At 42.8% G+C, this 576,716-nt stretch overlaps 6 protein-coding genes across 11 annotated transcripts; 4 read left to right on the forward strand and 2 right to left on the reverse strand.

The window, feature by feature from the left end:
* Positions 1-2,556: 2,556 nt before the first annotated feature.
* KLHL6 (kelch like family member 6) lies at positions 2,557-35,677 on the forward strand. 2 transcript variants are annotated; one of them, XM_074963000.1, is made up of 7 exons: positions 2,557-2,851; positions 8,382-8,559; positions 16,956-17,405; positions 20,710-20,947; positions 26,791-26,993; positions 30,649-30,862; positions 33,885-35,677. In XM_074963000.1, exons 1-7 carry the CDS (start codon positions 2,592-2,594, stop codon positions 34,184-34,186), a joined length of 1,845 nt encoding a protein of 614 aa, XP_074819101.1. In that variant the 5' UTR covers positions 2,557-2,591; the 3' UTR covers positions 34,187-35,677. The 2 variants fall into 2 exon arrangements, with proteins under 2 accessions (XP_074819101.1, XP_074819102.1); XM_074963001.1 differs by having other exon boundaries at positions 8,394-8,559.
* A 3,858-nt stretch (positions 35,678-39,535) lies between these two features.
* On the forward strand, positions 39,536-67,702 carry LOC141993460 (zinc finger and SCAN domain-containing protein 29-like). Its single transcript, XM_074963002.1, has 3 exons — positions 39,536-39,783; positions 65,516-66,492; positions 67,071-67,702. Exons 2-3 carry the CDS (start codon positions 66,024-66,026, stop codon positions 67,232-67,234), a joined length of 633 nt encoding a protein of 210 aa, XP_074819103.1. The 5' UTR covers positions 39,536-39,783; positions 65,516-66,023; the 3' UTR covers positions 67,235-67,702.
* On the reverse strand, positions 44,186-45,229 carry GPR148 (G protein-coupled receptor 148). The gene has a single exon (XM_074963255.1). The coding sequence runs from the start codon at positions 45,227-45,229 to the stop codon at positions 44,186-44,188; it is 1,044 nt and encodes a 347-aa protein (XP_074819356.1).
* Positions 67,703-83,184: 15,482 nt separating the features above from the next.
* AMER3 (APC membrane recruitment protein 3) lies at positions 83,185-149,424 on the forward strand. 4 transcript variants are annotated; one of them, XM_074964002.1, is made up of 3 exons: positions 83,185-83,320; positions 92,748-95,824; positions 137,407-149,424. In XM_074964002.1, exon 2 carries the CDS (start codon positions 92,769-92,771, stop codon positions 95,805-95,807), a length of 3,039 nt encoding a protein of 1,012 aa, XP_074820103.1. In that variant the 5' UTR covers positions 83,185-83,320; positions 92,748-92,768; the 3' UTR covers positions 95,808-95,824; positions 137,407-149,424. The 4 variants fall into 4 exon arrangements, with proteins under 4 accessions (XP_074820103.1, XP_074820106.1, XP_074820105.1 ...); XM_074964005.1 differs by having other exon boundaries at positions 92,748-94,332; XM_074964004.1 differs by lacking the exon at positions 137,407-149,424 and adding an exon at positions 121,776-121,830.
* A 10,583-nt stretch (positions 149,425-160,007) lies between these two features.
* Positions 160,008-486,471, forward strand: ARHGEF4 (Rho guanine nucleotide exchange factor 4). Of its 2 annotated transcripts, XM_074964006.1 has the most exons (16): positions 160,008-160,457; positions 174,093-174,128; positions 214,562-214,663; positions 303,779-308,221; positions 315,236-315,556; positions 321,967-322,096; positions 418,112-418,251; positions 469,824-470,003; positions 473,413-473,607; positions 474,755-474,934; positions 475,727-475,959; positions 477,864-477,993; positions 480,038-480,169; positions 481,865-482,108; positions 482,914-482,991; positions 486,172-486,471. In XM_074964006.1, exons 1-16 carry the CDS (start codon positions 160,245-160,247, stop codon positions 486,327-486,329), a joined length of 6,915 nt encoding a protein of 2,304 aa, XP_074820107.1. In that variant the 5' UTR covers positions 160,008-160,244; the 3' UTR covers positions 486,330-486,471. The 2 variants fall into 2 exon arrangements, with proteins under 2 accessions (XP_074820107.1, XP_074820108.1); XM_074964007.1 differs by lacking the exons at positions 160,008-160,457; positions 174,093-174,128; positions 214,562-214,663; ... (2 more) ...; positions 321,967-322,096; positions 418,112-418,251 and adding an exon at positions 445,843-446,465.
* A 14,700-nt stretch (positions 486,472-501,171) lies between these two features.
* Positions 501,172-536,822, reverse strand: FAM168B (family with sequence similarity 168 member B). The gene is made up of 7 exons (XM_074964009.1): positions 536,688-536,822; positions 530,177-530,257; positions 520,379-520,462; positions 512,727-512,869; positions 510,395-510,572; positions 508,728-508,853; positions 501,172-506,258 (listed from the first exon to the last, which is right to left on the reverse strand). Exons 2-6 carry the CDS (start codon positions 530,244-530,246, stop codon positions 508,741-508,743), a joined length of 588 nt encoding a protein of 195 aa, XP_074820110.1. The 5' UTR covers positions 530,247-530,257; positions 536,688-536,822; the 3' UTR covers positions 501,172-506,258; positions 508,728-508,740.
* Positions 536,823-576,716: the final 39,894 nt, after the last annotated feature.

Consider the following 576,716-nt stretch of genomic DNA (forward strand, 5'->3'; position numbering starts at 1 on the left):
AGAAGTCTTACAAACAAAGTAGGTTTCTCAACCTATCACCCTTACCAGTCTTCATCTCCTTGTTCATGAAGGTCTCCAAAAAGAAATGCCATTCTTAAAGTTCTTCCCATTAGGGATTCTAATGTCTAAGCATCTTCAGGCCTTCTCTTTAAAGCTGAACAAAAAAGTAGGGGGGAAAAATCCAAACATTTTTGAAATTGTTTCCATTTTGCAGGGTTCGAAACTAAACATTTTTTCCCCAAAAGTTTCAAAAAAGTTTCCCATTTTAATTCTCCCCTTTCCTGGCACCAACAGAATAAATTATGTATAGGGTTGGATTTTTCATTTTTTTCAGTTTGCTACTGTTTGTGATGCTTCCTCAACTTTGGAAAAGCTTAAGTAGCAGAAGGAAAAATGGAAGGAAAAAAAAAACCCAACCAAAAGCCCTGGACATCACTCACTTTATTGTATTCAGTGGAAAAAGGGAAAGTTTTTCCTTTCCCAGCCAACTCTATCTTTGACCTTAGCACAGACTTTGGATAGAAGGACAAGTGAAGAACTCAGAGGGGATCTGTGTAGCAGTGAGTCTTCTGACTCCTTTCTTCCTCAGCTTATTTCTATCCTGCCCCAAACCCCTTGTGTCCTGTGGGGCACAGAGTTGCATACAGTTCAGCTCCTGGTGTGCACCCCATAATCCTATCCTCTCCTGGGGGGTGAGGGGGAGGCCACACCCATATTGCTGTCAGGTGCTACAGAGGCAGGAAAAGAATTTGTCTCTTACTTGGTAACTCAAAATAAAATAATTCTCAATGAGACTCCTCAGTTGCTAGAGGAAATTAGTGAACGTCTGGTGTATTTACTGAATCAGAGAATGTATTAAATGATGATGACTCTTCAAACAGCATCTGGAAAAAGGAAATTAACTCTGGTACTGTGTAACTTTTCAAACCTTCCTCCACTTTGGAAAAGCTACTGTGGCAAAAGAGAAAAGGAAAAAATAGAAAAACTCCTAGACACCATTCATCCTATTGCATTCAGTGACAGAAAGGAATAAAGAAATAAAGGAAACAAGGGGGAAGAAGGTGAAAAAACAAAATACTAAAATTTCAAAAATTTGAAATTTCAAAATTTCAAATTCTAAAATGTATTGGTTTTGACAAAAGAATTAAAAAAGTAAAAAAATCAAAACCAAAACCAAACAAACAAACAAAAAAACCATCCCAAAACCCACCAACAAAGCTTTTCAGAAAAGTTTTCAGTTTTGGAAAAAAGTCTCTTTTTCATCAAAAAATACTGTAAATGAAAAACTTCAGCCAACTTTACTTATCTGGTTCTTGTTCCCTCTTGGCTGGACTTCTGGGCTCCTCTGGTGTCCCATGATATGCGAAAGCAAGAAGACACACTGAATGTGTTAATCTGTTCCATCACTTGCCTGACAGCTTGACTAAGACTGGGACTCTAGGATGTAGTGATTTAATGCTCAACTAGTTCCATGCTCAAAATGCATCCAAGTATCTATCATTCCTTGTTATCCTATGGGTGGATGTAGCCTCCCAATTCAGTGGGTGCACGTCTCCTCTTGCCTTGCTAAAGGGGAACCAACCACCTGCAGCAGTAGCCTATGCCCTGACAGAGCACCCCTAATCCCAGCCCAGTGGGGAGGGGAGGGCCCGGGGAAGGAGAGATTGAACCTGCCCTGCACTCACTCCACAGCTGTGCCTTCTGTCCTGTGAAGCTAGACTCAGCTCCTCACTCCAGGTGTTGCGCCTAGTGCACAGAGCCACAACTCAGCTCTCCCTCAAAGAGTTCCTTATCCCTACAACTGCAGTTCTCCACCCCCAATCCCATTTTCAGATAGCTGAAGGGAAAAAAAAAAGAGATAAGACACAATTTACCTTGAAGATCATCAGATATGTGCTATTTGACACTGTCCATTGACTTTGAGAGAGCTATGCCAATTTATATCAACTGAGGATCTAGCTCTATATATCTCGTTTATTCAAATGCTTCTTCACATTGAAACTAAAAATGAAATATTGCTGATGTACAGCATCTATTACCTAATGAGGGGCAGCAGTACCCATCAGCTGGTATTTTTGAATATGTGAGTATAAAGTAAACATGTTATAGATGGCAGCTCAGGTATTAGCATTTAAAATGATAAATTGTATAATTGTAAAAGTGAGAATTTAGGTCTGACAACAGAAGTTTCACACTGACAGCACTCACTGCCAGTGGATGGGACCTGGTATCCATAAAGTGCATCTTTCATTTTGGATAAGTATATCCGGATAATAATAAAGGGTCAATTTCAGGATGGAGAGAGGTCTTCCCCATCACTTGTAATCTTCTCACATTCAGAAGCATCTTAAGTCTTTTCTAAGCATGTCGATATTGCCTGAAATTCACAGAACCTTCCCCCCTCCACAGCCTTTGTTTGTGTTAACAGGATGAGAAAGTGCAAGGCTTCCTGTTATGTGTGTGTGACAGCTGTAGATAAGCGGAGAGCCCTGGACAGGAAATCCGCTTAACTTCGGCAGTGTAACTCATCTGAAGCTTAGGAACTCTTTTAGAGCGAAGCCCCAACGGAATGACACGGTGCTGGTTTAAACATGGGGGACATGGTGGAGAAAAGTTCTGAAGAACCTTTGGTCTCTTTGGACAATGAAGGCTCCAGGAAGATGGGGGAACTTGTGGAAGTCTCAAGTGGTGACAAGGTTAAGTTTGATGACACTGGGCTCTCTATGGTGCTTCAGAATGGCCTGGAGAACCTCAGGCTGGAAAACTCTCTTACAGACGTCATCCTGTGTGTGGACAGCATGGAATTCTCTTGCCACCGTGTGGTCCTTGCTGCAGCAAGCAATTATTTCAGGTAAGGCAGTTTTAAAAACAAAATAATTTTTCACTCAATACATTTAGGCTGGGAATTTCTAAGGAGCCTAACATTGGGTGCCCAGCTCCTACTGACTTTCAGTGGGTTTTGGACCCCTAACTCCTTTACCTCCTTTGATAGTTGGAGCCTTAAATTAGGGAAGCAACAGTGTCAAACATTGGATTTTTATGTATCAACATTTGTCACGTGTACTTGAGACAGACAGACGGAAGGAAAACAGTTGGCAGGTGAAGCGATGGAAGAATAAAATCAGCCATATATTCTGACCATTGTTGGTGGTTACCCCTCATTGAATGTGGCCATGTATCAGGCAAAGAGGAAGATTCACCGCGATCATGGGGTAGTTTTATTTTAGTGTGACTTCATTTCTGGAAGTTGTCTTTTCCCCCCAACCCACTATTACTATGCGGTAGAGCACACATTCTGTAAACCCGTTGAGAAGGAAAGAAGATGTGTGTCCTATATCCTGTCTTTCCCAGGATTACTGTAAAATCAATTGAGAGATGGAAACCCCCTGTGTGGAAGAATTTTTAAAAAATCAAAGACTCCACCTTTAATTCTTTTAAAACCACAGTGAACTGCCCACTTTACGCTACTCACTGAAAGAAACAAATTTGAGACCTGTGGAGAAACATAGTATTGGGTATCACACCTTTTCCATCATCATTTAGACCTTCACATTTGCATGACTGGGAATTTTTTTTTTAAACTGTTGAGATGGCCTCTTGACTGACTACAAATGGAAACTGGAGGGAAACAAATCTACGATCATTTGTGATATGAGTAGGAAGTGCCAGTTTCATGGAGGCTTAGTAAATTTTACTCACAGAGATCATAACAGAAGTGCTATTTTAGGGATCTGATACTAAAGCTAATACAAAATAATATTTACATGTGAAACTCATGCAGCTAAAAGCAGTGCCCCAGTGTTTCTCACAGTAGTGCCATATGGAAAAGGGAAAATAAACAAAGAATTAAAATATGAATTAAAATAATGTAACTGAAAAAATGGTTAACTGTTAAGAAGTATTATGTGTTATCGGGGGACAACAGATCCCTCCAGCCAGAGGGATCCCCAGTGCAACACGAGCGGCTGTCAGCATAGAACACAGCTGATTGCTGTCAACCAGTCACCTGCTGTTGGCCAAGGACTCTGGGAGGATGAAATGCCCCTTGGGTCTATGATGCCCCCTCACCCCTTTGGGGCATTTCACAAGATGACCCAATGAAAAGAGGGTGGATACTGACCGGGTGCTGTCATGTTAAGAGCTGCGACAAATACCCAAAGAAACTAAAAGCCCATGAGGCCTTTGTTGATGTATCTCACAAGGGTTCATTGGATGTTGAATGTCTGCAGGGAACAAATAGATCCCAGAATTATTCCTGTGCTGGGATTTCACTGATTTGTCATGCTGAATTGGGATCTTTAGGTCTGTACAAGGCCTAGCACATTTTGGATGCTAACATAATATAAATAATTAATACTACATTCACACTTTAAACAGGAGTTGAGCAGAGGCCAGGCAGAGGTATCAACCTTCAGTCCTTCCTCAGTTATTATTGAAGAGCATACATAACATAATGCTTCTGATGGAGTCCTGTATCCTGAAACATGCCTTAATTCTCCACTACTGCTGCGCAAAGTTAATGATGCAAAGAGGGCACCAAATCAGAAGAGTGGCATTTTACACCTGATTTGCACGTGGTAGTGAAGAAAGTGGTCCACAGAGGTTAAGGTCAACATTTTCAGAAGCACTCAGTAGTTGGGGGAGCCCAAAATTTGTTAAGGTTTTTGAACATGGATGCTTAATCTTACACTTGCAAATCCAAATTTAGGCACCTAAGTGGCTTGATATTCAAAATTGCTGGGCAGACTGCAGTTTCCATTTCCTGGATATCTAAATTTGGACTTGGAAGCTTTACTTTAGACACCATTTTTGACAATCTGAGTCCGAAGCAGTGGCGTGCTGTCCATGTCTGTCAGGTATGCCCTGCATTCCCAGTCAGGAGTGCATTTTCTAGCTGGTGGCCTGCAGGATGTTTCTGTCTGGCCCCCATGGAGGACACCATTTTGTAGAACCGTATTCGCGTGAGGTCATACCGCATGGAGGATGCCATTTTGGACAGCCTCAGGCATGCAAGTGAGTTGCTGCATGCCTTCCTGTAACTGTCACAGCATGTCACTAGTCCTAAGGCTCCATTTACTTCTGAGAGGGGCTCAGCACCTCTGGAAGTCAGGCCTCTGATGGCTCACTGGGTTGGGCACCAGAAAAGAGAGGCATCCCTCCTTAGTGGCCACTTCTGAAAATTTGTCGTTAAGTGACTTGGCCAAGGACACAGAAAATCAGGACCATGGTGGGGGTTAGAATCCAGGCGTTCTGATTTTAAATCATGTGCTCAATCAATGAAAGTGCCGCTTCTCCTGCATATGTACATCTGCGGTATCTATACATGCACACAGATATACAAATACCTACAATCACCCCCCGCCCCCCGCACGTAATGATGAGGCAAATCCTGAGGTATAAGTTAGCCCTTCAATCCCGCAGAGGGGAGTTCTGCACCAGCCTGACCCATGCTGAAGAGCCTGAAGACGATGGCATGGAAGGGGGTGAGGAGCAGGAGCTTCGCAGCTGGAACCTCCAAAGCAGACAGGAATCTCAAACTATCTATGGATCCGGAACTTCCTCTCTTCACCCCTACCCAGGCCCAGTGGAAGTTACTGCCCTGGGGCTACAATGGACCCTGCAAGTGAGGGGGAGGCAGAGTTGCCTGGGAATATATCTCCCTTCCTGTCAGTCAAGCAGGGAGAGACTGGCCACAGTAGGGGTGCTGTAGGAAAGGCCAGCACTCCTTTATGTTACATCCCTTCCTCCCCGCCCCCTCCCCCTCCGGCCATGACTTTCAGGGAGGAGTGATGTGGTGTTGCCCAGTGCCTTTCAGCTCAGGGTCTCAGCACACATCACACACAGTGAACAAGTCTCCTGCCCACCTCCCTCATGAGGCAGATGGGGGAAGTATTATCACCTCCATTTTAAAGATTAGAAAGGTGCAGCAACTTGTCCAAGATCAGTGAGTCAGTGTCACAGCTGGGGCAAGAATCCAAAAGCAAGATCCTGAACTCACCTATGGGAGTGGAAAGCCACTGTAACTCCACTGAGTTACTCCAGTTTCATTATGATGATGTACGTGAGATCAGAGCTGTGTCTCCCCTGACTATCAGGGCCATGCACTTACCACAAGACCGCAGTCACAGATCTATGAGATAAAGGAGTGAGAGCACAGAACAGCTGCATCCAAGGACAACAGCCAGTTTCTCACTCACATGAGAAGCATTTCCACCGCCCACACTTGCAGTATGTGCCCCTTAATTCTTTACCTTTTTGTACAGAACTCCTCTCTCTGTAGTGTGTGCTGGGTGCTTTTGTTCTCAAATGCCTGCCTGCCTGCCTGCTTGGAACACTCCAGATTTAGTCTCATCAGAGTGCAGCACCCTGCTATAGAATGACAGAGTGAAAAATATAGATGTAATGAGAGCCTAATTCCCGCTCCTGTTGACATTAATGGCTGTTTTGCCATTGACTTCAATGGGAGAAAGATTGAACCATAGTAGAAATCAGTGAACAGAAAAATGCTAAATAGCTGTGATGTTGGTGCAGTGAAAATGAGAACGTGGCCATTCCTTACAATATCATATCTGCCCAAGCCTTCTGCTCAAAGGCTGTGTCTTCCCTGCCATACACAGCAGAATAACTAACGTGGGTTGGCTACCTTGCTGTAAAATCCCAGTGGAGACAAGGTGCTAGTCGCTTTTACTGCAGTGTATCTAGGAGAGGTCAACAGCATAGGCCCTGCCTGTGGCTCACCTCACCTAGGTACTTTGAGGTAAAAACTACAGCGCCTTGTCTCCACTAGGGTTTTACAGAGCAATAGATAATCTATGTTCGTTATGCCCCTGGAAACACACACCTTTTCTGGCTTGAAGACTTTGGCCCGCAAGATAAATATTCACTTCTCATGACACACTGTCCTCCTAACATTGCACTGTATGTAGCCCTCACTAATCTAGAAAGATTTGGCATTCAGGGTTAACAGCAGATAGAATTACATTTGAGACTCACACATGTTTTCCTCTGGCTCTAGGCAAAAGCAGGCTTTGGTACTTCTAATCTTACTGCATCTTCATATCTTCTACTTATTGCATCTTCTTTGGAATCTGGCACATGGCCTCTAAGTGATATCTGAACTCAGTGATCAAGATCAGGATAATCAGCAGGTATTTAAGGTCCATAAACCAGAATTACACGGGAGTGAGAAACCATTCACTGGTAGTAAATTCACCCTACAGAAGAAAATTGCTGGAGGAGAGGCTCAAAAATAAAAGATGGATTAAAAAATTAAAGGAAGATAAATGTATCATCAAACAGCAATGAGGAAGCAAAGCGCATCTAGATGGCTCTTAGGTAATTCTGTGGCTTATATCCCTCACAAAATACTCTAAGGATTGAGATTGTACAAGTGTCTTTCCCTTCAAACACAACATCAGTGACCTAAGGAAATTACCATTTAAGGCAATATTAACAGCCAAGCCAGCCACAATTCAGATTCATTACCATCCACATACCCTTATACCCAAACACACAGACTTCTCAACTCCACAACAAACTCCATGATTGTTACTCCCTGAGGGGTAACAGTATATGTGTTTGGAACTATATGATGGGAAGTTAGAGTGAGGCAGAGTTATCAATGAGACTGGGGTTTAGTGCTGGAGAGTGAGGCTGATTACAGCAGCTATCAATGGGGCTCCCACCTGACACCTGCTGCCCACTGAGTCCACACCTCTAGTGCAGAGGCCAGTTCACTGGCCCAATGACAAACCTGCCTCCTTAGTTCCATGGGCCCACCTCCATTCCCCAGCCCTTTAACTCGATGCCTGTCCCTCTCCCAGGGATGGAAGATGACGAAGTTCCTTGTGTCCTCTCCTCCTTCTGGACCAGGCACAATTTAGCCCTTGATGTTTGTGAAGTGTTTTGGTGAGCGTAGATAAAGAATTATCATCATTACCATTATGATTTAACAGATCTATTCTGTCCATTTCATTTCATCTTCTGATGCACTGGCAGGCCATTATTTTAAGAAGTTTACTCCTGAATCAAGTGTCTATTTAAAAAAGCTTCAGTCTATTTCTGCAGACTGCATGTTTCATTTTACTGAATAGACAGTGTGACCCTTTAGCAGCTCTATGCTTTTATCATCAGATATTCTCTGAACTGGGCTCCATTGTATAATAACCAGGCAAATATATATTTTAAAATCTAGCACTACAATGGTATGAAAATAATTGACAAAGAATTTTCTTTGTAGTTTTGCTACAATATTAATTGTGTACATACAAAGCAATCAGAAGGATCCTGCATTGATAGAACATATTGATACTGGTAGGTTCAAACCTGGTAGCTATATTTTTTTCAGAATGCGTGATCCTTCTTGGGTAACCAATGAACAGCTCTTGTTTCAGGGCCATGTTCTGCAATGATTTAAAAGAGAAGTATGAAGAAAAAATCATCATTCAAGGAGTTGATGCAACAACCATGCAGATGCTGTTGGACTACACTTACACAAGCCAGGTGCTGATCACAAAGCAAAACGTACAGAAAATCTTAGAAGCTGCCAGCCTTTTTCAGGTTAGTGAAAAAGCACCTTCAGCACATGGACTAATGGAAACACATTGTTTCAGTCATTGCTTCCAGGACGCTACAATTCAGCACACATGATCAAAGCGCTACACACTTCTTTGATTTGTCACACCCGTTAGAGATCTTCGGCTTTCATATTATTTATTTGTATTACGGTCGCATCTAGGAGCCCCAGCTATGGACCAGGACCATTGTGCTGGGTGCTGTACGAATACAGAACGAAAAGACAGACTCTGCCCCAAAGAGCTTCAAACATGTGCTGCCTGAAAGCTCATGGTATTATACCCTTAGTGCAGAGGTGGGCAAACTACAGCCCGTGGGCCCTGAGCTCCTGGCCCAGGAGGCTAACCTGCGGCCCCTCCCCCACTGTCCCCGCAGCCTCAGTGTGCTGGCGCCGGCACAACGCTCTGGGCGGCCTGGCCCGGTGCTCTGGGTGGTGGGGTTGTAGTGTCGCCAGCCACCGGTGCTCCAGGCAGCGCGGTAAGGGGGTCGGGGGGATAGAGGGCAGGGGAGTTCGAGGTGGTGGTCAGGGGGCAGGGGTGTGGCTAGGGGTCGGAGTGGTCAGAGGGCAGGGAACAGGGGGGTTGGATGGGGCAGGGGTCCCGGGGGGCAGTCAGGAAGGAGAGGGGGGGTTGGATGGGGCGGCAGGGGGCAATCAGGGGCAGGGAGAAGGTGTGGTTGGATGGGGCAAGGGTCCCGGGGGGCAAGTCAGGAATAAGAGGGGGTTGGATGGGGCGGCCGGGGGCAGGCAGGGGTGGGGGGTCCAGGAGTGGTCAGGGGAAAGGGAGCAGGGGGTGGTGGATGGGGTAGGAGACCCTGGGGGGCCGTCAGGGGACAGGTGGGGTTGGATGGGGCAGGAGTCCCAGGGGAGCCGTCAGGGGGTGAGAAGCGGCGGGTGGGGGGGGAGGAGAGTGTCAGATAGGAGGCGGGGGTCGGGCCACGCCTGGCTGTATGGGGAGACACAGCCTCCCCTAACCGGCTCTCCATACAATTTTGGAAACCCGATGTGTGGTCAGGCCAAAAAGTTTGCCCTGCCTTAGTGGGACTACATTCTAATCATGATGCAGATGGATCTATAAATGGGCTGCATTATTCAGCAGGTCAGTCTAGATGATCAAAATGGTCCCTTCTGTCCTTAAAATCTATGAATCTCACAAATGTGTCCTGAGATTAACCAATTACCTTTAGAATAATAGGAGCTGGTATTTACTCTGGAGAGGTGTGCTTGTTAGGAAAGTACCTCCACACAGCAAAAGGTAATTTAATTTTAGTAAAAGGCAATTTTTACTTCTCATCCCTCTCTCTCTTCCCTGCAACCCCATGGCCTGAGAGGAATGGCCCATAGATGTTTTCAGCATTCCAGTATTGCAAACCCCAAGCATTACAAACTCAGAACATTTTAAAAAAAATTCTAGGCTATTTTTATTCTTCTTCTGTTTTTTTGATCTGCCAGGGTCAGTTTTCAGGCTTTACTCTGAAACCTTGAGGACACTTTTTTTTAAATGAAAGTTTAAGGGGCTTTAAGTAAAACACCAAATATCCTGAGACTTGTGGTAAAATCCTGAGAATTGACAATGCTGTAATACCCTCGGTTCCAAACTAGAATGTTTAACGGACAGTATCAGTCCTGGCACTGGCCTTTAGAAGAAATTCTGCTACATCCTGCAAACCTGCTGCAGCACTATTGTACACTGATGGGTGCTGGACTGGAGAATACTCCAGTTCTGTATAAGAGTTAACACAATGTGTTGCTTTTGTCTCTCTTTTGGTATTGTCCCAGCCCCCCAACAGCCTCTTCGCCCTCCAAGTCTGTCCCAGGCCCTACCCCTTATCTTACCGCAATGTACAGGACTATGAGCAGCTAGTAGTTTTATCTGCGTGTTGTTGTCAGAGCCTCGGCTGCCCCTCTGTGCTGTGATAGAAAGCTCCTCCTCACCCAATCTCACTGAGCATTGATCTTAGGGCCCCTGCCAGCCTCTCCCTGCCCCTCACTGTACCCAGCAGGCATCACACCTCTCTGTTAGAAGGGCTGGGAGCAGGTGTCCTTTCTGCTCCCAACAGAACAGCTAAGAGGTGGTCAGGGAGCTGTCAGAGAAGCTGCTGCTGTGCAGAAGCAAAGAAAACAACCTTATCCCCAAGGGCAGAGGTGGCTGAGGGTGGTCCTCCTGATTACCCTAGGTACCCACTTAGCCTTGGGGAACTACAGTGTCCCCAAGAAGGTGGAAATTGATGTTTTGTGGGATTTTTCTTTTAAATTAAGGCTTAAGTGAAGGTGCAAAATCCAGATGGCGGGGTTTGGAGCAATGGGGAGGAGTCAATCCTGGTTCAAATAATTTTGACCTGTTGAAGATTTATAGTTTTCTCCATTCCTTGTGTGTGATTTGCTTTCCCTATATGCACCACACACTTCTGCAACCTTCTGTCAATAGATGCAACCACACAGTATAATTAACAGTGCTCTCCACCCACGCATGAGCCTTTTAGGCCCAAAATATAGACCATCCTACTGACATCGCTTTTGTGCACTTGTGTGCATATGTACGTTACACTTAATAGGCTATGTATAAATAGACTGAGCATAGTTCAGTGGTTAGCCCACAGGCTGGGGAGTCAGGAGTTCTAGGTTCTTTCCCAGCAGTATGAGTGACTTGATGAGTAATCTTGGGCAAGTCACTCATCCTCTTTGTACCTCGGTTTCTCCCATCTGTAAAATGGGGATAATACTTACCTGCCCTTTGGGAGGTAGAAAGCAGGGGAGGCTGTGAGGGTTAATCAGTATTTGCAAAGTGCTTTGAGATCTTTGGAGGAAAGCACTACTGTAAGTGGAAAGTATTAGTATTAATAGACAGTGATAGCCCAATAGAGAAATTCAATAGCCCTGGGACAGACAAGGTAACACTGAAGCTATAGACCTCTAGAGTGGCGTCATGGCACACTGCTGACATTTTTAGAACAAAAGCTGTAGCAACAACCACAGTATTTTGATTTTTAATGTAGCCCTGTTCATTAGTCAGTTGCGTTTCTCCAATCTCTTGACCACATGTAAATGCAAAACAGGAACCAGATATCTGTGACCAATGCCTGTAATTTTTCAACTTTAGTAAACAGTCTACATATGTCAACAGGATACAGGTCTGCCCAGAAAATTCTGCCCTGATTACTTAAACAAATCTAAATACGATGCCATTTAAAGGTGGGTTTACTGTGTTTCACTTCTCTTTCTCCTTCAATTGCAGTTATACAACGCTCCCTACAATGGAGAACAATAAAGTTAAAATGGCCAATCTATTGCCATTAAATAGAAAAAAAATGAGGACACTACTTTGAATTATTCATAGTATCTTCTTTTATTTATCTTTTCTGCACTCATTCTTTATCAGAACGATGTTAAATACCAGGGTGCTACTTCCCTTTTAAATCAGCGAGGCAAGAAAAAGCAAAGCATGAAGGTTATTTGCAATCACTTGTGCTCAGAAAGGGTTGTCCATTTGTTGAGCTAATCACCTGGAGACTAATCTTGCTCACATCATAGTCAGTGGATATGGAGATTAACAGGATTGGGGCCCTAATGTAATGGTAATTAGCAAAAGTCAAAAGGCATCCGTCATAGCAGTTCTGATGCTTTATTTACTGAATCATCCTTTTGATTTAAAGGGACATTTAAAATGTCAACTAGAAAATCGTATTTCTGTCTGATGTTTTTTAAATCTGTTGCAATGACAACACTTAGAGGTTAGTGTTTTCCTCAGGGCGTCTACTCTGTGCCTTTGACAGCCCATTTTGTAAGTCAAGGTCACTGTTTTGCTGATGTTTAGCCTCGCTTCCTGTCTCATCCACCAGCAAGATGATATCATGCTCACTCGGGGCTGAGAAGGGAGTTCACAAGCTTGCTCTTCCACTGGCCTAGCAAGACCTCCCCCCACTAGGACTATTGGACAAAAGTTTCCCTGCAAGGGCAGCAATGGTGGGAGTACTAATGTAGGCAGGGTGTTGGTGGCCACCTGCATTTCCACCCCCATGTCATCTAGACCTGCTCTGAGCCAAGGGGCTAGAAATGCCTGCAGCCCTGGGAGGCTCGACTACACTAACTCTCCAACAGGCAGAGAGGAACTGGTGGCAGCAATGGTGGGGAATCTCTCACAAAAGTCTAGTGTAAACACAGCCCAAGTGGAGGTTTCTGCCAGTAACAAAGCGGCAGAGCTGCTACTATTTCTGAGCTTAGGATCAGGAAGGTGACTCCTTTTCTTGGGACCGCTGCATGGAGCAACGGGAGCCAGGGAAGGTGGTGACTGGGAGAACCCCTTCTTTACTTCCCAGACCTCTGCTTGTGGCTGGAGAGCAATGGAGACAGGGTGGAGCAGGGAGCCTTCTTTATTCCTGGATGGGGCCAGGAAGCAATTAAAATTTGGGGGTGAGGGGGAGCTGAGGAGACCAGCTCTTCTTCCTCCAGCCTCCTGCAAAGGGAGCAACCGGAGTCTGGGGCTGGGGCAGCGCAAGACAAATGTTTCCACTCTCTAAGACTGTGAAGATCCTAGGAGGAACTCAGAGCTGGTCTACACTGAAAACGTACACTGAAAAATCCACACCCCTGAGAGACGCAGCCTAACCCCCGGTGTAGACAGCGCTCAGTTGATGGAACTGCTGCGCTGGGCATCACAACATGGGGAGTAGATGGCCAGCCCTCTGTGGAGAAAGAGGTGGTTAGGGACTATTTAGAAAAGCTGGACGTGCACAAGTCCATGGGGCCGGACGAGTTGCATCCGAGAGTGCTAAAGGAATTGGTGGATGTGATTGCAGAGCCATTGGCCATTATCTTTGAAAACTCGTGGCGAACGGGGGAAGTCCCAGACGACTGGAAAAAGGCTAATGTAGTGCCCATCTTTAAAAAAGGGAAGAAGGAGGATCCTGGGAACTACAGGCCAGTCAGCCTCACCTCAGTCCCCGGAAAAATCATGGAGCAGGTCCTCAAACAATCAATCCTGAAGCACTTACATGAGAGGAAAGTGATTAGGAACAGTCAGCATGGATTCACCAAGGGAAGGTCATGCCTGACTAATCTAATCGCCTTCTATGATGAGATTACTGGTTCTGTGGATGAAGGGAAAGCAGTGGATGTATTGTTTCTTGACTTTAGCAAAGTTTTTGACACGGTCTCCCACAGTATTCTTGTCAGCAAGTTAAAGAAGTATGGGCTGGATGAATGCACTATAAGGTGGGTAGAAAGTTGGCTAGATTGTCGGGCTCAACGGGTAGTGATCAATGGCTCCATGTCTAGTTGGCAGCCGGTGTCAAGTGGAGTGCCCCAAGGATCGGTCCTGGGGCCGGTTTTGTTCAATATCTTCATAAATGATCTGGAGGATGGTGTGGATTGCACTCTCAGCAAATTTGCGGATGATACTAAACTAGGAGGAGTGGTAGATACGCTGGAGGGTAGGGATAGGATACAGAGGGACCTAGACAAATTGGAGGATTGGGCCAAAAGAAATCTGATGAGGTTCAATAAGGATAAGTGCAGGGTCCTGCAATTAGGACGGAAGAACCCAATGCACAGCTACAGACTAGGGACCGAATGGCTAGGCAGCAGTTCTGCGGAAAAGGACCTAGGGGTGACAGTGGACGAGAAGCTGGATATGAGTCAGCAGTGTGCCCTTGTTGCCAAGAAGGCCAATGGCATTTTGGGATGTATAAGTAGGGGCATAGCGAGCAGATCGAGGGACGTGATCGTTCCCCTCTATTTGACATTGGTGAGGCCTCATCTGGAGTACTGTGTCCAGTTTTGGGCCCCACACTACAAGAAGGATGTGGATAAATTGGAGAGAGTCCAGCGAAGGGCAACAAAAATGATTAGGGGTCTGGAACACATGACTTATGAGGAGAGGCTGAGGGAACTGGGATTGTTTAGTCTGCAGAAGAGAAGAATGAGGGGGGATTTGATAGCTGCTTTCAACTACCTGAGAGGTGGTTCCAAAGAGGATGGTTCTAGACTATTCTCAGTGGTAGAAGATGACAGGACAAGGAGTAATGGTCTCAAGTTGCAGTGGGGGAGGTTTAGGTTGGATATTAGGAAAAACTTTTTCACTAGGAGGGTGGTGAAACACTGGAATGCGTTACCTAGGGAGGTGGTAGAATCTCCTTCCTTAGAAGTTTTTAAGGTCAGGCTTGACAAAGCCCTGGCTGGGATGATTTAATTGGGGATTGGTCCTGCTTTGAGAAGGGGGTTGGACTAGATGACCTCCTGAGGTCCCTTCCAACCCTGATATTCTATGATTCTATGATTCTAAGAATTCTTCTGTCGACCTAGTTGCCACCTCTCAGGGAGGTGGATTCACTACAGCAGTGGGAGAACCCCTCCCGTCACGGTGGTGTCTACAGTGAAGAACTTTTAGGTGTAGACATGCCTTCAGTGATGGTGGTGCTGCTGTTGATCAGGCAGGCACAAGTTGTGCTGGGGAAGGTGGGGGCCTGAGGAACATCTGCGAGGGTTGCTCTTTGGCCCCATCTATTTTTGCTTCCCTGAAAAGACCCTTCAGGACATCAGCAGGGGAGCAGAGAAACCCCTGACACATTTTTTTAAATTAAAAAAAAAATCAGGGCATATTATTTAATGGGCGCTCTCTTAGAACCTGGGATTTACCCTTCAATTTGACAGTGTCCCTTTAAATTACAGTGATTCTTGCATGGTTAAAACAGAGCTGAAGCCCGGTAGGAGAGGAAGCCCATATGAAACTACTGCTGTAAAACAAACAGCAGTTTCAGAATAATGGGTCAGATGGTGGTAAATAAGAAAGTGTTATTTACTCCTTCATAATAGAGGAACTCGGGGTCACCAAATGAAATGAATAGGCAGCAGGTTAAAAACAAATAAAAGGAAGTATTTCTTCACACAATGCACAGTCAACCTGTGGAACTCTTTGCCAGAGGATGTTGTGACGGCCAAGACTATAACAGGGTTCAAAAAAGAACGAGATACATTCATAGATAGGTCCATCAATGGCTATTAGCCAGGATGGGCAGGGATGGTGTCCCTAGCCTCTGTTTGCCAGAAGCTGGGAATGGGTGACAGGGGATGGATCACTTGATGATAACCTGTCTGTCATTCCTCTGGGACACCTGGCATTTGCCACTGTCAGAGGACAGGATACTGGGCTAGATGGACCTTTAGTCGGACCCAATATGGCCGTTCTTTATGTTTTTATGTACTCCATGGGTGTAACTGAGATCAGAATCAGTCCCAGTGCAGACATTTTTTTAATGTCTCATGAAACACTGTCAAATAAAGTTCAAAGACTGTATGGCTTCCTCCACCCAGATCCTGGCTGTAGTTCGAAGGGACGTTTAATTTGATGGCCTCATCACCAAACCACCACAAAAGTGACAGAACTGGATCAGCACAGGATGTGTTACTCTCACAGGTCCATCTGCACCTCCCCGATTCAGAAGCCCCATTTATATCCTTCTCTTATGCCACTACCAATGCCTGGAGTTCTCTCCCTCTCCTTGTGAGCCAGTTGGTCACCTTCTGTCCATTCAAATCTCCCTTCAAACTCACTTCCTTTGGTAAGGCCTTACATACGTGATGGGCCTGGATTTTCAGAGGTGGTGAGCACCAGCAGTTCCCACCAGCTTTAACTGGCGTTGTCTGCACTCAGCACTTCAGAACACTAGTCCCTAAACACCAATTTTTGTATCTCATAGGTCCAAGCTGTATTGTCTGCGCCTGATTTAAATCATTAGCTGCTTACCAAGCATACTCACCAAGTAAATAAACAATGATAAGGGCAGGAAGGATGGTCTAATGGATAGGGCCCTGGACTGGCACTCATGAGACTCAGGTTTAATTCCTGGGTGAGCCACAGACTCCCTGTGTGACTTTGGGCAAGTCACTTAATCTACTCTGTGCCTCAGTTCCCCATCCACAATATAAATTGGGGTATACAATATAAATGTAGGGATAAATACTTCCCTACATCACAAAAGTGTTGTGGGAATAAACTCCACTCGTGATTATTATGTGCTCAAATTCTGTGGTGCTGAGGGCCATATATGCTACCTTTGATTATCCTCCTTAAAAGTCTCCTTTGTTATGATACCTACAAAAAAAACTGGACATTGGTTAGGCTGCTGGTGCGCTGCCTGAGACCGCTACTTGTCCTACGGTATTGTCGCATTCTTTCCTTGTGCTCATCAATCTGTCTGTATCTGGATATTATCTAGTGCTTTATACTCAGATTGTAAGCTCTTGAGGGCAAGGATCTCTCTTTGTTTTGTGTTTGTCCAGTGTCTATCACAAGGGGGGCCTGGCCCTTAACTGGGGCTCCCCCATGCTATCACAATACAAATATAAAATAACTACACAGTACCTTACATGCCTCTTGTGTCTGTAGTTTCTGCGGATGGTGGATGCTTGTGCCAGTTTCCTCACTGAAGCCCTCCATCCGGAAAACTGTGTTGGGATTCTGAGGCTGGCCGACACTCATTCTCTGGAGAATCTGAAGCAGCAAGTCCAGAGCTACATTATCCAGAACTTCGCTCAAGTGCTGCACTGTGAGGAATTTCTGGAGATCCCCGGTGACGTTCTCTACAACACGCTAAAGAGCGATGACCTCTATGTCACTGAAGAGGCACAGGTTTTTGAGACTGTTATGAACTGGGTTCGATACAAAGAATCTGAACGGTTTCCTCTCCTACCCTACGTTCTTGAGAATGTCCGGCTACCGCTTCTGGACCCTTGGTATTTTGTAGAGACAGTTGAAGCCGATCAACTCATTAGACAGTGTCCTGATGTCTTCCCTCTTCTTCAAGAAGCAAGAATGTACCATCTGTCAGGCAATGAGGTAAGTAACGAATGAAAATACTTAGTAAACGGGGGTTGGGGGGAACTGAACCAATTCTAATTAAGGAATATTTCAGATTGGCAATCACAGAACTCAGTATGGATTCTGGAGGTGGAAAAAGATATTTACAAGATAGGTTCACAAATTAGTACTTCTGAAAAATAAGATAATCATGATCAGTTACCGTGCAGATTTAACTGTGAAATCTGAGAGGTTTCCAGACAGCTTATTTTAACATAAAAGCATTTCAGAAAATGTTCATGAATCTCTGAAAGGAGAGAGAACCCCTCACACACAATTCTGTCCAATACCAAACTAAGGTTAATCAATATTCCTTGATGTGTTCCCTAGTAAAAAGGCAAATCAAAGGTATTACTTTGGACATTGCTTTCTTATTTAATATTGGTATCCCAATTAAAATAATCATCTATAACATCAAATATTGCTAAGCATTCCAATGGATCACTTAGGGTAAGCAGTACCATACTTGCATAAACAGTTATCTATGTCTACTTTCCCTGCTAAAATATACTCTCTTTATAGTTGTACTGTTGAGCCTAAAGGTTCAATTGCCAATAAAATTGTTATGGGTTTGATGCAGCAGTTCCTGGGTGAAATGATCTGGTCTGGGTTATGCAGTAGGTCAGACTGGATGATAATAATGGTCCCCTCTGGCCTTAGAATGTAGGAGCTATTAAAATATAAGAGAGGAGGAACAGCCTGACTGGAGATACGTATGAGCTAGGTTTGTTAAAGCATCCCCTGTGTTCTTGAGAATGATCGTCTGCCGATGCCTTCGCTCATGTCCTCCATCCAGACGGAACCTCTTGAGTATGTTATTCTTCACATCCGCTCCTAAATAACTGTTGTGTGATGTTATGGATGTAGGCTGACATGTGTGCTCCATCTCAAAGATGGCTTTGCTTAGTGTGGGGTGATGTGATTCCCTTTCGAAGCATGCTGTACTCTGCCTGTATACTTGGGATGGGGGCTGTATAAATCAAGTATGATTCCGGTAACTTTTTAAAAACCTGCTGCTGTCCGTGTATGTATTGTATACCCTTCTACTGATTAGAGTGCGTAGCACATCAGCTCAAGCAGTGCTAGCTGTCTTTATAGTACAAAAAAGGCTCAAGTGTAGGGCCGCTATTCAAATTTGCTCTGAAATGATCCTGCGCAGGGCCAGCTAGACAGAGGCATTCAAGAATTTCAGTGTGGGTGTGAGAAGATGCAGTGTCTACCTTTATTAGTTACCAGGGAACCTTTTAGGAAAGGAAAAACCAGCTCTGAAAAACACAGGTTTGATCTCAGGGACAGAATCCTAAACAGAAGTCTGTATAGCCTATTCATTAGCACAGGATGTGACATACACTTGTGCCTAACCTGCAAGCCACAGTCCCATACCCTGTTCCAGCCACGATCCCACCTCAGCCCAGGTGTAACAGGCAAAGGTGGAAAAGGAATTTCCTAATTGATCCCTCCCCAACTTGGAAAGTTACGCTTCAGTCCTATTTCAGCCCTGGCCCAAAAAAGGGGGTCATCAGCTGTCAAAATTTCACAGTTGAGAATGAGAGAGACAGTGTGCTTGTGATTCCCTACAGACTGAGGAGTGTCAGGAGAGGGCAGCAGGCTGTCAGAGGTCTGTCACAGGTGCATAGATATTGGTGGAACCCTGTGTTTGGAGGGGAAGGGGCTAGATAGGCTCCCTGGCTAGGAGCCTGCATAGGGCATCGCAAAACACAGGCAGGCCCTGACTATAAATGTGATTAGCAATTCAGGCCAGCCAGCAGGTGACCCAATGGCAGTGCCTTGTACTGCCTTGCTAGAGATCTGGGTTCAGTCTTCAGTCCCAGTCTCTGGCTGTCTGAGCCAGCAGTCGATGGCAGTGCTGTTGGGCCAGTGGGGTTGTGCAAAGAGAGTGGCACCCATCGCTCAACAGGTATTTCCCTGGACGCTGAAGGGGCAGAATGTGTGTGCTCTTGAAAGTCCCGTCCAATGCTGATGGCTAAGATGAAGGACTGTGAGGCTGGCAGAGGGGTTAAAATAGGGATTATGAGGCATCCACAGAGCTCTGACTCAGATGCTGAGACTTGCTGACAGTTTAGTAAATTATACTGAGCAAACACAGAAAGGAATTTTACATCTGCATGACCCTGCTTTTTAATTTAGATTGTTTATGCCAGTTTATAGAAACACACCGTAAATTAGTTTTAAAAGTCCAAGAAAAACATCGAGTGTTGTTTGACAGGGCAGAAATTTCAAATAAATGATAAATTTCTGTATGCTATAAAAAGCTTTCCTTGAAATTTCCACTGCATTCATTCCAATATGACTAATGGTGTATCTACTAGGAGCAAAGGAAGTCATGCCACCTGCACTTCAGTGAGACGCAGCTTATCAATAACACCTCTCAACTTAGAATCGTGACTAACTCCCCTTGTAAATATTCTCCTAGGAACAGCAGAGAGCTTTGACACTTTTATCGTTGACACAGGAACAGTTTACTAGAACGAGGATCATTCTGCAACTGCAACACAGCATTTTAGATTTGTGCACTGGCTGTAGAGAAGCAGAGTGGTTAGTGCTCTAGCCTAGGACTTGGGAGCCCTGGGTTCGATTCCCTGAACTGCAGCATACTTCCTGCATGACCTTGGGCAAGTCATTTGATCTCTCTGTGCCCCAGTTCTCCACCTGTAAAATAAGGATAATAGTACACCCCTACCTCACAGAAGCGTTGAGAGAACAGATCCATTAAAGACTGGGAGGTGCTCAGGTATCACAGCAATAGGGGCCATATAAATACCTAAGATAGGCACTGACTAATTTTTTCAGGTGGGTGCGCCACCCCTGCTCTGCCCTGATGTCCTGCCCCCACTCCACCCCAGGCCCCACCTTCTCTTCACCACTTCCTGACCCTGCTCTGTCCCCTCCCCTGAGGCCCCGCCCACACGCCACCTCTTCCTGCCCTCTCCCCCCAAATCCTGCCAGTCCCTGAACAGCTGATAACTGGGTCGCCAAACTGCTGTGGCTGGTGGGTGCTAAGCACCAACAAATTTTTTGCATGGGTGCTCCAGCTCCGGAGCACCCCCGGAGTCAGCACCTATAGATAGAGCGCTGTGCTCCTGGGGCTGGCTAATACCGTGTGAGAGGAAGCTCTTTTCAATGTGCTATAGGCAAAATCTGGCCAAAGAACTGAACCAGTGGGAGCTAAATTCATGAGCTACTCACACCACAGGGTATAATGCTGTTTTTAACCACGCATGTGACACACCCTGAGTATTCATTCTATATTGCTTGTGTCTAGATTATTTCAGAAAGAACCAAGCCCCGGATGCATGAGTTCCAGTCCGAGGTGTTTATGATCATAGGTGGTTGCACAAAAGATGAAAAATTTGTCGCAGAAGTAACTTGCCTGGATCCTTTGAGGCGGAGCCGTTTGGAGGTGGCAAAATTACCAATCACAGAACAGGAAATGGAGAGCGAGAATAAAAAATGGGTGGAGTTTGCATGTGTTACGCTAAAAAATGAAGTCTACATATCAGGTAAGGAGCAAGATAATGCCAATGGAACTAAGAGAAGAGAACTCAGGAGTCTCATAAACAAGGGAGGGGAAATAGGTACAGCTTTTATGAAGACCAGCAGCTCTCAACCTGTCCAGACGACTGTACTCCTTTCAGGAGGCTGATTTGTCTTGTGTACCCCAAATTTCACCTCACTTAAAATATTATTTGCTTACAAAATCAGATATACAAATACAAAAGTCTCACAGCCATACAGTTACTGAAAAATTTCTGATTTTTACCATATTGGTATAAAATACATCAATTGGAATATAAACGTACTTACATTTCAGTGTATAGTATATAGAGCAGTATAAACAAGTAATTATCTGTATAAAATTTTTGTTTTTACTGCCGTCACTAGTGCTTTTTATGTAGCCTGTTGTAAAACTAGGCAAATATCGAGATGAGTTAACGTAGCCCCTGGAAGACCTCTGCCTACCCCCAGGGGTACATGTGCCCTTGGTTGAGAACCAGGGATGTAGAACATCCTTTGCTTTGTAAATTGACATAAACAGCTAGTGTTAGAGCATTTCAGCAATTGCCTTTGAAAGGGGCTCCTCACATACATTGCCATGGTTGAGGGACAGGCTACTGAGAAGCACTGGGTTGAGTAGTGGCAGTGCTGAGCCTCTTAGAATATTAACATGGGTTCAGTTTTCAAACAAATGCAAAACTATATTTGACTGGATTGGTGTGCATGCCCAGTGTTGGCATACCAAAGTGTCGGGAATGATAGTTACAGAAAGGCCTCTTACAGCTGCATATGCAGCATACAATCAACAGTAGCTACCGCAAAGCTTTTCTGGAAGACCCCCAATAGGAGTTCTGCACGAATAAGCAACAGTTGATAGTTTGCAAACAGTAATGGTAATTGTGTTGCTTGGGATTGAAAATCCTATTTTCAGGAGCACTTCAATAGTGCAGAAGGTGGGACTCTAAAAAACGATCATTTACTGAAAGCAAAGTTAATTGCCATTACCGCCGTGAGGCCCAAGAGTCCTTGAACAAGGCAGCAGTGTGAATGTGTGATTGTGGATCACAGTTTGAATGGATTCAGAAGAGAAATTTAACTTCTATAAATACCTGCTCCATACTAACCCCTATGAAGACAAGGAAGACTCTGGCTTGCTTAGGGGATTGGCAATGGAATACAGATCCTTGTATTTCAAACTCACAAGTTCAAAGGCAGGTCAGATTGGTAGTGACTCGTTACCAGCTGGCAGCTGTTTTGATGACCTATTGGAAATGAATTTGGTGATCTCATTCCATTTCCTAGGGGAAAGGTGCTCACTGGCTCAAAGCCACCCTCACAACAGCCACATCCTAGTTGCCAGTCCAAGTGGAGATGTTACAGAGTGAATGGAGGCTACAGGTTTCCACAATGTGAGATGAAGGGTGGGGCTGTGTGGGGAAAGTTGAGCAGCCAATGCCAATACTGTCCTGGTGCTGTGGGTAGGAGACATCATTCTGCAGAGTTCTCAATCAGGCAGCTTTCCCAAACACAATCTTTACTTCAAAAATGAGTGAAGTAGAATGGGGGGAGAGAGTGGGGGAGGGTTGGGGTGTCAAATGGGAACATTCTGCCTAGAAGATGATGCTGGTCTAAAATATCTCCCATTGCAGTATGCATTTAGGACTACCTGGATTTTAACAAGCTCGCTCCAACTAAGGGCTTGGCTACACTTGCAGATGTAGAGCGCTGGGAGTTAAACCAGCCTTCGGAGACCGCAGCAGGGAAAATGCTGCCGTGTGTTTACACTGTCAGCTGCAAGCACACTGGCGTGGCCACATTAGCAGCTCTTGCAACACCACAAAGAGCAGTGCATTGTGGTAGCTATCCCAGTGTGCAAGTGGCTGCAGCGTGCTTTTCAAATGGGGGCGGGGTGGAGTGTGACAGGGAGCGTGTTGTGTGTATGTGGGGGGAGAGACAGTGTGTTTTGGGGGGCAGAGAGTGTGTCAGCATCCGGTCTTGTAAGTTCAGACAGCAGCAGATCCCCCGCCCCCCGCCTTTCTCTCTCACACACACTCACAGCAGCAGCATTCCACAGTAATGGTCTGCTTTGTCCCAGAGCAGATAAGCATGCCGGCTGTCAGAAACAGAGCTTTGAAAGGGGATATCCGCATGCCTGCAGCCGAGTTCAAAACAATGACCAGAGTGGCCACTTGACTTCGGGGGATTATGGGATGTTTCCAGAGGCCAATCACAGCGCAGTAGTGCAACATGTCATCCATACCGACACCTGGGCGTTTCAGCCAGGGCGCAGCAAGCTTTATGCTTCTTGTGGAGGTGGATTACCAGGAGCGCTCCAGCTGCAGAGTCCAGGCGCCCAAAGTGCCTTGCCAGTGTGGACACTTCAGGAGTTAGGGCGCCCAGGGCTGCTTTAATGCTCTCTAACTTGCAAGTGTAGCCAAGCCCTTAGTCTTTATTAAATCTCCTTGTTCTGGGGCCAGGATTCATTCTCCTTCACTCCCCATTAGTTTAAGGAAAGGAAGTTCTCTTTTCATCCTACCATTACATTCTGCTCTTTATTTCTTCAGAGCTTCTCCCTTTGTTCAGTAGTCCTTAGCGGGGGCATCAAAGCCAACATTCCAACTGGGAATGTTTAACAAACACGTCCCCCCAATTCTTTGCACCTGTTGCACTCAGAGAGCTCATTACTGGCTGCCTTTAATCTCTCAGTCTGTCCCCTTAGCCCCAGGCCTTTTGCCTCCCATCATCTCTGGCTTCTTCTCCCATTCTTTCTATCCCCTAAACTGAACTTTCTCTAGACATGCTTATAGATGCCCTACTATGAAAGAACTGCTTACTTTGATCAGACTGGCACTCTAACTAGCATCCCTCCTCCCCTTCATCTACTCACTTCCTTGACCTCTTCACCTCCTTGGTCCCCTTCAATCTGCTTTTCACCCTTTCTACTCCAACCAAGCTGAACTGGCCAAGGTTATTAATTGTTTCCTCCTAGCTAAATCAAAGGGGGGCACTTATCTATGCTTATTCTTCCTGATCAGCCTGCTGTCTCTGACACTGTTTATCACTTTCTACTTCTCTATTTTCTTCCTTCTCTTGGCTTCTGTGACTTGGTTCTTTTCTACCTTGCTATCCACTTCTTCAGTATCTCTGCATCCTCATCCCTCTACCTGCTGGTTTCCCTCAGGGCACTGTTGGAGGTCTCAGTCTCCTCATTTACTGCAGTTACTGCTCTTAATGAAGAGAGAATATCAATGCACCATTTCCCATAAAGTTTAGAACAAGGCGTTTAAATACGTACAGTTCTCTCAAAAATCTCACCCTCCCCCATGATGTAGACAGAATTCAAAAGCATGGTTTAGTTCAGATTCCTGTCAGGGCTGTTTTCTAATGCAGGAGAGAACAAACTGTAATGTAAATGGGAAGGTTGCGACAACGTGTGGTTGGAACACCTGCTGTCTCTAAACACTACTGCAGATAAGAATTCTGGCATTCTGCATTCATACACTTCACCTGCTTGAGCGCAAATAAAACAACATAGATATATGAAAAATTCATAGACACAAAGGCATTACCAACGAATCTTTCTAGCATGCTAATTATCTCCTATTCAATCTGTTATTTGGCCCAGAGATGAGTTCCATCAGTTTGCAGTGATCTAGCTGTGGTACAGCATACAAATGAGTGCAGACAATTCTGTAATGGAATATGAATCCTTCTTCTAATATAGTCACTGGTGAAATGATTGCATAGCTGGACTGTAGGTTATGCAGTGAAGCTTCTCAGACTGTGCAATGGGTTTCACACTCAACTAGTTCTGTTTGTATTCCGGTTATGAATAAAAATGACACGGAAACTAACGTACTGGCAAAAATGCTGCTAGGCTTTTTGAATGAGTGAGACTCATTTGCAAACCTACTCTGGGGATTAAACTACTGGGCTTGATTCTGATCTGCCGGTGTAAATAAGGAGCAATTTCACCGAAATCATTCTACGCCTAATACTGCTGAAGCCAGGGCTCTGAGACCCTCCCCCCTTGCCAGGTGTCAGAGCCCGGGCTATGTCTACGCTCCTATTTGTAGTCCTGAAGTGCAAGTCCGAGTTACTTGACCTGAGCTCTGAGGCTCGCTGCTGCGAGTTATTTATTTTTTTTGCAGCGTAGCCAGCCCCAGAGTCAGATGAAGAGACGTGAGATCACAGCCAGGCCCCTTCATGTTCAAGAAACAGTGGACCCAATGCTGAATTTTTCACTCTGGAAAAACTCCCTGGAAGACTTCAGTGAGAGAATTTCATGGAGTACAGGATCAGCCCCCCTGTTCGTATTTTGGAAGTCAGTGGACCAGCTGGCTAGATCATCCCTATGTAATAGCAGCTCCACCAGTGCAAATCTGGTTTACCTGTCCCCAGCAGGACCTTCTTGGCCCAGGGGGATTCTCAAGTGGCTGACTATGTGATGCAGAGCTTTAGTTTTTTAATTGATATCACGTTTGTTTATTCACCAATTCTTAACAAAAACAAGGCTGAGAGGGGATATGATTGTTCTCTATAAATACGTTAAGGGGTAAATAGCAGGGAAGGTGAAGAGTTATTTAAGCCAAAGGAAAGTGTTGGCACAAGAGCAAATGGGTATAAATTTGCCATCAACAAATTCAGGGAAAAAATTAGAGGAAGTTTTCTAACCATCAGGGGGGTGAGATTCTGGAATAGCCTCCAAGTGGGAGTTGTAGGGGTAAACAACTTAATTAGCTTTAAGAGAGCTGGACACATTTATGAATGCAATTGTATGACAGAGTTGCTTGAGATGGTGATGGTGGTGGTGCGGGGGGACTCGCTTCTGGTTTATGTCTTATGTTCCTAAAGCTCATGCTTCAGGGTTTCAGCTGGCCCCTTGAAAGTGGTCAGGAAAGGCTCCCCCTCTTCCCATTTATTATGCTTTCTTTGTTTTCCTCAAATCTCCTTCCTCTGAAGCATCAGTGATGGCCATGGCTGGAGATGGGACATAGGACGGTGAAGGCCAGGTTTCTGAGCTGGTACTGACCATTCTCTCTCTCAGGTGCTTGGCTGGCTGGTTCTTGATCACATGCTCAGGGTCTAACTCATTGCCATATTTAGGGTGGGGAAGGGACTTTCCTCCAGATCAGATTGGCAGTGACGTTGTGGGTTTTTTGCCTTCTTCTGCAACGTGTGGGTGTGGGCCACTTGCCAGGATTATTTGGCTATGGTTTACTTAATACATTTCCTGCCACTGAGGGGGCCTCAGCACTGATGCACATTGGTCCCTATTCTCTGCCTGTGGCATAAAATAGTCTAGTCTCTTGTGGGTCTCAGTTGAGTTGTTGGATTTAGTGTGCAGGTGCTCGGGGTGGGGCGGTCTTGGTGGCCTGCAATATACAGGAGGTCAGACTAGATAATCTGGTGGTCCCTTCTGGCTTTAAACTCTATGTCTAACATTCTACAATCAGCAACAAGTCTCATTCCTGAGATTCTTCTGCACATCATTACAAGCCATCGGCCACTGACTATATTAAAGTTACAAATGCAAAAGAAAAGGTGGTAGGACAGCTGAAACATGAATAGTGATTCATGTCTGGGAAAGAGATGACTTGTAAAATAACCCCCAGGAATTTCTCTGCCCTCTCCAAAGTATAGTAATGCAAATTTAACCAGAGGAACTTTAAGCTTGCAAGTTGTCTTCCTTTAAAGCAAGTACTATTCTGCTGAAGATGTGCTTCCAGAGCAAATGCCATGAACCAATGGTTTTTGTTTCTTGTATGACAAATAGAACATACTAGAAGTTCTGAGCAAACACAGGTCATGCCAATTATGTCACTTACATGTATTGTGTACCTCGCAGGTGGGAAAGAAACACAACATGATGTCTGGAAATACAATTCCTCCATCAACAAATGGATCCAAATTGAATATTTAAACATCGGGCGATGGAGGCACAAAATGGCTGTGCTAGGCGGCAAAGTGTACGTGGTTGGAGGTTTTGATGGCATACAGAGAATCAACAGCGTAGAAACATACGATCCTTTCCATAACTGCTGGTCAGAGGTAAAATACAGTCACACTTTTCTGTTTCATGCAACATTAATGAAACAAATTGAAATCAAGGAGTTTTATTAGGTATTTATTGTACCTCAAAATAAATGAGCTAAATTCTACTACATACCTCCCCCCAGAATCTAGTAGTTGTGCATTCAAGTTGAAAATGCAGACTTCAAGGGAAGGAGGATCAAAGAAAGAATCAGTTCTGCCATCCTGACTCCTGCTGAACAGTGTCTTATACTACAACCATTTCCTTGAAGCCAATGGGATTACCCACAGAATAAAATAATACTCAGCAGGCATCAAGGTGGCAGAATTAGCCCTAAATCTGTGGAAGACACCAAGCAGGTATAAAGGAAACTACTAATCGGTTAGCTCTAGAAGGGTATATGCAGACCAGCATCTCATACATTTCAACACAGGTGTAAAACAGGCTTGGGGATTAGAAATAATCTCAGAGGATAAACATTATATGGGTCAACTAAGGAGATATCGGAACAAGGAGGAGTTGCTGGTAGTGGTGAAACGCAGACCCAGGAAATCATTAGCAGGAAGGTGCATTACAGCTGCACTGTCCAGTGTAAGTTTGGGAGAGAGACCAGAAGCTGCAAGGTATCCGGTCGTTTTTATGTATGACTTGTTGGGGACCTCAGTATTTGACTACGTGGAAAATTACTAGTGCTTTGCATTTTTATTATGCTTTCATCTGAGAATCTCAAAGCACTTTACAAATGTAAAGGACCTGATTGTGTTAAAGCCATGGCTTGTGCTGGAGAGGGGAAAGGCGCATATTGCATTGTAGAGGGAGCCACCTGGAAGAATTCTGGCTGACTCATTTAGAATTCCTCTTGGGCTTCCGAGGGAGCACACATTGTAGCCACAGCTCTGCCACCCTTTCAACGGATGCTGGATATGCATCCCCTACAGCAGCCCAAATCTGCTGAGTGGGCACCAAGCCCTCTTTTGAGTCAGGGTCAGGGCCTTTGCTCTCCTATGGGCTTGTGCCTGACCCTTGCAGAGAGATGCAAAGGTGGAGGAAGCCTCCTTGCACTCTTCTCTACTGCCTGCCCCCCATTTTTGCACCCACACAGGATGGATAGCACGGAGTTTTGGTTAAACATTGAGATGGTGGTAAGAGTCCAAAGAGACAAGGAAGGCCAGCGGGTTCAGCTGAGTAGAAAGGGAGTCAGATCTGTGGCTACTTAGGAAAGCAAAGACGGATAATGGGACAGGACTAAAATTTTCAAGATGATAAAGATGAGGGTGGACATAACCCAGGGTAAAGCCAAAGCACTCAGAAGACAAAAGGGAAAAGAAGCAGAAGATAAAGCAAATTTGTGCTGGGCCTTTCAACGCAGAACATGTGCAGCACACGCGGCTCTGACCAAGTCCAAGCTGAAGCAGAGGAGCTGTGGGACGAGAGCTTTCAAGAAGTCCCTTTAGATAGAGTGACCACTTCACTTACGTAAATGTATGCTGCCCTGTAAGTAGTGGTTGCAGCTGACTGTGGGCAGTTGGTAGGGTGGGGTTGTATTTTAGGCCTGTATCTCAAAGGGCCAGAACAGATGTTAAATTTCCTTGAAAAAGAAACTGCTATAAGTGTCAAGTCCCTTGATGCTCAGAAATGGTCACTTGTTCTACTTTTCTTCTTTCGTGCTACTCCTTAAGGGATGAAAGAAAAATGTTTTCTATTTAAGGAAATCTGTGAGTGCTCAGGTTTTGCTGTTCATGCCATTAGTATATTTGAGGAGATGAATTAACAGGCCCAGTAAATCACACCCAACCACTTCCCACACAAATTGGGAACTGGCCATTAGTGTAACCTGGCTCTTTTGCACAGCGAAAACACAGGCAATCAGGTTATTTCATGTGGTAGCTGGCCTCCTGAAACCTGCTGATACTCCACTGTAGGTCAAAGAGAGCTGAGGGTAAGGCTGGGCTAATGGCTTGAAGACCACAGACTAAACTGAACTCAGCATGACAAATTCAAACTTGATGAAATCAAAGCAGTTACCTTGCACCACAGTAGCTTGCATCCATGGGCGGTGGATATTATAGGCTGGGGGAGGCTGTGCCTCCCCAAACAACCAGGCATGGCCCCGCCTACACTTCGCCCCCAGACTCCCCTCCACGGCTCTCCCATGCGGTGGCCCCGGCTCGGGCTGTGCAGCCTGGAGGGGCCAGGGCTGTGCCGCCTGCCCTCCCGGCGATCGGCAGGGGCTAGCCTGGGGCAGGGGCTGGCAGCCGTGGCGGGGGGTTCTGGGCTCCAGCGGGGCGATTGGCAGAAGGGGCAGGGCTGGGGGCTAGCCTCCCCCAGCTGGCAGTTCATGTACTTCCATGCCGGCATTGCATCATCATCCCAGTCTGACATGGCTCCAGAGGAGCTCTGCTCTCCAGAAATATGTTCCCCTGCTGCTTCCCCATGCAGCTAAGCTCTTCTCCCGCCACCCACTTTCCATTCCCAGGGCATGGGGCAAGTATGACACTGCACTGAGGATGACGACTGAGGATGCAACAGTTTCAACCTCTGAAAACAATTACTTTACACATACTGCACCAGCTTAATAGTCCCTCCAACTAGGGTCCCAGTGGAGTTCACTCATTTTCTAACAGGTTTAAAAGGAAAACGTTTACTGACGTCAGTTTAAAACAAGAACACAATAATACACGCAGACAGCTACAGTATTTCTGTTCAAGAGAGCAGAGGAAATTCCCCTGCCATTGCACATGGTACATTATGTAACTGGCGATGCACCTATAAGGCACGCTTTACAAACTGCACCTCTCCGAGTCAGCATGGGCCACAGCTCCCCAGGGGGAGGACAGGTGATGTGTCCACTATTGCCGTCTCAGGGGTTCCCCTTTCAGAGAGTGCATCTACACGGGGAGCTGGATGCTGATACATCCCAGGAAATAAATTGGGCTAAGGGTGGGTCCAGCCACTACAGTAGGGATGCGCCAGATCAGTGCATCTCCAGCTGCTTAGCCATGCTCCTCTGCTCCCTCCACACCACAATGGGGCAGCATGTCCATGCACCATTGCAATGCAATCCCAAATGCTGAAGCTGCACATTATAGACTTTGGCACCCTAACTTTTCATATCTGAACAAAGTATAACCTTTGCAAAAGGGACACCATCAAGGTTGACGGGCCTAAAATCAGACCTCTGTCTTTTGTGTTAGGTTTTAGGCAAAGCATGTGCTCATCAGGACGCCCCTCCCATTCTGTTTGCTCCCTCTCCATTCCTGCTAACATGCAAGGTCTTGGCACCGCAATTCCGCTCCCCAGGGTGATATTGTTTTAAAGTTAGTAGCTTCTTGATACACTGGGAAGGAATGGAATGTTTCAGACCCAATCAGGACCCCAGCCAGAGCTAGTGGCCCAAAAGTCAGACTTCCAGGGAGTGCCCTAGTTGGAGCTCCCTATTGCCCCTCTTCTCTCTGACAGCAGTATAGACACGCAGCTCAGTGGTGTGAGTTCCTCTCAGGACGAATGCATGGCAGCTTCTAGGAACACCAATGCATGGTGGGCTCTGAGAGAATACAGAGCAATGCATGACTATCTACATTCAAAAGAAAAGAAATCACCAGCCTATAGGACATGAAATCCAAATGACTATTCAGTGGGTTGTTAATTATTTGTTTTTTAATGGTGACACAGGCAGCTCCCCTCATGGTCAATGTGAGCTCATTTGCTGCAGCCAGCTACAAGAAGAAGCTCTATGTGATTGGGGGAGGACCCAATGGAAAACTAGCTACAGACAAAACGCAATGTTATGACCCAGCTACGAACAACTGGAGCTTGAAATCACCCATGCCAGTTGAAGCAAAATGCATCAATGCTGTGAGTTTCCGTGACCACATCTATGTTGTGGGTAGGTAAAGCAGTGATGTTCTTTTTTCTCTAGATTGAGTTCAGCTTATTTTTGACTAATTCCTGGAACCCTACAGAGAAGCATAAGCAAACGATCATCACCCTGTGCTCTTCTTTAAGATTCTAGATGGGAACCCAGAACCCTCAGACACTGTTACTCCTACTCTAGTCTAAAGTTTAATATAGATGCAGACAGTTGGTTATAGGAAATGTATTGCACAGGAGGTGCATATTGGGCTGTGAATTTTGCTATGGACTTCAATGGGATTAGAGCCAGGAGGACCCAATGCTCCAGCTTCCATCACAAGATTACATTCAGGGTTGATTACATTAATTAGCAGATTTGCGATGTAGTTGAAAGAGGATCAGCTAAACTGTATATCATCCTTAAATGTCAGTGGGAACACTCCAAACTCATATTGCAACTTCACTAGCAGCCAAAGAGTTCAGTACGCAGACATCTGGGCATATCTATGGGAAGATGGGTTACTGCAGAGCACTGACCAGTCTCCTGTGCCAGCCGTCCCACTGCAGGAGATGAGGAAGCGCTGCTGCGTCTAGCTCATTACAGAGATTGCTCCCTTCTGGGCAAAGTCGGTAGAGGATGGGGGAGCTGTCAGTGGAACACAAGGAAGCAGGAGGGTAGGAAAGGGGGATACTTAAAAAAATAACGTGACTACTTTTCTGGGCAGTCTCCAGCTACCTCTTCTAGCATGGGTACTCTGGACAGAGTGCTACTGAATCAGGGTGAAATTCACCCCATACAGAGGCCTAGCACAAAGCCTGCGGCATCACTGAAGCCCTATTTTGTGGTCCTAAGTAGGATTTCAGAGGTGCATATAGAGCCTTGGGCTGTGCCTATGGATCGGTATGCAATTCATTCTCTATGAGCAGGAGGGGTGAGAGAGACAGACAGCGGGTCTCACCAGTTTGTGATGAGTTGACATCTTTGTGCCTCTGAGTTAAAATTCAGCGCCAAGTAGCATAGGATCTTGCCCACAAACCAACTGTTTCAACCTGTTATAGCATGCTAATTACATCACAGAAAGTCCCCAAAGTACCACAGGCTCTGAAGTGAAAAGCCATGAGACAGATCAACCCCCCTGCCCCCCCTGGCTTTTGTGGAAAATTGGCTAAATAAGAAAAGCAGCAAGCACTTGCAAAAGAACCTCCCTCCCCCACTAACCTTCCGCAGCACCAATTAAATCAGAAACCCAGTAGAGTTTTTATTTGGGACAGAAATCAGCCAACACTGAGGGATTCGGGAGGCACGTTGTCTGTTAGGCTGATTTTGTCACAACCAAAATCATGTTGTCGTACAATAGAACTGTTTATAAATACCTCTCTCACCCCTTTCCCTACATGAAGGGTTCAGGACATTGCAGGACAATAAAACCCAGACTATCAGGTCTACCTACCACTTCTATATAGAGCAGTTCTGGAGAAAGCGCACCATTCCTGAAAACAGCAAGGCAGGACCCCCAGTGCCTTTTAAATGGAATGGTACCATTGTCTTGAGAGGAAATATGGCTCCAGGGCAAGGGCCGGAAAACTTTTTGGCCTGAGGGCCGCATCGGGTTTCTGAAATTGTATGGAAGGCTGGTTAGGGGAGGCTGTGCCTCCCCAGACAGCCAGCCGTGGCCCAGCCCCCACCCCCTATCTGACCCCCCTGCTTCTCGCCCCCTGACGGCCCCCCCCGGGGACCCATGACCTATCCACACCCCCTGCTCTCGGTCCCCTGACCACCCCCAGAACCCCCGCCCCAGACTGCCCCCCACCGCCCCATCCAACCACCCCCCTTCCTGACTGTCCCCCGGAACCTCTTCCTCATCCAATCACCCCTTCTCCCTGACCGCCCCCAGGCCCCCACCCCTAACTGCCCCCCACCGCCCCATCCAACCCCCCCTCTCCTTCCCGACTGCCCCTCCGGGACCCCTGCCCCCATTCAACCCCCCTGTTCCCCACCCTTTGACTGCCCCGACCCCTATCCACACCCCCGGCCCCTGACCACCCCCCTAACTCCCCTGCCCTCTATCCAACCCCCCCCACTCCCCACTTACTGCGCTGCCTGGAGCACCGGTAGCTGGTGGTGCGGCTGCACCAGGACAGACAGCCGCGCCGCCGTGCAGCACAGAGTAGTGGGTCAGGCCGGGCTCTGCAGTGCGCTGCCCCAGGAGCTCACAGCCCTGCCGCCCAGAGCATTGCACCGGCGGTGCAGTGAGCTGAGGCTGCGGGGGAGGGGGACAACAGGGGAGGGGTCGGGGGCTAGCCTCCCGGGCCAGGAGCTCAGGGGCCGGGCAGGACAGTCCTGCAGGCCGGATGTGGCCCGCGGGCTGTAGTTTGCCCACCTCTGCTCCAGGGCCTGCCTTGGATACTTGGAGATTAGTTGTCAGAATCCTTTCAAAAAGGGGTTGAAAAATGAGAAAGGGTTCAGAAAAGAGCTACAGGAATGATTAGCGGTCTGGAAAACCTGCCTTACATTGACAGTCTACAGCAGCTCAATCTGTTTAGTTTCTTCAAGAGACGATTAAGAGGTCACTTGATCATGGTCTATCACATACCTATATGAAGGAAGAGTACTATATGTACACAAGAGTATGATAGTACACAAGTCGTTAATTTAGCAGAAAAAGTTGTAACAAGATCCAGTGGTTGGAAGCTGAAGTTAGAGAAATTCTGACTAGAAATAAGACCAAAAAAAAAAAATTTACAGTGTGGGTAATTAACCATTAGTAAAACTTTCCTAGGGACATGGTAGATTCTCTCACTGGCCTGTGTTATGCAGAAGGTCAGACTGGATGATCACAATGGTCCCATAAAATTGATGGAACTATGAAAAATAAGCAGCCCTTTGTAGGTCTTTCAGAGCAGTCTTGTTTTGCCCTGTAGTCTTGTTTTGACTTTACTTTGGGGGTAAAGTGTTCTCATAAGTGTCAGTGATGGAACCCTGTTGAAATGTCTAATTTGGATAGGAACTAGAGGAACTAATGGCAGGAGCAAACCAATTTCTGTTTCTGTTGCAGGTGGAGCAATGAAAGCACTGTACTCGTATAGCCCCCTTCAGGACACATGGTGCCTAGTGACTCAGTTCACTCATGAGAGAGCAAGTTGCGGGATTTCCCCTTGCAACAACAAGTTGTTCATCACAGGGGGCCGGGATGAGAAGAACGAAGTCATCGCCACGGTGCTGTGCTGGGACCCCGAGACCCAGAGGTTGACAGAGGAGTGCGTCCTACCTCGTGGGGTGTCCCATCATGGCAGTGTCACCCTGAGGAAGTCCTACACGCACATCCGCAGGATAGTGCCTGGAGCAGTTTCTGTCTGACTTTGGGAGAGAAAAGAGAACGACAGATGATATCCAAATACCTCAGTTCCCCTAAGGAGACAATGGCTGAATAGACTGCATTGAAAAGATAATTTTAAATGCAAAAAGTGTTGGGTGGAACCACTGTTACTAGGGTCCTTTCAGGAAATAGCTGTATATGTCCTTGGCCTCCTTGAAATCAGGAGGAAATCTCATTTCCTCTGTACAGGACATGCCTTAAATTATCTTAATTCCTTCCCCACCCAAAAAATGATGGGATAATCTGGAGTTTAGTCTTAATGTACAGAACCTCCAGGCATACACGGAAACATGATCGGTAGGTGTATGTCTGCCTTTTATCCTACTGCAAGTAGGATAGTCATGCCAAATTTCAGCCCACCTCTGGCCTGATGTTGCTATATTATTTATTACTATTAGCCTCAGACTACTGGACTTGCAGCATCACCCAAAGAAAAGGAGAAGTTGTGTATGGAATGGAAGAGTTGCATCACTAGCAAAACTCATGTGGCTTCCTCGTAAGTTACACTTCTTTTTGATGGATGGCATGTTACATGCAGCCAAAGGATGTCATTTTAGAAAAAGATATCCTTTCATTTCACATCACCAAAAAAATCAAACCCAGCTGACATCCCTGGCTGACAATCCCAGCTGAGATACCAAAGACAGAATAAACAGAGACTAATTCTCTCACCCCTCCATATGGACAAATTCTAATTTTATTCCATTGTAAGTTTATTGTAACTATTTTCCAATAAAAGCCACAACAATGTATTTCGCCTCTGGATTTGTTTACTCTTCTAGCTCAAAAAAATCCCAACAAAATTAGAAAGTACATAAAAAACAGGCCACAAACAACCCAGAATGGCAACTAATAAACAAACCTAGCATGGATAACAGTAACAACAATGATCCCGTCAGGTAGAAGGGCACAAGACGGGACAGGTGTTCCTACCCGATGGTATAGACTGCGTTTAAAAAGTGCGAGATACCATTTGATCCTCCCCCACCAGTGTTTAAAGACAGATTTGATCAGATTCAATCTAAAATCCTTGTTTCTGTTCAGTGATTGCTAGAGTGGAATTCACTAATAAGCTGGTCCAGGGGGTTGAACCTTAGACCTGGTGCAGGGAGAGTTGTGACAAAAGACAATGCGGAGGGTGTGGCAGATGAAGCAGCAGTGAGTTTCTCCACTCTTCACTAAGAGCTGAAATCACTAAGAACCGGGCTCAGCGGAAGAACCTCAGAGTACAGCATCGCCACTCGAGGCAGAAACTGCAGAGATGACAGTGACAGCGGTGGGCATTGGCAGGGGCATTGCTCGCCTCCTGCTTTCAGGGGTGGGTGCTGAACCCCCATGATGGCACTCCTGAATTCTGGGACTTCACTGGCCTCAGACAACCCACTGAGATTGGGGTGCAGTGAAGGGAAAGGGGAGTGGCATGTTAAGGGGATGTTCCTCCGTCAGACTTTCACACTGCAACGTGGGAAACAGACCAAAGACCACTGCCCAAGCTACTGTGGGGCAGGTGTTTACTTATTGTTTGCATACTTTTGAATCGTTGTCAGGATGTTTTCCCAAATTGATGCTGTGTTCCCTCTCCTTTTAATAAAAGTTTTCTTTTGTTATACACAGACTCATTGCTTGCGAGTGTGGAAACATTGGCTCGTCGAGGTGCCTAGGGATGGTGCTTAGTTTTCTCAGATTTCTGGCTGGGGGCTCAAGACAGTACTATCTTGGAAGGTTAAGAGAGACTCCTAGATACTGAAGCTGGCCCTTGCTGCCCCCGACCCCACCTGGCAGAAGGATTGTATCTGTAATTCACTCACTCCCACAACAGAGTCTACATTTGTTAAACTTCAAGGCTTACCTTTCTATGACCATCATTTTGCCAAGGGCACTGAATGCTGATGGCATTCAGCGGGAGGTTGGTTGTTTTTCATGGGCTTTTGTTTTGATCTAGACGTTACTGGCCAGGCAGGCTGGCTGTGTTTAATTCTGTTTGGGGGCATTATCCCAGTTTTTCTATTTAAATTGGCTGCATGGCATCAAGAGTTGCAGGCCCCAAAGGACAGTATGTTTTAGGGATGGAGCACTGCATGGGGAGGAAGCAAGATTATATACTCAGATAAAAAGCTATGTTAATATCCTTGAATGCAAAACAATCCCCCTTCGTCTTTGTTTACCTTCCGCTCTGTGCAAAAACTTTCTTGCAAAAACTCCCCCATCTTTCTCCTGAGTGCTGTTTCTTCCCTTTGCCCAAATGTCCTTGTCTCCCCACACCCTGCCTCCCACATTCCATGAGTGCTGTTTGCTCACAGCACCACCTAAGCAGGAAGAGAAAGAAATGCACCAGCTGGGCTTAGTGCAAGGTTTCCTCTCCCCTTGCAGGTCGCAGAGCAGGGCGAATAGAAGGGGTAGGCACTGGGACTTAGCTGGACAGACATTCAGAGGGGGCAGGATGCTGCTGGCAAGGATAGTGGCATTGTTCCCTTTCCCGACTGGCTGGAAGCTAGGGGACAGGAACCATTTCCTCAACTCCGGTTTTCCCCTATGATTGCACTCATAGGTATGACTTTAACTTCCAAATGAATGGGCAAATATTTGCAACATGTTAACATGGGGATCCTGGCTTCTCCAAAATGGATTGTTCCCTCCACTGTAGTCGCCCACTCCTGTACGTTTGGATTTTCAGTCTCTGAGCTGCTTCCATCTCCACATTTTCCCCAGTAGGTGGCAGCATTACACCAGGCTTTTGCTTCCCTGTAGGTTTTTATTTCCTGGAATGCAAAGGAACAGAACAATCTGTTGAGAAGGAAAACAATTCTACGGATCTGATGCGATTTCCAGGAGATGGAGAGATCATGCACACAAAAGGCAACAGGCAGCACTGGCAGGTGGGCCAGAATCTCTCAGTCACAGCATACCGGCCAGTTCAGAAACAAAAACAACTATGGAAGGGGTCAGGGCTGGGTTTGCTCCTAGCCAAAGGCTGGGAACATTTTCAGATTGTTTTTCCCCTGCTGGAAACAGCCAAGTCACAAATCAAAAAGATACAAGACACGGAACAAAGCAAACATTCTGTGAAATACTATATTAGCAACTACACTGATAGCCACCATCCTCCGGATTAAACGTCTTCTCTCCCTGTCCCCCCTAAACACTGCTGTGCCCTTTTGTTTATTTCTGCCCCTGTTTGTCTGGTAAACCCGTAGCTGCCAAGGATGCAGAGATGTCACTGTGCTGGAAGCTTGCTTGGAACCTCGCAGTCACAGCAGGGGAATCCTCTTGCTCCAAAGAGGCAGGCCTCACCCCTGGAGCTAAAGGAGACACAGCCTCTTCTGGTGTGAGCAGCACAGCCTGGCACCAGCTGAGCAGTTAGCTCTGTCCCAGGGAAGGCAGCAGCGCACACAAGCACACACACAGGCCAGTTCACTACAGTATGTCCCCTCAAAGTCTGTTAGAAATGTTCATTTTCTTCCTAAAATCCCCCTCCTCCCCTCAAGACTCCCCTTCTGCAATCCCAACTCTCCCCCAGTATTTTCACCCTTAATGCTCTCTTCTTTCTTTTCTATTCCACTCTCTCCCCCCGCATTCCTACTTCCTCTGGTCCCTTTCTTTCTCCAGTGTCCATGGGAACTCTCTTCCCTCTTCACTCCTTCCTCCCACTGTTCCTGTCTCCTCTGCCAGGCACTGTGCTCTCTGCAGGGAAGAGGTAGCAGCACCAACCTGCATATGGTAAACCCTCTCAACCCCCTCACCCATATGGCCCAGGATCCAGTTGGGGGTGGGGACTGCCTGTTCTTTAGCGAGCTTGACGACAACATAGCCAAGCACACGGACTTGGCCTTACCTTAGTGTAGGCAGTGTGGCTAAGACATGAGTCTCCCATATTGGAGCTGGGCTCCATTCCTAGCTATACCAGAAGTGACCTTGTGGGACTTCTGTAGTCCTCACTTATCCCTGCAGCAAGAGGCTGTGAACGATATGTCCCTCTCTCTGAGGGCAGGGGCATGAGGCCTTGCTCGATAACACAGGCTCTGAAGTACAGAGGGTTCTTAATGCTGCTTGGTGAACGAGGTGCCATTAGGACTCCTGGCTGCCAGCCTATCACTCCTTCCCCCAGGCAAAGGGTATTTTTATAGGAGTAAGTGGTTCAATGTGTGGGAAAAAGAAAAGGAGTACTAGTGGCACCTTAGAGACTAACCAATTTATTTGAGCATAAGCTTTCGTGAGCTACAGCTTTCTTTTTGCGAATACAGACTAACACGGCTGCTACTCTGAAATGTGTGGGAAGTCTCCCTCTAGTGGGGACTTTTCCATTACTGCTCCCAGTCCTCCGCTAAGTGCCAAGAGAGCTTTCCCCGAATCCTGCATGGGCTAGGGGTAGCTCAATTTCTCCAAACTTCTTAGCTGGTTAAGGGAAACCTCACTAGGCAGGGGGACCTGACGTGGGAAGAGGCAGGATAAGCTGGAGTCTGCTTGCAGGTGGAGCAGCATTAGCATCTGACAAGTGACATGGTACCCCTGCTGGGAGCTCCTCAGCTGCCCCTTGGCTCACCCTCCCCTCCAGGGGGAAGACCAAAAATTAAAACTTTTCATACATTGAAGCTCATAAAATCTGCTACAGTGCAGGAAACTGCACTGGGCATTACACTTTCCCAGGTAGCCCCACCCTACCCAGATCCCATTTTCATTTCTATTGACTTCAATACAGATCCTCTCATCCTGATCAAGGCTAAAATGTTGGAGTTTATAGAACTGGGCTAGGAATGATGCACAGTCACACCCAGCCACCCACCCGCACTGACGTTGCTTGACTGGCAGCTGATCTGCTGCTTAGGAATTTAAGTTCCTTTCAGATACACTCTCTGGTCCATTTACACTCTGCACTGATTGTCCTGGTATAAAAGTATAGATAAGATAAGAGAATGGGAACATCTAATCTCAGTGTGTTGCATCCCTTCACCACAAGATGATGCAACTACATGTCATCACATGAGGCTGAGACCTACAACAACAGACACCAGTCTGTGCTCCTTTTTGGGTCTCCTTCCATAGCACCCCTTAGTTCAGAAGCTGTGAAGTGTCTCTGTTTAGCTCACACTGTGCCATTCTAACAGCAGCAACATTTGGTTGTGTAGAAAGAAGCTTCCAGACAAATCCCAAAACACATTCATTTCTCACTCTGTTTAGCAGACAAGAACAAAACAATCCCCACAAAACACTATTTTTAGCAAGCTGTCGCCTGTTTAGTTAATGATTCTTCTGTTCCTCACTGGTATAATGACAGACAGGTTGTCATGGGGAAACATCCCTGTATTAATATAGACCCTGCCACAATCTGGTTTATGAGTTTGCTATTAGCTTAGCTGTGTGTGTCAACAGAACATTATAAACGCACATATGCACCACTGACTGAAATGGATTGATCAAAAATGATTTACCCTTCCTGCGCTGCAGTTTGATTCTTAATGTCGTTGAGGAAACTAAACTATTTTACAAAGGATTAGAGGATGAACTGGCTATTTATTTTTCTCCTTCCCACTAATGGACGATATTTTTGTTATTGCCTTAAAGGATTCTTCGAAGCGATACAGTAAGTGATCCTTTCATTCGGATGTACATTTTCTTTGGTGCAAGTGTAGGGCTCAGTTCTGCTCCCACTGAAGTCATTGAGATTTTCGTTTTGATTTTAATATTATTAGTGGTTTCACAGCACCTAAAAACACTAGTCCTGGAGCAGGATCCTTTTGTGCCAGGAGCTGTATAAATGCCGCAAGGAGCTTGCAATCTCAGTAGAAGCAGGCCCTTAAAGTAATATTTGTCCATTTGTGTGTGACGCTGATGAACACAGGTACTTACCTTAGCTGAAAATCTAACTTTTTTCTAATTTAAAAACCTAGAGAGTTTTATTTTGTGGGCCGCAACTATACAGCTAGATAGAAACAGATTACCTACACTATGTTCATACAGACAGAGTCAATGTGAGGTGTGTTATATTAAATCTCCCTTCAGAAATTAGACAGCAAATGGAGTTAGCCATTCAAGGAACAGACACATTTAATATAAAGTATCAAACCTGCAGGAGTTTAATTAGTTTAACGGAGCAATTAGCAAAATTTTAACAAGTGTATTTTTTAAAATACTGTATGCTTGTTTACCTATATGGCTATTATTAACACCGCATGACATTGAAACTGATCTAAATTTGAGACATTACTCCAAATACTAATTGGATTATTTTTCAAGTAATGGATGACACAAGATGACCTCTAGGAATTCAAGTCTGACCTCATTCAAAATTTCCACATTATATATAGACAATAGTCAACTGCAATATAAATTTAGGAAGAAAAATCTCTCAAGTAAAAATATTCAGATATATTGTTTTAGGTGTCCTGGAAACTTTGGCTTTATTACTGAAAAGTACAGTAATGTTATGTGAATTGCATCCAGCTATAGCAAATTATTTGAATTAATTGACTAGTGTGAAACAGTCGGATGACTGGCTTCCTTTTATCATCCCATGACAGCAGGAACACTGAGTGGTAGAGCCATCTCCATGGTAGGAAGAAGAAAAAAAAAAATCACATAAAGCACTCTTCAGCTAACATAAATTGGGCCCAGTCCTAGCTCCTTTAACTTCTTCTGATCCCATTGTGGCCCCATTGCAAAGTCACCTCCACCAATACTTGCACAGTAAAACAAAGGAGCTAACACACAGAGTTCAATACCCAGTGTGAAGGCTCTTCATCTGCTCTTAACTTGGCCCCTCTCACCATTGGCATCTTCTGCCAACTGGTCCTCCAGGAACCTAACCTCCTGGCACTCTCATCCTCACCAGCCTGGTGTGGCTTGTTTACCAGGGTAGAGCCTAGCTCCTCGCAGAAGAGGTAGGTTGTTTGGAAATCTCAGAAGGCAAAGTTTATATTTTTAATCTGAAGATCTCTAAGCTCTTTACAATCATGTCATGAATTAGGTCTCCTAACATTTGTATGGTAGATAGAGATTTCCTCATGTCCCAAACAGGAGACTGATCAGAGAAATGCAGTTATTTGCCCAAAATTACATGCCTAGGAAGGGCCTGATTCTTTTCTCCCACCTCATGTAGTCATTTACACCAGCTCAAAGTGATTTGGTAGCATTTTACACCCACTTTGCATGGGTGAAAATGATTGCACATGGTGCAGAGCAGTGCAGAATCACATCTTACATCTCTGGCAAAGCCAGGAATAAAACCCAGTAAAACTGATCGTGCTCATACCAGTTTGGAAAGTGGACCAACCATGTAAAACCTATTTCCAAGCTGTTTTGGGGGGTTGGTTGGTGAGGTTTTTATTTAAAAGGCCTGTTCTTTATTTATCATTAGTCTTGGAAGGACTGGATTTTTACTGGAAGGTGTCTGTGAACGTTGATTTGACTGTACACACGCACAAAGAGGTGAAAGAACATCTCCATCGATAATCACAATTCACAGTGAGGCAAAGAAAGAAAAATGCTGCCTGAGAACTTAGTAAAGTTTGATTTAAGGGTATTTACTTCGTATATTTTGACCTGGGATGATGACAATTTATGTTTTAATTGCTATAAAGCTTTAAATCTTTGAATCTCAGTGTCTACTGTCAATAAATAATTGTCTGACACCTCTTCCCCGACCAATTTCCCACAACTCTGAATATTGAAACCCATTAAAAATGCTAAAAAATAAGCACTGACCTTATCTGTCAGAATCACAAGAATCAAAGCCTGGCAAGCCTCTTTATAATGTACAGCAAAACCCAAGAGAACCTAATGAAAAAGTTAAATTTCCCCCTTTGGACGCTAATAGACCACTATAAAAATCCCCTATAAAAAGCCAGACAACCCTGGAGCAAAACAATGTGTAGCTAGAGAGAAAAACACTTCTCCCCAGATACATAGTAAAACCTTCACACTACCACCCTCTTATTAGGGACTCTCCTGGATTCTGTTAATATTTAGTGTTCAGGAAATTCTGATTTAAAATATTTGTTCCACCCTTACTGCTCACATTATTGAAGAACTTGGTTCCATATTTAAATGACAGTCTTTCTACAAATGTGGCTAGTACAATAAACGTCTCTGGGATCTATAACTAAGGAAAAATAAAAGCATTCATCACAGAGCATATGCTAGGCACTTTTTTATTGAAAAGCTTACGCAAACAGATATTTGCAGTGGAACAGTACTTGCGATTTTAAAGTTCAGTTTTGGACAAGATACCCAGAGAAACATACAGCCTTCAATAAAAGAAACTCTGCTATATCTCAGAGTTTATTCACTTCAAAATACTTTGGGCCTGATTTTCCACTGCCTCACCCTTGGTGTAGTCCTTTACAGCTGTGTCAAGTGAGTGCAAAGTACATATTAGTCATGTTTATTCCAGTGATTAGCCCTTAGAAACTAAGAATGGGACTGCATGGTGCTAGGCACCCTACAAACAGAGTAGTAGATGGCGCCTGTCCAAAGAACTTGCAATCAAACAGACGCTGAACACACAAGTAGAGCGAACAATGTGATGGTAAACGTTTGTTTGTTTGGTGTGAGTTTAGTTAGAAGAGATTCAACTAAATGGAAAGAAAAGGAAATGGGAGGAGAGGGTAGGAGGGAGAGGTCTGAAGTGAATAGACTGTCAAGGAGGGGGCAGGGAAAGGGAGAAGGTTGGAGCAAATAGGCAATCTGCACAGGGCAGAGGAAGTCCAGTCAAAACTATCGAAAGTTCTCTGAAGGTCCAGAAGTCCCTGCTTGGGCTGCTGCTGCTCCTAGCAGCTGGAGTCTCTGGCTGTAAAATGCTACGACGCTGCACTCTCTTTGCATTAGGGTCTACAGAACTACAGAAAGTGGAGAATCTGTATACTGATACAGAGACAAGTGACACACAGAGTGTAATCAAGGTACAGTGTTTTAAAAGCCAATCAAAAAATTGTGGTGTACATAAAATTTAAAAAGCTCAAACAATATAATCTTTTGAAATACTGGAAGCTTTTCACAGAGTTCGATAAACAGAGCTTCCCCACACTGCCCTCTGATGCTTGTCTGCTTAAGAGGAACTGGCTTCCCTTGAAGATCTGAAATACCATCCATTTATTTTATCCAGTAGTCAGTCACCTGTGCACTTCTCTGATGAGAAAAGAATTAAAAGACAGGCTATTGTAGAACATCATTGCACATTGATTACTGTCTGCTAGATGCTGATCCAAGACCATTCCACTTCTGTACGACATTTGATGAAAAGCCATTGTTTTGTACATTGTTAGACTTAATCCATTTGACTGATAATGCATTGACATACGAGAAGTAGCATAGGATGTCATTGAATAGAGTATTTGTCATACCCAAGGTATCTTAATGTGCTTTACAAAACAGTCAACTGGATACCAGTCTTGCAGTAACTCCTCTGAAGGTGAATGCAATAGTCATTATGCACACAGCACCAGCACAGGGTATGTCTACACTGCAATGGAAGCCCGTGTTTAGTGGGACTTGAGTCAGCTGACCTGCGTTAGGAAACCCTGTGCTTGAGTGTCTACATCATATTATGTTGCAGTGTACATGTTCCCTCAGGCACACATTTGGGCACTTACTTTATTGAGGTGCAATGTTGGCCAAGCCCAAGGCCAAGGCAGCCAAGGTTAGCCATTGGTCTTTGTTGCATTGGCTCTTTATTTTTAACTTTGACCCCTCCAGTACAGATGGGCAGAAATGACCTCTGTTTAATGTCTCCTCCAAAGAATGCCACTTCCAGCAATGGAGCAAGCTCTAGTTCTACATGCAGCGCACTGAGTATGGGCCCACGCTGTGGTGTAGTCAAGATGTGCAGCCTTCTGATAGTGAGAAGACAGTAGGACTACCCCAGCCACAGCAATGCCTTTGACACCTGCAAATAAAGATCTAGGTAGCTGGTGAGATGCTTACCTATTGCGAGAGAGCAAATACAGCCCCTTTCAACTTACTCTCATGTAGGTACATTCTGCCTCACTTTATGGCGATACAACAGGTGACACAAGACTAAGGCGCTTCATTCTGAAAATGAATTTGAGAGAGGACGATATCTCCCTATATCGAAGCCCATATAGATAAGGCAACAAAGCTTTTGGCAGAACAATCAGGACATTGCAGATTGTTAGAGACATCCATATTCCTGTCCGTAGTCCAATGACAGCATTGATGTAAAGTAATGTTTCCACCACAAGGGCCAGAAGTGGAGAGAAGTAAAAGAATAATATAGTGTGATGCATCAAGAATGTCACGCTAGCTCTAGAGAAAATGCTTTCCCATATGCCCGATTGTCTTGTTTTAAGATACAGGATAATATAACAACCATGTATTAAAGCCAAGCAGAGAAAGAGGACAGCAACTGAAAGCACATAACAGAGCTTCACAGCATCATCTCCATTCAGAGTCATGACCAGTATTATTGGCACAGAGCATGTGTTCATGGGACACGGTGTGGGCTTTTGAGTCACCATCAGCACCAAGTAGATGATCCCTGGGAAAACCCCAGAAGAGAGCCATATGAGCATGATCAGTTTTTTCGTTCGTGAAGGCGGCAAAATGGCAACGTAGCGCAAAGGAAACAAAATGGCCAAAAATATATCCAGTACCATGGCAGCAGCTGTGAGCAATCCCCCACAGTAAGTCACAGCCAGCAAAAACAACAGAAGCACACAAGCATACTTGGGGAGTGTAAGGTTCTCGCCACTGAGAACGGCGGAGAGGGTGTAGAAGATTAGGTACATCAGATCGCAAAGTAAAGTATTCCCCAGCAGCAGGTACCTTGTTTCCTGGCGGATGCTGAAGCTGGAGAAAATCACAAACAAGATGCAGGGAATTACCAGGATGGCTGCCACAAGGCAGACAACTGGTGGGATCAGGAACATTTTCATGTCTATATATGGAGGGGAGATAATCCATTCTTGCAACATGTATGTGGAAGGCTCATCCAAATCCAAGGTCCTGTTGGAATCAATCTCCCTCAGGGTTGCATTCAGAATCTTTGCAGAGGCGCAGGCTAAGAAGTTCATTTCCTTAGGATTTTTTGGAGGACTGATCAACTTGGACAAAAAAAGCTCTGCGCTGAATCTAGCCTTGCAAAAGCTGATGCAGTGGATGTAATGAGCCAGGAAAAGCAAAAAACCTTTTGTAGACAACTCAATACCAGCATCCCCTGGTAAGACCCAAGGACAGATTGCTGAAATTCTGTAGTCCCCAAAGGTGCTTCCACAAAGTGGAATATTTTCTTTTCTTTCTGCAAAAAGTAATGGTGCGTAAGGAAACAAAACAAACCTTCCCGTGCTTTAAAACTTCAAACCTTCTGTGAGCTCTTTGATCAGGAAATATACGGGTTGCTTGTTATTAGCAACTGGAGTTTGTTCTCATTCTATTACCACACCAAAGAGACAGATGGACTAGAGCTTGATTAAACAGATGTGATAGTGACATTCCAAGTGTACTGATGTACTAAAGTCATAAAAGTGATCAGATGGTATTTTGTATCAATTCACAGGGAACAGCACAATTGACTGATTTGAGGGGATCAGTAAAAACGTCTCTCTTAGCTCCTGTTGTAAAATAGCGTCAAGATGGATGTGTTTAATGAAATCATCTTATTTATAGATGGTACACATTTTTGACTGGCAGCTCTTCAGACATGTTTTTGTTAAGCATGATACAAAGACTGCGTCCTTTTCAGTTATTACAAACTTTCAACCAGTGTGTATGGTTGATTAGATGTGTAGTTTTATAAATAAGCAGTATCACATGCTCACGTGCCATACAATATATGGACATCATTGCAGCATGCAATCCCAAAGTCCATTTGGATGCTAATTCCTGTTTGTTGTTGCCCCACAGAGCATTGTACTGCCATTTGTAGGGCAGAAGTACTATTACTGATCTCAATCTCATTTATATGGTCTCGGAGTGCAATGAAAGCGGAGCATATGGCCCTTGGTTTGTGAGAAGGGAACCCCTCATGTTTTTTCCAAGAGGGCCTCACCTGGCTGAAAGAGCAAAAGCATCCATGAGGTCTGAGTGGAGTATTGTTCAGTCATCTCTCCTCTGTCAGAAAGACTGCAGCTGATAGGTGGTGTTTCAGGTTATGTAGTGTAAAGTGGGGACAGGCCTGGTGGGGGCAGGCTGTCCTTTGAGCATAGAAGTTCTTCATCTCCTAAGGGAAAATTGTGTGTGTGTGTGTACACTGTATTTTATATACAGATGCCCTAAGTGGCAGTAAGCAGTCATAAAAAAAACCCCGTGTATTGTTATGACAGGGCAAGATGTCAATGGGGATGGAAAATGTCAGAAAGAAAAGAGTGTACTTGTTAAAAATCTTGTCTTACTAGGACCCAGAGCTCAGAGAAAGGCGAGTCAGAGTCTCCTTTTCACGCCAGTGTTTGGAGACCTCCCAACTTTTGGAGAAGACTGAACAATGGGTCTCAATAAGGCAGCTTACCTTGTTACCTGACAATGAACTGTGGCAGTGCCTAGGAGCCCCAGTCATGGGGCAAGATCCCATTGTGCTAGGCTCTGTACAAACACAGAACAAAGACAGTTCCTGCCCCATAGAGCAGAATGGCTTCCCAGTTCAGACTGGTATGAGAGGGACTTCAGAGTCTCTAGCCACTCTGACAGGGTATAGGAAGTGAAGGTCTGGTTGTCTCTCAGCTTGAGTAAACCACAGAGCATGCAGGGAAAGAGGTGGAGTCTGGCGGCCTTAAATACACAGTCTCAACTTTCCATTTTGGGAGGAGAACTGGGAATAGCAAAGAGGATGCAGGTGGCTGGATGAGACAACTCTGGGAAGGAAAGTTAAGTGGGGAAGAGGGATTAAAATAGTTGGGGAGAGAAAAAAGCCTCCCCAGTATTATGTCTATTAGTAGGGTACATGCTACTGGCTGATATGCGCTATTTATTAGGGCCATTGGTATGTTTTATTTGGACTAGTGGCCTGACTCACCACTGCCATGCAGTCATTTACACCTATGCAAAGTAGGACCAAATGGTACTAAATCAGACGATATAATACACCTGCTCTGCACAGGCATAAGTGACTGCACAAGGTACAAGATAGGGGAGAAGCACGGTGCCTAGCTTCTCTTAAAATCTCGAATTTCCTGGTGATTCATTTTAACCCACTGTGTCTATGGTGAGCAGGGGCAACCTGAGACATTGGACTCAGTGCCCTGTGTGTGACAAGATTAAAGGGTAAAGATAAGACCTAATTAATCGTGAATGTGAAAAGAACATGGGCAATATTTAGAAAAATGGGTACCCAAATGTAGGGTTTTAAATCCACATTTAGGCACCGAGATAAGTAGCCAGTGAAAACTGCCAGCTGCTCATTGTCATCTCAGCTGCACATTTTTAGCTGATGGAAAAAACAACAAAATTTGAAATAAGTTGAGCTGTTGCACATGCACACATTTACAGGGCTGCCTTTATCAGCCTAGTGTGTCACGGGTTGATGGTACATATCACATTAAAAAAAGTTATATCTTGGGGAGTAACACCACAATATTATTACTTGTATGCAGTGTTGTTGTACCTTGTTGGTCCCAGGATATTAGAGAGACAAGGCAGGGGAGGTAGTATCTTTTATTCAACCCATTTCTGTTGGTGAGAGAGACAAGCCTTTGAGCTTGTACACAGACCTGAAGAAGAGCTCTGTGTAAGCTCAAAAGCTTGTCTATTTTACGAACAGAAGTTGGTCCAATAAAAGATATTCCTTGCACTAACTTCTCTCTCTCCAATCTTATTACTTGACATCCAGGGCTCTAAGATCCATACACTGAAAGCCCTTATTTTCCCTGTAAATGCACAGTTCGGCCTTCTGAGCCTAGCTGGTTTTTCACCTGACCCTTGAAGACAGCATCCATATAGAGGACCTGTTCCTCTCCCCAGTGTAAAAAGCTGTATATGTTATGGGCTAGATGCTCCGCATTATCTGGCCACTTTATGCCACTCAGGTGATGCAAAGTGGCTAGAATCAGGTTGTAAAGAGCAAACAGAGTTCGTCTTGTGGAAGGGAGCTCTACTGGCTTAAATATATGCTGAGGCAGGAGGCTGCTTCCACCAGACTGTCAAAGCAGGGAAGAAAAAGTGGGTGAAGGAATATTCTTTGTTGGACCAACTTCTGTTGTTGAGAGAAACAAGCTTTCGAGCTACACAGAGCTCTTCTTCAGGTCTGGGAAAGGTACTCAGAGTGTTACAGCTAAATACAAGGTGGAACAGACTGTTTAGCATAAGTAGTTAACATATATTCTAAGGGACCATTCAAGGTGAAGTGGTTCAGTAGCAACCCTGAAGTCAAAGGACAAAAAAAAAAAAAGGAGGGTTAGTGGGTTACAGATGGTTGCAATAAGCCATATATCCAGTGTCTGTGAGAGCAAGATTTTTAATGTCAAGCAAAGTTATTAATTTAAGCTCCCGGGCTCATCTTTTGAAGGCTTTATGAACTATGAACCAAGAACCACAGAAAACCCCTGTGTGGGGTTTGAAGGACTGTTCACTTGCCAGAGCCCTTGTTGGGGTTGAGGTGATCTCCGGTAAGCTTATTAGCATGTGCGTAGGTCCTGTTATTGTTCTTAATCTATGTTCTCTATCATGCTTTTACCTTCAGAATAAATGTGCTTGCTTAGAAAGAGCTGTGTGGTAATTTAACTGTGCGAAATTGCACTGTTTATAGGTTCTGAGGAGAAAAAGCAAAGCAGGCCTACTTATGCACTTTGACCTGCTGGGGAACTCACAGTATAAGCACGGAACAGAGCAGCCTGGAAAAATCCTGGTCAGAAAGGGGAGAGACGCATGTCTCCACCCAAGATAGGTAATGGCTGGGGAACTGGAAGCCTGACAGTGGGTGCCCTCGGTGGACCATAGAGAGGGAATACAGGTGCAGTTGCCCTCATCTGTGAAAGGCTGTAGTGCTTTAACTAAACCAACGTAGTTAAAATGGCACAATTTGTGTGTTTAGACAAGGCCTAAGTTTTGCAAATTGGGAAATAGCAAATAACTTGAACAGTGCAGATGGATTCAGCACTATCAGACTCAGGTCTTAGCCCAAGTCATGTAACTCAAGTTTTAAACAGGAGTCCTACAATTGCCCAGTGCATCACTGCTGGATTTTTAAAACCTTGTGTGCCTTGACATACAGGTCTGCAGATATCTTAGCTGGCACCTGAGCCTCTTTGACCATCAGTGGATTTCCTTAAGCTTAGATGTTATTGCAGTATGTTGCTTGACAGACCAAGGACACAGAGGCACTGAAGACTGTTCCTGTAGAAGATAATGAATTTTGGAGGCTGCCTTGCCATTGTGTCTGACATGGTGTCCCAAAATACCATACGTACCGCTTGTGATTGAATGCTCAATATTTTGTGATGCCGACCTGAATGATTCTCCCCATTTCCTGCAATCCTGGCCTCAATGTTCTAGTTATTGATTCATTTGTGTTACTCTCCGGTAAATTTATATTATGCAGAAGCACTTCCTATGTCTCTGCCTTGTTCAGAACAACCAGTATTAAAGATTCTTCCCCTTCTGGCTCCTATTTTACAATCTGTATTGAATTGCACACACCATTAATTACTTTATTTATTGGTAATCTTACCTGAATCTCCAGTAGAAAGCCAAGGTGAACTGTGCTTTTGCATCGTTCTTGCATTTTCAAGTCAGGAGCTAATCAATAGGGTTGAATTCAGGAGGCCCATGCAAAGTAAAGTGTATGTTGAGCAATACTATAATTCAAGTACTGGAGACAGTGCAGTATATTTATATGCTGTTGCCATGTAACAAGATGCTGCTACATAGAATACAAAGAGCTATCCATTATTATTCTTTGTAGTACAATAGTGCTTAGAGATTGAAGCCCTATCGGAGATTGAAGCCCTATTGTTCTAGGCACTGGACAAACACAAGATAGTCCCCTGCCCCAGGAACAGCTAATTTGAGTGAACGAGACAAATAAGCACTCTCTTTTCACAACTGTTCAACCAGTTTCTCAACTATGATGCAATAAATGCATCACAGTTCCAGTGTATTTTGGTTCACTGCCTAAAAATTAACACTGGTAGCACTACACTAGTTTGAATTCAAGGCTTCTGTGACTCAAGAACCCCTCAGTGCCAACTGGCAAGGGGGTTGCAAGAATGTCCTGATTCTGGTATGTAGATTCTAGTTCACCAAAGAATGTTGTGTGAGGTCTTAAAATGAAAGCCAGGATCATGCTGGTTGTTAATATCGTTGTGAAATTATGCATATAGATACTATGTAGCAGTTATGTATGTATATTGAAAATATGTTCTTAGGTTGTGTGTCACAGCAGAGGTGGAGAAACAGATTTTCTGTCAGACAAAAGAGGGTTATTCATGTTTGCATTAAGCACTATTAAGCAACACAAGGGAGGCACATTTACATATAATGTCAGCAGAAGGATGTGAAATCAACAGGGAAGGAGGAGGATACAGGAAAAACAAGTGACGGGAAGGGGGGGAAGTGTCTGACACTCTGCCCCATATTCATCATAGTGGTATGATTATGACAGGGCCGCCTGGAGGATTCAGGGAACCTGGGGGTAATTCTGGTGGCGGGGGTCCTTCCACTCCGGGTCTTCGGGGCACTTCGCTGAAGACATGGAGCAGAAGGACCCCCCGCCGCCGAATTGCCGCCAAAGACCCGGAGCAGAAGAAGTGGTGGCTGGCCATTCACTCCGGGTGTGTTCGGCGGCACTGAAGGACCCCCCGCCGCCAAAGTACCGCCGAAAACTCTCATGGGGGCCCCTGAAAACTCTCGTGGGTGCCCCTGCGGGGCCCGGGGCAAATTGCCCCACTTGCCCCCCCGGGCGGCCCTGCATTATGACATAATTATGATGCATTTTGTGCAAAGTGTGTCATGTAAGGCAGTGGCTCTCAACCTTTTCAGTCTACTGTACCCCTTTCAGGAGTCTGATTTGTCTTGCGTACCCCCAAGTTTTACCTCATTTAAAAACTACTTGCTTACAAAAATCAGACATAAAATACAGAAGTGTCACAGCACACTAGTACTGAAAAATTGCTTACTTTACCATATAATAAAATTAATCAATTGGAATATAAATATTGTACTTATATTTCAGTGTATACTATATGCAGCACTGTAAAGAAGTCATTGTATGCCATTTTAATTTGTACCAACTTCGCAAGGGCTTTTTATGTAGCCTGTTGTAAAACTAGGTAAATATCTAGATGAGTTGATGTACCCCTGGAAGACCTCTGAGTACCTCTGGTTGGGAACCACTGATGTAAGGTGTCTATGGAAAAGTTATAATTTGCTGAATATGATTATCCTAGTTGTATGTAGGTATCATTTTTGTATCTGGAGTTATGAATATTGACTATGTATTTGTATTTCAAACCCGCTGTCATGTTGGATTATAACAGGGCCTGAAGGGGCTGACTGTGTGTCACCAGCAGAGCAGAGGGAGAGCCCAACCCAGCTGTATAGTTAGGGGGCACAGTGGTTCCAACTGCTTCCAGGATTCACCCCGGGGGTATAGCCCATCACACGTTGTTTTTTTTTAACTATCTGAATACGATGAATTTTGGGGATATAAGTAGATGGCAACAAAGATACCCATTATCCTGCACCTAGGAAGTAAGTGGACAGTGTGTTAATGTTCATGAAAATGTGATCTCAATGCTGCAGAGGATACCTGGGGTGAGATAAAACTTCTTTAGACAGGAGGTTAGCCTGTTAAGTTTAGTCTCTAGAAAGCATAGTACAATTTTGTTTTTATATGTAACCTGTTTTCCTCACTCGTTATCCCTTGAATCTTTGATAAACTTATGGTTGTTTTCACTATAAATATATCTCAGTGCTGGGGTATTAAGCCAGGTGGTGATCCTGAGTTGAATCCTACAAGCTGGTGTGTACACAGTTCCCCTGGGGACAGCAGACCTGGTATTTCCGTGAGTGTTCAGTGGAGAAGGTGCTGGACACTACAGGGGAATGCTTCAAAGGGGCTTGGGAACTGGGATGCACCAATTGTTAACCTGTAAGGCACAGTAAGGGCTGGCAGAAAGCAAAGGAGAATGCATGAGTGGCTAATAAGCTGGTGGCGTCAGGGACCTGACACCCAGTTAAGCACAAGCAAGTCTCCCTCAAGGTGGAGGCAGGGGGCTAACAAAGTGACTCATGGTCCTGGGTACCCTGAGAATTACCATGACAGCTTCTGATTCAAAACATCCACACTGCCATATATCAAAACGTATTCTACATGCAGAACGAAGGAACAAACTGGACTAACATCATAATCCAGTGGTGTGAATCAGGGAAGTCACATGTTCAGTGGTTACGTGCTTAGATTGCAAGCTTTTGGGGGCGGGGCCCTTCTCTTTTATGTGTTTGTACAGTGCCTAGCGCAATGGTGCCATGGTCTCTAGGTGCTACCGCAGTACGAGTAACAATGTTATAAGGGCCTGAGAGGCTAGTTAGTTTTGGGGGGACATTGTGAGATGACTATTATATAGGAGTGTTTGGGTGTTGGAGGGATGATTGCCTCTTTGGGCGAGGTGTATGTCAAGGGTGGTTATAATGCCACCTTGCAGGAAACCTACCAATGCTGACTCCCCCAGCCCCCATACACTAAAGTTTACAGAGCTTCCAATAGGTTAGTGGGGGAACACCCTAATTTAGGGGTAAATCTTCCTCTGACTGGCTACCTTTCCCCTGAGGAAGGGAAGTTAATCAGAACAATGTCAGGGCTGCCAGAGTCTCCTTGGTTCCAAGAGTCTGGGGAAAGGGAAGCTGGCTGTAGGATTGAATGGAACATTAAACACAAAGCAATGCCTTGAGCTTTTATGCTTAGTCTGGGCCCAGTCCGTTGAGGTACTGGTTAAAACATGCTCAGAACTCTCCATTACAATTGAAATCAAGAGGCAGAGTCTTTCTATGGTGACCAGTCCCACTGAAGTTGGAGTTGCAGAATCTGGTCCAACTGAAGACTCTCAGCCCCTTGCAAGGTTGAGAGAGGAAAATGGAGGACTCAAACAGCAATTAAATGCCAGTTCCATTAGAATGCTGAGACAAAGAATTAACCTGAACAGAAGTACACTTCTGCTAGGTTCCAAATTTGTTTTCAACGGTATGAGATTTCCCCTGGAAGAACTTTGGGACCTGCTCTCTAGGTTTAACTCAGTGCTCACTGAGGCAAAGTTCCTGGTAGCTTGAGAGAGGATTTTGCCTGCGAAAAGGTTGAGGGCAGCAGGGCTATATGCTCTTTGGTGGCTGGACTGTCTCTTGGTAAGTTTAATAGGGTCCCAATCTCAGTGGAGGTCTCTAGGTGTTGCTGTACTACCAAGAACAATAAGAAATGGAGTATTGCCACTGATCGCCACCTTTTAGCTAGCTCTGTCTCCTGTTGCACCCAGAGGTACTGAAAGCTGTTCAGTGTCTCATTTGTCATTCTGTGGTGAGAAGACCTTAAATCTACAGTGGCCCACAAGTTGTTCCTGCAGCTGTACAAAGTCCAGAAACCAGGTACAATTGCTGCTAAAAATAAAGCAGCAAAGAAAGAGGTGTGAAAAGTGGGTCCAGGTTGCAATGATTTTAAAGGTCAAGGCACTTGGAACAAAGAAAGAGAAAAGGTGGGGAGGACTGGCTTGAAGATGTTTTCATAAGGCTCCAAAATGAAATGGGAGACAGCATAAGGAAGAGAGGATGATTCAGAGAGGAGCCTCTGAATAATTTTTAAATTCCAAATGCCACGGGGCCATAATAGAACATGTTATTGTGAGTCAGAAAGTGAAGGTAGGTCTTGTGGAAGATTGACTCTGCAGGTGCAAGATTCAAGGTTAAACGGGATATCTGGGTAGCAGAACGAACAAGAATATTTTGAAGTCTTTCAAAAAGATTTATATAAAGGAAGAAACAATGGGGTCAGAGAAATAATCATAACTTGAGGGGAAAAAAGGAACACATTTGGTTCCAAACAGTTTACCCTCCTACTGCAGCGTCACTGCTAGGAGCTGCAGCCATGTAAACAACTTCATTTCCTGCCCCACACAATGAAAAGCAAACCTGGTTTCCTCTCCTATCTTTGTGCTTCCTTCAGTGTGAAATGACCTACATGATTCAACCAGCAATGCTTTTTTATGAGTCAGGCTTCAGATACTTCTGGAGGTATACAAAAGCAGATTTATGTGGTCATATTTTTTACACAAGTAATTACAGTGCCTTATGAGAAATCATTCTGGATTTTTTCCCGCTTTGATTTAATAATCTTTCCTTCCCTCCTGCCTCCTATAATGAGGTATTTATGCAACAGCCAGGAATGACTTGGGTAAATAATGCCAACTTTTAAAATATTAGCTCTCTTTTCTAAAGCAGCTTAATTTGTATAAAGAAAGTATTTATGTTTTTAGGTTTCTAATGGCACTGCAAAAATCAATCAATCCCATGTTAGTGCTAATAGGAAGCACCTGTATAAATCCTACATACACAAGAACTGTGGGACTAGAACCTGGGATTATGGGCTGATGATGCTTGTGCCTTGTGACTGGAAGCTTCAGTTAGGTTTCTGCTGGGGGAGCCTGTGAAGGTACGCACTGCAGGAAGTACTGCCCCGTGGCATCTGAGTGACAGCCCCCACAGCCCACTGACTGGCTTATGCTGGCATATAAACCAGAAAGTCATCACCGGGAGTGGTCTGAGCCACAGTGCGGCTTGCTTCCTTGCATCTGCTCCAGACCTTGTTTCACTATAGACCCTAGAATCTGGCTTCTGACCCTGGTTTGTCCCCAACTTTGCTGTTTGCTTGGTGTCTATAACCTGGTGCCTGACTGACTTCCTGGTATCCTGACCTGACTTGGCTCCAACTCTGCTGTTTGCAACTTGATGCCTGAACCTGAGTTCCTGGTATCCTGAGCAGGCCCAACTCTGACTCTGCTATTTGCTTGCCACCTACAAAGCTGGTGCATGACCCTGATTTCCTGGTATCCTGACCCTGCTACTCATCTCCAGACTGCAACTTAGTAGCTAACTGGTGCACACAGGCTGCCCATGGCCTGGCCCTAACAATATGCTTTGTAGAGATGACAACATCAATTTGTCCATAGTGGAAGATTATCACCCATTTTATGTGGTTGAATGCTTTGCCAAGATCACACAGTGAGTCAGTGACAGCGATGGGATCAGGAGGTTCCTGTCTACTGCTCTAATCACTAGTTGATAATGCTCTTCCTTCCAGCGAGAGCTCGAGCTAAGCTGGTGTATGCATACAGCTATGCCATTACAGTGCTTTTCCTCACAGGCCCTTTCATTATGCAGATGGCCAGCACCTGAGCTATTCCAGCTCAGCCCTGCCTCACATGCAGTGGGGGTAATCTCCAGCATCCACTGGAAGGGAAGCATGGGATTGTTACAGGAAGGCTCCAGACAGAAGAAGGATCCTGTGCAGCCTAGCATTGGCCTGTTTTGTCTCTCTTGTAATGCAAGACAGGATGTGCTGCAAGGGTTGGGGTTGTCAGGGATAAGATTTCCCAGCAGGATGAAGGCTTGGCGAGTGGGATGGGTGACTGGAAGATGGATGAAATAGCCTGGGTGAGAAAGGATAGGATTAATGTGTAGAAGGAAAGGTTGAGTAGTAGTGGTGGTTTAGTGGCCAGGTCACCTGACTGAGGCTTCTGACTCAGATTTCCTGGCTGACCTTGGGCAACTCACTTAATCTACCCTGTGTCTCCATGCCCCATGTGTAAAATAAGGATACCACTTCCCTCCCTTGCAGGGGTGTTGAGAGGATAAAATCCATTGATGACTGTGAGATGCTCAGCTACTGCAGTAGATCGGGTCCCGGGAGCAGACAAAAATGGGGAGAGGAGAGAGAAAGTGAGCGGAAGAAATGGAGGGAAAGAAAATACTGGAGAATGGGAGAGAAGAATCCAAAGCAGCACAGGGTCTGTAGGACAGAAAGTGCCGCCACCAGAAGAGGCAATGCAGTGGCTCGGAGTTGTCCTGGGGAGGCTGACCTAAGGGCAGGAAAAGAGAGACTGATCAAAGAGTCAAATGATATGAGGTTTCCCTTTTCAAAGGGGAGGGAAGGCTGGTTAGGAGGTTCCATTCCCAGACCTGGTTTTTCACTCTCTAAGATAACGGGGTCATAAGGCAGCACCGCAGTGAGTGCCCAGGGGTAAGGGAAGAACTACTCCACGGTGACACCTCCATCCAGTGAAGGAGTGATGCTGGACTTCAGACAGCATCTTGCTGATCCTCTTCAATGGATTGTAGTGTGGAGAGGGGGTTTCTATATGCAGACCCATGAAGGTTAACAGGATGCAGAAGGCCCCTTGTGTGAGCAAAGCTGGCTCCCTTGGAGCTGTGGGCATGGTGATTAGGGAATGGGGAAGTACCACCTCACAGCTGCTGATGGAGTACCATCAATGCGCAGCCCCAGTCTTATATCCAATATCCAGGCACTACAAGACTGGGAGGGAACAATCCCATTGCTCTGAGACACCGTTGCAGTAATATAGTAATGTCTCTTTAAGGCTCAGCGGCAACAAGGGGGAAACAAAACCAGGGGATGCATCAGTGAAAGCACAGGAAAGATTCCGACTGTGCAGACTCTTCTTGTCAAGCCCTTTCACATGATGGATTGTCATCAGATCAGTTCAGTGTGCTCTGCCTCCCTTCACAACACGAGTGAGATGCAGGCGGAGCGCCGTCAAGTTACGGATGGCGTTTCACTGCTACAGCCAACATGCTGATTTCTAGCTCACAGCACTGTGCCTGAGGACTTCCATGCTCCCTGGACAACAATCTGAAACCCCGCTGATGCTCCAAACGATCTACACCCATGGGCTGACAATGACCTGGCCTCATGCTGCTGAAGCAGGTGCTAGGTACGGCAGCACATATGGTGTGAAAGATTAATGGACAGAGTGTGCTGAGAATCACAACCTACATTAACATCAAGAAAGACTCCACACTGTGGGAACCTTTAGAATATCTAGTATTGCCCACAAACATACAGTAACTGCTGTTTCTTCCCAATGTTTTCCTGGCGAGTTTTCCACTGCTTGTGTATTTAGAAATGGGATTTTTTCCAATCACAAAACCCGTCGTCCCATTGGCCTCTGAATGTAGCATCTGTGCCACTGCCCCATAGGTACTGTCAACCAGGAGATTTTGATTTCATTGCAGGAGCAGCAGAAGTGGATGCTAGGTTTGTGAGGGAAGAAACTTATTCAAATGCAAATGTTCCCATAGTAGCCAAAGAAATACAGAAGATTTCTTGGCAAAATAGTCCACCCAGGTGTAACTACTTGAACGATCTGCTCTCCCACAAACCAGCTCCTGCCTACACCAGCGCAACTTATGTCAGTCATTTACTGCATTTCTTGTCTGTTGGTGAAATTGTAGCTGGTGACAGATGGAGACTGAGCCCAAGTACAGTGTTGCTGAAAGCAGCTCACAAACATGGACATGTGCTAAATGGATTTGTTTTTATTTTTACTTTACTTGGTGATTTATTCTGATTAAAAAAAGGCACCATTGGCTTGTTTGGATCCGGATACACAAACACCTCCTCTCTCTTCGCTTCCCACTTCCTTTGCTACTTATTGTTTGTATCACATTTATACCTAGTGGCCCACAACAAGTGGGACCCTGATGTGCCAGGTGCTTCAGACAACATACAGTTTGTAATCTAAATAGCCTGTATCAGGGACAAGACGGACAGGAAGTATCATCTCCATTTTGCAGCTAGGGAACTGAGGCACAGAGGAGATTAAGCGATTTGTCTATGGTCACAGAGAAAGTCTGTGACAGAGCTGGGAACTGAACTCACCTCTGAGTCCCAAGCCAGGGCCTTAATCACAAAACCATCTTATTTCCATTTCAGTCTCTTTACAACTTGATACTTGTAATAAGGGTGTGACATGCATAGAAAGACTTGTTAGAAATAATCTGTTTCCTGGCCCCCGTCACACGATCTGACTCAGAATTGTAAAGGCAATGCCATAAGAGTTGTCAGTACCCACTAACACCAGGGGCTAATTTTACAATTTTTCGTATCTGCTTCTCCAAACATTCTCGCTGATTTCAAAATTCATGTACTAGAGTAGCCTTCTCCATCAACAATCCAGCAGTCCCTTACTCTGATGAGAAAGTGCTAGAGCTAATGTTCCCTGTGCCAATCCAACAGAAATGAGAACAATTGCAAACATTCTCGCAAATAAAGAGAATTTAAAACTCTTTTATTCGTCTCAATTTCCATGATCTGTAAAACACTGAGGGGAGAGGGGGACAGTCCTTACTGGTCAATTCAATACGGTTTCAGAGGTGCCCACTCTTCTGCAGGTTCTATCCCTCTTTTGTGGCTCCTGTCTCTGAGCACTGCCACTGGGGCTCTTTGCATTCAGATTGAACTGCTCATACTAATGCCACCTGCTCCTCAATTTCTCCTCTCTTGAAATGCTTAGTTCCACTGGGAAATGTCAGCTCTTCACCACAACATTCAAATCACCACCATTCATTAGTGCTGGCCATGGCACTGGAACAATGTCTGCGGAATTATCTGCCCTGTCCCTAAAGATATAGCTCAGCCTTTCCCATCTAGGTCTGTTTATCTGCTGCCAGCGATCATGCTGACAGCTTTGGTGTAACAGTCACAATTATGCAAAAAGAAAAGGAGGACTTGTGGCACCTTAGAGGCTAACCAATTTATTTGAGCATAAGCTTTCGTGAGCTACAGTCAAGCCTGTCATTGTATCAAGCAACTGGAGATTCAAAACAAGGGGTAGCTTCTGTACTTCCATTGTGTGACCCCAGTACAGAGCATCAGCTAGCTCAAGCTGTGCACACCATCTGGACATTTTGTAAGTCACATACTATTCACGTTAGCTGATCTAGCAGTAGCATATTGTGAGGTCAGGGCTCAACTCTCAGAATGGGTCCTTCACCCTCATGGTACTGGGAACTAGAAGCATAGCAAATGCAGTGCTGAGCCCCTGCGGAGAAGGAGACTTGACAACATGAGCGTAAAGAACAGAGGGTACTGGAGGGTCTTCTGAGAGGGCTGCCGCTGCCACTCCCACACCAAGCTGTCAACTGGCAAGATTCCCAGGTCAGCCAGCTCACTGAACCTCAAGTTCTTTCCCTTACTGCAATACATATAGTGGTCCTAGGGGTAATCAGTCTCTGATCATCCTCAGTTGAGGGGGCGGGGAGAGATATACCATGATCATTAAGCCAATCTTTTCTTCCTGCATGCGTGTCAACTGCAAGGGACTTGAGCCACCAGTTAACACTCTCTCTGTGTGCCAGATCCAGAATAGAGAAGGACTCTACGCTGGCACACAATGCTATAGATTTTTTTAAAAAAACATTTTGTGGGGTCCTTTCCCTATCACAGTGAAACCCTTGAGGGCTTTCCTTGTGTTCTGCTTTTTTAGCACTTCAGGTGTTAAATTAATATAATAGTTTTGCCAGAACAGCTTCTTTGATAATGCCTGCATGTTCAAGGCCTATTTCCTAGCAGCACAAACAGCAAACACAGCTCTGGACTATTAACCAATTCATTACATTTGCTCTCAGAGAATATGTTAACCTAGCAATAAGCAACCTGATCATTCTAGTTTAGACTTAAAAAAACCTGTAAAAACACTTCTGCAACAGATCAGAAGCCATCTTGTTGGCTAGCAAGAAGAGCCAACATAGCTTCTGAACTTATTGTACTTTATTTAGTATATGTTCCAGAATAGCTTTTATTACGTGTACAGTTTTATCAAAAAAAGAAAAGGAGTACTTGTGGCACCTTAGAGACTAACCAATTTATTTGAGCATAAGCTTTCGTGAGCTACAAGATCATTTGTAAGTCACATATATCTATAAGCCTCCCAACAGCTTCCAGTACAATAATTAACAGCAAAACAGAACTTTTAAGTGCGCATTTTCAGAGTACAGATAAAAGCTAAGCCACTAAGTGATATTCAAATCCACAACATGATTGTTATAAAGGTGACACTGAAAACAATCTTTAATTTTGAGCGCCCTCTGGTGGAAAATGTATTCATTGCAACAACCAGTCCAAATTACACCCGGCATTTCACAGGGTAGTCTGAACAAGGGTGTTTTTGTCTGTTGACATCTCACTGATGTGTTTTTTGATTCTCCCCCTCACCCCCATACACAAGGTGTCCTCTCCTCACATTAGCTTAGCATCTATGGGATCTATGAAAGGGGAACAGAGACTCTCACTGCAAGCCACTTTGCGGTGGTCCATAGCCCTGAATGGCTTCTTGTTACTCATTTGCTTTGACTAATGACTTAGAGGAGCTTTGCTCAGAAAGCCATACAGATTCAGTTTGTGCTCTCACTCATGCAGGTTCTTTGAAGACAAGTTTCACAGTTAGCTAAGATTTTTCTGAAACTAAATGACCTCTGCAAGCCAAAAAAACCCTGGAAAGATACATGTATTATAAGGTGGCTTCTTAGGCAGCCTATAGTGGAGACATAGTAATGTACAAGTAGGAATGTGACAATCCGCATTATTGGTATTTGACTGAACACCTAATAGTAGATATTGGTATTTGTCAAACACTGAATATTAAACACAAATAAAATATGATGCTGAGACCCGGCATGTCAGTGAGATTTTTTAGACAGGCAATAAGTCCATAAAATATTGGACTCCCCAAAGCATTTCAGGAGAATCAGAGAGACCTCTGCACCTACCACAGTAGCGGAAACCAGGAAATTGGGATTACTCTACTACAGCTGTGTCACCAACAACCTCACAGTCACAACCCTGCAAAGTGCATCGGATTCCCACACGGATGGTAACATTTTCTGTCCTTCATTTTGGTTTTAAATTTTGTTTACTTTTTGACATTACTGCAACAACATTTACAAATAAAATATTTATTCCAAAGTTCTCCTTACTGATCCCCCCTGCCCCGAAGTACATCAGAAAAGAAACTTGAAAGGGAAGAGTAAATTCACTTGGTAAAGTGTAACTACACTAGAGAGCAGCAAATAGTTCCATTCACCATCTGGGGGAGGAGGATGGAGTTATTGTGCGTTTTAAAGTTTACTGTGGAGCAAAAGAGGTGTAAAAGAAATAAAATAAGTATGCAAATAGTTGTACCAGACAAGCATGGCTTAGGAATGATCTCTAACCTGTTAGCATATCTGCCTAAACAGATTATTCAGCGTATGGGGTCCACTCTTAGTACAGTGACACTGAGCACCAAAAGTACAAAAAAATAAAAAGTAAATGTAAAAGCAATAAAACCCTCACCTCGCCAGTTCTCCTTTCTAGAAATTTAACAATTACACTATGAACCAATGTTATCATTCCTCATGTATCCTCTTCGTTCTTCTGCTCCCAAACTGCCTTTTCTTCCCATGATCAGTTTTCTTTTTAATTCTACCTAGAGGACAGGTAGCAGGTTTTATCTCCAAACAAGAGAAGTTAGCTATTTAGGCATCACCCATGAAGCCCAATTCTCTTTCTTTGTACAGATGTCCTATGTAGGACTTGGGCAAGAGATTCCTATCCCACAAACCACTGCCAGCACAGAAAACAGCTGCAGAGCGGCACCACAGACACTACTGCAACCCTCATACTGTAGTAGCAACCGGTGCTTAATTTGTAATTGTCATAAAAATAAAGGGAAGGGTAAACCCCTTTGAAATCCCTCCTGGCCAGGGGAAAGCTCCTCTCACCTGTAAAGGGTTAAGAAGCTAAAGGTAACCTCGCTGGCACCTGACCCAAATGACCAATGAGGAGACAAGATACTTTCAAAAGCTGGGAGGAGGGAGAGAAACAAAGGGTCTGTGTGTCTGTCTATATTCTGTCTTTGCCGGGGATAGACCAGGAATGGAGTCTTAGAACTTTTAGTAAGTAATCTAGCTAGGTACGTGTTAGATTATGATTTCTTTAAATGGTTGAGAAAAGAATTGTGCTGAATAGAATAACTATTTCTGTCTGTGTATCTTTTTTGTAACTTAAGGTTTTGCCTAGAGGGGTTCTCTGTGTTTTGAATCTAATTACCCTGTAAGGTATCTACCATCCTGATTTTACAGGGGGGATTTCTTATTTCTAATTACTTCTATTTTTATTAGAAGTCTTCTTGTAAGAAAACTGAATGCTTTTTCATTGTTCTCAGATCCAAGGGTTTGGGTCTGTGGTCACCTATGCAAATTGGTGAGGCTTTTTATCCAACATTTCCCAGGAAAGGGGGGGTGCAAGTGTTGGGAGGATTGTTCATTGTTCTTAGGATCCAAGGGTCTGGGTCTGTAGTCACCTAGGCAAATTGGTGAGGCTTTTTACCAAACCTTGTCCAGGAAGTGGGGTGCAAGGTTTTGGGAAGTATTTTGGGGGGAAAGACGTGTCCAAACAGCTCTTCCCCAGTAACCAGTATTTGTTTGGTGGTGGTAGTGGCCAATCCAAGGACAAAGGGTGGAATATTTTGTACCTTGGGGAAGTTTTGACCTAAGCTGGTAAAGATAAGCTTAGGAGGTTTTTCATGCAGGTCCCCACATCTGTACCCTAGCGTTCAGAGTGGGGGAGGAACCTTGACAGTAATGAAAGAGGGCAGTGGCTGAAGCTGGGTGGCTGAAGAGCGGAGGCTGCTGGCCAAGCGCCCAGCTCTGAAGGCAGCACCACCGCCAGCAGCAGTGCAGAAGTAAGGGTGGCATGGTGTGTTTTATTGCCACCCATACTTCTGCGCTGCTGCTGGCGGTGGTGCTGCCTTCAGAGTTGGGTGGCCAGAGAGTGGCAGCTACTGGCTGGGAGCCCAGAGCTGCCAGGGCTATGAACTGCCAAGGCTAGAGGGGCTGGGGCTCAGAAGCATGGTCTAGTGGTTACAGCACAGAATTAGGAGTCTGGAAATCTGAGTTCTATTCCTGGCTCTACTACATGGGACTTTGAGCGGGTCACTTTGCCTCTCTGTGTTGGGGATAAGAATGCCCGGGCACAAATTTAACACTGGTAGTAACCATTAACCGCTCAGATACACAGGCATTTGCCTGGCCATGTTCCCTCTCTGCCTACGTCTTGTCCTCAAACCCTGCCTCCATGCCACCAGAGAGAGAAAAATGCCATGGAACGAGTTTCCAAGATGAGCAGCTGGTGCATTGTCCCTGTGAATAATGGGGATTCCCAGGCTTTTTAGATGCTGTCAAGGCTGAATCCCCACTCTGGCACTTCAAGTGCAGAAGGTGGGGGCCCGCAAGGATTAAAAAAAAAATCAATACTGGCCACTCTAGGCTTGTAATAAACTCCCAAGGTTACAGCGTTTCTCTGACCTTGGCTTGGTAAACGCTGCCACCACCCAAATGTAACACCCCTTTTGAAACCCAGGAAGACGCACTTGCGAATTCCTTCCTGCGGGTACCCTCAAGCCCTTTCACCCCCATTCTGGGGAAGAGCTGAGGAAATTAAGAAAGAAAACGAAGGAAATTAGCTGTTGCCACCAGCTAATTAAACAAACTATGCACAAACCTCTTAGGACACCAAAAATCCAATCCTGTTAATAAAAAAAAAACATACATTTTATCAAAAACAAAAAGAAAGAAAATACATCTGGAAATAAGGCTTTTGCTAGATTTTAAAACAGCATATCCAAAAATCAAGCACCCAAAATAGCTTTCTTGGGGGTTCAGCTTAAAGGTTACAAGCAAATAAAAGCATCTGGTGTTAGCACAGAGAAGTTCACAAGCCACTAAGAAATAATAGAAATAACCCTAATCCCATCTTTCTAGACAGTCCCTAATTTACTTACATATCTGAGGATTCAGATAAGTAGGTTTGAGGTATGATTTAATAATCTATAATCATACCTGGCTTAAAGCTGCTTACAGCATTGCTGCTCCGCGTCCCTGCAGCCCAAAGAGAACAAAAAAGGGAAAGTTTCTTTGCCAATTTTAAAAAGTTCTACCTTCCCATGGCTCTTCTGGTCAGGTGCCCACTTCCTTTTCTTTACCTGGGGGACATTTAACCCTTTACAGGTAAGGCAAGCAGAGAACAGCTACCAAGAGAAATTTTACAGCAAACTGGCTGGTTGGGTGCCCATAAAAGGGAGCTAACCCCCACCCCGCCCACTTCATTTATTACAGATGCAGTGGAGTGGCAGAATTTACAAGATTGCTTTTACTGAGCTAGATCATCAGCTGTTAGCTCATTAAATCTGTATAGCTCTACTGACTTCAGTGTGGCTACGCCTATTCACACTCACTGAGAATCTGGGCTGCTGTCTTCTACATGGAGTTCTGTTTCACCGTTTGGAACAATGACTGGCGAATGCACACACTGCTGAGCATTATTGACTTCTAAAATTATGTTTTTGGCATCATACTGATATTCAATTCTCTTATAGACTGAAATAACTTACCCCCCCTCCCCCAATACCCAGTCATCAAAGTTTATGAGGAACTCAAGCTCTTTACTAAGTAGAAAATAAAATATACTTTTGAAAGTTACATTAAACACTGTTATAGCAGCAGCTTATATATCAGCACTCATCAACAGAATAGCAGAGTATCCAAGAACTCAATATACATTTAGACTATGTCAAAAGATCACAACATCTACTGATACTGGAAGGGAGGGTGAAGTTATTTAGGATTTCTATTCTTGTAGCACCTAGGAGCCCTCATCATGGACCATGGCCCTATTGTGCTAGGTACTGTACAAACACCAGTTTGCTTGGAAATTCCTTCTGAAAAGGTGTGGGGCTACTAGGAGGCTGGACAGCCACACTGTTTTAGAGCCAGATGTGCAGTAACATGTCAAAGGAAGAACACTGAACCGCAACCCTGTAGCAGCAGCAACTGTCTTCTCCCTATCTCCTCACCCCACATAAGTCCCAGGGCAGTGGCGCGGGGAAGGGGGTGCAAGAGAGTCCATAAGGAGATGTAATTTCTATTATGCTTTGGCAATGTTTCTAAGCCTGGGGTGGCTATGTTGGGGCAGATTTATGCTAGCCTGGGGAGGTACAGAAGAGAGAAAAGAAGTGGGGGCAGAGGAACCTGCCACACTCCATGTACTTCCATGGCTGTGGGTAGTGTGTAGCCTCCCTGGAGGGCCCCTGCAGCAAGACATGGGCAGCAGCTGACATACACAGCACTGCTAGCTCAAGCTTCTCTTCACAGCTCCATGACACTCATCACTTCTGGGTCACTGCACACTGGGTCACTTAGACTGCTACTAAGTCTGGGACCACTAAGCCGACATGGTCCCAGACTTAGTAGCAGTTGTTGAACCAGGTGACCCGCTTCATCAGCCTACGCAGATGTTAAACTTGTATTTCTGTTGGTCTCTAATTGTTTTGCAGATGGAAATTAAAGATCCCCTGGCACTTTTTGTGACGAAACCAGAGGAAAACTCTCTCAGCCCTGGTCTACACTAGGAGTTGAGGTCGAATTTAGCAGCGTTAAATCGATTTAACCCTGCACCCGTCCACACGACGAAGCCCTTTTTTTCCCGACTTAAAGGGCTCTTAAAACTGATTTCCACCCCCAACAAGGGGATTAGCGCTGAAATCGGCCTTGCTGGGTCGAATTTGGGGTATTGTGGAAGCAATTAGACGGTATTGGCCTCCGGGAGCTATCCCAGAGTGCTCCATTGTGACCGCTCTGGACAGGACTCTCAACTCAGAGGCACTGGCCAGGTAGACAGGAAAAGGCCCGCGAACTTTTGAATTTCAATTTCCTGTTTGGCCAGCATGGCAAGCTGCAGGTGACCATGCAGAGCTCATCAGCAGAGGTGACCATGATGGAGTCCCAGAATGGCAAAAGAGCTCCAGCATGGACTGAACAGGAGGTACGGGATCTGATCGCTGTATGGGGAGAGGAATCCGTGCTATCAGAACTCGAAATGCCAAAACATTTGTCAAAATCTCCCAGGGCATGAAGGACAGAGGCCATAACAGGGACCCGAAGCAGTGCCACGTGAAACTTAAGGAGCTGAGGCAAGCCTACCAGAAAACCAGAGAGGCGAATGGCTGCTCTGGGTCTGAGCCCCAAACATGCCGCTTCTATGATGAGCTGCATGCCATTTTAGGGGGTTCAGCCACCACTACCCCAGCCGTGTTGTTTGACTCCTTCAATGGAGATGGAGGCAACACGGAAGCAGGTTTTGGGGACGAGGAAGATGATGATGAGGAGGTTGTAGATAGCTCACAGCAAGGAAGCGGAGAAACCATTTTTCCCGACAGCCAGGAACTGTTTCTCACCCTGGACCTGGAGCCAGTACCCCCCGAATCCACCCAAAGCTGCCTCCCGGACCCACCAGGCGGAGAAGGGACCTCTGGTGAGTGTACCTTTTAAAATACTATACATGGTTTAAAAGCAAGCATGTTTAATGATTAATTTGCCCTGGCATTCGTGGCTCTGCTGGATATATTCCCAAAGCCCTTGCAAAAGGTTTCTGGGGAGGGCAGCCTTATTCCATCCACCATGGTAGGACACTTTACCACTCCAGGCCAGTACGTACTCGGGAATCATTGTAGAACAAAGCATTGCAGTGTATGTTTGCTAGCGTTCAAACAACATCCGTTCTTTATCTCTCTGTGTTATCCTCAGGAGAGTGATATCATTCCGGGTCACCTGAAATAGGGTGCTTTTCTTAAGAGGACACTCAGAGGTGCCCGTTCCTGCTGGGCTGTTTGCCTGTGGCTGAACAGAAAGGTTCTCCGCTGTTAGCCACGGGGAGGGGGGAGGGGGGAGGGGCTAGCCACTCACTGGGGGGAGGCAAAATGCGACCTTGTAACGAAAGCACATGAGCCCTGTAGGTCATGTTAACAGCAAGGTTTACCATGAAAGAGTGTACCCATTGTTCTATAAAATGTGTCTTTTTAAATACCATTGTCTTTTTTTATTCTCCACCAGCTGCATGTGTTTCAAGGATCACAGGATCTTCTCCTTCCCAGAGGCTAGCAAAGATTAGAAGGCGAAAAAAATGCACTCGTGATGAAATGTTCTCTGAGCTCATGCTGTTCTCCCACACTGACAGAGCACAGACGAATGCGTGGAGGCAGACAATGTCAGAGTGAAGGAAAGCACAAAATGACTGGGAGGAGAGGTGGCGGGCTGAAGAGAGGGCTGAAGCTGAAAGGTGGTGGCAGTGTGATGAGAGGAGGCAGGATTCAATGCTGAGGCTGCTGGAGGATCAAACTAATGCGCTCCAGCGTATGGTTGAGTTGCAGGAAAGGCAGCAGGAGCACAGACCACCGCTATAGCCCCTGTGTAACCAACCGCCCTCCTCCCCAAGTTCCATAGCCTCCTCACCCAGACGCCCAAGAACGCGGTGGGGGGGCCTCCAGCCACCCAGCCACTCTATCCCAGAGGATTGCCCAAGCAACAGAAGACTGGCATTCAATAAGTTTTAAAGTTTTAAACTTTTAAAGTGCTGTATGGCCTTGTCCTTCCCTCCTCCACCACCCCTCCTGGTGCTTCTCTCCTCCACCACCCCTCCTGGGCTATGTTGGCAGTTATCCCCCTATTTGTGTGATGAATGAATAAAGAATGCATGAATGTGAAGCAACAATGACTTTATTGCGTCTCCAAGTGATGATCGAAGGGAGGTGGGGAGGGTGGTTAGCTTACAGGGAAGTAGAGTGAACCAAGGGGCGGGGGGGGTTCATTAAGGAGAAACAAACAGAACTTTCACACTGTAGCCTGTCCAGTCATGAAACTGGTTTTCAAAGCTTCTCTGATGCGCACCACGCCCTCCTGTGCTCTTCTAACCGCCCTGGTGTCTGGCTGTGCGTAACCAGCAGCCAGGCGATTTGCCTAACCTCCCACCCCGCCATAAACGTCTCCCCCTTACTCTCACAGAGATTGTGGAGCACACAGCAAGCAGTAATAACAGTGGGAAAATTGGTTTCACTGAGGTCTAACCGAGTCAGTAAACTGCGCCAGCGCACTTTTAAACATCCAAATGCACATTCTACCACCATTCTGCACTTGCTCAGCCTATAGTTGAACAGCTCCTGACTACTGTCCAAGCTGCCTGTGTATGGCTTCACGAGCCATGGCATTAAGGGGTAGGCTGGGTCCCCAAGGATACATATAGGCATTTCAACATCCCCAACGGTTATTTTCTGGTCTGGGAATAAAGTCCCTTCTTGCAGCTTTTGAAACAGATCAGAGTTCCTGAAGATGTGAGCGTCATGTACCTTTCCTGGCCATCCCACGTTGATGTTGGTGAAACGTCCCTTGTGATCCACCAGTGCTTGCAGCACTATTGAAAAGTACCCCTTGCAGTTTATGTACTCGCCGGCTTCGTGCTCTGGTGCCAAGATAGGGATATGGGTTCTGTCTATGGCCCCACTACAGTAAGGTAATCCCATTGCAGCAAAGCCATCCACTATGACCTGCACATTTCCCAGGGTCACTACCCTTGATATCAGCAGATCTTTGATTGCATGGGCTACTTGCATCACAGCAGCCCCCACTGTAGATTTGCCCACTCCAAATTGATTCCCAACTGACCGGTAGCTGTCTGGCATTGCAAGCTTCCACAGGGCTATTGCCACTCGCTTCTCAACTGTGAGGGCTGTTCTCATCTTGGTATTCTTGCGCCTCAGGGCAGGGGAAAGCAAGTCACAAAGTTCCAAGAAAGTGCCCTTACACATGCGAAAGTTTCGCAGCCGCTGGGAATCATCCCAGACCTGCAACACTATGTGGTCCCACCAGTCTGTGCTTGTTTCCCGAGCCCAGAATCGGCGTTCCACCGCATGAACCTGCCCCATTAGCACCATGATGCCCACATTGCCAGGGCCTGTGCTTTGAGAGAAGTCTGTGTCCATGTCCTCATCACTCACGTCACCGCGCTGACGTCACCTACTCGCCTGGTATCGCTTTGCCAGGTTCTGGTGCTGCATATACTGCTGGATAATGCGTGTGGTATTTAATGTGCTCCTAATTGCCAAAGTGATCTGAGCGGGCTCCATGCTTGCTGTGGTATGGCGTCCGCACAGAAAAAAGGCGCGGAACGATTGTCTGCTGTTGCTCTGACGGAGGGATGGGCGACTGACGACATGGCTTACAGGGTTGGCTTACAGGGAATTAAAATCAACAAAGGGGGTGGCTTTGTGAGAAACTGAATGGCCCCCTCAAGGATAGAACTCAAAACCTCAAGGATAGAACTCAAAACTGGGTTTAGCAGGCCATTGATTTCACAGAGGGAGGGAGAGAGGAGAAAATGAATACAAAACAAATCTGGTCTATTTCTTGTTTTGAGCCACCTTATCTATCTTTATGCATCTTGCTGGCAGCAGACTGTGCAGTACGACTGCTAGCCATCGTCAACACCTGGGTGCTCGGCAGAAGACGGTGCAGTATGACTACTGGCCATCATCTTCTGCTAGCTGCAGATTAAAAGACAGTGCAGGACTGAATCGCCACGAGACGAAACAAGGGAAATGACCTGGCTGAGTCACTCCCATGTTTGCCCAGGCACCCGGTTAAAAGAGCACCCAGGACTACGTCGATGATGGCTACCAGTTATTCTGCACTGTCTGCTGCCAAAAGGCAATAAACTGCTGCTGTGTAGCAATGCAGTACCACGTCTGCCAGCACCCAGGAGACATATGGTGACGGTTAGCTGAGCGGGCTCCATGCTTGCCGTGGTATGGCGTCTGCAAAGGTAACTCAGGAAAAAAGGCGCAAAACGATTGTCTGCCCTTGCTTTCACGGAGGGAGGGAGGGAGGGAATGGGGGCCTGACGATATGTACCCAGAACCACCCGCGACAATGTTTTAGCCCCATCAGGCACTGGGATTTCTACCCAGAATTCAAATGGGCGGCGGAGACTGCAGGAACTGTGGGATAGCCACCCACAGTGCAACGCTCCGGAAGTCGACGGTTGCCTCGGTACTGTGGACACACTCCGCCGACTACATGCACTTAGAGCATTTGTGTGGGGACACACACAATCAACTACATAAAAACACTTTCTACAAAACTGACTACTATAAATTCGACCTAATTTCGTAGTGTAGACATACCCTCAGTCAGGTTCAAATGGTGTAGGCTCTGTGTGAAATATTGAGTGCATAATGTCTGCAGCTATTGACTACGCAGTCCATATATGACCACTCTAGCTCAGGGCTTTGTGAGCTCTTGGAGTATGAAAAGCATTGCTGAAGTACAAAGCCATGCATCCAAGGCCTGATTTTCAAAACCAGCTAGTGATATTTGGGGTCCAGCCTGACATACCTTAAAGGGGCCTGATTTCTAGAAAGTGCTGGGCTCCCAGCCTTCTGAAAAACTGCACCTCTTTAGGGTTGTGACAGGTTGGATCACAGGAACCCCCAACTGATATGCCAAGACTACCTCTGCCCCTGCTTTCCCTGCCAGCTTGGGACTCCGGAGCCCTACCTGGCTGTGCCAGATACATCTGCCGGCCACAAACACAGACCCAGGTCTGAACCACGTCCCACAATCAGCAAGCTTAATTGAAAGCAGCTTAAGAAGTGTTCCTGTCTTTAATACTCAGATACCCAACTCCCAGTGGGGTCCAAACCCCCAAATAAATCTGTTTTACCCTATATAAAACTTATACAGGGTAAACTCATAAATTGCTTGCCTTCGATAATGCTGATAGAGAGATATGCACAGCTGTTTGCGGCCCCCCCCCCCAGTATTAATACATACTCTAGGTTAAATAATAAGTAAAAAGTGATTTTATTAAAATACAGAAAGTAGGATTTAAGTGATTCCAAGTAGTAACAGACAGAACAAATTGAATTACCAAGTAAAATAAAACAAAACACTCAAGTCTAAGCCTAATACAGTAATAAAACTGAATACAGATAAAATCTCACCCTCAGAGATGTTTCAATAAGTTTCTTTCACAGACTGGATGCCTTCCTAGTCTGGGCACAATCCTTTCCCCTGGTACAGCCCTTGTTCCAGCTCAGGTGGTAGCTAGGGGATTTCTCATGACTGCAGTCCCCTTTGTTCTGTTCCACACCCTTACATGGCTTTGGCACATGGCGGGAATCTTTTGTTTCTCTGGGTCCCCACCCCTTCTTCTCAATGGAAAAGCACCAGGTTTAAGATGGATTTCAGTACCAGGTGACTTGGTCACATTTTCTGTGAAACTCCAAGGGCTTGGCCACACTTGCGAGTAAGAGCGCATTAAAGCAGCCCCGGGTACCCTAACTCACAACCTGTCCACACTGGCAAGGCACTTAGAGAGCCTGGACTCTGCAGCGGGAGTGCTCCTGGTAATCCACCTCCACCAGAAGCATAACGCTTGGTGCGTCTCGCCTGAAAGGCCCCAGCATCAGTGTGAATGAGGTGTTGCATTACTGCCCTCTGATCGGCCTCAGGAAACGTCCCATAATCCCCTTAAGTCAAGTGGCCACTCTTGTCATTGTTTGGAATCGGCTGGAGGAATGTGGATATGCCCTTTCAAAGATCTGTTTCTTACAGCCGGCATGCTTATCTGCTCCGGGACAAAGCAACCATTAGTGTGGAATGTTGCTTGAGAGGCAGGGGGAGGGGGGGTCTGTTGCTGTCTGAATTTACAAGACAGCATGCTGACATGCTCTCAGCCCCCCAAAAACCCACTCTCCCCCCACATACACACAACACACTCCCTGTCACACTCCACCCCCCCATGTGAAAAGCACGTTGCAGCCACTTTCATGCTGGGATAGCTACCACAATGCACTGCTCTCTGTGGCCGGTGCAAGAGCTGCTAATGTGGCCATGCCAGTGCACTTGAATTTGACAGTGTGGGCACACTGCAGCGCTTTCTCTACTGTGCTCTCCGAGGGCTGGTTTAACTCACAGTGCTCTACATCTGTAAGTGTAGCCATGCCCCAAGTCTTCGTTCCTCCCAGCCTGACTCACAGGAAGGCCTGCCTGCAAACAGAGCCATCCACAATCAGTTGTCCTGGCTGATGGGAAGCATCAAGATTCCAAAACACCATTAAATGGCCCACACTTTGCATGATTATAATAGGCCCTCAGAGTTATATTTCCAGTTTCAGATACAAGAGTGATACATTTATACGAATAGAATGATCACACTCAGTAGATCACTTTTGCATGAAGCCTATTCCAGTTACATTATAGTCATACTCATCAGCATATTTGCATAAAATCATATAGAGTGCAATGTCACAAGTGTATCTTAAATTGGATACCCAGAAACTGAGGTACTCAAAACACACGTTTGACTACTTAGGCCACAGTACCTTATCTGTAGGGCAAGAAACCCCAGGATCAGTGTATTTCAAGCTCCAAAACCCATTTCTAAGTGATTTTCTTAAATAAAGCTATCTTGTTGTAGTGGCACATTACATCTCTTAACAAAAGCAGGAAGGACATACAGGCAACACCAGAGTAATATATTGCCACTTTCCCATCCCAGGTGAGTTCAGCTTTCAATGTACTCCCAGCACTCTCTCCTGTCTCCCAGCGACCACACTATCACATGTATCATTGATGCTTCTGCTATTCATGAGAAGAGGCTGCATGTTAAGAAAAGCCATCTATAACATTGTAGTATAGGCTCAGCACCACTAAGCCAGAACAGATGGTCTGAAAGCATTAATAATCACCTGTCCAAAAATCAGAAACCCAGGGAGAGAGGAGTTTGTCACTGTTACACAGTACCTTGGAGCCTGCAAGGCTGTGACTGGGTACAGATAGCAATGCTCAGCACATCACCCCAGTCTAAATGGCCTGCCAGCTGGAAGGCTCATAAAATACTGTATGTTAATACCTGCTGATAACTACTGTAGCTCCAATCCCAGTGCTGACCTTGACATTGTCAATAACCATGATACATTAACCAAATGTCTCTTAGCAAGCTCAGTGACTTCAGCGTCACTGCTTGTTTACTGTAATTGTGAAAATATCTTTGGCTCCTTCCTGGAGCACCCTCGTGCAGAAGAACAGGCCTGCTGGCCCCAGTTTCCCCTTTCAGAATCATCAGCAACTTCACTTCAAACTCTCTTGCTTAAATAACACCCCTCCTTACGGTTGGTTTATTACCTAATGTAGTTAAAATAACCCCCAACAAAAATCCCAAATACAGCCCATACCAAGTACATGTGGTCCTTGAAACCCCACTCTTCCCAGCGGAATTACCCCCCATTTTCCCCAAAGGTTCTCTGCTGGGAGTCTTTCCATACCATACTCCAGTGTCTTCTGCCACAATTACGCTCTTTTTCAGTCTTCTTCTGTCCCTCTGCCAGGACAGCCAGCTGGATGGAACTCAGCTCTTCCCAGCCAGAATCCCCACTACCTCTCTGCTGGAGGATCATCCTCACCCAGGGAGCATCCCTCACTCCCCCTGGCCTTTCCACTGTCCCCCTGGATTCAGCTTTCTAGCGTGGAGACATTAGAATCTGCTGCCCAGCCCTCCCCCGCTCTTCATGCCTCTGTGGTGACCAGTTTCAGTTTTCCAATTTAAAAGTCAGCAGGCAATGCCCTCTGCTACTCTCTGGCTCTCAGCCCTCTGGCCCTGGATCTCTGTCTTGGCGAGGTCAGCCAGCAAACCCCTATTGCTGCTCTCCTGCCTTCAGCCTTCCTCCAGGAACCAACAAGCGCTTCCAACTGGAACCTTCCACAGTCCCTCTCTGGCCTCTAGCAGCTCTCACATGCCCTTTTCCAGACTGACTCAGTCCATGCTCTAAGGCGACCCTCTCTCACCAGGTCATGTGGTGGGAACCCACATGGGCTCAGGTCCCCTCTTTTAAGCCCAACTTGAGGTAGCAGATGAGTCACAGGTGCACAGGGTGTGTTCTCTCAGAGGCTGTTTTTTACACAGCCCATGGCAGCAAGCCTCCTAGCACAGGCTGACAGGGCTTGTGCTAGTGCTCTAAAAATAGCTGTGTAGACAGCACGTTGAAGTTGTGGCTTGGGCTCTGAAGCCCACCCCATCACTAGGCTTCAGAGCCCGAGCCGCAACTCCAACGTGCTGTCTACACAGTACATTTTAGAGTGCTAGCCCCGCTAGCGTGAGTCTGTTGACCTGGGCTGGCAGGCTCACTGACATAGGCTATGTAGACAGACCTTTAAAGAGACAGCGTCACCCTGTTGTTGCCAGCACCCAGTGCCAGAGGCAAGCAACAGCAGGGGTTCGTTGCCCGGTGTGCATCACCCAATAAACACAACGGGGTGGAGAAGCAGAGAGATTTATTTGGAGCTCCAAATAGGGCGCAGGGAGACTGAGCTGTCTCAAATCCTACCCACAGAGAAGGAAGTTACACAGGCTTTTATACATCCTTTCTTCAGCATACTTATCCAATAGCAAGCTGCAAAAGTATCCATATAGCCAGCCAATCCAGTTACCAGCTAGTTCTCTTGTTTTCTGTACCATCTATTAAACTATAGATATAAAGCTGCTTTGTTCAGCATTGTTCTGCCATATCTGCCCTGTTTGGCCTTGTTTAGTTTCAGGCAGTCTGACTTTGCAACATATTGTTGTAAAATCCCCAGCATGACTGCTGCGAGTGCCTCCGGGCCGGGGGGGCCAAGGACACTTGGGCCTAGTGCGATGGGGGCTTCATTGACACTCGTGGTCTTCCATCCCCTCGAGTTACCTAGTGGCCATGCCCAGTGTCCCCAACACTGTGATATGATCATGCCTAAACTATCTCATTCCTGATGCTCAACAGGGCGTAAAGGGCCCATATTTAGAATTCTATTTGTATTTAATATTTATATGGCTGTGCCTATATAGTCACGTGGGCGTTGCTGTTGTATGTGTACTGTGTAATTTGCTACTACTGTGCTACAGGGTCCTGCGAATGTTCATGATTTTTATTAGCCAGTTGTAAAGTCACTTGGGGGGTTTCTAATACAGCTGTACATTTCTGAAGTAGAAATGCTGCAGGCTGGCTTTTTAAAGTGAGCGGTTGTGACTAGAGCTGGTCAAAACATTTCTGTTTTAAAGGAAGTTTGATGAACATCAAAAAAATTTATGAGAAGGTTTGGAGAAAAAAAAAATGTCCATTTTCTTTTCTCCTCTTCTGGTGACAGTCGCCAGAATGACAACACTGAAAATGTAATGACTCCGGCCTGGAGGCACAAGCACCCCTTTATGTTCACTTAGTCCACCATTACTGGCAGACTGAAGTCCGTCTGAAAGGCAGGAAACCCCAGAGTTCTAATTCTGATGTCAGCAGTGACTCCAGGTTAACCACTTAACCTCTCTGCCTCAGCCTCCTTCGCTGCAACATGGAGATAATAGAACTTCACAACTGGTGTGAGGGAACAGGAGATTTTTGACGTAGTTGTTTGTGAAGACAAACAAGTTGATATGTAACTGATAAGCATTGTTTCTGTTAGTAACAATGGGCGATGGTAATTTGTGCAACAGACATTTGTTCACTAACTACTGAAATGAGACCAGCAATTAGCCTCAGGTAATGCTGAAGAGTAGTTAGCTAGTAACAATGACTGTTTGCTTCCAGCCTCAGTCAGACTCATGCTAGTGACCTGTAGGTGAAGGGCTCTATATCCCATTACCAACACTCTAAGGGCTAGTCTACACTGGCAATATTGAAGTGCTGCTGTGGCAGCGCTTTAACGTGGCTTGTGTAGCGTGGCGTGAGGGGAATGGCTCCCAGCGCTGGCGCACGGTCTACACTGGCACTTTACAGCGCTGAAACTTGCCGCGCTCAGGGGGGTGTTTTTTCATGCCCCTGAGCGCGAAAGTTGCAGCTCTATAAAGTGCCAGTGTAGACAAGCCCTTAGACACAAAAATCACTGAATACTGATAACGTATGAATAATTAAGTTTTAGCTGATGTTAGCAGAAAACTCAGCTGGGGATAGTTATGTTATACCAATAAAATAAAAACCAGCAGGATCTTATTAAAGGGAATAAGGCAAAATGCCACATTTATTGTGAATACAGAAAGAATCATAGTAAGCAGTTAGTTATAGCTATAACATTCCATTCAATTTCATATTTATTCACACACACACACAGGTTCTGCAAGGTTGTTATCATAGTTACCAGCCTTAGAGTTGCTCGTGCCAAGCCCCTGGCCAGGTGGCCTGGACACAAGGAGGGAGCATGGCCTTGTCAGATGCTCATCTGATGCTCCTGGAAGTTGGTTTGCAGAATCGGACCCCAAAGTTCTCAGTTTCTAGAGTCCATTTTTATAGGAATTTATTCCTATGCCAGTCTATGGCAATTGCTTCATCATGCTGTTGCTGAATCAATCAGCAGATGGTACATTCCTGACGGCTCCGTGCTGCCAGATGTTATCTTGTTCTTCGGTTCTCCCATCCTTGAGGCTGTTGGGTGGATTCCAGTCTGCCCTCCGGGGGTCCTCTGGTTATTTCCACTTGACGCCTTCTTCCGCCGATCAATACTGGATTCTTAAGCTGGCACCTCCCTGATCATTCATTTATTATCCACACCAAGCATCCATCACACACATCCTCTATCTCTATTTTAATCACAATTGTTAACAAAGCGAGATAAATACAACAAAAGGGCGGGGAGTCTGTGTGCGGTTTCTGTTATTACAAAGTATTGCTTTGAGTCTCTCTCTGTGAGAGTAGTTGTTACAAAGTATTGCTTTGAGAACAGACTCTGTCTTAGGATGTACTAACACAATTAGCAGCTTGCAAGTTTCGCACAGAGAGGGAGAGAAACAGTAAAAACAAAACAAGAGACCTCTTAATTAGTAATACCCTGGAATTTAAACTATGGGGAATCAAACTCATTTGTGATTTTAATACAGAACTTCTTTAATATGATCCAAAAATTATAGTCTCAATTTTTAGAGATTTGAAGTGTTGGCAGGATATATCCTGGGCCACTTTCACCCATGGTATAATTCCTTTGTCTTAAACTGAATTATTCCAGTGACTTTTTTCTGCTCCATAGGTCTATTTTACTGAAATACCAGCTGCCTACTTCTGCCGACAGATGATTTTGAAACAGCATAGTTTGCCTTTGGTGAATTGTAACGGACTGACAATATGGTGCAATATCCTGGGTAAATTTTATGGAATTAAGTTAAACTTTATTCAATGAAGTTTAATACCTTTGGGGTCCATTGTATTAAAAATGCAATTGTATATGTGTTATTGTACATAACTTCTCTAGGAGACTGCAAATGCAATCTCTGGAAAATATTAGGAATTTCAAAGGGCTTTTTTGGGACAATGTGTGTGAAGTGGGTTCCCTAGGAAGTACTTGGGAAGAGGGAAATGCAAATTCTCCTCTCCAAAGCCAGCCTTTTGAAGCTATGCTCTGGGAAGAGAGACCCACAGTTTACTATTTACCTGTTCCTGGAAACTCCAGATCAAAGCCTCCCAAACTTTATAAAGAATGGTCCAAAGTTGTCTTGAGTGTGCTAGTTCTGAGCGGAGGCTGTTATAAACTTGTAACCATAAGAGAGGCCCCTTTGGGGGTTTTTGAAGGACTGCTCCTGCCAGAGCCTATGTTAGAGTTGGGGGGAAGGGGTTGATTTTTGGAAGCTTATTAGCATACATGTAGGTTCTTTTATTGTTTTGAATGTTTTCTCTCCAATGCTTTCATCCAAAGAATAAGCTTGCATAGAAAGAGCTGTATGGTAACTATAACTGAGGGCAGTTACACTGTTATCAGCCTCTAAAAAGAAAGCAAGCAGGTCAGTTTAGGCAGCCTGTCTGTTGCTAGGATCAACACAGTGAAGGCAGGGAACTGCTCAGCCTGGGAATATCCCTGGCAGGAGGGAGCGAGATGTGGGTCTCTCCACCTAAGAAAGGCAACAATCCCAGAGCCAGAAGCCTGAGAGTGGATGCACTTGCTGGATCATAGAGGGGAATACCTGTGCAGTTCCCCTGAATGGTGACATATAGCAGTGGTTCTCAACCTTTCCAGACTACTGTACCCCTTTCAAGAGTCTGATTTGTGTTGTGTACCCCCAAATTTCATCTCACTTAAAAACTACTTGCTTACAAAATCAGTGATAAAAATACAAAGCTGTCACAGCACATTCTTACTGAAAAATTGCTTACTTTCTCATTTTTACCAAATAATTATACAATAAATCAATTGGAATCTAAATATTGTACTTACATTTCAGAGCAATATAAACAAATCATTGTCTATGAAATTTTATTTTGTACTGACTTCCCTAGTGCTTTTTATGTAGCCTGTTGTAAAACTATGCAAATATCTAGATGAGCTGATGTACCCCCGGAAGATCTCTAAGTACCTCTGGTTGAGAACAACTGACACACAGCAACCTAATAACTACCCTCAATAATTTGGCTTCCGTGTTTGCTACTTAAGTTTGTGATCTACAGATAAATATCTTGGGATTGACAATTAAGCAGTGAGGTGGTGATAGGAAAAGAATAGCTTATAAAAAACTGTGAAATATTTTACAACTTTTTGGAAAGGTGAGTTATATGGCAACATACAAAGGCCCTGATTTCCCTGCAATGTAGCTCAATGTGAGTTTTACCAATGGCTAACCTGGGAGCAGGATTGGGCCCAAAATATTACTATGGCAACACTGTATTTAACTAATGTGCTTGATAATTCATAATTCCCATTTCCTTCCCCCTGTGACAGGGACCTGTCAGGCCCTGAAGAAGGCACTCCTAGCGAAACTTGAGCAAGAAAGTGAACTCCTCAGGAGCTGAAATCCCCTCATCTCTGGAGCTATGTGAGCCTCGGACCCATCCCAAATGCTTCTGAGCGTGCCCTGGACAGCCCCTGGAATGGAGATTCTGAATTAGGAGACTTGAGTCCATCCTCCAGCTCTGAAGGACGATCTCCACTTCTCCCTCCAGGGAAGAATGGGCATCAGGTGGAAGATGAAGGGGTGACTATTGAGAGGCCTACTCCAACTCCAAAAGAAGGGAGAGCCAGATTTCATCCTAGGAACTGACAGTACTGGAAAGGCCTGAGGGGCAACGCTCCTGGAACCAACACCAACACCATGTGTGTCTGCCCTGCTCTCCCTACACCCATGGTGAGGATTTGTCTTCCTCTTCTGTGATGGCACATGAAGTATTGTCTACTTTGTGCTTTTACAAACTTAACACTGCAGCTTTGTTTCATGCTGCCTGTGTGTTGTGGATGGTATCACACACCAGCACCCAAGTACAGACCTTTAGAATTATAAGCACACAATTGCACATGTAAAAATGCATCTCAGTAATCATGCATGCTGATTTTATGTAGACATTTTTGCAGACACAGATCTAAACCCCCTGATCTCTCTTGGGGCATTGAGAACCTTGAACTTCAGCAATGAATCAACTTCAACATGAAGCATGTGACCTCTGATTGATCTGCAATATCTGCCAGCATTTTAACATGCACTAACTTCATTTAGAGAAAGAAAGGGCTTGAAAACCCTTTAACGTTTTCTCATCCCTCATTAGAACACACTAAGTGAGGGCTCCTCAAAGCCAAGATCTGTGTAGCAAGCTTTCACCATCTGAAATCAGAACTCAATACATATTAATATTTCATGCGAAGCCAAAAATACCAGACCATGCAAATCCATTCCCATTTCACATGGCTTTCTTCACAATTGCTCTTAACCCAATTTCCAGAGCTATTAGTGTTCAAACACAGTTTGCTCATTCACAGGCCAGCTCCTGCTAGCTGATCCTTCTGTGAACTCATAGCCAGGGCTTTGGAATCAGTGCAAGTCTGAGCCACTGTCTTGTAGGGTATTCCTCCATATTGAGTAACATGCAAGGTATCTAAAGAAATCTCATGCCTTATCAAGACAATATCACTGTGCATAGGCACTGACTTCTTCTCTACCCGGGGTGCTCAACCCTCTCCACTCCACCCCTTCCCCCAAGCCCCCACCCCGCCTCTTCCCATCCCCGCTCTAGACCCATCCCCGCCCCCACTCCATGCTTTTTAAGGCCCCACCTCTTCCCACCCAGCCCCTCCCCTGTGCCCACCCCATCCCTGCTCCTCCTCCTCACTCCCAGTGCCTCCTGCACACTGCAGAACAGCTGATCATGGCGGGTGGGAGGCGCTGGGAGGGATGGGGAGGAGTTGATCAGCAGGGCCGCCGGTGGATGGGAGGCACTGGGTGGGAGGGAGGAGCTGGCTGCCAGTTGGTGCTAAGCACCCACTAATGTTTTTCCATGGGTGCTCCAGCCCTGGGGCATCCACAGAATCAGTACTTATGTCACTGAGAGATATATTTAATGGGTAATATTTAATATTTGTTGAAGCTGTGTCAGTCCCAAGACATTAGAGAGACAAGGTGGGTGAGGTAAAATCTTATTTGACCATCTTCTGTTGTTGAGACAGAGACTTTAATGCTACACAGAGCTCTTCTTCAGGTCTGGGAAAGGTACTGAGAGTGTCACAGCTAAATACAGGATCGAACAGATTTGCTAAACTATCTGTTCGATCCTGTATTTAGCTGTGACACTCTCACTACCTTAACCAGACTTGACGAAGAACTCTGTGTGGCTTGAAAGCTTGTCTCTCTCACCAACAGAAGTTGGTCCAATAAAATATGTTACCTCACCCACCTTGTCTATCAGTAAAAGCGTTGTTACCCAGCATGTTGGGGGAAATGGGGGTGCTGGTAAGTGAAAAATTCTGGTTACCTAAGAGGAAGGGAGTTTGGGTGTGGGAGGGGGCTCAGGGCTGGGGCGCAGGACGGGGCAGCATGCAGGGCTGTCTAGATGTGCCTCTGCCTAGGAGCAGCAGGGACATGGTGCTTGCAGGGAGCTGCCCGAGGTGAGTACCACCTGGATCCAGCACCCTGAAACACCCCCCGCACTCTGCACCCCTGCCCTGAGCCCCCTCCCACACCCAAACTCCCTTCCAGAGCCTGCACCCCTCATCCTCTCCCACACCCCAACCCCAGCCCCACACTAACTGGACTACAAACCAGACTTTCAATGAAGATCAGAAATGCCGGTTTATGGAGCTTTCCGGCTGGTAAAGTGCCAGATAACACAGCTTTTACTGTATATTGAAAGTATTTTTTTTTGGACTTGGAGTAAAAGCTAATCACCAGGGGATAATGTATCGTGGTGATGGCCCACTCAAACAGGAGTGGGTTGTCACCCTTCCATTTAGCAGGCAATGTAAAGCAAGGCTCAGTTGTCCATCCCAAGACTTGCAGTGAAAAACCATCAGAGACAATTGCAAATGATCAAAAGCACCTGGGGGAAAAAAGGAACATTACAAAAGACAGGAGAGCACCCTGTCTCTGAATAAAGACAAATGACTGTTTCCGTCTGACACAGGGTGGGAAGAGGCTTTCTGTATCCGGTCACTGGAGAAACAGCTTGCAGAGTGGGAGTGTTTCTCATGGAAGTTTGGATCCTGTGAAGCCATCTAACTGTGCAACAGACTGAATTTTGGAAGGAAAACTTACTGTATTAGATAGGAAAGATAACTATTAAGTGTAGCCCCCCCCTACATTGTGCTTTATGATTTTGTTTTGCATTGTAACCATTAGTTTCTGCTGCTCTCTCTTGGCTTTAGTTGAATCCCTGTTCTTTCTTAAATAAACCTTCTCTTGTTTTATTACAAATGCTGTGGGTTTAAGGTAAAATAGGGGCACACTGCTCCTTTGGGGGCAAAGGATCTGGGATTCCTGTGACTAGCCAGTGTCAGGGGCTGGATATCACAGGGGAATGATTCAGAGGGACTTGGGGCACACCTCTTGTTAGCCTGTAAGGTGAAGACAGGGCTAGCACAGCCCAGAGGAGGGCACTTGAATGACTATTAGGCTTGTGGTGTTAGGGAGCTAACACCCAGCCATCATGGGCAAGGCTCTCTCTCCCTAGAGGGAGGGGTAACAAGGCTCACTAAGAACAGTCACACCCACATATAGAGTACAGTCCAAAGCTACAGCTCACACTAGTGTTACTGGAAGGTTTTAGACCATCACGTATAAGCACTGTTCTGTTTTTAGGAGAATCCTTGTATGAGAATCCCTGTCAGGCCCCAAACTGGGAAGCTGCTACAACCAAGGGGAGAGGAGAAGGGAAAGGCAGAGGTTAAGGCCAGGATAAGAGGTACTGGGGATCAAGGTGGCAAAATTAACTTCCCTTTAAAAATATGGGATTCTGCCCAATTTTCAACCCCTCCATTGCTAGAGTATTTTTTTGGGGGGGAGAAGAGAAGAGAGGGAGAGGATCTAGCTCAATACTGACAAGGAATTTAAGCCCCAATATTTTGATATTAAGCTCATTTCCATAACAGACTATATGATAGGATACATAGGTGCTGGAACTGGAGGTGCAGGGGGTGCTGCAGAACCCCCCGCCTTGAAGTGGTTTCCATTATATACAGGGTTTACAGTTTGCTGCTGAGAGCCATTGATCCCCCCACTGTACGCATTATTCCAGCACCCTTGTTATAACTCCCAGTTTTGCCTTCACTGCAGAAGCAAGCAAAAACTGGACTGACTTACTAAGGAAAGTGGGTTAAAACAAAACATGTTCAGTGACTAAAAAACCCCCCACTTAAGACAAATACTAGCCAATTACATTTTGGGGTATAAATATTCCCTCTCCGCCTGTCCCCAGTTTGCTCCAGTGTGAGATTCCTTCTTTAGTATCAGAAGTAGTACATGTGAAGGCACTGTCTCTCTCCATCACCGTCCCCTTTAAATCACTTCTTCAAAGGGTGATGCACTTCAATAACCTTAACACATGTTGAACAGTGATGCATTGCAATATCCCAGAAGTATCTGTTAAGACTGGTCTTTTTGTATTCCAGTTAGCTATGAAAATTGGTGGGAGAAATACAAATTACAATAATTGTGCACCTGAATTATTCCAAACCTGGTATGTGTGTAGTATAACGAGAATGCTGGCTGTGAGCTCACTAGTTTACCTTCAATTTTTGCCCCTGAGCAAAGGAAGCATTTACTTGCTACCAAACAGATGGCTGAAACAAACATCTTTCCTAAATCAAGCTGCACAGGGAAACCTAGAATCTAATGTCGGGTACAACAAGCTACAAGCTAGAAGGATTGGGGGGTGGGGGATGAGGGAAGGAGGAGGAGGAAAAGATAGGAGGTGGAGAATGCCAGTGGAGAGCAGTAGTAGTACAGCCCCTCAGAGTCTGAAAAGCATCACAGGAGCCTCTGGATAAAGATACTCATCCTCAGCAACAAGACTATAGTAGAGAGGATTACAGCTGAATGGTGAAACATGGTGAGTAAGATTTTTGTCATTTGCCTTATTAGCCATTCGTGCAATGGAATTCCTTTTGCTCCGACACCTACAATGAGACTCCAAGGGACAGACTATTATTTTGGGATGATTGCTTGTTTTGACACTAGCATGGAGCACTGATTTTCCTTTATTTCTTTTCTTATACATTTTTGATGTGCACATTCAATCTATTTTAAAGCAATAAATAACTGAAAGTGACAAGGGCTGGCAAGGTTAACACTTTGCTGTCTGATGCAATAGGCTGCTGGACACAGCAAGTAATAAATGCACACAGTTTCCCTTTCAGATACACAGCAGAGATTTCTGTGCAGCCGTTTTCTCCCTGGAAATAGGTTAATGGTTAAATAGCTCACTGTGCTGGAGTTTATTCTGCTCTCCCACAAGGTGTACGGAAAATGTTTCAAGCCAGTACCTTTCTCTCCGCTTCAGGTGCAGAAGAAAAACTGAGCTGTGCAGGATAATGCAAAGGTTTTGCCATGAAGGGTGTCTCCTTTTGTAACGAATTCACCCGTCTCCCACATTCCTCAGTGTAGTTCTCCCCCTGTTTTCCCTTGGCATAGAGCTGCAAGTGCTAGTAATTACTGAAACTGTTCAGATGACTAATCAAAGGAATGAAGCTGGTGGCTAGGAGCTAGCCATTGTGCTGAACATGTAGAGATTCTACAGCTTACATGCCCTGTACAATGAACTGGGGGAAAAGAATGCTTGTTTTTCTTCACCCTTTTTGATCTTTTATATGTACCCAGCATGTTTAAACACACAAAACTGCAGAGCTCTGCATACCAAGGGGTTTAATTTTACTACTGACATCTCAGCTTTACTGAGCAATTGGCAGTGATTAATTTAAGGTTCAGACTTTCCTGTAGCACATTGCGAATAAGATTAAACATTTAATTACAGATCCTTATAGTATTCGGATGTGATGTGTAAGATTTTATTGTGTGTGCATGAGTGTGTTTCTTTAGGTCTTTTAGTGAGAAAAAGCAGAACCTGACCTAAATCTATATTAGATAATGCAAATTATTAGGTATTCTGGGTTACCCAAGAGAGGCAGGTGATAAAGAGGAATGATAGCATGTAACCACTAATAATGACAAGAATACTCCAAGCAGGTGGTATGATCCCAGTATAACTCTGCATGTCAGAGGTTTATTTAAAAACAAACCTCCCTCTGTAACATGAATCGTTAGTGCCACTTATCTCCATTTAAAAAAAAAAAGGAGAAACAGAATAAGATACTGGCAGAGTAATCAGTTTAAGAAGTGAGAAGATGAGCAATGCTTTAAAATCTTCTTTGGTTTCCCCTATGAGGAAAAGTTATGTCTGTCTGCCTTTAAGAAACAGAATTGCGTATTACAGTAACTGAAGACAGAATATCATCATGGTTCAGCAGGGAACTTCTTTGATTTTAATTAAAAATATTCAAATAGTGAAAAAGAACTGCATATTCCTAATAGTAGGAAAATTCTCCACTGGCTTTATTTTGTGACCTTTAGTAAAGGGAGTTAAGTGTTTGTGAAAGTAACTAAATTCTATTCTCCCAAACAGAGCCCCTTCAGTAAGATTATATACTCTGCTTTATGCTCTGTTAATTGATCTAGAACAAGTGCTAAGCATTTTTAATATCCATTGATTTTATATAGGAATCATGGGCACTAAGCCCCTTACACTTGTTTGTTAATCTTTTTTTAGGGTTTTGGACTGGCACCCCTCACCATAGTAGCTCAGCATATCCCTAAATTAATTAGCCAGCATGGCAAGGTCTCCAGTAGGCTTCCTGGAACCTTCAGTTCCATGTCATTTCCTATTCTTCAAATTCTTCATTAAAAATTTGAGAATACGTTTCACTTCAGTGTTTTCTGTTTAAAAAACTCAAAAAATAATTTAAGTACGTACACGTTCCATTATATTCTTGTCCATTCATACCACAGTTTTCATTTTGGAGCAAGCAATACATTTTCAAAAAGCAACCAAGTCCCATTTTCAAAAGTGACTTTGACACTCAGGCGCGTAAGTCCACTGTGCTGAAGTCACTTTTGAAAATGGGACTTAAACACCTCAGACATTTTACCCTAAAAACATGCATGCTGTATTTTTAATCTCAGTTTTAAAAAATATCAGCAATTAAAAAGAATATTGTGCATAAAAGAATTTGTCAATGGATTTAAATTAATAACATCAAACCCTAGGAAAGGGGCAAGTTTAGACATATATAGTATGTGGTTGGGAAAGGCACCTCCTTCTCATGGTGTTACTGTTTAAGAATAAACTATTACATTAAATATAAACAAAAGAGAAATAAAAAACTCCCATAAAATAAATAAAAACTCTCCCTAACTTTGCTCATTTGTAGTCTCCAGTGAAAACCCATCACAAGTATATATATGACCAGAGAGTCTCCACCTAGACAGCTAATAAGATTTTGGAACAAATGCTACATAAGGATAGTACTCCTTTTTCCTTGCCTAGGAGAAGCAGCATTGATTCAAGCTTCTATGCCAAGAGTTGATCTAAATTTCTAGTTCCTAAGCCAGTTTCTGCTATTAATGATAGCTATGCTACCTCACTGATGTCAACACTCATCTCCAAATGGGTTGATTTTCCCAGGGTTGCACCCAAGAGTATTGATATTTTTGCCAAAATGTTGTGGCCCTCAGGAATAATTTTTCCATTTCTGTAGAAAATGCAAGGCAGAAATATTTTCCAGTAAGAGAGCAACTAAAAGTAATTAACACCCACCCTTAAAGTCAAAGCAATTCTTCTAACATCTCTACAGAAAGGCAGTGTGCTGGGATTATTCCCAAAACCATGGGAACACTGGTCTTCCTCACACTTCCAGCATCTCTCTTTTGCTAATACTCAAAGAGTAAACCCATTAATATCCATTCTGCCTAAATCATAAGAGATCTAACACTCAGTGTGAACTTGTGCATAAAAGACGGTTCTTATAAGTTTGATGATGGTGTGTCTTTGAATTTTAAAAACAATATTCTCCAAATCCAGAATGGTGTTTACTCCAAGACTTTATTTCTATTATACTTGCCAGCCTAACCTTTGGATTTAATCACTTGTTTAGAAGCCTGTGAAACCTTAAGACTAAGTGATGTGCATGGTCAAGACCAGTAAGTATGCGTCATTCTAGCAACATCATAGATGGGAAAGGCAGTTTCCCCACAACAGCAGCATAACATTTCTTTAGCTGCAGAAAGGTCTGCATCTGAGACCGTGGTAGATAATTTAACTGTAGTCCAGCAAAGATTTATGGCTCTCTTACTTAAATGAATTTCATAAGTAATCCACTGATGCCAGAAGAAAGGAGATGGGGCAATTTGAAGGAAAAGTACACACAGAGTCTTGCTGAAAGCATAATGGATTTATTCTTGGTGGGCTGGCAGCCAGTTCCAAAGATTTCTGTTATTCTGAGTGAATTTTAATTGCAAAACATATTTCCTTTACAAAGATGGAAATCATTCCCCAGATATATATTTTTATTCTAGTAGAAGTACAAGATAAAAAAGTGGAAATTAAATGTAAGGGTGAAATAATGGAAAATATGTATTGCTATTCTGTATTTGGAAAGAAGCAGAATGACATGTATGACATAAGGATGAAGAAGTACTTTCCAGTCTGTTAGTCAGTCCAAGGAGGTTGCTAGACAACATGTATGAGGGATAAATGTTTTTAAATGACCAGGGCCAGATAACTTGTACCCAAGAGTCCTAAAAGAGTTGGCTAAGGAGATATCTGGCCCACTGATGGCAACTTTTAATAAATCTTGGAATACCAGGGAGACTCCAGAAGACTAGAAGAGTGCTAGTATTATGCCAAATGACCTAAATGACAAGCAGAATGACCCAGGTAACAAGTGGGTGCTTAGCTTGTCATCAATCCCAGGCAAAATAATGGATGTGGGATTCAGTTAATAAAGAATTAAGGACAGAAATACAAGTAATGCCAGTCAATGTGGTTATATGGAAAATAGCTTTTGTCAAAGAAGCCAAATTTCATTCTTTGAGATTACAAGTTTGGTGGATAAAGATAACTGTAGATGTAGTTTACTTTGACTTGATACGGTATGACATGCTGATTTCAAAAGTAGAACTACAGAGAATCAATTAAATGCATTAAGAACTAGCTGACAGATCTCAAAACAGAGTTGTCAATGGAGAATCTTTGAATGGTAGTGTTTTTAGCTGGGTTCTGGGTTTTATATTTGTTTCCGGATCATTGCTGAAATTTAACATGTTCAGCAATGATCCGGAAACAAATATAAAATCACTGCTGATAAAATTTGCAGATGATACTGATTGGCAAAATAGTAAATAATAATTATAAAGGGTAGGGCAGTCATGCAGAGAGATATAGATGACTTGGGAGACTGGACCATTCAAACAATATGCCTTTTAATACAGCCAAATGCAAAGTTATGCATCTTGAAAAAAGGATTTTATCTTGGTTTGTGGCATTAGACAGACAGATATCAGATTATTGTGTACAGTTCTGATGTCCACATTTTAAAACTGGAGAGGGTACAGAAAAGAGTCACAAAAATGATTTGAGGACTTTACAATGAGAGACTTTAAGACCTCAATCCCTTTATCTTATCAAAAAGAAGATGGAGTGGTGATTTCATTGCAGTGTATTCTTTGCTTCACAAGGAGCTAGTAACAGGTGCTAAAGAATTTTAATCTATCAGAGAAAAGCATAACAAAAACCAATGGATGGAAGCTGAAACCAGAAATATTCAAATGGGAAAGTAGGCACAAATGTTAACAGCGAGGGTGATTAATCACAGGAATAAGCTACAAGGGAAGTGGTGGATTCTCCTCCTCTTATATGTCTTCAGATCAGGCCTGGATTCCTTTCTGGAACTTATGCTTTAGTACAACAAGTTAAAGGGCTCAATACAGCAGTAAATGGGTGAAATTTAATGGCCTGTGATATACAGTAGATCAGACTAGATGATGTAATTGTCCATCTGGCTTCAAACTCTACAAATCTATGAAAACCTTTCAGCCTTTCCTGTCGTGCTTACCAGACCAGCCATGCCTTAGACCGCTTTTGTCCCTCTCAAGTGCGCCCCTTTGGGACAGGTTTTGCTACCATCCCTCTCTTTGGGTGCCCATATGGTTCTAACACTCTTAACCTGAGAGGCCCAACTGGGTTTGATACCCATAAGCCTTTTAATCAGCTGTTTTCACAGACCTATGGAGGTAAAGTGACTCAAAAACAGCTTGTCCAAAACATTCCTCATTGTGCTAGGCAGTGAACATATATGTAGTGAGTGCATCTCTGCCTCCAACTTAATTCAACCTTCACCTTTGATCACCTTAGTTGCTCTCAGGCCACCAATCCAGAGAAGACTTACTCTAATACTCCAAACAGCTACCTTTCTCAATATGCCAATCTGCAGGAAAAAAAATGTTCCTTTCTTCCCTAAACGTGGCATTTCCTCCAAAACTATCCCTGCCCAAGGCTCAGAACAGGCAAAATCTGTCCTGGGACAGCCACAGTTTTTCTAGACATAAAAATAATACAACATTGAAGTCTTATCCTACAGCCCAGCAGGGATCTTCAAGCTGTTGAGATTTGCATTTTCCCCAGGAGACCCAGCATCTACTTCTAGCACTAGAAGAGTCTGAGATCTTGGAAACCTCAGGTTGATGACGTTATTAAGTTGCAGGAAAGCTTGCTTCAGCTATTTTTAGCAGGTTTTTATGGCTCCTTCTCAATTCTGTACAATTGGATTCATGGTAAATAACACTTCGCTTTGCAGCAAAGGGGTGCAAAAACATCCCACTAACCTTTTCCTAAAAACTCTAAAATATTTGTAAAGTAACTTTTCTGTAACATCAGTGACGTGTACGAATATGCAATGGTGTAGTGAGGTAGAAAAGTGTTTATTAGCATTCATTACAGATGATCTGAAGAACTCACAATTTCCATCTATGAGTAACATGGCTACATCAAAATCATGCTGATAAAACCTTTATTTATCACCACACCATCATGTATTCCATACTCTACACACTGTGCATATATACAGTCACACATCACCCTAAAGTTTGCCACTATCTCCTGCCTTCCCCTGTGTTATAAATGTGCTGATTATAGGCCATACCAGAGCCTCCACTAAAAATTGCTTTATGCCACTGGATGGCCATGGATCTGGTTGCCTGAAGATTCCCTTCCCCGTTGTGGGTTCCAGGACTGGCTGCTCCAAGAAGCAGTCATTTAAGGTGTCAAGAAACTTTCTTTCTGCATCCCGTCCTGAGGTGACAAGTACCTAGTCAATATGGCTATAGTTGAAATCCCCCATTATTATTGTGTTTTTTATTTTAATAGCCTCTCTAATCTCCCTGAGCATTTCACAATCACTATCACCATCCTGGTCAGGTGGTCGGTAGTATATCCCTACTGCTATATTCTTATTATTCAAGCATGGAATTACTGTCCCTAGAGATTCTATGGTATAGTTTGATTCATTTAAGATTTTTACTTCATTTGACTCTATGCTTTCTTTCATATATGAGTGCCACTTCACAACCTGTTCTGTCCTTCCGATATATTTTGTACCTTGCTATTACTGTGTCCCACTGATTATCCTTGTTCCACCAAGTTTCTGTGATGCCTGTTACATCAGTATTCTCATTCAATACGAGGCACTCAAGTTCACCCGTCTTATTATTTAGACTTACACTTGTCACTTTTTAGCTGTTTGCCATTACAGGATATAATTGAATGGGACTTTTTCATTTGACTGTTTCTCATCAGATCCTACCTTTATTTTATCACCTTCCATCCTCTCCTCCTTACTAGGACACAGAGAATCTCCATTAATGGATCCTCCACTAAGGGATGTCTCTGTCCAAGCCATGTTCTCCTCCGCACTTACCTGTCCATTGTGGGAGGATGGTCAGATTCAGCTGACAGAACATCCTCTTAAAGGCCATGGGCAGTTGCTACAATTTAGAGGAGCCCTAAGACTGCTCCAAGTTGTGTCTTCAGATTGTGCCAAGCTCATGACTCGGGGAGGGTGCATAAAAAGCTGGTTTAAAAACCACCCTTCCTGACTTGTACTGGGTGCAGAAGAGCTGGATCTGAGGCTGGTCCCATGTTTATACACTTCCTTTGAAACACTGGCAGCTATTTATTCTGCTAGGGTAGCTGTGCATGGTTTATCAACAAGTGTTGGATGTAACACTGTGCTGCTAATGTGTCTTTTAATGCGCAGTAATGCATTCTCAATTATTGCTTACTTTCAGGGCCCAGATGATTTTAGTTTTAGTGTATGTGTAAATGATGCAGATCTAGAGAATTTAATTCTAAACTGAGGTTTAATTCAGTGCCGATCTGAAGGGATTTTATTTATTTTATTTTTTTAAAAAAAGAACAGGCCTTTGAATAAAAATCTGGGCCACTCTTTTTGTCCAATAAGAATTTTGTTTGCATGAGAGCTTGCATGATGAGTTTGATTCTGTTCTGAATTATGCAGCTATAATCCCACTGCTTTACTCCTGGTTTACACTGGCATAGGGAGGAGGAGAAACAAGTGCTGTCTATTTATGAAATAATTCCAGGGGAGTGGACTATGGCATAATACTTTTATGAATATTTTATTTAAATGTTTATGTACTGCATGAAAACGTTAACTGTACTGAACAATGTAGCATACAGGTGTAGACCGCAAGTTTGCAATGAACTATGCAATGCATGTGCATTTAAAAGTAATCAATGTACAATGTGCATATGTTTTGCCAATGCATCTGCGTACTATAGTTGGTCATTGTACAGTTAAAAATGTTTGTCAAGCCAATCCAACTGTCCAGTGATATTTAGTGGTGCCTTTTATAAAAGCTACTTTTGACTTTTTTATACTAAAAGTAGTACTACAGAAAACTATAGATTGCACTCTGTGATAGGGTGTAAAAATCCCCCAGGAAAGGTAGGGGTTAGAGAGCTGCTCTGTGCCCAGGTGGCCTCATCGCCTGCACCTGCTATACCTGCACAGGCTGGAGAAGGAGCTTTAAAGGGGGAGCAGAAGCAGCTCAACGTCAGGCAAATGAGCTGACCTACACGCTGGGCTCCTGAGAAGGAGCAACACAGGAGCTCTTGCTGCCTGAGGCCTGGCTGTAGTGACCTCTCCAAGCCTACAAAAAAGGGGACCTGACACACTCTGGAGGTTAGAGACTTTATTCTTGTGTTTCTCTTTTTTGCTTTACCCTGGGGGAAGAGAGGGGACTGGTGGGAAGCGATCCCCAGGGAAGCAGCTGCCCAGCACCCCAGGATGCAGGATATAGGTGCCTACCATTGGGCCCTGGATCTTAGCCTGGTGGAGGGTGGGGGCCCCGGCTCCTCTACCAACCTTTAAGGACGGACAACTACAGAAGTTTATCCTTCAGCAGGGAACCTAGTTGTGGGGAGAAGACCCTGATGATAAAAGGATCTGGGCCATGAGATTTCAATCCAAGACGGAGAGGAGTCCTGAGGCCTCCTGCTTAATCACAAAGAGTCCTCCTCCCACTATTGGACTCTTTATACATACCCCAAAAGGCATAGACTTGCAAATGTGACCTGGCCGGAGGGCAGGGTCACTGGAAGGACAGACTACTGCAGCGCAGAACTGTGGTAATAAAAGGGGGACTCCTGATAGGAAAACAACCTGCCATACCCCCACCCAACCAGTAGGTGGTGTTAGGGTAAGCATGTCTTTTTCACACACTTCAGCAGAAGCAACAGTAATTCAGTTTCCACATGCATTTCAAGCAAATGACCAGTTCACGATAAACAGGCAGGGATTGCTTTGCAGAGATTTTCCATGTAAAATGAAAATCTCTTGTGTTGTATTTTACACCCTCGGCGCTTCCCCCACTTGGGATCTTCCTCATACTTTGATCTAATCAAATGCATAAGTTAATGAACCATCACCTCCCCAAAGCAGGCCCTTGGCATAAAAGTTCTCCAGTGCCACTTCCAATTTCAGAATAGCATCTGTTCCCTTTGAGCTGCTCTAGCATGGCCTTGATCCTGTATCTGAAAGCTCAGCAGCTTGACAGTTTCAAAGGCAATCAGGCCAACTAGCCACCAACCTAGAGTGACCTGTTCTCCCTGCTATTTCCTTCAGACCTTTGCAAACCTTACAAGCAACACCCCGTGTTTCACTTGAACTCATTTTCAAGCAACACCATGAGTTATTGACTGAAATCTCTTGCAAGAAATACAATCAGTTCTAATATTACTGATTCCCCCCCCCCATCCATTTCTCTAGATGTTCTTCAAAATATACAAGTTCTAATGGGGTTCTAGTTGTTTGGGAAACATACCCCAAATCCATATGAGTCCTTTGTTAGTTGAAAGCACACTGCTAGCCAGATTTTAAGATTTCATTCTGCTGTTTCCTCTACAGAAACAAATGTGATGAAGCAGCATGGAGCTAAGGAGAGGAAAGACCTTCATAAAATCAAGTTTGCAGCCGACTTCTGAGAAAGCGCCATTGGTGGACGTGATTCCTACAGACAAGGATGATCTAGGAAAAGACAAAAGGGTAGCAGTCGAGGGGAGCAAAAGTGATGTGGTCCTACCGGCAAGATTGGCCACACACAAAAATGGCCGATTTTCTAATACAACAACAAGGAGCGGGGCAAGTGAAAACATCTTAGCACCATCTGGGTCTTCCTACAAACTGGTAAGAAAAAGTAAAACCCATGACTGTGTGATAGGGGTAGACAAAACAGAACGATGCAGCCACAGTGATAAAGCTTACAAGGAGGGCTTTTCAGCTCCAGAAAGAAGTAAAGGGCGACTCGTCAACAGCAGCAGCTTTTCCGGGGTGGGGAGCACCCTGAATTCTAGTGGTAAGAAAGAGTCTATGTTCAGCCCAAGCCAGTCCACTTGCAGCAGTCAGCAGATGATAGATTACAGAAACTTTGTGCCACAGATGCCTTTTGTACCAGCTGTAGCAAAAAGCATTCCCAGGAAGAGGATTTCCCTTAAGAGATCTACAAAAGGGCTCCGGGATATATTTCACATGAAAAAAAACAAACCAGAGAGCCTAACACTGCTAGTTGAGAAGGGCAAGAGGCTGCCTTCTCCAGCATGGAAGAGTGAGCTGTCAGGCAGGCTTGGGAAGTATCTTTTCAAACCCAGAGAAACCTTTGCAGCTGACTGTTTGGCACAAGACCTCTCTGACAGCGAAATGCAGTCTGATTCCTCCTATGACTACTGCAATGCTCTGTGTGAAGATGTCGCTTCTCTGAAGAGCTTTGACTCTCTCACTGGATGTGGGGAAATCTTTGCAGATGAGAGCTCTGCTCATTTGGAGCTGGAGAGCAGCAAAGAAGTGCTGGTGAGGCGATCCAAGCACAAAGAGAGCCCTGCCCTGGGGTCTTTTCAAGGGGGGGTGGAACAGCTGGCATCCCCTGCCCAAAATGAAGCAGCTGACTTTGTGAAATTTTGGGACAACATCAACAAGTCAGTGCGATTACATCAGAGCACGTTATTTGATAGGAAGTTGTTGAAGATACCCAGTCCTGATTTGGAAAAGACTAAACATGAAGCTGCTGCTTCAGTGACTGACCTGCTGGTGTCACCTGATAAAGATCCTCACAGTTCCAAAGAAAGCTCCATAGATACAGGGACACCAAAAAGTGACCACCAAGAATCCACCTCCACCAGTGATGAAGGATACTATGATTCATTCTCTCCCGGGCAGGATGATGAAATGAAGGAGGCTCAGACTCCTGGGGTTCCAGGTAGATTTCCAAGAGACAGTTACAGTGGCGATGCACTTTATGAACTATTCTATGATCCTAATGAAGCCAAAATAAGCCCAGTCCTAGACGATGAGCTGTGTATGTCAGAAAGCATTTCAGAACAGGCCATTGAAATCCCTTTGTCAATTTACAGCTTTCATGTGGGAGCGGAGGAGAATATGGCTTCACAGCCAGCTGTTGACATCATTAGCCAAGGGTTTCTTCACAGCACATGGAAAGGTAAGGAATGCTTGTTAAAGCTCTGTGATACTGAACTGTCACTGACCATGGGGATAATAAACTGGCTGCGAAAAAACCCAGGGTTGGTTTCCCCCACAGACCCGATTAGGAGTCCCGAATCACAGCTGGAAAAAAGTGGTGATCCATTGGTCTCCTGTAGTCCCAGTCCATGCCGGAGTGAGCACATAGCAGCTGAGGAGGAAAAACAAACCAAGGGAGAAACTGATATTTCTAATCCAAATTCTTCTTTGGCTGATAACAATGACATGTCCCAGATGTGTTTAGGGGGCGTGGCTGAAAAAGACCGAAAGGAAGTTTCTTGGCCTCAGACAGCTAATGGGCATTCTCAGGTAAGGGAGGAAAACTGCCCTGAGGACTCGTGTACTGAATCTGGGCTTCAGGAAGCCAACAGCACATCAGGTAATGTGCCAAGATCACAAGCTATTGGAGACACTGTAGGGACCGGTTTGTCTGAAAAAGAGAAGATGCCAGTTTCAGGAGAATGCAAGGAACCTGGAGATAAAGCCCCATTAATGGGTGACCTGAGCACGGAGCCTGCTTGCCAGAGCTCTCAGAATCCTTCGCTAAATGATAGCCAGGAAGTGGAATCCTGTTATTCTTATATGACTGCAGCAACTTCCCCAGTAGATTCCCTAGAGACAGCAGTTGGCAATACAACAATATATCATTCTTTGTCTATTTCCTGCGACAAGCCAATGCAGCCTCTTACTCTGAGACACTTTCAAAACTACATCAGCCCCACACAAAGGGAAAGTGACACTACTATAGTGCAGCTTCTGGAACGTTGTGTCACTCAAGTTGCATCCTTAAAAATCAGCTATGAAAACAAACATCTGGAAGACAAATGCATCGGGAATGAAATGAACAACATAATTTGTAAGATGTCTCAATACAAAAACAAAATATTGTTGCAAAATGAATGCAACTGTATCACCCAGAGTTTAGAATACCCTGGTCTCCCTCTCACAAACCAAGATAATTATGAGACAAGCCTCAAAGCCAGTAATCCATATCAGTTGAAACAAAATAAGGAACTAATTTGCTCTAAAGATCAGAAACACAGAACAAATATCCTAGATCATATGAGTCAGGTCACCGGGAATAAGATAAATTTTGAATATGCCCAGCTAAATAATCAAGCCCTCTCTTATATAAAAGACTTTAGACTTGAACCCAGTCCAAGTGACTCTAACAGCATGACACCCCCTACTAGGCCAACATTTTTACCTCTCTTCAACTCCGTTTGCTCGGCTGTACCCAGTGATTTTTCCCAAACCTGCACAAACAGGTCACTGGACAAACCATTGCAAAGTAATGAATCTAAGCAGTGCAGCACAACCTCATGCAGTTACACAGAGGGATACTACCAAGGTCTATCTGAAGGGGCCACTCTTCCTAGTAACCCAGAGGTGACAACCACAGACAGAGCAGGGACTGACAAGAACCATCAATGACACACCACTGTAACAAGGTAAGTTCTTGCAGAGAAGATTGAAATAAAATGTGAAAAAATGAAGTGTTAGCCATTCCCTTTAAACAGAATTAAGGCCCATTACACCTGGTTCTACTGAGTACTTTGTGCTCCTCGCAGTTTGACCAGGTTCTTAACATCTACTTTATAGAGATAGTCAAAATAAGGAAAGAGTTAAAATTGCACAGACTCCCAAAGCTGAGGGCCATATATTGCCTTAGGTAAGAGTCAAGTTCCTGGACAGGAATGAGAGCTCCATGCAAAGGTGAAGGAGAAACTGGGTCTGATTCTTCATTCAGTTAAACCACATTCACTCTCATGTAACTCCATCAAAATCAATAGTGCCTAATTGTAGAGCATTATTCTACACATGTACATTGGGTTGTTAAAACAGTGTAATATATGGTACTAGTGAGTAGTTCACAGGGATTGTTGCACACATTTACCTAGCAATTTTCCAGAAGGTACAGAAAATTCAGGAACATTCCTGATCACAACTGCAGAAACTGACATATCTGATACTGGATGTCAAAACATGGCGGCCATATATAGTAAGTGTACAGAGAACTGCATTCATCGCATAATGCTAGATTTTACAAAAGTTCCCTCCAATACTGATAATACAGCTTTATTTGCAGATTCCCCTCTTCTACAGAGCATCACTACAAGAAGTTAAAGTAGTCTGGATATCTTGCTTGCACATGGAACATTAACTGCATTTCCTGAGTTCTAACATTTTTAACTCTAATGTCCCTGAAAAGTAACATGGCCTCAAACCACAGATTATTTATCATATTGAGAACAGCAGGGCTTAGGGGCCAGATGAGAAAGGGGCCCCATTGCGGTAGGTGCTGTACCAACAGGAGAAACTGTCCCTGTCTCGAAGAACTTACAGTCTCCAGCAAACTGAACTCCTCAGCAATGACAATTTGAGAGTGTATTCCTTAGTTTTTTAAATAACCATAAAATGGGACTGTGGAGGGAAAGAAGTTTTGGAGAGGGATTGCCTTCTTCAGGTCTGTAAAGGGGGACCTCACTAAATGTGCACCTCTTAAGATCCTTAGGATGGAACCTGTCTTCTAGGGACCCAAGGAGGTGTGCATCGGAGCAGGCTCTGCCTGGCACTGACCTTCTGAAGAGCTTTGTGATGCTTGCTGGGACTGCACAATTTATGCCTTGTAATACCCCTTTATAAGGTTTTATGCTTGGGGGGTCTCCTGGGAGCCTTCAGAGCTTGTGCAGTGTGTGCAAAAGGGCTGCAGAGAGAAGAAAGGGTCAGGGGAAGGAGCAAAGGAGAAGCTCAGTGCTTCAGGAGAAGGAACTGAAGAACCCTAGCACTTCTTTGGCTTCTGCAGCAGGCAAGGGTTCTGTAGCTCACAGCAGCAGGAGTCCCCTCTGCTTAACCCCAAGTGGTTTGTCAAGTAGAGAAGGCAAGGAAGGGAGAGTGCTCTTCCATGTACGAGTCCTAGGCTTGTAGAGTTCCTGCCCCTCCCAAGCCTTTGGAAGCTCAGTCGCACCTTGCTACCCTTTTGACAAGCATCCCAACAGTAGCCAGAGGGTCGCACATTTTGAAAGCTCTCAGCAAAGAAAAGGGCCAAAGACTTCCTCCCCTCCCCCATACAGTGAAAACCTAGGTCTCCAGCAGTCATTTGATGTACTCTGCGACTATAATTGCTAGTTAATAACTTCTGAAAATATACTTTATTTTACAAAATTTTGGTGATGGGCACTAGATCTTAATCAAGTAAGGTAAGGTGCTTTTTAACCCCTGCTGCTTTACATTTTTTTGTGTCAAATGGATTTAGAAAAAGGTGGTTGTGGTACTTTTTTGAGCAGCTCTATTTTCAGAGTGTCATAATTCAGGAAACCCCTTTCTCCAATGATTTTTACATTTTGTAGAAAATTTTTACCTCAGGCCCAGGGCTAAAACTGCTGATTTTGAGGCCAATGTGACTGTGGATTCTGAAGGGGGGCCAAAATCAGTTATGTAAAGCATCTTAACTATGGACCTACCATCGTCACTCCAATAACCAAAAAGAAAAAAATAATCTTGTATCGATTGGCCCAGCTCATCATCAGCTAAGTGTTCTGCTCTCTGCTATTGTACTTGTAATGACAACCCAAGATGGCTTCTTTTTCCACTATAGTTCCCATAATTTCAGTTTGCACCTAGCCATGAAAGAACAGATTGTAGCTCTTGGAACTAGCTGCTGCTGTGAGATTCATAATTAAAAATTCATAATAAAAAAAGGAAGGATTAGCAGTCAAGAGTTGCAACAGATAAGTCCCCAATGCTGGCCATATCTGCCTAGCATTAGATCAGTGGACCAATATTTACGTTTGCTTGCTGTTTCTACTTTATAGTTGAAATTCACTTGTAAGGCTCTGCTATGCAGATCCATTAGTTCTCAAGCTTGGACAGTTTGAAGAAATTCTATTTCTGATGCAGGAAACAATCACTGTCTGCTAGAAAGGGAGAGCAGAATTGTAGCTGATGTAACTGTCAGAAGTGGTAATACACTGTATTGAAACACGATATGAGATATACTGCAAGTAGACATTACTGGTCTCAGGGCATTTTCTACTGCATCATATCAAATGGCAGCTGCTATATGCCACCATTTGTCAGTGTGGATACTTGCAGCATTAGGGATATAATAGAGTTCATATGCCATAGCCCATGCCCCAAAGAGGTGTTAATATTTGCTCTTTGCAAAAGGGATATGCTAGTTTGTGACAGAAGATTTGTCTAACAAACAAATAGCATACACATTTTACCAATTTAAAATGTAGATGGAATTTGCATATTTGTGGGTTGTGTGCTCAAATGCATAATTTCAGGGAATCATTTTGCTACAGCCGCCTTCATGGTTTTACACTCTTACTGAAAATGAATTTACACAATTATTAAAATGGTATTTAGCATGGATGTTAGAAATAACGATGGTGGTAGCTATTAACTGTGTATCATGGAATTTTCCTATCTGGATTCATCTTCCCTGGTCGTTCTAGATCCCACATTAACAGATGGCTTGTGGGTTCATTTTGGATTTTAATATTTTGGAAGATGACTGAAGATCTCTACCATATTGATGAAGGTGGGTGTGGGAGAAGGCAGAAAATAAATGCTACAAAAAATATAACAATAAGAAAATACACCTGCTCTGGGCAGGACTGCTTAAACCTAGAGAGTTTACACATGACAAAAGCTCTAAGGCTGCGATGACCTCACTATTTTAAAATGTCATGCTTGGGAAAGGCACTGTAGTGACAGTCCTAGAGACTGAAGTCCTTGGTATAGCCACAGAACAAACGCTGCACTGGCAGCATCAGTGCAGGCTTCCTACCGATAATCTTCCACCCTGACCTGCATGCAACCTTCATGCATCCAACAGGCATGGAGATGTTCAAACCTGGTGGTGATGGTACTTGAGATCTTCAGCTACAAGCACCTCACCTGCACATGTTCCAGTTTCCCCAATGACTAATGACCCTTTGCTCCTCCATCTCTCCAAACTGGCACATGCTTTCTCCTCAGCCAGGTGAGACCAAATACACCGCTAGCTCTCTTCCTGAATTCTCTACCAACACAGGACCTCCCTGTACCAGCAGCTCTCCTTCTCACCCTCACCTCCCAGCCACTGAAGCCTGATGACTTTGGCAATGAGCATGACAACTGGGAGAAACAGCTCCAGAGCCTCTTCATTCTCCCCCTCAATTCATGGTGTGAATTTGCAAATCCCATTTGTAAGTTACACATCAGTGGAACATGACCAGTAATTCCTAGCACAATAGGTCTGCACCTAAAGCAGGAAGGGAGTGGTTTAACATCCTTGTTTTGAGATGTAGAACATGGGTGTGCACCAGTGGAAGTTACAAGTAAGAAATACTCGGTAAGAGATTGACAAAAGTATTAAACAGTTTATGGGTCAGTGAATAGACACAACCTTACATGGCACTCTAAATTTGGGTTCCGAGGGGTCATGAGAGCAGGCAGGTTCCAGACATTTGGGCCTTCCTCTGAGAACACCCTGGCACTGGAGGTTCTGAAGCAGCAATCCCTCAGTTTGAACAGGAGGAGCTGCTGGGATGGCATTCTCCTGGAGGGGAGTTGTCAGGGTTCCCTTCCCACACTGAACTCTGAGATACAGATGTGGGGACCAGCATAAAAGACCCCGTAATCTTATTTCTACCAGCTTCCCCAAGGCACAAATCCTTTCCTTGTCCTTGGACGGTACTGCTGCCACCACCAAGTGATTTAGCCAAAGATTCAGGAAAAAGGGCCACTTGGAGTCCCTGTTTCCCCAAAATATTCCCCCAAGTCCCTCCATCCCCTTTCCCGGGGAGGATTGAGAAGAATATACTAACCAATAGATTAAAGTGAGCACAGACCAAACCCTTGGGCTTTTAGGACACTAAAAATCAATCAGGTTCTTAAAAGAAGAACTTTATTATCAAGAAAAAAGTAAAAGAATCACATCTGCAAAATCAGGATGGAAGGTAACTTTACAGGGTAATAAAAAATTTAAAACACAGAGGACTCCCCTCTGGACTCAACTTCACAGTTACAAAAACCAGGAATAAAACTACCTCTTAGCATAGGGAAAATTCACAAGCTAAAACAAAAGATAATCTAACGCATTTACTTGCCTTTACTTACAATTTCTGTAATTTGAGATGTATCATTTCAGGTATCTCTTTAGGAGCTGGTTTACCTGCTTGGTCTCTCTCTGTGTGTGTCCTGAGAGGGAACAAAAAGAGAGCACAAGCAAAACCTTCCCTTCTCCCCAGATTTGAAAGCATCTTCTTTCCCCATTGGTCCTTCTGGTCAGGTGCCAACTAGGTTAATTGAACTGATTAACCCCTTACAGGTAAGTGATTCTGTACCTCTGTCCAGGAGGAATTTTCGATTATTGCATACATAAAGTTTGTTACCCTTCCCTTTATATTTATGACAGGAGACCACGCCCCAGGAATTGACAGCAAGAGCAGATTATGGACAGAAGTAGAGAGAGCTCAGCTCTCAGATTACTGGGCCCACATTTCTTTTGGGATTCATAGATCTTAACATATATTTGGAACTGCCCTCTTAAGTGAAGAGGTAGATAGGGCAGAGTACCAAGCACTTGTAAGTGCTCATAATAGCTCATCTCATTTGAATGCTAAGCCCTTGCATCATATATCGGCTGATACGTTTGGGTGCCTTTCAATGATATCATAGAGTGCATTGCAATAATCTAGTTTTAGGATTAGAAAGGAAGAGATGATTGCAACAAAGTCCATATCAAAGAGGAATGACCATGCATCTTGGCCAAGTGTGTGTGTGTGTGTGTGTGTGTGTGTATAAAGAAGACAGTCCAGCACAATCCATAGCGGTCATCTAGCAAGCAAGAAGCAGCAATGGGTATAATATGACCCAGATACAGCAAAGTGATATTGTAAAGGTCAGATATACATCTCCAATAGAAGGCATATTCATGACTAACTCTAGTGTTTTCCCTTACCGATCATCTTCACTTCCATCCTCTCTACCTTAAACTAGGCAGTTGGCTCCCCTGCACACACCCTTGTATCCTTAAGGCACAGGAAAAGCAGAGATGCAATATTTGGGTTTGACAGAGAGGAGATGTAGATTTGAGTCTCACCTAGATATTGGCAACGCGGTGGGCTAAAATATACCATTATCATCCGTAGTGGCTGTAGCTACATATTTAACAGGTGGAAAGAAAAAGATGGAACCCTGAGGAAATGCACCTGAGAGCCCTTGAGCAGAGAAAGAGTGTAGTTACACCTTCAAAGGCCTTCCCCTCCACTTCCATATGATTCCACAGCTGAGTAACCTGAATCTTGTGGACGACAGCAGTATCCAACACGGCTGAGAGATCTAACAAAATCAGTATGGCTATGTTAGCCATGTCCGTTACCAGTAGAGGCGGGGAGAATGAATGCTAGAGATGAGCCCTACTCACAGAGAATGCCATGGCAGCAATAGCTCCCTGCTTAAAATGATAATTCTTTTGCTTGAGAGCCCTCATTGATGGTAGCATAGAACAGGGAAACAGGTGATCTAAAATAATGGATCTGTGCTCCAATATTGGCAAGAAGAATGTGCATTTCAACAGAAATGCCTCCTTTTCTGAGGCTTATGCATTTAATAATTGAGCTGCCCAAACCTGTTTGCATGCAAGAAGCAGATTCTAAAAATCTCATCTGACAGAATAAGACACACCCTACTCCTGAGACAAAACGTATCATCATCAGGTACAAATTTACTGCTAGAGACATATGGTACCATGTAACAAGAGAAAATGGAGAGTAAGGTGATGGGCCACTGCCTTTACTAGTGCATTTGAATGTTAGTCACCATGTGCCCAGGCACTAGGGCTAGATGCTAAATTAAACAATTTTCTTCTTCATTAAACATTATGGCTTCCGGACTTGGCTCTGTATCACTCTACTGTCTGCATCTGACTTTTCCACGGATCTTTACTGTGTGTAAAATCAGAGCTTCGTCAGAAAGGGGAAGAGAAGGATTTCACCAGCATATTTACCAGGAAAGATTTTTAGACATACAGTTCTCAACAAAGATGCTCTCTCTCAGAGGACAGATGCTCTATAACAGTGTTAAATTTGTTTCATTTTGAAGCAGAAGAGATTGATTTGCCATTCTGCCCATGGCTGCAGTAGCAGGGTTTCCATGGTTACAGTCTGATAGAGATTCTTTTTCTCTCTGGCAGCCATAGAGGGCTAAATTATGATCTCAGCTGCACCAGTATAAATCTGAAGCCACTGGAATTACTCCAGATTTGCACTGACAGCAGAATTTAGCTTCTAGTGTTCTGCAGCCCTGTAATCAGGATTTTCACTGGCGGGAAACCAGGTTCTGTATTCAGCAGGTGTGGCTAAGGCACAGCGCAAGCAAAGCAAACCACTGTGTGTTACAAATGAGAAGTGCAGATGAGCCAAAACCCAAAATATAAAAACACATCAACTGACTGTTCAATGGCTTAGCAGACCCTCCTGCCAGTTAACTGCAAAAATTCAGATCCGGTTTTGGCTACCCAAATGAATTACCTCATAATATCTGCCTTGGATTGCACCAAATATTGTTTCATCAGTATTAAAAATGATTGCTGTAGTGTGAAGAACACTCCCCTCCCTTCTTTTTCCCTTGAAACATAGGAAGGCACAGACGAAAAAAATCAATGTCAGTATCGAATCTATTGAGCAGACATTTTAACCAATACCAGTATATAAGAGGATTGAACAGAGCAGCTGGCTCATAGAGAGAGTAGAGCAGAAGGACTGGCTGAGGCATATTCTGTAGCCGTTTGATTTTGTACTTACCAGCCAGCTAGTAGCAAACAAAGGAATTTTGTTGTTTTTTTTCTTGGGAGGGCAGGCAAGGAGGAGAGTTTTCAGTCTCTCTTTTAGAGTAACAGCCGTGTTAGTCAGTCTCTCTGTACTCATCTGTAAAGTCCTTACCCCGCCTCTATTTTTAAGTTCCTTTTAAAAGCCCACTTCCATTGTGCTCTCTATATAAATTTTTGTTGATTTGTACCAAAACTTTCCATTTGGAGGTACTCCCCTTTCCTGACCTTTGTCTGCTTGTCTGTGCAGTCATCCTTAGACTGTGAGCTCCTCGTGGCAGGTGCTTATGTTTCAACATAACTGCACCTGTATTTTCCTGCAGTCCTCCCTTGAAGACACCCACCTAAGGTTTCTGGCTCCCAGCCATCACCACTTTTGGGCAGAGACCTGCATCTTTCGCTCTCCTGACCGGGTTTTTTTAAGGCTCCACAACTCCCTGCCTTACGTTATGGTATCCCCAGCAAGCCCTTCTGCCTAAAGGCTAGCGCCTATGCTTTGCTTTCTCTCGGAGGGCAGTGAACAGTTGCAAGTGACCATACAGCTCTTTCTAAGCAAGCTCCTTTATTCTTAAGGGAAAAAAACAGAAAACATGTTAATAACCAATTACAGTTCCTATACACATACTAAAAGCTTACCAGGAGTCACCCATCAGTCTTATGGGGTCCTAGTAGGCCAAAAATCTTTCTAACGGTTATCCATTTGTTGGATCAGAGAGAAGGCCCCAAGTCAGTTTAAACACAGACTTTTTATATCAAAAGCCCTTTCTTTGTCTGTTGGTTGCTGGAAAAAACAATCAGAACCAGTATATGCAAGCCTCCCCAGGGAGAGGTACCTCCCTGGAGGCATTTATTATTTAAGTGCTTCACCTTAATCGCCCCCTACTGTTTTTAATTCCTGGAGGAGCTGTGGCAACCTTCCCCCTCTCCCCCCACGAGTTACATATAATCCCTGGCTCACAGTGGTACATAGGCGTTCATACACTTAACACAAAATGGTCTTCATAGATATTTCATGGGGTTGTAATGTGTGTGACGGGCCACACCTTGTTGTGTATTTGGCATAGAAGAGGCACTACCACAGATCTACGCTGTTCAGTGCGGATACCAGGTTAGTGATTAACAGAATGCTAATGCAATACAATACAGAATACCTCACAAATTAATTAGACTGGTGGTGGTGTTTCAGAGAGATCGCTTGCACAACCGTCCTAGGTGACATTGGAGAATACTGTTTTCACATTTTTCTTGTGGGGCAGGGGGAACCCACCAAGCCCCCATAAAGACAACATTTTAAATAAAACCAAAACCCCTAGGCCTGCTTCAAAGGTTTAGTACTGCTCACTGAGAAACCTCCTCTATTCACTGTTCCTCCCCACCCCTGCGGGTCTGACTACCCTGCAATTGAAGCTTGGATAAGCATACTGGTGCTAGCTTTTCCTGCGCCAGCATGGCTAAAAATAGCAGCGTAGTTGCAGCAGTGCAGGCTTCGGCGTGGGCTGTAGAAGCAGGACATAGACCCTGGTATGTAGTTTTCTTCCTGAACCTTGTGCTGCCGCATCAATACTGCTAATTTTAGCCATGCGAGCACAAGTACATCTACCCGAGCTGCAATCACGCCTCAGATCTCAGTATAGATCTACTCTGAATCACTATTCTAGTCTCTGCTGGTTTTCTTTAGCCGAGTTTGAGGGTCTCCTGATGCAATTTGGGGAGCACAAGTTTTGTCACGACATTCCTCATTTTCATTGTTTGGTTATTTCCTTTAAAAGCAGGTCACCTCTGGTTGAGAGCTAGAAAAGGGGAGATCGTGTGGGAGTAGACAACATAGCAAAAGTAGTACTTCTGTTTGCAACGGGAAAGTTTTGCTAGCAGGTAGCAGAATACTTCAGTGGGTAACTTTCTTCCTGAACATGTAGCTATTTTATTCTAGAAGTTTCAGTAACATGTAAGTCAGGATGTATCTGAAATGGTATGTATCATAACTAGAGTGATGAGGCATTGTTGTAATCATGAGTCAGTGATGGCCAGTTGTAGCACAGGAAGCATGCATAATTAACTGTACTTAGTATTCCTATCTAAAGGGAGCACCCAAAATTGAGCACAATTCTCCATCACCTTTATTAAGAAACAATTCTAGTCAATCCCTTTAGTGGCCACTTAAGAAAGGTTTCAGTGTGTATATATAGCTATGACTTGGCAAGTCTCTCTCTACTCTGTTCCAAATCAAGGCATGTGTGTCTCATTTAGTAACATCTGTGCCTGTGGAGGCAGGTTCTAAGTCCTTTATCTTAGACCAGCGCTTGGACTCTGATGCTGACAGTACGGGGAGCGGATAGTGCGTGACTGGAGAGTCCCTTTACTGCATGAGGCATTAAAGCACGGCTCCTCTGTCCCTCTGTGAGCTCTTTGGATGAGGGTTAAAAATGTCATGGCACTTACTGAACGTGACAGGAGACAGTGGTGGCTGTTGCCTAAATTAAATAGTGGGTCTGCAGGTAACTAAGGGCCTTTTCCCCATAACCTCTTCCCCTCCCTTGAAGGCTGATTGATATTTTCAAAGGAAAAACTGGGACATTATGATGGGGTGTCACAGGGAAGCATTTTGGGGGCATATGGGAGATGTGGGAAGGAAGAGGCTTCCACTTTTTCTTCCTATTTCCCCATTCAAAATAACAAACAAAACAAACAAAAACAAACACTGGGACATTTTACAATCAAGGACAAGGTATGAGGAAACAGTATTTATCCCTCTGTCACCTCTTCACTGATCTCTTAGCCTCAACCTTTCCCCCCTCCCCACATCTGGCTCTAACCCTCCCATCTCCTCCATGCCCACCAGTTCTCCTGCTCTCATTAACCAACTGTGCTCAGCTCTCCCATCTCACAATGTCAGTTCCCTCAGCTCCCTCCTATCCAACCCCCACCTGCTCAGAAGCCCCCCTCCTCCATACCTATCCCCTCAAGGCAGAGAAAACCAGCTTGGAAAACACCCCCTCAGCCCTGGACCATCTCCCAGAAAACCCTTCAGGACTCTGACAAATCATCCCGAGGCTCAGAAGCCTTCCCTCTCCTACCTAACACCCACCACCACCAGGCTCAGAAGGCCTCTCCATCCCCAATTCCTACTCGTTTCTCAGCCTGAAGTTGCACAGGCAGCAGGGAAGGATTGTTTTGCACAGGGTGGGAAATGCATAAAACTAAACTGTACAATTGCTACAACAGGCCAGCTGTAATAGATGCATGGTTCTTTTCTTAAATTATTTATTATTATTATTACACTAGAGATATGTGCTGACTTTGTGGAATCCCACCCTGTAGCAAACTGCAAATGATTGTGCATGAAATGAAAATGCAGCGGTCTGCGCACCAGGAGAATACAGCTAGCCCTGCACACTAACTACAGTGCTGTGGCCACAAAAGCCAACCAAGTTCAGACAATTAAACCCTACAAGGCAACAACAAAACCAAACTTAGCACTGTGTTCTCAGTTCACATTTGCACAGGGGTACATGACTACACAAGGTGGAAGGCAGTGGAGAATCAGACCCCAAGATTCAGCAAGACTAAGGGTTATTTTTCCTCCATTGCTGTGTATTGAATATGTCATGGGCACGTTTCTGTCCTTATTAGAAACAAACCAAGGTGGCCTCTGGACTACACTATTCAGGAGATCAGATGATAAAAGGACCTAAGTTCTTTAAAGAGTAGCTATAATATAAGGCACTTACACAGCAAATTATTCTTGAACTGTTAACTAATGAATTAACATGAACAGTTTGTTACTTGCTTATGTTTGCAATATAGTTGGTTAAAAAACAGGAACATTTTTCATGAATAATGAACATAATGAAACTTTTCCTTGACATTTCAAAACCTGGAAATTTTTCACAGCTCTAGTTTGCAGTAAATTTTACTTTTCCATAGCACTTCAGCCCATTTGTGTTCTGATCGAAAGGAAACCCATCAATAATTTTCCAACATCGCTTAATGCAAATGTCAGGCATCAATTCAAATTTTCATGCCTTTCAGACGTTCTTTTTTCAGAAAGATTTGTGCAAGTGAATATTTGCTCATAGGAATGCTCACGGATATAAAGCAATTTGTTTTTGCATATTTACAGTACTTTTCTTGCAATATTTCCCAGCTCTAATCATTAACAAAAAGTGTAAGGCATAGGCTTATTTAATACTGCAGCCTGATCCTGCTCTCATCGAGCTCAAAACAAACTATTATTGACTTCACTGGAAACAGGGTAGAGTACTGTTTATAATTGCAGACATTCACTGTAATTAATACAGCAAGAAACTGCACAAGAAATTGTCACAACTGCAACTTTGAAAGAGATGTTTTGTATTTTGCATTCTCAACTATGCTTTTAAAGAAATATTCCCTGGGTGGTGGTTAACTCTGCTTGCTGATGCTGCACCTTGGAACTGAGAAATGCTGGCACATCATCTTATGTTTTGTTTTCTGTAAACGTCAAAAGAAGCCCTTTTGTGGCAGAAAATAGAAAACAATTCAGGAAAATAGGAGCTGCTGTTCAGTCCATTACTATTGAATACAGGATGCTGCAGTTCACAGCACTCAGACAGACAGAGGTTGGATTTCCTTTCCTTTCCCATTCTTTCTTGCTTTGAATGTACAATGAAGTTGGTTTTTGCTCTGAAAAGCATTAAGCAGACTGTTGCTATAGCAACCAACTCCCTGAAACCCTTTTTATAAAAAGGATGGTAGTCTAACAGACCACAAAAATAGGTCTCAGGAAAAACAAGACTTACAGCTTCCTGGCTAATATTTTTAGAGTTTAAAAATAATTTTTATCTGAACTGGGCAAGGTTGTTTAAGTTATTTGGCAGCAGAGATTTTTGTATTGAGAAATATTTCACTCAATAGCTCAGGTGATAAAAATATACAACAACCCACCATAACTGTATTTGCCAAGAAATAGCAGGGATGTCATTTAAGATTTCTGCTTGATTTTACCAAGTCTTGATCAATAAAGGGATAGTGCTTGAATCATCTGATAATCTCAAAAGTGCTCGTGGAATATTATCAGTAAAATCTCAGGACACTAAATCAGTCCTCCATTGACTAATTTAACAATATTTCTAGCTTCTTTCAGAATTCAAAAGCTGCTTCATTTTCAGTTCATGTGAAAACACTGATGGCCCAATTTTCTGTTGGGGAAAGGAATTATAATGATATGAAGATGATTCCCCCGTCCCGCCCCCCAGCGTTTATTAAAATGGATGCCAGCTAGACTCTAGGGCAGGAGTGTCACAAGTGAAACACCAGTTAGGAGCAGATTAATCTAAATCTTTATTTAAAAAAAATATTGAGTGCAGATCCAAGGCTATGCAATATCGCAATATTAAACTTTCACATTTGTACCAGCAAATCCTTGCAAGCTCTCATTTTCACCTGACATAGCCCTGGATCTGCACTCCATATTTTTTTTAAATAAAGATTTAGATTAATCTGCTCCTAACTGGTGTTTCACTTGTGACACTCCTACCCTAGAGTCTAGGGGCAATCTGGGTGCGGGCAGCTCAGTGGGGGATCTGGATGCACAGGGGCTTGTTGAGGGGTTCTGGGTGCAATGGTAATGGATTCTGCAGGGGGGTCCAGGTGAAGGTGGTTGGGGCTCAGCGGGGGGGTCTGAGTGTGTGGCAGAAAAGAGCTCAGCAGGGGAGTCTGGGTGTGTGTGGGGGCTCACTGGGGCGGGGATCCAGATGCTGGGGGAGTGGGACTCAGTGGGGTTGGGATCCAGGCAGAGCTGGTTGGGGCTCAATAGGGTGGGGATCTGGGTGTGGGTGGCTCATCGGGGTGGTCCAGGTGCAGGGGGAGTGGAGCTCGTTGGGGTGGTTCTGTGTGCGGGGGGATCTGGATGCAGAGAGGTTGGACGGATGGGGGAGCAACTCCTTGTACAGTGATCCCTCCCCCTGCAGCTGAGGAGCGATGGGTGCAGGAAGCGCACGGTTGGGGAAGGGAGTTTGTAGAGCTTCCTAAAGCTGGGGGAGAAACCTGGGGGTACGTCTGACCTGGCCCCAGATGCTGTGCAGGGGAAGAGGAAGTTCTGTTCTCCCCAGCCTAGCCAGGACTAGCAGCTGAGCCTGGTACAGGTTAGGAGCCCCCAGCCATGTCTTCCCCAGTCCTGCCCCCACCCCACAGTGATTTACCTCTCAGCTGGCTGCCCTGGGCACCCGAAACATACTGCTGGGGAGGGTCTCATGACCGCTTTTGTGGCTTCCCTTTGCTTCCCCATCAGACAGTCATTGGGGGACATAAATTCTTCACATATTCAGTGGTGCAGAATACTTCTGGGTGGATTCTGTTACCCCTTGTTACTGAGGTCCACCTTCAGAATGCCTCTCCCCCTTTGGTGCTCATGTCTCTTCCTCTAGTCACTCATTAGGGAAAATATATTTCTATAGGGCCAAATCTTGCAGTCTATTTCCAGCCAAACACCAGTTGAAGCCAACAGGGATTTTGACCGATTAAAACTCTGCAGGATATTGAATTTCTTTCCTCATAAAACCAACCCCACCAGCTTCCCTCTTTCATATTGCTCCTTTCTGAATTCTTTCCAATTTGTTATCTTTCTGATACAGAAGCACACAGCACAGTATTCAGTAATCTAGGTTAGACTGAGCTGTGCTGTATCGAGTTGTACTATCCTCTCTCTGGTCCTACAGTGAAGGATTCTTTGTTGTTGTGAAATAGCATGTAAACTAAAATCATAGAATATCAGTGTTGGAAGGGACCTCTGGAGGTCATCTAGTCCAACCCCTTGCCCAGAGCAGGACCAATCCCCAACTAAATCATCCCAGCCAGGGCCTTCTCAAGCCTGACCTTAAAAACTTCTAAGGAAGGGGATTCCACCACCTCCCTAGGTAACACATTCCAGCGTTTCACCACCCTCCTAGTGAAAAAGTTTTCCTTAATATCCAACCTAAATCTCCCCCACTGCAACTTGAGACCATTACTCCTTGTCTTGTCATCTGCTATCACTGAGAATAGTCTAGATCCATCCTCTTTGGATCCACCTTTCAGGTAGTTAAAAGCAGCTATCAAATCCCCCCTCATTCTTCTCTTCTGTAGACTAAACAATCCCCGTTCCCTCAGCCTCTCCTCATAAATCATGTGTTCCAGACCCCTAATCATTTTTGTTGCCCTTCACTGGACTCTCTCCAATTTCTCCACATCCTTCTTGTAGTGTGGGGCCCAAAACTGGACACAGTACTCCAGATGAGGCCTCACCAATGTCGAATAGAGGGGAACGATCACATCCCTCGATCTGCTGGCTATGCCCCTACTTATACAGCCCAAAATGCCATTGGCCTTCTTGGCAACAAGGGAACACTGTTGACTCATATCCAGCTTCTCGTCCACTGTCACCCTACGTCCTTCTCTGCAGAACTGCTGCCTAGCCATTCGGTCCCTAGTCTGTAGCGGTGCATGGTATTCTTCCATCCTAAGTGCAGGACTCTGCACATGTCCTTGTTGAACCTCATCAGATTTCTTTTGGCCCAATCCTCCAATCTGTCTAGGTCCCTCTGTATCCTATCCCTACCCTCCAGCGTGTCTACCACTCCTCCCAGTTTAGTGTCATCCGCAAACTTGCTGAGCGTGCAATCCACACCATCCTCCAGATAATTAATGAAGATATTGAACAAAACCGGCCCCAGGACCGACCCTTGGGGCACTCCACTAGATACCGGCTGCCAACTAGACATGGAGCCATTGATCACTACCCGTTGAGCCCGACAATCTAGCCAGCTTTCTACCCACCTTGTAGTGCATCCATCCAGCCCATACTTCTTTAACTTGCTGACACGAATAGTGTGGGAAACCGTGTCAAAAGCTTTGCTAAAGTCAAGGAATAACATGTCCACTGCTTTCCCTTCATCCACAGAACCAGTTATCTCATCATAGAAGGCAATTAGATTAGTCAGGCATGACTTTCCCTTGGTGAATCCATGCTGACTGTTCCTGATCACTTTCCTCTTGTCTAAGTGCTTCAGAATTGATTCCTTGAGGACATGCTCCATGATTTTTCTGGGGACTGAGGTGAGGCTGACTGGCCTGTAGTTCCCAGGATCCTCCTTCTTCCCTTTTTTAAAGATTGGCACTACATTAGCCTTTTTCCAGTCTTCTGGGACTTCCCCTGATCACCATGAGTTTTCAAAGATACTGGCCAATGGCTCTGCCATCACATCCGCCAATTCCTTTAGCACTCTCGGATGCAATGCATCCGGCCCCATGGACTTGTGCACGTCCAGCTTTTCTAAATAGTCCCGAACCACTTCCTTCTTCGCAGAGGGCTGGCCACCTCCTCCCCATGCTGTGCTGCCCAGTGCAGTAGTCTGGGAGCTGACCTTGTTCGTGAAGACAAAGGCAAAAAAAGCATTGAGTACATTAGCTTTTTCCACATCCATCCTAAGAGAGGTGCTACATTCCCTTACGTTACTAAAAGAAGTTTCCTCTGTCTGTATCGGATATCAAATGCTTTATTGGGCTAACCCCACACAGCAGATAGTGTACAGTGATATTTTGGCAATGCTTCAGGTAGACAGCTGAGTAGCCAACATGCCCATACTATCAAAGTGAAAGTGCTTTGGCAAAAGACTCAGGGCCTGTTTCTCCATTCCCTCAGACTAGTGATATGCCATGTGACCGCCATGAGGGAGTGGAGAATCAGGCCCTGGGTGTGACAATACATAAATCAGCTAGGCAGAGTGTAGACCATAATTATGATTTTTGACTTAGCAATGGATGAAGACAATGACTTCTTTTTATCTAGGCTAAAAGCATTTTATATTTACCAATCAAGTCTTTCACCTCTATTTTATGCATTGAAGTTTAAAGAACTATCCCAAAAAGGTACAGCCAGTCTCTTGAAGGACTGCGCTAAAGAGTCAGACACTAATGACTGGCAGCGAAGAAAAGGCTTAATAATAGTTGAGGACCCAGAGAGGGACAAGGGGACTAACCCCAGCACCACTTGGCTGTTCTTTGCTTGTACTCTGAAGCAAGCAGGGTGACCATGAGCATGACACTGAGAGCTATGCACAATCTCCATGTACGTGGTGCATCCTTTGGCTTGGGCAGGACAAAAGTTTTATCTCTAGTCAATAAAGAAGCCAATAGTCAAGTTCCAACACAAAGCATGGTCAACACTTCCTGCTGCCAGCTATAAATACCTCAACATCTCACTTTTACAGGTGTAATTAAAATATAATGCAGATTGGAGTAAATGTAAAGGGACACCCAACTGTATAATACTTTAAAAAGTAACTTTACCTTACAAGTGCCTGGGAAGCTCAAAACTGAAATCTGTTCAAATCCGTTGCAGTGAATCAGTTTTGCACGTTTTAAAATTAATATTTCTAAAAACAGAAGCAGCTTCGATGCACAAACCCTGGCACTTGCTGCTTCGTCGGCATTAGCATGATGGTACCATTTGCAGCACAAAATTTGCAATCATATGTGCGCTCAAGGGCCAAATCCTGTTTCCCTGCACATAGCCCATTTGTTCTGGGTAAGGGTAGGGGATTGCCTCAGAGATTTTGGGAAAGAGAATCCTCCCCAATCTTCAGAGCAACAGCCTCTGTGCTCTCCCAAGGCGCAGGTTTTAGTCAGTGAATCCATGTAGCTGCAGACCCCCTGGCACTTCCACACCTTTCACTTGACCCACTGTCACTTCTTTTTAGCACTGTGGTAGCAAGCTGCCACAGAGTGCTGCTACCTAGAGTGTGCAGGATGTGCATAGTCCCCTTCTTGCCCTTTCCGTGGCCTACTCCCCCACTCTCCAGTGGTTCTATTTCTTTTTGGTTCCTGCATGCCCACACAATGGAGGGAGCACAGGATTTGGCCCTAAAATAAGTGTTGCATTCAACTGAGCTGATAGGTCTTTGGAGCTAGTATTATTAATAAATGTACTGTTTGTTGTTGTGATTTATAATGGGATGTGTCGTGTATAAAAAGAGAATAAGCGCTCCATGTATCCTCCAATTAGTTTGGAAGCATTTTCTGGTTATTTGCCTGAGAGGTTTCAGACAACAGTAGCATTGTTAGGAATGAATTGCTACTCCTTAATGTTCAGTTACAAGCATTACTGGCCAAGTAAATTACTACTGACCTTCGTCATCTTAGTTTCTTTTTAAAGATTCATGAAACCTTTGAAAAATTCAATTGAAAAAAGGTGTCTGAAAGTCTGACAGAGAATGTATCAGAAGAGTGAGTGAGTGAGTGAGTGTGTAAAATGGACAAGCTGACTTGCAATACCATACTATTATGGTATTACCATTTAGAGTAAGGGGGCAGTACCCTACCTGGCATGTGCATACCTCTAAGATCGGCTCCACAACTGTTCTGCTAAAGGCTAGTTCAGCAAAAACAGGCTTTTTGCAACCATTCCCAGTCCCCAAGGCCTGTCCGTTAGGATGCTGTGCCAGGTTTCCTTCCTTATGGGCATGTAGTCGCCAATTGTCTGTCGCACATACAGTCCGGGAACACTGATTTATGTCTGTGCTGCTGAGAAACTGGCTGGCTCTCACCCTGCTCTGCTTCTAATTTAATCAGGCCCAGGACTGGTCATGAGGCAAACTGAGGTGACTGCCTCAGATGCCAGACTCTGTGTGTGTGTGTGTGTGTGTGTGTGTGTGTGTGTGTGTGTGTGTGTGTGTGTGTGTGTGTGTGTGTGTGTGTGTGTGTGTGTGTGTGTGTGTGTGCGCGCGCGCACCACTAGGACCCAGAAATTTGTGTCTGCTGCTGGTGCAGATGTATTCTGTCTGCTCTAGATGCACAGAGATGGTGGAGTGCTGTGCTGGAGGAAGGAAGGCAGGTGAAAAGATGAGAGGGAACAACAGAAAGCAGCAGGAGCCTCTTATGTACCTCTCTAGCACCCCCAGGAGCCTGGACTCATTAACCCAGCTTCTCAGGGAGCTTCCTGTTTCCTGCTGCTTCCCTGAACCCACTTGAGGGGAACAGGCAGTCAACTGAAGTAGTAGGAGCCAGTTAGGCCCTTAAGACGCTGATATCTTCCCTCACTCAGGCCCCGCTACCCGCCTGCTTCTTTGTCCCCTTCAATTGAGCGTTAGTGTTGAGAGCCACTATAGCTGGCACAGAACAGCAGTCATGAGGGAAAGAAGAAAAACGCCCCTCTAGGGCAGCATTCAGAAGAATGAAAGAAAGAAAAAGGAAGCTTTTCTATCTAAGCAGGAAGGAGCTCTCCTGAGATACACAGACACAAATGTTCACGGTGAGCCTTCTGGCCCCAGTGAGGATGTGAGTGGTGAGGAGATGCCTGATCTTCCAGTTAGTCAGAGTGCAGGTGACCTGGCAGCTACTGCAGCATCCATATCTCCATCTCAAATGGCTGTAACCATGCACATTCCTGAAGAAAAGTGTAGATCAGAGAAGAGTGTGGTGGAGGCGCAAGAAACAGCTGCTGCTGAATTTAGTTCCTTAAGTCGAGATGATCCAGGACTGTGGACCCACTTGAGCAGTAGCCTGAGGGACTTCCTTGTACTGCGTGGGCCACAGCAAGTAAAAAAACTTCATGTTCCCCACAGACAATGAAAATAGAAGTTTCCATCCAGCACATTGTTGACGTGAAATCCCCAATGGTGCCAAAGTGGAGAGGCCATGGCTTATGTACTCAAAAACCCAGAATGCTGCATCCTGTTTTTGTTGCAAGCTCTTCCAGTCTAATGTTCCAGCCACACTGGGTTCTACAGGAACAAAGGACTGGAAAAATCTGGCTAGAAATCTGGCATGCCATGAGAACGCAGCAAATCATCAGAGAGCATTCCATAGGTGGAAAGAGCTTGAGATGAGACTAAAGGTTCAAGGCCACCATAGATGATCAGCATCAAGAGAAGATTGCATCAGAGTCTCTTTACCTGCAAAATGTTCTGAAAAGGCTCATGGCCATTGTGAGAATATTTGCTACCCAAAACCTAGCACTGCGTGGCACTTCAGATCAGCTGTATGTGCCAAACAGTGGAAACTTCCTTAAAATTGTGGAGCTGATGGCTGAGTTTGATGCTGTACTCCAGGAGCATCCAAGAAGAGTCACCACCCAAGAAATGTACACACACCACTACCTTAGAAAAACAATTCAAAATGAGATCACACAGTTACTGGCAACAGAAGTCAAACAGAAGATTGTGGCAGATCTGAAGTCAGCAAGATATTACTCTGTTATTCTGGACTGCACCCCTGACATCAGCCATACTGAACAAATGACTTTAATGGTGCATTTTGTAACAGAACCTAGTGAAAATGTCCTGCAATGGTGACTGTCAGAGCATTTTCTAGAATTTATTGACATTGATGATACTACAGGAGCTGTATGACAAACGTGCTTCTTAAAAAGCTGAAAGATACGGGAATTGCGATAGCTGACACGAAGGTCAGGGCTACGATAATGGTGCCAACATGAGAGGTAAGAACAGAGGAGTGCAGACATCGATCCGAGAAGTAAACCCTCGAGCTTTTTTTGTCCCATGCAGTTCTCATTCATTGAACTTGGTCGTCAGTGATCAAGGCCGCTCTACAGGTTTTGCCGCCCCAAGCAGTGACAAAAAAAAAAAAAAAAAAAAAAACCGCCACCATGGACAGCCAAGGGGAGAAGCTGCTGCCGAATTGCTGCTGCTGCTGGACAAACTGCCACCCCTTTCTACCTGCCGCCCCAAGCACCTGCTTGGAACGCTGGTGCCTGGAGCCGGCCCCATCAGTGATGCAGCGTCAGCTTCTAGTGAGGCTGCTGAATTTTTTAATGCAATTCAAAGCATCTGTGTATTTTTCTCTGCATCAACTCTTTGATGGCAAATTTTGAAGAAACATCTGGGAACATCCTCTCTGATACTGAAACCACAGAGCCACACGATGGGAAAGTCGAGTGCAGGCGATAAAGCCTATCCAACACCAAATTGGGAAGATAGATGATGTCATGGTTGCCATTATGGAGGATAATGCTGTGACAGGAACTGTTCGTGGGAGAAAAGTGGCAAAGGGAAATGGAATCACCAGAAACGTACATAACTTCACATTGCTGTGTGGCTTAGTGTTGTGGCATGACATACTGTTTGAAATAAATGTTGTAAGCAAGAGACTCCAAGGTGTTGACCTTGATATATCTGGAGCAATGGAACAACTGGACAAAGTCATACCTACAGTCTTACCAGTCAGATGAGGGATGTGAAAACATTCTGAAGAGTGCACAGAAGTTGGCAGAGGAACTTCACACTGAAGCTATTTTCCCACCCATTCAAGAATACAAGCGTCACCGAAGATGACGACATTTTGATTACGAGGCATGGGATAATCCCATAAGAGACCCCAAACAACAATTCAAAGTTGAATTCTTTAACCAGGTGCTAGATTGTGCAATACAGTGAGTTGAAGAACGTTTCATGCAGCTCAAGGAACACAGCAGTATATTTGGGATGTTGTATGATATTCCAAAACTCCTCACTATACCTGAAGAAGCCCTACACCAGCAATGCAGGGCACTAGAGACAGTGTTGACACATGATGACATGCGCGATATTGATGCAAATGATTTAGGTGAACCGAAAGCCCTTTTAAGATATATTCAAGAACAGCCTTTGGAGTTGATCCTGCTGAAATGTATGTGCACAAATAAGATGACCACCCTTTCCAAATGCTTTTGTTGCTCTGCGCATACTTCTAACACTTCCTGTAACAGATGCCAGTGGAGAACGCAGCTTCTCCAAACTGAAGTTAATAAAAACACATCTACACTCCACAATGACACAGGAGAGGCTGGTTGACCTTGCAACCATCTCAATAGAGTATGAGCTGGCCCAGACTGTGGACATTCAGCAGGAAGCAGTTCAAATCTTTGCAACCAAGAAGGCACAGAAAGCATCACTTTGATTATTCAAACAGATAAAAATGCCAGTGTTTACTATGCAGACAAGAAAAGTTACATTTGCTGTTTAGACATTTGAAAGTTAAGTGTTAATTAAAATTTTTGAGGCATTTTAAGTTGTTCGTTCTCCTTTATTGGGGTAGGTAGCAGAGCAGTTCCATGAGAGGAGTAGAACAGGAAGAAGGCAGAATTGAGACCTTTCAAAGTTTGGGCCCAAGCGAGGGGGCATCATTTGAGCTTCCCACCTCAGGTGCCAAAATGTTGTGGGCCGGCCCTGATCAGGCCATCCACAAATAGGTGGAGTCCAAAACAATGTAATAAAGATGTTTTCAACATACATCCTTGCCCACATTGTACATTCTTGACATGGCAAATACTTGCTTCCACGGTAGACTATACCTTGGCAGTCAACAGGACAAACCATTTATTTTTCTAACACAGGCGTCAAAAGAATAATTTTTTTGGTTGGAAATTCAAATATATGAGCAAGAACAGAGAAACTTGTATTCATTTGCCTAATAATTATACTTCACAGTTATATCTCCATTCATCCAAGGATTTCAAAATAACTTTTTAAACATTAATAATCTTCACAGCCAGAAAGTAGTTATGTAATGTCATCCCCAGGAAATTGGAAAGTCAGGCCCTTAGTGTTTGAGCTGGCCACCCCAGAACTGGATGCACCAAACATTCATGGGCGTTTGAAAATTTAGGCCTACGTTCCTTGCTGACGAGGAGACAGCAAGTCAGTAGCAGAACCAGAACCCAAAATTTCTGACTCCTACTTCCACATTCTAACCAGTCAACAATCCATGAAGATATATTGGGTGAAAATTACAACTGGCATAATCCACTACAACTCCATTGGTTTCAATGGAGTTACATATTGGTAACACTCGCCCTTTATTTTTGGTTAAGATGCTTAGGATAAGCTACTTAAATTAGAGTTCAGATTCTCCATATTGAAGTAGAGAATGTTGCTGGATCACGTGGTCTGCTCATCTCTCATAGGTTAAAGGACCAACTAACAATATAGAACTTTCACCTAAATGTTACTGAACTCCCACACATGACCACACTTCCAAGGAAGCTTTTCTGAGCATGCAAGATATGAACATCTCACTGTACCATAAAACTAAGACCTTAAAGTCAATTGTGAAATATTAGAACACAGGCAAGAAGTCAAATCGCAGAAGAGGCTCCAGAGGTGGCAATTACAGGCTGCTAAGCCTAACTCCAATACCAGGAAAACTGGCTGAAACAAACACACACACACACACCAGAATTATCAGATATGTAGATGAATGTGATATGTTGGGGAAGAGTCAATACAACTTTTGTAAAGGGAAATCATGCCTCACCACTCTATTTGAATTCTAGAGGGGGGCAAACAAACATGTAGACTAGTGTGATCCATTGATATAGTATACTTGGACTTTCAGAAAGCTTTTGACAAGGTCCCTCACCAAAGGCTCTCAAGCAAAGTAAGCTGTCATGGGCAGGTCTTCTCATGGATCAATAACTAATTAAAAGATAGGAAAAAAGGGTAGGAATAAATGGTCAGTTTTCAGAATGGAGAGAGGTCCATAGTGGCGTTCCCCAGAGGTCTGTACTAAGACCATGTCCTATTCAACATGTTCATAAATGATCTGGAAAAAGGGGTAAACAGTGAGGTGGCAAAATTTGCAGAGGATACAAAACTACTCAAGATAGTTAAGTCCAAAGTTGACTGTGAAGAGTCACAAAACTGTGTGACTAGGCAACAAAATGGCAGATGAAATTCAATGTTGATAGATGCAAAGTAAAGCACCCTGGAAAACATAAGCCCAACTATACATACAAAATGATGGGGTCTAAATTAACTGATACCACTCAAGAAAGAACTATCCACAATTACTCCAAGATCTTTGAAAACATCTGCTCAATTTGCCGCTGCACTCAAAAAAGGAACCATAAGAAAAGGAAAGAAAAAAATATCATAATGCCTTGATATAAATCCATGGTACACCCACACCTTGAATACTGTGTACAGTTCTGGTTGCCCCACTTCAAAAGATATATTAGAATTGGAAAAGGTACAGAAAAGGGCAACAAAATGATTAGTGGGTATGGAGCAACTTCCATATGAGGAGACATTAAAAAGATGACTAGGATTATTCAGCTTAGAAAAGAGACAACTAAGGGTTGGATATATGATAGAGGGCAATAGAATCATGAATGGTGGAGAAAGTAAGTGTTATTTACACCTTCTTTTAACACAAGAACCAGGGCTCACCAATGAAACTAATAGGTAGCTGTTAGGGTTCCTTCCCCACTCTGAACTCTGGGGTACAGATGTGGGGACCCGCATGAAAGACCCCCTAAGCTTATTTTTACCAGTGTAGGTTAAAAACTTTCCCAAAGCACAAATTCCACCTTGTCCTTGAACAATATGCTGCCACCACCAAGTGATTTAGACAAAGAACCAGGAAAAGGACCACTTGGAATCCTATTCCCCTAAGCCCTACACCCCGTTTCCTGGGGAAGTCTTGAGAATAACATCCTCACCAATTGGTACAGGTGAACACAGACCCAAACCCTTGGATCTTAAGAACAATGAAAAAATCAATCAGGTTCTTAAAAGAATAATTTTATTTAAAGAAAAGGTAAAAGAATCACCTCTGTAAAATCAGGATGGTAAATACTTTACAGGGTAATCAGATTCAAAACACAGAGCATTCCCCTCTAGGCAAAAACTTTAAAGTTACAAAAAAAAAAAACAGGATAAACTTCCCTCTAGCAAAGGGAAAATTCACAAGTTGAAAACAAAAGGTAATCTAACTCACCTTGCCTTATTTACTTACTCTTTTTGTAATATCAGAGACTTGTACAGGATGTTTTATAGAAGGAGTTTTTTGACCTGATGCTTCTCTGCTTTCCCCAGAGAACACAACACTTCCCCCCGCCCCCCAAGATTTGAAAGTATCTTCTTTCCCCATTGGTCCTTTTGGTCAGGTTCCAACCAGGTTATCTGAGCTTCTTAACCCCTTACAGGTAAGAAGGAATTCTAGGCTACCCGTAGCTGTATGGTTATGTCAGTAGCAGGTTTAAAACAAACAAAAAGGAAGTGCTGTGCATTGTTTAAAGAAGTCAACTTGTGGAACTCGTGGCCAGGGAATGTTGTGAAGGTCAAAAGTATAAGTGTGGGTTCAAAAAAGAATTAGATAAGCTCATGGAGATAGCTCCATCAATGGCTATTGTCCAAGATGGTCAGGGATGCAACCCCATGCTCTGGGTGTCCCTAAACCTCCGACTGCCAGAAGCTGGGACTAGACAACAGGGGGAGGATCACTTGATAAGTTCATTCCCTCTGAAGCACCTGGCACAGGCCACAGTCAGAAGACAAGATACTGGGATAGATGGACTACCGGTCTGACCCAGTATGGCCATTCTTATTTTCTTATCAAAGGCTTACCTCAGGGATTTGGGGGAAGAGGACATGCCCTCTAGCACCTGAGGATTCATGAAGAAAGAAAGTTCCAAATCCATAGAAAGACCATCCCTCCACAACTCTGCCTTGCCTCTCCTGGTCCCACTAGCTCCTCCATCTTTGTCTTTTGATGCTTCCCGGTGCAAGGTTGCTGCAGGCACAGAGCATAAACAGTGTTGCTAGAACCAGCATTAACCTTTGTGTGGACAGCTGTTCATCTAGGAGTGGCATATGTTGTGGAAAGTGGCTGCTTCCTGTTCCACTCCCCGCATCACTCCACACATACACTAAGCCAGAGATGCTTGATTGCTATGAAGGGTGACTCCCCACCTTCTGCTGCTTTTGGTGTTTTTAACTCTTCTCTGTCTATTCCTTGGAGCTGAAGAGAGCACATGTATCCCTTGCAGAGGACATGCGCCCTTCAGGTGATGTAGGCTCAACCCCGATTCTATTAAATCAGCCTAGTAAATCAGTAACAATTGTACAATAATCAACAGCACATAAAATCAATAAACTCCAAACAGCAATTTGTCACCAGTCATGTCATTCATCATTTATATTTCCTGTTCAGTGCTATAATTAAATGGAGGCTCTGTAAATTAAGAGAAAAACAATAAAAATATGAACAGCAGGCCTATTTGAACAAAATCTCATAATGATGAAAAAATCCTACCCCAAACAGAGCTCTCTCTAACAAAGGAAGAAGAACTAGACAAATCATGAAATCCACCAGGGACTTGGTTATCAACCCTAATTCATACAGATGGCACTCATATAAGAGCAAAGGGCAGCATTACTAAGTCATCAGATAATCTTTCCTATAACCGTCAGAAGTCTTTCTTGATGCTGTATCAAGAAAAGAAATCTATTCCTGGGTGAACACTCAAATTGATACAATAAAATCTAACATCAAAACTAGTTTACACAGCTATAATTTTACACATTCAGATCAGTATGAAGGACCATCTCTCTTTTTGGTAAACATGACTGAAAATCTATTTCGGTTTAGACATTTTGAATATACTCATGTGCGTTAAGCCAAATATAAGAAAAGTTTAGTGTAACAATTTCATTCTGTTTCTTTTCCTTTTCACTTGTTCAATTCCCATAAATTGTACAGTCAAATTGGAAATTTATTGTGTTAATATCTTGCTATTAGAACATTTGTAAAATTTCTTTGAGTGTACGTTCATTCTTCCTTTCTGCTAGGTGATAAAATGCGTCACCTTTAATCAGTCACGGTAGCAACTATAACGCACACAGAAGTATATGATTCTTTTGACAGGCAGTATTGCGGTACCTGCATCTTTGCTGAACAAGCAGTTTCAATTTGCAAGCTCTCAGGTAAACATTTTTTGTTTTTTTTTCCCCCCACAGATTTCTACAGTTTGAGTTTTTCATGTTTCAGGATTAGACAACGCTTGCCCAGCCCCAACCTCTGTTGGTTTGCAGTGAAAACATAAATCACCCCAATTTAGGTTGCAATGGACCCAGTTTTGCTTGAAAGACTCAGACAATTTGACAAATCTTGCCCTTGATTAGCCACTGCTTCACACGCTGTAGTCATTTACACTATGAAGTCAGAATTTTCCACTAAGTTACACCATTGGTGACATTTCACACCCACCTTTTCACAACACAAATGACTGCACAAAGTTCTAAAAAGCTGGTGCCCATTCATTCCTTTTTAATAAATCACATCCATATGCTGTATAGATTTCTAATGAAAATTTAATGATCCTTAATTGAATCTGCATTAATTAAGTTATTGACCCATCATAACAGATGCTAGTCATGTTTTTAATCGATCAGCACTTCCCTTCCCTGCTCCCCCCCACTGATAGTCAATACACACAAAGTCATATTTAGACTTATTATGATGCAATATTACTCACACCGTCTTCTTTCCTAGATACCCCAATCCATTCCATGTTTGCATATAGGAATGTGCACCATTTAATGGATGTCCAAGGTTACACCAAGAAATAACAGCTTCTTCGACTCCCAAACTTAAAAACCAAGGGAACTGCAAAACAAGGTTTGATTAACTGGGTGCAAACAGACCTGCTCAAATGGATGCACTGTAATGGGCCTTTAAGCCCTGGTCTACACTAGGACTTTAGGTCGAATTTAGCAGCGTTAAATCGATGTAAATCTGCACCCGTCCACACGATGAAGCCTTTTTTTTTTTTTTTTTTTTTTTTTTTTGGACTTAAAGGGCTCTTAAAATCGATTTCCTTACTCCACCCCTGACAAGTGGATTAGCGCTTAAATCAGCCTTGCCGGGTTGAATTTGGGGTACTGTGGACACAATTTGATGGTATTGGCCTCCGGGAGCTATCCCAGAGTGCTCCATTGTGACCGCTCTGGACAGCACTCTCAACTCAGATGCACTGGCCAGGTAGACAGGAAAAGAACTGCAAACTTTTGAATCTCATTTCCTCAAGAAAAAAGGCGCGAAACGATTGTCTGCTGCTGCTTTCTCGGAGGGAGGGAGGGAACGGGGGCCTGACGATATGTACCCAGAACCACCTGCGACAATGTTTTAGCCCCATCAGGCATTGGGATCTCAACCCAGAATTCCAATGGGCAGCAGAGACTGCGGGAACTATGGGATAGCTACCCACAGTGCAACACTCCAGAAGTCGATGCTTGCCTCGGTACTGTGGAAGCACTCCACCGAGTTAATGCACTTAATGCACTTAGAGCATTTTCTGTGGGGACACACATACTCGAATATATAAAAACGATTTCTAAAAAAACGACTTCTATAAATTCGACCTAATTTCGTAGTGTAGACATACCCTAAGAGATGCTAAGTGAACTCTGTTAAATGGTGCAGTCAAGATGATCATAAATTCTTGTCTTTGCTGTGGTACAAAGCAGCTAGAAACTCTGTGGACCCAAGTCCTTGAAGATTGCCTGTCTGTACTGGAAATCTCCAGGTGGCTTAGAGCCAGAGAAAAGGGGATGTTCGTAAAAGAAGGGGGCATACCTGGGGTTTGCTTATGCTTTGGTGACCCCGCAGCTGCCAGAATGGCCTCCTATGGTTTTAGCCAGCAGGACATAAGAATAGCTTTCACTGGCTGCAGAAATGGAGGAATGTAAAAGATTTTCTTCACATTGATCCTGTGGGGAGCACAGCTTGTCTGGATTAGAGAATTTGGGCTCAGAGTATTTACACTATGTACAGGGGCAAACACAGCAAAGGAAGCATGTGAAATAAAAGCATATTACGCAGAAATCACTGAAAACTTGTATGCCAAAGAATACTTAGCAGATTCAAAGGCAGTTTCCACAACCCCTACTGGACAAACAACCCCCTTTTATTTTTGAATTTCAATGTGACATTTCAGAATGCAAATGTTACAATGAATCCCCAAGAAATTGTAATTTCTCCTGGTAACATTCATTACTTTTTGTAGGTGGTCAAGGCATCTTGTTTATAGTGCCCCGAGTTTCTTTAGCAGAAAGAAGTGTGGTCTAATGGTAGAGTTGGTCAAAAATGCTAGAAAAACAGCAAAAATTATCAACATTTGAGGGTGGCTAGGTTTTTGTTTTGGCTTTTTTTGGGGTAAAAAACTGTCAAAAAAAATCAAATTCCAGAAAATTTTGAGCTAGGAACTCCAGAGTCTGGATCTATCAAAATATTCCTCTATCACCTTCACCAAGTCATTTAGATCAAAATTTTTAGCCTTGGGTGACTAACTCCACATTTTAAACCTGTATCCAAAATTTTAACCTCAACCTATCTGCCTCAATATGCATATTCAGTGGGTTGGGATATCAAATTATAAAACAAGGATATTGTCTCAAGTTGTAATCATGTTTGTCCAGAAGTCAAAGAATAATTAAAAAGCACAATCTTATTGACCTAATTATTTTTTATATATATAAACACAGAGGATTAAGATCAGGCGATCAATAATGGCATAAGGAGACTCCTGGAAAAATATAGGCATAGCACAGTCTTATGTATTAGTGTTGTATTAATTTAGACAGAATACGTGAGCCCAAAGAGTCAAATCTGTTAACATGACACTGAAATGGTCCAACATTAAAGAGTTTTAAACAAGGTTCGGGGTTCGGTATACAGGGACCTCAGCCTGCTTAGTTCCATGGCAAACACACCAGTAACAAGTGTTTTAATCTTTTATTAAAGATACAGAAAAAGGAAAAACAGTTAAAGCATTTCAAATTTAAAGAATTAAGTAATCATGCAGTGTTGTAGCTGTGTTGGACCCAGGATATTGGAGAGACAAGGTGGGTGAGGTAATCTCTTTTATTGGACCGACTTCTGTTGGTGAGAGAGACAAGCTTTCGAGTTTGCACAGTGCTCTTCTTCAGGACTTAAGTAAGGCTTTCATTTAAACATTTTATTCCCTTTAGCTAGAGAGAATTTTTAGAAGGAAATTCCCCCAATATGACAGTGTCTTAGAGGGTATTAAAGATATTAACAACGGTCTGTTCAGGGAAAAGAGAACAAGTTAGTTGAAATGAGCAGAAGCTGTGGTTATTGCTATCTGATCCTGTTTCCTAGAAGACAAAACAAGACCTATGCACACAAAAAAAAAAGGAAGGAAGAGAACAGTAAAGAAAAAAATGCAGCTTCCGGCTCTGGTGTTGACTTTTATGTGCAACCTTGCTGCTGGAGAAAGAAAGGCATGGTACATGATCTTATCAGCCATTCTGAGACCTGGCAAACTTGTACCAGTATTGGGCTGTTTAAGGTATTGCTTTTACCTGCCTCTTTCTGGTCACAGTCTTACAGCAGCATTGCAAAATATGCAGACTTGGCTGGCAAAGCCAGACTCTTGTCACACAGAAAGAAAAACAAGAGGGACAAGAAAGTGAAGAAATAAAAGTGGGGAAGAAAAAGAATGCATGGTGGCGAGCGTCTCACATCCCAGGTGGTAGATGGGATTTAGACAAAACCAGTGGAGGTATTGATTTTATCTGGGTCCCTCTCTTTGGCCTAGTCTGGAGAACATCTCCCAGGATGAGGACGACAAAGACCCAGCAGTGTTACAGTGCATCCCAGGGTCCTAAGAGATGGCAGCCATGAAGCTTGTTCTTTTCTGTTCTCCTGTCTTTCAGTCAGCCAGTGTTCACCAATTTCCTCCACAAAACGTCTCTTTTTGAGGGTCTCAAAGGGAGTGGTGTGTGAAATAGCCCCTCCCCTCATTATTTTATTCACCAATTAGGTGTCATTTCTGACACCAATTTTGGTCAATTGATTTCTGGTCCCACACTTCTCTTGTTTACCAGGCATGATCTTAACACAGCCCTTGAACTATATCTAAGCCTTTTTGTTTGGACTAATTCAGTCTTTTTCCCTTTTGCACCTATCCCCCCCATCAACGTTTATTGTTATAGGTTATTGTGACACCTTTTTCGAAAAGTGGATAAAAGTTTATAGTTAGGCACACAATTGGGCTAGGCCTACTAGGTCCCAATTATTACCCCATATTCATATTTTATTAGGGACTAAGCTATTATCTTCTGATAGCTGTCCTGTGGCCTATATGAAACGAGTTGTGGGCTCTGTCTTTTTCCTCATAGACAGGTATCTATGTCACAAAATTCAGTATCACAATTGGCACCCCTTTGGGAAGTCTCAAGCTGAATGGATATGGAGATGGAACCTGGGTAGTTCAGGGCTGAGTCACAGATGTAGGTAGGGTGGAAGCCTGCATTGTTGTTGCACATGCTGTACCTATTATGTGGATAAGGATGACTTAAGTCTATATGGCACTTAACAAGCAACACATTCAGTATAGGTCTGAATCCAGAATTTGTTAAAGTTAAGCCTGGCAAAACTCAAATTTTATTTTTTGCGTAATTTTAACGGGTAACATCAATGTATATTTTTAATTTTTATTCATTTACATTTTCACAGTTGCAGACAGTTATGGGTTGGTCAGACAGTTAAATGACAGATGCTGAGATTCAAAGAGTTAAAGCTTTATACCCATTAAGACACAAGTTGTATTTTTCAACATGTGATGCTGACATAGTAAATGTCTATAAATCAAACTAATAAGTTCTCAAGGAGCTTTTGTCTTACTTCACCTATCTATGAAAATTTTATCATTAATGAAAATATTGTTTTGTAAGTGTGTGTGGGGGGGAGGGGGAGAGTGAAAATATCAATGTTGACTGACATTTAGCAATACAAATCTAATCCTTCCAAGGCTAGTTAAAGTCAGTGGAAAGACTTCATTGCCAGACCTTCATCGCACCTGATGCAAAGCCCATTCAAGTCAATGGAAGTCTTTCTGTTGGCTTGAATGGGCTTTACATCAGGTGCTATAAAGTCATCCATTGACTTTAAGGGGTTTTGGATCAGGCCCTAAAATGTTTAAAAGACAAGGTTTTGAGAATCCTACAAAAGGAAAGGCCTATAACTGCAGTACTTTTAGCTTTTTTATTCAAAAGTAAAAACAGTGGAATGGAAACCATGTAAAAAAATTCTTGAAGCCCCACTGTTCGATCCTGGCTGTAACCAGTGCTTTTTGATCTACTCGTGTGGAACTCTCAGTTCAAGAAGGATTTCTTTTTTCCTTTTACCGAGTTGCTGCTAACCAAATAGAACTAGAAAGCTGTCCAGGCATCCTCCCAGATGCTTGCTGAAGTTGCACTGTGAAAAGTTCAAAGCCAGTGGGAAAAAAAAGTTGTCTAATTCAAAGTCAACATCAGTCTCAGTACTGCAGGACAGAAGCTGGGCTCATTTCTATTTATGCACAAGTGAAATGCAAAGGTGCCTCACCCTATTCAGAGTCTAGGGCTGCTGTGAGACCCAACATCTTCAGCAAGGATGATTTTGGTTAATACTGCTCCAGGGCAGGACCTCTACTGAGGATTAATGACCAGCCAGAGAAGCCGATGGCTAGAGGCACTACTGAAGGCCATTTTCCCAAGCTGATCATTAATCCCTAGAAATGCCCTGCACAGGCATTTTTATCGCTATCTAACTAAATACGAGAAGCAAAACATTCTAAATACTTTTTTCATGCTGTTTTTAAAATGGCATGGATACCTCTACCTGGAATGTAGCACCCAAGAAGTCTGAGACTTAATAGCTGAACAGTGTTAACAAATGAATACCCTAGAATTAGTCAGCCTGGCTATTTTAATTTTTTTATTGAGCTTATGATTGGTCACTAGCTATAATATATACACGGTTTCCTGATCCCTCAAGTCTGCTACCTTGTGTTTGTCCAGTTGTATTTCCTGATCTTCTGAATTATATGAAACTCCCTCTGTTACTTAAATTAAATCTAAATGATTTTTGGAAAAGGCCCCCAAAACGGCTAAACATTCTAAGCCATAACATTTTAAGCCTAATTCATTTCCCACTCCAAAGCACTTTTCATTTGTTATTTTCATTCTTCTTAACCGAACAAGTCATTTATGTGAGTAATGAAAATAATCTTACCATGCAGCTTTCCATCTATTATTTAGCAGCAAAACAGAAAGTAAAAATTGCTATCGCTATCAATAATTCAACTCCACCACAGTTTTAGTGCTAATGCAGCCGCTCAGCTGAACCCCAGACTAGTGCCTCATCCATTTTTAATTCCTAGGCTGTCTGCATCATGTGAAGTCAAGCATGTGAAATGTGGTTAAAAATATGGTTGTGAAGTGTGGGAAGGTCAACTAAAGTCAATTTACCTATTTGACAACATCCAGCTAATACAAATTAGAACTTGAATATATGTTAATGAGATTGAAAAAAGAAAATTCCATTGCAGGATAGCAGGTGCCTGTCTGATTTAGCAAAGAGCACAACTAATAAGAGCTTGAAGAAGCCTAAAACAAAACAAAACAAAAAAACACCAATGCAGCACGGAGAGTCTGAATTTGTAAAGACAAATCAGGAGCTCTCTACATTCCCACTGCACTTCTAGAAATTTTATTAGATGGCAGAGGTGGCCCCATGTTCTAATCTCTTCCTAGCTGTTCTCTTCAGTTTTACTTCTGGAGGAGAGTTCTTAAAGAGCTGCTCAGACTTTATGAGAACCTTTTTAAAACATCCATTGTTTCTCTAGGCTACATTTTCTTTATTTTTCTGAGTAGGACATTGGCAAGGAAAACAGAGGTTTGCTACCGAAGAGTTTTCATCAGCTCCCACTGCTAATTTCCCTCTTGAAGTCAATCATTCTCTCTGACACCACAGTTAGTTGCTGTGGAAGTCATCATTATGTCATAAACATGGTTAAGGAACCCTGAGGTAATCATCCCCTATGACCTTGACAAGTAAGGAAGGGCAGGAACCCCAAAAAATCCCATATCAATCTCTTCCTGGGGTGCCAAACGGGTCTTTCCATCCTTCCTAGGCAGTGGCAGTGCTGGCATAGCTGATCTATTCATCCCGCTTCCCCATACAGGGTGAGCACTGGAGAATAAGTCACTTCATCACTGTCTGCATTGGTAATATGACCAGGGATCTGCTGGCCATTGAGGCAAGCACTGGAAGGATGGGGACCCTCTTTTCCCTCCCATGCCCTGGAGAAATAGAAAAGCACCTCCTCCCCTTATTCTTCCTTTAGGTTGTTTAATTGGAACTGATAGTCCCAATCAATGAGAGATTATACATTTGCTTACCGGCCAACATGTTAGCTGCAAAGGTTTGGAATTTGAAATTGTGCTAATTTATTTTGTCCTCTTTGAAAATTTCACATGCTCCAATGCTCTGAAAGAAGAGTGGAGGATTTGCCTTACTTCTTCATGGCTAAAAGATGCAGCTTGTGAAATTATATGGACTACCTTGCAGTCTCTCTTCAGGTTTATTTCTTGCTGCCTGACCTTTGTCAATGAAACAGACTGAAATTCATTTGACCCTGGGAGTGAAAGTGTTAAAATTAAGTTAATTGTTCCAGAAGGAAAAGTGGGCTGGACAAAGGTTTCTGCATGGGTCAGGGCACTGCTTCATGTAGATCTTTATTCCTATTGCCTGTTCCTCTGATGCTTACAAAAAACTATGCATACATAAATTTGTCTGTATAGAGGCTTGTAAGTGTAATAGGCAAATAGGCAAACGTGTATATGGCCTTGTACAGTACAATATCCAGGCTAACAAACCAGAGGGCCTACAGTGGATTTGGTTTTTCAAAATGCTGTAGTAGAGGTTATCCTAGTCACATCTCAAATATTATTATGTATTATTTATATTACTGAACCACCTTAGGAGTCCCAGTCATGGATAGGACCCCATTGTGACAGGTGCCATACAAAGAACAAAAAGATGGTCCCTTCCCCACCAGAGCTTATTATCTCAATATAAGAAAGACCACAAATGGATACAGAAACATAGATGGAGGAGTACAAGGAAGCAGAGAGACAATATTGGTCAGCATGCTAGGCAGAGGTCTTAGCCATAGGCGCCAAGTTTCTAATCTGCTGAGGGGCGTGCACCCCCCGGCTCCGCCCAGGCCCTGCCCCACTCCCCCCCCTCCTCCCAAGGTCCCACCCCTGCTCCACCTCTTCCCCGCTCCCACCCCTTCCCCCCGAGCACGCTGTGCCCTCGCTCCTCCCCTCTTCCCCCAGTGCCTCCTGATACCGTGAAACAGCTGATCCACAGCAGGCGGTAGGTGCTGGGAGGGAGGGGGAGGCGCTGATTGGCGGGGCCTACTGGCAGGCAGGAGGCACTGGGGGGAAGGGGAGATTCTGGTAGGGGGGCTGCCGATGGGTGCTCAGCACCCATGATTTTTTTTCCCTGTGGGTGCTCCAGCCCTGAAGCACCCACGGAGTCAGCACCTATGGTCTTAGCGCACCAGGGGCCTAACTGTTGTCCAGTTTTTTGTAGGCCTTACAGCAAAGGAGTGTTTTAAGGAGGGATTTGAAGGAGAACAATGAGTTAGTTTTGCAGAGATTTATGAGGGGCTCCTCCCAAGAAGGAGGGGCAGCATGAGAGAAGGCACAAAAGTTTAACAAGTGACAATTTAACAAGTGGGCAATGGAGGCTGACATTAGCCAACTGGACTCACCATTTTTGTAGTGAATGAGAGATAGTAGGTACAGTGGGGATAGGCCATGAAGGGCCTTGAAAAGTGAAGACAAATAAGCAACTTATGTCTGACGTGATAGAGAAGGGGTTGTCAATGGAGGGATGGCAAGCCAGGGGTGATATAGTCAAAGCAACAGACTAGGCAAACGATATTTGCAGCAGCATTCTGAATGGATATAAGCGAGGCAATTCTGAATCTGTCAAGGCCACAAAGTCTGGTTGTGAGGACCTAGAGGAAGACTCGAGTCAAAGATGATGTCCAGGTTATGGGCCTCAGTAATGGCAGAATGATGACATTGTCCACAGTGATTGAGAAAGTGGGGAGAGCTTGGTTATGAAGCTTATCCTCAGATAGACTTCTATCAGCTTGGCACATAACACTGATTGCTTGTCATGTTTGCTGACCCTAATTTTCACAAGTTAACTGTCAAGGTTCCTCCCCCACTCTGAACTCTAGGGTACAGATGTGGGGACCTGCATGAAAAACCTCCTAAGCTTATCTTTACCAGCTTAGGTCAAAACTTCCCCAAGGTACAAAATATTCCACCCTTTGTCCTTGGATTGGCCGCTACCACCACCAAACAAATACTGGTTACTGGGGAAGAGCTGTTTGGACACGTCTTTCCCCCCAAAATACTTCCCAAAACCTTGCACCCCACTTTCTGGACAAGGTTTGGTAAAAAGCCTCACCAATTTGCCTAGGTGACTACAGACCCAGACCTTTGGATCCTAAGAACAATGAACAATCCTCCCAACACTTGCACCCCCCCTTTCCTGGGAAATGTTGGATAAAGAGCCTCACCAATTTGCATAGGTGACCACAGACCCAAACCCTTGGATCTGAGAACAATGAAAAAGCATTCAGTTTTCTTACAAGAAGACTTTTAATAAAAATAGAAGTAATTAGAAATAAGAAATCCCCCCTGTAAAATCAGGATGGTAGATACCTTACAGGGTAATTAGATTCAAAACATAGAGAACCCCTCTAGGCAAAACCTTAAGTTACAAAAAAGACACACAGACAGAAATAGTTATTCTATTCAGCACAATTCTTTTCTCAGCCATTTAAAGAAATCATAATCTAACACGTACCTAGCTAGATTACTTACTAAAAGTTCTAATACTCCATTCCTGGTCTATCCCCGGCAAAGACAGAATATAGACAGACCCACAGACCCTTTGTTTCTCTCCCTCCTCCCAGCTTTTGAAAGTATCTTGTCTCCTCATTGGTCATTTTGGTCAGGTGCCAGCAAGGTTACCTTTAGCTTCTTAACCCTTTATAGATGAGAGGAGATTTCCTCTGGCCAGGAGGGATTTTAAACGGGTTTACCCTTCCCTTTATATTTATGACATTAACCAAACATGCCTTCAAACTCCAAGGCAAGGATCGTAGAAGTTTCAATATTATCCAAGCTGGCATAACATTGTAAACATAGCTACGTTGTATTTAACATTGAATACATTACTGGCTCTAGGCTTCATTTTTTTTTTTAAATTGGAGAATCTGGGTTACCACTTTAAATATAATACTGTTCACATCAAAATAGCAAAAAACCCCAGCAGTGACATCACTCACATCAACATTAAGTACAAATATTACCTGTAAGATTTAAAACAGATACGGGAAGAGATTATTTACCATCATTTTATTGCAGGTTTACTGTTAGTCACATTCACTCAGTTGTAGTGACAAAGATTTTGAGCATATGAGTTAGTCCCATCTTACAGAAACAGGCTTGTGCAAGCAGCTCTCTCACGCAGAGAGATAAGAAAAAAAAACAATCAGGTTGAGGAAGACAGGGTGGAGAGATTGAAAACTGATATCTAGACTGTCAGTGACCTGAGACTGAGATTCACTGCTAACGCAGACTGATGGACGCACAACCTGCAAACCCCACAGCAAATTGACAAAGTATGTTTAGATCCACAGAGCAGAAGGCGCAGTCTCCGAGATCATGATGCAGTGCACATGAAATCATTTACAATGTAAGATATTTTGATTTATAGGACCCCCCCCCCCCATTGTTAAGGCACCTAACAAAGTACACAGGCTCCAAAACTACATTTTTTCCTTTGGGTACTATTTTATGGCTATTGCCCTCCAAGCCGCTGTGATCTAATGTATTAATTAATCACGATTACATTAGGACTTTCAGGGAGTCTTGCTTCAGTACCAAACGAACTGTCAAACTATACCAATAGCTACCAGCTCCATTTCTCCTGCTGCAGTCCCATTGGTTGATCACTGGCTGGTACTATTGCTCTGACTGCTCATGTAGCATTAACTGCAATCAGGTAATATGTTGGCTTGTGTCAAGGTTCCTTCCCCACTCTGAACTCTAGGGTAGAGATGTGAGGACCTGCATGAAAACCTCCTAAGCTTACTTTTACCAGCTTAGGTTAAAACTTCCACAAGGTACAAACTATTTTACCTTTTGCCCTTGGACTTTTGCTGCCACCACCAAACGTCTAACCGGTATTATTTTATTAGGAAAGAGTCTGTTTGGAAACGTCTTTCCCCCCAGAATCCTCCCAAACGTTACCCCCCCCCTTTCCTGGGGAAGGTTTGATAAAAATCCTCACCAATTTGCATAGGTGACCACAGACCCAAACCCTTGGATCTTAAGAACAATGCAAAAGCATTCAGTTTCTTAAAAGAAGAATTTTAATAAAAGTAAAAAGAATCACCTCTGTAAAATCAGGATGGTAAAGACCTTACAGGATAATTAGATTCAAAACACAGAGAATCCCTCTAGGCAAAACCTTAAGTTACAAAAAGACACAAAAACAGGAATATCCATTCCATTCAGCACAGCTTATTTTTCTCAGCCATTTAAAGAAATCAGAATCTAACGCATATCTAGCTAGATTACTTACTAAGTTCTAAGACTCCATTCCTGTTCTGTCCCCGGCAAAACCATCACACAGACGGACAAAAACCCTTTGTTTCTCCCCCCCTCCAGCTTTGAAAGTATCTTGTCTCCTCCTTGGTCATTGTGGTCAGATGCCAGCGAGGTTATCCTAGCTTCTTAACCCTTTACAGGTGAAAGGGTTTTTCCTCTGGCCAGGAGGGATTTTAAAGGTGTTTACCCTTCCCTTTATATTTACGACAGCTTGTATTATGCAGGTCAAACTAGATGACCATATCTGTTCCTTCTGGCCTTAAACTCTATGGTTCTATGATTATAGAACGGGGGGGGGGGGAGGGGGGGAGAGTATTTAAACCCTGCCCCTCCCTCCAGCCTTACCCCTGCTCTCTCCTGGATTAACATCAGATATGCCTGGATGTTTTATAAACCCCTTTTTCCATAGCCTAGACAAGGCCAAAGCATTCACAGACATTCAGGACTTTTCAGTGAGTCTGAGTTTTGAGTTTTTAACTATACAAATAAACCACCAGGCAAGATTTACATTTCACATAACAGTACTTGTAACCCTTGTGGCCTCTCCCATCACTGTCTCATGTCGGCATTAGATAAGCAGCTTAGTCTAGTGGTTAGAACCAGGGACAGGAATACAGAACTTCTGAGTCTAGTCCCACCTCTGCCACTGACTTATGATATCTCTCTGAGCCTTAGTTTACCCAACTGTAAAACTGATGGGCAATGTGGCTTAAGTGGAAATTTTCATAAAACACATATCCTACAATGGAAAGCTTTATAGAACTGCAGAGTATTAAACAGTGTCACAGTCTGACACAAGCACCTTCATGAGTATTCAACACATCCTGAGAGCCCAGCAGAATAAATCCAAGAGAAAAAATCATTCAAATAACTTCAGCTTTTAAGTTCAATTTTTCCAACCAAAACCACTTAGTTTTGTTCTGGCAACACTAACAAGTTACTGACTATAGGAGTTTCAGGTACCACACCTCTGTAGTTAGTAGAAAGCATTTTCAATAGCTGGGATATGGCTAAGAAATTGTCTGCACTTGCCAGAAATAATCTGAGTTCATATCTTGGGTGTTCATTTGATGAATTCATTTATTCAATGTGCTCAGCTCCAGCAAACTTGGCATACAAAGGCAACCCACAGGAATACATCTGTTGGAAACGTGAGCGTTGCAGCAAGGACCAATTGTCCAAGTAAGGCTCTACAACTCAAAAGATGTATTGCAAACATATATCTAGCAGTTTGCAAAACAAAATGTGAATAAAAACAGATGGCGCATGAACCACTTTCAGCCACTAGATGGCAGTTTCACAAGCAGGGTTTGCACTTTTGGCTTTGATGTGGTGCTGTGCATAATTCACACAATGAATTCTTAACAGTTCCAGCAGTTAATGGACTAAATTTTGAGGTGCTGGATAGTGCAGATGGTTTATTCGTTATCTTGTAATCCCAGGAAAACAGTGTTCAAAACAACTAAACTGCAAAAGCTTCAGAATGTCACAAAGTCACTGCCTTTGCTGGATGAGTGTTGTTGCAACGTGTGCGCATCTGCAGGGATTGGCCCCGGGTTAGCACCCCTCCCCATTAAGGATGGGCACAGGGCTCTGACAGGCGTTCTGAGAAGTCAGGAATACATCTATTCCTCACCTTTTTCAGTCTGTGTAATGAGCAGCGGCACAAGCAGTAAGGCCATTTGTGGGCTCTCCTAGAAAACCCTGGCAGGTTAGCAATGCACAGGTGGATCATCGGCATAGGGAATCGCATGTATCAAAGTACACTGGGAAGCTAAGAATAACCCTTTGCCCCACTGAGAGTCGGCATGACAGTGTCTCCCAAATGTATGAATTTGAAATGCTAGTAAAAGTCAAGAAAAAGAGCACAAATATATTTTGGTTAGAAGTCCACACTGAGAAACTCACCACACAGAGCTCAGAGAGGTGGGAACTCTGTGGACATCTCTCTTCAAAAGAATCCCCCCCGTCCCCCCATCTATCTTCTCCTGCCCAACATACCTGACAAGTTACCTTCTGGCTCCCTCCAGTGGAATAATTCCACTCTTCCTTCCATACCTTTCCCCGCTACAGGGAAAGATTAACATTGACAAGAGGAGAAGAAAGCTGTAAATTCTCCTCTATACTTTGAGATATGTTTAAAGGGCCAAATCTCCAAATAAGCCAGGGCCCTGGGAGCCATGCAGGGTGTGTACGTGCACATTCTGGCCAATTTTAATGATATCTGAATCATCATGGCCTCAAAAACGATCTACGTATACAGAAAATGGAGACTAATGTCTCCTGCGACCCTGCAGACATCTGCTAATATCCAGGCTTCTCTAGATCACTGGGAAAAGCAACAATATCAATTTTTTTTAAATAAGGAAAAAAATATATCCTCCTCTTTAGCTGGATCTGGACAATGATGGGTCTCAAGGATTGGCTTCCCTTTTTCCTGTCTAGGCTCTGTTCCCTTTTCTGGTCTATTCAATATCTCTCTCACTGTCATGGTGTGCATTCGGCCATGGGGCTTGTAGCAACCATGGCCCAGGCACCACACAAGTCCTGAGATTTTATAGGTACTCCCAAAAGTTTGAATTCATCCAAAAGCCTGAGACAGGCAGCCATGTTCCAGAATGAGGACTCAATTTATTATCCCCTCCCCTACCAGTGACACTACACCCCATATAGTAATCCTATCTTCACATTTAATAAGCACCATCACATCCTATGGAAATAGGGAGTCTTTTTGTACTTAGAATTTTCCCTGCTCAGTTGTGGCTCCCAAGCTGAAGTAACGGGTCTTTTCCCTTTTCATTAAGTTTTGTTCCAATTCTAGGGCTACCAAGGGAATAAAGTGAAAAAAAAATAATGGAAACCCAGCACCAGAGCAAACACAAAACCAGGCAAATATGCTATAAAAACATACAGTGACAGAGGAATTTCATAAAGGCTGGGGCTTGGATAAACATTCACAAGTTTGGATACTTCACTGAATCAACAGAGGCCTCCCCCCAGGCCCAGCCATCCTCCATCTCTTCACAGATCCCCTGCCTGATGGCCGACGAGATAAAATAGTGGCTTGTGAGAGAATGTAGAATGGCCAGCAATGCCACTCTGGTATGGCTGAAGGATGGCTAAAAGACCTATACCACACCTGTCCCCATCAGTATTTTGTCCCCCACTCATCTGTCTGCATCCCCAACCACACCTGTCCACCTAGGCGAAGAGTGCTATAGGAGAGGTGGTGGGGGTTGACTCCATCTCCTACCCCACCATCTCACTACAGCATTAAGTGGTGTTGTGCGTACTGTAGGGCGGTAAACGACGCTTGTATGTTTTAAGTGGGAACAGAGCATCCTGGCCACCCTCTGATTTAGTTCTACACAAAGTCACCTGCTTCCCACCTAACTCAATATTGAGTCTACTGCGATGGAACACACACTGCTGACTTCCCGCTGGTCACTGCATGTACGTGCCTCATGGCACTTGGTAATGAGGAAAGAAGTTCCTGAATAATTCTGAGGAACAGCTGGGTCTCTGGAGGCAGCCTACATAGCCTGGGGAGATTTGGGGGACTAATACCAATACATCAGTTCCCAAGGATTCAAGAGTCAGAAACACCATATGCCCCAACCCAAACAACTGCCCACCAACAGAAGGGGCTGGATTTCAGTGCTGAGAGCAGTATTATTATATCAGTGCTACATCAATTGCACTGTTAAAAAAAAAAATCACAACTAACAGGAGATTTTTCTGACCACATTGCTATTTGCAGCCAATTTCTATTCTTATTTTTCTAGTTGCGCTACTGCATTTATTCTTTCAACTTATATAATAAAATAAGAATGCCTATAAAAGTGCACACTAAACGCAGCTTATTTTTGTTCTGTATTTAGAAGCAATATAAAATGAACACTCAGTATGTTTTCTGCTTATATTTCAGGTGCAACACTGAAGCAGCCAGTTGTAAATAATGATGGCTTCCCACCTGTGTGTTTAAATGAAGCAAGTCACAATGAGGCCAAGCTGGTGTCATAAGCAACAAGGATTTCTCACCAAGGGACCCAGTGGAGACCGTACAGGGGAAAAATCATCCTACTCTGTCATCTTAACAACAAATATTGTTGGCGCTTATGACACACACTCTTGAATCCAGGTTTGCAAATGGGCAATAAACATGCTCCATTTTTCAGTTACAATGAGTTTATGGTGAAAGTTGTTCCATAACATGAATGTATAATGAAATGAATATATTTTCTGTCATATTGCACCATATGATGAAGTCTTTCAGGCGACAAAAAATGCCAGTATGTTTTTTTTTTTAAATGCAAATATGTGCCAAATAAGCATTAACTTGGTTTAGATAATTTAGAGGATTTTCATTCTTTTGGATAATGTAAATATTGTGAATTTCTACTGAACTTCACAGAAGTGCTTAATAGATTTTATTGTAATAGTTTAATCATCTTAAACTTGATCATGCAGATTACATTTGTACGCTGAGATTTACCTGGTTTAAAACATTTTGTAAATATGGAGATAAAAATAACAGGAAGTATAAAATGGTCTGCCCTATATTCTCCAAAGAAGTTTGTTTACTATGTACCCTAGTTATAGAGGGTTGTGTCTAAGAATGACTATTAAAAAGTTATTACTTCTGTTTTAAGGTAAGAAAAACACCCTGTTTAAGTATAAGACAGTGGTTTTATTTAATCCCAGAAAGTCTTATTTTTCTAATTTAGAACCCAGTTAGATATACCACTAATCTCACTTTCATTTTCTATGAAGAAGCCTCTCAAGGTGGTTTATCTCAAGAGCCATTATTTTCAAGATAGTTCTAATTTATGCTTAATTGCAAGAGGTCACATACTGGAAGGGCACAGGATTATACTGGATTGAAACTTGATACATAAAAATTCTATGGCCTGTATATTGGATTGTGATCTAATGGTCCCTTCTCACCTTACAATCTATGAAAAGAACATTAGATCATCTAGTCGAGTATCCTGACTCAAATAGGGTTTGACATCTGATGCTTTGTGGAAGGAAAAAAAAATCCATAATGCATGCAGACAATTATATGGGTTGGAGAATGAAGTGAGGGAAGAGGATTCTTTGCTGACTTCCACAAGCAGTAATTTTACACCTTGAAGCATGAGATGTGGTTACCCTTTGCTTGCACATTTACAGCGGTTAGTCAAGTACTGTAGATAGCTTTTTAAAGAGTGGATAATGTAGTGACTTATCTAAATTTTGCTGAATCTGAATTGGTACAAAAACAACAATGCACTGAGATCAGGGATCTGTGAAATGAAATTCAGTGTTCCAGAGATAGCATATGGTTTAAAAAATGTCTCTCATGGATAGTTATGCAGTAAAACCCTAGGATCACCCAGGTTTCCAGTACAGGTCATCTTCAGGATGAAAACATTGGCCACAAAGAACCTGTCCTCTACAGTATAGAGGACCATTCGTGACCCTCCTTTGTTGCTAAGATATAGGTAAGGGTGGACTGCTAAGAATTTACCATTTAGAATGTAAAAAGTCTAAAATCACAAACAATTCATCACATAGGCATCCCTGCAGCAATGCTAAGGTGACACACTATTTGTGGGCTAATCAAATAATAAACATATGACTCAACAGAAGAGGTTGTGTAAGAACCTGTTTTTCTTCACAAAACTGATCTCTTTTATTTTAGAATTATTCAACTGGCCTCTTATCTTCACAGTTTATTTCCAAACTGTCCTGCAATAATGATGGCCAATGAGAGAATTTCTCCACAAAGTGACACATGCTGGACCCTCCCCTTTTCCCATGGATTCTAGGCTTAGGTAACAAGGGGTGGGGGGGAAGCAGAAGAGAGGAACAAAGCAAGGCAACAGAAGTAGAAAAGAGCCAATACTGTAACTAGAATTAATAGAAATACAGACTACTACCAGCTTGCTCTTATGCAGCACATTCATCCATACCTGTCCTAGTGCTTTACAAAGGAGGTTAGTATCATTATCCCCATTTTACAGCTGGGTAAAATGAGGCACAGGGAGGTGACGTGACTAGACCAGTTCTCATGGTGCCCAGGATTGCAAGTCTCCTTGTTACCCCCTGACTCCAAAGTGAGGGAAACTTGTTTGTGCTTAGCTGGGTGTTGGCTCCTGACCACCACCAGTCTGTTAACCACTCAGGCACTTGCCTCTGGGCTATGTCAACCCTTACTTTCCCTTGCAAGTTAACAATAGGTGCACCCCAATCCCCAAGTCCTCTTTGAAGTGTTCCCATGAGATATCCAGCCCCTGAATAGCCCCTAGCTACTCACAGACATTCCAGATCCATTGTTCCCAAAGGAACAGAACACACAAGCTTGTGAGATTCAGCTCATGTTCAATACTTAGCTTAATACCAGATATATGTTTATTTTGAAAAGATTATTAAGTTTATTATCAAAGATTCAAGTAACAGCGAAACAAATAGTTACATATAAAAAAACCAAACAAAAACAGCTTTCTAGAGACTAAGCTTAACTAACAGGTTAACCTCCTGTTTAAAAAAGATCTCACCCAAAATCTTTTGCAGTATTTTCAACCAAGGCTGGCTGAGAGCTCATTTTTATGAATGAAAGCATGCTGTCCATTTACTTCCTAGGTGCAGGATATCTGGGTGTCTTCTCTGCCTCTCAGCAATACCCTCAAAGTTCACTGTCTTTACTCTTAGTCAGAATAACCCCCACATGGCTTGTTTTTTCCTGCGTGCACCTTCCTTGTTGATTTCACATCTCTTTGTTAACATTTGACTTCATATAGAAGGAGGCATCCATTGCATTAGCTTAGAATGCATAATTTACATCCTGACAGAGATACACATTTCTTACCTCCTGTCTAGAGCAAAGCCTCCTGTCTACAGCAAAACCGCTTTTTCCACCTTTGCTGGTGACTAATACCTTGATACAGACTTTAAAAAAAAACATATTTTCAGTATATATACACACACAACTCCTGACAGAGTATCTGTACATATATTTCACAATAATATTAATTACCATTGTGACACTGACTTTCATTTGAGCCCTCACATGGCATTCTGTGGTGAACTAGAAAGCAGACACCTGCCCCATGAGGTGCCTGTAACCCATCTGCTTCCCCTTGCTGGTTGGCATTTAGTGGTTCTTGGGTCACACTCAAGCGGTACTTGTTTCTTTAACTGGTATCTGCTCTTCTCTTACTTTGGTTTTCTCCCTCCCCTATCCCACCCACTGGCTCTGCGTGGGCCTCCTTGTCCCCCCTAGCTGCCTGGACTAAAAGTATCTGGTAGGTTTTTTCCCTGCCACCACACCTGTACTTTGCCCAAATGGTCTCCCTCACAGCAAAGATTCCCCTCACCTTCCCCACCCCCCATGGCTAGACCACAGAGATTTATGAGTCTACTACAACCTTTTAGCTTGGGCAGTATAGGGGTATACTTTTAGACCCAGAGAGCCTGGGTTTGATTCCTGCTGTCAGCAGGCCAACCAGGGGTGCTGCATGACACATGACGGTGAAAATGCAAGCCACCAGTCTATGCTAATTGTCTCAGAGTTGCTAGCCTCAATGGTTGCACAAATGCTGAGAGATATGCAGAAATCTTCAGCAAGGACAAGTATGTAATGGTGACACCTCATGGCTCATCTGGGGAATTAGCTCACTACTGTCCATGCCCCATCCTACAGTTAGTCAGCCCTCCTGTTGCCTGTGTCACTCACTCTGCCTCTTCTGTGGTTCATCCTTCCAGCTAAGTCACAATCATCTTCCCCTTCTGGGGTCTCTCTTCAGGCAGTCTCCAAACTTACTGCAACACTCCCACAGTGGATTGTAAGGGAAGCCAGGGCCCACCTGTTTCTGCGCAGGTGATCATCATCCGTAATTAAGCCTCATCACATCCTAGGTCTCCTTCAGGTGCAGCCTATGGCTAATTGCCCTCTCTTGCCATTAACCCTGCCAGGACTCTCATGGGGTGAATGCCCCATCAAAAATAATTAAATCCATTTTTTTTCTTTGAACATTAAAAAAAATATTCAACCTTCTCATGGCCCACCTTGAATCAGGTGGCAAACAAATATAGCTGCCACCCGCTGGTTCAGCAGCAAGTATCTAGGATAACCTGGTTACATTGTGTATGCTTCATTTTCCTTGCATGTGAAGCTTCAGATGTGCTGACAAATTGAACTCATATAATGTGAATGTTCATTTTTAATTGCAGTATGCTTTGAAGGAACAGGTTCCCACTTAGGTCTTTCAGTCTGTAATACATTAGTATTTCTGTTTGGTCTACACATTTTGATGGTCTACTAAATTTTAAATGACTCAAACCTAAGATGAAGGAAGGTAGCCTAATAATCTAAACCCTATACATTCTTTTGTGGCTCATTGAAACCAACTATTGTATATTCTTCCTTGTCTTATATTCTTTGCACACCCAAAGTGTGCAAGGAGTGGAGTACTGGGTCCATGGTGAGCACAGGCCTATAAGACATGAATAATTCCTTACGATTTAAAGGCAAGCTGAAAAGATTAAAATAATAATACCTAGCTCTAAAATAATGCTTTCATCAATAGATTTCAAAGTGCTTCACAATCTTTATCCTCTGTGAGATAAGTAGTTATGTCCACATTACAGGTGGGGAATAGAGAGACTAAGTGACTTACCTCTCAATCTTACACAGAACATCTCTGGCAGAGCAGGAAATCAAACCTCGGGTTTCTCAAGTCCTGATCTAGTGGCCTAACCACTGCACCATACTTTCTAAAAGTAATGGGGTTCTACTTATACTCCTTTTTTGGTTCATTACAATGTAGCCAGAAGCCATGAAAGGAATTTTGTGTTTTGTTTTTTAATTTTTTTCTCTTAGAAATAGCAAGCCTTCTTTTGTTGCAGAATTCACTGTGAGCTCTGAGCACTCAGCTGTTGAAACTTTAACAGAGATCTTTTCTCCCAAGGTCATAGGGCAGCTGAGTGAAATAGTATTTAAACACTGTAGCCGGAATAAAAAATCACCCCTCCCATCAAAATGGTCAGGTTTCATTGCCTTAAAATTACCGACACTACTAGCTTTCCAGACAATTCCAAGAAAAACAGGGCACACAAGATGCAAATTTCTAATTTGAGGCATGCTGAAAAAAAGGTTGTTTTTAAAAAGCCCACACCTTCCAGGGCTTCTTGATGCATCATAAATAAGCCAGAAAGGGACACTAGGGCACCACTACTTCTTTCCTCTAAAGATCATCTTTAAGGAATAGGAGTCTTCAGATTAAATTGTCAGTGGAGTTTTGAGGCTTGGCAAAAAACTGGAACACTGTGCCAAATTCAACTCACTTGTGTGAATGGGCACAACCCAATTGGTTTCAACTGCTCATACCAATGATGAAAATTTAAGTTGTTAAAAATTAGATAAAAAATAAAGTAAATAAAATGTAGATTATGTTTTAAGGGCCCACCCTTAGAATTTTATATATCAAGTAAAAACATTTTAAATCTGAAAGTGACATCAAAATATTTTGTGTTCTAACAGGATATTATATTCACAACATAGTAGACCACGAGTGCTGTCCTGGACTGGAGAGGGCTTCTGTTACGCAGAAGTGGTAGGGAGCAGGGGCTCTTGGGAGGGCAAATCCCTACTTTAATAAAATGAATGGTCCTGCTACACCAAGCAAGGCCCAGCAACCTGAACACAGATTTACCATGCTTAATTCCTGTTCAAGCCAAACAATGTAAAATGTGAAAAAAACTACATGATATTAGCAGTGTTGTCGTGGCCATGTTGGTCCCAGTGTGTTAGAAAGGTGGGTAAGGTAAAGAGATGAACTTTCAAGGTACACAGAGCTTCTGGTCTGAAGGAAAGCTCTATGTAGTTTGAAAGCTTGTCTCTCACCAACAGAAGTTGGTCCAATAAAAGAACATAAGACATAAGAATGGCCATACTGGGTCAGACCTAAGGTCCATCTAGCCCAGTATCCTGTCTTCTGACAGTGGCCAATGCCAGGTAATCATCAAGTGATCTACCCCCTGTTGCCCATTCCCAGGTTCTGGCAAACAGAGGCTAGGGATACCATCCCTGCCCATACTGGCTAATAGCCATTGATGGATCTATCCTCCATGAATTTATCTAGTTCTTTTTTGAACCCTGTTATAGTCTTGGCCATCACAACATCCTCTGGCAAAGAGTTCCACAGGTTGACTGTGCATTCTGTGAAGAAATACTTCCTTTTGTTTGTTTTAAACCTGCTGCCTATTAATTTCATTTGGTGACCCCCTAGTTCATGTGTTCATGTGTTATGAGAAGGAGTAAATAATATTTCCTTATTTACTTTATCCACACCAGTCATGATTTTATAGATCCCTATTATATCCCCCCTTAGTCGTCTCTTTTCCAAGCTGAAAAGTCCCAGTCTTATTAAGCTCTCTTCATACGGAAGTCGCTCCATACCCCTAATCATTTTTGTTGCTCTTTTCTGAACCTTTTCCAAGTCCAATATATCTTTTTTGAGATGGGGCAACCACATCTGCACGCAGTATTCAAGATTGGGTATATCTATTCCTTTCATAATGATTCTCAACATTCTGTTTGCTTTTTTGACTTCCGCTGCACATTGAGTGGATGTTTTCAGAGAACTATTCACAATGACTCCAAGATCTCTTTCTTGAGTGGTAACAGCTAATTTAAGACCCCATCGTTTTATATGTATAGTTGGGATCATGTTTTCTAGTGTGCATTCCTTTGCATTTATCATGTGCCATTTTGTTGCCTAAGTCACCCAGTTTTGAGAGATCCTTTTGTAGCTCTTCGCAGTCTGCCTGGGATTTAACTATCTTGAGTAGTTTTGTATCATCTGCAAATTTTGCCACCTCACTGTTTACCCCTTTTTCCAGATCATTTATGAATATGTTGAGCGAGGACATGGTCCTAGTATAGACCTCTGGGGGACACCACTATTTACCTCTCTCCATTCTGAAAACTGACCATTTATTCATACCCTTTCCCCCCTATCTTTTAACTAGTTATTGATTCATGAGAGGACCTGCCCTCTTATCCAACAACTGCTTACTTTGCTCGAGAGCCTTTGGTGAGGGACCTTGTCTTTGGCTTTCTGAAAGTCCAAGTATACTATATCTCTGGATCACCCTAGTCTACATGTTTGTTTGCCCCCCTCTAGAATTCAAATAGAGTGGTGAGGCATGATTTCCCTTTACAAAAGTTGTATTGACTCTTCCCCAACATATCACATTCATCTACATGTCTGATAATTCTGTTTTTTTTTTTGTTTTTGTTTTTTACTATAGTTTCAGCCAGTTTTCCTGGTACCGGAGTTAGGCTTAGCGGCCTGTAATTGCCACAGTCACCTCTGGAGCCTCTTCTGCGATTTGACTTCTTGCCTGTGTTCTAATATTTAACAATTGACTTTAAGGTCTTCGTTTTATGGTATAGTGAGATGTTCATATCTTGCATGCTTGGAAAAGCTTCCTTGGAAGTGTGGCCATGTGTGGGAGTTCAGTAACATTAGGTGAAAGTTCTATATTGTTAGTTGGTCCTTTAACCTATGAGATATGAGCAGGCCACGTGATCCAGCAACATTCTCTACTTCAGTATGGAGAATCTGAACTATAATTTAAGTATCCTATCCTAACCAGCTTAAGCACAAATAAAGGTGGAGCAACCAGAACTGCACACAATATTCAAGGTGTGGGTGTACCATGGATTTATATCAAGCCATTATATTTTTCTCTTTTTATCTTCCCTTTTCTTACGGTTCCTTTTTTGAGTGCAGCTGCAAATTGAGCAGATGTTTTCAAAGATATAGGAGTCATTGTGGATAGTTCTTTCTTGAGTGGTAACCGCTAATTTGGACCACATCATTTTAACCAGTTACCAATCCATAAGAGGACCTTCCTTGTCATCCCATGACAGCTTACTTTGCTTAAGAGCCTTTGGTGAGGCACCTTGTCAAAGGCTTTCTGAAAATCTAAGTACACTATATCCACTGGATCCCCCTTGTCCATATGCTTGTTGACCCCCTCAAAGAATTCTAGTAGATTGGTGAGGCATGATTTCCCTTTACAAAAACCACGTTTACTCTTCCCCAACAAGTTATGTTCATCTATGTGTCTGACAATTTTGTTCTTTACTATAGTTTCAACCAGTTTGCCCGATACTGAAGTCAGGCTTACAGGTCTGTAATTGCCGGGATCACTTCTGGAGCCCTTTTTAAAAATTGGCATCACATTATCTATCCTCCAGTCATCTGGTACAGAAGCTGATTTAAATGATAGGTTACAGACTACAGTTAGTAGTTCTGCAATTTCACATTTGAGTTCCTTCAGAACTCTTGGGTGAATACCATCTAGGCCTGGTGACTTATTACTCTTTAGTTTATCAATTTGTTCCAAAACCTCCTCTAATGACACCTCAGTCTGGGACAGTTCCTCAGATTTGTCACCTAAAAAGAATGGCTCAGGTTTGGGAATCTCCCTCACATCCTCAACCATGAAGACCTATGCAAAGAATTAATTTAGTTTCTCCGCAATGGCCTTATCGTTCTTGAGTGCTCCTTTAGCATCTCAATCGTCCAGTGGCCCCACTGCTTGTTTAGCAGGCTTTCTGCTTCTGCTGTACTTAAATTTTTTTTTTTTGCTATTACTTTTTGAGTCTTTGGCTAGCTATTCCTCAAAATCTTTTTTGGCCTTCCTAATTATATTTTTACACTTCATTTGCCAGAGTTTATGCTCCTTTTTATTTTCCATACTAGGATTTAACTTCCACTTTTAAAAGGATGCTATTTTGCCTCTCACTGCTTCTTTTACTTTGTTGTTTAGCCATAGTGGCTCTTTTTTAGTTCTCTTACTATGTTTTTTAATTTGGGGGTATACATTTAAGTTGAGCCTCTATTATGGTGTCTTTAAAAAGTTTCTATGCAGCTTGCAGGGATTTTACTTTTGGTGCTGTACCTTTTAATTTCAGTTTAACTAACCTCCTCATTTTTGTGTAGGTCCCCTTTCTGAAATTAAATGCTACAGTGTTAGGCTGCTGTGGTGTTTCCCCCATCACAAGGATGTTAAATTTAATTATACTATGGTCACTATTACCAAGCAGTCCAGCTATATTCACCTCTTGGACTTGATCCTGTGCTCCACTGAGGACTAAATCAAGAATTGCCTCTCCTCTTGTGGGTTCCAGGACTAGCTGCTCCAAGAAGCAGTCATTTAAGGTATCAAGAAACGTTATCTCTGCATCCCGTCCAGAGGTGACACAATACCCAGTCAATATGGGGATAGTTGAAATCCCCCATTATTATTGAGTTTTTTATTTTAATAGCCTCTCTAATCTCCCTAATTTTATTTTAAAAGCCTCTCTAATCTCTCTGAGCATTTCATAGTCACTATCATCATCCTGGTCAGGTGGTCAGTAGTATATCCCTACTGCTATATTCTTATTATCTGAGCATGGAATTACTATCCATAGAGATTCTATGGTATAGTTTGGTTCATTTAAGATTTTACTTCATTTGATTCTATGCTTTCTTTCACATAGAGTGCCACTCCCCCAACAGCACTACCTAACCCGCTTTGTCTCTCTACAACATCTCTACAGCATAGCGTGTTCCTCCCACTGTTTTCATTTTGCTTGTTATCAGATTGTTTAGCCAGTGAGGCAAAGGACCTGACCAGATGCTGAGCTGAGCGTCCTCAGCTTCTGTGAATGATGAGGGCACTCATCACCGAACAAAATTGGCCCTTAACTACATAACACTAAGAGCAAGCGGTGGAACTGATGCAGTCAGAAATTTTAGACATGTGCACGCAAGGTAAGTGTTCCTTAGAAGACTGGGTTATTAAAAAGGATGGGTGGGTGTTGTGAATATGCGAAAAGGCCTTATTTTGGCCTGCCTCACATCTGGTATTTATCTTCTATGTTATTGTTCTTGCTAAGTTACAAGGTCACTGGTAGGTGGATATTGGTTTAAAGATGCACAGCAAAGATGCAATTAGATTGAGGCACATTTAAGAGCAGTAAAAAAAAAAAAAAAAAATAGAAGCATTGACATTTCCCCTGCTATGGAAAAGGAAAAAATACTGGTCGTAGCTTTGGTAGGGAAAAGTGTGCATGGATGCCACGTGTAAACAGAAGATTCTCTGCAAAGTTGTTCAGCTGAAGAATGGATTTTGCAGTGGAAAATCTGAAATGCACATTATTTCTAAACCATGGACTGCAGAGTTGTTGAATACTTCAGTACCTATGATTGAATGTAATTAAGCTACACACATTTATATGCTATGACTACTATATTTTGTTAACTCTTTTTCTGTCATATCTGATGTATAGTATTAGGCTTTGTGTATTATATTTTAGTTACCATAATCTACATTGCATATTAAAATCACTTGAATCCTATGTTATGTATGGCCTCTTTTCAACATCATTTTATTTATTTACTTTACATACCATTTATAATTCACCATTTTCCAGCTTATCAGTTTTATTTAAATCTCCCATTTATTTCCTTCTCTACAATATGGCCTTTAGCACACGCAAAATGCAGCCCTTTCCCTTCAATCTCTTCTCTGGGTAGAAGTGTGTGTGCTTTTGTACACAGTAGTCATCTGACACAGAAGGTTTTTGGATGGCAAAACACCAGTTTAGTATAATTTAATCCATAGGAAACTAGCGAATTCCTAGGTGCAAGCCACCTGGTTAGAGCCTTGCACAGACACAACATTTGGAACTGCATCCGATCAGCGATATGCAAAAATGGTCCACAGATATCTGCAGATTTGCAGGGCTCTACACATGGGAACTGGATAATTTCCTAAAGTTTCGCAGCTATGCCTGAGAAGAGGGAAGTTTTCTGACCACTGGGAGGCAGTGCATGTCAAAACACTTGAAAGGAGCCAGTCTCAATTTACCTAGTCAAAGAAACCTCCCTCCCAACCCTATACAACCCTATGGTAGCAAGTACTACATCTGGTAGTAGGTTATTTTATAAACTAGTTAGTTAGCAGAGACTCATTTTCCAACCTGTCTACTATAAATGCCTAGTGCATTTTTTAAGTGCCATGTTAATTATACTTACATTTTAATTAAAAAAGATTTTTTATTCTTCTTTGAAGGAGGAAAATACAAGAAATTAAGACTTGGATACTGTGTAAGGGATCATAGATTGGAAATCCAAGTATATACACACAGGCCTTTTCCCATCTTTCTAATTGTGGAACTCCCATTAAAGTCAATGAGAGTTCTGCATACAGAAAAAAGGCAAAGGATCAGATAGGGAAAATGAAGGAGAATATACTTTAATATGGCATATTACAATTGTTGGAGGTGCTATAACATAGAATTTGTGAATAAAATTCTGCTCTCAGAAACCCATATGTACATATGTGCATTTGAGAGCCAAATGAGAATTTGAGCAAAAATGCTTTTCTAAGTTGAAATTCTGCATTTCTCAAGTTACTTTTGTATCTGATATTTGCAATGTGCATACAGACCCACATAAATATGGTAGCTTTAGAAATAAAAGCAACATTTTAACACAGAGCAGTACGAGTCAATAGAAATGTCCCTTCAGGTTTGAACACAAAGTAATGATTAAGAGTTAACTGCTGGAGAATTGTTAGGTTTCGCTGTCTGAGACTCTTTCCACACTGTGCCCCTCCATTGTCTCAGAATCACATAGGGCCAAGTGGGGAAGAGTGCAGAGGCCACCTGGACATTCACACTTCGACTAATTTAATGTATATTTTAGGGCTGTCAATTAATCACAGTTAACTCACGTGATTAACTAAAAAAAATTAATCATGATTAAACAAATTAATCACGATTAATTGCATTTATAACAATAGAACACCAATTGAAATTTATTACATATTTTTGGATGTTTTTCTACATTTTCAATATTGATTTCAATTACAACACAGAAAACAAAGTGTACATTGCTCACTTTATATGATTTTTTTTATTACAAACATATGCACTGTAAAAAGGATAAACAAAAGAAACAGTATTTTTCAATTGACCTCATACAAGTACCAAAGTGGAATCTCTTTATCTTGAAAGTGCAACTTACAAATGCAGGTGTTTTTTGGTTACATAACTGCACTCAAAAACAAAACAGTATAAAACTTTAGCACCTACAAGTCCACTCAGTCCTACTTCTTATTCTGCAATCGCTAAGACAAACAAGTTTATTTACCTTGACAGGAGATAATGCTGCCCGCTTCTGATTTACAGTGTCAGATTTACAATGTGAGAACAGGCTTTTGCATGGGACTTTTGCAGTGGCGTTGCAAGGTATTTACGTGCCAGATAGGCTAAACATTCGTATGCCCCTTCATGGTTCGGCCACCATTCCAGAGGACATGCTTCCATGCTGTTGATGCTCGTTAAAAAAAATTATGCATCAATTAAATTTGTGACTGTACTCCTTGGGGGAGAATTTTATATTCCCTGCTCTGTTTTACCTGCATTCTGCCATATATTTCATGTTATAGCAGTCTCGGATGATGTCACAGCACATGTTTGTTTTAAGAACACTTTCACAACAGATTTAACAAAACGCAAAGAAGGTACTGATGTGAAATTTTTAAAAATAGCTACAGCACTCGACCCAAGATTTAAGAATCTGAAGTGCCATCCAAAATCTGAGAGGGAGCATGCTTTTAGAAGTCTTAAAAGAGAAACACTCTGATGTGGAAATTACAGAACCCGAACCACCAAAAAAGAAAATCAACCTTCTGCTGTTGGCATCTGACTCAGATGATGAAAATGAACATGTGTCTGTCCACCCTGCTTTGGATCGTTATCAAGCAGAACACAACATCAGTATGGATGCATGTCCTCTGGAATGGTGGTTGAAGCATGAAGGGACATATAAATCTTTAGCGCATCTGGCACGTAAATATCTTGCAATGCCGATTACAACAGTGCCATGTGAACGTATGTTCTCATTTTCAGGTGACACTGTAAACAAGAAGCAGGCAGCATTATCTCCTGAAAATTGTAACCAATCTTGTTTGTTTGAGTGATTGGCTGACCAAGAAGTAGGACTGAGTGGACTTGTAAGCTCTAAAGTTTTACATTGTTTTATTTTTGAATGCAGGTTTTTTTGTACATAATTCTACATTTGTAAATTCAATTTTCATGATAAAGAAATTGCACTACAGTACTTGCATGAGGTGAACTGAAAAATAATATTTTTTGTCTTTTACAATGCAAACATTTGTATAAAATAAAAAATACATATAAAGTGAGCACTGTACACATTGTATTCTGTGTTGTAATTAAAATTAATATATTTGAAAATGTAATAAACATCCAAAAATATTTAAAATAAATGGCATTCTATTGTTGTTGAACAGCATGATTAATCGTGATTAATTTTTTTAATTGCTTGACAGACCTCGTATAGTTGCTTTCATGCAGCCTGCAGCCCCATCCTGTGAGGTCCTGAGCACCCAAAAATCCCACTGAAAGTGAATGGGCATTGAGGATGGTTAGCATCTCTCAGAACTGAAGCCTTAAAGTCTAATCATGTTAAGAGTATTTGAATGGCTTCAGTGGGAAGCATTTTCTCATCCATTTATGGAGGATTTACATCAACAATTTACTGTAAAGCTAACATGAATGTGTATGTCTATTAATGGTAATGAGGAGCTAAACATGCAAATCTCACACACCTGGATGGAAGACTGCAAATTCTCCCATGATGGAACATTAAAAACATTGAAAGCTGGACACAACATTCAATATAATGTAATAATAATGAGTGTAATAATAATGAGCCTAATGCAAGAAAGTGCTGAACACCCTAAAATTCCTTTAGTGGGTCTTCAACGGTAGTTGAGAGCACTCAGAACCTTGCAAAACCAGGGCTAATGGTAGATGCTGTAATACAAAGAGAAAGGCGCAATGAAGCTGGCGGCATGGTAATCAGAGAGCACCTTTCTTGTCCCTTATGGAAAAGACAAAGGCACACATTGCTATGACTGTGAGTTAGATGAATAAGCAGCACACAAGAAAATGTGTGTTTGTATTATGGTGCACAAAGGATGTGTCTGACAACTGTCCTCTGTGCTCATGTACAGTATGTATTTTCTGCATGAAAAGAACTGCACAGATTTGCTAGGCAGAGCGGTTGTGTAAAAGTAGAATGCGATGGTATTCAGCTGCATAATGAAGTTATATATTTTGCTTACTTGCATGTTACAGCAAACCTTTATGTAAATGCATCCCAGGGAGCAGTCATCTGTAAAAACAAAACTGATATTTACAAAACATACTGTTTTACCTAATTTTAAAAAATCTCAGACTTTTTCAAATGAATTTTTTTGTGTCTCTGTAATTTGAATTAACTTATATCACTGTATTAATAACTTGCCATAAGTGCTGTATGTGTCATTTGGATACTCTTATACTTGCCTTGCGTTTATATGGTTCAAATACAATAAAACAAGAGGGCTCAAGAACAAGACCCAATGGAACAGCATCCACAGTTGAAAAATTGCTAACTTGTTTTTGAAAAGCTGTCCAGCCTTGATGTTCTTCTAGGCAATCATCATCTTCTAAAAAATCACTGGTTAGAATTGTACCAAAAAATCTGAGCCCTGTCTGGATCAATATTTTGAACTTATTTAAGTAGCATTTGTAATTCCAAGGGTACATTTTGTGCTGCTTTTGAATGCTGTTTTCTAACATGTTGTTTCTTAAAGAGTAAATGGATGTTTTATTTGTTTGTTGTACCTGTGTTCATTTTGTCAGGCTTTCACAGCCACATTTTCCCCCTTTTACCAGTGGGAACAACTGAGTATTGTAACTGACCCCACAGCAGGGTCGCTGTGAGAGCTGTGGCACACCAGCCCCCTACAGGTCCAGCAGCATACTGGCTGGCTCTCCACGCACTCGGCTCTCCAGGCTCTAGCCCTCGGTGGGTTTCCACCATGAATGCTCAGTCTAATGGATAAGGCTGCCAGAAATAAAGTCATGGCTTCTTTACTGGCTCAGTGACTGACCCAAGCAGTTCCTAATCCACTCCTAAGGGCAGTGCGGGACAGGGGCAGTAACAGAGGAATCTTGTTGGGACCTCTCCACACCAGCTTCTTGTCCTGAGACCTGCTGCCACCGCTACTGCTGGCTCCCTGCCAGCAACAGATTTCTGCCAGGGTTCACACCAGAATGTGGCCAGCAGCAGCCTTTTGTCACTGTGCGGGAGGGAAGGGATGGGAGCTGCTTCCAGCCGCAGGGGAGGAGGAGGGAGGAGGGATGACCTGGCCCGTGTCTTTGTAGAGCTCATCTCTTCCCCCCGCCCCCCCGGCCCGTTCCCCCTGTCCCCTGTGGTTGGAAGCAGTTTGTCCCTTCCTGCCCACACATGTCGAAAGGCAGCTAACACCTCCAGGCTGCTGCTGACCACCTACATAACCCAGCCACCTCCTGTCCCCTGGCTATAGTGCAGGCAGGAAGGGGTGAAGCCCTATGGATGCAGTGTGCACTAGGGCCCAGGGAACCTGACTGCAGGGGCTTCAGCAAACCTGGCCAGAGACCTGGGTCAGCTTTCCTCTTCTCCCCACCCCTGCGTCCCGCTCCACCCCACCACCACTCCAGAGTTTAGCTGAGGGGCAGAGAGGCTGCCCCATGCCAGCCCTGTGCAGGTCTTTGGCACATGCAGAGCTCGACTCTTCCTGGCCAATGCCCTAGGCCAGAAGGCCTTAGGCTTTCCAGGGGCACCAGCCCAGCAAGAGGCAGTGGGGGAAGGAAGGAGCCTGCCGGCCAGGCTGTTGGTGAGCTGAGCACTCCGACCAGGGGCTGGTTCTCCGCACAGTGCTGGGACGGGGCACGCCCTGCCGGGGGGATCTGTAAGAGCAGTGGGTTTGGGGGGGCGAAGGATCAAAGCAGGGAGAGGACAGTGAGAGGGAGAACACGTAAAGGGCTGATGGGTGGGCAGCAGAGGTGAAGTGTAACTGGCTGCGGCCTGGTGCCTGCCTACACTCACCGGTCACCACAGCTCGCAGCCGGTACCATCCGGAAACGGGATGGGGGGCAGGGCTCTGCTGGCCGAGAGCTGGCACGCAGCGGGGGCTGAGCTGACAGACCAGCAAGGGGAGCGGCCGGCCACGTGCGCTGCATCTTCGCCGCACCACCAGCCTTGTACGCCCACCCCCATCATCAGCCACTGGACACCCCCATTCACTGCTGGTGGGAGGGAGGCTGGCAAGCAGGGATCCAGCCAGCAGCAGTACCCACTAGTACTGATGTGAGGGGGAGGGGGAGACACCAAGACCCTGTTCTTTTGGCATTTCTGACCCAGTCAGAAGCAGCGAGTACCAGAAAACTCACAAGGCGGCTTTCTCTCGCAAGATTTCCTGCCCAGTTTTGTTAGGCTCATGTGATCAGTATAGTTCAAATAAACCCTCAATTTTAGGGTATTAACTGATTAGCGGAACCAAAGCTCTGAATATCTGAATTCAACCCATGACTAGGGGAAACATTTTTTTCCTCCTTGATCCAAGCCTACTAAATGTCTCACCTTAAAATACCATGGAACGTTGCTAATTTACACACTTTATAATACACAAAAATGTGGCAGTCTCTTGTATCTCAAGATTTTAAACAATGCTGCAGTGAAGATTCATATACTAAAACATTGTATTAAGAAGATACACTGCACCTGCTAATGCATGGACAGTTAATTAATCAAAACTAGACTGTGAACTGGCCAGAACAGATGACTTCTGTACAAGCTGTGATGCAGCAGCCTTGCTTTTACTGAGCTGCGTTCGCTAATTTATAAAACTCAGTCCTCTGCAATGGATCCCTTAGTTGCTGGTGTGACTTAGTGAGGATTTTCCTGCACTATGAATTGCTGAGACTTTTAGGGTAAAGGTGCTGAGTATGCATTAAGCAGGGTTGCAACCCTTTATGAGAGTATCATAAGTGTCATAGTTCTGGCCTATTTTGAAGGCTGATTGTGATCAGCCTCAGACAGCTCAGGAATTTTGCTTCAGTCTCTTGCAGTTCCTGCTTTGGTGACTGGAAGTGGACATGCTGCTAGAGCGGGAGACAGCGCTGGTTGTGCACCTCAGAGTAGGACAGATGCAATGCAGCACAGCCACTGAGTTCCTCTACCACAAGGTAGTCCCTTTATACAGTTTTCAGTTTTGTCTGCCACCCTCTTGAAGCAAGTCAAACTAGTAAAATTAGTTTCCCCCCAGGGGGTGGGTCTTCTCCAGACTTGTAACCTACCCAGGAATTTGCATTAATAACCCCCCAGTGTTCATAGTTCCTGCAGGAAACCCTCATTGAGTCAGGAATACAATCACTAGCCTCTAAAGATACATATAACATTTATCAAACTGGTACTAAAATCTGACTCTTCTGTCTGTCCATCGCATCTGTCACAGGGGTATTCTGCAAGCTTAACTCAAATGCCTTCTCAGAGAAGGGCTGATCCAAAGCCCACTGAAGTCAGAGATAGGAAAGCAGATTGCTATGACATATTATGTGTTTCCAGTTGTGAATTTCTATTGACGCACATCACTGGGGGTTTCAAACATGGAATGAGTTCAGAATGTGCTTTAGAGAATAAATTGAAGAGAGGCTTGCCCGTAGTGTACATGCTATTTTCACTGATTTCAGTGAGAATCATGCATCTGAAAGTAAGGGTTGGCTATACTGGGATTTAAAGTTTAAAACGGATTTAAGGTAAAGTGTAAAACTATTTAGTAACGTTGCCATAATCTAATAAGAGACTAATACAAACACTGCAGAACATTAATTTTAGCACGAAGAGCTCTGCCCCACTGTGATATGCAATTATTGCTACCCTGTGGAATTTCAAATCTTCTAATGCAAACCAAAAATTGGGCTGCTCATCTGTTGATTCATATTTTAAGGCAGCTGTTCTAGGCAGCAGAGCCCTCCAGATTCTTCAGCACAAACTGTTCTGTCAAAGAAGTGGTTCAAGTTTGTGGGGTTTTTTTTAATATGAAAAATGATTCATAGCAGAAGCATGATATCTCACTTCAAAGAAGTTTGTTTAAGGTCCCGTCAGGTCATGCAAAGCTCCCGGTTCCACACTTCTCTTCTACCCCGCCCCCACAGCAGCTGTTCACAAGAACTTTGGATAGGACACTGCTTCTCTCAGATAGAAAACAAAACAAACCAGGAAATTTCATTTCAAAGAGCAACTGAGAGATTTTTTAAACAAAATCCCTAGTTTTTTTCCCTGCACAGTCCTAAATATGCTGTAAGTCTCATAAGTAAGCTCAAAAAGTAATTGTTAATGGGAAATCATCATCCAACTGGGGGGTGGGGAGGCATTTTTAGTAGGATTCTGCAGGGATTTATCTTGGGCTAATACTATTCAGTATCTTTATCAGTTATCTGGAAGAATATATAAAACCATCGCAGGTAAAACTAGCAGATGAAAAATTGGTAGAGGGCAGAGCAGTTATATAGATCAATCTGAGTCACTTGGTACAGTGGACTCATTTGAACAATATGTGTTTTAATACAGCCAAATGAAAGATAGGAACAAAGAATGTATATTTCACAAGACGAAGGACTCTATTTTGGAATACAACACTGAAGAGGACTTAGGGGTTGTGGTAGACAGCCAATGGAAAATGATCTCCCAGAGTGATGCGGTAGCTAAGAGGGCTAACATGATATTTAGATACGTAAGCAGAGGAATAGTAAATAAGATCAGGGAGGTGGTGTTACCTCTGTTTATAGCTTTAGTGAGATCATTACTGGAATACCGTGTCCTGTTCTGGTGTCCACACTTCAAAAAGAATGTTGAAAAATTGGAAAGGGTTCAGAAAAGAGCTACAAGGATGCTATGAGGTCTGAGAAATATGGCATCTAGTGAGAGATCAAAGAAGTTCAATCTACTTAGTTTATTCAAGAGAAGGGTAAGAGGTGACTTGATCCTGGTCTATATGGTCCCACATGGGAAGATATTGTTGATAACAGACTGTTCTTTAATAGAACAGAAAAAAGGCATAGGAGCCCTCCTGGTATAAGAGATCCAGTAACTGGAAGCTGAAGCTAGACACATTCAGGCTAGAAATAAGATGCAAATTTTTAACAGTGTGGATAATTAACATTGGAGAACAAGGTGGATTCTCCATCACTTGAATTCTCTCAGTCAATGCTGGATATCTTTCTAAGAGAAACACTATAGTTCAAGCAGGAGTTATAGGCCTGATGAAAAAATTACTGGGTTGTATGGTTGGTGTTATGCAAGAGGTCAAAATAGAGCATCATAATGGTTCCTTCTTGCCTTAAAATTGATGACTGAATCTGTGAAAAGGAATAGCTATCAAGGTTCTGATTTTTTCCCCTCCTTTTGGTAGATGTAAGGATGAAGGCCCAGTAGACAAATGGACATTAGCATATTGATAACATCCATCTCTGTGGCCCTGATCCTGAACTATTTAATTCAATGAAAGTCTTACCATTGACTTCACTAGGAGCAGGAACAGACCCCATGGCTCCATCTTCTTTGACCCTGCTGCTAGAGCAGTTGAACACTTTGCTCAGTGTTTGATAAGATTAGAGCATGACTAAGAGCTAGATGGCTGAAACTCAATTCAGATAGACTGAGGTGATGTTGGTAGGTGGAGAAAGCAAGCAAAGGAGATCCCAGAGATTTCTGTCCTCTTTCTGATTGCTAAAGGGAGCAAGTGGCCAGACTGAGAGTTGAATTTGGTCTCTTGCATTACACTGCAGAGCATTACCACTGAGAAGGGTCCCAGCTCAATAATTTCAGCTAGTTCTTTTGTGGATGATTCCCAATATATTAATGTCAAGACAACATAATGAGAAAACCTCAGTGTCTGTGTAAGACTCTTAAGAATAGCTTTCTGTGTTCGCAAGACATTGGTGGAAACCCCTCGGAAACACCAAAAGAGAGAATCAATTTGTTTTCTGTAGCAGATATAGCCAGTCCAATTAAACAAGTGTTTGGCTTACAAAACCCCACCCTCGGCAGGACCTTAGGGTATTTGTCAACACATTTATATTCAGTGGAATCAGCTTCATGAACTCTTGCTGATAGAATTTTAAAAGGAAAAGGATCCTACAATTTGGAGGTGGGAAACCCAGTGTCTTGGAAGGACGTGCTATTGCTGTGTGGTACTGGAAAAGCTTGGAATTGGGAGCAGGTTTGACAGAACTATTGAGAATTCATCTGGTATGCAAGTTTGTCTATTTTTTCCCTTGTAGCTTCACAAGTACAGACTTGTAATCCTAGGCAGGGCAAGTCAAAGTCAAAGAAGAATTTAAAAAGTAAGGAAAAGTAGGATTAGAAAATTAAAAAATTTAAAAAAAAGTGATTTGCAGGGACACAGTCAGGTTTGTTTGGCCTAAGTATGGGTCTCCTAAAAGAGAATCGTGAGAAGAAGGAAGGGGTATCACAAATAGTACTTTGAGATCAACAGTTGAAAAGCACTATGCAAGTATTAGGCAATAGTTTTTACACTAAAGTTTGAATATTCAAGAAACAGGTTCTAAAGTTTCTTTTACATGCAAAAAATGACTTTGAAGGGCACAGATATGCACCCATGCAAATTATATGAAATACTGTCTCAGGAGAAAGAGGGACAATGTACCTAATCAAATACGATGAAAAGTAGAAATACAACTGTATTTGTGTATTGATGTCTAAGATGAGCATTGAGGTACTATGCGACATGCTAATATGAGGCTAGATTCTCCACTGGCTTGAAGCTCGTGGAATCATTTATACCTGTGCAGATTACTTTACGCTCATTTGGCAGAGGTGAAAATGGCTATTCAAGGAGCAAAGGAGTGAAAAAATCAGGACTGAGGACTGTTAATAGTGAGGTCTTAATCTGAGTACTTTATTTTCTTAAAATTTCTCAATGGTGCTCTCTCTGCATCAGCTTCACTTGTGGTCGAAATAGCAGGAGTGGCAGCAGAGGCAGGACACTTGTGGCTGCTGGTACTTTAACTACTGCATCATCTGCACTTAGCAGGGTTAGATAACAGGGGTTTAAATGCTGTTAAACTGTTCTGTGCTAGCTCCCTGTAGTTATTAGCCCCTTAAGTGGTAGCAATATTGGAAAGCTTTGGGGGAAAAGGCTAGTGTAGAAATCTCCTTGTGGACAAAGCCAGAGAGGACTCAAAGAGGAGGAAGATCCAGAGGTGGAAGTGAGGACTTGACTTTGTTCGTCAGAAGCTCTCACAGTTTGTTGGGGACACACTGAAGGAAGAGGACTGCACTTTACTAATATGTAAGGTATTCATCTTTAACCACTCTGCCAATTTAAAACCACACTAACTGTTTTCTATAGTGTGTTATTCTAGCTTTGATTATATTCTGTTTAACACCTTAACACACAATATTGGGGCATGGCTGGATGGACAGACCACTTGGCTATTTTCCAGCAGCAGCTGATTGAGCCTTTAACATCTGCACTCCAGATTACGTGCAGGAATGCCAATGGTATTCTTATTTCTAATGTCACTTGCAGCACTTCATTGATCCAATGAAGTTTAGTTCCATAGTTCTCTGCTGTCTCTCCTGCTCACCTTCATCAGTCTGGAAAAATAGGGAAATACTGGCCATTGAATAGTGACCCAGGTTCGACCCCTAGGAGCATGTTTCAGTCAGAATGAGGGTTCTTGTTTGGTAGTCTGCCTTTCCCCTTTACCTCATTAGAGATGGATCTAGTCTACAGATGTTCTGTAGGTTTGTATTATGCCTTTCACAGTAAAAGCTAGATTCTTCCACTCTTGCTCCACAAATAATCTCATGAGTTTCAGTAGGATTACTTGTGGCATGGATACTACTCAATGTGAATAAGCGTGGCAGAACTGAACCTTAAGGATTTAGGTGCTTGCAGTGCTTTTACTGAATAGCTGAAACAATTAAATCTGTTTAATTAAATTAACAATTAAATACTGCTACAATTAAATCTATATTTCTCAAGCCATTTTCTAACAGATATAGGCCATCAAGAATAAAATAAGTTTGTCTTAAAGTGTTCTTAGCATAAACAAATGAATGCTGTCTCAAGGCATAAATGAAGTCCTTAACATTTAGCTGGAAAATTGCTTGGTTAATCTCTCACATGTTTTGTTCATTTTTTGGCCTATGGAAGGCCCATTAGTTATTTCAAAATGTCTTGGCCCCTTTCCATCTGCAAGACCTCATTTATTCTTTTGAAATTTGTAGCCTTCACAAGCTCAGCATCTGCAATATCACAGACAATGAATTACTGTGGCTACAAGTCTCTGGAATTAAAAAATCCTCCTCCGTAAGAACATAGTTTGTTGCAGAACTGGGATTTGTTCTGAAGAAGCACAACTGGCAAAAAAAAAAAAAGGTTTCAAAGATAACAGCTTTTTCCTTTTTCTTTTTTTCTTTAAATGAACAAGGGAGTACTGATGCTGGGGACTTGCTCTTTAAATAAATGGAATCTCTCTCTCTTCTCTTGGCAACGGGCAGGAGTATTCTTGTGCTGTATGACAAGCCTCGCTAGCCAGTGCTATATTTATCTTGTAGCTGTACACACATTTGCAAAAGGTTGCTCAATAAGAAAAAGGCAATGAGCCAAGGGAGTTTAAACTGCAGAAAGTTTCTTCCACCATAGTCTAACTTTCGGGTTGGCTTAAAGGCAAGGCTACATACTTTTGGAAGATCAGGAAATATAATTACTGATACGAAACAAAAAGTTCCCTGAGTTGTCTGTGGAAAAATCAGGACTTTGTCAAGGAGGAAAAATATCTTTGATAAAATGGAGTTAAATAGGTGCCCAAGTGCATCAGTAGAAGAGGATCAAAGACAAGAGGATGGGGAGGATGCTACTGCTGATGCTGGCAATCGCGTTGTCAGTGAAGAGCTGGATCTGGTACAAATGTATCTTACCTGTTTACCGGACACCTACATGAAAGCTAAATTCACCCTGACAGCATACCTGGCATGCTGGTTAGTTCTGAAACTCTGCAAGGTAAGAGATTGAGTACTAATGTATTGGCATTAATAGTTAACTTCCTGAGTGCTGAGAAGGCAAAGTGAGCAAAGCCACCATGCTTTAGAATCTGATAGTCTGAAAGGACAGCTATGTGTACAGTAGTCATCTTAATAACATCTTAGTAAAAGAAGAATGCAAGTATTTACAGTGTATTCAGATGGCTGTACTCAGAAATGCATGCTGCTTACAACTGAAAAGCACATAGGGAATATACTCTTTTAGCACTGTGAGTCGCAGTACACTGATTAATAGCTGCTACCCAACTTTCCAACATACTTTATCAAACAGATGGAAGGACTAAGAGATACTGTATATTAAATCTTGTCTTTGCCACGGGAGGAGGAAGCACATTGTATCCTTCTAAAAATGCAGAGTTCCTTTCTTTATGCCATCAGACACCGTCACTTTACCACCTAAAACTGAATGGATAGGAGAGGAATCACCTTGGATTTGATAACAATGTAAGAAGCTGCCTGCTTCTAGTGGTATTAGTGTTTGCTTTTCTTTCCATTTTGTGCTTGGTAGCACACCATAAGTGTAATTCGAACAGAATGAATCATTAATTCACAGTTCATTCATTTACAGCCTAACAAGCCTTATAAATTGTGAGCTCCAAACGCGGTAGTAACAGAAGTGTGGTATTTGGGAATTTTACTGTGGAATGTCAAAGTGTATCAGCAATGACTTCATCATATGATTTTGTAAAGAATTTGTGGTCTGTGCTCCTCTAATAAACATATACTCACTGTAATTTATTGTATGTGGAGGTGATACTCACTGATAAACTGTAGAGCCATGTAATGAATTGCATTATTTCTCCCTATCCTTCCAGAAAGCTACACTGTTACTTAGACTTAGGACAGGTGATATTCAGTCCTGCACAACTGATGATTTCAGTTCAGATATTTTGTGATTCTTGGGGGTTAGACACAAAGCTACAACAGTAAAGTCTTAGTTCAGGAAGGTGATGCTTAAAACACTGGACTACAACTCAGGACATCTGGGTCTAATTCCAGCTTTGCCATTGACTTCCTGTTTGGCCTTGGGAAAATCACTTTGGCTCAGATTTTTAAAGGTATTTAGAAATGAGTATTTAGAAAGGTGTTGCAACCAGAGCACAGCAATGCCTAATTGCCTCTACAAATCTGGGCCTTAATCTCTGTGCCTCATCTCCCCATCTGTAAAATGGAGATAATACACTTTCTTTCTCTTGTCTATTTAGATTGTAAGCACTTCAGAGCTGAGCTGGACTGTCTTACTATTTATATAGTGTCTAGTAGAATGGGGCGTTGACCTGGTTGAAGTTTCTCGGCATTACCACATCACAAGTAATAAATCAACATACTTTGTAACATTTATATCCATTTCTATTCATTAAAATAGTCTTCTACTCTACTAACACATCACATTGAGAAAACAGAATGTCCTGACAGAATTTAATATGCCCTGGGACTGTAATACTTTGGAAAATGTTCACGGTTCTAATAAATAGAAAAAGATTAGAACTATGTCCAACATTTTGGTTTGTTTGGTTTGTTCTCTTACAGAACAAAACAAGGGCAGAGGGGTGTAAATCTATCATAAATGTACCCTGGGCTCCAATGACTGTAATATGAACATCTCACAACACCACAATGAGCTAGTGAAGTACTATTAGCCCCATTTTATTGATGAGGAACTGAGGTCTGGTCTATACTTAAAAGTTAGTGAACATAGCTATGCTGGTCAGGGATGTGAAAAAAAATCACACCCTGGACTGACGTAACTATGCCAAGCTAACCCCCAGTGCACACACACAGCTATGGAAGAATGCTTTCGTCAGCGGAGCTACTGTTGCACGGGAGCTGGTGTTCCTACACCAATGGGAAAACCCCATCCATTGGTGCAGGCTGCGTCTCCACTATGGGGTTATACTGGGATAGCTACAGAGATGTAGCTATCCTGCATAGTGTCTGCAGTGAAGATATGTCATGAGACACAGAGAGGCCAAATGACTTGTCTAGGGTTACACAGGAAGTCTCTGGAACATAAGGGAATTGAACCTGGTTATCCAGAGCCCCCAACTAATGCTCTGACAATTGGAACATCCATCATTCCCTGGGTAGGTGAATGATAGTAACAAAAGGTTGGTTATATGACTATGAGGAACTGGCCAGGTCCCTTCACTTTTCATTTCCAGACATTTTAACATTTGGGAAGCAGTAGAATTTTTCTACATAAAGTAATTTTTTTGACGGGGGAGTGTTAATTGGACTCCACTGAAATATATTTTCTTTAACTCCAAAGAATGAAGGCCAAGATTTTCAAAAGTGCTTTGGGTGCCCAACTTGAGACAATTTAAAGGGGCCTGATTTTCAGAAAGTGCTGAGAACCCACCCTCTGAAAAGGTGGGTGCCTCACATTAGGCAGCTTAAATTATATCACTAACTCCACGATTACTATTTTGACCAAGATCTTTAATAAAACGTAAGGGTCTAAACAGCCTGATTAGCTACATTTATAACTCTCAGCCTCCAAGATTCTTGTTTTGTGGAGGGGAGGGCAGGTCTGACCCCTCATGATCCATCTTGCTTTAATTATTACCAATACTTCTTGCTTTCATTTGGACCAGAAATACCCTAACAGACTTTGTGATAGTCCCACACTTGATCTTCTGGATAGAACCAGGAGGTGCAGAGAGGCAAAGCAATGAAAATGAAAAATAATGGAGAGCAAATTTGAACACATTGAAATCTACAGAAAGGCTTGGTTCAAGTTCATTTCCCATTCTGGGCAGAGGTTCAGGCCAGTTTTTTTATGAGCAGTGTAAATCATTTAATGTGTGCCTGGAAATTCAACTCTCCCCCCCACTCCCTCCCCCCCCACCCCCCCCAAGAAGCAGGGAGTTGAGATATTTCCAGAATATTTAATATTCAGCAAGCCATGTCTCAGGTCCAGCTCTAATCCATAACCAATATGTTCAGAGAGCACAGGCCATGCAAAGGTGATATACAGAACTAGTATGAAACATCCTTTATAAAGGCAGGGAATGATCTAGCCAGAAAAGCCAACAACATACACTTTATATAGCCACATTTCCTAATACTGACACCCCTTTCATTAAAAAAAAAAATCTTCGTGCTCAGGAGCTACTGGTCTGTGAAACAGACTTTATAGATATAATGGAATTCGCTAATGATGGCAGCAGCCAAAAATTATACATTTTCTTTCTTTTGCATTAACTTAGGTCCATTTCCTGCAATGAGCTCCAGACAGGCAGACCCCATTACCACTGGGGCTCTGTTCAGGAAGATAGGTCTGCCTGTGTGGACCTCATTGCAGGATCAGTATCTGTGACTTTAAATAAGTACAAAATACTGTCTATGACTGTAAATCACAAACAGAGTACACATGTAGGCTTAAAAAACTATAAGTAGACAATTTAAAACAAGGTGGGTGATGTAATGCCTTTTATTGTTCCAACTTCTGTTGCTGGGAAGGAGAAGCTTAAAATGAAGTGGGAAGTCAAGGGTTGGCAGGCACTAGGCTGTGTTATAACTTGTTGTAATGAGCCATACAACCAGACTCCATCAAGTCCATGGTTTTTAGTGTCCAGCAGAGTTAAGAATTTAATTTTCCAGGCTCATCTTTTGAAGGTGTTGCGCAAATTTCCTTTAGAATGAGGTTTAAGGATAGGTGTACACTGTAATTAAAAACCCACAGCTGGCCCATGCCAGCTGCCTCGGGGTCACGGGGCTCAGGCTTCATTTTAGGTGATCTCCTACAGCATGTGTGAATCCCTTATGCTTAACAATCTGTCCCACCGTGTATTTAGCCTGGACACTCTGGTTAGCTTCTCCAGACCTCAGGAAGAGCTCTGTTAAGCTTGAAAGCCTGTCCCTTCTACCAACAGAAGTTGGTCAAATAAAAGATATTACCTCACCCACCTTGTCTCTCATATCCTGGGACCAAAACAGTTACAAAACTGCAAACAATTTAAAACAAAGTATTTTAAAATAATTTCCTTCTGTACTTACTGCCAGTACATGATTGGAAGGTTCCATGCTTTTCCTGGAAGGGTTGATAGCATTACAGACACCTAATCTTAGGAACTGCATTTCTTCCATTTTGCTGGGTGTGATAATGGCTCACTTCTGCCAGAAGAGTGGCAAAGAGTCCTGTGGCACCTTATAGACTAACAGACGTATTGGAGCATAAGCTTTCGTGGGTGAATACCCACTTCGTCAGATGCGTGTTGTGGAAATTTCCAGAGGCAGGTATAAATATGCAAGCCAGAATCAGGCTAGGGATAACGAAGTTAGTTCAATCAGGGAGGATGAGGCCCTCTTCTAGCAGTTGAGGTGTGAATACCAAGGGAGGAGAAACTGCTTTTGTAGTTGGCTAGAAACACTGAACTAGTCTTGATAGGGTATAAAACCTATCTGTTGATGTTTTAAGTGCAATTATTTGTGATGTCTTTAAAATAAAGAGTTATTTGTCCATACTTGATGAAAGTGGGCAAATATAGCAGCATTTAAGGCATGAAAGCAGCATAAAAATGCTGGAGGACCCCAACGAGTGGCCCTACTCCAGATTTATGTTGGGTTAACTTCACTGATTTAAAGAACCAGTGTAAATCTCTGGAGGGAAGACAGAGGGGGATGCTCAAATAAGTGGTCGTGAATTCAGGATCTGTATTGTTATGTTTGGAAATGTGCACATGTGCTAAGGAAGAATGCTGCATAATCCAATGAAGAAGCCACTCCTCTTCAGTGAAATCTACCTTCCAATCACACCCAGCCAGGCTCCAATGAAATAAACTTGGTGTGCAATAATGCAGCTAATAACATAAGGAAGTGCAAGCTGTCCCTCCATCTTGCATGTTGTGAGATCTAACAGGTGCATACAGAGCATTTGCCTCACTAGATGAAATGGGAAAACAAACCCCTCTAACTCTCAGCTTCACTCTTGGATAGAATCAGGGGGAGTGCCTACAGTCAATGTATGTGGAGTTGTAGCCATGTTGGTCCCACAATATTAGAGAGACAAGGTGGGGGAAGTAATATTACTTCACCCACCTTGTCTCTATACAGTCAATATAGAATTTTAGGCAATGTCACCATTTTGATTATGCTAAGTCCACATAGCCTGTCATTTTGATCATACCAAGAGAAAATGGAAGGAGGCTCCATCCTGAGATCCTCTTTAAACTCATTTAGCAAAAGGTAAAGATTACAGCACTGGGCATCAGAAAATCTACCTGGGATAGAGGAATCTAAAAGACTTCCCATGGTTAAGACACAGGATCTGGAGTCAGGCAACACTACCTCTGTATCCAGCTGTAGTGAAATCTTCCTGTGTGATCTAAATCTATGCCTCAGTTTTCCCATCTAGAAAATGGTGATCATATGATGTGCCCCCCAGAAGTGTTGCAATGCTAAATTCAGTACTAAGGCACTTTCAGATCCTTGAGTAGAAACACAATGGAAATGCAAAGTATTATTAAATAGGCCCTTGGCTTACAAAATGTGAGGAGACAAACTTAGGAGGTACATTTGACTTTTTAGCCTTTTCCCATGGTAAGACACTTTACTCCTAAAAGGAGGACAAAATGCTTTACTAAAGAACATTAAACTGTATAAGAATTAAACTCCCATTTGGGCCTTCCTGCAGAGCTAAGTTTAAAAGGACAAGAAAAAATTTATAGTATGTGGAAACATTTTAAAAATGTTTCTTTGATGCCAAAGCAGACAGACAGCTTTTGTGCTCTCACAGAAAGTTTAGGGGTGGGGCAGGCAGAGGGGACTAGTGTTGTTTCCAAGTAAATGTTTTCTTTTTTTCTTTTTTATATTAGTTGCTATAATACCATTTATAAAATGGCACTCACGGTTTTGACACCCAACTTTCCTGCATAAAATGAAGGTACAGTCATCCTTTGCTTTACAGACAGCTGCTAATCTAATCAATCCTCACTTCAGTTATGTTCCTGAAGAGACATTATATACTCACAGTAGTGAAAAATGCCTAAATGAAAGTGCATAAAAAGTGAATATCAATGTGTGGGAAACAGGGCCCTGCTTGGGAATTTGGTCATACGGTGCTGGCAACCCAAGACTTGCGAGTTGATGGCAAAGTCCCAGCTCCTGAAGCCAACAGGTTACATAAGAATCTTGGCTTTCACTTAAAAAAAAAAAGGAAAAATAAAGAAAAAAAGACTTTCTAGCTTTCCTGGATGTGGAGGAGATCTTGGAACCATGACACCTAAAGCTCTAGAAACCAAAAGGCAAATAGAAGTACACCCCAAATTTTAAAATCTCATGATTTTTGAATGGTTGGCTTTGGCAATAATCATGTAAGTGGTTTCAAATGTGAGCCAAATATGGAAAGCTAATCCCCACTCATCTGCTTCTGCTTTTTGCGGGGTTTTTCACCCACCCAATCTGAGTGAAAAATACTGTAATACATTTGTACAGGACCCTGAAAAACTTAAACCATTTCAGAAATTAATTAGAGACCCTAGACAAGTACAGTCACTGACGTCATAAAATGCAGACTCGATTTAGGCAGAAAGTGAAGAACAGCATGCCAAGCTCAATATGCTGTAAAGGGAGCAATGGACGGTTTCTTGAAACAAATAAAAAAAATCAAATTAGCGCTGATGGAAGCAGGCTGAGACACCAGGGCACACTCGTACAAAAGGAGCCCTGGGATCTTTGATGATCAGTGTGATACGGTTTTTCATCCAAAAGACAGCATTTCCAACAATTTAGTGTCCCATAGCACCATATTGGGTTAATAGTGCCTTAAAGTGAAGAGAGCCATCTTTTGAATCACCACCACTTCCTGCAGCAGGTGGTGTTCCTGGAAGGGTCTCATATAGCCTGGGACAGAACAGAATGACAGCATAATGTAGCAATATCTGCAAGCACAGCACAAGTGAAGCTATTCTCATTGTATTTCCAGTCCAGCTGAAGCCAGCAAGCATGGGAAATATTGACAAACAGCTTGTTCTCATGGGGTTTTTAGCCTAGTTGCCAACACCAGGAGATTGGTACAAGATGAGTATCTGAAGTGAAACTCTGTGCGTTGCCTATCACTATTCTCCACTCATATGCTATGTGATCTAGGATATTCCAAGACAAACCTGAAGTACAGTCTGTGAGGACAGGTAGCCTTACTGGAAGGGAGAAAGAAGATACATGATTTGATGAGCAACAATTAAAAGAGGATGGATGGACTTGTGGTTAAGGCATCAGAGTTCTGTGTTCAGCTCCTGGCTCTGTCACTGCCACTGATTTCCTGAGTGGCCTTAAGCAAATAATTTAATCTCTGCCTCAGTTCCCTATCTGCAAAACGGGGACAGTACTTCCTTTCTCCCATTCTTAGTCCCATTTTAGACTGTATAGCTGTTTGGGTAAGAGAGTGTTAGTATGTATATACAGTGCCTAGCACAATAGGGAGCCCAAGTTTCGTTGGGGGCTATAGGTATACTACAATGAGCAGGAGTAGAAATATAAAGGACGTTTACCTGTTAGCAAGGAGGAAGTAGAATTTAGACAAAGTTTTTAATTCAGGTTACCGGGGCAAAAGTCATCTAATACTTAAAACGGAATTTCTTAGGACAACATATGGAGGGGAGGAAGAAGGGTGATGAAAGGAGGCTTTAGCAACAGTGTATTGCATGTCCTTTTGGCTAAGTTGTAAGCGCTGTCAGAATACCAAAACCAGGTGTGTGAGGCTGATAACAAGGATGTGCTGTATGGGTAGGATATGAGAGATTACAGGAGGTGTCGCTAGACCACTAGGGAGGAGTCAGTGTCATGGAAGGTCAAACAAATCAGAATTTGCATAATGTACAACTTGGAAATAATTTCAGCAATAAGCTTATGAAAAAGGTGACTTCAGTAGGAGCAAGACTGAACCTCTCATCACTTGAGAAAAAGGTTAGATACAGAATATATTATACTTGCCAACTTGGACAGGCTAAGTTTGAAACTCAAGATGTGACTGTGCTGTAGTGTACTGAAATGAAATCTGCTGAATTGAAAGATTGTTTTTTAAACCTCATTTGTTTTCAAAATATGCAATCCTTGGGGAGGTGGATACTTTACAGCAAGTTGCTAGTGTTATTTTTTGCAGAATATCAGAATCAGACTTGTATAAGTTGGCTTTTAAAAAAGTGTAACATTGCTGTGATGAAAATTGTAAACCTTAGTCAATGAAGGAAACTATTTCAAAAGGCAATTGGAACAGAGAAAAATAAATGAGAAAAGCAGGTAGCTTTGAAAGCTGCTTTAAGCAAGTTTCAATGTTTTTTTAATTTTACAGGGATAAACTAGTTTGGTTTTAAATTGAACGATATATGTTTATTTTTGGAGCTTCAGGAGTTGCATATAGAGATAATCTACTCCCACATCCTTCTCCCAATATCCTACCTATTCTGTCTTTGCCCTTATAGCTCTTTTTTGCCCCTGAACCTGCACAGAACTCATTGTATGATCAGGGATTTAAGTGGGCTTGATAGGAGTTGATATTAAAACACAGTGTTGATATCAGTAAAAAGGGGAAGCTCTTTAGAGATAAACGGGACACCAACCACAGAGATGAGTGCGAAAACTAAAGGTGAACTGCAAAGGATCTTAAATACTGTGAGACACAAGGTGGGTGAAGTGATATCTTTTACTGAACCAACCCCTGCTGGTGGAAGAGACAAACTTTTGAGCGTCACAGAGCTCTCCAGATCTGGACCCACATGGGTATCACACCACTTTAAATCATTTATGAAAGAATACAAAGAAATTCAGAGCTATTTAAAATGGAATTATTACTGCATTTACACTAAAATGAGTAACTAACAGTGACTGTCCTGTTAAAAAAATTCACTTTTCAAAGATCTCCTTATTTCATTTTGTCACAATTTGATCCCATTGAGACAGCATGCAAATTTTGGCCCTGATCCCACAAATGCTTAAGCACAGGCATAGGTATGCTCACATGAGTAATCCCACTGGGTTTACTCATGTGAGTGAAATAGTTATCCATAAGCTTAACTGTTTCCATGGTTGGGGCCTCTGTCTCATCCCAGACCCCAGGTTCATCGGAGGTACAAAGGGAACCTGGATGAAAAATGTAGACATGTTGGGAAATGGAGACTGGGCAAAGAATACAAGGAATGGGGAAAGATCTCAGTGTTTAATAGAAAAACCCTGGTGTTTTCCTTTAAGGGATCCGTAGGAGAGCTAGGCGAAACATTTGTAATAAAACCTGTTGAAAGTGGAAAGTTTTGTTTTGTTTTTAATTTCCAGTGTAAAGTTTGGGATATGTTCACCAAAGTTCATGAACTTTTCAGGAACCCTGGGCAAAATTTCAAGCAAGCCTGGGCTGATTTATGGTTTGGGTAAAAATCTAGATGGTTTTGACCCCAAGCCACAAAAAACATGGCAGTTTCGCCTGCATTTAGCTCTGTGTTTTAGCCTTCATTTGAACCCAGAACAAAGTGGAACTAGGGGTTAGAACCCACATAAGCCAAAATTGATGCTTTGCATGAAGCCCTGTGAGCTGAGTCTGCTCCGTTTCTGACACCTCTCATTAGCAGTGAGCTGCAGAGCAGGCCTAGTCTGGGCTACATACGTAGTGAATGAAAGCTGTTAGCATTTCAGACCTGTTCAGTGTGAATGAGTTATATTCCAATCCCACAAGCCGGTCAGTGCATCAAGCATGAGAGTCGATGGCGCATAGAGATCTGTTCACCTGGGTCAGTTTGCAGAATAAAGGCCTGAGTGCTCTCCGGTCCCTTATCAGTGGGTGTCCACACAGGACAAAACCGCCATCACCACTTCACTGATTAATACTATGCTGGCAGTGTCAGTAGAAAGGCCAATTGCCTTCTTGCCCTTAGAGATGATTCTCCCAAAAGAGAAATGAGAGTTAAGACACACTGGCAGCACACGTTGGATAGTCATTGTCTATGGTGTGTTCATTCTATAGATATTGGTGTACTCAAATTGGTACCCTTTAAGTATTAAATTTGCTTTAATAGGTAAGATGACATTTTAAAAAAAGTAAACAAAATTATGCTTTTGAGTATGGAAAAGCAGTCTCTTGAATGGGTCCTGTATGTTTTCCAGTTCCTTTCTGTTTTCTTTTTCTGCTGTGCATCAATTCCCTTGAGATGTTCCCTACTGGGGCTAAAGCATTATAATCCTCTAGGTTGACAGATTATATACTCAGAAGGGATCACTGTGATCATATAATTGGACCTCCTATATAACACTGGCCATAGGATTTATTAAGACCTGTTTGAAGTAGAGCAGATCTTTTAGAAAAAATATCCAAACTGGATTTAAAAATTGCCCGTGATAGAGAACCCACCACTGCGGTTGGTCAATTATTCCAGAGATTAATTGCTCTCACTGTTACAATTTGTGACTTACTTTCAGCCTTCATTTATCTAGCTTCAACTTCCAGCGTTTGGGTTGTGTTATAGACCTTTGTCTGCTAGATTGAAAAGCCTATTATCATCAACTTTTTGTTCCCCATGCATGTACTTATAGACTTTGACCAAGTCACCCCTTAACTTTCTCTCTGTTAAACTGAGCAGATGGAGCTCATGAATCTCTCTCTATACACAGCATAAAGCATGTCTCCCAATCCTTTAATCCTTCTGGAGATTCTTCTCTGAATCCTCTCTAATCAATTAACAATGTTGTGGACACCAGAATTGTGGACACCAGAACTGGCCACCGTGCTCCAGTCGTGGTTGCACCAGCACCAAACACAAAGGGGTTTACCTCGGCAGACCACCTTGTTGCTTACAGTGGTGAAATTCCTTGCATTGGATTGGGTTCTGCAACTCTCATGCACTTACTCGTGGCAGTAGTCCTAATAAAGCCACATGCCAGGATTGCAGAATCAGGCCTTAAGTTGTTTCTTGGACATAATTCAGAGAGCAATATTACTTCCAAAGGGGAAAACTTTAGAGGAGGATTTTTATAACATAGCATTTTAATAGTGATATTTTCTGTGTTGGTTTCTGTAAAGCAACAGTGCAGTATAGTTTACTGCATCAGTTGTCCTGTAAGTGCTGTTCCTTTTGTCAGCCCTAAATTGTGGACCCACGTTTTAAACTATAAGCTTAACAACAGCAACCTCCTGTGCTTCTTTACAGCATGAAAATTGCTTGACTTGAGTTTTCCTCAAAGGTAATTTCTACTGAAATCAATTAATATTTTTCTTTCCTCTAGCGCTTGCGGTTTGACACTCCCTTGAGTGTCAGTGCATAAATAAAATAACAGGGCCTAACAACTTGGCTGCAGAGGGGAGGGGTTGCACTCAATAGAGAACTGAACAGAAGCATCTTTAAATAACAGTATTAGAGAGTCCACGGCTCATTAAATGGTTACACAGTAACTATATAGTCTAGTGTGCCAGATGCTAGTGGAGATTTCCTGGGACTACTAGCAGTGTATGTTTCTTTATAAGACACTGGGGTTTAGATGAGGACAATAGTGTTAGCCATGATCTTTGAGCAGAGGAGGGAGCAGGTCTTATTCCTTTTAGTTCTCCACCATCTTCCCGAGCTATTCCCCTGATACTTTCAATGGGAGTGCCTCATGACTAGCATTGTGTGGGTGGTAATATTTCCTGTGTACAAATCTCTCCTGGGAGAGGGGGAGCTGTTGTTTCAATGTGATTACAGAGCTCTGGAAGCACCTCAAATTCTACAAGCTTGGTTTTCTTACACTCACCTCAGAAAAGTGCCAATCTGCCTGAAATTTACCATTTGTAGCCTCTAGCCAAAGGAGTCAGTGTGGTTGAGGTTAATCAGGTAAGATGATAAGTTAGAGATAATAGCATTAAGAGGTGTGCTATGCTTTTTTAAAAATGTCTCTGAAATTTGCTAGTCAGCTGTCTAACCTAGCACTTTTGTTGGTATAATTTATGTTGTTCAGGGGTGTGAAAAAAACACCCCTCTGAGTGACATAAGTTATGCTGACAGGAGCGCTGGTGTGGACAGTGCTATGTCGGCGGGAGACCCTCTCAGCCTGACATAGCTACTCCCACTCGTTGGGGATGGTTTAATTATGTTGACGGGAAAGCTGTCTCCCGTTGGCATAGAGTGGCTACACAAGCAATCTCAGGATTGTTTTGCTCAATAGTCCACAATGAAGTCTAGTGCCTAGGACTATATTGACATGACTAGGTGCCAGAATTTAAGTAATTCAATATGGGCCACATTCGACCACCTGCAATTACATTGAATAGTAACTTTACTAACAGTTCCACTGAAGTCAAAGGGGCTACTACTGGCATACGACACTGTTCAATGTAAGGGCAGCAGAATGTGGACCTGTGAAAAGGGAGCTCACAAAATTGTCATATATTGCTGGCAAAACTAGTGGGATTAATAAGTGTCGTAAACCAAGGAGCTAAAAATATCTGCACTCCCACCTGGTAAAAAAATCTTTGTAAATCTTTGTAAACATATGTGGCTTAAATAAATTCTAACCCTATCCTGATTTTACAGCAGATTATTTTCCCCTCTGCTGTAAGTCCAGTGACTTCAATGGAGTGACTCCTGATTTCTACCTCAGTGAAAAGAGATCATAGGCGATGTGGATCTTCACTAGTGAACCTGCGGAAGCTTGTGCATTCTGTGATTAAAATAGTGCAATGTTCAGAGAATTTGTAAATTTTTTGCGCAACAGAAATTCTACTGAGTCTGTAGAAGACAGCTTCTAACTGCATGTGGTCCAGCACTGATAAACAAGGGTGGCCAGATTGCCCTATCCTACCAAAAAATCTGTTGAAAAGGACCAGAGGAAATGGAAAACTCTTTGTGATCCCTCTGATGGAGTTTCCTAAGAAGCATCCTTTCATATGGGAAGGGGGTCACATTGTCAGAGGGCAACGTCTCCCAACTTTGTGGGGCTGAGGGGATTGTGGGGGAAAGGAACCCAGATGATATTTATTATGGTAATCCCCCCAAATTCCAATCCAGTTAATTGTGCTAAGCACAATACAAACCTGACCGTTCTGGTCTCAAAGAGTTTATAATCTCAAAAAAGAAAGGGTGGGCAAAATGGCTAAAACATACAAGCAAAGTGATCAGGATGATGCTAGGCACAGGTCTTGTTAGTTCCTTTTTTTCTTAACGCTCCCCTTGACCTCCCCCACACTGTTTATGGAGCATTCCCAACTGCCATCCCAAGCAGCTATTAGGTTTTTTCTTTTTCATTTTAACTGTTACCTTTATCCTCTCTCCATTTAACGCATCCTCTCAGAAAAAGCCTGGGTAAGTAGAAAGCTTTTGCAACGTGCCTCGAAGCGTGTATAGTTATGGAGTATATACAGTATAATTATGCATAGCACAATGAGACATCATGAAGAGCCTTTGTTTACAGCCTCTCCATCATGAGGGTAGAATGAACAGATTCATTGAGGAAATGCAAAAGCAGCTGCCTTTGGCCAGCTTCTGTTGTTCTCTTTGGCAAAGACATAGAGGCAAATTAATCCCTGGTGTGACTCTACTTGAAGTCAGAGAGTTACACTAGGAACGAACTGGGCCCATTGGTTGTAGAATACTATTTTCAGATCCCCTTCTCCTAACTTGTACCATTTCTCTTTCCATAGAGAGCCTGTGAGAAAGGAGACTCTGCTTCTAAAAAGGTAGGATTTCTTTTTAGTCACAGACTGAATAGTTTTTCATTTCATCAGACTATTGTTAGTAGTTCTGTTTGTCTGCCAATGCCACTCCTGCAGCAATGTGACTACGTAACTAACTAATTGTAGGAAAAACAATGATTTTAGTATATTTAAAATAATTCCATTAATGAATGGACATGAAGCATACAATTGTATGGCATTGGGCAAGACCCCAATATGTTGTTTATGAAAGCATTCAATTTCTTATGAAGGGGAGAGTGAATCCGGGAATGAGAACCTCCAGCAACCAAAAAACAAAACAACCTTCCCCCTCCCCCACACCAGTAGAAATGACAAATGATAGTCTCTAATATTAGTTGCAAGTAAAAAAGTTTTATGAGGGCAAATTTTTGACTGCATTTAATAAAATACACTGATACTTATTAGCAAAAGTTAACAGGATGGTTGATGTTTCATGTTTGTTAGTTTTACAGCCAAACATGTTTCCCTACTATGAGCCCAAGTGGTGCCTCTCAAATAAAACCCTGCCATTTATAATTTGCTGAGGCTTCCTTTGTCTTATACAAGGCAGCTGGCAGGAATACTGACCTCCCTAGAGTAGAACCTTGCCAGCACTAACTAATCAATATTCAGCTGAGTAGGCTGCTCATTATGTGGCCATTGATTAGCTCTGGAAGTGACTCCCTCTGTACGTGTCTCATTCTGTAGTTGCTTCCCCCTACCGCACATACACACATTCCTGTAAACACAATCTTCCTTGTGTGCAAAGCCCTGGAACGAAATCCCATATCCATTTGAAGCACAGACAGACTAGCCTATTCTCAGCTATAAAGAGACAATTTTGAGGTGACATGCCTTTCCCAGTCCTATGCATTTCTTTATACCAAGAACGATTTCAACGCTTAGTTCCTAGGAACATTATTTAAGAGTTTTAAGTTACGCCAGTGGAGGTGTCTGCTCTATTTTACTTAAGTTGTCATTGCATACTATTTATATTGATTTCATGGATTTTGTATACTATTTATATTGACTGCATAGATCATCTTACGTGGCTGTGCAGAGGAACAAGCCCCCAACCCCATCCCTTACGAGACCTGCCCAAATCATGGCCCCAGAAGGAGTGAGAAAGGGCTGCACAGCCCAGACTATCCCCCATGAGCAAATGGACAGGAAGGGATGAGGAGTGGCAGACCCATGGTGCTGCCCCCCGCCCCTCCGACATACCAGTGTACTGGGTTGCATTAGGGAGGACACTGCACCCTGAAATAGTATATAATCATTTACTCTGTCCAATTCAAGAGAGGAGAAGTTATGCCTCTGAGACTCAATGCTTTCCAAGTGTTCTCCCTGAGGCAGGGCACCTATGCACTGCTCCATACTCAGTCTGGCAAAATCTAGCCTGTATACTTAAATCAGCAAAGATGCCAATCCACCATGCTAGGCAGCCTAACAATTTAAAATCCCCAGTCCACACCAGAGTAATTGTCATTCAGTAAAGCAGTGGTAGAAGATCTGCCTACAGTGTGAATTAAGAGTATTTAAATATCCCAAGGCTTAATTTTGCAGGTTATATATTGTGAATACAGATTTACAGAAGATTTAGTAGAATATAGATAACAACACTTTGTGGTACAGATGTAGTTATTCCTGTTTTAAACTTTTCAGCTTAGTTTAGGAGCAGGGATTAGAGTCATATAGGAGAGTTCAAGGGAGGAGGAACCCAGAGCCGGGGATGAGAGACATATGCATCAGAAGGAAAGTAGTTGGAAGATCCATGCAACAATGAAACTGAGTCCCGCCCACCCCTCACTAGCATAACAAGGGGGCTACCCTTGATGGTGCTGCATGGAGACCAGACCTGCTGTTTATCATCTGATGCTGTGCAAAGGTAGAACACTGCATTTATTAGCAATCTGTAAGCATATAAAATCAACAGAGCTACTCATACTAATCAGTGCACGGATGTTGGAAACTGGCTATCCCCGATTATTGCTTTAATCCCTCTCTTTTTTGGGGTGAACCACAGATTTGTCAATGGTTTGTCAGGTGCAGCTGCCTATTCTGATATGCACCTTGGAGACAGGAGCTGGTTCAAAAGCCAACTCAGTGACTGTTGCCAGCAATATAATCTTGTCCAGTCATTTGCACGTACCAGAGAGTCAGTGACAGCTATGTGAAAAATGGCAAGCTAGCATCAGAATAGGTATATTTAGCCAGCTGAGTTTCCTGTCAGCTGCCTGTCTTCCTGATCAACAGAAAACAAGGCATGTGATGCAGTGAATCTATCTGGTTGTCACTGAATGTTTAATGAAACGTAAATCAGAGGTTAAAGTAAAGAAGAACAGTGGAGAAGCAGCTTCTCTGCTGAAGTGGAAGTAGCTTCTTCATAAATAGACAATATGCCAATTATCCCCTCTAGTTGCAGAATGACATTTAAGTCAGCAAAATACAAATTAAATCCGCTATGAATAATGTCATATTGCACAAACTACAGCATTTCATCTCTAGAACAAGACAAGCCCACTCACTTTCCACTGTGAACTTTCCTACTGTTTAATGAAATGCAACTATATCTTTAGCTTCATTTATTTGGTTTATAGTTTGCTACTGGAATTTGCATCATAAATATGCAGGCTTATTAGATATTATTACCAATAGAGATTTACAATTCCAAGTTGGATTTGGTTTCAAAAGAGCCACTGGTCACTCATCAGTAAAGTGTTCTACTTAACTGGCTTTACCTGCAAAAATCCATGCTGAACACAAAAAGCCTCCTTTTCTAAGGTTATGAAGGAAACTGATTGGATGCATATTTTGAAGACTTCTCATGTTATGTGGATTCTTTACAATACCACAAGCCTGTTCTTTGGTTACTGTTACATTTCTTGCTAGCTATAGTTTATTCTTATGTTCGATGGAGGAAAACTCCTGGCCAAATTAAGTTATAATCAAGATTTACAGCCATGACTTTATAGTTACCAACTGTTACCTGAAACTAGGACAAAGAAACCTGTGTTAAAAAAAACAATATTTGGTACTTGTCAGTTGTCCCAGGTACGTACAATTCTTTATATTGAACTTCAGAGACTTTTGCTACAAGCACATTTTACAATGGCCCCAAGGAAAAAAGGGATAATGAAATAAACAGTAAAAATTATTAAGTCTATTTTGTAAAACTGAATATTTCAGTTTAAGCACAAGGCCATACCAGCTGCATCTCATTCAAAACGTGTAGGTGCTGAACTGTAGCTTTCATTTCTCAGGCACTCGCAGTGAAGTGTGTGTATGCATTCCGGACGCAAAAGTGAAGTTTTAAGATTGTTTGGAAAGTTTTCTTGAGGAAATTATTGTTGCTATGTATGAGTTATACTAACTCTGCTTTTTCAAAAAAGCCTATTCCTCTTTAGGAACCTGGATCTTAGAGGTGTAAGTAGATTGTATACACTGAATTCTCCAAGGTAGCTGCATATCAATCTGTGGCTAGAAATCTCTGCAGGCTTTTGAGGCTACTCAGTTTTCTCCTTTGTTTTCGGTTTTCCTCTCAGGCAGCAAGTGTACTGATGCTCCACCTGTTGGAGACAGACAGCTGTGGGAGTCAGAAAGCAATCCACTTTTGTAGGGGGTGGCCTTGTTAATAAGTCCTAGGGCTTGTCTACACTGGCAAGTTTCCGTGCAGTAGAGCAGCTTTTTGCGCTCAAACTGCAGATGTGTACACACTGCCAAGCCACTTTGTATGCAGAAACTCCTCAGCTGCAGCGCTGCAAAAACCCACCTGAACGAGAGTCGTAAGGCTATTTGTGCAGAGGCTCCAGCGCTCTACTGCCAGTGTAGACACTTGATTGCTTTCTGTGCTGTAATTGGCCTCCGGAGCGGTTCTATAATGCCTCAAGTGACCGCTCTGCTCATTGTTCTGAACTTGGCTTCCCTGGAAACATGCGCCCCTCCTCTTTCAAAGCACCATTTCTGACAGCCATTGTGTGCTGTCCTGATCTGCTCTGGGACACAAAGCAAACCATTAATGTGGAATGCTTGTGCTGTTGAACACAGAGGCAGGTGTCTGTATGTGTGTGTGGGTGTGTGTGGGAGAGAGATATTGCTGTGCAGTGAGCCCAGGGACGGAGGTGGGGGCCGATGTCGGGGTTTCCCCCTCCCCCTGCCTCAGGACTGGTTGCTTCCTGCCGCTGTCTGAATTTACAAGACAGCATGCTGACACACTCTCTGTCTCCCAAAACACACTGTCTCTCTACCCCACTCCATACACACACACACACACTCTCCCCCCCACACACTTCAGTTGAAAAGCTGGCAATGTAGTAGGATGCCCATGGAACAATGGGATTGGGAAACCTGCATCATGTGACGCTGTGCCTGCCCCATAGACATTGCAAACCCTTCCCAAAGCACCCTGTGGCCAGTTGCACTGTGCAATAGCTACCACAATGCACTGCTGTTTTCGCCATTGCTAGAGCTGCTAATGTGGATGCGCTCCAGCGTCACAAGGAACACAGTGTGGACACACAACAGTGGTTTAATTCTAGCGTTTTAATAAAAGTGGTATAACTTGTGGTGCAGAAACTTGCCAGCATACACATACCCTCAGGGTACTGGCTTCATGTGCTGGTTAGGAGGAACTACACCCCAGCATCCGGAATTGCATAAAAGGCCAAACAAAACACTTAGATCTTTGTTCTCCTTGTTCCTATGTGCCTAGTATGCCAGTGCAGATATTGACATATATATATATATATATAAATTTGAAGTTATTAACCAGTTATATATATATATACACATTTGAAGTTATTAACCAGTTATAGCTTTCAGTAGTCTTTGCCCATAGCCAAGGGTGTCTAAATGTTTTATTACAAAAGACAGCTAAAAGTGAATCCTAATTTAACTTTAAAAGCTAAAAATTAAGAGCTGGCAGAGCAGTGCCATGTCAATGCCATGCTAGGCTGGGCACAACAGCTGGAGCTGCAGGAGAGTGGGAAGAACTGTGTTCATTACCCAACAGTATCCAAAATTGGGTTTCATCATCATTTTTGAACACCAGTCATTGTTCTTTCAGCAGGTTTGTTGCTCATTTGGGGTGTTAATTTGGAGTGCAACAAATGAATTTAAAGCAGTACTTGCCGGTCCAGAACATGTAAGGAATAGAATGAGAGGGCTTAGTTAATAAATGCAATCACAATATCTTTTACAAGACACACAACTGCAGGTTTCAAGACATTTACAACAGTTACTCCCCTGCTACTGGCTGCGAGGTGCCAATTTCTAGAAATGCAGCCAGGCAACACTCATTATCAAGGGGTAAAACTAATACATTGAAGCAGTAGGTGTTCATTTAATAAAGAACAGTTTTAGGTTTTACGCTGAGATAATTATACAGCAAGTTGATTTATGACTTTTTCCTAATTATGCTTATAGAATTCTAATTCTGAAAGGACTATTGCTACGGTTGCCACCTATCCTTCAAATCAGTGTACTGAAATAACAAAGCTAGAATATTTTCTTTGAGCATGGAGGAGGATTATTCTAGACAGTAACTGATTTGCATGTATTTGGCCTGCAATTTTGATTTCTTTGCTATACACTGGCAACTAAATGTGAGCTCTTTATGTTCCTGGACATGTGAGAAGACAGACAAGATGCAGGGAATGCAGCTTAATTAAGGCTATAACTTTATTAACTGAACTTATTAGGGAGCTATCCAGCAATACCTTGGAGTGCAGGCCATTCCTTCCTTAATGCATTCAACTTAGTGGAGGGCTGCTGTCAGCCCCCCACCCGTCCAGAACTGGTCCCCAGCCCATTGCTCAGACCCTGCCATGCTTCCCCTGTGTGAGGTTTAAGGGGCTGGAGTAATGGGGTTGCATCCTTGCTGTATCAGATATTAGGAACCTATCCCTTTTTCCCAGCATCTCTAAGGGATGCCTTCCTCTAAATCCACTTCTGATTCTGGTTTATCAAGCAACCAGACCACTATGGAATAAATACTTGCACTGGAAACATGTCACCAGGATGTGCCAGCAATTAGCTTGGCTGTCTCCCCCACAACAGGCCGGTTCCCCGATAATTAACCTCTCTAACAATATATACCGGCTCCCCTGTCAGAGAGATGTCTCTATCGTCCCTGAATAGCTCAGGTACCAAATATGGTATCTATGATTAGTAATTACTGATCCTCCCCATTCCAGCTGCTTTACACATCTTCTGGCCTTGCCAACCCATGGAGGCCTGGCAGCTCCCTGCTGTCCCCTCTGCTGAAGCATTTCAGCCCAGATCAGGGGCCAAGTGCACAATATTATCTCAGCACAGCCAGTCACCAGCTCCTGTGATCTCTTCACTTGATCCTAAAGGAAGGGATAAACAGGCAGTGTTTAGCTAACAAGACACTGAATTATCCATCCCAACAGGGGCCTCCTTATCCTTGTTAGATAAGCATAACCCATTTGGGGGTGGCAGGTCACTCGCATTCACTGTGTGCCCTGCTGCTGCGCTGCCCTCCACCACATGCGCTCTTCACTGCTGCCCTGGCTCCCTCTGCTGCGACCTGGGGTGATTTCCAGCCAGTCTTCACTGGGACCCTGCTGGTCACCCCGTGGCTCCTGGGGACAGATTGTTATTAAGTGCCAATAAAAAGGCCTACCTAGCAATCCGTCTCCTAGGTGGATTAAGACTCACTCAAGGAAGCATCTTCTTGTGGCTTTGTTACCTGGTTTCGAGTAGTGAAGCAGCACTGGTTCACTCCATGAATGAGCCTTTGATTACATCAGCTATTCTGGAGAAGATACTATAAATCTCCACTGCCTTCTGCACTGGAACTTTGTCAAATGCTTTCTCAAAAGTTAATGAAGCACAGAGCCAGATATTTGTCTCTGCAGAAGCTGTTGTTAGTGCCAGCTTTGAAGGTGAAGATGTAATCTGGACTCGCTCTTCTACAATTAGAACTTGCTTGCGCGCTTATACACTAAAGCCTATAAAATTTGTCTAAGGAGTACACTGCTGATGCATTTGCTACTAGCTGACGTTTCTGGAGTTGTCGCAGTCCATTATATTTCTAGGAGGTCTCCTTTGCTGCCAATAGAACTAACTTTATGCCTTTGAGTGACTCATCTTATTTTGAAACACACGGTATGGACACATGACAAGTTAACCAGTTGCTTCCTAACTGCTGATTTTAGTTAAACTGTTTTAGTGTAAAGGAGGAAGGTGATATTCCTACAGCAATTACCTGTCCCCTTTGATACATTTTCATATGAAGAAAGAAAAAGAAAGCTATCTTTAGGATATAAGGAACTTTTATGATAGACACCTGCTCCTTATTTTTAATTTATCCACCAAGAGCTGTGAGAAATGCTGTTTTGGTTTGCAAGGATTCATGCCAACTATATATTTTTTTCACCTACGTTTACATCCCTTGAGTTTCCATCTCGGCTCTGATGAGATACACACTACCATGGTACCCGAGTGCCTCGTATTAATGAATTTATTCTTCCAACATGCCTGTGATGTAGGGAGATGGGGAACTGAGGCAAAGAGAGATTAAGTGCATTGCCCAAGGTCACACAGGGAATCTGAGGCAGATGAAGGAACTGAATGCAGATATCCTGATTCCCAGGCTGGTGCCCTAACCACAAAACCATCCTTCCTCCTTTCAGGTTTGAATGAGCTCAGAAATTTAAAATGAAACCAAACTGTCACGTTCATAGCTAGCTTCAGGTCAGAATGATGCAGAGTCACAGGTTTGACTGGTTTCCATCCAGAATCATAAACTTAGGTCACGTTTACTCAGCCCCAATTTCCAAACCTGGCATGAGGCTTGTGTCTGCGACAGAGTTTAACCTGTGTTGTGATTTTGTCAGAGAAGTTTCCTTGCAGCTCTACTTGAGGCCTTGGTACATGCCCAGCACTGAGCATCCCTTGCTACAGTAGGAGCCTGTCAGCATCTCACGTTTTGATCCTAAGGCCACTGAGGGAAAGGAGCTGGCTTCACAGATGAACTCAGAGCTATTTCTTTTTATATTGCTGCTCAGTCCTTCTCCAGTCCCCTTGGGAACACACCCTCCCCTTCTTGGTCAGCTCTATACTGAGAAGCGAAGTTGCTTCTGGTAAAAGATAAAAGTTACTCTTTGCCTCTGATTCAAGCTTAGCTCAGCTGCTCCTGGGTCAGCCGGGAGAGGTTTCCTTTCAGGTCACCTAGTAACTGTTTCTGGTCTCAGACCATGGACTTTGGGTCTTGGCAGGTTTACACTACCGCTTAAATCAATCTAACGTATGTCGCTTGGGGCATGAAAAAGCCGCCCCTCCCCTGGAACGACGCAAGTGAAGATGCTCTCCCGCTGACATAGCTTCTGCTTCTTGCCGAGGTGGAGTAATTATGCCAATGGGAGAGTGCTCAACCGTCGGCATAGTGCGTCTTCACCACATGGGCTATAGCGGTGCAGCTACATCAGTGCAGCTGCGCCAATGTAGCACTGCAGTGTAGACTTGCCCTCAGGTTGGTTGTGGTGCTACACCCTGTTAGAGTTAGGGGAACTCAGTTAATTCTACTCTAAGGGTGTGTCCACCAACTGGCACACAACAGTTTCCAGTACTGCCATTTGTTCTCTCCAAGTTAAAGTGAGGCTGGATGCCCTCACATTTCTCCACCATTTTGGAATGCCTCTCTTGTCACATCAGTTTCTGCTTCCTCAGGCCTTGCATACCTCATGAAGGTACAAATTTGGGGTCAGAGGAGCAAAAAGAACATTCCTTAAGAGCACCCTTCTTCCTAGCTGTAGGTCACTAAGCTAGGAAAACACGTTACTTAGAACTGTATGGCCTGTACAGTCCAGACGGCAGCAATGGGTCATCCCTCTAGACTTTTACCTCTGGATGCCTGAATTCAATTTCTGCTTTGTATCACTAGTAGAAGTGAGCTTAGTATCTCAGCTTGGTCATTTCTAGTCAAAATGACTTTGCCAGCTTAGGACTTGAATAGCAGGGAATGCTGAGAACCAGAGCTCTCTGGAGGAAGCTGGTAGGAGTCTGACTTCATTATGAATAGGTCTAGCAATTCCTATTTGCCACTCATTTATATGAACTCCAATGGACACTTAAAACCCCCACCTCCCTTAAAGCTAAACTATGTCCGTGTATTGTTTTCAGTCAATGAAGGTGGATCAGTGAGGAATGGACAACTGTACACTTCCAGTACTTGGGTAGCTGGGGTTGATAAGTTTCATACTCACATCTGCCTGGCTTTGCAGTTTTCCCCAGCTATTGTCAGTAAAAATTCAGAGGCATAATAATTAAGATCCTTTTTCAATGTGGGTAAATTGCTTTTCTAGGCAATTACATGGGGCTATTTGATTGTTCTTTTCATCATGGTTTCTTGGAGGGACATTTCATTACAATTTGGTGGATTCTATACAGCACACATGGAACCTTGTGAAGCACTGTAAATTATAATGAGCCTACATCAAGACAGCAAAACATTGTAAGGTTACACAATAACAAACATTTCAAACCATATCTGTTGGTAGCAAAGCTGCTGCAGCCACCATCTGTGCAATAAGTCAAAAGTGTCTGTGTTGTAAAGAGAATGGGGAGATCCCATTATTTTCCAAAGACGGATTTACAGTCCAATAAATGCTGCTGGCATACTGTATGCAATAAGGCACATTGGTAACCCTGGTTTAATCATCACTATCCAGATGAAAACCCTTTGGAGACTAGTATCTAAGGTAGAAATTGTGAATCTGTTTTGCTACAGACAGATTTCATTAGGACAATTGATTTCACTTTTCAGTGTTGTGGACCTGGGAAGACTCTGCTTAATGAATCACAGGAGGCCAAAACCATTCCAAAGCATATTCATACTTTTTTACGGCTTTAACTTGTTTATGTTTTATTCATTGTATGCTGATGGCTGCCGAACGACAAGTTAAGAAATAATGTAGAATGCCACACAATAGTACCACAACTGCAATTACAATTAGAGCCATCAGAGCAATTGCATAAAATGAAGTCACCCCTCGATCCAATTATGTGTTAAAGAGAACTCCTAAGCACCCCATTGCTTTTAAAGTCCATTTTCCTCTCTCCTTCACCTAGTTTAAAATATTCCAGGAATGCTCCTCCATACCTCCAGCTGTCTTTTCCCTTCCCTACTGACTGACATTAAGCACATATCACTCTGCATAGATATCCTTGCACTGCCTTCCAGTTCCGAAGAACCACTTTTGAAGCTAACATCTGACAGCAGGTGTAGCCTATTGCATGGCACTGACTGAAAAAAAACACTTATTTGACTAGTTACTTCCTTAAAAAGAGATTTTTTTAAAAAAAATACACATTTTTATAGTTTTCACAATTTATAAAGATAATCAAATCTTCAGCACAGCTGACAAAGGCTGGATTTCTCTCCTGCACGTCTGTGCAAGAAGCGAGGGTACAAGGAGTCTTTCCCTGTCTTATTCCTCCTCCACAGGGACCAGGCACAGAACTGCAAGTCCCCACAAGTGCTTGAGCAGGGATTACTCTCTGTTAGCGCTAGCCACCCCCAAAAAGACAAAAGGCATGGCCATGAGCATCCTCCCTACCCCCCTGCACTTGCCAGTACAGAGTGCTGGCCTCAGAAGAGTTCCTCCCTAGAGCGGGAAACCATGGGGATACACTGGGGCACAATTCTTCCTGGGGTCCTAGTGGGATAGCTCAGTTCCACAGCACCCAAAAGCAGGACAATTCCTTAAGGACAAAATCTGGCCCAAATAATTTGCTTACAATTGTAGCTTGTTGGTGCTTTACTTTGAGGAATTGCAAGGATCAAAGGATCATAACTTGTTCAAAAGCACAACAAATGGAAAATCAGCACAACTTCTAGCATCGGGCTGTTTTTGTGGAACTGAGTTCATTCTGCTGCAGCAAGCTGTATAGATGCAAATGTTTGTTCTTGTCATGTATTAGCGTAGTATAATATGCAAAGGGTCTTTCAGCACTTGTGCTGTGGACTGGCACAAAAAGACAGCCAAATGTAATATTTGTCAAGACTGGAAAATGTTCTGTGTTAGCCTGCCAAACCTAAATGATGACTTCTGTTCATTCAGTCCCGCGGAGGCTATTTCTTCAATTGTCTGTATTTTGAGTTTAAATATTATTTGCCGTAAGCAAAAAACTGGCAAAAATATTGTATTTAATCTTTTTCAGAGGTTTTGTTTTTATGGCAAAGACTCAGTTTCACTTGTGCAAGTCATACTGCCCTGAGTTATATACATGTTCACTTTCTACAAGCCATTACCCTATGATCCCACTGAGAGTTACCAAAAACAACTACAGCATTTCCTCAAGAAACTTCCTAAAAAAGCACAAGATCAAATCCGCACAGACACACCCCTGGAACCCCGACCTGGGATATTCTGTCTACTACCCAAGATCCATAAACCTGGAAATCCTGGGCGCCCCATCATCTCAGGCATTGGCACCCTGACAGCAGGATAGTCTGGCTATGTAGACTCCCTCCTCAGGCCCTATGCTACCAGCACTCCCAGCTACCTTCGAGACACCACTGACTTCCTGAGGAAACTACAATCCATCGGTGATCTTCCTGATAACACCATCCTGGCCACTATGGATGTAGAAGCCCTCTACACCAACATTCCACACAAAGATGGACTACAAGCTGTCAAGAACACTATCCCCGATAATGTCATGGCTAACCTGGTGGCTGAACTTTGTGACTTTGTCCTTACCCATAATGATTTTACATTTGGGGACAATGTATACCTTCAGATCAGCGGCACTGCTATGGGTACCCGCATGGCCCCACAGTATGCCAACATTTTTATGGCTGATTTAGAACAACGCTTCTTCAGCTCTCGTCCCCTAACACCCCTACTCTACTTGTGCTATATTGATGACATCTTCATCATCTGGACCCATGGAAAAGAAGCCCTTGAGGAATTCCACCATGATTTCAACAATTTCCATCCCACCATCAACCTCAGCCTGGTCCAGTCCACACAAGAGATCCACTTCCTGGACACTACAGTGCTAATAAACAATGGTCACATAAACACCACCCTATACCGGAAACCTACATGCCTCCAGCTTTCACCCTGACCACACCACACGATCCATCGTCTACAGCCAAGCTCTGCGATACAACCACATTTGCTCCAACCCCTCAGACAGAGACAAACACCTACAAGATCTCTATCAAGCATTCTTACAACTACAATACCCACCTGCGGAAGTGAAGAAACAGATTGATAGAGCCAGAAGAGTTCCCAGAAGTCACCTACAACAGGACAGGCCTAACAAAGAAAATAACAGAACGCCACTAGCCGTCACCTTCAGCCCCCAACTAAAACCCCTCCAGCGCATTATTAAGGATCTACAACCAATCCTGAAGGATGACCCAACACTCTCACAAATCTTGGGAGACAGGCCAGTCCTTGCCTACAGACAGCCCCCCAACCTGAAGCAAATACTCACCAACAACCACATACCACACAACAGAACCACTAACCCAGGAACCTATCCTTGCAACAAAGCCCGTTGCCAACTGTGCCCACATATCTATTCAGGGGACACCATCACAGGGCCTAATAACATCAGCCACACTATCAGAGGCTCGTTCACCTGCACATCCACCAATGTGATATATGCCATCATGTGCCAGCAATGCCCCTCTGCCACGTACATTGGTCAAACTGGACAGTCTCTACGTAAAAGAATAAATGGACACAAATCAGATGTCAAGAATTATAACATTCATAAACCAGTCGGAGAACACTTCAATCTCTCTGGTCACGCAATCACAGACATGAAGGTCGCTATCTTACAACAAAAAAACTTCAAATCCAGACTCCAGCGAGAAACTGCTGAATTGGAATTCATTTGCAAATTGGATACTATTAATTTAGGCTTAAATAGAGACTGGGAGTGGCTAAGTCATTATGCAAGGTAGCCTATTTCCCCTTGTTTTTTCCTACCCCCCCCCCCCCAGACGTTCTGGTTAAACTTGGATTTATGCTGGAAATGGCCCACCTTGATTGTCATGCACATTGTGGGGAAAGTGGTCAGTTTGGATGAGCTATTACCAGCAGGAGAGTGAGTTTGTGTTTGTATGGGTGTGGGGGGGGGGTGAGAAAACCTGGATTTGTGCTGGAAATGGCCCACCTTGATTTTCATGCAGGTTGTAAGGAGAGTGGTCACTTTGGATAGGCTATTACCAGCAGGAGAGTGAGTTTGTGTGTGTGGTTTTTGGAGGGGGGTGAGGGGGTGAGAGAACCTGGATTTATGCAGGAAATGGCCCACCTTGATTATCATACACATTGTGAAGAGAGTGGTCACTTTGGATGGGCTATTACCAGCAGGAGAGTGAGTTTGTGGGGGGGGGGGGGGCGGAGGGTGAGAAAACCTGGATTTGTGCTGGAAATAGCCCAACTTGATGATCACTTTAGATAAGCTATTACCAGCAGGAGAGTGGGGTGGGAGGAGGTATTGTTTCATGGTCTCTGTGTATATAATGTCTTCTGCAGTTTCCACAGTATGCATCCGATGAAGTGAGCTGTAGCTCACAAAAGCTCATGCTCAAATAAATTGGTTAGTCTCTAAGGTGTCACCAGTACTCCTTTTCTTTTTGCGTATACATGTTCATGTAATTCCTAGTTGTTTCAGGCACAGCTCTTTATTTGCAAGATGCATTTTCGCTAAGTAATAATTCTTTTAAAGAAAATAAAGTTCAAACCTAATTCCAGATGATTTACACATCTTGTGTTGTCTAACATCAATAAACAAGAGTGCCCTTTCCAGTTGTCCCCCAGCTTCCTTCTACATGACTTCTAGAGCCTCCCTTCTGTTTACTGGTTGCAGGAGAAGCAGATGCTTGAGAACACCAGCACTCTGCCATATGAAGAACTATTGAGTGCAAAAATACTGATAAACGAAATGCCTAATCCTGCAGTCTTTATACAGGCAATGACTTCTCTGAGAAGCATGCAAGCCCTGCATTCCCTCTCCCCAGCATGAGTACAGTACATTTGATGGTAGGACACACAAAAACACACTGTACATTATGCAGAGATTACAATCCTTCAATACTTAAGGTTGCCACCGGTTTCCATTATAATCCTTAATTTTTTAAGGATTGACTTACTCTAAAAAGCTAGCAAGGAATGAAAATTGCCAGGTTTACTTGGAAGCCAAATAGGAATATTTCTGCAAAAAAACCTGATCAAACTGATTGAGCTAAAGTCGTTCCAAAATTTCCCTGACTGGAGATAAAGAAAAACTAGACAGTCATTTGCAAACTAAAACTGGCTCATCACTACCCCCTGCAAGCAGTTCAATCAATAGAAACATAACTCTATATTTAGCCAGTTGTAATGTTTATTGTATAAGTATAGGCAGCTTGCCCTCTGGTGGCTGCTTGCAGTTTAAAGTGCCCATTGGAAAGGGAGAAGCTTCGGCTACAGTACTGTTGAGTTTATTATTGAGTTCTGTGCTGAGAAGTCTAGTCTGTTGGATTGTACAGCAGTTAAACTTCAATGAGTATTTGCATACAAGTATTTGCCTGTCACGTTAACTGCTCTAGAAATGGGAGTCTTCCATCCATAGAACAGTGTGAGCAGCAGCACTAGCTTTCCCACAGAGCCCAGTTAATGTGCCTGAAACCTGTACTGGAGCCATCACATGTAGAGGTGAATGAGCCATCAAGTCTCCATGGTTTTACAGTGGTAGGTTGTGCCTGGTCCTTATGTGGAGGGATGGTGGCCCAAGGAATCTTCCTCCCATAAAAGGTGAAAAATCCATTGCTATCTACATACTGCACAGACCACAGTGAGAGATTATGCCATACACTATCAAAGAAACTGAGGAACCACCTGATCAGCATCCTATACAGCAAACAGGAAAACATCAAAAAAGGCTCTCCAACCTTCCATACAAACGACTTTACTAAAATAAGACAGGAGATCTACATTACACACTTCACCTCTCTACAAAGGAAAAAGGACTGTAAGCTGTCTAAAATCCTACCTGCCACATGGGGCCACAACAGTGGTTCCCCCAACTCACCCAGCAATACCGTCAATCTATCCAGCTAAACACTCAGCCCGGCAGAAGAGTCTGTCCTATCTGGGGGACTCTCCTTTTGCCCCACCACCCCCACAAACATGATACAGTTCTGTGGTGATCTGGAAGCCTACTTCCGCCGTCTCCGACTCAAAGAATACTTTCAAGATAACACTGAACAGTACACTGATACACAGGTACCTTCCAACCAAGAGCACAAGAAGAAGAACTCCACATGGACTCCTCCTGAGGGTCGAAACGACAGTCTGGACCTATACATAGAATGCTTCCGCTGATGTGCATAGGCAGAGATTGTGGAAAAACAACATCGCTTGCCTGATAACCTAAGTTGTGCAGAACACAATGCCATCCACAGCCTTAGGAACAACCCTGACATTATAATCAAAGAGGCTGATAAAGGAGGTGCTGTAGTCATTGTAAACAGGTCTGACTACCAAAAGGAGGATGCCAGACAATTCTCCAATACCAAATTCTACAGGCCACGTTCCTCAGATCCAACTGAGGAATACACTAAGAAACTGCACCATCTTCTCAGGACACTCCCTACACTAATACAGGAACAAATCAACATACCCTTAGAGCCCCGACCGGGGCTATTCTATCTACTACACAAGATCCATAAACCTGGAAATCCTGGACGCCCCCTCATCTTGGGCATTGGCACTTTCACTGAAGGACTCTCCACTCAGACCCTACGCCACTAGCACTCCCAGCTATCTCCGTGACACCACTGATTTCCTGAGAAAACTACAATGCATTGGTGATCTTCCAGAAAACACAATCCTAGCCACCGTGGATATAGAAGCTCCCTAAACAAACATCCCACACACAGCTGTCAGGAATACAAACTGTCAGGAACAGTATCCCTGATGATGCCACAGCTCAATTGATTGCTGAGCTCTGTGACTTTATCCTCACGCACAATTATTTCAAATTTGGTGACAATATATACCTCCAGACCAGTGGCACTGCTATGGGCACCTGTGTGGCCCGACAATATGCCAACATTTTTATGGCTGACGTGGAACAACGCTTCTTCAGCTCCCGTCCACTCATACCCCTTCTCTGCCTATGCTACATTGATGACCTCTTCATCATCTGGACCCATTGGAAGGAAACCCTGGAAGAATTCCACCACAATTTCAACAGCTTCCACCCCACCATCAACCTCAGCCTGGACCAATCTACACGGGAGGTCCACTTCCTAGACACCACGGTGCAAATAAGTGATGGTCATGTTAGCACCACCCTATACCGAAAACCCACCAACTGCTATGCCTGCCTTCATGCCTCCAGCTTCCATCCCGGACACAGAACATGATCCATTGTCTACAGCCAAGTGCTGAGGTACAACCATATTTGCTCCAACCCCTCAGACAGAGACCAACACCTACAAGATCTTCACCAAGCATTCTCAAAACTATGATACCCGCATGAGGAAATAAGGAAACAGATCAACAGAGCCAGACATGTACCCAGAAGCCTCGTGCTGAGAGACAAGCCCAAGAAAGAAAGCAACAGAACTCCACTGGCCATCACATACAGTCCTCAGCTAAAACCTCTCCAGTGCATCATCAGTGATCTACAACCCATCCTGGACGATGATCTCTCACTTTCACAGGCCTTGGGAGGCAGGCCAGTCCTTGCCCACAGACAACCCGCCAACCTGAAGCATATTCTCACCAGCAACGACACACCACACCATAGTAACTCTAACTCAGGAACCAATCCACGCAACAAACCTCAAATGCCAACTCTGCCTACATATCTACACCAGCGACACCATCACAGAACCTAACCAGATCAGCCACACCATCACCGGTTGATTCACCTGCATGTCCACCAATGTAATATATGCCATCATGTGCCAGCAATGCCCCTCTGCTGTGTACATCGGCCAAATTGGACAGTCCCTACGTAAAAGGATAAATGGACACAAATCAGATATTAGGAATGACAGTATACAAAAACCTGTAGGAGAACACTTCAACCTCCCTGGACACACAATAGCAGCTTTAAAAGTAGCCATCCTTCAGCAAAAAAACGTCAGGACCAGACTTCAAAGAGAAACTGCTGAGCTTCAGTTCATTTGCAAATTTGACACCACCAGCTCAGGATTAAACAAAGACTGTGAATGGCTAGCCAACTACAAAAGCAGTTTCTCCTCCCTTGGTGTTCACACCTCAACTGCTAGAAGAGGGCCTCATCCTCCCTGATTGAACTAACCTTGTTATCCCTAGCCTGATTCTTGCTTGCATATTTATACCTGCCTCTGGAAATTTCCACTACATGCATCTGATGAAGTGGGTATTCACCCATGAAAGCTTATGCTCCAATATGTCTGTTAGTCTATAAGGTGCCACAGGACTCTTTGCCCTTTTTACAGACCAGACTAACACGGCTACCCCTCTGATACTTCCTCCCATATGCTTCCCTTCCTACCACCTTCCCCCCAAGGTCCAAGGAGAATTGTAATCCTTTCTTTGGGAGAACAGAGGATCTCCTCCATTCAAACATCCCTAGAGAAGGCAAATCATTCCACAAAGGGGTGGATAAGCAGTAAAAGGTGGGATCTTGCCTTCCAGTCTGCAGGGGTCACTAGAGCTTTGTGGATGCACAGTGGATAGTATATTGTAGCCCCCTAAGGGAAGGTGTAGCATGCACCCTCCCCAGATCTGCGGTGCATCAGCAGGACACAATCCTCCCCAGAGCTCCCACTAGGCCGTGAGACTCCACCCAGCCCCTCATGCAGGGCTACATATCGTTTACACAGTCTGGCCCTGAGATCTTTAGCTTCTGTTGGGATTGTCAACAGTGGCCACCACCAGGGATGCTGATTCATGCCATTTGTGACCGCTTTTTGTACCGGCTCTTACCAAGCGGAGGCAGACTTTCTGTGGCTACTGATCTTGTTCAGAGTTAAACCAGTGATAAAAAGTCTCCCTATTTCTTTACCTCAATGCCTGAGACATCCAGCAACTCTACCCTTGTGAATTTGTGTCCTGGCTAAGCCATAACCTGGAGCTTAATGTGTCATAACTACCACCCACACACAAACAGAAAGCTCTATTTCCATGACCTTTTTGGTCTGACAGAATGCTAATTGCTTAGAGCTGATCCAACACTCTGGTCACTAAGCTACTAGCTCCCCCATCTCCCCCACCCACAGTGGACTTAATTGGGAGATGGATGCTCAAAGGTCTAATTAGGCAGGGGGCTGACAGGCTAATGAGAGCAATCAACTCATCGGCTGAGAACAGCTGAAGGACAGGAAGGAAGCACAAGGGGGAGGTGGCTGTTAGAGGGAAGGAGATTCAGGGTCTGAGGACAAAGAGCTTTCCCTTACCCTTCCTGGAGAGTGGGCCAAGGGGAAAGCTTACTTCCAATTATATGTTGCTACATGAGGCTGTACTGGTGGCGGGGATTCAAATAACACAGCGGTGTTTAGAAACATGTAAGTGTCCAGACTGTTTGAGGTGGTCCAAAGGGAGGAGAAGACTGCCCTGGCACATTTGGGTTTTACCATTCACAGGAAGGTCTCAAGAATTAGCTCTCTTGCAGTATGTAGATGAGATACTTTGGGTATTGCCATCTTGTATCTGATGAATGTAAGTTTTTAGAAAAATATTTAGTTATTAGCGTACTTCAGTGCTTAGCTGCAGCTGATTTGACCAAGCCTTCTTAAAATAGACCTATTTAGTCAAGGGTATCCAACTCATGGTCTGTTGAATACTAACTCCCACCCCCAAATTCCTAGGGGAATGAATGGCTAGCAGGCAGTGCTGTCACAGTTGCCTAGTAATGGACAGTAGGAGGGATGGCACAGGTTCAGAGGGGCCCATGCTGAAGAAAGGAAACATCAATATCACATTCAGGTAGGGCACAGTATAAAGCAATATACAAAGTGATCCATAACTGTATAATAAGTTTAATGGGTGAATGCGTATCTATTCAATAATTTGTCTCAATGAAATATCAAAGAAAGCCAAGAAAAACAGTAATGAATACAGGAAGAAAACAAAAAAAAAATCACTATATTTGTACTTAGTCCCCTGAAGACTGCAGTATTTTGTTTCCAGTGCATGAGCTACTATTTGGCAGGTTTCCTAAAGCACTTTGTCTTTTCACTTCTTGGTAATATGAAAGAGCCTAGGCTCCCTGGAAGGAAAGTTTTGTTGAAAATCTTTCATTATCAAGGATTAGCTGTTTGGTAAACCTGTGCACCCTTAACAGTCTTGGTGGGAAGCACCAGCTAATGAATGGCTCGTTGTGGAGATGCTTTGAGTGTGGAACTTCTTGTGTCTGTTTTATTGCTTGGCTTTCAGTTCGGGGTTCTTTGTGCTTCCAGGGTTTAAAGGGAAATTGAAGCATATACTTTAGTTCTGCTAGAAATGTACAGTGAAAAGTCTGATTTTCCTTTTCAGTGTTATTGCTGAGTTAGATTCAAGTCTTTACTGAAATCGTGTTTAATATATATGGGTATGTTATAAAATTAAGGAAGTAGTCCTGAACACCATTTTAAAGCTCAATACTTTAAGTCCAGTGTGGTATTGGTTAGTCCTCAATGGTTCCATATTAGTTCAAGATTTAGCTGCAAAGTTCATAGAAAAAACCCAAACAATATCCTCATTCTTATTGGAACACTGGCCAAGTAGAACATGCAATGACCCAAGGATGGAGCAAAGGAGATAGGAGAGATCCCGGTGAATGGGGAAGCAGCCTGTGTCCAAGAATGGACACTCAGAGCCTGTTTTCTCCCAGGGAAGCATAACAACATTGAGAGCATGATGCTGAAGTAATCATTTTACTCTAATAGGTCTTTTGTGGTTATTTAACAGAATGTCTGAAAGATATAAAATTCGAAGTAAGGTTCAGTTATAAAATCCAGTCTTCCTTCCCCCCAAATATTTGAAAATTAGGAAGTTCATAGTTAAAATTGTACCAAAAAAACAACCAAACAAAAAAACTCCCAACAAAACCTTCAATGCTGACCACATTGACACTGCTCCTTTGCCTATTCAAAACCAAATATCTCACCAACCTACCAGCATGCCTCCTATATTTCCAATAGCACTCACAGATCCCCATCTACCTTAGACTAAATACTGGTGTATGAGACAAAAGCACCATCAAATATGGATCCACAAACCAAAATACCGCACACCTCCCACCCACCGAAAAACATCGACTTCTCATATCTTCCCTCCAGATATATACCTGATCCACTGCTCTTTGGACCATCTTAAATGACCTCCTCCATTCTCCATACCACCATATACCCCGTGAACCTTCTTTCCAATTTCATATATTACTTAGACACTGCATGATCATAAGGCTGCCATATATAGTAGCTGCAGCCACTTTTTAAGTTAGAGAGGAGCTACAGGAATTGTTGGTGAAGCTTTTTATTGCTCATCATTATTTTTGTTAGTTTCATTTTTCATGAGTACTGAGAAGTGTGGGTCTACCAAACAAGGGACATAGACGTTAAGATATTGACAAGCTAAAATCCCTTGAAATACAGAAAGCCTTCGTTCTGCAGTTAAAGAACAGGTTTCAAGCACTTGCAGACCTTGATGAAGAGGAAGGGAATGCAGATGAGGAGATCAACAAGAAGTGGGACAAAGTAATAGCAATCTATAAACAGAGTAGCGAAGCCTGTCTAGGCTACAGGCAGAAGAGAAGGAAGGAAGGAAGGAGTGGATTACACCCAGCATATGGAATGTCATAGAAACCAGATGAGCCCTGAAGAAAAATGTTTTAGACACAAAATCCCAGAAGCTGAAGGACAAAAACCATGAGCAGTATAGCAAGGCACACCAAGAGGTCAAATGCCTTGTGAGAGCAGACAAATGGCATTATCTTGATAATCTGGCAACACAAGAAGAGGATGCAGGTGCTCATGGTGAACAAGGAACCGTCTACAAAATGACGTGGCTTATCAGTGGTAAACGGCAGACACCAACAAACACTCTCATCAGGAACAAACAAAGACACCTACTAACAACCGAAAAAGCACAAGAAATGCACTGGACAGAGCATTTCAAAGAATTGCTGAACAGGGAGCCACCTAAAGAGAAAGCAAACATCCAGGAGGCAGAAGATGATCTTGATATCAACACAGACACCCCAACTAAGGAGAAGATCATTCAAGCCATCAAATCCTTAAAAAATGGGAAAGCTGCTGGCAAGGATAACTTGAATGCAGAATTGTACAAGGTAAATCCTAAATTAGCAGCATCTATTCTGGCCCCTCTATTTTCATCAGTCTGAGAAAAGGAAAAAGTGTTAGATGAGTGACCCAGTGGGGATATAGTGAAGATATCAAAGAAAGGACCTCTCCGTGATTGTAATAACTGGCATGGTATCACACTTTTATCTGTGCCAAGCGAAGTATTGTGTAAGAGCATAGTCCAGTGGATATCAGAGGCAGTTGATAGCGTTCTCAGAAAAGAGCAAGCTAGTTTTTGGAAAGGGCATGATCTTCACTCTATGAAACATAATAGAACCGTGCTTAGAATGGCAACGGCAACTCTACATAAATTTCATAGACTTTGAGAAGGCTTTTGATAGCATTCACAGGACCAGCCTATGCCCACATTCTGCGGGCATATGGAATTCCTTTCCGCATAATCAACATCATCAAAAGCTTCTATTTCACCTTTACATGCAGTGCTGATCACAGTGAGCTTAGTTTTGAAGTCAAAACAGAAGTACATCAGCGGTTTGTCATGTCTGCAATCCTCTTCAACATTGCCATCAACTGGGTAATGCAGCGTACAACAGAAGACATGCCAATAGTCATTAAATGGACACTCTTCTCATCCCTTGAAGACCTGGACTTCGCAGATGATGTCGCTCTCCTATCACATACCCAACTCCATATACAAGAAAAAACAACTCGACTCAATGCATTCAGCCAGCAAATTGGACTGAAAATCAACCACAATAAGACAGATATCATGATCTTTAATAGTGCCTCACCATCACCAGTATGGATAGAGGATCATGTTCTCACCAGTGTAGAAACATTCACATACTTGGGCAGCACCATCAGTCAGGATGGTGGAACAAGCCAGGACATCCGGAACAAAATCAATAAAGTCAGGAACACCTTCAGGCTTTAATTCAGCTTAAATAGAGTCTGGAAATCATCAAAATACACCACCAAAACCAAACTTATCAGAGCTGCGTACTTTCAACACTACTTTATAGTGTAGAATGCTGGGGAATGAGAAAGTATGACATGTCCAAACTGTCTTCATTCCATACAACCTGCCTCAGAAAAATCCTCTGTATCTTTTGGCCCAGAACAATCTCAAACCAAGATCTATTGACACAGTGCAGCCAAGAGGGTCTGAGCACCATCATTGCCAGGAGGCGTTGGAGATGGATCAGTCATGTGCTTTGGATGGAAACTGATTCCATCACCAGAGTAGCAATAAGTTGGACACCTGAAGGCAAGCAAAAATGAGGCCGCTTGAAAACAAACAACATGGTGAAGAGCTGTGGAAGCAGAGTTGAAAAACCTGGGGCACAGTTGGGGAACCATTGAAAGACTTGCCAGAAACAGACAGGAGTGGAGGAGCTTCGTCGCTAGCCTAAACGCCAGAGGCGTAATAGGAACACGATGATGATGATGATCATGCTAACTGGGGTTTTTAAAGCAATATTTATTGAGAGTCTTAAATCATATCTTGAAGTTTTTTGCTTTGGGCCCTCCTTGGTTCTTAAAGTACTCTGAATTACTATGATCTTCATTGTACCTTCACGTTTGTTCATCAACTGATTCCTTTTTCATCCTTCATACTTATTGCTTTATAGATAAATGTTAATATTTATTTACAACATAAATACCAAGACTTTAAAAAAGTAAAATACTTCTCTTCCAAAACAGCATGCTAGAAAGCAATTTTCTGTTAAAATATTATAACTTAAATCATGAAAAAAAAATGCTAGGAGAAGCCCATCATCTGACCCTATTTCATTTTAAACAGCATTTTTCATCTCCCTCATTGAAACTCTCATACTGATAGCTATATACAAAGACATGATTAATTGCAGTATTTGGTTCCAGAGCTGATATACAGTACAAAGACCCTTAGCCTCTTTGCTATTTTCTGTACAAATAAATTCAAGAAAAGGCTGGATCGCTTTAAACAACCCACAGCAATTAATTCATGTGTGTGCTTATTTTGCTCATATTACCTCCTAAGCATAACTACTGTGGCATCTACCCTTGGCACAATACACTTTTGAAATATGTTGTCAGATTGACGATTACCCACATTTGGACATGTGGCCTATACTACACAGTGAAGCGCCAGCAGGATCTGACAGGGTCAGCTGCAAAGCACTTTTAAAGCCCCACAACGGAACGTCAATGGAGGACAACATGGAGCCTTCACCAGTGACAGTGGGCACAAAGTGATTTTATACACAAATCAGCACATTGTGCATGTTTTCTATTAAGTGTTCTTTGGGGAGATTCTGAATCTCCTCTTGAATATGTCCAAAGGACTCTGCTGTCCTTGCTTTGTAAGTTAACAGTGGGTGCACCCAAGCCCCTTTGAAGTGTTCCCCTGTAGCATCCAGCCTCTTCTCCACTGAACACTCACAGAAATATCAGATCTGCTGTCTCTAGGGAAAGAGTGTACACACCAGCTTGTAGGATTCAACTCAGGATCAGCAACTGGCTTAATACCCCAGGACTGAGATAGATTTATAGTGAAAACAACCATAAGTTTATTATCAAAGATTTAATAGATAGTGAGTAAGGATAAGGGAAACATTATAACATGCTTTCTGTAGACTAGACTTAACAGGCTAACCTCCTGTCTATGCAGCATTTCAAACAAGGCTGATTGAGATTCTGTTTTCATGAATGCAAACATGCTGCCAGTTTACTTCCTAGGTTCAGGAAAAAAGGGTATCTTTGTCCCCATATATCCCAACGTTCATTGTCTGTACTCAGGAAAAAACTAGCGACAGTGGGTTTTACTGTTTGTGTTGTTTTCATGTCCCCCTGTTGACTGTTGGAGTCATTACATTAGTTTACAATACTTAATGACAATGCCAAAAGAGAGAGAGCTGAGCAAACATCTTCTGACAGGAAATCTGTCAGCTGTCCTTGATACAGACATACTCATTTCAGTATACATAACTCCTCACATAGTATCTGTACAAACATTTCACAATGATCTTCCATTGACGTGACATTCCTTGGTGAAGAAGAATGTACCCATCAGAATATTCCTGTAGTTCCCTTGCCTGTTGGTTTTAAGAGGCTTTTGAGTCACACCCTGCTTGGGTCTGAGACTCCCCCTCTCCAACTCCCTGAGGTCAGCTGCCTCTGCAGCATCAGCAGGTGGGACAGAGGAACTTGGGATTTTATATTGAGGCGCTCAGCAGTGAGGAAGCACATTTACATGAGTTCCCCATCCCAGCTGATTGATTGCACTGTAAGTTCACTGTTGTCATTAACCTCCACTATCCCTCTAGTAGATGCAATCCTATTCTGGAGGGCTCAGATCCTTGATTCTCTGAGTACATTTCCCTATGTTGAATTCACTAGCAGTGGTGAGGCTGGGTGATAGGCAAACTGGATATTTACTAGAAGACTGTATTATGACCAGATATGGACAGTCAGAGGTACAGTATTTGACTGACATCTTTTTCTGCCCCGTTATTTCCTTAAGGCACCCTTCATAACATTTAGTTATTTTAAGGCATCTAAGCACCAAGGATGAAATATGTATATGTTTATGTACTTGAAAAAAAATCTAACTTTTAGACAAGTACACACTTACGAAATATCTTATAATACAAAATATATTAATATTTAGATTAATAAGGCCAGAAGGGACCATTATGATCAACTAGTTTGACCTGCTGCATAACACAGCTCACTGAATTTCACCAAGTGATTCCTGCTTTGAGCCCAGTAATGGGCGGCTGAGCTAAAGAGAATTTTAGAAAAAAGCCAGTCTTGATTTAAGGACTTCAAGTAAAGGAGAGTCCACCATATTGTTTGGTGAACGATTCCGGTGGTTAATTATCATTACTGCTAAAAACATGCACCTCGTTTCTAATTGAACTTTTCTAGCATGAATTTCTAGCCATTAGATGTTGTTATGCCTTTGTCAGATTAAAGAGCGAACAAAATAAATATTTAACTTCCCAGTTACGATGTTTGTTCTATAATTAGGACCCATTTAATTTCAAAGTTTTAGAAGCGTTGCCTGTTTTTAATTGAAAAATGATCCAAACCATTTTCTATGTTAGCAATTTAGATTTGGTATCAAATCAATGCAGATTTTGATGTAGGAAAAATAAAAGCAGAGGAAATACCTTCCATTGTACTTAAATGAAAGAGGCCACTGTGTTTTCTCATTGATTTCCACTGTGGCTTGTTGGTGTTTAGAATGGAAGTGGGATCCCCTTTTATTATGTCATTTCTGAACAATCTTGTTGTACCATAAAGAGTTTTCCCAGATGTTCCCCTTTCAGGAGTTTTTAAAGGCCCAGCACTAATACCCACTGAAATTTACACAAGACTCTTGCTAATCTTTACATTTATAACCCGAGATCTGTCGAGACACCAGCCTTGTTCAGCCTCATAATTTATTTTCATCTGTGAAGAGCTCCCAGCACTTTGCATAAACAGTCATGCTCTGCTGGTTTACAAATACCCTGTTTAGACAAGAGCTGGAGCCTGATTTGTAAGTGAAATAAGATAGTGGCTGTTTTAATGATTCTCTGTGTGATGGTGTTGCCTTGGAAACATGAATTCTTAAAGCTTTCAGAAACTCAGAAAACAATTTTTGTCATACTTGGCAGGAGTTTCCCCTTTGCTCTGCAATTGAGAAAACTCTGCCAAAGACTTCACCCCAGTTGGCTTTTAAGACTACAGTACCCATGTGAAAAAGGTATGATGTGCAGTTATTGGGATTTCTGTTCTATGTTGAAAGAATCCTGTGAGGTTTTGGTGTTTAGAAAGACCTTGTTAACTGCGGTCCAAAAGTTAGTGTTGGGATAATGGTGAATGTACAGTAATGATGGAGATCTCATGAGAGGGATTAGGACAGCGGGTAACTGCAGAACTAACGTGAATTGATAAGAATTAACTAACTTTCACACCAAAAACTCAGGAGAAAATTTTTTGTTGTTTTTTTATGCTAAGGTGAGAGGTTTATCTGTAGAAAGCTTCACCATGTGCAACAGGAGTAGATGGTCCTAATTTTTCACTACTAAAATGACAAGTAATGTCTAAATCACCAGCTAAGTGTAATGCTGAAAACATGGCCAGCTCATTATATTCACTAGTGGAATATAATTCTCATACATAAGAAAACTTAGTATCTTCAGTCATTCAGACTTTCTGTATTCTCTGGGTGTGTCTCAGTTCTTTAACTGCATCCAATTCTACAGCCAACCAGGGTCTCTCAGTTGTCTGCTGGTTAAATGGTGGCACAACCGTGTCACCATGGCAAATTTAACTGGACTTTGGGAGATTTGCTGAGGGAAATCCCACCGTGCCAACAATAGCACATCATCTTCCTATTGTCTCTGGGGAAAGTAGCATGTGACACCACATGCCCATGACTCTACACTTGGAGAATATATTGGGTCATATTATACTATCACTTATTCATCTCTGGCTGAGAACAAAGAAAATTGGATAAATCAATGCACTTTTATTTTAAAGTCACATAAAATTCCAACCCTGTCAGAGATAACCAGAAGGTCTAAATGAAAATCCCTACGAATCTGAATAATTATTTTGCTCCCTTGGACTACTGAAGTCATCTGATTTCATTTCCAAACCATATCTTCGGGCTTCCTCCAACAGGAGCCTATTTTGCTCCCTGGGGATTTCTCTCTGTAGGAGCATCCTGCCTCCTGTTCAGTCTTTCCCTGGATCTTGCCCTGTTTTCCAGGCCAGCCTCAGGGATTAGTTCTGTCCTGGCAGTGTTCCCCAGTCAGCCCATGGGACTGTCCGTACCCTGTGTTCACTCCTTGCACACTATTATCATAATCATCATACAAGTATGTCTTGTGAGGTATCATCTGAAAACTCAACTCGCTGGCCAATATCGTCCTGATAAAATACGTTTGGCAACATTGTATATAAAGTTATAACATTCCACAGCATGCTGTTACTCAGACATGTTCCAATCTGGGGAGTAGCCAAACCAATTCCTCAGAGAAAAAGGGCAAGCTATTGCCTCAGCCAGGTGTAAACAATGTCAAAAGGGCCATGACCTGCTAAATGGCTATTCATTGGCAGGAAAAGGGACATGACAAAAAATCTCCAAACTGTTTCTTTTTAAATATGTAGATTTTTTGCCTCATCAACCTGGCTGCTTCTCCAAGAAGGGAAAAAGCTATAAGAAGGGAGGGAAAATGCCCCAGTTGATTCCTTCCTTTCTATCTGCCCATGGCATCCATGACACCTGAAGAACAAAGCAAGCACCATTGGACTGAGGGAGGGATCCTGACTTAAAGAAGTTCAGGCAGTAGGGCTGCTGAAACGTGTAGCAAGAGAGACCCTGCTTCGAATTCATTCTAGTTGGTTGTTAGGCATTAGTTGTTTTATTTTTCTTGTAACCAATTCTGATTTTTATGCCTCATTAGTTATAGTCACACAAAAAAAAATCTATTCTTTTATAGTTAAACTTGCTTTATTGTTTTATCTAAATCAGTGTATTTGGATTGAAGTGTTTGGGAAACTCCATTTGGGATAACAGGATTTGTGCATATAATTTTCTATTAATAAAATGGATTTTATATGAGCTTGTATTATCCAGGAAAGAGCTGTGCAGAACAAGACACACATTTCTAGGGAAAGTCTGGGGCTAGGAGTTTGCTGGTGTTGCTCTGTAGAGTAATTCAAGAGTGGTTGGCTACAGCAGTCATACAATATAACAGGGTGTAACTTATGTGTTGGAGGCTGCATGATAGCAGACCAGGAGTGATTGCTTTCACAGCAAAGAAGTGTAAAAGACACCCCAGATTAGAGAGCTGAGGTGACACAGCTGTTCCTTAGTCCAGGTTGTATCCTGGGTACATCACAGTTTGCCTTAAACCCTTTCCAGAGAGCTCAGGAACACCTACCTTCTCTCTCGTGGGTATTCTCCATTCAGCTGAGTTCCCTCAGCTCCTTATAAAGCCTAGTTCTGCCTCCCCTGGCCAGGAAGCAATTTGGTAATCACCCCCCATGGTGCGGTGCATGATTAATTGAGATTCTTTCCCTTGCCTTGCAGGTGATGGGTTAAACCCCATCACAGACAGGAAAAGTGTTAACAGAGGCTTCAGAATTAAACATACAGTTTCAGCAGTTTACTTAAATACCATTTATATAAAATGGCTCCTCTTGCATTTGAAATCAATACATTTAATAGTCTAAATCCAACAAAATATATGTTCATACTTTTTATGCTGCCTAAATATATAATTACCAATGCTGATATGGAATCTAGTGGGCCAGTAACAAAGAAAATAAATTTTTGTACAAATCTTGAATCATAAAAACTATCAAATTTGTTGCAATCCTGCCTATAAAATCCAGAACGCAGAAGAGGAAAGGAAACCCAAAATATTAATAAAAAGGAGGAAGGCAGCAAAAAAGAATATGTACTTACAAAAACATAGTATCAGGTAATCAATTAACAAAATTAGACTGCTCTAATACTAGAGCCATGGATGCGTCAGAAAGGCAAACAATTTTATGTGGAGATTCATGAATCCCTACCATTATTCTTACGTGTTGAGATTCTTACGTGCTCAGTGTAGTAGGAGGTACAATCAGGGTGCCAGTTCAGTTCCCTGATTCTCAAGCTGCTCCAACGTAAGAGCAACAGCTGGTTATGGTCATCAAGGGCCCAAATGCCAGTTGAATTGGCAGTGTGCAAGTATGCTCCTCTCTGTCCCTATGTCTAGGAGGCCACAGTTTGTGTAGTGGGATGGGGCAAGGCTAGATAGCTATGGAAAAGTAGTGGGAAATAGATATATTAGCTCCAGGCTTAACAAATCCCTGGTACCAGGTTAAGTGAAATGGCAGCTGCTCTAGGTCAATTAAGACACCTGGGGCCAATTAAGAACTTTCCAGAAGGCAGGGAGAAGGCTAGGTTGATTGGGACACCTGAAGTCAATCAGGGGCTGGCTGAAACTAGTTAAAAGCCTCCCAGCCAGTCAGGTGGGTGTGCATGTCAGGAGTTGTGGGAGGAAGTTGTGTTATTGGAGAGGCTGAGTAGTACACCCCATATCAGGCACAAGGAAGGAGGCCCTGAGGTAAGGGTGAAGTGGAGCTTGAGGAAGTAGCCCAGGGAATTGTACATGTCATGTTTCTAAAAGGTCAGCTACCATAGCTGATACTATTAGGGTCCCTGGGCTGGAGCCTGGAGTAGAGGGTGGGCCTGGGTTCTCCTCCCCTCCCCCCCCCCCAACCTTTGCCCCCTGATTAATCACTGAGACTGGGAGACAGAGACTGTGCAAGGAAGGATAACTTCTCCTCACTTCCCTTGCTGGCTTATGATGAAAATGGCTCAGACTGACCCTTGTCCCTAGAGAAAGAAGGGTTACGTGGAGGGTCACAGTGAGCCTCTGAGGCTAGCGAAATCTGTCAGGAAATGTGGGACCCACGGAGGCAAGGACAGAGCTTTGTCACAGTCGGAGTTGGTTAAATACAATTTGAGAGTTCCCCTATGCTGGGGAATTCTCAGCTAGCCAGTTAAAGACAAATTCCAGCTAATTTTCATAGCCTGACCACTGCAAGCACATGGAGCAGGAGGAAATAACGTGGCCTCTTATCTTTAAGAGAAGAATGAATAAAACTGGGGGCTGATATTGCAGCATTTTTTCCTTCTAAGTTTCATTAAAGTTTTGGGAATTTAAAAAATATTTTCTAAGACTATGATGTGTGGAAGCAAATTTTAAAATCCCTGATTCCAGCCTCTGAGATGACAGCAATTAGGACTTCCCTCTGGCTTATCCTAGAACCATAGTTCAAAGGGATGGAAGAAGACCCGTTAGGTTATCCTTCTACAAGTGCAGAAGTGTTCCCTAGATACTTCCTTACAAATCATACTTTAGCATTTATCATAAACCTTTGTTTCCAGTTCCTGAGTCAGTTTCCAAGCCCCTTGACAGCATTTATGTATACCAGCTAACTTTAATTAGCTGTGAGATTTCAAGAGACCCTATATCTAATTGTTTACTAAAATCCAGATATCACATTACCAGTACAACATTGGCTTTAGTTTTCTGGTACTTCCCCATGACTTTTTTCAGAAATGACTGAGTGGCACAGTAAGTTAATTCTTGCTAATTCCAACCCCTTAAGGTGCATAATATTGGGCCAACAGACTTGTAGCTATTCAAGTTTTCTAAAATTCCCCTCCCAGATCTTTATAACTAGCTGTTTCGTCATCCTCGCTGCATAAGTGTTGCTACTTTCCTTTATTTTTCTTGTTGAAACAAGGACTTCAGTGTCTCTGCCATTTGAGTTGTTAATTCCATCCGCCTCCATTTACAGATGATCCCTTTGGTCCTTTCTTTATCCCTGCTATATTTCTTTCCCCAGCCCTCTGGCTAACATTAACTCATTGTGCTTTCATGCTGCCCTTAACTTTTCCTGAAAACCTTAATTGAGTATGTATTTTTGATCATCTGCCTTCCTCATTTTCCATTTGCAATACAGAGGATTTTTTGTTTTATTTTTTATCATATCTGAGCAGTCCCGCTTGAAACCATGCTTGCCATTTCTTGTCCTTTGCATTCTTCCTTGTCATAAAAACCTGTAGTCTTTCAGCATTTCCCAGGCTCCTTCCTTCCTGTATGCTATTTGGCTACTTCCTCCCATTGAATCTTATGTAGATTTCATAAATCTTCAAGATTTGCTTTTCTGAAATCCAATACCTTTGTGCTTCTGAATTCTGTGATTCAGATCTTTACACTGGTGAAATTAAGTGTGCATTCACTAGTTCTGTTTCAAACTGTATGATTGCTGTCAGCTTCTCTGTCCGTCACACCTATAAATCCTCACATTCTCAATCCTGTCCTGTCTGCTGGCAAGTATGTCCAGGATAGATTCTTCAAGCAAATGTCTCTTAAAGTTGCGGTTTTTGCTTTTTGGATTATAAAGTTTTCTTCTACAGAACATAGCTTAGGAACTGCTTTGCTGCTGCATCTTTGGCTCTTTTTGTGATACAACAGGTAGTTAAAATCCTTCAGAAGTATGGTATCCTGTGATTTCAAGTATCTTGAAAGCTGATCCAAGAATGTGGATCTGAGCTGCTCATTTAACTGTTAGGGTGCTCTCTTCTGTGAAAATTTCAATCACAAAAATATATTCATGGTCATTTGTGACATTCACATATTTTTTAGAGGAACTATTTTCCAGCTTAAAAAAACGAGGAGTACTTGTGGCACCTTAGACTAACATTTATTTGGGCATGAGCTTTTGTGAGCACTTCATCGGATGCATGCAGTGGAAAATACAGTAGGAAGATAGATATATACACAGAGAACATGAAAAAATGGGTATTGCCATACCAACTGTAACGAGACCAGTCAGTTATGTTGGGCTATTATCAGCAGGAGAAAAAGCTTTTGTAGTGATAATCAGAATGGTCCATTTCAAAACAGTTGACAAGAAGGTGTGAGTAACAATAGGGGAAAAAGTTTTTACTTTGTGTAATGACCCATCCACTGCCAGTCTTTATTCAAGCCTAATTGAATGGTGTCCAGTTTGCAAATTAATTCCAATACAGCAGTCTCTCGTTGGAGTCTGGTTTTGAAGTTTTTTTGTTGGAGAATTGTGACTTTTAGGTCTGAAATTGAGTGACCAGGGAGGTTGAAGCGTTCTCTGACTGGTTTTTGAAGGTTATAATTCTTGATGTCTAATTTGTGTCCATTTATTCTTTTGCGTAGAGATTGTCCGGTTTGGCCAATGTACATGGCAGAGGGGCATTGGCACATGATGGCATATCACATTGGTAGATGTGCAGGTGAACGAGCCTCTGATAGTGTGGCTGATGTGATTAGGCCCTATGATGGTGTCCCCTGAATAGATATGTGGGCACAGTTGGCAACGGGCTTTGTTGCAAGGATAGGTTCCTGGGTTAGTGGTTCTGGTGTGTGGTGTGTGGTTGCTGGCAAGTATTTGCTTCAGGTTGGAGGGCTGTCCGTAAGCGAGGACTGGCCTGTCTCCCAAGATCTGTGAGAGTGATGGGTCGTCCTTCAGGATAGGTTGTAGATCCTTGATGATGCGCTGGAGAGGTTTTAGTTGGGGGCTGAAGGTGACGGCTAGTGGTGTTCTGTTACTTTCTTTGTTGGGCCTGTCCTGGAGTAGGTGACTTCTGGATATTCTTCTGGCTCTGTCAATCTGTTTCTTCACTTCAGCAGGTGGGTATTATAGTTTTAAGAATGCTTGATAGAGATCTTGTAGGTGTTTGTCTCTGTCTGAGGGGTTGGAGCAAATGCAGTTGTCTCGTAGAGCTTGGCTGTAGACAATGGATCATGTGGTGTGGTCCGGATGAAAGCTGGAGGCATGTAGGTAAGTATAGCGGTCAGTAGGTTTCTGGTATAGGGTGGTTGTTATGTGGCCATCGCTTATTAGTACTGTAGTGTCCAGGAAGTGGATCTCTTGTGTGGACTGGTCCAGGCTGAGGTTGATGGTGGGATGGAAATTGTTGAAATCATGGTGGAATTCCTCAAGGACTTCTTTTCCATGGGTCCAGATGATGAAGATGTCATCAATGTAGTGTAAGTAGAGTAGGGGCGTTAGGGGATGAGAGCCAAGGAAGTGTTGTTCTAAGTCAGCCATAAAAATTGGCATACTGTGGGGCCATGCGGGTACCCATAGCAGTGCCACTGATTTGAAGGTATACATTGTCCCCAAATGTAAAATAGTTATGGGTGAGGACAAAGTCACAAAGTTCAGCCACCAGGTTTGCTGCAACATTATCGGGGATACTGTTCCTGACTGCTTGTAGTCCATCTTTGTGTGGAATGTTGGTGTAGAGGGCTTCTACATCCACAGTGGCCACAATGGTGTTTTCTGGAAGATCACCGATGGATTGTAGTTTCCTCAGGAAGTCAGTGGTGTCTCGAAGATAGCTAGGAGTACTGGTAGCATAGGGCCTGAGGAGGGAGTCTACATAACCAGACAATCCTGCTGTCATGGTGCAAATGCCTGAGATGATGGGGCATCCAGGGTTTCCAGGTTTATGGATCTTGGGTAGCAGATAGAATACCCCTGGTTGTGGTTCTAGGGGTGTGTCTGTGCAGATTTGTTCCTGTGCTTTTTCAGGGAGTTTCTTGAACAAATGGTGTAGTTTCTTTTGGTAACCCACAGTGGGATCAGAGGGTAATGGCCTGTAGAACATGGTGTTGGAGAGCTGCCTAGCAGCCTCTCATTCATATTCCAACCTATTCATGATGACGACAGCACCTCCTTTGTCAGCCTTTTTGATTATGTGCCAACATTGTCCCTCTGCCATGTACATTGACCAAACCGGACAATCTACGCAAAAGAATAAATGGACACAATTCAGAGATCAGGAATTATAACCTTCAAAAACCACTCGGAGAACACTTCAGCCTCCCTGGTCACTAAATTTCAGACCTAAAAAGTCCCAATTCTCCAACAAAAAAAACTTCAAAAACAGACTCCAACGAGAAACTGCAGAATTGGAATTAATTTGCAAACTGGACACCATTCAATTAGGCTTGAATAAAGACTGGCAGTGGATGGGTCATCACACAAAGTAAAAACTATTTCCCCATGCTATTTTTCCCCTACTGTTACTCACACCTTCTTGTCAACTGTTTGAAATGTGATCATCAGGATGGCCCTACAAGTTTCTCTCCTGCTGATAACAGCCCAACATAATTGACTGGTCTCGTTACAGTTGGTATGGCAATACCTACTTTTTCATGTTCTCTGTGTATATCTTCCTACTGTATTTTCCACTGCATGCATCCGATGAAGTGGGTTTTAGCCCACGAAAGCTTATGCCCAAATACATTTGTTAGTCTCTAAGGTGCCACAAATACACTTTTTTTTTTTTGCTGATACAGACTAACTCTGCTACCACTCTGAAACCTATTTTCCGGCTGTTTATTCTCTGGCAGGATGGGTCTAATTAATTAGAAAAGCTACAAATTAACCTGTTCAAAAGGTGGAAAAGTATCAGATTGTTGCCAAAATGAAGGAGAAGGCAACAGGAAGAATCCTACTCTTTTACAATTTAATTACAAAAAGAGCTTCTCTGTTTCCCATAAAGGCATTTCATTAAATCAGTGCAAATATTTGTCTTTTAATATTTGCAAGTCTTGGACATTCACTTCCTGAAAAAGGAGGGCATTTATCTAATTTTCAGAAATTAGACTGAAATGCTAATTTACCCTAAGCCGGGGGTTCTCAAACTTCATTGCACTTCTGACGACAACAAATTCGACTCCAGGAGCTGGGACTGAACCCTAAGCCTGCCCGAGCCCAGCTGCCCCAGGCAGGTGGGCCAAAGCTGATGGCCGAGGGTTTTGGCTCCGGCTCCGGGCCCAGGCACATCTAACTCCAGCCTTTGCAACCCCTTAAAACAGGGTCACGACCCACTTTGGGGTTCTCATCCACAGTTTGAGAACTACTGCCCTAAGCTATTTGTTACTGTGTTGAAAATAGCTGTGATGTTAGAGTCAATTTTTTTTAATTGGTGTCCTCAAACAATAGTCCATCTTTCCTCTTCAAGATCCCATAGTTTTGGCTGAGCAGAGCTAGATGCAACTACCTCTGGAGCCTATCGGGATCGCTCCTTTGCCTGACTGCAGGAGTTGCTGTGGTGCAATAGGAGATGCTGCCTCAGCCAGAGGTTGAATCAGGTACCCCTGTGGTGCCCCAGGCCCCTGCTTTGTTGAACTGGCAAGCAAAAAAACAGACCTAGAAATCAATCTAGGTCTTTTGCATGGAAGTGTACAAGACCAATGCTTCAGTGTGTTCCCAAACTGCATTTTGAAAGGTCATGTGACACCTCTTTTGAAACACTATTGGAAAGGATGTAAAATGGAGCAACTGTCAAAAGTTAGTTAAGTTACAGGTCAAACACTTGACAATGTACACCATTTTCTATTGGTGCCCTGTAAATGTTACACAGCCAGCTGTAGAGACCCTGGGTGCTATTAGCCAGATCAAGAGCTATTTCTATTTCATACTGAAGAATTTCATAGTTCTTTCCTCCTAATTTGCTAAGCACCATGTTAGTTGCAAGTGGCACTGTCTATAACAAACACTCCTTTACCCAGTTTATCATCAGTTAGAAACGTGTTGGCCATTGTGTGCCATGGTATAGTGATTCCTCTTTCTAATTTGCTGTCTTCCACCAGAGGGCAGTTGATAGAGTGGCATGCTTGCCTGGCTAAAGGTGAGACCAAAGTTAATTTGATGCTAATTACTGATTGAAATTTCCTCCCTAACCAGATGTAAGCTCTTTCAGCAATCTACTACTGTACTAGGCACAGGGAATGCTTCTGATAATTAAACATTTTCCCCCACAAAATCCATCCTCATCCTTTATCAGAGTTTGATACTGTACAATTATAAGACCTTGAAAAGATGAGCCTAGGAGCTTAAATTCATAACTCTGCTAATCATGGTCTCAGCTGAGACTAACAAATTTATTTGGGCATAAGCTTTCATGGGCTAGAACCCATCTGATGAAGTGGGTTTTAGCCCACAAAAGCTTATGCCCAAATAAATTTTAGTCTAAGGTGCCACAAAGACTCTGTTTTTGCTCATACAGACTAACATGGCTACCACTCTGAAACTCATTACAATATATAACCCACTAATTCTCCTTTTGTCTTCTGATTGCAGGGGTGTTAATTGCCCACTTCATTTTGAATGGTTTCTTGCAACATGTGTTAACTTCTTATGCTTTACAATCTGTTTCACCTTATATTTAGCTGCGACATGATGATTTCCTTTCCCAGCCTTGTCCCAGACCTAAAGAAGAGCTCTGTAGAGCTTGGAAGCTTGTCTTTCACCAACAGAAGTTGATTCAATAAAAGATATTACCTCACACACCTTTTCTATTTAATATCCTGGGACTAACACCACTACAACAAGATTGCACAGTTAGTCATTTGTGTTTCTGGATTAAAGGCTAAACTCTAAAATCCAATAATACCTCAAAGATGTATTTACACTGAATTCCATTCAACACAGACTTGGCACATTTTCTGTAGTTTAAGGTGGGGGAAAAAAATGAAACTGTTCACAGAGAATTCAGCATTCCTCCTTTCATAGCACGAAGCCATTTTGCTGCCCAAATGGTAAAGAACCTATGACAAGAGACTGCTATGGGATCAGCATGTAAAAATACATGACATGATAGTACAATATTTGAGGAAGTGAGGGGTAATTTTAAGTGATTTAACCACAGTTAAGTTATAAGGCCTTTCCTCATGAGTAAAGATAAATGCCATGAAAGATCAGCTGCTATGTATTCTCTAGCTAATGGACTCAATATCGATCTCTCCCCACACTCTTCACAACCTGGTCTGGTGTATTTTTACTGTTATGAGTTAAAAATGTTTATATTAATCACTGAAGGCAGAGCCAAGAGGGAATTATGCCAATCTTTCCAAACAAGTGGAAATAAACCTAGCAACATCACATAGTTTGCTTGTACCATTTAGAGTCAGTCTAATCTTTTTTTGTTCGTTTTTGTCATTTTCATAAATCCCTTCTGCTTTCTTCTCCTTTTGAAATATGCTCTTAGTTACTATGAGCTCATGCCTACAGACCTTATTCAGTCAGAACCCCAACTGAGGCCCATGGGAATTTTGCTGAAATAATAACAGATGCCGTTTCTATGGAAATAGATATGACATTAGTATGGGTGGAGCTTAGTGGGGTCCATAACTAAAGCATACATTATGTATATTAATTCTGTGGGCTCCCTCCCCCCCACTTCATTTACATGGGTGTAAGGCCTTATCTTCCCTGCTTAAAAAGGTGTGTTTTTTACCTCATGGTAAAAGTGCCATGTCTCACTGTGTTTTTATCTTGGGATAGTTCATACGCATTAGTTACCCTGAGGTAAAAAATGTACCTTTTTTAGCAGTGAAGACAAGGCCTCAGTGTGACATCCCCTCAGCACAAGCCCAAGATAACAAGGGAATAGCAAGCTATGGGCACTTCTTAGCCCTACCATGGTACCTAAAGAGCATGTTTCTACTGCCAGACTGCATTTATCTTCCCTCTGTCTCCAGCTGCTAAGGAAACTTTACACACTACATTAATCTCCCTCCGAGTAGAACACAAAACCTTATTTACAACCTCATATTTCCCTCAAAAAGGCATAGCACATGGCACACTTAACCTGTGTGCATGTCACCTCTGAATGTGTGCTGATGTTGCCAAAGTTGTAATGAAGGCTTTGCATTGTCCTGTGAGAGATTGTTGCGTTTGAGGCATCCTGTCACTTGTTTGCTCTTCAGGGCTTTCCTTGGGGATGTCACACTTAACCAGCCTTAATCCCCTTTACCTAAGCACAGCTAGTGTAGGATGGTTATGGGATAACATGCATGGGAGTGGGGAACAGAGATGTTGTCCTCTCTATGACCTGGGGGATATGGAGAGAGAAAGGTATGGTTGAAGTTGGGAAGGGGAGAGGAGTTGGGTGGGTAACTGTGTGTATGTGCAGGGAGGCCAGTTTGTCACTCCAGCAGCACAGTGTCTACATGCATGGGGCTCCTGTCAAGTGACACAGCTCCTGAAATTACAGAGGAGCCTCTGCCAAAGCTGCAAAGCTTCAGAGGCTGGAGAACCCCCCAGCACTAGAGCTTGTAAGTATCTCTCTTGCAGGCACCTCTGCTGCTGCTCCACAACAGAGCTGAGGTGCATGGGGTTGACAGTTTCCTTACAAGTCTATGACGCATAGGCTGTGGCTCTCTTCTTTGCTAGGGGTGGCCTCACTGTCACAGAGCAAGCAGAGCTCTTAAATGTACTGTGTTTCAGCTGAGTCTTGCTTCCAGTTTTGGCTAAGTGGAAGAGGGCGATATCCCCAGCAAACTACCTTTTATCTTAGTGGAAGTTGTACTGGGCTGGAATGCAGGAGATCACAAGTTCAAATTTCATCTCTTCTTCTCCCTGCTTCTTATATTTCTATGAACTTTACTACACAAGCTGAGCAGTACCTTATACTCCTACTTTAGGAAGCAGTCAAATATCAGCCACCCAATTTTACTAGTTAACAGAGGTTTTATAAAATCATTTCTAGCAATGCTGGGAATAGTACTCATGTCTTTGACATGATAAACCCCAGCTTCATCCCCTCAAGCGTCAGAAGGAATCCACCAAATCTATGCGTGTGGCTATGCAGTCTAACCACTAGTCAACGCTCCCTTTCTGGAGGGTTGGCTAGAGAACAAACCCTACTGATTACCCATATAAGGGGTATTTATGTTTACACATAGTAGAACTCCTACTTTCCAATATTTAATAGCTTAATTCACAGTGAAGAAATTTTTTAAAAACAGCTTTTAAACTGAAGAGCCACTGTTAGTTATGGCACAATATGCAACATTTACATTATTTTCACACATCGGTAGGTATGAGGGTTAAGAAGTAGGATGGCTTTTGTGAAACAGCATCCATTTTCCTAGCAGGCAGCCATTTGATTTAGTCCTCTTGAAAACAAAAGGAAACAGGGCAGCCATCTTTGCAAGGAGTATCTACTCCTCAAGTAGTAGAGAGGCCATTTTTACTGGAGATATGAGCACCTGCAATCCTATTAGGTAGCTTTAACCCCTCAAATTTTGGCCATTTCGAGTAAGGAGAAATTTTGAATAAAGAAGGAAAAAACAGACTCTGCTAAACTGCAACTCAATTTTTTAAAGGGTACATTCTCATAGTGTATTTTAGCTGTATGAAAATAAAACCAGTCACTAGTCAGTTGGGTACTATGATCTGTTTAAAGTCAAGTCTAGGTTCTTCTTTAAAAATGTCTGCTGTTACATGTATGAAAACTGTCTGACTTTGACCTAAAAACTCTAGGCAAAAATAATTCCTAGTATCAGCAGGCCTGCTGACAGCAATTCTGGACCCCAGGGCAGAACAGTCAATGGGCCCCCACACACACATAAGCCGCGGACACGGTCTGCCTGACATTTGGGCGGTGCTGCACCTGCACTGGCTGGTGCCCAGGGAGCTGCCAGCTGCGCTGCTGGGCGCACTCTTCTAGCACGGCCGGGGTTCCACATGCCCGCTTGGTAGGTTTGCCAACTGTCTCATCGTGCAAACCCGAAGATCATTATCCCGCTCATTCCAAGACCACGCCCCTCTCCTGCCCCTTCTCTGAGGCCCCGCCTCCTGCTCCCTCCATCCCCCCCTCCCTCCATCAATCGCTTTCCCCCACCCTCACTAGGCTGGGGTAAGGGATTGGAGTGCAGGAGAGGGTGAGGGGGTCAGACTCTGGGAGGGAGTTTGGGTGTGGGCTCTAGGCTGGGGTTGGGGTATAGGAGGGGGTCAAGGGGTTGGTGCTTACCTCAGGCAGCTCCCAAAAGCAACCAGCACACCCCTCTGGCAGTGGCTCCTAGGCAGGGGGCCCAGAGGGTCTCCACATGCCGCTGCCCACAGGCACAGCCCCTGCGGCTCCCGTTGGCCACAGTTCCCAGCCAATGGGAGCTGTGGAGTCAGCGCTTGGGGTGGAGGCAGCGCACGGAGCGAGGACGGGCAGGAAGCTTGCCTTAGTCCTGCTGCGCTGCTGGCAGTGGCAGCCAGGGGGCCCTCAGGTCCTTTTAAATCACCTGGGTCCCTGGGCAATTGCCCTCTTTACCAGCCCCCCCCCCCCATTAGTGGGCCTGGGTATCATAACTTTTTGTTGGCACACTACTTAAAAGACTGCTTTGAGTCTAATGTTTCTGTGGGTTAGAGCAACTGAAATGATGGTAGGTTATTGTAAAAGAAATGACAGTTAACAGAAATTGCCAAATAGTAACTACTTATAACTGTGTACGGTATGATGCTAGTTATGACAGTAAGGCCTTAGTCTGACAAGGATCTGAATGGGCAGATTCAGTTGCAGGATCTGGCTATAAATTATTATAGGTGACTCAGGCTTTGGGAAGCACTGCACCCACAATTAGGGCTGGCCTTTCGAAAGAGTTTGGTAATGTTTGTTGTTCTCAGTGGGAGCTATTGGATTCTGAGCTCTTTTGAAAATCTGCCCTATAACTCATATCCATATAGAGTTCAAGAAATCTGTATCTATCCACAAGCGTGATAAAGTGTGGTAGCACTGGTGTGTCTCTGGTACCCAGAGGGTTAACTCCAGCTTGGCTTTCTCCTTGTACAGGTGCTCAGAGGAAGTGCTGCAAGAAGGACTGCTGGAGGGACAGAAGAGGAGATTACTTCTAAGAAGCCAAAGCTCCACACCCAAGTGCTGAGTCAATTTCAGGTGGAGGAATCTCCTTATGTTTTAAGTTGGTAATTTATTGTTGTTCATGGTGAGGTCAGGTGGACTCTGTGTGTATGCACATGTGCAGGGGTCTCCCATATAGAGCTCACTAGAAAACTGGGGTCTTAATCTGTGTTCTTGCAGAGTTTAAAAAGAGAAGTTTTCTCCTCATGACGGTTATAGGCTTTGCAAGAAAGTCTGTTGCTTTTTCAAGATAGCTCAGAACTGGTCTTAGGAGGTGTACAATCAACTATACCTTACAATCATTTGGTGCTTTTAGGAAACTTAATGCAAGGGTAAATTTATATAGTAAACATTCTTTCAAAGTCAACCAATACTAAAACTAAATATGCAATCCTATTTCTACCCTTTGTTCATAGGGAGCATCATAATCTTTGAAGTTTAATAGTCTTTGTGACCATTCACTACTTTTCAAACACAATATACCAAAATGTAATTTGATGACTCATTTAAAGACAATGCAAGCTAGAAGTGCTCAGCCCCTCCCAGGAGCAGGCCCTGTAAAAAAACATAACATTTAGGGTTCAGTGGCTAATGTAATTGGGTGGCTGTGTATAATGCTGCACAACCGTGAGTTGTTTGTAGGGAATTGTGGTACCAATTTCCACCAATTAGTCCTGCTTTCATTTCAGTTCAAATGCTAGATTTAATGGAATTGTTTGTGGGTAAAGCAACTGTACAAACCCTGCAGTTGCAGAAAATCATGGTCATAAATACACTCCTGTTTGGTAGTTTTGCTGGCCTATTATATATATTAGCTAGGTTTATCACATTAAACAGACTTGGTATACATCAGTAATGCTCTCAGAGGCCTCCTTTCCCTCTATCTCCCATAGATACTACTGGGTACATATACACAGTGAGTGGCAGTGTGTCTCAGACTCAGGGTCAACAAAAGAGCTGTGTGGATGTTTGTTGCTCTCTGAAGTCCACTCTGCTCTCTAGGCATCAGACTCCAAGCCACAACATCTACACAGCTATATTTAGCACCACAGCTCAAGTCTGTCTACCGAGGCTCTAAGACGTGCTGCAGGTCACTGTGTAGACTTTTCCACCATTGCCACAATATCTGAACACCTCACAATGTTTGATGTATTTACCCTCACAACACCCCTGTGAGGTAGGGAAGTGCTGTTATCCCCAGTTTACAGCTGAGAAGCTGCAGTATGGAGGTTAAGTGATTTAAGAAGTCTCAGAGTATAGGATTGAACTTGGGTCTTTTAAGGTTGAGGCTGGTACCCTAACCACTGGACCAACTTTCCTCTTTGAGCCACCTATTGATAATGTGGTCTTCTGTTGTTAGCTCTACCTTTTCCTCTAATTCTGACTCCTTCACCACACTTCCTCACACTTGTATCTGTTCTCCTTCACTCAGTACTTAATTTGTGCCAGGGCTGAGCCCTGAAATCTCTAGGCTTCACAGTTCATAGCCCTGGCACCTCTGAGCTTGCTGCACTAGTTATGAATGTAAAAAATTGCTTGAGCCCTGGCACCTTTTCATTACAAATTAAGCACTGTCTTCATTGCTGCTGAGTTCTTTGGGGGACTATGCTTACTTGCTTCACTCTAAATTGCTCTCTCAGCTCTGCTGTCCTTCTGAACATGCACTTCCCTGACCAGCTCTTGGTCATGTAAAGCCCCGACTTCAGTTCTCTGCAACATTCTGGGCAGTAGAGAACAAGGTTTAAGCAAGCTTCTTTAATAATGAATTTAAAAGTCTTCCTCTTTCAATAATCACACAATCCTTTTTTTCTTATTAAAAATCAACTCTATAAACAAAGTTACAATGAACTAAACAGTACAGTTGAGGTTCTGTTAGCATCTGGCTAGTGAAGATCCACTTTCTATAAGGACCAAAGTCTTTCTCCCCAAACCTGTACTTCCTTGACTTCACAAATCACTTAGCCTTATTTAGAAATGCTCCCTCTCTAGTTGAAACTGAGTCATCTTCTGAGTCAAATTGCATTGTTTATCCAGGAACTATTCAGTGGGCAGTATCTCCCTGCTCACACGTGGTTCTGAGGGGGAGGTTTAATTTGAGAGGAAGCCCAATCTAGAACACAATTAAAAATGAAACAAACCCATTAACAATGCTAACTGTCCTCTTTCAGCACATAGCAATTAAAGGTGATTAGTATACATCCTTTTCATGCTAGTGAAATTTAAACAGCATGCAATTATCTCTGGCAATTTAAATATTCTACTGAACTCCTGCAATTTCAGTCTGCAGATACATAAGGGTATCCCCTTCTGTATGTTGTCATAATTATAGCAATAGGCAACATATTCTAGATACTTGCTTCAGAAAAGTTAGAAGGGCAACACTGGTTATTAAGTTATCCTGCATGTTCCCTGAAAAGAGGTACTAAGATAAACTAGTGTTCATGCAAAACCAGTTGCACAGGACTGGCAGCTGAACGTTTAACTTGCTGCTTTTTGAAGAGTCTTGAATGGTTTCTTCAAAATGTTTTCTGCTTGCTTTTAACATGGGAGATGATGGGTCCTCTCCCTCCTGGAGAACTTTAGCAAGATTTTTGGAGGACCTAAATAGTAATTTCTCAGAAGGCTAAATTGTACTTCAGCTCACTTCCTCCCCCTGAAGGGAAAGATTCTGACTTAAATTATCTGCAGTTAAGGGCATAGCCTTGTGGGAGTCCACTATTCAGGTTCTCCAAAGATAATTGCAAGGTCATCCAGCAAAAACTGAATATTTGATATTTCTGGCATTGCAAAAGAAAAAAAAAATCAACCAGGAGAACTCTTTTGGTAAGAGATACAAGTTACAGTTAAAATGTTAAAAACGTTGTGAGTACTGGTCTGAATTTGCAAGTGAGGGCACCCTCTTAAATTCATATTAAGGTATCTAAATGAATGCTGAACCATCATGCCCCTTTTAGTTAGGCTCCTACACCCACACAGATGCACTTATCTGTAGACATTCATGTTTGAAAATTTGGCTGCTTCTTTTACTTTGTTCCCTAGTAAATAATAAGACTAACCAAGCTCCCCATCCCTATGAAGAGTGAATGAACTGTCATCAATCAAGAACCATTTTATGCTCCAGTCATTTACTTTGATACTGGAGTTATACTCTAACATATGTGGCAAATTGCCAGCACTACTTTGATGGGTCTCATGCTTTCTCTTCTTGGGGAGGATTCAGGGCAATATTTCTCACCCCTGAACTGGGGTATTAACTGCCCCACTAGTGTCCTAGAGGAGGGGAGTGGAAAGGGAGGGACCCAGGCCCGCCCTCTACTCCAGGTCCTAGCCCAGGGGCCCTAAGGATAGTGTTAAACCGCTTGAACTAGCGGTTCCTTCCCCTGGGCTACTTCCCTCTCCTGCCCTTCACCTTGTGGGGCTTCCGGCCCTCCCTCTGCACCAACCTGGTGTCCCTTTACCTAGGGTCTTGGTCTTCTTAGCCCACCACAGCACTTCTCCAAACTCTCCCCTGCTTCCTTCCAATCTGCTCTAACACCAATCCACTCTGCTTCAACTCCTTCCCTTGTGTGATTGAAGTGGGGGGATCAGCTGACTGGCTTCAGGTGCTCTAATTGGCTTCAGGTGCTTTAATTAATCTATAGCAAACTTTCTTCCCTCTATAGGGAATAAGGCTCCTTTCTGCTTCCAAAAAAACAAAAAAACAAAAAAAAACACTCTCCTGCTGCCCTTTGGCCATGCTGTATCACACATTAGGACAATTTACATAAACAAAGTTTTTGCCAGGAGGATTTGGTTATCTGTGGAGTCTTCTGAGTTGTTTCTGTTATGGTTGAAGCAATCTTTTTTCCTCTAATTTTGGGATTGAAGAATTGATTCAAAGAGCAAAGATTACTGCACAGTGGTCCCCAATAAGGTAAGAATGTTGGAGCAAAAGTTCCTGTGGGTGATGGGTGTTCTGATTACGGCCCAGTGATAAACTTGGCAAGGGCTCTGTGGGAATGGAGACTGAATTACCCTGTATATCCTAGAAGGGGCATCTCCAAGGGAGCTGAGCCTCATTAGCGAGGCAAGGTGGAGAAACTTATACTGGAATTGCCCATGCTGTTAAGAGTCCTGTGCATAACTGACAGCTGGAGACAATAGGATCTTTTAATTTGGCATCTCTCATGAGCACTATGTGTTTCCTTGAAACCTGTTTTAGAATATAGCCTTTTTATAGGAAAGCACTAGCTGGCAATGACCCAAGGGGAGCACCCAGCACCCCATTACACCCAAAACCAAACCCTTAGTGACACAGGAGAAATCATGGCACAGCACACAAAGCTTTATTGCTAACTGTGGCTAGCTCTCAGTACCGTTATCAATGCCAAAAAACAAAGCTCAGGACCCTCTGATTCTTTTTCAGTGTCTTCTTCCAGAAATGCTTCCAGATATCATTTCTGTCCCAGCCTTTGGCAAGGCTTTACCCTCTTTTGCCACCTTCCTTCTTATGCTGTACAGTTCTCTGATAAGGCATTTTATCCAGACTGCTTTTGTAAGACTGGTTAAGTGGAGTGGAAAGGAGCAGTAACCACAATGGAAGTGGCTTTATGGTTACATATAGGCATGTGTTAACTTTGACTAGCACATTCATCTTGTGTACAAATACATCAGTGTGCATGTTTAACAAAATGTGCATAACGTATACACACACTTGAAGATTTAATTCTTATACATACAAACATTGTAATTTATTACTCAAGGCTCTCAAAGAAATCTAAGACATACAAGTCATAGGGATGTCTGGTAAAAAAAAAAATAAAACAAATCTTCCCAAACTTAACCCATCTCTAAAACTCAGAATTGCCAAATGGCCTACATTTCCCAGCAGACTGCTGCTCTTTGGGCCTTTCTACTGGGAACCCTGACCAACCTACTCTTCGTAGCATTAGACTCTGGGCTCAGCGATGATTGTTTTTAAAATGTAGCCTTGGCACTAAATGTTCAAAGGTAATTTTCTGCTTCCTTGGCTTCTTCCATAACTTGGATTATCCATATCCAGTTTCTCTGATTAGAGACATAATTTTAACAATATTGTTTCTTGTCTCAGTGTCTACATATCTCAGATTTTCCATGTCACGTCATTAAAACTTGCTATGAGAATGTCATGGGATTACAATGAAATTATTCAGCCCTTTCCTGGAAGCCAAAAAATGAAGTCTCTTGTAAGAAAAAAAGGGAATGTGTTTTTTATGTGTCTTTCCAGTTCTTTAACCTTATTCTGAATTTCCTTGCTTTTGTGAATTAAAGTGGACCTAAATATATCAATAGTCACTTTCTGCCCTTGAACATTGTTTTGGATTATGCTTCCAATGTCCTGTATGCAGTAAATGCTTCATCACGTTGCATCTCCAGAAAAAGAGGATCTTGAGTAAGCAGAAAGATGCTACACAATATTTATTTTGTAGCATAAGTCACCATGGAAGCCTTCAGTTGCTTGGGATTGCTCAGAAAGTCTTTGTTGAATACTCTATGTACAGGATATTCAGTGTTGCCATCTTGAATAAATTTCATTTAGCTGCTTCTTTGTTTCATATTATACTATATATGTGATACATGAAATCCTGGCATAATTTGGTATCTGAACCTCTTTGAATGTTCATCTTGTAAAGAACACCAGCAGCGATCATCGGTGTGTTGCAATGGTTGGCATGTCTAGCATGTGGATTGCTCAAGATCCAACCGCTTCCACTTCTTACAGCACACAAGAAAATTAGCTGGTAACTTCTTTTAAGCCCACCCTATGCAGTATTGCAGCTGCCTTCTGCCTCCGGAATATAGAACTAGAACTTGTCTGTACACAAGAACTGAAGGTAGTCCCCCTATATAGCTAACCTAACAGATGCACTTCCTGATATCACAATTGGAACCTAGGTCATATTCTGAGAGAAACCTACCAAACACCTTGTAGTTTGCAGCTTACTTTTTCACACGAGCATTACTTTTGTATTATAGGATATGCAATACTTAAGGTGAATGAAGGTTACAGGCTTTCATATCTGGATTTGCTTGGTGGTCAGATTATTACAGTATATGAAATATTTCAGTGCATATAAATCTGGTCTCCCGCTCTGTGGATACTAAGGTCTCACTATACAGTGGGTAAAACAAGGGAAGTGCTGCCTACTTTGAAAGGGGCAGGATGCCGGAGGCCAATACCAATGGTTTTGGCTCTTTGTGCCATAGAGCTGGGCTCCATCCAAGATGGTATGGAAAGTTATTGGAGATTGATTAGGGTTGTAGCCAGTGGATTGCAAATCTACTTGTTCACCTTCTCTTTTAGGAAGATTGTAGCCCTCACGGTGGGATTCTGCCCTTCAAAGGGCATTTCTGTGGTTGGGATTCGGCCCATCACAGCCTGTTCACTCAAACCTGGAGGAAGGAAAGGATTTGACCCATTGTAAAATAGCTGAACTATCACTATCCTGGGTACCTCAGGCCTGTGGATCTATCATGAACTTATAATGTGACCCTTAGTGTGAAGAGTATTTGAGGATAATAGGGTTTCATATCGTACATGTTGCTTCTCTGCCTACCCAAACTTAACTTTGCCTTCTAAAGCTTGAAAATAGACTCACAAAAGTCACATTATACAAATTCCACTAGTTGTTCAAGGGCATCAATTTCCAGCATCCTAGTCATCTATCTTTTTGACATTGGTACTTGTAAACAGGCACTTGCACTGGCTAACTACTTCAGCCTCTACCAACCAGAGCAGGTCTGAGCTAATGATGAAAATTTGAAGGTGTGTTTTCCATTAGCAGTTATCTAAGCCCTCTAGCTTTCCATAAGTAAAGTTTTGTAATATTGTGTTTCAAATAATTTCCCTGCTACTGTCTGTTATCCATATTAAAAACTGGTTGCTCTTAAAATATTGTTATTGCTAATTCATTAAATAATAGCAGTACTTCAGCAGGTAGCTGTAAAATAATTTATAATCTGAGCAAAATGCAAATGGCAGTTATTAGACGGAAACAATAAAAGCAAACTTCATGTATTGTGATAGTTGATTCTATGAAGACACTTGCTCTAGCACTGCTTCTGGAAAACAAGACTGCATCTGCTAAACTGCATACTGTATTTGAATATAGGAAAGGCCTAATATTCAGCTTTGTGGAAAAGCTTTAACATACTGTGATAGTTTTGGCACCAAGATGAACCTGTTGGTCTGAAATATAAGCAGCAGTGAACAAATCTGCTCTCAAGTGGTTCTGGCTGTGCAAATTCTATCCAAAAATGCACAGCGGTGTTTTCATTAGCTTGCAGCTCACAATAAAACTCTGGAATCTATAAGCACTCAATCGGTGCTTCTCCAAGTTAATTCATAGGACTCCATTGTGACCTCCGTATGGAAGAGGGGGCATGGAGTGAGCCACAGCTGCAGTGCGCAGGGGACATCACCTTTAAACCATTGCTCTCACAGAGTGCAAAGACTACATGAGTTAGTACCACTAAGAGCTGGGGAAAAGGTTAGCATTGAGGTTGGGCCTTCTTTGGATGGAGGCAAGCATCATAAGGACTCAACAGAGCTCTGGATGTTTGATTTAATATGTGTGATAACTGAAGGGGTCAATTTTGCAAAGATTAACCTTCCATGGAAATGTCACAATGAGGAGATAGAGGAAGAGTAAAATTCCTGGTGGAACAAAAGGTCTGGATATGTCATTACTTGCATGGTTTCAGTTATTGACACCTCCCCTTATACACACATGCAAATCTGTTGTTCATATTCTATGTGCTCTGTCACATCCCCCTTTTACAATTGTATACAGGTAATTACACTATTAATCAGTCACTTAAATGAATACTTGCATTGTCACTCAAATGAATACACAGACAGAGGGCAGAGTGTGCAGAAAGTCTACCTTGAAGTATATCTTCAATATTAAATGAGTCCCTCATGTAGCCAGAGTGGTGTAAGTCTTCTGGCACTAATCAATGGCTGAGTTTGAATTCTTAGCTGTTAAATTAATAGATTCCAGCTGCAGTCAATAGACACATAGTTAATCCTTGAAACACATGGTAAATATATGACAATAACTTGGAACATCAAAGACGTAAATAGCATGAGTTTTTGGTGCTTGAAGCAGAGATCCCAACGGATGGTCTCTAAAGAAGTATCCGTTCCGCAGCTGTAACTGCATTTGTCCAGCTTAGTTCTCACACTATTAAGGCATTGTTTGTTTGTTTTTTGTAAAACTTTGTGTTGGTGTGTGTCCTCACCCCGAGCGCTTGTATCAATTGTACTGTCAGTGTGAACCATTGTGGGATGGCTCCTGAAAGCCAGTAATAGTTGACGTAAGCAACGCGGTGTCAACACTGACATTGCGTCAACCTAACTACATTGACCTTGACTCTATGCCACTCATGGAGGTGAAGTGATTACGTCAGCATAAGGGGGCAATTACATTGGTGGGAGTGAAATTTAAGTGTAGACCCTTCCATAGTCAGGTCAATGCCAGCTGCCTGTAGTGTAGTATGTAGACCAGTGGTTTTCAAACTGTGGGTTGTGACCCAGTACTGGGTCGTGGAATGTAAGGCACTGGGTCATGGCGGCAGCTCTGGTCAGCACCACTGATCAGGCCATTAAAAGTCCCATCAGCGGTGCTGCCCGGCTAAGGCAGACTAGCCCCTACCTGTTCTGACACCACGCTGTGACCCGGAAGCGGCCAGCAGCAGGTCTGGCTCCTAGGCATTGGTTCCTGGCCGTTGGGAGCTGGGGTGGTGCCTGAGGGCAAGACCCACTCAGAACCGCTTGCACGCCTTCACCTAGGAGCCAGACCTGCTGCTGGCCACTGCCAGGGTGCAGCATGCTCTGTGGTGCCAGGACAGGCAGGAAGCCTGCCTTAGTACCCCCGCTGTGCCGCTGACCGCAAGCCGCCTGAGGTAAGCCCGTGCCCCAATCCCCTGCCCCAGCACTGAGCCCTCTCAAACCCAGAGCCCCTTACTACACCCCAAACCCCTCATCCCCAGCCCCACCCCAGAGCCTGCACCCCCAGCCCAGAGCCCCCTGCTGCACCCCAGAGCCTGCACCCAGAGCCCTGACCCCCCTGGCCCAGCCCAGAGCCCCCTCCTAAACCCTGAATCATTCCCAGCCCCACCCTGCAACCCTCATCCTAACACCCTAACCCTCAGCTCCAGCCCTGAGCCCCTCCCACACCTGAAACACCTCATCCCCAGCTCCTGTTGGGTCACGGGCGTCAACAATTTTCTTCAACTGGGTCTCCAGAATAAAAGTTTGAAAACCACTGGTGTAGACCAGACCTTGGTCTCTAAGAGGTAGTGAAGGAAAGGTGACTGGAGCCTACCCATAAGGTGTGTTGCTTGTTGAACTGTGGCTCCAAACTCTAATGAGGCATACCCCACATGAGTAAGAGGAGCCAAAGGTGACTGGAGAAGTGAGAAACATAATATACAAGGAAGAATGTAGACAATGTAATGTGGATGGAAAAGGAGATATAAGAAGGGAGAGAGAGAAGGTGGACATTGAAGACAGTGTAGGAAAAAGCAAGCCACAATATGCTACAGGAAAGAGTGCAGCTAAAACAGGAAGGTGGGGGAGCAAGAAGGCAAATAAATTACACTTTTATCTTTTTAAAAAGGTTGACACAATCTACAGTAAGCAGCTCTATTCCCTTATGCTAAAGAGTCTGTGGCTTTGGGTTGTGTGGCAGGCAGCTCGTGGGCTTAGTCCATGTGTAAAATTTCAAGTGTGTAACACTATGACAGAAATGCTATATCCAGTGTATGAAACGTGTGTATATAGTCAGATTCTTTCTGCTGCACGTTGAGCCCCACATCCTCCATTACTATTTTTAACCTGGCCCATGTGTCATGCGTTTTGGTTTTGACTGGTTCAAAGATCTGTAGAATAGCAAAACAGCCCTCATGGATCAAGCAAGGGCTTATTCGGTCCTAGAATATAAGTGCCTTGTTTATTTCTCTGTTGTGAAGTAGTTAGTGACTGAAGTAGTTAGTAACTGAAGAATTGGCTCCGTCTTGAACACTGGATTACCTTGCAACCTCGAATGCTTTTAGCAGAATTTCTTAAGAGGTGCTGCAGAAGCTTATCACAGGGTGAGCCAAGAGTCTGTGGCCATATCCCCAGACTTGCGTGTAGACATGCCATGTCTGGAACTCTTTCCTTCTCATTGGCAACCAAATAATTTCCTTTTCCAGTCAAATCCCTTCTTAGAATACTCTGCTTCTGCACTGCCTGGTAAGCCTCCAAGATTAGAAAAACGGATATAAATATCATGCACCTTGAAAGTTTGGCCCATCATCCTATCTGCATTACATATTTGAACTGTGCCTGATTGTGAGCGAGTATTAGATTTGTGTTGCCATTGACACCAATGGGGCTCTTACCATTGGTTTTAATAGAATCAAGCTTTCAGATTGTAAACTCCTTGGGGGCCATCTGGTCATATATTGACTCAGGGCTCAGTAAATAGCCTGAATCCTATGGTTGATACGAGGGCTCTGACCTAAAATCAAGTTAATGTCTCATTTTTAACAACATTGATTATAGATGTATTTATTTTAACTCTCCTGATCAAACACGTCAGGCGGCTAATGCACAACATTGGATTGCATCGGTTACTGCTCATGTGCTTTGAGTTAGTGAAGTGATGCGGCCTCGGGGGCAGTTTGTCTGGTGTTGCTGCAGCAGAGTATGCTGTGTGCTCCTCCCTCTGCTGCAGGTATTGACTCTTGCGGGCATTGTAGGCTGCTTTTCAGAATAACTTTGAAGCAATGCCTTGTGGGTCAGGGAATGCAGGGATAGAAAGAGGCATAAAGCAGGGTTCATAATGGCTAGCGGCCTGGATTCTCAGCTGGGCCTGAGCAGAGTGCAGATCCAGGATGCGGTGGGGTGGTTGTGATTCCTGGTTCCTTGCTGCCCAGCTCTGACTTAACCTATGGCTGATGAGATGCTGCTGTAACTTCATGCTGCTGGCTTAAGGTCCCTCAGTGACCCAGTGCCATTGGAGGCCTGGAATAGAAGAGCTCTTCTTTGCTGTGCTCCCCATGGTCCTAGTCTGTGCCCTGGTCTTGCACCAACACTGTAACTTAGAGGTGGAATGGAAGGCTGGCATAGGAGGTGGCTATGCTGCCTCTGCCAGCTTTATGCCAGCAGAGTTTTCCTCGAGGCAAAGGAAATTCTCAGCTGGCTAGTTTATTTGCTTTGCACCGTGCGCATTTACTTCAGTTGCAGTAGTACATCTGCCTGCAGGGAAATATAACACATAGGAAAGGAGTACTTGTGGCACCTTAGAGACTAACAAATTTATTTGAGCATAAGCTTTCGCATCGGTCAAATAAATTTTAGTCTCTAAGGTGCCACAAGTACTCCTTTTCTTTTTGCGGATACAGACTAACACGGCTGCTACTCTGAAACATAACACGTAGGGAATCCACATGGCATAACCTTTTCCCAGCATGAGTTGAGTAGTAAAATAAAGGCAGTGAGGCTGGGAAGGCCTGGTGTAATGCTGAATGACATTCCTCTTTAAGAAATGTGGCCATGTACAAACATAGTGCTGCCCAAGACCTCGTTTGACTGTTCTCAGGCAGTTCGAAGCAGAATTCAGTATCGAATTGTCATTGTATCAGTGGGCATCTGCTAGTCTTAAAGGACCTACTTTTCTCAAAAGTTAAACACATCTCAAATATAAATGGAAATGAACCTCAAAGAACAGGATTTGTTGTTTTACGTTAATCATCCTATTCTCTTTGGCATGGAATACAGATTAAAAATGCATTGTGTGCTCAGACTTGTTCAGTACTTGATTCCTGTCTGATCTGTGATCAAAGGCAAACTAACTGATTCTGGAGAGTGAGATGGAGTTCTCCTTCATGGCTTTGCAGTTTAGCAGCTGGGGGGGAACAGTGATCAAGACCAATCACACAATCTGTACAGTCTCATATAACTGCTTTAATAACTTCTCATCACTGCAAACTTAGTTCTGAGTAAACTAGGATTTCAACTGGTAGCTTAGGAGTTCCAACATCCAGAACAAAACCTTTAACTCTTGATTCAGGAGACAAATGTTTGAATCCTCTTTAGCGCATGACTGTCTCCAGGCTTTTCTATTCTTCCCTTCCACACTCATGTGGGGACCTACATCCATCTCCTTCTTGATGCCAATATGGAGACAATTGTCAGTGTCGACATGGGCTCCACATCTTCAAGTATGATAACTCAAACTTGCTAAGAATTCTGTTTGCTGTTATGTTACTGGCACTAATCTATATCAGTTGTGTTTAAGGTTAAAAGTAATTATTTATTGTTTCAAATGCAGTAGCTGTATACCGCATGGAATTTTTAAACTAACAAATATCTGCAATGTTTTCTAAAACAATAGTAATCTCTCTCTTTTTTGGACTAGAATGCCAATATTTAGGTCCCAAGTTACTTGTGCTTTTCAAAACATTAGACTAGTCTCAGGACAGCTAGCTTTGATTTCAACCACTGCAATTTACGAGAGATTAATTATTTGGCTCCCTGAAGGAGTGGAATGTTTGGTGGACAACTTCACTCCTTTTGCAAACTGTCCTCTTCAATAAGGACAATACAAAAAGCACATACTACACTACAGCATAACAAGCCTCAGGAAATGGAGAAGAACTTCTCAGTGCAAAGATAAGGAGGTGACTGTAAGCTTTAACTTTCTCTTGCATCTTTTCAAAAACCATCTCTGTCCACATAATGGGCTACAGTAAAATGGCACGAGCCCTGCATCTGGATCCGTGCTGCTTTTTAGCTTCTCCAGTAGTCTTGCCCAGTAAAGACAGGTTTCAGAGTGGCAGCCGTGTTAGTCTGTATTCGCAAAAAGAAAAGGAGTACTTGTGGCACCTTAGAGATAAATTTGTTAATCTTTTAGGTGCCACAAGTACTCCTTTTCTTTTTGCCCAGTAAAGTTTCCCTTTCAAAAAGGCATCTCAGTTAGGGGTAAGGGCATAGCTTGTGCAATGCAGTTTCTCTTCTGATTATTTTCCTCCACACAGAGGATATGCTGTTGCTGGTTGCAAGGTTCTCTTTGCAAGCTGCATAACTTCTGCTCTGGGACCAATTGCATTTGCCATTCCTTTTTAGCTTTAGTATGGGTCAGGAATCATTTTGTCTCCCCATAAGACACAAATATATCGAAGATTCAATGAAATTAGATAAATGTGGGAGAGCTCTAGCCTTCAGCAGGAAGGAAGAGGAAACCATGGACTCTTGTGTGTTCAGTCAGTTCCTAGTGAATTTGAAAGCTGCAGGGTCAGAAATGTCAACATGGTTGGTGTAAGGATAAGGAGTATTAATTTTATTACACCCAAGTGTTCAGCTTTTCTTGAGGAAATGCATATCTCTGCAAGCAGGGTTTTCATTCTAGATCAATATTTCTACAATCATCTCTTTAATTAGGTATTTTTCTGTCTAATAAGACATTGCGGATGCATTGCATGTGTAAATGTGGGAGGTTTTCTTCCTGTATAGATGCCTAAGTATCTATCTAAATTCACAAGATGAATTAAGCCTTATATATTGGATTTTTTTTAAACTCGCTCGGGGCTAGTGTCATGATTCTCATGACGAGACCAATTTAGAAACTGCTTTGGACTTCTGACTTGCAGCCAGGGATGTGAATGGGAGCTCATGCAAATATACCCACGCTTGTTGTACTCTAGCTAGCTCGTTAAACATAGAAGTGTACCTGGGCAGGGGTTCAAGCCGGCTTGTGCAACCCGCACTGAAGCGCACGGTGCAGCACCTGCTCTCCTAATCTTAGCAAGCTAGCTAGAGTACAGTTAATGTGGATACGTCACACACCCAGCCACAATGTAGATGTACCCTTCGCCATTACATGGGGAACAGTTTGACACAAGAAATGCAGCTGGGCTGAGGAGGCACTACTAGCATCAAAGGATGATTAGGTTCACCCTGCTGAGAGCTGGGAGGAAGGTGCAGAGTAGAAATAATTCTCTCCATCCTGGCCTGTTTCTAGTTATAATCTCCAGACTCTGTAGCCCACTATACAGATGGAAAACTTCACTGCTGAGATTGCAGATGGTAAATTCATAGTACCTTTAAGAGTGCTTGAACCAACACGTTGGACCACATAAAGAATTATCTTTTGTGATAATAGCAACTGACTGGCTGGCCTCAGGGCAAATGTGCAACTACTAACAAAATGAAAATGGCTTCTATGATTAGAGAAATTAGATTAAAAGTCTAGGAGGTTGCTTAGTCCATCCTGCTCAGCCAGTGCAATTTGGTTCGCTGCAGTGGTCTAGTGTCACTTAATCCCTGGCCCGTGTGGGTGACTACTTAAAGTCCCCATTGTTAGAACTGTAGAACTATGTGGTTTTTTTTTTCAGTTCCAACTCCCGCCTTCTGTATTTTCATATGAAAAACAATGTGCCTGATGCAAAGTGAATTGAAGTCAATGGAGGTCTTTCTAGTGACTTCAAAGGCCTTTGTGTCAGACCCTATGAAGAGAACATTAAGGCTGCACAGGTCAGAGCTCAGGAGACAGGAAGTGTACATTAAAGTTGCATGTACCACAATAACTCTGTTTCTTGTCCGAATGGTCCCGTGTGTCTTTACTGACGTAGAGAAGATAACAATGTCTAAACTGTAGATTCTGAGGGGAGGGAGGAGAGCTAAGAACTCTTATGTCCCATACACATACTGCCTGCCTAATTACAATCCACAACTGCAGTCCCTGCTCTTGGAAGTGCAGAGACTTCTCTCGCCATGAGCTCCAGGGGGGTATATGACACCCCACAAAAGGTAAGAAGCTGGGACATTTTCCAAGTCCCTCCTTTGCACCGCCAGTATGCACAGCTCATGGGATAGTATGTGTCATCCCTTGAAGCCATAAGACTGGAATGATACCAGCAAACTGTTTCCCCACCTTCTCCTTTGCTTGAAATATTTATTTTAAAATCTCCTTAAAAGCTAGTGGTATTAAACTAATCATAGTAAAGTGGCAACTATCAAAATTATGGCCACAAAAAGTCTTCCTCCATTGTAGGCCTGGGGTTTCAATGAGAGTGGGTGCCCAATTCCCGTTGAAAATTCCAGCCAAGGTGTTTAGTTAGATTTATGTGCCTAACTTTTTAAGACACAAATTTGAAGATTTTGGACCACGTGTCTTATGTTGTCTGGTCTCCTAAACTGCAAGTCATTGGGCTAGGGTCCATGTCATCTTCTAAGTTTTGTACAATGCTAAAAGTAGGTTAAAAATTAGTCTGTCCAGGCCCTGTCAAAAGACAATTTTCTGTATTGTTTTTCTGTGATACAGTTGCTCATTTCAACTGCCTTTCTCCTCTGTGATTTTAAAAAGGCCACCTGTTACCATGAGCAGAGCAAGATACACAAGGGCACAGAAAAATTCCCCATTAGCAGTGGCTACCCAGGTGTAATTGGGCAATAAATTCTTCTTCTTGCCTCAAAAGAGAATAAAAATCACTATTACAGTAACTGAAACATCAGAATCAGATCAGTGTAAAAACTGATAACAGCAATTTGGAAAGGAATGTTTACCTAAGAGGGAGATTTCTAGGGTAACTTCTGTATCTTGGGATGTAGAATGAGGGGAAGAGGAGATTCTTGAAGACTGGATTTTGTACGTAACATAAGTCAATTTAATTCATGTGGCAGATTCTCATCAAGACTGTTAGGTCTATTCATAGACCATGAACCTGTATTTCCAAGAAAAGTAAGAAGATTAATGTAACCCTATAATGGTATTTTGAGAGAGACACTCTGCAAAGGCCTGACTTGCTAGAGTCTTTCTTGTAAATCTCTTGTATGATTCAAAATATGGTTCTCTTAAAAGTATTGCAAGATTAAGGGAATGTCACAACTTGTACATCTTTTTTGTGAAACAGAATAAAATGCACAAATCTCAAAGCATAAAACACCTAAGCAAAACCACTGATTTACAAAAGGAACTTGGTTAAGGCTAAAAATCCAGCCTGGTATTTCAGCCTGTGGAAGAATACATGACGCAGGCAAGAGAGTGAGTTAAGGACAGTCTCTGCGTGGAGTTTTAGTCTGAACTTTCAATTTCCTGGCTTTTCTGCATTTAAGTGAAATGCTTGGGGTAGACTCTCAACAATTAAATTCTCACATTGCAATTGTGCATGCAATAGAGGCACCTATGCACACAAATAACATAATGGACCCCCAAAAAATTGATGTCATTTATACATGCGGGTTGGTGCTAATTTAAAAATTTAGCCCTCAATATTGTAATACAGATTGGTGGTTTTATTTCACTTTTTATTCTTTAAATAAAGTGAATCCTTTATGGCAGTAAGAATTAGACTATATTTTAAAGGGCACTTCCCTCCTCAATTGAAATAGCCTGATGTCAGGCCATTGTCAAAGAATGCTCTGGCCTGAATCTTGTAAAGATATGACCTAGGGGATCAATTAATCAATGAGGGCCAGCCAGGAGAAATCAGTCTATATGCAATGTCTTTAATAAATAGGAAAACAGAATCCAAAAACATTACCATAACTCTTTAGAACACACAATAACCCAAATGTCAATATTGCCAACCAAAAATATTCAAAAATCATGACTCAGGTCTCCAAAATTGAGATTTTAAAGATACATTTTAGGCTTTTAGTTGCCTTCTGCTTTGAGTCTTTTTTGGGGGGGGTTGTATTTTCAGTTCCCCCCTCCCCCCAACCATTAGGGATAGACATTTACTATTTTAAAACAAATATGAAAGTTGAGGTTCATGATTCCAGGAGCTGGGGAAGTTTTGAGATTTGGCTTTTGCAAGAGCCAGGAAGACAACTTCGTTAAAGCAAAGCTGTCACTTGGTAACGAGTGCACACTATGCAGTTTAAACCACAGCTTGTATTGCATTTGCAGGCTTATGCTAACACTCAAACCAAATTGCTTGCCTGGTTTTTATTAAGTTAGGTATGTAGTGACATGAACAATCACAATCCTAACTTTCTTGTGCTGTTACAATAATTGCATGTGCAGGGTGAGTGTGTAAATGGCTAAACGGGCCTTGCCCATCAGATACCTGTATGCGTATGTTACCACAGGAATCAAACCATAGATCTAGCAGTTTAATTTTTAGTAGTGGCTGTATGAAGGTGCTCAGAGCTTTGGAATGTTAGAATGAGTCCGGGGCAGATGGATAGAGCACAGGTGATGCAGTCTATGTGAGCGATTGCACAGAAATGCACACACACAGTGCACTGAGACAGAGAATACATTGCTTGTTAAGATTTTTTTGGTATGACTTTTGAATAGCTGAACTACTCAGCACCAGCTATCATTAATGAAAAACAGATTTAGGCTGCTGGTACCGGTGCCTGATGATTGAAATAATGTAGAAGTGCTCCCAGTCTGAGACATTATATATAAGGTCCTGTGTAAACCACAAGGGTTGCCAATTTTGGTTGGAACTATTCCTGGAGGTTTCATCACATGACCTAATCTTTAATTAAAGATTAATCTTTAATTCCTGGAGACTCCTGGACAATCCTGGAGGGTTGGCAACCCTAGATTTCAAGGCCTGCACAAAAATTGTGATTCCATGTTGGATCCTGATTCCCTCACCTTGATTCCCTGCTGGGGCAGAGCCCCCTCTCGTGACTGCTTGTGCTGCAAGTGGTGGATCCCAGTCTCAGCTACTCGGTAGCCAGTGTTGCAGTCCTTCCTTTGGGTCTGCCAGGAGCTGCTCTGGAGCGTGCCAGGCTGGGGTTCCTAATCGCCATATTTGTCAGCGTCGCGCCATGGGCAGGCTGGATAGGAAGCAGCAGCAGTGGCCTGGGCTGGAGCCGAGCATGGAGCAAGCTGGGCTCTGATTCCTGTCGTGGGTTGGGCCAGGCCAGGAGGCCAGTGCCATGTAGTGACACACACACACATACACACACACACACACACACCCCTGACCTGGCACGCCGCTTTACTCCCGGTCTACCCCCTTGGGGATGGGACAGCCCACTAACCACCCCCAGGCCACAGTCTCATTTATATACCTTTAATTTTTACCTATCTTTAATTTTGAGTAAATTATAAACCTCTGAAGCTTGCAACAAAATGTGGACAGATCCTTTACTACAAAAGCATAAAGGCATAAATAAAAGCCTACATAATCTCATAATGTATGGGAGAGAAAAAAATTAACATAAACTGAACTTGTCTGTACCCTACAATACTGACCTGCAAAATGTATCATTCCTGCCAGTTGTCTTCACCTTTAGGGATAGACCGAGGGCTCATGCTGTTGTCTTCTCTCCCTTTAAATGACTGTAGTAAGTTTAATACCCATTAATTGAGATTGCTGTTGGCAAAAACAGAAGCTGGGGCCGGGGGGGGGGAGGGGGAAATGTAAGTGAACATGTGCTGTGCTTTCTAGTTTCACTGGTTACCATTCTTTTAGCAGAGTTCACAAATAGGCATTCTTGCTTTAGTTTCTTTAGCAAATACAGTGGCATCACTCTGGGCATGCCTAGTAGAAATGCTCTGGAGCCAGTAAACTGTGAACAAACCTGTTTGCATTGCTGTACTGTACAGCACAGCACAGATAAGCCCTAATTGTTATGCAACTCCTTAGCATAAGCTCCTGGCATGGCTCATATGCTTCTCTTGTACTAAGACTGTCCAAAATAGCAACAAGAAAGCATGTAACCAAAGACACAGCAGGAGTGTAGGAATTCACACAGGCCTCGGATGTTGTAAGGATTGAACGATTCCTCATTTTTTAAACCTCCAAAAATGCTAAGTATAATGTATTTTCTTCGGAGCTTCTTCAAGGTAAGCAATTTTTTACTTTTCCTAAGTGTGCGTGTGCTTTGCCAAGAAGGAAACTAGCTGAGAAAGCTTTGTACAGGAATGGGGAAAACTGTGTTGCAATGACTGATGCCCAGTAACTCAGTGCACTCCCTAGCTTTGTATTAACATTTTGATTTCTAGAAAGTTATGTTCTCCTACAATGAAAAGGAAAACACTTGCTGTGGTTTTGAGCCAGGGAAATTCTTATTAATTCAAACAGGAGATTTTTACGATCCAAGCCACTTTCAGAAACAGGGAGTAGTTGGCAGCAACTTTCAACAGATCCAGTGATGCGTTTTCTGAGACACAAACCAATTGGAATGCATTATTCTTACATTTCCCTGAAGCTTTTATTGCACTTTAAACATACTTAAGCAAAAGTGACATGGAACAAAAGCATCATCGAAAAATATTTTGTTTTAAATAAAATAGAACATCAAAAGTTGCAGATGAGCATAATCTTAGGTAGTTACCTATTCTATTAGCTTCTGAATTTGGGAAGGGAATGTTAAGTAACGGAAACTAAATTATCCTGGTGCAGTTTCATTATACCTGACATAAAATAGCATGATAGAATTGTACAGTTATGTAACTGAACTTCTTTTACTGTCATCTAATCGATAAAACTAACAGTTGGAGATTTGAGAACAAAATGTTCAGAGCAATCTCATCAGTGGTATAGCACTTAAGCATTGCAGTATCAATGTTTGTGACAGGATTTGTTAGACGTGTACATTGGCATGCTTGATCAGAAATGTAAGGTGTAAGGAAGGTAAAGTTTAAACACTAACAGTGTTGGACTGATTACTGGTCAAAAGTGCTGTCATAATTTAGAGTGCGGTAGGGAATTATGCTAATTTGAAGGCAATTCGTTAGAGAATAAAATGTTGGTAATTGTACGAAAACTAACTTTCCATTGAACAGCCATTTTTACTTATACATCTTCAAATCAAACTAACTTACTACTTAGATATTCTGCAGAATTGTTACTCTAGGTTAAAATAAGTAGTAGTGTACCACACAACATTGCTGAAACTGGGTCTTTATGGGAAGTTTAAATGGGAAATCAACTGTCTCTGCATCCAAAACGGGAAAAGGTTTCACTTTGGTCTTTAAACCAAAAGATGCAGCCCATCTTTTGCACCTGCTTTCACTATCCTTTTATAGGAAAATTACTGTATTTTAAAAATAAGTGTGTAATGTATGTAGCAACATGCTTTAGGATTGCAAATAAACACCTGTTCCACATTCAAGCTCCTTTCTTTAACCTGCCCCATTTGGTTGGAAAAGTTCTGTTTGGGATAGCAAACTAGATCAAAAAAGACTGAGCCCTTTATGCTGTTAGAGAGAGTGGAAGTGAGGGACAGACAGACAGACAGACTCCTTTGAGAACAGAGTAGGAGGATTTTTCTGCATCAGTTGCACATAATTATTGACTCATCAGGCTCATTCCAATGTTGTCACCTGACAAGCTTTGGCCTTGAATAATGGTTGGCACAAAACACACACTTGCTATCTAGTAGTCGTCAATGTAAACATTTTATGTTGGCATGGTAAAATATCTTAAACATTTTTTAGATACAAAATAAATAAATGTTTTTATATGAGAAATGGTCATCCCCAAATATTAAGACACCAGAACACTAGATGAAAAATAGGGATTGTCCCAGTAAAACTGGGGCATATGAGCTCCGTTGTGGTGACCACTGAAGCTGGGCTAAACTTTTTCATTTTGATTTCGGGAGTATAATACACTGTTTTGTTCAATGGGTTCAGTGTGGGTGAGTGTCAACTTTGAGTTGAATGAACTAATGCTTAAAGTAAGACTCAATCAAAATTGTTGGATCTTGTCAGGGTTGGTGCTGAAACAGGAAGGTTTTGAGTTACACATACAAACAAACTTTTCGCTGGAACCTCTTGGGAAGTGAGGGGTTTGCTTGAAGCTTGGTCTAGATTCACTCTAAACACACCCTACCCATAATAATGTTCTATGTCCTACAGTAATTGTATGTCACACTGCATTATGCTGTTTTGATGAGGTGGACCACTACGTTAGTAGATCTATTATTGAACTTCTATAGCATCTACCATCTGTGGATTTCAAAGCACTGTTACAAGTATTAATATAGCCTCACTGCTTCTTTGTAAGGTATAGCATTTTATGGATGGGAAGAAGGTACAATTAATTGTCTATGACCGCTGAGCAAATCCTGCAAATTTTGCAAATAATCTGACTTTCAGCTTGGGAGACTAGCTCAAAATGGGCCAGTTTTTGAGCTGACAACAACCTTTGTCCAATACTAATCGCTTCCTCCTCAGTTAACCTATCAAAATTATTCTCCATTAAAATAATCTAGATTCACAGATTCCCAGGCCAAAAGAGACCATCGTGATCATCTAGTCTGATCTCCTTTCTGATCTCCTTTATGACACAGGCGAGAGAGCTTCCCCAAAATGATTCCTAGAGAAGATATTTTTGAAAAACATCTTTTCTTGATTTTTGACATTGCCAGTGATGGAGAATCCAGCATGGCCCTTGGCAAATCATACCAGTGGTTAATTACCCTCACTGTTAAAAATGTGTCTTATTTCCAGTCTGAATTTGTCTAGCTTCAACTTCCAGCCATTGGATCATGTTGTACCTTTCTCTGCTTGACTGAAGAGCCCATTATCAAATATTTGTTCTCTATGGCAGGTGACAATGGCTGAAGTGTGGGGCTGATTGAGACACTATTAGTTAATTGCAAAACACCCAGAGAAGTTGGGTAATTTCTCTACTCAAAATGCCTACTAGAAAAAGTTTTTCATCTGGGGTGGGGAAGATGCTGGATGTTGAGTGCCAGAACTATTGGAAATGTAAACAAAGCATATGAGAGTACTTTCCTGTGGACTAATTATACAGTATGTGCTAAATTGTGCTAGGAACTTTACAAACTGTATTTTTTATGTTCTGTGAACTTTGGGGCACAGACTAAGTTTGTAGACTGTCTTTGAAATAGTGACCTGAGTGTAACCATAGCAAAGACATCCGTAGACAACCTGAAGTGATTGGTATGAGGTGTGAACTGTTGCACATATCTCAATGGGGTGTTAACTCCAAGGCTTGCTGCTCTGAAGAGCCTTGCCAGCACTACTCCAATAGATGACTATGTTGCAGGAGAAGAGTGTCAGTAGGCCCAGCCCAGCCACCCAACCGGGTACATTCTGGCTTCAGGAGTAAGTACTGGCTGGCTCTTTCCTGGGAAGGGGTTAATTGGCTGTCCCTGCTTCTCTCAAGGGAAGAGATCCCATCTGTAACTCTTGTGAGGAGAAGGAAGCACCATGCTGTTGCTCCTGCCTCTGGGAGGGAAAATACCCCCCTGCTACTCCACAATGGGGCACAGCCATGGCAAAGAGATGGGCTTAAAGGGGAAGAGCCACAGGGGGACCCAGGACGTGGTGTGCTTAGGACCCCAAATTACTTTAATCTGATTTTGGCTGGAGGGTTTTCATAGTGTAGTGCCAGCTGTATTGGCTCTTTGCCTCCAGGAGCATCCTGGGCTGGCTGTTATGCCAGTTTCCCAGCCTGTTTGTTCTGCCAGGGTGGCACAGGGAGTTTGGAATCTGGCCCAATACTTAGACAGATCATTATGAAGTTCCAGCTATTGCACCATAACCAGTGTTCAGCAAACACGTTGATTTAATTTCTAACTATTGACCATTCTAGGGTTGTAATGCTGGAAAACTTGCTGGAGATTTGTCCCATTACCCTGCAACTTCAGAGTGAGTCACGGGACAATTAACATATTATGAGCCTCATTTTTCAAAAAGTCAGGCACCTAGGTTTGTATTAAAATTGTGGGCCTAGCTTGCATGTGCACTTCCTCCAGTTAGACCTCCAACAGATGTGTGCCAGTGGCCAAGTAGAGTTGCCACAGGCTACAACTTGAATGGCATCACAATTTCCGTCACTGCATGTTTAAAGTAGGCACAAAATTGGAAGCAGCTCTAGATTTCAGAAGATCAGATGCCATCTTGTGGCTTAGGATATGTATCAGCAGATATATTCTGACATATCTCTGAAGATCAAGATTTCCACCTCACATGAGAGTTAATTTAAGGACTTGTTATTTTCCTTCCTTTCTGCCAAGAGAAATGTAAGGCTGTATTAGACAATATCATATATTATGCATCCATGTGAGTTTAATTGCTGATTTTTCTCACTAGCTACAGTAACTTTCTAATTAAAATGTCTTAAAATATCCTGTGCCCAAGGCACAATTCTTGTCGTGAAAATGTTTTTAGTTTTCATACAGTACACGCATAGAAATCAAAAGTATAACATTTCACTACAGGAGAGAGTCATATATATGTGAGTGGTTGGTCAGCCTGATTGGTCAGTCTTTAAACAATGGTAACATTTTAAAATCAAATTGGCATTTTCTACACTGCAGTATTTGAATTTACCATCATATTTTGTTGTGCTTGTTTAAGTATGTTACCCCAAAATACAGATTTATAATGCTGACTGTCACAGTCCATGGCAACTGCACCTGTATTTCCCTCCCTTGTGATCCACCAACAGGACCCCTCTTGGTTCCTGGCTCATCAGCAGTCACCTCTTTTGGACAGAGATCCACCTCTGTCTCCCTCCTGATTGGGGTTTTTCTAGGCCACACAGCTCCTTGCCTATGGGAAGATATTCCCAGCACACAATACTGCCTAAACGGGCCAGCATCTGTACTTTGCTTTCTCTCCGAAGACTATGAACAGTTGTAAATGTCAGCAGTTGAAAGTTACCAGACAGCTCTTTCTAAGCAAGCACATTTATTCTTAAAGCAAAAGCATTACAGAGAAAACATATTAAAAACAATAAAGGAGCCTACACATATACTAATAAGCTTACTAGAGATTAGTCCCCAACTCCAGCAGGGGCTCTGATAGGAGTAAGTCCTGCAAACCCCACTAAAGAGTTTTTCTGTGGTTACAAGTTCATAACTGCTTTAGCTCAGAACAAACACAGTGACTGGGCAGCTCAGCTTCTTTCTTTACACGACTTGGGCCTTTGATCTTCAGATTTCTGGAACAGGTATTCTGTGGACAATGGTCCCTTCCTCAGGGTAGGTTTTTGCAGAACTGGCAGAAGGTATTTGCATTCTCCTCCCTCTAGAGATTCTCCGGTAATTTCACTTCACACATATTTTCCAAAAGACCATGCTAGTCTGTTACCTTGTTCAATGTAATCCTTTGATCATCAGTGGCCACAATAATATGTAACCTTTGCATTTAATGCAATGGGCTCCAAAGATTCTTACACTTAATCCAATAAGGTTCCCCCTGCCCCCCAAGGATATTGCAGGAATTTGCCACATCTGTCACACTGACTTCTTAAAGTGGTGACCACAGGAGAATGATTGATTGACTGCCATGGTTAAAACTAATTTTACCCTCTTATTAATGTGTAACATTTTATTCAGTGACCCTGAGTCATTCAAAACAAGGAGCCTCCTACAGTCAGTCTCAGTCCACAGTTAATGGAGCTGGTACGGTAGTAAACAAGGCACCAGTGCAGATTTGCCACTAATACCACTAATGCGTCAAAAACAGTACTTCTCTTGTTCTCCTAGTAGTGAAGCTGCTAAGACCAGCTAAACAATTTCTGGCCACTTTAAAAAAGCTGATATGTGCTTGGGCTTTAATTGCTACAGTTATTAGTACAGTGCAGATTTGCTGATAGCCTTCCTGATAGCAGCTGTAGCTCAATATGACTATATCTAACTTGAAATCAGATAAAAATATTGGTTTTGGTTCTGTTCCAATTGCCGTGAATGAAATTGCACCACTCATGAAAACTCAATTATTTTGGCATCTCTGCTCCATAGAACACATGTGAGCAATACCGTTAGCTGCCTGTCATGTGTTTACAGTGGGATTGTTACCATGATAGCTGTATGATACCCAGGGGTCCTCACACCACTTTCTACTTGCTTATGTCTTGAAGACTAGATGACATGGCAAACATTGCAAGCTGTTGCCAAGGTATTTGGAAGGGATGAAAAAACTCTATGGTGTAACAGTGCTGACCAGATGTTCCCCATTCAGAGAAATTTGAGAAATGAGCTCTCTTGAACCCCTGAACTTTCCCATAGAAATAGCCAGAATGTGATGGTCTTTCCATTCATACTGCAGCAGGTCTGTCATTAAAGCAAAGCATTTCATCCCAGTGTGAAAGAATCTAGAAAGATCTAAATGGGGCATACAGTGCTCTACAAGAAGAGCTAGGTTTACGCAATTATGGAACTTCATCAGTTCAGAACAGTTTCAGTGTTCAAATAGATACTTTCATAAAGTGCTCTCAGCTGCAGCAACCTTCCTAGAATTCAGATCGATACTTTCTATTTTGGGGCTATGTTGGCCTCCTAACCAGCTCGCTTTAAATCTAAACCTTGGATCTAAACCTATCTTCCTCTTTGAGCTATATGTTAAACTTTTATCCCAAGTTTACCTGAATCAGGTTTAAATTGCTTCACCAAGATATACATTTAGTTGACGTTTTGTCAGGACATCATGGCTGTGTCAGCTGCTGCATACATATAGTTAAGTTTGTGTGGTGTCCCGACCAGTTCAGGCTTGGTGTATTTGGTCCAGTGGCTCTCCTCTAATCTGTTTGATATAGTTTATCTTCCCTTATGACTGAAAAACCTTTGTCTATATGCTGAGCTTCATTAGTCTCTGTACCTCGGAATCTGTAAAAGATCTGTATCCCTGGAAAAGCACCACTTTGTGGTTATTCTGCTCAGGTGCAATAGCCAGAAGAAACATTACATTGAAAAGCACATTTAATTGTAAAATATCAGACTGGGCTGGGCTCTGGGTATGTTAAAAGGCTTCTTGGCTTTGCCTTTTCCTATCCCTAGTGTGTGCTTTTCTTTTTTGTTTTTTAAGGCTTGAAGACCTATTTAACTAAAGTCTTTTATTTACATTTTACATAACTAACACAAGACCAACTTGAGTGTGGTGTTGACTACAATCCAAAACCCCACCTTCCAAAATGGCGGCTAACCCTTGTTCTCAGCAGCTAAGCCCAATAGCAACTACTCTGCACCCCGTTAGCTCCATCTTTTTGCTGAGCTGAGCTGCCACAGGGTATTATGGGGCACTCAATATCCAGAGTGGCCCAGTCTTGTATTCCCTGAAGTGTATCTATTTGTCTCAAATGTTCCAGGTGGAAGAACATGATTTATGAAAGCCCTGTCCTTAAGATTGCATGGCACAGTGGTATTCCCTCATCTTAACCTCTAAAACTTATTTAAATGCTTTCCCCATTTTTCTTACTGTTCTGGCTCCCCTCTTGAATTCATTAATGGCTGCCTGTATTTCTGGTGCTGCTGATTCTCTTGCAGTCAGCTTCATATTCTGAGCACCCTTTGTGTAAAGGTATCCTTGTGTGATTAATATTTCAGTCCCTGCATCAAATTCAATCAGAGCTCTTGTCTTCAGATTATATACAATAGTGCCAGTCACTCAGTCACAAATGGGACCTGCAACTGTGTCTGCTAATCAGCTTCCTTGCTGCACCAGAGAATGCCAGAGTATGACTCCGTCATCCACTGCGTCAACATTCCCAGACAACCCCTTCTACCTGGGCTTTAACACTAAAGGCAGGACAGATCCCATTGGTCTGTCCATATCCATCTTTGTCTCTTGGCTTAGATATAGATTATAAACTACTTTGGGGGAGGCAACATCTTTTTCTTCTGTGTTTGTACAGCACTTAGCACAGTGTGGTCTCTGCTACACATTTCCAGTCTCAGTAAAGTTCATACCTGCACTGCATTGTATCCATTAAGGCTGATCTAAAAATAACATAACTTCTCTTTTTTTCTTTCTTTTTTATATTAAGGTAAGGCCACCAACGGTGTTGAAGGGACCCACTGGCACAGCTCCATGCTGAAGCTAAGCTACTAGAAATCCTAAACTTTGTAGGGCCAGAAGAGTGGAGAGCTCTGCTCATGTCACTTCCAATGTATAAGCTACCTATGTGGATGCCCTCGTCACATACAGAATAGATACCTTTCCTAAGCAGGTTCTGGACAACCTACTAAGGACGTGATTGCTGGAACACTTGCTAACATTGACTTACGTGGGCCTATCCATGTGAGCAAGTGCTCAACAGCACAAGTAGAGTTTCCACAACTGAACCTTAAGTGTGCAGCAAACAGCCCTGCTGGGAATCTTCCAACAGCAATAGGTGCTCTGTTTCCGCTGCATGGGGGTGGTTCCCCTGACTCCCTCTTTTCCATGCCAGGCCACTCCTTCCCAGTATTAGCTGGGTATGGAAATTGTCTGTGTGGCTTGTTGGCCCCTTACTGCTATATACATCAGCTACAGAACTTGACCCATACCGAATAAGCTAAGATTCATTAAGATGCAGTTGTTGACCTCTGAGAGAAAGAGTGCTGAGAACAGCACTAATTGTAAGCTTACCTTACTAGCTAGCATGTTGCTGCAGAGGGAAAGAATAACACCTATAAATAATATAAGCACTACTTAACACTGGTCTACACCTAAAAATTAGATCAACCTAGCTATATCACTCAGGCTGTGAAAAATTTCACACTCTGTGTGATGTAGTTAGGTCGACCCTTACCCCCACTGTAGATGCAGCTAGGTCGATGGACGAGGCGGATTAACTACATTGATGGAAAACCCCCTTCCATTGGTAGAGAAAGTTTCTACACTATGGTGCTCCAGCAGTGCAGCTGCTGCACTGTAGCAGTGCAACTGTAACTGATGTAGTGTAAACATACCCTTATTTGTATGGCACTTCTCAAGCTGATTCAACTGCTATCTAGACAGGCTACATAATTACAGTATGCTCGTCTGTGACCCTGTGTTCACTGTTTCAAAAATATCGTCTATCCATTGCATCTGTGAAGGTTTAATCTCCTGACTAGTTATGTTAAACAGCATTTATGACTGGGCAAGGATTTTATAGTGTTCCTACTGTAGTTTTCTCCTTTCATAAAATAACAATAAGATCCATAGTTAGCAGCATTTGATCTGTTGTTTTTAATGATGCATTCAACTTGAGGATGGTGCTTTTTGCTACAGTTCTATTGTGAATAATTTGGAAATCCTCTGACCTTCTTGTAATTCTTGTTTATATGAAACTTTAGGTGTGGATTTTTGAAGAAATATGTTAGTTTCATGTAGGTGTGTACCAGGCACTAGCTTGTAGGCAGGGACTCTGCTGAACACAGAATCACTCAAAAAAAAATCAAAACATTGGCCAAGGGAAATATACATTGCTGTATATACAAGCATTGGCTGTGCTGTGGACAGCAGTAACTTAGTCACATGCTGCCATTTTTTCAACACACGTTTACAGGTTATCAACCTTTGGTACTTAATGCTGGGACTTCTCAGAGTTCACTCAGCACACATTCCAGGTAGCAAATTCAGCTAATACAATCGCTAGGGCTTGAACTTTCAAAATAGCAACAGAATTATAAGGGACAGAAAAACATGCCCTTTCAGTATAGTGTGGGAAATGCTCTGCCCAAAACTCGCTTCACGCACGGCTAGGTTTAGCCAATGAACTGCTTATAACATACAGAAAACAAAGCAAATAACCAACCTGGAGCTAAAGTGACTGACCTACATCATCCTTATTTTAATACTAACTAAATAACACTAATATTTACAGTATGTGAGCAACCATATTGCACCAACTACCAATATACTTACCTGAGTATATGAACTCTACCCCATATGCTTGCAGACCCCTTAAACTATAAAGAAACAAACTTGTATGATTGCACATCATGTTGTACCAAGTATTGGTTTATACTGATGTATGGAATGAGAACTGTATTAAGTACCAGTGGCATTCATTCTTGCACATGTGTAGGCTTGGAAGAATTCAGTTTTTATGTTTTTATAATTTCAGTAGATATCTATGATTATTTTTAAATATTTTTTTCAATTTGTAGCTATGAAAATTTTCAGTTTTGCACAATTATGGGTTTTAAGTAGGGCTGTCAAGCAATTATAAAAACTAATCGCGAATAATCGTGCGATTAAAAAAACTAATCACGATTAATTGCACTCTTAATAAGATAAAACCATTTATTTAAATATTTTTGGATGTTTTCTACATTTCCCAATATCTATTTCAATTACAACACAGAATACAAAGGGTACAATGCTCACTTTATATTTATGTTTTATTACAAGTATTTGCACTGTAAAAAACAAAAGAAATCGTATTTTTCAGTTCACTGTACTGTAGTGCAATCTCTTTATCATGGAAGTTGAACTTACAAATGTAGAATTATGTACAAAAAACTGCATTCAAAAATAAAACAATGTAAGATGTTAAAGCCTGCAAGTCCACTCAGTCCTACTTCTTGTTCAGCCAATCGCTCAGGTAAACAAACTTGTTCATATTTGCAAGAGATAATGCTGCCCGCTTCTTGTTTACAATGTCACCTGAAAGTGAGAACAGGTGTTTTCATGGCACTGCTGTAGCTGGCATCGCAAGATGTTTACATGCCAGATGTGCTAAAGCAGGGATCAGCAACCCGTGGCCCACCAGGGTAAGCCCCCTGGCGGGCCGGGCTGGTTTGTATACCTGCCACGTCCGCAGGTTTGGCCGATCGTAGCTCTCACTGGATGTGCTTGCCGCAGCCTCCATTGGCCTGGAGTGGCCGAACCTGTGGCTGTGGCAGGCAAACAAACTGGCCCGGCCCGCCAGGGGGTTTACCCTGGCGGGCCACGGGCCAAAGGTTGCCAATCCCTGGCCTAATCCATCCAAACCTACATATGTGTAATGAAACTACACCTAAAACCTATATACCTGGGTATCTTTTATCTATATGACCCAGGTGCTTAACTTTAATTATCCTTATAAAGCACAAACAGGACAAACTTTTAAATTTGTGGCTAAAGTTATGCACCTACATTCATACCTAAAGGTCCTAGATAAGGTACCTGACTTTCAGAGGTACTGAAGTAAATGGGAGCTGTGTTCTACACCTCCAGTAACCAGGCTGTTTGTTTAGATGCCAGATGTGAAAACTTTGGCCAAAGTGACCTGTTCACAGCTGCAGAGGGCATCCTGGCCAGAATTAGATCTCATCTTAGTCATTTGTGTTGCCAAGATGCTCCATGTTCTTGACCCCCGAACAAAAATGAAGGCTAATACTCTGCATGTCTGAAATGACTTCCAGCAAAGGATCATGAAGTACTTTACATACATTGAATTAAGCCTCACAACTTGGTGCAACTCATCAATACCCTCAATACTTGGAAGTTCAGGAGGGGTGAGGCTTGTCAGACTGCACTATACTAGCTAACATTTTTCAAGAAAGCACATTGTGTAGACATATGTCAATGGGCAGTGTGTCATGGGAAAAAGTGTTACAGCATAGAAGCATACATGGTAGCTAAAGAAGAGAAACAAGATACAGCCGATAACTGCTTCTGTATGAAAGGAAATTAGGTGGCATAAGGAAAGAAAGCTATGTGATTATACTAGGAGTTATTTAATGGACTAGAGGATTAAAGAATTAGCCTTGAAAAAGAGAGTATTTTAAACTAAAACGAAACAGGGTTTGGAGGATTTATAATATGTGGGCAATGCAGACATAAAAATAGGGAGGCAAAAGGTGAAAATGAACTCATCACTTCGGAGTGATGGAGATAGGGCATTTTGCTTGCAATAGATTTTAAAGAGATACAAAAGCAAGTGTAGTACCACTTAACATGTAAGGAGTCCAAACAATTAAAGGACACGCGGAACTGAAATTCTCTGAAGAGTTAATGAGGCTATGTGAATACTGGGACTTGGAATGAATAACCAGCCAGGTAATTCTCCAAGAACTTGCAGATATGTAGATCAGCCAGGGTAGGGTGATCAGATGTCCCATTTTTAAACAGACAGTCCCATTTTTTGGGACTTTTTCTCATATAGGGGCCTATTACCCACAACCCCCCTGTCCCATTTTTTTCCAGAGTTGCTATCTGAGCAGGGGTAGATGTGTACCCTATCCATGGTGCTGCTTCAGCAGCTGAGATGAGCTGAGGTGCTCAAGTTTAGTCTCCACATTTAAATATCAGGGAAGAAACAAGTTCCAGTGTCTAGATCATTGGCTTTTATGATTATTACTTATTTCAGTATGCAGGTGTGCATGGTACTTCACAGACAACATAGACTGGTCCATGCCCTGAGGGTCTTACAGTCCAACTGAGACCTTGTACCACCGAAGAGTAGATACATTAGGTTACAACAGTAGAAGGAAACTTTACCGTACATCTGTTTTCCCAGCTCTTTACTTGAGAGCTGGTGCTGGGATGACTTTTTGGTGATCGGGATTAATTTTAAATTGTACAAGTGCCCTGAAATACAGCAATAGGGCATATTTTATACATTAAAACTATCTTCTAGGCATTCATATAGAACTATCACAGTAACCATCAGAACTGGCGGTCAGCTCTGGAAATTCCTGTGAGAGGTGATATATCATATGATGGAGAAAGGCAAGTTCATGGGCAATATGTGAGCCAAATCCTGAAATCCCTGCTCAGCCTTTGCTTGGTCAAATTTCCGATGGACTTCAGGTTTTCACCTAAAAAGGATCTGGATTCCAAGAATATAAAAATAGACAGCTTGCCACTTGGCATTGTTTGGCAATCCCGTTGGCAGTGCCGGCAAAGAAGTCAGACTGGGCTTGGGAGCTCAATATTCTCTTACGCTAAAGGTGGTCTCTCTCTGCACTGTGGTTGGAGCGCAGTGCTGGGATGCTTGCACTGCCACATAACTGTTTGGATAAATAGGATTTCAATGAATGTGCTGTCAATCTAGTACCATTTGTTCAGAAATCATGTATGATACTGCACCATAATTAAATGTTACAGTTAAAATATAGCAGAGGTCTGAAAATCTATGCCTAGGCCATTCTACAAAGCTTAAAATTACCTGACCCTGATGGTAGCCTTAGGCTCAGCTTTTGACCCCAGGGCAGTTATTACCTGAATAAAAATGCCAGAAGGCAATCCATGAGGCTTTGGAGTGATTAAGTTACCAGCATCTGTTCAGTTACTCTCGTGCAACATTTTGATTTATGTGCAGTGGTTCAGGAAAGAAACACAAAGTTAAGATTAAAGGAAGGCACATTTTCTTATTTATAACACGAGTGCTCCTGGAACAGGAGAGTCTTGTTGTAGCCACCTCGACAAACTGGTGCCTTGGCTTGTTGAGGCCTTTTGAACAAATAGCTGAAATGCTTCATATGTAACGCGGGAGCTGTCAGATAATACATTTAAAAATAAAAGGTGAGATGCTGGGATGCCCTTCAGAAAACAGATCGCGCCAAGTTTACAGCTGGAAGTGCAGCCAGTTCCTGTTCCAACAGCAGGAGACTGTTCCCTCTTCCTGCTAGAATACTGTTTTGCCTTAAACACTATCCACAAAGCAGCTTTCTACCATGAACCTAAGTGGTTAGGGGCCCAGTTAATTATCCATTAATGTTGGAGTGCCACCACTACATATGTATCCTGGGTATTCACACCACACACATTTCTGCAGTGGTAAACTGGAGGCAACATCCATGCTTTGAGTAAAATAGAGCCAGATCATATATATGTGCTTTATAAGGAACCACACTGCTTTTTTCCCTCTCCAATGAGATCTCATCTCATAGACTTCTGTATTACTGCAAAACTATCAGTGGAAAAGTAGAGTGGGAATGGACTGCAGATATCAAGAGAGACTGGAATAAGACACATCTGCCCCCAGGCTCTTATAGGAGCTGGATCTTCCCAATTTCCTGGATCTAAAATATTGAATAGACAATACATGGCCAAGATTTCAGTCCTGGCCTCCAGTTCTATGGGCAAGATTCAGAGCTCCTCTGACTTCAACAGAGCTGCATCTATTTATGCTAGCTGAACACCTGGCCATGTGTATCCAGTGTGCCTACGTGCACAAAGTTTCAAGGTGTGAATAGCCAGCAGTGTGCAGAAATCGGGGCGCTCAGTGCCTGTCCAACTACATGACTTACATGCACACACATTTTTTTTAAAAACTCATTTTGGAGCCGCAATCAGTTGAGCATTCAAAAACTGTCTTGAGCCTGGCTGAAAGTTTGGTCTTCTATACAGTCGTTGAGAAGGGTCAGATACCCTCCAATTCAGAGAATGACCATATCTCTGAAGGGAAAATCTGTTAAGATTAAATAGGGTAGAAAAGTCTTATTAACCATCTCAAATTCTAGACTAAATATAATTAAATTTATAAAATTATACTTACAAGGCAAATGATCCTCATTAAGGGCTATCTTGATATATAGGCTTAAATTCTGTTTCACCAAATTCTTAGCAAAAGTCACCATATGGTGAAAAGGGAGAAAAGTGATGGGATATAGTCAAATTTAGGATATTTTATACCAGAAATAAGATATTCTGATCATAACTAGGGAAAGTCAACTGTGCAGCTGCCCAATGAATGAGATACACCTGTCTTTGAGCTTTTGTTCTCTTTTTAGCAATTACTGTCAAATGACTTTGCCTTTTGCTATTTATTTATTTCTTGCATGCATGGACAATTTTAATGAAAATCATACAGCTTTGTATCTCACCATAAGACAACACCCCATTCCACACTTCAGCATACCACTGATAACTGTAAGGCTGTACAGTAGAAAGCAGATGCCAAACCTTAACTTGATTTATAAAAAGTATGTTAATTAATTCAACAGTGAGTCTACAAATACTTTCACGCATAGGAATAAGTTCCCTTTTGCTATGCATGCTGAACAGTCATCAACAGTAGTGGAATCAGTGTGTGCATTGAGGGTAAAATTGGGGGCCCCTGTATAAAGGTCCAGAGCACCTATCCACCATGTTGAGGGACTAAAGTAGTTAGGGCTTGAGTAGTTAGGTCCTCTGCACAGTGGGAGTTTCAACCAGAGAAAGCTGGAATGTACTTTAGAGCAGAACATACCTCTGGGCTTGAAGCCATGTATGATTAGCTCTAACTAAGACATTTAGAGTCCATAATATTCAATCAGGACCAAAGTTATTCTAGAAAACTCACGTTTACTGAAGGATTTGGGTAAGTACTAAACATTGTTAAATACTATATTACTCAGAGCAAAGATCAGGCTTGACCCATGTTTGGTGACACATACAACTGTCTAGTCTGAACTGGAAGTATAATTTCAAATAGGTGTGAAGTAAGAGACTTTTCCACTCAAATCTTTGGCACTTTCCCTCTAAGCAGATTGATTTCAGTCAGTTGCATACCTTTAACCAAAGTCAGAACTGACCAAAGTGCACTGCATTTTTGCATTGTAATATACTGATTTTAATACAGCTGTAGAGAGGGAAGTCTGTAGATGTTTGGCTATAGTGCTAAGGGTAAACATTCTATACCTATATCTTAGTCAGAGATTTAAACAGAACAAAACTCAAAGGACAATCCAAACTCGTGTTTATGTGTGGAAGCAAGTTGCATAGCACATCATGGCTTTGTTTTTGCAAGGGAGTGGGGTTTACAGTGACAATGAAACTTTTTTTCTTTCTTTTTTTTTTTAAGCTTCCGGATTTTCTCACCATATGACACGACGGGTGTCACAATTATTTCACAATGTTAAACGAATCAGCCAGAAGACTAAAAACCCTGCACCCCTCTCAGGAAAAAAACAAAAAACAGAACACCACACTTGGAAACAAGATTATCAGCCTCTCAGTTTTTGTCATTTGTGTTGGCCAGATTCCAGCTCTAACCATTACATTCTCCCTGCTCAGCAATTTCAGCTGGGTACAGAATTCCACTGAGCTGTATCATTGTGACGTTGCTTTGTTTAGTTTTGTTTCACCTGTGGTGTGGCGGCATTTCAGTGGTCGATGAAGTGATTCCCTGATAGCCTTTCTCAGCATCAGACCTAAACCGTAAGACCCTTAGGACAATTATACTTCATCCCGAAGGTTCTAAGCAGAGGAAAGAAAGCCATCCCAAGCTGGGATAACATCCCTTCCCATCTCCCCCATGTGAGGAGGCTCCACCTCCCTCTCCTCTCTGTAGACATAATAAAAGACCCTAAATGAGAGGCTTGCCTTTCTACCCCTCCACTGGGCCCCCCTCCAACATGCCCCACCCAGCAGGTAGAACATTGGCCTCATGCTCCTCAGCCATGTTACTTCTGTGGCTGGTCCATGCTTCCTCTACGGACATACTGCTGGCTTAGCACTTTCAGGCGTTACATACGTAAGGACTAATTAGTTCATGATAAAACTTTTGGACTAAAGCAATGGAAGAATTGCAGTACTTATCATTTTGAATATCTGAAACACTTTCCAATGTTTAAACACTTTTTAGTTTAAAACCTCTGTGGCTTTTGTTTCTCTGAAATCTGTTCAGTGGGATGTGACTTGCTGAAACAGACAAGCTTTTGCCTTGCTTACTGTTTGGCTAAACATCCAAATCATGATTAAGTCATTTACTGAAAGCAGTTTGTTTTTTGATCCTTGCGTACCAGACATAGCTTTCCCATGGCTGGGAAGTTTCCATGGCAACTGATTAATAAAGATTAGCTTTGCTTATAAAGTAGTAAGACCCAAGTACATCTTGTTTTATGGTGTAGATAATCTCTAGATCTCTTTTTGGAGACAGGCACCTATCAAACAAGTGCCACAAGCGATCTGTTCTGATTTACAAACCAGGGTAGAGGGGCCATAAGTGTGACGTCCTTTCTGAGTATTTTCAATTTTCCAATGTCTTAAAATCTGCTTATTGGCCCATTTGGAGAACTGCTTCTAGTGAGCAAGCGTTTCCTGAACCCTTCATGGGGGTTACCACATAATGGCATAGTACTATCTTTTTACTTCTAAACTCTAAGCTAACTTAGGCAAAAGCTGTTTAGATCTACATCTCCCTCTAAAGTGTAAAGAGTTAAAACAAAGACATTTAAATTACAGGGGTGAAAAAGAAATCACTGAAATTTTGGAGGGGGCTCATTTTTGCCCCCATCAATTTTTTTTGTAGTTTAAAATATCTAAAATATCTAAAAAGATAAAGTAAAATTCTGTACTTGTGGTTTGGAACAAACACTTGGTTTCAGATCTAATAGGTTTAAATTTTTCTTTAACTATGAAGATGTTAACAATTTTATGTGATTGGGAAAGGGGAAGATGCATGAGCAAGAATGTAAGAGCTGTCCCTTATTTTTCCAGGCTTTGATATGAACACCAAATTTGGACAATGGTAGCTGAAAGTTTTCCAAATTTCAAGCAAATTTGGGTGAAGTTTGACTGAACTTGGGCGTATTTATTGTTTGAGTGCAAACCAGGCAAAGTTTGGCAGTTTAAACTTAATTGTACTTGGACTTTCATGCAACCTGAAATGCATTTTGTTCTTGAAACAAAAGGAAAACCATGGGCTTTGCACAGCTCTAGAACATAACGTATGTCTACGCTGCAAGTGAAGGTATGTTTGCAGCACAGGTAGGCATACTTATGCTAGCTTTAATCTAGCTAGCACGGGCATGCCTACCTGTGCTATAATCAGTGGAGACATGCAGTGTAGACACGCCCATAGTCTCCACCTTGATGCTTTGCTAGCTGTTAAGTTTGGGAACCATAAAAATCGCTTTGGCCAGAGTCTTGTCATAAGTTTTCCCTTCCTTATACTGTCTATGCCATAAATGTAACACCTCTTGGATCAGAGTGCAGTACAGTCACTCAGTTTCATGGCCATACTGAGTCAGACCAATGGTCCATCTAGCTCAGTATACTGTCTTCCAACCATGGCCAATGCCAGATGCTTCAGAGGAAATGAATAGAACAGGGTAACTATTGAGTGATCCATCCCCTGTTGTCCAGTCCCAGCTTCCGGCAATCAGAGATTTAGGGACACCCAGGACCTGAGGTTGTGTCCCTGACCATTTTGGCTAATAGCCATTGATGGACCTATCTTCCATGAAGTTATCTAATTCTTTTTTGAACCCAGTTATACTTTTGGCCTTCACAACGCCCCCCCGGCAACAATTTCCACAGGTTGTCTGTGCATTGTGGAAAGAAGTACTTCCTTATGTTTGCTTTAAATGCTGCCTATTAATTTCATTGGATATTGTTGTGTTTATGTGAAGAGGTAAATAACATTTCTCTATTAACTTTCTCCACACCATTCATGATTTTTTAGACCAATATCATATACGCCCTTGGTCATCTCTTTCCTAAACTGAAAAGTCCCAGTCATTTTAATTTCTCCTCCTGTTCCATGCCCCTAATAATTTTTGTTGCCCTTTTATGTACATTTTCCAATTCTAATGTACCTTTTTTGAGATGGGATGACCAGAACTTCACTAAGTATTCAAAGTGTGGGTGTACCATGTGTGATGCTGGTAGACCAGGTGTCTGCTCATGCCAAGACCCCAGGCCTCACTGAAGACTAACATACATATCTGGAAACTAGTACGGCTTACCTTTTGGGTAATATAGTTAAAATAGATATTCGTGTTATATTACCTTTTTAAATCTAAGACTGTAACTCATTTGTGTGTGTGTATGTTTCCTGTTTTAACCTTGTAAATACTTCTCATTTATTTTCTTAGTTAAATCTTTGGTTAGTTTATTATAGCATTGGCTACAGGTGTTGTCTGTGGTTTGAGATCTGAGTACAATTGACCTGTGGTAAGTGATTGGTCCTTTGGGACTGGGAGTAACCTGAATATTGTGATTTTTAGGTGTAAAGTGACCATCTATTACATAGTCCAGCCTGAGTGGGTGGCAAGATAGACTGGACTGCCCAAGGGGACTGTCTGTGACTCCATGGTAAGACCGTTGTTGTGCTTTAGGATTTCACACTTGTTAATGGGTTGCTGAAATCTAATTATGGAACATACAGCCAGTTTGGGGTGTCTGCTCTTGACAGTCTGCTCTGAGGTTGGCATTTAGGGTCATGAGTCACTCCAGACAGTGTGACACCAGGGATTTATATAGCAGTATTATGATATTTTCTGTTTTATTATCTCTTTCTTAATGGTTCCTAACATCCTGGTTTTTTGCATGTCGCTGCACATTGAGCAGATGTCTTCAGAGAACTGTCCATGGTGACTCCAGGATCTCTTTCTTGAGTGGTAACAGCTAATTTAGGCCCCATCAGTTTGTATGCTTTGTTTTTTCCAATGTGCATTACTTTGCACTTATCAACATTGAATTTCATCTGCCATTTTATCCTCCAGTCACCCAGTTTTGTGAGATTCCTTTGTAACTCTTTGCAGTCAGCTTTAGTTTTAACTATCTTGAGTAATTTTGTATCATCTGCAATTTTTGCCTCCTCACTGTTCTCCCCCTTTTCAAGATCATTTATGAATATGTTGAACAGCACAGCTCTAAGTACAGATTATTGGGGGGCCCTGCTATTTACCTCTTTCCATTATGAAAATGGTTTTCTATCTTTTAACCAGTTACTGAACCACGAGATGACCTTCCCTCTTATCCCATGACTTTCCTCTGAGGTTTGTAACTACAGTTCCATGTTGAGCTATCAGAAAGTTATCTAGGGAATTAGATTTTAAAGCTGCATGAAAGTGGTTGCACTGTAGTAACTACTGAAGCTGTACTTCAGCTAAATTTTTGGTTTTGAAATGACTTTTGTAGCTTCTTTTCACATAAAGCAATTTTGCAAGTGAAATTCTTCTTGATGGTGACAGTGATGAAATGTTACTGGAGGCCAGTAAGTGTGGACAGGTCTTTCAGCAAACCATAAGGTACCAGACTCTTTTTGATGGGTGACTTGCAATGGGTTGAGCTCCCTTTGTCTGTCAGAAACTCTCTGAAAAAAACAGCCTTTATAAGAACTGAAAAAATACCTATTGAATAGATTTCTTTTACCCACTCAGTACAGCAGTTTCCTTCACTAGACTTGCATGCCATAAGCAATGCTTGATCTGACAAAACAATTTTCTACTAGGTCTCTCTCTCTCTGTAGTCATTCAGTCCTGCAACACTTTTGCACTAACCATGCCAAGTTCTTTTGATGCCCTGGGAATGTGGGCCACTATTCTGAAAGCTGAGAAATAAGCCAAGACCACACACATTTAAGATGAAACTTGCATTTGCAAACTGAAAGAACTCAGTGATGCAGGGTATATTTATATTACTGCATTGGAGGACAGCATAATATCCATGAGGCTCAGAACCGCAAAATGCATAGTGGGGTTGTAAGGGAATAAAGCAATTGAACTGTAAGAAGACGCTGCAGAGAATCATGCTAGCAAGATGAAATTCTGGCTTCCGACAGATTCTCAAAGTACTGATTTTTGGGGGACAACTGTTACTTAATCCCTCCTTGGGTCAATATTTTAGAGTGACCCAATGAGAAACTGGGGGAGGAGTCTGGTGGGTGGATTTGAAGAAACACAGGACTGGATTGTCCCCATCCTCCAGCTGTAGAGGGAAAACCTTTTGAGGAGTTGTGTTACCTCTAGCTAAATTCCCTCTAGCTGCAAAACAACAGCCACAGAAGAGGATGCTAATTTAGACAGCATTAATTTCCATTATGACATCCTCACAGATGTCCTCTGGCTCTTCATCAAATGAAAATGTTGCTGGGAAAAATGTAACTTTCAGCAAGAAACCAGAAACCAAAACAATTTTTGGTAATTTTCCATTGGGGCAGATTCTGGCTATCCCAGACACAATTTCACCCCACAAATAAGTTAAAATCATATTGGCTTCTGTGCTGGACTCTCCATTGTGACATGCACTGTTACTAGGAGATTAGGTTCCAAAGAAAGCAAAAGAGGTCGCTGTATTTTGTGGTATGTGCATACATGTCAGTGAAACAAGGCTGAATTTATACACTTGCTTCTTGTGGCAGCTCAGCACCAGAGCTCTGCTTCTTGTGGCAGATTGTGGTAGGGCTCCTCTGAAAGGGTGTGAACTTTACCTTCACTTCACTATGCGCACAACTGGCTTCACTCTTTGCCTCCTTCTCACATTTTATATTTCTATTCTACGAGAGCTGTACTGTTTCACAAGCAAACTATCCTCATTTCGCTAATCCCAGGAGTTTGATGTTTCAAAAGAAATTACACTATTTTTACATGATCACACAAGAACCATTCATTTTGAGATTTGAGTGCAAATGCTGAGGTGAAGGTAAATACAACTATTTCCCTAATTAGAAAACCCATGCAGCAGGTGTTTGTCAAACAAGATTACTCCCATTATTGACCCTCAGAGATTATCCCAAATCTTTTATAGTGAGCATCCGTTAGGGTGCAGAAATTTTGAGGTTGGATTATTTGGATTAGGAGACATTTTGTACAAATGCATATGGATTGCCATCTCCAGATAAGAGAAGGGGGAGTGGGCTTTTTCACTTAAGGTCAGGAATAATTGCCTCTTCTGACATGAACTTTAAAAGATTTTATATTGAGAAACTAATGTATAATGCCTTTATAAAGTTGCCTTTTTTCTACAGTACCTTCATCTGAAATGTGGCCAAATTTACTGATCCGGTTATATGTATCTGAGGCTAAAGAGGAATGCATGATGCATTTCTAGGCACAAGTCACTTTCTAAAGAGCTGCATATACCACTGTGGCATATGGCCCTTACCACACACTGATGCCAAAACACATTGAGAACATTATCAACTTTTTAAATTGCTACTGGCACGTTCAGGAAATTTACACATGACATTTAATGGCTGCTAAATTTTCAGCAATGAAGAGAAAAGATATGCTTCTATTATAACTTTATTTTCAGCTTGAATTTATATACAGTATGGAGCTTAGGTAAACATCAGAAATGATGCCACTGCCATGACACAACTAATAACTCTAACATACACTACTCTTCCATGCGAGCACAAATTATATAAAAGTCATCATTGACCATGATACTTCACTGCCAGTCTTTCCTTAGCATCCGCGAAAGGACAAGTGCAGACTTCCCATTGGTTTCTCTGAAAAGACTCATTAATTATGTCAGTAAAATAACCACCGCATTCTGAGAATGAGATTCATCCTATTGCAGTCATTCAGATAAAGAAGCCTTTTAAGAAGGGAAATTGGTTAAGTTCTAGACTTCCAGTACTGTATGAATAAGAATCTCTCTTCTCAGAAGTGATGGGAGTGGAATACAAGAGCCCTATTCTTGTAGTGCAAGATACTAGTAAACCATTGCAGTCAGAATACAGCCCTCTAATGTTGTCAGATCCTGTCCTCCTTCATTCCTACATTTTAGTGTAGAGATACAGTAACATTTTGTAAATACTTTATATATGAATTTTAAACTTGTCTAGCTCTGAGAAAACTTCCGATGCTTGATGATCAGCTCAAAATTTTACTGTTCTCATTGTCTCAGATCCCCAGGTCCTTTTCTGCAGAACTGCCACTTGCATCAGTCCCCAGCCTATAGCAGTGCATGGGATTCTTCCGTCTTCAGTGCAGGACTCTGCACTTGTCCTTGTTGAACCTCATCAGATTTCTTTTGGCCCAATCCTCCAATTTGTCTAGGTCACTCTGGACCCTATTCCTACCCTCCAGTGTATCTATCTCTCCCCCAAGCTTAGTGTCATCCGCAAACTTCCTGAGGGTGCAATCTGTTCCATTATCCAGATCATTAATGAAGATGTTGAAGAAGTAATGGTGTTGCTACATGCCACCCTTGGGGTTTTCAGCTTTTCAATTATGGTTGGGATTCCACTGGAAATGCGCTAGACAATTAGCTAGGTAAGTTCATCCCCAACCATCTCGGCTGTGCCTGGCTAAGCTCAGTGGGGGTAGAGTATCTTTTTTTGTTACTGGTTTGAACAGTACCTAGCACAATAGGATGCCTTTTCTTGCACCTTTATAGTACAGGAGCTATAAAGAATAAAGGCTACAGCAGGAGAAAGTTCTGAAATGTTTATTTTTCTCTATGGATCCTGTTCTTCTTTCATTTGTTTTTAAATGATTCTGCACCCCAGCAATGTGTTTGGCAGGTGTACATGATATAAATTGATAGTCCCTGATCCAAAGAACTCAGTCAAAAAGAGAGGCACTGAAAAGTACACACAGGGAAGCCAGAGAGAATAACTTGGTGACTCTCTAAAAATGCTAGCTCACCTCTTGCAGGCATGAGGAAAGGAGCACTGAATGAGGACAAGTTATATATCCTACTCGACAGTACCACAGAGCGTTTCTTGGGTTCCTCACGGTGGTGACACTGAAAGTGCTCAGGCTCAGAGTGCTCAGTGACATCACTGTCCACGCAGATGACAGTTCTTCTAATGACAATTCTTCTGTGCTGACTCAAGAGTTCTTGGCTACCATGAAAATGAGGGGACCGTTCCAAATAGCTTCTGGCTTGGAACATATCGTTGGCAACATTTGATCTATGTTTACAGTGGGTTTGGAGGTAGGGAGGTAAATAGACACCATGACTAAAAGGCTATTCCACCTGCAGTTTGGAATTGGAGTGTGCTTAACTAGTTGGGGCAAGTTTTAATTGTCCACCCAAGGAGACTGATAGAACCAGTGGCAAAAAGTTTTGAGCAAGTTACTATGGCACCAACTGACCACCGCATCACTGGTCTGGGATATTGTCTGGCTATTTCACTGGCTCCTAAACCTCTTCCCCAATTCTGCTTACCAGTTTCTGTGATTTACAAATGGCTTATGACTAGTTGAAACAGGAGGACCCAGAGGATGAACGTGCCTCCTCCCCCCATTTTCTAGAACCCAGTTTGTTAAACTTGCTACAGATCTCTTTATTTTGGGGACGATATGAGGGGAGGGTGGCAAAGGAAGGAGCAGTTGGTGGATGTTTAGAATGCAATGGATTACAGGAATAGAATAAATTGACTGGCTGGATGACAATGGATTTTAGCAATGTAACTGTTAGTCATAGCAGCAAATATTGAACAGGTGTCATGTAGTATCCTTGGGTGCAGTTAGTCCTGCTCTTGCTTCCCGGGATTGTCCCTTGCAGACTGAAGAAGTTGCCAGGCTCTATTAGGGAGTCTTGGAGTCGTCTTCAGCATGTGGTGATCTGAGGTCTCAAGTAGTGGTTGAATGAATACAAAGGATCCTGCACTTTACAAGGAAGCAATGTAGCAGAAACTTGCAGGAGGAAATGAATATTTATGGGATCTTGAGAGTGACCAGTTCTTTCAAGGGGAGAAATGGATGAACCCATAAATAGTCCCGTGACCTCTCTGCTTTTTTAAACTAACGACAGAGAAAACCGGCAATATGAGGCAAGTGACATGCTGACATTTTCTTTCATTGGTTTATAGACACGCTTTGAGCATCTACCATGCAAAATCACCCTGCTGGTCATTTGTTAGGTGGCATCAGTTTAGTCACTTTATGCTCAATTCCACCTGTCAAAACTGTGTGCTTTTGAGTTGATCCCACTGTACATATGCCTTCCCTGGAGCTCACAAACCCCATAGGTAGGGCCAGTGAAGCTCTTCCCCTTACTTTGTAACTGTTTAGTAGAGGTCGGATTAAGAAAAAGTATCTACTGTGCAAGAAGAGAGTGAGCTGTGCCTGGCCAACGAGCATATTACTTTGGGATTGATTTTTTCTTTAATTTTGAAGGAAAACTTTCACCCAGCTTGTAAACCTAAGGAGGGTCAGAGCTAGACAAACAGACTCATTAAAAGTGCTATTTTGGGGAATCCACAAAGCAACTAAATCCATCAAAATGACACTTTTAATTGCTGTGAGACTGGGTGGAGCTGTGCAAAACTTGCTGGGTTTTGATTCATGCTAGACTCTTCAAGATGACTAGTCTGAGGTGAATTTCAGTTTCACAAACATATGAAGCTTTGTGTTCAAATGAGTCAGTACTCCAGGTGAAACTGTGCCAGAACTACTGAGTTGTGCATGGTTTCAGCACAAAGCCTGTTCCGGCCATGCCTTGGGACTCCGATGTGACCTAAATCTTTCTCACCTCTTATTGGTGGAAAGAAATTTTGGCTGGCTGCCTGTCCTCTTGCATTCAGACTGCCTCCCCAAACCTTGTCAATCCACTGGAGAAGTCTCCATTTTGGGGCAGCAGGACTTTGAATGACAAGGGCCGCCAAGGAGCATTAGTTCAGGCACGTTCTCCTGCGCTGCAAGGTATTAGGCTGGAGAAATAGCTGTATCTCACCTGACTTGCACATTGTTACCAACCTCATTGACATCCTCCATCAGCTTCATGATCGACAGAATGAACATGAGTGTAGCAACCAGCATGCGACCGTCTGACACCTTTTTCCCTGGTGGTTTGCGTTCCGTTAGTGAGCTTAAATTTGGTTATTCAGAGATTCCATGGCCAGAAGGGACTATTGTGATCATCCAATCTGAACTCTTGTACAGCACAGGCCATAGAACTTCCCCCAAATAATTCCTGGAGCAGATCTCTTAGAAAAACATCCAATCTTGATTTAAAAATTGTCAGTGATGGAGAATCCACCTCAACCCTTGGTATATTCTTCCAGTGGTTAATTACCCTCATTGTTAAAAATTGACGCGTTTCCAGTCTGAATTTGTCTAGCTTCTACTTCCAGTCATTGGATCGTGTCATACCTTTTTCTGCTAGATTAAAGAGCCCATTATTAAATATTTCTTCCTCATGTAGATACTTAGACTGCAATCAACCATTTCTTGTTGAGCTAAATAGACTCAAGTAGATCAGTCTATCACCGTAGGCATGCTTTCTAATCCTTTAATCATTCTTGTGGCTCTTCTGTGAACTCTCTCCAATTTATCAACTTCCTTCTTGAATTGTGGGCACCAGAACTGAATACAATATTCCAGCAGCTGTTGCATCAATGTCAATGCAGAGATAAAACATCCTTTCTTCACCTTCTTGAGATTCCTCTGTTCATGCATCCAAGGATCACATTACCCTTTTGGCCACAGCATCACACTGGGAGCTCATGTTCAGCTGATTATCAGCCACGACCCCCAAATCTTTATCAGAGTCACTGCTTCCCATGATAGAATACCCCATCCTAAAAGTATGGCCTCCAATCTTTGCTCCCAGATGTATGTATTTACATTTAACCATATTAAAACCCACATTGGATGCAAGCAAACAGTTTACGAACTGATCTAGATCTCTCTCTTTTTTTATTTACCACTCCCCCAATTTTTGCGTCATCTGCAGGTCTTATCAGTGATGATTCTATGATTTTTTTTCCAGGTCATTGATAAAAATGTTAAATAGTATAGGGCCAAGAACTGATCCCTGAAGGACTCCACTAGCTACACACCCATTTGAGAGTTCCCTGTTTACATTTTGAGACCTATCAGTTAGTCATTTTTTAATACATTTAATGTGTGCCATGTTAATTTTATATCATTCTAGTTTTTTAATCACAATGTCATGTGGTACCAAGTCAGTTTGAACTTAGGAGTTCTTCTACGTTTGGAGGTAGAACCACCTGGCCAGGCAATGAGGGAGCCATATTTTTTGTTTCTGCCTGAGTGTAGCTCTCGCCTCTTGAAAACAATTCCTCAGGGGGCAGGTCTTTTACATAAGACTGCACCTCTGCTGCTGAGCATCTGCTTGATTTTTGCAGAAAGGCTTGCTGGGAATGGGGAAGTGGAAATAAAAGGCAGGTCCCGTTTCTTAGAGCGGAGAGATCTGGGAAAGTAGCAGCTTGGTAGGGAAGCTCTGCGGGGAGCGGGAGGTGGGCATGGGCTGAAGACTGGCAGGGTGCTTGCAGCCTGAATGGGAGTCAGGGAAGAAGCCTAGATGGAGGTGGCTCTAGGATAAAGGAAGCAGGGTAATTTTCGGAGTTTGGAATGGACAGGTGCTTAGTTCAGCCTGGTGTCAGAGCCTGGAGTAGTGGGAGGGAGTGGGCTCCATGGCAAGACCTGGAGTAGGCACGGGATGGGAGGACTTAAAAGGCAAATTGTGACTGTAGGAGTGTGAAGGGTGGCTTGAACGCCTGACGTGTGAAAAGGTTCCGTCTTACCCAGAAAAAGGTTCAGAGAGAAGGGAAGGATTGCTCTGCTGGTGGGGAACAGGACTTGTTTTGGAAATCTTGTATTTATGGATTGTTTGCCCTAGAGAGAGAGAGATTTTGGCATGGCTGGAGGGCCAAATTGTTCTATCAGCCTGAGGGAGATCATCTCCAGTGAGGAAACTGAGGCACAGCTGCAGTAGATAAGCCAGAATGTTGCAGAGTTCCACACAGAAGTAGACTTACTCACACAAAATGTCTTGAATCCAAAAACAGAATATGTCTCCCATGTTGTGCCAGGGATAAATTTTTAATTTAGGTACATTCAATCCAGATTCCCAAGTAAAAGCAGTAATTGATTTACACACAGCAAACTTAGTGCTAGGAGTCTGAACCAGTCTACCAGGCTGGACTGGCCTACATCAGTTCACATATACTTTCTCAGAGGCTTCTTTTCAACTCTGGTTAAAAACAATCTATAATAGGGCTGAGAACCCTGAAGAGGGAACCTTTTTCCCTTCACAAATGTTTGCTTTCACCCTCACAATCCAACAGTCAGCAAACTCAGTCAGAAATATCCCTTTCTACGTGTGTGGGTCCTGGAGGAAATATAGGGAGCTGGAAACATGAAATACCCATAAGGATTTTATGGGGTTTACTAAATTCAGGGTTGGAAGAAACAGAAAATGGCTTCTCCCTGTCACCCGGGTTTGCTTGTGTCTCTGCACTGCCAGTACCAGCTGATTTTTCCTTTAACCAAGTGCACCAGCCTGTCTTCTAGGCAGGAGAGGATCAGATAGGAGGGACTAGCAGACTCACTAGAAATGCTCAAGTAGAGACCCCTAGTGGCAAGGGTCTGAGTTGTTCTGAGTGGTGCACCAGCCCTAAGGATAGATAGTTCACTGGGTCCCACCAAACTTTGCATGGAAGAAATTTGGAAGAGATCATGAATGCACTCACTTGCAGTGGGGACGGGAGCAGCTTGTTTTCATTTACAGACTGTGCAATTCTGAGACGAACTTGCATTGATATTCTTCATCACAAGTCAGTTCTCTGTCAGATCCCTGCTTGTCAAAAATCAATGACCGGAACCATCAGGATGCACTATCAAAACCAAATACAGTAATCTCTTGCAAGGGGGAACATTATGATCGGGCGCCACCTGCTGGGCATCTCTGCAGTTCATATTTTATTGTGATGCTATTGCCCATCACACTAACTTTGGAAAACTAGAATGGAAACATGAATGGTCACTTCAGTTGCTTGCATTCACTATTGTTTGGCATTAATTTGTAGACAAGAAAGTGAAGCCACGTTTTTGCTGCCGCAGCACTGTAAATCACTCTGGTCTGTAGGATTCTCACACATACAAGTTGTACCAGTATGAGACTGTTAGTTGTTAAACAACTGTTATGGCCTCTGTATACTAATCAGACTCGTACATAATCCATTCACAACTGCTGGCAGCTGAATGTGGCCTGATGTCAGTTGTTAATGTCCATGTGTTTTGAATGGAATGTCTGGAGATTCATTCTGTAGAGAGAGGTTAATATGTCTTGGTTCAAGCTAACATTTGCATAGCTAGCTAGCTACAGGAGTCTATTCCCTTCTCCATTGCTATTAATCAGTTTCATATAGTTATGGTACCAATACAATAAAATATACATTTCCTTTGTTCAGGAATTAAGTGCCCACAGTGTGCTTGGCGTTACACAAGAAGCATGGAAAATGAGGAAAACAAAGGGGAATATACAGTTTTATACACTGGAGTCCCTCTACCAATGAAGAAAACTGTTCTTGTATAATCTCTAGATTTAACTATACAGAACACATTCTGGAATTTAATGAGACAAAACTCTAAGGGTTAATCCTTGGAAATGGACTTACACTTATTAAGGTAATTGGCTTACACATATCAAGGTTACATTTCAAAGCTTGTGCGTCTTGATATGCAATAGTTTCTATTTGTATTTCCTTCCAAATGATCAGAGCCTCTCACAAAATTTACTGCTGAGTTACACTGTGGATTAGAGTGTAGAATTTTGCCATAAATTTTAATTCACACCACAGAGTGGCAGCAAAAGCAGTTGATTTCTGCAGATTATTAATGCAACATTCCCCTCTTAGTGTTCTGTTTCCTTTCTGAAATCTGACTTTAGTTTTCATCAGTACCAGAGAACTGAATAGCAGTGGATTATGCCATGTGTAATGCAGCCAGGTGCTGTGTGAGCTACCCATACACTACTCAGAATTGAAGTGCTTTGTCAAAGCAGTAACACTTGTTATTCCAGTCCTGGAACTTGTCTGGGCAGCAACTTCCATTTGTGTTCAGTTCTGGGTTGTCTTTTTCATGGCTACTAATGAACAGGATGAAATGCTCAAACTCATTTTTCCTTGTGGTGAATTCAGGCTCTGAATCCAGATCTCCAGAGGTGAAAAGCTACTGCATTAACGCACTGCAGCACGCAGCCCTCCAGGAGCTGTACTTTCAAAGGGGAATCGATAGGCTGACCAGCTTTCAGAGTGAAAACAAAGAGGGGATGGATGGAGCAGTTTCAGTGGACTTTGCAACTGGGATTTACAAAGAAAGGGTTCCCATTTATTTCTTCCTTTCCTGCCAGTCAAGCAGCACCATTCTCCACCTCCCTACCACCCTCCAACTTAGATCATTAAAATTCAGGATGTGTAAAGGAAAAACATTTTTACCCATCCGGCCCCTTTACTGTCTTTCAGTTCCAGTCCCTTCACTATATTTTCTACCCTGTATCAGAAGGACCAGCTGGTTTCTACTTAATTTTCTCTTGCTCTTGGTCTTCTTTTGGGCCTGATTCTCCATTCCTTGCTTGCTTTATAAGCATGGCCTCGCATGGATGACTTCTGCTGCAACCAAGGAGATTTCTTACAGGAGCAAAGCTACTCAAAGTAAGGGTTGCAAAGTCTGACACCCCCCCCATGTGTTTTGCTATTTATTCTATGCTTCTGCTTTTACTCCTATCATCCTCCTCTCATGATCATTTATCATAGTCTTCCTTTCACTGTAGTGTCTCATTCTCTCACTCATTCACTCTTTTCACTCTCCCATTGTGCCCCCGTGCCCTGCACAATCTGTTGCTCACATCCCATGAAGTGAAGAGTTGACAAGCCTAGTTTGGTCTCTGTAGACAGCTGCCTTGTGTGATGGTGTGACTGAGCAAACATTTGAAATATACGCAAGGAATTCAGCTTCCTTCTACTGCTGCAGTTTGTGTGCATGTATTCCGTTTTTGCAACTTGAACAAATAACATTCATTTTTTTCTCTATTGACTGATCGGTCAAATATTTCAAATTCAGGCTGTGGCTTGACTTGATTGTTTCTGTTCCCTGATTTTATGAGTGTGCAGAAAATTAAAACTTGTTTTTCACATGTTGTGCTCTTGACTTTGAAAATTGCTCTTAAACTTTTTTGCCAACCAAACGGGATCATTAATAATCTAGAACCCTTGACTGTGTAATTCTCCCGCCCATGATCTGGTTTATAAAACTAATTTTCGATCAAGAAAAGTATTGTAAACATAAACACTCTTTCACCATGATTACGTAGTGTTTAGTTGCTCAGACAAATGACAGTTTGTTGAGAGGCTGATTGCTTCATTTTTTTTAAGCTTCTAAAACCCGTCTAGTACAAAGTCTTTCGATGCACATGCAATATTTAATGCCATTCTTAACGTTTAAGCTTGTCTGGGCAGGGACAGTCTTTCTCTGTAGAATACCTATAACAATGGCCCCTTGATAATGGCTGGGGTCTCCGAGCGTTATTTGTGACATAAATAAATTGCATAGAAAATGGCATTAAAAACATTATTCAGGTTGCAAAGTCAAGCACTTGAAGGTTAAGAAATGTCAGATTCACGGTTCCTGGTTCACCCTTAATTTGAGTCCCTACTTGCGTATGCATGATGATAGTATGGGATCATGTAATTAAAGACTATCTTTTCTTCGTATTCAGTACCCAGAATGGACACACAAAGGGCAGAACTAAGGATGCATGGGTATCCGTATATAAAGTGCACTGATGTAATCTAGCCTGAAAGTCACAGAACAAGCACTGAATCTGAAACAAAGGGTTGTAATTGACTTACTAGTTGTAGATGAGAAGGTCCATTATGCATGGGAGCGATGTAGTGAGAATGCGGCCCTACTTCTTCCTGTGATGCCATCACCCAAGTGAGACAGGGATGACGAAAAGGCAATCTGCTTGATTAGATGACTTCAATCCACTTTTTTTATGGGCCTTGACACGCTCAAACAGCTCACTTGTCCCTCAGATATCCTGACTATGGCAGTGAGCAATAGTTATTAAATCAGAAAAACAAACAAGGAACCCACAGCTAATTGTGCAATGCTGTCCGTGGGGTTTGGGGAGTAGAACTGGATGCATGCAGCTCATTACATTAACATTTGTACAGAGCCCTACATCAGTAAGCAAGTAGAATGTAACCAGTGGTCTAGTCTCAGGCAAAATTCCCAGTAGTTCGTTGCCTGAATCCTACATTACTAATCAGTTAGGGACCTTCTCCTGCTCCCCATAGGAGTTTTACTATTGACTTCGGTTGGAGCAGAAATAGTACCTTGATTATTAAAACTAAAAAATGGGTTTCATACAACAGAGGACTGAGGAATCCTGCTCCTTACAGGATCCTGATGCTAACTGTGGAAGTGACTCACAGAGAGTTCAAGCTGGAACTTGTTCTCTTCTTTGCCTCGTCCCAAAGAAATGTCATAAACAAAACACAGTTGACTCATAGGAAGCAGAATATCTGACGTGAGCTGGAGAACAGGAGTTGAAGGGTAGATTCCGGATATCTTCCATCTGTTTTCCTTAATCCCCACTTATGGACATGGAATGAAATAAAGGGTTGGTGAAATGAGACATGAGAGAAGGAGTTTATTATGCTGGGCAGATGTTGTCACTCTTCTTGTTGGCCTAGAATACCAAAGCAAAGCTCACTTTTAAGGCCAACTTTCTTTGAAGATAAAGGGATGCTAAATTTAAGTTTCCAAACTCCACCTTTGTTCCTCGTGGAGTTCATTGCATATTAGGAATGGGTGAATCAAAACATATAACCCAAACAGTATGAATGCAAACAGAGTAGATAATGATAAAAGTCCTCTTGGTTTTAATTGAGGAAAAGGCACATCACCAGGGGAAATGTATACCCTCCCATGTTGTCAAATGGATTGTCAGGGTACCAAAAGCAACAGCCAATAGGAATGGCTAGAAAATGGGACAACTCGAGCAATCTGAAAGGAAAATGACTTTAAACTTTTTTCAACCTGTTAACTGTTGAATGTTCAGACTTCACAGCAGGTGAAAGCAGTTCTCCAACACCTAAAGGAATGAGGGGATCAGAGCAAAATGGCTAGATAACCTAGCTCATGTGACTTAAAAACCTAGCCACAGATTGATTGCAAAGTCCTTAGCCCCAGAAATCACCTGCTAGTCCCAAATCCCACGCTGACTAATCACTCATCCAAATTATCCAGCAGTCAAATACTTTCTGACTAAGATGTCTGTGCTGGAACTCCAGCAGGACTACTTGCATGAATAAGTTGTTGGCAGAGGCCCTGAGAAAGGAAAAGTCATACAAACTACACGTGAATGTAGATACGATGAATAGAAAACTAAATACACAATCAATGTTTATTTTCTTACATATGGTAAGGCCAAGCATTCCGTCTAAATTGAGTGACTTACTTGAAACGCTGTAGCTATCAAAAGCATAGCATGTCAGCAGTAGCTGTAATTAAAGGTAAAACATATGGAGTTGGAGAAATGAACAGATAGCACGTGCTGTGTAAACTGCTGAGAGGCAATGGGCTGAATTCTCTACTGGCATAAATTGGCAGAGCTTCAATGACTTCCCTGGGACTAGGCTAATTTGCAGCTACAAAAAACTTGGCCCAGTGGTGTCTGGTTGTCAGGCAGTGGCAGCAAGGAGCTGTTAAGAAGTGAGAAGATAGAGGCAATTCTACAAGGAATATTGTTTCCCAGACTATCTTAATCACACACTTGTATATGAAAAGTCAGGTTTTCTTGTAATATCCCGTGAAACATGTTTGTGCATGACATGGCTTGGTACTGTGACTGAATGACCTTATGAGAACTGGTGCTCTGCAGATTGTTACGGTGAAGTACAACTAGCCCATTTAATGAGGGTAAATCACATTTCCAGGAAAAAAGGAAAATTAGTGAGACATACACTGAGCTTTGACCATATCTAGTATGGGGATACTATATGCTTGACTATGTTGAAGGTTATATTCTGCATCACAAGCTTTATGCAGACAAAGGCTGATGTATGAGAAACTAAATATAAGACTCCAAAGGGAACTGCATAAGCCACTTAATGAAAGTATGCTATTTTCTTGCAAATTAAAAAACAGGAAATATTTCCTACCTTGAGTGGGATTTAAACATTGATGGAGTACAGATTTCTTGGGAAAGACTTGTGGGAAACTTAGCATTCTTCTGAACACTCTTCCTTCAGCCAAGAGGGAATAAGTGTTAACATGCATGTTGATAAAGAGAGGTGAGTGTTTAAGCATATACTGCCATGTGTTCTTTATAAGATGCACATTCTGCTTGATTAGTGTTGTGGATTCAATATGGTAATTCAGTTTTGATTACCATCCAAGTATCCAATAAATGCTTCCTGCTAGTGAGATGTGCTGATTAATTAAGATGAAGGTGATAATTGGTTTGGAAATATTCCTTGTGACTCCTCAGCAGTGTCCATATTTTGTCTGTGTTTGCATTGTTGTGGCTTCAACTTGGTATGATTTGGTGAAAGGTAAAGTCAGCACATTTTAGTATATCCGTGTAATGTGATGCTGAGGCTGTTCAAGCCATTAGGATAAATAAAAGTCATGCAGCTAATCAAATTGTAAACTGGAGTCTCAGCTGCTCCTTAAACTTTTCTTCCCTGAAGGGACAGAATTTAGGGTGCAGTGCTTTTCCCTTAGCAAACCCCAGTACTGAGCTTGATACAGCTTCTGTAGAGGCTCGGTCAAAGGCATCCTCCCATCAGCCCAGGTTCCATGAGTGCTACTGCTGCCATGTGACTGCAATAATGCCACTGTCCCAAAGCACCTGCAGCATCGAGGCAATGGCCAGTGGATCAACTGGGCTTGTCTCCCAAACTGAGCTGTGTCCCTGAGCTCCCTAGCACATGAGAAATATGTGCCCCTGTCCAGTCTCCTCAAATCCTACTTATACACCAGGAGTATACTGGATCCTCTGTGGCTGTTGAGGAGGTGGCGAGATTTGCCCTTTGGTTAGCTCAGCACTCAATTTTACAGTGATGCCATCTTGCGCACCAAGGGGGAAGGTAGATTACTATGTCACAATCAAACTGCAGTCATAGCTCCTCATGTGACCCATCCCTTCCTGCATGCTGGCCAACCACCTTCAGCCTTTTAACCTGGCCTAAACCTGATGCTTGCTTCTGGGCTGTTACCTCCCACAGGACCTCTGCTCCCATTCTTGGAATAGTAGTAGTAATTTACTCATATTTGGTGTATTACATACAATGAATCCCACCAAAATGTTTGGCTTGGTGCACGGCTCGCATTTTTCTCAAATTCAACTGAAAAAAGGGCTTTTGGCTAAACCTCAGTGATGTGAACTATCTGACACTAAGGATTGGAGTCAAACTTCATTCATTGCAGGCAACTCCATGCATGTCACAATGTCAGTGTGAAGCTCTGTGCAGGGACACTGGGGTGAGGAATCTTTTTTTGACAGGCTTTGGTCAACAATGGAGTAAAATCCAGTGCAAGGCATGGGGTATTGCCCCATGTTACTCCTGTTAACAATGGCTTCAGACCTTGAGTTGGGAATTAACTTTATTTTATAAGGCATTACAAATCTAGGGGTCAACAGCCGAAATTTTGTACATAAACTGTAATTCAGAATTGGAAATGAAAATATATTTGACCATGGTGAAATTAGAACCAGTTCCAAACTTACCCTGTCTTTCCCACCCAGTTCACTGAATAACATCACAGTGCATTTTTGTGACCTCACAGTTCATTGCCATGGAAGCAATCGTAATCTAAACCTTGGACTGTCATCACCAAATGAATCTAATCCGCCTGTTCCTCTCATCAAAGTGACAATAGAAACTAACTCTCAAACCCACCAATGCAAAGTAGGGAATAGAATATTAAATTCTATGGTGTGTGCCTTACTGTAGTAGATCTCAATTAAAGAAGAGAACTACTTAAATCTCTTCATTCTAATTACATTTCTTGCTGTAGAATTACTTAAGCAGTGCAGGACTTCAGTTTAATATTTCACCTCAAAGCTATTATATTAGTCCAAACACTAACGTACTGACAGCACCTCTCCTGTTTCTCTGCATGTGCAACTTGCGACAGATACTTTCAAATGTTTGAATTCTACAATATGAACCTTTGGCTGCCTATGAGAGAATAAACAGTCAGTCCAAATGGGCAGACACTGCTATGTCTTAGAAGGCAGCATTGTCACATGATGATTGCAGTCACTAATGTGTTTTGGGTGATGTGGGGGTAGGGAATACATATGCGGAGGGAGGGAGGTGAGCTCGCTGACATTCCCAGAGAAATGCTGGGAACACTTCCAGAGATTGTTCGGAAAATATTTTTTCTCTTTATTCTAGCACTTTTACCCAGGCATCTCGGAGCACTTCACAATCACTAATGGATTCAGACTCATGGGATATACATCTCAGAAAGGAAAAGAATTGTGGCATACAGATTAAGTGAATTTGACCAGGTTCATGCAGGAAATCTGGCAGAACCAGTATTGGAACCCAGTTCTTTGTACAGACAGTCCATTAGCAAAGTAGCCAGTATGCTCTGGCTTGGAGAGAAGCTGTCCATTCCAGTGACTGATAATGGAGTGGTGGAAGATAGATGAGTCAATTATATTACAAAGACCTCAGAAAAACTAGCTTTTAATACTGAATAGATGATAAATTTTAACTGGTGTGAAGTCCACTGTCCTAGACTATTTGAAGTTTTCACTGTACAATAACGAACGGGAATATTTTCCTCCGCTAAATATGAGCGATCCAACTTCTAGTATCTTGTTCATTAAATTATTTGATAGCTGCATCAAATTGTTCCTGGTCGGGAGAGAAAAGGAAACCCAAAACAATTATGACATTGTTTTTGGCCTTTAATCTTTGAATTTAAGAGCAGCTGCCTCTTTTGATTTAGGTGTTTTCAACTATACCAAACAATGCCAAATCACATCTTAGTAATTAATCACCTTAGAAACAGGGAGGCATGGTTGAGTAATAAACTTGCACTTCAGGAAATAGTCGGGGTTTTTGAATATTTCCGACTAGTTCAGGTGGAGCCACACTTTACCTGACCATTGTGGAGAGTTCTTCTGGTGAGCAACATATTTCAGCCACAATAGCACAGTTAAAAGGAGCAGATGAGAGGGAAGTGCCTTCATGCAAAGTAAACCAGCTGCTTTAGTTCAAGTTGTACTACCCAGAAGAGTCATTGGTCATTCGGTACACTGGATTAAGCCAGCACCAAATGACACCATGTGAAAAGAATCCTGTTCTTTGTCAAGAATTCAACAGAGGAGATTAGGTTATAGTTTAATACAATTTTTCCTGAACAGCAATAATGGATATGAACTTGTATACTATCTGGGCCTGTTTGCACCTTTTGTACTCAGTTTTACTATTGCAAAATGCCAACAGTTTTGCATTAGTCTAAATCACTCACAAGGAGCAATGGAGAAGCAGGCCCTGTATAATTTTGTAAGTGTCTAATTCTGCCAGCCTCACTCAAATGAAGTAGTACTGTACTCTGAGCAATCACATTAAGATAAATGGGACTACTCACACAATATGGTTCCACTCAGCATACATAACAGTGGCAGAATCAGGCCCTCTATTTTCACTGGATACAAGCATTGAACTGATTGCTTATATGCAGTTGTATAATAGATGATATGAGTGTTCAGTTCAGACTGCCATGCATGGTACTGTAGAGGCTTCTAGTCCTATGATTATAACCAATGAATTGGAGCACATCTGTGCTATATGAAGTATAATGTTGCTTCCAGGATGTTTGGTCCATGAATATTAAAATGCGCTGAAATCCTTGAACAGAAGGTATTATATAGAAGTGCATCAGTTTATTGTCTAATCACAGCTATATACCTCATAGTACTAATGGCGCTCTAAAATTGATCATAGGCTGTAATCCGAGGGTTCTCAACTGTGCTAAAGAGCACTGACTTTGAAATAATAAATGTCTAACATTTCTGATCTTCATGGGCACTGGCTACCTCATTGCATGGTGCTGAATGTATTAACTCCCATTGATTTCAGTGGTAGGTGAAGGCTCAACACCTTCCAAGTTATGCCAATCATTCAAATACTTTATGAAACAGTGTGATACAAGCAATGAGGAAGCCAGTAGCTCTCACAGCCCTGGATGTCAAACCTGCTTTCTTTAATTTTATACAAACATAATTGTATTGTTTTTAAACCTGGAAGGAGGTCACAAACCGGTTAGATTTACATGTGGTATAATATAGTTGCTGATTGAAGAGTGCATCTAATTGTGCTGGGAGAAACTCCGTTTTATTATTTGGCACTATCTCCAAAAGCTGGGGGTCAGAATGAAAACTTGCAATTCACTTTCTGATTATTACAGTCCTTTACGGAGCACTTGGCAATACTAGAGCTGTGTACTAATGAGGTCTGCAGCCACTTTGTGGGGGATAGGCACTGTGCACGGAGAAGGCAAGCAGGCCAATTTACAAACTTGGTATTTTCTTAATCTGAACTGAGTACAAGTGTCAGAATCTCTAGTCCCATGCATTGCTTTGAAAGGCACGGTTGGTGCTTTGTAATTAAATCAAATTATTCCCATTTTGAAAAAATCAGAGCCTTGAAAACCCAGGTTGTACAATAATTCATTTGCTCTTGAGCTTTTTGTTGGAGACTGGTGTGTAAGGAGTATCCAAAGATTATCCAGGGTCATATTGTGGCTAGGGTGACCAGACAGCAAGTGTGAAAAATCGGGACGGGGGTGGAGAGTAATAGGAGCCTATATAAGAAAAAGACCCAAAAATCAGGACTGTCCCTGTAAAATCAGGACACCTGGTCACCCTAATTGTGGCTAACTCTGCACAGGTGTGCTTGGGGGAACAAGGACACAAGGAACTCCTTCCTGCCTCACAACCCAGGGCAGCTGAGATGGAGGTAGCTGTAATTTGGTGCAAAGGGTCTGGTAGGCCAGCTAGCTCTGAAAATAGTGCTGTCAGGCCCACAGATGTGTCTTGGTGGACCTATGGCCAAGCCACTTAACTCCCTTTCCTGTCAATGAAGCATGAACAGTGGAGGACTGAAGGCTGTAACTTCCAAAGGTATAACAGTTGTCAGTCTCACCTCTGTTCTTCCCTCACCCAACGCATCATGGAGATGTGATGGCTGCTTTCGACACTGTTACACTAAAAGCTCTCCCAAGACCCTGGAGAATCACCGGCTTCCAGAGGTTCATACTGTAACACCTTAAAAGGTATAATTTGGAGAGAAATCTCCGTTCCTAAATGGCTTTAATTTCCATTCTTGGTGGATAAGTAAACATCCAATCATGAAGGACTGTGGCAAAAAAAGTGTTCCTGTCTTTAATTCTAAGTTCTAGCACAGCAGCCCAAGTGACATGCACATTATGCAGTGACCAGCCATCACAATGCTGTGCTATCACGTTTGCTTCACTTGGTCTGAATTCTGTATCTGGCCGGCTTGGACCACTTGTTACTGTGTGAATTCAATATTCCAAAATATCCTGTGTTTAGTCACATCATCTGAAAGGACTATTTTATTGATGATTAATCTGGAAGGGGCTGGATGCGACTATCTTTTGAGACGTCTGCATGAACTAACTTTGCTGTTGCTGTTTTCTATAGGCTGCCATGAACTAAAACTGGCCACTGATGTCTAAGTGCCAGCCACAACAGGAGGGGTGGGGCATGCTCAGAATCCCAATTTTGAGCCAATTGTTGGTTTGAAATGAAGAAATTAGTTACCTTTGTGTTATAATTGTACCTTCATTGTAGAGACTGAACATTATAGGTTGTGTACCCATTTTCAACATGGAATTTGCATTGTATCATTTTGGAGTGATCATTCAGTTCCTTATATGCAGGAAGAAAAAAATTATGTAAATTCTGTCCCTTAGCTAAATAGTTTGGAGATCTGTGCATCTGGTTCTTAGGGGTTTGAGATGAGTGGTGAGTATGCCTTTACAATCTAGAAATCTGTTGAGCACTGCAGGATTTAAATCTGCAGAATGGAGCATTTTTAAAGGCTTCTATAGGGAATCCAGAAGAAGCTGATGTATTTTTATACATTGCTCAGATGGGAGGGAGGTTTAGTGGAACACTGAGAACTGTTCACAAACCAGCATAAAACAAATTTTTGAATTTATAAAATGCTTCATGTGCATTTAGAGTATGTTACTAACCTAGAATTTCACAGTGCGAGTCAGCAAAGTGACACAAGTTGTTTCTAAATAAGACTAGATCACAGTGTAAATTAGCATAATACAAAGTGTACAGTACTGTGCTTTGTGTAAGCCAGAAGAACCAACAGAGATAGTATTTCTAGGCAGTTAATGACTAGTTAAGAAGAGGCTAGGGCTCAAGGAAATTGGGCCCTTCACTATAAACCAATAATTAACAGCTTCTGTAAGAACTTCTTCTTGGCCTGCAGGGCCCTATTGTTGCTATAAGTCGTGCAAAATTATGTCATTAAATTCTGAAACAATTACTATTGTTAATGTCTATTTTGAGTGTCTTGGAACAGGAATCAGAGGGGAACCAGAACCTTATTCTTAGTATTCTGCATATAATGGATAAGATAGGTCTAGGCAGAAATGATCCCAGGTGACCATAAATTAGTCTCCCCTTACACTGCCAACCACTCAGTTCAGAGTTGCAGTGAGATTGTTCCCACAAAGTCACTTGGGAAATAAAAGAACTGACTTTTACCAATGGAGATGACCCCACACAGCCTCCTCCTTCGGTGTTTGCTTTTCCATTCCTGCTCACTACTCTGCCCCCGTTTAAATCTCCAGGTTTGTGCCTGTAAAAAGCATGGAGAATTGCACTAGCATTTTGCTATGAAAATTTTCTGATATCCTCCCCATAAAATTGTTCCCAACAGGTGCATCTGCTGCTGTGGTACAGGGCTACTGGTAAACACATCCAGGGGCCACGCAGGGGTGAGACAAGTAATGGAAAATCAATGCTTTCCTTCACAAAGGTTTTGTTCTCCCCACAGTTGCTATAGAAGCTATTAGTGAGTGCAATACTTTAAATTGGGTGACACCCCAGAAACCCCATTGTCTTGTAGGAGCAGCAAGGTCACACAGGGTCAAAAGCTGCTGTAAGAGTTAATTGCCAAGCCATCGGGATTCCACAGTGTTCAGCAGCAGTCATGGAGATGTTCAGCATTCACTGTATTCTGGAGCTGCGCTTACTGTCGCTAGCTGCTGTAGCTATGAGGCTATGTAATGCAATCGGGGAGGGGGGCGGAACCAGGATGAAACTTGACAAATGCTATTAATAGGATCCTCAATCTGTGGAGCTGTCAGCAGCACACAGCCAAGAAAGGGGTTGAGGAAAGTGTCACAACCAGTCTCAGATACTATCAAATCACAGTGAATGATGTTTAAACTCATATTTCACTATGGATTTGCATTGCACCTGTGAATTTGTTGTCACATATTCAGAGTACAGACAGTAGGCATTAAATAGCCAGATAATGAAATAGGAGAGAACCTAAGGAAATGAAGGTTTAGTAGTGAAATAGTGAATAGTCTCTGCAAACATGCCCAAGTCCATTTATTAGCTGCTAGTGCCATAGAACTGCCCAGTCACTATTTAGTCTTCAAATTAGCAAACTACTTTTCAGTCCTAGGGGCTGCTAGAGCATATCCATGTGGCCTGTTCCTTGCCGACCTATACTGGGATGTGTTTGTCTGGTTATATACCCTGAGACAAATTGTAAAACTTAAAATCACAGTATAAAGAAGATAGTGGTTTTGCTGATAGGCCATCATAAATATAAGGCAGAAACTGTGACACGTTAAACATGGAAGATAAGACAAAAACCAGCAACTTCCTTGGGTTTAATGAACTTAGTATGTATTATAACTAATGTAATATTGTGTCTCAGACATTGATAGTAGAAATGAGAGGTCTCCTCTCCTCTGCCTCTTTTGCAAGCCAATTGTAATTAGTGTTAACAAGCTGCTATTCACATTGTCACATCAAAGCTGAGCAAGATTAAGCTTCAAAAAAGATAGTCTAAAAGTTCACATTTACCACTAAGCCCAATTCTCCTCTTGCTTGCACTGGTAAATAAGGGATTCCCTTAAAGCTGGTGGATTTTGACCAATGTAAAATTGAGAAAGGATGTAGAGAACTGGGTCCATGTATGCAGGTTTGTCACTGGTGCAGCAGTTTGTAGATGTGAAGCTTTAGTTAAGACTTTGTGCTAGGTATTAGTGTGACAATTTTAATAATAACTGCAGTCACTTGGCATAACTCTCCTCCTCAGCAAGGCTCTGTCCATGCTAGGCCACCACTTAGCACCACATTTAAAAGCCACATTAAAAGTCCCAGTGTAGATAAAGGTACAGGCTGCAGTTGGCATTTAACACCATGTCAGTTTATACCAGGGGTGTGCAAACTACGGCCCGGGGCCACATCCAGACTTTCAGACATTTTAATCCGGTCCTTGAGCTCCTGCTGGGGAGCAGGGTCCAGGGCTTGCCCCACTCTGAGGCTCTAGCCGGGGAGCGGGGTTGGGGGCTTTCCCCTCTCCACATGTGTTTTGGCTCCACACAGCTCCTGGAAGCAGTGGCATGTCCCCCCTCCAGCTCCTACACATAAGGGCTCCACATGCTGCCCCCGCCCCAAGCACTGCCTCCACATCTCCCATTGGCTGGGAACTGTGGCCAATGGGAGCTGCCTGGTCGCGCCTCCATGTAGGAGCCAGAGGGTGGACATGCCGCTGCTTCCAGGAGCTGCTTGAGGTAAGTGCCAACCGGAGCCTGACCACCTCCCGCGCTCCAACCCCCTGGCCCAGCCCTGATTCCCCCTCCTCCCCTCCAAATCCCTCGATCCCAGCCTGGAGCACCCTCCTGCTCCCAGAACCCCTCTTCCGCAGCCCCACAACAGAGCCCACACACCCAGGCAGAGCCGCACCCCACACCGCACCCCAACTCCCTGCCCCAGCCCGGAGCCCCCTCTCGCACCCTGAACTCCTAATTTCTAGCTTCACCCCCTCCCAAGCCCCAACCCCCAATTTCATGAGCATTCATGGCCCACCATACAATTTCCATACCTAGATGTGGCCCTTGGGCCAAAAAGTTTGCCCACCCCTGGTTTAGACCTATTACAAGCAAAGTTCCTTTGACAATGTTCAAAATGCGAGTGGCAACTGATGGTTCATCTTCACTAGAGCTCCCAATATTGCTAACACTGGCAGAACTGAAATTAGATGAAGGTTTCTAACCATCAGAGGAGTGAAGTTCTGGAACAGCTTTCCAAGGAGAGCAGTGGGGGCAAAAGACATATCTAGCTTCAAGACTAAGCTTGATAAGTTTATGGAGGGGATGGTATGATGGAATAGCCTAATTTTGGCAATTAATTGATCTTTGACTATTAGCGGTAAATATGCCCAATGGCCTGTGATGGGATGGGATCTGAGTTCCTATAGAGAATTCTTTCCTGGGTTTCTGGCTGGTGAGTCTTGCACACATGCTCAGGGTTTAGCTGATTGCCATCTTTGGGGTCGGGAAGGAATTTTCCTCCAGATTGGCAGAGGCCCTGGAGGTTTTTCGCCTTCCTCTGCAGCGTGGAGCATGGGTCACTTGCTGGAGAATTCTCTGCACCTTGAAGTCTTTAAACCATGATTTGAGGACTTCAATAGCTCAGACATAGGTTAAGGGTTTATTGCAGGAGTGGGTGGGTGAGATTCTGTGGCCTGCGTTGTGCAGGAGGTCAGACTAGACGATCATAATGGTCCCTTCTGACCTTAAAGTCTATGACTCTAACTGAACCAGTGTTGGTGATGGGGAACTTTTTAGACAACTATCTCTGATGTACACAGGGCCAATGTGCTCCTGCAATGGTAGCATCCAGAATACATCTGTACACACTGCAACATACTGACCTTTATTTGAGGTCATATCTTTGCTTCACTCTGGCCTAGTGGTCCAGAAGGTTCTAATCTTTTTCTGCCACAGACTTGCTATGTGGCGGTGGGCAAACCACTGAAGCTCAATCTGTTATCCTGCCTGTAATATAGGGAGACAAGGTGGGGGAGGTAATATCTTTTATTGGACCAACGTCTGTTGGAGAGAGACACAAGCTTTCAAGCTACACAGAGCTCTTATTCACACCTGAGCCTAAAACAGGGGTAATAGATTTGAGAGGGAATAGTCCATTCCCTACCAAATCAGTGTTGCCATCACTCTATTGATGGCTTATTATGAAAAATGCTTGAAAGAATGTACCGCTTCCTTTTCCCTCCTCTTTTGTCTCCTATTTCTCTGCACTGAACTCCCCTGTCTTTATATTAGGGTTGTCTATTTTTCCATAAATTAGATTATAGTGGGGATGCTCTGTTTTCCCTTGGCAATAATCCAGACCTACCTGAAGACTTTGAATATCAACTTCACAAGAACATAATGAATGTCTTTAAAAAAGGGGCAACTTTTCTAATATTTAAGCAATAAGAAAAAAGGCATTTTGGATGGCTTAATGAGATGGTGTTAGCCCCATGCAGCTAGTTACCAGAAAATGTCCTCTATGAATATTATGTAATTAAACTTACAGAACAAAACATGAAGCATTGCCTATTTACAGGCTGATAAAGCTTCAGCCGATATATTCAAGTCCACTCTACAGAATTAATCCTGTTCATTAGCCAATTGGATTACTCCATTCAACTCTCCTGTACGCCATAGCAGATGGCTTCTGATTTGCTGTGTGACATTGAGCAAATCACATGCAAACAAATTTTCAAAAGTGGCCACTACTCTTGGTGCCTCACCTAGAAAATCCAGATTCAAGGCCTTTTCTGAAAACTTCGGCAATCATCCTCTCTAAACCTGTTTTCTTATCTGTGGAATGAGGTTAATGGTTAGATTTGGGGCAGGAAGAGAACTGTGAATGTCTTGGAATTTTTTTCCAGTTTTCATTGGAGTTTTTTGACCAGCTGTAATATCTCTGTTTCAGAGATGAAAAGCTGAGGCACAGAGAGATAAATGACTTGCATGGGATGGAGCTACTGGGACTCAGAAGACCCAACTACTAATCATGGTGCTGACTCATTTACTATCGTGGCCAAGGCACTTAACCTTTCTGAGCTTCTGTTTCCCCATATGTGCAATGGGGAATACTGATCTAGGGATGTTGTGAGGCCTAACTGAGGCCTTGTCTACACTACGACTAAATTGGCACAGCTGCATCAATTTAGCAGGTCTGGCAAAGAAGCGATAAGTCAACGGGAGAGCGCTCTCCTGTCGACTTAATTAATTCACCTCGATGAAAGGTGGAAGCTATGTCGACAGGAGAGCGTCTCCCATCGACATAGCGTGGCACAGACACTGTGTTAAGTCAATGTAAGTTACTTTGACTTGAATTACGTAACTTATGTAGCTTAAGTAGCGTAATTTACATCGATTTCCATCACTAGCATAGACTAGGCCTCTATATTAAATCCAAGCAGTACCAGATTTCTGGGATCCCAACTCCATAATTCTAGGCCAGATAGTCTTCTTCAAAAATTCACGATTGACAGAACTCACTCACTTCAAGCCAAATACCATTCGAAAGTATGCACTATCAAAGCTTCACAAACTCTAAAGACAGCAAATTGTGTCAAAACCAAATTTCATGAATTATTTCGCCTAGTTCTAATAAACGCCTGTCTGTAGTTTTACCTGATGCAAAATTCAGCAGGAAAGCTTTGGGGTTGCATATTGTCCTTTTACCTATCTTTGCTCTGAATTAAACTATTGTGGTCATTTTTTGTCTGTCTTGACCTATTGTCTGTCTGTAGTCTCCTTGTGCCTTTTTATGTCTGATTTAGAACCATTTGAAGATACCTCTTGACCATATTCACTTCTATGAGGAGATCTGAGAGTGTTGTTTGAAACTTTGCTAACTATGGGGATGTTCATGGTTGGCTTGTGACCACTTTACTGCAGCCCTGGTGGCATAAACCAGCTGGATGATGCCCTCAGTAGGGGGTCTCCTCAGCAGATGCAGAGCCTGTATAAGTACCTGTATGTCTGTCTCCCCCTCCCTGGCCATAGGCCCTGGTGCAGGGGACATTCTGGGAATGATGCAGGAGACTGCATCAATGGCCTATAGAGCCATTGCAGACAGGATTAAGCTGCACATGGGCTGAACCAGTGCCTTGCCTCGCCTTCCAGGATAGCGGCCATTTGGTCTGCGTGCTGGGCTCACTTCCCTGCTCTGAGCCCATGCAAGCCAGTGAGATGTTTAGGTATGACTGAAATGTCAAACAATGTAACTAATTGTTCTGATTGCCCTGGTAGTTTTAATCTTGCATGGCTGTGCAGAAGGCCAGATTCCTACCTACATCTCCTCTGTCACTTACAGTATCGCATGTTGTCAGTGAAAACTCCTCTAGAGGATAAAATAACAATCTTCTTTGAGTGAATTTAGAGCAGCAGAAAACTGAAGTTCATTAGGACTCCAGGTGAAGCTGAGGACATTCCCATAATCATAAACAAATCTACTGTTGTCACTATGACTGAGCCTAACTCACAATGTTATTTATGACAGTGTCTTGTTAAGAGCTGGGATGAGACAGTACAGACGCATTTTCCCTAAATCTGCCTTCAGTCAGTTGCTGGAACAATCGATTTTAATCCTGATTGAAAAATGCAAAGGCAGGTGAGTAATCCAGTGAGCCATCCGGTTCCAAGCTTGTAACATGGGTAGCTCCCTATGAATCAACTGAGATACTCCTGTGAAAGAGGGAAGGTGCAATTAGTAATGGTTCATTCAGATTCAGTCCTGCACCCAGAGTCCTGACGGTTCTGGGATGAAGTTCTTGCCTAGTTTGGAAAACTGTTGGTCAAAACATGTGCCACACAACTCTCTTCATACAGTATTTAATACTGTTGGCCAGATCCTCATTTGATGTATCAGCTAGAAACTTCAGTGGAGCTATGCCAATTTAAACCAGCTGAGCATCTGTGAACCCATCTTTCTTAAAAGATTTCGAACAGTTTGTTCTGAAATTATTGTGGTATCTTTCCCCATTTCTGTCCATTTGCCTCACATTTCACCTGCTTCCTAGTGGGTTTTTTTCAGAGAGTTCCACTCTGCTGATGAAGTGGTTTACCTTAATCACAGCTTGAGAGATTTCAAAAGAGGGATGTGATAAAAATGGTGCTTATGGCTTGATTCTTCAACATCTGACATCTTGTAGAGTAGTTTACACCTGTGCAAAGTGGGTACAAAATGCTACCAACTTAATCTTCACTTTTATGCTGGTGGCATTTTATACCCACTTTGCAGTCACTTGCACCTGTACAGTATGCAAAGTTTCAGGGCAGTGGATCATCTGGCTCATAGTCTTTCCCATTCCTGTTTTGGGAAGAGGTAGTGCTGCTAAAGCAAATTATGACTATTAGCCCTCTAGAAAAGTGCAGAGATGTTGTAGTCTGTGTGTTAGTTTAGAGAACTTTTTCCTGGATTTTCTTCAGTCCAGGATAATCCAGAATCACCTGCTAGTTAATGCTTTATTCCATCCTCATCTATGGTAAAAATCATGTCACCTGTGGAAGTTCCCTACACTGCTGCATGTAAAATTCTTTGTCTAATGAGGTGTGTGATCTTTGTATTCAAAAATAGACCAATTATATGAACTAATGGGGTTTAGTTAATGGAGGAGTTTGTTGAGAAAGTGGATCTTAAAACCGTTTGCAGGATGTATGCAAAACTCATGCTGGTGAAAGACTTGGATGTGCTTGTGGTATGACTTTCCAATATGGCTTGCAAGCCAGACTTTTGAAAGGCTTTTTTCCCTTCGTATTGTACCAGTAATGGAATGCTGCACTGTAACTGGAACGTGGTCCCCAGCATTTGGATTGACACCACATGTGCTTGTCTAAAAACCAAAAAGGCCACATTAAGGCTATTGTATAGCAGCAGTATCTAATAACTTGATATTTGGGGGAATACACTATGTTTATTTTTACTGTGTTTTCCATACTCTTTGGTTCTTTCCAGTGGAATGCCATCTACTGTCTTGATGATTTCTCCATATTTCATAGGAAGCAACAAGACTTTTCTCATGTACTGACTTGCAAGCCTGATGTAGGAAAGGGTGGGAAAGGAAGGAGGTTTGGTTGAAAATTGCTGTACGTATTGCTTTGTCACATGTGCTATACACAGTAAATAGCAACATATTCTCTAACAACTGGTGTCTTGAAATACAAACCAATGAATACGGCGCTTGTGAGTCTTTTACAGCACCATGGAATATAGCAGACGCTTGGCTAAAATATGAAAAATCCTAAAACGTATAATACAGGAACAACATGTTACCTTAGCCCAAGGAAAGAATCCATGAGGGACTGAATCTCCACTCCGAGGCAAATGGATGGTCCAAAATACAGCAAGTCCATTTTAAATACTTGGACAGGGGAAGGCTGGCAGGTCCAGTTCTAGCAGGTTGGGAGTGTGAGAGAAGGATCTCCATTTTACACACACACACACACGTTTTGTAAGTGTGCGCATATTTGTGATGGGATATCCAGGCCTCACCCATTCGTTGGCATGGAAAGGTTTAATGCTCTTTGTGTGAGCTGAGAGAGCAGCCCAGCTGCTTGTGTTGAATGCAGGGATTGCCATGAACCCCAGCCATGAAAGAACTGTGGCTATGCTTCACTGAGTGAGCTGGGATGGGATCCTCAAAGGGGATTTCTCTTTGCTTGCCAGGCCCGCATTATAAGACCATAAGAATAGTCCTACTAGGTTAGTCAATCTAGCCCAGTTCCTGTCTTCTGACTGTGGCCAGTGTCAGATGCTTCAGGGAGAAGGAACAGAACAGGGCAATTTTGAGTGATCCATCCCCTGCCATGCAGTTCCAGCTTCTGGCAGTCAGAGCTTTAGGGACACCCAGAGCATGGGGTTGCACCCCTGACCATCTTGACTAGTAGCCATTGATGGACCTATCCTCCATGAACTTATCTCCTCCTTTTCTGAACCCAGTTATACTGTTGACGTTCACACCGTTCCCTGGCAATGAGTTCCACAGGTTGTGGGTTGTGTGAAGAAGGACTCCCTTATGTTTGTTTTAAACCTGCTGCCTGCTAATTTCATTGGGTGACCCCTGTGTGAAGGAGTAAATAATGCTTCCCTATTAATTTTCTCCAGACCATTCATGATTTTATAGACTTCTATTGCACCTTAGTCATCTTTTTTCTAAGCTAACCAGTCTTAGTGTTTTTATCTCTACTCTTATGAAAGCTGTTCCATACCCATAATCATTTTTGTTGCCCTTCTCTGTACCTTTTCCAGTTCTAATAGATCTTTTTTGAGATGGGGTGATGGAACTGCATGCAGTATTTGAGGTGTGGACATACTATGTATTTATAAAGTGTCATTATGATATTTTCTGTTTTATTTTCTATCCCTTTCCTAATGGTTCTTAACATTCTCTTAGCTTTTTTGAATGCTGCTGACACTGAGCAGATGTTTTCAGAGAACTATCCATGATGACCCCAAAATCCCTTTCTTGAATGCTAATAGCTAATTTAAAACCCATCATTTTGTATGTGTAGTTGAGATTGTGTTTTCCAATGTGCATTACTGTGCACTTATCAACACTGAATTTCATCGGCCATTTTGTCTCCCAGTTACCCAGTTTTGTGAGATCCCTTTGTAACTCTTCACAGTCAGCTTTGGCCTTAGCTGTCTTGAATAATTTTGTATCATCAGCAAACTTTGGCACCTCACTGTTTACCACCTTTTCCAGATCATTTATGAATATGAACTCCACAGGTCCAAATACAGATCCTCGGGGAACACCATTATTTTGTGTAGTCTAAACAGGATCTGTTGTGTGTTTTTTTTTTTTTTACTACTGTCTAAGTCTAAGAGTTGATAACTGAGTCCAGTATAGAAACAAACCAGAAGATTAACTGATTTGAAGCTCAAAGCAATCACGCAGCAGAGTGCAAGTGGGCAACTAGATTCAGCAGCAGGCATGGATCAAGGGGTCCCACTAGCTGGCTTAGATGACAAAGTGGAGAAACTGACTGAATCCTGTCAACACTACAGCTGCACCAATGGTGAACTATACTGACTTTGTGCCACTGTAGACACCCCCATGGTTTCCTGGTTTCCAGTCCTGTTCTTCTACCTTTGGTCATGCTCCCATTCTGTTGCTATATTGTTGCAAAGATGGGTTATCTCCGAGCAAAATCCAACAAAAGATCACAGAAAGGCCTCTAAATTGAGATCCCACAGTTAGTAGCTGACCCTAGCTTTGGAGATACAAATATTTCTGATTATATTTTATAATGGGAGATCATTTATGTCATGCTTAGTCTGGGCTATTTTTAGACAAGGATGTGGGTGGCATGTGACACACATGCCTTGTCGTCCTATGAAAATCACATATATACACATAGGTATGTTGCAGCCTGCTGGAGAAGCACTCTTCTTGGTGATTGAGTATAATCAGAGTGTTATAGAAATGGAAGATTCTTTCCTTGGACTTAAAAAAGAGTGAGGACAAATGAAATGATAGTAATATTTCTAAATGCAAAGGCTGTGGCACAAGGTGACATCTTACATAAGGGGGAAAGGTGAATTAGGGCTTCCAGAAGCAAAGGTCTGAAAGCTAGGATCTGTGACATTGAAAGTAGGACAGCTGTCGCTTTGAATCCCCAGTCACTGCAGCCCTGCTCTTCTAGCCCCCGTCTCTTGGTAAGAAGCATGCCTCAGTGACATTTGGGGATTGTTTTGCTGTGCTGTGGGTGATCATGAGAAATTAGTGTAGAACAAGTAAACTTGGATTTCTCGTGTGATGCCATTTAAAAGTTTAGCAAGTTTGGGTTTAGGATTTTGGGGCCATACAACAAAACTGCTTTGGAGGAGTGTTGGCATTTCTTACAGCTCTTTTCCCCCATCAAATCCATTCATTTGTCTTCTCTTCCCTTACTCCTTTTCCCTCCTTCCCTGTCGTCAGAATGGGAGGAACATGCTATTTCCAGTTCAGTAGTGTTCAGGGCAATGAGGCGTTAAAGGGTGGGGTTTTCAGATGACAAGATGTGGATCAGATGATAGGGAGTGACTGTAATATGTCACTATGCTGACTAGACCAACTCTTGCACAGAGATGGTGGGAGTTACTATAGACTACACAACATTTTGACAATGAAGATGGAGGACTCAAACCATCTCCTACCACTGGCATTTTTGGCAGGCCCAGGAGAGCCCCCAGTACCCTGGTCTAATTGGCTGAGGGCTTTTGAGACGTGGCTGACGGCAGCTGGATTGGAAAAAGCAGAGAATGCCCCAAAAAGAGCTCTTCTCGGTCACTCTTTGGGCACAGAAGGTCAGAGGGTTTTTGCAATGCTGGGATCGGCGGCCTCCTTTGAGGAGGCGGTGAGGAAGCTTTCGGAGCACTTCCAAGGCAGGCGAAATGTGATGGTACAGAGGTTCCAGTTCCGACAGCGAGCACAACTGCCTGGGGAAACCTTTGTGGTTTTTGCCTCAGTGCTGCGGCGGCTGGCAGCGGCCTGTGATTTGGACCTCTGCAGGATCAGCTGATCCTGGGTCAGCTAATTGAGAAAGCAGCAGACTGGCGAATTCGGGAGCAGCTCTTGTTGGAATATAACTCTCTGACTCTGGCCAGGGCAGTGGAGCTGGGGTCACAGATGGAGGAGGCGTTCAAGGAGGTGCACACCAGGGTGATTTCAGCCGCAGTAAAGCAGTGGGAGAGCTGGAGCAGTGGTAACAAGAACTGGGGTATCAGAGATTTCAGCCACTCTAAATTATTGCACCCCCGCGAAGGGGAAAAATCTGTACCATTTGCAAAACAAAGCCGCCAGAGTAAGCAAACTCGCTCCATCCTGTATTCCCGCAGCATGGGGCCATCCACAGCATCAACAGTGATGAGATGTTTGGGCCAGAAGGAGGGGTGTCATGCCCCAGCAAAGACCGCACACCTGGGAGTAAAGAACTTCCAGGTAGGTCATTGTTTGGTAAATGAAAAGAGTGGGAACAGATCCTGCAAACTGAGGTATGCTGCTAGTGGAACAATCTAACCAATTATAAGAAGGTAACAATAGTTCCGGTTAGAGAAGGGCTAGTGGCTGTTAAATCGAAACCATCCTCATTTGGAGTGGGATGCGGGTTGGGTTTGTAATTCTGAGGCAGCAATACAGACTTTTGGCACTGGGAATAGGATGCATTTTCTCTCCCTCCTTTGTGGACAGGTTCAGACGTCACTTGAAGGCTTTGGGAGTGCGTGAGCTGATAGATCTAGTCAAGCAACACTTAAAAGCAAATAGCTGCCTCACAGCACCTGCAGCAATATCTGCTGCTGCGTCTGGCAATGATGCATCACTGAGTTAACTGGAGGCTTCTGCTAAAATAATCGGCAATGCAATAGTTAATTGTATTAAGTTTGAGTTATTACACACCTCTCTGCTATTTGATGGGTCTGTCTGAAGTCTCAAGGAAGCTCTTCAGTTTACACTGGGAAGGCTTTCTTTGCGGGTTAAGAGTTTTTCCTTTCTGCAGGAGTAACTTCACAGCTGTGGAATGATGGAGCACAGCGCCTTGCTAACAAAATGAGATGGTATGAGCTGGATTGGGTGGAAGTGTGGGGAAGAAGGGGAATTATAGAGAACTGTAAGTACAGTATTAGCATGGCAGGGAGCGGAGGATGGACAAGAACGAGAGGGAGGAACTAACAGGTGTCATATTTTTGAGTCCATATTATACTGGAGATGTCTAGGGCACAAGATTCAACCTTAGAAGCTCCTCTGGGGCATATTCCTATCCAGAGTAATCTGCCTTACAGCCGAGCACTCCATTTGCTCCTTTTTAGCTCAAATGCTTGATGAAACTTCCTCTTTCTAAGCAATGACAAAAGGAAAAGCCAAATTCCTCTCCTGTCTGCTTCTTGCTCAGTAAGAGGCACAGGTGAAGTTGGCACCTTCCTCCTCAACTCTAACAGACACCAACAGGCTGGGGGAGAACTGGACTAGTGGTGTAAACAAAACATGATGCAGAAAGATCTGAGAACAAGGAAGTCTGAATGAAGAATGCTGGCGAAATTAGAGGCCTATAAACTCAATAGCTGAAATAGTTCTCCTTAAAGACTAGGTGCCCTCAAACAGGCTGTGCAGAAATAATACCCAGCTTATCTCTCTCTGAAGGCCTAGAACAGAGCAATGTGGAGGAGTTTGATTAGAATCATAGAATATCAGGGTTGGAAGGGACCTCATGAGATCATCTAGTCCAACCCCCTGCTCAAAGCAGGACCAATCCCCAATTTTTGCCCCAGATAGATCCCTAAATGGCCCCCTCAAGGATTGAACTCACAACCCTGAGTTTAGCAGGCTAATTAGTTTCTCCTACTATTACTTGATCTGACCTCTTTCCCATTAATAGAAGAGGTACACTGCTGTCTCTCACAGAAGCCGCCTCTGGAGAATTCCCCCAAGGCAATTATATGGGAACTACCATGAGGAGAACCCTTAGGCTGACCCGAACAATTGAGTATCTTGCCTATAACGCAACCAAATGTAATTATTCCGTGACATGCAGCAAAAAGTCTACTGAAATTAGAAGGAGGGTATAAATATTCAGTGCTTTTCCAAATTGTGCTTTGAGGCTGGTGAAAAGGCTGGTTGAAGAGAAATGAACTGTATTGAATGCCACCCTAATCTGAGGCAACGTTGGCAGTTTCCTCAAAGAACTGAAGATGCAGGATTTGCATGTTTTGTTTGTTTAATGCTGCTCTCTCTCTTTCTGGTTAAAATGAAGCTGACAGCTGTCTCCTTAGCTAAAGTGAATGTCTTTTTGGATATTTTGATAGCCATGTGTGCCATTTGCCTCAAAAGGACCTTGAAAAGGGTAGCAAATGAGATGCAGTTTCTGCAAGTCATTTGTTGCCCTGGTCATGCATGTAACTCAGTGCTTTGACAAACAAAATTGCCTGTTGGTACATTATGGTTATCTTGTTCCTGATTCCTTAATGCAGTTGCTGAGAGCTGGACTTTGACTTAAATAGCATTACTTTGGTTGCCAGGATGATAAACTTCTGAACCTTTTAGCATGTTTTGGTTTAGCATTGGCTCTTTGAGCTGTCTGTCTGACTGGGCATCCATGGTCTGGGGCATGCTGCTGTTAAAAGTATATCACTCCTTATATGCTGGATCTTGGTCCCATTTGAATATGTATTTCTTGCCAGATCTTCTGTATAGTAGCTAATACCTGGGTGGATACTTACCTGACTCATTGCAGAGTTCTCGCATGTAAAAGGTAATTTTGAAGTCTGGAATGTGCGAGGGCTGAGTGATTTAAGCACACGCACTTTAGCAAGGGATTTCCTTTCTGCACAGCCAGTCAAGCTGAAAAGGCTATGGGTGGGGCAGATCATTGGAACTTCACTTGCCTCTCATTCCAGAGAGGTCGGGGAGGGGAGGGTCATACTTAAAGCCAGATCCTTTCCTGTGACCGAAGTAGTTTCTGGTCCCAGGAGGCGATATATTCTCACAAATGGCACCTTGTTCAGACAGCAGCTTCTCTTTAGTCCATTCTTTAGGACTACAAATGAAGGCTGCACAGGTCAGCACTGAAGTCTGCAGATGCCAAAGCTGAGGTTGCACTTGTAATCTTAAGGGCTAGATTCTTGCTCGCTGTGGGATGGGGAGGGAGCAGGCGTTGGAGCACAGTCCTGCTTCCTGATCTTCCGGGCCAGTGCAAGTCCAATTTCTGCCATTAGCTTAGGGTCCATAATACCGCCTTGCCTGGGAAGAATTACTGTGGCAGAACTCCACATGCCCACCACTCCCAGTGCACACCTTACACAGGGGTGGGGGCAGAAGTGTCATACTGCGGTGCAAATGCACCAACAGGGAGTTCCCCTACACCAAGGGAATTCTCTGTTGGGCATTTGCAGCCAGACTACAGCTTCTCTACACCTCCCAATAGCATGAAGGAGCTGTCCCCTTGTGCCTATACATTACAGTAGAGTAATGGCATGACCACATACTACTTCTCAAGTACAGTATAACGGAACTTCCTCCTGCAGCCTTAGATTCCCAGGTCTACTATCTTAGTGCTGTGTGCCGCTGGATGTCAGACAGTACAGGAAGGTCACATTAAACAGAAGATGCACAGCAAAGGAGGCAAGGGATCCTATGACAACAGTGCAATAGCTCTGTGACTGCCTGTACCTCAAAGTATTGCCATGGTACCCCAGTGCGGCAACTAGATAGGAATCATATACATACAGTAACCTTACTGACACCTGTGCAAGACGCACCTATTAACAGTCAATGGGGTTGCACAATCTTCTGTGAGGACATAGACTAAGGACAAAAGGGTTACAAAGGGGAACCCTAAAGATGAAGGACTTTGCTATAAAAAAGAGAAACTGGTTTAATTATCAGCTCCCAGGCTGACAGTGTCAGGCAGGAAGTGATTTAAATTTACTTACAAACAGTGCAAACTGGAGTTGGAAGTCATCAGGACAACCGTGAAATGCTGTAATGCTCCTTTTAGTCACATTCCATGGTAGAACTGCACTTGAGACATTTGGTCCTAGTAAGCTGACTAAACCCATCCCTCCAGGTACACGATAAAATGCTTCATTTAATCTCTGCCTCAGATCCCTATCTGGAAGATGAAGATAATACTTCCTGACACCCTCCCTTTAACTTTTCTAATTAGCCTGTAACTCAACGGGTAGTGATCAATGGCTCCATGTCTAGTTGGCAGGCGGTGTCAAGTGGTGTGCCCCAGGGGTCGGTCCTGGGGCCGGTTTTGTTCAATATCTTCATAAATGATCTGGAGGATGGTGTGGATTGCACTCTCAGCAAATTTGCGGATGATACTAAACTGGGAGGAGTGGTAGATACGCTGGAGGGGAGGGATAGGATACAGAAGGACCTAGACAAATTGGAGGATTGGGCCAAAAGAAATCTGATGAGGTTCAATAAGGATAAGTGCAGGGTCCTGCACTTAGGATGGAAGAATCCAATGCACCGCTACAGACTAGGGACCGAATGGCTAGGCAGCAGTTCTGCAGAAAAGGACCTAGGGGTGACAGTGGACGAGAAGCTGGATATGAGTCAACAGTGTGCCCTTGTTGCCAAGAAGGCCAATGGCATTTTGGGATGTATAAGTAGGGGCATAGCGAGCAGATCGAGGGACGTGATCGTTCCCCTCTATTCGACACTGGTGAGGCCTCATCTGGAGTACTGTGTCCAGTTTTGGGCCCCACACTACAAGAAGGATGTGGATAAATTGGAGAGAGTCCAGCGAAGGGCAACAAAAATGATTAGGGGTCTAGAGCACATGACTTATGAGGAGAGGCTGAGGGAGCTGGGATTGTTTAGTCTGCAGAAGAGAAGAATGAGGGGGGATTTGATAGCTGCTTTCAACTACCTGAAAGGGGGTTCCAAAGAGGATGGCTCTAGACTGTTCTCAATGGTAGCAGATGACAGAACGAGGAGTAATGGTCTCAAGTTGCAATGGGGGAGGTTTAGATTGGATATTAGGAAAAACTTTTTCACTAAGAGGGTGGTGAAACACTGGAATGCGTTACCTAGGGAGGTGGTAGAATCTCCTTCCTTAGAGGTTTTTAAGGTCAGGCTTGACAAAGCCCTGGCTGGGATGATTTAACTGGGAATTGGTCCTGCTTCGAGCAGGGGGTTGGACTAGATGACCTTCTGGGGTCCCTTCCAACCCTGATATTCTATGATTCTATGATTCCTTAGGACAGAGACTCTTAGCATGGATGTACAGTAAACAATGGGGCCGTGAACTTTGTTGTGGCATTTAGTTGCTATGTCTTGTGCTCCAAGAAGCGTGTTTTAAATTTTCAGAGGATCGTTGGTATTGAATAGTTTATATCTGCAGATCTGTCAAAACAGTACAGCATCCGGCATGATGGAAATAGGCAGTGTGATCAGGATAAATCATTTGAAGAGAAAACAAATGTAAGCAAGAGTGGAATGTGTTAATAAGTGTATGCAGCAGACTTCCTTGATGGGCAATAGGAGGTGAAGGTTCCTGTTAAAGAATCAGGGAGGTTATGAAATGCAGCATTCTACAGTCTCACAGTACTTCTCCCTCCTTGCCCACATGTCCCTCCTTTCAAAGTGTTGTTTTAAGAAAGAATGTGAATGATTTGTCACTTTCTGCCTGAATTAAAGCGATATTGCTTATATGGGGTCAATGGCTGGACTCATGTATAATACAAGCAGGCCTGTGCGAGCTTCCACACGCAGTTTGTCACTCCATTGGTGCTCCAAGCCTGGGTCTCTCCTGATCAGACTGCCAGTCATGCAGGGAAACTTAGCATTCTGCACAGGGATACTCAAGAGAAAAGGGACTCCCTGCACCCACCCTCAGTTCCCACAGTACATATACATATGGGCAGTGCTTTGAAAATACTAGGCTCTTTGACTCTGCTCCAACTAATCTGAAAACCCAAAGCAATCCAGGTAGGAGTCTTCTCCCTAGTTCAAACCACTAGTTGTACTGAAGGAGTTATGTGGAAAGCTGACTCTTTAAAACAAAACAATGTATGGGAAATTCTCTGGAGTCTGATGGCAGAGACATAGTTCTGTTAAACTCTGCACAGTTCCCTTAGGCATTCTATGAAGGATATTCTGGATTTCATTCTCAAGGTCTAGAAGAATTCTTGTAACACTCTGTTGGCTTTGGACCTGTTAAATTATGTCGGATATTTCCATATCAGAAGGAGGAAGGATGGTCTCATGAACTGGCGCTAACTGAAGACAGGGATTCAGTTTCTGGTTCCACCATGGATTTCCTTTGTGTTCTCAGGCAAGTCAATGAAACTCTGTTCCCAGTCAGTAAAATGGGCATAGTACTTTCTCTCTCCTACCCTTTCTCACCTATGTAGATGGTAACTCCTTAGGGCAAGGATTGTCTCCCCGGGTGCACAGTGCCTCACATAATGCGGTCTTGCTCTCTTGGGGTTCTAGGTGTTACGGTAATTTAAATAAAATAGTAAAGCTATGGAAAATGTATTTGTAAGTCAAAATCTTGCATGGTGCTTAGTAGCCTTATCACTGGTGCCCTATAATGGATTAAAAAGCAAATGTGATTCGGGGAGAGAAGGGGAGGAAGAGGGCAAGAGAAGACTAAAGAGCATAAATGAACAAAATAGCTGGCATAAGACTACCAGGTATATTAGTGTGGGGGGCTGCAGAGTTCATTTAAATTTATTGGGATGCCTTACTCATGAACCATTCTTTAATGCAATTTTCTTGAACTTTTGGCAATTAACATAGCTAGCTACTGAGTCTTTTTCATGGATCTGACATGTTGGAGCAGATTGCTGGTATATTGAGAACTGTCACATTCATGTTATTGGTCTGATTTTCTGTCTTTAGCATTTCAGAAAATTATCCCACCAGGATATTGAAGAAAACACACCAAACATTTCACATAAGGAAATGTTTAAAAAACTAAAAAACTTTTAAAAAAAACCTACTAGTCATATCAAGATTTATTTTCAAAAAAAGGTTCAACAAGTTTTAAGAAAATGGATAAGCCATCAGCCATTTAAATGCCTCGCTTGCTTTGGTTCACCAGAATCTATAAACCCACATTTATTTTACCCTGGCCAGTTAAGGCCTCAGTTCTACAAAGTATTTAGGCATGTCGTTAAGTGTTTTGAAAAAATACAAGAGTGTTTTATTCATTAAGGCTCCAATTCAGCAGACAGCAATAGGCCTAGTATAAGGGGACTGTTGCCCCCTTACTAACATTCAGTGGGGGTGTTTTAGTTGCTAGCTCCCAGTACTAAAAGGGGAAGGGTCTATGGGAAATCAGGACCCTGAGACTGACAGCCCCCAGGAACAATGGAGAGAGGCCAATGCTCCAGGTCAGCCTGAATGACAGGGCCAGCAGGCTAATCAGGGAGTCAGGAGGCCAGAGAGGTCCCATCCTCCGTGTGAGCTGGATTTGCCTGGGTCAGACAGAGTGGGGCTGAGCTAAGGAGAAAGCAGGGGCCCAAGCTGAGCTGGGGAGCAGAGCTGTGCCAGATCCAGAGGGACCAGAAAAACAGCCCAGACAGAGCAGACCCTGTGCTGGGAGCAGAGTCACAGAAGCAGGCTGCAGAGCAGACCTGTCCTGGGAGCAGAGCTGCAGCAACCAGAGGCAGAGGGGCCAAAGAAGCAGCCCAGGGAGCTGGAGGCAGAGCAGCAGAGACAGAGTGGTGGAGCTGGGGCTGGAGCAGTCTAGAGCTGGGTGTGGTGAGCAGCTGGGAAGACCGAGGGGGACCCCTGGGCAGCAGGCCCAGCACAGGGAGACGCCTCAGCCAAGAGGCTCTGCAGGCCAGGCTTGGATCGTAACCCCCACAGGGCGGGGATGACACTGGGAAGAAGGGTCCTACCACTTAGAGCCTGAGAGCGTGTGGCCACCACCAGAGCAAGTGTCCAACCCACAGCATCCCTACAGCACAGCCAGGGCCTGAGAAGAAGGCCTGGGACTTACAAGGAACAGACTGTGAACTGCCCTGACATTCCAGAGACACCGTTTGTGATGTTCCCTGCCACAGAGCGGGGTGATGTGTTTCCTTTAACCTTTCCCATTATTCCTTATTCTTTTTAAAATTAATTGTTGATTAAATAACTTGCATTTGCTTTAAATTGTATGTAATGGTCAGTGGGTCAGAGAAGTGCCCAGTGCAGAGAGAGTACCCTGGAGTGGGGACACCCTAGCCCCTGTCCTAGGTGACCACAACAGGGTTGGGGGTCAAGCCCCCCAGGAATCCTGGGCCCAGCCTTGTTGGGGTTACGAGGACTCTGCTGGACAGGAGAGTGGAAGGGGAGTCCTCAAGGGCAGGGAGGCCACCGGGTAAAGGAAGTGGGAGCGAGGACGCAGATCCTTTCGCTAGCCCACTTCACCGGGGTAGTACAGAAGCCAGGAAAGTTCCCCGCAATAGCAGGACTATTCCCCCACTTACACTAGGGTAACAATTTCAAAAGGGCTAAAGTGATGAAGGCCAGGTGCACACACATAGAACTTTTGATGGGATAAGTGATGTCTTGTTGGGGTGGTGGTGGTATTTTTACAACATTTTTATACCAGAAAAAACTCTAGTGTAGATACAATTGAACTGGCGAAGTCCCTTTATTGGTAGAGCTTATTTCTTTCTGAATCTGGTGTAAGCTATATGGCAAAAGCGTGCTAGGCACACAAGTACTTTTGCTGATCTATGCTGCGTCTACACTGGGGGTTTGCCAGTATAGTATACCAGGATAGCTGTAGTGGCACACCTTTTCTAGCCTAGACTAGGCCTTATGTCACTCTTGCAAATGGGACTTAGGTCTCCTAGATCATGTAAGCACTTATGAAAATGTTAGCCTCTATCTTTAGGCTGAACTGTTACTTCCAGCATGACTCCTTTAATCATGTCTTGGCTATTTTTGGAGTATTTCTTGAAGAAAAAAGAGAATTTACTCAGTATCATATTGTATGCAAAAATATTGTTAGTTTTTAAAAAAAAATAAAGATAGACGCTAAGAATGGAAACCTGCTGTGTATTAAAGCCAGAATTAAGATGTCAAAACATTTTCTTGTTTTAAATTACCCAGCAGAGGCAGCTATTGCAGGGCAACGAATGCATCAAAACAATTCAAATTGAAGACAAGTTGTGTTAAGCGTTCAAATTCCCCAACTGTATGTGTACCAATTTTTATTTTACTATCTTTTTGACTAATAAGACTGGCTGATAAAAAAAACAACAACTCAGAACAGTTCATGTGCTGATTATTGGTATAACTTGGAATTCTTTACTGTGAATTGATCTGCTGAATTTCTTCTGATCTTTTTCCTCCCATTACTTAAGCCTTGATCTTGCAAACAGGTCATCCAGCTCGGAGCCCTGCATCTTGTGCCAGATACCATTGAAGTACCTGGGGCTCCTCATGGCCCAAGAGTTTGGCTCTCCAGATCCGATTCCAGCACTGGGGCCTTATTTAACAATATCAATATTTTAAAATCAGCACTTTTGAGTCTCATTGCAAATATTTTGCACAGCTTTAGAGTTTTGCATATCATTGTAACTTTGCCAAATAGCCTAATTTTTCCCAAAACCTCTGCTTTTGCTAAAATATAAAGTCATTTTTGAGTGAAAATGAGCAGTTGTTCTTGGCTGGAGCTGTTTGAATAAACATAGCAAATATTTTTTTATAATATTTGCATTTGAAAGTTCCTGTAGTTGAAGATCAACTTTTGCACTGAAAAATATTAAAAAGGAATATTTACACATTTCAGTGCAAAAAACCAGCTAGTGAAGCTTAATGCAAAACAAAACTAGGCAGTCCTAGAATTGTCCAAAACACAATTGCAAAAATATATGAAATATTTAAGGAAACAGTTTTGCACAGCCCTATTTTACAGTTTCTCCGTAGCACCACAGGATGTGAATTTGGTTATTTTAATTCTCACATAGTTGTGTTGATAGCTAAGCTCATGCTACCTTGTGCTTAACACACGTGTGTGTACACTCCTTTGTTGATCCTCCACCTGCTCTGCTAGATGATCCTATAGACTATAGCTTCAGCGTGCATTACAATGGAAAGAAGTACACAACTCTACATAAAAATATAAATTAAACTAAACAGTATAGTCACAAAACTGTTGAAGACCTTACAGTCAAATTTAGCTCTTGGATGCCTATATACATCTCCCACTGACTTCAGCAGGAATCTGTCAAGGGGAATGTTACTTTCCTGCTCTGATTCTGTGGATCACTGAGCTCTTATTAGTCCCATTAAGTTCAGGCAGCTGCTTGGGATCAAATTTAGTGCAATTGGAAGGAATAGTTCACCACTTAATTAAGTGCACAGCACTTTGAAGATTTCAAAGTGAGCATTCTTGAATATTCGCTGTACATCTACCATCTCCTGGCTGCTAGTGCAGCAGAGACATGTTGGGAGGGGCAAAAGATGTGGCCAGGTATCCGTTATTCCCTGGCACTGCCGAGTAGCCAGAGTGGCTCTGCTTGTGTAAATCAGAGCAGCCTGAAAGAGTGCTGGACCAATGCCAGGATGGCCCCAGCATAAGGGGCTCAGAAATGTCTTGAAGTCACTTTTCTACTCCCCCTCCTTGTGCTTACAAAGCACTTAGAATTCCATTGGCTTGCATTTGGCACACTTGATTAATTTGGGTTTGTTGGTGGGGGTTGACTTGCTTTTATCTTTGCCAGGGTCCAGGCTCCCTGACTCCCAGAGCTGTAGAGATCTCTGCCATTAGCAGGACTCCGAATAAACACAGGATACCTTACAGCTATGCTTCTCTTCAACCCAGTTCAGCATGCCTGTGGGAAGCCCTTCCCAAAGAATCCCATTTTATCCTCTCCAGTGGATGAAGCTTTTCTCTGGAATTCATTCCTCACCCAGAAACCCCTGGTGTCTGACCTCTCAGACCATGAATAATTGTGTGTGAGACTGTTGCCCAATTTGTTCTGAAGGATGACTGTAAAAGAGCCACATTTCATTTCAATGTGGGGAGGGATGGTGAATTGAGACCACAGTTGTACCTCTGTGGCCCTTGCACAAGTCTGTTTAAAGGGCTCTTTCACCATCAGTTATCTTCCTGTGGTGACTGAGGCAGTGTGATGTGTGCAGAGAGGGCAGCTGTGCTCCGTGGTTCCCAGGAACCACATTTGAACTCGGTGACTGAATTGCTTGTGAAGGGAACTTTCTTTATTGTGCGTAAAAAGGGGCAGGTGCTTGCCTGGAATCTAAGAGGCTAATCTGATCCCCAAAGTCATTACTATGACGGCTTTTCAGAAACCTGTTTGAAGGAGTTGGTGGTTTTGGGCCCTGTAGTCCATTTGCTACTCAACAGGTGTCCAAGTCACCACAAAGCACCATTACTTTTGGCACCCTTTGACAGTCCCAGCTGAGAGACCAAGACTTAAATAGGGCCTGGAGATTGAACTTCCCCCTGACATTCAGGGCCTGGTAAGTCTGGGCCAGAGCTGACAGGTGTTAAAGGTGTGATGTGGGGAAGCTGCCGTGGCCCATGCTGTGCCTGTTCCGTGGATAAACAAGACTTCATTCTTCACAGTGTGCCCTCAATCCAGCAGCGTTCACAAGCACTAACTAAAGGGTGCTGGGGCCAGTGCTTTCACATTGGATTATCTAGATGAATTTAGGCCCCATAATCCATATTTAGTTGGGGATTGGTCCTGCTTTGAGCAGAGGGTTGGACTAGATGACCTCCTGAGGTCCCTTCCAACCCTGATATTCTATGATTCTATGATATTTAGGCACCTAAATAAGTAGTCTGATTCTTAAATGCTGTTGAGCATCCACAACTCATTTTGACTTCAGTGATACCTGTGGGTGCATAGGGGCTACTTGTTTAGGTGTCTAAATATGGGTTTAAAAGCCTAATTTAGGCACCTTTTGAGAAATCTGTCCTGGCTCATTATCTCTGGGGAAACAAAGAAGGATTGTAAATGCTTACAATCTTTGTAAAAATCCCATTTATAAAATGCAAATTAGATCAAACTGTAGTTCCATACCACAGTTCTCAACTAATGCTGTCTGTCATGTCAGGAACTTCAGGTTGCCAGACAGTCTTCAGACACAACTACTTTTCATTCTATTCTTTTTGTGTCTAAGTGGATATAATAGCACTGTCCTTCTCAAAGAGGGAGGGAGAGAGAAAGCTCCCATTGGCCTGGAGCAGCGAACCGCAGCCACTGGGAGCCGTGATCAGCCGAACCTGCGGATGCGGCAGGTAAACAAACCGGCCCGGCCCGGCAGGGGCTTTCCCCGCACAAGTGGCGGAGCAAGTTTGGGAACCACTGTACTAGATAACCCATAAGCAGACAGTTGAGGGCAGTGGTGCAAGTAGATTTTAAAACTTTCCGGTACTGTACCAATCCCAACCCCCCTCACAAAAACTGTTCTGTGACTAGAGCCCTGCGCGGATACCGATTTACCTGTAGATGTGGTTATGCACAGATAGAAGTCAGTATCCGCTGAACTGCCGGGCTCTCCTGGGAACCGCCGCGGTGAAAGGAGCAGAACGTGGGGCTGCCACTCCCGGGAGCCAGCGCCCCACACCAGCAGCTCCTCCAGCACGGCTGTCCTGCCTCCAGCCCTGCCCCCAGCCCTGTCCTCCGGTGGGGCTGTACAGACCGCAGACAAGAGATGCAGCTGCATGGAAGGGCTGGGGGCGGGGCTGGGGGTGGTACAGCTGTGCCGGAGGAGCTGCTGGCCCAGGGTGCTGGCTCCTGGGAGCGGCAGCCCCATGTTTTGCTCCTTTTGCCACTGTGGTTCCTGGGAAAGCCCTGGGGTTCTGAAAATGTGCCTTTCCGGTACGGCGTACTGGCATAAATGGCTTAATGGTATGGCATACCTGACCATACCGGCTTACTTGCACCGCTAGTTGGGGGCTTTCTGTGTGTTGTTCTGGTTTTGGTGCTGAGTTTTCTCTCACACTGATAACAGTGGCGGTGAGAATGCATAGCACCACACAGGATTGGGCCATTGGTAAACAATACCCATATGCCGATCTTTATTTGCTTAATCCAATGACAAGTGTAGAGGCTCACTGAGCAAAGAGGATAGTTTAGGGTTACCAATTTTGGTTGGCTGTATTCCTGGAGATTTCATCACATGACATCTTTAATTAAAGATTAATCTTTAATTCCTGGAGGCTCCAGGCCAATCCTGGAGGGTTGGCAACCCCAGGATAGCTGGCTGTGGTGCTATTAAGTATTGCATTTCAATCTCATCTCATGATGAGCTATAAAAACAACCTTATTATTAGAGAGTGGTGACCACACGTGAAGCAGTGCCGGGTTTATTACCTCGTTCAGTGCAGGTGGTAAGTATGCAACAGTGCCACACACCGTCTTCCATACACGCAAGGAATAATAAGGATTTGTGCACTGTAATGGGCTAATTCAGGAGCGGTGGTTACCATCATATCCATTGGGAGCAATGGCCATCAGAAGGGTCAGTTGCCATGTTATAATGAGAACGTTTTCACATTGTTCTGACTTGGCACGAAGAACTGACCTATACCTGTCACTGCAGTAGTAAGACAACGTGTAGGTGGGGGTGCAGTCTAGTGCTTAGGGTAGGGGTCTGTGTCAGACTTGCTCTGGGACTCAGAATAAAATGAATACAGTAATATTTACCTCCCGGATGGATGTGAGTCTGAATTGCAAAAACAAATCTTCTTTCAAAAGCTAGTTAGGCTAAGTGACAAGTGTCACTGGATCCCATTGATTTCAAAACAGAGGAAAGCTAGGAAATGGATAGTTAAGGACTTACAATGGTCACATCATGAACACATTATTCCTATCAAGTATACAGAAATGGTGCAAGTGGAGAATGTGATCCATAGAAATTCGGCCCATTCCACTGCAATCAATGGCAAAAATATCTCATTGTCATTGATGAGAGCAGGACTGGGCCCAAGAGTCCAATGAGAGCAGATGTAACATACTGGCACTGTTCTATCCCATTCAAAGTGGTGGTCTGCATAGTTGTACCAAGAGTAGTCCCTTCTCTTCCTACAGTTATTCCAAACCTCAGGTGTTAGAAGCCTTCACTGCAAGGCTCAAGGTCCTAAGGTTGGTCATGCTTATGACCCATAGTGCATTTTACAGGGTTGCATCCACAACACCATCCCCAACAAAAACATTAACTCTGTTAATTTCAATCTGTTTTCTTCACACATGTAGGGTCCATCAGTTTTATCTGTATGGAGTAGTGACAAGGCATTGTAGAGCTAGAGGAAGACACGGTGATATTAGACAAAAGTGAAAACTTTCAGTCAGTCCATTTTTTGCCATGACCTGTCACTCAAAACCCATTGACAAATGTTCCTCAAACGCTGCTGTCAGGGTTCCCTCCCCACTCTGAATTCTAGGGTACAGATGTGGGGACCCACATGAAAGACCCCCTATGCTTATTTCTACCAGTTTAGGTTAAAAACTTCCCCAAGGCACAAATTCTTCCTTGTCCTTGGACGGTATTGCTGCCACCACCAAGTGAGCTAGCAAAGATTTAAGAAAAGGACCACTTGGAGTTCCTGTTTCCCCAAAATATCCCCCCAAGCCCCTTCACCCCTTTCCCTGGGGAGGCTTGAGAGTAAACAAGGTGAGCACAGACCAGACCCTTGGGTTTTTAGGACACTAAAAACCCCGATCAGATTCTTAAAAACAGAACTTTATTATAAAGAAAGAAAGTAAAAGATGCACCTCTGTAAAATCAGGATGGAAGGTAATTTTACAGGGTAATAAGATTTAAAACACAGAGGATTCCCCTCTAGGCAAAACTTTTAAAGTTACAAAAACCAGGAATAAACCTTCCTCTTAGCATAAGGAAAATTCACAAGCTAAAACAAAAGATACTCTAACGCATTTCTTTGCTATTACTTACTATTTCTGTAATTTTAGATGTATCGTTCAGTAGGAGCTGGATTACTTGCTTGGTCTCTCTCTTTGTCTTGGAGAGAACAACAAAGAGCACAAACAAAAACCTCCCCCCTCCCCCCCAGATTTGAAAGTACCTTCTTTCCCCATTGGTCCTTCTGGTCAGGTGCCAACTAGGTTAGTGGAACTGATCAACCCTTTACAGGTAAAGGAGGGATTTTATGCTACCCTTAGCTGTATGTTTATGACAGCTGCAGAAACATTCTCCTGTTCCTGGATGCTCCCTGAAGGCGTCCTTAAACCAAAATAACTTTCTTTGAACTGGCATGCTCTAGTTCAAATGAAGATTTTAGCAAGAATGAATATAACTTGTTTCAAAAGGGGAACAATTAAGCAGCACGATTCTTGCATCTTAAAATGCAATCAGCAATTGTATCCTGTGTTATCTTTGCAGAATGTCACTAAAAGGTAACATTTGATTCCTAGTAAAGTGAGTGTTTTGGATGGAGCTATGTGAATAACTGATTTTTTGGTTTGGTGGCTGAGATGAAAACTAGAAAAACAACAACAAAGAGTTTAGGGTTAACAGGAAGTTTAAATTTTTTTTAGTATTTTTTGTGAACTAAAAGTTTATAAAAAATTAATTCCAGGTCAAACATAACATTTTGTTTAACCTGAAATGAGATATTTAGTTTAGTGTTTGAGATTATTTTTACTTCAATTTTATTAATTTTTTTAGAAGTAAAATTTGAAACAAAGTCGTTTTGAATCAAAAAGTCAACATGTTGCATTTAGAAAAGGTTGAAACATTTTGACTTTTTTGGAATTTTTTTTTGACTGAAACAACTTGGCAAATTTGACATGGTTTGGTGAGACACTTCAGTCGACTCGAATCTGCATTTTTCAGTGAAAAAAAATTTACACTGAAAATATTTTCCCAGCTCTAGCACTGGACGTGCAAAAGCTTTAAATTGCTTTTAGTCTTTGCACTCTTGATAATATGTCTCGTCAAACTGAGAGGATGAGCCGCCTTGAGAACCTTTTCCTATCGGCTGGATACATGTGGTGCTTTAGCAAGTCCCACCACTACGTACAAGTCAATGAGCCAACTATCTCCCTCTGAGGCATCTTCTTTCCTCTTTCCTATGAAACTATCTTATTTCCATTATGTCCACCTTTTCAGCCTGTGAATTTATGCCCCTGCCCTTCAGAGTGTCGCTAATTTACTGTTGCTCGCCCCTCAGTGCATGCTATTTTACTGCTATTTCTTTTTTTGACACTAGGTAGCTATTTCACTACAATTTATCCCCCACCTTCAAAGCTTGCTAGTTTTTTCTTTTCACAAGTTTACCGTCGCTTGCCTGGTTGATGCATCTTCAACAATAGGAGGAATGTCTGTTGAGTTTCTGATACTGATGGAAATGAGAAAATAATGCACGTCACAGCTGGTCAGGATTGTAAACCTTTTGCAAGCCAAGGGCCTAACAGTGCTGCTGCTACAGGTTATTCTCAGAAAAGACCAGTGTCAAACAGTGTCACAATGTGGTTCTAACCATGAGTCTTGCATATTTCTTCCATACCCTTGCCTTTACATTGCTTCTCTATTTTCACATTACACATAAATGCTTAGGGCCACATTCTGTCCTTAGAATTTCAGTAAGGAGCCCTCTGGGCCTGATTTGGGAGCATCATTTGAATCCTGAAACAGCTGGTCCCATTGAATTTACTGGCATCCTAACTCACTGTTGATCAGCTCGTTGTTTGAGGAGTAGGTCTACATGGCTTGTGTTGTCAGTTCTCAAACCTGTTGCTTGGGATTGTCACCGCAGGGGGGAGGAACTTGTACTCACTACAGGAACTAAGGGCCATTAGAAACCTCACCACCTTCTGTTCCAAGTGCAAGACACACTTCTCCAATATAAACACATAGCATATACGTAGTAAAATAAAAACATTTCCAAAGGCTTACCAAAGCACACCCCTTCACTCTACATACAGTTCTCTCCCTGAGAAGAGGAGAGAGAGAACAAACCACGTGTGATACATGTTAATCATGCAGATTAATGCACCACTGGAATGCACTCAGATTCTACCATGGTGGGGTGGTATAAGAACCTATGTAGAATAGAATACTTGCTGTTGAGGTATTTACATAAATACTTGTTTGTTTGCATATTTGCATATAATTGCTCTGTGGATGTTCATGCTGGTGCATGCCTAACAGAGTGCTGAATGAAGCCCACCACACTATACTTGCCCCAATCTGTCTTCCTTTCCTCATCACCACAGAAAATGCTGCTGCCCCATGACAGTCCAGGGTAGAAGGCAGCAGTTCTGGGCCTGCTCTCAAGCGTTGCCGGGGTGGCTGCTGCGACAGACACGGGAGGAGGTATGGCCTGTGAGCTACCCCTCCCCCTAGTTTACAGTAGCTGGCTCTGCCCCAGCCCTGTACATGTCTCCACAAAGTGGCTACCAGCTAAAATCTGGACTTTAGCAGTCCCAATCAGCAGCTCTGTGGGACACAGCACAGGTCATGCAATTTTGGGACTCTCCCATGAACTATGAATGAAAACAGTAATCCATGCCCTTTGTATCTGGAACTGTCTTCCTCATTCGGTATGTGGACTGAAGTCAATAGAAGGACCCTTGTCGACCTTGGTGCATATTGAATAAGGTCCATAAACACCAAAACCAAAATCGGGATACGCTGGCACATCTTTATTTGTCGTGTAGATGGACTCTAATTGATCTGTGTCATAATTTGGGTGTAATTTAATTCATAATTATTCTCAGGACTATCAGGTGTCCTCATTACTCAGACCCCACTTGCTTGAATAGTTTGTAGCTGACCTCAGTGCCATCCGTAAATTTGTTTAGTGCATCATTCAAGATTCAGCTTTGCTAATGCTGAGCAGCTGCTCCTGTATTCATTGCTGTGTGAGCCAACTGCTCCTGACGGCCGGCTGCACCATTGATCAGCATGTGACATGTAAGCCTGTACTGTTGGAATGCTGGTCATTTCTGTCCTGTTAATAGCAGGGCTTGACATTTATTGAAAGACCTCAAATGACGCAAACCTCCTCCCATCTCCTCCAGCCATACTTTCATCAGGTTCCAGTCTGTTCAGACAAGGATCTCCTTCCTCTGCCAAATAACCCCATTTTACTAGCTTCCCTAGTTAACCTCCAGCTCTGTCCCTAATCCATCTTAATCTCTGTGTCATGGTGGCAGGGCTCAGAAACTCTGGCATCTCTCCTTTGGCTATGTTTTTTTAAATTTGGTTTTTCTCTAGGGCTTCCATTGAGTTGTGCCCCAATGGAGCAGCTGTGGACATCCCTCAAAGCTATATTGACCTGGAATCCTGAGTTCTAATTGCACCTCTGCTATTCATCTTCTGTTTTGTCCCCACCTCTTCTTGCCTCTGTTTTTCCATTTGGAAAGGTCTGAGGTATAAGAACCTAGGGAGCCATCTACCTCACAGGTGTGCTGTGTGAGAGTTAACAGGATACAGATTATATAGAGCTTAATTTGTTGAAGTACATACATAGATATATGAGCCTGAAACCATATGTACCTTGATCAGTCTCAACCATGTAGAATCGTTGGATGCAGCTATAACCAGTGATGGCAGTGGGTGTAAGCTAACATTTTCCCCTCATCCAGCTTTATCAGGATTGGCTCTCCTCCTTTCAGTTTGGGAAAGTTTCAGCTTGCATTCTGATGGTAAAAAATGGAAAAAGACGAGACCTCTGAGATTTGGCCCTTTAAGCAGGGTCATTTAGGACAAAGACTTATCCCTGAGGTTGACAGTGTTGTTTTGATCTCTCTTCCTGTAAGCAGCTGAGCTGGGCTTGATCCACTACTTGGTCTCTTCCCTGAACTGAGTTCAGACATCACTTTCAAACTTGGTTCACATTCCAGTGTCCAAATAACTAACTACACTGTGTTCTAAAGAGTGTTTAAAGTGGTCTGAAAAAAGTAGGTCTCTGATAATCTCGGAGCATCAGCTTTGGTAAGACAGTGCTTAAAGTGCACCCTTGAGTGATTGGCTTGATTAAAAAAAAAAAAAGTCAGGTCTGCCCCGCCCACATGAAGCACTGGTTACATAATTGGATAGTAATATCTATGCCCATGATTTGTGCAGTAAATCTCTACTGAAATTCAAAGGTGGATTCACTAATAGCTTTTACATGGAAGGAATTATGTTAATTTAATTTATGTAAAATGTGAAAAGTGCCCTTGGATTGGAAGGGTGCAAAAGATCATAAGTCTTTGGAGCTTCTGCTGCATTTTGGATGCTATATTAAAAATAGTTTATAGTAAAGCTGTAAGGGCATCAAGTCCAACCCTGTGTAAACATCAGATATAATCCCTGAGGAAAGGGGTATACTTGTATTAAATGTATCTTTATTGTGTTTAAATCCCAACACATTATTTTTTTCTAGAAATATCAGAGAGAGAAACATTCCACTGAATGCATCCGATGCAGTGGGCTGTAGCTCATGAAATCTTATGCTCAAATAAATTGGTTAGTCTCTAAGGTGCCACTAGTATTCCTCATCTTTCTCTCTGATACTCAGCTGCTGAATTCATTCTTGACTAATTTTGGTCTCTTTATTTGCAGACCCCAGAGCCAACTGAAAACTACATCACTGAAGGAGAGTTTGAAGATGACCAGAGTTCTTCTGCCCCAAGCACGGTAGAGTTGGAGATACGCGGGTCAAGCCAGGAAACAGATGAAGATTATTTTGAGACACAGTCGCATCAGAGTGAATCCTTGTCAGACATAAAGACTGAGCCTTATGAAAGTGTGTCAGACACAGAGTCTGTTGCCAGTGACATAAGTGGAGAAACTTGCTTTAGTTCACACTGCCTTTCCTCTGGAAAAAAAGAACCATGCCATACTTTTCCTGATACCAATGCACAAATACCCCCTCATAAACTTCATTGCATGAGCCAACTGGAGTTGAGTCAAAAGGCACAATTGGAGTTGTCTTCTGACTTAAAAGTAGCACCAAGTAGAAGTGAATTTTGGATACACACTGCAAAATCGAGAAAAGAAGAGGAAGAACTAATATTAACTAGTGATCCCTCCAATACAGGGTCTGGCACTGGTGGCGAGGACACTATATCTAAGACAGAAACTAAATTGGTAGTGGATGGACTGCAAGGTGAAGCAAAGTCTGAAAACAATAAAGTGCAATCCTGTGTCAGCTCAGAACCAGCTGAAGATGCTATTGCAAGGAGTAAAAAAAGTCCAGCAGGATTAAGCATTGCTTGTCTGAAAGCAAACTCTGAAAGCTGTTTGACTTTTCCCGAGACTCAGCAATTTCCTTTGCAGCCAGATGTAGGATCAAGCCATAGTTTGCCTAATATTAATTTTGAAACAAATAGAACTGACAGTAAAAGAAACTCTGAGGCATTTGAATTTCACTATGAACTAGATTCTAGACCCAACATAAAATGCAATTGGAGGAACTCAGTTAACAATGAGGAAACTACAGCTACAAAGACAAGAAACAGAACTCCAGGGGCCACCCTTAAATCAGAATCACTCTTATACCAGCAATGCCTAAAATCCAAATTTCAGCTTCCACACACGAGGCCAGAGATCACAGAAAGTAAAACATGGCACAGTGCACCTGAAAACATAAATGTCGGGGGTGAGAGAGACTACTTGGGTAACTGCATTAAGCTTACAGATAAATTAAGATTGTCATGTTCCAGGATACATCTTGAAGGGTTGGGGTTTGAGTACACCTGGAAAAACATAGAAAGGGTTGGTGGGAGCTCTGAAAAAGCAATAAAAGTGGAGGGGAAATTTGGCATAAAAGGATCACTTCTTAATACCTGCCTAGGCTCAAATAACAGTAAGCTATCTCATCCAGTGAGCTCCCAGCAAAGTGCTGAAGTTAATTTGCACACTGAATCAGAGACATGTGGCCTTAACACAGAAGCAGACATGTGTGCTGATGGCTTATCTTCAGCACAGCTCCAGCTGAGAGAGATCTCTGAGTGGGATTCAATAGAAAGGGAGACTCCCTCTGCCTTGGCCTCAGAGCCAATGAGCGTAAATGCTGAAGGAGAGGTAAGAAAAGCTAAATGCAAATCTGAGCGGGGTTTCAAAGCGCACAGGTTCTCTCACAGCATTAACTCTGAATCTGGCATCAGTGACCAAGCAACTTGTCTTGTAGGTGTTTCTGCTATTGCAGAAAACAAAGGTGATAACCATTTAGCAAACTATGGCCCAGCTGGTAGAACACAGCTGAACAACTTGGAGGAGATCGGCCCTGAATCACCAGGTACTGAGGCTTGTGTGGGAGAAAGAGGTTCAGAGGATTCTTCTGAACTGAATTTGGGTTGGAAATCCCTGGAGACTACACTGAACTCCGGTGGCCAAGACATTGCAGGAGAGCAGGATGCTTCAGTGCTGCAAAACCTGAATTGCAAAAAAAATGCCTTACAGAGTCACTCTGAGCTTGTAACAATAAACGGACATCTCGCTGATGCAGGAAAAAAGGATGAGAATGATGGTGGTGATGCCTGTTCTGTTGAAATAACAACTACCAAACCACATTACATGCACCAGGGGAAAAAGTTGATGCAACTTTCAGAGTTAAAACCTGCTCTGATTATAATATCTGTGGAGGAGAAGGGCTTGCAGTCCAAGATGCTGAATGATGACCATCCTGCTGAAATAATAACAGGAACATTAGGAGAACTAGCCAATGAGGATTTGGGGTCTCATCCCATTGCCATCAAAGAACCCAGTGAGTCACAGAGAAGTCTGAATGCATATTCCAGCTGTGAAGAGCACACTCTGCCTGTACAGCCCCTCTCTGGCAGTGAAGAGATGAGCGCTGCTGGGAGCACAGGGCAAGAAGAATCCAAAATTGCGCTGCAGCAAGTGGAGAGAACCGATCCAGATTTGTCTTTAAAACTCAGCTGCAGTGGCTTCCCAGTAACCACTATAAAAAATGAATCCAGTGGGGTGAATTTACACTTGGAAGATGCTACCGTTCCCTTGAAAGAAAAGGCAGGTGCACGCACTGGAGCACATTTGAAATCACCTCGCCTAACTAGTGGGGGAATCTCTCAGGTAGAGCCCTGCAGAACTAACGGTGGGGTGCAGTCAGAAATGGAGCTGCTAAAAAAATCACGCTTCGAAACAAGAGACAGCGAAGTGACTGAGGAAAATGAGTTCAATACAAGTCAAGGCCTAGAGCAAGACATATGTGGAACCAGCGCAACAGCACTGGATACCAACAGGATTAGTGGCCTGTGTCAGGGAGATGGTGCGGATGGTGACACCTTCGGGAGCATTGTCTCTTGCGTACAAAAGCTAGAAAAGAAAGAAACTGAAAGCTGTAATATGTCAAAGGAACAAATAGGCATTGGTGAAGAGTCTCCCAGCAGAGAACTAAAGCTGGGCTCTGCTGTGGGGGAGCTGGTGAGCCTTAACAAAGACGATGAACAGAATCCAAATGTGACCGATGCCTTTCACTGTATAGTGAAAACAGAGAGCCAAGAGGCCTCTGCCCTGGGTCTAGATAATGTGAGCACTAGCAGTGCTAACAGTGAGGAGATGGATGAGAATTGGTTCCATTTCCTGGGGAGTAACAGCAGTCTCTATAAAGCTGTGCAGAAACAGACCAAGACTGGGAAACCTTCCAAGTTTTTAGTGTTCTCAAAAATGGCATCCTTCAAGAAAACCAAGACAGTGGATGCTGAAAACCAAGGTAGCAGTAGCTTCTTTGGCAGCAAGACAAAGACAGAAGAACTTGACACTGGGAAAGAGGATGAAGACACAGAAAGCTTGCAGTCTTTTAAAAGCAGTTCACCCAGTTCTACCTTCCAAAGAAAGGAAAGCTACACCTCTGAATATTCTGACGATGATGACTTATTTTATGTAAGACCTGCTGGATTGTTCAGCAGAATCAGTCTGAGGAAGGCTTCTGGCTCTGGTCGGATACTGATGGACAACATAGACACAAATTCTACTTCCCCCTCATTGTTGAATGTCAAACACCCTGAAGCACGAGTCTTAGAATCAGTTGAAAATAATGACAGTGAAGTGCCACAGTATTCTCGGGTGAGGAAATCCTTGAGTGAGAATGAGTGTAAAAGAAACAAAAACCCAGAGGGTAAAAAATTCAGGACAAGGCTGGCCTTGGCGCATAAATCCTTCTCAAGTTTCTTTGAATCCAAATCCCTGGAGAAGGAAAATCCTGAACAGAGCCCCAAAGGACCACTGAAACTTGAAAAGGAGAAAGCCAAGCTTCGCCAAAGTTCCTGGAAAGCATTTCTGAAAAGCAGGGAGGCTGATGGACTGAAAAAGCCCAGCCTTGCAAGTTTATCGCCATCACAGGAGAGTCTTAAAACAACCAGGGGCCACCAGCAAGGTCCTGGTAATGTTATAAGAAGAACATCCACAGAGAAGCAGGAGATCTCTAATGGACAAGCATTTTTGAGATCATATGAGTCTAATGCCACCTTCACAGATGCCAACCATTCTGACACCTCTGTGGAATCCATTGAGGTCTATACACCTATAGATATGAGAAGAAAAAGAGTACTATCCTATGATCTGACTGTCAAATGTCCAGAATACCCAGACTATGCTGAGCAGCAGGAAACAATGGTCAACAGTTTAGATACTTCTGAGGAATACTGGCTGAGATCTCCCTTTAGCCCCAGTGACCCGCAATCACCGTTTACTCAGCTAAGCCCCTCTTGCCCCCAGCTATCGATATATGAAGGTAAAGACATGCCCTGTCGGCCCATGAGCCCTAAACCACAAAGTCCAAGACCCAGCTCTCAACGCAAGAGTTTCCGTTATCCCGGGAGAATAAGTGCCACTTCCATGATTTCTCTTGGGAACAGCTCTGCTATTGACAGCAATTTAGAGGCACCCGAGAGGCCAAAGACACTGAAGCCCAGAGGTACTCTCTTGCTTTCTGTGCACTCATTGGACAATGAATACCTGAGAGAAGACAGTGGGATAAGCAGCCAGTCACAGATCAGCTTAAACACTGCTTCTTCAGTTAGCGATATACTCAAAGATGAGGTGAGTTGGTCTGTAAGAATTATCAGACTTAGTTTTGGTTTGCTTTGCAGTGCTCTCCTGCTGGGGTTAAGGAATCCCAAATGCCAAGAGTGGTATTCCGTTAATAGAAGAATGAGCAAATTAGTTAGATTTTAGGATAAACACATCTTTGTGTAAATACAGTAGTTCAACGCTAGTGATTGTTCCTAGCAAATAGTGGGAGATGCTTCTTTGCATCTAAGCTCATTTACATTTCCTTAAAGTGAAGCTTTACTTCAAATGGTGACTGTGTGAGATTGGCATCATGATTCTTTATATTTATTGCCTCGCAATGCCTTTCGATTAGAATTTACTCCTCTTACAAGTAAAAAGATCAGGGTTCTTTCTGGCTTATGCATCATACAAATTGCACAGATCAAATACTTCCCTCTATTACACCCATGCTAAGCCATGGTCTTCAATCAGGTCTTCAAGGCAAAACTGGGCCCTGTAATTGGCACCTGTAAACAATTCTATTGATTCATAAGGCAAAATAGAAGTTGACTCACTGTTAGCTGTGTTGCTTTTGCAGGCTAACAGGAGCAAAAAGAAGTGAAATCTTATTTTAGACAGTAATCTTATTTTAGACAGTCAGAATACCACAAGGATCTTACTGTCACTATGGCTTTTCTTTAAATACCCTATATGGACACTCCCCTGCCACCCCTGCAGCAAAAAGAAAATAAATATGGGCTGTATCTCCAGCTGATGTGTGTGGATAATTCTAATACTGGTAATGAGAGAGGTATATAATGGCTGGAGAATGGGCCTCAAAGTGAAGAATATATTTCCAATAGGGACAGAAGAAGGGGTTTATATTGAAACAGTTTGGAGCCAATGCAAGTGCAATTCTTGTGTTTCCATTGGTTCCTAATCACCCATTTGATTTTCCTCATTGGCAAAGCAAAGAGCATACAGGAGAATGCTTGCACTAGATCCTTCTGCGGAATGCTTCAGAGCAGGGTGTTCAGAAGCTGGTGTGGCTGAGCTTCATCTTACAGTTATGCTGAGGCTGAGAGGACTTGCTAAAACTCTGTGTTGTTTAAGAAAAAAGCAACATGATTTTGTTGAACCGTGTTTTCAGCACCAGCACCACTACAGGGTTTAGATGTCAGATTTTCTGTCTTGTCCACCAGCTCTGGCCAATGTGCATGCACACACAGTTCTGAGTCTAAAATTTGTTGATCCGCCCTGTAACCAAGGGTTTGTTGTGTCAATCCCATCTCAGCAAGTGGCTCCTTGCAAAGGACTCTTACTGGCCCTTGTGTGGGTGCACGCTGATCTAAAGCATTGATCTTTCACTGCTGCTGTCCCAATTCAAAATCTGAGTTTGAGATGTATAAAATGAGTTTGCCTGGCCTCCTCCCAGTGGACATTTCATTTGTGTTCCAAACAACTGCAAGATTTTGCAGCTAATGCTACCTGGAAACTGGGAAAGGAAGCTGGTTGCATGTCACAATGAGGGGCACAGTACTGGAAGAGCAGTGTGTAGGAATTTGCACATCCCCAAGTTACTCTATGCCTTACTCTAGCCAGTACTGTGGGACTCTTGTTTTCACGAGCATAAATTCCTTCACACAATATGTGTAATAAATACAATATGTTTCAGGTAACAGAAGGATCTCCGAGCACTCCGCAAATAAGGGTAAATTCACATCTCTCCAAAACATTTCAATAGCGACTCAAGAAAGAGCCTCTAAGGGCCTATTAACGCACATTGCCAACAGATGAGAGCCTTTTGGAGGCTGAACAAAAAAGCACTGGTAAATGATCCCAAAGATCATATAGCTAGGATGGCGAGAGAAGGCATGTAAAGCCTTGACTGTGTGAACCTAAACTCTGAAATCCAACCATTAGGAGCAAATAAATAATTACTTAAAACTGGGGCTAAATTAAATAATTGAAAGGGAAGTATGGAAATTAAAATTGCTCCCAGGCTATAGTTTGGATGGTTTGGAGCAGTTATATTTCTCCCTCTGGTGGCTGTTCTTCATACTGCAGAATATAAATAGGTGGAGTTATATTGACTTAAAGAAATTAAAGTCCTAGCTTCCAAGATATGAATTCTGACACATGAAAGTGCATAAGACCTTTGACTGCTACCAAGGTAGATTTATTTTATGCACTGTGGTTTGATTTGGGACATTGTGAAATGAGGGTAGCCCTGAACCCTGCATTATGGCTAAGGGGGTTCAACATGCAGGGTGATTTTCACAGGGGAACTCTGAATATCCAGGACAGGTGCCGAACAAAGTAAATGTTAATAAGATATATATTGTAATAAAATAATAGAATTAAATCTCTCCAATATGGGTTTGCCAATTAAATATATATTCAGGACTATATCTCTGGACATCTGTTGCTATATAAAAATGTCAGAAAATACAGCCAACAATAGATTAAAAGACTATACCCCCCCCACCCGTATCTGATTAGTGGGTGTTATAACCGGAGGGATGGCTAGACAAATGGATAAATGTAGAATTCTTGTGTAAAACAAAACAAAAAACCCCAAAACCTCCAACTTCCCCTCAAAAATTGTTAACAATTTCAAACTTACTTCTAAGACAGAAGAATTTATGCTGAAAGTATAGAATGACCCACTTCTGCACTGCTGACAGTTTGCCCTGTGGCCAGAGTATCACATTAGATGGGCCTTCGAGTGACTTAATCAATCTGAATGATTGTTTTTGACATGCTTTTACTTATTTATGTAACTGTGTTCTCAGCAGGCAATAAAAGGCAGTCCCGATACATCTCCTCTTCCCCTCTGCAGCCCTTCCTTAAGGCACTGGGGTCTAGGGCCTCATATATCTCAGGCAGATACTTCCTTCTCTGCATTCCCATTGGTGTTGGTAAGGATGTATACTGTTGCCAGGCTGTGGCATCACATGCCACTTGGAAGCAAGAACTGAGTGGGCACAGCGCTATTTATGTGGGGGCCTGGATTAAGAACAGATGGAAAATTACTATTTTTTTTAAAGTTTTCCATACTTGAGTTCTTCAAACAAACTGGGGGATAGCAGGGAGACCCCAGTCACTCTAGAAATCAACCCTCCCTGACATGGAGGATAAACTTCACCTCCTTTGCTCTGAGATGATTCCTGCCCTAATGTTGCTGATCTCTTACCTTTCGTATTATCAAACTTTCATTGATATGGCATGGATTAATGGTGAAATGCCTTGTAACAGCTCCATTTTTACGTAGCTCCTGTGTAAAAGCTGGGGGGTAGCCAGGGTTTTCCCCAGGAATTGAAATTAGGTGCAGTGTTCAAATTGACGGGGGAGGGGGGGTGTCAGGGTCAATGAGGGGTGAGACCGTGAGGGTGAAGGTGAGCTGTATGGCACCATAGTAAAAACTAAAAAATGTTTCATGACTATTTTATTAGATTTTAAAATCCTCTCACAAATTAACGTTGGCTATTCAAGCCTTCTATGAAGCACTACATCTACATCCTTCTTGGTTTCTCGTTATAATTTTGCACAACTCTTCTTGTGAATGAACTTCTTGAATGCAATGCATTCATCTTTGGTGGCTTCTCCTGTGTCCGGTACTTCCATTCCTTCAATTGATATGCTCAGTAGTTCATTCACATGATCAGGCAGAAGGCGACTTCTTTCAAAACACAAAATTCTATTCAATGATGAAAAAGAATGCTCAACTGTAGCTGTTGTGACTGGGAGTAGCAAGAGATGAATTCCTACTTCTTTCAGCCCAGGAAACATAGCATAAAGATCGGGTCGAGCCACTAGTGATGATAACAAAGAACCTGAAGTGAAATCTTCATTCATTCATCGTATGATGTTCCACTCTGTGTTCAAATTCTCTGTTCTGTCCTGAGCACATGGCAGCCCCATTGCTGGTAGTGCCTTACTCCACTCAACTGTCGGTGTTTTATAAGACAGGGATCTGTAAAAGCTACGTAGCCGTTGAGTAGAATCTAGAAGTTGCTGTTGTAGATTTTTAAGAATCAAGTCTGTGTACTTTTCAGTTGTCTTAAAAAAACACTTCTTGTCCTCTTCACTTAAGGATTCAGTATAAATGCCTTCATTTGTCAACTTCTGGAGTGAGGTCTTTGCTTCTTCCAATACTTTTTCAATGGATAGCTCTCTGATTGATCCAAATGTAGCTTCTATTGCTGGACAAAGATCTACTACTGTTGTAGCAGATGCCTGGATGGCATTGTTTAATGACCCAAGTGGTTTCAACACTAGACTTAGAAGAGAGAGAATGGCAATAGTCTTCTCTGAATGTAGTAGCAAAAGTAATCCACCAGCCTCACTACTTAGATCCATCCCATCTTGGTAGATACTTTCCAAAGCCAGTAATAATGGCTGGAGTAATTTTAAGACAACAGCCAAGGATCGCTCATGAGAAAGCCAGAGGGTTTTCCCAGATTGGACTAACTTGAACTTCAGTCCCAATGTATCTTCCATATTTTCCAAAATATTCAGTCTTTTGGACTCTTGCTGAAAAAAGAATATAATGAAGACATTAAATTTCTAGCGTTTTAAATGTCTTTTGAAGAGTCTGCAGCTCGTACTAGTTGGAGTAGATGTCCTCTGCAGTGTGTATAGGAGAGACTAGGGTTACACTTTTCTCTGGGCAAAGCTTGTGCTCCACCAAGTCTTCCAGAGAAGTTTGCAGCTCCATCAAATGCACAGGCAGCCATCTGTTTGGGGTCCCATTGACAAGCATGTAACTCTTCTGAGATGTGGGTTATCACAGATGCAGCCAATCTGTCTTCTATAACTTGAACATCTAGAAATGCATCTATTGGCCTACAACTGACATCAAGGTAACATACACAATGACTTAATACTTGATGACCATTTGCATTGGTGCATTCATCAGCCATGTTTGCAAATTTTTTGAATGTGGTGAGAGAAGTCTTCACTTTTTCAGCTGTTGAGTCGTTCACTGTTGCACCACATGCGTCTAGCCAGTCAGTTGAGTTTCTTGCAGAAAGATAGTGAGCATTTGCTGGTCTTGTTCGGAACCAGTGTTCAGCTTCAGGATGAACAAGTGACAATGCACTTAACATTGGCCTCCAGTTTGTTGTGTGTGGTATCTCTTGCCTAAATAGAAAGTATGATGCCACAGCCATGTTTGTTCGCATGAACTGTATTGTGTAACAGCCTCATTAACACTCACCGGTGTTGTCCTGGATCAGTGGAGACTCAGACTTCAGAGGTGGGGGGCAAGAAGGCACCTTGCTCGTTCCTCCAACTGCTCACTGTTCACTCTGGCCACTATTGTTCATTGTGCCACCGTTCACTCCATTGCTTTGTTGCCAATGGCCCTGCGCCATCACCTTCTGCTGCCACTGTGACCTCTGCGAGTTGGTCTCTTGAGGTTCCACCCCGCTCTCAGTGATTTCAGCTGAGCTCTCAGTGGGGGAACCTCACTGCTAGTGCAGTCTGGGCCGTCTCTTCCACAGAAACACTGTCCCACAGCAGGTCTTAGCACTTAGACCTGATTATCAGTGATTTCAGCTGTAGTGGTCACTTAACACAACAAAAGACTATCTATGGAGTCTAATCAGCTCTGTCTTTAGACAGTGGAGAGGGCCAGGTCAAATAGTACTTGTGACTCAGGCAGACTATCAAGCAAAACACCTGTTCCCCACTCTCTCTCTTGATGCCCTCAATCAGCACAGGCTAAGTACAGTTCTGCTGCCCTTTACTCATACAATAAGAATAACAACATTTCATTAACGCTCGCATTCAAGTGATTTATAACCCAACCCCAGCCAAAATCTATCACTTGGGCAACACAGCTCTGTTTGCTGGATACCTAGGTAGATTAGGTGTGAATGTAAATACAAACTGGTCCTGAAGCCTTTCCCCCCAGCTCATCACTAGCTGTCAGGGAGAGCTCATTTAGACTTTGCTTACAAATCATAATTTGAAATTATTAGGTTGGCCAACATCACCGAAATGAATGTACTGACATGGTCATAAAAACAACAGCTGTATAAGGAAGCTAGTCTATGTTCATACTTTTCAAATCTATTATACTTTTTCAGATACGTGTATTTTTTCATACACTGTATATGCATTTAAAGTGTGTATTAATGTTTCAATTTCAATTCAAATTTCCGAATGATCACTAAATTGGCAACGCCGCATATAACTAGTTCACAAAACTGTGGGGGTGTTGGGGAAATTCAGGGAGGGTAAACGCTCCCATGGGGGGCGTGTAGGGAAATCCCTGCTGGTAGCACGATTGTAATAAACCACAGGACTACCATTGTGACTGGCCCTGTACGAGTGCACAAAGATGAGTATACATGATGATTCCTTTCCTGGTGGCTCTGCGCAGGGAGCAGAAGCCATGCATTCAGCTAGTGGGGGTTGAGGGAGGTATCGCTCAGGGCAGAAGGGAACCTGCGTTACACTCTATCAAAGGACAGCAAAGCTGCCGCTCCAGGGTGCAGTACCTTGAAAGCCCTGAAGCACTCCTAGCTAAGTGAGTCAAGGTTCCTCTACTGTCTACTTCCCCTGCATGTTGGCTATCATTTGTTGTCCCAATCTGGCCTGTAGTGTGTGAGGCAGCTACTATACGGTACTTTAAAAGGGGAAAATTTTGGCAGGCTCAGAACATTACTGATCATTTTCCCCATTAACTCTCTTTTCCAAAGCCAGCAAATGACCCATTAGGTGATTTTTGTTTTAGCGCCACAGTGTTTTTCCTTTCTTCCCACTTATGGAACCCGATTTCAGCTTTAAGCTTCTGCTGGGCCTTTAAAATAAACGAGAAAAATCAAATCTGTGCAACATCTTGGTAGCTACCTCTGTACGATGCAATCGCTGCTGCTCTGGTCAGGTTCTCAGGTTTGTGTGTGGAGGTGGGGCGGGTAGGGTGGGCTTTGTCTTCCAGAGCTCAAGTAAAGGCTCAGCCCTCCAAGTGGTTCTGGGCCCTGGCACTGAGCTTTGCTGTTCAGTCATGATAAAAAAAACACCCTGTGTTTTCACCTGCTGCTTATAACACAGGATCCCCAACAGCAAAGTCAAACGCCACCTGAAAAGAGGCCCAGTGAGAAATGGGTTCTACATCGCAAAAAGAGGTCTCCTCAGATCCTGCTGTCCCCACGGCCATTTTCCAGCATTGAGAGCAAAGTGTGGATGCTCCCCTTCCTCGCCCCAGATAGAAAAGCCAAGAAAACATCGCAGAGGAAGAGACTCAAACCCCTGTACAAGCGGTTCAGCTGTGACGATATGTGGCTGGAGAGGTATCGGAAAAGAAATCTAGAGAAGGAGACGCAGCCGGAGAGAGAGATTCAATTGAGGAACCTCCCAGAGGACCAGTTAAAAGTAAGCAATCGGACACCATCCTTCCTCTCTTCTCTGGCACTGTCCTCCTCCTCCTCCTCTTCAGCTGCTTCTTTCTGCTGTCATCTTCTCTCTTCAGGCTGCGTCTTGTGGCAGCACTGTCTGCTTTCCTTTGGGCCTCTGGTCTGTGGCAACCAAGCATGTAAAACAAAACTCTCACCAGCCCAGTGACTGTCTTGAAGACAGGAGGCTTCTGTTGTTGCTAAAAGCATGCAGCTTCTGCTCTGTCACATGGTGTGTGATGGGGAGCGACAGCATCAAATCTTTCTCTCGGCGGGTGGGGAGATGGAAGGAGGGGGGAACAAATCAGTCTTCTAATGTCAATAAAAATACACTCATGAAATCCGTTACTGTGCAGTGTTATTCCCTGGGACCTGCTGCGTCTCTTCAAAGAGAGACCCCCCTCTGTTCCATAACCTCTGAGTCAAATGCTGCACTCCTTATTCAGGCAAAATTCCCATGGACTCCCAGAGGGAAGGAGTGCAAGAGGTGCTTGACAGAAACTCTCCATGGGAGCCAGTAAATTGATACTATTGGTTTGAAAACTGCTCTGATGATTGCCCATCGGTAGCGTCTTTAGGAAATGTGTTATTGCTGCTTGTGACAGAGACCATCTGCCACTTTGACTCATGCAGACAACACTGCTCGACTCCCGGTGGCAAGACCAAGGTTTCCATGAACTTTAGTGAGAGCCATGTTTGTATCCAAAAGCAGAATTTGGCCTATATGTTGAGAGAGCTAAAGTAAGCTCAGAAAGGAGGCATCTGTGTGCAGCTTTCTGCTAATAAAATGGAAACACTTTAGGCCTAGCTTTGGAAGCAAGATGTAGGTTTTCAAATAAAAATGCTCCTGTCAGGGATTGTGTGTTGGTGAGTTTGCTGCATTTATTATTTCCCTTTCTCTGTGTAGACTCTTAGAAATGCTAATAGAATGTCTCTGACTGCCATTGTATTAAAGAGCTTTTCTTTGAGAATTTAGGCCTTGATCCTGCAAACCCTTAAGCATATGCTTAACTTTATACGCATGAGCAGTCCTGTTGAAGTCAGTGAGACTACTTGAATGCCTAACATTCAGCGTTTCCATTGCTAGCAAGATTGCGGGCCTTATGCCCTATATTTGATCTACCTTAAAATGATTAAGGCAGCCAGATTGATTCTAAAAATAGTTGATGAAAAATTATCCTCCATTCTCTCCTCAAGAACTCTGCATGCCAAATTTCTGTAGGCCCACACAACATGAGCTCATCTGCTGGTGCTACCACAGCTGGGTCCTAACAAATATTGGGCCAATCCTATGATGTGCTGTAAACCCTTAGCTCGCCATGGGCAGGTTCTGCTGACAATGAGTGCTGCTGCTGGCTCTGAAGACGACATTCTGGGCATACAGTGTACAGTGACCTTGCTGATGTTTTTTAGTAAAAGCGATCATGTCATTTTCAGCATTGTTTAAAATGCTGGGGAAATGACTGATTGTTTTCAAGGGGAAAAATGATTTTCAGACTTACATAGACTCCATTCTAAACAAAAGGCAGTAAAATGTGTTAAAAAATTGCTTGACAATGTGGACGGCGGTAGAAATGTAATTAATGCTACAACAAATGTTAGCCAGCATCTAGAATATTTAAAGTTTGTAGAAAGGGTGATGAATTATTTCATCATCTTTCACTTCTCCCTTTAAGCCCAGATGCTCTTCATTCTACTCATCTGTTCCCTAGGCTGAAAACTATTGCTGCCAATAAACACTGTCTCCATTGAATCTTTCCACTTTCTTTTTCTGCTGCTAACTTTAAACTGCAATCAGATGTGTAAGTATAAGGGCTATTTTATAAATCCGTTATTCCTTTAAGGGAATAATTTGCACACAACTTGTTACCCCAAACGGAGTTACCCAGACACTTTAACTTGAACGCACTGGCTTGGATAAAAGAGTAAAACAAGTGTATTATCTACAAAGAGAGAGATTGTAAGTGAGTACAAGTAATGAGCCATAAAAATCAGAAATGGTGACAAGAAAAATAAAGATAAAACACTTACTGTTGCCTAACTTAACAAACTATATCAGATTCAAAACAGTTTTCTCACCACATGCTATTAGCAGTCTTACTTACCTAACCCTTTGGGTCAGGACCCCTCCCCCAGAGTCTAACAGCTGCTTCCTTTGTCTCCTCAGGTGCAGTAAATGAGATGGGCAGGGAGAGAGAGAGGGGCGTCCTGGGTGTTTGCCTCTGGATTTTAGAGTTTCAGTCCCCCTGCTGAAAAATATTTCCAAGGCGACAGGCAGTCTGTGGGGGAAGAAACTCCATGCTGTTTCTTTGCTAAATTGTAGATTTTTGCCCCTGCCCCCTTTCCTGCCAAAGAATGACCACTTGTTTACACCTGTCTGTGGTGTCAGCTTGCCCTTTGTCTCTTAGGAAACGGTTTGGTCACTCCCCAGACTTCTCTGGAAAACATACTTTTAGTCATGATTTCAGCTTGTGTTTATATCTTCACATATAATGCAGCCACATGGATTTTGCCATGATACCATTGATCAGCAAATTGAGTTTCCAAATGACACCTCACACAGCATACCTTTTACAAACATTATTACAGTAGGATGTGAACACAGGGGCATAGTCTGTCACAGTTGGTCTTTGTTTTGCTCAGGACCAGTAAGATGCTGACCTACCTTGAATGGGGGGAGTCTACAAAAATCCCCGGAGTCCAAACATGAAGCTGGACTCAGCTGTCACTTACAATGAAATACCACCCATAATAAGCTGAGTATCTGCTGATCTCCTGTTTTAAAGTGTTAACATTTAACTGGTCCCAGCTAGCCTTTGAAGTTAACACTGCCTGAAGTGGAATGAGAGAAATTCACACCATTGTTTTTAAATCAGTTTCATTTTTCCTGGCAACCGACTTGCATTCATTTACATAGTAAAGGGTCTCTCAATGCAGTCTGGAGTATTTCAGTTGTATTTTAATGCAATCCTATATTCAGAAGACTAGAGAAAAATCAGTGTCCAATCCTCAGTCCTGTGTAGTCCATTGATTCTTTAGGGGCAATCCAAACCTGTGACCCCCCACTCCCCATCTGTTTTCAGAATTCTTTTTGGAGGAGCTGTTTTAGCAGCATCTAGTCATTCTCTCTTCCCCTCTCTACTTGAACACATCGTTAAACCCTGACTGTTGAACTTGACTGCGGTCAAAAGTGCATCTGGTAGCACACAGCTTCTGGGTAATTCAGCAGAACCCAAATCCCTTGTTGCTGGACTTCTGAGGAATCCAGAAACGGGACAGCACAGGATGGTTATGCCAAACAATTCCATTTTATACTCTCAATGGAAATAACAGTGGGAAAAGCAAATCCAATCTCTCACCTTGCTAAGCAGACTCCTGTCAGAGTCCCCATCAGAGCCTCATGCCAAACACATGCATTTTACATGTGTGAAACAACAGAAACTTAGGGTATGTCTACACTGTGTGGTAATGCACGCTATGGGGGTGTTGTGATTTCCAGAGCAGACTGTGTTGCAAATTAATTGGTCTGTGTAGACCCTGCTGGTGCACTTTAACGCTTGAAACAGTATTACATCAAAGCATGCTAGGGCACCTTCAGTGCACACCAGCAGGGTCTACACAGGGTCTACAACTGATGCATAACACATTAGTGCCTTTAGAAATCACACTCTTATAGAGCACATTGCCCACTGTGCAGACAACCCTTTAGGCTTGTAAGCAACGATTGAAAACAGCAGAATGAAGAAGACTATTATAGTTTTAACAGTCAACACCAATAACATGTGCAGAACATTTTAACACTGTAATCTCCCTTTTCATTGCTAACCAACTAAACTCTCTACACAGAACACAAGGAAACCTATCTTAATGTAACAAATAAAATATAGCACCCATGTTACAGGAAATGTATGTACACATACAGGCCCAAATTATCTTCTCAGTTACACCATTTGCAATCCAACTAACTTCAGTAGTCAGTTAAATGGGGAGAGCCTTTGGCCCGGAGAGTTGTTAAAGTGTGCAAAAACGTACAATTTCCCATTGTAAAGAGGATGTGTCTCCTTTAACACACAGAGGTATCCTTCTATAAAGATCTGTGATTATAGCCAGATCACGTGCATTGTGGTTGTATCAGGTTCACTCTGGGAGGATACCCAAGTTGTTCGGAAGCAGATCTTGGACCCAGGTAAGGTGCCTCTCTTGTGCATCTGAAGAATCACAGAGATGGGGATGTGGTAAAAGGCCTTTTCCAAATAGGTATAGAATTCCTTAGGGGGGTATTTAACGGCTTGCTGCCATAGGAAGAGCCCAGCTGGAACAAAAGCTTGCCTTTTTCTAAGGAGCAGTATTTGGTCCATAGCGTCTGCTGTAACCGTTATGAAACTACAGTGTGTACACAACACAATAATGCCTTCTACCCTGTTTACAACTAAATATCCTAGACGTCATGCTTGGTATTTGCATTTCTGTGCTTTGCCTATTTTGTGCTGTCTTGTCGTCATTTGAAGTGGGTGTGCCCCCGGTGGGGCTTCGTTGTTATTGTCTAAACAAACAGACACTGCTTAGGTTAATTTGCACAGGATTTACTCTGTTACTCTGGAGATGGCGATTGGTGCGAAAACATTGGCTCTGTTCTGTGTATTCCAATAGAGTAAACCCCATGGACTGGAACGGAATACTATTACTTTCAGCTACCTGAGCAGTGTGGTTGCTTTGCTTTTTTTCTTTCGGAAGAACATAGTCATTTTGCTAAGAACCTGTTTTTTTAAAGAAGCCATTGGCAGGAAGCCAGGTCTGCATGACACCCTTGGTTACTTATGGTATTGTGGGTGAACAAGGAAGCAAAGATTATGCTTGTGGTGACAGACCAGTGTATTAGCAGGAAAGAAGAAGGATCCTAGTTGGAATACTGGACTTCAGTATCTCAGACCTTTGTTTCGGTCATGGATGAGAATATTGTTGTTGTGCAAAGCTCAGAAGTAGTAAAGGAAAAGGGCAGTAATGGTAGTGGGCTGGGGGCTTGCCATACCCATGAGACCAACCCTTGCTGGCCTGCTGCTGTCACATTAATTTAATTTACACTTGCAGTCACTAATAGTCTACCCAGTGAGCAGCAGCGAGAGACACGAGATGGAGAAATAATGAAAATGAAGTAGAAAAAAATATGCAGTGAAAGCAAACTTAGCTTGCGCTACAGTAACTCCAGCGTTTGGTGTCTTTGATCACACTGTATATTGTGCTAAGATCTTGGATGATCTATAATGTGATAGGGTTTAACTTTCATCAGTTTGTAGCATGGTACATGTCATCTGTGTTCCCTGATGAATTAGTAGAGGGATACTCAGTTTGCAGCATTCCTTTGGCTCCTTAGTGGACCGAGTATTCTGGCTCCTGCAGGTCATTTCCATGTCCTATTGATCCAAAGGGCTGCTTGTTCAATCTCATGAGATCTACCTATGCTGTCTCATACTGAGTTCAGCATACTTTCATCGCAAATCATGATGGCCAGGTCCTCCAGGTCTGTTTCCTCCCCACCTATTGAATTGCTGAGCTTTAGTGTGAATTCTACTGGGAAGAAAGGACTCATTCTAAGACTAATATGGCTCAATCTACCATATCCCGTTTCCATTACCAAGTTCAAGTTGACAGCTGGTAGTTCCTATTTCAAGGTAGTGGGGGATGAATTGGGAAGAACATGTCTTGCTATGGAAAAAGTTACAAAAAAAATAAAGATTTTTCTTGCAATAGCAATAAACAAAGCAAATGAACATTCCTTTCAGGATTTTTTGCGGGGGGACGTGGTTTGGCAGGTGAAAACTGCCTTTTCTCTTGGTGAATGTCCCTCTTCCATTTTTATCCATGGAGAAAGCTGCTTTCACTGGCAAAACTGGCTCTGATTAATTTTATTGGGTAAAAATATCATGGGATGAATTAGTCCATATTTGGGACTAATATATTAGTCCATCTATTGCTCAGTTTTCAAAAGAAATCTCTTGTCTTTTTTCTTCTTCTTCCTTCACAAGGTTTTTAACAGAAGGGAAATAATTTCATGTGTTTCTAGGGCAAAATAGATGCTAGTTAAGAATGACAGGGTACCCAGTAACATGGTGACTATTACCTGTGCAAGATGTCGTCATGGCTCAGTTAACCTTTCCTTCTGTTCCTTGCAGCTCTGTCCTCTCCATTACTGTTTAAATCTCCATTTTAAAGAAAAGGCTCTTTTTGATGGGACAGACCCATCTCCCTAACTATAAATCACCTGATCCTGAAAATCCTTACCTTACTTACACTAGCAGTCACTACAGCTGGAAGGAAATGTTTCAGGATGAAGCCCATAATTCTGGGTACCTAAGCTTAATGTCTCCTTTGTTTTCCTTTTCTTTCTTGCAGGCTAGAATGAGTCTGTCCATCACTTCTCCAGTTGCCTTTGAGATTCTTCCCCTGAAGTTGCATCCATTTTCCCAGAGCACCCCAACGGGCTTAGACTGCATGGGCTGGAAACGGCGTATCTCATTTCCTGGTGTGTATGCTGCGTCCTTCTTACTTTGACAACTATTGTGCAAGAATTAATTTCTGTTTCATTGAATACAGACACTGTATAGTATCGGCAATATCGTCCAATTCTGTTATAGTAATATTAATGTCTGTGCCCTTAGAGTTCACATACCTCAGGCTAAAGCTGTGCAGTTAAGTCTCTTTCTGCAGGTGGCTACTACTACCAGCATGTTACAGATGGAGAAAGTGAGGCATAGACAGGTGAAGTCTGGGTTGCACAGGAAATTAGTGGCAATAGAACCCAGATCCCCTGGCTCACAGTCCACTTTTCTAAATACTAGACAACAGTGTCTCCTTCTCTCATTCAGTTCCTTAGATTGCGGGCTCAGCATTGTTTAAACTCACTAGAGAATCCAGCCCCTCACAAAGAGTATTATGGAATAGAAGGGTGTGTCTACATTGCAATACAACTCCTGCAGCTGGCCTGGGTCAGCTGACTTGGGCTCAGGCTACAGGGCTGTAAAATTGTGGTGTAGACATTCAGGCCTGGGCTGGAGCCTAGGCTCTGGGACCCTGCGAGGGGGAAGGGTCTGAGAGCCTAAATGTCTACACCACAATTTTACAGCCCTGTGCCCGAGCCTTGTGAGCCCAAGTCAGCTGACACGAGACAGCTGTGGGTGTTTACTTGCAGTGTAGACATATCCTAAGGGCCACAGTGAAGGGAGTAGTTGATAATAGTTTTCTTTGCTTTACTGTGCCTCATTTAGTATAATTCACTATAGCTATGTAGATCCTGTCAGTGGACTTGAAAGTTTGAATGCATCCTCAGTACTTACAGCCCTTGTAGCAATAACAATGCAACCAAATGTCATCTTTCATGGTATAAGCTAATCACCGTGGGGGGCAGGATGGATTTTTTTCTCCATCTACACATTGCAAAGTTGATTAGGTGCACCTTGCAAGCTTTGCATCAGGTGCTGGATGTGGCTGAAAGCAGGATACTTGAATGAATGGTCTGACGCAGTGTAATAAATCCTACTTTTCTTCATCAATGCGTTCTCTGTGCTCACTCAACTAACTAAGGACACGTCTCAGTAACTCTCCCAGTGCATCTTGGGAATGAGTGTTATGTCTGTGAGTGAAGAAGAGGTTTAGGGGAAAGGGGATGCTCCTAATACTTGACACAAACACAGAAGTTCTCTCTCTTAGGTAGTTCAATGGCCCTGGTTTTTGTAGTATCTGAGCACCCCACAATCGTTGTTAACTTTATCCTCACAACACCCTTGTGAAATAGGGATTCCCCATCTATCTCCATTGTATAGATGGGGAACTGAGGCACTAAGACCAAGGGACCTGCCCAAGGTTGATCCAGGAAAGCTGGAGCAGGACAGGTAATTGAACCCAGGTTAAACCTGGGTGCCAGGCTAGTGCCCTAACTAGAGGACCATCCTTCCTCTCAATTTTGAGGCTTGTACTTGGCCACACCAGCACATTATACACTTCCAGAGCTTCAGGCCCTGCATTCTGGTGGCTGCAGTGTACCCGTGATGGCTTGCGCTGAGAGACTGAGAAACCCTGAAGAAAACGTCTCTGACCCAGGTGCTCCTGTCTGCTTAGTCAGGCAGAGATAACCAAAAAGATATGGAAATGGAGAGGAAAGGTGGCCTGATGCAGCAGCTCCACTGTGAAATCTTTCCATCTTGGAGAGATTCCAGAGCTGTTGCTTGCCACCCTACCCCAGACATTGCTGGGGCTCTTTGGCTTTCGGGTGGGAATGGAGCAACACTGAGATATGGAAGGGTTTGGAGCCCCTCTAGGTGGCCTGGTCTATCTTAACGTTGTAGATTTCAGAGCAGAAATCTGCACAAGAGATTGCCACATGCAACATTAACTTCCCCCTCTGATTTCCCCTCAGCTTGCAGAAGGGGAGTAGTGCGTAGCCATGAGGGTAATGGTGAGGTGCAGTACAGCTCCTAACTGAGCCTTGCTGCTGGAGGAGAGAGGACTGCAGAGGGCAGTGCAGAGGAGAGTCCAGCAATGGGGGTTGCCTTAGGATTCTGATACTTGCGCTGTGCTCTCCCAGAGGATCTGCACGGTTTGTCAGCCATGCCATCTCTGCATGGCTGCAAACCCCTCCGATGTGACATTGACTCCAGAAGGGTGAACCTTACAGAGTTGTTAACTGCATTGAGTCCTCCCTGTGGGGTTTCTGTGGGAGGGAAGCATCGGGACTTGTTTGAGTTATTTCTCCCGCAGCGTGGAGCAAAAGAATGCACTTTGTCCCCGATTCGTTGTAAGCATCCCTCATTGCAAGTCACATTGTAAGTGCAAAGTGTGAACCTGCAACTGATAGAAATAGATCAATAGTAATAATGTATGGCAAGACTTGGGTGGTGAAAGGGGATGTTCTACTGGCACACGGGAAGTCCAGCTAGCTCAAGATGATCTCACCTAAATTGCAGGTTTAATTAGGTTCCAACAAACATAACAGAGTCTCTGCCTCATGCTAGCTGGAGATAATTGGGGTAGGTACAGTAAGATTCTCTAAATTGCTAAGTAGGCACTAAAACAGCTAAATGAGCCTTGAGGGCTAGATGTCTCCAGTATTTAAGAGATCACATTAAAGAAGGATATGTGCTGTATTTTTATGTGGAATATGCATGAGATCAGATGTCTACTTAATTTCCAGTTACTTGAATTTTTTTAAAATTCAAATGCAAGGCTCACACTTTATTAACCAGGGAAAAGTATCCCTGCCAGGTTCTTGTGTTCTCCAGATAACCATATCTGCAGAAAGATAAGCTGATAACTGTAGCAGTTTCAGAGTGGGATGAAGAAAGAACATTATGTAGAAGATTTTCAAAGGCACAGTTGGTAGCTAGGCACCCAACTCCTATTTACAGTCAGTGGGAATTGGATGCAGAAATGCCATTTGTGCTTTTGAAAATCTCCCCTGTGATTTCAGCAATATAGTCACCTGCTCACCTTAACTGATCACTCTCGTTATAGTGGGTATGGCAACACCCATTTTTTCATGTTCTCTGTGTATATCTATCTATCTTCCTACTGTATTTTCCACTGCATGCATCCGATGAAGTGGGTTTTAGCCCATGAAAGCTTATGCTCAAATAAATTTGTTAGTCTCTAAGGTGCCACAAGTACTCCTCATTCTTTTTGCTGATACAGACTAACATGGCTACCACTCTGAAACCTATATACTGGGTATACAGATTTTAATCCTTATCAGGATGACCAACATCTGCACTAATCATCTACGTAAGCAGAGTATTAGGAACAGTTGGTTTAAAAATTGTTTGCTTTATAGTGGTTAATAAAATTCAAACACAGAGGCTGCAGATTAGCCCTAGAGACCAGAAAACAAACTATTTCTTATCGCAATGTCACCCCCTTCCTCCTTTGCTCTGCCAACAATGATGGCATTGATTGCCGGCCTGTGTGCTATTCCCACAAGCACCTTTGTGATTTCTCCCCTGCTGCCCCTTAGGCTTGGGAAGAACTCCCCAACACAATTCATAAAGCTACTGCCTTTGCCTGTTTCAAATCCCTACCTTTACTGAGATGTCTACAGATCACAGGAGCCACCTGTGACTATTGACTATAACTATAACTCTGTTACCTTGTCTTGCCTCCATCCTGAGTGTTGGTTTATTCACCAGTTGCATATTGTTTAAATCTTAGGCTCTGATTGTGACCATTCTGGAGCTTGTCTGTGTTGTGCCTAGTCAAATAAAGCCCTAATCCCTGTTTGGGATCCTTTAGGCACTGCCACAATAGAAATGAATAATACTGATGTTCTGTGCGCAGTTGGCTCAGAGAACTTGAAATTCATAGTAGCCCCCAGTGGGGGTTATTTATATTGAAATAGTAGCAACTTTATTTATTTATTTATTTTATTTAAGTAAAATGAAAAGTGAATTTGGAGTGACCAATAGGTGGTGCCCTGGGTTTTTAGAAAACACTTCCCTAGCAAAACGGACAATTAAAGTTGCATCTTCTGGGAGGCACAGAATATTCTGAGATCAGCAGTGAATATGAGTGAATATTTAATGTTATGACCTACACATGAACCTCAGGAATTCTGCTTGAAGCTGCAGCAAACTGGAATGAAATGCCACAACGAAACCTTTTCATATTAACAAAATCCTCTGGAGAGAGAGAGACGCTTTTCCTAGCGTTGCCATCTCAGTGATCAGCTACTAGTAGGGCTTCATGTAAAAGGGGCGTGTGTGTGTGTATGTTTGTTTGTGTTTGCTTGCCCATTTTCATCCTGGTACTATGTTTCTCTGAAGCCATTTGACTGGGCAATGCTCCAGGCTCACTGGTGAATCTTAAGATCAAAAACATCTTGGATGCAGCTACAGTATAAAAATATGTACATTTCATTTCTTACACAGCTCTGGTTGTTTAATTGCTGCCCTGGACAGAGCTGTGGGTTATTTATAACAAAATCAAATATGACCATTTACCAAATCTTTTTAATATCATTTAATAGTTATTCTTGACTCTAAAGTTTTAATAGCTTCTGTATTAATAATCATTTAATTCATGGAAAGCTACTGTATACACTGATGCAAGGAAAATGAAGGCCCCCTGCGGTTGTGTTGTGTGTGGCCACGTGGTGGATTTTGGTAAAATCCCCACTTCCAGAATGTGCTCCGTGCGTCAGGTTGGGCAGGGGGCACTACAGAGGCTTCTGTGAGTTTGGAAATTTCCTAGACTTCCCTCCAGTCCTCCTTGTATGGCAGGATGATAGCCATGATGCATGGCATTCATTGAGGGTGCTTGATTAATGCAGGAAAAATTGTGTGATCTTCATCCATGCTTCTGTTGCTTGTACTAGGACAAGAGGATGCTGTGCATGGTCTTCTAACAATTTAGAAGGTGAGAGACCAGCTACTCCCAACTAAGACATGGCAACTTTGCCAGAGAGGAGTGGAGTGGAGGAGGTCGTGACCTATAATGCCATAACCAAGCTTCTGGTTAGTTGAAGACCTCTTCCAAGCAGTCTTTGATATTGTTGACCATGAGGCAATGTTTTGCCTGCCTGCCATTCATGTCTGGGATAAACGAGATGCAATAGTTTGATTCCTTTCTCTTAGAGACTCTGGAGGTTGGGGTCGGACAGTTAACTGCATGTTCCAAGGGCGGTTTCTTGTAAAGTTCTGCAAAGTTCCAATCTGTCACCCCTTGGTTCAATGAGGCCACTAGGGAAGCTTATGAGAGACTATTAGGTGGAGGAGATGCAGCTCTAACTACTTTTTACTAAAAATCAGTGGCTTGTGTATTGTTTTCCCTATGTGCGGTGGAGTCTGAATGAACATATGTGTGTTGAGCCTGAGTCCAGACAAGTGTAGGGTGATACTGGTAAGTGGTTGTGCTCTGCAAAGGTTATTGAGGGAGATAGGACCATTGTTTGTCAAGGAGATTTGCAATCTGAAGTGGAACTCCTGGCTGCTCTGGGAATCTAAGGTGGCATAGGTTGCTACACTAAGTGCTTTTGCCATTAGTGTTTAGTTAGATGGTTATGACCTTTCCTCTCCAGTTGATGCTTGGCAACAGTTACCTGTGCTGCTGTAACTGGACTACTGCAGTGTAGCACAGGTGATGGTACATTTGAAAAAAACAAATTGGGAGCTTCGGTGAGTGCAGTACATGGATGTCCACCTGCTTAGCAAAGTCGACCATAGGGCATATAAGACAACTCTTCTCCAGAGGCTCTACTGGCTTCCTACCCATTACCTGCTGCAATTCCAGGTATTAACTTTGATCTATGAATCCTTTATGTTTTGGGCCCTATATTCCTGAGAAACTGTGTCTCAGTATGCTGCCTCAGAGGACAAGATCAACTTGTCTGGAGACTGGGAGCAAAATTCAGGTTCTGATCCTAGTTGCAAACATCCTAGATCCACAAACAGTTTGCAGACCTGGGATGAGATTAGTTGAAAAGTACATTCCCCTCCCTGTCAGCTGGCCCATCTCTCCCTTCCTCCTTCAAAGCACCAGGACCGAACCCCAGCATTATTGTTGCTCTCTTCAGGTGGGCCAGTTGCCTCTCGCCTTGCCAGCACCTCCCAGTTTTGAGGCTGAGTACTATCTCCCAAACTTTCAGGGCGGGTTATGTGAATTGTCCTCCCATCATTTGGCTTCTGGGGTGGCATCCTGGCATAGCCCACTGTGCACACACAAACTGCTGGAGTCTTTGGGGTGGTCCAGGAAAATACCTGCCTCATTCCATTATAGGGTGAGAGAAGAAAGGAAACATTTCTTCTACCATTACACCTGGCTCACCACAGGAATATTGACACTGCACAAGACTTATTGTATTCTCTAATATCTGCACACTGGGCATTATGGGAGTCTATGTTGCTAGCAGTTTCCTAAAGTAGAAAAGGGAGTGTTTTCCCATCTCCCACTCCAGTGTGTGAGTACAAGGGACGACAAGGAACACCGCTTTTCCTCTCATCAAGACTCTGGTGGTTTGGAGAGAGCAGCCCAAGCCTGGTTTCTAGAAGATGTGAAGAAGCAGCTACTTGGCACCCTCTGAAGGTCCCAAAGAGGGGCTGCTGGGCCCAGTACAAAGAAGGGAAGGAGGGCTGGTCACTGACCTCCTAGAAGAGAGGAATGGTGAGATTTTTGGGGGCCATGGTTTGAAGAATGGATGGATAAGAGCATTAGGAGAGTCCTGAGGGGATGGCTTTTGTATACTGATGGTTTTGGTCCAAGGAAACCTGTTAGGGGTTGTTCCACTGCCAGACTGTCATGAAACGTTTGGATGATGTAGTCCAGGTCAATCAAAATCAACAGAGTTTGCTCTCTCCTCATGGGGTGAATGTTGACAGGTGGAATGTCAGATCAAAAGGCCACCATTGAAACCAAAGTAAATGTTTTATAAAAGGATGCATCTTATGCCACACTTGCTGTGAATAATAAAACAGGGCTGTGTCTAGAACCAAGTGTTGGAACTCAGTGTGAACAAAACAAAACATAATGGCAGCTGGAGAGTTCCTACCTTAGGAATGGTCTAAGGACTTTCTGAAGTAACGTGTTACCGCAGTGGCTGGCATTGCCTTGCCTCTCTAGGCAAATGAAACATCCCTCATGTTCTCGGGAACAGCAGACAGCAGCCTTCAATTTGAAAACCTCTTTCAGCTAACCAAGACAGCAAGGATATCATCTACGCTGTTTGATAAGGGCCTGTCACACTGGGAAAATTTCCTCCTAAATTCAAACTGGCTCTGCTAAACCAGTTTTAAAACCGGTCATGGTTGAAGTGTAGACCTGATTTAGGGGAATAGGATCACTCTTAGTGAACCAGATGAGACCACTTTATTCTTGTAACCAGTTCATACCTCTTAAGCCTGGTCTACACTATTTCTCCAGCAAGTTTTAACGCTGGCCCAGCTGAACCAATTTTAAAACCAGGTTGATTTTTTTGGAAATTTCCTCCATGTAGACTAGCCTTAAGACCCAAAGGATATTTAACTTAACTGCCCTCTGACAACCCAAGAGATGAACTAAAGAATGGTGCCTCTGGGTACGCTTCAGCTGCTCACCAGGGTGCACTGCAGCATCAGTACTGACACCGGAATGAGCCCTGAGCTCGCTCCCTTCTTACCAGTGGTGAGAGAACTACCTGACATTGCTCTGGCCATGGCACCTGGGAAACCTGGCCCATTTTTATTTTTGTATAAGCCCTATGTAAAGTGAGTTTTTACATCTGCATTAAATAGACACACAGAGAGCAGTGTCAATGGAAGCAAAGTTAGGGATTCGCTTAGTGAGATGATCTGCTTGGGGTACAGGAAAGTGTTTTTTCAGCAGAGAGATTGTTTGTTTACTCAGCATCCTGTGGCTGACTTTCATCCTGGTTTCCCAGCTCTGGATAGGCTGTTACGCTCACACTGGGCAACAGTTAATATGAAGATGTTTGACAACTGCTGGAGAAATCTATTCAAGGGGGGAAATAATAGCTTAATAAGAGGTCTTCATCATATTTTATAAATATTTAGCAGTCTTGTAGTTTAGCTAAATAACAAGATGGGCTGTTTTACTTACATAGTTTTTTGTCCTTTTTCTTCTTGAATGGCAAAGTGGTTATGAAACCGACATTATAGAACAAAAAAAGTGTGTGTGTGGGAGGGGTGTGCACGTGTGTGTGTTCTCACTCGCACACCTTAAAAGCTAGTGCTGTACCTTGAAATGTCAATTTCTTCCTCTCTTAACCATGGAGAGCGTATTATAGAGTTTAGATGGTTGGAAGCTAATTGCAATGTCATCTTTATTTTGCACTCTGTCTATAAATCATAGAAAGATTAAATGGATTTAAGATTGACATACTGTGTCTAATCTTAACCACCGGTGTTTGCTCTGGCAATGTGTACTCTCTCAAAGATTGCCACATGTATCCTATATTGAAAGCTGTGCTAGCTGGTTCCCAGTGTGAAACATTACTGCGTACCTGTGTATAAGAGAGGGTTTAAATGAGAACGTGTGCACTACCTACCTAGGGAAAAATGTTTTTGTATATCCACAAAACCTTTTTTATCCATTTTTTTTTATGGGAAAGTGAAAGCAAATTCTAGAAAACTATAAACGGCTCTGTAGACAATCCATTTGCCTCCCTCCCCCAAATTAGCCATCTTCAAACACAAAAGACTAGAATAGGTAAACACAGCGGATATTTGATTAAGGTCTCCTGGACAAAGATTGCCTTCTTGTTATGTGTGGTACGGCATCTAGCACAAAAGGGCCCTCATTTGTGACTGGAGTCCATAGGCCCTGCTACAATACAGATAATACTCTATCCCATCTTTGCGCTCCCCCAAAACTCTCAGAAGAAAACCAATCCAAAGAAAAAGTTTCTGCCAGAAATGTGTTAGTAGATGGCATCTCTGCAAGGTGGGATGGGGTTCCTGAGTGGGATTTCTGCAGCCATGCTTTATAGTATTTATATATTCCTTACATTGTATTAAAATGTGCCTATCCCCTGACACCATGAGGTCACTATTTTATTATTACTATTACAATAGCACCTACAGGTTCCACCTGAGATTAGGGACCCATTGCGATAGGGGTTGTACAAACACATTGTAAGAGTCCCTAGCAGCTTTCAGGTTAAATAGAAAAGACAAGCAAAGGGTGGGAGGGTAAACAAAGGCGCACAGAGAGAATGATTTACAGTGGATCAGTGGCAGAGGTGGGAGTAAAATCTAGGTCTCCTCATTCCACATCAAGTGTCCTCCTAGACCACACTGCCTCTCTGATTCACTCTAGTTATACTTAATGTGTGTAACCCCACTATTGATATTTGTTCTTGTTATATGTCCCCATCAATCAATGCTTCTTTTAGTGTGTGTTATAATATGAGCAATTCTGGTTAGATTTGACTGGACAGCAAAGAGGAAGTAGTTCTTTTTCAGTCAACCTGAGGATGCAGGGACATTTCTATATTGAGAGACACAGTAGGGTCCATGTATTCAAATATGATGAAACCACAGGTGTCTTTCATTTTTCTATATTTAAAAGATAATTTAATGGAACTCCCTCATCCCCAATGGAAAGGGAACATTATTATTGCTGCTACTCCAAGTGCTGCTTATTATAAAGACATAGTGGTCTGTTCAAGGACAAGCTGTCTGAATGGCTGGACATTGTTAAGTGCTTTGTCATAACCAGAAGTGTTTTACAAGAGGTTTTCCATTTGAGAAAGCATCAGTGGAATAGAACTCTATCCCAGGAAAATATTCTCCTGCCCCACTACTGAGGCAAACCCAAAGTGATTTCTATGTCAAAGCAGGAGAAAGTGATTGTGGGATAACATCTTTATTTCCCTTTGATAGAATTATTAAAGCCAAAAATTTAAAACCCTGGTACCTAAAGTTAGGGTCCTAGATCTGTATTTAGGATTCTCAATAATAGTGGCTTAATCTTCTAAGGAGCTACAATTAATTTCAATAGGATTTGTCAGCACCTTTGAAAATCAAATTACCCTGATTAAACCTAAATATGGTTTTAGGAGAATTTAGGAAAATCTTGACATAAACATTGATTACTTTATCTGATGGATGTTGATATTGGAGAGTAACCTGCTGGATTTTGACTGGCTTAGAGCTGATCTGTTGTGTGCTTCAGCTAATCAGAGCCCAGATCAGCTTTATCCATAAATTCATTGTTCTGACTTTCCTTTATCACTTTCAGAGATCCTCACCATCGTTTTGCTTGTTCATACACAAAGGCCAAAATGTGTGTATTTTAGTCCGTGTATCTTATGTTGGATTAAGAGAACAATGAATGGAGAACAAACATAAAGTCTTATGAGAGAACACTATGTTCACACTGTAACATTCTGCTTCTGAACAGAGGCACAAAATGGCAGCTCACAGGCTCCTCAGAGAAAACAAAGGCATAGATTATATAGCTGCATAGACCATCATTCTGACATATCTTTTCTGAGAAAGAAGGATGAAATGACGTAAGGCTAGCCTCTCCAAAAATTTGGAGCAACCAAAGAAAAGTCTGCCTCTAGAGAACCATCCAAGGCTTTACACAGAGCCTGGTACATGCTGGACCAGGACCCTAGGAGGAACACCAAAGGGGAAAGGGCAAAAATAATCACACTAAAGAGTTGTTTTCATCCTTATAGCCTGTTATAAACAGTAACTAATTCTCATAGACCCAGTGAGGGGGGTAAACGTTATCCCCATTTTCCAGGTAGGGAAATGAAGGTGAAATGTCTAATCCAAGGCCAGAAAGGCAGGTGGTATCAGGGGTGGGATTGTGAACTCTGGGATTCCTGGATCCAATGCCTGTTCTCAGACCACCAGACAATACCTCTTTTTAAAATGTCTTTCCTCGGCAGGGATTACATGTGAACAGTTAGAAAACTTTGTTTAAGGTTTGCTGAACCAAATCCCCAGATTTCATCCTAGTCTAATAAAAACCCTAGAAAAAGGGCACTTTTAAAGACATATCCGTCTGCCCTACTAATGCAAGCATGATGGGGTGGCTGTCGCAGCTGACCCATCTGGTTGAAGGCTTGTCTTTTTTGTTTTACTACAGGGGCCCTTGCCGCTTCAGAGCTCTGCCCAGGGTGACTGATATGTCTGTTACTAATGTCAGCCACGAAGCTCTACATATGAGAGAGATGTGCCTCCATCTCTCTGCGTGTTACGGGAAATGGGAAGCATTAAACTAACAGGCAATTTCCCTGAACATCCCCTCCAGAAATATCTTACTGTCAGTGGCAATACAGAGCTGAGGGGCAAGATCTCAAGTTCCAGTGGTGTAAATCTGGAGTAACTCCATTCACTGCAGGAGCCATAGTGCCTGAGGCTCCCTCAGCTGCCACTAGTGCCTGGAATCTTGTGGGTAGAGGAAGGAGGCAGCCGACTGTGGGCCTGATTCTGGTCTTACACCTGTGTAAACTAGGAATAACTTCACTGAAGTCGATCAGGTTCCACTGATGTGAAATAGTTGGAGGTAATGGGATAGTCAGGCTGTCTGTCTGCAATAATGTACCTTCCTTTGACTGGTAGGCTTGAGAATTTCAGAACCCTCAGCATAGCTCTCATGGGCTGACCTGGCCCTATGAAAATACTCGTGATACACCTTAAAGGGTGCCGGTTTTGCTAACTGTGAGTTCCCTTCTTCTTACATAAACAAAAAATGTGAAATCCTCATTTCTCACCGGTGTGAGCAGTTTTGCACAATCTCTGCTACAGTGCAAACCGTGTGCTCACTGCTGGCTTATTTTTAAAAGTGTTTGACAAAACTGCAGCCTCAAGGCAGGATTTTTGATGGGTGTGGCAAGGAGAGGCTGGTCTGGAAGTGTCCCTTTGCACTGGAACCTGTGCCATGCTTCAAAGCTCTTGTGGACAGAACAGTTGTTGCTCCATCTTCCAGGAAAATGGCATCCCTGCAGATCACCTCTTCTTTCCATGCTATCGACATACTCTGGCACTTGGAAGCTAATGAGAATATTTTAATTAACTAAGACAAGGGAGTCAATCATTCAATTTAACTTGGGTCTTCTGCAAGCAATCACATAACTGAACCGAGAGACTGTCCCAGTTCTATAGTATGGGAGCGGATGATATATGATATTATTCAAAGCTCATGTGCTCGCAGCAGCAGCCTCACTGAATCCCAATCTTCTGTTCCAGCTTTAAGCATTTATTTTTCATTTTCAATTCTTGTTCTAAGTACTTAAAATAGTTTTTAATAGCAACAGCAGCAGCAGCAGCCAGTACTGACCATGATTAGTTTGCATGTTAAGTCCTTTCTGAGTGTTCTCGGGGGAAGCAGATAACACAAGGTCTTTCTTGCTTGGGCCGTTTAAAGATGTATGAATTCTGCTGTCCCCATTTGTGGTTTAATCTGACAGTTCTGTGGAACTGGAAACGAAGATCTCTGTCCCACCCTGGGTTTTTTAACGCATCGAGACCGGCTTTAGTACAAAACTGCTTCAGGAAACTGCAGCTGAGAGCTTTTCAGCTGCCACAGAGGGAGCCTCCTTAGTGGACCCCTATGATGTCAGGTTGCATCGTGCAGCCGACTAGCGGGGAAGGGGCTAGGAATGCAGCTCAGCTCTTAGACAGCAGTACCAGGTACCACTGCCCTGAGTGCAGCCACAGAGTGCTCAGCCTCTTTCCTCCTCCAGCCCAGCAGAGCCCTTGGCTCTCACTTTTACCTGTCTGCATGAGGACCCAGCAATGCCCCAGCGAGTCCAGTGGGGCACACAGTGGAGAAAATTGCAGTAGCAGTGGAAGCTCTGGGCTCTCTCCGGGTTCAGATTCGGACAGCAGCGGGGTAGTGTGTGGTGGTGGTGGGATGAGAGGCGTACTGTCAAGATACTGGAGTCTGGAGAGTCTCCATTCAGCTACAGGTAAGAGAAACTCTTTTATTGCTACGTGATATTGCACTGACCTTGAGAAACAAAATCAGACCATCTGGGGAAATTCCATAAGTTGGAAGTGGGCTGCGTGGTCTCTTAGTTGTAAGTGAAATGACAGAGAATCCTGGAACACTTCTTGGATCAGGTAGCAAGAAATGGGTTCTTAAAGGCTGCAGAAACATTGCTTAGACTCTCACCAACTCAAAGCTATCCTTTCCCTTTGGAATGGCCTTTCTCTTTGCACTATTAATATACAGAGCTAGTCTCCAGTGCGGTCATTTTTCTGTTTAAATGACAGTGTGGAGTGTATCTCCTCTTTTATAAAATGCCCAGATGAGAGGGACAGCAAGGTTTGCATTCTAGCACACCGAGGCTAGGGAAAGCAAGGCATTTGAGCTGACTGTACAAGTTGTGCATCTATTTTCTCGACTCGTCGATTCTCTGTGTTCTCAGGATTTTTCAGGGATGTTCACTCCTGCCTGCATATGTAATTCTCGTTGTTTGGTCACTGTCTTGTGTGTTTAGGGTCTGGACACATGAGTTGTGAGCCTGGGAAGAAGACTGTCATTCCTGGCTGACAGTTTAGCAGGGAGACCGCAGCAGAGATCGCCCAGCTGTTCGTTTCTTCTCACATTTGTTGCCTGACTGTTGCAGGCTGGGGAGATTTTTAGCAGGGCTGCAGCAAACTAGTTTCTTCCTTAAGCCAGTTCAGACAAGTGTCTCCAAGCATGTCAGCTGACTGCCATTTTCCAGGGAGCATTGCTCTGTGCTACCAGCCAGAGGCGTGCCTAGGTAGAAATTTTAGCTGTAGTGGTATATCTTGCCTTAGGTGTGTATACTGTTAGTTCATGAAGGGCCTTGTAAAAGCGTCACTCTGCTGTAAATGGCATGCTGTTCAATACAATCTTTTTATCGCTGAACAGAGCATGGCTGCACCTGCACTGCCCTGTCTGAGGCCCTTGAGCATTTGCCCCCTCAGGTTTCTTCTTTGGGAAGAGCACTCAGAACAGATCAGATTAAATCAACAGGTGTGAATCGCGCCTACCACTGGGATGATACTTTTATTTTTAATTTCAAAGGGTTTTCTATACACATTCATTTGTGGTACAGCCGTGCGTGCGGCACAGGGCTGTTTTGTGGGCACCACATGCATCTAACAGGAAGTACAGAGGTGAGTGAGGCACGGAGTCAAAGTTTGAGGACTCTGAGGGAGAAAAAAATCTAGTTTCATCATTATGTTCTTGATGTAATAGTTTAAGAGAAGCAATTCACTGAAGCCTAGGGCTCCCTGCTCCTCAAGAATGCTACCATCAGTCCTAGTCTGAGAGTTTAAGGTCAGAAGGGGCCACTAGATCATCTAGTGTGACCTTCTGTATATCACAGAACATCAGTACTCCCAAGCACCTGCACCCTGAACCTAACAATGGAAAAGAGACCAAGTAAATTAGACTCGTAGGAGACTAGATTGCTATATGTTCTCTGCCTTGGCACAAGAATGGCCACACTGCATCAGACCAATGATCCATCTAGCTGGGTATCCTGTTTTCCAACAGTAGCCAATGCCAGATGCTTCAGAGGGAATGAACAGAACAGGGCAATTATCGAGTGATCCACTCTCTGTCATCCAGTTTCAGCTTTGAGCAGTCAGAAGTTTGGGGAGACCTGAGCTTGGGGTTGCATCCATGATTATCTTGCCTAATAGCCACTGATGGATGTATCCTCCATGAACTTATCTAATTCTTTTTTGAACTCCATTATAGTTTTGGCCTTTCCAACATCCCCTGGCAATGAGTTCCACAGATTGTGCACTGTGTGAAGATGTACTTCCTTATGTTTGGTTTGAACGTATTGCCTATTAATTTCATTGGGTAACCTCTGGTTCTTGTGTTTATGTGAAAGGGTAAATAACGCTTTCACTTTCTCCACACCATTCATGATTTTATAGATCTCAATCATATCCCTCCCTCAATTGTCTCTTTTCTAAGATGAGCAGTCCAAGTCTTTTTAATCTCTCCTCATGTGGAAGCTGTTCCATACCCCTAATCATTCTTGTTGCCCTTCTCTGTATTTTTTTTCAATCTTAATATATGTGTTTATTTTAGGTGGGGCGACCAGAATTTCATGTGGTATTCAAAGTGTGGGCGTACCATGAATTTATATAGTGGTATTATGATATTTTCTGTCCTATTATCTATCCCTTTCCTAATGTTCCTAACATTTGGTTAGCTTTTTTGACTGCTGCTCCGCACTGAGCAGATGTTTTTCAGACAACTGTCCACGATGACTCCAAGATCTCTTTCTTGAGTGGTAACAGCTAATTGAGACCCCATCATTTTGTATGTGTAGTTGGGATGATGTTTTCCAATGTGCATGACTTTGCAGCTCAACATTGAATTTCAACTGCCATTTTGTCACCCAGTTACCCAGTTTTGTCAGGTCCCTTTGTAACTTTGCAGTAAGCTTCGGTCTTAACTATCTTGAGTAATTTTGAATCATCTGCAAACTTTGTCACCTCACTGTTTACGCCCTGTTCAGATCATTTATGAAGAGGAGGCACTGAGGTGCACTAGAGCTCAAGGCCCCTGAAACAGCAGGAAAATGATTAAGTGAGATATACCCAGATAATCATGGCAAGTGACCTGCATCCGCATGTTGCTGAGGAAAGCAAAAACATCCCCAGGTCGCTGCCAATCTGACCTGGGGAAAAATTCCTTGCTGACCCTACATACAGAGATCAGTTAGACTCTGAGTATGGGAGCAAGCACCTGTGAGAGAGAGAGAGAGAGAATGCTTGGTGTCACCTCAGAGCCCTGCCCCATCCCGTCCAATTTTCTGACTTCAACCATGGCCTTCCCTGTTGATTCAGAGGAAGGGGATAAAAAAAAACTTCACAGAGTACATTGGGAGGGGATCCCTTCCTGACCCTTCCTGGTGGATGGCTGAAACCCTGAAGCATGAGCTTTAGGAACATAAGACATAAACCAGAAATGACCACAAGGCTGTTGAACCCTGTCCCCACCATCACAAGCAAACCTGCCAAACAGTTGCACTCAGAAATTTGTCCATCTCTCTCTCTAAATGTATGAAGTTATTTACCCCCTCAACTCCTATTAGGAGATTGTTCCAGAACCTCACCACTTCTGATGGTTAGAAACCTAATTTCCAGCTGAATTTGTTCATGGCTAGTTTGTATCCATTTGTTCTTGAGCCAACATTGTCCTTTAGCTTAAATCGTTCTTCATCTTCCCCGGTATTTACCCCCTCCTGTATTTATAGAGAACAGTCCTATCCCATGTCAGCCTTCTTTTTGCAAGACTAAACAAGCCAAGCTCTTCCAGTCTCCCCTCATAAGATAGGCTCTCCATTCTCCTGATCATCCCAGTAGCTCCTCTCTCCACCTGTTGCAGTTTCAGTTTATATTTCTTGAACATGGATGACCAGAATTGTACACTATTCCAAATGAGGTCTTACCCATGCCTTGTACAAGGGCATTCAGACTTCTCTGTGTCTACTGGAAATGCCTTGCATAAGCATTGTTTCCGTTTGCAAAATGTGTTCAAAGCCACAGAAGCAGTCCATGTCGGAGTTAGGATTAGAACTGTAGACCGTGTTTCCCCCTAAAATAATTTGTTTTACTCAGATTTTATTATCTCATTATTCCTGACTGGGGTAATGCTGAAGCTAATGTGGCCAGGAGCACCAAAGTGCTGTTATGGAGCAGCAGGAAAATCAAACCTCAAAGATTTGCATTGAAAGTGTGTGTTTTAAATACTTTAAAGTGCTATCTACTGCAAATCTTAATATTTCATTTTTAAAAAGCACCTGGCCAAGCATGAGACTGCTAGAGTCTGGATTGTAAACTGAGGTTCAAGGCAAGAGTTCTATCATGGTTTCATGTCATCTCAATTGGTACATGAGGAGATCCTGCTGTGTCACTTAGGGAGACCAACAGAAGAATGAATAGGAAGTGTATGTATACACCAAGCACGTTCAGATGCTTCAGAGTTGCAGAAATGGAAGGTTGGAAGATGAGTCAGCGTACAGAGAATTAATAAAGGTGTTACACATTTCCAGAGTCAACCTCAACAATTTTGGGTGGACCTGGGGAACAATACTTCTACCCCACTGCAAAATGCAGTAGACTTTTGTCCATAATGATCTCGCTGCTGTGCTTGATGCTGGTCTGAGACTTTGGGGAGGTTTACCAAGATGGGATCCAGCCAGAGATAACTGATAAAGTTTTGGGGGGATCTTCAGGAAAAGTGGAATCCAACTGCTTGTGTTGGGTTCCATGCACAGTCACTAACATTTAAAATAAATAAATAAATTGTTTCTTTTAATAAGCTGGAGTTCAAGGGGGCCAATCGAGGTTTATGTGAGACTTCTGGTGAATTTTAACACTTTAGGGAACATAAACAGACATCTCCTCTGTGGAGAAAGTAAATAGCAGTATTCCCACTTTACAAACTGGGTAAATCTAGTCTTGGTAGAAATCTCGCTCTAGTGGAATCAATAAAGGGAACAGATTTTTAAAAATTTGCTATTGGAAAGGGAATGACTAATGAGAAAAAGATCTAAAAGGCAAAAGACCCACTGTAACAGCATAAAAATGCACACCAGTGCTAGCTGGAGAAGCTGTGCAAAGCATTGTTTGGACTTGCATAGGCTCAAATATAATAGTCTTTTTTTATTGTCAGGCCTTGCCATTTTTGGTCTGAATGTCACTCTCCGTTACGTGGAGAACCTCCCTCTCTAAATATAGAGGAAGAATACTTTGCAATTCTATCAAGCTTTCCATTCAAGGATATTAAGGGGTTTTAAAAGCATAAATGAATTCAGCCTTACAACACACCTGTGGGGTATTACTGTCCTTATTTTACTTTACAAGTAGGAAACGGTGGCACCAAGAGCTTGAGACCCAAATATTCAAAAGTAGCCTTTAATGTTGGATGATTCACGGTTTGGGTGCCTGCCTTAAAATATGTAAAGGTTGATTCTTCCTCACGTGCTGGTCCTTATGTGTATTCCACACTCGGGTACACGTGCACTCCATGTGCCTCAGACCAGAGGTTTCTAGCAAGTCATGTCCATTGCGCTGAACCTGCACAGCTGCCCTCCTCATGCTCCAAACTGAGGGCATAAGAGGCAGGTCGGACCAACACCACTCCAGTTCCTTCTTACCGCCACATGGCCCAAATTGGAAGCTTTTGTGACCAAAACTATGAATTTTGGGCACCAAAAATTGAGGCACCCAAATTTTAGAACATAAGAACGGCCATACTGGGTCAGACCAATGGTCCATCTGGCCCAGTATCCTGTCTTCCAACAAGTGGCCAATGACAGGTTCTTCAGAGGGAATTAACAGAACAGGAAATTATCAAGTGACCATTCCCTGTCATCCCCTCCTAGCTTCAGGCAGTCAGAAGCTAGGGACACCCAGAGCATGAGGTTGTGTCCCTGACCATCATGGCTTATAACCATTAATGGACCTATCCTCCATGAACATATCTAATCTTTTTAGAACCCCGCTATTGTTTTGGCCTTCACAATATCCTCTGATGACGAGTTCCACAGATTGACTGTGCGGTGTGTGACAAAGTACTTCCTTTTGTTTGTTTAAACCTGCTGCCTATTAATTTCATTGGGTGCCCTCTCGTTCTTGTGTTCTGTAAAGGAGTAAATAACACTTCCTTAATCATTTCTCCACATCATTCACGATTTTAAAGATCTCTATCATATCCCCCCTTAGTCATCTCTTTTCCAAGCTGAAAAGTCCCAGTCTTTTTAATCTCTCCTCATATGGAAGCTGTTCAATACCCCTAATAATTTTTGTTGCCCTTCTGTGTACCTTTTCCAGTTCTAATATACCTTTTTTTGAGATGAGGCAACCAGAACTGCATGCAGTATTCAAGGTGTGGGCGTACCATCGATTTATATAGTGGCATTATGATATTTGCTGTCTTCTTATCTATCCCTTTCCTAGTGGTTCCTAACATTCGGTTAGCTTTTATGATTGCTGCTGCACAAAATACCACTGAGTGGATGTTTTCAGAGAACTATCCAAAATGACCCCAAGATCTCTTTCTTGAGTAGTGACAGCTGATTTAGATCCCATTATTTTGTGTGTATAGTTGGGATTATGTTTTCCAATGTGTATTACTTTGCATTTATCAACATTGAATCTCATCTGCCATTTTGTTGCCCAGTCACCCAGTTTTGTGAGATCCCTTTTTAACTCTTTGAAGTCTGCTTTGGACTTAACTATCTTGAAAAGTTGCTTGTGAACACTTGGCAATAAATGACTATGTGGTATCATGAGGACTAGAAACCAGATTTCCTGGTTGAGAATTTGTATTGCAGCACGCTCTCTGTCCAAACTAGCGTGCCTCCCCAAACCCATTCATTTTAATTTTATTATCCAGCTGAAAAGTTTGGATATGCTTACTGATATTTTCAGTTTCAATTTTGCGGGTAAGTCTTTTTTCTTTTCTAGTCCATTTGTTGCTGGCTTAGTCCTTCATTTTATGAATAGTGCTTCTTGTTCGTTCAGTTGTCCTATGTCTTGAAAAAGAGCATGGAAAAGTGGTGATCATTGAAAACCAATATTTTGACTAAAGGAAGCCACTATGGTTTCACAACAAATCCTCCTTGCCTTTGTGCCTGTGTTGCAATTTGCTTGCACACATTGTGCATCTGTGTCCAGATTTCCATAGGTATATACTTGATTGTGTATGTGCTTGTGGGAGTTTTGAATGCACCCACCATCCCCTCCTTGAAAATGTGGTCCTTTAAACTTGGGGGGGGAGGGGGAACCATGGAGTAATTTTTTCACAGCTAGAAAACTGTGTAAGTGAGAGCTGAGCTATTCATTTCTCTTCCAATTTGTTGCATTATTGTTGCTGACTAGGGACCCGTTAGCAGAGCTGCAGCAAACTGTTTGCATATTTCTTGTTTGGTCTGAGAGATTTCCTTTTGAGGCATCTTTCTTTTTCCTCTGGCCCTTCCCTGCAGCACTGATGTCTGCAGCTGTGTTTGTGGACGACAGTATATAATTTCATTGACCCCTTTTCTCCAGGGTTGTGTAGTTAGCTGCAGTTGAAGAGGTTACGCAACAGGAGATTGATTTAAAGTTCAAAGTCTTTCAGCACGTTTCAAGAGACAAAAAGAAAAAATACATTCATTGCCTCAAAGCATACACTAGTGCGTGTTGACATTGTTTTATGCTCGATGTGGCATGTTGTGAGTTAGGAGATTTCAGTTGGATTAATCAACTCCATCCTCACAAACTCCCCAGATGTGTTTCTTTATATATTTCCCCTACATTGCTCTATGAGCCACCTGCCAAAGTAGCTCCCACTAGTGTTCTAAGTGATCAACTGAGGTGCTTAAAATATGGGCAAAACCCAGGATTTAAAGAAACAAGCCATGCCAAATTAACTTGGATTTTCATTATGTGCCACAGTTTATATCAGATGAGTTAGGCAGGAGGTAAACAGATCCTGAATGCTTTGGGAAAAATTGTAGGGATACCTCAGCCTCGGGATGATGATTTGCTGGCCATTAGGTAAAACTGATATGGGGATAATTTCAGATAATTACATAGAGGTACTGTTCATTAACCAATGCTGAACTGCAATTGGGAATCCTCATGAAATACTTAGGGCATGTATATTAACACTAACTGAATTACTTGTATTTAATGTTATTGCAATAATACTAAATCTATGTAATTGACTTGGCCATGTTGCACATTGGATATATTTTTCAACACAAACGGTGATTTAGTTGGATATTTAACCATAAAAACAAGACTAGAAAATACAACATTTCTGCATGGATATGCAATAGAGCTGAGTGAATGCTGATTTTTGGAGCTTTAAGTGAAGCATTCCTTGGCTTTTCGTAGTTTTAACTATGCATTAATGCGGGGGAGGGGTATTGCATTGAATTTCCCTTCTTTTTTTTTAAAGGAGAAAATGCTTGTTTTTCATAATGTGCCAGTTAGGCACTGGGGATGGGGTGGGAAGATTTCCCACTTTGCAGTGGCTGTGGTTGCAGAGGGAGGAGTTATGCTTCCAGTTATACTCCCCTTTGGCTCTGACTGGCCTGCAGATGGAGAGGAGTGGCAGTAAGAGGTGGGGGAAGTGGAGCAGTCCTTGCACTGCTGCAGTGGAGCTGGTAAAACAGCTGTAGCATCTTTGAAACTCTTCCGACTTCCTGCTGTCCCTTCCATCCTGCTGTTTTAGAAGCCTGAGCTTCAGGCAGTGGGATTAAATCATGGGGGAAGGCAGCCACCTGTCCAAGGGAGCAGTAGACACCCATGTGAATGGGTAGAGCTCCCAGAGATGTGAAGAGGGGGTAGAGAAACTGGGATTTGGTGAAGACATGGGGAGAGCCACTGGTGACTGCAGCTCGACATGAAATGGGGCTGGATTATGAAGACTGGAGTGAGGGGGTAAGGAGAGAGTGGCACATATGGTAGGATGGCCATTTTGTATGCATGGCAAAAGGAGCAGGGCAGGGGACGGGGGGCATTTCAAAGCTGAATAGGTTTGTTGGGTGGAGGTGGATTTTGAATTTGTACTAGATGCAATCTTAATGTGTCCCCCTGCATGCGTGTGTGTGTGTGTGTGTGTTACTTTTCCTGTCCTCTGCCCACACCTTTCAGACCTTGTTCTATGTGATTTAACATACCTTGCTGTTGGGTCTTGTGGAAGTTGGAAGTCAGACTTTTTGTAAATAAGAGGAGAGGCTGAACTAGACAAGTTCCTGCCAGTGCAATAGGAATAAAGTGATGTGCTTGTGACCTGAACCTTTCTGGGCAATTGGAAAATGGAAAAACCCACACAAGGTGAGTTTGGTGTGTTTTGGTATCATGGTGCAGGCTAGCCCCTCTCTCCCATACTCCTTGACACAGTAAATCCGTGTATACCTAGGGTATTCTGCTTCTGTATCTTCGCCTAAGTCCAGTTGAAATATAATAATGATACCAAGTATCAGGGGGTAGCCGGGTTAGTCTGTATCCACAAAAACAACAAGGAGTCCGGTGGCACCTTAAAGATTAACAGATTTATTTGGGCATAAGCTTTCGTGGGTAAAAAACCACTTCTTCAGATGCAGATCTAAGTGTTTTTTTTACCCACGAAAGCTTATGCCCAAATAATAATGATAGTTGCACATTTTAAGAATTAGAGAAATTTAGCTGGCCCTCGGGTGGTTCATGCTCATCTGGAGAGGCTGCTGGCTCAATAGTTGGCATCCTGTCTCATCTAAGACTCTCTCTGAATAAAAACAACAAGGAGTCTTGTGACACCTTAAAGACTAACAAATTTATTAGAGCATAAGCTTTCGGCGGCTATAACCCACTTCAGATGTATGGAGTGAAAATTACAGTTGGGTAAGGCAACTCCCATCTTTTCTTGTGCTGTATATTTATGCCTGCCTACTGTAATTTTCACTCCATTCATCTGAAGAAGAGGGTCATAGCCCACGAAAGCTTATGCTCTAATAAATTTGTTAGTCTTTAAGGTGCCACAAGACTCCTCGTTGTTTTTGCTGAAACAGACTAACACAGCTACCCCTCGGAAACTTCTCTCTGAATAGGGTTCTTTAATAGCCAGCTGTTCAGTGGTGTGTCTACAGGTGCTGAAGGTTAAGGGGATGTTACACAATATATTATTCATCTGAGTATACCTGTAGTTCAGTGATGAGCTACAATGGTAAGTTTATGTACTGAATGCCCCAAATAGCAGGGGCCATTCAACACAAAACTGAAGTTAAACTTATTTGTTGTTGTTTTCAGTCCCCTGAAATCACAGAAGCAAGAGCAGGAACTCCCCTGGAGTATGGCCCATAGGCGCTCAGGTTAATAGTGCTGCTAATGATTTGGTGCAATCTGGAAAGTTATTAAGTTGTTATCCCAGAGTAATTGAACTCTTTCCAAACTGTGCCATATTCTCAAGAACCCTTATGCAAGCTCGATGTGCCAGTGAGTTTCTGATCTACCAGTACATTTCAAGCTGGGAATTGACAGTGTAACAGTAACTGACTTGTGTTTCATTGGAAACTACACACACGTGTGCATGTGTGCATACAGACACACACAAGTTCAATATCTTTTATGTGGTAAATGCCCTTCCGCTGCCTAATCTTTGGAGCTTTCTGTATGGTACATAACCATTCAAACATTAAACGTAAAATAGTTTCAGTGTTTGCCAGAAGCTTATCTAAGCCTCTTCAGTATGCAGGTTTGGGTAGGAAATCTCCAAAGCAAATGTAGGTCCCCTACACACTAGACCTAAAATTATATTTGCTGAATCAGCAGTTCAGGTTAACTAAGCGTGGACATGAGCAAACTAGGTTTAAATTGAGTTTAGAAGCTCTGATTGACTGTGTTTAATTTACATGGCTTTAGCTCCTGGATAGACAAAGTCTTCCTCATGACATTTTCATTACCTCCTTATTTCAGTTGGATGGAACATAGCATAAGACCAGCCTTTCTCATGGTATTTCTGCCCTTCCATTTATTCAGACAAAAAGTGCAGAGGGGAAAAAGTTATGCCCATTTTTTCAGCTTTCTAAACAAGTTTGGTTTCAATTCTGGATGGAGGCGTTCTTAATTTATGCAAACTGGTTTTTCGCATAAACAGTAATGAGAGACTGTTCTCATAAAATTTCAGCACCATTTGCCAAAAGTAAGACATTTAGCTAAACTCTGACTGGTTATCTGAGCCAAATCATTTTTTGTCCTGTTCATAATCTGTATACAAGGGATGTTTCTCTCTCTAAGTGGCTCAACATTAAAAAGCATATATTGTCAACAGGTATTTCACAGGCATGATGGTTGTCAGTTATTGGTAGAATTGTAGATGGCCACATTTGTTTCATAATTTCCAAAAAAGGGTCGGGAGGAGAATCAACATTAAAATCCAAACACTTTCTTTGGAGCATTTGAATTTAACCCTTTAGAGTCTGCAAAGATATATATTATATCGATAATATATACACACACACCCCTATGTCCTCATAACCGTTCTTTTAGCCGATAGTGTGAAAAATCTCAGCATTCTAGGAGTTTAAACGCCCTTAGAGGGCATTAATATTAGGCTCGGTTTTGAAAATTGGCTTCTAAAAATGCATCTGCAGTTCTTGCGCACGCACACGGCAATCAGGTTTCTGAATCAAGTAGTTGGTTGGATGCTGTAGCTTGCTCTCATCATTGCTGTTTACATTCACAAATTTAGCTTTGTGAATACAAGCTGAAGCACGCAAATTGTGGGCACAGTTTGGAAGCCTGTTTTGATGTTGGCTGAATATTTGGCCTCTTACATGCAAACTTGGTACTGTACCGAATCTACAATATGTATGAATGTAATTCACTTGTAATGGAATTTGCATGAAATATGCTGAGCTGCACATAAATATGCACCATTACACGCGTAAGTTATAGGGGTTTTGTGTTGCCATAACAAAAAAAAAAAGTGCTTCAGTTTTTCAGTTCATAATATGCAGACTATTAGGACACAATGTACGTTAGATGTATCCATTATTCTAGAAATTAATATAAAAGTGACCAAGACATTTATTTTGCATCTGTTTTTTCGGATTCAGAACATTTTTACTTTGCTATGGCTCAAAATATTTTAAATGAATAAGTGAATAAAATTAAGCTATTGCCGATGTCAGTAGTGAAAAGACAGATCTGGGGACAGAGCAAGATGCAGAAGTTAATTGTTGCACTTGATGCATTCTAGGGCAGTTTTATAACAATATGTGTATTCCCTGGACGTTGACGATGATGATGATAGGAATATTGCCACTGATTTAACACATTGCAAAGAAAACTGCCTGTTCAAGGTTTGTAAGAGTGAAAAGTGGGGTAGCAGAGCTCATTTGTGGAAGAAAGGGATTGGGAGGCACTCTTGTCTCCATCACCCTTGGATGATGGTGCTTGGGATAATAAGAGATGCAGAAAATCAGCTATGCGGCGTCCCTCCCCTATAATTCATTAAAGTGACTACCAGGTTTAGATTGTTCAAAGGCCTTGCAGTAAGGTATAGTGGAAGGGAACTGCATTAGCAATCAGGGAATCTCTCTACTCTGTTGTACTGTTTTGTCTTTAATTATGAATCTTGGACTCATCATACAATTGCTGCACTCAGAAGTGCTTCCAACCGAGTCTAAACTTATTCCCCCCACGACTGTATAGAGACTTCGCTCTGACTTACTTTTATGGGCTCCTGATATTTTAGTTTAAATCCATTTTGAATGTACTCTTCTGGGAGGATTCCTTTTTAGACACCCAAACAAAATTTAAGATAGGCTTGCCTTGGGACGGACAGGAACCAAGGATTCACTGCCTTTATCACAGAACAACACAGTATCACAAACGTGTCTCGTGACACAGTAAGGAAAAATATTAAAGTGAAGGCTGCTTTTGTTTTAAAGCAGCTGGCACAGACATATTTCTGAGTAGGAGTGAGATAGCAGGGCAAGAGTTTGTCATCCTGATAATGGAAACATTTTCCACATGGTAGTTTTTAATTAGTGTTACAAATGTCTCTTCCCTGTTGAAAACTGCCTTTATAAATGTAGGCAAAGAGGAGTAACCCAGTGACTGTTCTGCTGCAACAACGGGGATAGGGGGTGTTTTGTATTAGGTTATTGATGGTCATTCTGATTGCCAACTAAACATTCCCACAATGGATGCTGAAAGCCTTCAGCTGAGCATGGGCCAAGTTCATGACTCAGATGAGACACTTGCAGAAAGGCACAAATTGGCATTTGGAAATAGCAATACATAGAAGGCTTTAAGAAGAAAAAGAAATATAGTATGTACAGTATGCTCTATCCCCATTGCTGAGGCCAATGTGCAATTTTGGCATACACTCACTGAAGAATGGGCATTTTCCTTGCAGTGCTATGTGCCTCAGAGGGGGAGGGCGGAAACCTGTTTATCCTTTACAGTGTAAGAAAAGGGTAAAGAGTTCAGCTCTGTAACAACAGGACTCATATAATGAATGCAGCCAGGGTCAATGTAACCTGCTGAGCAAGTACCCATCAGGCATATCAAACCTGCATCAGTTTTGCTGTGTCATGAAATATCCACTCTTGTGCATGCGTACACAAGCATAATAGCTGGCCTTTTTTTTTTTTTTTTTCGTAAGATATATTGCAGTGCACACCACAGATCTGGGATGGGGCCTGACCCTGATCATATCATATATAGTGCAACAGCACTTAGCTATTGCTTTTGGTCCTGCCTGAATCTTAAAGGCATAATTTCAGCTGTTCAGCACTGTCCTCGTTTTTAATCAGGACTGCAAAAATACAGTGGAAGCCTGAGACTGGGAGGAGAGTCTGGACATAATGCGCACTGTAATTCTAGAGACAGATTATGTTTGTGGAGCTGGGAAGATCATCTGTTAGCACATAAACTTTGTTGTGATGCTATTGTGATAGATATGGCAACTTCCTGCCATGTTCGTGGGAGACCTTGTTGAATTAAATTTAAGTATTTTTGGGGGTTCATTTTATTAAATGAATGGTTTTTGTCTGCTTGTGTTCTACTGCACAGGGGAGGGCTACCACAGTACCACCTCCTGGGAAGGCTCACATATACCCATTCAAACTGGATTCTCCAGAGACCAGGAGACAAAGAAGGGACTTTTGGAGAAGTAGCCTGAGTTTAAACGGACTCGGGGCTCCTCTTCATGATCTAGCCGATGGGCAGGACTTTCTCCTCTAGGGCTATGCACAGTGTATTTGCCAGCAGTTACAAGCTACCACACAGCTCTTTCTAAGCAAGCACCTTTTTCCTGTAGGTAAAAGCATTACAGAGAAAACACATACAAACCCTTAAACATTCCTGTATGCTTGCTAAAAGCTTACCAGAGGTTACCCACCCATCGTATGGGGCCCTAGGCGGCTAAAGTTTTTCCAATCCTTCCTCAAGGCTTGTCTGAAAATAACCCTGATTTGTAAGAATTTGAAATTGGTAGTTTTATTGTTCTTAAGAGCATACTTAAGTTAAAAATACACAGAAACCAGAGGTAATGCAACTTGTTGATCAGATCTATAGCAAGTTATGCAGATTTTTTAAAAAATTAAGTGTCTGGGCCCACTTCTGGGTGGGGAAGAATTCTGAATTCTAACCCTAACCTTAAACCGAACCCTAACTCTGAATTTGTGATTCAATTATGTAACATAAGGCTTACAAAGAGGAAAGGAATATTTGACATTGGTCTGTTAAGGCAGTCGTTCTCAGAGCCCTCTGAGAGTCTGTGAGCAGGTTTCAGGGGTCCACCAAGCATGGTTGGCATTAGACTTGCTAGGGCCCAGGGCAGAAAGCTGCTACCCAGGGTCCAGAGCTCTACCACCCAGGGCTGAAGCCAAAGCCTGAAGCAACTTAGCTTCACGGTGCCCCCTGTTGTGTGGGGTCCCAGGTAATAGCCCTCCTTGCTACCCCATAACGCCGGCCTGGCTTTTATATGCAGAAAAACAGTTGTTGTGGCACAAGTGGGCCGTGGAGTTTTTATAGCGTGTTGGTGGGGAGGGAGGTCTCAGAAAGTAAAAGGTTGAGAATCCCTGTATTAAGAGATTGAGCTAGGTGTTGGGGCAGAGCACTTCTTCCACCATGCAGCTGCAACTGAAGTATCCATCTTATTGGGCCTAGAGGGTGCAGTTCAGCCATTTACTCAGAGTGTAGCAGAGCATGGGACTCAGATGAGAGCTGTCTGGCTCAGACTCAATCCTGGTAAGGCTGAGATGATTCTTAAAGACAGGGGGAGTAACAAGAACAAGCGGTAAAGATATTGTCAACGGCTTCCACAATCGTTACACAGGTTCACTGCCTGGGAATAGTGTTGGATCATTGTCTGCTTCCTGACCTGGTAGCAGCAGGGGCAGAGGACCTTTATCAATCTGTGCTTGTCAAGAAGGTTGCATCTAGTTTGTTGTTTGTTTGTCCTCAGTTACACATGTTTTTGTCACCTACAGACTAGAAAGCTGAGTTGTGCTCTAGAGTGGGCCACTCCTGGAAACTTCAGCTAGTACAGAAGGTAGCTGCCTAATGCAGGCACTTCTTAGGGGGGGGCATGTTACACCTGGGTAGCATAGTTTGCACCAGCTGCCAGCTGGTTTCTGGATGAGGTTTAAAGGACTGGTTTTGACGTATAAAGTCCTAGTCTGGTTCCTGACTACCCCAGGAGACAGCCTTTTTCCTTGTGGGATACCATAGGAGTTGTGATCACATTTGTTGCTTAACCTATCAGCTTCTCTGTTTAAGTGGAGGGGGCTGGTATAAGGACATTTCCAGTATGAACTTTTGCCTCAAGAATACTTCCCAAGCTTGATTTTAAATAACTTGGTATTTGTTGACCATGAAACATGCTGCGGGTCTCCCTGCCTTTTTCTGGGGCGGTGTGTTGACCAGGTGAGTACACAGAGGGAAGAGGAGGTCTGTGGATATGAGGTGGACTGAAGAGGGACAATTTTAGTGAGGCTGTAGGGTCATGTGGCTCTTGATGCATTGGAATTTGTATATGCTCTTTCAAAATCTGTGTGGGGCCTAGAGCTCTGAATAAACAATGTTAAGTGGAGAAGCAAATTGGAATTTGTAGGCTTGGATTTTCTTAGTGTAAAAGTAAGATTGTATATTTTTTGTGTTGGTTTTGCTGTAATAGTTCTGATCTCCTCTTGTTTCTTACTGTCCTGTTCAGACAGGATGTTGTATCCACAGATAAATCATTCAGTGTAAAACAGTGGCAGCTCTTCCCCCTTTTCGGTCCATGAATCTGATCATGCACATTGCTGCAGCTATTCTGCATGCCCTCGCTTCCAAATTGACTCCAGTGGGTACTGGAGTCCCTGAGCAACATTAAGAAGGTGCTCAGCATTTAGCAGAATTAAACCACGAATGAACTGAGATTTGGTAACTGCTATAGAAGTGCACTCTGATAGAAGTGCAGGCTTTTACCTGAGCCATAGCCTCAGGCAAATTCCAGGCCAGATTCTGAGGTCCACCAGAAATGGATCCTGGCTATGAGCAGATAGATCTGTATGAAAAATTACCTGGAAGTACTGAGGTTCTACCCTGAGGTAACTAGATGGTCGAAGGATAAATTGCAGTCTTTAGAAGAGAGCAACACAACTGATAGAAGGTTTAGAAAACCTGATCTTTGAGGAAAGGTTAGAAAAGCTGGGCATATTTAGTCTTGCGAAAAGAAGACTGGGGTGAGGGGGGACCTGACAGCAGTCTTCAAATATGTGAAGGGCTGTTTCAAAGAGAATGATGATCAATTGTTCTCCATCTCCACTGAAGGTAGGACAAGAAGTAATGGGCTTAATCAGCAACAAAGGGAGGGTTAAGTTAGATATTAGGAAACCCTCTCTAACTATAAGGGTAGTTAAGCTCTGGAATAGGCTTCCAAGGGAGGTTGGGGAATCTCCATCACTGGAGGTTTGTACTGACAGGTTAGACAAACACAGGTCAGGGGTGGCCAACCTGTGGCTCTGGAGCCACATGTGGCTCTTCAGACGTTAATATGTGGTTCCTTGTATAGGCACTGATTCCGGGGCTGGAGCTACAGGCACCAACTTTCCAATGTGCTGGGGGATGCTCACTGCTCAACCCCTGGCTCTGCCACAGGCCCTGCCCCTTCCAGCCTCCTTCCCTGAGCCGCCTTGCCCTCACTCTTCCCCCCCCAGAGCCTCCTGCATGCCACAAAACAGCTGATCGGGAGGTATGGGGAGAGTTGGGGAGGTGCTGATTGGAGGGGCTGCTGGTGGGTGGGAGGCGCTGGGAGTGCGGGGGGGGGACGGACTGATGCGGGGCTGCTGACATATTACTGTGGCTCTTTGGCAATGTACATTGGTAAATTCTGGCTCCTTCTCAGCCTCAGGTTCGCTACCCCTGATCTAGGTATACTTGGTCCTGCCTCAGTGCAGGGAGCTGGACTAGATGACCTCTTGAGGTCCCTTCTAGTCCCAAATGTCTATGATTCTGTGTTTAGACACACAGATTTTATTTAGCCTCTCTGTTTACAGCAGTCAATAAAAAACAAGTCATGGCATAGAAGAGAACTGCCATGTTAGACACAGCTGCCCATTGTTCCACTGCTGCAATACTGTAGTTATTTGTTAATCCCCAAAAGCCATGTTAAGGCCAGTGTGCTAGTAAGAATGGGCACTTATGAGTAAATTCCATGGATAACCCAATTTAAACACGGCAGCCCTCTGTTATGAATGGAGTCCTTTGTCACCAAGCATGTGGTGCATAAAGAGTGTATATACATGCGATCTAGCAATAGTTGTTATGGAATTAAGACTCTTCCAAGGACAGTATTTAAATGGTGCCTTCTTTCTTAAACACTGGTCCAGTCTTGTTCCTTCCTCTCCCTGCCCAAGCATGCAAGGAAGCATCAAGTTGGGAGGTCTCCTGAAGATCTGTTCTCCATTTGAAGGCAGAACAGAAGGCATGGCACAGAATGTCCTTGATAAGCATTTACTTTGCTTACTCTTTCCCATGCCAGTAGGTGCCATGAACTTCATACTCCCTCTACTTCCCTCCCCTGCAAAGCCTAAATGAAAAGGAGCAGGCTGACTTTGATGGTTGTCCACTGCCCCTATGATAAAGAAAAGGAATGCAGGGCTGGGCAACAAACTGAAAGCTCAGATCTAAATCCAAACACCCAAACCATCATTCTGACCCATATCTGAATTTCTCAAATTGGCCCCATCTCAACTATGAGCTGGGCCAGAACCCAGATTCCAAACACCCCAAATTTAGGAGCGTTCATAGTTTGGATTTGAATTTGGCTGTGTGAGTCCATTTCCAGTTTTAAATAAACAAATAAAACCAGGGCTGGCTCTAACAGTGCTGTCAGTCCTCTAGCCACAGAGAATTTACCTATCATGGCGGGGGGAGGGGAGGGTCCCAGTACTCGTGTGATGTTTACTACTCAGGCTGTCATGTTGAAGTGTGAAGAACAAGGCACTCTATGCAGACAGCGCTCTGTGGTGCTCATCACTTGAGCCCTGTGTACATGTTGCCCATTTTACTCCCCACCCTCATAGCACTGAATTCACCAAGCTAACACAGCATAGACGAGGTCTCGTGCTGTATCTTGGGCTTTTCAGCTGGAGACCTAGTTGTAACTCTTTGCAGTGAGACCCAGTTGTGCTTGAATTGACCCTGCCAGTTATGTTTTCCAGAAACTCAAGTGAAACCTGTAGTAGAAAATACAAAAGATGTGTCTTCAGGAAAATGTTGGGCTTAATCTAATTCTGAATATTTAGGCGGCCCAGGCAATTGTCTGATCTCGTTAGTTCAGTAGAGAGTTGTGGCCTTTGTGCATCTCTTCCTTCTCTGTGCAGTGAAGTCACACGTCTATATTTGGAACATTCTAGTCTGTTGTCATGGAGATGATTGTGTTGACACAGATACAGCAGTGTGACTTCATTCTGTGGAGAAGGATCCGAAAGATGCTGTGTGGGAAGGATGGAGGTTTGCTCTAAACACTCAGCCATCAGCGGTATGGGTGCTTCAGACCAGCAGCTGCATTTGGAGGTGTGTGATGCGTGATTAACCATTCTGAACTAGAGTGTGGAGAGAGCTATGTAAAGTTATACCCAACATGTAAAAAAATAGTATAATTTAAAGCTGCACAGAATAGCAAACAGGTAAGACCCTGGGGCACAACAGCTACGTCCCTCCTGCTGCTCCTGGAAGCCATAATATGCTACTGGTAGTAAAAATGGATTGGAATGGTTGCAGTTTAGAATTTCCAGCAGCACCACACATTTTATGCTCAGAGTTTAAGGATCTGTAGGCAAAATGATCTCATTGATTTCCCTCAATTACCGAGGTTTACCATAGAATCATAGAATCATAGAATATCAGGGTTGGAAGGGACCCCAGAAGGTCATCTAGTCCAACCCCCTGCTCGAAGCAGGACCAATCCCCAACTAAATCATCCCAGCCAGGGCTTTGTCAAGCCTGACCTTAAAAACCTCTAAGGAAGGAGATTCTACCACCTCCCTAGGTAACGCATTCCAGTGTTTCACCACCCTCTTAGTGAAAAAGTTTTTCCTAATATCCAATCTAAACCTCCCCCATTGCAACTTGAGACCATTACTCCTCGTTCTGTCATCTGCTACCATTGAGAACAGTCTAGAACCATCCTCTTTGGAACCACCTCTCAGGTAGTTGAAAGCAGCTATCAAATCCCCCCTCATTCTTCTCTTCTGCAGACTAAACAATCCCAGCTCCCTCAGCCTCTCTTCATAAGTCATGTGCTCTAGACCCCTAATCATTTTTGTTGCCCTTCGCTGGACTCTCTCCAATTTATCCACATCCTTCTTGTAGTGTGGGGCCCAAAACTGGACACAGTACTCCAGATGAGGCCTCACCAATGTCGAATAGAGGGGAACGATCACATCCCTCGATCTGCTCGCTATGCCCCTACTTATACATCCCAAAATGCCATTGGCCTTCTTGGCAACAAGGGCACACTGTTGACTCATATCCAGCTTCTCGTCCACTGTCACCCCTAGGTCCTTTTCCGCAGAACTGCTGCCTAGCCATTCGGTCCCTAGTCTGTAGCGGTGCATTGGATTCTTCCATCCTAAGTGCAGGACCCTGCACTTATCCTTATTGAACCTCATCAGATTTCTTTTGGCCCAATCCTCCAATTTGTCTAGGTCCTTCTGTATCCTATCCCTCCCCTCCAGCGTATCTACCACTCCTCCCAGTTTAGTATCATCTGCAAATTTGCTGAGAGTGCAATCCACACCATCCTCCAGATCATTTATGAAGATATTGAACAAAACCGGCCCCAGGACCGACCCCTGGGGCACTCCACTTGACACCGGCTGCCAACTAGACATGGAGCCATTGATCACTACCCGTTGAGCCCGACAATCTAGCCAGCTTTCTACCCACCTTATAGTGCATTCATCTAGCCCATACTTCCTTAACTTGCTGACAAGAATACTGTGGGAGACCGTGTCAAAAGCTTTGCTAAAGTCAAGAAACAATACATCCACTGCTTTCCCTTCATCCACAGAACCAGTAATCTCATCATAAAAGGCGATTAGATTAGTCAGGCATGACCTTCCCTTGGTGAATCCATGCTGACTGTTCCTGATCACTTTCCTCTCATGTAAGTGCTTCAGGATTGATTCTTTGAGGACCTGCTCCATGATTTTTCCAGGGACTGAGGTGAGGCTGACTGGCCTGTAGTTCCCAGGATCCTCCTTCTTCCCTTTTTTAAAGATTGGCACTACATTAGCCTTTTTCCAGTCATCCGGGACTTCCCCCGTTCGCCACGAGTTTTCAAAGATAATGGCCAAGGGCTCTGCAATCACAGCCGCCAATTCCTTCAGCACTCTCGGATGTAACTCATCTGGCCCCATGGACTTGTGCACGTCCAGCTTTTCTAAATAGTCCCTAACCACCTCTATCTCCACAGAGGGCTGGCCATCTCTTCCCCATTCTGTGATGCCCAGCGCAGCAGTCTGGGAGCTGACCTTGTTAGTGAAAACAGAGGCAAAAAAAGCCTTGAGTACATTAGCTTTTTCCACATCCTCTGTCACTAGGTTGCCTCCCTCATTCAGTAAGGGGCCCACACTTTCCTTGGCTTTCTTCTTGTTGCCAACATACCTGAAGAAACCCTTCTTGTTACTCTTGACATCTCTTGCTAGCTGCAGCTCCAGGTGCGATTTGGCCCTCCTGATATCTTTCCTACATGCCCGAGCAATATTTTTATACTCTTCCCTGGTCATATGTCCAACCTTCCACTTCTTGTAAGCTTCTTTTTTATGTTTAAGATCCGCTAGGATTTCACCATTAAGCCAAGCTGGTCGCTTGCCATGTTTACTATTCTTTCGACTCATCGGGATGGTTTGTCCCTGTAACCTCAACAGGGATTCCTTGAAATACAGCCAGCTCTCCTGGACTCCCTTCCCCTTCATGTTAGTCCCCCAGGGGATCCTGGCCATCTGTTCCTTGAGGGAGTCGAAGTCTGCTTTCCTGAAGTCCAGGGTCCGTATCCTGCTGCTTACCTTTCTTCCCTGCGTCAGGATCCTGAACTCAACCAACTCATGGTCACTGCCTCCCAGATTCCCATCCACTTTTGCTTCCCCCACTAATTCTACCCGGTTTGTGAGCAGCAGGTCAAGAAAAGCGCCCCCCCTAGTTGGCTCCCCTAGCACTTGCGCCAGGAAATTGTCCCCTACGCTTTCCAAAAACTTCCTGGATTGTCTATGCACCGCTGTATTGCTCTCCCAGCAGATATCAGGAAAATTAAAGTCACCCATGAGAATCAGGGCATGCGATCTAGTAGCTTCCATGAGTTGCCGGAAGAAAGCCTCATCCACCTCATCCCCCTGGTCCGGTGGTCTATAGCAGACTCCCACCACTACATCACCATGCCTGGCAGACTGTAGGAAGTGACGGAGGAATAACCTTGCCCTCTTAAACTGACACACAGCTGTGAAGCTATGGGCCTGCACATTGGCAGGGTTCCATTTCCAGAACACAACACCCTGTCCACTGGCACCAGCCATGAGTAGTGGAATAAGGCAGGCCCTGATGAAGTCTCCAGAGAACGTTAAAGGGCCTTCTATCTCAACCAGGAAAGGTAAACCATTTTCATTTGAGGTACTAATTGATTTTATTTTAAAATAAATGTATACCTTATGCCAGTTACAAATCACTTCATATCAGTAGATTTTACCAAGTATTTCTAGCTTAGATCCAATCTCCTTGTATTACTGTGGTTATGCTGAGAAAATGCTGGGTCCTGTTTTCTCATCACTTATGCCCCACATCTCAACACTATACATAACTGAACTCTTTGGGGATTGTGGTCATGTGTCTTCCTTAGCTTTAATTTGTCTGGAAGCCTGGAAAATGCTGGTGCCCTAAGGGTTAATCAAGGAGATGTTATGAGAGTCATTTAAAGAATACAAATTAGTTACTTAGACAGTCAAATTTTATGACTCTTGTGGGCCTTGCCACTAGTGCCGGAGAATTGTGCACCCTCCAAAGACAAGAGCTCAAGGAATTAGAAGTGGGGTTGGGGGGGCATGGGGGCTGTAACAGGAATGTTGCATTTATTTGCCTCACATAAAAAGCATTCTAACAAGTCATTGCTTGGCTCAACCTCTTACCACGAAGGAGAATCTCAAGATAAGAAGCTTCAGAAGGAAAGAGAGAAGCTGCATCCTGAATTTGGGAACTTAACTCTGCAGGGGGTTCTTTCTTCTTGTGGCAGCATCTGCAGGAAGTGTCCCTTTGTCTTCCTGTGCATATTCCAGACACACTGTATAGGAGCCTGTTCTGTAGACTACAATGTGCTGTTTGCATTTTACTGCAGAAAGCAGGTCTTTCACCCTGAACCATAAGTAAGGAAATAGATGAGATATATGCCTAGCAAAAACCTTGCCCTGTTCCCAGTACAGCCACACATTTGCCAATTCAGAAAAAAGGCATGTGCCAAAACTAAGATCCACAAGAATCAAAGACAGAGTGTCTCTTCCCAGGTCCATTTCCAAACCCCATTCTCCATGGTGGCCTCTGCAGATTTGACAGTACATCTGTACTACACATAAATCCCAAGGCTGCCTGTACAAACTGCCATGGTTCTGCACTGGGGTCTTCCTAGTCCACTTCAATACTATGGCTCCAGCAGCCAAGCTCCACCATGCTCAGAACCACTCCATCCCCTTTGATGGGTTTCATCTTTAACTTTGATGCTGAATGTTTGCTATTTAATTGTATTTCCAGCTAATGGAAATAGCACTCTCCCATGGTTGAGCAATAGATTGCAACTTTGAGGTATGCAACGTATTCGTAACTACAAGTAAAACCCCCTCCAAGTTGTGTTTTCATATTTTGCAAATCCTAACACTGCAAATGTTGAAGGGAAGTCTCCGATTTTTATCTGGGAATGGGATATTGTGATTGAAAGGAGCCTTTGAGATTTTGTGTGGCTTTGATGCACAAAGCCATTTAATGACTCTTTTTGGAAGTCAAATCTGAAGAATATGAAAATGGTGGACAGCTCTAACTGCAGTGTAAACATTAGAGCTGTGTGTGAGAGCTGTTTTGTCCCAGAGAAGACCTCTGGTCTTCCTCAGGGTGCTATCTTCCTATTTTACAGTGGTCACCCATTAAATACTTAGCACTTACAGTATTCATGGTACTGCAGATACTCTTTGGATAAGGTCAAATATTGAAGACTCGATACTAAGCCTGAGCCTGAAGTAAAATGAAAAGTAGCTTAAAAGCCATTCAGCTCCCTGGCTACATAATCAAGGGTAGATTAAATAAGGCAGCAGTTTAATTTGTTGTTCATATTTCCAGGAAGCTAGCCCTCGATTTGTATTAGAGAGGTGGTTCTTAACCTGGGGTGCACGTACCCCCTGAGGGTGCAAGATGCCCTTTCTGGGGGTGCGAGATATGCCAGATTTTTGTAGTAGGTAAATCATCGAAAACACAAATGAAGCACAGGCACTTAAGTACAACTACTTTGTTTAATCAAATCTGTGTTTATATGATATAATTCTATCTCTTTCATTCTATAGTTATGATATATCTAGGTTTAAAAACCTGACCTATTTCAACGATTTTTGATAAGGGGTGCAAGAACATATTTGAGAACCAAAGGGGTGCAGGCTGCAGTAAAGGTTAAGAACTACTATATTAGAGGATACTAGGCTTGTTTTAATGGCCTGGGCACAACTGACCAGAATCTCCTGAGGGCATCACCTTCAGAATATGGTTATATTGTACAACTGTGATGAACAACTCTAAAATGTGAAATATTGTCTATTCATAATGAGTGCCCAAGCTGTTTTGAGTGTAAAAAGCTGGGAAAGCTGCAGGCAGAAAGACTTTCCTTCAGAAAAAAAAATGTGTCTTGGGGAACAGCCCAGTTGCAGACTATTTTAGAGAAACAGAGGTAAAATGGCTTCTGCTGCAGCTCCTGACCTCAGGAAGTAATGTCCCCCTATCCGGGAGCTGTATCGAGTACCGTGTGACCAGTACCAACCAACATACCTCAACCAGGTGCATTTGAACAGCTGCATTTAAACAGTTGCACTTCAAATGGGTGTCTTGGCAATTGCACATGCAACACTTCATTTTTTGCATTGTGTGCTCAGAGAGGCAAACGTCAAGCGAATATTTGATATTGGTCTGATCGCCACATTGATAGGCTATTGAACAAAGAGATGGAGGGATGGCGATGAAGCAGGATGCATATCTCATTTGAACTGTGTGCTTAGTCTAGTACCGTGGTTCCCAAACTTTAACAGCCCGTGAACCCCTTTCACTAAATTGTGAAATCTCGTGAACCCCCTCCTAAAAATGAATATTTCCAGGGATTTAAGTTTAAATTTCCTCCGCACTCCGTGGGGCTCCTGTTGCTGGACCCCGTTGACCGTCCTGGTCAACTGAGCTCGGGCTGCAGATCCCACTGACAACCAGGGCTCGGGCTGCCAGCCCCAACTGCCCGGCCCCACTCTCCCTGAGGCTCGGGCTGCCAGCCCCGTGTGGAGCACTGGGGTTCGGGCAGCCGGCTCCCCCGCTCACGGGGGCAGGGCTTGGGCTGCCAGCCCCAACTGCCCAGCCCCGCTCTCCCTGGGGCTTGGGCTGCCAGCCCCGTGTGGAGCACTGGGGTTCCGGCAGCCGGCAGCCCCGCTCACGGGGGCAGAGCTTGGGCTGCCAGCCCCAACTGCCCGGCCCTGCTCTCCCTGGGGCTCGGGCTGCCAGCCCCGTGCGGAGCACTGGGGTTCAGGCAGCCGGCTCCCCCGCTCACGGGGGCAGAGCTTGGGCTGCCAGCCCCAACTGCCCGGCCCCACTCTCCCTGGGGCTTGGGCTGTCTGCCCTCCAAATCGGTCCCACCTACTGCCTCCAATGCCCGAGGTCCTCTGGCCGCCATTAGTGAATTTTTTCTGGTGAACCCCCTGTAATGTTCTGCGAATCCCCAGGGATTCGTGAACCTCAGTTTGGGAACCACTGGTCTAGTAGAAAACTGAGGCAGTATGCAAAACAACCTTTTTGTAAAGTTAAAGATAACGGCCAACAGCAGCCCCGTACCTTTGTTATCTGGCTTCTTTCAGCTGAAGCAGATAGAAATCTTACCTGACACTGTAGTGGAAAATATGATAAAGTACAGGAGCAGAAAATGCCAAATGCAAAAATGTCACTGTTGTTACTATAGAATGCCAACTTGGCTGATTAAGAAAGCCCAGTGTGTATTTAGCAGTGTGAGTCATTTGACATATTAACTGGTTAGCTGGGCCAAATTCTGCTCAGTTACAGAATGCAGCTCCCACCAGTTTCAATGGGAGTTTCTTCTCTGTTACATAGTGAATTTGTTCTGCTGTGTGTGTTTAATGGATGCAGCAGTGGCAGGCATCCAGTCCAATCAGAGCTGCTCACAAACAAGTTTTACTGGCCAGAGTTTGAGGTTGGGAGCCCATTCATAAGGAGTACTGTAAAGCTTTGTAATCAGATTCTCCGTAGGCAACGATTTACCACTAAAATGTTGTGATTGCTGGCTTCTCATTAATAAGGCAGAACATTTCTTGGACACCACAACTTTTGCAGCTAGAGTGGGGAAGGGAATACTGGGAGCATTAGATATTTCTGATTTAGCATTAAAGTCAAGTGAAGTCAACATACTGAAGTCCGATTCCACAACGGGATCTTATGGTTATGGTATCTTCCCCTCACGTTTTCAGTGGGGGGAATCTTGTCCTTTCTGGCATCTGTGCCATTCCGTGGTGGCTCTTTTTCTGCCTTACTCTCCATGGGGTCTACCTCTTTTCTTCCTTCACCCAGCTCCCCTCCCATCTTCTCACGTGGCTTCAGTTACCATCTTTATGATACTGGCACATTACTACTTCTGATCCCTTTTCCTACACTCAATCTTGCATCTCAGCCACTTGGATGTCTTGTCATCAGTGTATATTAACACGGCCAACTCTCACCCCATTTTTCCTTCCCAAACTTTCTCCCTTCCCCCGGTTCAGTCATTGTTGTCACCAGCCTCATCCCAGTCACCCAAACCCATAATTTAGAAGTCATCTTCAACTTCTCCCACTCTTCCCCTCTCACCCCTCCTCCTCCCCATTCAGATTGTATCCAAATCTTGCAACTTCCTCCTTCGTAACTTGTCTATGATATGCTCTTTCTGTCCAGACAATGATTCCTGTCCAGGCTTCCCATCCAATCTGTAACAGCTTCCTCCCTAACATGCACATCTCCCCTCTCCCATCCATGCAGAATGCAGCTGCTAAGATCACTGTTTATTGCTCTGATCCGCACTCCTCAGGAGAACAGCAGATAACTGCTGTGCTCTTTTCCTCCCCAGGAAGAAGTAGCAGGGAATTTACTATTCTCCATTGTACTGGTTGGGGGGAACAGCTGGTCGTTTGAGACTCCCAAGTGTCAGGGGTTGGGCTGGAGGCTGCATGCGCCTCGTCTTTAGACCATGCTGCTCCTGCAGAGTTATAGTGCCACCAGCAGGATTGCTGCAGTGGCTCTGGATGTAGCTTGAGAGGTGGGGGTCCTGTCCAACAGGTAATCTTACCTCTGTTATAATCTAGGAATAGCAGGCCAATTTAAAGTAACAGATATTTTAGTGGAAGATGTTGTCAGGGTTGAGCATCTTCAGCTGAGCCTGAGGACTAGTAAGACCAGCCTCCAGGCAGCTAAATGAGCTTTGCAGAACTCAGCAGATGTGCTTTTATGGTCAACAACAGCAGGTCACTGGCTGCTCAATGCTTGAGCCCACAGCTGCAACTGCTCTTGCTCCTGTCCTGAATCAGCACCGGCACTACTTCTGTCCTGCTCCAGCCTTGCCCTTGCCCTGATCCTGGTTTCTGACTCCAGCCCTTAGTGCTGCTTTCCTCAGCACGGTTCTAACCATTGAGTCAGACTGCCCATGCCCAGGCCTGGTAGATATGTCTGAATTCTAGCTTCCTTTGAAATTCTCAGCGGTCAGAGTTTTCTTTTAAGCTTTATGTTTCCATTAAACAAGAACATAATGGTTTGTGCTCTGTCTGCAGCAGGTGATAACTAGCACATGCTGTTCTCACCTGCAGTGAGTTAGCATTGCTGATTATACTAATTCACAAATCAGGACACTCTACCAGGGGTCTGTGTAACATAAGCTAAAACCCACAGGGCTAAATTCAGCAAATCTGGCATAAGGAGGTGTGATGCTATGGTACCAACCTGACTCATTGTACCTGAGAGCTGAATCGTCCCTGAGAAAGGCAGGATGTTTTTCCAACTTTACCTGTCATTGAAGTTCTGCTCAGGACCGGCTCTAGGCACCAGCAAAGCAAGCACATGCTTGGGGAGGTACAATGCCAGGGGCGGCCTTCTCACCATCCTTTTTTTTTTTTTTTTTGCTTGGGCAGTTGTGCACTCAGAGCTTGGGGCAGCAAATTTTTTGCTTGGGGTGGCAAAAAACCTAGAGCCGGCCCTGGTTCTGCTAATTGAGAGCTCTGAGGAAGACCGCTTTAAATCTGCTTGGGTACATAGGAGCTCTGCTACTGGCAGACTGAAGAAAGTGGCTTGATTAACAGGTTTCCTAGAAACATGGGCCATACCTTCGTTTTGGCTTAGGATCTCCCACTTTTGGACCCACTTATAGATCTCCCCATAGTAAAGTAAATTCATTAAGATGTAGTCCACCCAGCTCTTAACATTTTTATGTGACTAAAAGTATCCCTATCAAAAGGTGATTTCATTCCAAGACCCTCATGTTCTAGAAGATCGGTCAATTATTGACTCTTTTTATGGTCAAATTCTTTTATTTAACAAGTGAGTGGAGTTGACTAGTAGCAAAGTAGGTAGGTATGTCTTTATTCCAGTCATAATTTCTTTCTACATCATACATTAAGGTCATTGTCTCTTGCTCTGATCTTAAACATCCCACTTTGAATCTGTGATTTTAATGCCTTTGCTCAAATACAGGCTAAAAAAACATATGAACCAATCTGCTCAGTTGTTTGGTGTACAAAGCTGCTTTTGTTGGCCTTCGGGGAAATACTTCTGAAATGGGTGACTTTCTCAGTGATTAGGCCCATGTTTTTAGAGAGATACATTAGCCACCAGTTAAGTGCATGGAAGTGATGACTTTCTGTGGAATCAACAGGAAATATTAAATGCTAATACACTCTACAGTGGGGTAACTTCTTATTGTTAATATGATGAAATAGGCACTAGTTAAATGACAGGTAGGAAACATGGGCAGGCCCACAGAAGGGCAATCTGAATTAAATCACTTAAGATACTCTGCTTCTCTCTAGCACTGCAATGTTAAACAAACAGACCATGCCTGCAAAATGGCTTTTATCTTCTGGCTCCTTAGAATTCTGAGATACATTGGCTTTGTGGTCAGGTAATTTGCAGTCAACACTAATTCATGACATAATTCTAGCTTATCTAGCTTTGATGTTGTGTGACAGCTTTGCTGGAGACATAGTAAGAGGCAGAGAAAAAGCAAGGGCATTGTATGTGACACGCAAGATGGAGTTTGTAATGGACAGGAGTCTCTCTCCACCAGGTTAACCTCTTGCAAAGCAGGTTGGGGTGGATTTGTTCACTGTGATGCTGGGATAGCTGTCTTGTGTCTCCTCTCCCAGACAACACAAGCTTTTAACCCTCTGGCATTGCTCGTGCAGAGAGAAAATCCAATGAGAGGTAGCTGTCCATTTCAGATACTTATTGAGGCCCACCGTACTGAGGGAAACAGAAGAGAGCTATGGAATACTAAGCTGCATGTTTCTGATGGGTAGTGTGCTTTCATCTGCCGACTCCATTCTTCTGTGACATACAAGGCTTTTGGACATTTCAGATTCTCTTTTGTGACAGACAAGGTTGTGAGGTAGGAAGACTATAAGCACTTGTCTTTTGTTGTCCGTGGCAGAATAATGAGCACATTTATGGCACAACATTTCATTCCCACTAGAAGCACGGTGCCAGAATCAGATACATCAGCAGTGAGTGATTTGAATGCCTAGAGTTGGTGATATTGTATACTCGTGAGTTTGGCCCCCAAAAATCATGATTTTGAAAAAAAAAAAAGCATTTTGGGTGTCTTTATTTGCCTTCTGGGGTTTATTTTAATTTTATTTTATTTGAGTCTTTGTGTTGCACTTGGGTCACACTGAGACTTTGATTCATTCAAAGATTCTTCTCTTTATACTTTGCTCCCTCCCCTGCTGCTTGGACACTTGCTTCTGCATTGGTATGTACTGCCCTTAATCAGTCCATGTGAGGAAGCAGCTACCTCCCAGCTTCAGTTGGTGGCACAGCTCTCAGTGAAAGGAAATGAGAAAGCACTGGGAGCCAGGAGATCTGCCATGAATTTCCTCCATAACCATAAACAAATCACTTAATTTCTCCATTCCGCAGTTTTTCTTTCTGTAAGCAAGCAGTAGTATTTACCATACCTCCCGAGGCTGAAGTGAGGTTTCGTTCATTAATATTTGCAGACTTCTTGAAGATCTGGAGATGGAAGGAGTATTATTTAGAACTCCTCTGTGCTTATGTCCATGGAAGTTCAGTGCCAGATGGTGAAGTGCAACAATAGCCACAGTTGAAATGCTGTCCTTAAACCTGGTGGTTGAACTCTGTGACAATCCGTGGCTCTTGTTGGAGGTGGGTTCTGTCATTCTGACTGGGTGTGTTGCATGACTTTTGATGGCTGCAGTGTTGTGAGTGTGCCTTAGGGCTTCCTTAATATGCACCAGTTTATGTAACCTTTCCCTGTGCCACTCGGGATGAACATGGATGCAGTTTGCTTGGAGTATGCCTCTTTTTTCAATGAGGCCTCCCTTTTGGGACTTGCATTTGCTACTCACACAGCCCTGGCGTAAGGTCATTTGTGACCCCTTTGCACTACCACAGGATGCCTCGCTGTTTCAGCATACACGCCACAATCAGGTACACTTTTTGGGTGACAAAGTTGCATCTGTCTAAGTTCTTAAGACTTTCTCCACCACAGGATTGGCCCATCCAGGCTAGGCTATGGGATGGGGGGTTATATAGTCCATGCCAAAAACTACATCCTGCAGTTCCGACCCAGGAAAAACTCCCACAAGGAATTTTGCATGTCTGAAGACTGCAGGATTTGGTTACCTTTTTCCCAGATGTAACCTAATGTAGTCAACACATCTGTGATTCTGAACAATTTTGTTTGAAGGCCTACAGGAATTTTTGGTCGTGTGTCTTTTATTCTAGAAATTAATGTTAGGGCATCTTGAAATTCCGTGTTTGACAACCTGAAATGGAGTACAGAGAAGAGCAATCATCCCAATACCTAAAGGAGAGATTAATGAAAGCTACGAAGTGTTAGCCTCTTAAACCAGCCTCTCTTTAGAAATGGCAATGAGTCTCTCCTCAAGTTTGTTCATTTTCTGAGGCTAATTTATTACTGTGATCAGCAATATTATTTTCCTTAGTACTCTGGAATTTGGTTATATTAACAAAGAGGAAGAAGTCCAGGAGGTGTATCTCGGGCCAGTTATAATTTATGGAAGGAAGAAGCTCAGTGAGGAATCCTAACATTCCCGTTGTCAGTGATAGTCAAATAGTTTTCTTCTCTTGTGTCCAGATGCCGCAGCAAAATAGAGCCTTGGCTTCAACAGACGTGAGACCCAGAGATAATGTCCATAACACCCAAGAAGTTGATGTACTGTTTGGCTCTGAAAAATAATGAGCCTGGGAATCTTTATGAAAGCATATTTGGAAAGAAATCGCTTTAGTGAAGTTAAAAAAAAAAACCAACACATCAGGCAGCCAACCAAAGCCCGAGTGAGATGTGTGCTTAGTGGAAAAATAAAGTGGAGAAAATGTTTTAAGCAAGAAGAGTCTAAGAGGTGTACTATGAATCAGAACATTTTCTCTGGAGGAAATTCTATTACTGTACTCATAAGGGTGAGACCTTGTACTGTCACCACAGGCAGAGTTACCCAAAACAACACATCCTGTTTGTTTTTTCCCCTCAGAAGAAATTGTTTGCTATTAAAGCATAAAATAGCACTTTGTTACACATTGCACTGAGTTATATAAGGGGAAGCAAGGGCACAAGAACATGAGAAGTTTGAGATCTGATTTGATTCCTATGGGGAGAAGGAAACTATTTGACTGTCATGTAAACTGGAATGATAGGATTGCTCACTTAAAGAGAAATCAAACAAGCTACATTTCTCAGAATAAACTTCTGCCAAATTTTTGCTTTGCATCATTTGATATCATTGGACTGAAGTGCTGTGAATTCTCTCTTGCTCTCAGCTTTTCTAATCTAGCTCCCATTGACTTCAGCTAGAGCTGTGAGTGCTCAATTAGGTGCGAGGGCTGTCAAATCTAGCACCAAAAATCAATGGGGCACTATGAAAGTTGAGTCCTTAAATTCAGTGCCTCAGTTTACCTGTAGATTTGAGCACCTAAAATGCCAAATCTAATCAAGGCAAGCTGCAGAGAAGCTTGCAATAAATGGTTATTTTACACTTTGCATTTTATACAGCAATCCTTCTCTGTAGACCTTAAGCACCTTACAAAGCCTTATTATGTTTTAAACCATGGCATCATGTGACCCTATCTCAGTCAGCATCCTGTTGCTCAGTTACGTACTCCTGAAGCTTTTGGTAGATAGGAGGGCAATATGTCAACCTACTTCTTTTCGGTTGCCTTAGTTGATTAAATTATATGTGGCAATTGAAGAACATAAATATAAAACTTCTGACATGTCTGAGAACATAATGTATATAATCCACAAGATGGTCCAGTTCATTATTTATTTTTCCTACAGACCTTAGCATGGAAAGTGACTCAGTTTCCATGTGTGTGTGCGTGGGATTCCATAACACATTCTCAGTTTGAGAACAAGGATGGTAGAGCTGCAAGTGCTACCTGGAATCTGAAAGTCAAGCTGAGATTTCTCTGGGCTGGTCATCAGTAGGAATAAAGATTCAGCAATTAGGATTTAACTGACAATTCTGTTGATTATGCCTGAGTCAGAATAGATTCCAGAGACCTTCCCATGGCTGTAATAGCTCTATAGTGCTAACAGGGGTGTCAAGGTTCCTTCCCTATGCTGAACTCTAGGGTACAGATGTGGGGACCTGCATGAAAGACCCCCTAAACTTATTCTTACCAGCTTAGGTTAAAAACTTCCCCAAGGTACAAACTTTGCCTTGTCCTTGAACAGCATGCTGCCACCACCAAGCGTTCTAAACAAAGAACAGGGAAAGAGACCACTTGGAGATGTCTTTCCCCAAAAAATATCCCCCCCCCAAGCCCTACACCCCCTTTCCTGGGGAAGGCTTGATGATAATCCTCACCAATTGGTACAGGTGAACACAGACCCAAACCCTTGGATCTTAAGAACAATGAAAAATCAATCAGGTTCTTCAAAGAAGAATTTTAATTAAAGAAAAGGTAAAAGAATCACCTCTGTAAAATCAGGATGGTAAATACCTTACAGGGTAATCAGATTCAAAACACAGAGAATCCCTCTACGCAAAACCTTAAGTTACAAAAAGACACAAAAACAGGAATATACATTCCCTCCAGCACAGCTTATTTTACCAGCCATTTAAACAAAAGAAAATCTAACACATTTTCTAGCTAGATTACTTACTAACTTAACAAGAGTTGGAAGGCTTGCATTTCTGATCTGTTCCCGGCAAAAGCATCACACAGACAGACAGAACCCTTTGTTCCCCCCCACTCCAGATTTGAAAGTATCTTGTCCCCTCATTGGTCATTTTGGGTCAGGTGCCAGTGAGGTTACCTTAGCTTTTTAACCCTTTACAGGTGAAAGGGTTTTGCCGCTGGTCAGGAGGGTATATACAGAAAGGTGGTTACCCTTCCCCTTATATTTATGACAATGGGGAAATAGTATTTTAAAATTTAAATCAGAAGTTGCAACTGACTACCATCAGTAGATCATTGATGGAAACTATCTTACCTTAAATTCACATGCAACTCTTAATTTTAAAATCCAGTGAAGTCTTTGCATCAGCTAAGTGTAAAGGTGCCCCTAAATAACGATTAAAAATGTACTATGGACCAAAGATGGACTTGGTGATAGTAAGCAAAAGTTGTTGCTGTTTGGTGATCTTTGTGGAGCATATGAGCTGTTTCAGCCCAGTTCCTAGTGGCTGCTGTCCACATCATAATTAAGAACAAGCGGTGTTCCTTGTTATCAAACTCTGGAGAGGCCAAGAATTGAGTAGGCATGACACCTCAGCATCTCATCCCTGGGAGGGTTCCCTCCTGAACAGTATTAAGACACACTCAGCTTTTGCTGGCAGTTTACATGGCTACCATCCCTGCTGCACTTGTTCTGCAAATAAGTGATAAATGGACTTCACATTTCAGAGCCACCTTCCTTCTTTCTCAAGCGTGCCGTTAACTTTAGAATTAAAGTTACCATTTTGTACATGAATGAATGCAATTTGCACATTAGAGTGAGGAATACCTCCCTTTTTTAGCTGACCTCTTTTTGGCTTCTCAACTTCTTTGACTTGTTTAATAACTAGAGACAAGCTCCATCTGAAATTCCCACACACACACCTCTTCCACTCTCCCTGAATCCATAGCCACCTAGAAAGCATTTGCTATTTCTGGATGATTTGTATTAGAAAAAGTCTTCCAGAGAAACTAGAGAGAAATAGCATTTCAGAGTAAAAAGAGGGTTGATACAGCAATAATAAGAGGTGGGGTTCAGCCACCAAGGGCCTGAGACTATCAAAAACCTGTCAGATGGAACCAATACTGAAAATACAGCATGACTAACACACCCTGAAATGGTCTTCATTATGTCACTTCAGTCTGAAACGTCAACCTCTTGAGTGCCACATGCAGGGTAAATGTAGGCGCCCCAAGGTTTCCAGTAGGGGTCTGTAGCTATACTGTACCAACACAGGACAAATGTTTCAAAGTTTATGCCTTTCTGGATTTTCAGACATCCATAGATTTCCTAAAGAATATAAGTACACATTTTGGACCAGATGTTGATACCCGTCCTCATGCTGAATAGTACCTTATGCTCTGAATAGTCCTGTTGATTTCAGTGGGACTACATGAGGAGCAAAGTCCTTCTCAAATTGAGTAGAGCTGTCCAAACTTAGTGCTGTCACTTCCCCTTTACATTAAAAGGAAGAGAGGGAGAAAAGACTGGTAACATGTTCTAGGATTTCTTTCCATCTTTTGCACAAAATAATGAGTGAGATTAAGAACAGGAAAATAAGGTAAATATGGCATTTAAATCCAAATTTTACTTTCCAAGCATTTTAGAAATGCTTAGACTGGGCTGATTTTTGCCACAAGTTCAACTGACTTTCTAAGCAAAGTTTTAGTTGAGTGGCATTTTGGTCACCGATGAGTCTATTTACCAAGACAAATTCATACACATGCTTCAGGTTGACTATTTATGACATATCTCATCCATCTTCATTTACAAAGCATGCTATTTAATAGTGTTCTGAGTACATGCCAAATCATTAAATCTGGGGAACAGTTTCTGTGACAACAGTATTTTCAATAATTAGTGAATCAAATGGTAAATTATAAATGAATCTTTTAGGATGCATGCCCTGCGCAATATCTTTGATCTTAAAACCTAGAAAGTCAATCTTGCAGTCACAACTCCTGATCCTGTTCTAAGTGGCAGGGTCCACTTCTAAAACGCTTTTTGGGGGAAAACATTGAGGTGACCAAGGAAAAGTGCTGAAAAAAAAAGCAACTGGGATTAGTTAAATAGCTGGGATATTTTGCATTCTCCATCAAGATTCCATCTGAGCATCGACTGCTTATGTACCCCCAGTACAAAATTAGACCTAAAAAAAGACTGCACAAAGGGACTTGGGATACTTGTATTATTTTGTGGAGACGAGATACGGAATATAGGTCAGCATTTTGGAGGGGAAAATGGGTCAAAAATGTTGTTGAAATCCCCAACAGTCCCTTGATACTGTAGGTATGCAAAATTGATACCATAGACTGTATGTCTGGCATTTTCTAATTATAATTGCTTATGGCTTACCCAGCTTCTCTCATCCACTGAATGTGTTGGCCCATCCAGGTTATAATTAGAGGACCTAACCCTGCATTCTCTGCACATCCAACAGTCCCATTGACTTTATAGAAAGCTTGGGATGTGCAAGAATTCAAGATTATTACCAAGTGGTGTAAAATGCACAAATGACATTCCCATCCAGAGAACTTTGTCTCAAAGATGGACATAATTTGCACTGGGAAATGCAGAGGTAGATACAGCTTAGGAGCTCTTTTAGTTTCATAAATGTAAACTCACTCCTTGGACATCACAGAACAACTGGTTTTAGCATAGCTATATGGATATTTAAGGATATATTTGTCTTAGTGAATTGAGATTAATTTAGTCAAACAGCATCATTGACTTTGATTTACCAATAGGCATTATTTTGTTAGACATTTTTTATACCTCCAGTTCCTTAACTTTGAGCTCTTTTCCTGTTTTTAGCAATAATGAATGAATCCTTCTGACACTGCAGATCTATTTGTATTGCATTGGACTCCTATTCAATGTGTATTTGTGGGTGAGGGGTGTCATTAACAAAATGGAATACTTCCAATCATTTCCCCAAAAGAGGTGCTTTTCTGTCCGTGGATGGCAAAATGACTTATTTCTTCTTGCCCCACCAGAGACTGTACTGGGTGTTCTCTCTTCCCACAATCCTCTCCCTCACCACAGAGTGAGAGAACAGTGGACAAAAGCAGTGAACTTTCAGTGGTAAATTAAAACAGGTGCTGGCTGAGTGTAGTCTTCCCAAGTAAAAAGAGACTCCCCACAGGGTACGGTAACAGCTGAGCTTTCCTGGACTGTCAAGACTAGTGCTGACATCCAGCTGCAGAAGAGCTCTTAAAAAGGTTTAACCTAAAGTCATATCAGCTTGTCTCATGAGAGGCACTGCTTGGACATGACTTAAGGCATGGCCAGATATTAGTGAGATTATAGTGCTGGATTTAGTTAGGGACTAGAGTATCTTTACTCTCCAGGCACCTATACTCCGCTACAGGTCCTGCTCATGAAAGCCAAGCTCAGCACTGTTATCCAGCTTTGAGGAAGGACCTCAGTCTAGCTGCTTAAACTCCTACATTTATACTTGTCAGAGACACCGTATAGGACAACATACCAGGGTAGAATTGGAGGCAGTTCTGGTCAGAGATTAGATTCCATGTTGACAGATTGAGTGCTGCCCAGGGTAAACTATTCAGACTATGTACATTTGTTTTTCCCCTGAAGGGGTATCCTAACTCAGCCTATCAGCTCTGTTTTCTTTACACATCATCACTAAATGCATGATTCCAGGAGCTGACTGTATTTCCTTCATTTGCCCACCAGACACTGTGGGAGCTGAGAGAGTCTGATGTTCCTGTGGCTAAAGCTGTAGGCTGCAAGTGTTCTTAATTAGTAGACTGCAGATGACAGGGGAAGTCTGAGGGAAATTGTGCTGCTCAGAAGGACCCTGATGAACTAGGATTTTTTTCCTTCAGACAAACATTTTTTTCCCCCTTCTTTGTCACAGTGTTAGAAAGCAAATATAGTACTGATACAGATCGCTAGAATAACAATGCTGGATACTATCTGTGCTGCTCCTGTTCTGTGAGTAGACAGATGGTTTTTGATACACCCATCCCTCATTTTTACCTCCATTTTGATCTGGAGGGACCATGTCTTGTGGTGACAATAGCTTAGTCTTTGTGCCAGTTCAAATCTTGGCTTCTTCCTGAAATTGCCAAGAAGAGCATCAGTGTCTATGGCTTGAAATAGACATCTATCCCCTAGGAAATGGAATGAGACCTTCCACTCATGTACATACCCAAGCCCTGGTGCTTGGGTCCAGCCAAGGTGTGCTCAGTACAGGGTCCAAGAATAGAACTAGGGGGCAAAGGGGGCTTTCTGCCATTTTTGTTGTTCCCTTATTCTGAGGCTAGCTGAAGGCTAGTTAAATCCCCCATGTAAGTTAGAGTCACAATGGGGCTGCTTTCACGTATGCTTGCCCATAGCCCCAAGGGGTCTTTCAAGGAGCTGGGAACAGCCATAGCGAAAAGGCATTCTGACCATGCTCCCTGCCCTAGGGTCAGTGTGTGAGAATAGAGCCAGGCAATTAGAGGCAACTAGATAAGGGCAATTCCTGGGCAGCTGGTTAGACAGGCTTTATGGTCTTTATGCTGCTGGAGTGACCATAGCAGACCCAAGAATCAGGCTTACGGACTACCAAACAACAAATAGATAGCAGTAACTTTCATTTTCCCTCTCAGTTGCACAGTGCTTCAAAGCTGATCATTTTATCTTCTCAGGGAGCTAACAGTTTGCCTTCCACGAGTCCAAGACCTTGTTACCAGCCCCTCAGCCAAATTTGAGTACCTGTTCTCTTAAAAAAAAAAAAAAGGCAGCAAGCATTGAAATAGAGTTTCTAAGCTCCAGAAGATATTGGAAAGCCTGCCTCTCTGCATGCAATAGACCAAGCCTTATTAACATCTCTAGACCTGTAAAGCAAGAGAATGAGTGACGTTTGGAAGTGATCAGCAGGGATTTAAATATTCTGCTCCAATTCACCGTAAACGACTTTGCTTTAGAAGTCAAGCTGGGGTAGAAAACTACCAGAAAAGGGAGGACAAAAATGAGAAGCAAGTAGTTGGAAGGTTTTGAAGTATTGGCACTTATCAGTTGTAGGCCCACTGATTTCTCTTCAGCAGTGGTCATGCTTGGTAGTGCTTGAAAATATATCATTCTTTTCAACTCTAGCAAGACTCAGTGAAGCTTTACTATTAAGCTGGTAACATTAAAGTGTGCAAATTCCTTGCTAGCAAGTGCTATGTTAAGAATCTGCCACCGAGGAGAAAGGAATTAAGTCTGTCCTTGGGTGGAACTTTTTAATAATTGTTCTTCAGAGGAAGCACAGAAATTCTGTGATTTCGTAGCTATTTCTGTGAGCTCCCACTCAGCTGTGAGAAATGGGCCTTTGTAGCAGTTTGTCCACCTATGTTTATTTGGATTTATAAAACTAAATGGAAGAAGAGCCTTTCTCAGGTTCTAGGTGCCCTTGAGAATGATTGAGAAACACAAATTGCAACACAAAGACAAATCCAACAGCAAACTCCACCACATATTACCTTATAGCAAGTTACCAAATACCCTCTCTAGTAACTGTTCATTTCAGGGATAGAATCATAGAATATCAGAATCATAGAATATCAGGGTTGGAAGGGACCCCAGAAGGTCATCTAGTCCAACCCCCATGGATAGGCTACTGTTGGATCTGCATTGGAACCCAACTCTATCAAAACTATCCCCCTTAAGAGCCTGTGCCCTGTGGAGGGCAATGGGACTACTGTGCTTAAAGTTAAGCATATGCATAAGTCTTCTCAGGATCAGGATCTTGGTGCATAAGGGGAGAAGAGGGTATCCAGCGAGCCTCATCCCTTTTTGTGCCCCATCTCAGGGTGGGCACAGTCCTGTTGGGGAACATATAAACAGTTCCCTGGTGGTGGTGATGGTAGGTGACCAGAAAGGGTGAAGTGAGGGTATGCCAGTCCCCTCTTCATGGGTGGGCAGGGGAGTTTGTGCCACAGCCTAGCTAGGGTGATGGAGCTGCCCCAAGGCAAGCATGTCCTGAGCATTCCACCTGGGCTCCCTGGATGGTTCATTCCAAGTTCTTTGAGTAGATGGTTACTCTGCTGAAGCGTGGCCCCTCCAAATCCCTTCCAATGTGCCTATTGCTGTAGGGAGAATCTCACTCTTAGAGATTCATTCGTTATATGAAGAATGAAAACTGGGATTCCAAGGTATTTTTACGTAGCTTATTACAGCATTGGATCCATTCTAGGAATTTGATAGCAGCTGATATAAATTACATTGAAATGTAAGGGGTGGAAGATGAAAGTGATCCAGAATAGTGTGATTGTAAAGTCCAATCTTGTCACTCTCACATGCCATAGGAAACAACCTCTGTTCCCAAACAATATGGATCACTCATTTCTAGCCCTGGTTGCTTGTAAGGAGTCACATTCTGACCTGTAACTGGTATCTCAGACTACCAGGTTTTTTGACTGAACATAGCAAGTGCCTGCCTTTGAACCAAATCTCTCCTCATAGGAATGCTCTACAAACTAGAACTTGCAGGTTGCTCTGGGATTCATCCCAGCCACTGGAGAAGTTTGAATCCAGTATAACTGTACAGTCTGACCTTGGCTTGGAAGGTAGTGAATGGGCATAACTTTGTTACTTTACTAGAGTAGTACACAGCAGAGTGAATAAAGAGAAAGAAACATTAACTGGGAACCACTAATCACCACTGCTAATTTAAGATCAACCCCGAAGGGTGCTGAGTACTTGAAGTTCACTTTATATTCCAGAGGAGATGCAAGCACTCAGCACTTCAGGATCTGGTGCAAAACAATTGAAGGTCCATGTAGATGTTACCTTGATCAGCACCCAGCTCACATTTCTTATAAACTCACTAAGGGTTTTTATGTTGTCGAGAGACTATTGTGTTCATGACATGCTAGAATTTCTTACATTGTGATATTGACATGTTTTCTTTTATTATGGGCCCAACCCATAATACTTCAATAGATGTTGGATTGTGCCCTGTGTGTTTAGCATCCCATACTGAGTTGGCACAATGCTAGCAGTGAAGTTAGTAACCAACCCTTTAAATGGCTTGTGAACCAAAATTCACTCCCTTCCCCACCCAGGCCCTGGTGTTTAAGATGCCCATCAGGAGCAGTTTACTGGTTCATCTGGAATTTACATGAACATTTTGTGCAAGGAAAGTATCCAATCTGATAGCAAGCAGACAAATGAGCTAAAAGAGCAGGTTAATCAGCAGATAAAGATGAAAACCAAGTATATGGCTTCTGCAGAGGCCCCAACCCAAATATTTTGGAAATTGTGTAGGAGGCAAAATGCTAATTGAAATTCTTATTGAAATGGTCACAAAAGTCGATTAATCAGCTAGTTCTGGAAAATAGACATACAGTGCTTTTCTGCAGTGCTGTTAGCCTTGTGCATCACTATTCATTATAAAAACGTAGCTCTTTAGCAAATTGTTAATTTAATTGGACTGCAAAGATACAGAGACAAATACCGTATCTTCCCCTATTCTGTTCTGAGAGAAGAGCTATATATCCTGAGGAAGTCATGATGAAAAGTCAGCCAGGCTGCCACTGTCTCTTCCTCCAGGGAGAGCTGGAGCCAGAGTGCCACACTTCATTTGTCCACCTGTCTGTTACAATGAATCCTTCCCTTCATTTATTTTAATTTTAGAATGATTTTTACCATCCATTTCTAAGGCCACAGTGCAGCCTGGCAGTTTTCTTTTGACTTGGTTGAGAGCTTTTAGTCAGTGCCAGCATCCATTTGGTTGATTGTTTGGGGTGTATCACCTCTGTCGTGAACCTATTACAGCACCTAATGTGGAGAATAAAGACAAGAACAGGAAATCAGCAATGGTAACAGCTGCTATTGTGGATTTAATAGTTTTAAATGTTGTGGCAACTTTTCAAATCTACTGAACCGCAACGTTGTTCTACTCTCAGCTTAGGTATCTTTAGCTAGGTGTCGTACGAACGCTGCTGCAATCACTTTGAGACAGAACCAGATTGCCAATCAGCATAACTTCATTGATTTAAATGGAGCTGTGCTTATTCATACCATTCAGGGATCTGGCTCATTGTATCATCTAATCAGGCTTTCAAATGTCAATTAAGCAAAATTATCAAGGAGACTGAGGAGTTTATCCTGTAACTGAACTCTACAGTTGCAACTCCCAGTGACCATGGGACATTGGGGGCAACCTGTTTTGGCCAGTATGTAGTTTGTCTCCAGGTAAAATACGCTACTAAATCCAAATCAGTGGGGTAGTGTGCAGATATGGCTTACATCGTGTTGAACAGCAGTTTGTAGTCATCTCATCTGCCAGCTGGAAAGTGCCAGACTTACCCCTGTTTGCCTGTCTCCAAATAGTTTCAGTATAGTTTTATAGAAGATCACTGTCTCTGAATTGTCTCTACAAACAAGGATCATTGCTGGACCACAGATGTGTCAATCCTGCTCAAACAAGACAGGAAGTAAGGATTGTATTATACAGTTTGGTTTTCAAGTCATGTTATCAAGAACTTCCCTTGAGTGCCAATGTGAAGTAATCGGGCAATTTGGAAAGCAAATAAAATGAGACAGGACTTTGTGAGCTTACTGGGAGTTCACACCCTCGGGCCGCTAAATTCCAAAGGCCAATTAAAAGAAAAAAGGCAGTTGCATTAGACACCTATGTGCTGTGCTATGCTATCTAGTTATACTTGACCAAAGTTTCCCTTTACATCTATCACTATCTGTAGAGCTGCTTGACCGCTCAACTTTGAAGTAAAAAGCTGTTATCTGAAAAAAGTTGACTTTTCATGAAAACTATTTAGTTCAGGATATATTCCTCAAGGACCTTCACAGGCCTTTTAGAAAGCATTACAGTTAGAATTTTACAACTGAAGTATAGCCAGCGGTACTGTAGATATGTGGCGAACAATCTGTTAGTTAGTTTACAACTTAAACCAATTCAGGTCGTATTTCCAATTCGATTAGTATAAAAAGATCTGAGTCTACATTTAGTCTCACTTGTTGTCATTAGACTCCACCTTATTTTTTATTATATTTACCTTGATACAATAAAGATCTGTTTATTGGGTTTTGTTAAAAGTTGGGGACAAAACTAATTTCAGCCATCCATTCCCAGATGTCAGCTTTGTTTATTTTTTCTTTAATACCTTTCTTCATGTGGTAAAATGTTACATTATTTTAGCTTCTAAGGCACAGATGGAGCCCTCCCTCACCACACGAGAACATGCAAAACATGATTGCTATACACAACTAATTTAATGGTAGAAATCTTCATAGTGCAAAAGAAGCATTAGTTTCACCATCAGTTTGATTTATGCATTTTTGTTGGAGGATGAACTGTGATGTGAAGACTCCTACATTGTGCCATTAAAACTGGATGCTAGCTAATAGAAACAGCATGAATTTAAACACCTGTGAAACAGACAATTGGCTCTAAAAAAAAAAAAGTTTCAACGGAAAAAAATGGCATGGTTGCACTTCAGTGAGTTCATTACATGGAAATTATCAGGCAAACTGATCTTTTTGTACTGGCAGGGAATGAACTGGCAGGACAAAATTTGACATATGTCACGTGTTTCGATACATTTAAAATCAACAACTAAAATAGGTGAGCCCTACTGGAAGATAGTCTGCAAATCTAAAAAAAGGAAGGCTTTACCATCACAGCATGTCATTAATCAGAATTATTTGACATAACTATTACCAGAAAGAGTAATATGTAGCAATGTTCTTCCCAGCTAGGATTCAAGGCTTTTCAGCTACTCATACTGCACCTAGGGCATAAATCTGCCCCCTTTTGCATGTGTACATTACTGAGGTTAGAGGGACGTTGGTTGGCAGCCACCTTGTTAGGACAAGCGGAATCTCAGCTTTTATTGAAAATATGTTAGCCTGTCCTGACCGAGAGAGTTTTGGAAGCCGGAGGCTGATGTAAACTGATCACAGGGCTCCTCTTCTGCAGCAGGTGGCCTCAGAATCTTCCTTCCAAAACCCCCTCCCCACACTTGCGATGTAAGATGAGTGTCAGTCTCGCTGTTAGTCCAGGCCTGTGGGTAGTGGTGTGACTGTGGTAGATAGAAATTAACTGCATTTGGGTGGAGGGGGAAGGAAGCAAGTAGTTGTTTCCTAGACCTGCCCTAAAGATGCTCAGGCAGACTCTTCTTGTTGAAAGTTATCATTTTCCCTGATGCTGGTACTGAGCTGGCTGTTGCTCTGACAGCTGATGCACCAGGAAGCACCCGCAGTTGCTGTTGCACTTGCTGCCAGGGAAACTCCTGTCCTGTGTCCCTCACCAGTGCCTATAGGAGCCCAGAGGACACCATATAGTTCCCATCCTCTTTGCCTGCTGCTCCAGCAATGGATGTGGTGCTGGTGGTGGAGCTAAGATGCTTTTGCTGTTATATTGGTGGGAGTCCTGCAGTAGCTATTCCTCATGTCTCTCTTCACCAGTGCCTTCTTGCCAGGCGTTTGAAGAACCAGTAGTCAGGGAAGACCCACCACCGCATTGATCATAAGTCCATTTCCCAGCTGACCAGAAGGGGGGATCTGCTCTAATCCACCCAGTCACCCAACAACCAGAGGCTGCCCCACCTATTGCTGCTGCAGGGAACACTTGCCAGGTTAGGAGAACTATCTAGAGCTATCTAGAGCAGCGTCCATGAGTTGCTGGGGGGAAGCTCAATGGGTGGAAGAAGTTGGGACGCATAGACAGACTGATGGACTTTTTTTGTGGAGCAAAAGAATATACAAGTGAGTGATTTATTTCAAGGGAGCAAGCTTCCTTTAACCAGGCAGTGTCAGTTGTGTTGATGACTGAGGCAGATTGTTGCAGTAAAACCCTTCTGTGTGACAAAAACATCACTGAAAGAAGGTGCAGGGAGATTTAATACACTCACACAACAGCTGATCAAGATTCTACTCTAGTGTCCTGTGGGGCACCAGCCAGAGATATTGTACCTAGAGGCATACAATGACAATTGCATCCCTTCTTTAACCTTCTGTGGGATGGGTGAAGAGGCCTACATAAAGAATATGGTATCAATTCAATTTCAATAGGAGACTATTACTTTCATCCCTATTAAATTCTAGAGAAGTTTCCTTTAAAGCAGTGGTTCTCAAAGCCGGTCTGCTGCTTGTTCAGGGAAAGCCCCTGGCGCGCTGGACTGGTTTGTTTACCTGCCGCATCCGCAGGTTCAGCCGATTGCGGCTCCCACTGGCCGCGGTTCACCGTTGCAGGCCAATGGGGGCTGCGGGAAGCGGCGTGGGCCAAGGGATGTGCTGGCTGCCCTTCCCGCAGTCCCCATTGGCCTGGAGCTGCGAACCGCGGCCAGTGGGAGCTGCGATCAGCTGAACCTGCGGACGCGGCAGGTAAACAAACCAGTCCGGCGCGCCAGGGGCTTTCTCTGAACAAGCGGCGGACCGGCTTTGAGAACCACTGATTTAAAGGACTTATAGGTTTATGATATTTTATTGAGTTGGCATTTTACACAAAGTAGATTATAATAATGTTTGTAAAATGAACAGAATCATATCCTGGCATACTTATATAAAGTGAAGATTACATTAAGTTATCATGAACCTTTTCCCTATTCTGTCTAGTATAATTTGATTACTAAGAGGTCCATGTGAATACAAATGTTCAATAGCCACCATTCTTCACCTAGCCATTTTATTATTTCAGGGTAGTCACAAGGGTTTTGTTATCAGTGGTTTCTGTGATTGATTAACTGTGATGTCAGAAATCATAGATTTTAACATCCCAATGAATTAAGGAGAAAGTTGGCAATTTATGAAAGATACTGTATAGAGATGCTCTTGTAAGTAGTAGGGGTGGGGAAGAAATTATATGACCATTCAGTAGGTTTAGTAAAGCACTGGACTAAGGGTCCCATCCTAGAAAACTTAGCAAACCTGAGTTTGCATGGAACACTGAGTTGGTAGTTGGAATGCTCAGCGATACAATGCAAATAAAAGTCCAGGACACTCAATGAAGTTATGTGAGTCCCTGTATAATAAGGGGGTGTAGTGGATGTGTGTTGTAGAGGGATTGTGCTTAATCAATCCCCTTTGTACTTTACTATGTACCATTAGAAATCCACCCTGTTCTAACATCTAAACAGTCCTTTGCATTTAGTTTGTGCTTTTCATCCGAGGATCTCAAAGTGCGTTACAGACACCTATTATCCCTTTTACATATGAGGGGGCTAATGCAGAGGTTTAAATGGCTTGATACAGGTAGTCTGTAGCAGAGCTAAGCATAGAATGCAGGAATGATAATTCTTGGTTCCCTGTAATCGATAGATTTTAACAAAATGCATGGCCTCCAAAAATAGCTCCACTATGCCTGAGAGGTATATTATGTTCCTTTGTAAGAAGGAACTAAAGTACTCCTGATCACACCAGAACTGATGTTCTCAAAGATAGGGTTATTAGGCTACTTACTAGATAATGATGCTCCACAAACTAAAGGGAAAAATTGGTATTCTAACAGCACTGCATGTGAACAGTTGGCTAGTGCTGTATGACCAGTCTTAGGGACATCTTCAATATTAATAACCTTAACAGAACTGGGGTCCAGAATACGGACTGCCTTTTTCATCAGTGGTAGTTTTATAATGTAGGAATGTTGTGTGGAAAGTTGGCCAGGACACCAGTGTTGCCTTATGTCAGTGGAGTTTTATGAAGGGGATACATTGTTTTCAAAATCTCTGAGATCTGTTTCCTGCAGTATTTGACTTTGCTGTCAGACATCAGAGCATCTTTGGGTAACTTGCAGCTGAGGTGTTTCCAAATGGAGCAAATGTCTGAGTGCCAGAGTTTCAGAGACGTAACAGTGAGCTCGTAACTAACTTTACTCCTGTTTAGTGGTCCTTCTGTGTGTGCAAGACTCCTACGCTTATATTTGCATAATGAGTGTGAATTTGTTCTAGGAACAAGGTAAGCAAATAAGTGGTTTGGGTTATCGCACCTGGCAGGCTCTTCCTTACATACTTTTCTGATAATTATAACTAATGGCAAAGAAGGATCAGCCTTAATACTACACACACTCTTAGAGCTTCTGAGCCCTGTATTGATGGCTCTGTTTAATTCTTGACATTCCTTGAGGATTGTTATGCCTAGGAAGGTTAGACAGGAAATGAAGACGTATGCTGAACCAGGCCTTGCAGGTCAAGATCCTAACCCAGGCAATCCTTCATTGCATAGGATTGACTTGTGCTTTGATTGGGACCACCCTCTACCGGGGAAAAGATAATTCAGCAACAATAATTCTCACTCCATGCTAGCAGAAGTTTTGTACATCTCTAGAGCCATTTGCGTGCCAGCCACAGAATTCTAGTGATTTTAATGGGAAGGTCACAGTGTAAGGAAACTCAGATTTGGATTTTGCTTAAAGTTGATTCAGGTAGAATGTAAAATTAATGCAAAGTTGTGCTTCATGTGCACCCTAAAGTTTAGGCATGCGATACTCATGGCCAACAAGGGGAGTGTGGACAGTCAGTTCCTTCAGAATGAAAACGTATGTGTGTCTGTGTGTACAGATAAATGGAATGTAAGAGCTATATTACAGTGTAATCGATATCGGATGCTAAGGACACACATTTTCCTCTGCAGTTGCAGACATTGGCTCAGGCAAAATTAAGAAACTGCAAGTCCATTTATTTCCACCTCCCTTCACCTTTAGACAAAACCTGAACTTTAAAGGAGATTTATTTTTGTCAAAGATAAGGGGAGAACAGACCAAAAAGCAGGAGGACAGAAAGATAAAGGAATGGGAGAGGAAGGGAGGGAGGTAGGGAGGCGAAAGGAGAGAGACACCTCGGTTTCCATCTGCCCAGGATTAATCAAAGGTTTGTAAAAAGTTAGATCTGATCTTTTCAAATTTGTCTGAGGCCCCTCTTCTCTTTAGCGTTTTAGGTCAGCCAAAAGCAGATCCTTTCAGTCTGATAGAACAATATTGCATGACATTTATATCATCAGCCTATAATAGTGACGTTCTATATATATACCTGAGTGGATTTTGAGTTCCCTTGTTTTGGCTTTTTAAATGATGCTTTGCCCCCATTTATTTCCTGCAGGCTCTTAAAGGAGACTCAGCAAAACAAAACAAAAACCTAAAAGCTCTTTAGGATCAGCCAGTCACATGTCCTTCCCCTCCCACAAGGAAGGACTTTATAGACCAATCACAAAACAGTTGAGACAACATCAGAAATATAATGAAAGATGTTTCCAGCCTGGGCTTTCTAATGCAGACTCTCAGCCCTGGGGTTTCTCTCTCCAGGTAGTGTCTCCTATTCCTGGAGCACCTGTTTTTAAGGCCTCTGTTTTTAAGTCTGAGGTATTAACCCTTTGCTTACCAAGGAAAGGGTGATGCTTTTGTACCCCATCACATTGCCTTTAATGAATTAGTTTGTGTGATAATAAGTTGCATTCCTATAGCAGCATATGCAGTAGCATCGCCAAAGAGATTCTTTTGCCAAACCATCTTCTGAGTGGTCTAATGTAAGACAGGCCAGAAGCTTTGCATTTCCACTAACCAGCCTTTAGAATTGCATTTTCTCACCAAAATGAACATATTTTTTTAACAAGAAGAGTAAAAACATAAGCAGAGCTTTACCCACACAAGTCAGTTTCCAAATATCTCCTCTTTAAGATGATGCCATCTTTAATTTGCAATCAAATACACTGCACTTTTCTGTTGACTCGAACATTATTTCCTTAATTTTACAAATCATTGCTTTTGACACATGAATTCACAGCATGGTTTGTAAAGGCTCGTCAGAGTTAAGTTATTCGCCATATAAATTATATTTATTATGGCCAGATCATACTAGTAATGTAAAAATATATATCCGAGGGCAATGCATATCCAGCTATGTGGAAAACGTGTGATTGCTCCCCTGAAGGAGCATAAGTCACAACATACAGAGCTAGTGCAGGAAGGGGCCAACCAGGTAGCCACCTGCTTATATGGTGATGTTTATTAAAGAGTTTCAAACCCCACAATAAACAGCATCTTGGCAGACTGAGCAAAAGGTGTCTGGGGCAGAGCTGGTTGGAAGAGGGAAGATTTCATTTTTCAAAGCAGTTTTGACTTTTTCCTGACCAGCTTTAGTCTGGGATAACTGTAGCCTCATGGCCTACAGAGTAGGGAGGAAGGGTGCTACTTATACCTCTAGTGTCCCCATATGCAAGCCAGACACGTTCTAGGCAAGGTCACAGGGAGCATCTGGCCTGGCTGTGGGTTGAACAGAGAATGTGGGCTGAATGATAAAGGTGGCTCTGCAAGTACTCGGAGACAGGACAGAGTGCTTATCCATGTGCTTGCATTGCACACTGGTTGACATTGGGGGCTGCCTCTCTTCTTTCCCCTGTGCTCATTTCTCTTTTTCTTGTGTCTGTGACGCAGTTGGCTAGTTCCTCAAGTGGCTGTGTGTGATGCTTCCCTCCTTTGCCCTGCTCTCTGCCTGCATTGGAGCACTCAGGGGCAGCTTGGATTGACATGTTCCCTGTGACAAAGCATGGGCATGGGAGCAACAGGCACTGAATGCTGCAGCCATGCAGCTCCTCCCTTGCATGCTGGACAGCCATACACGCTTGAGGCAAATGGCACAAGCAGATGGCCTTGCTCCCATCCAGGGCTTCCTGTGCAACTCAGGAGTTCAGGCTCCTAAAGTTCAACAAAAGTAGCTAATTTTTATTACTTTAAAACTTTAAATTGCAGTAGCAGCAGGGGCCAGCCAGGCCAGAGCCCCATTGTGCTAGGCACTGGACCAACCTCTGCATCTCAACTGCCTGAGTTTGGCAGATTTTTTTTTAAGTACTACAGACAATTGGACCATATAACAGACTCCCGCTGTTGATGTGATCAGACAATAGCCAGATCAATACACAGCCTTCCTACTGTGGCCAGACCTTTTGTAAAGCTGCCTTTTCATTCCAGCCATATAGAAATTGGAGCTCCTGCCTTGGTTATTTTATTAATATTTTGACAAGAGATGGAAGAGTAGCCTTAGGCTAGTTTTTACTCTCTGCCTCTTTAAGGAATTAATTTGAAGGGATGCTGTCATGGTTGATAGCTGCTGTATAAGATGATGAAAAACAAGTCAGATTTTAGGCCTGTTTACAAAGCCCGTGTAGTTGTTAGTTTTCCCCCCAAAAGGTAAGTGCTTCAATATCTATTTTAAAAAAATCAATAAGCAACTCTACCTTAGGGCCTGAACCCAGATGAAGATGCACAGGGGGAGCAATGTGGTCCAGCAGAGAGTCTTGCAGTGGGACTCAGGAGATCTCGGGTCTGTTCATTATGGGCAAGTCACTTTACCTCTCTGCGCTACTTTCCCCCTTCACATTTCATCTCATCTTTAGACTGTCCTTGCACCAAAGAGTATCTGTATTGTGCCTAGCGCAATGGGGCCTTGCTCTGTACTGAAGCCTCTAGACACTATCGGGGTAATACAAATATTAATCAAAACCCACTGAAGTCTATCGCTTCAAAGACTCCCATTGACTTCAGTGGTCTTTTCATCAAGCTGTAAATGAGTAATCCTATTTAAAAACAAACAAACAAAAAAAAGCACTGTTCACACTCATGGAGAGAGAGCAAATGAGGAAACTGATTTCAGTTTCAAGATTCCAAGGAGTTATTATAGACGGTAAATAAAATGCGACTTTAAAACATGATGAAGTGTACCTCCGTACCCTTTTAAAGCATGTAATACATTCACAAATCAATCTAATATTCTGTAGCATGGGCATCCCAGATATTATTGAGCATAACAATTTAGCAGCACAGTGACAATTTTATTTTAGCTTACCCTATAAACAGCTTTGGGATTATATTACAGAAAGCTCTGTTGTCCCTGGATTTTATGCACTCACATTAAAACCAAGAGATTCCAGGAAGTGGCCGAGTTCTTGTATCGCTGATCATTTGTCATGTTCATCCACTGAAGAATATATGGACGAGAGCAAGACAGTAGTTATGGCTTAAATCGTCTGAGCGTGCAGAGGGCTGTCTTCCCCAATTACTTTGAAAATTAGTCCGCAGTCTGAGCAGGCTTCACAGGCACTAACTCCCAGGGCTTTCAAACTGATTGCCTAAGCAAGGTAAAAAACAACAACAAACAAACACAAACGGTCTTGTTTTTCAGGGCTCATAGCCCAATTCTCCTCTCCTCTGACTCCATCAGAGTCTGAAGCGCCATTTGGAACTGGAAATATAGTTGTACAATAATTCTAGTAATAAGTATTAAGGTATTGGATCAGCTGGGGTAGTCTAGTGCAGGGATTCTCAAACTTCATTGTACCGCAACCCCCTTCTGACAACAAAAATTACTAAACAACTCCAGGAGGGGAACCGAAGCCTGCGCACACCTGAGCCCCGCTGTCCCAGGTGGGGGGGCCAAAGCCAAAGGATTTCAGCCCCAGGGGCCTGTAACCTGAGCCCCGTCACCCAGGGTTGAAGCCCTCGGGCTTTGGCCCCAGATGGTGGGGCTTGGGCTTTGGTTTCAGCCCTGTGTCCCAGCAAGTCTAAGCGAACCCTGGTGACCCCATTAAAACGGAGTCGTGACCCATTTTGGGGTCCTGACCCACAGTTTGAGAACCGCTGATCTAGTGTACTGAACATGGGGAGTCAGGAGCCCTGGGTTCTGTTCCAGACCCTGCTACTGCCTCGGAGCTAGTTGGGACCCCTTGCTCACATTGGTGAGTAGATACTTACTGAGGTAGTCTCACTGGTTTCAGTGGGACAACTCTAGTGAGTGACTACACACCAGTGTGAGTAAAATGTGCACCACCTGGTCTTCAGTGCGGGACTTTAGACATCACATAAAGCTCTGTTTCAGTTACCCTGTCTTTAAAAAAAAGAGTACTTGTGGCACCTTAGAGACTAACAAATTTATTTGAGCATAAGCTTTTGTGAGCTACAGCTCACTTCATCGGATGCATTCAGTAATGCATCCGATGAAGTGAGCTGTAGCTCACGAAAGCTTATGCTCAAATAAATTTGTTAGTCTCTAAGGTGCCACAAGTACTCCTTTTCTTTTTGCGAATACAGACTAACACGGCTGCTACTCTGAAACTTGTCTTTAAAATGGAGGATACTATGCTTATTCACTTCATCAGGGAATGCTCCTACCTAACCAGCGATCACATGGTAGCCAACAGCTTCGATGGCACAATAAGATCACTAATGATTGACATAAACTGACTATCTAGCCAGACCCACTTAAGGACCTAGCTAGAGATTGACCCGGGTGGCATTTGATCTGCAAGAGGGGTACCTCCCTTTGAAATTTGCCATGATTATCCACTTTTGGTAAGGCACCAAGAGATCTGTGGATGAAAAGCTTTTAAGTATTAATCCAATTTCCAATGTGAAGTTTTCTGTAGAAACCCCCACTTTCCAGAGCACTGCACCACATCAGCACCTCAGGTGCTCAGACGGCAAACACTCTTCTTGAAAGCTCACAAGGTGTTACCAAAAGCTATTAGGAAATCCGTCCATGAGCCTGGTGCCAGGCTTTCCTCCACCAGCCTTGTTCTAGTGCCCACCATGTGCTAGATCAGGGGTGGGCAAACTATGGCCCGCGGTCAACTTCCGGCCCATCAGATGTTTTTATCCGGCCCTTGAGCTCCCAGTGGGGAGTAGAGTCGGGAGCTTGCCCTGCTGTGCCCATCTGGCACTCCCTAGCCCCGGACTCACAATTCCCTTGATGAGCACCATCTTCTGGCACACACAGCCACACTGCACAGGCGCGACTTCACCGTGCTGTTTCCAGGATCGGAACTCTGCCCCTATGCAGCAGCTCCCCCCTCCCAATGCAGCAGCACCCCCAATCCCCTCCCGGTCTCCAACAGCCCCACCTTGAGAGCCTTGAAACCGCTCAGGGGCTGCACCTGTCCCAGCTAGGGTGCCTCTGCCCATGACGATGCCTGGTATGGCCGCCTTGGTGTCACTGCCGGCAGGGCTCCTAAGAGTCCCCAGTACTGCCCCTGTAGAACCCCCCCCCACACCACACCCCATGAGGTCCCCCCCACCTCAGTAACATCCCTTATAGAGCCCCACATGCTACACCCTATAGAGTCCCCCTCCCACACCGGGCATTCATGACCCACTATACAATTTCCATATCCAGATGCGGCGCTCAGGCCAAAAAGTTTGCTCACCCCATGTTACATGGTCTCTATTCTGTCTAATAGGGATGTTGCTGCATAAGAACAGAGTTTATGGGGCAGGTATATGGAGGGAGTTAACTGTGAGCCCAAACCCAACCAGAGCAATTTTTTCACTGGTATGTGGTAGAGAAATGCTTCGAGTGAGAATGGAAGTCACTCTCCATCTGTGTACTATTGTATTTCCAAGACTGTCTGCTAATTAGCAGGCACTCACTAATTAGAACAAGACACAATTCACCACCACAGCTACTAAGTCATCCTTCATACAGCTGAATTTCCCTAAGCGCAAACCAAACATGGCTGGCAAACTGTAACTATTTCTTAGAAACACAGTGAGTGTTCAAGGTTAAGAGATTTTCCTCTGTTTGCTTCTGGCTTATCTGCTTAGCATCCCCCTGTATCAGGGACAAGCATGAGTGGGAGTAGTCTGCTAGCATGAATTCCTGCCCTAAACATTCCTGTCTCCGGGCTGTGACCCCTGTTGACCATTTGATCTGCTATATTTTGTCAGATTCTCCTAATTCCCTGCTTCCCACGTCCCTTTGCCTCTGGGGCCTTGGGGAGCTGATGTGAGTCGCGAGCCCTTTGGTCTGAGTGAGACAGATCAAAACCCTGCCAAGAACTTGGGACTAATTACTGAGCCAGCTCTCCCTGACCTAGCCTATAGTGCATGAGGAGTCAAGCAGCAGCCTCTAACTCCAGCGCCCCAGTGTCTCAGAAACAGTATTTGACAGCCAGTGTCAGAGGCCCACGTTTCTGACCACACAGGGAACTTTAACCAACACAGATAACAGCAACATAAACAATTTTGCCAGCAACTGATAGTTAAAGGCACAGTGTCGTAGGACTCTGTGGGCTGTGCCTTGCCTGAATACGTATTGTACGTGGGTTTGGTGGCAGCAATTAATTAGATAGGGTAAATTACTTCTAGCTGTGGATGTTTGCCAGTGCAATTGTATTTATACCCAGGCCAGCCTAGTGGTGGGGAGAGGAAGGGAGTACTCCGGGTGCCCTTTGGGATTAGGCAGAGCAGAACATCAAGCTGTGTAGCTCTTCGCAAGACAGAGACATTGCTGTGTATTTTCCCCTGAGAGACTCACTTCTCTGATAAACAAAGCACACAGCAGTGAGAGAGTCCTCTGAGCTGCACACAACCAGAACTGACAGGCCTTTTTCTAGGAGCTGACTGAGCTGCGGTAAATAAGAGAAAATGAGAGACAGCCTGGATCAGCAAAGCTCTTGGAAGGGATGTGTGCAAAATTCAGGACAGAGTGGGTATTAGACAGAGACTATGCTTTGGGTGTTCAGCCCGAGACAAGATAGGCACAGAGAATGAGAGGGGCTTCTCCGTATTTAGCATGCAACTTGGTGAGACTGTTTTCTTCTGGCTTTGCTGAGTGAGTGCGTGATTATGGGTGGCACCTTTTTGAGAATGTATTGCAGAACCTTGGAAAAGGGGCAACTCCTGCCAGTGCCCAGGATTAGACCCACAGCATTAGATCAGAGCTGCTGGAAAAGCGTTCCTGAAAAATGTGTCCCAAGTGATCAGAAAGCTTAAATATTTTGACCAGCTCTAGACTTCGTCTGAAATGAATGAAGTCAATTGGAGTTTTGCCCTTAACATAAATGAGAGCAGTTTTACACCTGTGGGCCCAGGTCCTGCACTGACTTATGCACATGCTTAATTTTCAGTGTCTGAGGAGTCCCATTGTAGTCAGTGGGACTACTCATGTACATAAAGTTAAGCATGTGTGTAATTATTTACAAGCTTGGGGCCATAGTTGATATTGGAGTTCCACTTATGCCCCTATAAATTACAGGGTTTTAATTGCTCTGAGGTGCAAGTGCAGCAATTTTTTAAATATTATTATTATTATTATTTTATTTTGACTGCATGGGTAAATAATTTTGGTCACTCCTCAAAATCCTTTAAATAAAAAAAGCACCAGTAATTTCACTACAAAATACTGACGACCTCTAAGTCTTTTGCAGTCTTGTATGTAAGCAGAGTCAGGATGAGCTCCACCCTGACATCTGGTGGTTAGGTGTGGCAAGTTGTGGAAAAGAACTTCAGGGGCTGATCTCATTTGCATAGGCACACCAGCCCCGCCTAGCATGAGCCCATAGCTGCCCAAATGGTCACTTTGGCTGCTGTGGGATCCCCAGTGTCTCTGTTATTGGGGCAGGAAGAATAAATTATTACCCTGATTATGGGAACTGTGCTTGGAACTGTACTGGGCATTTTGTTATGATGGAGGGACTCGTCATCAACCAAGTAGCACTTGCTAGGCAAGGGACATGGGTTCCAAAACTCTGTGAATTGAGAGAGGCTGGGGATAGGTATTTATACTTGGTGGCATGGGCCCCCTGGTGAGGGCCTTACATGCTAATTGCACTTCCTCCTCTCTCCACTGTGGACTATCAGAGCTAATGTTGACTCCATTAGGAGTCTAGTTACAGGCTGCTGAGCTGAATTCACTTTGGGCTAATGGTGCACCAGCACTGAGGCTCCCCTACTACAAGCTGAAATCACAAAAGAGCTAAAAACTGACTAAGAGCTGAAATCACTGAGTGTTGTGTTAAGTAGTGGGGGAGCCTGAAGATATATTGTGGTGCAGTTTGTGGGACAGCTGGAGCGGCTTGTGGACCGGCTGGTGGAGCAGTTCATGGGACGGCAGGAGCTGGTTATGGGACGCCGAGTGGAGCAGTTCGTGGGACGGCGGGAGCTGCTTGTGGGACGCCGAGCCAAGCCGAGCCGAGTGGAGCAGTTCGTGGACCGGCTGGTGGAGTAGTTCATGGGACGATGGGAGCTGCTTGTGGGACGCAGAGCAGTTTGTGGACTGGCTGGTGGAGCGGAGCGGAGCCCTATGGAGCTGTGGGGCAGTCAGCTTCAGATCATGTAAGGTGCCCCTTACCTCTTTCCCTCCCCCCCACCCCCCAGTTCCACCCAGGTTGGGAGGTAAAACTCTGCAGATAAACATTCGAACTCTGGGGCTGCCCTGACCAGGGACAGAGACTTTTGGGCCATTGGACTTTTGGGACTTTGGGTGATTTCGGGTTGCTGGACTCAAGAACCCAAGGGAAAGGACATGCCCCAATTTGCTTGGGGTGGGTTTTTGCTCATGGGTTGTGTTATGAATCCTATTGGTGGTGTTTCCCCAACATAATGCCACATTGTTTCTCTCTGTTATTAAAAGGCTTTTTTGCTACAATCAGACTCTGTGCTTGTGAGAGGGGAAGTATGGTCTCTTGGAGGCGCCCAGCGGGGGTGGTATATATTCGTCCCAGGTCACTGGGTGGGGGCTCGAGCCGGTTTTGCATTGTGTTATTGGAATGGAACCCCTAGATACTGAACCCGGCCCTTGTTGCTGCCAACTCTGATGGGCAGAAGGGTTACATGTACATATTACTCCCCTGGTTATAAACAAATTGCTGCAGTTCTCACAGTGGCTTGCTACGCTTCATTGTAATGGTTGTGGAAGCACAGCAATGGTGCTGAGAGCTGTCCTGGAGAAAAGGCCTAATCATTTAAAAACAGTTATTTGTATTTTAAAAAGAGACACAGGAGCAATTTGCAAGCATCCACCCTCTAGTAACATCTTATCTATCTTATCTTATCAGCTCCCACTGGCTGTGGTTCACAGTTCCCGGCCAATGGGAGCTGCAGGAAGCAGCGGCCAGCACGTCCCTGTGGCCCACGTCGCTTCCCGCAGCTCCCGTTGGCCGGGAATGGCGAACTGCAGCCACTGGGAGCTGTGGGCGGCTGTGCAAATGTAAACAAATTACCCTGACGGGCCGTGTGTGGCCCATGGGCCAGCCACAGGTTGCCCACCACTATTCTATAGTTTTGAACAATTTAAAGCCCAGTGGAATATCCATTAAGGATGGGCACATTGCTAAACTAGGACAAGGCCATGTAGTCCAGAAGCTGTGGCACTGGACACAGAGTCTGGAAGACTGGCATCTAGTCCTGGCTTTGCCACTGATCTGCCATGTGATCTTGAGCAAGGCCACTGTTTACCTTCCCGTCTTTTGTCTGTATTTAGACTGCAGGATCTTTGGGCCAGGAACTGTCTCCTACTGTGTGTTCATACCTCACCTTAGCATGGTGGGGCCTCAGCCTCAGTGGAAGCCTCTTAGTGCTACCATAATAAGAAAATAAACAGTTTTGCCTCCATCTCAAACCCAACCTTTGAGGTTCCAAAAAAGGGTAGTTTGGCAAACCTGGTCTTCTAAGATTTTTAAGTCAGTGTTTGAGACCCTGTAGGGCTGGTTAAGTACCTAGACTTTGGGGAATTATCTAAAGCAAGTCTCCATACTTTCTGAAAATCACTCATCACTAATATGGACATGATACAACTTAGCCCACTTCATGGCATCACCCACTCCTTGTGCATTACAGACAGAATCCAGATGCCAGAAGTTATCCGGGAACATTTCCAGCAGCATGAGTTTCCTGCTTACTAAGCTGTACAGGCTGCTTTTGGTAGCTGTGCCACATATTGACAATCGGCTGGCTGCCAGTGCCTCTGAGTACCTTTGTTCTCCTGACCCCATTATTTCTTCAACACATGCCAATGGTTGTTTTGTTTTTATCCATTCAGAGTAAGGGTTCTACATCCTCCCATGATGCCTCTGATGCCATCTGTACAAAGCATTGTTGAATGTTTTCTGTAAGTCTCTGCCTGCAGCTGCAGAGTCACTCTTGTTGCAGTGGGGATGTAATTGGTGGAAAGTGGAAGTAGATTAAAATCAACACTCTTGGGCAAAAAAGAAAATTGAAACATTGTTTCAACAAACTCCTAATTAGAGCCAGTGCAAGCTGCTTGCAGGACCTATGAAAGGCAATTTACAAGTCCCTCTCAAGTTGAAGTTCACCTATTTATGCTTGATCATCATCACTGGATGAACGTCACCCATTTGTCTGAGCATGAAGAGTTTTGCCTTGTCTGTGTCACTGCAAATTGGTTTCTGGCACAATTTCAGCCTGCTCCAAGCTCTGAATTTCTAACAGCCAGGTCGTCCTCTCTGCTTCCGCATACAGAGGGAGTCCGTCTCTGTTAGCTGTGGAATGGATGGCCTGGTGGGGAAAGGGGAGCGGAAAAGTACCACTCCTAGAGCATTAGAGGTATGGCGACAGAGTCTGGACCCTGTAGATGTGTAATGTATATAAGCCCCAGGAACATGCCATCAGCGAAGAAGGGGAAGGCTTGTGGGGAAGACTTCTGAGTTCTGGTATCATCACTCTGAAAACCCATAGGACATACAAGAATAAAAATTATGTTGAGCCATTCCAAGTCACCTTAGTTCCCCCTCTGCAATATATAATCCCTTGTCCCTAGGGGACTGTAGGTTAGGAAGAACGGTGGAGGGCCCTGGCTTCCAATATCCCAGGATCTGCAGGTTTAGTAGGTTGAATTCTCTACCTTTTTCTTCATGGATGAATCCCAATGGAACAATGCAGTGGAAAAACCATGAGTGGCAACTGAGAGTTTCCTGTACTCTATGTAAACTTTTTCTGTATTGGGGATTTCTAGCTATGAAGCAACAAGATATAATATTCACAACAATATTACATGTAGTGGAGAAGACCAGTGCAAGTAAGAAGTGCACAGAGGGTGTCAGCAAGAAAAAAGAAGTGCATGGAAGGAGATGTAGAATGAGCGCAAAAGCAGCAATTTTAGGGTCCATTTTTTCTTGATCAGAAAAAGCTTCAGATTGGTATAATTAAGTTATAAGCATGGGCAAGAAAAAAAAAACTTGATTCTACAGACTAGAGTAAAATAAAACAATGCTGTGCAGGATTCCACTGCTGCTGCCACTCCCCCCGTCCTGCCTGGGCCCCTTTTTAGAAATATTTTATTTTGCTCTTCTTTGTTCACATTAGGGAAAGCAAGTGATTACATGACTATGATATTTCTAGTGCGCCAGTCACTATTAGCTGGATGCTTAACACAGTATTCAGGAAAGCAAAAGACTATTGTAATGGATTTTTACTGTGTGAGGTAGGCTGGTCAGGAAATTGTGGGTGAGCCACTCACTGCCCCAAGAGAGAGGAAAAAAAGCTGTCCACAGTTTGCTTTCTGGTAAAAGAAAAGACAGTAATCTGTGTACCAGATGTGCACATCTGTATGGGCACTTCTGTTGTTACTAATTCACCTGTAGATGACACCATTTTCAGTTGCTCGGGGGTAGATTTTTCTCACTACCATGTTTGTATCTCCTGTAGTTTCAGCTTTTGTTAGCTTTATGGCCTGGAAGTAATGCCAGGAATGTTAATATAAGAATTCGTCCCAACCCCGACTCTTGTTTTTTCAGTAAATTAATTGGTATCATAAGAACATTGAACAACTTATTTTCCTGACTGCAAGAGTATTGACTAAGAGGTCAGTTAGGTTTATAAAAGCAAAACCCCAGAACAAATTCTTCCCTTCCTGTACATTATATTTTTTGCTTCATGATAACAAGAGATGATTGTGATTGTGATAGGGACCAGAATGAACGAGACTGACACTCCAGTTAGGAAAATAGCATTGTTGGTGGTTGGGAGTTCCCCAGTCTCTCTCTATCACCCCTTTCAGTCCCCCAAAAGAGCTCGGTTGAACATGCGAGGGGGGTGAGGAGAATCAAGCCAAACCATCCCCACATAGGTGAACCAAACCTGCATTGTTACCAAAGGTCAAAGAGTCCAGTTAACTTTGAAGATTTTCTCCTTATTGTGTCTTTGCACTCCTTGGTGCCAGCTGGGACCAGAAACACCAAACGTCCAACTATGTCCTCATATTTCAAGTTCAGCCTGAAGGATGTAGCATCAGGAATGTCACCACAAGGAAATTGTTCCCCAAGATACCCAGAACAATTTTGCAGACTCTCTTGGTTTGGAACTAAAAGAAACATGTTTTATTCCTTTATCCCCAAACTCCACTCCATAAGTAGGCTTGGCAGAATTCAATTTTTATTTTTTAAAATAATTTTGATTAATATTCATGTTTATTTTTAAGCATTTTTCTATTTTTATTTACATTTTCACAGTTGTATGACATGGGTTTTAAGCATATTTCTCAATGGTTATTGATTTCAGTTTTCACAATTGTGGGAACTTATGGGGGGAGTAGACAATGAAGGGAATCACACAATCATTAATTAATGAGAGTAGATGTTGAGATTCCCAAAGTTAAAGCTTTACAGCCATTAAAATACAAATTGTCAATATCACATGTTAAATATATGACGTTACTATCCTTAAATCAAAATCTAATATGTTCTCAAGCAGCATTTTTCTTAATTTGCCTAGCTATAAATTTCAGTTAGCATTATGGAAATATTTTTTTTGTGTGTATACAGTGAAATCAATGTTTACTGACATTTACCAATAGAAATTCAATCCTTCCAAGCCTGCCCATGATATATCACTCAGTGAGTGAGGTCTTGACAATAAGCTCCTTAAGTTCAAGACTGATTTAAACTAGAGTTGGTCCAAAGCAAAACCCCACATCCAAACACTTCTGAACTCTGATGATCAGAGTCCAAACTCACATCTTGAGTTACAGATAGTAGCCAGCTCCTAACCCTATTGTTTGAGACAAATGATCTGAGCAACCACAGCCTTTAATGAACAGAGATGGATAGAGGTGCAGATTTTTCATTTAAGGCCCATCTAATTTAAACCAGCTTGTTTTCTATTACCTCCTACTTCCTGTATTTGAACTTCAGTTACCACTGACTTCAGATAATATTACTTGGCCTGGGATTACTAATTAAAACTGAAAAATCAAGCTAGCTGGCCAGACTATTTTTTCTCATAAACTCTCACAGCTCTGCTAATACTCTGCATGGTTGTGACTCTTAGTGTCCCCTCCCTCTTGTGTCAATCTCTTCACCTTTGAAAGAGATGTATGTAAACAGAAAGGCATCTTTCCTTCACCGCTCAGAGATAATGATTTCCAATCTTTATCAGCTTGGAAATGTCATGCTCTATGGAAACCAAGACCAGCTCAAGTTGTGTTTGCTTTGATTGCTTTGGTCTGTAGTGTTGACATTTTCAAGATTATGCAACCGCAGGATCTGAGCTGTTTGACAAAGGGAATGAGCTCAAACTTTTAAGGTTCCTGTTAGGCTCGAAATGAGAATTACACAGCTATGGAAATGTGCCTTGGAATCAATTGGAGACAAAATGTTGGATGGAAAGCAATTACGGCTCAGAACAACATTTTACTGTTCAAACAAGCTCAGGGTTTACTTATAAAAAAGGAATATCAGAGGCAGGGAGATTGTGTTTAAATTTTGATACACTTTGATGACTACCATCAAAGTTTCAGCAGGAAAGACAAGCAGACACTGGGAAAATTTCCTGCTTTCAATGGAGCTCTACCTGCTGAGCTCCAAAGGGGATTTGGCACAGAGACAATCCCCTTTGTAAAGTCTCACAATTCAATTTATGTTAAAACGGAAAGGAGGCAGACACAAATGTAATGACTCAAAGGAAAGATGGTAGAGAGCTTTATGGACATCAGATGCATGCTGGGCCAAATTCGGCCCTATGCTGGTGCTGTGCAAAGGGAGCGTTAAAAGCTTCCCAGGACAGGCAGCTGGAGATTCCCTTTGCTTGGGGGAGTCTCTGGCTGGCACAGAGTTGGTTCTAAGCAGCTGCCTTTCATCACCTCCCACCAGTGTCAAGGCACATGGCGTGAGCACAGTGTTCTCCAGCTATCCATGGCCAGCCAAACAGCCCTGGTTGGGGTGGGGGATTTACAAGCTAATGGAATTTAGTACAGCTTTGAGCCTGCTCTAAAGTGTGCTGGAGGATGAACCAGTGACAGGGATTGGGGAGCGCAAAAGGGTTGTGTGCCTCCGAGGATCAGAGTCACAGTTTTCACATTACCATTATTAATTATTCATTGTATAACATAGCTCCTATGAGCCCTGGTCATGGACAGGACCCTACTGTACAAACATGGAACAAAACAAAGGTTACCCTTAAAGGGAAGTCAGTTGCCTTCAGGCCATCTTGTGGGCAGCCCCTTCTCAGTTGGGTGGCCCCAAAAAACCTGTCTTTTGCCCTCTCCACCTACCTGGCAGAGGCCAGTCACAACTATTGACCATTCACTGCCCTGCTTCGCAGAACTAGTGCTGGTAGCAATGCTGGGCACGCTCAGTAAGGTTCAGGAATGGTGGCCTTTCAGCACTGTGCCTCTCCAAGCTCCCACTGCAGTGCACACTTGTGCACCACCGCAAATGTGGGGCTGATGCTATGACACCATTCTGCCCTAAATCTTTTATGCACTATGACAGATCTAGTATGATGTATATGTCTGACGGGATGTACCAGGCCTTCATGGTCCCCTACTGGAGGCCCCGCAGCTCTACTGCACCCCACCCAGGAAAGAGTTATCTTTGGGAGGGAAAGAGCAGCCATTTTGGAAACCAGTGATATCTGGTCCTCTAGCAGTGAGAAGGGCTGGGGACCCACAACAGCCAATCAAGACAAACACCTGTCAAGGATGGTCTAGCTAATACTTAGTCCTGCCATGAGTGCAGGAGACTGGGCTAGAGGACCTCTCGAGGTCCCTTCCCATCCTAGGGTTCCATGATTCTACGAGGCCATGCAGGCAGAAGTAAAAGGAGCTGCCAGCTCTCAGCAGGTCAGTTCCTAGATGGAGCCGGAGGATTGAAGAGGGATGCTCCCTAGGCTGTTGCCAGAGGAACCAGGCTGGGCCAGAAGGAACCCTGCTGATTCAGTCCTGGAGAGGGAACATAACACAGAAAGGGCAAAAGGCTGTTTTGTTTTTAATTGGCCTGGAAGGGCAAGGAACTGTTTATATCTCTTTTGCGTTTTATACCCCGGAAGAAGTTTTGGACTGCAACATCTGATCAGAGGGCTGAGTCACAGAAGACCTATGGAGGCAGGCCGACAGCTTTCAGGAGGTGCTGGTAGCCGAAGAGAACGGCAGCACTGTAATCGGACAACAAGGGGGTGCTCAAGAGGGGAGTGCAACCTACCACAATATATATACAGGATATCTGTCTTGATTGCACCTGCACAGCCCTATGGACTGACGATGCATCCTGAATTTTCATTAGTTTTGCAGCATGATAAACCTCATGATCATGAGTGTACACCACTTGTCTCGCTCTCAGGTTTAATCACATGAATAATCAGCTTTTAAAGCAGCGCAAGCCCTGTGAGAACAGAGCTGCAATTCTACAACTAGAGTCCTTCGGGCTGTTGAACTCAGAGTTTCACACTATTCAATGGGCCAGATTTGTCTGTCAGTGACACTGGGGTAACTCTGGAAAAGCTCGTGGAGTTGCTTCAGACTTGCACCATTGTAACTGACAAGTTACAGTATAGCTCTCACCACTATTTTTTCCCAATGATCATTGTATTATGATGTAACTCCCCTTTTCTGATACACCATACTGGTTGTCAAGTAAAACAAATGCTTTAGGTGTGGAGCATCATCGGTCACTGTCTAGACAGAGGCAGGCGGCGTTCTGGAAGGGATGAAAGGGTTTGTTTTGGGGTGTTATTTTTCCTGTCTGAAGGAAGAATTTATTTATTTTGACAGCAACTCCCTTGGGAGCTTTTTCATTTACTGATACTTCAGTGCTGTCCTTTAATTTAATAGTCCTGCATCGCATAGGCTGTCACTCATGGATGATACAATCAGGCTTCTGATGCAGGATAAATACCACTGAAGTAGAAGATAAAATAATTATTTAAATATACAAGACCCGTGCAAGAGCTGTGCTGTCGGGGAGAGAATGATGTTACTGACACGAGCATCAAAGGACAGTGCACGTTAAATATGAACACTGGCCAACAACCTGATTCCACAGAAATAAATTATAAACAGATACGGATTTTATGTTTACACTCAATTCAGGCTAATCTATAAACCAATTCACCAACGCACAGATCCATATAAATAGCCCTTTGACTGCATGACAGTTTTTAATATACCTCTTCCTTCATTTTGCAAAAGGGAAATCTGCCTCATACTGTTGCTTTTCTTGGAACCTTGCTTGGAAATGTTACAAAGGTACCAAGACCATCAGCCCCCTGGGTATTGAGCCCACTAAAGCTATTTCATTTTGCTGGAATACGGAACTGGGGTCCAGACTTTAATGGGGAGCAGCAAAGCATGTGTCTTACTTTCCGCAATGCAGATATGATGCCGTTCATTTCCATGTAAGTCTGAGACCTCCGTGATCCTCTCTTTATACATGAAGTAAAATTAAAAAGTCATAAGAATGTGGTTGTTAAGTATTTGAATCTGAAAATGAGTACACAGCACCTTTTAAAGTTATGAAATTTGTATTGAAAATATGCATAGACTAAGGCTAGCTCTTCTGTCATGGTCTATGCTAAGTTTCAAACTCCAGAGCCTCAGCTGTTGGAAGTCACCATAGATCTGTTGGTTTCTGTGGAGCTACACAAGTTTACACCAGCTGAGTATATGGCCCACTTTCCAAGTCCTGCAGATAGCACCTTCTCATCTCATGCTTTCTTTAGCATGGACTATGAGGTAGCAGAGCCTGTATTATACTGAGCCGCAGCTTCTCCCATTTTCTGCTCCCCTCCCTTCACTCTCTGTGGAGAGAGCCTGCTCTGTGTCACACCCCGAGTTTGTCTGTGAGGTAAATGTAAACTTTCCAGGGCTTCTTTATTCTTCAAAGAAAAATCAGGTAGCAGGGAAGAAGGAAGCTCGAACGCTCCTTTACCTCTTTGCACTTGCAGCAGGGCCCCTGCAACGTTCAGCAAGAATACAATTACCTTTTTGGAGAGCATACAATTTTTGAGGAGTCTCCTTTTTCCAGATGCTACATGTTCTGTTATGTTTCACTTGGTGCACCCTAAAACTTCAGTGCCTAGAGGGGTGTTTCAGTGGGATAATAATTTTACTGGGACTGCGGGCAGAGGGTCTCTCTTGATATTTGTTTAACAGCTATAGCAAGGATTTCCCCTCTTGAAGCCACCCTTGTGTGCAGGACTCGAGGGCTCTCACTCTACCCACAAACATCCCATCTGGGGGTTGCTGTCTCCTTCCCTCCCCAGCAGAGTGGATTTGATTTAATCAGGAAGACTCTATTTAATCATGGATTTCTACATAAAAGTGCGTTCTTGTTGGTTGTTATAACCTTAATACATATTCTTCACAACTCAGAGATAGATGTAGGTTTCATTTTTAGAAGGTACACACGATACATTTTTAAAGTGATTTATTTTGAAAACTTTTCAGAGTAGTTTTACAGCTATATCAGAAAATGAATGAATGATTGTTTCGTTACTTCATTTACCAAAGGTAATTGAAGCAGATATTTACGAAGTCATTGGGAGGTGAACTATCTCCAATTCAACAGGTTAATCATTAATATTTGAAGGATTTTCTTGCCATGCTGTATTAGGAGAAGAACATCACCAGACAGACATTTAAATTGTTTTGTTTAACTAAAACAACAACGTTATGTATTCTGGATATTTTTCTTCAACAGCAAATATATCATATTTTAACAAAATAAGCAGATGAATTTTTGAATTTAGCTAAACATTCAATTTTTTTAAAATCAAGTTTTGTTTTTGTTAAAATTGTTTTTAACTAAAATAGTTAAATGAAATATCTTCTTTTTTTTTAAAACAAAAATTAAATCTACTATGTCAGCCAGGTCAACGTGAGAAACTTAAAATATTGGCTTCTGCAGCTAACTCAGTCATCTTCACCTTCATTTTCCTGTTTGTTCATAATCTGGAAAAGCAAAACAAGCTTTCCTGCTTTTTCAGGTCCCAAACGATTTCTCAATTTGGAATGAATTAGTCCAAAGGAAGAAAATATTCTTTTTATACCGGCAGAAGAAGCTACTGCTGTTAAAAGTGAGATTATCACTTCAACGGTCTCTGAATCCAAGTGTTTAAGTGACTTCCACCAGTTCACTGGTGTGATTTTCTTTAAAACATCATCAGCAAACCTATATTTCTTGAATGGTTCTTATTCCCAAACTGGGTCTCTCTTATGGCCTGCTGCCATTATAGGTTTTCCCTTCTAGTGAGAGAATGGTATGGTAGATCTCAAATCAATGAAGGGTACACTGAGAAAGACCTCAAGACTTCTGGAATATGCTGCTCAAACAGTTTCATTTTTGTTTCTATTGCCTGTCCCTCCCTTCTCACATTTATCTCCAGACTTCTTCTCCTTGTCCTGACCTATTCCGCCCCAACAATCTTCTATTCATTGAACTTTTTGAAACTTTGCACTTTTAGAGAGAGGTAAGGGTTTGATTCTGTGTACACAAATTTGCAGAGGGACAGTAGGGTTCAGGTCTGTTATTTCTCACCTCTCTATATTATTTATTTATTTATTTTAAAATATTCTTGCTGTTAACAAGCATGTTTTCTCTGAAGACACAAATCCACAGTTTGTGAACTGCAAAACTAAGCATCTCTGATGGTATCTTCTATCTAGACTAAGCACTGAGTCCCATTGGGTAGATAGAAAGATTAACCTAAAAAATCTATACAGAAGCCCGTGGAACCCCATAAGATTGGGTCCCTAATCCATGAACTATTGGAACTCATTTACAAAATTTTCCTTAAACATTACATGAATATATTGTCTCATGCTATAGAATTAGAATTTGTAATCCCTATTCCATGACGAGATATCTTTGAGCTATAATGTATCTTAATTAAAACTATCTTTAGATAGGATTTTTCCTCAAAAAGCATTTTATCAAAAAAATCTGGTTTAAATTTTAAAAAATCCAATTTTTTTTTAAATTGATTTTTATCCACCCTGCTCCCCTGTGCACCCCAAAACAGCCAGCTAAATCATACTTGTTTTTCTTCCCAGTGCTCTAAGTGAGTGGATGGTGCTTCTTAAGGCCTAGGCTACACACAGTTTTTGTACCAGTTTACGTATTTCTGTTAGAGGCATGTTGGCTTTTTTTAAACCAGTATAGTTATAGTGGCACAATCCCAAGTGTGGATGCAATTACAGCAGTAAAAAGGTACCTTATATCAGTATAGTTTATTCCCCTTCCCATACAGCAAAGGTTATGCCAGTAGAAACACATTTATATCAGTATAACTGTCCACGCTGATGGAGTTGCACTGTTTTAACTATACTGGCATAGTTAAATTGGTACAGCTTTTGTGTGTAGACAAGGCCTAAGATACTTCATATCACTTAGCAGTGGTTCCCTAATGTGACTTCAGGTCCTGAAGTTCCAAGCTGTAGCATGAGTTGTTATAAGAATTCTACATGCAAACTGCATACACATAAGTGCTATGTGTGTAGAAAGTTGTTGTGTGTTAAAAATGCCAACTACTGTCAGATAGCAATATCTAGGATTGACGTTAAGTTTTTAGGTTCAATGAAGTTATTATTATCACAGTGTGAAATGTTTCCTGATTGCAGAACTAACCCCTTCTCCTACATCCTCCCTTAAGAATGATTGATAGTTGAAATATAATCATATACTATGCAATCTAGAAGTAGAACAAAAAGTTTCCTCAAAGGAATGTACAGTACGTGTGACAACACAGCATAATGGAAATGACATTCAGATGAGTCCTTTCTAAACTCAACGTAACCAGCAGCTGTAGTCTTCTAAGCTGTAATTCTAAAAACTGCATCAGAGCCCATGGGATAAGGGATGAAATACTCAGGGCCATGTCTCCGTTTTCACAGATGTCCATGGGAGTTCAATGCATGGAATGACTGTGGAATGTGACTCTCGGTGGCTGTGTCTAGGATGTTTTCAAATTGACTTTTGACACATGAGAATTGTCCTCTTTTCCAGCTTGGAGAGGAATAGGGAAAATGATCCTCTCCTTGATTTGCTCCCAGATTCATTCCTCTCGACCAAATTCTGTTCTTTGTCACATGGGTGCCTCTCTCCCAGACTTGAATATACTTCAAATAAAAAAACATATAACACCTAGGGTAGAACTATTCATACTTAAAATGTATTTGATGAACTCCACCCAAATCTTTGTTCATGATTTGTTCACACACAGTTTGATTAATACAAATGTTCAAAGATTTTATGTGAACACATTTGAGTCTAACAGCCACCTAAATATTATAGGATCTTTGGTCTAGGGGCTGGTGGATATTCCCCTTTCTCAGTTGTGTTTATCAACCATTGTACTATTTGTAACTACTTATATTGGTCACCAGCACACATGATGGATAGAGGTGGAGACAAAAAGAGATCTGCTAAAGAACATGCTTAGGGACAATTTTTATATGGATACTATCCACATAGTTTTGTCATCACAGCCTGGCATGTCTGCTAATGGTAGGCGATGACAATGTTCTGAAAAGAAACAGAAGGCATCTTGGGCAAATGAATAGGAGAAGCTAGAAATCTACTTACGCTTCTTACCCAACACAAATTTTGTTTCTCAGTCAAGCAAATTTCAGCTACAGGAAACTATGGAGAATATCACTTTCATTTCTGATTTGCAAAATGTTTCTTGAATAACTTCTTCATTATCTGCACAGCTTTACTCTTGGTAACTGTGTATTTAGAACCTTCAAGAAAAAATAATGATTGCATCACCTAGCAAGCTACAACAGATCCTTCAGTGCATTCCATTGTTGGGGGGTAAATGTGTATTTTATAAAATGAGCACCTCTTTGAAAGCTAAATCTAGTCAGACACATTGTATAGCTGATGGGATGTGTTTGGAAAGCTAAAAACATGTCTGGCATTGATGTATGTATGGCAGAGATAGGAGGGAGAGTGACTTACAATTACTTTGAGTCACTCTAGACAGATAGATTGGGCTCAGGGAAACTATCATTACTATCTCAGAAGAGCTACGGGTCCAGAAACCAGAAATGATTGAAGAACAGTTTTGTTCAGTTAGTTAGATAAATGTGGCTGGAGAGATTACTACAACTGATTTCCTGAGTTAAAACAAGCGTAGGTATTTGGCATGTATATTTTTTATTTAATTATTTTCTGGTTGGCATCTGTATTTATTTCATTTTTGCCTCTACCAGACTACTTACCAAGGGAATCCAATCATTTTTCATCTTCATCCATAGGACCATGTATTTATTGGTTCTTGGATAGACCCACTGAGGGATCTGTTGAGTTCACTGCTTTGAGTTTTGGCTAATCACGTGATAATTTTAACTTCTTATCTTTGGATACAGAATAAATAAAATGCGCTTAGAGGCAGACTTTGAGCACCCTGCTGATTATTTAAAATTACAAAACAAAACACAACACTATATGTTAGACTTCACTATAGGAGGCATTGTTCTTTTTCAGCATGCGTTTTATCCCTTATTAGGGTTGCACTGTTCGAGCAAACTTGTTTACATTACCTTCACTGCTGCCACTTTTAACAGATATTGCTTTGTATAGGGCCCTTTTCTTACCTTTTATGATATTAGTGATAGTTCAACCAGTCTGATTTAGCAATTACCTCTCATTTAGTGGTGGGGTTACTTTGCTGGTTGTGTTGTTTTAATATTTTTTTTGCTATTTATTTTCCCGTCTCCTAGCATTTTTTACTTTCAGCCAATCTCCAAAGCTTTCAAACTATTCACTGTCATTATGTTTAATGATCTGTAAGTTGCAGTGTGTCATTTTGAACTCCTAGATGTGCATATTTAGCATCTCAGGCTAAACACTTCCATAAAGTGCTGACCCTATCAATTTCACTTTTCTTAATCCTGTGCTGGAGCCTTCAGCTAACATCCTAAGTAATACATTTCACAATTGGAGGCAGCCTGACCAACCTGGTGACCTTGCCAGAAAGCTTTCTTTTTTCCAGGATTATGATTAATAATTGGTCTGAATGGAATGTTGTATTTTATTGTACTTATTCCACTAGGAATACATCCTCTACTTGGGAGATTTTTGCTAGTGCCAATATAGATTGTATCTAACATATTTAGATTCAGTTCAGACATTGTATAGAATATTGTGAAAAGACCACGAATAATGTGACTATCCTTCTCACTTCCATTTACTGGGAAACATGCACTTATTGAATGTAAGTTCTGTTTGTAAGGCTCTTGTGTTTGAGCCCGTAAGTCTTTTATGATGCTTTTAACCCTGTTGTGATAGTTAACCATTTAAATGCCATGTTTCAGCATACTCGTTTCAGTCAGAACCATGAAGAAATGACGTATTCTGCATGCCCTGAGATCCTCAGGGACTAGCCCTTTAGAGTGAATTTCTATTGTCTCCCTACTTCTCTCTGAACAGAATTGAATGCCTTAGTGACTTTGGACCAGCCTTGGAAGGTTTTTTTAAATATATGTTAAGGCTAATTCTGTCCACTTTACACTTCATTCTGGACTTTGAAAAGCCTTGAAAAAAAGTTGCTTACATGTATACATTAGGAAGGAAAATTCAGAGGTTTTTGAGAGAGTGCGAGGGGTGTTTACATAGTCCACAGAGCTGTTCATTCTAGCAATCTGTTTGTACAACTGGTCCTAAACACATGAAATTTAGGGGTGGGATTTTCAAACTGATTATTGTTGGACTAATTCTACTCCCATTGGAGTCTACAGTAAAACTCCCATTGACTTCAGTGGGAGCAGAAAAAGCCATCATTTGAGTACTTCTGAAAATTCTATCCTACATCTGAATTAGGTCCCTCTAAACTAGGTTACGGTGGCAACTTGTTTTGCAATGACCTTTTATTGGAGAGACACTTGCTGGATTGTCTAATTAAAAGACTGCATTACTTTTGGTCACAATGAACAGCCATCCTGCAACTCACTCAGAATAATTCTTCCAAATATCTTTAATTGTTACACCATTGTGTTACAGGGCCCAATTCTGCCACCCTTACTCATGTGATGCTTCATAATTCAAGTGTGTTCAGTTCACAAGGGTTGAGATCCCTTCTTCATAGAACAATTGTAATTTACTAACCCCTAATCCTAAATTTGTTTTTCCACAAAAATGTTCTCAGAGCTTGATCCAAGGGATTTTCTTAGAACTGGGATATAAATAAATAAATAAATATATATATATATATATATATATATCTTAAGACTGGACAACTTCTCAAAAATAAAGAGCAGATCTTATACTTGAGGTGCAGAGTTCTGCGGAGAAATTCAGGCCAAAATTTTCAAATGTAAGTGCCTACAGTTAGGTTCTTATATCCCTATTTAGATATCTAAATAAGTGGCCTGGTTTTTCAGAAGTGCTGAGCAGTCACCACTCCTGTTGATTTTGCTAGGAATGGTGTGTGTTCAGCACTTGTGAAAAAAAGCCCATTTGTTTATTTAGGTGCCTAAATATGGATTTAGGTGCCTAATTTTAGGCATTCAAACTTAGTAATTTTGGTTCAGAATGTCCAAGGCTGGATGTGCTTACAAATGTGGGGATTTTTTATCATTAGCTAACTTTTCATTCTTTGTTTACTTGTTGAGTTAGAACACTTGGATTTACTCTGAAAAACAAAATGTATCTTTGCTGTTCTCTGAATCTGTCCATTTTTGAAAACACTGAGAGAAATTAGATATTTCCATGCAAATTACATCATTAGGATGCTACACTTGAAAGGTGCTTTATAAACAATATTTTATAATATGAAGTGTTCTAGAGTCTGCAGAGAACACTGCATAGGAATGACATTATGGGCTAGTAAATACATGCCTCAATGTAGCTGTACACTACCTGGGTGTAATTTGTAAAGTCAAAATGGCTGAGAATTTACCAACTGGACAGTAACAGACTGCGAAACCCAGTGACAATTCAACCTGATGATATTCTGAACAACAAGAGTCCTTGACCATGCTTGTAGCTGTTTCTGTCACTTCACACCGTCTCTGCAGACATAACAGGCTTCAGAATAATGCACAGACAATTGTGGAATCTTATTATAGAGAGGCTTTATAGAGAGACTGTTTCCAAGCAAGTATGGAAGGCCCAATATGCAGCAGAGCCACCATGCTTCCATTATGTGACTTAAGATTGAAAAATACTGTGTCATTTAGATGATGAGATTTTGTTGCGGAGTTGGCTTCCAAGCCCTCAGTGCTTCGGAGCAATAGGAAATAAAAGCATAATAAAAATGAAGGAACTCTCTGAATACAAACCAATCAGATTTCTGCAAAGCATGTTTACACTCTCCACTCTATTTAATAAGGTAATGGGTACAAGAAATCAAATAGAAAAGTAGAGTCCTTAATAGTTTGGATTCCTTAGTAACATGCTCCCCCATGCACACTTAGGAAGTGGTTTTAGAGCAGAAACTGGTCTTAGAGAAGCAAACATCACATTTGGATCAATATAATTAAAACAGACAAGAGCTGTGCAACGTTTTGGGGAAGGGGGGAGACTGGGAGAGTAACTCCATCAGAGTTAAAGCCCCACTAAAGCCTTTGAGAGTAACGTAAAGGTGAAATGAATGACATTTCCACAAGCTTCTACAGTTCACTTACAACCCAAATTTTCCCATGCTAGGCTGCATTCTCTCTCTCTCTCTCAACTTCTATATCCCTTGCAGTCAGAAATGGCTGTAAGCTTCTGTTTATTCCCTGATCTCATTTGAATTGTTTCCTGATAAATTTAAAAAGAATAAAATGAGCTTGACTGGATTTAACTTAAGCTCATTTGAACTGAAACATTCAACGGGGATGAAATAATGGCACAGCAGTAAAGCTGTATGGTTGGTTTGTTTGTCCCCGTTCCCCCCCCCCATGCAAACAACCAGTTTAAAAAGAGACATGGGAAGCATAAAGTGATCTCTAAGAAATGAAGAGGAGTGCTTGATTGAGGGCAGGTGTTCAGATCAGCTAGGGAGATTCCCCTGAAATAATCCTTAAAGAAACAGATGCATCTGACTCCAACACTGTCAATCCTCTCATTTGTGGACATGTCTGTAAGGCTTTGAAAAGCTGGACAGATGCTCTTCTAAAAATAAATAAATAAAATGCCCACAATTTTGCTGGTAAGTCCTCCTTAATTCACATACCAGTTAAAATATGTTAGTTAGGTTTGTCAGCTGCACTAAACATGTTTGATCTCTGTCCTCCCCTCCTACGTTTGCCTAATGTAAATAACTGTTGTTCTAGTTTCCCAGCTCATTTGCTTTAATTTCCTTGATCATTTGTACTGGTTTTGGTAGAAATGGATGGTTAGAGACGCGAGTGGCATTTTCATCTATGCAGATGCATTGAAAACTCATCTGGAGCTCTAGCTGAGATGAGTTGGCCAAGTTTATTTTCTACTGGACAATATCAAATTTACGTATAACCCACAATAACCAAACCAGCAAGTTGTGGAGGTTTATGGGGGCTGGTTAGTTGCTAGGTTGTTGTGGGGTTTTTTTTTTTTGTTTGTTTTTTTTTTGGCGGGTTGGGAGTTGGATTTTTTTTTATTTTATTTAAGGCTCAGCAAAATCATGGAGCTAGATTTTTCCACCCTTTACTTACACTAAATAATAATTTACTTCACAATAGTCCCCTTGATGGGAGACTAAACAATGTGGCTTATATCCTAGTGAGTATGTCTCACCTATGACACAGCAAAGAACAATGCCAGAACACAGGAGGAAAGGGATTTGCTTGTACTGCATATTACTATTTAACGTTCACACTGTGACAGTACCTAAAGGCCTCAACCACATGGGCCCCACTGTTCTAGGCACTGTGCAGACATATCGTAAATGATAGGCCCTTCTCCAAAGACCCTACAGTTGCAAGTTGAGATATAACACATGGATGGGGACAAATAGGCATGGGTGGGCAAGGAGAGACATGGTAACAAATAAAGAGAACAGGATGTGTGTAATGCTTCAGCAGGATGACCAGACAATGTAAAATATCTGGACAGGGGGTGAGGGGTAATAGGAGCCTATATAAGAAAAAGACCCAAAAATCGGGACTGTCCCTATAAAATCAGGACATCTGGTCACCCTATGCTTCAGCAGCCAATAGGATTAATAGCCTGGCCATTGCATTATGGCAGAGGTGAGTTTTCAGGAGGGACTGGGCTGTGGATCAAATAGAGATACAATTGTTTTGATCTAAATGTTTGTTCTGCTTTTCAGTTTATCTAATATTTCCATTCTGTCTCAAGCTTATGCTCTGTCAATCACCTGCTGAAAAGCAGCTAAACCCAGTGTTCCCAATCAAATGCAAGCACCCCAGACCTCTTCTCTTCCTTGTCATCTTTGATGTGTGCAGGAGCAGAAGCATATGAGCTGGAAGCAGATTGCAAGCAACAACCCTAGAGACCAAAACTGCAGAACCATTCTTAACCTGTATCTCTCTGTTGCCCATAATTATCTACACTACACATGAGAGCCAAAAGCTCCCTCAAGCCTCATCATGAGTCATTTAGAATTCTAATTGGGATTAAAAAACTCTTGAAATCTGAGTGGGTGGCTCGGTGCATTTCAGTTGATGGATGTTACCCTGAGCTACCAACCCTGCAGACCAATACCAGACCCCCACCATGTTTTTATTAAAGAGCTGCACCCTGCTTTAGCTAATTAGTAACTAGCTCATGCACAACAGTGCTGGGTAATGGCACTTTTACTGAAAGGCTGATTTCATTTTGATGGGGTATTTTTTTCTACTCTTAATTTGTGTTTTAATACGAGGGGTTCTATTCATCATTTGCTTTCTCTGCGTATTTTGTGTGTATGTCTCTCTCATGCATAATTTTCTCTCCAAAGATTCCTAAAATCTTGTTTCATGACCAGCATGTAATTGCACATGGAATGGATTAACTCCATGAGGCTTTATTTTGCAGGACCATGCTTTCATTTTTCTCACAAAGCAACATTATTGGTTCCTCTGCCCTTGTCATCCATTTCCCATCAGACTACCCTCTTCCTGTTCCACCAGCCCACAACCAGGAGGACAGTAATGGAAGAGGGTCCATTGGAACAATAAAGAGCCAGAGGAATTGTACTGATGGAACAGAAATGGGATGACATCACTGTCTGATGGATTTTACTGTGGGAGCTGCATAGGGATCACAATATATCAGGCAGCTGATAAATGAAGCACATAAGTCAAAGCAATATTGCTGAATGCTGTTATACACTATTTCTAAAGGAGACCAGAATTTATCAGTCTAGATTGCAGAGAATAGAGGCCTTTAGCTCAGCTGAGCAACTAATTTTCAGTTTGGCCTTTCTTTTCCATACATTTTTTTTAGCCTCCTGGGCCATGTGAACTCTAACTGTAAACTGTTTCACCCTGGCAGCTCCAAAATCAAGAATCACCAGCAGTCTGGGGGCGTGAGGCATGGGGGGCGGGAGGGAAGAGAGAGAGTGACGTCCTTGGCTCTGAATTCATTTGCTCTGTGAGTGTAAATTGGACTCCTAATGTTGTTTCTGTGCATTATTTTAGATTTAATGCTGCACAGAGATAAATTAAGCTGGTGGCTATGGCACCCAGAAAACAGCTTCTATCAGACAGCCTTCCAATGAGCAAAAAATCAAATCCCCTTGGAGGTTATTTTTCATTCATTTGTTTCTAGTTAAATATAGATGCTCTTGGATAATTATCAGCCTTGAAAGCAACCGACAACTGTTGTGGAGTATTTCCCTTGCATTCCTATAAAACGCCCTGTGAAAATGAATCTGATGGTTATCAATACGGCTGCTTTTAACTCACTCACCATCAATGCTGGATCACTCCCCACATCCCTGGCCCTTATTCTCAGCTGGAATGTATCAGCATAGTTCCACTGAAGACAATGAAGCCACATCTATGTACACCAGCTAAGCATCAGGCCCATCTGACTCAGAGTCAATTATGATGAAATTCCAGATTTTAGAGTACCCCTTCCCCCGCCCTAACAAGGAAACTCCCCTTTAGAAAATAACCCTGCATGTTCTCTGGGGAAAGAGGGACCAAACCAATGCATTTGAATAATTAAATGGTTTACTCTGTTTTATTTGCACTTGTAGAATGTGGTTTAAAATACCTGCTGAGTAGCTGCAAAATTTAAAAAAAAAGATGACTGCCCGGGAATGTTTGGCCCTTGCATTGTACATCCTACAAACATTGCCTTGTGATTATGAGACTGGACTGGGGCTCAGGAGGTCTCTGCCATGGCTTCCCTCTGTGACCTTAGGCAAATCACTTAAACTTGCTGTGCCTTTGTTTCCCATCTAGAAAATGGAGATGAGGATGCTTTTTCTCCCACCCTTTGTCTGTCTTGTCTGTATTGGATTATGAGCTTTCCAGGGCGGGGGCTTGCTCTCTCTCACTAGGTGCATGCACAGTGCCTAGTGCCCTAGCCCCATCTCAGATGAAACCTCAGCACGGCTATAAAACAAACAAATAACACTCTTGTGAGATGGGTAACTATATATCCATTATATACACAGATGCACATAGGCTGTGTCAACACTTACGGTGGCATGTAGAGTACATATGCTGCCTAGCACGGGTATAAATAACAGTGTAGACAGTGAGGCATTGCTTAGGCGACTAGAGTAAAGACACACCTGTACCCTGTGGCTGTGTGCCCTGCGCAGCTCTGGACATGACCAACCAGTGCATCCCATGTCTACGCTGCTATTTTTAGCAGTGTAGTGTCCCATTGCTTTTCCCCACCTCAGTGAAAGACTTCAGCTGTGGGGAAAATCTCTGGCGGGGAAGGCAGTGGAGAAAAGCACCGGCAGCTCCCCGCTGCCACAGACTTTCCCCACTGCCTCCCCCTGCCAGAGACTTTCACTTCCATGTGTAGCTACACGCCAGTGTGGACGCAGCCGGTTTACACTGCAGCCTGTAGCTACATGTATTCTACACTCCGCCGCCAGCATAGACAAGGCTGTAGGCAGAGAGAGTAGCTTGAAGTCATGAAGTGAGCTGGTATTGGAGTTGGGAATAATTATGTAATTATAAGTCTCATCATCATTTTAGGCTAGACTGACCTCTCACCCACTGCAGTGCCCTGGGAGGTGTTCCTCTGAGGCATAATTCCTCCATTTGCTCCTCTATAGTGCTGTGTGTGGGAAATAATCTGCTACAGCACGTTTAAAGAGCACAGCATGCTCCTTCCCATCCACCATCTCCCCCTACCCCCCCCCCATTTCTTCACACTGCAGAGAAAAATAATTCACTTTTTCCCAAGCAGCCGGAAGAAAGGTGAACCATTTTTCTTTATTCCACTTTTCTGTTTCTAACATATTTAATTAAGCTTAATTTTTATCAAGCTACATTCGTATTTACTCAAATGTGTTCTCGACTCTAACCGTCTTCAAGGTAATGGTGAGTGTAACCGGTGGCAGCCAATGTAATTAGTGCTATCAACACTGATCAGTGTTCTGAGTTTATGACGTTTATTGTAACCCCCCGCTGTTGCTCACGTGTGATGATGGGGCTCAGATCCCTGAACCCTCCTCCCAATGCTGCTGCTTCTGGTTTCGGCAACACACAGAAGGGTTTATATGGTTTTGTTCTCCTCTCTCCAGAGAATGTCTGCTTCAGGACTAAGAAGAATAACTTATGAGCTAGCATGACAAAGTTTTCTACTTGCCGTAGTATTTTTGTGACATAAATCCTGAGCTCAGGTTCAGACTTGCAGCAATACAAAGCAGGATTTTGATACTCTGGCAGGCAGCCATAGTGGTAAATCATGGCCTCTTTCCCTCCCCATGTTCTGCAGAGTAGAATCTGTTGTCATAGTTAGTAGAATTTATCTGTACAGCCATCTAAATTCTGGGGAAATTGGTTTAAAATTAATTGGATGTAGTTCAGAGTCTTGTTTTGGGGTGAAAGTTGTTCTTTACTGTTCTTTGTTTTCCCGTGACAGATTAGATTATTGGGCTCAGTGAGAAAAGGAGACAGCCAGCTGTTACCACATCAGTGCATTCAAGTACGGATGAAAACAAGCATTTGTTGGGACTGGGGAGAAGGGCGCAGCAAGGCTGCCTCTGCTTCCTGTGAAGCATAATGGGTGCCTGTCCAACTAGTACTGTGCACTTGATGAAACTAATGAAGAAACCAAATTACTATTTTAACAATTTTTATCAGGTCCACTTAAAAGATTTTTAGACTCAAGCTTACTTCTTTCCTGCTTGACCTAATTACGACTGTGCATGTTGAATCATTACCCATATTAAGAGCCTTCACTTGCCCTACTTCCTTGACTGATTTCTAGTGTATTGGGTCACTGTTTCAGAGGATGTTTTTGTTTTTTTGTTTTTTTATAATCAACTCTCAGGATTCTTTTTTCCCTCTTGAATAAGCTGCTTCAGAACAAAGTCTCATTCGTCACCATTTTTCTTAACGCTTTCTTCCTGCCTTCTGAACCATGAGCAGTTTTGACAAAATATCATGAAAAAATTCTTTCGTGGACAAATTTCCATCACAGATTAAGAACCAAAAACCTTTTGCATTATTACAAGTAATAGAAACAACGAGGCATCCTTGTGACACCTCAGAGACTAACACATTTATTTGGGACCAAATACATTTTTTAGTCTCTAAGGTGCCACAAGGACGCCTCGTTGTTTTTGCTGATACAGACTAACACGGCTACCACTCTGAAACCTGTCACAAGCAATAGAGTTCTCTGGTGAAACTTACCTATGGCTTTTTGTTTGTTTAGTTAAGTTTGGACAACCAATACAAGATGTAGCAACAGTTTTCAAGGCTAATGAGGCTGACCCCTGAGTTAAAGTTAAGCAAGACATGGTAAGAAAAACAAATCTATATAGGAAAAATAAATAAAGTTGTCCAGAGATTTACCTGAGGTATAGAATATTTTAAGTAATAGAGCTATTCTCCATGAAGCTTTTTTCCCCCCATATAAAACGGATCATAGTACAACTGGGAAAACATGACAAAATCAGAAAGCTTTAAAGATGTCAGGAAACATTTTTCAGGCTGACAATTATACTCTATGTAATGCAACCAGCAGAGAGGGGGTATAAAGCAAAAGCAATGAAAGCTTGCAGGAATCAATAAGGTACCATGCTAAGGGAGACAGAACACAAAGAAAGAGGAGCTTTGATGGGCTAAACAGTGATGCACTCCTGTACAAAGCAATCCATTATGTTCTTGAAAGTGTACCTTTTGTTTCTGTCATTACACAAATTCCCCCCAAAATAGTTCATTAACAGTACAGCGTGTAGCACACACTATCTGTTAGCGGTTCTCAAACTATGGTAGATGTATCAGTGGTGATAGATTAGCTGATTTAAATAATATCAGAATAGAATCCTTTATAACTGCACTGATTACAATTATGAAGCTGGCAGTTTCAGTACTTTTGAGTTTTATATGTGGTATTCTAGATGTGAGAATTGCTCTCTGTGAAACATATACTTTTAACATACATTCAATAGGGTGCTGGTAGCTTATATTTGAAATATGTTTGATGTATACTCAGGCTTTTGTCAAGCATCCCTTAAAACACTGATTTTTATTTTTATTTTTTTTTGCAACATCCACGGGTTTTTTATTAACACAGATACATTTACTTCTTGGGCAGTTAAACCATTCCACAGCAAACTCTACTTTAATTGTAAGGGCATATTGTCCCCAGGCACATAGTTTCCACTAAAATTAATTGAAGCTTTGTGTGCAAATGAAAGTGAGAATCAATAGATCTTTGTCACCGTGCAAATTTCTGTTGAATTCAGTAAATTGTCATTCAAAGGGTAAACTTTTCAAATGTTTCATTCAGATCTGTATACTTCAGTCATTATGATGTAAAATAATGCATTTCGCTGACTACTAACATGTGAGTTTCAACACAATGTGATTGGAAATGATTGCATTATGAAACCCTGACAAAATATGGTATACAATGGAAGCACTGACGGAACTGTCATTGCAGTTGTTGGTGTAATCTCTGCTGTGCAGGAAATTTACAACTATATTTCCAAAGCACTGCCTTGGAATTACAGGGACAGATCCTAAGCTGGTGCAGTTGACTTCAGTGGAGTTACACTGGTACACATCAGTTGAGGGTCTAGCCCATAGAGCTGTTAAGGACCTAATATTGCACCACTGAATTCAATGGGTGGTTTGCCATTGGCTTCAAAGACCACAAGCTCAGCTCCTTTTGGGCTCTTAGTCATATGGCTAAATTCCCATGTTTGGGGGCCTTTCAAAATGTACTGCATGGCATCTGTTACTTTGATTTGAATTAGAGGTTGTTCACAGTGATATATCAGATTACATCTTTGGACCTGCTTCTGGCCCACCTATCATTGCAGCTTGTGCTTTGGATATTATTGATTTCTTTTGGTCAGGCTGAAGGCTTCCTACATATTTCCTGATGATACTAGAGTGTCACTTCTGGATGGTGGTTTTCTTTGGAGAGCAAATAAACGACAAGAAAATACCCTGTAGGGAATGATTCTGGACTAGTTCTTGGAAGATGGACTAGATTAGGGTTCTGAGCCCAGGAGTCATACCCCGCTTGCCCTTCCCCTACTGCAAGGATTTTGAGTATTACATCTTTTGTAACTTGGTCAGTGAGATCACCAAGAGTCCAGATGGTGTTATCTCTTGAGATCTTAATTTCATTTAGCTTTAGTACTACAATACTAGTGAATCCATTGAACCGACATCTTCCATCAGGTGTATTTTATCTGCATTATGTTTGTAGGCATCGTGTTATTGCCTTTGTAGAAAGACTCCTTGGAGTATACCTCTTTGTCATGTAAACGGCGTATGCTTTATTCTAACACCAGTTGCTAATCACAATACAAATGCCAGTCAGCATTTTGTTCAGTTATTACCATTGTTATTGTCTCAGAAAAGCAGGAAGATGATATCCTCTGAGTTTACAAATCAGAAAACGTATATACAATATCTTATAAAAGCATAGAATAAGTGATTATCGGTCAACACCCAGGACATGCGTCTCAGAATGTACTTGGTAAAAAGAGAGTTTCAGAAAATTGCAACTAACCTTGAGAAAACCATACAAAAGGGTTCTATTCTTTAAAGAAGATGACCAGTTTTTCCTTGTGTAAAAGTAGCATAAATGACATTAATTCTCTTCTGATATCTAGTCTGTATTTCCACTGGCTTCAGACTCATGCTCAGGACTTTAGCACTTGTTTTATCCAATAGAAGGAGACAGGCTTTCAGGAGATGTGCCCTCACTTACGTAAAGTTGCAAGAGTAGAATTACATGCCTATGGTGGTAATAGGTACTCCTTCAGTGGCAAGTGCTTATTTAGGCAATGAAAAGTGCTATTAGATGTTTTACAAGTTCTATAGAAGGTCCACCAAGACAGAGCTTGAGACATACTGATTGTGCCCGTCTGGCCAAGATACTTCTGGTTAACGGATCTGCTGAAGCTCTCAATTCACCCTCCCAAGAACATCCCCACATTACCAGACCTTCTAACACAGCACAGGGCAGGTTCAAGCACCTCAGTCTGCAACTCAGGGCTTGGTATTTGGATGGACATCAGAAATAGAGCACTCATGTTCTAAAAGGGTGCAATCCATCCTTAACCAAAGCAGAAAAGCTTCTACAAGAAGCTGTTACTCAGCAAAATGGAAGTGTTTCTCCTCTTGGACACACCAACAAAACTCAGTTCCAGAATCAGCTGGGATCCCTACTATCTTAGAATCTTTACGTACCCTCAAGTCTTCAGGTCTTGCACTCAGTTCTCTGCGAGTGCATCTAGCAGTGATCAGTGCTTTCCATCCTCCGATGGATAACCGTACTGTATTCACTCATCCTGTCACAACTGGATTTCTGAATGGGATTCTCAGATCTTTTCCACCATAGGTGAAATTCATGCCTTAGTGTAACCTTAATTTTGTTTTATTGTCGCTCACACCCCACCCCACTTTGGAACCTCTAGCTACATACTCTATGGCCCATCTTTCCATGAGGGTGGCTTTTCTAGTACCCATAGCGTCAGCCCAGAAGAATCAACAAGCTGGGAGCGCTCATGATGGACCCATCATATACTGCATTCTATAAAGAAAAGGTCTTGTTATGACCCCACCCTAGCTTCGTTCCTAAAGTAGTTTTCAAGAGTTAGTTAATTCACTTACCAGTATGTTTTCCAAAACCCCATGCCTCAAATGAAGAGAGATGACTCCATTCTCTGAACATCCAAAGGGCTTTGCTGTATGTCTGCAAAGAACAAAGTCTGTTAGAAAAACATAAACTATTTGTTTCCCAAGCAAAGCGATGAAGCGGTCAAGTTATATTGATGCAGACAGTTTCAAAATGGATTTTGGGTTGTATTACCCTAGCTCATATTCCCCCTCAGAAGGGGGGGGGGGGTGAGAGCTCCTTCCACTAGAGGGCAAGCTACTTCGGCTGCATCTCTGAGAGATGTTCCTCTTCCAGAGATATGTAGGGCAGTTACTTGGAGCTCTGTGAATACCTTCATGAGACATTATGCTCTGGTCCAGTCGTCAGCTGCAGATACAGCAGTGGGGACAGCAGTACTACAGTCAGCTATCACTTCTGCGTCCTCACACCCACCCCCCATCTGACTACTGCTTGTTAATCTCCCACAAGTGGAATACACATAGGCATCAACACTCAAAGAAGAAATGGAGGTTTCTTATCTGTAACTGGAAATTTCTTTCAGATGTATGGTCCCTATCTCTATTCTACTACCCACTGTAACGGGCAAGGCCAGATGGCTATAGAAAAGTAGTGGGAGATAGATATATTAGCTCCAGGCTAAACAAATCCCTGGTACCAGGTTAAGTGAAATGGCAGCTGCTCCAGGTCAGTTAAGACACCTGGGGCCAATTAAGAACTTTCCAGAAGGCAGGGAGAAGGCTAGGTTGATTGGGACACCTGAAGCCAATCAGGGGCTGGCTGAAACTAGTTAAAAGCCTCCCAACCAGTCAGGTGGGTGTGCATGTCAGGAGCTGTGGAAGGAAGTTGTGCTGTTGGAAAGGCTGAGTAGTACACCCCATATCAGGGACAAGGAAGGAGGCCCTGAGGTAAGGGTGAAGTGGAGCCTGAGGAAGTGAGGGCTGCTGGGGGTGGGGGGGAAGTAGCCCGGGGAATTGTACATGTCATGTTTCTAAAAGGTCAGCTACCATAGCTGATACTATTAGGGTCCCTGGGCTGGAGCCCAGAGTAGACGGTGGGCCCAGGCTCCCCCCCCCACCTTTTCCCCCTGATTAATCACTGAGACTGGGAGATAACAGAGACTGTGCAAGGAAGGATAACTTCTCCTCACCTCCCTCACTGGCCTATGATGAAAATGGCTCAGTAGACTGTGACCCTTGTCTCGAGAGAAAGAAGGGTTATGGGGAGGGTCACAGTGAGCCTCTGAGGCTAGTGAAATCCGCCAGGAAACATGGGACCCACGGAGGCAAGGACAGAGCTTTGTCACACCACCTTCTGTCCCTGCTGCTGCAGATTATTTGAACTGCAGTAAGAATGGGAACTGGAGAGGTGTTGGTGCACACCACCTTTTGTGCCCTTGCTTCAGATAATGAGGAGAGCTATGGTGCATTTGTGGGCCAATGGACACTGTCTATAAAATATTCCAGACTCAGGTGCATAGTGGGCATGCGTATCCCATGTGTGGAATACCGATAGGGATCGTGCATTTCAAAGAACTTCCAGTTACAGGTAAGTAACCTTCATTTATCAAAATGAAAGAGCAAAGATGGTAATAAATTCAGATGTGTATAAGCTGGTATCAGTCAAGCTTTAGCAAAGGTGAAACAGCTCTGACCACCCAGGATTTCTACCTGAATCCAAACTTAAGTTTACGTTCCCTTGACTTTCCTATTTTTTTTCTGACTAACTCTATGCATTGTTTGCCAAAATAGGAAGAGGATGATGGTTGAGTTCTTCACTCACCTGCACAGAGGTTGAGATTTTGTGTGAAAATAGCTTTTGTTTTGCTCTTCACTTAGGCTCCAATCCTGCAAACACTGGTGCATGTGCTCAACTTAATGGGCATGTGAGTAGTCCTACAGATCTCAGTGGGCATATTCACGGATGTTCATAATGGTTTGCAGGATCAGGGCCATAGTGAGATAGAACTTGAAATGGGCATGAGTAGTGAACAGTCCTCTTGCAGCACTGGTAGTTCCTTTACATTGTGTTTTAGCCATTTTTGTGTGGCTGCTTGTGACAGTTTGCATTATTAGTGCCTTTGCTGTTCATGGTCTCTGTATAAACCGACAACTTTGATTTCTAGTGACATCAATCAGCACCTCTCAGTCATGCTAGCAGAACAGATTTGAAAATAATTTACTTTAAAATCCAAGATTAATGATCTTTTCCATCTGCTGTCATTCATGTCTCTGCTCAGCAGTGTTGTTAAGCAGTTCATTTCTTGTTGCAGTGATCACTGATGGGGCGCTGGATAAGACAGCTCTTACAGACGATGTGGGAAGTGAGGAGGATCTGTATGAGGACTTTCGGAGTTCCAGTCACCGCTACGGCCACCCTGGAGGAGGAGGAGAACAACTTGCCATCAATGAGGTATTGCAACTGTAGGTCTGTGAAGAAGCAGAAAGGAGGCTGTTTTTGGTAGTGAGGCATCACCGTTGCAATAGGGTCCTGGTTAAATGGGTACAGCTTCAGTATTCACTTTCTGCGGTCGCCATTTTAATTGCATTATCATCCCAAACTCACATTTGGGTTTTCCATATAGCTGCTGGCTCCAGCATCGAAGGAATGCTGATGTGATATAAAATGGAACTTCAGCTCCCTAAACTGCAGGTAACTTCAGTTAGGAGTTCCTCTCTTCTCGTGTGTTTTTAGGCAGAAAGGTAACATACAGACATGAGTGAGCAGCACAGGCTGGAATACTTTCCGGGGTGGTGTGATCTGAAGTGTGGTAAGCATTTTTACTTAGTGGGGCTAGAATGATGATTTTGAAGTCCTTGAAAGGATTGTTCTGAACACATGTTCAAACCTTTCACCTTGAACGCAAGCTTATGTCCAAACAAGTAGCACATTAGTGAAGGGGATGGTTTTAGCAAAGGGTTCTTTAATGCTGACATCAATTTAATTGCTTGTCTCAAATTAGAACGTGTTCCATAGTCTAACTGGTGTGATGAGTAATTAGTCAACACACAGGATCTGTCTGGCTGCAAAAGTACAATGCCCTTGTCTAGTGCATTAAAATAGGTGTCGTGCTGTGCAGTATTACACAATATATAGAATGCTCTTTCCTTTGGGTGAATTAATAAACATTTCATTGGAGGAGCTGAGGACATGCTCCCTATGAACTATAACACAGACTGCCGTACTGAGTGTGCTATATGCTCTGCTACCTTTTTGTGACCTGCACAAGGTGGAGGGCCACCGATAAAAGATGTATTATACTTTCTCAGGGGTCAGCTACGGCTGGAATGGTGGTGGCTCCACCGTATGCCTGTGTCAGAGGCAGCCATAAAGCTTCTAGGAGCTGTATGAGGTACATACTTAGAAACAACAGGTACAACACCCTTTTAAAACAGTACAGCATATACTCCTTCCAGTACCAGTCTCCCTGTACTATTGGGAAAGTGGAAGCCTTAGAGCTGCTCTAACTTCCACTCTGCTTCCCACAACCCCCTGTGCATCATAGGGAGCAGAGAATAATTGGAATACAGCATGCTCCAGCTACACTGCTACAATGGGGGTGGGAGCAGACCCATCATAGGGTCTCTGTGGTAGCTCTATACCGGTGAGGAGGCTTCTAATGAAAGCGGCTTACCAGGCGCTGTTTCCACCCACTTTACAGCCTCTTCATGCCACCACAGCAGCATAGAACTAAGAATTCATCCCATTACTGGTTTTCCCCTTATTATTGGCAAGTAATCATAAAGAATCTAGAAGAACACCAAGGCATCTAATGCTGTGATATAGATGGGAAAACTGGTAGGATAAAACAAGATTTGCCACAAAACTACTCTCTTGCTCAGTTTCCTGTGCTGTTACATCCACTTCACTTTGTAATGAAAGGGAATTGGAAGTGACATGATACATATGACAGCACTAGGAATGCATTCACCCACATTTAGCTGGTACCTGAGGTGTATTTGGCCAGTAGCCTCTGATATGTTTAGCAGCACAGGAAATGTATTCCACAACATGTATTGGATACATTTCAAACTATGGAAGGTGTTTACTGCATTTTCTGATTTTTCAAGTGCTTGAGTATGCAACCTAAATAACATTCTTTTAACATAGTTTTTGTAGGTAACTTCCTAGTTCTTGTGAGGGGAGGGAGGTTAAAGGAAAAGGATAAAATATAATATTGTAGGGATTACAGATATCCTTAAAGAAATCTTTATACCTTGTGATAAATTCTGAAAAATATTTTGTTTCACTTGGAAATGTTTCTGTTTCTATATCAGATATTCTCTGTATTTCATTTTCTTCATTCTTTATTACTGAGGACAAGAGCTTTTTTTCTTTAGAGTTCATTGTCTTTGTTAACTGCTTATGTAACTTTGGGTGAGTAAAGGATATTGATTTGTCCAGAGCAGTTGTAACTTGCGAAGGTCTTGAAGCATTTCTGGATCTGTTGGCATTTCAGATCCATAGACTTATCAGGTCAACCAGTCAACACTGATTATTTGTTTATTGGCCTGTGCCCTGTAAGCTTGTGTATTGCAACTTGTTTTGTTGGCCCAATAACAGGTAGCACATTATTTACCTTGTCCACTGGTTCTGATGGATAATGATTCCATCATTTAGCATCAATTAGCATTAGCAAAGTGCCTTTCTGCATGATGGACTTCTGGAATGGCACAGTATAATGGAATACTAATTTTTAATGCAGGAATTTTAAATGAACAAATACCTGAAAATTTAGAATGGACATTTCTAACATAAACCTTCCCAGTTCCCAGCCATCTTGATGAACTTCAGTGGTGCATCAAAGCCCATAGCCTCTATAAAATAAAAATATTTCTAGGCAGGATCTTCTTGAAGGTTTTCAGTAATAGCCTTGGGGGAATTACAAGTGAAGAAGCTAAAATATAATCATTTAATAAACTTTTCCAAGCTGTGTTTTCCCTGCTTTATTGCATCTCCACTGGTATTTCATTGGTCTAGGGCAAGGAAAGCATGCCAATTTCCTTGCAGATAGCCTCATTCTTAGCCATCTTTAAATAAACAGAGAAAGATTGAAATGTATTTTTAAACATTTGGCAGACCAAATTTCCTTATTTTTAACTTCAGTTTTTTTCAGTTTGGGATCAGTAGACAATGGTTGTGAAATGACAATGAAGCCTTTTATGGAAGTAGAATGACTTATTGACAAAGGGGTTTGCGGGATAGAAGAAAAGGGGGAAGGCTTACACAGCCCACCTGGGAAGAACTGGTCGAGGATGTGTAGGAGCCAAGAAAGAAACCAATCAAAAAGTAATAATAGAGGATGGGTTTGAATTATATTAACCAATTCCTAAGAAAAGAAAAGGGGAAAAATATTTTCTTGGAGGCCCTGTCAAAGCTTTTTCATGAGCAGAGAGAATGTACTTAAAAGAGATTTTTGGTTGAGATTATATTTTTGTTTGGGGTAGTTCCAGGCAACAGATCCACACATATCCAAAGTATGATCAGCTGAAAAATACAGCAGGGGGAAGCTGTATTACTAATGCTGTGTAGTTTTTCAGTCCTGCGATATGGAAACATAATAAATTGGACACTTGTAGCTATAAATTACATGAAATTGAAGCATATGCATTTAATTTAAGAATTGTAAAATTATCTAGAACTTTGACTGGTTTAGGCACAAAATCTACTTACTCACCCGTACCATGACGGTGACAATAGTGAAGAAAACAATAATACTTTATTTGCTCATCAAATAAAATTAATCAAGCTGGGCAAGTAGACTTAGGCATGACTGATTTAGAACATATCAGATCTTAGACAAAGGGCTCATTCCTACTCTCTGCTGTGGGGAGCATGTTTCTGCATAAATTGGAAAATTCACTATTGTACCTGAGCATATCTTTGTTTACTAGATGATTTTTCCAAGATCAACAGCATTGATAGGTTGGGTACAGAGGAAGGAATCAAGCCTCTGGAAATTATCTTTGAAAGCAATGACTAAACTGGTCATTTTTTTCTATTTATTTATGTCAATGGACTTAATATATCTTTATGACATCCTGGCCCCATTAAAGTCAATGATAAATCTAATACGTATTACATAACAGTCAAACTGGGGAGAAGTATCTAGTGGGGTCTTGCAGGGAATCTATCCTAGGTCCAGTACTGTTCAATATTTTTATTAATGACTTGGATAATAGAGTAGAGTATGCTTGTAAAATTTGCATACAACACCAAGCTGGGAGGGGTTGCTAGCACTTTGGAGGACAACATTAGAATTCAAAACTACCTTGACAAATTGGAGAATTGGTCTGAAATCAACAAGATTTAATTCAATATAGACCTATGCTTCAGTTAAGAAGACTTCGGTTAAGAAGAAAAATATCAAATGCACAATTACAAAATGGAGAATAACTGGCTAGGCAGTAGTACTGCTGAAAAGGGGTTATAGTTTATTTTATAGTAACAGAAGTGTCATGTGTAAGAAATGGAAGGTAATTGTCCAGCACTACTCAGCATTGGTGAGGTCTCAGTTGGAACACTGTGTCCAATTCTGGGCATCACACTTTAAGAAAGATGTGGACAAATTGGAAAGAGTTCAGAGAAGAGCAACAAAGATGGAGGGGAAAAAAAGGTTTAGAAAACCTGACCTATGAGGAAAGTTTAAAAAAACTGGGCATGTTTAGTCTTGTGAAAAGAAGACTGAGGAGGGACCTTCAAATATATTAAGGACCATTACAAAGAGGATGGTGATCAATTGTTCTGCATGTCCACTGAAGATAGGATAGTAAGCTTAATCTGAAGCAAAGCAGATTTAAGTTAGATATTAGGAGAAACTTCTTAAGTGTAAAAAGAAAAGGAGTACTTGTGGCACCTTAGAGACTAACCAATTTATTTGAGCATGAGCTTTCGTGAGCTACAGCTCACTTCATCGGATGCATACTGTGGAAATTGCAGAAGACATTATATACACAGACACCATGAAACAATACCTCCTCCCACCCCACTCTCCTGCTGGTAATAGCTTATCTAAAGTGATCATCAAGTTGGGCCATTTCCAGCACAAATCCAGGTTTTCTCACCCTCCGCCCCCCCACAGACAAACTCACTCTCTTGCTGGTAATAGCCCATCCAAAGTGACCACTCTCTTCACAATGTGTATGATAATCAAGGTGGGCCATTTCCTGCAGAAATCCAGGTTCTCTCACCCCCTCACCCCCCTCCAAAAACCACACACACAAACTCACTCTCCTGCTGGTAATAGCCTATCCAAAGTGACCACTCTCCTTACAACCTGCATGAAAATCAAGGTGGGCCATTTCCAGCACAAATACAGGTTTTCTCACTCCCCCACCTCCATACACACACAAACTCACTCTCCTGCTGGTAATAGCTCATCCAAAGTGACCACTCTCCCTACAATGTGCATGATAATCAAGGTGGGCCATTTCCAGCACAAATACAGGTTTTCTCACTTCCCCCACCTCCATACACACACAAACTCACTCTCCTGCTGGTAATAGCTCATCCAAAGTGACCACTCTCCCTACAATGTGCATGACAATCAAGGTGGGCCATTTCCAGCACAAATCCAGGTTTTCTCACCCCCCCCCCCACACACACAAACTCACTCTCCTGCTGGCAATAGCTCATCCAAACTGACCACTCTCCCCACAATGTGCATGACAATCAAGGTGGGCCACTTCCAGCATAAATCCAAGTTTAACCAGAACGTCTGGGGCGGGGAGGGGGGGTAGGAAAAAACAAGGGGAAATAGGCTACCTTGCATAATGACTTAGCCACTCCCAGTCTCTATTTAAGCCTAAATTAATAGTATCCAATTTGCAAATGAATTCCAATTCAGCAGTTTCTCGCTGGACTCAGGATGTGAAGTTTTTTTGTTGTAAGATAACGACCTTCATGTCTCTGATTGCGTGACCAGAGAGATTGAAGTGTTCTCTGACTGGTTTATGAATGTTATAATTCTTGACATCTGATTTGTGTCCATTTATTCTTTTACATAGAGACTGTCCAGTTTGACCAATGTACGTGGCAGAGGGGCATTGCTGGCACATGATGGCATATATCATATTGGTGGATGTGCAGGTGAACGAGCCTCTGATAGTGTGGCTGATGTTATTAGGCCCTGTGATGGTGTCCCCTGAATAGATATGTGGGCACAGTTGGCAACGGGCTTTGTTGCAAGGATAGGTTCCTGGGTTAGTGGTTCTGTTGCAAGGATAGGTTCCTGGGTTAGTGGTTCTGTTGCAAGGATAGGTTCCTGGGTTAGTGGTTCTGTTGTGTGGTATGTGGTTGTTGGTGAGTATTTGCTTCAGGTTGGGGGGCTGTCTGTAGGCAAGATAAATTGGTTAGTCTCTAAGGTGCCACAAGTACTCCTTTTCTTTTTGCGAATACAGACTAACACGGCTGTTACTCTGAAACCTGTTCTTAAGTGTAAGCATAGTTAAATTTTGGAATAGCTTCCAATGGGACCCTGTGGAACCCCAGTCACTGGGAGTGTTTAAGAACAGGTTACACAGACACCTATCAGGGATGGTCTAGGTATTCTTGGTCCTGCCTCAGCGCCAGGGGCTGGACTAGATGACCTCTCCGGGTCCATTCCAGCCCTATATTTCTATGATTCTGTGATCATGCCATATAGTTTAGATCAGTGATTCTCAACCAGGGGTCCATGGCCCACTGTGGGGCCACAAACCATTTCAGGGGGTCTGCCAAGCAGAGCCACTCAGACACCCGAGTCCAGGCACCCAGCTGCTGAAGCTTGGAGTCCCAAGCCCCAGCATCCTGCAGGGTGGAAGCCCTGTGATCCCCGTGAGGCGGCTAGAACCCGGCGCCCTATGGGGCTGAAGCCCCGAGTCCCAGCACCTTGCAGAGCTGAAGCTCTGAGCCCAGGTGTCCCGAGGCCGAGCAGAAGCTGCCCTGCAGCGCAGAAGCCTGGAGCCCCCCATCCCACAGGGCTCCCAAGCACCACCCCAGTCCTGTGGGGCAGAAGCCTCCCCACTCACAGCTGAAGCCCAAAGGCCTCCCCCCGGGCCATGGAGTTTTTATAGCATGTTGAGGGGGCTTCCAAAAGAACTCCTAGTTTAAATCACCAGTTTTGCAATAGTTTGAAATATATTTTATTTGTTGTTTCATTGGCTTCAGTTGAAAAACACATTGATCAATACACCCAGAAAATATATATAATGCTTCTAGTTAACAAAATAACTAATGCACAGAAAAGAGATTTCTTTCATGTTATGGGGTATGAATTATGTGCATCACTCTATAAAAGAGGTAAATACTAGGGCTGTCATGCGATTAACAAAATGAATCGCAATTAATCGTACTGTTAAGCAATAATAGAATACCATTTATTTAAATATTTTTGGATGTTTTCTACATTTTCAAATATATTGATTTCAATTACAATACAAAATGTACAGTGCTCACTTTATATTTATTTTTGATTACAACTATTTGCGCTGTAAAAAAACAAAAGAAATAGTATTTTTCAATTCACCTAATACAAGTACGGTAGTGCAATCTCTTTATCATGAAAGTTGAACTTACAAATGTAGAATTATGTACAGTAAATAAGTGCATTCAAAAATAAAGCAATGTAAAACTTTAGAGCCTGCAAGTCCACTCAGTCCTACTGCTTTTTCAGCCAATCATTCAAACAAATTTGTTTACATTTGCAGGAAATAATGCTGACCACTTCTTGTTTACAATGTCACCTGAAAATGAGACCAGGCATTCTCATGGCACTGTTGTAGCCAGCATCGCAAGGTATTTCCATGCCATATGTGCTAAAGATTCATATGTGCCCTCATGCTTCAACCACCATTCCAGCGGACATACGTCTGACCAATAACAATCCAAAACAGTGCGGACCGACGCATGTTCATTTTCATTATCTGAATCAGATGCCAGCAGCAGAAGGTTGATTTGCCTTTTTGGTGGTTCAGGTTCTGTAGTTTCCTCATCGGAGTGTTGCTCTTTTAAGAGTTTTGAAAGCATGCTCCATACCTCGTCCCTCTCAAGTTTTGGAAGGCACTTCAGATCCTTAAACCTTGGGTCTAAAGCTGTAGCTATCTTTCGAAATCTCACATTAGTACCTTCTTTGCGTTTTGTCAAATCTGCAGTGAAAGTGTCCTTAAAATGAACAACATGTGCTGGGTCATCACCCAAGACTGCTATAACATGAAATTTATGGTAGAATGCAGGTAAAACAGAGCAGGGGATAAAATTCTCCCCCAAGAAGTTCAGTCACAAATTTAATTAACGCATTATTCTTTTAACGAGTGGCATCAGCATGGAAGCATGTCTTCTGGAATAGTGGCGGACGCATGAAGGGGCATACGAATGTTTAGCATATCTGGCACGTAAATACCTTGCAATGCCAGCTACAAAAGTGCCATGCAAATGCCTGTTCTCACTTTCTGTTGACATTATAAATATGAAGATGGCAGCATTATCTCCTGTAAATGTAAAAAAACTTGTTTGTCTTAGTGGTTGGCTGAACAAGAAGTAGGACTGAGTGGAGTTGTAGGCTCTGAAGTTTTACATTGTTTTGTTTTTGAGTAACAAAAAAAGTCTACAGTTTTAAGTTGCACTTTCATGACACAGAGATTGCACTACAGTACTTGCTATGAGGTGAATTGAAAAATACTATTTCTTTTGTTTTTTCTTTCACAGAGTAAATATTTATAATCAAGAATAAGATATACTTTGATTTTCAGTTACAACACAGAATACAGTATATATAAATATGTAGAAAACATCCAAAATTAATACATTTGAATTGGTATTCTATTGTTTAACAGTGCGATTAATCGCAATTAATTTTTTTTAGTTAAACGCATAAGTAACTGCGATTAATCGACAGCCCTAGTAAATACAGTAATGGAAGCTGTAATTTGATTCTAAAACGTAGTTTTTAAAATTGCATCTTTAGTCATTCCATGGGATTCAGCACTGTAACACCATTACTAAAACAGGTTAAGTTACCATCAAATAATTCAGGTAAATTTCAATATTGCAAAAGACCGCATAAACTAATGTACAGAGTATAGTCCATTGCATTTAAGAATAATACATCTAGAATCATTAAGATATTTTGTTTATTATACATTTGTCATACACTTCATGAGCGAACAATATGAAAAAAAATAAGTCTTTAAAACATACCATTCTCCGTGTAACATTTTGCCTCGGAAGGATATAATCAATCTCAAGGATACAAAATAATCTGGGAAAGAAATTGTCAGACCAGACTTCCAGCTACAACATACATAATTAGATAGATCAATCTTTTGGAAGTGATATACTATATTCATGCATATAGTCTAGGAGAGATGATTTATTGCCTCTTTTATGTCTTCATGTGAGTATATTCTCCCAACTGATAGCCAGACTCTAAAGCAAACGTAGCTGGATAACAAATGCCCTCCCTCCCTCCTTCTGCTGGCTCAGGTCCCTGTTTGCAGATCCCACATGTTACTGTGGCCAAGATTTGAACAGAGACAACTATGGTTTGGAAGCAGCAATCATTTATTTATTAGGTACCAATGGTGCTCAACGCTGTAAAGGACAAGAAATTGACAGTTTCTTCCCTGAGGACCCTGTAGTCTAATGCCCAGATCCAGTAAAGGTGTGAGCATATAAGTAACTTTACACATGTGAGCAGTCCGATAGAAATCACTGGGACTACTCATATGCTTAAAGTTAAGCACATACATACACGTTTGCAGCATCATGTTCTAAAAACTCTGCATTTTCAGATTTGTGTGTGTGAGAGAGAGAGAGAGAGAGAGAGAGAGAGATTCTTAAATGTGCAAACTTTTAATATTGCATCAGAGGTATTTTGCATTTTATTTAAAAAAGTTTCATGCAAATACTTCATAGTGAATATGGTATATACTGTGGGCCAGATCCTTAGCTGTACTCCTCACATGTCCAGAGCACCTGATTAGGGAGGTAGAACAGGTTTCCCAGGTAGCTGTCGAGACACCTTTCTGCACTCTCAATCCTGGGGCAGCCAGAGGTGGTTCCGGGTTGCTCTAAGTTACACTGTCTGGAGGAATCCCACAGGGACCTCTCTACCAGCTGAGGATCAGACAGAACACTGTGTGCTATGGTCCTGCCCAGTTCTGCTCCTCGTTTTGCCCCCTCCTCTACAACAAGAGATGAGGAGTTGGTGATGTAAAGCGGACTACGCCTGCTTTATGTGAGTTGAGGATTATCCTAGGCTCTTTAGGGCAGGGAAATCCTTGTCAGCCTTTTTAGGGCAGGCTGATGGTTTCTTTGCACCCTTCCAGTCATGCAAAAGACCATGTGTCTTGCCCTATATGTATATACACACATATTTGTATGCAGGTATATGAGATTTCTGTATACAAATATGCACAAATTGACATTAATTCCACCCAAACAGTGTTTTCATTTTAATGACGTAGACAGTTTTGAATCGAGCTTCACCCCAGGCTTTTCCTCAATAGCATCCTCATTCTCTCAGATTCCTTCCAAATAAAAACAAGACACCCAAGATAGAGCAATGTATTTTGAAATGTTTTTGCCAATCTCATGTGAGCTATTAAATTGTGAAGGCTATAGCAGCTTTGTTAGGCTTGTCAAGGGCAATGCAAGTACTAGGGGATACTGTTAATAACTTCTGTTCTTTGCTAGTATTAAATGCATTCCTAGTTTGGGGAGTTGGGGGAAGAGATGAGCACCCTATCACAGAATACTTCTTCCCTTTGGGGAAAAATATCCAAACAGATTTTTGATTCCAAAAGCTTTTTGTGCCAAAACACCTTGCAGTCTCTGTACGTTACCCAGTATTTCTATTGGTTTGTAAAACCAATCTCTCAATTATATGGGACTCCCCCCAAAATTTAATCTAACCATTGCCACAATAACAGAATCAGAAAACTGGTTTGTTAATTGTTCAAAACTATTACTAGTGCTCTGGAGAGATGGTAGCTTCTTCACAGTTAAGGCTGTAGTCAACTTCCATTATAAAACTTCATTTTCACACTCCATATAAATCTCTAGTTTATTCCCCAACATTGGCTAGGAATATTGATTTGGGCTTAAAATCCCTAGGTGTACTCTGTAGCAAAGACTCCCGTGTGTGGAGTGGCTACCCAACCTGAACCATCCTGCTGTGCACTAGCAATTTGTGGTTTGGAGCCACTATGTGTCCACACTGCTCTGTCACCAGCGTTACACCTAACATCAAGGGAAAGATTTCTTCTTAAGAAGGCACAAAGAGTTTGGCCCTGTTTACCTCAGAAAAAATAATATAACCATAGTTAGGTTTGTAGTACGGGGTAGTGTACTGTGTGCAACAGGCAAGGCTAGCTTCCAAGTTATTACTGATACAGCCGCACCCATACTATGCCACTACTAAGTAGAGTTAGTAAAGTAGGACAGGTCTCCTAGTTCAAGAAGCGCATGTAGTGGCTAGTAGGAGCACAAGAGGTTTGGATGTTTCTGCACATATGGTCTCTGAAGAGATGGGGTTTTGGAAGTGATTTGAAAGAGTGGAAAAGCACTTGGTGAAGGTTGATTTAGGCAGTTCCAGACATAAGTGTTGACATGGAAGCAGGAGGGAGTTTCTCTGGAACAAACTGGTTTTCATACCAACTTTTCTATCTCAAACTTCCTTTGGGATGGTTTTACTAACAGAAAAATTCTGAGATTATTTTTCTTCCAGTTCTGACTGAGAAGCTATTTTTCTTTTTGCACTGTAGAATCTGTTTGAACCTTATGGCAGAGAAACAAAAGTATTTGACTCATTCCCGACTTCTGGAACTTCAGAGAGTATTATTTATCCCCTGGCAGACCCTCCCTTGTGGCTTTGGTGACCTTCGGGACAAAGAACCAGTGCTGTGTGGACTGAGGACAATGGAAGCAGAACTGGCCTGAGTTTGGGGGCAGAGGAGCAAAGCTCCAGAGCACTTTAATGTAATAAAAGGATTAGAAGGTGCCTTTATATCATATTTGATTCTTTTGATTAAAGCATCAAACTGTAGGAGCTGCAGATCAGAGGGGGTGTTAGTGTCAGTTCTTTAAGGGCTGATCCAGTTCTCATTGAAGTTAATGGAAAGATTTCTATTCCCTTCAGCGGGCTTTGTTTCAAGCCCCATTAGATTACCCTGACAATATGCTCTGAGTGTTGTTATTCTCTTGCTGGTCACGTGATTCATGTCTGCTACTCCCTTTAGAATGAATAGAAGTTACTTGTATTAACCCAATTACTCCCCCACCCATACACATACATACGTGACCCTGAGGGGAGAATAGCTTCCTTTGTCTCTGCCTGTATATAACCTTGGAATAGATTGGCAAATCTCCACATGTTGCATATCTGTGAAGCAGACTCATGGAGACATTTAATCATTGTCCAGATCCTCTGGTGGTGTAAATCGAGCCTCAACTGCCTTTATTGGAGTTGCACTGATTTATGCTAGTTCAGAATCTGGTCCCCAATGTCTTTGTTTAGATTTAGATGTTTGAGGTGGGTGATAGTGGTCCTGTAGAATGTTTTGTTCAGTTCTGTTTTGTTTTCAAACCCCCCCCCGCAACCCATTTCAAATTTTATCCTTTCCCAAAGTCCTTGCATCTGGCCAACCCATCTTCTCACCAAGTGGACCAGTCAGTCTGACTCTCTGAACAAATGGAGGGAGGTAACTCACTCCTTCCCCTGAATGTGCTGTCTCAGGGCTGGTCTACACTATACATTTAGATCGACCCAGTTACGTCGCTTGGGTTGTAAAAAACCCACACCCTGAGCAGTGTAGTTAAGCCGACCTAAGTCTCCGAGTAGACAGCACTAGGTGATGGAAGAATTCTTCCATTGACCAAGCTGCCACATCTCAGGGAGGTGGACTACCTATGCCGTTGGGAGAACCCCTCCCATTGGCATAGGTAGTGTCTACCCTGAAATGCTACAGTGGTGCAGCTGTGCCATTATAGCATTTTCTGTGCAGACATACCCTCAGCAAATTTCTCAGCCCCTCATGGATATTTTGCTAGTAATACAAACAAGAATGACTTATTTATTTACCGTAGGTCAGAGGAGGAGTTGTGTATCAGTAGAGTCACAAAGCAACAATGTCTCCAGTTTGCGTTGTTGACCTGTTTGAAAGTTACATTCTGGAGTGTTTATGGGGGAATCATCAAGAGCTGTGTGTCTCGTTATTGTGTTTCTTGGGCAAAACAAATGGGGCACACTACCAGGAACCGCCTGTCATTATTTGTTCTTCAGTGCACACTACTTCGCTGCATTTTCCCTAACTTGTTGGCCTGAATAGAGGCATCAATAGTTGCTAGACTAAAATGGGCCACTTGGACCAATACATTTGTCTCCCTCAAATTTCTCTGAGTCGAGCTTTTTTGCTTTGTAACATTTCCTCTAGTCTAGTAGTCTCTTTTTTGAACACAACTCATTTATGTTATTGCCTTCAAATATCCTATTCACTCAAACACTCTGGAGAACTCAGACTTTTTCCAGTTTTTTAAATTCCATCAGAGACTGGTGAAAAGAATTACCACGCAAATTTTACTGTATATTTAGGGCCCTACCAAATTCACAGCCATAAAAAATGCGTGTCAGATTGTGAAATCTGGTCTGCCCCCGTGAAATCTGGTCTTCTGTGTTCTTTTATCCTATGCAGTATAGATTTCACAAGGAAGACCAGCGTTTCTCAAATTGGGAGTGCTGACCCAAAAGGGAGTTGCAGGGGGGTTACAAGGTTATTTGGGGGGGTGTCATGGTATTGCCACTCTTACTTCTGTGCTGCCTTCAGAGCTAAGCGGCCAGAGAGTGGTGGCTGTTGGCCGCGCACCAGTAGCAGTGCAGAAGTAAGGGTGGCAATACCATACCATGTCACCCTTACTTCTGCATTGCCGCCTTCAGAGCTAGGTGACCAGAGAGTATTAGCTGCTGACTGAGGGGCTAGCTCTGCCGGCAACAGTGCAGAAGCAAGGGTGGCAATACCATACCATGCTGCTGGCGGCAGCTCTGCCTTTTGGGATGGGCTCCCGGCCAGCAGCCACCGCAATCCAGCTGCCCAGCTCTGAAGGCAGTGCTGCCGTCAGCAGCAGTACAGAAGTAAGGGTAGCAGTACTGCAAACCCCCCTACAATAACCTTACAACACCCCCACAACTCCTTGTTCGGTCAGCATCCCTGCAATTACATTTCAGATTTAAATAGCTGAACTCATGAAATTTATGATTTATAAAATCCTATGACTGTGAAATTGACCAAAATGGACTGTGAATTTGGTAGGGCCCTATGTGTATTACTATGATGGTTCTCGGGGTACCCAGGACTGTGAATCACCTTGTTACACCCCTGCCTCCATCATAATGGAGACTTGCTTGTGCTTAACTGGGTGTCAGCTTCCTGGTGCCACTAGCCTGTTAACTACACAAGCACTCTCCTCAGGACAACATCAGCCCTCATTTTGCTTTGCAGGTTAACAATAGGTGCACCCTGTCACTAAGCTCCTTTGAAGCGTTTCCCTGTAGTGTTCAGCCCCTTATCCACTGGACACGCTCAGAAATACCAGGTCTGCTGTCCCTGAGGAAACAGTGTGCACACCAGCTTGTAAGATTCAATTTGGAATCAGCACCTATCTTAATAGCACAGCACTGAGATATATTTATAGTGAAAACAAGGATAAGTTGAGCAAAGGTTCAAGAGATAGTGAGTGAGGATAATGGAAACAAAAAGTTACATATAAAACAAAACCATACCATACTTTCTAGAGACCAGACTTAACAGGCTAACCTTCTGTCTCAAGTTTCTCACCCCAAATATCCTCTGCAGTGTTTCAGCCAAGCCTGGTTATGATTCTATTTCTATGACTGTATATGCACTGCCCATTTACTTCTTAGGTGCCAGATGACAGCATTTCTTCTTTGTTCCCCAAATACAGTGTAGCAAATCTTTGAAGTGTATCACAAGATAAGGTTCTCATCCCCTGCTGTGTGCCCTTCCTTGTTGACGTCATATTTCGCTGTTGAATTCATATGTAAATGTGCCTCCATTGTGTTTGCTTACAATGCTTAATATACATGCTGCTGCTGCTTCCCGTGTCCTTGTCACAAACTAGATGTTCTTCCAGAACCATGCACAAGCAATGGCTTTTTCCATCGCTGCAGCAAGGTCCTCTTTGTACAGGTCTCCCCAAAGAGTCAGTAAATGAGCAGGTGCTCCATGGTCTGCACGCTGCCACACTCGCTTATATCATGTCATTAAAATAGTCCCATTTATTCATATTAGTCTTTGATCTGCCAGTTTGCATGCACAGGTGGTTCAGGCATAGCTACATTGACCAGTCTATATCAGCCCCTCCTGGAAAGTCCTCCTGGAGTTCCAGATCTATTTCAGTGCGTCCAACTATGCGTAGTCTTTCATTCCATAACCTCAGTCGTATCTAAAGGCACAAAACTGGTTATAAAACTTTTTCGCAATTTAAGGCATTTGATTATTCCTGTGTGACCGTATAATGGATGCTTTGGCTCTTCCATCTGCCAAGATCTTTCCCTTTGACTTGCTACCTTCCTCCTGATATCAGGTGGTGCAATGCCAGCCGCCAACGACAGGCTATCCTTTGGTGTTGGCTTTAGAAATCCTGTTGTTCCATGACACCTGTTGCTTAAAACAGAGTCTAATTTCTTAGCATGGACGGATTGTTCCCACAATGGACATGCATACTCTACTATGGAGAAGCACAAGATGATAGCAGTGGTTCGCAAAGTAACTGTACATGCTGACAGAGAGACAGGTGAATAAGAATCTTTTGTCTGACAGGAAACCTGCTTCTGCACCTCTGCTGTGACACAGAAGATAAGAACAATAATCATACATAACTCCTGCATAGTACCTCTGTACATACATTTCACAATGATATCCACAACCAGCATGACCCTGGCTTTCATTTAAAACCTCACGTGACATTCTTTGGTGAACCAGAATGTACATACCAGTATCAGGACCTTCTTGTAACCCCCTTCCTGACTGGCATTGAGGGGTCCCTGGAGTCACGATAACATGCCAGTTGTGCATTCTTTACAGCATTGTTCGGTGTAACGGAGTTCAGTATTTTTCACATACAGAACTGGCAAGATTGGGATATTCAGAGGTGGGCAACAAGACAACGCAGTGAGCGCGTCATGGCAGTTCTCTGACCTGAATTGTAGTAAAACACATTGTGTAAAGAAAAGAGATACACAAATGCTCATCCTTTATACTGGGTAGTGTCATTTAAATATGCTGAGCATCACAAAACTAAATTGCTTGCTTGAAAACCCTTATATAATCAGAGAGAGCAAGAGGGAGGGGCGGAGGGCAAGAACTATGCCTTCAGCAAAACTTTGAAGACTTTCTACTACAGAGGTCTGAAGGTGAAAGGTCTCCTTCAAAACTGATTCTAGCTTCTAGATTATCCCCAGTTAAGATTTTTTCTTCATACAAGGGATGTCCCCTGTAGAGAACTGCTCCAAAGTGGGATTATTGCATCTTCCTCCAACCTTGAATAAATTGTTCGTGGGCTGGAGTTGTTGTCACTTTCAGAAAGTGTTCCATTCTGAGGAAGTGAGGAGGAACAAAGGTACAGAAATGTCACCAGAATCCTTTAATTTCTGAGGATTTCAGTTATAACTACATGGTTGAAATGGCTGAACGTCATACCCTTCACCCCCCACCCCATGCAACAATCTCTAAATCTGTGGATCATACAGAGAAATCTGCGGACTAGCTTATTGTCCTTTGACAACCAATGTACCATATCTTAGCACTCTAGTAATGAAACCATCTGTGATATACTAATGGTAGAAAACCTGTAAACTGTCCAGTGCAGTACTGGCTGTAGAAACTGAATTATGCCATGTCATACTTGCTGGAAAAACACGCTGTGCTCTATCCGGAATGATGAGAAACAACTCTCTCACAGTGTACTCGTAACATAGTGGCCATGGAACATTACAGGCTGTAAACTTCAGAGGGCATTCTGGACCTATAAAAATCGTTTTCCATTATGGAAATGTTTGGCCATGTGCAATTTAAACAGCTGAACTTTTTCCATTCTGACACTTTTAGGCCCTGGCTCAATCGTAAATTACTAGTTACTGCTAATTACTAGTTACATTGATTCCTGAGAGCTAATTCAGCACACGTACAAAATCTCACTGTTACACTTTGCTCCACTATCTAGCTTTAAGCAATGATCAACATCCCTGTAATAAGGAAACATTTTATCTTTCTTACAGGTGCTATAGGTAGCACTGCCTATGATTAAGGTTGCCTGACACTTTCAATTATAAGTCCCTGTTTTCAGAAACATGACTAGATCAAAACACATTAATAAACTGTTAATGCCTGTCACCAGGGTCCACAGACAGTTAGACAGGAGCAGCAGGCTACTGTGAGGTAAATTCACACCCCAGCTTGCCATGATTGATTGTGTAGACAATCCCTTAATTGTAGCATTTCTTTACTTTGACTGCTTGGCCTTGCTACCTTAATATTTTAATATAGTTATTTTTATGTAATTGATTTTTAATTGTGTGTTAATAAATTAGACTGTAAGCCTGTTTCGTCTGATGATTTATAGAGCGCAAGTTATTTGTAGTACCTGAAGTATAAAGGGGCCCAAACTAACCCCAAATAAAATAAATGAAAAGTCAATGGGATTTGGATCAAATCTTCAATCTTTCTATTTCCACTTTCTTATAGGAAGCTCTCTTCTTCCCCCTTCCGATGCCTTCTCCCATTTTATATCTAACACAGACAATCCTAGAAATTCACTTTACTACGGTACCATGAATGACTCCTAGGGATTCTGTCCCCAGTCATTATTTTGCCTTCATGTTATTTACATGCTGGGCCAAATTCTTAGTTGATGTAACTTGGCTTCATTGACTTCAGCAGAGTTAATCCAAATTACACCTTCTAAGGGTGTACTTAATTTGTAATGCAAGAGGTTCAGGGCTCAAGTATCATGCAAGCAGCAGCGCAATGCTCCAGGAACGTTCCTCTGGCAGCTGAGTGACATGTGAGTGGAGGCGGAACATTGCGGCTTGAAACTCTTGTGTGCCCAAAAAACCTGATGCAGCAAGCCTAGAGGTACCTGGGGCTCAGCCCTGGCAAGCCCCGGCACAAATTAAGCACTGATCTAAGGATCTGGCCCACAAATGTCATGTTTGTCTTTCTAGATTGAAATGTTTGTGCTAAGAGGAATAGAGGAAAGACTTGTGGTTCAGCATCATGCACAGTACTACCACATTTTTTCTCTTCTAACTCTGTTGTGGATAGAAGCAGAGGTATTGACGCCAATATTTGTTCTTACTGCACTGTTTTATTCACTGGATTTGCAATGTGCAACCCATGCTTTTTGCCTTCACAGTTCAGTATAATTGAGAAGACCAATAATAAAGTTATTTAATCCCCTTTTCTGCAGAAGCACCTGTGCTATTTATTGCAGTTATTAATTTTTCATATTTATATACAGCTGCTTTTTATGTCCCAGGGCAGCCGAGACAATATTGAAATTTTCTCTTTCATTTGGAAAGCAAGTGGTTTTGTTTGTTCATTATGTCTGACTAACAGGCCTTGCAAAAAGGAACAATGAGCCAAATCTTTAAAGGCTGACACCACACTAAGTGTACAGAGAAACAATGAAGAGCTGGAGGAATAATTAGCAAAGATTGATTACATTTTTTTTTTTTTTTTTACTTTCTGTCCCACGTTACCCAGTAACAGATTTTCGTTTTTCTTGAATGTATTCGTTGTTTGAAATTTTAGTCACTGAATATCTTCTGCAAATACAGCTTGGTTTGTAACTTGTTTGTGAACAGGTCATTGGGATTGATCAGTATTCCCAATTTGAGCTGTTTTGAGTGGACACATTAATCACTTGGCATGTTTCTGTTCCCTGATTGGTGGATCAGATACACTATCTGATGTGGATTATTGCAATTAAAAAATAATTTCCATGAATATTCTGCACTATTCACTTAATATGTGCTGTTTTGGTGAACATTAGAAGAATAACATTTTAGAGTATACCAAATTGCAGGCTAATATCTTAAGTCATTTCCTCTGACAACGACAACACCTACCATATAGGCATATGCATGGTCAGTGATGAGAAAGAACCAGATTTCTGTAATGAAAAGTGCACAAAATAATAGCTAATAACTGAGCAATTGTATTTTAGCTGTCTGCAGCAGGGAAACAGTTTGCGTTCCCATGGAAATTATTTCCAGGTACAAATTCTCCTGATCAAGAAATATTGTTGGATGGTTTGGATGACCTGCCAAGGTAGTAGAAACAAGGGATGTATCACAACCAATGTCAGATTGCAGTATCTGTGCCATTCATGCCTTCACAGCCAGATTATCCATTATGTAAGGTCAGCAAGGAGGCTCTGACTTTATTTGAACTTTAAGACATACAAACATTAAATACATTATACCTGACTCATGCATTCCAGCTTGATGCAATAGGGGTTGTAACATAAAGTAAGAGGCATGACAGATATGGTCTTTGGGTTAGGACGTCTTCTAAGATCTGCTGTGATGACAGTTGTATGCAAAATATATTTTTCTTCCACAGAATTTTGTGTTAAAAAATTTCTTCTTTTGTGCCTGCATCCTGTTTTATGAAAATATATGTAATCATTCTCCTACCCTAAAGAAAGTTCTTCAACTCACCCTACTTAGCCTCTCCAAAACTTCCCCAATCCCCACAAATAAGATTCATCCCCTTCATTTCACTTGTGTCCAACCCCAATCCACTCATGGAAAGTCTGCAAGAATAAATAAGCTTTGCAGGCTGTCCTGAAGGTCAGCAAATCAAGTGGGAGAGTAAGTTCTGGACCTGAAGACCCCTCAAGAACAAATCTGCACAGACACACCTGGAACCCCGACCTGGGGTATTCTGTCTGCTACTCAAGATCCATAAACCTGGAAATCCTGGGCGCCCCATCATCTCAGGCATTGGCACCCTGACAGCAGGATTGTCTGGCTATGTAGACTCCCTCCTCAGGCCCTACGCTACCAGCACTCCCAGCTATCTTCGAGACACCACTAACTTCCTGAGGAAACTACAATCCATCGGTGATCTTCCTGAAAACACCATCCTGGCCACTATGGATGTAGAATCCATATCTATGTAAATATGTACATATGTAGAATCCATATAGAATCCTGGCCTCTATACCAACATTCCACACAAAGATGGACTACAAGCCATCAGGAACAGTATCCCTGATAATGTCACGGCAAACTTGGTGGCTGAACTTTGTGACTTTGTCCTCACCCATAACTATTTCACCTTTGGGGACAATGTATACCTTCAAATCAGCGGCACTGCTATGGGTACCCGCATGGCCCCACAGTATGCCAACATTTTTATGGCTGACTTAGAACAACGCTTCCTCAGCTCTCGTCCCCTAACGCCCCTACTCTACTTGCGCTACACTGATGACATCTTCATCATCTGGACCCATGGAAAAGAAGCCCTTGAGGAATTCCACCATGATTTCAACCACTTCCATCCCACCATCAACCTCAGCCTGGACCAGTCCACACAAGAGATCCACTTCCCGGACACTACGGTGCTAATAAGCGATGGTCACAAACACCACCCTATATCGGAAACCTACTGACTGCTATTCCTACCTACATGCCTCCAGCTTTTATCCAGACCACACGATCCATTGTCTACAGCCAAGCTCTATGAGACAACCGCATTTGCTCCAACCCCTCAGACAGAGACAAACACCTACAAGATATCTATCAAGCATTCTTACAACTACAATACCCACCTGCTGAAGTGAAGAAACAGATAGACAGAGCCAGAAGAGTACCCAGAAGTCACCTACTACAGGACAGGCCCAACAAAGAAAATAACAGAACGCCACTAGCCATCACTTTCAGCCCCCAACTAAAACCTCTCCAACGCATCATCAAGGATCTACAACCTATCCTGAAGGACGACCCGTCACTCTCACAGATCTTGGGAGACAGGTCAGTCCTTGCTTACAGACACCCTCCCAACCTGAAGCAAATACTCACCAGCAACCACACACCACACAACAGGAGCACTAACCCAGGAACCTATCCTTGCAGCAAAGCCCGTTGCCAACCGTGCCCACATGTCTATTCAGGGGACACCATCATAGGGCCTAATCATATCAGCCACACTATCAGAGGCTCGTTCACCTGCACATCTACTAATGTGATATATGCCATCATGTGCCAGCAATGCCCCTCTGCCATGTACCATTGGTCAAACTGGACAGTCTCTACGTAAAAGAATAAATGGACACAAATCAGACGTCAAAAATTATAACATTCAAAAACCAGTGGGAGAACACTTCAATCTCTCTGGTCACTCGATTACAGACCTAAAAGTTTGCAATTCTTCAACAAAAAAAACTTCAAAAACAGACTCCAACGAGAGACTGCTGTATTGGAATTAATTTACAAACTATATACAATTAACTTAGGCTTGAAAAGAGACTGGGAGTGGATGGGTCATTACACAAAGTAACTATTTCCCCATGTTTATTCCCCCCCCTCCACCCCCCACTGTTCCTCAGACGTTCTTGTCAACTGCTGGAAATGAACCACCTTGATTATCACTACAAAAGGTTCTCTCCCCCCCCCCCATCCCGCTCTCCTGCTGGTAATAGCTCACCTTAGGTGATCACTCTCGTTACGGTGTATATGGTAACACCCATTGTTTCATGTTCTCTATGTATATAAATCTCCCCACTGTATTTTCCACTGAATGCATCTGATGAAGTGAGCTGTAGCTCACGAAAGCTTATGCTCAAATAAATTTGTTAGTCTCTAAGGTGCCACAGGTACTCCTTTTTCTTTTTGTGAATACAGACTAACACGGCTGCTACTCTGAAATCCCTCAGGAAATGGGCTCAGTCACTCCAGCTGATGTGCTGTCACACATACAGAGAAGTGGGCTCTTATGTAGTCAGCATCCAGACCGCTTCGGACTTTAAAGGTCAAAATGAGTTGGAAGCCAGGACAGACTCCAGAGCATAGTTGTAACAAACAGGCAGCCATATCCTATTCTCCCTGAGGTTCAAGTGTTCATGCAATGCATGTTGCAGATAACACAGTCCTGAGGAGACAAAGGCATGAGTAACCTCATCAAGGGCAGCAACCACCTTTCCCCTCCCCACCAAAAGTAGCATCCTTTAGTGTTACAGTTAGATTTGCTCCATAATGGAGCTCTGCCCCTGTTGGGGAGGCATCCCCACCCAGGGGTTATGCCCCGGCAAATTGGCTTCAAATACTATCCCTTGTGTTCTCACTCATTCTCTGTGAGCAATGAGCATCAATGGTGTTTGTAGTGCCTCGGGAAAGCCCACGTTGCTACCAGGTGCACCATCTCCCACTTGTTTCTTCCCTGAACATGGGAGGCCGGGGAACTTTGTCCCCACAAGTTCCTTATGGAGCAAGCTATATGTCCACATGCGCAGTCACATCCAGGACCAGCATCCATCTCTGGTGGCGAGCACCCCTCTGTCTACCCCTCAGATGCTGGTTCCATCGATACCACCGAAGTCCAACAGGCCCCGCCATGAGTACAAGAAGTATGGCCATGGGCATAAGGGCAGACCTGGACTGCCCACAAATTGCAGTGTTGCCAAGCCAAGCCAGGTTGGGTGAGAAGTCGCGTGTTGACTCAGCTGCTAGAGGTCGCAAGCAGCCCTGGACAGAGGGCAAGGACAAGCATCGGCGTGATCCACCAGTACAGCCACTGGCCCCAGTCAGCACTCTGGCATCATCACCGATGCAGCTGCCACCTGTGCCATCTGCACTGTTGATGGCACCCAGACTCTCCAGCCTGCCACACTTGTTTCTGCACACGCCCCGCCACCTGGAACTGCTACTGCCCACTAAAGAGCGGCTGCTCCCATATCTGGGTTCCCCTCTTTTCTCTGGATCCCTGGACACCTCATTACTGCCTTCTTGTGCCACTCTGTGGTCTCTTGGCATTTACACCTCGGCCCCGAGGCAATGGCAGCAGAAGCAGTCCTTCTGCCCCTTCCCCACATCCCCTACCCGCCCTACTATCCACACCAGTAGGAGACACCCCGCTGCTGCCAGCGACCTCAACGATCACACTACTCCGCCTCCATCACCTCCACCTCATCAATTCTCTTGCAACACCAGTCCAAGCATCAGATTTGACTCACGGGTTGAGAACTGTAAACCTTCTCCCACCCTTCCCCTTGTGCCCTGTATCATCTTTGGGGACTGTCTTGCCCTGATCGCCCACAATTGGGGAAAGATCACCATGGACCGTTGGGTACTGGAGATCATCCATCACGGGTACTCCATAGAATTCCTCTTATTCCTCCCCACATTGTCCACCCCACACTTACCATGGAGATCCCTCCCATCGAGACTTCCTCCGATAGGAAGTGCATGGCCTCTTCCTCAAGGGCGCCATAGAGCATGTCCGCCTTCCTTACTGGAGACACGGTTTTTATTCCCCATATTTCCTCATTCCAAAAAAGGGAGGTAGACACTGTCCTATTCTGGACCTTTGGGTACTCAACAGATTCATCAGGAAATTCAGGTTCTGGATGCTAGCACTCCTCATGATTATCCCTTCTCTCTCCCAGGATGCCTGGTTTGTGGCTCTCGACATGAAAGAGGCCTATTTTCACATCGACATTCAGCCAGCCCACCAGAAATTTTTCCGTTTCACAGTCAGACACTCCCATTACCAGTTCCATGTCCTCCCCTTCGGTATTGTGGTGACTCCTTGGGTCATCATAAAGTCTTCACTGTTGTCAGAGTGTAAATGTGACATCTCGGCCACTCTGTATTTCCCTATCTGGACCACTAGCTCCTCATTGTGCCTTCCCACCAACACCTCTCATTGGCCATCCTGGCCTTTCACAATCTCCTCAACACTCTTGGCAACACTCGAGGCAAAGTCGGTCCTCGTCCCTACCCACCTGATCACCTTTATTGGTGCACGCTTGGACTCTATCATGGCCTGAGCTTTTCTCCCAGTAGACCGCTTTGCCACCCTTACTTCTATAATCCTGGATTTGCACTGCAACCCCCGCACCTCCATCTGCTGATGTGTCTCCATCTTCAGCCACATGGTGGCATGTACCTTAGTACCATGCCCACCTCCATATGCGTTGCCTTCAGCTGTGGCTCCTGTCCATCTACGGACCACAGACAGATCATTTGGACAAAACCGCCCTGCCCCCCCCAGATTGTTTTGGCCTCTCTCACATGGTAGATCAACTCTTCTAAGATCATGGTCAGTACTCCCTTTACACTTCCCACCCCGCATGCTAGTCTCACCATAGGTGCCTCTGTCACCGATTGGGGGCCCCACCTGAATGGTCACATGGCCATCACATGGTCGCATCTGGACACAATGAGAAGCCAGGATGCCCATCATCATCCTGGAGTTAAGGCCATCTGCCTTGCCTGCCGGGAGTTCCTCTCCCCATACGATCCCATCACATTCAGCTGCTATCTGACAACATGGCAACGGTAGTCTATGTCAACAAGTAAGGCAGCACCAAGTCCCCCTCTCTCTGGGCAGAGGCCATCTACCTGTGGAACTGGTGCATCTCACACTATGTCACACTCCAGGCCACATACCTCTCAGGCTCCCACAACTCCGTTGCAGACATGCTCAGCAGGTCCTTCTACATGGACCACAAGTGGAAACTGCACAATCTTACACTCCAATCTGTCTTCCACAGGTGAGGCACTCCGCGATGGGACCCCTTCATGACCGGCAAGAACCACAAACTCCACTTTCATTGCTCCAAGGGGCGCGTGAGGGAGGACTCATGGGGCAATGACCTTCTCCTCCCCTGGACTGGTATCCTATGCTATGCCATTCCGCTCATCCCACAAGTCCTGCATAAGATTTCCCAGGACTGAGCGATGGTTATACTGTTAGCTCCCTTTTGGCCTGACCAGTATTGGCTCACAGACCACCTCCGCCTCTCTGCTCACACCCCACTCCTCCTCTGCACACACCTGGAGCTCCTCACACAGGTGTGGGGCCAGCTCTGATACCACAACCCGAGCCCACTGCACTTCACAGCTTGGTATTTGGATGGAGCTTGCACAGAAACAAGGCACAATATCCTCATGCAAAGCAGGAAGTCATCTACCAGGGCCTTCTATCAAGGAAAATGGAAACAATTCACCTCCAGGGATCACCGCCACCATTACCCGCTGGACTTCATAGCTGTTCCTGTCGTACTAGACTATCTTCTCCACCTCAAAACATCAGACCTCGCCCACAACTAACTCCAAACAGGTCCACCTGGTGGCACTCAGTGCCTTCCTCCCCTCGGTGGATAGTATCTCTGTCTTCGCACCCCCAACCACAGTTGGCTTCTGCAAGGGTCTGCTGAATATGTACCCCCCAATACTCAACCCCACACCTTCCTGGGACTTTAATCTTGTTCTCTTTGCCCTCACAAAGCCGCCCTTCGAACCCCTTGCAACATGCTCTCTCTCCCATGTCTCCATGAAGGGGATCTTCTTGGTGGCCATCACATGGGCAAGATGCGTTAGTGAACTGGTGGCCATGATGGCCGACCCCCCCCTTACACAGTCTTCCACAAGGACAAGGTTTCCTTACGCCTGAACCCAAAATTCATACCAAAGGTGGTGTTAGAATTCCACCTTAATCAGTGCATTCACCTCCCCTTTTTCTATCCCAAACCCCATGCCTCCCACAGGGAAAGAGAATTACACTCCCTCGATGTCCGGCGTGCACTGGCCTTCTACATCCACCGCCCCCGTGCCTTTTGTGTATCGCCCCGGCTCTTCGTTGCCATTGCAGTCTGATGCAAGGGACAAGCCCCCTCCTCACAGTGCATCTCCACATGGATCTCCTGCTGCATTCACGAATTCAACATACTCACCAATGTGTTTCCACCTCCTAGAGTCACAGCAAACTCCACGCGAGCATATGCGGCCACGTCAGCCTGCCTTGCAGACGTGCCATGGCAGGACATTTGCTGTGCAGCCACGTGGCACTCCATCCACACCTTCACGTCTCATTACTTCCTTGCCCAGGCGGCAGCTGCAGGTGCAGCCTTGGGCCACGCTTGCTATAGACAATAATTCCTCACGAGTCTTCACACCTTTCTCCACGCTGATCACTGTTACTACTCACCCAGGTCTGGAATCCATAACAGGGACCATCACTTGAAGAAAAAGAGTAGTTACTTACCTGTAACTGGAGGTTCTTCAAGATGTCATCCCTCTTTGGATTTCGATACCCGCCCTCCATCCCCTCTGCTTCAGACTACACTGCTTATTGGTGGTAGGGATACTGGAGTAGCATTGATCCACACGGCCTCTTATAGTCTCAGCTGCAGACATGAGAATGACGCACGATGCACGTGTGGATCAACGGACCCTGCTACAAATCATTCCAGCGCCTGGCCTGCGTGAGCACCTACATTTAAAATTCATATAGGGACCACACATCTCGAAGAACCTCCAGTTACAAGTAAATAACCTACTCTTTTCCAGTAAGGCATCGTACCAGCAAATCCTCATGCTGAAATGCACCAGAAAAAAACAGATTGTGGAGATCAACAGCGTAGATCTGACAACCTCAAATAGATTTTCAAAAGTGATATGGATGCACAGCCCCTGGTATGTGAGGCAGTGAATGGCAAAGCTGCTGATTCCCAGCCAAAACTGCTAATGGGGCTTGAAGACAAAATGGAGCATTATATGCCATGTACTAAATATACATTGGAGTCTTAAGCCCCCTCCACCTGGGCATTGTATAGCTTGCTCTCCATTTAGGTGTCAGTGATGATTCACAGTACTCTTCACATGCAGCTACCAGTGAGCTGCCGTTGTTACAGACTTGTTTTTTATAACAATATCTGCAAAGGACAGATATTTTACACACTACCAAAATATAACAACAGAGAGGAAATGATTTCTCTGGACAGCAGTTCCCACCCAAAACCCGCTTTCCCAAAAGTAGCACAATTTAAAATAAAAATAACAAAAAACCAAAACCAGATGGCAACTCTCAGAAAGGAAGTTGAGCAATATAAATTCTCAAGAAGAAATGATGGTCAATGTTGGTACCTTCAGTGAGTTGATGTCCTGATTGCAAATCTTGCCAACAGCTGAAAAAAGGTGGTTTGTGTGTTATATATATCACAATAATGGAAGCAAGTTGAGCATTTATCGGCATCCTGTTCTTCCCCTCCTTCCCACACCCCTCCTCTGCTTTGTTGTTACTGCAGTGGGAGTCCTGATCTTGATTAGGGCCTCCAGCCACTGTTGTAATATAAAGAAAAAGAATAAATACAGCTGTGGGGCATTGGGGTGGGGGGCGGGTGCTAGGGGAAAATCACTACATATTTTCCTAATTTTTTTAAATTTCTAAATTTGAAATCTTTCTAATTTGTACACAAACTGAGTAAGAGACAGCACCTGCCCCAAAGAACTTTCCATCTAAATAGAAAAGACAGACACAGGAAATATTATTATTCCCATTTTAGAGATGGGGAGCTGAGGCACAGAAAGGTTAAGTGGCTTGCCTGCCACACAGAAAGGCTGTGGTGGAAATTGAACCCAGTTTTCCTGAATCCCAGTCTGGTGCCTTAACCCCAAATCCATCTTTCCTCTAATCCACACCTGTGCTTTTAGAACTTGGATTTAACTGAAGCATCCTTGCAGCCCTAGATGTGCCCCGCCTCTGTGCTGTCTCACTGTGTGGACATTAGTTACATAGCCCCTATGAGGGAGCTCCATTAGCCTTCTCTCCGACTGTGGCATGCTCTTAGCACGGGAGAAAGGATTTAAAAAAAGCAGCCGCCTAATCCACTCCTGACCCTCCTTAGAAGAGCCCTCACCCCCCACGTTTTCCTCCCTGCTCTCCGTGTTGCTAGGGCCTGCATGTATCCTGGATACCGAGCTGAGCAAATAGCTGAGTGGCTCTTTGGAAAGCCAGTATCGCAGCTGGGATCGCTGTGCACCAGCACGCGCAGGCTTCCTGCAATAAGGAATTTAATGTCTTCTTTCTGCTAACGCAGCGGAGGCGGTTGCTTTGCTGAAGAAGAATTGGAAACCCGTTGCTGTGCTGCGTTAGAAGGAGATAAGCTGGACTGCTTGATGGGAGGAAGTGGGGTTCTGGCACGTGTGCTGTATCTCGTTATGTACCGATAATGGCTATACCGAGTCCATTAGACTTCTCCTGACAGCTGCAGAAGAGCTCTATTGTGTGTAACTCCCTTCTTCCCTCCCTCCTCCCTCCTTTCCCCGCCCCAGGAACCGTGCAGTAATCAGCTAAAGAACTGTTTTTGTCTGAGGGCTGAGTGGGCCATCGCTGGCCATGGCGAAGGGGCCAGACCGAAGTAGGCATAAATGGAGCGCGCTTCACACGTTCCTCCGCTGCAACATGAACCCGGAGACCCAGCGGGTAGTGGTCTTTGTAATCCTGCTCTTCCTCATCCTCATTAATGTGGTGCTGATGTTCCTCTTGGCGTTTCACTGAAGGAGGACGGTTGTTGCGTGGTGGTGGTGGATTGGGGGTTTCCAGGACTGGGCGACAGATCAGCAGGTCAGCTTGTCATTGTCTGATTCTGGTTTGCCTGTCTCCCATCACGGTGCCCGTGTGTCTGACAGTACCCCTTGTTGTTTTGATTAGTCAGCACTCCTCCCCCAACCCCCCACTCCTTGTTGTCATCGTCTGTGCCTTGCTGTCCGGAGCACCGTTACACCACTGAAAGTGAAAGAGGTAACAGAGCCAGCCCTGGCAATTGAATAAGTGCTACCCATGGTGCTAAACACCCCCCATTCAGAACAATGGTGATCCCATACTTGTGCGTAGCACTTCTCAACCCACAGGATCCCCAAGTGCTGTACAGACTGCACACTCTCTTTGCTTGTTGAGTGGCAATCATTTTATAGCAAACCATCGTGCAAGCAACGGCTACAGGTGCTGTCAAAAGCCTGATCCATTCAAACCTGCATTGCTTTCTAATTGCCACTGTGAAATATGTGCTGTGTGGTGGGATGTGAGTAATGTCCAATTAACTGTAACTGATTAATAATGGATCCTGCGAGTGCATCAGGAATCCATGTTTGACACAAAGCTGCAACTGTGTGGAAAGAGCATTTTGTTGGCTTTTATGCTGTTTCTTTAATTACCACCTCATGCTTGTATAGATGTGCATGTCTGCTAAAATGGCTGGCAAAATCACTGGACAGAAAACGGTTTTTGTGCCCCTTATTTCTCATAGAAACACAATATCCCTTCACAGCGTGATCATTGGCTCCAGGAGCACTGAAATAGGCCTGTTAGAAGAGAAGGGGAATGAAGCTGAGCCCCCGACACAGCTTTTTCAGCTTGGTGATGTCATATCACCAGGCTTGTTACATCATGAAATTCCAGACATAAGCAGTGGCACGTAAGTGGAGCAACATTCTAACTGGTAGCATTAAAGGCAAATGAATCTCGAGAAGACACACTAGAAAGGAAGCCATGGGACTGGTTTTTTACTGGCACAGCAAAAGCTCAGTAAAATGTCCAAGCCCTTAAAAAAATCAACACGCTCCCTCTTCATTTTGCAATTGCAAGCAGCATGCAAATGAGATGCAGGTTTCATAAGGCCAGTGCATTTCCCTGTGATGTTATTGGAGCTGCCATGATCTTTTTCAGATCTGAATATTAATGACTTGTGGAGTCTGAGCTGATATTTGGAGAGCTTTGGTTGTGATATTGTCTGTGTCATATCACGTATGATGTTCTCTGTACTGGTTATTTACATGCATATGAGTAATACATAGATGTTGTGTCAAAATCCTGCCACTTCAGCACACACAGAAATGAAATGTGTATTTCTTTGTCTTTCATTGTCTTTCATTGTAACCATACCTGACACCCATATATTATCCCATGGATCACAGGGCTGAGATACTGCAAATCAGATCCCATGTTGCTTTTCTGAGTACCATCCGTGATCTAATGTCAGTGATCAAAATATACAAACATTCCTTAGAGGACAGCATGGTGAATCCAACCCTTGGAATTCTCACTCATACATTGTTTTCTCAAGCTGTTTAAAAAACAAATCTGCTTTTCAAAGAGATCTCCCCATTCTAGCTTTGCGATTATTCTGTGATCGTAATTTTTTTTAAAGTTATAACTTTACAGAGGTATTAGGGAAAAGGGATTGTTTATAGGTAGGGATGAATTATAGATACAGCCAAGCAAATCCCTCAAAATATTAAAGGTCCAGCGTTAAACTTTGTTCTCGGGTGCACAAGTCCCAACTCCCAGTGAAATCACTGGCAGATGCCTGTGAACATCTGAGAGCAGAATTTGATCTTCATTTTTCACCAGGCTTAAGCAAGCTTTGATGCCTTTGAGGGCTGGCTCCTGCTCCTCCTGAAGTCAATCCGGATTTTGTCACTGACAGTAACGGGAGCAGTATTGGGCCACAGGGTATCAGAACTGCTTACAGAAAGTTGGAAGTCTCAGCTATTAATACCTGTCCTGCTCTATGTCTTGATAAGGTGCAGTACACCTCTGGCGTTTTTGGATAAGAACCAAGGATATTTATGGTGACTCCCTCTGTAGAAATATAGCTATAGATAATATTAGTTAGAATTAGGGCTGCCAAGCAATTGCGCAATTTAAAAAAATTTATCGCGATTAATCACACGATTAATCTCCCTGTTAAACAACAATAGAATACCATTTGTTTTAAATATTTTTGGATGTTTACTACATTTTCAAATATATTAATTTCAATTACAACACAGAATACAAAGTGTACAGTGCTCACTTTATAGTTTTATTACAAAGATTTGCACTGTAAAAAACAAAAAAATTGTATTTTTCAATTCACCTCATCCAAGTACTGTAGTGCAATCTCTTTATCATGAAAGTTGAACTTACAAATGTACAATTATGTACAAAAAAAAATTGCTTTCCAAAATAAAACAATGTAAAACTTTAGAGCCTACAAGGTCACTCAGTCCTACTTCTTGGTCAGCTAATCACTCAGACAAACAAGGTTGGTTACAATTTGCAGGAGATAATACTGCCTGCTTCTTGTTTACAATGTTACCTGAAAGTGAGAACAGGCGTTTGCATGGTACTGTTGTAGCTGCATTGCAAGATATTTATATGGCAGATGCACTAAAGATTCACATGTCCCTTCATGCTTCAACCACCATTCCAAAGGACGTGCTTCCTTGCTGATGATGGGTTCTTCTCGATAACAATCCAAAGCAGTGCAGACTGACGCATGTTCATTTCCATCATGAGTCAGATGCCACCAGCAGAAGGTTCATTTTCTTTTTTGGTGGTTTGGGTTCTGTAGTTTCCACATCAGAGTGTTGCTCTTTTAAGACTTCTAAAAGGACACTCCACACCTCGTCCTTCTCAGATTTTGGAAGGCACTTCAGATTCTGAAATTTTGGGTCAAGTGCTGTAGCTATTTTTAGAAATCTCACATCGGTACCTTCTTTGTGTTTTGTCAAATCTGCTGTGAAAGTGTTCTTAAAACGAACATGTGCTGGGTCATCATCCGAGACTCCTATGACATGAAATATATGGCAGAATGCGAGTAAAACAGAGCAGAAGACATACAGTTCTCCCCCCAAGGAGTAGAGTCATAAATTTAATTGACGCATTATTTTTTTAATGAGCATCATTGGCATGGAAGCATGTCCTCTGGAGTGGTGGCTGAAGCATGAAGGGGCATACGAATGTTTAGCATATCTGGCATGTAAATACCATGCAACGGCAGCTACAAAAGTGCCATGCGAATGCCTGTTCTCACTTTCAGGTGACATTGTAAATAAGAAGCAGGCAGCAGTATCTCCCATTAATGTAAACAAACTTGTTTGTCTTAGCGATTGCAGAATAAGAAGTAGGACTGAGTGGACTTGTAGGCTCTAAAGTTTTACACTATTTTATTTTTTTAGTGCAGTTATGTAACAAAAAAAATACGCATTTGTAAGTTACACTTTCACAATAAAGAGATTGCACTTCAGTACTTGTGTGAGGTGAATTGAAAAATACTATTTCTTTTATCATTTTTACAGTGTATATATTTGTAATCAAAAACAATAATATAAAGTGAGCACTGTTCACCTTGTATTCTGTGTTGTAATTGAAATCAATATTGAAAATGTAGAAAAACATCCAAAAATATGTAATACATTTCAATTGGTATTCTATTGTTATAAGTGCGATTAATCACAATTAATTTTTTTGAGTTAATCGCGTGAGTTAACTGTGATTGACAGTCCTAGTTAGAATGCATCCATTGATCTCCCAATCGTTTGTCTTAATATACACAAACCATGTCTGGGCAGGGTGACATGTATACACCCTGAAATATTGATTACAATCTTTGAAGACCAAACACAGTCCTGTTTGTTAAGGTAGAGTCATGAAACCAAAATAATTCTGTGCTGATCAGTAGTTGATCATGCTATTGGTCACTTAGCCATTTGCCAGCGATCCTTCGGCTTTTCCCCACCTCCTTTTTCAGCCGGTCAGCAGTTGCTGGAATTCAATATCAGGACTCTCATCACCCAGTTGCAGTCTGATTTTGTCCATTACACATTGCCCAGTGATGTGCCAGAGGGAGGTCCCAGAAGCCCCGTTTTTAAAATATCTGCCACAAAATTGGCGGGAGAGTTAGAATGGTTTCCCTGATTCTAAAGGACTCTGCCCTCCTCTAGATATTGCTCAGTTGTACCAACTTGAAATGATTTATTTCTGGGGGAGTTCATAAAAATACTTCTGTAGAGTAAGTGTAACACCAATAGACCCCGGTCGTCGGGACCATGGGGATCAAACCTGGGACCTCTGGAGCTTAGTGCATGAGCCTCTGCTGTGTGAGCTGAAACCCAGCTTGCTGTTAACTAAGGCTGACGTCCATCTGTCTCTTCCTCCTTCCCTGCCCGCCTGCCTACTAGGTGGGACAGAACACCACATCCAGGAGGTATGTGGGTTATATAAGCCTTTGCTTGTGGAAGGAATCAGATTGCAAAATATGTCAAAAAAGAAGAAAAAACCCACTGCTCCTCACTGCCTACCAAGTTCTTCACCCCACCCTGGTGTCCTTCAGATCTCACAGGCTGAACACTGAATGCAGGGAATATACTCATCATGCTTTTCAGGAAGTTAGTATAAACTTAACGTTGCACTTAACGATTTGCCAAGTGATGTTGCCTGTTTTCTTGGTTATAAGAAAGTGTTTCTTGACAGGAAGGAATTCTCCAGTCACAGATGGTGTTTGTCACAGGCTAAATACAGGGGGAAATTTGTCCCTTGTTAACATATTAGTGACCCTCCTCTTCCACTCTTCTCCCATCCACTGCCACCACCAGTTTCATAGCTGTCCCGGGAAGCAGCTTTTGCCCTTTTCTGCTCGGCCACAGCAGCTGATGGCTTTAGGAGTGAGATGCATTCTCACTCCAGCTTCCATACAGGACACACCACACGATCCATTGTCTACAGCCAAGCTCTAAGATACAACTGCATTTGCTCCAATCCCTCAGAGACAAACACCTACAAGATCTCTATCAAACATTCTTAAATCTACACTACCCACCTGCTGAAGTGAAAAAACAGATTGACAGAGCCAGAAGAGTACCCAGAAGTCACCTACTACACGATAGGTCCAACAAAGAAAATAACAGAACGCCACTAGCTGTCACCTTCAGCCCCCAACTAAAACCTCTCCAGCACATCATAAAAGATTTACAACCTATCCTGAAAAATGATCCCTCACTCTCACAGATCTTGGGAGACAGACCAGTCCTCGCTTCCAGACAGCCCCCCAACCTGAAGCAAATACTCTCCAGCAACCACACACCACACAATAAAAACACTAACCCAGGAACCTATCCTTGCAACAAAATCCGATGCCAACTCTGTCCACATATTTATTCCAGTAAAACCGTCACAGGACCTAATCACATTAGCCACGCCATCAGGGGCTCATTCACCTGCACGTCTACCAATGTGATATATACATTCATGTGCCAGCAATGCCTCTCTGCCATGTACATTGGCCAAACCAGACAGTCTCTACGCAAAATAAATGGACACAAATCTGACATCAGGAATCATAACATTCAAAAGCCGGTAGGAGAACACTTCAACCTCTCTGGCCACTCAGTAAAAGATTTAAGGGTGGCAATTTTGCAACAGAAAAGCTTCAAAAACAGACTCCAACGAGAAACTGCTGAGCTTGAATTAATATGCAAACTAGATACCATTAACTTGGGTTTGAACAGAGACTGGGAGTGGCTGGGTCATTACACATACTGAACCTTTTTCCCTATGTTAAGTATCCTCACACCTTCTTGTCAACTGTCTAAATGGGCCATCCTGATCATCGCTACAAAAGTTTTTTTCTCCTGCTGATAATAGCTCATCTTAATTAGCCTCTTACAGTTTGTATGGCAACTTTCACCTTCTCTGTATGTGTGTGTGTATATCTATCTATCTATCTATCTATCTATCTATCTATCTATCTATCTATCTATATATATATCTATATCTTCTTACTATATGGTCCATTCTCTGCATCCGATGAAGTGGGCTGTAGCCCACGAAAGCTTATGCTCTAATAAATTTGTTAGTCTCTAAGGTGCCACAAGTACTCCTGTTCTTTTTGCCGATACAGACTAACACGGCTGCTACTCTGAAACCATTCCAATACCATTTGCATTAACTTTTGTGACCCTTCAAAGGTGATGCAGCAGCAGCCAATGGAGTGGATCCTGGGGAGCATATGAGTCCTAAAATTGCTAGCGGTCATTGCTTCTGCTAGCGGTCATTGCTTCTGCTAGTGGTCTGCTTCTAGAGACAACCAAGATGTCTGGTTGGAAGCATAATTCTGGCAGATGGTGCTTCCAGGGCACTGATATACCCCACTGCTGACTGCCATGGCAGCTCCATTGTTCTTGACATGCAGCAACTGCTGACACAAAGGTTCCTGGACCGCTTCTGACTTGAAAAGTGCTATCTGTCATTAGTGAGCAGTGGAGAGAGCCTAGCAGAGTTGTGGAAATAGGGTTGGGAGCAAGCTAAAGACAAATAAAGGGAAAGGCTTCTTGCAATGCAAGCTATTATCACCCATGTTTTTAAGCTAGTAGCAGAATTCTTTAACACTTGACTCCGTTGCATATGTATATTGTGTGTGTGTGGTTGTATATCGAGAATGTACAGTATGTATATGTGTGTGTGTACACACACACTATATACTGGATATAAAACTACATTACAGCAATGTTAAGATTGCAAATTTAAACACACAAAATCCAGGAGATGGAATAATGAAGGTTCTTACAGTGATTTAACATACCCAGTCCTGAATATGAGGTACACATTTAACGGCATAGCTAGTTATCCAAAATACCACACGTGCACCCTTGGGCAGTTTAATGTTGCTATGAGAACCTTAACTCTGGCATTTCTTGACTGTTGATGTTTAAATCTGCAATCTTAGCAAGGCATTAACTCAGCCTTTTACATTAAAATTCCTTGATAATGTTTATAAAGGCAATAAAGAGAGAGAAAAACGAGTCGATGTTTTTTGTGTGTGTGTCATAAAAATTCTCCCATAAAGCCTGACTCTGCCCTCTGTAATTGGCTTGGGGAGAGCCTTACGTCACAAATGCCCCCGTGAAATTATTGAGACTACATGTGGAGTAAGGGTATCTCTCAGTGTGAATAACAGTGGCAACTTCCGGCTCCAACTATAGTTGCCTTACCTTTTAAGCCATGAGGTGCTAGAATTGTATGTGTGTGTGTCCTTTTCTTTATCTCAAATTGGATCCTTTGTAGGAAGAAAAACCTCAGCTCAGCAAGGCTGTGGTCCCAAGTGCTGGAGTGTTAAGGGGCACACTTTTCAGTAAAGATAGCAGGGTTGGGGTTTGTGAAATGTGTACAAAGGCTTTTCCTGCCTTCATCTGTACGCTGCCTTTGATTGTTCTGTAATGTCAGTTAATCCACTTCCCTCTTTCCGTAATGATATCCTTGGAAGGCAAGCATTGCTGTACCCAGAAAAAGATTTCTGGGGAAAGTGTCTTGGGGCTGAAAGCACAATACTGAGAGTCAGGAAGCCTGCCGCCTATTCCTGGCTCTGCCATAGATTCTGGGTGACTTTGAGCAAATTGCTTTAGCTCTCTGCCTCAGTTTCCCTCCACAGTAAAATAAGGATAACAACACTTCTCTCTCACAGGGGAAGTGGGAGACTAAATGAATCAATGTTTGTAAAGCTCTTTCAGCTCTTCAGCGGAAGGAGCTAGGTACATGCTGTATATTATTATTTCACAGCGTAGATGGGAGTTGAAGGGCCCAACAATCCTTATGTCAAAAAGGAAGTTGTTACAAAGACAGTGCAACTCTGAAATCCTGGAGCAAAGTGCTAATTTGAGGTACAGACAGTAACTCCCCTCTTAATGTCCTCTCGCTTAACGTTGTTTCAATGTTACGTCCCTGCTCCATTACAGAACATGCTTGTTTAAAGTTGTGCAGTGCTCCACTATAACATCATTTGGCCGCCTGCTTTGTCCACGGCTGGCAGCCCCCCTATCAGCTCCCTACACCCCCCCCGCAGCACCTCCCGCCCGCCAGCGGACCCCGTGGATCAGCACCTTCCCCCTGTTCCCCTGCCTCCTGCCCACGGCAATCAGCTGTCTTGCGGCATTCAGGAGGCTGCGGGGAGGAGCGAGGACACAGCACACAGCCTCCCCCCTCCCTCCCGTGCCTCCTGAACGCCGCAAACCAGCTGATTGCAGCAGGCAGGAGGCAGGGGAGGGAAGGGGGAGGCGCTGATCTGCGGGGTCCGCTAGCAGACGGGAGGCGCTGGAGTGCGGGAGCATAGGGAGCTGATGGGGGGCTGCCAGCTGTGGACAAAGCAGGTGGCCAAACAATGTTATAGCGAAGCATTGCACAACTTTATTAAATTGCGTGTTTGAAATTGTTTAAAATGTATATAATGCCTTTTGTCTGGCAAAAAAAAATTCCCTGGAACCTAACCCCCCTATTTACATTAATTCTTACGGGGAAATTGGATTCGCTTAACGTCCTTTCACTTAAAGTCGCATTTTTCAGGAACATAACTACAATGGTTAAGTTTCAGAGGAACAGCCGTGTTAGTCTGTATTCGCAAAAAGAAAAGGAGTACTTGTGGCACCTTAGAGACTAACCAATTTATTTGAGCATGAGCTTTCGTGAGCTACAGCTCACTTCATCGGATGCATGCATCCAATGAAGTGAGCTGTAGCTCACGAAAGCTCGTGCTCAAATAAATTGGTTAGTCTCTAAGGTGCCACAAGTACTCCTTTTCTTTTTACAATGGTTAAGTGAGGAGTTACTGTATATCTCCAGACTCCAGCAGCCCTGGATGGTTGCCAGGGAATACAGGGTAGGGATCTGAATCTGGGTCTTTTGCCCCTAATATTTAATGAGGAAATGATGGATGAATTTTTTTTGGCATTTCCATCTCTTTATCCGGTTATTTGTAAGGTGGCCATTTTCATGGTATCTGGGCATAGTTTTATGGTTGGGAGGGGAACACTTATATTTGTTTCTCTTACTCCACCCCAGCCTTGCCTACAGTCATATATACAGTCTCAAGCTGGGTACAGCTAATTATGCCATCACATCTGTTTCTGAAAGTGGGATTTCTCACCTTGAAATCCTCACTTCTGGCCTATAGAAGTTAATCAACCTGTATTTAGAAACCGTGACTCATTCAAACCTACCTCAAATCTCAGTTTAAGAAACAACCCGGAGAGATGACATCAGGCCAAGGATTCCGGAGTCATGTTGGGTGCGAACAGCATCGGCAATGCTGAAAAGACTGATGGGAAAGGAAGGTGATTTGGGATTTGAAGGCACAAAGTTGGCATTCGGTTTTGTTTGTGTGTTTGTTTTTTGCTAGTTTCACTTAATTGTCATCAAAGGTGAAGACCCAGCAGTGAGACTGTTCGTTTTCTTCACTGCAGCAATGCAGATGTTGGGCTCAGTTGTGCTTTTGGGCACAGCCCTGACTGAGGAGCAGTGTGGAAGCTCAAGGGGGAACACCCAGTGATGTTGAGCCTCAGACAAATTTCTGAGGCACAGTGTCTCCCCTGGCTCTCCATTTGTGCTGGAGAGTAATGCCTTGATGCACCTTTTGGGGTACAGTGCACTCTTCCACACCCCACAGCTAGCCAGCTTCTCTGGTCCATACATGGGGGCAAAAAGTCATAGCTCCCCTCACTCCCTACTCACTGTCTTCCTTGTTGCTCCTGGGGGAGAACATTCCAAGTGCAATCTCTGTACTTACCCAATTGCAAGAAGCGACCTGCATGGGCTGCACAGAGGTGTGTCCTTACTGTCTTCCACTCCCCTACACAGCAATATGGGACCAGGAGAAGCGGTCTAGCTCTAATGCACCAGAACATTTCACTGGCAGTGGCCTGTCCAATGAGAGAGCAGGGCCTGCTAAGCTTGTTTCTTTGCTTTAAATGTAGACAGTACAAAAGTTTGCTCCCTTCCGTTCCGGAGCACTGGACCTATGTCAAGGAGGGAGCTGTTTGCTTTTGATCATGTTTTGGTCTACGTCTATTCTCCAAGGCTAGATTCATTTTTGTAGGGTGACTTTTGATAACCATCCGCTGTCTTTGTGATTTATTCCTGGGCTCTAAGGCATGGAGCTGGCCAGATAAGAAACACGTTAAGTATTTAGAATGATACCATCAACTATTATTTGTAATTTATGCTTTTACTGTTCTGATTTTTAAAATGTCCCATTGCACAGATTAGATAAGATTAAAAAATGAGGAATGTTTGTATTTATATTGCATCCCTGGGCATGTTAACTAATGAAAAAGCTGCAAAGTATGAAATAAAATGGCATTTCTCTTGTACCTATTGACTTATTCCTCGGTACAGATTTGTGCTGGGGTTACTTCAGGCATTCCAAAACAGCCGCCACTTTCAGCATTGTTTTAATACACCGAGTATCAGCTCCTCCGCTGGTGTAAATTGGCCTAGCTCTGTTGAGTTTAAGGAGTTATGCCTGTTTACACCAATCAAGGATCTGGAACAAAGAACCTAGCAGAGAAGATTTTTTTTCTCCCCCATCAGCCCCCCCCCCCCCAAAAAAAAAAAAAGTTTCATAAGTGGATAAGTAAAAGCAGGATTTGAAAATTACCATGAGGAATCTGGTAAGAAATTGTAACTGAACGTTTTAGTATTTATTATATTTGTATTACAGTAACACCTAGAGGCCCCAATAGGAATCAGTGTCTCACTGTACACATATATAGTAAGATGCAGCCCCTTCCCCAAAGGGCTCACAGTCTAAACAGACAAAGAGCAGGAAGGGAAGCGGACAGAGAGAAGGGAAGAGACGTTGCCCAAGATCACACAGCAGGTCCGTGTCAGAGTTGGGAATAGGGCGGAGGTCCACTGGGTCAGTCTAGTGCCCTAGCCACTCAAAAACACTGCCTCTGATTGCCTTGCAAAGCCGCTTATTGCAAGGCCCACGATTCATTTTGCAACCTCTTCCATTGCTGAGGGAGTCAGTCCCATGGAAGAGGGGGAATCTGTTGAACACTTGTGTGTTTGGCTAGGGTAAGGAAATAGTGTTACACAAGAGGAGGAGGAGAACCTGTGATCTGCCCCAGCACGGACTAGAGGCAGCAATATGGATAATGGACCAAGGGAATCCACTGGCTTTCTTGACCAAAATGGCAATTGACACCTCAGATGAATGAGGAAAATGGGAAATATTTAAATGGCATAAGCATGAGAGGACCCCAAAAGATTCCAACCAGCTGCTACTTCTATCTACCCATTACATGTACCATCAATAGGATTTTTAAAAACAACAACATATATTTACTCAGAGAAGGAGTTAGGGAGAGAACTTGATTAGAACAAAGGAGCTCTTGTTAGAATAAAAAAGGAGAAAGTGACTGACTACATTTTTACTCCCACAGAAACCAATCAGATAAGGAATAATAAAAGAATGACTAACATTTGCCTAATGACGAACTTGTGAAACGGCATCAGTTCTGATTTCCTCCCAGCCCTGCTAATATTGAGATTTTCTTATGGCCACCTAAGAAAGGAAGAATGGACAAGGTCTATTTGATTACTAGCGTAATAAGGTGAAAGCCTGAAGTATATGTTTGTGTGTAAGAGAGATACAGATAGAGAAATTGCCACTATAGCTAATTTTTGTGTCATTGGGCACTTGCAGTTGTTTTTACAGGAGAAGCCAAAGGAAGGAGGCAGAGGCTAATTCTTGAATAGTTCTTTGGGGGCCACGGAAATTGCCACTAAGGGTCAAATCCTGAAAATTCTGGGGCTCCTCCTGTTAGGTGCTGAGTGTCCTCAGCTCCCATTAACTTGGGGCAGGATCTGTCACATGACTGTTAATCCAAGGGGGATTTTTTACAGACAATCGTAGCAATAAAAATCATTTTAGTGTGTTCCTTGCAGCGTGTTCCATTAAAATTAAATTACACACAAAGAAAAATGAGGCCTACTTTCTGGCAAGTTGCCTATCCCAGAACCAGAGATATGCTGACCTTTTGCTGATTTGAAGTGGTTTGCAAACACCACTGTTATATATGCTTCTTGCAAATGTTTCCTCTTGCCTCATTTGTAAAACAAATTTAGATTAATTTGCCTCCAAGCTACAGCTGATTCTGTAAGTTACTGAGTCTCCTGGGGAAGGAATAAAGGTCTGGCTCAAAGCTTAGAGCATTGTGAGTCTTTCTGGTTCCCTCGTCTTTCCACAGATGAAGAGCTAAGGCCAGGTGTTTATGCCCAGGAACTCTTTGGCTGTGTATCTACCAACTTTTTCTTTTTTTGGTGCAGGGGATTCCTGATCCATTAGGGGAGTAATTGGACTTCTCCCAGTGGAGATAAGGGCACTATGAGCTTCTCAGGCAGTCGCTGCTTTCCTAAAACTGAGCTGGCGTCTCCTGAGTTGTCAGTGTGGCCTCCAGCCACAGGGGGCAGCGGTTGTATGGGGGAGCCCGCTAAGATGCAGGCTGCTGGCCCACAGCTAAAGGGCACCTGATCTCCCCACATGTCAAAAATGGCAGCAATACCTTGCAGAGGGAGAAGGAAGCAACGGGGGGGGGGCGGGGAGTACAAAGGAGGAACCATAAAATTTGGCAGCAGCCCACTTTAGGGACAGGAGTTTAAGGGGAAGTTTGAACTCCAACAAAGAGACAGAGGGACAGGTGGTATCATGGAGGATAGTAAAGGGGACATTGGTAGGAGAGGCTCAAAGAGAAATTCAGATCCTCGAGGAAAGAAGAAAGAGGGGGATGGGGAAGGACCATGGAGAGAGACTAGAATACAGAACACAGCAGCATGTGTATGTAGTATAATCACAGGCGCATAACATTAAAATGAAGACAATAACTAGCATTCCCAATTGTGTCCCTGAGTAAAGATAAAATTAAAAGTTGCAACAATTTTGCCAGTCACAAATAATTAGAGGTGGGCTGAGGAGGTGATGTTTGGATCTGAATTCCTTCCTGTTAGGTATAGGTTAGGTTTCACAGGGTTTGAAGCCAGGCGTAAAGTAAGGTTCAAGTTTGAAGGTGCCAAAATCTTTCAAGCTGCTGTTGTACAATTAGCTACTCTTGTGAGATTCCCTCTGTTTGGGCTTCAAATTTTATGAGCTCAACCAACATTTTAGCTGTATCCAAGCTAGAACTGGAAAATAGGTCCCTTATTGTTTGGGATCTGACCCACAATCAAGACCACAATGGAAAGTTCATATATGGGGATTCAAATCCAGTCCTCCCTCCTTCCCACCTCCAGAGAAGAAAAGAGAAGAAACTCACAGGTGTTTTGATTTCAAAGTTCCAGTTGTGACTGCTCTCTAGTTACTATTGTAATACACTGACTAGCTCCTATGTGTTGCTTCCCTCTACTGGAGAGAATCAGAACAGGTCAACTGTATGCCATTGGCCCTACACTTAGAACAGCGACTTGAGGTTCTACTTGTCTTCAGCTCAAGGGGCAGGAGGGTTTGAGTTCTGTCCTGGTCTCATGTTGAGTTTTAGAGTGGCTGTGGTGTGCAGCAAAATGTCAAAGCTTAAGAAGTTCAAAGAGACCTAAGGGAGTAAGGTTTCCACTTGCCATTCAAAGTCAATATGAGTTTGGCATGTAGGATACTTTGAAAATCCCAGGCAATGCTTTTAGCAGCTGGTGCCTGTTGCTTGTTCCCAAACTGTATGGCCAGAGAGGTTGGGTGTGGGTGCATGTGTGTGTGTGGCGGGGGGGTGGGGGGGGGCAGGGCAGGCTAGCCAAAATTTGAAGCATCTTAAGCCACTTAAAGGCCTTAGACTGGTATAAGCTGCTTAAGTCACTTTAAGGCTTTAGATGGGTTTAAACTTAAGCTGATTTAAGGCTTTAGAGCAACTTAAGTTCTTTGGCTCTGTGGGTTTAAGATGGTGTGGTCCTTTAAGCAATCACTTAACTGCCAAAGGCCTTTTGAACATTTTTAAACGACACTGTATTTCCTTAGTTTTATACGCATGCCTACTTGTACTGTGCATTCATAGATAGGAGAATGCTCCCACTCTGCATGCTCCACAGAGGGCATTTTCAAACCCTCATAACTACTAAATGATGAACTACACATTTTCCAGCCTAGCACAGGTTCTGCTATTCCTCACTGAGGAGCCTACACATCAAGTCTGAATGTTCAGAGTTCAGCCATTTGTGAGTACAATGATGGTCAGAATGGGAAATAGAAAATTGCTTTGGTTTTGTTTTTACTATCTTCTCATTCAAAAACAGTTGAACAAAATTAGTTCACAACTACCAGAAAAAAATACGGCTTGAGGCTGGGAAAAGAGTATGGAAATTTCATCTTCAAAGAATAGTCTTCTGGAAACTTGAGTGAATGATAACAAGGGCTTCTGGAAGCCATTTTACAACGTTAATTAGAGTGGTAACTAACAGCAACTTCTGTAATAAATTAACATTTTGTTACCTGGCGTGATAGCAGGAACTGTCTTTTATAGAATGATGATAACCTTGGGAAGGATTCAGTGGTATTTTATCTTCTGTGGTTTCCTTTGCCTAAGACTGAGGATATTAGCTCTAGAAAGTTAGCAGACTCTGTTACTACATAACACATGATAAAAACAGGAAACTCCCATATCTCTACCAGGAGTGAATGGGATTTCTCTGGGAGAAAGCATTACCGAATTTGTTTCTGGTTGATGAAAGTGATCGGTCATGGAAGATCAGAGGGGAAAGTTATGGGAAATCTGTCCTTAGAATGGATGTTGAAGAGAAGACTTCCCCCAAAAGGTGCATGTATGTGCTGTGTAGGGGATCCCTAACATGCAAAGCACTGCAAGCGATGCCTGGGTTGTAGTTCTTTCCTATAACCACTTCCCCCAACACACACACATAGCTTCAAATAAAGGCGAGCACCGCTCTGCCTACTCTGCTAAAAACAAGGATAGCATCCCTCTTCCCCCTGGCTTGGGTAACCTGTTTCTCTACAGCTCCCTTTCCTCCTTGGGTGGCACAGTGGGAGCTCCCCCTCCTGTTTCAATCTACTTTAACCACCTACCGCTGCATATTCCTTGAGAAGGAAATTACCGCAGGGAGCAGGAAGAATTGGAAGCAGGATTCAGTAGATAAAGAATTAAAGGATAGGAATATAATTAATGACAAGCAATATGCTTTTATGGAAAATAGGCCTTGTCAAACAAATCTGATTTTATTCTTTGGTGAGATTACAGGTTTGGTTGATAAACATAACTGGTAAATGTAATAGACTTTTGTAAGGAATTGGACTTAGTAGCATGTGACATTCTGATTTTAAAAATTGGCACTATATAATATCAATAGAGCACATGCTAAATAGATTAAGGACTGGCTAACAAACAGGTCTCAAAAAGTAGTCATCAATGGGAAATCATCACATGGGGTTGTTTCTAGTGGGGTTCCACATGGATCAGTTCTGGGCCCAACACTATTCAACACTTTCATCAAAGGTCTGGAATCAAATATAAAATCACTGCTGATAAAATCTGCAGATGACACAAAGATTGGTGGAGTGGTAAATAATGATGAGGACAGGTCAGTCATACAGAGCAATCTGGATCACTTGGTAAGCTTGGCCCACTCAAACAAACTGTGTTTTAATACAACCAAATGCAAGGCCATATATTTAGGAACAAAAAATGCAGGGCTGCACCTACATGGGGGGCTGTATCCTGTAAAGCAATGACTCTGAAAGGGATTTAGGGGTCACAGTAGATTAGGGTGACCAGATGGCATGATTTTATAGGGACAGTCCCAATATTTGGGGCTTTGTTTTATATAGGCATCTATTATCCCCTACCCCCATCCCAATTTTTCACATTTGCTGTCTGGTCACCGTATAGTAGATGAGCAACTCAACGTGACCTTCTAGAGCAATGCTGTAGCAGAAAGGGCTAATGTGGTTAGTAAGGCTTACACTGGAATACTGTGTCCAGTTCTGGTGTCCATTTTTTAAAAAAGATTTTGAAAAACTGGAGAGGGTATAGAAAAGAGCCACAAAAACGATTGCAGGGCTGGAGAAAATGCCTAACAGTGAGACACTTAAGGAGCTCAGTCTGTTTAGTTTATCAGACAGAAGATTGAGAGGTGACATGACTACTCTGTATAAGTACCTTCACAGGGAGAAAATCTCAGATACTAAAGGGCTCTTTAATCCAGCAGTGAAAGGCAGAACAAGAACCGATGGTTGGAAGCTGGAGCCAGACAAATTCAAATTAGAAATTAGGCACAGTATTTTGGCAGTTGTGGTGCTGAACCATTCAAACAAACTACTGAGGGAAGTGGTGGAGTCTCCATCTGTGGATGTTTTCAGATCAAGGCTGGATTCCTTTCTGAAAGGTATGCTTTAGCCAAATACAAGTTATTGGGCCAATACGGGGTAACTGTGTGAAATGTAGTGCCTTGTGATATACAGGAGATGAGACTAGAAGAACTAATGGACCTTTCAGGCCTTACATGCTATGAATAAATGACCATCTAGAAGTTCCCTTCTTAGTAACAAAAGGGGAAGATGATTTCTTAAAGCTCCTGGGTAGGGGAATGTTAATTGCCTGGGCCTGGCCCGTGTCAGGGGGCTGGTTCTTTTTTGTTACTGTTGTTTTTGTGAAAACCAGCTTGCACAGTCTCTGTTGACCTTTTTCTTCTCTCCTCTCTCCTTCCCTGAACACAGAGAGTTGGAGGGCGGGATGCGGGGGATGGAAGCGTTGAACTACAGGAGAAATTTTTAAGTCAGGCGCAGAGATTGGCTAGATTACACCTGTACATTTACAAGAATCTCTAGAGTGAGTGCAGCCATGATTCTGGGCATGATGGGAAATAACATGCTATATAAAACTCCCCTGCTGCACTTTCCATAAGAGCGGGAAGGTGAGCACCTCCATAGGGGAAGGATTAACAGAGTGAAGCAGCTGGAGCAGTCTGTGGGTTTTGCCTTTTGGGGGGCTTGCTGACTTGCAGACTGGTGGGACTAAAGGCTTAATATGTTTGGTGTCATGACCCAGTTCTTTTTTTCTGTTTCTAATACACGTGTTCGGAGAGATCCAAAGAAATATTCAGAAAAATAGAAGCAACACTCTCAAATGTATTTTAATTCATTATGCAATGATTGACTTTATAGCTACTCTTGATTAGAAAGTATTTGTTCTAGGGTCACAGAGCAGAAAATGGTTCTTGTGCCTTATCCTCTCTCTTGGCTGGAGGCTGAGCTCCCCTGTGCCTGATTGATTGCCGATGCACCTGGTATAGGCAGGGCTGCTTTTCAGCTTTTAGTGCTCAGCATAAGCAAAAGAAGGTTATTACTGTTTTATTCAAGTAGAACTAATCAGCTGACAGATAAATATTTCCCAAAGCAGCCTCCATCCCTGGTTTCATAGGGTTTCTACACAGTTCACAGATCTTTTATCTCTGTTAGTATTGCCTGGAGCTTCCGCGAGAACAAGCCTGGGACATATGAGGCAATTATGCTGAGGTATACAGCCTTAGACCAACAAGAGCTGAACAGTCAAAATACAAACATGCATATAAATGCAGTGTTTGGCAAACTCAGTTTCTTTGCATACATATAATTGGCTTAATTTCAGTGTAATTATGTGGATTTGCAGTGGACCCCGGGCTGTTTTTTCGCCCCTCTTGGTCATATTTGTTCTGCCCTAGAAGAGACAGAGCTTGGGATCCTAATGCAGCAGCCTCTAACGTACCTTATTGTTCACTTTTGTGACATATCAAGTAACATACACAGTGCTTCTTTGGTGAACTGTAAATGAGCAGCTAACAAATTACAGCTGATTGTAGCTATGTGGACAGTTAAAAGCAGCTGCAGATGAATAAAAATGCTAATGTAATATTAGAGCACCTGCAGTACAGTCAATATTCAGTGTCAGTGATACACTGATAATATTGCATTTGGCTTGCTGATGTATCCTTGCACACTCAACCTGGGTGTAAATAAAGAGAACTCCCTCGTTTCTGTTCATTTACAGAGTTGCAAACAAAACTGACTGAGAGCAGGTCTGAAGAAAGCAAGGTTTGCATTCTGTTTTCTACAATTTCCCTTCCAGAGACTCTGGTTCACACGTTGCTTAGGTCTAAGGTGAGCAGGTAGCAAGTGTGAAAAATCGGGTCACTTTTTTGCGGGGGGAGGAGGAGTTAATAGTTGCTTATATAAGACAAAGCCCCTAATATCGGGATGTCTGGTCATCTTACTTAGGTCACAAGAACAAGTTTAGCTGTAGGAAATGCAGGTCTTTAAGAAAAGCTCTGGAGTGGTCAGAATGAAAAGCTGCCAAAGTCACAACAATAGAATGGACCAGTTAAACATTGTTTTGTATGGAAACTGACCTTCGTTTCTCAGGGACTATGGTAAATAGCAAGAGCAGGGCATGTGATGTGGTAACTGTGAGCCTTTTCAATACTCCATCTAGCGTGATGTTTCTGTGGAAGGTAAGAAGCGCTTGTAATTTACCTGTCTAACTGTGCAGTATTCTTGGACATCTTGCAGAAAACCCTTCTCCTCCTATTGTGCTTCCTCTTAATTAGCAAAAGGAGAGTCTTAACCATCCCATTCTTATCCCAGCCACATGTGTCTGCCAGAACAAGGTTTGTTGAATTCTACAGTGTCCATTGTGGTTCAGCGCCATGTCTGGAACAGCTGCACTTAGAAGTCAGAGAAACTATGTGAAATAATATCAATAGTTTAATGATATTTATGGCAATGACACCATGACTGATGTTGAGTAGTGGCACAGTCTACTCTTAAATGATCTATCTCAGAGGAGGGTCTGTTAAAACAAGGAGTCATTTACTCATTCCATGAGAGTCCAACAAAATAATTTTTTTTAAAAAGCTGCAGATCAAAGACATGATGCACTAAAAGGCAGTACATGATATGCTGGTAATAATCAGTGAACTATTGAATTTTTCAGTACCTGTCGCCTCCCAAAGGACAAATAGATCCCGGAGTTAAAGCGGCGTTGAATCAGGGAGCTGTAGCTTTCAGTCAAGGTGGTGTTTCAAATATTGCGGGACTAAATGGGGTGGGAAAGTCCAGAGCCTGAATAAAACATTTTTCTCCTCACTCTTCTGCCTTAATCTCCTCTCATTGTTCCCCTACTGTAGAAATGGTGTTAACTTTTGATGAAACAATAGTTGGTCTATAATCCCCACCACCATTTTTGAGTAACTACTATGAGTCCCAAACACCTTTGGCATGGATTTATCTGCCTACTCCCGGGTATTTGGTAGTTCAGCTGTGACTCTGTAGCTACATACACAACCACCTTTATAGCTACATTCCTGAATGTAGAAGACTTCAGGTATTAATACTAGATGCTGCATTAAACTAAAGGACAGCTTTGCCATCCACCCGTGCCGAAGCCTGAGCTTTTCGAAGCTGATTAAGCGTTTTACTGACACGGCTCCCATCAATTTCTATAGGAATTCTGAGTGTAAAATCCCCTAGTGAGCTGTCAACAGCTCAACCCAAGATCATTGCTAATGTTGGGTCTGATTGGCCATACTGTCTTCTTTATAAAGATAGGCAGTTCTGACTGCCTGGTGCTTACAGTGTTAATTTATTAACGCCTGCTGAATCTTGCTTGTGTTGCAGCAGCAATTTTGTAAAGAAGTGTCATATAGCTGTGTATGGCCCCATTCACGGACTGTGACGTGAATGTCTCTGGTCCTTGATTCCACACTCAGAGCAGGGGATTTAAGGCCATAGTGGAGTTATTTTATCTTATGAGCTCTTCATAACTTGTATCTTGAGAGGCCCTTTGAATTCTGTTCTTTTCAAGGATTTCTTAATTAGTCTACTCCATAGCTATGTCACAGTGGAGCAAATGAGTCATGCCTGAAGGGAGAGGAGACATTTCAGCAGTAGGCTTCTATTCCCCTTTGCTATGTGAACCACGAGTAAGCAGCGTAGTAAATAGCCCTAACAGCATTATTGATTAATTATCAAGCCTGAACGCCCACACACACACAGCTTAATAGGACAAATTGTATACCATGCATTTAGAAGTGTGAAAAGAGCTCTCTATTGCTGCACTAGCTATGGTAGCAGTTGGTTTTCTGGGTCACCCACTACCACTATCTGATCCTTGCTTTTCTTACCTAGAAAATGGTCCCATACTAATACCAGTTGTATGATCCAAACTCATCCTAACTCAGTGTAGATGGGAAGTAGTGAGGTCCAGTAGATAAGACACAGGACTGGGATTTGAGTCCTGGATTGTATTCCGGCTCTGTCATTGATAGAGTGTGTGACCTTAGGTATGTCCCTTAACTTCTCTGTAACTCTTTTTTCCCATCTGTAAACTGGGGACAATGACACTTGTCCACTCTTATGAGTCCCTTTGAGATGCACAGATGAGAAGTGCTCTATTCCTGCGAAGCATTATTATAATGCACCCACAATAGCTGGAGTGCTGAAAAGACATGAGGCATGGCTGAAACATTTTGGACCATTTTAGCTGCTATATTAATTCTAGGGATGGTCAGAAAAGCAACAATTTGATTTCATGAAATATGTCACAGTTTGGGAATTTGTTTGTGAGAGAGCAGAACAAAATGGAGATATTTCAAAACATGTTGCGAGAAACCTCCAGAGAGAGTGAGCCATCCTCTCACCCCAAAATAGCCTACTGGTTAGGGCACTCCCCTGGGATGTGAGAGACCCAGGTTAGAGTACCCACCCAGCCGTATTCAGAGCTGGGACTTGTCCCTATGTCTCCTACCACCTAAGTGAGTGCCCAAACTAATTGGCTATTCCAGGAGTCTTTCTCTCCCTCCCTCACCTGGACCTGAGAAGGCTTACGTGCAACATTTTGGCGAAACAGATACATTGCCACAAAACATTTTGGTTTAGATAAAATAGCATTTTCTGTCCAAAATAGTTTGTTGTTTTTTTTAAATGCAGCCAGCTGTAATGCCTCCTGTTCTGCATCCTGTAGCATGCAGAAGATCCCCTGCCTTTTTTCTTTATGTACTATTTGTATTGGTACCAAGCCAAAAAAACAGTAACACAGGATGTGATCAACTGTGCCTGGAAAAATGTAATCAATCTCAGGTGCGTATCATAGCCAATGTTGGGCTATACAGCACAGTGGATGGATACGGAGACAATATTTCAGAAGAGGTTATTAACATGACTGAAGACAGAGTATTGGGTATAATAAGTAACTTTTTCATTGAACAATATGTAATGCTGACAGACCCTGGTCGTTGGCAGGTGGGATTGAACCGGGGACCTCTGGAGCTTAGTGCATGAGCCTCTACCACATGAGCTAAAAGCAAACTCACTGTTAGCTAAGGCTGTAGATCAGACTCATTAACTGCTCTCTCTCTAAGTGGTTTCAGTGCCACTAGATGGGACAGAACACCACACCCAGAAGGTGTGAGGGTTACACGTACATACAAGTTTTCTCCTTTCCAATCCTCCTCGGGGCTGTTCATGCCACCCGACTTCTAGAGGCTAGTACTGCACAATGGGGTTACAGAAAATCAGGATTCACACGCCCCCTACATTGGATTGACTGTCTGAGGACACTTCCCTAACCAATCATAATGGGAAGAGTCCAGTGTTTTCTTTGACCTTTCAGCAAGGGAGCCCCCAAAGTTTCTCAGAATTGCATAGATGTCTAAGCCGTCATTCGTAGTCATGTCCAGGCCCTGATGAAAGCCCATAAGTGTTATTCTCCAGAGGTTAAGGTTAATGGGAAAGTCTCTGACCCAACAAATCAGGATGGACTTGTAGGGAAAAGTCAGATGGACATTCCTTTGCTAGTGACTATCACAGTTCAGGATACAAAGATTTCCCTTATGTACAGTAGTCCCTTGCTTTTACTTCTTCATGCATTTTTTAAAAATGATCTTTTAGGGTTGAAGTTTTCCACGCTTGATCTCTGCCTGAGCATAGCTTTTACTTTGAATGTTTGAAGTGAACCTCCTCTGATGTTACTTAATCATGAGTGGGTTCAGGAAGGGGATATTGTCCCCATGATTATAAGGACTTGCTGCTCTGTTTTATCACACAGATCGTTGAAAAATGACTCAACCATGGCATGTAAATAGTCCCCAGTGAGGAGTATGTCCAAGACTAAGTTTAAAAAATATTGTTTGGAAAGTAAGAAAGTTGTGACCATTTGAAAATTACACACTGAATACATGTAGTAGAATCATTCCTTAAATTCAAGTGATTGTTCGAGAGATGGGTTGTGCATGGGTGCATTTTTTCCAAAGTAAGCACTTTTTGAGATATGTTAATAACCAGTTGACCCCAAGCTTAAGCATTTGTGTACCTTTGAGGACTTATTTAAAGTGGCTTAAGTGCTAATTTTAACCACCCTAAAGACTTAAAGCAGCATACAATCTTAGGTCACTGTGGGGTACATTCTGTTCTGAAAAGTAGCTCTGTAAAAATGCTACCATTGGGTTCCATTTTTGTATCTCAAGGGCTTCTGTAGCAAATATGACTTGGTGCCACAAATGTTCTCTGAGATCTAAAGTGCATGCTCTGTTCTTTCTGGCTAATGCATAATCACCAATAACAACAACTCTTTGATCCAAAATCTGCCTCAGTTACCACGCACCTCTCACTGTCTCCAACTGGGGTGGAGCAGATGCAATAGAGAGCACAATTTGGCTGTGCATTTGGCATGTAGTAATTCTGTTGATGAAGCATGAGCCAGAATGGACTTGGCTACTTGTCACTTTGCTGCTTCTGAAGGGCTCTAAAGCAATAAAATCTGATTGGGGGGAGATGACTCTGAATACAAACAGGGTGCAGGGCAGGTCATTTCAGCAAGGAGATGCCATTTGAAATAGTCATTATTCAGCCCTATGAACTGCACTAAGAAATGAATGTGCTTTAAATTCTTATGCTACTGCAAGGATTTGAAGGTTCTTAGTCACACTAGAATAAGAACCAGATTGAGGCTGGGACAAGGAGGGGCTACACTGCAGCATGAACCCCTGGAAACCAGGAGTTCACACAAGAGTGGCAGCCTTCCAAAGCTTGCAACATGCTGTCTTCTCCAGCCAGATTCACTCTGCTGGACAGTGTGAGTGTGTATGCAGGGAAGGCGACATGGTTCTGTCCTCCTCCTGTTCACAGTGGGGTGACTTGTGCCATTTGTGGCAGTGATCTGGAAGGCCGGCGCTCAGACAGTGCAAAGACTGCGACTGTGGCTAATGTCTCCCCAACCTCCCATGAGCACCCACACAGAACCAGATACAATGTAGCCTCGAATATTTGGATGGAAGCTCTCTGAGTGTCCATGTGGGCCTGTGCTAGTTGAGTGAAATGCTTCTGTTGGAGGTAACCGGTTGTCAATGCTTTACTTGCTCTGTTCCCAGCTCATCAGCGATGGCAGTGTGGTGTACGCAGAAGCCCTCTGGGATCACGTCACCATGGATGACCAAGAGCTGGGATTCAAGGCCGGCGATGTCATCGAAGTGATGGATGCTACCAACAAGGAGTGGTGGTGGGGGAGGATCCTCGACAGCGAAGGCTGGTTTCCAGCCAGCTTTGTACGGGTAAGGACCTAAACATTGTTTTTAACCCCAGTCCACTGACACCAGCTTCCTGATAGGAGTGCCCCAAGCACTTCTATGGCTGGAGGTGATCTGGTGTAGAATGCACTGGTGATCAGAGCCATGTACATTGTTGCTTCCCTTTAATAATGCTGTGCTAGGGTTGTCAACCCTCCCGGTTTCACTAGGAGTCTCCCGGAATTGGGCTCTATCTCCCGGAGGCTACTGAAGCCAAACTGAGGGATTTTAGGCCTCTAAAAGTCCAGTGGCACAGCAGGGCTAAAGCGGGCTTGCTGCCTGCCCTGGCTCCGCCCTGCTCCCAGAAGCGGCTAGCATGTCCCTGCGGCCCCGGGTGGTGGGGGGGGGAGGAGAGGGGGAAGGAGTCTCCATGCGCTCACCCTGCCCCGAGCACTGATTCCGCATCTCCCATTGGCTGGGAACTGTGGCTAATGGGAGCTGCGGGGCAGTGCCTGCACCCCCTCCCCCATCCCACACCCCAACCCACTGCCCTAGTTCTGAGCTCCCTTCCAGGGCCAGCACCCCATACCACATCCCAAACCCCCTCCCGCACCCCAACCCTCTGGCCCAGCTCTGAGCCCCTTCCCAACCCAAACTTCCTCACAGAGCTTGCACCCCACACCTCCTCCTGCACCCCAACCCTCTGCCCCAGGCTTAGCCCGGAGCCCCCTCCTACACTCCAAACCCCTGGCCCCAGTCCAGAGCCCGGACCCCCTCCCACACCCCAGCCCCCTGCCCTAGCCCTGAGCTCCCTCCCAGAGCCAGCACCCCACCCCACCCCACCCCACACTCCAAACCCCCTCCTGCACCTCAACCCCCTGCCCCAGCCTGCTGAAAGTGAGTGAGGGTGGGGGAGAACAAGTGACGGAGGATGGAGTGGTGTAGGGGTGGGGTCGTGGGGTGGGGCAAGGGTATTTGGGTTTGTGTGATTAGACAGTTGGCAACCCTATGCTGTGCTGAACTGAAGCCTCAGTGGATCTCTCCATTTCTCAAGGTAGAACCAAATCCCCAGCGAGTGTAAAACATCGTAGTTGAATTGAAATCAATGGAGCCATGCCGAACCTATACCCCGGCTGAGGATCTGGTCCTACAAGCCCCATTTATTGGATGTGACAGACTTGGTGGACAAAATGCGAGCTCCAGAAGTGTAGTCTGTGGTTTGGATAGTGCAGAAGTGGGATTCATTCCTTACTGCTAGTTTGCCAGGACATCCGAGTTCTCCTTACTTATGGGGGAGAACAAGAGTCCAGGCAGATTCAGTGCACGGGCCCCATATTTTCCTTCTCTTTCCAAGGAAGAGGGAATTTAAATGCCATTGTGTGAGCTGCAGTTCTCAGTATGGAATCCCGGCTCTGCATTCACTGCTCATGGGCAGTCTCTTCAGCATGACTACATTAACTGAGAATTTATATGGGCAAATTCAGATCTGTCAGGACACCTGGATTCTCAGTCATTTGTCCTCACACAAATTACCTGACACAAATTATGTATTTATGCCTGTAGCAAAAGTCCTGGTCGGGAGTCTGACTGATTGGGACATAAAAGTTTTGAAATCTTTTGCTAGGGCTGTGCAGGAGGCAAAGAAGAAGTTCCTTGTCTCCTCCTTAGCATCCTTAGTCCCTAGCAGAAGACCTGTTCCAGATGATAAAATGTTGTAGTTTGTAAATAAGATCACTTGGATGTGGACCTAGCTCTGACCTTCCATGGGGACAGAACTGTTTCTGAAGAGTCTTTTCTGCTTGAGTGCCACACTGAGGTTGCATTGGAGGAGCTTCAGGTTGTTGCCTATAAGTTGGACCCATGTCCCTCCGGGGTGGTAAAACCCTATGGTGAGACAGCATATCTGTTGCTGACAGGCATTGTCAGTGCTGGCCTTTAAAAGGGCAGGATGCCAACTTCTCCTACTGGAATAATTAATGGCTCCTTGCTCCAGCAACTCAAGCACTGCCAATTATCACTTGACCTCTGATCTATTTCAGGGAACAGCTATAGGGAAGGGAGTATCAAAGCAATTCCAGCTAACCTGGGCTTCTCAGACTTCCTTGATTCTACGCAATCCAGTTTTAGCTGTGGGTCTAACATGGAGATTGCACTGGTTTTGCTGGTCCATGCTCTCCTGCTAGCAACAAAGGAAAATCGGCGTCCCACATCTTTGATCCATCAGCTTTTGTCAATAATGTTGACCGGAATGACTACATTTAGCTATAATTGAGTACACATAGGTCATATGAATGTGGATGTGTGCAATGTGTGGGTATGGATGTGATAATCCTATCTTAACAAATGTTAACTACATAGAAATCTAAACAGACTCTTTGTATTCACTGCAATATCTGTAGCACTAAAATGGCTGAAGTGGAATGGACATTTGCAAAATGATGTTGCATGTTCCTTACTTGAATTTTCTTTATTCTTTCCTAAGCATTTTGTTTGATACTTTTCTAAATGTTATTAGATATTCAAATGGGGTAACCTGAGACCAGTTAAATATGCGCTATGGCATACTGAACTGGTATGAACTGAATTGAAAATTGCCTGGAATTAGCTAACAGTGGTTTTAGTACAGCTGATGAGGTAGACTGTGTACAGCAAGTCTTCTAGGAAAATGTCTGATATTTTTGCCAATATTCATGCTGTGCTGCCATCTAGTGGCCATTCTGAAAGGCACATGAGTCTCATAACCTTGAGCTGTCTCTTCATACGGAATTACTTTCCCATTGGCATCTATATTCAATTTATATAAAGAAATGTTTTATTACTGTTATTTACCTTGTAGTAATGAGTGTCCCCTAATTTACTCCTTAACAAAGACTATCAAAGCAGAATGTATCTAGTGATTTATTACCCTAAACCAGCCCCATAAAAAACCTTCAGTCTTGACTATTAAATCATTTCCTGAGGTGCTTTCCCTTGATTTATATGTATTTCCTCACATCACACCTGTGATCCTTCCATCCAGGAGGGAGCCCATCAATGTCACACCTCAGTTAACGGGAGCAGTGGCTGGGTGACGTGAAGGCATCCCCCAGGTGCTGAATAGCTATCCTCTGCCGTATTCTCAGCCCCTCCAAGGTCTATGGAGCAAACGGCCAGGTCTACTGACTGAACCTAGTTATCCCTATCACTAGAATTCCCTCCACCCTCCCGTGGCCAATCTCTGGGCCCAGGTTCTGGATATTTCATAGAATTAATTCTGGAGGACACTGACTAACCTGTGTGTGGGCTCTAGGAACGTGACAGGGAGGAATTGCTGATCACAACAGCCTTGCTGTCCTCCAACATGCCCTTCTTGGTGGTAGAAGGAGCTGAATTAGTGACGCAGGCAAGATGAGAGAGTAAAAACAGGGAATTGAGGGACTGTTACCCAATGGAAACCCATGTGTGTTTGACACAGCTCCGAGTGAACCAAGATGAACCCATGGAAGACTACCCTATGAAGGCAGAGGACGGCAAAGAGGAGGATGCCAGCACCGCCGCCCGGCGTTATGGGGTGGGGCAGACAAGCAAGGACCAAATGAGGACCAATGTTATCAACGAGATCATAAGCACAGAGAGAGACTACATCAAACACCTGAAGGACATCTGTGAGGTAACCAGGCTGTGAAAGGAGAGAATGAGGGGCATATAAAATGGGTGTGACCCAAATGCATGAACTGAACCCACTTCAGAAGGGAGAGATCCCCAACCCCCACCCTACTAAGCTGTCTTGTGCTCTTCTTCTCTCTCTAGCTGCAAATTACTTTTCTTCCCTTAAGAAAAGAACCCTCAGTTAGCAGAGTTGTCTCTCTGTCATATACCTTCTGCCTACCCCCTGTGTAATCACCGTGCATGTTCAGGAAATGGAGAATACTGATTCATTCCAGGAATATCCCAAATGCTCCTTTATTTGGAGCACACAGAGGAGTCCTGATTAAATGTAATTAACTAAATTTCCCAAGCCAAGAAGACTAGAATACTAGCACCACTATATTCTTTATTAATAAATGGTGAGAGGTGGCATGATCAGAAATACCCACCTTCGTGCAAATCATATACTCACAGACCCAAACCGTGGGGACTGTTTGGCCTATTAGAGCATTCACTTCTGAACATGCTGAATATTCTGACATCTCCTTTCACAAGAGACATGCCATGTGATGCACTGAATAAGTGATAATTGATGATAACAGCTTTGCATGGACATAGCACCTTTCCTCCCCAAACACTTCGCAAAATACATACCTAAAACACCACTGATCTGCAGTCTCCTCCAGGATGGAGGAAGGAAGCCAACTGAGGAGAATCAGAGCACCCAACAGGGAAAACAGAGACAGTTTTATCTAAGGACTCTAGCATATTCAAGCTCAGATCCTCAGCTTGTGTAAAACAGCATAAATCCATCAATGGAGCTATGTCGATTTATACCAGCTGAGGATCTGGCCCTTTGGGTTTAACCAGAGTATCTGGTACCCATACAGTCAGCTAGTTATTTACCGGAGAAGATTCTATAGGGCAGGTCGTACCTTTGAGCATTGGTTACGATATCATCCAAGGCATGTTTCTGATTATGGTTTGATTTCCAGGTTTTCCCCTTTTTAGGCATGGTACCTTCAGAAATAGTAATAAAAGCACAGCAGACTCATACTAGAAAAGCATAGGGTTTTGCTCTAAAACCCACTTTCATTGACTCCAGTGGTCTGTGGACCAGGCCCTTGAGCAAGTACCCAACACCCCTTGAAAATCTGACTTCCTCCCAGGGTTACATTAAGCAGTGCCGCAAGAGGGCTGACATGTTTACAGAAGAACAGCTGAAGACAATCTTTGGGAACATTGAAGACATTTACAAATGCCAGAAAAAATTTGTAAAAGCGCTGGAGAAGAAATTCAACAAAGACCATCCACACTTGAGTGAGGTCGGCTCCTGCTTCCTGGAATATGTGAGTTGATTTACAGTGTCTACGTGGGAGAAGGCTAGCGGGCCAGATGTTAGCTGGGGTGGACCAGAAGAGAAGTCTGATGTTTCTCTGATGGAATTTTTAAGCTTTAGGTTTTTTAGAATTAAATTTATAGCCCTTCTGGTTGCCAAGAAGACCTTCCCAAAAATGTGACTCACTAAAAAGCTGCCTTGCTGGGTGCAATACCTCTCCATTGGGGGTGAAAACTCTGTAGCCTAATGTTGCCATTTGCAGGCCAATATTTTAAGTGTTTCACTGCTGATCATTTCATCAGAAACATCCATCTGGGTAGGGGATAGAGTGGCCTGTGAGGTACATGGGATGTTGGACGCATCCTAGCCTGTCTGGTAAGTAGCAATTACCATAATTTTTAATTGGCCTCGGCCAGGCAAACATATAGGACATGTATCAGATGGGCCTCTTCTCCCTAAGAAGAGACTGTGGGTTGGCATAATGGAAGTGGCCTGGGGGGCACTTGTAAATCCATCATTGAGTGTATAGGCCTACCAGGGAGAGAAGTATATCAGCACACCTGGCAGTACCCACTACCAAAAGGCACCACTGCCAAGGTGAGGTGAGGTGTGGAAGAGACTAGTGGTTGCCTACCAGGATAGGAGGGTGGAGTCCCTTTATTGTGAAGCAGTGTAGGTACTGTAGTTGTTTTGGGCAGAGGGGCCTGCAGTGGCTGAGATCTGCACTGTGCAGCATTTTCAGGCCCAGACTCTGATATGAGAGAGATGACTACTCGGGGTTGCCTTTTCATTCCCATCACAGCAAACAGAGTTCCAGATTTACTCCGAGTACTGCAACAACCACCCCAACGCCTGCGTGGAGCTGTCCCGACTCACCAAAGTCAACAAGTATGTCTACTTCTTTGAAGCATGCCGCCTGCTTCAGAAGATGATCGACATCTCTCTGGATGGGTTTCTGCTGACCCCAGTGCAGAAAATCTGCAAGTATCCACTGCAGCTGGCTGAACTGCTCAAATATACCAACCCCCAGCACAGGTAGGTGCAACATGTTGGGGAACGGCTTAGACGCACATGGGAATGGGCAATTTGAGAACAGTTGTCTCAGAGTTACAGAAAAAGGATACTCGTGGTAGCTGTATGTTATATTCACAATTGTTTAGCGTGCCCTCTTACCAGATATATCCTTTTCTATTAGGCAAACACTGAGCTTTCTCTACCTGTGTAGTAGGTACCACCCTACTGTTTGTTTAATATCGCGTTCACATCCTTATTTGAGCCCCAAGAGTGATATTAGCACAGCCAATAGGCCTCAAGGGTCAATTTTTGCTTCCTTTGCTGGCTGTGCAGGAGCACAGCACAAAATGCTGTAGGTCCTACCAAAACAGAGGCTGTTTTTATGGGAATCTGAACAAAGCCTGAGTTAGAAGTATCATGTCTGAAAGGATGGGTTCTTTGGCCAGAATTAGCCAGGCTGTCTGAACAGCTGGGCTGTGGCTGATACTGCAGGGTATGAGGAGAGTAGTGGACTTGGCCTGCTGCTGTCCTATGGCCCAGTGGATTCATAGTGAGCACAGACACTCACCTTCAGGTATCTAGCCTGCCCTCCCTGCCTGCAGGAACTGTGTACCGTTATGGAGATCTTCTCCATAGCATCAGGGGGCATGCACAGTTCATATATTAGGTCTGGGCTGCTTCAGCGCCCTCGCATAGTCAGCCTCCAGCTTTGAAACCCGTTCCTGGGACACACTGCATGGGCACGTTTGTTCCATGTTTTCGATTTTATGGAGTCAGGGTAATAAGCTTAAAAAATACCCAGCTACCTGTTTAGGGCCAGATCCTCAGTTGGTGGGAATCACTGCACTTAAAATGTCTTCAGTGGGGCTATGCAAATTGCTAAGGATGTGGCCCTTTGGCTCTAGAGAACTTTCCCTAGGGCATCATAACAATTTTAAGGCACGGCAAACTTGGGGCCTGTGTTTTTAAACAGAATCTCTTTACAGTTTTGACAGAATCTATTCAAATTCTCATAGTGCAACCATCGATCAACTGTTTTTTTAAGGAATCACAGTAAGAGGAACATATTTGTGCCTAATAAAATGTGTCCCTTAATAATCCACCTGGTATAACTAGAGTTACACAAATAAACCTGAAAATCTGTGGAGGAAAGTGATCATAGTGACACACTGTGAATTGAGCTGGACTTTCAAGTTCCTAATGATCACACTGATGTTTCTCAGAATTACTTTATGTGTGTGTCTTATTAAATTTTTAAACACTGTGTTGTGAAACTAAGTATATCTGGAAGGGATTACTCAGAGTACATGGCGCAGTGGGTGCTCTGAGATTTTAGAAATGGTGTGTGAGGCAAGATACTCCAGCCCTCTTCTTCCAGGGGCTAGTTTGAACACTAAGTCCCAGAGGAAGTGAGTGAGATGGTGGTAGCAGATGGTGTGTGGGTTGGTTGGGGGAGATTCTGTCCTATCACAAATAGATAATGCCTCCTGTTTGAAAGGGACCCAAGCATTTCTAAATGGTCTTGCCCCATGCCTGACAATTAAAACTTTCAAATTTAACGGCATGAAAACATTGTGACTTTAACAATTTCACTTAAAGAATAGTTTGCACCTGCTGGGTCAGATTTTCAGATACTCGGCGCTCACCATTCGGGCCTGGCTTTCCAAAGAACTCAGCTCCTTTCAAAATCTGACCTATTTTCATGCCTAAATGGGAGATGAGTTCTTCTGAAAACGTGGTCCACAGGGCTCTTTGTGTGACATTCTCCAAATGCTTTAGAAATACAACACAAGTGAGTGACAGAACCAGAAATGGAACCCAGATTTCCAGCTCTGTGCTCCAGTTCACTAGACTCTAGAGTTGCAGCACTTTTGGATTCCCGTCTGCTCATGTAGGCATGTCTAATGAAATCTGTTTCACCCTAGGGATTTTAAAGATGTTGAAGCTGCCTTAAATGCCATGAAGAATGTTGCTCGACTGATCAATGAGAGAAAGAGGAGGCTGGAGAACATAGACAAAATTGCCCAGTGGCAGAGTTCCATAGAGGACTGGGAGGTGAGGGGACTCAACTGCCCCACAGAGTGAATGGGGCCCCCAAGTGATTATTTTATATGGCTCACTAGCCCAATCACATTCTGTCACACTCATGCTTGTTGATTCACCTTCTCCTGATAGGGATGGAGGAACTCTGAAAGGCCTGAGCTAGCCTGATACCCTTCTACAGCTTTGTACAGCTCTCTGGGTGCTGTCTACCATCCGTCCTTGCTCTTTGCAGAAGGAAATTGGCACAGCTGCTTACTGAAATTCCAATAAATCATTTACTGTTTGAACAATTTTCAACCATTACTGAGGCAGGCAGAGTTGGCATCTAGTATTCTAAGTGATATCTATGAGAGGGTTACCAGGCCCTGACAGATAAAATGGCATCTGAATTTTCCTATAGTATTTGTACATGCTCAGAAAAGCTCTTTTTAAAACCAGCTTTATTTATTTCTTTATTTTTCAGATAAACAAAACTGCCTGTTTTCTAGAGCTGAACAAATGTATTTTGATTAAATTATTCTTTCCCCCCCCCCCATCAGCTGGTGTAAACTAACGTAGCTCCTCTGAGGGCAGAGGATTTGGCTCAGAATATCTACTGTGAGCAGCTGATGCAGATCTGGCAAATGGGGCTGAATTCATAACAAAATTTCCTTTTCTGCATATGCCCAGCCAAATTGGTGCTGAATGGATGGGAGAGGGACAGCATCCCTCACCCTGATGGGAGGCAGGGACTGTGCTCCAGTGTTGTGATGGAATGAGATCATGCCGTGGTAACGGGCCTACAGATTTACCCTAATTGAGAGCTCAATTGTAAAATAGTGTGTTTACGTTCATAAGATGTCACAATAACCTAGAACAACAAATATTGATGGGAAAAGGTGTAACAGGAAAACAGTCTGAATCAGTCCAAATAAAAAGGCCTCCTGATATAACTCAAGGAGTGTGTTTAGAGAGGTGTGCAACCAGAAATCAGTGAACCAAAATTGGTGTGTCAGAAACTAGGCCTAACTGGTGGACAAAATAATGAGGGGATGTACTATCCACCCATAACTCCCTTTCGGAGGTCCTTAAAGAAAGAGATGTTGCGGGGAAATTGGCTACCGGAGCAAGCTTTACCATCATGGCTGCTACTCCCCACCATCTCCTGGGACCCTGAGCCTTCATCATCCTGATCCTGGAGATGCCCTGACAGGCCAGGGAGAGTGATCGAGGGGATGTCACCACCACTGCCAGCTCCAGCTGAATCCCAAACACCACCTGAGATGAGACAGGATTGGACTTTAACAGCAGCAGCAGAAGCTCCAGCTCATCTCCACTAACTTCTCTCTTCCTCAGAAGGACAGTTATGACCATCCTTGATGCCATCTAAGAGATGTCAGACAAGGGGGCTTTTCCTTCTAAAAACTCTCTCCAGCTAAAGGGAAAGAGAACAAGAAATCTTGTTAAAATGAAAGCCTTACTTAATGCTTTATATTTCAACCGCTTTAACTGTTTTTCCTTCTTCTCTATGTCTTTAATAAAAGGCTAAGGATTTTTAATGGTGTGTTTGCAATAGTACTAAGCAGGCAGAGGTCTCTGCATACCAAACCCTGAACCTTGTTTAATGCTGTTGAGTGTTGGACAGTGACTGGGTTATGTTAACACCTTTGGCCCATTTATTCCATCTAAGTTCATACAACAGCCCCCTCTCCTTTTTCACTCCATCCACATTCACAGAGAAGGCCTGCATCCAGGACGCACCAATTTTGGTTCACTGATTTTTGGTTGCACATTTCTCTTGTTTACCAAGCATAATCTTAACACACTTCTTGAGTTATATCCAGAGGCCTTTTTGTTTGGAGTGATTCAATCTGTTTCCTCTTTGCACCTTTTCCCATCAACATTTGTTGTTCTAGGTCATTGTGACATCTTATGAACTTTCACCTAAGATCCAGGACGGTAGGTCAGGACCACACTATTTAACCAATCAAGCCCAGGCGCTCAAGTCGGGTTGAATTCTTGTGATTTTTGGTACAAACTGACATGCTCTTTGTGGTGCTGCTGCTGCCGCCGCCAGGGTGAAGATGTCCTAGTCAGAAGCTCAGAACTCATCTATTCTGGGGAATTAACCAGAATCTCCCAGCCTCAAGCGAAGAGCCAACAGAGAATGTTCTTTCTCTTTGATCACCAGCTGGTCTGCTGTAAGAAGGTAACTTGAGGAGCCTGTCTCTACCTCTGTTGATTGATATGTCCACTGAAGTCAAATCCCATCTCAGTTCAGTTTTACTTTTTACTTTCCCCTCCCCAGAATATTTTTAGAGAGAGTCAGTATGTAGGTTGGTAGGCTAAAGCTAGACATGTTGGTCTATCAGTCAGGGGGCTGGGGTGGTTTATGTGCATACACAGCAATTTTTTCCTACCATGCTGGTCTACTGTGCACTTGATTGCAGATGATAAATGGAAGTAGCAGGCTCTTGGCAGGCAGGTCTCTTGCAGTGAGAGAGGACATGGGCATTGGCTTTTGTAGGATCAGTATGAGGCTTAAAATCAAATGCGTCAACATTGCCATCATTATTTTCGCTCTCCTCTAACATGGTTGTCATCAGCAGGAATTTAGGGTCAGATTACTGAAATGGTACTCAGAAGACAAATATGGCTGTGGCTGTGTACCTAACTTCCAGCTCAATCAGTTTGGATATGCTGCTCTCATAGGGAAAGTGTGGTGTGTTACTAACCCAAGGAGATGGCCTATTTAAATAACAGGAGGGATCACAGGACTTAAAACTGTCTGTCTTCCCTTTAGGGGCCAGAGCCAAAGCCCACTGAAGTCAATGAGAGTCTTCCATTGACTTTGGCTCAGGCTCTAAGTGAGGATGGAACAAGACATTTCACTTGGGGTCCTGCCTTTTGGCACTTTCCCCTGGATGGGCTGTATTGAAAGATCAGTTTTGTATTTTGTTCAGGGGCAGCACAATGTGCCCTCCCCATATGTTGTTCTTTATTGAAAGCTCTTTCGGAGTTGGAGCTAATTCACAGGCCTGATTTTCAGGGTTGCTGAGCTCTCCCAGCTCCAGGTGATGTCAAAGAGCTCAGCACCACTGAAAGCCAGGCCCCCACATCAGTAGGCCAAGTATCACTTGGCTTGTTTTCATTGGGAATGCTGGCTGGTCACAGCTACACGTGTAAGTGCAAAGACTCAGCTGTGGTTGTGGCCTAGTGCGGAGGAACTTTCTACAGCACGTCAAGTGACCACACCAAAGCTTTTCACTGAGCACATGACACCCTTCACTTTACCCACGATTCCTTACTCCAAGTGACTTAAACTAATGAGGGCCTTGCCTCGGACACTAGAGCTGGCTGTATTTTTCACCAGTGACATTAGCAGGAAAATCCAATCCTGCATTGTGTGGCTTCTTGAGATAGATTGTGGAGGCCAAATCCTGCTCCATTACACTGTCTGAAATCTGGAGGAACAACGTCGACTAGTTGTCTGGCTTCGTAAGTAACCAGAGTCACCCTGTCAGGGCAATGACAGGAATCTGAGCTTGCCTTTCAGACATTGTGGGAAAGTGACAGTGAATTACAGAAGCACTCTAGTGCAGTTGATAGTAGTGCAGTACATATTATCACACTGCTGTAAGTATAGTCCTGCCCAGACACATGCTCCATCAGCTACAGGAACCATTCCTGGGCCCCACCTGCTTGTTATACGACTGCAGCCAGCATCAGAAAGCGAGTTCCAAAAAGCCACAGTCAGGGCGAAGAGGCCTAGGTGTCATTGCTTTTTCCCATAAGGCAGTAGTAATCATCAGCAAGGTAATGGGTCGTCTGTTGTGGCTAGGAAGAGAAAGGAAGTGTGTGCATGGAAATTGGATATAGTTGCAATGAAAATAATCTCTTCCAGGATCTCCTGCGCCGGGACATCCTCTATTATAAGAGTCGGATCAACATGGATGACATGGAAATCGTGGACGTGGAGGATGGGAAGGATAAGGACTTCAATATCAGTGTTAAAAATGCATTCAAGCTGCTCTGCAGGGACCCTGAAGAAGTCCACTTATTCTGTGCGAAAAAGCCTGAACAGAAACAGCGCTGGCTCAAGGCATTCGAGAATGAAAGGAAACAGGTTCAGCTTGACCAGGAAACTGGTATGGAAAGGCTGTCTGTCTAGCAGGGCCCTCCATCACACTGAACACAAATATGTGAAAATGCAATACATGCCCCTCCGGCCCATGGCTGGGCTGCAGATGTATATATTTTGCATGATGTTTTTTTTCCCCTCTGCTCATCACACAAAGAATAGAGCAGAGAGCAAGCCGTGAAATGAGGTCTTAGGGAGCTGCTAAAATCTTTTGCTTAGCCTGCTTAAACCATTAAATAGAAAGGTATGCTAGTTTTCAATTATTCTTCCCATTGGCAGGGTTGGAGACAGACTCGTCAATAGCCCAGCACAAGATTGATCCAGGATTCTATACATGACCACATGTTCTCTAGGGGGCAAATTCAGCTCACCATTTTTATACTGGTCTAATGTGACTAGGGCCACACAAGCAGGGCCAGCCCAGTGTGCCAAGAGTGCAGGCCATATGGTAAGCTGCCACTGACCATGCTAACCAAGGAGGCAGGGAGAACTGAGTGGGGGCGTAGCTGCCACAAAGTGAGGCACATGTTGCGTCTTGCAAAAAATTGGCAGAGCACCCTGTGCAGCATACACTCTCCCTCAGCGCCGGGGCCAATTCTGGCTGAATTCTACCCAGAACGTGTCCCGGTGCTCCTGCGGCAGTGTAGACCCCAATATGGAGCTGTGCCTGAAGAGCACAATCAAATCCATAGCGATGTGTTCATCCTCACACTTCCCTCTTCTGATCTGTGCGTGAGCCCTGCTGTTTGTTGGAGGATCTAGGTGGAGCCCTAAGTGGTACAGCTGCTAACAGGTTCGGTTTTGTCTTTAAGGTTTTTCAATCACAGAGGTGCAGAAGAAGCAGGCGATGCTGAATGCCAACAAACAGCACCACACCGGAAAGCCTAAGGGTGAGTGTGGCCCTTTCTTTTTCTCCTAAGCACATGGGTACGTCTAAAAGTACTGACTTCAAATAAGCTTGGCCTGATCAATGCATTAATTGCCCCCTCCCCCAGCTCGTTCATCTTTGGGAGCTTGGTAAGTGTTACTCTTCTCCTACCACTGTGTGGGGGGTAGGTTTTAAGATCTTTATTCCAGTGGCACAGGGGTCACTTGGTATGGTGGAGAAAAAAACTGGGCAGGGAAATGAATGAGAAGCAATTGCCCCTGTTTTAGCAATAGCCATTCTAATTTTCTGTCACTCTGGGTTTATGGAGCCTAGGAACAAACTTGATCAAAATGAAGAGTAAAAAATACAAGCTGTAAATCGGATCAGCACATACAGTTCGGAAAACAAATATTTTAGTGAAGTCACGTTTAAATAAAAATCCAGATTCACCGATAAACATGCCCCCCTATTAAGCAATCTGAGCTTGTCAATAAACAGGTGAGCAATGTTTCAGCGTAACTTCCCAGTGATGGTATTTTTGTTTATAACAATATTTACAGTTAGTTATTCCACGGGTTAAGGTAGAATTTCAGTATTAAATAAAGAACACAGCGTTAATTCCAATCCCAGTAGGAGTCCATAGCTAAACACAATGCTAAGGAATCTCACATTGACTGTAGACCTTGAAAATAAATCAGACCCTAGTGCCATCCAGTCAATAACCCCTCTTAGCTGGATGGGAGACATGACTTGTCACAAACTTTGATCCAGCTCCCTACTCATACTGTTAAGAGGGAAGTGACTAAGGATTTCCACTGGTTGGTCTTGTTCCACTGGGGTTGAACGGGAATGCTAAAGATGGGGGTGACTAACACCTCACTAACTGCCTACTACCACATTGAGAGCTATTGTCTCCTAGGTGAACTAGGAAATGCAGTGTTATGGGCATGTAATATTTTTGCTAGATCAGGCCCTTCATCACTGACTGATGAGAAAGAAAATACAGAGAAAGAGTCATGACAAGGAAATAGGATCCTGGTGAAATTAATTGAACTATCCCCGAGCTGTGGAAATTACTCAGCACTGTATTTTTCTATTGCTTCCCATTATATGGAAATTTTCCCTGAACAAGCTGATTTTACTGCATGTGATTAGTGTCAATCAAGTGACGATAACAATGCTCTGGGACAGGCCAGCTGGTAGGCTCAGAGTGGTGGGAAATTGCAGGACAGTCCCCAGCAGCTCTCACCAGGTTGAAGACTTGGCAGCCTTCGCTAGGCCAGTGAGATTCAGCAACCCAATATTTCCTGGCTACAAGGGCCATTCTGTGTGTCTAATCATTGGTTCATTTTCCAAAACCCATAGTACAGTTCAAGGTAGCTAAATACAATTGGCAGCTTCTGCTTATGAAACTGTTGGATGGCATCTGGCTGGAGACTGGAATCCCCCTCTCAACCCTAGAAGCCAGGTCTCCAAGCAATTTGAATGGGGCAGCTTGCAGGAATAATGACGAGGAGTTTTAGGGGAACTCTTGGGGAAGTGAAAAGGGGTGTTTAGGTTGAGGTCTTTGGGGCAGGGACATTCTCTCTGTATGTTTGTGTGGTATTTGGCACAGTGTTGGTGCTACCACAATAGAACAGTTAATTAAACACCCGCCCTTTGCTGTACATGGGGATAGGCTAGATGCAGATGATGTGTTCTTCAGTAGTGTTTGTAGGTGCCAAGGACAGAAAGCAGCAGCCTAACAAGGGAGGTTTAGCAGTAGCCGAAGGGAGAATGAGCTCTATGAGTTGCAGGGAAGTTTCCCCTCCTTATGCCTGTCCTGTCCTTCATCATGGATGCTACCTCCAGGCGAAGATTCACATAACCGCCCTGGGAAACCAGACTTTGTGGCTGCACTCCCTCTCCTGTAGCTTGCCAAGGAATTCAGTCTCTTACCTTTCTATGGTTCCTCCAAAGGCGACTGTTTAACCCTGGGTACTGGGAGGGGAATTAAACACAGGCTGGTAGTTTATTGCACAACCCTGCAAAAATCCGAGAAGGACAGTTCGGCTGTAACCCAGACTTGGAGCCAGATATTGCCAAGTATCATGGGAGTTTGGAAATAGGAGCTGGATCCAGTTGGCGTAGGCTGCCCAGTCTCTCTCTAGTGCAGCGAACCAAGGCCCGATCTACACCGAAAACTTAGGTCAACCTAGCGAGGTCGCTCAGGGATGTGTAAAATTCACCTGAAAGAAGTAGTTAAGCTGATCTGAGCCCCAGTGTAGACAGCACTAGGTTGAGGAGGAATTCTTTTGTCAACCTAGCTACCGCCTCTTGGATTAACTACAGTGATGGAAAAACCGCTGCCATTGTTATAGTGTGACACTACGGCTGCAGTGCCGTAGCTGTGCCATTATAGTGTTTGTAGTCTAGACAAGCCCCTAACTCCAAACACTACTGAACCCCGAGGGCTTTCAAATCCAGATCTATATCTAAATGCTGTGGACTGGGCCCACTGTTCACTAAGACTTTGCAACGTTTAAACATTTACAAATACTTGCATATTTACAACCTGCCACACAGCCCTGGCTAATGTGCACAGGTACGGGTCAGTTAACCAGTCTCCCAAGCATTCAGAATTGGGTGCTGTTTAAGTTTGTCAGCAGTAGAGTACTGTAATGGCATGTCTACACTGCAAAGAAAAATTCGTGGCAGGCCCGTACCAGTTGACTCGGGCTTGGGCTTTGGGGCTGTTTCATTGCAGTGTAGACTTCCAGGCTCGGGCTGGAGCCCAGGTTCTAGGACCCTGTGAGGTGGGAGGGTCCCAGAGCTCGGGTTGTATCTCGGAAGTCTACACTGCAAATGAAACAGCCCTGAGAGCCCAAGTCGGCTGGTACAGCTTGCTGAGGGTTTTCCTTTGCAGTGTAGACATGCCTTAAGTGTCAGGCTTTGTCCTCGCATTGCTGAGCATGGCTGCAGGCAACATTCTGAGGGCATGTGAGCAGCTCTGAATTCCAATCAACATTTGGGGCACTCCCAGACTATTGGCTTAATCCCTGAACTGCCTTTGAGGTTAAATAACTCAAAACAGAGTCATCTGTAACTGGCTATTACTTATTATGGCTAACTCTGCCTCCGCTTTGAGAATGACTGTGTGGGAATCAGCCACGGGACTGTACCAGTCTAACGTTTGCTCTTCCCTGTCTCGTTGTCTTAACAGCTGTCACCAGGCCCTACTATGACTTTCTGATGCGCCAGAAGCACCCTACCCTGCCTACCAATCTCCCCCAGCAGCAAGTCTTCATGCTGGCAGAGCCCAAGCGCAAGCCCTCGAACTTCTGGCAGAACATCAGCAGGCTGACGCCCTTTCGGAAGTGAGGGGCAGCCCCCTATTTGTGCCTGAATCCCTTCTGAGAAAGCACTTTAGCCATCAGTTCCAGCTGACGGACCCCCAGCTCTTCCACCCCTCTGTCTGCAAAGGATGGCGCATGCTCCTTCCTTCCCTATTTATTCTGCAGACTGACTGTACTTGAATGGGTCCGAAGTGGGACACTTGCGTGTTTTTGTGCCAGTCGAAGTGAGCCATCCCTGCACAATGCTCGGGAGCCATACAAACCCCCAGGAAGAGATCACGACAGGATGGAGCCTGAACTATTTTTCATCTTACCCTGGTTGTCAGCTGCATCTTGACCCAGTCCTCCCAGCTGTGAACATTATTGCTGTCTGACAACTGCCAGAGAGACTCTGGCCTTCAGCCAACACGGCTGCCCATGCAGAGATGGCAGTTTGTCCATTCCAACACCTGCCTGCTTGGTGTCTACTGAGCACGCTCAGAACCATGGTTCATTGTTGCTGATGTGATGCACTTTTGGGGGCACTAAACCCTTCCTTTCACTGCCCCAATCACCGAGTTCATCTTCAAAGAAATGATCTTAGTACACAGACTGATTAGCCTTTACTGGCACTCAGAGAAGGCAACAATGGTATCGCTGTGCCCTTTTTCTTTCCCTTAGGTCAACACACCGCCGAACCATAGTCCGGTAAATGGTGCCAATCAAACCCACAGCATGAGTGAAGTACACGCAGCTTGCAATTGAGTTGATTTTCTTTGAGTTATGTAAAAAAAAAAATGAGTTAGGGAAAAAATGTGCCTAAAATAAGTACTGTTTTCAGCTCCTTAGACTTTTCCCACCGTCACCCTGCCATATTTCCTGGCCAATGAAAATGCTAAACGTTTGTAATGTGTTTATTTATGGCAAATACAGAACTGTGTATTTTGTAAGTTTGTAATCAGTCCCGTCAGATGTTGTTAACTTGATGCCTGTTTCGTCTGTCTTTCTTTTTTTCTGTTAACAAAAAACAAAGGCCAATATTTGCAAACTTAATCCCCTTAAGGTAGGGTCCTAACTCCACAGCTGAGCACCTTCATACAAAATGGATGGATTTTTCCAAACCAGAGAACACATCCAAACCCCTCATATCAAGGTGTATTCCAGGTCACCTGCACCTTTGAAAACAGAAATCAGGCCATTTATAAGGTGCCTAACTGTGGAATTGAGAGTTTAGCAATAGGCATGCAGGTTTGTAAATTGTGGCCAAAAAGAATTCATTTAATCCGTGGTTCGTAAAAGGAAAGATTCGCCTTACAATAGTGAAAGAGTTAGAAGCCATAAGGACTGAATTCCATAGCTTAGGAGAAGTTGTGGGTGGTTGGAAGGAAAACACCCATTCGTTCCAGCGCGTTGCTAATGTGAGTAAGCACTAACTGTCTGCAAAGCTCAGAGTTCCAATGTTTGCTGATACTGTAGCTGACTGAAGTCTGGTTATCCAGGGATATCTGAATTCAGTAGCATGTACAAAGTCATTCTTGTACTATATCTTTCCCCTCACCAGGGGCTACATTTAGTTTCATAAAGAAACTTGTAAAAGTGACTTACAGCCAGTGTTTGTGTCTTACGCATACATGTCTGTTGGTGTGGTCCTTGTTTGGCCTCCTCACAATCCTAGCTGCTTGTTCTCCTTGCTACATAGGTGGCCATGTGTCACTAGAGGCCACTCTGGAAGTGGCATCTTTCAAAGACCTCCTGGGGATGGCATATCTGTCGAGAGATACAGAGGAGCCTGGAAATATGCTAGTTGGTTGGAATTGAGTGCTCAAGGCTGCCAGTGGAATTAAAGGCCATCTTCCAAATTCCTGTCCTATCCCTTGATAGGTTACAGCACTGAATTTCCTGACATCAGCCGGGCACTTCAAAGCAAGTGCATCATTCGTGATGGTCCATTTCCTATTGATACGTTTTATTTAAATAAGTGGCAGTGGATGCCTTAGCCCTGGATTTCTGTTTTGCCTCTCACTCCTGTGAGGAATGAGATGGGAACGTTGTTCCGAGATGTAAAAAATTGCCTAAGAGAGCTTATATGTAGCCATGCAGCAGCTGTATAGCCCAGTACAGAGACTGTCATGGGGCGTGGCCTTTCCGTGAACTTGATGCAAAGGTCACCACCCTTTGTAATTGCAGACACGCGCAATTTCCTGAGGCCCAGGAGATCCTTATTTTGCAATCCTTTCTGTGAAAATTGAGCTTTTCAGCTGAAGGACAGATCTCTGCACAAGGTAATTTTTCCAAGTCATGGGGAAAGCGTAAGGTTTAAATACCACGAAAGAGACAAATTTCAAAAGGGTCCTCAAAACTGACCTTCTGGTTGTCTGGGCAACATTGCAGCAATGCAATTAATTGCAGGGGCATAGTCTGTCACTTTTGCAAATGCATCTTTAACTACAGGTAAACAGGTCCCTTAGAAAACTTTACTATATTCAGAATAACATCCTCTGATGACTACTGGTGTGAACAAGCATTCCTTTTAATACTTGTTTGCAGTGTTGCTGTAGCCGTGTTGGACCCAGGCTGTGAGACACACACGGTAGGGGAGGTAATAGTGTTTATTGGACCTAACTTGATTATGACACTCTGGTTACCTTCTCCAGACCTGAGGAAGAACTCTGTGAAGCTCAAAAATGTGTCCCTTCCACCAAAAGAAGTTGATACAATGAGATGTTACACCTCACCCACCTCGTCTCATTTCTTTTAATAATCAACTAACCTAAGCTTACAGCAGGAAATATTTAATTTACTAATGCTTTGGCCTTTTGCTTCTCTTGGTTGCAGTACCTGACGATAGTCTTCCTGCTGGTTTCCTCTTGCCCATCCAACTTTGTACTCCGACTCGCTATGGGAACCAGAACTAAGCTAGCTACAGCCACGTCCTAACACCAGGGCCATCTGCTTGGAGCATGCATGGTTTCACTGGCCATGAATGGACGTGGATTTTTTCCTCAGCCAGCCACTCTGCTAGAACCCAGGGATAGACTTGGCCCCTTAGCAAAGACTTGCTAAGAAGAAACGTCTGTGCCAGCAGTTAGAGGCCTAAAAATGGATTTACCACTGGCCCGACTTTGTTCAGAGTAGGTCTAGATGGCATACTGATGAAAACACCAGCAGCCAGTCTACATTAGTGCTGCTGCTGTTGAATGCTTAAGGCTACTATGGCTTTTACTGAGCCTGTCTCTATATAAGCCAAAATCTGAAGCGTTATTCACTATTAACTTGCCCTAAGGACAACTAATGTGATCCAGCCTCAGGCTTTTGAGTACATTGTAGACTGTGAACATGCATGCCTAGGCCCTGTCTACGTTAGGCCCTGTCTACATTTTCTAATCATGTCTCACGGTTGCTTACACAGGTACCCCTGAGTTAGCAACCTAGGAGGCGCTCACGGAGCTGGGCTGCTGCGCGGTTTCTTTTAAAAAGCGTGTCCTGAGTAGGCCTAACGACTATGGTACTAAACACACTGACAGCAGCCTAACACCAATCAGACCTGTTCAGCGCTGGCTTACCTGAGATGGTGATAAAACCTGCAGCCATCACACTAGGGCCCCTAACGTTGCTAACACTGGTGGAGCTGAAGAAGCATTAGCAATGGTATTTTCAGTGCATGTTCCCACAGGGCCCGAGGATGTTCCCACAGGGCCTACGGCTGGCATGATTACAAACCCTGTTAAGAAGCTGGGCTAGGCTGTATCTACACTAAACCCTCCATCATTGTTACCACTGGTAGAGGTGAATTATGTAGATACCCCAGACTACTACAGCCACATTAGAAATTGGCTTTCAACATGATCACAAGTCCCTGTAGGGTGGGGGCCTGAAAAATGCGACTTCATCCTAACAGTTTGAACCACTCATCATTCGCCTTGGTAACAATCCTTTCCTCTGGGGTTAGTGTTCTGCCTGCTGCTTTATCACAGCAATAACCATGTTACTGCTGCACTGAGCTTCATCTATGACATACAAGCTTGCAATGGATGTCACATGAGTCATCGTTCCCCACACACGTACTGCCTTTGGGGTTCACATGGCTAGGGAGCTGAATCACATTATAGCAATGGAATTACTCACAGAAATCAGGATTGTAGAAAAGGGCCCTTCATCCAACAATTAGAAGAGGAGTCATGTTGATCTCCCAGTTCCCTAGCTCGTTTAACTGAGCTGATGGTGATTTCCTGCCTTGAAGCATCCTTGCGGCATTTAGCTTGCCACACTTCGCTCCATGGGATTATCACAGCCAGAGCTGGATTGTGTTGCAGAAAGATTCAGCTTGACAGACGGCACTGTTCTTTTTCTGTTTACCCTTCGTGTCTGCATCTCTTCCCCTTTCCCCCCAGCCCCCGCAATATGTCTGTTTTGATTGGCCAGGAAGAAAATAGGTTGGCATGTAAGTGATGATTTTCTGATCATGACTGTTTCATACTACATAGTCTGGGGAGCTGGTTTGGCCTGGTTTTAAACTCGGTTTTAATTTCTAAAGCCAGTCAGCCTTGGGATGTAGGCTAACTTCGTACACTGAACCAGTCTAAGGGAGAGGAAGAGTCTTGAAAAAACAATTTTTTAAGTGACTTGCTTTCCTGTTGTCCTCATAGACATAATCCGAAGAGTTTTAACTGTTTTACCTGTCTTGGTTCACACCTAGTTAGCGCACACTACAACTATTTGTGACGAGAATCCTTTTCTAGACATCTCTTTTCTAATAGATGCCAAGATAGATGAGTGCAGCCAAATGGTGTCCCTTTTTATGTATTGTATTGAGTACTTGTAATTTATTTCTGGTAGAGAGGAGTGTTCTGCTTAATTGTCTGCTGTCACTGATAATATTTAAAGAGTTCCTTCAGCTGTAATTTTAGCCTTGTAAGAAACATCAAAGACTAGATGCTGACCTCAGTTTAAGCCTAACATTAGGGATACATATTGGTTACATTGAAGAAGACGGGAGCTTTGCCGCTGAGTAGAATCAGAGTTTAGCTCTATATTCAGTGGAGTTCCAGCACTGATAATTGTATGACTGAGACAAGGATCGGACTCATTTTTTTCCCAAGATTTCTTCCCTTGCACCAACATGTGTATATACGATATAGCAAATTCACATAGCAGCTAATGAATAGAAACCAGTTTACATGGGCAGAATTTTAACAAGTAACTGTCAACCCTTGTCTTCTTTTATATCCCGTAATAATTCAGTGTTCTCTAATCATACAAGACCTATTCCTTCATGAATGGACCATTGTGTTATCAGATACCTATGTATGAAATAGACTGGTTTGCTATGATTAAAGTCAGAAATTTTCTCCTGCATTATTGGGTAAAGGTCAAACTCACACAATCATCCACATTCTCAAGGTGAGTTTTATTTTCTCCTCCCACGCTGGAGCCTGATACTTGGGTAGGAGTTATCATTCAATTTACTGCCAACTGGGGGGGAGGGGCGAAGTGTTTGTATATACCCAGCAGATTTCAGAACATTATCTACTTTCTTAACAGTGGAACATGTTTTCTAGCGTATCAGCAACAGTTCAGTGGGAAAGAGTAACTTTTTCTTCAAGCAGTCACCAAGGAGTATTTAATATAGGGGGGAGGGGAAAGGTGGTATGAACAATTATGTTGACAATTATGCCCGAGAAGAACAAGCCACGGCTTTTGACTGTTTTTGGTTGCATGCAGTGGCACTTAGAGGCCAGGACCAGATTGTGCTAGGCACCTTATACACATAACAAGAATTTGGGCAATCCCAACAGGGCCCTAGGGGCTAGTCTTTCTCCGCCAGAGATGAACCTGTCACCTTAGCAAACATAGAAATCTGTATTTTCACATGCCAGTCCTATCTGGACAGAAGCACCTGTCTTTAATATCAGTGGCCCATTCAAGATTGCAGACCAAAGAGTCTACTCCTTCATGTACTGCAAAACTGGGTTACTCACTTGAGGAAGATAAGAGGGATTTGGCCTGGCTTAGAATTTTTCTGAGCCGTTATCTTGGAAAAAACGCTTGCCATCTGGTTTTTAGTGAGACAATTCAGTGTGCTCACCAAGTGGGACCTCCCTGTCAGAAGCTACAGGAAAAATATGTATTAATATTAGAGTACAACTGGTCCAGACTTTACTTATGGTGGAGGGGAGGAGGGGGAATGGTTTAAATGTGTGAATTGGTTAAAAGACTGCATGAGAAGTTCTTGAAGTGGCCAGTGTAATGTGGACTTTGTGTGGTTACCAAGAAATCTCTCTTCTGTTTAGAACATCTGGCTGACTGATCTTCCCACGTAAGCTCACTAGCTGGGAAGAATGACGATGTGGACTGCAAATGTTAGAGTAGGTGCTGTAGCCAGACCCAAGCTTCATGGTTCCATAGGTTCACCACAACTTTCTGGAAGATGTACGTTAGAATGAGACTTCCTACCAGAGCAAAAGCAAAGAAAATAATGAACTGATGAATTTCCATGGCAAATAGGAGCTGAACTTTTACATGAATCTGCCTAGTCTAAGTAGTGGGGCTTTTTGGTTTTGTGCTGCAGCTGAAGAGCATGGAAGCTTGTGCTCTTGTCTATTTCAAAAAGGCATATTCCCCATCCATAAAGGGTCGACAGTTCCAATTGCTCAAGATGCATTATGCTGCAATACTTGCATCCCATGAATTGTTACCTGTGACCCTGCGATGCAGTCAATTTTGAAGTCACCACACATTTAGATGTCCAGCTTGAGGCCCATTGGGCCCATGACTTTGAGAAGTGCTTCACTTAATAATAGCTGTGGGGTCAGGAAGCCGGGCCGCAATGGGTCAAGTTGGTCAACCAAGAATGGAGGCAAATAAAAGTAAGAGGCACTTTTGACTAACTTTGTGACTTCATAAGCAGAAATTTCCACTCCTGCTTTAGTAGTCCGGGGCGTTTGCCGTTACTCTATCCTCTCTGGAAAACTAACGGTTTTAATTTTGAGAACTGAAGAAAAGTATTAGGGCCCCAGGTTGCCCCCACTGAATTGCTGTTCCGTGCAGCAGGATTAGATCCTTTACTAGCAGTGGAATTAAGTATGCATGGCAAATCACTGTTGGTGGGTTATATTTTCAGTGAAACATCCATTATATCAATTGCCTGGGATTCAAATTTTTTTTGTTTTAATTAAAACAAACTGATCCCGTGAAATAGATTGCTTTGTGCCAGGGCTAATGCAAATTTCAGAGTGCTAATACATCTAATTTGACCATGTTGTTGCAACTACCTCTCTTTGCATTGCTCTCTTGGCAAGCTTAGCCACATGCCTGCTAATGAGATTATTGCATCACATTAAATGTTGGAACAGGGAGTGTGAGATTGCAGTAACCTTTAGTGCGCTCAGAACAGCCCTTTCTGCTCATATTTCTGCTTTAAACACTCAGGTGTAATCCTGCAACCCCTCCCCGCTAATTGCCCAATGTAACCTAATGGGACCACATAATTATTCCAACACAAAGGTGGTCCCTGCCCCACAGAGTTTGCAGTGCTAAGCAGGGCTGCAGGATCAGGGAGTTCGTAAGTAATGGATTAAAGAATAAGGTCTTGACTTGACAGATTTTAATTTAAAAATAAGCGTTTGGGACACTCGTGTGAGATGCAATGTTTGATTTACCTAGTTTGGGGGTGAGGGGAAATCAATTTCCCAAAGCAGCAGAGTGAAAATCAGTGCAACTCATTTCAGTCACCACTTGCTGCAACTCCACCATTTCATAATTTCATTCCAAAGTGAACCAAAAACATTACTTGGCAGGAACCGGAGTGTCCACATCTGCATTTCCATCACATGCTGCTTCAGAGGAGTGCTGTGTACAGGTTCCAATTTGGGGGCGATGGGGTAGGGTTTGCAGACAGCATGTTTAAAGAGTACATTTCTGAGCCACAAACTCTATTTCACTTGTGTTTTCTGTGTTAGCTGCTGCATAATTTCAGACTCATGAGAAGCAATAGAATTCTGGTTTCCTGGCCTGGTTTATACCCACTCACTATCCACAGCTTTCAGTCTCCTTCCTGCTGTGGGATTAACATCCCGCATCACATTTAATCCTTCTACCCACCCCATCTCCTGTCTCCTTCCACAATCATGAGCTGTGATATTTTAAAAAAGCATGGCTTTGACAGGGACTGTGTTCTGCTGAAGGCTGCTTGTCCTGCTTACTTAGATTCACTGTCATTTTTGTCCCTGCAACTACTTTGTACTCCCACCCCAGTACATGGTGGGCTGTTATTCTGCAGCGCTCTCCTAGCAATGCTGCTCTCTGCACTGTTTTAGAGCCCAATGGGTGGCACATGCATGATCCTTGACCGAGACATGTACATATGCACTCATGAGATGGGAAATGAACAAGGTGTCCACATTTCCGCCTGTCCACTTTTGTACTTTCCACACAAGTGGCCTAAAACCAATAAATCAAGCAAACATCAAGAGCTGCCTGTGAGTCGGGGGGGAGGGGGATATGATTCTGTTTGGGCTTCTCCCAGCGTTGTTTACCTGGAGGGACAAAGGGCTGTTTGCTTGGTTCCTTGGTTCGCCCCACAAGATCATACTGTAGCCCTGCAGTTGTTGTCAGCAATGAAATCACTGGTTTCCCACAAATGCTCTTCTTGGCAAGGTTTCTGGAGAGTGATTTGCCCCACTGAGAGCTATTTGACTTTTTAATTGCAACACCAGTGTTGCTGACTAATTTCTGTGTAAGGGCTGGCAGGTGCTTAAAGAGTTAATGTTGCAGGGCTCACTCTACTAGGAAGTACTGCTACCTATCCATGATAAAGCATTTATCTCTGCTGTAAGACTGATGCACAGATGCCCCTCAGTGCTCCCTGCTCCTGTCCGCATAGTGTCACAACTGGCCGGATCCTAGTGCCAGACACAAGGGAGTAGCCCCCATTACAGGCTGTGTTGTCAGGGCTGAACTGAAAGAAAGAGGCAGCATTTCCTCATATACACCGTGGGAGAGGAGGTAGGCAACATACAGCTGAAATCAGGTCAAACTCGAGATCAGGAAAGCATGGAGGGAACAGTGAACACACTGATGAACATTCCATTAAGCAACACCCACAGAACACTAGCCGGGGCCTGGAGAAGCAAATTCAGATGCAGAGGTTCAAAATAAAAAAGCTCAAATATAAGATGACAACTCAACCCAGAAGGCTCTGGAGACAGACAAGCAACAGCAGACTGAAAACCACATGAGGAAAATAGACCAAGAATTCCCAGCTTCCTCAGTGAGCATACCCAGAGAAACAGAACCCCTAACGTCACAGAAATCATGCCGCTAGTCCCAGCAGATGCAGGTGATGGTCTCTGAGAGAACAAGGAAGTGAAGATAGCATTCCTGGGTGAAATGGCCACATTGGACCCTGATACAGAGCTGCCTGATCACTGGAATGGTGAAAGAGAACTAGAGAGAAAAAAAACAAGACATCTGCAATAGAAAATGTTAGAACTGCCAGTGTCTGATGGTGCAGATGCTGAGAATAATTTTTCCTCTATCATCACAATCTCACTTTGGTCAAGAAGTTCTAAATGGAGAGGCAGTCTTGGCTATAAGGTGTAAAATTTTAACAGCGAGACTAATTAACCATTGGAACAATTTACCCAAAGTCGTGGTGGATTCTCCATCACTGACAATTTTTAACTCAAGATTCAGAGTAACAGCCGTGTTAGTCTGTATTCGCAAAAAGAAAAGGAGTACTTGTGGCACCTTAGAGACTAATCAATTTATTTGAGCATGAGCTTTCGTGAGCTACAGCTCACGGCATCCGATGAAGTGAGCTGTAGCTCACGAAAGCTCATGCTCAAATAAATTGGTTAGTCTCTAAGGTGCCACAAGTACTCCTTTTCTTTTAACTCAAGATTGGATGTTTTTTTCTAAAAGATCTTCTCTAGGAATTGTTTTGGAGAAATTCTCTGGCCTGTATTATATAGGAGGTCATAGTAAATGATCACAATAGTCTCTTCTGGCCTTGCAATGTAGGAATCTGAAACATCAATCAAATAAAGCCCAAGAGGAGGAGGAGAAAAAGGAAAGGCCTAGAATCAGAGAAAAGGCACTCTAAAGAAGAAATGAACAGTGTATTAATTGAGCCATCTAATTGTAATAATATTCAGGATAATCCTCTCAGTAGGCTCGGGGATCCAGGTAGTCTGCCCCATCCTCCAGTAAACTACAGCGTGAGATCTTGTTGAGCTTTTCAGTATTCAGTGTTTCTAAAGCTTAAGGAAGGGAGATGTGCCGGCATTCTGTAGGTGTCACTACACCTCCATCACTTCCAGATTATTGTTTATAAACCACTCACAGCTCGGTTATTAGCCAAATGGGCTTCCCCCTTGCTCCCCTGCACCTCCACATCAGGGGCCTGCCGAATCCTGGACACACAACTTTCAAACACTAACAAACAGGAATCCAGCTGCCCAGCACAGCTAGTTCCAGAAGGACATGGTTTCATTTGCCTACTAATTCCTCTTTCCATGCAAAGATGTGCCACTTTAGCAACCTAACTCATAACATGACTATTTGAAGCTGGCTGGAGGGGTTAATCATGACACAACAGTATTACAAGGAACAAAGGAAGATCATGTAGCACTCTGGGGAAAAGCTCCTGGTCAGAGCTCACAACACCATTTATCCTCTTAAATCCCTCTTTGCCTCGTAGCCCCTCTTCTGTAATGCCTTCAGATCACTCCTGGGTGGGCGCAGTTAGCTCAGTGCTGGGTTGCGGTTACTGCTTTTCTGCTAAATTCTCTTTTGTTATCTCAGCCTCTCAACCCACCCCCTTCCTGTCTGTCTGTTTCAGTCACCTGTTTGCCCTGCAGCCTGGGAGAGCAGCTAGCACAGTGGGCCCCAGCCCTCGACTGTGGTTTCGAGATAATACTGGACTGTAAAACAACGCCTTAAGGTTTATTGTATACCCAACAACAGGTTAAACTCCCTAAGGATGATTAAGCGCCAAACCCACCCACACAACAAGCCCTTGAAAGCAAGGAAGTGACAAGCTGAGGGAGCCTACTTTAACACCTACACATCCATCAACCAGTATGGGGCCTGGTCTACACTGAAAATTTAGATCACCCAAGCTACATCACTAAATTCACACCCCACCCCGAGTGCCATACTTAAGTCAACCGAGCCCCTGGTCTAGACTCCGCTAGGTTAACGGGAGTATTCCGCCATCCACAGCTGCTCAGGAAGGTGGATTCACGACAGCGACAGACAAAACCCCTTCTGTTGATGTGGGCAGCAGCTACGCTATGGTACGCTACAGTGGCATAGCTGCAGCACCTCTAGTGCAGGGCTGGCCTTGGTGACAGACTCACCTCCACCAGGAGCTCCCTTCCTCCTCCCCTGTACCGCCCTGCACACAATTCACGCACCCACTTTATCCAACTCTGACCTCACCATTTGTGCATTAGAGTATCCACTGCCTTATTTGGTCATGGGGAAATTAGGTGGTCAGTTTGTTTCAATTGACTGCAGCATTGTCCAAGCCTTTGTTTTTCTCTCCTGTCCATTACAATCACAATAATTCCTGTGTTAGCATCAGCTTTAGGCCATGAGGGTGGCTCTGTGCCTGACTGCATCCTAGTGCTATAGAAAGGCTCCTGCTGCTAGTTCTGCACTCAGAACACTCAGTCTCGCGGCTTGCTCCATCAGTGCAGTATACAGATTTGAACCAAAGCATAAGTCAGAGGAGGGGTAAAGATTGGACGTTACTGCTCCAGCATTTTAGTCTCTTTCCCATCCCACTCAAGTGAGTGACTTCAGAGAGGAGATTCATCTTTTTATAAGCAAGTATGTTTATTAGGTTTCTTAGCCTTGGCTGGTACCTTTACCAACAGCCTTATGTTTCTCTCCTCTGGTCCAGAAAGCAGCAAGCTACAACAAATGACTGCAGAACAGCTGAAGGTAAGCGTCCAAACCAAGCAACAGGGTGACTGACATGCTTTCAGCAGATATTTAACTGTATGACTTGGCAGCCTAAAATTTTCAGGTCCACTTTGTTTGGCAACATGTAGTTGGCCAAATAGGAATAATAGTTGTAGCTGACAAATTTGATTCACCCATCGCCAAACAGGCCAGCAATACCCATCACAACAATACAGGAAGCAGAAAACAGCTTCTTCTAACTACCAGAGACCTCTAAGTATTGTGTAAATGCTTTTGATCTTCACAGGACCCAGATTCTATGCCATTACATCTGAAGCCACATAGCTAATGGCTTGATGTGACCCTGAAATAAGACAACAAAAGCATCACACCTGTGGTGCTTGGATGTGGGCTAGCTTGCTACCCATGTGCAAGGTGTAGCTACTACATCAGGACCTAGCAGATTCATGTATTACAGCTGAAGCCTCTCAGGGAACTAACAGTTCAGGCCTGTTTTTTTTCCAGGTTTTACAAGAGCTACTACTTGGTTTTTACCAATTTTCACCCAAATGTCGGACCGCTCAAGTAAGTGAAGATATTGATTATGTTAAGAAAAGCCAGTACATTAGATAGGTATGTTTAGGTTAATAATAAATTAGCTTAAGTCTAAATGTGAGGCTAAATGTGAGGGTAAGGCAATGTAGTGGAAGCTACACACAAACACACATGCGTGTGCATATATAAGTCAGGCTGGGTAGATGCAAGAGTGTGATTTTTATTATTATTTTTGCATTTTGTCCTAAATAGACACATTTCTTTAAATTACACTATGCCATGAATCCATAAGGAATTGGCTCCAGCAGCTGTTTCCATTCGTTCTCACAAAGTGTGCTTCTCTGGGTGGAGAAGGCTGGCCTTTCAGTTCAAATCAAGTGCCTTTTTCCTTTGCTTCCTTTCATTTTCTTTGAGAGGTATGTCAGCCCTAGAATAATAAAGGCCCTTTTCCCTATAAGCTGAGAAGGGGTTACCTTAGGTCAATTAGGGATACCTGAGTCTAAAAAACCCTCTTCTGGTGTGGGAGGGAATGACAAGCTGCTGCAGGGATAATAGCTGCAGGGTGATGGGCTTCTCCAGGGTGAGAGGCTGCAACTCTCCAAGGGGGGGAACAACCAAACTGACTGCCTGTTTAGGGGAAGGACTGACACCAGGGAACAACAGGACAACACCTCCCCTTCCCCTCCCCACGATCCGCCAGAGGTCAGGGAAAGGCATCCCCCTTTGTTTTGTTTGCAAATTGGTTTCTTTTTGTTTGCTGGAGAAACACTCCTGGGGCTTGCCCTGGAGCCTACCTTGAAAATACTGCTAAGAGAGCAGAGGGGGAAGCCAAACACCAGTCAGAGTGGTCCAAGCTGCACAGAGATGTTTCTAGAATGTTGAAGGCTCTTTGTCTCTTAATATATTTAAACCTGGGCCAAAAAATGGATTTTCCTACCCTGGCCATTACCCCGGGGGGGGGGGGGGGCGCACAGGAAGACTCCTTTGCACTAAAGTGTTTATTTTAATTATATGAGATGGGGGATTAGCAAAATTGTACATCACCCCCCCCCCCCATACAATTCATGTTCTGGTAGTTTTGTGAAGGGTTTGTCTTCACTAGGGTGAAGGGTTTTTGTGAAGGGTTTGTCTTCACTAGTTTTTCCTCCCTCAAGTTAACTGACTGACAATTAACTCAATGCAGTTAACGTGTGTTTGTAAAAACCAGTCTGGACACTCCCCACAACCACCCAAACATTTGTAGTTTACCTTATCCATTGGCAATCAATTAACTGGAGGTAAAAAACTCATCAAGACACATCCTAGAAGTTAAATGCCCAGCCACAGATGGGGGAGTTAGGCTGGTTGGTAACTGCAGAAGTACATAATGGAACAGGGAACCCTATGCAATTTCAAAGTCCAGACAACTTACACTTGCAGTAAGATTTCCATGATGTCGTACTACCTTCCCATCTCTCTTCAAATGCACACTGCTTTGATGGAGTATTATCAAACTATTTCAGGTCAAAAACCTAAAATAAATACTGATCCTCTTGTATGAAACATTATACCCAAAAGTCATAATGTTCAAGTTTCACTCTCTGTCTTGCTTCCTGACTATGAACTGAGGAATGTTTACAGCCACCTGCCCTCTAAAGGACTAGACTAGCTGTCTTCATCTCTCCTACTCATGAATTTGCTTGTGTGGAAAGCCCAAAAGAATAACCTAATTAATCCTAAACTTCCTCCTACTCAAGGCTTGTTACCTTTCTTTAATAGATCACTGAATCCCAGATACAAGACAAACACTAAGGCATTGTGAAAATGCATGTGCATTTCATTGGTTTCACTAAGTTATACAGTTACACATTTTCCTTATGCTCTAAGGACTCAATCATACCAATTAGGCAGAGATGTCAAAGGGGACGACATGGAGCTACACCATCCCTGCTATATACTCAGACGGGGCAGCTTATTCCCACTCTAAGTGAAGTGCTCCATTGTTTCTCGTGGCTAGTTGGTGGCAGGGCAGATTTATCTCTTCTGCACTCAGGCCCCTTTGGGCACCAGGCACACCCAGGGCTGAAATTAGGGAGCAGTACCTGTGGGTATTGTGGGTATTGTGGGTAGCCCTTGGCAGACTATGGAGCCAAATTACTCTGGACCCAACTGGATAGCTACAATTCTAGCAGGGATTCTATTAATTTAAGCCACCACAAGAGTGTTTATTTGTTTTAAGTGTAGCTAACTGATGGAAGGGAAGAAAATATTCAGCTAATCAGTTAAGTTCAGTAACCTGAAAATTCATAAGGAAGTTATTCTAACATGTTATATTTGTTATGCTGTCAGCAATTAAATAATAAAAAATGTGACCAGTGTTTTTAACAACAAGATAGCGAGACCATAATAAGCAACACAAGTCAACCTTTATTGAAAACTGAAGTATTAATACATAACAATTCTTGTTACAATAAACGTGCTTTTAAGAATTTAAATCTGAGCTCATCTACTCGTTGGATTGCATAAAAATAAAAAAGTATGAATTTACACATAATTGAACTGGCTCAGAATGGAATCTCCACTCCTTTGTGTGTTGATGCAATAGTTCAATGCAGAAGTGAGTGATGCTTTAAAACTTATTCTGGAAGACAACATTTACCTAAACTTAAAAAAGTACCAATATAACTGCTTGTAAGACAGTTTTAAAAAAAAAGTCATAAAAAAGGAAACCTGTGCCTATTTCGTAACAAACAGAGAGCTATTACTGGGGCCTCTTGTACTTCTGTTGCATGCACTCACTTTTTTTTTCCCCCCTTTTTCAAATTGTAGGATATGAGGGCAGCCAATAATAGCACTAGAATTAAAAAACCATTAACAAATCCATTCTACTTGAAACAAGTCTGTACAGCAGCCAGCTAAAGAAGCTTTCCCAGTTTGCCTGTTAAGTCCCAAAAGGCACAACAGGCCTGGGAAAGTCACGTTTACTTTTTTGATGTTGGAGCTTCAGTCTATAAACTGTTCAGAATATTTGATATTACAAGTGGACCCGCAACATTGTGGTAGTCCAATAATTCCAAATGTCACATTCAAGAGACAAGGGAAGAGGTTTTTCTCTCCCAGTTAAGCATTGTTCCTCCTCCATGCCAGCCCCCTCCTCCCCTCAACATTAGTGGCCTCATCACTTCTCATCCCCTCCCTACACACTCACAGGGTAAACAGCACCTGCTGGAAAGTCCTCACTAGCTTAGAAGAGGAAATCTTCAAACAGGCCTGAACATTCTGAATGAGGCATGTTAGTGAAAAATGATCCTGTCTCCCTGCACTGTTTTCCTTATTAACATTCCCAACTGTGTGTACAGATGGCTTACAGTAAGTAAAATTTATCTGCTTAATGCTTCCTTAATTAGAAATACATGGACAAGTTTAACTCTTCCTTATGTTTCCTAACAGGTTTTCCATTAACAGAATGCATTTTAAACTGGGGATTAATGGATTGTTTCAAACCTCCACAAATAGTAAATTATCCTATAGTGACACCTGCTGGAGAAGAATGGGCATAAAATGTGTGTATTTTCTACAGACACTGGCCCAAGCTTCTTTCTCTGGTTAGTTTCAAGTTATGCAAACAACAATCAGGACATCTGTCCTCTCTTCCCAGAAGTTTAACTGAAGTATCACCTCACTGTTTCTGTGCTTGTAAGTGAGGGTTTCACATATAAGGTATTTTCTATTCTCTTATATGCTTTTAAACCTACAGTTAATGATGGTGTCAAAAGATTGCTGCATTTCTCCATTCTGGCAAAATTAACATGTTTAAGCCAAAACTAATGGTATCCAATACTATGTCCAGGCACTGGGGGAGCTATTGAGTCAAAATTCTGAAATGTTTTTGGCTCAGATACTGTAAGAGGCCTATTCCCTCTGTAGACATTAAGCTAGATTGCTCTGTAAAGACTAATCAATGTGAAGTACCCTGCTATACATATCTGCACCGTGAACTATAAGTCAGAAAACACTAAGACATGGTGATACTGAAGGGGCTTTTCAGTGAGTGAGGTGGTAGGAGGAATGACTTCAACTTAATCCCAAATTATGAACTTTTGTCATCTACTGCTGCATCTAAGCCCTTAACTTGCATAGTACACTCAAAAAGCTTTCAAGAACAGCAATTCCGTAAGTCTTCTAAAACTTAACAGGAAATGGTTGGTTAAAATAAGTTAATAAACAAGATTTAAAATAATGAAGTTCTATTTCCTTCCTATTGGTTGGTTAATGACCACACTACAGATTAGGGCTACCAGCTTCTCATGCCAGTTATTTAGCCATTTTCAAGAATATGACTTGATTTCATTGCTACATTTAAGAGACACAACCAGATGTTACCAACACAGGGAATTCCTGAGCCTTAATACTTTGTTTAAATGCAACACCTGAAGTTAGATCGAAAATGTATGTTGGACTTCTCTTGTATTATTGCTGTAATAGCTGTCTTCAACTACACGTTTAAAGTAGTATTCTTTTTTATTCTATTATATGAAGCTGCCATAAAAGTTTCAGAGAAGCTTGATTTGAACTGGTTTCTACTGCACTAGAGCCCTTTCATTTTCTTGAAATCTCCAATGCAGCCACATACTGTGTCTATGTCTATGTCTGTGTGTGTGTGTGTAAAGCTATACAGGATTTTAAATAGGGAATGTAATAGAAAATGCAGGAGAGAATGCTTCATAAGACCCCCACTGTGTAATGTATGATTTTTATCCCAGTTTCATATCCATGCTTTCCACTATTTGCAACAAAATGCCATTACGATAGTTTATATACACACCGCCCCCTCCCCCACCACTGTGCTTTTGGTTACTCCCTTAAACTACTGGAGAACAGCTCAAACCTCCCATTAGTTTATATCACATCTGGAAGGTGCAATACCTTTTCCAAGGTACAATTTCCCCTCTGTGGATGAATCCCATAATGCAACTTAGAAAAAAGTGCTCAAGCTAGACCCCCTAAATGTTATGGAATAGTACTATTAGGAGACAACAATTCCAAGAAAACATTTAGGAATCCAAAGTCAGAGCAAATATATAGGACTTTTATATTCTTTCCATGACTATTTATCTAATACAGCATTCATGAAAGTTCTCTCCTAGGGTTTCAAAGCTTTGTTATCACTGGGAAACAAGACAGGAGACAGCGAAGCTTAAAACTTGTTCTCTATAGCTTCTCCCCGAGACAGCATTGTTTCTCACCTCACAACTATTTTTATTAAAAACATACAAAGACAATGAAACTCTCACTCTAAACTAGCTAAACTGTATTAATGTTCACTACAGCTTCCGGAGCACTTGACCAGTCAATGCTGCAAACCTACTACACAAATGGAATTGTTAAACAGACTTGAACAAAGCAGTACAGATTCAAATGGTTTGTTTGGGGTAATTCTCTGCTCCATATATAAATATATGGAAATCCTTAAGCTGTAGTAAGTGCTCACGAGTAGTTTTAAAGTACTTATAGTTAACACCATAGTTATGTTAAAGGCATTAGCAATAAGGGGTAGTCTGTTTACAGTGATCCATGCAAAATAATCCTAAACTTTATAAAACAAAACATGGAAGTAAAAAAATACGAAGAGTGCTTATTGTAAAAAATATAGTTACTGAAGACTCTAACCTCTATGGGCATTCAGGTGCATACGCCTCCCACCAGGGTAGAGTATTGGAATGGCAGCATTAAATCAGCACTGATGCTACCCTGAAGTAGCTGCCAAGCCCGTAGAAGGAGCAGACCACCCCAACACAAAGCCCAAGTAGATACACAACTTAAAAAAAAAAAAAATTACTTTTGGATGGAAATTAGACTACAAACACTACAGCCTGACATACCTCTATGTAAACTCTTAAAAGGGAACAACATTTTATAACCATTTACCGCATAATTTATTGCGGGCAGAATGTATCTGGAAAAAAATTGCATCTTACTGGAATCATAAATCAGGCAGGTTTCAGAAAAACCTTGATTTTTTTGTGCAATATTCAAATTTAAAAATTTAAAATCTTTCCCATAATGATTTTGGTATACAAATGGGTTCCAAGGCTAGCCCTTTATCCCCACAGCATTTGCTTTGAGGTACTTTTTAAAAATTGAAGCTGCGAGCAAGAATACCAGAAATGACTCATTGCAATGAAACACTAATCTGCAGTCAGTCTTAATTTGCATGCTTTCTAAGTGCAATTAAGGAGGTAAAAAAAGGAAAACCCAACAATTACATCAACAATTCTGTAACCAATGAATGACTCCTACTATGATCAATTTGTTTTTCCTTTAAAAAAAAGTTTCTGAAATCTCTACATTCTGACAGCCCTGCTATACTGCACCCATAAACCACATTGGCATGTAATATAAGCTAAAAGGAAATTGTGTTAAAATGGTTTGTTCCCCTTTAATACACTTAACAAGCACACAAACTTTCTTCAGGATAATATGTAGTTGAACTCCTCCTGTTGGTTGCGGAAAACCCTAGCATTTCTTAAGAATTAGAAAAGCAAGCTGCGTCAACTGCACATACATTTTCAGCTGATTAGAACATTCTTTAGGGGAAAAACAGAATGGATTTCCTGGACTGAAGCCAAAAAAAATCTGATTCTATCACCATGTATTTTTTTCAGGAGTCAGAATTCATTTTTATACATACATATATGGTGTTACCTCCTCATATAATGGCACAGATTTGCCTTAAGGATGTGGGCAGCTTGGAAGGCTGCTTTATTCACATTTTTCATTAACTGGCCACACAAAACTTCATTTATCATTCCATTCTGATCCTTAAGGATGTCCACATAACACTGCATCCACACAATAGAAATGAAAAGGTAAATGTGGTAAACTAATTCTGTGCAGGATTTCTACAGCTCATCAGACTATTTCCAGTCGCTCCAATTTGTGTTAGCTGAATTTAATTAGAAAGGAATACATCACTTAAATAATTTTCCCCCTCCTTTTAACTGGCAACTGCATCAACCCAAAAAGGTTGAAGCAGTTATCTAATGTATATTATGGTATTCTATAAAGAAATTCACTTTTGCGATACTACCTTTTAAGACCCTGCATATGTTACAACAGTGCATTAGTCATACAAGTTGTAAAATACTTTTCGGTTCCTTTGGATTTTGCATATGGTTTTTGCATCAGTCACTGCATGAGCAAGCTTTGTTTTTTTGTTGCCTTTTTTTTTTTAAACATGCATTCAACTAGATATGGATCAGAATAAGTTTATACTCCCTTTTTTATCATTATAATTAGCTAAAAAATTGCAAGACAGTCCACAAAACAGGATTTGCTTTAAGACTAACTGCTGGAGTTCCAAGATGTAAGATATGCCGCACTGGAAAAATCTTCAGTGATCTGGAATTAGTAGTGTTTAGCAAAGTGTTGAAAGCATTCAGAAGAAAGAAAGTCCTGGTTGGAGGCATGAGGGCTTCAGCACCAACTTTTAAACCTCAATTACTTGATTGCATATCTCCCATCTTCAAACCTACATTCAGAGAGAAAGAGGCAAGATAGATACTCAAGTAACACCCCAGAATCTAATTTAATGCTGCAAGCTCTACACAGGAATGCATTTAAAACAGACTACAACCTAATGTTACTTTGTAGCAGTTATGCTATAAACCCACCATCCACTCTCAGCCCTTTAAGTCACCAACTGGGGTGAATCAGGGACAGCAGTTTTTATTACTAGAATATCTTACGTTGACTAGACATTTTTTAAAAAAAGGTCACTGACAAAGTATTTGATTTAAAAAATATTTATTGTTAGCTTTTGAATTTTCCCACTGAGGAATTTGTAGCGCACTCAAGTACTTCGTACTTTACTGCAGCAATTCTGAATGTAAGACCCTTTGTTTTCCCTCACACACCCAACATCCACGGAGGTGTTATTTTTGCATAGCTTTGGCAGTGAAGAGGTTTTCCTACAAATTTCATAGCCCAAATTCTGCCTCAAATGCTACTGTGCCAGCAGTCAAGTTATAAGATCTGGTACAAAAAAGGACTAGGTTTTAGGAAGCAAACCCCTCACTGACATTCCACGGACTTCACAAGCAGAAGAGAACAGACATTCCAGATTTGCCAAAATCCAAATAAAAATGGCTAACTGCTCCAAATGCAGGCAGTTTTTAATACCACCACCGAAATGTTTTAAGTCAAAGCATAATACTTTTCTTTCACATCTCATTTGAAGAAAGTTGCTAAGTATTAAAGGCTAACAAAGCACTGAGCAACTGAAGAAATTACCTTAAGAAAATTTGTAGTTACTTCATTCCAAATATATCAGTTTTAGTAATAAGATATTTACAAAAAGACCTGTGCACACACTGTTTCATACGAATGACACTCCCTTCAGATAAGCTTATACTGGTGAAGTTTAACAATCATTCCACTGCGATACTGCAGAAATTATACTGGTCACAACGTGGTCCAGTGGCTATGATGCTGGCCAGGAGTCACAACTTATGCAAAAGCCACATATATAGGTCAGCAGAGCTAAGTGTTAGTCCCTGCTCGGCCAATCATCTATTGTGGAACCCTAAAAAAGTCACTTTACTTCTTTGCCTCAGAAGAACAGTACAAAGGAAAGCATAAAATAAGATTTGCAGATGAAAAATGCTAGATGAGAGTTTATTATAATGGTCCCAATCCTATAGCTTACTCCAGCAAGGTTTCCCTGATGTCACTGGAAACTTTGTGCAAGCAAGGATTACAGAATCATTCCCGCACACTAGCTGCATATTGAAAGGTTATTGGTGGACGTGTACATTGTTATACGCAACTTAATCATCCTTAACAATTCCGCCCTTGTGGTCACTTTATGTACACATATAGCATTCTTAGCTGACATGTGCTATTAGTGCAAACCACTTCAGATATTTAAGCCAATACCACCGAGGGGGTAGTGGTAGCGGTAGCTTCTTTTTACAGATCTGAGAACTGAGAAACAGATATTAAACGCCTTATTCAAAGGGCACACAATGAGCCCATGGCAGAACCAGAACGTATCAGCGAGCTCCTGACTTCCAATCATAAAAAGGGACACCGAAAATAGGGGACAGTTAGATTGTGTCTTAACTTGTTATAAACATTTAACAGAGCAATAAATGAAGGGAGCCAGCCTGATTCTGCTCTCACACTGGTTTTATAAACATGTAATTTACACTAGTGGAGTTACTCCTGATTTGCACTGTTGAAACGTGAGCAGAATCAGGCCCCCAAAAGAGTAAGAACAATAAGCCATGTCAATTTTAAGCAGCACTCCCCGTTAAAACTAAAGAAATGTATAATATGCTGGCTTCATAAATTAGTTAATTACATTGTTTTATCAGTAGAAATCTAGAGCAGATTTCACAAGTCTTTTTTTCTCCATGTGTAGTTTAAACTGTGCTACAGGCTGTAATGATTTTTCCATGAAAACTCTAAACAGTTCAAATTTAAATTTAAACCCACCTGAATTTGGGTGATGGGAATTATCAGTTTTTTATGCTTACTAGTTAGCAGCCTCTCTTTCTGGGAAATGTTCATCACGAAGGAAATATTAAGTGCCCCTTTATTTATACTGATCCAAACAGCCTCCTTATTTAAGCTGATCCAACTTCCATGTTTTACATATTTTTTCACTCATGAATCAGAGTGTTGTTGGATTCAGGAACTGTCACAAAACCCAAATTGAGCAAACTAGCCTCTGTTTCATATGGACCCAACAGGGCCTGGGATTCATCAAACCTAACATTTCTACAGCTGTGTAAATTAAAATGCTGTATTTTGAGAAACAGATCATTTTGAATTCTATATACAGGCACCAATGAGATGAATATGCAGAAAAAGGAAGTCTCAGCAGAAGACAGACACACTGTGTTTAAAAAACATCCTTTCTCCTACACAACTTAATCAAAATGAACTGACATTTATGTACAGGCCACTGTTTCAACTGTAGGCACTGGTAACTTACACTGCCAGAATAATCACCACTGGGGGGGCACATAGCTATAGGTTGGTGTTCCTGGAGCCCGATATGTGGGCATAGTAACTGGATGAGGGGCTACTGGAGTTGGGGAATGAGTTGTCAACAAAGTACCTAGGAGAAACAAAACATTTTTATATTAAATATTTTTCACAAATATGCCTTTCAACACTTATTAAATGGTCAACTGAAAACCAAAACCATATTAATCAGAACTTGTACATCTTTTGACATATACCAATATGAAACTTGTGAATCTGTATCTTAGCATTTTCAGTTCCATCTACCTTCCTTCAAATGTTTATGCAACAAGAACACTTTGATATTCTCTCCAATGCATGTTTAGATACTTTTAGCAAATAACTACTTAGCAGCAGCTCCAGATCATAAGCACACATTATACACCGAAAAATACTCTTCCTCACAGCAGGCTCTGTGTGCTGTAGGAACACCTGATGCAAAAGAAAATTGACTAGGGTAAGTATAATTTAGTTCCTGTCTGTGCAAATGGGTTTTATAGATGGAGAGACTGTAGAAGGCAACAGACTGGGACCCCAGAATCCTAACAGTTTCCTTCTACAGCACTTCACATACAAATTACTAATGTTTAGTTGCTGCAGCTTACCCCACACTCAAAAAAGAAACTGGGAAAAATACAAAGGTAATGAAGAGAGCACACAGTGCTGGTCCTGAAAAAATATCCCCACCAGGGCTGTGGGATACCGGAGGTTAGAAAGCTGAAATCTGTAGTTGGAGTAATCCAGAAGACTACCATGTAACACAATCATTAGTTCACCTTGGTTTGCCCATCTGAAAACTTGTAAGTTATCGAAGAGCAGCAGTGGTGCGGGGAAAAACAGAATTCTTACACTGTTGATGCTTAAACAACATCACTCAAAATTCTGGGGAGAAGCACCCCAAGTGTACAATTCTGTACTAGAAACAGACTTGTTTTTGAGACATTCAATCAAAGACACCAATTTCTTCAGATTGACAAAGTCGCTCAAGTTCTAACAAAGTTTAGGGCTAATACGGCCAGGACTGCGTGTTCTGTAACTGTTTTAGGGAACTATGTTACAACCTAGGTCTTAGTTATAAAACTATGTTGTTCTGATAACACTAAAAAAACATGTTAGCACATGGGCACCAGTAACGGACAGTCAAATGTGCTGACCACAGATGTCCTTGCATTATGTCCAGGCCCTAAAACCTTCCCTCTGAAAGTGCAGCTTGGCATCACTCTTGGCAGTTCTGACCAATGATTCTCTATCTGATTAACTAGAATGGAGAGTTTACTTAGTACTCAGCCTGGGAAAGAGAACTGTACTCTTTAATTCCCAAACCCCAAGTGACTAGAGAAACAAAAGCCCCTCGTGCTGCAATCAGAATGCCACGTCAGATTTCCTTGGTTTCAATGTTTCTATGCTGCTTACTTGGCCTGATCCAGAGTACTAGGATTTTGTAGTTAGAATGGCTTAAAATTCATATACAAGCACACAAACATCTCTCAAACAAAATTAGTGGTTGTGGGAAACCTGTAACTGCAGTACATTTCTGGTAAGGCCTTAACATGTAATACATCCATACTGTACGAAATGGACCACAAACCCAAACTATACTTCATCAAAAAGTGTAAGCAATATAAATCAATCTACCTGCTGACATTGCCATAGTGGTCCCAGCCACCATTCCCATAGTCACACCATTTCCTCTTGGTGGTGGAATTGGAGCAGGATACATAGTTGCTGGCATGCCATTAGGCTGCACAACTGTGGTGTGATGGATTACGTGGGGTGGTGCTGCATATAAAGGCTGTGTGTAGTAAGTGCCTTGCTGTTGGAAAAGAAAATAAGTAAACCTAAGTATATTTTCACTATCACATGTACTGAAAGCAATAATTCAACCTTTGAGATGTTCACGGCAGCAATGTGTTATTCCAGAAATAGGAGTCTGATGTATGTCAGGAACTGGAGACAGAATACTTAAACACTCAAATAGAGAAACTAAAACTTCAGGGTTGAAAAAGAGGGTTTTTCAGCAACTAACTACTGGTTGGGCAGCCAAAACTCCCAAATACAACCTCTCTCTAGAATTAAGCTGTTTTGTCTCTTCCTCTGCATCTGGATTTTGTGGTTTTGTCCCCTCCCCTCCCCTCTCATGCCCTGGGGATCCTTCAAGGTTGCTTTCCCTAAAGGCAATAAACCACCTGGCTGAGGATTGGGTGTGTCTTCTTCCAGAAACAGAAGCCCTAAAAGGTTACTAGAATGCAACATAGAGAAGCTTTCTTCCTGCAGGGCCCAAGTAGACCACTTCAGAGTACTGCCAAGACCCTGCAAGCAAGTTTACTTAAATATTACAACATGCTGTACCCTGACTCCTAAGGGCTGCTCACTTTTCCGAGTCAGTTTTCATCTAGCCCTGCCCCAGCTCTTTCCTCCTTGCTTCTACTTCTAACCTCTCCATAGCATCACACTTATGCCACTGTATCCTAGATACTTGTCTAATGATGCAGAAGACTGAAACTGATGCTATCATCAGTTTCATTATGCTGCTTCAGCTGGGTCATGGGGGAAGTACTCTGTATGGAACTATCACTCTTTGGAAGGTCAGGAAAAGGTAAGAGAGACCTCTGTCTCTACCCCACAACATTGAACAATCACGCTTCTGTTCCTGTTTTCACCATGGCACAGTAGAAGTGGAGTGAAACTGACCAGGACAGCATCAGTGTGATCCTGCTATTCCTGCATAAAGGAGCAACAGCAGCTGCCACAATCCTCTCATAGCAGCACTTTGAAACAGGGGTTAAGAACTTAAGAAAAGGAGTGCCCAAAATTTATTTTCCAAGTCCAGACACAGGCACTTTTGTAATTTTACCCAAAGAGATTTGGAAGCTAACGTGCTATTTTCACAAGTGACTTAGGCACTTAGACTCTTAAGTCTCACTCATTTTCAAGTTTCCAACTTTTGATTTTCATGTTTCTAACTTACATAATGTGGCTTAAACACTTTTCAAAATTAGGTGACCTATTTAGATAACTAAAGCTAACATTTTCAAATGTGCTGAACACAAGCTCACATGGACTTTAATGAGTCCCTCAACATTTTTGAAAATTAAGGCCATATATTCAGATGTCTAAATCTGGACTCAGAAGCCTAATTTTAGGCACCCGTTTTTTAAACTCTTGACTTTAGTGTACTAGTACAGGATCGTAGAACTGGAAGGGACCTCAAGAGATGATCTAGTCCAGTCCCGTGGACTCATGGCAGGACTAAGTATTATCTAGACCACCCCTGACAGGTGTTTGTCTAACCTGCTCTTAAAAATCTCCAATGATGGAGATTCCACAACCTCCCTGGGCAATTTATTCCGGTGCCTAACCGCCCAAACAGTTAGGAAGTTTTTCCTTATGTCTCACCTAAACTGCCCTTGCTGCAATTTAAGCCCATTGCTTCTTGTCCTATTCTCAGAGGTTAAAGAGAATAATTTTTCTGCCTCCTCCTTCTAAACACCTTGTGTACTTGCAAATTTATGTCCCCTCCCTCTCAGTCTTTTCTTCTCCACACTAAACAAACCCTTCCCTCCACCGCACCTCTCAATCTTCCCTCACAGGTCATGTTTTCTAGATCTTTAATAATTTTCATTGCTCTTCTCTGGACTTTCTCCAATTTGTCCACATCTTTCATGAAATGTTGCACCCAGAACTGGACAGAATACTCCAGATGAGGCCTAATCAGCGCAGAGCAGAAGAATTACAAGGGAGAAGCCCATCACTGTGCACAACATAAATTTACATGCTGGACAGGGAATTAAGTTTTTTTTTATATATACACATGAAGCATTCTGGTAACAAACCCTCAAAACAGGTAGAAATAAGCGGTCATCTTTATTTCATGAAACACAACATTTAGAGTTTAAAAGTTTACAATGCATGCTGAAAGCAAGATACCATTTGAACTGGCACAAAACAGTTGCGCTTTACTTTTTACCTGTGCATATGGATTCTGCTGTGGATAGGCACTTCGAACCGGATACACAGCTGTCTGGTAGGGATTGGGTGATGAAGAATAAGGTGGCACTGCACCACTGGTGGGTGAACAGGATACTTTATATGGTGTTCCTGGTGTATAACCTGAAACAAAGGCAAGTCTGCTTTAAAGCGCCATAGGCAAGACAATGAACAGAGTACTGTGTACTAAAGTTTGAGACTAATATAATTGAATTTATTATTCTTAACCCTCATGTTTCACATTTATCTTATTCAGTATGATATTTTATCATCAATACCTATGCACAAATTCTTAAAAGGCATTAGTCACATAAGGACAGATATAGTCAGTAATACCTGACTGCCTGTCGATCAACTAATTCACATAACTCACCACTTTCCAATTAACTAATGGACATAAGGAAACTGCTTTCCTACAGAAGACTATGAAAAATCCAAAGACCCTCCCGGACTGAGTCAAGTGCTCCAATGAACATAAGGAAGGTGGCAGAATGGAAGAGTAGTGCCAAATGTGGCCACACTCTGATGTTGGGGAGAGGAAGGAGGTTGTACAACACATTTGGCTTTTGGCATCTAGAAAACATGTCTTAACTAGGATCTCTTTCAAGTCTACTTCATGCTGTAACTCACATTTGTTATGACACTGATGAGAAGTTTAGCTCCACCATAATGGGTACGTCTGTTTTGATCAAAATGGCTTGGAATGCATTAAATGCTAACCAAGTTCCCAGCACACACCCATAATCATTACAATCAGTGATCTCTTTGCAAAGAAGAAATCTCAGCAGAAAACTATGCAATGGCAGAACTACCCTACTCTACAGGTTAGAACTATTTTAAATGGTTAGAAGGGCTTCTCAAACATTTTGGAGGGGTACAGTGACACCTCCCGCTTGCATCTTCCATTTTTAAGTTAACTTTAATGATATTTCCTTGCCACTTAACAGCAAATGCCAACATTTTCAGACTTGGATGCCTAAACTAAATTTTTAAAATTTGGACTTCAGTGGTTAAATGCTAAAGTAAGATACAAGTAACACAAGCACCTAAGTCACTTAAGAGCTTAAATCCCATTTTAAAAATGGCACTTGTGTACCTACATTTTATTGGTATTCAGTAATAAAGACCTTTATATAATTTGTGTGCAGACCAGCTCCTAATGATCTCCTATGAATTTTTTAAAATAGATTGATAAAAGGCTTGATGCCACCAGAATGCTTTTACACATCTCGTGAGGTCCATAGAAGTGAGCCTCCCTCTCAGGCATGTTAGGAGCTATGCAGTTATTACCCAGATATGCAGTGACTGAGGCATATGCTCTTGGCTCAGACTCCGAACACCTGAAAGGCATAGGTTCTTTGGGCCTCCTCAGTGGGTAAGGAGACTTAGGATAATGGAGCCAATGTCTGACAGGGCATGCAGGAAAACAGTGAGAAGCAGCAACATAACTGCTGACAGTGGGCCTTAATTGGCAGAAGCTAGAATATGAACGCCTTCTGCCAGCAGTGCATACCTCTGCCAATGGAAGGTGGGGCCATACTATGAACAGCCCTAGACTGACTGCTCTGAGGGGAGGGAGAGGGAGGAAACCAAGGCCTCAAGTCACACACACAAGTCCCTCATGCTGAACTATATAATCGGCATTCGCAGTAAGGGCACTTTCTGGCCTTGCCTCATGGGGTATGGCTCCATGGAGCTGATGCAAAGCGCTCAGTGTTAACTCTGAGAGAGCCACCAGCAGGTACCAAAAACAGAATCCAGTGACTGGTCCATCTTGCCTTAGACGTTAGAAGTCCATTGGTTATAGTTGTGCAGCTACTTAAAACTTGAGTTTCTGTATCAGATTTGTGCAGTTTAACTATTTGCTTCAAATAAAGAGGATATTACGTGTTAATGTACTGATTCGCAAGGGATCGGTGACTGTCATCCTCCTTGGGAAAGTTAGGGTTTTTTTTTAAAACAGGAATTTCTGGCTAATACCAAGTGCCTAATGAAGCTATGTGTCTGAAGTAGAAAAATCTGGACTTAAATGTTTTAAAAATTTTAAAATAATTTTTAAAAAGTAACCAAAAATGATGGCTGACTATTACTTCTGAAAGAAGAGCTCTAGGTTTCCCCATTCAGCAGTAAAACTCATGGTGTTAGCGTTCAGTAAAATTAGTATGCTTGAGGATGGTGAACAAAGAGGTAGTTCTATCCAGTTTTAATCATTCCCTACAAAAGTGAAAAATATTTCCTTCATCAAATGTAGAACAAGTTCTACTTTAATAAACATGTTGCAAATTCAGCTCATTCAATAAAGCATGTCAGAAAGACAAATGGCCAAATATTAAATGAGAACAAACTGAAGAGCTGTGGATAAAAATTAATCAAGACCTTAATTTGGTAAGTACATTATATGCTGTTTATTTTTATGTAGGATAATTATGCCTGATTGTGTGTGACTATTCAGAGCCCAAATCTACATACACGATGGCTCTTAAACCACTGTCTGCAGAGAACTAGCAATTCACAGAACCAATACCAGTCATCCGTGGACCCACATGGTGCTTCTGGCTTCTTCTCCTTGCTTTCAAGGAGAAGCTAAGAAGCCTACAAAGCAGCAGTCACTGGAGCCACTATAAGGAGTTGCAACAGGACTTGGATATTAAAACTAAACAACAGAGGTCTCTTCAGTTATCTCAATGGTCCTTAACACTCCAACGCATAGGTAATTCTCAGCAAAGTGATAAGAGTTTTGACCAGGACATGGATAACAGGTCTCCTGCCAGGGTGGATAAAAATCAATGATTTAAAAACAATAAATAATAATAATCAGCTTTTTTTATTTAAATCGGAATGTGATAAAAAGGTTTTTTCCCCTCAAAAAGCAATCTAAAGACAGTTTTAATTAAGATACATTATAGCTCAAAGATATCTCATCACGGAACAGAAATTATAAATTCTAACTCTCCAGCAAGAGACAATATATTCATGTAATGTTTAAGGAAAGTTTTGTAAATGAGTTCCAATAGTTCATGGATTAGGGACCCAATCTTATGGGGTTCCACGGGCTTCTGTATAGATTATTTAGGTTAATCTTTTTATCTACCCAATGGGACTCAGTGCTCAAGCTAGAAGATACCATCAGAAATGCTTAGTTTTGCAGTTCTCAAACCGTGGATTTGTGTCTCCAGCGATAACACGCTTGTTAATAGCAAAAATGTTTTTAAATAAATAATATATAGAGGTGAGAAACAACAGACCTCAACCCTACTGTCCCTTTGCAAATTTGGGTACACAGAGTCAAACCCTTACTTCTCTCTAAAAGTGCGAAGTTTCAAAAAGTTCAATGAATAGAAGATTGTTGGGGGTGGAATAGATCTGGACAAGAAGAAGTCTGGAGATAAATGTGAGAAGGGAGGGACAGACAGTAGAAACAAAAGAGAAACTGTTTGAGCAGCATATTCCAGAAGTCTTGAGGTCTTTCTGAGTGTAGCCTTCATTGATTTGAGATCTACCATACCATTCTCTCACTAGAAGGGAAAACCTATAATGGCAGCAGGCCGTAAAAGAGACCCAGTTTGGGAATAAGAGCCATTCAAGAAATATAGGTTTGCTGATGTTTTAAAGAAAGTCACACCAGTGAACTGGTGGAAGTCACTTAAGCACTTGGATTCAGAGACCGTTGAAGCAATAGTCTCACTTTTAACAGCAGTAGCTTCTTCTGCCAGTGTAGAAAGAATATTTTCTTCCTTTGGACTAATTCATTCCAAACTGAGAAATCGTTTAGGACCTGAAAAAGCAGGAAAACTTGTTTTTCGTTTCCAGATTATGAACAAACAGGAAAATGAAGGTGAAAATGACAGATGACTGAGTTAGCTACAGAAGCCAATATTTTAAGTTTCTCATGTTGACCTGGCTGACAGTCTATTTAATTTTTTTTAAAATATATTTTAACTATTTTAGTTAAAAACTATTTTAACAAAACCAAACCTGATTTTAAAAAACTTGAATGTTCAACTAAATTAAAAAATTCACATGCTTGTTTTGTTAAAATATGTGTCAGCTGTTGAAGAAAAAAATCCAGAATACATAATGTTGTTTTAGTTAAATAAAACAATTTAAATGTCTGTCTGGTGATGTTCTTTCTCCTCCTAATATACAGCATGGCAAGAAAATCCTCCAAAATTAATGATTAACTTGAATTGGAGATAGTTCACCTCCCAATGACTTCATAAATATCTGCTTCAATTACCTTTGGTAAATGAAATAACCAATCATTCATTTTCTGATAAGCTGTAAAACTAATCTGAAAAGTTTTCAAAAATAAATCACTTTAAAAATGTATTGTGTGTACCTTCTAAAAATGAAACCTACATCTATCTCTGAGTTGTGAAGAATATGTATTAAGGTTATAACAACCAACCAGAACGCACTTTTATGTAGAAATCCATGATTAAATCGAGTCTTCCTGACTAGTTATTTAAATCAAATACACCCTGTCTCCTGCCTTGTACATACAAGGCGTAGAGTTATCATTGAGGCAATCTCAGGCATGGGGGACTTAACGGCAAAGCACGTTGATAGATATGTTCATCTAGGGTCCTCTATTCCCATGCCAAATGCTACCTCTGCCTGGGGAGATGTCTGCTGGTTTCTGTTCACAGCTGCCTAGAGTCAAGGACTTTGGCACCGATGTATCAGAGGGCTGCTGTATCTCTCTGCACCTCCTGAATTCTGTGTTTCCTGAGACGCAGTGCCCTATTTGATAAGCTGGAGTTCAGTATGACCAGTTCATCATCTCAGTACACTGGAGGCTTAGAGGCCTTGCTTTCATTGCAGACAAGAAATAAGGTAGTCTGGTGGGATTCTGAGCTTTTTTTAAAGAAAAAAGTTATGCTTATAAGCTACTCTGCCTCAAATTCAAGATCCAACGGACAAAGGCAAGCAGAAACCAGTACTCTGACCTGAGATGTGCCAAACAAACCACTGTCCAGTTCCATGTACAGTAATATTATTATAAATATAGAACCTGTGCACAGTTAGTTTAGATTGCTTACTCTCTGCCCTAGCAAATGCTGCCATTCTCTTCTATGCAGTAAGTGAGAGACAAGTTGATGAGTCATTAAAACTCATAGCCCTGCAAATAAGGACCATGTTTCGAGGCATTAAATATGTAAGTACTTACTGACTTGTCACAAAGTCTGAGAATAGCTCTGTTTGCCCTGTGAGAAATAAGGTTCTCCTGTTACCCCCTAAATTTAAAGTCACTTGTCCAAGTCTTGTGAGTTGGTAATTACCCTCAGTTGTAAGACTTTATGACTGCATTCTATTTGTCAGAGCTGTCCCTGGAAGCTAACAGGACACCACTTTAGAACTTCCTTGTAAAAACTACAAGTTTGTTAATATGAAGAGTAGAAGGACCAAATTATATTCCTCGGTACCACATATTGTTTTCCACAAAATTATAACTAGACATTCAAGGCCAATTTTGGAGAAGTACATGACTACTTCTGAAATTCTGGCCCATAACGGATTCAAGTGGAGGGGTGGTTGAAGGTGCATAGACAAAAACCTGTAAAATCAGAATGGTATTACTGAATATCGAACTACAGGAGTAACTGCAACCATACTTTATGTAATGAGAGTCATGAATAGTACAAATGACAAGCTTCCCAGAGCCAGACCTAACATCTACTGTCTACTTCCTAGAGCAGCAGTTTGCAGAATGTCAGGCATCACTTAATTTTTTTAAGGTAAATATAAGTTAAATTAAGATTTGTTAAGCTTACATTGCCTGAAATAAATTATTGTGGAATCACACTGTGTTGACCTGTCCAGGCTGGCTGGCTCTTTAAGAGGAGTTAGGCTCAGCTTGGCTTGTGACATAGCATTTAATCTTCAGCTCATCCTCATCTGGTGACTCAATTACAACAAATGATCCCACCTATGAAAAGGTCAGGGAGAACTACATAAAGAGGGAAGAGAACTCACTGAGGGAAGAGTTTTCTCTGTCTGGAAAGTGCCTGGTGAAGGCAGGCTGGAGAGACAGGGAGCAATTAGGTTCCCCTGGGAGGCTGTGGAATAGGGCCTGTAAGAAGCAGAGAGGTCCTTGGGAAAACTGCTGGAGTCCTTGGGGAGGAAAGGCAGTGAGGAAACTTGCTTGGAAGAAGAGCCTCCAGGGAGGAAAAAAAAACATGGGTGGCAGTACTCAGCTAAAGGAGCAAAGAAGGAATTCTGCAGTCCTCAAGAAGAGGGGTGAAGAGCAGGGAACTTCAATGTAGCCCAAGAGAGACAGAAGAATCCCTGTTGTTGATGTGGATTCTTTGGTTGGACTTTTGCTACTCCAGATGGGGACACAACTTGAAAGAGGTGACCTAGCTGGAGAACAATGCTATGGAATAGGTAGCCAGACAGGTCATTGCATAGCCGAAGAAATGGTCAGCAGGGGGCACTGGAAATGAAGACCCCAGCGATAGCAGGCGCTGACACCAGTGGTTTCTTACATGGCCCATTTATGAATTAGGCTCTTCGTACAAATTCCTCTCTTTCCATCCTCCCAATTAATTTGTCATTGCTGCCCTCCCTTTCTCTTCCCCCTCACCCCCAAGTCATCTTTGGGGGGCGCTACACATCGATCGATAAATCCTACATTTTTCTAGATAAGTTGTATGGCAATATGCAAACCAACAAACAGGCTACTTTTTCTCCACTCTCCTTCTTCCTTTCATTGCTCATGTAGATTTATGCAAGCCATAATATTTTACAAAGGACAGTAAGCAATTTCTTATCTGTATGTAATATCCCTTTTCAAAGAGAGTCTAAGGTTCCCTTTCCGAGTGTATCCTTCTGTTGCGACTGGAGATTAATTTAACAGCTACTATCAGTTTCTCATTCATTCCAATAGTAATAGTATGCTCATCACATTGAGGGATTCTTCCAGAGATTCTCTCACTTCTGTTCGTTGGCCCCTGTGCATTTCTTCTTTCCTCCCCAAATCCCACCTCCTGCCGGCCCCTTAGCTGAGCAGTATGAGAGTGTTGTTCCTAAACACCGCTCTTTCCCCACAACCCAGTAGGAACACAATAGTAAAGCTGTCGAGAATCATAGCTGTTTCACCCTGCTGCTAGAATTGTTGGACAATCACCGTATGCAGGAGCATGACAGGCACGATCCTGTGGTAGGAAGGGGCACGTAGAATTTAGGAGATGAAAGATCAGAGGAGGTGATAAAAGGGTATATTCCAGACGCCTTTCTGAAAGAGGAAGGGAAGAGACTTACTGAGGGACATGGAAATAAAGGGAAATATCCAGAGGGTCAGGTCAGAAGGGACTACGGAAAGAGGTAATCAAAAATTTTTGTAAGGATTTTAACTACCTAATACTTGTCACTGGCAATTGAATAACTCAAACCTCCCCAAAAACAAGTTAAAGTCCTCCCTTATCTGTAACAGGGGACTGCATGTGGACACTGTGTAAACATCCCCAGATGCAAAAACTGAAGTCACCGGTTAGTTTGGAAGACCACCATTTTATGCTATTTTCAAAGTAAAAGAAAACTTTATGCATGTCTCCTCACCCCCAATTTTAAATGCTTCTAATGTAGACAGAGTTTTTGAATATTTCTAAGCAATAAGTATTTTATGCATACCTGTTTGGAAGGTAGGATTTGCTCCTGGGTACATGCTGGGGGAATAGGCAGGGGCAGCTGCTGCATAGCCCATTGGGAAACCAGCTATGACAAAAGAGAACAATTCCAGGTTATTTTCTAGATAAGCAACACAGTGTGACTACATGCCTTGTTCTCAGAGAATTTGTTGTGCATGATACTTTTTGACCAAAGATCAACAAAACGTTGCAATGTTTCGAAATTCACGTGACCACTAGTTGGGAAGAAAAGCTAAAAAGTGTAGTAAGCCACAGTTCCCATTTCTCAACCCCCCTTCTGCCCCAAAACACACTTTCAGCAAAAGCCTGAATTAGCCAGCTCACCAGTAATTGCAGACAGATTGCAAGCTTTAGTATAAAATAATCAAAAAGAACATCAAACACTAAAATGCAATAAGACTACTGAACTCAGAGTGAGCCCTTTTTTCACTGTGTAAAGAGAAGAAATACAAGTGTGAGTGACTCATTTCCTGGATCACAGTTTCCCAAACTGGACAGTAAAAGCCAACTTTAACCCTCCAAAATATCTTGTTTTTATTTAACCTAGATCTGTCTCTGCTTTTAGATGTCAGTTATACTCCTACTGTTTCAACCACCCACAATGACACTCAGCAGTTACAATCTGTAATTCACTCTGGCACAGTGGCAAAATGCTGTGTTGATACCTTGACACTGATCTACACAATTACCATGACTAAACCAATGGCAAGAAAGACAGGAACCAAGTTCTAAGGTGATAACAGCACGTAGTGAAAGATCACCAGGGTAGACTGATTTAAATAATAATTAAAATTGATAATTTAAACCAGCAAGCAGGAAACCTTGATTTAAATCGTCCATTTCAATAGTGTTTTGCATTTGTATTTTGTAGTTATTTTCCTTGGTCGGTAACCATTAAAACATGTTAACTTACAACTAAATACAGCCTTTATGCTAAATTTGGTGCTTCTTTTTGCTAACCAGGAGAATACCTATATCTACACACTTATTAAGCAGTAATTGCTTCAGTTACATTTATTCAAATTCTTAATTTTTACATTTTTTGTTACGTTAAAAAAGGATTCATTTCTTCTTTACTAGATAATTTTTTACTTGTGATTTCATAGAATCATAGAATATCAGGGTTGGAAGGGACCTCAGGAGGTCATCTAGTCCAACCCGCTGCTCAAAGCAGGGCCAATCCCCAACTAAATCATGCCAGCCAGGGCTTTGTCAAGCCTGACCTTAAAAACCTCAAAAGAAGGAGATTCCACCACCTCCCTATGTAACCCATTCCAGTGCTTCACCACCCTCCTGGTGAAAAAGTTTTTCCTAATATCCAACCTAAACCTCCCCCACTGCAACTTGAGACCATTACTCTTTGTTCTGTCTTCTGCTACCACTGAGAACAATCTAGGTCAGAGGTGGATGAACTACGGCCTGTGGGCCACATCCGGCCCACGGGACTGTCCTGCCCAGTCCTTGAGCTCCCGACCGGGGAGGCTAGCCCCCGACCCCTCTCCTGCTGTCCCCCGCAGCCTCAGTGCGCCGCCCGCACTCTGGCCCGCTCCTCCTGCCAGGCAGCGCGGGCAGCATGGCTGGCTCTGACCAGACGGTGGGGTTGCGAGCTCCTGCCACTCTGAGCAGCATGGTAAGGGGGCAGGGAGGTTGGACAAGGGGCAGAGGGGTTCCAGGGGCAGTCAGGGGATGGGGAACAGGGGGGGGTTGGATAGGTATGGGAGTCCCAGGGGGCCTGTCAGGGGTGTGGATAGGGGTCGGAGCAGTCAGGGGACAGGGACCAGGGGGAGGTTGGATAGGGCGGAGGTTCTGGGGAGGGGATCAGGGGACAGGGGGTTGGATAGGCATGGGAGTCCTGGGGGGCCTGTCTGGGGGTTGAGGTGTGGATAGGGGTTGGGGCAGTTGGGGGACAGGGAGCAGGGTGGGTTGAATATGGGGTGGAGTCCCGGGGGGGGGGGGGTGGTTAGGGGTGGGGGGTCCCGGGAGGGGGCGGTCAGGGGACAAGGAGCAGGGGGGGTGCAGGCGGTTGGATGGGTCAGGGGTTCTGCGGGGGGTAGTCAGGGGGCGGATAGGGGGCGGGGGCCAGGCCACTTGGGGAGGCACAGCCTTCTCTACCCGGCCCTCTATAGAGTTTCACAATGCCGATGTGGCCCTCGGATCAAAAAGTTGCCCACCCCTCGTCTAGATCCATCCTCTTTGGAACCCCCTTTCAGGTAGTTGAAAGCAGCTATCAAATCCCCTTCTTCTCTTCTGCAGACTAAATAATCCCAGTTTCCTCAGCCTCTCCTCATTTGTATCAAGCTCTATTTGGATGGAAATCCAAATGCAACTAAATGCACAAAAACAGCATTTTAAGCTTTGTATTCAATAAAACTAGCTTAAATGTGCTGGACACAAGAAAATATTACCAAAACATGGTTTTCCTTTCAAAAATGATTAAACAAAGAAATATCAGTGAAGTGACTGTTTTTGGTCCCCATGTCTTTCAAGATTTCAGCAGCTCTCATCCTCTCACTTTGTTTCTATTCATAGACTGGAGAGGAAAAAAGCTTTCTTGCTTTTTCAACTCCCAACTGGTTTCTTAACTTTGAACCAGTCATTCAATTTGTTCCGTTCAATAAACTGGAAAGAAAATATTCTTTCTGCATCTGCAGTAGAGGGCACTGCTGGCAAAAGCTTGTTTGTCATTTCAGCAAGCTTTGGTTCCACGTGTTTAGCCAGTGACTTCATCAGTTCAGTGGTCTGACTTTTTAAAAAAAATTGGCAGCAAACACTACTGCTTTTTTTGTATTAGATAATAATTGTAGGCCTTGACATATGTTGTCAATTTCAAACTTTAGAAAGTTTTTTAAATCTGATTTTAAAATGTTTTTTTTGTATTTAAAAGAAAATATTTTTATCCATAATGTCAACAACTGACTGAGGGTTACAAAAATATGTTATTTCACTGACTTCAGGTGTTAATTAAAAACCAAATGCTTTAATTATAACTTGCCACCTAACACTACTATTTTTAAAGTTGTATTAGCTTTTCAATCATCGATCCTTATTTTATAGGTTTAGCTCCACAGTAAGAGTTCCTACTGAGCTAAAACAAGACACTCCTAGAGGAAATTACCTGTGTGAAATGTCAACAAACAGCACAAGGTAAGTAGCAGATTAAACAACGTCTTCCCACAACCCACTAGTCTTTAAATCAAATGTTTTTATTCTTGACTACTCATTTGTTACTGTAATCCTGCCTAAATACCCTTAACAGTTTTAGTCCCAAAAACCCTTTCCCGTGTTTGGTATTTATACAGACATCACTGCCTTTAGATAAAATGTGTCTTCTAAAAATAGAGACCAGTTCAGCATCAGAACATCCTGCTAAATTCAGCAGTTTTGAACAGAGAATCAGTGGTCTTATCAAAAAGGAGGCCAGAGATGTTTTAGTCATGCAGTGACTAAAAGTGTCTGTATTTCATTAAACACATCCCAGTCTCCATCATTTACTTAACAGAACATGTTTTGTACCCTTTAAACCTGAACTAGACAAGATATAGTAATTTACTCTGTTAATATATCACTTTATGGCATTAGATTTACATGTGATTTTTATAAGTCATTTTATCAATTTAACTGAATTCATCCTGTTTAATTCCCTGAATGATTAACTGAAATATGAAAAATCCATATTCAGACAACACAAAGCTAAATAAAACCAGTAAACAAAGCTTAACACTAAATATATATTCAAACACTAAAAAGAACAAAAATCGTAAAAGTTCTGAAGTTACTATCCTGTTTAAAATTAAATGATGAAATTGACAATTTAGGTTACTAACTAAATGTACTATAATCTACTAAAATCAATTAAATTTGCTACATCAGAGAGTCACCAAGTTTTAATAGATTTACAGGGTACAGCTTTAACTACCATATATACTTTTTCATTAGCCCATTCGTTTAAAAGCCAACCCCCCAAGATGGATAGGTAAAAACAGTAAAAACTATATGACCCTTTCATAAGCCGACGCTATGTTTCAGGGGTTGGCAAACTTTGGCTCCCAGCCCATCAGGATAAGCCACTGGCAGGTTGGGACGTTTTGTTTACCTGGAGCATCTGCAGGCATGGAGTCCCAGAGCTGAGGGGTTCCATGCCTGCAGATGCTCCAGGTAAACAAAACGACAATGTATTAGATATTCAATTCAGGTTTCAGAGTAGCAGCTGTGTTAGTCTGTATTCGCAAAAAGAAAAGGAGTACTTGTGGCACCTTAGAGACTAACCAATTTATTTGAGCATAAGCTTTCGTGAGCTACAGCTCACTGGATGCATAAAGACTTTATGCATCCGATGAATTGAGCTGTAGCTCACGAAAGCTTGTGCTCAAATAAATTGGTTAGTCTCTAAGGTGCCACAAGTACTCCTTTTCTTATATTCAATTCAATGATTTCACAGAGTTTAAAATCATCAAATTTTGGTGTAGACCCATTTATAAGCTGACCCCTGCTCTTTGATGCGTCACATTTTTTACCAAAAATATTCAGCTTATGAATGAATATATACGGTACATACATTTTCGAAATGTATATACTTTCTCTTATAAAGATTTTGCCTCAATTTCTTCTGGCTTCTGTTTAGCTAGCAGGTGCAGAGAAAATACTCTCTATTTGGACTAGTTCATTCACAGTTGAGAAACTGAGTTGAAAGAACAGCAAGATTGTTTTTCCCTCTTCCAATCTATGAATAAAGGCAAGTGGAAGGGGATGAGATCTACCAATTCTAAAAACAAAGTAAAGGAGCAGGGCCAGATTTTCCCAAGGTATTTAAGCACCTAAAGATGCCTATAATACCAACTACCTGTTACCTTTTTCATCCATAGATCCCAAAGTCCTTTACAAAGGTGATCAGTATCATGGGGAAACAGATAAGCATTTCTAAAAATCACATTAAGCTCCTAAGCATGTCAGGAGCCTAAAAAACTCCCACTGATTTGAATGGGAACTCAGCAACCTCTTGCTCAGGTGCTTCTGAAAAATCCCACTATGCACCTATCTGCATCTTGAGGCATCTAAATACCTTGAAAATCTGGCCCCTGGTGATCAGAAACAATCAACTCACTACCCACAGTTAATATTTCCTTTGTTTAAATGAGTTTTAAACATGTTACACTTTTTCTTTAGGTATCCAGCTCATTTAAAGTTATTTTATTTAACAAAAAATTTGAAAACACCGATTTTGTAAGTTAATTCCAATTTCCATCTCATGTAGCCTGACAAATTCTAAGTAAAAAAATCTAAAATACATAATTCACCATTGTCTAACAGAATAAACGTAAAAAACGAGACTCTGAATAAACTTGTTTAGCTATAGAATTGCTTAAACAAGTGTGTGTGGGTATCTTGTACACTCCTAGTTCGCAAAAAGTACCAAATTTAGTGTTGTAAAGACTACATTTGGTTGCAAATATGTTTTTATGGTTATACTAATCAAAAAATAAACCTTTTCTTAGGAAAATAATTGAAGTACAAATGCAAAACACAATTTAAAAATCAATTATTTAAAAGTCTGCTGCTTGCTGATTTAAATCATGATGAAAATCATGCACCCTGGATGGGAAGCTGTAACATCAATTAATGTAGGTAATATAATAACCAATGAAAATGATGGCAATGTTTTTCAAAGACTGTTTCTATAGCCATTCAACTCTGCAATATTCTGTACAGCAACTGTTAAATTATTATTTTAAGTTATTTCAATAACCGTAAGTCTTACTAGTCACATGAACTTTGTTATAGTGAGGGCTGGCAATTTCCCAGGGAAAAAACTAGTTTAGGACAGGGTGCTGGTAAATACCAACTTAAACCTGGTTCAAAGAGAGAAACTGGGAAAAATTGCATCAGTATCCAGCAGGTTCAGCAAGTCTTCTCAAACAAGTCTTCTCAAACTCCAGATACATCCATTCAGAACTGAGAAATAGGCTTGGTCTATCCCAGGGGTTGGCAACGTTTTAGAAGTGGTGTGCTGAGTCTTCATTTATTCACTTTAATTTAAGGTTTTGCGTGCCAATAATACATTTTAACATATTTTAGAAGGTGTCTCTCTCTAAGTCTATACATTATATAACTAAACTATTGTCGTATGTAAACAAGGTTTTCAAAATGTTTAAGAAGCTTCATTTAAAATTAAATTAAAATGCTGATCTTACGCCGCCGGCCCGCTCAGCCCATTGCCGGCCTGGGGTTCCATTCACCTAGGCCGGCAGCGGGCTGAGCTGCTGCCGCTCAGCCCGCTGTCGGTCTGGGGTTCCGTGGGCTGGCTCCTGCCAGCCCGGGTCCCGGCTGCCGGCCCTGCTCAGCCTGCTGCTGTTCTGGAGTCCCGGTCCTGTCCACCTGGAATAGGTACTTACTTTCTCCCTGGTTCTAGCCATTCTCTTCCTCTCTCTGCACTGAGATGAGGTGGGAGTGTGCTGAGAACAGAGCTGGGGGTGAAGGAGCAGGCTGGAGGTTCGGGTGCAGGGTCTGGGCAGGAGCTAGAACAAGGGAGGGGGCTCAGGGTTGGGGCAGGAGTTTTGGGTGTGGAACACTTACCTCAGCAGCTCCCATTTGGTATGAGGGGTGCCAGTGGGAATGGGGCGGGGGGTGCAGGATCTCCCGTTTGGTGCTCAGGGTGGGATTGGGGATGTGGGGGGTGCAGGAGTCAGGGCAGGGGTTGGGGGGTGCAGAGGTTGGGGCTGGGTGTGTGCGAGGAGGGTTCAGGGGTTAGGGCAGAGGGCTGGGGTGTGTGGCCTGGGGTTGTCGGGGTGCTCCCAGCCCCCTGCCTTGAGCAGCTCATGGCAGGGGGCTGGAGGGGATATGCCCTGATTCCACACCCTTCCCCAAGGTCCTCAAAGCAGAGAAAGGCCGCTCCGCTTTTACCTCTCCCCCTCCATAGCAAGGGCCATCAGCTGATCAGCCGCAGGGAGGGAGAGAGAGGAGGAGGGGCAGGAACCCAGCACACTGGGGGAAGAGGAGGGGGGAGGGGGAACCTTGCCTGCCCTGCAAGGAGAGAGCGGTGGGGGGAAAAGAGCAGGCCGGGCCGGATTTTTAGTGGCACGATGCTGTCTGCCCGGTCCCGCAGACAGCAGCGTGCCATTAAAAATTGGCATGTGTGCCATAGGTTGCCGACCCCTGGTCTATCCACTACACCGATGTTGATCTCCTGCTACAGAATGCTGTATGGACAAATGGACCTGGACAGGTAATCTGAAACTCTGCATGCTTCTGCTTAATGCTTCAAGCCTACAACTCTGAATTGTCATTTTCATGAAATCAAATGTTTGACTTTTGTTTATACAATATTAAACTGAAATGAGTCATGACATGTATAACTTCTTTGAGAAAATACTGAACCAAAATGTATACAGACATTCCGAAGGGCAGTACTATAGATTACATATAGTAATATTGCACCCACTGAAGTTTTGAGTTGTACAACCCTAAATTAATCTACAAATCCACTGCCTTATGTAACCACAATGTGAATATGTAACTGAGACTAAATGTAATGTGGTGAGCATTCATGAAAGATTTTAAAACAGAAAATGCCTTAAAAACGGGACTAAATAGTTTTTCCTGGGGCAGTAAAAACCATAATTTTATTTCCTTGTCATTGCAGTCTACACAATATTTACAGTAGGAAGATTTAGCAGAAGAATAGGCAATAGACGCAGTCTATACATCACATCTGGAATGTTACTTTCAGTTCAGAGCAGTGTTGTATTAATTTAGATGTAGTACAGGGGCCCAAAGATGTTCACATAACCCAGTCACTGTCCAACATTAAACAATGTTTACCAAGGTTTGGGGATTGGTATACAAAGACATTAACCTGCTTTGTACCATGGCAACCACCACTAAAAATCCTTAACCTTTTATTAAAGATACCAACTTTTTTGTTCCCCCTTCCTTTAGCTGGAGAGTTTTAAAAGGAAAAACCCTTGCTTAGAGGGTAATCACTGTCCTTTTGGGTAAAAGAGAAGTTAGTGGAGATGGGTTGGAGCTGTTGCTGCTGCTGAAGTCTAATCCAGTTTCATCTCTGGTGGTATTTGGAATTCAGCTGTAACTGGTAGGGATGGTGGTGTCACCTGGATTCCGCTCTAGCCCAATCTGGTCAGGACATCCCTCTACATTGGTATGAAGGCCCAGGGTCTCAGGAGATGGTAGGGGTGGCCGCCATGATGGTGAAACTCACTCCAGAAGGCTCAATCTGTGCTTCCCTATTTCCCCCCCACCCAAAAAAATCTTTTTTAAGGACCCAAACAAGGAAAGATATGTGGAAGAGCCCTACCACTTTTTGTTTCATCCACTAATTAAATCTAATATTTGACACACTAATTTTGGTTTATTAATTTTCAGTTCCACATTTTGTTTTCCAAGAGTGATCTTAAGAGTCCTTGAGTGATCATCAGAAGGCTTTTTTTGTTTAGACTAATTAAGTTTCTCATATTTGTTCTATTAACATTTGCTTCTTATAGGTTATTGTGACATTTTACAAATTTACATACTTTTTACAATTGAGCTTGCAATTACAGTAAACCTGTAGGCCCAATTATTACAACAGTACCTCAGTGCAAGGAAGATATGTAAATTGAAAGAGATTCAGAGAAGAGCAACAAAATTAGGGTACTGGAAGAATTTAATTATGAGAATTATTTTATGCATAATTTGGCTAAGCAGAGACACAAATACCTATAAATATTTGAAGGATGCAAACACAAATAATGGATTTAGTAATTCTGAACAGCATATAAATAAAAAGAAAGAAACTAAAACAAGTTCCCGACAGTAACACTTGTTAAATTGGAGAACAGTTTTCAATGGAAGTTATAAATTCTATCACTTCGAACATTTAAAAGCAGAATGGACAAAGCAACAAAAAAAATTATGTAGAGAGCAATTCCTGCCCTAAAAGGGCTGTACTTCTCATATCTATAGTTATGTAATAGTAGAATAATCACTTGAAATACTTCATGGCAGAAAAAAGTTTAAATATTTCTTCACATCACACACTTTCACTGAACTCTGGATAGGCTTAACTAATGGTTTTATTTCAGAGTAGCAGCCGTGTTAGTCTGTATCCGCAAAAAGAAAAGGAGTACTTTTCTTTTTAATGGTCTTATGTTACTTCTGAACTCCTGGAGGCTTCAGAAGCCACGCCTAGTCAAACTAAGCATTGGATTGTGAGAAAGGAGGAGGGCATGGGGATGAGAAGCAGAAAGAAAACCTCAGAACAGGAGTGGAAAAAGAAAATAAGGGAAATGCACAGAACCCTATAATTTTGGCATCACTAAAATATTGTTTAAAAATGTTTGGCATTGGCACTCTGTCTCATTTTTTGTTTTGTATTTGTGGCACATGACTGCCAATGCCTAATAAAAAAAGATATAAAAGGAAATTGTCAGCCAACAACGGGGAAATAGTCGACCAAATTGTTTCCCTTCAGGCCATCAATTTTAAATTTAGTTACAGCCCCTAAGGTAACTTTTTTCCAGACTAGTTTAAGGAACACAAAATACAACACAAAATCACTTAAATGCCCAATCTATTATTGATGGGATCAGTGCAATCTATACGAGGGCTGAAGGACCAATCGATCAAGGTGATCTTTTCTTGAAGTATAAGCTTGGTGAGTGAAAGTTATCAGAAGGTATGGAAACATTCATAAGTGAGTCACCTGAGTGTCTACGCTGACTGGGTTATAATCAACAACCCACAGACATCCCTTTGAAAGAAAACTTAACGCAGAAATTCAGTTGTTTACCTGGATAACCAATTCCTTTGGCATTTGCATAGGGAACCCCAGAAGATCCAGGGCTATAAACAGGATTCATGATTTCAATAACTGAAAAGGAAACAAGAACATAATCAGATCAACTTAACCAAGCATATGGAGTCCCTAGAATTCTTGTAGGAGTTTAAATGCAACTGGTGGGAAGGAAAGTGCACATTTCTACCACCCATCCCAGCCATCAGCATTTTAAACTGCAGCTAGAGAAACACACCTGTATAAAAGTTTCTAAGAATGTTTTTTTCCCCTCAGTCCACTAAAGGAGTGGTTACTAATGAGCAAAGTATTTCCCCAATGGTCGAGTGTACTATTTTCAAATTGTGCCCATATCCCCTGCTAGCCAAGCAAGTATAAAACCACCTAACTGTCTCAAACTAGCATTCACTACCATTAAAACACGGCTTCAGCTTCCCACTCGCCTTGCCTTCTCCATTTATGTGCACCCCCATCTCAATCTTGGCTTTCTTCCTCCTGTTTCTCTCTTTCTCTACTGTAAGATTATGTCGGTGATAGCCGAAGAGTTACACTCTGCTACTGCTTCTCTTGGCACTGTGGAGTAAGTGCTATGACATAAATGAATCTCTTTCGCATGGAATTCTAATCTCTCAAATTTAAGTTCCTGAAGCGTCAATAGCCTAAGAAATAAATAAAATAGCTGGAAAAAAGGTTCTACACTAAATGGCTCAGAATTAGTATGAAAACAGCACCACAATTCACATGTTCAAGTTTAGTCTACATCAGTACCGATTAAAAAAAAGTTATCTACTGGCTCTTCAGAAGTGATTTGGGGTTTCAGGCCAGTTGTTTTTGGATAAGTGCCCAAATCTCAAAAGTAGCCATAATTAGCAGAAAAGCAAAAAGCTTAACAGGTACAGTTGCTAAACCATGCTCCCACTTCTAGAGCTGATATTGTAAGGTTGAGGTATTAGCAAGACTGCAAGAAAGTCTCTAATTATCTATTTATAAGGGATTCCAGTCTCAAACTGTCAGTTTGGCACATTCTAAAAATAAAATTCTCTTTATTAGAGATTTTTAGAAACAAGACTATGTGTTCAGTTAATTGTACTGCTTTTAATTTTTAAAAAACTGAGTTTCTCTAAGTTTGTCACATTATCCCAGTCCTCTGTTTTAAATATGTTTGCAGCTCCTCTTTTTAGTCCATTAGTGCCAATCCTTCACTTAAAATAATATCTGGTAGCAAAATGGGCATGCTACCAGAACTAGCCATTCCATTATCCTTGTGTCCCTCCCTCTCTCTATTGCTTGACCTGTAAATGTTATATGAAGGGGCACGCTACTAGTTTATGCCCAAAACTGTCACAAAACTTTGAGTATAGAAAGTTTATGAAGCTAAATGAAGAGCTTCAGTAACTAAAACATTACCTGCAGCATTGAAGACTCACTGTTATACTACTATAGGGGAGTTAAAGTTAAACTGGCCACTGTAGCATCACTAGCTAAGATGAATGAGTGCAAGCAAGCAAACAGTATAAATAGCAAAAAGTCAGCTGGATTAAGATGAGTAAAGAGTATAGTTCTTCTTTAAAATACTGTTTCTAGAACACAGCACGATAAGCAAAGAAGCCCCTTGAACTTGTGCAAACAGAAATTCACTATGCTTTCCACAAAAGCATCTACTGTATCAAGTTTAACAGAAAATCCAAAATACCATAGAAAACGGCACTATATGAACTCAACAATTTTATCTAATACCAATACAAACATTACTTTTTTTAAAAAGAGCAGGCAAACCTCCAGCAGAGCAAAATCAAAACATCACTCAGGATATTGGAAAAAGTCCATTTAAAAACTAAGTTAAACAACAGTAACCCACAATTTACATTGCCTATTAAGGAACATTACCTGCAGCTGCATTTACTACCTGCCAAACTATAAAGGAGCAATTTGACCTAATTCCCATTAGCAACATTTCTACAACACTTCCTGACTCACCCTCTCTTCCACGTACAAAGCTGTGGGATAGTTTCCATACAATCACAGTAGGGTTTAAGGATTAATATTTCACTAGCCTGTGCCATTTTACTTTGTCTCTCTCACTCTTTTGTAAATCAATTAACTTTCATCCACTTACACATCAGCACATCTTTCCTGTTGTATGTTCTCTTCTCATCCCTGCACCTCTTTGCCTTCCTATTTCCATCCTTGTCCCCCTTTTAATGTTTTAAAACATTCTGCCTTTTTTGGCCTTAAAAAAAACTCATGAGATCCCAGCTTTCCTTTAGTCCTGGTATTTCCAGATCATGGAGTGAATGCCCTGGGAGAGGCCATTCCTCTGTGTTCACACCTGCAGGCCTACCACAAATCTCTCCCTCTCTTTGGTGCCCTCAGCCCTGTGACCGTCTCTTTCAAAATGCAGCCCTCCCCAATCTCTATAGTAACTGGGAGGCAACAGTGCTAAGTAGCATGGGAGACTTCTGGGGAAGGGAAGAAACAGTAAGAGTATTCAATGGAAGGGTGATGGAATAGTAAAAACAAACAAACAAACAAACTGCATGGTCATAAATAAGCAAGAGAGCTGAAGAACATGCAACCTGGGAAAAGCTGAAAAACAAACCCAGAAAAGAGAATTCTATAGAAACTGGACAAAAACAGGTGAGACAGCAACTCCAGCAGGGCATCATATCAACTGAAATGCAGAGTAAGGAGTCAGCACAAAGGGGACTCCACACAAGTAAGGCCTTAAATTGCATCACACAGCCTCCTTGTGGGAAGTACAGAGCTGTTATTAATACTATGTCAAGTTCTTCCATTTCGGAGGCATCCATACTTGGAAAGTTTGTACACATGTATCTGAACCAATGTAGGCCCACCCATTTGTGCTAACAACAAAGGAAGCTGCAGTTGGACACAGCAGGTGTTTGTACAATTGTGGTGTTTAACCAGCAGCTTCCACCACTGGATGGAGCTATATCAGTACAGAAAAATGCTTACAGGTCTTCCAAGCATGGACTGAGCCTTAGACACAACTCAACTCAGTGAAAAATAATCCTTTCCACATCTTCAGTGAAGGACCCAACGTGTTTGTGTGCTAGAAATCACACAGTCTCCTCCTGGGGGTTGCAACCCCCCGGCCTTTTCTATATTGCTAGATTTTATTCAGTCATTTTATATGTAGCTAATTCTGAAGTATGCTTGGAAATGTTTAATAGGGAAAAATTTATTTCCCCCCCTCCCTTTTTGCTCAAGTTTGCCAAATCTCACCTCTGGGCAGAGACCAACATGCAGAAAACTTTGTTCCCCTTCTCCTCTCCCCACCCCAACTAATGTTCCAGGAAGCTGAACACACGCAGACAGGCTGCTATAGCTGAAACTGTTTTGGTTAACCTGATTTAGGTGCTGGAAAATACCTCTACTACAGTTAGAGCTGAGAAAGTGTTTCTAGAATGGATCATAGGATTTAAGAATGTATTTCTAAGACTACTTCTACACAAAGATACATGAAAAAACTATAAGGCTTCTAAAAAGGTTAGTGGCTTTATTATATTTAACCACAGCTTAGTATTCAAAAATTCGGCTACACCTCAATTGCAGAACTAGAACAATCTGCTAAACGTTGCTTTGTACTCATTTCATTAGATGCTCCACATCACAGGAGTTGGGAAGAATCTCACTTAAACAGGCTGCTTCCCAAAGGCACAAGTGTACTATAATCCACAATATTTTCATTCAACACCTGACCTGTAGAGTTCAAGGAAACATTAAAAATATTTAACATTTAGCTATTCTGGATCACTTTTAGAATCCACACTGCAAATTCTAAGTTTCCACTTGTGATTTGTGTCTGTCGATATATTTCTGACTACAGTCAAACGTCCATCCTTGCCCAACTTTACATCAGGTGTTTTCAGATTTTGCTCATTGATTTCACTTCTATGAAGCTTAACCAAGAAATGTAAAGCTTTAAATAATTCAATGAACTTCCAAAATCAGCAATACAATGTTTAAAGGCCTTTTAATTTTACAAACCAGTTCCTTCATTATCTACAAGCAAAGACTAGAATTCAGGATTCTTTTGCCCTGAAACAGCGAACATTGGCTAAAACCTTAACTACATGGTGTTTTGCCAAGACTTCAGTCACTGAGGTCCATGCAATTGTGCAAACCCCTATGCATGCTGCAGTCATGATTTATTTTATCACTACTAGGGGGGTTGCACTGGTGGAAATTTCCAACATAGGCAAGGCCTAGGAGAGCACTTCCTGCACTGTTTTAGATGTTTAGGGATACTTTGCATTTATATAGCTCCATCCAAGGACCTCAAAACACTTCAGAAATATTAAGCCTCCACTTCCCCCCATGAGAAGTATTATCCCCATTTTTTTTTTAAAACCCCACCTTTAAAAAATTTAGAACCACTAAAAAAAATATGGAGGGAGAGGGATTAAGTGACTTCCCAAAATTGCACAGAAAATGTGTCACGCAGGTGAGAACAGCACCCAGGTTGAATTGCAAAGCTGAAACACAAACTAACATTATCTAGTCTCTATTTGCACTCATATCTGAGAACACAAAACATTATGATTATGCATCACAGGAAATTTTAAAATTACAGGAAGCCATTTACATGTACAGATTTACCCCATCAGTTATTAAAGCAAATTGTGGTATAAACTGACAAGCAGTGCAAGAACCTGAGGATTAACAAGCATCATTTGTAATTTATTTACATTATTATACCTTTCCAGCAGTGTAAATACGTAATGCAAAAGGGCTGGAGGATATTTTTCCTCAAGAAGAATGGCAATGAACCTCCCTATATAAGAAAAATGCTAACCTACTCAACTCAGTACTTCATGTAGAATTTCCATTAGCTACATTTGAAGCGAAGTCCTCTCAGGCTAGTCCAGTGGTACACCGATCACACATAGAATCAGAGTTTAACAGGACTTTTTTTTTTTGTGCCTCATGAGATAATTGATGAGATATGTTATATAATTTGTGAGAAAGTACGATTGGGGAATTGAGCCTCCAGTTCCTTGATAATAAGAGTCCTACAAAAAAAAACTACCCCCTCTGCTGATTTTGGGTAGTTAACAGATTTTCAGGTGGAAGGGAAAAAATGAATACTTAAAGAATGAAACCCCTTTAATATATATGTATACTTAAGACAACATTTCTTCTTTTTGGTAAGTTATTAGCCTACAAGGATGCTTTCCTAAAGTTAGTTTTCACTTGATTCTGCACACCTTTTAGAAATGAGAAGCAACTGTCATGAGTTCCCCACAGAGATGGAACCTAAAAAAGCATTTCTAATTCTTCCTGTCTTTCAACCTGGAAGTTGAAATACATAATTACTGCCACAAAAAGCACAGGTTGGGAAGCTGTGTGTTTTATGACACTTGCAATTAGAAGTCTACGAAATTATATTAATTCAGACAAAATCTAGTCAAATTAGATCACAAACATCTTAAATTTATTGTAAAATAATACATATTAAAGTGCAGTTCTACTATTGATCTCTGAAGCAACAGCACTTTACTAAAGGGACAAATAATTTCTCAGATGGAATAATAAAAAACACTTTTCAGCAGAAAATTGTGATGTGTGTTTCAAACACTGCAGGGAAATGCCTAATTAAAGCACAATTGGTATTAGATTTTTTAAAATCATGGCTGCACATTCAGTGACTGCAAGCAGATTCTTCAGCATGCACTGGAAATATTTGATGTAACTATTATTTACATAATTTTGCTGACTCTGACCACCTGGTAGCATGCAAATCTCATTTTCATAAAGGTCCTGGCAGGACTGTCATTTAGCCTACATCAGTAGAGGACTAACAATATGTTGCAAGACAGCTTAAAACTTAACTTTTTCTCAGACTTTACCCTAGGGCAGTAACTTTCTCTGGGGGCAGGGAGAGAAAAATGAAGGGCCAAATTAAAAGTAGACTTGGCCTAAGAAAAGAACATGGCTGACAACCACTGGATGCCTTGCCTATCACTTGGCCACTACCATCCTCCAGGCCAAGCCATTTTTGACACCTGTTACAGGACGTGCCCAGGAGCCTCCTCGGACTACGAATCGTGCTTGCTGCCTGCGATGGCTGCTGGAAGCGGCCTGTCCCTTTGCTAGCGCCCGAAGGGTTTTCAACCCCAGGGGAGGCAGCCTCTCCGGCCCGGGGCCTCCCCGCCTGAAGGGCAGAGCGCCCGGCCTCCCAGCCCTCGGCGGCGGGCGCTGGAGGAGTCCGGCCGCTGTCACCCCCGCCAGCAGGAGGGAGGGGAGCGCAGGGGCTGGCCGCAGCCCGGGCGGGGGGCGGCGCACCCGGGTGCACGGAGGTAAATAAACCCCGGGCCGGAGGTGATTCCCCCTTCCCGGACATCGGATCCGCCGGGGCCCCCCAGGCTATGCGCCTCGCGCCTCCCACCCCCCAGGCCGCAGGGGAGATACCGGCCCCGGCCCCCTTCTCCACCGGGGGCGGGAGGGGTCCGGAAGCCGGCGCCATCCGCAGTCCCGCACTCACCGGGCTGCGGCGCTTCGTGGTGGCGGCCCCGGCCCTGTCGCTCGGTGTCTGCTGCGGGCGGGGGAGTGGGCGGAGCCTCGCGGTCGGAGGGGGCGGGAGCTAGAGCGGCGGCTGGGGCCTGCGTCTCCTGCGGCTGTGTGGCCCGGCGGCGCCTTCCCGTCCCTCTCCGGAGAGCTGCGCAGCAAGCGAGCGGCCGCACGTCACTTCCGCACGGCGGGGAGGGGGTCGCGCCTGGCCCGTAAGCCTCCCAGGGAAGGAAAAGGAGGGTCACGTGCAAGGAAACGTCTGAGGCGCCCCTGCCACGTGACAGGGAGAGTCCCCTTGGTAAAATCATAGACGTTGGAGCTGGAGGGACTGTCACCTTTGAACTGCAAAAAGCAGCTCCCCCGCCGACAGCCACTTGTAGTCTCTAGAGCGGTAACACAGATGGCGGGTCAATAACCTGGTTTTCTTATCTCGACCATCGTCCTCGAGATGATTTTCCCCAAACGGCATTGATTCGCTATATTCGCTACGGGTCTGAACGCGACCGCTTTGGCCCTCCATACGTAAAGGCAGTCCCTCGGGTCTGTTTCTTGGATTTGTATTTGATGTTTGCAGCCATTTCTTATTTTTAACAGCAACATCGTAGCATCTTTAGCTGGACACAGAAGCCTTTAACATTCAATATCCCAGTGTATTGTGATAATAGTGAAAAGCTTTTAGACCTACATTAAAAAAGTGGAGGATTAAATTATTTTTTCTGGCAAGTGGCGAATCCACGAAAAGAACATAAGAAGGGCCATATGGGGTTAGACCAAAGGTTCATCCAGCCCAGTATCCTGTCTACCGACAGTGGCCAATGCCAGGTGCCCCAGAGGGAATGAACAGAATAGATAATCGTCAAGTGATTCATCCCCTGTCGCCCATTTCCAGCTTCTGGAAAACAGAGGCGAGGGACACCATCCCTGCCCATCCTGGCTAATAGCCATTGAGGGACCTGTTCTCCATGAATTTATCTAGTTCTTTTTTAAACCCTGTTATAGTCTTGGCCTTCACAACATCCTCTGGCAAGGAGTTCCACAGGTTGACTGTGTGTTGTGTGAAAAAAATACTTACTTTTGTTTGTTTTAAACCTGCTGCCCATTAATTTCATTTGGTGGCCCCTAGTTCTTGTGTTATGAGAAGGAGTAAATTCCTTATTTACTTTCTCCACACCAGTCATGATTTTATAGACCTCTATCATATCTTCCCTTAGTCGTCTTTTTTCCAAGCTGAAAAGTCCCAGTCTTATTAATCTCTCCTCATACGGCAGCCGTTCCATACCCCTAATAATTTTTGTTGCCCTTTTCTGAACCTATTCCAATTCCAATATATCTTTTTTGAGATGGGGCGACCACATTGGCACGCAGTATTCAAGATGTGGGTATACCATGGATTTATATAGAGGCAATATGATATTTTCTGTCTTATTATCTATCCCTTTCTTAATGATACCCAATATTCTGTTAGCTTTTTTGACTGCCGCTGTACATTGAGTGGATGTTTTCAGAGAACTATCCACAATGACTCCAAGATCTCTTTCTTGAGTGTTAACAGCTAATTTAAACCCCATCGTTGTATATGTATAGTTGGGATTATGTTTTCTAATGTGCATTACTTTGCATGTATTAACATTGAATTTCATCTGCCATTTTGTTGTCCAGTCATGCAGGTTTGAGAGATCCTTTTGTAGCTCTTCACAGTCTACCTGGGACTTAACTATCTTGAGTAGTTTTGTATCATCTGCAAATGTTGCCACCTCGCTCTTTACCCCTTTTTCCGGATCATTTATGAATATGTTGAATAGGACTGGACCCAGTACAGACACCTGGGGGACACCACTATTTACCTCTCTCCATTCTGAAAACTGACCATTTATTCCTACCCTTTGGTTCCTATCTTTTAACCAGTTACCAATCCATGAGAGGACCTTCCCTCTTATCCCACGACTGCTTACTTTGCTTAAGAGCCTTTGGTGACGGACCTTATCAAAGACTTTCTGAAAATCTAAATATACTATATCCACTGGATCCCCCTTGTCCACATGCTTGTTGATCCCCTCAAAGAATTCTAGTAGATTGGTGAGGCATGATTTCCCTTTAGAAAAACTATGTTGGCTATTCCCCAACAAATTATGTTCATCTATGTGTCTGACAATTTTGTTCTTTACTATAATTTCAAAAACTGGCCAGGCTGCTCAAATGCTGGCCAGGTGGTAACCCTTACTGGAGGGGGCCTGAAAAGGTCAGCTAGTCCAGCCCATGTACTGAGACAGGACCTCCACCCCCAGTCCATCCCTGATGGGGTTTGCCCACAGGGGTTCAGGAACAATTTTTATAGTGGGGGTGCTAATAATGGAAACCATCTATTTGGTGTTTGTTATTACTACTTCAAGCTAAGGGGTATGACAGCACCGCTAGTTCCAGCACCACTGTGTGTCCAATCTCTACTTCAAAACCTCCAGTGGTGGGGGCTCCGTAACCTCCCTTGGAAGCCTGGTCCAGTGCTTGAAACTATCCTTAGAGTTAGAGACTTTTCCCTAATATCTAACCTAAATCTCCCTCACTGCAGATTAAACCTATTACTTCTTGTCCTAGGACGTGGAGAACAATTGAGCCCAGTCCTCTTTATAACAGTCCTTAACATATTGGAAAGCTGTTATCAGGTCACCCTCAGTCATTTTTTCTCAAGACTAAACAAGCCCTGTTTTTGTAACCTTACCTTATGGGTCAGGTTTGCTAAACTTTTTATCATTTTTGTTGCTCTCCTCTAGACTCTCTCCAATTTTTCCACCTCTTTCTGAAATTGCGGCTCTTAGAACTGGACACAGTACTCCAGTTGGGGCCCCCCCAGTGCCACGTAGAGTGGGATAATTATCTCCTGTGTCTTACATACATACAATATCAGGGTTGGAAGGGACCTCAGGAGGTCCTCTAGTCCTACCCCCTGCTCAAAGCAGGACCAATCCCCAATTTTTGCCCCAGATCCCCTAAATGGCCCCCTCAAGGATTGAACTCACAACCCTGGGTTTAGCAGGCCAAAGCTCAAACCACTGAGCTATCCCTCCCCATAAGATACTTCTGGTAATATACCCCAGAATCATATAAACGTCTTTTGCAGCTGCATCACATTGACAACTACTGTTCAGTTTGTGGCCCACAAAACCCCCCAGATTCTTCACAGCAGTACCACCACCTAGCCAGAGTAATTGTTTATTTGATTTTTCCTTCCTAAGTGAAGTACTTTGCACTTGTCTTTACTGAATTTCATTTGTTGAATTCAGACCAATTTTCTGATTTGTCAAGGTCATTTTGAATTTTAAACTAGTCCTCCAAAGTGCATTTAACCCTTCCCAGCTTGGAGTCATTTGCAAATTTTATAAACATACTCTCTACTCTATTATCCAAGTCATTAATGAAAATATTGAATAGTACCAGATCCATGTCTGACCCTGCAGGGCTCCACTACATATGCCCTCCCAATTAACAGCAAGCCATTGATAATTATTCCTTGAGTATGGTCTTTCAACCAGTTGAGCACCCATCTTATAGTAATTGTATCTAGACCACATTTTGCTAGTTTGCTTATGAGAATGTCATGCGGAATTGTATCAAAAGCCTTACTGTCTAGGTATATCATGTCTACTGCTTCCTCCCAACCCACTGAGCCAGTGATCTGATCAAAAACGAACACTGAGTTAGTTTGGCGTGATTTCTTCTTGATAAATCCATGCTAACTATTCCCTTATAACCCTATTATCCTCCAGGTGCTTATAAACTGATTGTTTAATAATTTGGTCCAGCATCTTTCCAGGTATTGAAGTTAGGCTGATTGGTCTATAATTTCCCAGGTCCTCCTTGTTCCCCTTTTTAAAGACAGGTACTTTTTTGCCCTTCTCCAATTTTCTGGGACCTCTCCCGTCTTCCATACTTTCTCAAAGATAATTGCTAAGGGCTCCAAGACTGCTTCAGCTAGTTTCTAAAGTACCCTAGGATGAATTTCATCAAGCCTTGCTGACTTGAATACATCTAATTTATCTAAATATTCTTTAACCAGTTCTTTCCCTATTTTGACTTATTCCTTCCCCCTGGTTGTTAATATTAATTGTGTTGAATATCTGGTCATCATTAACCTTTTTAGTGGAGACTGAAGCAAAATAGGCATTAAGTACCTCAACTTTGTTCATGCCATCAGTTATTAGCACTCCTTCCCTGCTAAGTAGAGGACCTATGCTTTCCTTTGTCTTTCTCTTGCTTCTAATGTATTTAAGGAACTTCTTCTTAGTGCCCTTGATGTCCCTTGCCAGGTGTAACTCATTTTGTGCCTTAGCCTTTCTGATTTTATCCCTACATACTTGTGCTGTTATTTTGTACTTCTCCTTATCAATTTGGCCATGTTTCCACTTCTTGTAGGGTTCCTATTTGATTTTCAGGTCATTAAAGAGCTCCTCATGGAACTATATTGGCCCTTTACTATTCTCCCTATCTTTCCTTTGCATTAAATAAGTTTGCAGTTGTGCTTTTAATATGGCCTCCTTGAGGACTGCCAGCTCTCTGAACTCCTTTTTCCCTTAGATTTTCTTCCCATTTTCTTCTACCAGTTCTCTGAGTTTGTTAAAGTCTGCTTTTTTGAAGTCCATTATCCTTATTCTGCAGCTCTCACTCCTTCCTCTCCTTAGAATCATGAAATCTATCATTTCATGATCACTGTCACCCAAATTGCCTTTCACCTTCAGATTCACTACCAATTCCTCTCTGTTGATGAAAATGGCTCTAAAATGGCTCTCCCCTCCTGCCCATTACTTCCTCCACTTTCTGGAACAAAAAGTTGTCCCTGATACATTCCAAGAACTTACTGAAAATTTTGTTTTGCTGTATTACTTTCCCAACAGATGTCTGGATAGTTAAAGTCCTCCATTACTACCTGGTCCTGTATTTTGGATGGCTGAGCTGGGAAGTGTGGCCTTCTCCCCGATTCCCTGCTGGGGGTGGTCTCCCTCAGGAGAGGGAGCCATGGAATAGCCCAGCATTGCTGCCCCCTGGCATGCTCCCTCATGCTCAGTGAGGGCAAGGGATGACCTCCCTGGTAGGGGATGATGGGGAGGCGACCTTCTTGTCAGGGAGGGGACAGCCCCAGGCAAGGCACAGCCATCCTCTGTGGGCAGGGTTTGCTGAGGGGTCTCTGAGAGCCAGGCCCTGATTCCATACAGAACCCCTACTTCACAGAATGAGGGGTTGCCTATTGGACACTCAAAAGGTGGGAAGTTTGCATGAGTCCTAACCATCCATCATCACTCATGACAGCGACCCCAGTTATATGGTCACATGCAGCTTCTCACATTGCACCACAGCATCTCACAGACTTTTCTGTCATGATCCTCCCATGAGCTCCACTGCTTGCCATCTGCATACTGCCCATGCTCAGCTCATGGCAGGATCGCAGCCTTAGGAACACATGCTACATCTTTTACACGAGACTACTCTGTGTACCATGCAGACAAAGTCTAGGACAGTTTGTACTTGCAACCTTAGCTCTGGATTCTCCTGAGTTTCAGCAATTTAACTGTGCGACTATAACAATGTAGGTCTGGAAGGGACTGGAGACAGCCATTCCCCCTGTGCTGAGGCAGGACCAAGTAAACCTAGAATATCCCTGACAGGTGTTTGACCAACCTATTTTTAAAATCTCCAGTGACAGGGATTCCACAACCTCTTTTGGAAGCCTATTCCAGAGCTTAGCTATTCTTAAAGTTAGAAAGTTTTTCTAATATCTAACCTAAATCTCCCTTGCTGTTGATTAAGCCCATTACTTCTTGTTGTTCCTTTCCTATATCCAGTTAGCATAATTCTTTTTTATGGACTTTCCTAGTGTTTTTTTCTTTTTAGTGTTCATCTATGTAAATGTACAAAATCTGTGTCCCAGTAGGATAGTAGGAAGTGCTCTGTTGATGGATCAGATGAGATGTGCAACTGAGCCCTTGATCCTTTGTAGTCATTAAGGATCATATGACATTTTTTAATAAGAAATACGATCTCACTCTGTTGTCCTAGCCATATTACATTTCAGCTAATTATGGCTGCCTCCCTAAATTCCCCCTACAATTTCAATTCAATATACTTTTCATCTTCATCTGCTGCCCTAAACTGTTGCTTGGTGTTGCAGTACACTGTTTAAAACAGATTACCTTTTGATTTTAAGAACTGACATATCCTGTTTAGGAACATAGGAATTGCCGTAATGGGTCAGAGCAGCAATCCATCTATTCTAGTATCTTGTCCGTGACAGTGACCTGTACCTGATACTTCAAGAAGCCCTGTGAAGGTCAATTATGAAATCACTTACCCATATAGGGAAGTTTCTTGCTTATATCAAGGTAGTTAGTTGTTGAGTTATACCATGAATCATGAGTATTTTTATATCTTCTGAATATATCTATTGTAACAATGGGTGTTCTAATTACCTATTGAAGTATTTTATCAATCTCAAATCTTAAGGTTCAATCCTCAGCTAGTGTACATTGTCATGATTCCAACTGAGCTGTGACAATTTACACAAGTTGAAGATCTAGCCCATAGCATGTATATCTTGTGACTGTGAGTCCCACTGGATAATTATATATTGTGTAAAAAGTATTTCCTTTCGGATACTAATTAGAAGGATTATGACTTAACATGGAATCTTGTAAAAGGTATTTTTGTTCATCGTTTTGAGTAATTCATAGATTTTAGAGCCACAAAGGACTAGGGTGGAATGATTTAAATCAAAGGACTTTAAATCACCAATTTTAATCATGAATTAAATCAATAAGCAGGAAACCTTGATTTAAATTATCAATTTTAATCATGTTTTTAATTTGTACTTTATAGTTAGTTTCCTAAAGAAAGATTGAGTCTCATTAGTTGGCAACCATTAAAACTAGGGCTGTCAAGCGATTAAAAAAATTAATCGTACTGTGAAACAACAATAGAATACCATTTATTTTAAATATTTTTGGATGTTTACTATATTTTCAAATGTATTAATTTCATTTACAACACAGAATGCAAAGTGTAGAGTGCTCACTTTATATTTATTTTTATTACAAATATTTGCACTGTAAAAAATATTGTATTTTTCAATTCACTTCATACAAGTACAATAGTGCAATCTCTTTGTCATGAAAGTTTTAATTTACAAATGTAAAATTATGTACATAAAAAACTGCATTCAAAAAATAAAACAATGTAAAACTTTAGAGCCTACAAGTCCACTCAGTCCTACTTCTTGGCCAGCCAATCACTCAGACAAACAAGATTAGTTACAATTTGCAGGAGATAATGCAGCCTGCTTCTTGTTTACAACGTCACCTGAAAGTGAGAACAGGCATTTGCAAGGCACTGTTGTAGCTGGCGTTGCAAGAAATTTACATGCCAGATGCTCTAAAGATTCATATGTCCCTTCATGCTTCAACCACCATTCCAGAGGACATAAGTCCATGGTGCTGACAGGTTCTGCTCGATAATGATCCAAAGCAGTGCGGACCAACAGCTGTTCATTTTCATCTTCTGAGTCAGATGCCACCAGCAGAAGGTTGATTTTCTTTTTTGATGGTTTGGGTTCTGTAGTTTCCACATCAGAGTGTTGCTCTTTTAAGACTTCTAAAAGCATGCTCCACACCTCTTCCCTCTCAGATATTAAAGGGCACTTCAGATTCTTAAACCTTGGGTCAAGTGCTTTAGCTATTTTTAGAAATCTCACTTCGGTACCTTTGCGTTTTGTCAAATCTGCTGTGAAAGTGTTCTTAAAACGAACGTATGCTGGGTCATCATCCGAGACTGCTATAACATGAAATATATGCGGAAGGCGGATAAAACAGAGCAGGAGACATACAATTCTCCCCCCAAGGAGTACAGTCACAAATTTTATTGATGCCTTATTTTTTTAATGAATATCATCAGCATGGAATGGCGGCCAAAGCATGAAGGGGCATACAAATGTTTAGCATATCTGGCACATAAATACCTTGCAATGCTGGCTACAAAAGTGCCATGTGAGCACCTGTTCTCACTTTCAGGTGACATTGTAAATAAGAAGCGGGCAACAGTATCTCCTGTCAATGTAAACAAACTTGTTTGTGTTAGCAATTGGCAGAATAAGAAGTATGACTGCGTGGACTTGTAGGCTCTAAAGTTTTACACTGTTTTGTTTTTGAGCGTAGTTATGTAACCAAAAAAATCTGCATTTGTAAGTTACACTTTTAAGGTAAGGAAATTGCACTTCAGTACTTGTATGAGGTGAATTGAAAAATAGTATTTCCTTTATCATTTTTACAGAGCATATATTTGTAATCAAAAATAATAATATAAAGTGAACACTGTGCACTTTGTATTCTGTGTTGTAATTGAAATCAATATTGAAAATGTAGAAAAACATCCAAATATATGTAATAAATTTCAATTGGTGTTCTATTGTTATAAGTGCGATTAATTGTGATTAATTTTTTTAATCACAATTAATTTTTTGAGTTGATTGCATGAGTTAACTGTGATTAATTGACAGCCCTAATTAAAACATGTCATTTGTGAATAAATATAGCCTTAACACCAAATTTAGTGCTTCTTTTTGCTAACCTAGAGGATATACTATATATATACACATTTACTGAAGCAATCGTATAGCTTACCTTATCTTTATTGAGATTCTTTTTTTATTATATTTTTTATGTTAGAAAATGGTGATTTACTAGATGATTAATTGTTTACTTGTGATGTGTGTCAAGCTCTGTTTGGATGGAAAATAACATTCAATTAAAAATACACAAACACAGCATTTTAATTTTTTTATTAAACAAATCTACATTAGAAGTGCTGAAAACATAAAAATAACAGTTTATCAAAACATGTTTTACATTTTAAACTGATTGATTTATTAAACAAAGCAAGTATTATCTGTCATTAATTAATTGAACTGATTGTTTCTGGTCACCATATCCTTCAAGATTTTAGAACTAGTAGATCTTGTCCTTTCAGACCTAGTTTTTGTACATAGATTGGAAAAGGAAACCAGTTAACTGCTTTTTCTACTTCCAGTTGGTTTCTTAACTTTGAATGAAGTAATCATTGAACTGAGTTAGTTGAATAAACTGAAATGAAGAATATATTTTCTCTTCACCTGCAGAAGAGGCTACTGCTGTCAAAAGCTGGTTTCACACTTCAACAAACTCTGGTTCCAGGTACTTAGCCAGTGACTTACACGAGTTTAGTGGTTTGACTTTCTTCATAAGTTGGCAGCAAACATGTGCTGCTTAATTTTTTTTAAATTTACTTTAAGTGATTTTAACAGATTACAATATGTTTGGGCCTTAACATAGGTTATCAGAATTTAAAATAGGTTTATTAATAAAACTCCATTTAATTTAAATTTTAAAAATCCAATTTAAATTTTTAAGAAATCATTTTTAATCCCCCCCGCAAAAGGCCATTATGATAATCTAGTGTGATCTCCTGCATAACACAGGAGTAATTTCTGCATCAGGCCTATAACATCTGTTTGAGCTATAGCATATCTTTTAAGAATGATGTCCAGTTTTGTCTTAAAGACTGCAAGTGATAGAGAATTCACTGTGTCCCTTGATAAGTTGTTCCAGTGGTTAATTATCCTGACTACTAAAATTTTGCACCTTATGTCTAATCGGAATTTGTCTAGATTCAGCAGCTAACCATTGAATCTCATTATGCCTTTTTCTGCTAGATAAAAGAGTGGTCTACTAACAGAAATCTCTTCCCAATGTAGATTGTGATCAAGTCACCTCTGAACCTTTTCTTTGCTAAACTACATAGATTGAGCTTATTTTGTCTGTTGCTATCAGGCAGGTCTCTCAGACCTATGAGCATTCATTTAGCTCTTTTCTGAATCCTTTCTAATTTTTTCTACATCCTTTCTGAAGTGCTGACACAAGAACTTGACACGGTATTCCAGTAATTGCCTCCCTAATGCCTAGGGTCGCTAATTTTGGTTGGACGTATCCCTGGAGGTTTCATCATGACATACTCTTTAATTAAAGATTAATCTTTAATTCCTGGAGACTCCATGGCAATCCTGTAGGGTTGGCAACCCTACTAATGCCATAGACAGCGTAATACCACTCCCTATTACTATATGACATTACCCTGATTATTCAGCCAAAGATTGTGTTTGCCCTTTTAGCTACCACACTGGAAGCTAATGTTCAGTTAGTTATCTATTGTTCAGTTGGTTAGTTACTGTGACCACTAAATCCTTTTCAGAGTCTCTGCTTTCCAGGATGCAATCTCCCATCTTGTAAATGTGACCTACATTCTTTGTTTCTTGCATTTGGCTGTTTTAAAGTGCATATTGTTAAAATTCATGTTCCTCACCTTACCCAGCAAGACTGGTTGGTCTGTATAATTGACCTGTCCCCATTATTATTTCCCACTTTACCAATTTTGTCTCATCTGCAAACTTTATCATCAATTATTTTAATGTCTTTTCTTGTATTTTAAGAAATAAGGAGAAGCCAGCACCATGTGATCAGCCAGCTCACTGCAGACCGCCAGGAAGTGCTCTGCAGGCTATTGGTGGTCCACAGACCACAATTTCAGAATGCCTTAAATAGGCTGAAATCTGGTTTAAACAGATACTAAGTCTTCCAAATTGTCTTTAAAATAAATTCAGTTCTTTAAAAAACTAATTTGTTCCTTTGTCTGCTTCTCCAACAGCAATGACTGTGGTGGGGTGTAGAGAGCATTTTTTGCAAGTGACAAATTCTTTTTCACATTATGAAAGATTGGGGATGGGGAGGAAGTCTTTCCATGTGTCTGCTAAGTATTGGATGATATAACCAAAGTGTCAGCCTGTCAGCATATCACTTTCTCTTGTGAGGTGAGAAGGAGGTGATTCACCTGAAGATCTGCCAGTGGTATGTACCCGTCAACGGTTTTCTTTCTGATCTCTTCTGCAGTGTCAATCCAAAGTAAATTATTTACACCAGTTATCTAAAACAAATATACTGGAGTAGTCTTATACTGAATTCAAATACTACATAAATGACAAACCCCTGAGAAGAATCATCTCACAAAGGTAAAATTGAATGTAGTTACCCATTTTTGTTTTGTTTTGCTTCTTATGTTTCTGTGAGGTGAATTGTTTTAAAGTTAGTATTTACTTTTGTCACAGGTATACTTTGAAACCATGCAAGATGTTATGGTTTGTCTTTCTAATAAGGCTACAAGAATTGGAGAATAGGAAAGAGAATGCATATGCTTGATCAAACGTGGGCAGGAGATCTTAATATTAATTTTTTGCTGATGCTAATATGAAGTAGAACAATTTGATTTCTGGGGCTGAGGAAAGATGTCTGGTTTTTTGGTGAGCTCCCTCTTGTTTGTGCGCCATAGTCAGACCCACTGGCAGTTAATGCTTCTTGAAGCAGCATTGATTCTGTCTCAGGTATCTCTTGGGATATCCATGGCCTCTGCAGGAAATGATGTCACAGCACGGCTTGGCCCTGTTTCACTTCTGCAACTCCCTTCTCTGCCTATAGATTTCTACAGAGAATGAATCATGTGCAGCTCTATCTGTGGAACTTCTGCAAGCTCCCAAGGTGAATGGGAGGATTTTGTCTGAGAGGCAGCGCTCTCCTTCTGTGTCAGTCCCCCAAATCAGAATCTCGTCTTCTTATGAAAGTACAATCTAGTTCTGTTTAAATACGGATATAATATCCTTTAGTACCATCCCAGCTTCTATTGCTAATGCAGAGCACAGGCTTATTATTCAGATTAGATACAATTATATAAAAACTGTCTAAATAATAAATATTTGTCTAGTGATTTGTATGTTAGTGAAAAATGTACCCGTGTGTTCCAAGCAAAATAACAAACAATCTGAACTCTTCTATTAATGGCACAGATGTAAATCCATCACTCCCTGATATGTCTAACTGATTTTAATAAAGTACTATTTATAAATTGGGTATACATGGGACTGATAGCTGTGGCTAGCACAATTCCCACCCTCTGACCCCCTCCAAAAAGCCAAACCCATGAGCGTGGTTGGGAAATCATTTTAAAAAACTAATAAAAAGGAAGGCTTTTTTTTTTATCATTTGTGGAATTTCATTCACAGGATTTCATTTCTTCAGTAGCAGAGTTAAATGTGACATTCCTCCCCTCAGCAGTGTTGCAAACCAATTCTTAGTTCTCTGACATTTCTGACAGGCAGGACAATTTTCTGTTTTCAAATAATTCTCCTTGAATGTCTCCCTTTCACAGTACCACACTTCCAGAGCTGATAACTGACATACATCAGTAAGGCTGGCCAGCAGCAGACGGCTATTACAGTAAATTGAGTGTTTATAATATTGACCCACGCCCCGTTACAAAAAGAACATTACCATTACTATCTTTACAGGACTGAATTTGTTGAGGAATCTGGGACATTGTCTCTAGCCATTCAGTGCAGTGAAATTTTATTCCTTTTTTGGTTTTTGAACAGATCTAATCAGTCGTCACATTCACAGAAATCACTTTTTGGAGCAAATATGGTTGAGCTATTCTGGCTCTGGAACTGATGACAATCTCCGTAGGAGGGAAGGAGGTAAAGATACTGTGTAGAAAAAGATAATACTTTCCCTTCCCCCCCCCCATCAAATTGTTTCTTCATCTCATAAAAGAATGCTTCAAAGGTCTGAAAAGAACAGACTAAAAGAATTCACCTCTGATAGCTAAGGATTCCCCAAGCTTCATGCTGACCGGTCTGGAAGGACTCTGAACTTTGTTCTCCTGCACACAGGACATCTGCAACCTGACCCTGACCTGAACAGGGAAATATAAACACTGAGTTGTTTAATCACCACCCAGTGGAATCTAGAAGCTACTGCAGAGCTGGAGAAATTCTAAACAATATCTATGAGTACCATCTTCCAGCCATATGTAGGGAGTCATGAGTGGTTATTGACTGTGGTCTTAATTTTTTGTGCTTTTCTATGCCATGCTCTGGCTACCACAAACCATTTAAAAATGTTTTCTAGTGGTAATAGAGCCTCCCAGTGATGAAAGTGTGAGCTAACACGTGCCATGGGCTCAAATTAATTTGTGATAAACCTTGATAATGTAGATATTTGGTGCATTTGCCAGGGGAGAGAGCTATCTTTATACTTCAGGAAGACTGGAAAAAGAATCCAGTGAGTGATAAATATCCATAAGTATGGTGTCTTTAGTTTAAATAATCTCTGAAGAATTTCAGTTGTCCACAGAGCTGGGCAAATACTGCAAAAAGTGTTTCTGAACATTTGTTCTGGTTCTGAGCAACTGCCATTCATAACTCTTATGAGAGGAAGAATGGTTCAGTGGTTAGGGCACTAGCCTAGGTTTTGGGAAACGTGGCTTCAATTCCCTGCTCCATTGCTTAGCCTCTCCATGCCTTGTTCCCCATCTGTAAAATGGGGAATAATAGCACAGCCCTACCTCACTGGGTGTTGTGAGGATAAATGCATTACAGATTGCAAAGTGATTTGAGATCTACTGATGAAAACCATAGGTGTTATTCACAATTGGTGGCCATTCATGCAAATAAGTTCTTGTTCACATGCTTAATTAGTTTGAAAATCTAATAATGAAAGGTTGTATACTGGAGTAATTTCTGTTGCCTGAAATGAACCATTATGATATGGTCAGTATTCAACACACTTATTGAGATTTATTTTAAGCAGAACGGGTTACATCAAATGTGTCAGGGATGCTAAATCCGGGATGGTCTTAATAGGAATAAGCTGACTCCTTGTAGAAGGTTGTTCAATTGTTTGTAACCCTTCTTTTCATTTTAATCACCGATGATACTGAATTTTTCTTGAAGGCAAAAGACATAAAGGGGGGGATGGGACCCAAACACAAATAACCAAAAAACATCAGGAGGGGCTAAAGTAAATATTTATATATGAAGTATACTTAATCCTGCCTCAGCACACTGTAGTCGATGAATGCTCAAAGTCCCTTCCAGCCTGTGACAGGGTATACCAAGCTCAGAGGCCTGCTGCTGGAGGCCTCGTGTCCTACCACACCATGCCCCAGGAAAAGAGCAGTAGAAGTGAGTCTTCAAACCTGTGCAGAACAGCTGTGGGGAAGTAGCCAATTGGAGAGAGATTGCAGAGATCAGCCAATCAGAGTACAGCAAGTTCATATAAAAGGAGCTGTTGGACAGAGCACATTCAGTTGTTGGCTGGAGCAAGAGGAGCAAAGTTGGTACTCCTGGCTGGATGCAGGGATTCAAGAAAGACTTTGGCCCTGAGATAAGGGTGAAGGTACTGGGGCTGTGGGGAAGTGGCCCAGGGAAATGCAGCAATTAGTAAAGGGACACAGTAAGTGGCTGCTACTTATAGGGTCCCTGAGTCAGGACCCAGAGTAGTGGGCGGGCCTAGGTTCTCCCTCTTCCCTCCCCTGCCCCCAAGCCACTAGGGAAATGGCTTAAGCCCTGAGAAGGGAAGTAACCGAGGGAAGGGCCTGAAGCCCCAGAAAGAGGGTCAGTATTTGCAGGACTTTTGATAACACCCCAGAAGGGGACTAAACTGTCAAGAGTGACTCAGCTGGAGAGCTGGGCACAACAGATGAAGAGTCTCCAGGGAGGAAGCCCTGGGGGCACTGCTCCACACCAGAGCAGGGATAATTGAGAGAGAGCCCAGAAGGGGCTGAGAGACCACTGGGGTACTGTGATAGGCCCTGCTGGACTGATTGAGGATTGAGTTCAGGGACAGGGCTGTAGACAGACTGTACTGAGGGCACTGAGATAGATGCACCTCGCCCGCTGGCAGGGGCACTCGCAAGTGGGCCCCATCACACAGCCCTCCATTTCTCTGATTTAGTTCTGAAAAATATGCCATATTGAAGAAGACATTCTCAATCTCTAACAATATATTAAAATGTTAATCATTATTAGTAAACAATTTTTTTCAAAAAGATTTTTGATTCTTGTTCATTAAAACCTATTCAATAAATATTAACCATATTTGTCTGTCTATATATTAGAAATGCAAACTTCAGTTACCAGATATGTTGAAACCCAATTCATTAAATTAAAATTAAATTAATCAATTAAATAAAGGGGGTGCAGGGCAAATTCTGATTTTCAGGGGAGTACTTTTTAGTTAATATGGTATTATCCATAAAGAAAATGCCAAATTCAACATAGGGATTGGTTAATGTAACAGTTACAGGGATGAGGCAGTCTGGATTAACCTGCTGGATTGATTTTTGTATGGCCTAGAACAAGCTATATTTCTTGGCCTTCCTCACAGCACTTTAGCTAATATTAAATGTCTTACAGCAGGTCCAAATCTGGGCTGCTTCACAGCCACGTCCTCTCCAGTCTGTACCCCAAGTACTGCAGCTCTCAGATCACCATTAAACCTCCAGGGACAGGAAACAGCAAATGGAGGATGACAGCTACTAATGTGTGTTGGTAAGCTGATTGATATTTGGGCAAGGAGGGCAGTGGGTGTTCAGCTGTGCCTAGCACCAATGAGACCACAAAAATCAATGGGATTCCTTATTCTCTGTGGCTGTAAACAAACAGTTTCCTTTGGTGCTAATTTAGGTGTGGAATATCCTCTGTATCAAAACATGTAAGGTTGGACCATTCTATTAGTAATCTGAACTTCTTAAATAGCTAAAATAAATCCAAATATGAGGTCAAGAGTATGGCTGTAGTAGCATCCATGGTATTCTGGGTTATACCCAGAGAATCTGTAGCTATCTGGAAGTAATGAACCAGCTGACTGCCCACAGAAGCGATTGAGAACAATATACATGAAGACACCTGCACCAGGTGAGAGAACCCAGGCATGAATGGTCAATGGACCAGCAGAACCATATCTTTTGGTCTGTTCTAGGGACACACTGGAAGTGGACCCAGGCTCAGCTATCTTTGATTACATGGCTACCTCAGGCATTGCCAGCATGATGAAAATATCTCAGCTACTCTCCACCTCTTCCTTCTCCATGAGTTGCATCTGTTTATACCAGTAGTGAATTTGGCTCTAGTACTTAACCGTAATATGATTAAAGTAATTAAATACCCAGAAAACACATTGTATCACTGGAATTAAGATTACAACTATGTATTAATACAAGACATGACAAAAACTTTGTAATTATCAAAAAATAAACATTGGAAACCAGGAATTTCAGAGTTAAGGGTAAATATAATAGAACCAAACACTGAAATACCTGGAAATACACTGTTAAGATCACTTATGCCACCTTTACTATTGTATATGCATAGATAAGCTTAAACACAAGGGGTGAGATGTTGACTCAATTGAAGACAAGCGGCTTTCTCTCAGTGCAGTCAGGATTTCACCCATCATGTCTAGTTTTATTGAGGAATATTTGAACATTTCTTATAGGCTAAAGATACAGCCCTGCTCAAATATGGAGCAACTGTAAGGCTGCTCAGCAAATACATCTCTGTTTGATTTAGGGAGCAGGTCAAATATTTCTCACCATCTGGGCTGTGGTGAGCCTACTCCCTGTGACTGACAGGCTTCTTATCCTAGTACTGTAGTAAGAACCCCCAAACACAGGGCTGGCCTTACCATGAGGCTAACTGAGGTGGCTGCCTCAGGTGCCAGACTGTGGGGGGCACCACTAGGACCCAGGGTGTAGAAAATTGTTGTCTGCTGTTGGTGCATGTGTATTCTCTCTGCTCTAGATGCACAGAGATGGTGGAGTGCTGTGCTGGAGGAAGGAGGGCACAAGAGACATAACTGGCAGGCAGGAGAAAAGATGAGAGGGAATAACAGAAAGCAGCAGGAGCTGCAGGGAGAGAGAGGAGGAGGAGCCTCTTAGGTACCTCTCTAGAACCCCCAGGAGCCTGGAGTGATTAACACCAGCTTCTCAGGGAGCTTCCTGTTTCCTGCTGCTTCCCTGAATCCACTTGAGGAGAACTGGCAGGCAACTGAAGTAGGAGGAGCCAGTTAGGCCCTTAAGATGCTGATATCTTCCCTCACTTAGGCCCTGCTACCAGCCTGCTTTTTTGTCCCCTTCAACTGAGTGTTGAAAGCCACTACAGCTGGCACAGAACAGCAGTCATGAGTGAAAGAAGAAAATGCCCCTCTGGGGCAGCATTCAGAAAAAGAAAGCAAGCAAAGGAAGCTTTTCTATCTAAGCAGGAAGGAGCTCTCCTGAGATACAGACACAAATGTTCATGGTGAGCTTTCTGGCCCCAGTGAGGATGTGAGCGGTGAGGAGATGCCCGATCTTCCAGTTAGAGTGCAGGTGACCTGGCAGCTACTGCAGCATCCATATCTCCATCTCAAATGGATGTAACCATGCACATTCCTGAAGAAAAGTGTAGATCAGAGAAGAGTGTGGTGGAGGCGCAAGAAACAGCTTCTGCTGAGTTTAGTTCCTTAAGTCTAGATGATCCAGGACTGTGGACCCACTTGAGCAGTAGCCTGAGGGACTTCCTTGTACTGCGTGGGCCACAGCAAGTAAACTTCATGTTCCCCAAAGACAATGAAAATAGAAGTTTCCATCCAACACATTACTGGCATGAAATCCCCAATGGTGACAAAGTGGAGAGGCCATGGCTTATGTACTCAAACCCAGAAAGCTACATCCTGTTTTTGTTGCAAACTCTTCCAGTCTAATGTTCCAGCCACATTGGGTTCTACAGGAACAAATGACTGGAAAAATCTGGCTAGAAATCTGGCATGCCATGAGAAGGTAGCAAATCACCAGAGAGCATTCCATAGGTGGAAAGAGCTTGAGATGAGACTAAGGTTCAAGGCCACCATAGATGATCAGCATCAAGAGAAGATTGCATCAGAGTCTCTTTACTGGCAAAATGTTCTGAAAAGTCTCATTGCCATTGTGAGAATGCTTGCTACCCCAAACCTAGCACTGTGTGGCACTTCAGATCAGCTGTATGTGCCAAACAATGGAAACTTCCTTAAAATTGTGGAGCTGATGGCTGTTTGATGCTGTACTCCAGGAGCATCTAAGAAGAGTCACCACCCAAGAAATGTACACACACCACTACCTTGGAAAAACAATTCTAAATGAGATCATACAGTTACTGGCAACAAAAGTCAAACAGAAGATTGTGGCAGATCTGAAGTCAGCAAGATATTACTCTGTTATTCTGGACTGCACACCTGACATCAGCCATACTGAACAAATGACTTTAATGGTGCGTTTTGTAACAACAACAGAACCTAGTGAAAATGTCCCTGCAACGGTGACTGTCAGAGCATTTTCTAGAATTGATTGACATTGATGATACTACAGGAGCTGTATGACAAATGTGCTTCTTAAAAAGCTGGAAGATACGGGAATTGCGATAGCTGACCTGAGAAGTCAGGGCTACGATAATGGTGCCAACATGAGAGGAAAGAACAGAGGAGTGCAGACACGGATCCAAGAGTTAAACCCTCAAGCTTTTTTTGTACTGTGCAGTTCTCATTCATTGAACTTGGTGGTCAGTGATGCAGCATCAGCTTCTAGTGAGGCTGCTGATTTTTTTTAATGTAATTCAAAGCATCTATGTATTTTTCTCTGCATCAACTCCTTGATGGCAAATTTTGAAGCAACATCTGGGAACATCCTCTCTGACACAGAGCCACACGATGGGAAAGTCGAGTGGAGGCGATAAAGCCTATCCAACCCCAAACTGGGAAGGAAGATGATGCTATAGTTGCCAGTATGGAGGATAATGCTATGACAGGAACTGTTCATGGGAGAACAGTGGCAGAGGGAAATGGAATCACCAGAAATGTACATAACTCCAAATTACTGTGTGGCTTAGTGTTGTGGCATGACATACTGTCTGAAATAAATGTTGTAAGCAAGAGACTCCAAGGTGTTGACCTTGATATATCTGGAGCAATGGAACAACTGGACAAAGCAAAGTCTTACCAGTCAGATGAGGGATTTCAAAACGTTCTGAAGAGTGCACAGAAATTGGCAGAGGAACTTCACACTGAAGCTATTTTCTCACCCATTCAAGTCACTGAAGAAGACATTTTGATTGTGAGACACGGGATAATCCCATAAGAGACCCCAAACAACAACTCAAAACTGAATTCTTTAACCAGGTGCTAGATTGTGCAATAGTCAGTTGAAGAACTTTTTCATGGAGCTCAAGGAACACCGCAGTATATTTAGGATGTTGTTGTATGATATTCCAAAACTCCTCACTATACCTGAAGACCTACACCAGCAATGCAGGGCACTAGACAGTGACACAAATGACATGCACAATATTGATGCGAGTGATTTAGGTGATGAACTGAAAGCCCTTTCAAGATACATTTCAGCAGGATCAACTCCAAAGGCTGTTCTGGAATATATGTGCACAAATAAGATTAACACCCTCTTTCCAAATGCTTTTGTTTCTCTGTGCATACTTCTAACACTTCCTGTAACTGTTGCCAGTGGAGAACGCAGCTTCTCCAAGCTGAAGTTAATAAACACATCTACGATCCACAATGACACAGAGGCTCTTCGGCCTTGCAACCATCTCAATAGAGCATGAGCTGGCCCAGACTGTGGAGCTTCAGGAAGCAGTTCAAGTCTTTGCAACCAGGAAGGCATGGAAAGCACCACTTTGATTATTCAAACAGATAAAAAGGCCAGTGTTTACTATGCAGACAAGAAAAGTTACATTTGCTGTTCAGGCGTTTGAAAGTTAAGTGTTACTTAAAATTTTTGAAGAAGGCATTTTAAGTTGTTAGTTCTCCTTTATTGGGGTAGGTAGCAGAGCAGTACCGTGGTGGAGTGGCTCCCCCTTCCCCCCTGCCATGCCTTGAAGGGCTTAAAACAGCCCTGAGAGAGGGCTGAGAGGGGGAAAAAGCTGGGCTGTTTGGGAAAACAGCCACAGCTGTAGCCTGTGTAATTGGGGCCCAGCTGGCTCTTATAAGAGGGCAGTGGGCCAGAAGGAGAGACCCCCTCCCCCCCCCCGTGGAGAGAGGAGGACCTGGCTGCTTGGGAAGTATGAGGAAGGTACCAAGGGCAGAGCAGTGCTGGGGAAGGGCAGAGGGAGCTGGGGAGCTCTAGCCTAGCAGAGCTGCAGGCTGAGGTAAAGGCCCATGAAAGGGTACTAAGGCTGCAGAGGAGCAGCCCAGACCTAGACAGAGGCCATGATGAGTGGTACAGACTGCAGTCTGCCCCAGGGAGCAGGGGCTAGCTGATGACTGACAGTAGCTACTAAGGCATGGGAGGGATAGGGGGTTAGGGATTTCCCTGAGAGGGGAGACCCAGACTGAGGGGGTAATGCCAGGGGGCAGAACCCTAATCTAGAAGGGCACTGGGGTCCAGGAGGGGCACAGGGCCAGCGGCAGGTGAGACACCAACTGGCAGAGGGTGCTCCTGGCTGAAAAGAGCTAATTTCCTGGACAACCAGTAGGAGGTGCTGCAGCAGTGAGTTGCCGCCCTGCGACAAGTACCATGAGAGGAGTAGAACAGGAAAAGGCAGAATTGAGACCTTTCAAAGTTTTGGCCCAAGCGAGAGGGCATGGGGGCGTCATTTGAGTTCCCCGCCTCAGTTGCCAAAATGTTGTGGGCCGGCCCTGCCCAAACATGAATAACAAGATTGAGCCCACATTAGGAGAACCTCTGAGGCGGTGATTAACATGGTTATGAAGCATTGTTTTTATGCTGTGAAGGCTCAACGCCCCCCTCCTCCCCAGCAAACGTTAAATTGTTGAAAACCCATGGGACAATCTTCTTCAGTTTCAAATGCAGAAGTGGAACATAGCCTTTCCCAGATATAGGCTGTTAGCAGTGATTTCGGCACAGTGAACACTGGCTGCATTGTTACAGTTTCATAAATATGCCTGGGTCTTTACAAACAAAAGTGACAGATTCCTTTCCACAGAACTTTTCAGTATAAGGATCTGATTCTGAGTAGAGCTGGTTGAATATTTGGTGAATTTTTCAGTTTTTGGTCAAATTTATCTGAATATTATTTTGGGGCATTCAACCTCATATTATTGGTAGAATAGAGGTTGGAAGTTCATGGGTACTATAGAGATTCATGGAAAAATATTTTTTTCTATATTTGATCAGGCCTAATTCTGAAGGCTGTTGAACACCTATATTTGCCAGCATCTCTTAGGATCAGGCCCTAAATGATGGCATGATTGGTGACAGGAATGTTCTATCAGGCAGAGAATTGGTTTGGAGCTGAAAAAAGGACTGAAGGGTATACCATTTTGAGAAGGACGCCCATTAATATATCCTGTCATTGAGCTATCACTTTTTTATTTGATGCATCTGTTGTACAAGGCAGGCTAGGGAAGTAGACCTTATTAAAAAAGGTGGACAAGAAACCCTAATTTCACCATTTCAATGTGTTTGAAAACCAAACACACCTCTCTTTTAGTAGATTTACTTGTCCACCATTTTTTTTCACTTCCTGTTCAGTATTGAAACTAACTGGTGCATTGCATCGTATTTATTTGGGTAAATAGTGTCATCAGTTATAATTTTTTTCCCCCAGGGATTTAGATCTCAGATGTTCATAGTTAACATTGGCATGAAATCTAGCAGAGCGTAAGTCAGAGAGACAGAAAAGCAGAAGGCTATGGCAGTTTGCTACATTCTGAAAGGATCTGAACTCAGGAGTCCTTTGGGAAAAAAGTATGTGATCATGTAATTAAAGACTTTCATAGTGCTGTGTTCACAGACACTGTTAATTCTGGCATTTCCTAACTTTTTTGAGTGTTTGACTTTGCCACCTTCTTGTTCTTTTACCCTATTTTGGGGGGATGTTGTCTCTTTCTTTAGTATGCTCTTTAAAAATATATAACAAATTACATCATATGGGACCATATTGACCCATAATTGGGTCATCAGTATTAAGCCTGTTGTCCCCCAAATATAGAAGTCAAACTATGCCTATGACCACCACCCCCTCCCCTCCTCCCCCCCCCCCCCAGCTCTTAAGCTCTTGCATAGGAGCCAGCCCCAAATTATAGTCCTTGTCCTCCCTTCTAAACATTTGGAAACAGACCAGGAGTGTCTAGCACTGGCAGCAGCAACACTACTAACCCTAAAAGGGAAGGCGAGGCCTGGCCCATGGCTCTCTCCAGCCTTCCACGTTATGGTAGAGCTGAGCTATCTCTGGGGGAACATGCAAGGCCCCCTACTAAAGAGGAAAACAGTGGATGCTGCTGTATGAGCTCCTCAGGTGCACCCCAAGCACTCCAGGGAGTATCCCTACAGAACCCTCCCTCCCTCCACCTATTGTATGCTGTGGCTTAAAAGCCATGCTATAGCCCATGGAATATAAAGCAATGGGGACAGCAAAGATTTAAGCAAAAGATACCCAAAGAGGGTTAAGGTTCCTATTTTGAGATGCTCTACAGGGCCACATTGTCCTACCCTTACTCATATTGAGCAGTACCTTATGATATGAGTACGCCCATTGATTTCAGTGTATTCAGCCTTGGTCTACACTACAAACATATGTCAGTATAATTACATTGCTCAGGGGTGTGGAAAATCCATACCCCTGAGTGAGGCAGTTATACCAACCAAACTCCTGTGGTCTGTCAACAGGAGGGCTTCTGTAAGGGCATCTGGCGGTAGATTACTAAGAATACAGTGGCAAAGCATCTTTGGAAATGTATATTAGTATTTTATGCCCTTCTACAAACAGAATATGCTGAAAATATATGTTGAACTGATCAATTTTCCAAAGGAAAAGGTTTTTTGTTGAAAAACTGACCTTTTTTTCAAAATTGGAAATTTTTGTGAATTAAACAAATTTTGGGGGATGTTGGTGGTTGTGAAACTGGCAAACAAATATTTACTGGCTTTTCATCCCCCACCCCCTCCTTTTCCTCCCTTTCTGCTCCCTCACCCCTTTTAGGAGCAAAAGGGGGAAAAGTGGGGAGGGGAAGGGAAACATTTTTAGATACTTTATTCAAACTCTTTTACAGAAAGTTCTTTTTTAAAAAAGAACAAACTGTTCCTTTGTGAAACATGCAGAATGAAAATTACTTTCAAAATGTTTTGAGAAATTATCTGTCCAATTTTTACCCAGCACTAATAGCTTCTGAAAACTGCTACCAGAAGCCCTGTTCTCTGTGCTGAGACAGTCTCTCTGCTGCTTTCATCCATATGTCGATTATTTTTTTTGTCTTAAATCTTTAAAAGCTTGGAAAGGTTACATTTTTGTAAATACAGATAAATGATTTCACTGTATACACATACAAACTGATGAATCAATCTCTTGATGATGATTGAAATGTAAAGACTGAGAACTTATTAGAACTTGGTTTAAGGCTATTTACTTTGTACATAGTGGTATATAATTTGTTTAAACAGTTTTAAAGATTTATCCTCTTGAATCTATTGTCAGTAAATTACAATTGTCTGATTCCTCTCACCCCCCTCATAATTTTCCCACAACAGTAAAAATTTAAATTGATCAAAAAATTGCTTAAAACCCATAATTTTGCACAACTCTGAAAATAGAAAACATGCTTATCAACATTATTTTTAAAATTCATTCTGCCAAGCCTACTTATATTTCCATGAGATTTGATACTGCTTCACATTCCATATTATCTACTTTGTTTGTTTTATTACACAAGCAAAGAGTAGTGTGACATTGCATTCAATATTCCTTATGAAAATATGACATAACAGATATACTTTATGCCAGGTGGCTCATGTGAGAACATTGGAAAGGTTATGATTTACTGAATATGATTATTCAATTTGTATGCCTGTATCATTTCTGTATCTGAGGTTAGGAATATTGACTATGTATCTGTATTTCAAGTATGCTACTTTGGGTGATGCCCACTGCTAACACTTCAGGTACAACAGAAAAACCAGACATGGTGGATGGCCCATCAGCAAGGACAATAGACTGAAAAGCTTGGCCTTCCTGTGGACGCTCCATACTGCCACTGACTCATGGACGCTGTGATACTACAGGGTCATGTGGTCTTGTTGGCTGATACTAAAACCTTACCTGGGACTTCTTGTTCCTTTCCATGGGAAGGGGGGGTCAAGTTTGGGGAAACAAACAATTCCCACCTCATGTAAATACTATTTAAGGGTGGGGAGGAAGACAAACAGGGCTCCTCCTCTCCATGGCCTGTCTACCCAAGAGAAAAGACTGCAAAAGGGAAGATGGGGTGGGAGTCCAGACTCAGACAGAGGTCTAGTCTGAAAAGGAATATAACTGAACCACGGAAGCTTTGCAAACTGCCTGCAACAATATCTAGGGTAAGAAATACTATTGAAACTAGCTTAGTTTGCATGTTTGATTTCATTTGCTTAATAATCTGCTTTGTTCTTTATTACCCCTTTTACCACTTAAAATCTGCCTTTTATAGTTAATAAAACTTGTTTTGTTTATTAAACCCAGTTTCTGTAACTTCTAAATGGGGGGAGAGGTGTGTACACTTCTTGCCCCACATTGAGGGAGGGGGCAAATTTCATAATATATCTTTGGGTCTGTACTCCAAAGGAGGTGGACATCAGAGTGCTCAAGCAAGTCCCTTAAGCGAGTCTTCCCAGAGCTGATCTGCAGCTGGGTGTGGCCCTGCGTGTGTGTGTGTGTGTGTGTGTGTGTGTGTTAGAGGGGGTTTTAAGAGCCTGGCTCAGCAAGATAGGTTAAAGGGGGCCTATGCTGACAGAACAGGTAGACTCAGTGGTATCTCAGCATGTCAGGTGGCTTCCCATGGGGTCCATCACAAGTGGGTGTAAATGGTCATAACGCCATTAAATTCAATAGAGCTATACCAATTGGGAATCTGGCCTAACCTCTGGTTTTTGTATGGGCAAGGAATTTGCTTTTGTATATGGCAAATAACTTGCCGTAACTCCTACACATCTTCCTTTCCTTTTTTGGATACTCGCACTGACTTCCAATTGCTACATAATTTGACAGCTGAACGCCCTGTGGCAGAGTCACTTTTCATGGTGTGTTCCTAGTGCTTCCAAATTATTAAAATGAGCAGAGCTGAGACATTTTCAGCATGTAATGCCTTCCACATGTCTGCTTTGATACCTGTATCACTGAGACAAACATTTGACACACTTTAATGTAGAAGCAACCATCACACTTAATAGACTCATCTTAGCAGTGCCTATTCTAAGCTCTCTTAGTGGTAGAGCAGGTATTCTGTAAGAGTTACTGCATAAGGGCAAATATTAATTACTGGCAAGACTGTCATGACATTTTGAAGAAATTGCATCGGCAGTGTATTTCAAGTGCTCTTTCCTCCCTGTAGTACACTGACCCTGGTAACTTTCAGTGATTCCCTCCCTGCACCACCACCACCCTTTAATTATTGGTGTGGCCTAGTGGATACAGCACTGGACTGGGACTCAGCAGACCTAGGTCTATGCCTGACTCTGCCACTGATTTAGGGCAAGTTTCTTCCCCTCTCTCTACCTCAGTTTCCCTATCTGTAAAATGGGGATAGTGATACTGGCCTATTTTGTAATGCACTTTGAGATCTACTAACGAGAAGCAAGAGCTAGGTCTTATTATGGATCTACTCAAAGTGTCTTGCATGGCAAGCTATAACAATTTGGGACAAGTGTCATACCATGTGTGCCAATGATAAGGATTACAGAGAGTTGCCATATTTGAACACTGAACAAGGAACTTTATTAGAATAAGGAAAAACTTTATCACTATTCTGCTTCATGTGCTCTTGCTCTCTGCTTCATGCGTATACCTGGAACCTTCTTCAGCCCCCTCTCCTGACTGGCTTCCCACTACATATTTAAAAACACTGCACATTCTGATATGCTGCTTTCTGAAGGAAAAGGCATATTGCCAGCGGATGTTTTAAACTAGGACATGCCATTTAGCTTTGCAGCATGCTTCAGTAGACAAGCCCTAGTGTGACACTTTCCTTAGACCTATTGCAAGATGTAAAGGAAATAAGCAAAGATTACAGCATTTTTTTTTATATTTGTATAAGCAGTGTTCTCTGTTCAGGTGTGTTCTCTCCTTAAACTCTTACATAAAGGTAAGACTATTACTAACTTCCACAGAATTATACTTGGATGACTTAATAAATTAAATGTAATATCACTTTAGCATCTGTCACAGATGACCAGGCTCTGTATATGGATCAGCATAATCCATTCATTGATTTATGGACCCAGAATTCTCAGGAGCCTGGATCACCTCTTCATGATGTCCCAGATTTTACATTTAGATTTCAGAGTTACTTGGAAGATCTGCTTAAAAATCACAAGTAGGAGAGCTCCCTATACACTGTATCTAATGAACATACTGTGCACTGTTTATTCCGGCAAGTATACTGTATCATGCTTGCCAAATGAGGCAGAGTTCTACTTCTCTTCCATGGGGTCATGTGAATAACTAATGTGTCAGTTTGAAAATAGGAATGAAAAGGTTTGGATAAGTGGCCAAGAGTTTAAATGCTTTTCTTAACACCTGGAGCCTGTAAAAGTAGGCTGGAAGTCTCATGAGGACACATGTTACTTGTAATATTTTGGCACTTTATATTTCTGGCAAGGGCCATAAGGAGAAGTGAAGAGGGACAAAAATTGAAAAGGATTTATAAAATTATCCAACCTATTCTAAAGTTCAGAATAAGAGTTGGTTCAGGTTCCCTGTAAAATTAACCTTTTCAAATGGAGGCTTCAGCTAACTCCCTGTTCCTGGGATGCATGTTTGTCTTGGATTCTGAATTGGAACCCTCTGGAAAAAACACTGGGACCGCTGCAGACTCAGTAACAGATCTGATCATTCCAGGCGGAGTCTTTGCCGCGGATCCACCCACTTCCTTCCAGTCTGCGTCACTCAGGAGTATGGAAAATCTGTCTTTCTCCCTACCTTGAAATTTTTCATAAAATGAAATTCCATTTTTTTAAGTTTAGTCAATTGAAACGTTTCTATATCAGCTGTTTTATTTAAAATTATATATAAAAATAAGTAAGGTTTGAAACAAAAAGTCACTTTGAAATGAAAAGTTTTAACATTTCATTCTGAAAGTGTTAAAAGAGGACATTTTCCACCATTTTGAAATGCTCTTTCCAACTGTTTCAAACAATTTTGTCTAAATCGATGCAATTTCACAAAGAATTTGAACATAAGAATGGCCATATTGGATCAGACCAAAGGTCCACCCAGCCCAGTATCCTGTCTACCGCCAGTGGCCCATGCCAGGTGCCCCAGAGGGAGTGAACCTAACAGGCAGGGCCAGATTAAGACCCTTAGAGGCCCTAAGCACTGAAAAGATTATGGTTGCCCCCCCCCCATGTAATTCAAAATAAAAACAATACTATCCCGTAAAATAAAATTTTATTTTTTGAAATGACACAAAACTTACGTGTATGCTGAAATTAAAATAGCTTCTTTCTAGATTTTCTGACTGTAAAATTCTGGGTAAGTTCATTGAAGCTGACTTGAAGAAGCATGTCCCCTTCTGTACACAATAGGGAAAGTGAATCAAGTCTGTCCTGACGCATTGTTGTTCTCTGAGGGTTTTTTATTCTTTTCAGCTGAGAAAAAGAGCGTTCTGCAGAGCAGTTAGTATCATCAATGTTAGAAAAATACGTAGTGTGATCTCTACATTTGGAAATACAGATTGTATTCCGTCTTTCAATATTGTGTCATGAAGATCAATGTGACTGAATTTCATTTTTCCTGTTTCATTAAACTTTGCGCACATATAACAGTGGAACTGCCGTACTTCTCCACAGAGATTCATGTTCAAGTCAACAGGGTATGAGTCAACTAGGTTTTGGAAACCTTTTGAATATTGTTCGTCAGATAAGTCCATGTTGTTTAGAAAAGAAAATCTACTTGATACTTCTTTGTACACTTCACCTCTCCTCTTCATGTGAGCTTCAAGTGTATCAATTATAGCGTTCTAGGTAGATAAGTGAAATTTGTCTCTAGGATTCAATGCTGTTTCTGTTGCACTGCTCTCATTTGCTTGTTTTTTCCTGATTCGCTTGCGGGACTGGGGGGCTTCTTTGTAGTTAGTATCAGGCAAGATATCTTTTGATATGTCTTCAAATCTTTCGAAATCAATCCTCAAAGTGTGCAAGTGGTCTGCTAATTGACAGAGGTCTGCACATGTTTTCAAATCCAATTCTTTTTCTTGGAGAGCTTGACTTGTGTGGTAAAAGTGTTGTAAAATTTCATTCCACGTGGTCAACATGAATACAAACTCTAGTTCTTGCATCTTGTTTGCAATGTTTTCTGCCTCTTGTATAGTTTCTCCCTTTTGTGATTGGTCTTCAGCTATACTTTCTAATACATCCACAATCTTTGAGTAGGACTCCAGAATTGCACTTGTTTCCACTGCATGTGCCTCCCAGCGAGTATTAGAAAGATATTTCAACACACGATCGTTGCCCAGATATGTTTTAAGAACTGCCCATCAGTGTGTTGAGGCAGAGAAAAATGTATAAAGTAAGTGGACTGTTGAGAAAAAACTGATTGCCACTGGAAAACAATCAACAGCACTGCAGCCAACAAGATTGAGAGAGTGTGCAGCACATGGTATGAATATGGCATATTTGTTCTGTTGTAAAAGCTTCTTCTGCATTACTTGATAATGCCCTGACATGTTGGCAGCGTTGTCATAAGATTGACCCTGCACTTTGAGAAATCTATTTTGCAAACTTGGCACAGATAATGCAGTACTTGATTTGCCATTTCTTCACCAGTGTGGCTTTTTCAAATTGAGGAATGTTATAAATTGTTCAACTGGTTTTCTATCTGTGGGAGACGCATCTTAGTACAATACTCAATTGATCAATATGTGAAAGATCAGGTGTAGAGTCGACAGATAAGTACTGGGTACTTCAGTTTATTTTGTCCACAATAGCTGAATGAACTTTGTCACTCATTAGACCAATGAGTTCATCACATATTGTCTTGGATAAGTATGATACAAGTATGTGTAACTCAGAATATATCAATAATAAAACATACATTTATTGCAATACATGACAGGATCTGATTTCCTCACATTATTTTGATCTACGTTAGTAGGACGCCCCCCTGGTTTAGGTGGGGATAAGTAATAAAAAGAGAACAGAAAAACAGGGGAAGAGTGTGTAGTGGAGTGTAAGGAAGTCTAACAAAGTTGTGATTTTTCCCATGATGACTACTTTGATGCTTTTTTTTTTTTTTTGAAATACCAACTATCAAATTTTTTCAAAAAAAATCTTTTTTTTTTTTTTTGGTGCCCCCTGCTTTGCTTGTGCCCTAAGCATGTGCTTAGCCTGCCTATTGGGTAATCCAGCCCTGCTAACAGGTAATGATCTAGTGATCTCTCTCCTGCCATCCATCTCCACCCTCTGACAAACAGAGGATAGGGACACCATTTCTTACCCATCCTGGCTAATAACCATTAATGGACTTAACCCCCATGAATTTATCCAGTTCTCTTTTAAACCCTGTTATAGTCCTAGCCTTCACAACCTCCTCAGGCAAGGAGTTCCACAAGTTAACTGTGCGCTGAGTGAAGAAGAACTTCCTTTTATTTGTGTTAAACCAGCTACCCATTAATTTCATTTGGTGGCCCCTAGTTCTTATATTATGGGAACAAGTAAATAACTTTTCCTTATTCACTTTCTTCACACCACTCATGATTTTATATACCTCTATCATATCCCCTCTTAGTCTCCTCTTTTCCAAACTGAAAAGTCCTAGCCTCTTTAATCTCTCCTCATATGGGACCCATTTCAAACCCCTCATCATTTTAGTTGCCCTTTTCTGAACCTTTTCTAATGCCAGTATATTTTTTTGAGATGAGGGGACCACATCTGTACACAGTATTCAAGATGTGGGTGTACCATGGATTTATATAAGGGCAATAAGATATTCTCCGTCTTATTCTCTATCCCTTTTTTAATGATTCCTCACATCCCGTTTGCTTTTTTGACTGCCGCTGCACACTGTGTGGACGTCTTCAGAGAACTATCCACGATGACTCCAAGATCTTTCTCCTGATTAGTTGTTGCTAAATTAGCCCCCATCATATTTGTATGTATAGTTGGGGTTATTTTTTCCAATGTGCATTACTTTACATTTATCCACATTAAATTTCATTTGCCATTTTGTGAGATCTTTTTGAAGTTCTTCACAGTCTGCTTTGGTCTTGACTATCTTGAGCAGTTTAGTATCATCTGCAAACTTTGCCACCTCACTATTTACCCCTTTCTCCAGATCATTTATGAATAAGTTGAATAGGATTGGTCCTAGGACTGACCCTTGGAGAACACCACTAGTTACCCCTCTCCATTCTGAAAATTTACCATTTATTCCTACCTTTTGTTCCCTGACTTTTAACCAGTTCTCAATCCATGAAAGGATCTTCTCTCTTATCCCATGACAATTTAATTTACATAAGAGCCTTTGGTGAGGGACCTTGTCAAAGACTTTCTGGAAATCTAAGTACACTATATCCACTGGATCCCCCTTGTCCACATGTTTGTTGACCCCCTCAAAGAACTCTAATAGATCAGTAAGACATGATCTCCATTTACAGAAATCATGTTGACTTTTGCGCAACAATTTACGTTCTGTGTGTCTGGCAATTTTATTCTTTACTATTGTTTCAACTAATTTGCCCGGTACTGACATTAGACTTACCGGTCTGTAATTGCCAGGATCACCTCTAGAGCTCTTCTTAAATATTGGCGTTACATTAGCTATCTTCCAGTCATTGGGTACAGTAGCTGATTTAAAGGACAGGTTACAAACCATAGTTAATAGTTCCGCAATTTCACATTTGAGTTCTTTCAGAACTCTTGGGTGAATGCCATCTGTCCCGGTGACTTGTTACTGTTAAGTTTCTCAGTTAATTCCAGGTTTCAGAGTAACAGCCGTGTTAGTCTGTATTCACAAAAAGAAAAGGAGTACTTGTGGCACCTTAGAGACTAACCAATTTATTTGAGCATAAAGCTTTATGCTCAAATAAATTGGTTAGTCTCTAAGGTGCCACAAGTACTCCTTTTCTTTCAATTAATTCCAAAACCTCCTCTAGTGATACTTCAATCTGTGACAATTCCTCAGATTTGTCACCTATAAAAGACAGCTCAGGTTTGGGAATCTCCCTGACATCCTCAGCCGTGAAGACTGAAACAAAGAATTCACTTAGTTTCTCTGTGATTACTTTCTCTGCAATTACTTGAAGTGCTCCTTTTGTATCTCGATTGTCCAGGGGCCTCACTGATTGTTTAGCAGGCTTCCTGCTTCTGATGTACTTCAAGAAACATTTTGTTATAACCTTTTGAATTTTTGGCTAGCTGTTCTTCAAACTCCTTTTTGGCTTTTCTTATTACATTTTTACATTTAATTTGGCAGTGTTTATGCTCCTTTCTATTTACCTCACTAGGATTTGACTTCCACTTTTTAGAAGATGCCTTTTTATCTCTCTCTGCTTCTTTTCATGGTTGTTAAGCCATGGTGGCTCTTTTTTAGGTCTTTTACTGTGTTTTTTAATTTGGGGTATACATTTAAGTTGAGCCTCTATTATGGTGTCTTTGAAAAGTGTCCATGCAGCTTGCAGGGATTTCACTCTAGTCAATTTAGCTTGCATTGAGACAGCATTTTCTGAAGAAAATCCATTTTGATAAATTTTCTGATCAGCTCTATACCAGAGACGACAAAGATTCTGGCACCTGGTGAACACCTTCTGCTAGAGGGCCAATTTCTTCTGAAAATACTTCATATTATCCAAGGTGCATACATTCTGGATGTGATTTTTTCCACTGTGCAAGAGATTCCCTTGTTAAGAAGTCTTCCTGATTTTTAATTTAATCCAATTACTCTTAATTATTCACCTGATCTCAAAATGGAGCTACCAGAGAAAAAGAAGGGGAGGAGTCAGCAGCACCCAAGGAAGAGAGGAAAGGCCAGCGAAGAAGCCACCAAGATAAATGAAAATTTACTAGGGGAAACAGTACTACAGCGGACAGTGTGGGAGAGGAATGAGGAAAAGTGATGTAGTAGCAACCACCCAGAAGCAGGGTGTACATGCGACCGTCAGAGGGCAATGTCCCTACTAAATGTAGGGGAATGAACTATACTGATAAAAGTACCTTTATTCTAGTATAACTGCATACACTGAATCTGTTTCTAAACAGATGTAGTTAAAGTGGTACAAAAGCTGCCTATAGATCAGACTTGAGGCTTGTTGAAAAACAGTGGGACTTAAGTGCTTTTGAACATTTTAGCCCCAGTCTTGTACATTTAGCTGCAGTGGAGGCTCATTCCTTTAAAGGCTCATGCTTTTAAATCCAGAAATCCCTGGCTTAATCCCCATATTTGACCCATCTAGGAATGTCATTACTTGAACATTTAAGCTGTTTTCTCCAAGTACGACTTCCAATCAGTTTCTTGTTCAAACCTAACTGTTCATTTTTCTCTGTACAGAAAGAGGTAACAGTTTCCATGACAATAATTAATAAAGAACAAAATATGAAAGAACAAAAGTAAAGTCCCCATGACAGAGCACAGAGTGTCTCCTATGCACCAGTCTGAACTAAGCAGAACACAAAATGGCTACAGGGAACAGCCCTTAGAGATTTAAAGGTGTAATACACACAGGAAACAAAGGAATAGCAGTTATACAGCTAAACTATTATTCTGAAACATGTTTGTGATGGGGTGTAAAGTCTGTACACCAGCAAAGAGGTGTTTAAAGAAGGTCTGGGGACCCAAATGGCCCTGCCCCTGTACAGATGTCAAGTGTGGCGTTAAAAGGAAGGAGAGCAAAGCTCTGCTTCTCCTTTGGTGTGAGATGACTGGTTTCAGTCAAGAGTTTGAGACAGTTTGCTGCCTGGATGAGTGTCCCAGTGGATGAGACAACTAGAGAGATCAACCAAAGGACTGGCTAATTAAAGACAGGCCTGGAGTACAGGGGCAGGGTCCCACTGAAGACTCAGCAGATAACCCTATTTTGAGTGCTTAGCATTCTCCTACTTTTTGACTCTGATACCCCTGAGGGGATGGGACTTAAGTGTGCCTGAGCTGTAAGAGGTGGTGATTGACCAATGGTGACTCGGTGACAGGGTGAGTAGTGCCCTATTGGGCCATGATGGTCACCATGGAGGCAGGCCCTATCACATCTGGGCAAATTACTGATTAGTACAGGCAGGGTGGATTTGATTTAAATCAAATTAATTTTAATCAAGATTTAAATCATGATTTAAATCACTAATCAGGAAGACTCGATTTAGTCATGGTTTTCTACATAAAAGTGCATTCTTGTTGCTTGTTATAACCTTAATACATATTCTTCACAACTCACAGAGGGATGTAGGTTTCATTTTTAGAAGGTACACACTATACATTTTTAAACAGTGATTTATTTTGAAAACTTTTCAGATTAGTTTTACAGCTATATCAGAAAATGAATGATTGGTTATTTCATTTACCAAAAGTAATTGAAGCAGATATTTATGAAGTCATTGGGAGGTGAACTATCTCCAATTCAACAGGTTAATCATTAATATTTGAAGGATTTTCTTGCCATGCTGTATTAGGAGGAGAACATCACCAGACAGACATTTAAATTGTTTTATTTAACTAAAACAACAACGTTAAGTATTCTGAATTTTTTTCTTCAACAGCAAACATATAATATTTTAACAAAACAAGCATATGTCCCTTACTTCTTACACTTATCTCCAGACTTCTTCTCCTTGTCCAGATCTATTACACCCAACAACCTTCTATTCATTGAACTTTTTGAAACTTTGCACTTTTAGAGAGAGGTAAGGGATTGACTCTGTGTACATAAATTTGCAGAGGGACAATAGAGTTGAGGTCTGTTATTTCTCACCTCTATTTATTTATTTATTTTATTTATTTTTAAACATTTTTTCTGTTAACAAGCATGTTACCTCTGGAGAACAAATCCACAGTCTGAGAACTGCAAAACTAAGCATCTCTGATGGTATCTTCTAGACCAGTGGTGTCCAATATGTTCACCACTAGCCACATGTGGCTAATAGGCTATTGAATTGTGGCTAATGCATGTGGCTTTTTTATAATGTGGCTAATAAGAAAAATTCAAAACCACAAGTGTAGCTAGCAGTGTGGTTAGCATCGAATTTTTATTGGACACCACTGTTCTAGACCGAGCACTGAGTCCCATTGGGTAGAGAGAAAGATTAACCTAAATCTATACAGAAGCCTGTGGAACCCCATAGAATTGGGTCCCTAATCCATGAACTATTGGAACTCATTTACAAAACTTTTCTTAAACATTACATGAATATATTGTCTCATACTATAGAATTAGAATTTATAATCCCTATTCCATGATGAGATATCTTTGAGCTATAATGTATCTTAATTAAAACTATCTTTAGATAGGATTTTTCCTCAAAAAGCATTTTATAAAAAAAAATCCTATTTAATTTAAAAAAATCCAAATTTTTAATTTTTTTTTATCCACCCTGGGTGCAGGCAGATAAACTACATATCAATAACTGGCTTTGTTTAGGTAAAAGGATGAGGCATATTTGGAGGTCTTATTTGCTCATATCCATGAATCATGATATCATCCACTCCTGGCAGATCTCCAGAATAGCGGTGAGAGAGAATCTGCTAGCGAATACCATGCTGAGACATTGCAGGGATGGGGGAAAGTGAACCCTTTATTTCTTGGTCTCTTCACAAAGAAAGTGAGATTTTGTTGGTGGAAAAACAGATTCTGTCACCCAGAATAGAAATGGTCTCACATAGAGCCCGCTCTGGGTAATTCTTATTCCTCAAATTCTTGGCACGTTCTTGGGGAGAGAGAACTGGAGAGAAAAAGGGAGTGATTCTGCCTTGCTAAAATGGCAGGGTATTGCTGAAGACTCATTGGATGACCCTATTTTGAGTTCTAGTATGACGGGTTTGGTCACAGAGATCCCCTTGGGACTGTCACCTGATGTGCTGAAATTACCTCTGAGCCGGTTTTCCCTGCCAGCTTGGGACTCCAGAACCCTGCCTTGTTGAGCCAGACTTGCTAGCCTGCTGCAACACAGACCCGGGGTCTGGGCCACACCCCCAAAGCTTCAGACTTCTCTAAAAACAGCTTTTCAGGTTACCTCTCTCCAGCACCCAGCCACCCAGCTTCCAATGGGATCAAAACCCCAAATAAATCCATTTTACTCCATATAAAGCTTATACAAGGTAAATTCGTAAATTGTTCACCCTCCATATCACTGATAGAGAGATGTGCACAGCTGTTTGCTCCCCCAGGTATTAATCACTTACTCTGGGTTTATTAATAAACAAAAGTTATTTTATTAAGTATAAAAAGCAGGATTTAAGTGGTTTAAAGTAATAACAGCCAGAACAAAGTAAGTCACAAAGCAAAATAAAACAAAGCATGCAAGTCTAAGCCTAATACATTAAGAAACTGATTACAGGTAATATCTCACCCTCAAAGATGTTCCAATAAGCTTCTTTCACAGACTAGACTCCTTCCTAGTCTGAACCCAATCCTTTCCCCGGTACAGTCTTTGTTAGATCCAGCAGACATCTCAGGTGGTAAGCAGGGATTTTCTCACGACTGGCAGCCTACTTTGTCCTGTTCCACCCCCTTTTATAGCTTTGGCACAAGGCACAAATCTTTTGTCTGTGCTTGCCCCACTCCCCACCTCATCAATGGAAAAGTACAAGGATTAATATGGATTCCAGTATCATGTGACATGGGCACATGTCACTGTAAGACCCCTAGTCTCCATTCTTCCTGGGTTGGCCCACACGTACACAGGAAGGTTTGCAGATAAATAAACCATTTACAACCAATTGTCCTAGTCAATGGGATCCATCAAGATTCTAAACCACCATTAGCGGCCCACACTTTGCATAATTACAATAGGACCTCAGAGTTATACTCCATATTTCTAGCTTCTGATACAAGAATGATACATGCATACAAATAGGAGGAATATATTCAGTAGGTTATAACCTTTGTTATGATACCTTACAAGAGACCTTTTGCATAAAGCATATTCCAGTTACATCATATTCACACTCATAAGCATATTTCCATAAAACATATGGAGTGCAATGTCACACTTAGCATTCTTTTATTTTTGGACTTTAATACCCTGGTCTGGACTCAAGTGTGCCATACACAAAGGGCTGTGCTGTACCCTATGTTTGACTGTTGCCCTTGATCCATGTGCTGGCATTAGTAGGGAGTTCTGCGGTGGAGCATGGGTGCCATTTGATGGATGCAGTAGGGTGAGTACTTAAAGGCATATCAGCTCAATAAAAGAAAAGTGCAAACCTCCTAAATTTCTAGTTTAATACTCTCTTCACTATGTGTTTAAAGTATTACTGCATCCCTCAGCATCACTTTGTAAAATATTGAGCGTTATGTTCAGTTCTAGACTCTGTGGAAAAAAAATTTTTTTTTTGGAGGGAGGGTTTACGGGATCTTCTCTCTCCCAATCTTTGCTCTGTCTGTGGGACCATCTAGAGCTTCACCCATGGCAGTAGCAAGGAGGAGACGGTCTAGCTGCTGAAAAGACGCTTTGCAGTTGTGGGGATCAGAATCAGGGTCCTGTGCATCTTGAAGGGAAGGAGCGTGAAGCAGCAAAGGCCAGACTGTTCAAAGGATAGACGACATGTACCAGTGACATCTGCCATGACAGGGAGTGAAAGTACAGGTATCCCTGTTCCCAGTAGAGAGAAGCAGGTAAAAATTAGTTCCAAATACACCCTCAGCAGCTTGCTCCCAAATGTTCTGCCCCCTGGGGGTGTAGTATTTGGAGAAATGGAGGCAGGGAGCTTCACCAGCTTCACTGCCTCTGGAACTGACCACCCGGACATTGATCTGCTATGAGAGCCAAGAGAAATGGGTCCTGGGTCTGGCCAGCAACTCTTTCCACCCCTTCAGAGTGGGGACTTGGCTCCCCCACAATGGAAGACAGGGGCTGCAGGAGAAAGAGGGGTGCTGCTGGCTATATGGGATCCCCTATTTCCTTTCTCCAGGTAGGTTTTGCTCATTTCTTATTGCTCTTCACAATGTGTACAACTATACTTTCTGTAATTTGAAAGAGAGAAGAGTCCCTTCTGGTTAAGAAGTACCGTGTAGAAATGTTGACAGTTGACTCTGACCATGAGTATGTCACACCAGTCAGCTGCCATTTGGCTTCGAGCGACTACCTCTCTTCGTCTGTGATAAGGATGCAGTTGCCAGCTCTAGAGAAACTTGAACTGGAGTCCCCTTGTTTTAGATAACAGGGAATTGTTGGTGGCAGGGTTTTCTCCATTAGAGCCCTAGGGCATAAATTTTTAAAAGAGAAGGTAATTAACCATTGGAACAATTTACCAGGAGTCTTGGTGGATTCTCAACCATGGGCAACTTGTAGCTTTTCTAAAAGATCTACTCTAGGAATTATTTTGGGGAAGTTCTATGATGTTTGTAATACAGGAGATCTGACTAGATGGTCACAATTGTTCCTTCTGGCCTTGGAATCTGTGATGTTGGAATTCACTTCCTGCTAGGTCTGAAACAGCCAAATCTGTTGATCTTCAGAGAGTGCTCTAAAGCAGAGTGTATTTTGGACTTGGCTTGTTTAAGGAGTTCTTTTTCATGGTGGGGGGGCAGGAGGCGGGGAGGAGTTATCCACTAGATTTATTATTTCTATAGGACTGATTGAGGTTTTTAAAAGAAATTAGCAGGGTGCTTAGAGACTGCGATAATAATCTTTTCTTTATGTATACATAAATATAACTACATAACAATAAATAGTGCTGTGAAGCTATCTGAATAGTACTTATAAATGTGGCCAGAGTGCTAGAAAATAGAAATCAAGAAGAAAAGAGAATTCTTCCCAGCAATCCCAGCCCCCCTGGAAGCTTTTTTTACGACTAAGTAAAACGATCAAACTCTCTGCGTTTACTGACAACAAAATAATTAAACCATTGTCCCCATCACTTCAATGGGTATCTCACTCCTTGCCAATTCTCACAGCTAAGGTTGAGAAATACAATTCTGACATTGCGGCAAAGAGTCGTGTGGCACCTTATAGACTAACAGACCTATTGGAACATAAGTGAATGCCCACTTCGTCGGATGCATGTAGTGGAAATTTCCAGAGGCAGGTATAAATATGCAAGCAAGAATCATATTTATACCTGCCTCTGGAAATTTCCACTCACGAAAGCTTATGCTCCAATACGTCTGTTAGTCTATAAGGTACCACAGGACTCTGACGCTTTTACAGATCCAGACTAACACGGCTACCCCCTATTACTTGAATTCTGACACTGTCGATTTTTCAGTTTACACAAAAAAGTTGTATCAAAACTAGAGAACCTGATTCTCCCCTGCCTTCCCCCGTGACCGATCACCTTATACCTGTGCAAAACGCTCCCTTTTTGACTTATGGTAGCATTTAAAATCCCTGTTGCACTGGCATAAATGATTCTACAAGGACAAGGCAATGGAGAATCAGGTCTGTAGCGAGGGCATTGATAGGAAAGATGGAGAAATTAATTTTCAGAGGAAATACAAAGCATTATGTTGATATGTTTCTGCCCTGATCATATTCGCTGTATAGCTAGTGTGTTTCTTTCCTTCATACATACTATATGAATGAAGGAGAAAAGAAAAGGGACAAATTATTAAGAAAATTGTTGGGGATGCAAGGTAGCTCCTTGCAAGGAGAGGGCATCGCAAGAGGCTATCTAATCTACAGCTCCTTCTGTCAACATCTGTTCAGAAATTCAAAGCACAGAGGCTGGGGGTTTGAGCAGTAATGACATAGAGAGGTTCAGTGGATGAAAACAAAGGGGAAGCGTGCAAGTTAATTAACAGCATAACTTAGCAATGACAGCAGCTGCACATCAAAGACAACAACAGAAGTCTCTGAGAATGATTAATACAACAGTGCATGAGTCAACATGGTAAGAATAGGGCATGTGAGAAGCAGGCTGTAAATATACTTGTGGCATAAATAAATGAAACCTTGCGGCGAGCTGCTCTATGTGAATTTCACCTGCTATATAAATATTGATGATTTAATTAATTTGCGCTCCTTGAAGATATATTTCCCTTTCTTGAACTCTGCTGCCTGTAACAGGCTTACCTCCATTTTCATGGTAATAAAGGTACTGTCTGTAGTTCTAAGCCCTCCCCCCTGCCCCAATAGACTTGTAGGTATGATTTGGGGGGGATTAATACTTACATACAACATAATGGACTCAAGTGGGCCTATATGCTGGCCAGAAGAAACATTGTTTAGACCAGAGATTTTCAATGTTTTTCTTTCTGAGCCCCCTCACCCCACCTAATGCTATAAAAACTCCACAGCCCACCTGTGTCACAATAATTAATTTTCTGCATATAAAAGCCAGGGCAGGTGTTAGGTGGTAGCAGTAGGGCAATTGTCTGGGGCCCCATGCCACACGGGGCCCTGTGAAGCTACATTGCTCAGGCTTCGGCTTCAGCCCCAGGTGGCAGGACTCAGGCCCCGGGCTTCAGATCCATGTAGTGGGGCTTTGGCTTTTTGCACTGGGCCTCAGTGAGTCTAATGTTGCCTCTGCTTGGCAGACCCCTTGAGATCTGCTCACAGCCCCACAGGGGGCCCCAGACCCCTGGTTGAGAACCACTGGTGTAGACAAAGCTGGTATCAGAGAGCAATTCTGGCCCTCCAGTCAATGCTGGTGAGTTGGCAGCACCCCAGAGAAGTAGCCATTTTGGACCAGATCTTTGAAGGCACCTAAAGATGCAGAAAGGCACCTAATGGCATTAACAAAGGTACCTAAGCAGGGTAGGGAGTGAGTTGCCTCCTTCTGTGAATCTGGCCCTTTGTGTAAAGACAGACTCTCTATGTGGAAGGGGAAGAGCCTGTAACTGTGGGTGAGAACACCATACACACACAGGCCAGGATTCTCCTTTCACTTACCCTAGTTAGTCAGGAGAAACTCCTTGGGCAGTCAATGGTGTTACTGATTCCAAACCAAAGCAAGGGGAGAGTGGGGCCTGTACTCTGTCTGCAGGGTCCGTCACTCAGAAATCTGTCACTTTAT

This window comes from Natator depressus, chromosome 9, assembly GCF_965152275.1.
Source record: "Natator depressus isolate rNatDep1 chromosome 9, rNatDep2.hap1, whole genome shotgun sequence".
NCBI lineage: Eukaryota > Metazoa > Chordata > Testudines > Cheloniidae > Natator > Natator depressus.

What these genes read in the sequence shown, in the direction of transcription:
- FAM168B (XM_074964009.1), bottom strand. Translation starts at nt 530,246, where the DNA reads ATGAATCCTGTTTATAGCCCTGGATCTTCTGGGGTTCCCTATGCAAAT. An exon ending in AAATCCTACCTTCCAAACAG is followed by an intron (nt 512,870 to 520,378) that starts GTATGCATAAAA and finishes CCTTTGTTTCAG; the next exon opens with GTTATACACCAGGAACACCA. An exon ending in CACTATGGCAATGTCAGCAG is followed by an intron (nt 508,854 to 510,394) that starts GTAGATTGATTT and finishes TGTTTCTCCTAG; the next exon opens with GTACTTTGTTGACAACTCAT.
- ARHGEF4 (XM_074964006.1), top strand. Translation starts at nt 160,245, where the DNA reads ATGGAGTTAAATAGGTGCCCAAGTGCATCAGTAGAAGAGGATCAAAGA. An exon ending in TTCCAGCCAGCTTTGTACGG is followed by an intron (nt 470,004 to 473,412) that starts GTAAGGACCTAA and finishes TGTTTGACACAG; the next exon opens with CTCCGAGTGAACCAAGATGA. An exon ending in GTTCCATAGAGGACTGGGAG is followed by an intron (nt 477,994 to 480,037) that starts GTGAGGGGACTC and finishes TGCCGCCGCCAG; the next exon opens with GGTGAAGATGTCCTAGTCAG.
- LOC141993460 (XM_074963002.1), top strand. Translation starts at nt 66,024, where the DNA reads ATGGGGAGAGGAATCCGTGCTATCAGAACTCGAAATGCCAAAACATTT. An exon ending in AGGCGGAGAAGGGACCTCTG is followed by an intron (nt 66,493 to 67,070) that starts GTGAGTGTACCT and finishes ATTCTCCACCAG; the next exon opens with CTGCATGTGTTTCAAGGATC.
- AMER3 (XM_074964002.1), top strand. Translation starts at nt 92,769, where the DNA reads ATGGAGCTAAGGAGAGGAAAGACCTTCATAAAATCAAGTTTGCAGCCG.
- KLHL6 (XM_074963000.1), top strand. Translation starts at nt 2,592, where the DNA reads ATGGGGGACATGGTGGAGAAAAGTTCTGAAGAACCTTTGGTCTCTTTG. An exon ending in GCAGCAAGCAATTATTTCAG is followed by an intron (nt 2,852 to 8,381) that starts GTAAGGCAGTTT and finishes ACCAATGAACAG; the next exon opens with CTCTTGTTTCAGGGCCATGT. An exon ending in TGACCACATCTATGTTGTGG is followed by an intron (nt 30,863 to 33,884) that starts GTAGGTAAAGCA and finishes TTTCTGTTGCAG; the next exon opens with GTGGAGCAATGAAAGCACTG.
- GPR148 (XM_074963255.1), bottom strand. Translation starts at nt 45,229, where the DNA reads ATGAACTTCTTAGCCTGCGCCTCTGCAAAGATTCTGAATGCAACCCTG.